We start from the raw sequence: 541,265 nt of genomic DNA on the forward strand, positions 1-541,265 counted from the left end.
GTAGATTTCCATCTAGTGTGCAGGCTTCTTAAGATTAGCAAAAATTTGTTAGAACTGTCCATGACATCCCTAACTGCTGTGCTTTGGCCAGTTAGGGTAGTGGTGACAAATGAACCACTTTGAAAGCATGGAATCTGGAATTTGTTTCAGACTAGTTGTCTTTCCCTCTGCATCCTTGCCAAGCTTTTCTCTGGACATAAATTGATCTGATATGGTCTTTGGTAGCACAATGAGTCTGGGCTGATTTTACAAACTAGAGACTTTCCCACAGGAATACAGACAGGCTAATATCTAAAATAATGGCCATTAATAATAGTTTTTTAAAAATTAATGTATTTATGAGCACAAGTGAGACACTGCTGGGTCACCACTACACATTCCTCTTTGCTCTCTCTCTTGCTTTCTCCAAAGCATGCATGCTTGTATGAGAAAGGGAAGCTATATTGTTCCATCAGGAATAAGAAACCTTCCATCACAGATGAGAGAAATGATATTTGTGCCTTAGCACAGGTTGGCTTTGAGAAGCCTGTAAAATCCTATGTCTGATTTCTGAAAAATCAGAAGATTTCAACAAAAAGATTGCTTATATTTCTGGTACAATCAAGGTTTAGATTCTTATTTGCTGGTTTTGGCCCCATATGTCTGATGTTCCATGTCAATATGCCTCGGAAATATTTTCTTTCCATTCTTCAGTTACTGGGCATTATTAATAATGAACTGCCATAATAGAGTTTAAGATAAGGAAAAAGAACAGAATTTGAGTAACATGTGCTCCTCATGTCTGGGAGAAAAGAAGAAATGCACTTGGTAGAAGGAACAGTGAGAAAAACATGGTTAGGAACAAGCAATTCCCAAAGCACAGGATCTTGAGAAGCCAGGTTTGTAATGGATTTGCTGTCACAGATGACTGACCTTTAAAATGAATTATAGAAAAGCTGTGATGTGAATTCACCTGAATTAGACATAGAAATAGAGAATGAATTCAACAACTAAGGGAAAAAGCCTTCAGCTGGAGTTTGTATCTCTTCTTGTAACCCAGAGAATGTAGTTTGTCTTTGGGAGCGAGGGAACTCATTCCCACGTGGATTCTCTGATGTCCCAACAGAGTTGAGCTCATGCTACATTTTCTGCTCTCTCTTACCCAGCTGCCTGTTTGCACTGACTGCAGGAATGTCATATTTTTGATACCATAGCCTCTCTGCCACCCCTTTAACTGAAATTGGCCAAAATCCAAAAGATATTAGGAGTACTGGCAGAAAGACACATGTACTCACACTCATACAAATATGGTGTGAATGAAAAAAATCCGTTTTAGCAAGCCAAGCTAATGTCTACAAAAATTACATGTGAATTAGCACAATGCTATCCCCAAGATGATGGGGGGAAAAAAAGAAGCCACAGCTTTCAGTAGAAAGCCTTGTTTTTTATTATGCACTTCATCAGCACCATGCGATATGCATGGAAAACTGTCTGCAATTCTGGATGATAAACTAAAAGCTTGAATTATGCTTTGTTTTTATTGTACAGCAAATTGCCTGATAAACTTACTATTTTTTTCTGCACTTATACAGTATGGAGGGAAGGTTGCTGAATGGACTGAAAAACTGTTTTTTAGTTCATTTCTAGAGAAAATTCTGTCATGTTGGATTGACTGGACAGGAGTTTGTGCAGGCTTGTGCTGGAAAAACTATCTGAAATTATTTCCATAGTCTTGAGGAAACATTCTTTTATTGTAGAGAAGTTCATATACACAAGTGAGATGTATTTACAACCAGCTTTTCTCAAACAGATAACTATTTAAAATCCCTCACAAATCAACCAGGAATGAAAGAAAATGAAACTCAGAAGCCCAGAAAGCCAGACTAAGCCCCCAAATCCAGTTTAATTCTGAAAGCTAATTGTAATGAGACAGTAGGACGCAGAGTTATCCCAAAGAGAGCAATTTGACTGTGGTGGAGTGCACTGGATAGACTTTGAGATTAGCTGAATTAAAAGCATTGCCAAGTTTGATCTCAGAGTGGGTGAAGCATGGAGTCAGCAGACAGATTGGGACCTGCCTTTTCCCAGCTATGTGGAAGAGGCAGGCAGAAAGAGGGCCTTGCTGTTCCTCCCCTGACTACGTAAGGACAGATCGCAGTGGCAACCTCTCTGGAAAGAAGTCTTCGGTCCTGTGTTTCTCTGGAAAAATCTTTTCCAGAAAAAGGCAGGGAATTCTCTTCTTTGGTCTGGACGATGGAGTCAGTGCACAGTGGGCAAGAACAGGTGTCCTCCTTAGGAAGGGTGCAGACACACATCAGGCCACTTACAGGAGAGATGGCACCTCCTGCAGGGACAGTTTTCATCTGCACTGCCCTTTGCCTGGCGCTGTGTGCAATGGCACCAGTCAGCATGTCTAATCAACCCAAAATGCAGAGGAGGCACCATGGGGAGGAGTGATGAGAGGTAGAAACACACTCATTATATTTCCTTTTCCAGGTCCTTTTCAGTTAAAAGTAGAACTTTCATCAACAACAAAAAGTTGCATGTGCAGGAGGCACTTCTCAGGGGAAGAAAAAAATACCTTATGCAAACATTCATGGATGGATGAGTCCCATGAGAAAGATTCTCAGCACAACCAGTTCAGTCACAGAAAGGAATCTAAAATTCCCACGTTGATGTATATGAGAAACATGCAAAATATATTTGCTAATGCTCGAGGAAATTACATGCAGAAGTTTCCCATGGGTTGGGAAAATATACCTTAGTATCTGCATAATTTACTTCACACTCAAAAGAACATTGCAATATTTACAGGCACATTCCAATGGAAAAAACACTTGCACATTGAGTGCCAAAGACGCAGCTTTGGCACCAGACCATGTGACTTTAAAAGCATAGGTTTTGTGACCTCCAAAAGCACAGGTTTTGAGAGGTTACTGGAGAGGAAAAGGTTGTATAGACGGAAAATTACCAGAAGTCGGCAACAATACATACATACATACATATATATATGTATATATATGTATATTTGATCATTAGAATGGTTGCAGGCTGGGACAAAATGAGTCCATGTAGTCCACAGATTCTGGCTTGCTACAATACATCATAGAGCACTTTGTCTACCCTGATTTCCTGTATCCATTTTTCTCAATTAAATGTTTCCCATTAGCAAGGTTGACGAGAATAGTACCCGAAACTCATCGTTCCTTTTGCAGTCATCATCTTTCACAGCACAATAACTTAACAATTTTTTGCGGCATAGGAATGAAACAGAATGTCACCTCTTTGGACGTGGTCTGTGTTCTCAAGTGGAAAATGGGCATTTGAGAAACACATTTTAATGCTTTGGAACTTTTACAAAGAAAAGGAAAATTACATTGAATCTGATAGACACTGCAGAGTTATGAGTTCTCTAGCACTGCATGTCAGACAGAGTGGAAAAAGCTATTCAGTGATTACTGTAACTTTATCACTACCCAGAATGGTTCTGAAACTAGTTCAGCATACTACTGTAGTTGCAGCAAATTATTAAAACTATCTACACAATTTTATTCATACAGTTTAGGTTTCAATATATCAGCAAAACAGCAATGTATAACCCATAGAGGTTATATCCTGGAAGTGAAATTACACTATTGCTCCAACGTCTGGAAAGTAAAGCTATCCTCCCTAGGTCCACAGTATGTTCTCACTTATGCTGACACGTAAGGTGGCGGTGGATCTTTAGCAGCTCCATTCACAGGATCATCATATGGTGGCAACAGCACCTGCAGGAAAGGGAAGAAGGTTATATTTTTAAAAAAAGAAGCCAGCTGCTAAAATAGTCAGAGAAAAAACTTAAGACCTTGTCCTAAAAATAGCAAAAGTGAATAAATTACTGAACAAAACAGGAGCTGTCTCAAAAATGAACAAAACACTGATAACTTAATATTCCTCCATTTCAGTTTGTGTGTGTGTTTTCATTATGAAGTAAAAAGTGATTTCTTCTCATTTCTTACTGACTCCAGTGACTGCTGGAATTCAGCCACAGATCACTGATTACTGGTACCTGAATTTGCTCAATTTGGCAGTGACAGTTGCTGCTTATTCTGCAGTCATCCTCATCAAGAGCTCTTAAATCATGTCTCCTGGAGAAGAGCTCAAATTGTTAACCTAGAGTGAGAGAATAAAGTCCCCCAAACCTCTCTGGCTGAGGTCTAGAGTAAAAATTAGTTTGGAGTAGGGAAAAGTGTGGAAGGTGGGGAGCAAATTACCCAATGTCTAACTAAATCTCCAATTTAGTGCTTATGAGGCATCCAGCTGTGAGAAGCAAGACCTAGATTCCTGTAAGTGTCCTTCAGTGAATATTTAAATATCTGGTAGAAATTGGAACAGGTTTAATCAGACATCATCCTTTCTTATAGCTGGGAGGCAAGACAGCTTCCTGGGACAAAGAGAAGCAATTTTAGACCACCCAGGGCAGAGGAGGCATTTGAACCAAGGTTACTACTACTTCAAACAAGCATGATAGCTACCATGCATAATGGCACCAGCACTGTCCCTACACAGCTTGGATGCGAAAAGGCACACGGTCTGCGAATCCCAGCAAAGACTGAAGGCAAAATAGGTGCCAAAGGAAGAATGAATGTACATTCCCTAAAATATCTCAATACAGTATATGAACATCAGTTATGGTGCACTGGCAGAGTTACTTTATGTAGTTGAAGATCAATTTTTCATGACGGAATTCCCAGATTTTTCAACATCAATTTTTGGTCATTAAAGGGCACATAAAGCCGAACATCTAAACATACATAAGGAAACCCCTAATCCCATTACCATCAGTGAGCATTTTGCCATGAGAGAATTTCATCAATATTCTTAAAGTTGATAGTCAGCCTTCTGCAAAGAAACTCCTGTAACCTTCCCTTTTAGAGTTTATCCACAATATAAAGAAGTCAATGGAATTATTTTCTATAGATTTAAATAAACTTTGGATCAGGCTCTTGAAGTACAATTCCAAGACTGATTCACATTATACTTCTGTGAGTTTACAGACATGCATTGATGAGCATGTGTTCAAGTACATCTGTACACATGCTTGCTGGATTACAAAACGGATACTTTGGCATCTTCAGCCCTTCGTGAAAAGCCTTCATTATTTAGAAAAGGAAATTCTAACACATTTGCCAGAATCATCACTCTTTATTAATACCATATGTCTGAGCTTGTAAGTGGAATATACTATGCATGCATCCAGTACAAAATCTAAAAAGCTTTGTATTAAAAAGCATTTAATATATTATGTCAAATTAAAGGGTGCAAACAACTTATGTCAGCCTACATATCTAGTGAAATTATAATAACATACAGGACTTTAAATAAATACTATTATAAAAGTCTTAAATATATAGCACAATGTAACATCGGTAAATCACACTGCTAAAACTTGTAAACTATAAGCGACATTTGAACTGGGATCCTCTCCCTAGTGCTGATCATTTGTTTAGTAGCAAGGTCTCTAGTAAAATCCTTGTGTTACTAAAAAAGGCACTAGTTTCTGAACTGTACTAAAACATAGTCATTAGTTGATTATGAAGCACTATAATTAGTAATTAAATCGGTTCTACACATGAGTCTGAAAATAAATCAAGTACATTTTATGATGATTTAGCCCTTTTATTGCACTCTTTCAAAGGCTAAGCCCCAAACTGTGGTCTTTTATTTTCATATTCATAGTCCATTTCCTCAGGGCTGATAAGAAATGACATGGACTTGATCCAAAAGGTTGTCCATTTTCCAAATCAGTACATCTGAGATGTATTCAGATCCTCTTTTAGATCAATGTATGCTAAGACTACTGTAGTTACATCAATATTATTACTTCAGCATTTAGGATACTGTTATTTTCAAGAGGTCTCCTGAAGAGTCTACTGATAAGAATGAGATTCTTCACCCTCTGGAGCATCCTGCATGTAGTGAGTCCATTAGTTGGACAAGAGCCTCCTAGTGAGACTCTTGGGAGGTGAACACTCTGCTTTGCTCTATGGATGCTTTACTCATATGTGGGTCAAGGAGCCTCAGAAGACACCTTCAGAAGACACTTTAGCTGTTGGCTAAATTCTAAGGCATATAAATTTCTATAGAAATATTGAATACGGAATATGAATTGTAGAGGCCACTAAAAAGGTTCAGAAGGTTCCCAAGAACATATGTATGTTGGAAGGCTCAAGAGTGCTGGTAAAATGTCTGTAAGGGTAGGGTCACTCTATTGCTAGAAAAGGTTATTTGTCTGAACAGTTCTACTACTGATGAGCTTACAGGCTTACTCCCAATACAGATTATTGGTTATTTAGATACCCTGATTTTGCATTTCCTTGACATAAACATGATAGTAAGCTGTAAAATATATTTAATGTAGAAAAAAGTAGGATGCAGAATTACTACCTCTGCCTAGAAGTGTTTAAGTTAGACAAGAAAATATGGACAGAGTATTGTACAAACGCCAAGATGAATGAAGAAGATGGACAACACCTGGAAGAAACCACTCAAGAGTTTGTGGGATGCACGGGACCAGCTGTGATGCTAAGTACTTCAGCATAACTTAGTTCAGCGTCCTCATGTCATTAAAACAGCAGAAATCTTTTTAACTAATTTAACTATTTTACTTTCAGTCAACATGCTCTTGTTACTGTACTTAATCATTTGCCAGCTGGAAGTCAAAATAGTCATTATTAAGCTATCATGACAATTTGAACAGCTCATCAAACAATCCATAATTACAAATTATTTTTGACTTACACAGAGTTTCAGGCCATTATTTTACCTTAATAATCTTTCAATCTTCTCTCAATTAAGTCCATTTTGACCAGAGGGTAAAATATGATAAAACTTGAATTATCTCAGCTTTTAACTGTTTACTGTTGAGCTGTTTAACAGTTTAGGAATATCCCAAGGAAAAGAGAATATTATTAAAAATTTAATCACTGAATTCATACCAGAGCTGCTAAGATGAAAATCTGAATGACAATAGTTATCTCTTCTCTTGCATTAATCTTAAATCTCAACACGGTTTAACGGAAGCAGGTAAGTGCCTTAGATGTAGAACAGCTTAGCTGCTCCAGCAATACCTTATGCTGTCCAAAGACTATTAAAATAGAAGCCAGTCACTGAAGTGGTGACACTGCTCACTCTTTGCACAGTTGCCTAATGATAAAAGCATTGCTCAGAGACCGTGAGACCGGAGCTCTAGCTCTGGCGGGGGTTCAAACGCACAGCTCTCACTGCTCATATGAGTGGCCCAAACACAAGCTTATCAGCTGGGCTGGCAGGGCCATTTTTCACCCTCCTGAGAAGGCTCAGAAGAAACTCAGATATGCAAGAATCCATAGGGAAAGAAAGAAAGAAAATAAGAGGAAGTGTGGCTGCATAGCCCCGCGGTTAGGGTACTCATGTGGACAGAGAGTTCTGGGTGCTGAGTCTTGCTTCCAGCATCATTTAACCATTTTGCTATAAGCAATCTTGTTGCTTAATATATAGAAATAATCCAAAACTGACGCATGAGAAATCCTGGTCCTGTCTTAACTGATGTCATACAAGTTGTTTGGATAATTGTGTTATGTAATCCTCTCTCTATTATAAAGCATGTGATACAGGATGACTGTCTATGGAAGAAATAATTACCATATGATTTTCCCAAAGGCCATGACATACTTGATTAATATAAACATATATCGCATCCTAATTTTTACGTCCTAGTTAATATATTTTTGGAGAATAAACTTTTAAATATATTGTTTAGAAATATGCCTAAGCAGAAACATGGGCAAATATTTGTACACTGAAACAGTTTGGCATTAATCTTGGACCCAAGATTTCTTGGCAGTTACATCATTTCAATGATTCTCCCACATTTTTTTGCAGCTGTTTCCAAATTTACGTTAACTTCCAGTAGAAAAAAAATCTTTTTTCAACAAATGTACAGGTTATCTAGCATTGATGCATTTTTTTCCTGTCTGAACTAAAGATCTCAGGTATATTTGGTTTCTAAAACACAAAATGTACTTAGTTCTGTATGGGTAAATGTGAATATTTAATTGATTATTTCTGCATTCTTAAAGGTTTCACCCAAAATCCACTGAACTTTATATTTTACTGTGTCCTCATAGCGCTTTAGATCACATTTTTCCATGGCCATTTGCATTCTTCACTGAGTGGAATAGTTTAATTGTCATATGAAAGCTCCCCATTTTAAAACAGGATTTTGGCTGGTAGCTATATGGATTTTTTGTGAGTTTTCATAGCAAAATACCTTGTTGATGTCTCGTTACAAACAAATATTGTTAGAACCAACCCTAAAATACTAGTTTCTAACATTTTCCTGAACAGAGATGCACTTGATGATGCTAAAAAAGCTATAGATTAACAGTTGCAATGGTAAATGCTGATGGTGGTAGGAAGCATTCTAGACGTTTTCTCAAACTTTATTTTTCAGATGTATCAGGTCTTCACTCTCCTTTCTATAAATCAAGGATTATTGTATAAATTGTAGAATAAATTTGAAAATAGATCCTTCTATGCATCGGATTATATAAAGAAATCCTAAGACAAACACAAATCAAATCAAAATAATTAAAATTCTGATTTTAATCATTTGAAATAAAGTCTGAACTGTTGGCCAGTGTCTGAAGATTCTTCCTGCAAACATAAATGAGATATTTCTACTTCTTAAAAATGAATGGTTTGTTCTAGTGCTGGCCTTACGAATTCTCAGTATTTCAACAGCCACACTTGGAAACACAGAGAGCATCCCTTCCTGAAGAATTTGTGAGAAGTACAAACTCTACCACTTCATAAAACCAGAGATCATCTTCCTCCTCTCTGTAACCGGGAGGAACGTTTCCACGGTACAGTAACTGCCGACTTCGCCGTTGAAGATTCCACAGGGCAATGACGAACTCCTTTCAGGGAAACACAACAGATACAACTACCTAAGAGCTTTTCAATAAAAGCTGCAGTCCTTTAGGCTAAAGAACTTCAGAGTGAAGGACAGTTGCATAAGGGACATTGCATCAATGTGCAATATTTAAGCAGGGTCAGCTGACAAAGAATAGTTGAGTGAAATTAGGGTCATCACTAGTGGAATTTAATCCTGGTCCTGTCTTTGACCATTTGAGTTTTGGCAAGTCATCTGACTTTGTCTTTGAAAGACTTCCCATTTGTAAAACAGGCACATTATTTGCAACATCTTAAAAGCTGGAAGTTGTACAGGCTTAGCTGCATCAATTCTCTACTCGGGGTTCATTTCGTCTTGGTGATTTCAACACAAGGCCAGTCATGTTTATACTAATCTGATGATTTGGCATTGCCAAACGTACAGTTGTTACTGTTCTGTTGTTTGGAATCATTTTAATGAGTGTGCAATCAGATTTACTGATTTCATGTTTACTTTTCTGCTCCCTTGTCATTCACTCGGCCAAGAGGAATGTAATTTCTTTTCACAGCAGCAGTGCTTTGAGGAGCTTTTAATTGCAACCTATATTCAGCTGCAAAGAAGCAAGCAACTAGCCTAAAACAGCTCTAAAAGGAAGGCTGCTGATGTGACCACCTGTCCAGTTCAAGACAGTCCAAAAGCCCTCTCATAACATTGGGATCTTGATCACACAAATATTATGGAGATCACCTAGGGAAAAAGATTTCTGTGTGCACAAACAGCTATAGCATGCTGATTGCTTCACTCGGTATACCAAAAATGCTGAGAATAATTCTCCCTTTGAAACATTTTTCTGCTGAGTTTGATGATGTGTTTTCTTTTTTTGAGAGGTCTGAGATTATAGAGGAAAATATAAAACTAAAGGTGGGGTAACCCAGGGTGATTCTGGGTTTTATTAATCTACTTAGTAGAGTGGCTGAAAATACCATTTTTGGTGTGCAAAAATATTTGTTAAGAAACTCTATTTTTTGCTGAAAATTTTCAGAAATCCAAATCCTTTCATTAGAGCCCTATTCGAGAGACCTAAGGCACCAGGTTGCAGCTATTTCCATTAATATTATGTATAATGACGAGCACCAGACTGTGTGTAAATATCAGTGACATAATTAACTATTGCATTTTACTTGAAAAGAAATAAGCCTATTAATGTAGCACGTTTTATTTCTTCTACAAATTTACTGAATGTTAATATAATGATTTTACTGAGGAAAACTTAAAAATTTCCAACATTTCAGTATGTATGGTGGGAAGAAGCAAAGCCCAGCATGAATTTCTCAAAAAAAAAATTTTTTTTTCCTAAAATGGGTGCCCAAGAGTTCTGAACCCCTGGGACTTTTGAGTTATCTCAAAATAAAGTCACCTGGAGACTTTTGCTACTTTAAAAAATTCATTTCATAAATTGTAGGTGGAAATCTTCTGATCTTGTCATCTCTGAGGTAACTTGGTTTAGCTCAGTTGTTTAGAGCTTGGTGCTGCTAATGCCAAGGTCACGGGTTCAACCCCCGTATGGGCTACACTGAGGGCTGGACTAGATGATCTCCAGAGGTCCCTTCCAGCCTTACCATGCTACGATTCTATGAACTTCAGAAAAGTAGGGAGTATTTGGCCTGGAAGAAGAGTAGACTCAGATTGTCAAGAGAGAGGTTGACTGAAACAGTTAGGAAGTATTAAGACTAAATCCACAGGAAATTCAGAGAAAAAGCACTTTAACCTACTAACACGAAGACACATTTTACCCTCACCGTATGAAAAGACTGATAGCTTTCCAGAGAAAGGGGAACTTTTTCATCATATTGAGGAAACAGGATAAATAATAGTAATTCTACGGTGAGAAGCATTCATTAACTGTTGCATACAAGATAAGCATTGGAGAAAAAATTGTGGATTAGCTTCCATCATACTGCAGCTAGACCTGTTCGTGTACGAACAGCTCTATTGGTTCAGGTGAAAAGTCCATCCAGATGACAGTGATCAATAATGGATGTTGAAGAAATACAAGAAAGAAGAGTCAAAATAGGGAAGAAAGAGCAGTGTAAGCACAGGCCTGACTTGCTCAAAATATTCTTCAGACTATCAGAAATGTACATGTTAAGGAGGTACTGAATTACTGGTCATACCTTGGGAAATTTTTCTTTCACTGATTTTTCTAGCCTGTATTTGAACCCATGTAAACTTTCAGCATCCACGATGTCCCTGGTAAGGAGCTGCACAGTTAATTTGTGTGTTGTGTAAAGAGATACCTACTTTGCTTGCTATGAAATCTGCCACTAGCTAATTTCACTGGATGTCCCCTAGTAATTTTGCTAAGACAGTGAGCAGTCACTCATTTACTTTCTCTCTGCTACTTATGATTTTAAAGACCTCTATCATGTTCTCTCTTGTTCTGTCCCTCTTCCATCCTCTCTTTAAGTATCCCTGCAGTACAGTCATAATTAATTTTGTGGTACTAGACAACTGGAGAGTTTGGGGTCCAGGCTGAAGAGCGAGCTCAAAGAGCAGATGTAGGGGAGGAAGCTGACCTCTGTCTGAATGAGATTTACTTCATGCTCAAGAGAGACACATGCACTGTCAGGCACTTTTGCCCACCTGACCTTGCATTAGGTATATTCTTCCAGCTGAGATAAACTGCCCCCTAGAAGCAATTCTTCTTCTCTGTTGCTTATAAATCTCTACCTCAGAGGTGGCTGTTTACAAAGTACATCACTGCTCTAGTCAAATGAGTCCAGTCAAAGCAACTGCTTCTGAAGATGTTAGAGAGGTGATGTTTACAAAACAAGCTGCCCACTTCTCTTTTTCTCTTGAGATTAAAAAAGTCCTGTGTATAGGGCAAAGCTTCATATCAGAGCCAAATCATTCTCATATCAAATAAGAAATGTTTTACTTTTCACTCCATACAATATCCTTATTCTATGAATCTTCCTTCACAGATGCATTTGCTTGAAGAGTTCATCTGAAACACACTAGCTAGTTACTATTTGCTTAAGTGTTTCATGATACGTTATCTGTCAAATAAATCCCAGGAAATCTTCCTCTCAACATGGTCAGGAAGTATTTTCATGTTTATATGTATGCATTGCCATTAGAAACCACACTAGAATGATCACAGATGGAATAACTGGAAGCAAAATGACTCTGAGACAATTTATGACCCCAGTCAGTGAAAAAGTAGGCCTCAGCACTGCAAAATCATCTGTGCAGTTATAGCTGCCATATTTTGTCTTCCTTTGATGAAACTCCTCATTTTTTTTCAAAGCCACTAACTCTCTAAAACACTATTTAAGAAATTTTACTTGAGCTTATTAATTTCTATAATGACACAACAGAAAGTTTTCAGCACTCCAGATACATGAATAAGTGTATAGATTACAAGGACACAGTAATACTTAGGGACAGATTGTGATTGCTCTTGTGTGGGAGGAAAATTGGATTCAGGAAGCTATCATCTTCTCCCCTCATGTGCAACCTCATAAAAGTCATCCAGAATAATGGTTTAATTACTCTCCTCATTCAAAGAGATGGAGAGATAGTTCACCTCAGGCCACAATTTTTTTTCCTGTATTTTAGCCAGGACTCCTCAGCTTCATCTCTTGCTGCACATCATGATCTTGTACAGACAAAGCACATCCCTCATGCCTTCAAAATGAGCATTTGCTGAACGAGCATGTACTTTCTCAGGGAGTACTTGCCTGTGGGTCACCAGCACGGGTGACTTGGAAGATGTATATTCTGTGCAGAGAAATTGTTGATGTGTGTTGTTCTGACTGCAAAGACTATGACAGAGTACTAATCTTTTGTTGAGTTTTTTAATTACTAACCTGCATCTTTGTATAACGACACTCATAGCAAACTCGTTTGCTCTTACAATTTTATATCCCACTCAATAATAAACAGCACAAGAACTTATTACCAGACATGTGATAGCCAAATTATTTAATAGGAAAGGTTACTTCCCAGGAGTACTTTTATCACATCCATGCTTGTGTTACGGATAATGCACTGCTTATTCGACCGTGATTGTTAGCTTCCATGACTGGAAAGGCTTATCATACCAGATGAATCATTTCCCCTGTCTATATGCCTAGGAATATGAGTGACCCAGTATAGGTCTTTGGGCACTACAAGACAAAAGGGCATTTGTAAAATTTGGAGGTAGATTTTGAAACCTCGTTCTAATGCTTGGGAGTGGTTAAATTTGAAACTTTGAGCTGACCAATCTCTGTTTCTGTCTTCTGTAAGTATTTTGCACTAATTACTATTTTTTCTACAACTATTTTTTTTTACATTGTTACTAAAAAGTAAGGTATGATATTGCCATATAAACTCTAATTTTTATTGCACATTGCACTTAGCCATTTCCTAGTGAAAGTTCAAGAAAAACCTTTGTTTGTAGCAGAATTTTTATAATACTGTTTTAAAGCAACAAAGCTCTAGTGTCATGAAAGATGACAAACTGCAGCTTGAGGAAAAAAATTCTATGTTTATATAAATCCTGTTAATGTTAATAAATTGCATTTGTAAAGCAGCTGTCAACCAGAAACTCTCATGAATTTTGCAAATCTTCTGTTTGGCGCATGAATGACAACTCAGCTTGTTTCTTCTAAAATTAAGTAGAGATTGTTGTGTAATTCATTAAAGCTTATTTCACTTTCCCCACTGCTCATAAGGTAGAGGACCCTAGCCAGAGGTGCAGTGCAGCCCTGGACAGGGCGCAGCAGAGGAAGTCCTATGACGGTAAGAAATCCTGAAGACAGTTCAGGAAAAAAATCTGTTGTTCCATTGCATTTTGTTGCCACTAAAGCTAATTGAAAATAGACTGGAAGAATGGTCCAGAAATCACTACCAGCACTTCGTAACTGCAGGAAATTGGATTTGTGGATTATTGTCACACCCTCAACAAAACACCCCAGCTGCACACTCCTCCCTGATACTATGCATAGCATTAGTTTGAAGCAATCTCTAAGCAAACAATGCCACCTGCTGAACTACAAGCAACAGCATCTTCCTCCCACCTCAGTTACAGCTGTTATTTCTGCACAGAGTATCACATTGGGTAACTCCAGTCACAGAGGATCAGGGCTGGAGGAACTCGGATATGGCGGGAGCTACTCCACCACTTGGCCGTGGCCAGGCTTGTGCTGTGCACAGGGACATGGTGCAAACATACCAGACAGTGCTAGCTTTGGAGCTGAAAGCAGGATTGCAGCCCAGCCCAGCCCTGCCTCTGGCTAGAGCAGCTTTGCAGAAGGGCAGGACTTAGGAGCATGGGCCAGCTGTGTGGCTACATAGTCACAGCATGGCTAACTGCTACCAAGACTTGGCATCTTTGCACCCCACTGCATTGCACTGCTTGAACACTACCAGCTTGAGTGACTTCAGGCCTCTTCACCCCATGCTTCATTACACAGTAGAATTACGACTTGAGCCTGACCTGGAAAATCCACATCTAGCTCAGCTTATACGCCCGTCTATCCTTGGCAACAAGGATTAAAGTTGTCATCGGCTTTTGCTGCACTGATACGTATCCTTGGAATTATACTGAAGACTTCAACTCCTTTTTGAAGCCCACAAAACAGCAGCTGTCAGATGGTATTGAATCAACCCTGTTAGAAAAAAGGGGCTATAAAGGAACACTGCAACTTTATAAACACTATTTTTTCCTATATTGAAACACTTCCAATTACTGACTCCAAAAATATTTGAAAGATTTAATTTACCCATCCCCATTTCAAGTCTTATTTTTAATCTAATTATGAACAATGAGATCAGATTTATCTCTTTCTATTGCAGGTATCTCACTGTTTTTCACATATTAGAATAATTCCAGTCTTTGAATTGCAAATTCCCCTCTACTGGGGGAAATAGACAAAACCTATATTTTGATCCAAATTTAACCTATACATAAATACACATAAATATGAAAACTGTACCTAAATGTATACTGTAATGACTGAGATGACAAGTGAAAATGTTTTGTTAGTCTTACTTTTAGACTTCAGTGGGCATTTGCCGTAAAATGTCATCTTAATAGCCTGTCCCAAACAGCACAGCTGGCTTCTGGGAACAGCCACCTAGCAGTAGGTAAAGCAGTTGCAAGACACAGATTAACAAATAGCATGAAGCAACAGAGGAAACATGAAGCAATACAGACCACAGGGAATGCTGCATTTTCAGACAAAATCCTTGCATAAACAAGGAAGTAGTGGAAAAGAAGAGTATAGCTGATAAGATGGGAAAGGAAAAGAAAATAAGAAGAGAGAAACTCTACTCATTAAGGTTAAAGGAGAAGGAACAAGGGGTGAGATATTACTGCAGGTAGAATGTGAAATGCTGGAGCAGCTGAATAGGGGTTTGTTGACAGAAGGAGACAGTTTTTGATACTTCTCTCCAACTCAAAATCAAATAAAGAAGAGGAAATGCATACACATACTATACAAAAAGTCTGACATCCACACGGAACTTGAGCCCATTGAAGATTCTGTAATTAAAGACATCACTTTGGGAATGTGCAAATCCAATTTATAAAAGTAATGCTACAGAAAACCAGATCCAGCCTTAAAGCAACCCTTCCGGGTCCCATGCAGACTACTACATGTGGCTAATAACTAATTACCCCCTTTACTTCCAAGTGCTATGTAGTTCTACTCATATACCCTCCCCCCCTTTTTTTTCCTGTTTCTTCTTCTTCTTCTTTTCTGCCTCCCATTTTACCAGCTCTCCCCCTTGCAGATTTTATCAGATAGTTTCCATTCGAGGAGGTTGCCTGGATTCAGCCGGAGGCTTTGAGAAGGGCTCAGGGAGTGAGTCATGCCAGGTATTCATTTGTGGTGTTAGCTCACTTTAAAGTATGTTCACAGTTACCACTCACTGGAAAAAGATGCCTCTGATCTAGTGGCCTAGCAATAATGCTTGCATTCAAACTACTGCCCAAGACTTCAGCCACCTGGTGCATGTTGCCAAGTTTCTAGGATTTCTCTGCAACATTATAGAAAATATCTTTAAAGTATGATTTTTCTCGAAGTTATCCTCCACTCAGACGTGTACCATCTCAAAACTGGGTCAACACGTGGAAATCACAGGTCTCACAGAACCCATCAGAAATAAGTGCATGGTCTGTCTGCCTCTGGGCTACTTCTCACACTTTGTCTATTTAACTGGCACAAGCCTAAGGATCCTTCTCTCCTACACCCAAACTAATTATCTTCCATGCACACAGAGTAAAACAAAGAATGGCTTTTCCAACCTTACCAAGAATACTCCTTTCTCTGCTCAAGGAATCAGCAGCAATAATGAAAGACCTAGCTCTGCATTTCTCAAACAGGTCTCCTGTAACTTTGAGAAAAGGAGAACGTAAGGGAAGTATTGGCAGATTAATTACTTACTAGTTATTTGCCGTCATGCCCACAGAAGGAATGTAGCCCTACCGTGAAATCAGAGAAGTTATTTAGCTCTTGTGGATAAATGTGATGTCTCAAAGGACCCACTGGAGTGATCTTGCCAAGTACGTAAGGATCTAAATCCCACTTTGAAGGGAGATTTACAGCTTTACATTTTATCCTCACTGGCAGCATGACCAGAGACAAAACTTCCATTTGATTGGCTACTGTGAGAGTTAAAAATAAACAAAATGAAATCCTCTGGCTGCCCAAGAGCACGAAGGAGCCCTTCCTATTATGCAGAGCAAATTGTGTAACTTCAGGCTACCTTCTGCATTCATTTCTAGGCTATCAGTTTTTCCAGATTGGACTAATGTTTCTATGGCCATGCTGTGACAGTTTAAATTAGTGCAGAAAGCTGATCTTCATCCATGACGTGCTCAAAGGAGTCGGTAGGAAAAAGAAATACTAGATTAGAAAAGTGGAAAAAATAAGCTTCAGGTGACTACAGTCCGTCGTGAGGGAGCCACTTTACTGCCCAAGCCAAAATCTCCTATACAGCTATCTCTAGAAATGGACAGGAGGGAGGTACTGAGAAAAACTGAAAGGAGGGAGACGACAACATATCCCTCAGTGACTTTGGGGCTGTTGTGACTAAAGTATACAGATAAACCCCGAGATCCTGGCATTATCTGCTTCCAGAACACAGAAGAGCCATTTCTTCCTATAGGTTGGGGTCAGGCACCAGCTGGTCCCTCTGTCCCCTACCATAGCCCATTTCTGGAGCCACACTGGATACATTCATGAAGATCAAGGGCCACAGAGGGAGGAGCTCTCACTTAAAGGGGATAATAGGAATACTGCACTCACAGCATGCAGTGGAAAGAAATTCACATTCCAGATGGCACGCTTGCAAAAAGTATGGCTTAAATCACTTACACTGAGTGACAAAACTCCACGCATCAGGTTAGTTATAGTTCACATGTATGGGTGTTAATTGTAACAGAATCAGTTTGATCAAAGGGAAAACTAACTGGCAGTTTCTGTACTGGAAGGTTTTACATCACACAGTTAAGACAGTCCACACTTCAGCTGCACAGCAGCCCGGTGATTTTCCAAGGTATGAAAATTAGACAATTAGCAGGAAGGCAGGGAGGCAACTAAGTATTTTTTTTTAATGAACTATTACTGATAATAATAATTATTGAGGGCTGTAATGGAGATTTGCAGTGCAGATCTCATGAGGAGCTATGAAAGAATGAAGTCCAATAGATATAGGAAAGTTACAGTGACAGGAGTCGGCAGAGCAGTTCTTTATGAGGCTAAAGACCACAAAAGCTCATCTCTTGGAAGGCCATTCCTGTAGCTTTATACCACCTGGCAAGCCATGGAGAAGACAGAAGAATATTGCTGTTGAGATCTATACACTCTTAACATGAAGAACAAATCATGATGGATTTCTCCTATACAGAAACAGGGGAAACTAATTGTGAGAGCAGTCAAGGACTTATTGAATCCACAGAGCTGAGGAACAAATTAGTAACAAGAAGTAGGACCACAGAACTGTGCTTAAGAAATTAAGAAATTATCCATGCTCCAAATTGAGTTTGGATATAAAGTTTAAGTGTGCTTATGCACCTTGTCAGTAATAAATTAAGAAATGCAGTAAGATTACAGCTAATCTGATTATTATTTACAAAACAATCTCCTGTTTTTGAGAAGATATATAATACACTATTTTTATATACAATCAAAATGTCCTTCTCTTTCGAACCAAATTCCAATGCTGTATATTAAAGTTTCTTTTTTTTACTAATAAAGGGCTCTGCAATCCAAACATTTGAGAAAGGTTCACAGATGCTGCAGCTAGCTAACAATTATGGACCTTTCCTCTTTCTAATGGTGTAGCATCCCAGCCAGTATGACTCTGAGTGTTTTTCTCTAGAAAAGCTCAGTCATTAATGCCGTATTTCCATTTAAATTGGAAGTCTTAGATATAGTTTCAAGATTGCTGAGGAGGTAAAACAGGCATTCTAGTTCAAAACTTAAAAGAGGAAAAACAATGATCTTGATAAAGCTATAGGTAAATTTGTATTTAAGGTACACCCAGGAATTTGATTTTGCTAAGATTTCAATAGACCAGAAATCAGATAATTATTGTAACTGAAATGTCTTGTCTTATATTAAACATGGGTCTCTCTTTTAAAAGTGAAATATAATAATCAACAAGTAAGCATGACAGTTACAATTCAAGCATTTTTTATGACTGCTTAATGATTGATAATAAAAGCTATTAGAGAACATGAGTTTACTTATTTCTTTCCATTTTCCATGCGAGTCTTGCCAATATACATCATTTTGAACTCAAGGAAAAATGTAGTGTCTGCCACTAATGATGTGTTATTGAAGGCAAAGAGATTGCTTACTGGCACCTTTGTTTTCCCTGAGTACATGCTTTGATAGATGTAAGATAAAAATTTCATTTTTTGGATATTTTTCCAAGACTACACTCCTGAAAAATTGTAAGACAAATAATAAAATGTTCACTGTACTCAATATCTTAGCTTTTTTGAAAACAATAATGTAACTACAGAAATATTTTGAATTTCTAACCATCCCAATTCATAAACCAGATCTTTTGAATTTAGCAGTAAACTAACTCACATTTCAGCTTGTATCTAAACTCCACACTAAATATTTTTAGTAGTACAGTATTTTGGATATCTAATAGTTTTTTTTTTTTAGATCTAGTGCTGCTGAGTGAAGGTAATAGTCATTACTTACTATGCAGTACAAAAGATAGTAGCAGGTAACAGCTGGGAGCTGATCTCTAGATTTGGGGAGTATTGGGATATACTTAAACTTTCTTATTCTGAATTGCAGCTATTATGTCCAGTCCCGTATTTAAGCTTAGGTTTGCACATTCAGTTGCATAAATTTTTGTGTATTCATTCAGTTAATTCTATATATCAAAACAACCATCCCCAAAGATGAGAATATGCCCAACAGGTATGACCTACAACTCAGCTGGAATTCAGGTAGCAGATTTGATTCTAAAAATGACACATTTCTTTGAAAGCACAGGGCAAAGACTGGCCCATATTTTAAAGAAACATGCAGTTTATAATTTAAAGACATATTAAGGTGAAGCAGCCCAGCCCGTAGAAGTTTCCCAGCATCAAAGAGAATGAAAACCCATCATTTTAATACATAAGTATACTTGAGTGTTGGAGGATTAATATACATTTCAGCAGACAGCAGTGACCTATCTGGATATTTCAAAATTTCCTGTGCCCTGAACTCCCAAGGGTCTTCAACACTCAACATTCAAAGCTCTTCTTCCACACTTCATTTTGAAACCACCTTTATTCAATTCTATTGAGTTTATCTTTTTTAAAATCATATGAATGCATGTTTTTCCTGATCTCTCTCAACCTAGACATAGAAAAAAGGTATTTTTCAGTCTGTGCTTTGAGGGGTGAAAAGAGGGAAGAACAATCTTCTGTTTCACAGTAGAGAACAAGTGGGATTTAACCTGGCTATCATTCCTCACTAAAGCTCAGCAATGAGCAGATGAAAGAACGGGGCCTGCTCTGAAGCATGTTGGCTCCTCCATCTCATCCCTGACTGCAATACGCTGGCTGGAGAGAGGCAGTCAGACAAGGGTTTGAGTCAGACTTGCCTCTATCCTGAAAAAGTCATTCGAAAAACAGATGATTTGTGTCTGTCTCTCCTCCTGCTTCTCTCTGGCTTTCTCATCCCACTGTGGGCCTGAGGAGTAGTCCCCAGTAGCACCTTTCTGTCCTGATGAACAAGCATTTTCTGGTGAAGTTAACTGCAAAATTCCAGAAGAGCTCTTTCTAAGGAACCTGCTCTAACGGCATCATACTGACCTCACCTATAAAGAATGAACAACAAATCCATCATACCCAAAAGCACGACATTCTGACCATATTCACATTAATGCAGATGAATGCAAATATTGAGGAAAGAGAGTCCAATGGTCAGGGCACCAGGTAGGAATTCAGAATGTTTCTCAAAGCCTACCTCTCTGCTGTAGCCGTCTTGTAGGATAAGATAAGCACAGTTAAATTAAACTCTCAGTGCAAGAATGTCTCATCTGTAAAAAAAGGATAATAGGACTTCCTTTCCTCACAGAAGCTTTAAAGATGATGAGGCAGCTCATGTCACTTTGGTAATTAGTAAATACAAAAGTATCAAGGACATTTTCAGTAACGAGTCATCTCTGAAAAACAGTCTTCTGCTTTACAAAGGCAACAGTGCGATGGGTTGCCTACAGGTTTACCGACACTTTTGAAAACTTTGGTAACTTTGGTTTCATAAATAATTCAGCTAACAGTCTCCCACAGCAAAGCCTGCAAATTCTGTGGATATAAAGTTAATAGTGGTTGAAGCTGTTACAACTACTTATGGGCTGAACAAAAGAGCCATCAAAATTATTTCATATAAAACTCCTGGTTTTACTCAAAGTACATTCCAGTAAAGCAAGCTGTAACATTTCTTTCAGTTAGCTTTCAATGAATCCATATTTTTATACTTAAAATGTCCTGATTGCCAGCTCTGATCTTAGTCTGCAAAAATTCTGATGCTTTTTTTAAAGCTCCAAGTACTGAGGACAAACAGCTATGTGAGAGTTACAATTTTTCTGTAAAAATAGTAGTGGTTGTCTAATCCTCGTGGTTGGACAGGAACCATTTATTATAATGGTTTAAAGTTGGTGCTCTAATACCTCAACATGCAGAGATCACCCACGTATTTGGAAAGCCTGAGGCACGCAGTCCTCATATTTTACCCAGATGATCTAAAGGACTAGGTCCATGCTGCTGTAATTCTGTTTGTAAATTATATAAAGGTCCTTTTACATAAACCAAGGGAGTCACCCCAAGGATTAATCTGACACAGTGCCCTCAGTGTGGGGCTTTGGTGGACCTGAGCGTGTGTGTAGCAGCTCTGCAGGGGTATCACTGCAGACAGAACTAGTGCTTTCCAGGGACTCTTTCTTTTTATATTGCCTTCTACAATGAGCAAGACATGACCTTGTAGTAATGTCCTCTACATATTCATGTCAGAGCCAAATTACTGTGAACTGACGCCTCCCCAGTCTTTGTGGTTAAAATCTGTTCGTTCATTTCTTTATGCTGATCTTCATTTCATTCTGTCTCCTTTCCATGCAAAAATCATCATGTGGCTGGCAGAAGAATCACTGACTTTGCATTGGTTTAAACCTACTTTAGATCCTCTCTGCAATAGTGCAAAACACTATACCAGTTGCTGTATACTAAATCACTACAGTCTCTACAACGAAATCCACATTCCACAGCAGGTGTAGATGATGGCACACCCTGTGTCCTAAACAGCTGCAGTACTGTCCAGATCATAGCTCCACCTGGGACACACCATGGGATGGTCTTGCAGTCTAAATGATCAGGGTTTGCCCCTCAGAGAGGGGAGACTGTGCCAGCTCATGGCTTGGCTTGGGATTATCGTGTACCTGGAAAGATCAGAGCTGAGGGTCATTCCTGGATCCACTAGATTAGCTGTAGTTTATGTTTAACACAGATTCTTTATCACGCTATCTGCATAAAATAAAATCAGTATTTTAGCAACAGATGCCATTTGTAAATACTGCATACCACATTGCTGAATCTCAAGTTTAAACACATCCAACAGGTGAGGACTCTCAAGGGAATTAAGATGATTAAGGGGTCAGAAATGAATACAAAATGAAGATATTAAAAGCAAAGTATTAGACCTAATGTTTGCTCTGCATCCTAACATCCTTACCGCAGTGTCATTGGTGGTAATGTAAACCAACACATCCGAATTGTTTCTACTGTTAATGTATCGGTAACAGTTCCACACGCAGCTTATCAAGTAACCCTGTAAAGAAAAGAGATTTATTATTATGTGCAGAAAATAAACCATTTTTATGCAGTAGCTTTGTGTAAATTATTGAACCTGGGCTAGTTAAGAACAGAAGGAAAGCACAGTTACTGCGTGCTCCATACAAAATCTCCCTCCCCCCCCCCAAAAAAAAAAAAAAAAAAACAGTTATTAGGGAAAAAGGATGCATATGACCATTAAATTATTCTGTTTGCTACAGAAATCTCAACTTCTCACTCTCTTTATTCCGTGCTTTTAATGAAAGGCCGTATGACAAAGACAGCTTTCCATGATGCATGGTAAATTGTGTGCTTGCCTAAATCTCTTGTGCTGTTAAAGTGATAGAACAGGTAGAGCAGTGTGGAGTGCAGAACAGATGCTCTTCAGAGCTCCTTTTAGGCACCAATGTTTAAACAGTAAAGTACAGATATAAATAAGGATATGAGTCTGACAGAAGCACAGGACAGTGACTTTGCTTGTTACAGTTGACTGTAAGGATGTGTAGAGATTCACTAAGTAATCTGATACGTTGCCTCTTACTAAGCAGGGGTTTATGGAGAATGTGTTGGACTAAGCATTACTTAGTTTATGCAGATACTCTAATCTACGCATATCTGAGTGAAATTTACTATTCCAGATATTTAATACTACAGCTTATTCAGTTGTATATTCAATATAGCATAGATAAACTGCTTTGAAAACAAACAGCAATTTCTTTTGTCCTGAATATAGCCAAAGCAACACCTTCTTGTGTATATAAAGTCTGTTTTGCTCAAATGAGCAGGTCATGTATGCAGGCTTTCTTTTTTACTCCTCTCTATAACTATAGAGAGATACGAGTCAATCAGAGGTCTTTGCATAGGATACTGCATACCAATAGGAGGGTAATTTTACAATATAAAACAAAGCCTAAGTCAGATCATGACAAACAGGAGAAGGTGCTGCAGATGCAGAATATCTCAGGAAAGAAGGTAAAAACTAAACAGAAACCAATTATGAGAATGTGGAAGCAAATCTCAGTAAAAAGAACACAAGCAAAGTGGGAACTGAAGAACCATCAAGCAAGTCACAGGAACCTTTGCCTTTCCTTGTGAGTGGAAGGTTGGCCAGTGACTATGATTAAGAAGCTGATGATCCCATATATCATGCGCATTGTTTTGCTACTCTATTTCACTTAATCTGGCATTAATTCAATGTATTCCATATGACTGCAATGCTCTGGGGCCTGTCTATTCATGCCTGACCAGAGAAAATTGCCTGCGTAACAGCTCTTATTGAAATCTGAAATTACTTCTGACCATTTAATCATTATTACAAATACATTTTTTTTTTCACTATAATGCACAGAAGTTGTTATTGCAGCAGTAATCCTACTACAGGACCACAAATTTCACTGTTTTTGTTCTTGGAGCTCACTTGGCTCAAGATAGGGCTGCTGCCTGGCAATGAACTAGTAGCCTCCATTTTTTAAAACTGATTAAGCAAAATTTTCATATCCATCATCTCCTCTGCCAGCAGGAGGAATTCCAGACTGGCTAGCAGAGATGAACAAAAAGGCTGGAAGGTAGACAGGAGAGGAGCAGAAGTCATATACTCAGCATGCCAGGGACAACGCTGGTGGGACTAAGCAAACTGGGTCACTCTGGTGCTTTCTGCTTTTCCACCCAACAAAGTGACAGAGAGAGAAATGCACATTGATAGCGCATAGCTTATCTTTTTAATTAGTAGTTTCTGCATAGCAGCTCTTTCACAGACATAGCATGTGCAAATTAAACTGCCAGTGCTGATTGGATTTGCATGTGTATCTCAGAGTGAGTCATATTTTCGTGACTCACTTGCACTGATGACCTTCCAAAAGCCTCTTATCCTCTTCAGCTGCCCTGTGTTTCTGCCCTCTCCAGAGCTGTCACATAGAAGCTGTATTTTTCAGTATGCCACGTGACTTACTGATTGCTTCCTTGCAGATCAGGAAGCAGTTTTTCCGCTGGGGCCGAACTGGCTGAAATCTAGTAAATTTGCTTCCTCTTCTTTATGGCATCTTACAGGTCCTAGGTGATTTTTGTCACTGACTTTGACAATGCTTTTACCACCAGATGGGGAGGACAAAAGACTTCTGGAGTGAACTGAGCCTTAAGGAAGGTTAGACTGGCTCTACATCCCAAATTACAGGTTATGAAGCAATTGGTGTAAACGCATATAAATGAGGAATTGGATCTTTTGTAGAACCAAATGCCACTGCTGTTAATTATATATAATAGTAAGTATTTCAACAGCTTTCAGTGCTCAGATAGCATGCACTGAGAAAGGCATAACAGCTAATAAACAATGGAGCACTGAATACAGTAGACTTCTGTGGAGACACTGAACCCATCTTTGTGAGAACCCTTGTGCATTATGGCTACCAAATTGCAAACCAATTTCTGTACGTCTTTTATTAAAATCCAGTTGTAGAGGTGGTCAGATTCAGATAATGTAGGCTTCTGGGAAAAGCTAACATGAGATTTATTTTCAAATTCTCTCATTCTGTTTTATATGGTAAATAAAACATGTTTAACACCTCAATATACATGTGCAGCTGTTTCATCCCTGAGCTCTAGCTCTGGTCAGCCCTGCTGCCTGAATGCAAGGGCTGTTTCTCAGTGGGCAAGGTCCATTTTAGCCCTTGAATTAAAAAGGTCCTCAGTTAGCACCACCAAGTAATTGGTTCCAGGACACTGATCCACATACATCTGAGAAGAGAGGCAGCTCAGATCATTTCACTGTCCAAGTGCTTTGGATATTGTTCCTGGCCTGCTAATCACATCTCATGGAAACTCATTTTGCTCAAGATGTACTGATAACGCTATAACTTTTTCTTTAAACTTGTTCCTAATCACTGGTTTATAGTGATGCTGCTGCTGCATCATTAAATGGAATTGCTGATTTAGTTACCAAATCTTTTCCTCAAAGCCTTAGATGGGGTTTCAAATACTGCTTTAAAATGTTTGGCTGGACAGCACAGTATAACGGTCTTCTCTTTGGAGACCAATGTTCATGTTTGGATAGGTCCTATGTAAAAGGCATTAAATGACCTCAGTGTTACCCTTAGTGGTACTCATGACTGCCACACCACAGGCTGCAGACAGACTCATTTTGGGGTGGCAGCCTTTATTCCAGAGGAGCACAATGAAGTAGTGACCACTTGAAAGGATGGGTGCATGAGAAGGACTTAGAGTGGAAAAAAGCACCATGCCTACTTCCACCGACTTTCAATCTTTCCATTTCAAATGCAGTAAATAACTTTAGCCTCTAAAGAATTGAAACCCACAGATTTTTGTAACCCTGCCTCTCACAATGCATAACGTACTGCTCAACTCCTACTCATCAGACATGTGCCTGACCAGCTGTTGACCAATATGTTTGTGGAAATTAGAGGTTCCTGTATCCTGCCATTTCTCGCAACACAGTAAGGAAGAACCTCAGATGATCTGGGCTGCAGCAGTCCTTAAGGCAGTTCCTTAGTTAGCAGCCAAGCACAGGGCAAATGCCATGGATCTGACAGAAGGTGCTCAGAGTCAGGGCTGTCTGCAGAGAGTGCCATATTGGATTCAATTTGTTCCGAATTTTCTGTTTATTTACTTAGCTCAACTGGTCTTTATTACTGATAAAATGGAGCTAAAGATTGCTACACAAACTGAAATTTATCATGAAGGTTTCAGAGGGGTGCTAATGAGAGACCAGTTAAACATTCATATTTCTATCTCAGTGTTACAGGAGAAGAAACCACACAATTTACGAAATTGCTATACTGATGAAATCTGCAATTAAATCTACCTTGTCAGCACAATAGAAAGTATTCCTTGTGAGTGTGAAAAGGCTGCTGAACAAGAACAATTCTTTATAACTGCAAAGAAATGCTGCATTGATTGAAAAAGAATTAATACTAAGCCAAGCCACTGGCCTGCAAGTTTTTAAAAAGCACCTTATATGGGCCAGCACATCATCTGCTGTCTCATAATATCACATATTTGGAATATATAACTTAAAATTAGTGACCTATGCTCTACAGAGGCTTCCTGCATCTTCTGTAAGTACTCTGCTGTCAGCAGGCCCAGTGCTGGGACCTCTACCAGCCTTTTGTCAGGAAAGTGGCAACACCTCCTGGCTTGGTGCTGGCTGCTCCTGAGTGTGCGCCGCTGGAGCCCTGTGTTCAAGGTCATGATTGCTGCTCCATTTGCTAGGGCGATGTGCCACAGGCCAGGGTTAGTCCTGCCAGCAGGATCCCACCACGCTAAGATAGTAAATCTCTTAGGATGAGGATGAAACTTCATTCTGTGTCACCCTTTCTTCTTTGCTGAGGACACCTGAGTGGTCACGTACTCACGCTCAACAGTTTGTATATGTGGCCTGTATTACAAAGACCAGTGTCCTATGCACTGTGCTGGAGATCAGCTTACTTCCCAGAACCGGAACACCTTTCAACTGCCTCCCTGGCAACCACCTCTTCCAGAAAAAGAGGAAGACAGAAAAAGAACAGATGGGAGGCCATGTTCTGCAGCTAGGGAGTGTTCAGGGCAGCTTGGGGGAGGGTTTATTATAGCTTTTTTTGTGCTTACCTGAGCCTAGTCCATTTGTGCACTGGGGGCTTTGCCATGGGCTGGGAGGGGAGGTTGAAGCCTTTCGATCCTGGCTTTCGAGGATGGCCAGAGAAAGCCGTGGCCCTGCTCCCCAGACCAGCTGCAGACAAGGATGCGATTCAACAGCCACTATGCTGGTTATATGCCATCCAAGTTCTTTGTACATATATAAAAATACGTTTATGCTGCTGGATGTCCTCCCTCAGCCAGATAGGAAACACCTACATTTCATGGTATGTAACTGTGGTTCAGTTTCTAGACAAACACAGTAAGTGATATAACACATTTTGGTCCACCCCATTTTCAAAAAGATTCTACTTGGTGAAAGCACCTGAAATATCCATTAGCTACTTGGGATCCAAGTGAGTAAGTAAGATTAAAAATACAAGTGCTTCTGAGTAGTTAGCTGACCTTAATTCTTACTATCTCCTCCCACTTGCCCTTTTTTACAATACACAAATGTAAATGCAAAACACAAAAGCCACTATCTAATACATCTGTATCTTGATTTCTGCTCAGTAGTGCTTTCTTTTGCAGGTAGCCACTCCTGAAATAAAGTGTCATGATGCCAAACATTTTTGATGAATTATGTGATTCTGTTTCGTATTTCCCAACAACTGAGTGTAGCTTTTCCTAGGTTACAGTGTTTTGGTTCCTCTGTTTCTGATCAAAATCCAGAGGGAGCTCAAGCGTGGTTTTACGCACAGTACCTTTCCACTTTCAGTACATAAACCCGGAGCCATCTGTTAAATCTATCAGTGATAAAGTGTGATGTATCTAATAGTGCCCAGCTTTCTGTTCATTTAGCAGATTCTATAAATCAGTATAGCAGCTCTTCTGGAAACACAAGAAATTCAAATCAAAATGTCAGTGCTAACTGGAGTTTAGTGGCTGTTTCTGTGTGAGTCATACTTTTTGTGACTCATTTGCACGATAATGTTTTGCTAGAATGAGCATTAAGAAAAGCAAGAGTCTAACAACACTGGCTGTAAAGAGCTCATATGAATACAAAAACGGGATATCAATTAATACTTCAATCAACTAAACGCTTCTATTCTTGGAAATAAGAGTAGGAATATGTGCTAGTAGCTTTAAAATAGAATAACCCTTTTGCACTATTAATTTCTTTGGTTTTCTTTGTTTCTGTAATAAGCATTTTTGCCATTTCAATTTTAGTTGCATTTCTTTATAAGCTTGAGATAACCTTGTCATATTTATCCAGTGAAATACCAGATTCATTTGGGATAAACAGGAGGTAATCCTTGCACATGAGAATTTTAAAGAAAATGTCACTTGTGTCATCTGACAGGTCTATATATTTATTACATTCATACCTGCAGCAGGTTAAATTATATTTCTAAGCCAGAAAAAAATGAGCATCACTTTCAATGGCATCTTAAAATACCCTATTACCCTATCTTTCATTTTCTATTTTGAAGCAGTTTCAATAATGTAATCTACTTTTTTTTGTCACAATAATTTTCCCTTTTCATGTTGTCAAGTCTGTTGTTTGTATGCAACATCTCAGCTGTCACCCTGCCATTTATGGACTTCTCTAACCTGCTCTGCAGAGAAAGGGCAAGAACTATTACAAAAAAATAAAAATCGACACAAATAATACAAGATCAGCGGCACTGCACCAGAGCAAAGGCAGCTGCAATGCGGTACCATCTCTGACAGTGACCGCTATAAGAAACTTGCAGGAGAGCATGAGACAAACATACCAGGATACTTTCCAGAGGTCCAAGCCTCAGGGGACTACTTGAGCCACAGGTGATTTTTTTTTCATATGTGAATTTGTCTGATTTTATTTTAAGCTCCTTTTGGACTTCTGGCCTGCACAGCAGGTGGGGCCGACCTTGCTGTGCCATGAACTCAGTGCAGGGATTTCAAATTAACCCCTCCTGGCTGTGCTGGGCAAAGCTGCATCTCCCCTCACTTGGAATCTGCCACTTCCATCCCCCTATCCTCGAGTTTTGCATGACAACAAATAAATTTCTCTTAGCTATCCTGTGTGACAGTCCTGTATGTTGTCCCTTCCAGGAGGCACAATTTCAATTTATTTAGCTGTTCTTCATACAGAAACTGTTGCATACTTCTGATCATTTTTGCTTCTGTCTCTGCAGATCCTGCAACTCTACAGCATCCTTTTGAGATGGGGCAACCAAACAGGAGTGAAAATTTGCTTCAAAAAATCAGTGCACTGCAGACATCAAAACTGGCATAGTAATGGATTCAGCTTGCTTTCTATTCCTCTCCTGATATTCTTAACATTTGCTTTATTTGTCTGACCATGACTGGGCACTAACTTAATATTTTCACAGGTCTATCTATTGTAACTACAAGATCCCCTTTTCTGAGTGGTCACACTTAGTCCAGAGTCTACTGTAGTGTGTGAGAAACAAGGATTGTACTTCCCCTATGCCGTCACTTAGAATTTATTGCTTCATCTGTCATTTTATTGCTCACTCAGTGCCATGATACTTTTATGAAATGTTTTCTGGGCTGTTTCTTTTCCCTGTTTTGAATGACATTGCAAAGAACGTTATCTCTTTATCTTCATCCCCTTTCCCAGATAATTTATGAATATATACATGTTATACTCACACACACACACATGCACACACACACAAAATACACACACACTCCTTCATAGGTCTCGCTGTCACAAAGACTGATAATTCATCCTTACCCTCTATTTCCTAGCTCCATCTGGAGCTCTTCAGGAGGGAAGGAGCACCTTCCCTCTTTTCCCTACACTTTTTTTTTTAAAGACTTCGATGAAAGAATCTGCCAAAAGACTTCTGAAAAAAAACAAGACCACAATATCCACAGGCTTTCCCTTGTCCACAGGATCATCCACTCCTTAAAAAACTTGTGTGACATTAGCTCCCCATACATGAGCCATGCTGACCTTCCCCATTATGGCATATATGTTCATATGTTTGTCTATGAGACTTTTTTTATACCTTTTCTTTTTTATAGTGTCTATCACTTTGCTTTGTAAAGCTGTCAGACTGCCTGGTTTGTAAGTACCCTAGGTCCCTTCTGGAGCCAGGTCTTCCAGCAGCGGACATTTCACCCATGACCAGAGAGAAGTAAATTATATACACAGTAATGCACTTACCTTAAAAGCCAAAATGATACTTATGAAAAGAAGTATAATCACAACTAGACAGGTCGGGTTCACAGACATGATCTCTTCCTTGTAGGGAAAATTGGTGGGCTGCATAAGCAAAAACAAGGTAAACATTCTAAGTTAATCTCAGGAGTCATTTAAGAGCCATTCAATTAATGCACTCCATAATTAATAGCTCACAAGACCTGTGATGTACTAAATCAAGAGCCCTTTGCACCAGTAGCCAGTTTCTGAATGCCTGGTTGAAGTAGGCAGTACTGGGGCTGCAAAGACTCAGCCTGCTCAGTGTTCACTGGAGGGCTGAGGGATTCACTTTTTGCTTGGTATATGTTGTGGGTTTTTTTTTCTCCCCTTGTGCACATTTGTTTTGTGCCTCAGGTCCTTCTGTTATCTCATACATGAAATAGAAGTGACAAAATTCTTCTTCCTTCTTAGAACAGGCTCCAGTGATTTACAATTGCGAAGCACTTCAGGATCACTGGCTGAAAAACAGCCTCTAACCATATTTTACTATATTCTTTATGGCTGAAAGAAAATCACACCATAGCTGTCCCTCTAAAATGAATGCTCCAGATTGTTGCGAAGTATTGCAATGCACAACTTCCTGTTTCAGTTGGAATAAATCATAGTCCATAGACAGAGCTGTTCTCCACAAAAGATAACATCACTGCAGCACTAGTTCATGATAGAAGACTGCATTAGCCCCTTGTATACACAACCCCTCTTTCTTTACAAATCTAATTAATTAACCAGGTCTGCTCTGCATCCTTCTCTGGACAGTTAACTAGAGGAAGCTATAACTGTGTTCTCAGCTATGGTGTAATGGTGTAAATCCAGAGCAACTCTTGAATACTGCTTATACCAGAACTTGGCCCAGTGCGTCAGGAAATTCTCTTTTTTTTTGACAACTGTTAGTGAGAATTGTTCTTTAGTGCTTCCAAGAGCTGTTACGAGTGGTTAATATCAACAGTGGCTGTAACCATTTGACGCTAAAAGTTACATAAGCACATTTTCTGCTTCTTGACAGCAATGCTTCTGTTCTTGTATTGAATTCCATGACTGGAGCTTTTATCATTTTATCTTCGTCAAGGTTCAGTTTTGTAGGCATCTAGCTTGCTATAATTTATTGAGTTACTTCTTTTTTTCACACAAAAAGGTTATTGCTAAACATAGTGGATAGAGTCACCCAGACACCAAGAAAGCAAGAGTGTATGTCAATGAAAGATGTACTGGAAAATAAACACAAACATTATACGTGGAAAATTTAAGAATTAATGCCACAGCTGACCCTGCTGCTTGTAGTAGTAAGGTCATATATTTGATTAGTATAGTCAGAAACACTCACAATAAAACTGCTCAAATACAATCCCCTTAAATGCTAAGCTACTATTAAAAAAATAGACAAACTAGTTTGTGAATGGAACAAAAACTACTAGTGAGGCTTTGGCCCTGTTTTATTCCAGTTTTGGGGAACCCAAGGGAACCTGTCACCAGTCTAGGACAGAACAACCAACCTGCTGGTGCCCTGCTCAGGGCTTCATGGCCTGTTTCCAGATCCAGCTCAGCAGGGTGGTACATGGAGGCAAGAAGAGAGTGGGAAAATGACCAATACAGTTCCTGCTGCCCTAAAAAGCAGGAGTGCCTGCTGGGGCCACGACCCCAAGGTGGCCAAGGCTGGAGCGGCTGAGCAGCTCCGGGGCCTCTATTGCCCCCACTGCATTTCAGCTGCAAAGATGGTCACTCAGCCTTGAGAGCAAGAGCAGCCAAGGACACAAGAAGTGAGCACTATGGTTTGCGTCGTTCAAACTCAGCTGGTTGTTTTTCTTTCCCAAAGAGATCTGTCATGAAGGGAAGCCTCCACAAGTCTTCCCCTTGTCCCCCACAGTGGCATGCTGCGTGCCTGTGCGGCAGCTGCCCCCACCGCCAGGCTGCGGGCAGCATGTGGTGAAGAGCATGAAGACCAAAGCTAGTCTCTCCTGGGTGCTTCACATCTTACCGTGAGAAAGGAGAAGCCTGCTGGGCTTTGCTGAAGAGTGTAGGGCCAGCGGATCAACAGGAAAGAAGCTCCCTGGCAGCTAGTGGCTCCCTGGCACTGTGGCCTTGCTGCCTCTCAGCTGCTGGGGGTTGTTCACTGCATGCCAACAGGCATCATTCCTCGGGGCAGCCACTGTGCTTTTGGAAATGTGTTATACAAGGAGTACAGTGAAGGCCTGAATTAATGTTAGGAAGAGAAATTACAGTGGGAGCAGGCAGCAAGGAGACAGGGGGATGCTGGGGGTGCAGCCTCAGGGGCTCCGTGTGCAGAGGTGACCTCAGCCTCTGGCATGACTGGAGCTGTGCAACTGGATGCATGGCACCTGACAGACCCTGACAGGCTAAGGCATCATCCTGAACGTGCAGCACCTGATGCACCCCAATGGGTTACAGCACTGTCCCACCCATCAGTGGGACATGTCCTACCATGGGGCACAATTTGCAGCATCTGCTCTGACTGGCTACTTCTAAAGAGCAGAAGTTTAACACTAACACTATTCTGCCCTCCATTTCAGCTGAAAGCAGATACCAAAAATGGTTCAGGTAGATAGGTCATTTCCTAAAAACACTCGTTGCTCTCTGCTGATGCTGCTGTGACCTCAGATATGGAGGTAGGTGTATGCAGTGGGAAGGGACAAATTTCACTCCCTGCTGCCATGCTGGAGGTTTGTTCCCCATGGTGAAATCAGGAGGTGAAATCCTGCTGGGGGAAAGGGCCTGGGCACAAGGCTCACGACAAGAATACAGCGAGGACACCGGTGCTGCAGCTCCACGGACAAGCTCCATGTCAAATGTTGTGCAAGATTTCATGAAGCTGAGACAGAAATCTAGCTGGGTGGGGAAAATCAAGCCCATCATTAGACATACACAAGTGATTTTGCAGTGGGACGTTATGCAACTTTATATATGACCAAAGAGGTAGTTGTAGCAGTGTGGGGCCAACATGCTAAAGTCATCATTAATGTGTCATTTGTCATATTGTCACGAACACTAAGAGTGCTACATAATAATTAACCTGGTGAACTTTCAACTTAAAAAAATTACTCCTCACACATAGCAAAGTTCTAGTATTCATTTAAAAAGAATCTAAAACTTATATGGAAAGGATATTTCTTGTACATTGTACAAATACACAACAAAAACAAAAGAAACAAGCCTCTAGCCCCATCCCATTCTCTCAATCTGTTTACATAACCTTTCATATTTTCCTTCTTCTTGGAACATAGAAATGCACTTTAAAACATAGCATGGATTCTCACTCAACAGTTATAATCCTCTGAGCATTAAAATCTTTTAAAACTTAAAGAAAACAATAATGTGTCTGTAGAATTTTTTAAGCTGTGCTATGAATTTAACCGTACTCTTATTTTGGAATTATAAAGTGACATTAAAAAATGTCGGAAAGGATATTCCCTATTTAATATATAGTTCATAGGAATAATCTATTTATTTTTTTACATTCTATTCTATTTTACATTATCTTTTTAAGATACAGTTCATAGGAATAATTTAAGTTTATTCTCTTTTACAGTATAAAAGTTTCTCCTAGAATTTAAAAGGAAGACTGACTCAACTTTTAGACAGCAGTACTCTAATTAGTTGTATTGTAAAGCTATCTAATATACTTTGAAATTTTCTTTAAAAGAATTGCAATAATTCAGTATTTTAATAAAAGTCCTGAAAAAACAAGTTTGCATAAGTCAGTTGCAACTAGCCTGTTTTACACCTCTGGCTTAATTCCATATGTATACTGTATCAGAAGATAGAAGACTAATTTTATGGTTTTAGAAAGCACATATATCAAAGATTTAGTGGATATAAAGAATTATGCTTTAGGTCAAACTACTTTGGACCCCTACTGCTCCAAGAAGCAAAGTGATTTTTGTTTTATACATGCAGTACTTACTATAAGGGAAGAGTTTTTTGCCCTTATAGTGACAGCCATAACTTTGCAAAGTTTAACAACATATCATTGCCATACAACATTTCAAATGCTGGATTTGTAACAGCTACTTATTTTACATGATTCCTCATGTTGAGATCTTCTTGAAATATATGAGTATTGTGAAATGCCTGTGTACAGCTAGGTATTAGAAGGCAACAGAAAGTTTCCAAAGACACTTGCAGCTCTGAAAGCAGCAGTCAGCATAGGCTGACATTATAAAATAGCCTACAGACATAATGTTCTGTATTTCAGAATTGCATCATTTTTTAGCTAAGGATCAGCTTACACTATTGATAAGTACTTTATCACCCTGCTGAAAGTACACAGAGCTTCCAACTCATCACAGATAGCCTTAAACCTGTGCACCAAAGAGGACAGATAAAATAATTCCAGATACTAGCATGGGAGAGTAGAAGACATTAAAACCACGGGGGTTTGACCTCAGAGTGACCATTGGCATTGTAAGAAAATAATGACTGAAGCTTTACTAATGTTCTTCTATGACAGCCAAAAATACTCCATTACCAAATGGATTCATTCTTCCAGCTATTCAATAATTGATTTGCAAAATGATCAGGATTTTTCATTTCCTTGATGGAGCTGTGCTCCCTAAACTATTACTCCCCAAATTCACAGCAATTTTAGAAGAAAAAAACACTGTAAGAATGCCAGGAAGAAATGCAACTCAGTCCTGTCCTTTCTGCCTACCCTGGCAGGCCTCTGCAAAGGGGATGTGGGCCAGATGCCTCTAGGGCTTATTTATAAGTCATCGGGAGCGATCACTCCTAACTTGCATGACTAAGGTCTCACCTCTGGGGACAAGAGTATTAATTACAGTCTTGTTCTAAGCATAGTGCTGAAGACTACAAACGTATCTACCACAAACATTATTAAAAGAGGAAAACAAATCTATGGTACAAAGCTTGTTCAGCAATATTCGGGTTCTAGAACTGCATTGCTGGTGTTGTTATTAACTGGAAAGGCTTGTTTTTAGTTTCATCTTGTCCTGTATCTGAGCATCTGATGCCAGCAGATGTGATCTTCACCAGTCACTTCTGCTCCTGACCACTCAAACAGAGTGTATTTGCCCTGGATCAAATTTAATGCCCTTTTGCCGTCTGCTGTAGACCTTACAAAGAAGTGTCCGAATAGATTCCTGCTGAGCAACGTGGGCTTGGGGCCACAGCTAAGACAGAAGAGGGGGTAAACAGCTTCAAAGAAAGTTATATAATGTAATCCAGACTATTGTACATCAGCTGAAGTGAACCACAAAATTCACCATGGCTCCTTGCAGTTTTTGCCAATCACTAATCTCCACTGTGACTGGTAAAATAAAAACAGGTTCTTGTTTCTAACTGATTTTACTAACTGACCCGGATTAGTTTTTAGCTACTCATTCCCCTTATGCTTCTCCTCTAATTTAAAGAATCTTTTAATACCTAGTTATTCTGCATATGAAAACTGTAATGACATTACCTCTCAGTTCCTTTCTTGGTAAGCTAAGCTGGAAAAGTTGATTGTTTCTCATCATACAAAATTGTATCTAACCTTCACAGAGTTTTTGGAGGACCTTTTTTGCACATTCTCTGACTTTTCAACATTGTTCTTAACACTCACTCAGACACAAGAAATAGACAGATGTAACTGATGACACCAACACAGAAGGAAAGTATGCTATTACTCTTCACTGCTCCTATTTTTTATGTCCACAGATCCCATGAGCACTTTTTGCAAAAAGTAAAAAAAAAAAAAAAAAAAAGAAAAAAAAAAGAGATCCCTGTTTTGTCACTCTGTCACTCAGTGACCTCCAGAGTCACTGTGTCCCAGGTACAGTTGCTGTACAATAAGATTGTCTGTATTCCTCAATATTGAAAGCATTTCTTTGTGTCAGCAGTGTAACCCACTGCTGAATGGACTCAGGACCCAGTCTGTCTAGCTCACTCCAAGTAACGGCTCTATCCTTAGCGTTATTTACTTCTCCATCAGTCTCTGTGTCAGCCACAGGTTTTATTAGAAGTGATTTTGCTGGGAAGAGTCACAGGTACTCACTCTGGACAACACAGGGATAAAGTCTTTCCGAGAGTAACATGAAATAGCTAAGTTCCTGGCTGAACCTCCCTCTGGTCTAGATCCATCTGAACAGTGAGCCTATCAAAGTTCTTCTGAGGCTGAAGCGAGCCTTTGTGAACAGCCTCATGTGTACCAAGATTACTAATGGAAATAAGGAAGAACATGAAACCAAGTGTCGATTCTCAGAGACCTTTCTCCACCCATGAGAAAGACCCATTGGAAGATGCTTGCCTTGACCATTACCCTTTGCAGTCTACTAGCTAACCTGTCCCAATCCATTTATATATCCTTTATTGACCTTCTAGACCTTTATTGTTGTTCTGAATAACATGCGGCGAAGTCAAAAATCTTACAGAAGTCCATTATGCCAGTGCCCATCTTTATTGACTAACCTAGTAATCTTGTCAGTGAAAGAAAATGAGTTTGCCTGCAGGACTGATCTTCCATAAAACCAGGCTGACAGTCATTAATCATATTCCTCTGTTCTAATCCTTTATCAATTGACTCTCATCACAGCAATTCTGTTACTCTGCTTGGTAGTGATGTCAGGCTAATCAGCCTATAATCACCTTGGACTTTCCCCTTGCTCTTTTGAGCACTGACACTTCAGCACTCATGAAGTCTTGTGGAATTTCATTACCAATACAGAAAGAGATTTACATCAGTAAGACACAGATCTGTGCAATCAGGTATTTTATTGCTTGAGAATGCAAATTATCTGGACCTGCTCATTTAAAAATTATGTATTCAGAGTAAAAATTGCTTAAATGTTTCTTGATTGCCAGTGAATGGAAAATACTTCAACATCCCATGCAATATAAACATGCTATATTGCTTGTTTCCAAATGCAGAACAGAAATAGCTAGTGAACACTTTTTCCTTTTTTGAATCAATAATTTCATTGCCTCTGCCCAGTAATAGCCTCTTCTTGGATTATGTTATTTTTTCCTTTTTCAGTTCTTACATCATTACACTAACTAATAACCGTTTGTTCTTTCCAGCTACAGATTTTTCTCTGAGCTGTTTATATTTGTTAATTTTTTTTTACTTCTTGTACCTTCTAATGAAGATTTCATTAATTTCAACTAGCCAGAAATAAATATCTCAATAGCATGGCAAATTCTTAAAAGGAGATTAGGAAATTAGGAGATTAGATCTTTCTGCAGATCAAACAGTAGGACCCAACTTTGTGCCTCAGCACTCCATAGAAAAAGCTTCTGCGGACAGATGTGGTGCGGACAGCAGATGGTGGGTGGTACACCATCGGGAGAAAACATGTCCTTCTTGGAGCTATCAGTAAAACATTGGAGTTACCTTTAGAAATGTATGTCAAAGTAGCAACATGGCTCAAAAAGCATTCTTATATACAATTTGAAATTGCAAAGTGTGCTCCTTACATTTCTGCTGTGGAAGGGTTGTAAATTACAGGAATTACAGTGATGTTCTAAAAATCTTTTTCAGTTTTAATCATTTCTTCTTTCCCCTTCTTTGTGCAAATCCCAGCTGTGGCACCTGACAATGGGTTTTCTGCAGAACAGCGGTGACTTTTCTGTGTGCAGTTCCCAGCCTATTCCTGTCCCCAGGCTGCTGCTTTCTCCCTCGCGTTCTTGCACGGTGACCAAGACACAGTTAAATCTGGTTACAAATAATCATCTGGGAAGGGGAGAGAGTTAGCTCCAGAGCCCCAGTTCAGCATGCAAGCATACAGGTGCTTGTGCTGCCCCAAAAGAGGGGCTGGCACTGAGTCAGAAATGAGGCATTGCAGGCAAAGGATAGACAGGAGGGCTCCTTCTGGTGGCATTGCATTTAAAGCACTCACTAAGCTATGACCTTAATCTGCTGTTTTCAAATTGTATCTCTACGTATCTTTTGAATTATTCTTCCACTTCTCTTCCAGTGAAACATCCACTGTGAACACAGGAGGGTGTTAAATAAGGCAAAGGATAACACAGGCCCCTGCTACTCTCAGCCCCAGCTGGCTTGACACATTGCCACTTCCTACAGATCCATGACTGACTGCTTATCTGCCTACTTTTTCTAATTACCTGCTATTTATACTTCCCTAGTTTTCTATTCCTCACAACAAAGTTCATAGCCAAGTTAATCTGAATTCAAGTTCTCAGGTCAGATTTTCAGGGAGAGTTGCAGCATTAGCTGTTCTCAGTGCTCTGTAACTCCATCCAAACCCATGGGCCAAGGTCCTGTGATGAGAGGGATGTAATAAATTCTTGTCTTCACTGCAGCTGGTTACAATCACATTGTGTAAGCTCACACGATCATGACTATGGTTGTTTGGCCAAAGTAGATCACAGTAAAAAGGGAGCCTGTAATTGTCTCTAAGAAAGAATCTGATAATATTTTCCAGTAAAACCAAATCTATCTTGAATCACACTCCTGCCAAAGAAATCTGTGCTAAAGTCACCAAATTAATTCAAAAGAGCAACAAAACCCTCTTGAAACAGCACTAAAATCGTTACTAATTGATCAATTTATATATCAACACAATAATTCTGAATCCAAGAGCAATCACTTACTGATCTGTCTTGAAATACAATTCTCATTCTAAACGAAAAGATGCTTAGAGCTTTTACAACATTGCCAAACTCCAGAGCTTTGCACAAATATTGTAACAAGGTATAAATGCAACCTCAAGGAGGTTGAATACAAGCAAGCTCCATCTGAGAGGACTTTTCAAGGACTGCATAGGAAGCCAACAGTAAACCGTTGGCTGGAAATAAAGGACAAACTGTGCATCTTTTTGGTTTTACCTAAAGCCCCGAAAGGTTTATGAACAGTAATTGATTTACCAGCTGGCGGAGGTAGTCCTGAACTGTGCTGGGATAGACAAGTACGCTGATGGCAACCAATGTGTTGAGAGCAAAGTCAAAGATCTGGTAACAGAAGAAAGGAATGATCCAAGCTGCATGTTGCTAAAAAGGAAATAAAATAAAAACTCATCAGCCACAAGCTAAAGATGAAGGAGGTATTTATTTCTGCACTAAAATCTAAAGAATATTTGACAGAATGCAGTGTTACATTTCATGAAACCATAACGAAAATAACTCTCTAAATGAGCTAAAAGAAACATGACATTCAGCCAAAAGAGTTGGCCAAGCTAGGTTGGCTGCTAAACTGCTATAATATGGATGGTGTAAGTCCCATAGCTCATTTACTGTGACAAATAGAAACCACATAACACTGCCCTCACTTTCTTGGACATCAGCCTCTTTTCCTTTCTTTCTTTCTTTCTTTTTCTTCTTTTTTTTAATAGGATTAATATTGATAAGAACCCTAGGCTTGGGAGGTGAATGGGAAAAAATTTCCTTAACTTTTATAGGAACAAGATTCAGATATCTGAAATTACAGCTTGCCCAGAATTTACTCGTATTTGAAACTGTAGACAGCAAACATAACTGGTCAGTCTTCCTGCCTTTAGTATGGGGCCACAAGATGCCACAGATTTAAACAATCAGTACTATCTCTTGTTTTTTTTTTTCATTGTTTTCAACTAAACAACAACTAAATAAACTGTTAGGTACTAGTTTTCTTAATTTTGTTTCTACAGAGTTTTATAAGTCACTTGATTCATGCCTTTATTCATTAGAATTCATTAGAATTACCTTATATGCTCCATATGTAGCCATTGCACAGATCAGAATCATAAGGACAGAAATTGCCGTAGCTATGCACATATCTGGAAGAAAAATACATCAAAATGATTGCAGGTAAATACAGAGCTCAGTTCTGTTATTTTGCCATCTGTCTAGCGCAGTCCATCTTGAAGAGCAAGATGGTCAAGTGAGGTGGAGATGAGGGCAAGTAGATCATTCAGCCTACACCGGATGAAATGTCTGGCTCCTGTGGGAAGCCTCCCAAACAAAATGTGAAACATTTGATGTGAAATGTGAAACAGCTGATGAACACACCACACTGCAGTAGCATTTATAAACTCTACCAGGCTGGGGAGATGTTGTGAATATTTTCATTTTTCTGAGAATTTTCAATAGTCAGGGGAAGACTTGACCATAAGACTATTTTTGCCTGTGATGATGACATATATATATGCAAAGTATCTGAAGTGTAGTGAAAAGGTGACCATCACAGATAAATGTGAGCTTGCCAGACCCACACGAAACTCAGCAGGAGACAGTGGCCTGTCTATAACCTACCCCCTCTGGGACATTTACACCCTACACCAAACTCCATCTGCTGTGACACAGCTCCCAGATCAGCACAGCTCATACGGGTCTGCAGGAACTACTGTCACATCTTTGACCACTGCTGTGGACATGTCTCTCAGTTTAAAAAAACTTACAGCCTTAAAAGTGATGTTCATACTGATGTAAACAGCGAAGTTCAAATTAGCCTTAGCAAGACCAAAGTCTTCTTATTACTGGCACTATTTCCTATGACTAACCCAAAGGATAGCCAAGCTAAAATGGCTCTGGAAACAAACAAAAAGGGAGTAAACACCATAGCTTGTTTTTGCAGTAATAACTGCTGTGCACCATTGCTCACATACCTCTAAAATCTTCAGAAAAGCAGAAAGGATTTTTAAAAGGGAAACTGGACAAGGAAGGAAGAGGCATCTTAGAGTGGAAATCTTGGAAATTTTAATTTCAGTTGAGAATACTACAGAGTTGTACTGTTTATTAATATAAATGCATGACTGTCTGGAAAGGTAAAGTAGTATAAGAAGCAAAATACTCTTAAAGGTTTTGATTGGAGCAATAGCAGGAGTCTTATCTCTTTATTCTACGGCAAATGAGCCATAGAATTTACTTCTCATTACATTTTAGGAGTTCCTAAGCCATGAACTGCTGGAAGGAGACCCTGGGGGAAAAATAATGTTTGCCCTTTTCCTATAGACCTCCCTAGATACCATTACTGGCTGTAGTCAGAATGCCAGAAGAAAGACTGTATTTCTGAGCCTGATGTTGCATTATTTGGGAAAGTAACAAAACACTGCATATACTTTTCAGAGGCTAAGACAGTGTACAAAGAGAAAAGAGGATGCAAGGTATAAGGGATATAATCTCTAGAATTCTCAGTCAACCTCTGAGATTAAACTGCTTTTAAACTTTTAAACTTTTAATACTTTTTTAAACTGGCTTCTTTAAAACTTCTTTTAAACTACCTTCCCTGATGAAGCATCAGGTAGAATTGGGTCACGCTGAAGCACAAGACAGATATTCAGACAGTTCACTACCCATCATTGCCTGACTCTGGAGGCATTTAAGGAGCTAAAATTACTCCATTTGATCACAGAGATGCCATGGTATCTGCATATGAATTCTAGCATACAATGAGAAGTATCCCATACCTAAAGGATGCCTCCCTGGCTACAGCAAAATGCAGTTCTGTGTAGGTGCCCTCAAACCTGCAGCAAAGTCCCTCAAAGTGCTGGGCTTTAGCCACAGTGCAAACACTTAAATCTTTGTACTATTATCAAAATAAATAACTTGTGCCACTGTTGAATCTCTTCCAGGACAGAGGCACCTAGCACTCAGCCCTGAGTTTAGTGTTTCTTACCAAGTGGCTTTAAGTAGCTCATTTTGTGGATGCTGGGAACTGCCTCAACTGGAGGCACCTGGCTCCATGCTTGAGATTCAGATGTGGCATCCCAGACTGCTCTTTGGAGGAACCTTCTTCTCATCATTAATCAATGATGTATAGGGAATGTATAGGGAATACTAATATGTAGCTTAGGCATCTGAGTTGCCATGACCAGTCTCTAGCTTTTTAGGTGCTGTAATAGCTGTGCTGTTTGCCTATTACAGATAAGCTGAATTCTGCCCTCAACAGAGAGAAGCAGCCAAAAAATAAGCCTGTGCTAACAAAAGTTACCATAGTCTTCCCACACTCTTATTTATGCTGCCAGTTAGTCCGATTGCCCCATATGCATCATGAAATCAAAATGATTTTGAATAGACTAGGTACAATCAAGATAATAAAAGAAAATTAGTGGAAATGGTTGCTTATAGTCACTAACACAACTGAAGCTCTTGATAAAGATACCTTTGGATCAATTTTATTACTTTAAGTCATCAGTTTGAAGGTACTGCTCATTTATTTATTTCATCCATTCTTAACCCCAGTCACCTATTCACTGTTTCCAAGAGAGAGCTGCTTTCATTGTCTGTGATGGCAGACGCAGCAGAGTTACAGGCCTTGCTTTGCTTATGATCATGGCAGTACTGGTTCAAAGCCAGAGCCTAGTAAATTGTTATAAACTTGACATTCAGGCTTTGATCTGACACGCTTCTGTTCCCAATCTTTTCTGTTTCTCTGGTGGAGCTCTGCAATGCCAAGTCATACTTGGCTCAGGCTGGTTCTTTCTCATTTAAGACTTCACTGGGTTTATTGAGCTATGTTGGCTTAAATTAATGAGATTGAATGCAGCACACTAAATGAGAAGCTGACAGAGGTGTGTACCTTTTTGTAGCAACTGGTCTTGCTGTACTTTCCATGGTATTCATGACTAGAACTGTATTTGGACTACTATAGCATTTTTATACATTACTGTTTTTGATGACTTCTTGAGGTTCTTTTTGTTTTAAATAAAACAGTTGGATTTTTTGTCTCTTCCGTTTTGCAGTGAGATCATACCTTTTTGCCTGTGAAGACATCTGCAACCTACTTTAGGGAGAAGATGCTGCCACTGCTAGGCAGAGCTTCTGCCATGTTGGGCTGACTTGCATGGAGCAGCTCAATACACCCAGACAGTGCAATGTGTGGAGCAGGACCTGATGAAGAGGTGGGAGAAGAAGGCTGAGAGCACCTCTGGCAGAAGTGTGAGTCTCCCATCAAGGCCAGCACAGAAGGTGTTCCACTGCAGCAGCTCCATACTGGCCCCTCTTGCAGGTGTGTTTCCCTGCCTATGAGAACTGCCTTCCTCTCTGCGCCTCTCCCTGGGAGGGTGATTGCAGCTGCTGTGGCAGTGGGGAAGTAGTGCAGAGCAGGCAGGGGAGCCAGTCCCCAAGCCAGGACCTGCACAGAGCGACAAAGATGTTGCATCTCCAGCTCATCACTTTCCCCAGCCCTGGAGTTCATTGCTGGCTTGTAGCTTCTGTGGAAGAGGCTAAAAGCTCCTAACCAGCAGCCTACAATCTTCAGACAGTTTTGATCCCCCTAGCCTTATTTACCCAGTAGCCTGTCTCTTTCCAGCTAGCTAAGGATGATTTAGTCATTCAGTATACCCTCCAAGCTGCTGTGCAAGCTCCATGCCTCTCCTCCCAATGCCTATGGGCCTGAGGGCACTGCTGCCTGGAGCAAGCTGTGTGTCAGTAGTATTTTCTCTCCAGGACTTCTGTCCTGGAGGCTGGTGGGAAGCAAAGAGCTTTCCTCACCTTTGAGTCCAGCTCATTTCCTCCAGAGAATGAGGCTAGACAGGAAAATGGAGCCCTGAACAGGCTAAGCTGGGGCAGAGATTTGGTTTTTTTCCTCTCCCCATGTCATGGGGCATGCATTGGAGATGCTGATGGACAGGAGCAGGAGGGTACATGCTCTACAATTTCCCTTCATTTCCAACAGAAATTCAAGCTTGCTATCTGTAGGCTACCTTAGAAATGTATTTGTATTTGAATTGATCTTTTTAGGTCCCCCATGCATGTCACACTCTCCAAAGAAACCACCAGCCAGCATACCCTGCCTTTTGCGCCTTGCGCTGGGCACAGTCCTCTCAGTTGTCTCACTCGCACATCCCTAGGCAGGGATGCAGGCTGATTTTGGCCTCATTCACTAACACCAGGGTTGAAGTTCTTATCAATTTCTGCAGGGCATACAGAGAATTTCAGTCCTAGTTTTCATATGTTTTTTGAAGTTTCACATACATCTGTGACACTGTGGAGGTAGTAAATAAAAACAAGCAACACAGCTGCTGGGCTGTTAAAATGTCAGGATCACAGTTTGCAGATCCGGACAAGCTGAGCAAGAGTCTCAGCTGAAACCCTCAGGAAAGTCAAGACAATTTACAGAGCTTTTCCGTCTTCTGCACAGAGATTATTAATCTTTTAATAGCAGAGGTATTCCATTGGGCAGCTAACACATTTCTAGTGTTTCCTAGTCCAGCTTCTAGTTCATAAACTCCTTCAAGTCCTAAGGAAATAATAAAAATAAAAACGAGACTAACTGGACTCAGTGGAATATCCAGAACAGTAGGAAGCCTGGAGTTTTCCCTAGTTCCCAGATGTGAGTGAGTCAGCCAAACCACACACACTGGTGTCCTCACAGTACATCCACCTGCCACATAGTGAATCTTGGCAGTTTCTTTTCTTTTCTTTTCTTTTTTTTTTTTTTTTGCTATTGTTTCCTTTTTAAAACAGAAGGGAAAAGCTATAATTTATAGCTGTTTATAAGTGCTCAGGTAATTACTTCTTCTGCCTCGTAGAACAGTCATTTCAAACCCTATGGTAATGCCATAGGAACCATGCTAAATCATGAAATTATGGAAGAGCAGTCATTTGCAGAAGAACTGATGCTGCATTGGCATTTTCAGACATTTTGTACTAGACTGGCTCTGCTTCTCTGCATATGACAGGATTTTTTCCCACTGCAGTAACAGAAGTTTGAAAAAACTCCATAAACCAGGCCTGTACACACTTATAAATAAATATTAAATAATATAAACAACCGTATTATAATATAATAGATAACTATACTGTAATTATAAATTATAATGTAAATATAACCTTAAATAAATACAAATAATAATATAAATATTAAGGGAATCCTGTCTTCTTAAAAGTCACAGGCAAATCTGTTATTAACTTAATGTGAACCATAATTCCACTACTATGATTCAGTTGATAAGTTTATTTTCAGTTGACATTTTCAGATGTTATGTCAAAGAGCCTATCTGGAAAGGGAGTGACAATTTTGCATGCAAAGTCTGTGTCTACTTTTTTTTTTGTTTGTTTGCTATTGATAGAGGGTATTGAGAAAATGGTTATTAATATTTCTGTCATTATTATTTTCCAGCACAAGTACATATAAATAACAACCTTGGTTCCTTCATTAGCATAAAAATAGATGTTTCCTGTAGCCTTAACGTATTATATTTTGCTTACGTGGTTTCACATAAGAATTTCAGCACATGTAACAAACCTAGGAAACATTTCTTCTGAAAAAGACAGATAAAAACAGGACATGAGAAGAACATGTGAAGGTTTGTCTGATGTGTTAACTCAAAAAGAAAATGATTCCTTGGATTTGAACAAATGTAATCATACTGAAAAACAAACAAACAAACAAAAACTAATTCTCTCTTGCTAGCTATTTCCAGTAACTATAAAAGCCAGCAGCCTGATTCAGCTGCCTTTACTCAGTAAGGCATTAAACCTGAGGGAGTCAAAGAATAAAAGGAGACATTATTCAGACATTCATTCGTAATTTAACTGCCTGGGAAATGTTCTCTTTACCAGTGGAAATGAGGTTGCTTGGCCCACAAGCTATCCTTTTACTGTCTTTCAGGGTTCACTTCAGAAGCCTCAATAAAAAATATAGAAAATATAGTTTTCAAATGTAGATGGAAATCCTCAATGTACTTCATCTGACAGCTATAGCATTACAAAACAGAATTACTATTTTAAAGCCTTGGGCACTGGCAGGCCTCTGATGTCGGCTATATAAAACCACACTGACAGACAGTCATTACCAAGGTTAATCTCTGAGAATTAGGACAAGGCAGTCAGTTTTAATATGTCAGATGCAGCTAGAAACCCATCTGTATCTACTATGGTCCTTACTTTCTTAAACCCAGTTATATAAAAAGATTTTTACTCAGAAGTTGTAGTTGCTTTCAGTCAAGACAAGTAAAGTAGCAATTGCCCTCAAGTTATCTCTTAGCTGATGTCCAGGAGCTCCAACACACCATGGTCATAATTATTTTTCTCATGTGTGGAGCTATTCCTTCTCCTGCTGAAATTTTTATAGACTTAGTAGGAATAATGAAAGGACTTAAAACCTCTTGCTGTAGATGTGTGTCATTCTGAGCAGCAAGACGCTAGTGTAACTAGTATGAGACTTATTTCAGATTACAATGAGAAATGTTGAATGTTTCAATCTTACAAGCAGAACTACAGATAAACAGATATTTTTATCAAAACCACATAGAGGAGAAAGTTTTCTAGATACTACTTTAAAATTTAAAACAAACAAACAAAACAACCAAAGCACCATCAAATCATTTAAAACACTCATGGATGAAAGAAGAATTTTTCCTCACAAGGGATAGGAAGTTTTTATAGGACACATATATGGGCCTAAATCATCCTTCCCTGAAATTGTATTGACACTTTGCTGGATCCTTGGCAAGCGAAAGAAGCGGCTCTGTATTATCGCTAATACATCTATGACTATGTGGTTAATATATTTATTCTTGCATCTGTTACAACAGGCTTGCACAAGTCATGCTATATGCACATGGTGGTGCATAAATATGCACAATGGGAATTAGCAGTTTCAAACAAATGTATAAATAGAAGCATGTTTCTTCATGCATGTGCAGGCACTGAAGAGACTCCATATCACCCAGTGGCCTGCAAAATCCTACTGGGGGTTCCAGCATCACTTGAGGAATAACATCTCAAAATACCACTGGGGAGTTCCAGCATCATTTGAAGGATAACATCTCCATGTCAAGGAGATGTCAAGGCTTTGTCCTCACCTAATCAGATAACAGCATAGTAAATAAGATTACTGATATAACAAAGTTACTAATAGGTAACCTTTTTGAACTGTGACGTAAATGCAATTTTCACAATAAATATGTAATTATAAGATACCAAAGTGAAGAAGGATAATAACTGAAACAATGGGATAGCTACATAAAAGCTGGAGAGCAATGAGTGTTAATTGTTAAACGTTATATACTTACTGGCATCATCCATAAATTCAAATTCTCCCCCTAACTCAGCACTCGTTAAGTGGTACTGGTCAGGATCGGTCAGGGCGCTCAGCAAGATCAGCAATACCACTGAATTGATAACCTACAGAGAGGAAGAACGAAAAGGGTCAGACTGTGAAAGTACACTGTGAAAACACTCTGGAAAAGGTGTGTCCACTGCAGGCTACGCTAACTATGGCAGAGGCTGTGTTTTGACTGCAAAATTTTAAGTATTTAACTGACACTTTAATTAGTTTCTCTGGTTTGCATAAACAGGATACATTTCTTCCCCAAGTGGCAGGAAAAAGAAACACAGCATAGGTTACCCCTTTCCCTTTAGAGTCCCTCCCCACAACATCAAAAAAGTACCACTGCTCTTTCAGGTTTTAAAACATGTTCAAACATCCATTTTAGTTTGTTCTGTTGCAAAAACTAAATCAATTAAAAATAATCATTTTGAGATTATTACAAATGAGCACTATCGTCAATGATTATTAACATGGTAGAGCTGGGATTGATGACATGTCTTGCTAAATTGCTAAATGATCAAAGAGGAGGTGATTTACCGGCAGAGACTGAATTTTAAGAGGCTGTGGGAGATGGGCTGATTCACACAAGCCTCCTAAATCAGGGGGCCCAGGGAGACAGGAGTAGGTGGCAATATTAGCCCAGTGTCTAATGTATATTTTCCTATGTCACGTGCCACAGAGAGAAATTCACATACACTAGGACTTGTATATGAGATGTAATAAGTGAACAAAAAGCAAGAAAATAACACAGAGTGAGAAAATTAGTAGAACCCAATTGCCAAGTATGAGATATCAGAGGAATGCGGAGCTAGCCAAAAGCTGTATTTTAGAACAGGTCTGAACAAAATGCTCAGATCTCATTGAGGTGAATAAGACTAATTGTAGAATACAAGACTGTATGAAATAACACAACCTGGCTAAAAGATATTCTGGAGAATGTCTTCCTTATTCTCTAGAACTAGGAAGATAACTGGTCAACAGGAAAACTATTAAAAGAAAGCTGATAATAGAATGTGCAGGGAAAATTGTATTTTTATTGCTTTGGTTCTTACTTTGAAGCCATCCCAATTTGATCACAGCTTACTAAGAGCAACAAAAAGGGGTAAGAACATAGGCTATAATAAGACATGAACAGGCTATCTTGGGTAAAATAAATGGGTTTGATGGGTGAATTCCATCAAGTTCAGCCAATTTCAACTCTGTTAGCAATGATCTTTGAAAAACAGTTGAGAATAGGTTGGGTTCACAAGACACGGAAAGGGCAAGCACAGTGTGTGCCTTTATAAAGAAGAAAGGCCCAAGAAAAATGCTGGCTAGATTGTGAGATTTAAGACTAAAGGAACCCAAGAATAAATAATCAAGCCATCTGCTTGATGGCACTCAGAACTTGTACAGTCAGAATCAACAACCAACATGGCTTTGTGAAGGACAAACCATGTTAAACCATCCTATTCTCCTTCTCTGACAGGCTAACAGGCCTTACGGAGAGGGGAAAAGTAGCAGATATCTCTTTCCATCTTAGCAGGGCTTTTGACATTATCATTTATGAAATTCTCATGAGTGAGCTAGAAAAACATTGCTTGGTTGGAAGTGCAGACAGGTGAGCACTCAGCCAGGTAGGCAGTTGTAATGAAAGAATAGTTCTCATAGATTCACAGCCAACATGGAAAACATACTGAACAGAGTTCTCCAGTATTGCTGAAATACTCAGTAGTCACTTGTGACTTGTATCTTCATTTAATTTGCAGGCAATGTCAAGCTATAAGCCCTTTAGGAGAGGTGATTAGAAAGATTTTGATTAACTATAGCAGAAGCCTGAGATAAATAGAGCATAATTCTGTAAGGGCAAGTGCAAAGCATCACATTTGTGACAAACAACTGCAGACGTACAGGAGGAAAAATAACTAACTTGGTAACAGTTCTTCAAAAAGGGGCCTGGGTATGACAGGAGTGTAAGGCCTGCATGGCATTCTTCCCTCTACGGGGCCACAGTGCCCCCTCACAGGGCTTCAGGAACATACCTAGAAGGACCCTGGGGAGGATCCAACAAGAGCAGAGGGTTGTTGGGCTTCTAAAAAGCATGACTGGTGGAGAAAATAACTGCAGTTGTTTAGTCTAGTGAAGATTAGATGGAGGGAGGTGGAAGGAAGATGGACTCTTTCATATGAAGGAAAGGAAGGAAAAGAAGAAAGTAATAAACACTTCTCCAGATACACTGGGAGTTGAGCAAAATAATACATTTAAATTACAGCAAGGGGAGATTTAGATTACACAATTTGCTGAGCAATAAGAATAACCAGCAGCAGAAAAGATTATCTAGGCGTGTTAAGGAGTCTTTATCATTGCATTTTTTTACAGACCAGTTAGATAGTTTTGTGTTGAGTATGCTGTAGCCATAGATGGTCTTGTCTTGGCAGTGAAGACAGATCAGATGATCTTCAAGATCCAAACTTATATTCTGTAAGTCCTCTCAATTTTTAACATTATTTACAACTTTATACTGCAATTCAATTATTGCATTATATTCTTTTGTAGGACGATAAAGGACAGATGCCAGAAATAAATGTTGCTTAAGAGGAGTACTCAAAATAATTGTGCAATCAGGAATTATAAATGTATATAATGTTAGTATTTTGAAGATGTACAAGTTTAATCTTTTGTACAGATAGAGAAAGAAAGATTCATAAAATAATGATCCGGGCTCTCTACTTTCTCCATTTGGGTATGTCCAGATTCAGATTACACGTTTGTCAGTGCAGTCTTTGTATCTATCTCTAAAACACAGGATGTATTTCTTGACCTAAACCTTCCTGCAGTCAGTGGGAATCTCTCTAATCCCGTTACTGCATCACTTCTGTATTCTATCAGGTTTTTATCCTGAGCTCTTCATAATGATCTCAGATCTTTCAACTGTACTGTCAGCAGGGCAAGCGAAAAACACTTTTATTCTCTATTTATTTATTTATTCTCTCAACTTCTTTCTCAAAGAAAAAAGAGTGCACAGTTGGATGTATTATATTTGGTTTTTGTTTTGAAAGTGATGAAACAATAGAATTTTGAAAAATGCTTTAACACAGAAATTTAGGATACCTAAAAACTTACTGATGTAACATCTTCCTAGGAGACATAATCAAGCAAAAGGGCATAAAGTGATTCCCTTCTGACATACACAGTTGGTATGAGGGTTGAAATCTCTGTTCTAGGAAAAGTAAAGTAGGTTTTGCTCTTCTCTCAGTAGGGCCAAGATCTCCTACAGGATATTTTATATTACTTCAGTAACAAATAATGTAATGACTAATCAACATTATGCAATGTTTCAGGAAGAAACTAATCCCTACGCCTCCCCTATGAGACATATTGTCCTCCTTTCACAGATGGAAAAATGGACATATGTTCCTGAACATGCATCAGGCTGGTGTTCAGCAGTGAGAATAAAATGCAAGATTTTCCACTCTCAACTCATAACAGTGACCAGTTGGTCCTACTGCTGCTTATGGCCATAGTGTTATCCAGAGTGACAGGACAGGGTCCTGAGGGCATCGACAGCCCCCACTGCTCTTGCTGCTCCCCAGGCTGTGCTCCACCCTGCCCTGGTCCAGGCCCCCATTTCAGCCCAGCCCAAGGCCCTCAGTCCCTGCCCTGCAACACTGCTGGCTCCTGCCCCAGCTCCTGGGTGGACCTCTTGGATGCACACTGGAGCTTGTTTCCAGGCCCACCTCTGGCCCTGTCTCCTTTTGCTGCTGGGTGGCCCCAGCCCTGGCTCAGCGCTTGCTGTGTCTCAGGCTGTCAATGGACCCCATTGCCAGCCCCCAACTCAGCCCTGTGAGACGGCACCCGTTGGTGGTGGCACAGCATGTGCAGCTTTGTCCCGGCTCGTCTCACAGAGGAGCAGCCTTACTCCTGCTCTCCCCAACAAGATTTTCCAAAGAGGATAAATTCAGCCCCTTTTTGGGAGGGTCCCTGAAAAGGAACAAGTGAAATGACACTACCCTCTCAAGGCTTTGCTTGCTTTGGTTCTGCTCGGAGATGACTGAGAACAAATGTACCTGAGAACCAAAATGTGAAATTTTACTACACCAAAACACTGCGTTCTGCATAAAAACAGGGGACGATGAAGTTGTTATGGATGATGTTGTGAGGCAGGCTGACTGATCTTGGGCTAGAGAAATAGCTCTTGAGAGGGACCAAGAGTGTCCTAACAAGAAAGAGCCTGCACATGGGAGAGAGATCTCACACAGAGTCCTAAAAACACCCAACTTTCTACTGCCATAAAACAGGAAGAAAAAAAACCTTGTGCTCTGGCAAACAGATTGAAATACATACATATTTGACTACAAGATGTTTTAAATAATCCCAACCATGTGTGAGAATGTGCACACAGGCATAAGTGGGAATAACAGCCTATGCTGAGAGCAGGACTGGCACCGCCAGCCACTCTTACCGCTTTCACTTCTGCGGCGACACAGACCTAGAGCTTGGCAGCTACATCTGACCCCAGGAAGTTCTGCTAAGGGGAATGTGCCGTGTTTTGGAAGCAGCATCTAGCGTTTATAAACTATATAATGCACTAAAATTTCAGACCTCTGCCACCGCAGAGAGCTGTCTTCTTTGCCTTATCATTTGCTTCAGAGATCAGCAGTCAACTACGTGGACCCGCAGAGATAAAACACACAGGAAAGAAGGTGTCAGGAACCTGTGTATCAATGGGTGATGCAAAAATGAAAAACACAGTATCATTTCAGACTCTTCACAGAACTGCTTGGTATTTATCCCCTCTCATCTGTAATTAAACTAGTTCCAGTAGCTCCTAAGAACATATCATTAATACAGATCTTTTTCTATTTCCTAACTCAAAATAAAATGGGGAAACATTCAAGCCAGTGGCTTACATATAAGTCCATAAATACTAAAAGAATTGTCAGGAGTTACATTAGCTAAATTTCTTGCCACTTCCATCCAGCTTACCGTCAAGTATTGAAATAAAACAGCTCTGAATTTATAAGAGGAAATATTAAACTTACTTTAATTTGACATGTTGCATTAAAATACACCAATGTTTCTGTTAAACTCCACAGGGTCTGTTGTGCAAATATTCTACCACAGTTCTCTCAACAGTCTCCAGTGTGGTGAAGAGAGTTCCTTACATTTATAGGAAAAAAACCAAGAAAGAACTAGCTTTATTTGTTTGAGAATTCAGTTTGTAACTGAATCCATGTATGCAATGCTCTGTACACTGTCTCTTTGGTGGAAAGACTTACGCACACATTTAATTTTGTGGCTGCTTTCAGCCTCACTGAACTCATGAGAAATTAGCTGAAGCGCCTTCCTTAAATCTCTGCAGTGGGGGAGCACCACCCCGTGCCTGTGTTCCTGGTCAGTAGGGTCCTTTACAGCTCTGGAGAGTTGTTAATGGTAACAAACACTCCAATGATCTGTAGGTAGAAAACTATTCATTTAGATGAGGGAAGAAAAATAGAAAACTAGAAAAGGAAACTTTGCTGTTATGACACAGAAAAGAATGAAAAGCTAGATTTTATAAAAACCGTCATTCTGGATTAACCTCCTCAACTTTCTGTAATCTGTATTAGTGAATTAAAATTGATTGATACAGGGGACTAATTACCATAAACATCACCAGAGCTGAGTCTATAGTCCTCTACCTGACACAGTATGACTTACCAGATGCAATAGGAGATGACTTTGTCAAGGTGAAGGGGCTGAACTCTTTTCAGCTGTCCCGTGTGACAGGACAAGAGGCAATGGGCAGAAACTGAAGCACAGGAAGTTCCGCCTGACCGTGAGGGGGAATTTCTTCCCTGTGAGAGTGACGGAGCACTGGACCAGGTTGCCCTGAGAGGTTGTGGAGTCTCCTTCTCTGGAGATGAATCAAGGCCCACCTGGATGCAACCTTGTCTAACATGCTCTAGGTGACCCTGCTGAGCAGGGAGGTTGGACTAGATGATCTCCAGAGGTCCCTTCCAACCTTACTGATTCTCTGATATTTATAAACAGTGAGTAAGAGCAGATTTCTACAAAGATTTTGAATGGACCATCTCCGGAATTGCTAACCAAAATAACTAAACCTTGGCTATGTTTTGAACTGGCAAATATAATTCTAGCAGACATTGAACAACCACAAAACTGGAGGATTTAGTTTGTTATCTTTACAGAGATATCTCAGAAGGAAACCATTTATTACATTCATTTTGCTAGTAAGTAAATGTTTTTAATAAAACTGAAGAAACTCTGAAGTAAAACCCCATATACTCTGCTCCCTCCACAAAAAGCCCTAGGTAATTTTATGGCTGTAAGTATCCATTTGCTATAGAAGCAAAACCTCATTTTCAAATTTTTTTGCTCCTTGAACTTAAGTTTTTATACTACTGTATAGTATAGTAAGTATCTTACACTGTACTGTACCTATTTTATACTACTTGAATATTTGAAGTCAGTATTACTATTGTAAAAAGTGAGAATATATGGAAAATGTATAGTTAAGGCAATCTGAACATCCTTAATTCTGCTCTATTTATCTTTTGCCTCCCATTTGGCATGTTCTTTGCATTTTTCTTGCTAGGAAACGTTTAACATAAAAGACATTAATAAAAACGAGAACTTTTTTTTTTCCATTAAGAGGACACATAATCCTAGAGCAGAAAAACCTTTTCACATTGACCTCAACAGTCAGTCAAAGCATACATATTTTTAATTCGAACTAAAAATAAAATAAGGATGCAATTTTAGGAATAACATTTTTACAGCTGTCTGACCACTGTGAATAGGAGGCAAACGGTGTGAGCAGGAACAAGCTGTGTCTCCTATCTGCCCAGGTTTTTTCACAGATCCTATGACAACAATTCATCATCGGCCTCAGAGCGCCTGGGCTCCAGCAGCTGAATGTGAGTGCATGCCCTTTAGTGATGCGAGCTCCTAAGGAAAGAAGGAGCAGGAGAATTCTGGCTGTCAGAGAAGATCCGTCTTGCTTCATTTCTCTGCTATGGAAGCTTTCTACCTCACCCTACTTAAAAACGTATCTACTCTCCAATGCAGGGGGTATGGACAAGCTACAGATATGTTAGTGACACAGAAAATAATGAAATGGTACAAGGAACGAAAGCCTAACCCTCAGAAGGGAGGAAGAAAGATGGCCACATTAAGATGGGTTAAAAGGAAAACCTTCATGCCATTTACTAGTAGAACTCATTATCAGACATTACTGCTGAAGCCAAACAGTTGGAGGAATACAGAAAAAGACGAGATGTTTATTCAGAAAATGTGTTTAGTCATATTACACATCATTTTTAAAAACAAAATATAAGACCTAATGTTTCCAGCTATTGACCAATCTTAAAAAAATAATAGGGGAATACAAGAAAATGTTTCCCCTGCACAGGTCAATCTTTCTTACTACCCTATGTGGCTTCTTAAAGCATATGTCTCTGGCTGCTATCTGAAATACTGCACTGCAATAGAGAGGACATCAGTCAGATCAGAAGTAGCAATTAAGTTTTTATATTCTTTAATCTGGAGAAGATAGTTGAGTTTGGAATTCTGTGGCTTATTTTTTCCATATTATTCATAAGAAGTTAAAGAACAATTGAGGCAGGCTCAGTCTAGCATATTATAGAAAGCCTATTTTAGAGAGCTGCATGAAATATTTTAACCAGACTTTATATATAATATCAACTTTGATTATTATAATGACATTAAGCATTGAACTTTAAAGACTATGCTGATTAAATTGATATAGGAAGTCCAGCACAATTTATCATCACTCTTCTATACAAAAGACTCAACTAATGCCTACTGCCAGCCTTTTAACAGTCCTAAAACCCAGTCCACAAGAGGCCTGTCACTAATGAAATATGGTAATGACTAAATCTGTAAAGGAAAAATTAGATGGATAGACTGTGCAGGATGCACTCTAGAGATTTCTGCTTCCCTAGAGATACAGTTTAATTTGTTACATAGTTCATCTTAGTCTTCTCATGGTTTAAGGAAATAGGATATTTGTATGCAAATTTATTGGTGGATTCCTTGATATTTTTACATGGTACTTCCTGAAGGTTAAACCTGTGTCTGAGCAAGGTCCTGAAAACGTCTGCAGAGGCCTTCTGTTAGGACTGGGGGAAATATAATTATATTCCCATGTTCATATTGTAACATTGCTAGACTCACTCACAGTTTTTACTAAAGTACATCCTTGTTCAGGATGCTGTGGAGAGCTAGTGAAGAACTTTTAAGTATTAAAATTTATTTAGAAAGAGTTGTTGAAACCATCAGTTGGGATTTGTTTGGTTTTTGCATTTGTTCTTTACTTCCAAGAATGGATTATTGAGCCTTGCAGGTGACTTGGGAAGGTTGAGGGTAAACCTTCCAAAATGTTGTCATCGGTGCGAGTTATGGCAGTCCTCAGGGGTCTGAACTTGAATTTGGACTTGTGACAGAGGACAACCCAGCCTGCACACTGTAACTGGGCAGCTGAGGGTGCAGATGAGATTGTCAGAGGCAGCTGGCCCTGGCTGGCAGCTTCCATGCCCCAACCATGCCTCTGGAGCTGTCTGTGCTCAAGCTGACCTGCAGCCTCCTCGGACACGCACCTGAGGACAGAAGCGTGCCCAAACTTTTGACATTAACTCACATTCTCTTAATTAGGAAAAACATCAACATTTTGATCAATTATTCTTATGTAGTCACCATAAGCAATACCCATGGAAACCACGCAAGGGTTCAGGGCTACTGGTAGTAAACACATCACATCACTCTGCAGCCCAGCTCAGCAAATTACATAAGGAAGAAGGGAGCATGCCGCAATGAATGGTATGGTTGAACAGAACCAGATAATTTCTAAAAGAGTAAACATCATTGCATTTATCTGACCTGTCTGGACACAGCTGTTCCACAGCTGGAAAATGCACTTTTGCAAGGTGAAAATCTTCCACAAATCTGTATTTCTGCCAAAAGCATTTGTCTTGTCCATTTTAAGTAGCTTAATATATCTCCTGACAGAACAAGACCTTGTTCAGCATAAGCTAGAAATGAAGTGAAAAACAACCACAGCACTTTAGAAAGCTCTTCAAAGCCAGAGGACTAAAATCATTGTAGTCAAAACTGACTGCAGACATACGAAAGAGAGCAGACCCAGAGGGGGTCTTGCAACAGTGCACCAGGCTCAAGCCCAAATCATTTCTTCATTGATGCCTTGCTGGCAAATTTAATACATCTGATCGACCAGGAGTACTTTCTTGCTCCGTCAGCCATGAGCTTGATTTTTCTTTATTCTAGATTTTTTTTTTTATCCTGCTATTTGGAGATTTGGGACTATAACCTCATCACATTCACCTGAAGAACAACACAGAAATTTGCCTGCCCACTTTCAAGCCTTAATAGTGTTAAACTTTCATAGTTTTACAATCAAAAGATGATCCTAACAATAAATTAGAGAAAAAAGAAAGCAATAGAGGAAATTAATCCCTGGCTGTTTTGCTACATCCGTTCCATATGTACAGGAATACGTAAGACTAATTGCATTTTCACTGACGTCAGCCTAATCAACGATTAGTTTACGAAGCTTAATGTATCCACCTCTGGCTCACTTGGAGATACATATTAACCTTCAACAGATCTTCTAAACACATTTTACTTGATTAATGTAATGCCCTCCTTTCTATAAATATATTCATAGTGTTTGTATGACATCTTATAAAAAACTAGTGTGAATATAGCGCATTGTACTCTTAGTGTGTTTATTTTCTTTGACTTTGTTAACTTTGCTCCTCTTACAATCAGCCATCTGCCTTCTCAGAGACGAGAGACAACTGTTCCTTATAATCCTAGCGAATTTATTACCTCAGTTGAAAGCCTTACTTTAAAAAGTGGTGTATTTTAAAAAAGTTTTCATTCGCTGAACTGCTACCTATATTATCTGGAAGAGACAACACTGTGTCACTATCCTGGACAGCTGATGCGGATTATCAGCTATAGCATGATTCATACACCGTGTGAAAAATCTTGGTGTGGTATTTGGAGATATAAGAAAACACAGATATGCATGGTGATAAGTACTTAGAGAAGTTTACAGAAATCTTCATGTTGTGTTACAAGCCAAAAAACAGTTGGCAAAATCATGTTCCAAAAGACACTTACAGAGAATTTTAGTCCTCCAATGCCTTAAAAAGCCTTTAAAATATAAACATGGATACACTGATATATGACAAAATCTGGTAAAAGTGACAAAATGCCTTTTCTGCTCTTTTGTGCAGTACAGCAAACACACAAACCTGGATATTCTCACTGATAAAAGAAAACACAGGCAACTTTGTATACCGTATGTATCCACGAACCCATCCTTTTCCAAAAAAATCTTGCCGGCCCGTTCACAGTTTGATTCTGTCAGCCACAGGTGAATGTTTAGGATCCTTGCAAACAACCGTATTGATTCTACAATTTTAATTTCTCCCAGATAGTACTCTAGCTTGCAATTTAACTGAAATAGCGCTCAAACATGAATTGGAGTGAGGAAAAAGGAGGTGGAATAAGGTCCTACATTACAAACACTAACCTGGGTTTGTGCATAAAGGGGTTATTTAAGGAGTTCTCCTTCATGAAGCAGGCAATTAACTATTATGTTATTTAAAACTGTTTCTCTATGTAAGTTATAGAATGTATTTATTTAGAAGGTCCTCTAGAGTAGATATATTTTCTTCATGTTAATGATCAATGCTGTTCTTTATTCCTTGCTGTACTGTATGTCTAAAATGTATATATATATGTGTGTGTATATATATATATGTGTGTATATATATATATTTTCAGTTTCTTACGGAAGTGCCATACGTCTCAATTAGGCGTTTAAGTGCAGGATCATTCATGTATTTCCCACTTGTCTTGAAGATAATGAAATGGATGTATCCACTCTAAGAATAAATACTCTGAATCGTCTCTGATACCAGTCTCAGCTGAATATTCAACATGTAATCAATCATATAGGGAAGCCTTTGAAAGTAGGAGTACTCCTCAGTAGTAGGCCTGTACAGAAAACAGGAACTCCCCCTGAGTTACCAGAGAACATTACTGTTTTTTCCCAAGACCTCAGCTTTTGTTTTATGAAAGTAAGCACAGACAACACAGAAATTATAGATCATTTTATAGACATGGAACTTGGGATACAAATTTTTACTCACTGCAGCCATCTCCACAACAAGAACCACAAACCTCAAGTCATTGCAGATCAGAACATGACCCCTTGCCCTGCCAGCAGAGAAATGTCACTGGCTGCTGACACTACATCTTCTACCAAGGGATGAGAATTGCCCATCTCACTGGCATCACCTAGCTCTGTCCCCTCAAAGGCACCACTCAGGTCTGGGCTGGTGACCGGACAAACCCACAGTGAGCCCCAGTCTGCAACGTCCCTTTCAGCAGCACCCTCATGGTGGGGCTTGCAGTGGAGCTGGTGCAGGCGGTGGTGCCTGCAGCAGTAACCTGCCACAGCACCCAGCTGTGTCACACTGCCCAGCAGGGACAGTCACATTCCTGGCTGATATGAAGGGACTGCACCTTGAGGCGTCTGGCTGAAGCACTATGACCATTCATATCTAGAAAAAAGAAAGTTTTAAAATCTTTATTATAAGCCAATTTCATCTCATATAAAAACAAAGAAATCTGGATTTTTAAATAAAACTCAAGGCCTCAATCCTGCATTCACGCAAACTCCTGCAGCCCCACATTGGGATGCATCTGCAATGACAAAGCTTCCAGTTGTCTCACACATCAAGCGTTCCAGTGGTGTAATTTCCCTCTTTTCACTATTTCAGTTCTTTTCTCCAGTTTTCAAAATCTTCTCATTCTCACAGGTTTGAAAATAAGTCATAAATTAACATTTTCACCTTAAAATTTCTTTTTATTCATTCTCCCTGAGATGGCCTCTTAGAAGGCCCTATACTTACTACTCTTTATGGGTGTGAGCAGTTCTATTAAACTGAACAGGACTAGCAGGCAATAGCTGTATTAGGATTGCAGAAGTGGGGCTAGAGGAGCTTGTAAGGACCTCCAGGATAGGTATATTGTATTTATGTGAGCAGTCAGTGTGGACCTCTGCTCCTTGCCACATAAGCCAGCATTTTCAGTTCTCTATAAAAGTACCATAGGTATCTTCTAACTGGTATTTAAGTATATTGCCATATATGCTGTTTTGCACCTGTGCTTGAAAAAAAATAAGGAAGTAAGTGTGATCCAGTCCCAAAATGCATACCTTGACTTGCCTTTTGACATCAGGCCAAGTGCACTCTACTGATCTCAGCAGGGTGCTCAACTTGAAAATCAACTGTACAGTGAGACCTTAGTAAGCAATATTTTTCTTTTGCTTTACAATATAAAAAGGCTTCTACTAGTACATGTCTGCTCCATTAGGATTCAGCCATGTTATTAAAAAACAAGTGGGATCTAGACAGAAATTACACACATTTTCATAGCAATATCCTGAGTAAAATCCAGAACTGAAACGTCAACATCAGGAGTTTATCGAACTTTCCCTAAATAGCAGCTCAAATGCTGAATCCAACCTGGCTAAAAGCTTAGGCTTGCTCTATTTACGTCCTTACCACATGTCCTTCAGAGGGTACCTGAACACCTTGATAACTCTCAGTTATAAAAGGCTCTTATTCTTCCATTAGTTTTCATTTCAGACTCTCTTTCCCAGGACCCCCAGGAAGCATGGAGGCATACTGAGTTGCAGAACAGCTCTGGTGGTGCCGAGCAGCTCTTGGGTCCCTGGGGAGCCCCCTGCCATGGGCACCACCGCAGCAACACGGTTGGCAGAAGGCACTTTGGCACACATTCACTCAAAAATTAAAGCTCCTTCTTCATGTTTTTTTCTGAGCCACGGCCTTCAAGTTTTATCTTTTCCCTCCACCTACGACAATGGAAAATAATTCCTGTTGTCCTAGATGGGGCTGGTAGGAGTGCGAGCCTCGGTGCTTGCATAAATCCCCATCGTAGTGCATCAAGGCAATGGAAAATCCCTCAGTAACGCTGTCAGCACCCCTGCCATTGTTCCTATTTTGTTTTTTCTTTTTTAAAAAACCAAAAAGGAAAGTGGAATCCAGTCACTCAGGAAGATGACATGCTGTGTGTATAACTTCTGTTAAAGAGCTTACCAAATAGGGTATTATTTCTGACCCACCAATACTAACTGGATCACTCAGAACTTAAAAAGATGTCTACTTTTGCTTGCACACCAGTTCCAGGAAGATTTCAGAACCAAAGCTGGCTCATTTCAGTGGTGTCACTGCCTTGAACAGCACACCAGTACAAATGTTTAAAAGAAAAGAAAGTAACTGGAAGTGATTTTCTCATTTTCCTTCTTTTATTTTCAAAGTATGATACTTGCAAGAGTTTTGTGCCCAGAATAAAATTTTCTCTGTTATTACTTGTGACTTTTGATTTCATGTTTGATACTATACAGAGGCGTGACGTTCAGGCCAATGGGAGAAAAAGCTAAAATAACCAACTGAACTGAACCGGTCCCCAGGATTTTGGGATGCATATTACTCCTCAGTCAGCCATATAACTGCCATTTTTATCTTTGACACATTTTTTGCTTTCAATATTGTGACACCCCCTTCAAGCTTTCCTCCCCAAGACAGCAAATCAGCTCCTGAAGTGGAGGCTGTTTTGCAGACATATTTGACCTTGTTTTCAGGAATTTGCATTTTACTGGGCTGCCCCATTCTTTCTTTAGAAATCACATTTGGCATTGAAGTACCTCATTGGCTGTGTGATAGTATATACATTATATATAGAGTACTGGAATACTATACAATGCTGTATTGCATTATATTATTTTAGATGCAGTGCCTGTGGCCCTACCAGGAAGAAACCACTGAAACACCACACCTGTGAAAACATTAGCATTCTGAGAGCCGTTATTTTCTAAAATAAAGTTAAATATTTATTTCCTATCTATTGATACATTATGAGACCACTGTAAGTGTGCATGGCTACTGGGTGTGCGCATTGTAAATGCGGTGTTCTTTCCTCGCACCTATGGCGCAAAGTGCTCTGATAGTGCAGCCACCCGCACTCAGCTCCTCACTCTCTCTGCTATTTGTAGAGTCCCAAACCTCCAATTAAAACTAAAGAGCTAAAACATTATCCCAGAGAAACAGACTATTTTTCCACATCTAGTCTGGCTTGACATTCTGCCTCCAGAAATTATCCTAGCTCAAACCCAGTTCAACATGTGAAAAAGTGATTTTGAAAGCCTGACAAAACTTAAAAGCTACCATTTTTCTTCCTTGAGAAGCCTGTTCAACTGAATCATGGTATTAACAGTCACAGAATTAATAAAACTTATACTTCACAGGTAGTGATATATGAAAAAATGACAGGAAAAACTATTCATTCTCTAGAGGGATTTTTTCCTTCAAGTCATTTCCTGTAAAGCATAATGGCAAACAGTGTACAGAATACATATTTGTCTGTTGTTAAAAAAAAACAATTTTTTTTGTTTGAACTTTATTTGAGATAATCACTTATGGTTTTGAATAATACAACCACTCGAAATGCATGCAAAGAAAAAGATTACCATGAAAACCACATCTATTTTTACATGTATCTACCACCAATAGCATATTGTATCAGGTCATAACTGATCTTCTGAGATAAATCCACATTTTGATACATGATTTCATATATGCTTCTGTGAACGAGGGTCTTTCAACAATGGTTGCTATTGATTGAAGGAGCTACCCCTTACTTTCTTAATACTTATGTCTTTTCAAAGCTAACAAAAAGGTTTAGGTTTTATTATCAACATGCATCTGCATTTCTATTCTTAATAGTCTCCAACCTTAAAATTAAAAGTTTTGCAATATAAGGAGGGTAGAAAGAAATCTGTACTATGACATGTTATAAGTTACTGTCAGTTTGAAGTCATTCAGAAATCTGCCTTGAAAAATGTTATGAAAAAAAAAGAAACAAAGTAGAAAGACATGTAAATCAGGAAATATCTGCCAGTTAGAAAAGAAAATTTTAAATCAGATTTTGCAGAAAAATACTATGTCAAATCGGGTCACTAATATTTAAACATTGACAGTACAAGAGGTAACTAAGTCTAAAATACTGCCAGACTTTTCTTTGTATCCCAGGCTAGTTGATGCACTTAATTCCTTCTTCCTCAAATATCTTTTTGGTCCATTAAAAGGCTAAAACATCTTTATCCCTGTCCTTGTTGAGTCATATGAAGAGGTTTCATTCAAGTGAAGACAGAAGGAAATAATAAGCATCCTGGAAGAAATGTTCAAAGGCTTTTAGATCATCATATTAAAACTTACTGAAACTCCATTGTAACTAGAAAAAGAGGTATGTCCTTTTCACTACAAGGGTAAGATACCACAGACTGCAGATATTTCATTTAACTATATTGTATTAAATGAAGAACAATAAATAGCTCAACTGATGCACCATTTTCTCAGTGGTGAAACATGTATTTTATAGGACATAGATCATTTTATACGATTTCTAGGACATTAGTATCAGCCTAGCCTTTTAATTATGCTGATTGAATTTATTTAACAAGGTGTCATACCATGGAGGACAGCCCTGCATTTTTCACTTGCTTCTAAAGTGAGTTTTAGCAGTTAGCAAATAAGCCTGGGTCTAATCTGCTTCCGTCTCTGATCATTTGAAAAATGATGCTCAGCAGACAGCTCTGCATGGCCTTGGCATCAGATGGAGACTTTTTTCTCATACCAAAAGACACTGAAGACCAAACTGGATGAGAAGTGCATCTATATAATCTAAAGTGACAAACCAGCTCTTTTTATCATAGTGACACACGTTTGCAAACCCTGCCACTATGGCAGAGCAGGCTTTGGAAAAGCCGCTTTCCCTGCATTGCTGCCCAAGGGATTGAGGAAAGATTGTCAGAGATAGAAGGGGAACTTAGGGCTTGATGCACCTTCTCCTGCAGAAGTCTTTGCCCTGGCTGAACAACTGGGTGTCAAATGGCCTCTGGGACAGAGGGTAACCATGAAAGTCATGCCTCAAAGGCCAATTCCTCACTCATTTCCTATATACCAGAGGGAGGGAAAGAAGGCTTTCTAGTACCTGATAGCAGTTGCCTAAAATGTTTCAGATCTCCATCAGATGGGCCAGGATACCCAGAACAAGCAATTATCTCATAAATAAAGAATAACTATGATATAAGAACCTTCAGCTTCTTCACAAGGTGGAAGCAGAGATGACAAAATAAGATTTCTGTGCAGTGTGGTCAGAGTAGCCTTGCTGGAGCTAGCATGTTTGCAAGGTCTCAGTACTGCAGTCAACACCAGCCTGAGAAATGATGCTTGAAAGTTTGGGGGAGCTATGAAAACACTCACACCGGGGGTCTTCACCTGCCACACTTTCCCTGCAAACCCAGTCTTTCTCTTGAGATTCTCACGACCCTACATGCACCCTGCAGCTCCTGCCTCCCCCTCCAGCCCTTCAATACTTGCAGCTGCTTTTCTACATCTTCTGCGTGCTTCATTTCTCAATTTAGGCTGCCTCCGCACCTGCCTAGCAGGGGATGAAGCGCTGTAACCCAGAATTGTGCAGCTAGGGAGAACTGTCTCCAGAAACACCTAGGCTGCAGGAGCAGCCCTAGCTGCTGCTGTAAGCACGGCCCCAGCAGCCGAGGCTGCTGCCGGCTGCCGCGCTCCGGGGCGAGCAGAGGCGGGGGGCGGGCGCGCCGCGGCCGCTTACCAGGTACCAGACGCCGAGGAGGATGGTGCCGGTGCGGACATGGCAGCAGAGGCAGCAGCTGTTGGAGTAAAAGCGCGCCCAGGGCGAGCTCAGCATCTCCGCGGCTCCGCTCCGCGCCGCTCCGCGCCTCTGGCCGCGCCGCTCCGCGGGGCGGCGTCGCGCCGGGGCCGCCCCTGCGGCGGGCGGGACCGCGGCGAAGGCGCAGCCGCTTCCCGCGGCGGGAGACGCACCGCTTCGGAGCACGCTGCTGCCTGCGAATTTCTCCAATTCCCGATATTTTAAAAAAAAAAAAAAAAAAAAAAAAAAAAAAAAGCCCAAGCCCCGCCGCTGCTGGCTTTGACTTAACCAGCGCCCCCCCCCCCCGCGCCGCTGCAGTCACGCCGCGGCCCTGAACGACCGCCAGATGCGGGTTGGGGGCCCGCAGCCTGCGCGCCCCGCGGGGCCGTGCGCGGTGCGGTGGGAAGCGCCCGGCTCGGCCCCGGAGCGGGGTCGGTGCTCAGGGCCCCTCAGCCCCTTCCCAGGCACGGCTGCACCCAGCAGTAGTGGGACGCGTGGTGCAAATCCACGGCCTAGCGAGGCTTAGTGCAGTTTGTCTAGCAAGTATTAACTGACAAACCAGTAGCAGGAAAACGCATTTCAGTGCTAGAGAAAGGTAATGTTGAAGAAGATCATGGAATACTTTGGATTTGTCCCAAGTTCTGAAGCCGTATTTCTTTCACGCTGTCCTCCTAATCCCCTCCAAAGTCACTCCTACAAACAAGGCTGAATTCGTCTTGTTTAACTGATACACAAATTAACATCAATCTCATTGGCACCAGGTTTATTTTTTTCCACTGATGGTGGCAGTGCAAACAGCATTGGGGAAAGGATCCAATTCTGTGTGTTTAAGCAGTAGCAGAGCCACCAGTGCAGGTAGAAGCAAAGCTGACGACGGAGCCAACATTTTTGTATTTTATTACTTGAGACCTGTATCATTCCCTAGAGGAAGTAATGAAGAAAACTGTACCACATGGTCAGTATGCTTAGCCTGATCCTAGGAATAATTTATTTACTGACCTCTATCTTGGCTAGCAACCAAATTCTAAAATTTATCATCAAAATATAACACCAAAAAGTACTCAAATGCTTCCCTGTGTGATTGCCTTGGGGCTCTTCTTTATTACTTGCATACATCTGCACAGAATAGTAACTCTGAGATAAAAGCTAACTTGGCACAGAGGGACATTTCTAACTATGCTTCATTCCTTCTTGTGAAACCACTACAGTAAATTAAATTAAAAATACTTTAAGTAGGAACTTTACATAACCTCTGTTTTTTAGCTTGTCCTAAGTTCCTTAGCTTGTCCTTTTAAGAATTTTTTAATTGTGCATAAAGAGAAAAGCTGTTTGGGACTGAATTTACCATTTTGACCAGGCTACATGCAAAAGACAAATATTATTTTTAAGAATCATATTCAAAAATGCACTACAATTCTAGTAAAATGAATCATCCATATTGATCTTCTCAAAAAAACAAGAGGCCAAAAAAGATCCTAAACAATGTGTTCTGTTCTATCTCACATGTAACCTTTATATTTATCACCTGTGACCTATATATTTAGTACCAGAAAATAATCAAGGTAGAAAGACTAAGCTCTCAAATATACAACTCATACCTCTGTAAGAAGAAATTAACTAAATTTTTCCTTTTGCACAAGGTTTCCCATCAATGGCTTTAATCTGGATAACCTAGAAAGAAAAAGGAAGGAACTATGAAAAGGTGCATGCTAAATAGTTTCCTGAATAATTATTAATTTACATTCAAAAAGTCTGACAGGAAAGATCAGGAAATATCAGGGTTTATATCACACTCCTGATTTATTACTGACTCTAGAAGTTCAAACAGCAAAAACTAGCGAAGTATAAATCATAGGCAGAGTTTAGGGAAATGAGCAAGTCCAATCCACTTTCATTTCTGTGGAATACTTCCTACTTCGCAGATATAAGACCTAGTCCCTGCCTTGAAGCATTCAAGTCTTCAGCTCTACTCAGTAATCGGCAGTGCGCGGCACAATATGCTCGTATAGTGCCCCGGCAGCCTGGGGGGACCCAACAACTGATCCCAGCTCACTCCTCTTGCGTGCAGCCAAAGACTTGGCCGCAAACTGATTAAAAAAAGATACAAGGCAGTAAGAGAGGTGGCGATCACAATCCAGACTGCAGCAAGAGGTGTACTGTGCAGAGCGATCTAGTTTCCTTATGGGCAAACAGATTTTGAGAAGACGTTTGACTGATAGGTAAGCATGCAGCTTCCTCTGCAAAACCTCATTCAGTGGGAGAATCCGCTCTCCTGCCCTGGCTTCTGAGTGAATCCTTTTGAAGGAGGGTTGGCTGGCAGGACATCAGCATCAGGCTGCACGTTCTGCTGGATACCACTGCTGATCATTTCATTCCAGGCCTGACAAAGACTATTTCCAGCCCCATTGCCATGAGCTCCTAGCAGCCAGTCTGAAAGGCCTTGGACAACCACTGTTTAGCAGAAGAAAATAAAGCACTGTGCAAACTTTTGATGGCCTTAGAAATGTGCTCTCAAGTACACCTCAAGTGAGAAATTCAACAGAAATGAAGTGTCTACAAATGTACAAAACTCAGTGTTTACTAATTTGCTTCAGGGCTTGTGTATTTCCATAGTTACAGACCCATAACCACAATCTATCTTTGTATTTCAAGCCTCTGTGCTATTCGCTTCGTCTTAAAAAACAAACACTATCTATACAGACATGATTGCGAACCCATCATATCTAGTATTACACACAAAAGCAACCAGAATAGTGGAAGATAAGATTAAAATGTACCATTGGCCACTTCTGAACTGGATGAGACCTGAGTTTTGTCAAGACTACTTGAGATGTGAGACACAATCTGGATTATTGTCTTTATAAATCAAAACTTAAATAGAACCATTATTGCTGCCTTACTCAGAAAGTGATGCATATAAACTTAAGTGAGTCGACAGTATAAAACAGGCAATTACTTTAGTTGTACTGAAAAAATACGCAACTTTTCAATTCTAGTGGCATACGTGATATAGGAAGAGAATTTTCCAAGTGAACATTTGAAATTTAAACAGTGTACAGGGTCAGAACCTTTTATAACCTCGCTCAACTGCAGAGTTGTAGATAGCAGCATGCACCCAGAACAGAAATGCAGATTCAGAGTTCTTGCCTGACCCTCCTTGTCACAACTTCAGTGTGAATCACTTGCACTCATTTCATACAGCAATGTGCTCCCCTCAGTACACCCAGACAGCTACAGTAGCCTGTCTGTGTTGGAGACTGTTTAAAAAAGAAATCCATTTTATTCCATTTCCTGCCACTGCTTAGCAATTTTGCATGTCCTTAGTGTTATCTCCTCACTCCAGAGGAGAACTTCTCCCTCCTGCCAGCCAGTGCAATCTATTGGACATCTTCATATGCCCATTGGAATTGCTTGCTAGTACTCCTCCTTCCAAACCTTTAAAATGTTTTCTGAACAAGATTGCTTAAAAAGGACAGCTGGCTTGGAAGCTTCCATGTTCTCCCTACCTTCTGTCTGGACTCCCAGTCCACAGAGACGGGGGAGTACAGTTCCACGGGCCTCGAAAAATTCAGCTACGTTGCTGCCCAGATTCACAAAATAGCAGCTCAAGGGTAGCCCCTCCAAACCGCACCTTTTGCTCTGTCGGATAAGCCATGTGCTCCAGGGCAAGCAAATCTGTTGTTAACTGCTTTGCACTTAGCCGGGTTAAGACAAGGTGAGAAGAGGGTTAAACAGAGTCTGGAAACCCAGGCTTAGGCACTGTCCTTGGCCCAGTGTGGTGAAAACATCCAGAAACTGACCATGATTTTAGTAGATTAATTTTAAAAGTCCAAGTTTTTGTTTGGTCTAGTTCAGAACTTGTTTTTCAGGATGACTGTGAACCATTTAGATATTCATGGCTACTGAAATAGTTAATGTAATGAGGTTAGAAGAAAAAAACCTGTTTTCTAAAAGCTACAAGCTTTCAATAAATGCCTGCAGTCACAGAGAACAACCAACAAGCAGTAAAATAGGAGTACTGCCACAATTCAAAATGGATTCAAAAGGTCACTCATTCGACCACCTTATAGAGAAAAACTCAAGGCAACAGTAGTATTTTTCTCCAACATATTATCACCCAGAATGCATTTTAGAAGCATATGAGAAAGCCAACACAATGATACAGCTTGGTACATAACAGCTTACCCAGCACTAGTCAAATTCACGTTTCAACACCGAACAGTAACAATTAAAAGTTCCTTCTTCTTTCTAAGCTCTCTTTTGACCTTTGAAAAATTGTTGGGAGAGACATCTGGACTTTATTTCACTTTCAGGGCATTTTGTCATGATTGGCTTTGTAGAACATAGTGATTCTAATCTCTTGGAGCATCAGAAAAAAAATGATGTACTTGTACATGTTCTTTCACGATGGTAACAAAAATTTTTCAAAGATCAAAATGGAACTTTCTTTAAAAAAAAGAAGAAACTTTTGATTATCTCATTTTTCTGGAACTGAAACATGGGTCACGTTTGTAATTCTGTTTTAAAACCATAGATTTTAAAATCTGTATCATTAATGTATTTTGATTTGTTGCCTTTAGAAATTAAAAAAAAAAAAGTCCAAGATTCAAATGTTCTCCATGAAAAAGCTTACCTTACTGTTTCCTTCCTTTTCTGACTTGCAAGACTCTCAGTTTTGCTGTGAAGATGCAGGGCTGGCAACAAGGCTGGTGAGCTCTGGTGTGAACCATGAAGCAGCTCTTTCTCCTGGCCTTCCCATTCACACTAGCTTCACAGATTAATTTTAACATTTTGGCTAAGAAGAACACATCTGTGCTACAGTCACTAGAAACCTCAAAAATAGGTTATCTAATTATTTGCCTGGCAGCAGATTTGCCGTTTGGGAACAACATACTGGCAGTGTTTCTCGAGTGTCGGGTATTAACTCTTGCAACGCTCATATGTTGGAGGTGAGGCCTTGGCACTATTAAATAGTTTACGAGCGGTCACAATATTCTTTCAAAAAATCCCTGGGGAACATTCTCTTTTAGCACACTCAGATTCACAGAGCAAATAGCTCCTGGCTGCAGTTTCAGGGTATATTCGGTGTTGCAGGTTCTACCGCCCGTTGGGTATGGTACGACATTCGCTGTAATTCCCTTTCCGTTTCTCCCGCCTCCTTCTCCAAACTCTTTGCTCCAAGGGGAGCCATTGGTTTGGCTACACTGGGGAAAGCTCCTCGCAAGACAGGCACAGCTAGGACTTGCCTCGATACCTGCGAACCGGGATAAGCTGTCCCGTGTCTCGCAGTCTTGATGTGGGGAATTTCACTTAGCGCAAACGTCCGGTCACCGATTCATATTGCGGAGAAGAAAACGCGGAGGGTTAAGCGCTTCAGGAAACACCTTTCCTCCCCGCTCCTCAGGCTCAGCTTCAGCTGAACGGCTCCTCTTCTCGCTTCGCGCTCCCCGCGCCCCTCGCTTGTGGCGCTCCCGCCTCCCCTGCGGCCGCTGCTCTTCCTTACACACCCGGCGCCGGGGGCACCTCCGGGCTGGGCTCGCAGCCGGCCGGAACCGGAAACTGAAAAGTACGAACGCAGATTTGTCTTTAGTTTGGGAACTAAAACGCTTATAGGATGAACATATAAGAGTAAAACACATAAAGGAATCTAAAAAGTACATCCGAAGTGGAGTACGATGATGTGGTAGAAGCACGTCCGTTCTTTGAAGCTTCCTGCACTGCAGCAGATCTAGACAAGTGGCTTAAGAATGAACAACATCTATTCTCTCTTCTTTGAGCTTGGCTAAATCTGTGACATTCTCTAATAATTTTAGCACCCCTGGCTAAACAAAACTAGCAAGCCTTGTGCCCCATCTCACGCCCAGCGAAGCGGAAGAGCTCCTGCCTTCTCCGTGCTGCTGGCTCAGCTTGCTTGGCTGCCCAAACGCAGCACCGTGGGTGCCGCCCGCTGCCCCCGCGGGTGCCCTCGCCACGCACGGTTGCTCCCTTTGCGGAGCGGAAGGCCCAACGAAACCCTCAGCAAGCGCGCTCTAGCATCCATCACACAAGCCACTAGGCACCCTTGTGCCGAATTCAGTAACCTGTATCCAGCTAGTGTCTTGTTCCCTGCGAGGGAACCGCTCCTCATCCGAGGACTTGAAGAGGTGGAGGCTACTCTTACCAGCTTTGTTGGAACCATCAACCTGACTGATAAAAATAAGCATCTTGTGTACAAATCAAATTCCTTTGGTCTGTTTACAGCTGCTAGCTCATCACATCTTCCTCCAGCAGACTAATAAACCCTTTAGCACTTAGTATCTTCCACCAGTGGAGTAACTTCTACTCTACGATGAAGTTTTCTTTAAACTCTTTTGATAAACAAAGTCTGTCAGCCACTGCTTCTAACCCTCTATGTATGTTTATTGCTTATCTCTCACATCTAGACCTAACTAGCTTTGTGAAAGCTTTTAAAAATGCATGTGTCAGATATTACAGTATTTACGTAATCAATGGACCCATAAACAGGGTTGTACCCCATATTCTTCCTCACTCTTCAACTTCAAACATCCCAGGATTTACACCTGGCGTTTTATTATAGTAACCCATTAGAAGGTCATACTTGCCTTTTTTTTTTTTTTTGGGGGGGGGGGGGCTTTATGACAGCTAAATCATCTTCAGAGAATATTTTGCCAGACTATGGTTCCCAGTTCCCCAGCTGCTTCATATTAAGGAATAGAGACCTCCTAATGTAAGTACTTCATTGAAAACATGTACATTATTGTTCTTTTTTCTTTTTTTCTTTTTACAGATTCATGGGGAATATGGTTGTTTTACAGTACTCCTTCAAATTTGAAATGATCTACTGAATCAGATCTCATAAGTGAGTTAGATTGTCCCCGATCTCCACGTTAATCTGTTAAAAACTTTGAGAGTATTTCATCATCCCCTTGTGATACATGTAGACAAGACATGACACATAAGTGTCATATAACATCCCACAAACCTTGGAAACCAGGAGTAGGTTCATCAGAGAGGGATGACAACAGCTCCTCCAGTGAATCCATCTCTCTTGCTTTAAGGCAGGGAGAGTTAGGCCAGATAGGCAGATCTACAATTGATCCTGTCCTGTTAGCTGATGATTTGCTGCTTCTTGCACCTGTAGCTGTTAGCCCATAGGCTAACTAATCCCTCAGTAAAAATCTGATCCATCTCTGATTTAAAAGCAAAACGAAACACACGCAGAATGAAGCATTTTCAATAGTAGTGTGCCTTTTCTATATCCTCCAGAAGTTGAGAGTCTCCACTTTGTAATGTGTTTATGCTGTTGCTAGCAATTTTTTGTTCCTTTTTATTTAAAAAAATAAGTATCATCTTATGCTTACCTTCCCTCAAGACACAAGAATCATAAAATTACATGCAACAATCAGCAGGAAAGCTGTCAGCTAGCACAGGACCGTTTGGTGAATGAGGTAAAGCCAGGGTTAATGCCCTAAACAAAACCTGCAGTGAGCCGAACCCTGCTCTACGTTTGCAGAGAGCCACAGGGGTAATACTTAGTTCAGAAGGATACTGCAGACTGGAGAAACTTAAATGTGGCCTGAATGCATATACTGAACATAGTATTAAACTGACTGGTACAGATGTGAACATTTATCCATAACACTATTGTGTAACCAATTATGAAACATGAAAAGCAGTGCTTTAGGATGAGGCAGATTCTGACATAACAGATTGTGGCTGTAGGAGATGAATAGGTTGTTCTGCAGCCAGCAATGTCTTGCTGCTTGCCAGATGGCTTCAACAAAGGAAATCTAAGTGACAGTCTTTAATACTATGTTGAGTTTGCGGTCAGAGAGGTCACAAGTTTTTGGCTGATAGAAGAGGCAGACCTTCTAAGAAAAAACTAATACACATCAAATAATATTTACTTCCTCCTAGATCCATTAGTTAGATTAGTTAATTTTTAATTTATGACTTCATTTAAGTATGGTTCAACAGGGGGAATTTAGCCAAATTTTACTTCCTTTTTCATTAGGTAATAAGGAATGTCTTTTTTCCTTCTTATTCTTCAAGGACTTTTCTTCTATTACTCAAAAAAAAAAAAAAAAAAAAAAAAAGGCCCTTAGATTAACCTAATCAGTTTTGCTCATCAAGCATGTTCTTTTCACATTTTTTTGTTGGTCTTTCCTTTATTTATACTTAAAGAAGCCATGACCATTTCTTTTAATACCAAGACACAATCTAGTGATAAATCATCTTCCACTATCCTATCAAGAACTATTTTTTAAAAAAGTATAATCAAGATGTATTAATGCAAAGTACGTGCCATAATTCTCTTTCATTACTGCCTGGCACTTGCATTGCATACACGTCCTAGCTTGTCTTTTTACTCATTACTCAGGTTTTAAGCAGCAACTCACCACTTTCTCTTGGTGGCCTGCTTAGGCTTTACCTGAAGCAAGCTTGGTTAGTTGCATACTAAGCCATATGCAACCAGATACCTGAGCTCTGAGCCAGCCCTAAACCAAACAGCAGGACCATAGTCATTACTTTGAATGATTTCTGGAATTATTCTTCTGCCCTCTTCCAAGATTGCTGAAGTTGTAAGGTTCAGGGCATGCCATATAATTCTTCTCACCACTGTTCACTGCAAACAGAAGTTTGCCACAAACCTTTATGGCACTTTCCAATCACAAAGATGTTATTTTCTTCTATAAAAGAGTGCTTGACTTTTTCTTGGTCTTGCATCCTTTGTAAATTTATCCATCTACTACTTAATATGGCGTCACCAATGAATATTACTTGCTTGCCAGCCAAGCTAGAAGAGCCTGCCACGGTAGTTGTTGGCCTCATTCTGCAGAAGTGCCCACTGGATTTGCCCCCTTCTGCGATCTGTTCCAAACCTCCAGGGAAAGCCCCCTGAGGTTTGACTTACTGAATCAAATGCCTGACAGCAGTTGAACACTGCTAGCCAATACTTGCATTTTTTCTGCAGCCCATATTGAAGTAAACTGCATGTGCTGTGCATACAGTGTAATAATACTTTTGCATGTCACAGGCCTGTCCTTTTATGAAATGCTGAGCTATAGCACAGATAGATTTGTTACTTCAGGAGTAAAGCAAACAGAAAGTTTAAGCAAAAGTAGTTTGTTCCATCTTATAAATCCTTTATATGTATCAGGAAAGGCAGCCAGGAATATAGATTACGGCTCCATTTCATGTAGCCGTCAGTATGGGTGGTGGTGAGGGAGCAGGTGAGACTGAAGCTCTTTAACACCATATATTTTATATCATCTTTTCTAAACTGAGATTGATTGAGGTGCTAATGTTCTTCTAATGATAGAAACCAGAGTTACTCTCGGCTTTTCTCTGTCATAAGCTCCTAAAAATGTCCAAAGTGTCTTCTTAGAATCCCTCATGCCAGAAATAAGATTGATAGTTTAAATAATATGCCTGATCTTTCATCTTTCACACTGTACAGCAAATGACATCATTAATATTAATTGTACTGAAATAAACATTCTTCAGCAACTGATGCCCAACTACAGTATAAACATCACTTCAAAAGCATGTCTCACATACACTGTTTTCTGTTTTGTGTCTCTGTACAGGTTATCAATACAAAGTACATTACTGTATTACCACCGTAAAACATTTCTTAGGCATGCATCATATATCTGAACACGTTTGATTATAGTCTCAAGCAACTTCGGGAAATACTACTTGAGCCCATGCTACAGTGATCTCCCAGCTCACTTTAGTTTTCAGTAATACTACTCATCTGATTTGGAACAGCGCTGTGCCACTAGTCTGCCAAAAATAAAGGACATGACTTGTAGTTAGGAACTCTTCTTCCAGTTAACCTGCCAAAATATTGTCTTCAAGGTAGACTGATCATGAAATATTTGTAATGATTAAGTCTAAAGAATTTAAAGCCCCCCAAAATTTGTCGTCTTCTCAATACAGCAACATGAAGTAGTAGTGAGGCGCTATGTGAAAGAAGCATGGCATGATGCTCCCAAGAAACATTGGTATTACCTTAAATATTTACAGAACAAAACCTATTCCAGTAAGATGTTCTCTGGCAACACAGAACAATGTATCCCAGCAGTGTACAAGCATAAAATCAAGATTTTTAATGACAGAATTGTTAATACAAAGTGAAGCACCTGCAATCATACTTCCATATGTTAATCGTTACACTGCATGATAGATATGCTACCTGGAAGCAAATATGCAAAAAGCTACTTTGTGATGTGACACACTGTATCTGACCTGAAGTTCCCCATACCTTGTATTCAGATGATTTAACTACTGAAATCCAAATACATGTTAATCATTATGTATGAAAAACCTGGTTCTTTCAGTCATGGATATTCCATACTTTGGAACCCTTCAATTACACATCTCTATTAGTCTACAAAGTATTTTCTACGTTTGAGGTAGTACATGCGTAAGTGTTTTAATCATTATAAAAAATAGTAGCTAAGATTGCTATTCTGCATGTCTACTTGCAGTAGAAGAAATACCTAACACACTACAAAGAAATCCACTGTTAACAGTGAGGAGATTGCATGGTATGAGTGACTTCGAACAGAACCTCTAAAGGACATAGATGTAGAATACCACAGAATGGATTTTCAAGCTCAATTCTGCCAAGTGCTGGGCAATCTGACCCCTCTCCAGAAAGCACGTAAATATGATTCCTCTCATTCATGCAAATAGGCTAAGTGAAGCCAAGGTACAAAATCGTAGTCTTGCCCCTTTTACGGCACAGAGGAAACAGGATGAGAACAGAGACCTCAGTATACTGAGACCTCTCAGTATAGAGAAAATAAGTGAGTCCACTTCCAAAAAAATCCCTTGTAAGCAGCGGAACAGGGGCATAATGCTGAATTCTGGTCAGCAGCCTCCTATTACCAGCTTTTCAAGCAGAAATTTTAGACCTTGCTCAGTTCTGTTCTCTGTCACTCCATTACTAGCAGTAGCACAGCTTCCCAGGCACATTGCCTACTCATTCCCTTCCTGTATGTGAATGGCAGCAGTCTCAAGTGTAAGCACATATATATGCACACACATTTGTGTGCGTGTGTGTGTCCCTCTGAAAACAAAGCTCTCAAAAACAAAGCATTTGGTTTATACTTCATTGGACATCTGAAATGAGAAGGGATCACTTAATTTCAAGTCAGATTCTACTGATAGCTCATTGGAAATATTCTGTATATAAAAGACTCTATTCCTGAGCAAACAGGGACCTGCTTACACTAGTCAGCTTCCTGTGTTCTTTGTGATGATCCAGTAGTCTGTAATTTATCCTCTGCCATGCATTGCTTTAGAAATACTGAGCCAAGTTAAGATGTCCCTTGATGCTACATTTTGGATAGAACATCTACTTGCTTCAAACTGCAGATGCCCTCAAGTATGTTCTTTTAAGAGCACTGTATGAAACCTTGAAACTAGTGGTTTCATATTAAGAGTTTTAAGTACAACTTTTCATATTCTTTTACAAAATACACAAAAATTAAAGAGGCCATGGTTTCAGAAAAGAAACTGATTTTCAATGAACTAGAAATTTTTGATTTGGTACAACAAACCAGAGTTTAAGAACAAAGTTCAATAGTTTCTTACTTTAAAGAAAGGGATTCTTTACAGAGATTGGATAATTTTCAATTCATCTGTCCTTCAAAAAAGAACAGTTCAAGAATCATTAATAGCAACATGCTGTACAGTACAGGAAACAACACCCTCTCCCATCTGACAAAATGAGATTTTTCCCACACCCCAACTAACAGCAGTTTTAATCCTGTCGGGAACAAAATTATATGGCAATATCATACTATTTTCAGGTTAAAAACTACTGGCCATGGAACCCTTTCTGATCCTTTTTTTCCCTCCCCTCCCCAAAGTCACTCAACTGATGCTCTTAGAATTTCAAGTGAATTGCTACAGGTAAGAACTAACATTAAAATATGCAACATTATCTTTTAAAACAAAACTCCAATTTGAAGTCTTTTCCCTTAACCTTTTCCAATACAGTAATGCATTAATCTTTCAGTATCAGTCTGAAAAACAGAAATTTTTTACTTCAGTGGTACGCATGATTCACCAGAAGCAAACTCATGGGTACAAACAACTGGAAAAGTCTTGCAGCTTTTAACACTGCAATCTTGACCACAGACCTACTCAATTCATTTAAAGGCAAAACAATTTGATTAACAAGATCAGGAAGGCTGCTTAAAACCATGCACTCTCAAGTCATCTGCACTCATCCAAAGCCTTATTTCACAGGCTAACTCCATGGCTAGGGAACTATTAACAAAGCACTTTCCAGAGAGATATAATTGAGTTACAAAAACAATACTAGTTGTATTTCTATAAAGTTTGAAATGTTTTTAATATGTACATTCTTTCTTAGTAAATATTAAAGTAGTGCTTTTATCTTGCACTTTCCCTTTAGATTTCTAAAAGGAGATCAGAAATACAGTTTTCATTCCCCTCCAAACCAATGCAGAGGTTAACTTTGTAACAAACAAATAGGAATTCTGTACACCTCTCCCTCCCCACAATGAAGTAAAAATATGCCATGACTGTCCAATTACACATCATCACAACAAGTTTAAATTACTCATACAAATTATTTGAGAGTATTAAAAAAACCCAATATATTGGATCTATGAAACCATTCCATGCACTGAACAACAACAAAAAGATTTTAATTGTAGGTTTCTTTAAATGGTGTTTTCTCTTTCTATCCAAGTACCAAAGTCTGGATTCAGTGTATCATTAAGACTAACCACTGCTTTAGTCATAGAAACATGACAATACATAGATAACCAAGTTTCTGTTTATAGACAATATGCAATATAGTTACTACCTCTTTAATGAATGTCAAATAAAGCAAGTCTAGCTTTCTAAGACATTGAAGCTGCACATTAAAAAAACAAACAAACAAACAAGAGGTGCTCCTAAATAGGTAACAACATTTTGAAAGAAAGGCTATGCATTTATATGCTGCTGCCTAGGAGTAAGTTATTAGCAGGTTTCCTATGTTGTTAGTTAATTTTTATTCAGAATGACAAGCTATTCAAGAGTTACAGCTTACTAACCAACTACTATAATCAATTTTATCTTCAGAAGGAAAAAAAAAAAAAAAAAAAAGACTTATGTAGTGAAAGCTCTTAAGGGCAGTCCTTGATACTTAAGATCTTCATGATTTTTTCACAGAAGAGACTTTAGCACAATACACAGATAGGAAACAGATTTTGGACATACATTACAAACCTGAATGCAAAGGGTATTTGTTTTACCTTTACAAAGAAAAAGATAAGTAAATAAAATGAAAGTATTATTTACAGGCAGAGGACTCTACTTGATTCTGTAATACTTGATTTTTGTTTTTTGTGTTTGTGTTTAATACTCCTTGAAAACTGTACTTCAGTTCTAAATTTAATTTACATAAGTCCTGACAGGTTTCAGTCTTAGGCATTAATGCCAAGTAAATAAATCAATATTGTCAATATGCTCAGTTTATTTTAACAAGTTGATTTAGAATGTCACTGAATTAAACAAAACTTCTGAACACATAAGCATATTCCTGAAATACAGGGGTTAATCCCCGTGCAAGTTAGTATCCATTTATTAGGAAAGCTCTCCATAGGCAAGGTGCCTTTTCAGTACAATTAAACCCAGCTTGTTTCATTAACTGTTCTTGCCTTGCAATATGGTTGAACTGCAGTCAAGTACAATAAGATAGTAAAAATTTTTGATCTACAGTACCATGTGTTACAGCTGTTACCAATTCTGTTTGTGCCACAAAACCAAAAGCCAATCATTAAAAGTCATTGCTGCTCTTTAACAGAATTCAACAGATGATGTTAATTATCATCCTTACCAAATAATTTTTCGTAAAGGCTATTTACAATGTACATGGCTGAGCATGCACCATATAGATATAAATGCACCTGCCAGTTTGGTAGCATGTAATTACACAGTGCCTGAAAATGACAACACATCTTAACACACCATTTTAATCAACAGTTTCAAGTGGGAAATATTCTTTATTTTACAACTGCTATACTTGCATGAATGTTTATTTTCTTTATAAAAACACTAACTCCTGTCCAGAAGTCGAGACACATTCTATATACTACAGGTTAAGGCAGTTAAAAAATAAAAATTAAAAAAATTAAAAAGTGTTCTTGATAACTGGTCTAGACAATGTCAATTAAAGCTGTTTGAAGCCACTCCAATTCTCCAACAAGTTTTTTGAAATCCCATATAATTTGTGAATGAAAACAGTTTATCTTGCTTTTTTCAGACTTTTAGTAATAGAGAACAGAACAGAATTGGGTGTAGTAAATTAATAAACGTTAAGGGAAGGGAACATTTTATTTAAATTCATTCCATGAGTTTAAAAGTTAAAGGGGTACAGTTTTAGATGGGAGTCTGAGTCAACCAAGATTTGTAAGGAATGAAGCAGAAAACACTAATTTTATGCACATTACTGCATTCTTAAAAATATATTGTTATTTTCAACAATTCAAGTAAGGTAATAGACATTATCAAAAATAACTTCATGAACCATACTCAAGTTTCAAATCACATTCTCAAACTTTTAACCCAAAGCAGTTTTATTGTGTTAACTTCATATAATAAACCATGAAGGTTTGACTGTACAAATGGTTAACGATTTGCACTTGTGATTCCAGCCAGCACACTTGCTAACCAACTTACTATAAAGATATGGCAGATTATGTATTTAATCAAAGCACTTTGATTTAGGCATGAAACAAATTCAAATGGTAGACATTCTGTGCTTCTAATGCATCACTCAGAAGAGAGGCAAGAAACACTCATTTTACAGACAATTATTTTACAGAAAACCCTTAAAATTAGTTGTTTATCTGCAGCTGTAGATGACAGTATAATCTGTTGTAAACAGGGCACTGTGTTGTAAAACCAGTTTTTAATTAACATCTCCGTAAGTTGGAAAAACCACTCTTCAGAATGTCTTTCAAATGTAGCATGTTCTGTTTTTCTATATCATAAAGTTACTTTCCTTTGATTCCTTTTTAAAGATGTTTGTGTTCACAGCAGTTCTGTTTTTAAAAATTGGTTGAAATTTATATAAAATTCTGTACATGTTCACAAATTATTGCATAAACAGCATAATCTTCATGACAGTATTCAGCAACATGTCCATCTTAGGAAATTCACGTTTCCCTTCTTGCTTTTTTCTTCTTTTTAACTTGTTTAGGGGATTCCCAGCTTTCTTCAGACTTTGCTAAAAAGGTTAAACAAACAAAACGTAACTACAGCATTATGACTGAGAAAGTTTATGTAGAACTGAATTATAAAATACTGAAGAGCACATCCCATATTATTATGACATTTCCAAATAGCTTCAACAAGCATGATTTTTAAAAGGAGAGTGCTTTTTACCTTCTCACCCCAAACAAGATAATTTAAAATGCAGCTAAAAGAATAGTTTGTTTGCTGATATTAAACTACTTTTTTTACACCACAAATTCAAGAAGTGAGACACAAAAGAGGTCATTAATTTTCTTACTTAGTGAAAATTTACAGTAAGGTCATTATTATTTTTCTGACTAATTTGCAAATCCATACATGTAAACAATGCATCTTAATTGTTCATCTTTATCAGATTACACCATTTTTAATCAGTAAATATAAGTGGCCCTTATGTCAGAAGATTAATTTTTAAAATCAGGAATTAGGTAAAGATGTGGTTATATGGAAGCCAGAATCAAATAAAGCACTATGTTATTTTATTAAAACAGATTATCATTTTTGATAGCCAACATGATTTAAGGTAAGTCAGGTAAAATGCATGCTGAAAATAAAAGATGTTCTTCTTCTTGGTGAGGCATGATTAGTCAATAACCTTCACATTTTAGAATCAGACTAAACGCAGAAATTTGAGACAATGACTTGAAAAATTATATTGTTTCAGTTTAACTTCTTCAGAACCAAGAAGCCATTTAGTGTAGTTGACTGAGGTTAGTGTTACAAAATCATCTTGTTTCTTCTACTGTTACTAAAAACGAAAGTTTGTTTGCTAATTTCAGACTACTTTTTTAGTTTAGTATTTCAATACTTAGCCATGGATTTTTAATGAAATATTAGTATTCAAAAGTCTAAATTCAAAGTCTAATTCAAACTAAACTTCAGCAGTATGTGTGCGCAGTGGTGTGATTTGTTTTGTTATTTGTTTTTAAAGCTTTCATACTCTGACATCCCTTATACTGTCTTACTGTAGTGTTAGACGAGTATTATGGTACAATATCTTTGCCGAGTGCAACAAAGGACATGTTTGAGACATCTGGGCACAGCCTAACTTTAAAAAGCAACAAACCTTCAGTAGTTCAGCTTGAGGTACATGCTGTTAAACTACAGGAGAAGGAAAAAGAACCCAACACCAACACCCAAAGCCTTGCTATTTAGCACATGTTTTTCTCCATGACTACTACCTTTGATAAAGCAGAGTGTGCATGTGGGGGGAGGGGGGGGGGAGAGAGAGCTGTTAATGAACTAAGTTGAGAAGCAAACACCAGTATGTTGAAAATTCAATTGCTCATTATTTTCCAAATTTCTGATTGTTAAACATCTTGTCAACTAGTATGTTAGCACCCATCTGTTCCACCGAATACTTGCAAACAGGCCTTTAAAATCATGTTGGCAGAACTACTTAGTCACAGCATGGAATTCCAGTCCTGAGGGCAAAGAGTATGTCCAAGGATCTGGTGAGGACTGCACAAGGCCAATAGACATCTCCAGTCATTCAAGCATATGAAGACATTTTTCCTCACAGTGAAATGATATTTGTTAAAATACTTCTACCAAAGTTAAAATATAGCAAGATATATAAACAAAATACATAAATACTTGACACCCAGATCACATGGTTAAAGTAGATGTAATCAGAATGCTTATGGGAGAAAACTACACCCTGAATTAGGATGAATGAATTGTACTGAGATACTTACTCTGTGGAGGAGGCACACTGTTTTGCTTAATATTGGGACTAGAAACATCTGTCTCTTGCAGCATCTGTGGCACTTGGGAAGTGATCTTGTCAGAATCACTTTCTGATACAATTACAGATGGCTCAATAGAAACAGCAAGCGAAGGAGCCTCCTCAGGCTATTAAAAAAAAAAGAAAATTCAGAACTTTAATAAAGTTACAGTAGTAAAACATTCCTATCAGTGTCATTTCTGGCAATATACTTGGCAGATGCTACAAATATGGCACTGAAAAATTAAGCCAGTGTTAAAATCCTTTAAAATTTTAATCAAAGCTGTAAGACTATGACTGCCATCTAGTGCCAAAAAATTTAGTTGTATACAACCAAAGATAAACCAAACAAGTTAACCTACATTAAAATACATGGTGTGTAGAGAAAGGGAGAACAATTTAAAACCGCTTAAGACTCTGAAACAGTTCTATTACACATATACAGAATAAATGCAAGACACAGTGACACGCTGTACACATTTTTGTTCAAGGCAAATGGGTCCAAATACACCAACTTTTATAGCATACAGAAAGTATTTGTAGTTATTTCTATCAACTGGCAGAAATATGCCGCTGTGCTTATATTACAATAACTTTAGACAGCTGCAAAAGCCGTCAAATCTTTTTCAATGAAAACTACTATAGAATGAATTGCTATGTGAAAGATATTCTTAGTATTTCCTAATTATCTGTTCATTCTGAAGTTTTCCCCTGGAGAGAGAATCTGTAACTGTGGCTTACTATGTATCACTGGAATTTATGTGCAGTAAAACAAATTGGAATGTCAAAATCAATTGATATTACAATAAAAAATCAGAGCAAAAAAGAATATAAAAGAGAGCCATGTGATTCCACAGCAAGTCACCTACTAGCAAAAGGCTTCAAGTAAGATTATATTAGGGAACAAGCCATCAGTTGAACAAACCCCCCCCCCCCAATTTAGTATTATTAAAAAATCATGGCTGTAGTTGTGTCACAACAACCAGAACCTGAAACTGTCAAAACAAAGCAGCGAAGCCTACATCTAGCCTCTAAGTTCTGCATAAAACTAAAATCTAGAATTTGTATACATCAGTTAATACCATTTCCATCATAGTAATATGCAAGCATCTCACAAAACAGCTTAATTAGAACACACAAAAGACCAAAACCAGATATATCTATGATTTTACCATATCATACTGAGCACGAAGTTGAACAGCTTTAATAGCTTACAATAAAAAGAGTTCTTAAACCTTTTATGAAAAAGGTTTGTGCAATATACAACAACTGATTTTTTTAAAACTAGAATTGAAATACGTTTCTTTTAACATCATAATGAAAAAAACAATAAACTTTTCATATCATCTACATGGAGAGAGCAAGCATGCATGCTGCAGGATTTCCAGCTTGGCCAATTCTATATTGCCTAACGGTTAGCAATCACCACCTACACAAAACCATTAATTATAGAAAGATTGATGTGTCCTTGCACAACTAGGAGCTCTTTTGTAACTGATTCAGGTCACTGGCATCATTCAGAGTTTTGTTAATACTTAGTCACTGTCCAACTGCATATAAAGCAACTCAATTAAGATTAAACTGGTATGCAGCTGTTACAGGCAGACGAGAGAACATGTCTCAGCCTGAACATTAACGCATAGCAGTATTACTGCAAGGGAAGCTACACAGCTACATATAGCATTATTTGCACATCTTTCCAAATGAGGTATTTTTGTTTGACTTTTAGATGAAAGGAAATGGTTACTGACACTGAATGCTAAAAATGTGAAACTACACTTAGCTAAGATTGTGTGTTATACAACAACAAATTAGTTCAGAAATAAATCAAAACAAGCAACAAGATCAATTTGCTAATACAAGTAGTTACATGCATGATTCTACAGAGTTTTACTAATAAGTAGTTACTTGTGAAACTTATTACTAATGAATTATTTCTAGCACTAGCTCTCAATATAAAATCTGTGCACGCTGGTAAATGCCAAAGGTTTTCCCTAACATGTTCAGCCCAATGTAGAGGGGACAAAGAAGTTGTGTGTGTGTGTGTGTGTGTGTGTGTGTGTGTGTGCGCACATGTGCGTGTGCTCGTGTGGCAGGAAGAGAGGGGGCCACAAAGGAGGAGGGAAGACTTTCTCTTTGGTGATCTCCAGTCTCCAGTAAAAAAAATTCCATTTTAAGCCACCTGCATTTGAATTTTAATACCTTGTTATCTTAATTACTAACCATTTGTTACATAAAAACGTGAAACACTATTCTGACAGATGCTCTGTGATACCAAACTGCTGTCTCACTAATATTGCCTACTCTTTACAGAAAAGAAAACCAATACCACTAGAAAAACTCAGTATTTTTTTCCTACAGTGTAATTCCTGTAGAGTAATAGTACCTAAGGAACCTGCTGGCTGGAGAAAAGGTGAAAGAGAGCTCCTATTATCTAGATTATCTCTGAACTGTTAGCTAAAGCAAATAGTCAGTTTATGAATTGGTTCAGCAAAAGCTTTTATTTTTTCAATCATTAACATTAAGCACAGCTACTGAAATTCAAACTTAGACTATGCTTAGTAACAATATAAAAAGTTAGGTTAACACTTCATGTGTAACCCATGAAAAAATAAAATATAGTAAGATATTAGTCTTACTCTCAAAAGCTGTTAGTTTGTAGCTCCAGATCTCATAGTTTTAAAGTATTTATATTTATTATATTTATATTTGTATATATAATAAATATTAAAGCATTTATATATTCAGTCTAAAAAATATGTTGGCAATCATGAGAAGTTTAGAAATACTCCTTTTCAGAAAGGACATGCTTTTTTAAAAAAATGCAGTGCAATTGATCTAATATCTAAAATTCAAGACCCTGATCACCTGCATATGCCTAAACATGTAGCCTGAAGCATATCCTCATTATGACATTATCAAAGACAATGTTAGTGCTTCAATGAGCCTTTAAGGCTTCAAAACTCAAAATTACATAAACCCAGTTCTTTTTTATTCCTACCTTAGCTGGTTCACTAGTACTTATGGTCTTCAAAGAAAAAGCTATTTCCTGTTGTGGTTGAGCTTTTGAGGTATCCTCCTGAAATTCTTCTCCAGCTTCTCTATCCAGTTCTTCAGTGTCCTACAAAGAAATAAAAAATAGGAGCCCATATTTGTAAGAAAAAGTTCTGACTTTTCACCCTCCAGATCAGTTTTGATCCCATAATCTGTTTCAGTATGAAAAACAATCTTAAAAAAATTACTAATACTAGGCTAATACAGTCAGCCTACGTTAACACTCAGAATTTATACAATATAGTACAAGAATACCTGTAAAGTCCAAAGAAAACCAGAAAGCAGTACTCTCCGTGCTATTCACTAACAAAAAATCCCCTTAATTATGAGAATGAATTGCACTTTACATTTACGTTTACATACATTTTACATACAAGGGTGGGAAATTAAACAATTTACTCATTTTGTAGATTTCTGTAGAAGTATCATTAAGACATCTGATGTTTCCAGCTCTGTTCTTGGATATTAATAAAAATTCTAAATGCAACTTTAAACTAATGTCTGTATAGCTTTTTATCATATTAAGCTTTAACAAGTATTCTGCAACCCCATTAAGTCTTCAGTGATGCCTATAAACCTAAATTTTCTATTTGCAAACTGAAAAGATTTCTAAAGAACCTAAGAGTCTGAATCTTTAGGCTTTAATTACTCTCAACAGTAGGAAAATTTTCATTTACACCAGAAATTACAAAGTAGATACATTAGTTTAAAGCACCAGAAGGACCCTGTGGTGGAACAGTAGATGGAACACAGATGTCTAATATTAAGCCAGAAGTTTCTTCTGCTTCTTTCATTATTCTCCCCAGAACCCAGTGGAAATACAGTCAAAGTCCAAGTCTGTTGATTTCCAAGAGGAAAGACCATCTTACCTTTTATCTAGCTGTGATTGCAATATCTACCATGTTTGTGACAGAAATTCAAGTCAACAAACATGAGAGCAAACACAAAAGTATAAAGAATGTATAAGATGTTATTTATTTGAACATATTCAAATTTTCAGAGTATAAACATACAAGCTTTAAGTGAATTTTCAACTAGGCCTCACATGTTAGATGAATAACTTGCTGTAACAAAAGGACAACCTATTAGTGATGTATTGGCTCTTTTGTTCCTGTCAATGAACACCTCCAATTTTTTTCTAGAAGTTTAAAACAAAAATGTTCACTTTCATGTTTAGATTGATGTAAGAAAGGTAACTAAAAATCATAACCAAGGAAGACCCATGGGTAGAATGAATTAATATGTTAATTTGGACAATAGGAGTTATTTGACACATACAGCTTAGAAGGTAGTTTATGAGCAATAAAAAATTAATTTCAGAATTCACTTACTCAGTTAAAGACCCATACAAGACCTCTGATGGATGGATATCAGAACAGATGAGTCAGTAAATAGTTATCAGAATATGATAGATTTCAAAGATAAAAAGCAATTATATTGCAGTCCTAGTATCCTCTCTTCCTCTTTACCACAAAAGAAACACTGCAAATTCATATTGACTTTACAGAGTCTCCCAGATTTAAAGCATGCTAATTACAAGACACAAATTCAAAACAAGTATGTCTGAAATACAATGTTCCTCCTCCCTCGAATTTACCTAGTCAGATTCAACTGTTTTGTAAAAAATACACGTTATGAATGGCTGCCAACTACACAGAGAAAGCTTTTAGGACAAAAAAAGCTTTTAATAATTTACACTCAAAATATATCCCTATTAGGAAAGTACTTGTTTTAATCTATTAAAGTGGGCTTCAATTTCAATTGAAGTGTCATCTGCTTTTGCAATATTTACAATAAATCTGTTTCTCTCAAAGTAATTCTTCAAAAGCTACTAACCATTTAAGTTACATAGAAAACTCCAGAAACCCTCAGTTTGCAAACAACAGCTTGTTCAAATCTCATTTACATAAAATAGCTCTATCTACTGAATTAGGAGGCCTTGATATTTCAAGTTTCACATAAATCAAACTACAACAGTACTTCAGAAAACTACTTTATCCTAGTGGAATTGTTTGAGTTCTCCCTAAAAGACAACTTCAATTTTTCTCCTTTCTCCTAGCCAGCTATGCTAAGAAGGTTGTCTTTCAAAACACAAGAGGACTTCCCATGCACAGAAAAGAGTTGTTGCTAGTGATATTCTTATGGCACTGAATCCTGATTTGATAGAGCATAAATAATTCAGGATAAACACTTTCCTTGTATTTTGTGATTACCACGAAATCCATCCACATCCAATCACATTTTGTTCCCAAGTCAGACATGGAATCAACAGTAGACTAATCCAATACCATAAAGAAATTAAATTCCTATTTCCCAAAAATGATTTTGTATTAAGTCAATAATAAACAAAAATAAAGTCATCTTGTCAATTCCTCACAAACTGCTTTACAGACTGTCCAGATTTTACCTTTGCAGAAGAGTTAGCCTCTTCACCCTGCTTCTTCTTTTTCTTCTTCTTTTTCTTGGATTTCCCACTTGCAGAACTCTGAAGTGGGTCTGCTTTTTCTCTTTCATTATCTGAAGCCTTCATGTGGGAATATAAGGGATTTAACATTTAGAAGCACAATGAAACTATAGGCTAAAAATAATAGTTGTAAGGGATTTAATTACATATTGAATCTAAGTGAATACAACTGACTGTTTAGTTCATTTTAGAAAGACTACATTCTTAACACACTACCTGGAAACACAAAAGACTTAGGAATGAAAAGGGTAATGAAGCTAGTGTGATGAAAAATACTATTTCCATACAGAGGAAAAACATTACTAGAAGATCAATTATAAAGAAAGACCAAAACCTTTCTTAGGACACAGAGATAAGGTAATACCTTATGTTAAGATGAGACAGTAAGATTTGACATGGCGCTCACTAGAAAAAAGTGGATTCTATTCTCTCAATAAGAACATTTAGCATCTTCTTTGTGTACATATTAATGTAATTGTGCTGCTTTTATGAATGCAACAGAAATGAGATGCCCTTTATCGTCATCCTAAAAGTCATTTTAAGAAAAGGCAGTGGTAAGGACAAAGTTATGGAGCTTACAGAGAAAAGGAGTAAATATTGCCTTTACCTTCTGAACATCTGATGATGTCTCTTCAGGCTGTGAAACAGAAGTAACTTTTTCTTCATCTACCCAATTCCCCCACTCTTCTGCTGGTGCATTCCAGTCAGAGCTAGGATCTGCTGAAGAAAGTCCATCTGCAAAGATTAGAAAGATTTTCAGGAATGCCTACTTATTCTAATGGTGCTCTTAACAGCTTAGGGAAAAAAGTGCTATGCAAATAACTATTTCTTGATATTAAGATACACTCATTTGCAACATTTCAGAAACATATAAAGATTTTATGACAAGTAGAGGATTTTGCAAGTAATAGGTAAATTTTAGCTATTTTACAGAGTAATGTAATTACAAATTAGTCACAGCAGCAGCTAAATAGATTGAATTGTTTTGAGACACATTAATAGACTATGTAAAAAGGGACAAATTTAAGAGTTGTTCTCTATCTTAAGCCTTCTTTCTAGAAGAAACTAAGATAAACTGTGAACAACATTGACTAATCTTACTTTTGGTATGAATTCTATAGGAGTGATGCATCTGAAAACAGAAAACTTGCAGAATGAGTTTTGGCTCAGTATCACTGATATTCTTAAATACCTTATTTTTCTCTACAAGCCCCTACTCTGTTCTGCCACTAGCGTCCACTTACGACGGCACACATTTATGTTGTCAGGAATGACAGATTTAACAGGTGAATTAGTAGAAAGTCACAGAAAGCTTGTTTTAAAACTGAACACCTTCTAACAATTCTAAACACAGAATAAAGACTGACATCACAAATACTTCTTAAACTCTGACAAATCAAAGGAGAAGATTCAAGCTTGGTTTGCAAACTGTGGTAGGATTCATTTTAAACATCTGAAAACTTAAGTCAAAAGGAAAAGTAGCAAATCCATTTATTAGCAAACGTTCCAAAATGAAAAATTCTATGATGTAGATACTTTTCCATCTCTTTCCTCTACATAAAAATATTACCTAAATACAGTTCCTTTGGACACTATAGGCAAAAATTTACTGATCTGAATAACGAATTACTGCTTAACATATCTAACAACGAATAGGCTTATCTACTGCCATCTTACTAGATTCTTAAAGAAGAAACCATTCTTTTTTAATTAAAATTGAAATATTGACAATATCTGTAAGTTTCCTTATGCTCAACCTGCTACCACAGTAAGGTATCACAGTGGCTTGAACTTCAATTATTCCCCCATTTCTCTTTTAGCCTACTTCAGCTACCTGAAATCTGTGACAAAGTAACTTTATCAATACAAGCCATAAGCATTCCACACACAGAAATGTGAATAAAATATGCTCTCGCCAATACAGAAAAACGATCATTTTCAGATGATTAACTGAAGTGTGCTTTACATATGCTCAACTCAGGTAAGAAATAAAGGTAAGTTCTGAAATGATTTAGTATCAGAGTGGTAACTCCAGATTTGGTGGAATCAAAGATTTCATCAAGTACTTCCATTCTACTTTTGTGCATTATCTTCTCTCTAAAAAGAGCTTCTTGTTTAATGACTGCAAAGTAGCTTTTTTGTGTACTTTTTCTTTTTCTTTAATTATCTAATGACAGACACTACATTCCTATTCTAAAAATCAAACATTCTTCAATCTGATTAAATGAAAATATCAATTATAACATAATTCAAAAGGTGAACTTAGGCTGCAAGCCTTCTTCACAAGTAGTTTTACTACTGAATATTTGGATATGTCTGTAACTTCGTTATACTACAGCCCTGATTTCAGGAAACACTGTGGTAAGAACTACAAGCATTTTTTTGAAATTAGCAGGAAGAGGCGAGTAAACACCAACCTGACTACAACTCCCAGGTAATCTCAGTGACCTCTATCCAGTACTTTTATGCATATTAAAGCCTCCTAATGTTGCTGAATGAGGAAGCAAGCTGGACTAAATACAGGAATTTTAGGTCATAATAAGTTTTCAGTAGGATACAATATAGTAGATAAAAGCAAACTCAGTTGTTCAAATACAATCTAATACCAACACATCTTTTCTAGCCTTGCAGTAGATTTTTCTTATAATTTGCAGTAAATTAGACTATTTTAATTCAATATTTTAATTTGCTATCCACTTCTCTAGGAAAAGCCAGAGCCACCCTAAAATACATGAACTTTCACTTTTGAGTTTTGATTTTGTCTAAAGATGTAATTATTATCTCTTATCATTCATCAAAATATTTTCCAGCAGTCTGCTTTCTTCCATTTTTTTAATGGAGCTTTACAAAAGTAAAATATTTCGTTTTTTCTTCAGAGGCTAGCTACTGACTAATACACTTTAAAGAGATGAAAATTACAATTTTTGTTTATGAGTATTTTAGAGGAACATACTTAACCCAGACCATTCATCATCAACAGGAGGTTGAGCATGACTTAAATCCCACTGAAAATCAGAAGTACCCGCCTGAGAAGCTGACTCACTGTTGGATCCTGGAAGGAAACAAATGCAGTTGTACTTGTTAGTTACGCAAGAAAATTCATGAGGCTTGTAAAGAAATTCAAAGCAAAATGAGATAGATAGAAGGCTCAAAAAAAAAGTACGACTCTAAAGACTGCACAGAAGGACAAGAAATCTAAGTTCTTCAAAATGAGATATATTCAGAAAACAAGGGAACTGAAGATAAAAGACACAAAGTTAAGTCAGGGAAAAACAGGAAAGGGGGAAAGAAAGAAAGATAAGAAAAAGGATAGATCAGCAGAAGGATAAGAGAAATAAGAAGGTACAATAGGTAAAAAGGATGAAAAAAGAAGGATAAATAATAGCATTCTGTAAGACTTACAATAGTCTCCTTAAACTGGAAAGCACAACAAATTTTCATGGGCAGTAAAATTATTTATTCTGTGTCAGTAAGAATTCTTACTGAGAGTAGCTAAAAAAACCCAACCAACCAAAAAACCCAAAACCCAACGACCTAGAATGCTAGGGAGAAACCTGATAAATTACACTGCATTATATTATTCATTACTAAGAAAACATCCAATTCTCAAGTAAAACATTTCAGGTACATACAAGCAGCATGATGCATGACAAGCAGCAATAAGACAAATACCAGTCATGATAATAGGAAATACTAAACACTATCATTATTTTAAGACCATCTTAAAAAAAAAAAGAGGCATCATGAAACAAAAACAATTTTGGAAGAAAAGACAAAACCAGAAGAACTTAAGTGTGAGACCACAGTGAAAGAAATTAACATACAACTTTAAGATGAGACTTATTTTTGAAACAGAGTTTAAATATGAATATAGTTATTTGGTTCTCCCTACTTTATAAATATCTATGCAAAATGGTCCCTTTTCATTCCAACATTGTTGGCTAATGCGCAAAATGATGAGTATACTTCATTGTCTTCATGCTTCTCTCTAAATTAAGGTTGCAGTGGTAATAGTGGAGATGAATCTCAAACAAGTCATCCCACTTTATTTACTAAAACTAAGTTTTAGTCTAGAGATTGAACTTGAACGTAAACAGCTCCCCTAGGAAATTTAACTTTCCATAGTAAAATCCTTTCTATAGCTAAGACTTTTTTTCTTCTTCCTGTTCTTTTCTGTCAGCCTTCAAGTGAACAGCTGTCAGTTCCTTGGAAAAGTCTGATAAATTATACCTTGGCATACGTAACTTCTTTGCTATACTTGTACAATGCATGTATAGATAATGAAGCACTAAGGTGAGCTGTAAGATACTGAGCGCTAATCTCAGTTAACAGACTACGGACTGCAACAAGAACAAGTAAACATAGCCTTAACTGCATAAGCAGTTTGTCAACTACTTCCAGAAAGAAGATAGCCATGCCAAGGTTGCTAGACCATGGCAAGTATACAAGCAAGAGCAGAAAACTTAACATACTGTTCCTTTACCAACTAATAGATTGCTTTAACACTTAGGATGTCAGTAGTTTTAACAAGAAAGAGCTGTTAGGAAGCCAGGTCTGTACTCTACAGCAATTTCACTCTTCGAAACAAGTCCAGAGTTCAGATTTCTCACTCAATCTACAGAGCAAAGATTCAGTTCAAATCCTGCCTAAGGAACATACTTAGAAAGCAGTGCTTCAGTTCCTCGATGAAAAAAAAACAGAAGTTCTGAGTAAACAGACCTTCCTAGAAAGCAAACTTCAGATCTGCAGTATGAGACAAAGCAATGACTGAGCACTCCCTTACGCCCATTATTTACACTGAACACATAAACAGGAAAGATATGAAAAAGAATAGGAAGTAATCGTCTTCCGATTCAGTCTTGATTATGAATTTAAAATACAGACTTTGTGACATAATTTGAACTACAAAAAAAAAAAACAAACAAAAAAAAAACCCTTTCCACATTCTCCTAAAACCTATCTTCTATTTGTTTACAGCTAGCAAGACTATTCTTAAAGAAAAATGAGAAAGACACAAATCAACAACACCTGGCAAAGTCTATTTCCTCCTGGTGGGGGAGAAGCAATAGGAAAGTCTTTGGAAGGCTGTACATACCAGACACTCCAGGAGTTAGTCCAAATGAAGAGAAAGAAGTAGAATTCTGTTCAGAGGTATTAATCCTTGCATCCACATTCCAAGCAGCTGTGGAGGGAGGAAAAAAAAAAAAAAAAGAGCTAACTTCCCACTGTTGAAAATAAAGTTAGCTATTTAACAATGTAACAATGAATAGGGTCAGAAAAGCAGAAGAAGCTCCAGCCATATTAACATTTCACATAATTGATGGCATTATTTCACTTACTAAGTGACAATCACTGCTGACAGAGATATGTCTGTATGAACAGGCATATGAATTTGAAACAATTTTTCAACTGAGCTATTTCTCCATGACCATTTCTATATGTAAACTTTTTGCAAAACAGAAGACTATTTTGAGCCCCATACTGTTACATTTTTTCCATTATTATCTACATTATTAAAAAGTTTATTTATTAACTCTGTAGAAGGTGCTTTGCTTGGAGTAAATTGTAAATACGATACTGATTGAAAAATAAGATATACTTGAACGTTAAATAGAAGGGTGAAAAAATAAGCAAAAATAATCAGTGGCAAAAATGCGTCCAAAGAACTAGTTGGTTAGAATGCGGCTCTAAACAAGAACTACTAGGGTTACAGTGAATTGCAAACATAATAAATAAGGTTAGAAGGGACCTTAACAGCTCTCTTGTACAATCTCTTGCTCAAAGGAAGGTCAGCTCTGAGGTCAAACCATGTTTTATCAAGTTGGGTCTTAAAAACCTCCAAGGATGGAGACAGCACAAAACCTCTCTGGGCAACTTGTTACAGTGCCTGACAGTCCTCATGGGGAGTAAGTTTCTCCCTTCTTCAGACTGAAGCTCTCATTTCAACTTGCATCCATCATTTCCCGTCCTCCCGCCATGAACCACAGTGAAGAGCCTGTCTGTCTTCCGGGTAGAGCAGTACCTCACAGGTACTGGCAAGCCCTCCCCGCTCCAGGCTAAACAAGCCCTGTTCTCTCAGCATCTCCTCATCACTGGTCAAGTGCTCCAGTCCCAACCATTTGATTGCCCTTTGCTGAACTTGCTCTAGATGGTCGATGTCTTGCCTATAACGGGGGCTCTAAATCGCATGCAGCGCTCCAGATGCAGCCTAATGAGTGCTAAACAGAGGGGGATAATTGCTGCCTATCATCTACTGACTCCCATATACTGCTGGTGTCCTTTGCTGACAGGGCACATGGTCAGGGCTCACATTCAGCTTGCTGTCCACCAGGATCCTTTTCCCCAGCCAGTCAGACCCCAGTTGTGGATTCTTCCTCCTGGCTGCAGGACTTCTGTCCTTTGCACTTTTGTGCTTGCTGAACTTCCTGACGTACCTGTTGGCCCATTTCCCACCCTCTTTAGGTGTCTCTGGATGGCAGCCCTGATCAAGTTTATCAACTGGTCCCCCTCCAGTTTGATGTAATCTGCATATCTAATGTGAACGACACTGTCATCACCTCCAGGTCACTGATAAACAGGACAGGTATAAGTACAGACACGTGATACTCTCCTTGTCAGAAGCCTCCACAAAGTGTGATACCTCAACCACTACCTTCTGGGTTTGACTTTGCTTTTTATTTAATAAAAAACATACTTAGTTTTTCAGCCATCCAGATCATAACACCCTAGCTTGAAGACAAAAATTTTGTGAGAGCGTTGAAAGTTGTACTATGATCGACCATGGCTCCCCTCTCATTCACGAATCCAGGCATTTTATCACAAGGCAATCAGCCTGGTCAAGCATGACCTACCCTTGGTAAAGTAACAACCTCAAACTGTTCAGTCACTAAAAAAAATACTGTATTAATGCAGAATAAAATTAACAGGAGTATGAAACAAACCTATGAAACAAAGCTTCTGATGGAATACCAAGCATCACATTTCAAGATATGTGGGACAAATGGAAGCTATCTATATTAAAGCAACACTGCTGACAAAACAAAACAAAACCAAACCAAAAAAAAACAAAACAACAAAACCCCACCCACCCACCTCATCTCACTAGAGGAAACTCGGACAACTTTAAAGATTGGGACCATTATGCAGCATCAGCTAATAAGAAGGTTGTTGCAAAGAAAAAACAGTCTCCTCTCCCTATTTATTCTGGACAGTACAATTGGCAATAGTCTAAAAACTATATTGGAGAAGACTAAAGAAAACCAATTCATAATGAGAAATTTCAAGAGACTGTCATGAGAGCTGAACAACCTTCACCCATGGAGCCTAGCAGACATCTGTTGGAAATAAGAGATACAGCTGATCTTGTGCTGGATCAACAGAACTGAGTTATGACCTGTGTTCTAAGACAACATTCACATAAAAAGGTTACATTTCAAAATAAGTTAACATTTACTATCAGAATTTTAGAAATCAAAGTTTTTACATCACTTTCCTTCACAGAAAGATTTTTCTTCAGATACTCCAAAAACCTAGTTAAATCAGAGGTGCAGAAAATAAACCATTTCATCAGAACTTAAAATAGGCAGAAAATGTTTGATTCACAGTGAACTGCAAACAGAATAAATAAGGTTGGAAGGGACCACTCAAAAAAATTTTTTTTAAAAACATATAAGCATGAAGCTATTCAAGAGACTCACTCTTGAGCGTTTTTATGAAATTGTATTTCTTAAACAAAGCAAAATTCTCTCAGAATAGCTTACCAATAGGAGTGAACAAAGAACGCTCTTTCCAGGGCCTGCCCACCAGGGTTACGCCCCAGTCTTTTCCATTTCCATTAGCATCTCCAGCATCTTGGCCCCAGGCCGATGTCTCTGTCTTCCTCTTCCCAGCTGCCGTTGAGGACACAGATGTCCATTTCTCCTCCCCTACACTAATCTGTGAGGAGATTTTTACAGGCTTCTCATTCCAGCTTCCTCCATTTACAGTATGGCTTTCATTTAATCCTGGAGAAACTTAAAGCATTACAAAAGCATTATGTAAAACTAGAACTGGATGAAGAATTCAAATATTTTATATATATATATATATATATATATGCGCACATATACTTAACAATAAAAAGGCAAGTACAAATGAATAACAGCTTTGCTATACAAGTGCAATACAGAAGAGAGCTGTTGCTTTCTCAGATGATTTTCCAGTTCAGACAGTAATCACCATCTGTCTACTAACTTGATGAGCTAGGAAACAACACTGCTAAACTATGCTCTACTCTTATGTCATCTTCTTTATAGGGCTAATATCTTGTGGCCACCAGCGCCTCTAGATAATAAAGCAAGGGGGAGACAGATTGCCAGGTCATTCCTCTTACCCAACGGGGAATAAGCAACTGAATGGTATGCGGGAAGCCCCAGATACTAAATAGGAGAATGCTTTTGGCTTCGTAACTATGGTGGCATACAGAAGTTCTCCAAGCAGGAATTGGGGGGAATGAAAGAATAAGTAAATAATGAAGAAATGGAGTAGGTAATGCTTCCTAAATACTATAGTGACTTTTCAAAGAGCATACTTATTATACTCAAGCATTGAGTCCATTAAATTTAAAGGAAAAAACATGGTAAAATTCTCAAACTATAACTTATAAGCAATATATTTTATGTTACACTAATACAAAAGACTACAAGTTTTTGTCTACAACAGTCTGTCCTACTAAGGAATTACCTGTCATAGCAAGTTTTATGTATACTTTGAGAGGATTCAGTAGTACACTGAGTGATACAGTATAATGATATTTAGGAAGTCTTTTATGTCCTTGCAAAATGTGAAGGTCACTTGGTACACCCAGCCTGATCTTCTATATATCGCAAGCAATTCTGAACAGATGAACTGATAATTTAAACTGATTAAGAAATATCTGCATACTGTGAGCATAACACTTAGAGTCCACCAAGAACTGATGTATAATTCAGTCAACTTCATATGCCAAAACCTCCCCCTATGACAGCTATGACAAAAAAAAAAAAAAAAAAAAAATGACAGACTAAATACTTTGGTTCTCAAATAAATTCATGTATCAAGCGTCGTGAACTTGCAGCATCCAAGGCAGCCTAACTGGCAGGGAAATGATTAGGTGTGATATGTCTAGATAGTTTGAATAGACAAATCGTATTTCCCATACGACCTATAAAGTTCCCATTTCTATACCTAAAAATACTATCCTTGCTCTAAACAACTTCAGAGCACTTGTATTGTTTGTCACTCAGTGTCCTCTACGATACTAGGCAACAACAAAAATAGCAAACATACAGAAACCAAGTTGTACCTTGGTGAAAAAATATCTGTGACCTTGCAAGACGACAGCCAAAGTCCTGAAGTGAGACCTTGATTATTCTGTTGATCGTTCTAGTCTCTCATCACTAATATTTACCATTTCTATAACCAGCAACATTTCACAGGATCACAGGAAACTTAAGGTTGGAAGGGACCTCTAGAAGTCACCTATTCCCACTTCCTGATCGCAGAAGGGCTAACTTCAAAATGACATGGTATTACTCAACTTTTGGAAATCACTAAGGCTGGAGAGGTCACAGCATCTCTGGACAACATGGTGAAGAGTTCTTTCCACAATGGTCAATCAGAATTTCCCTTGCTCAACTCGAGCATTGCCTCCTGTCCTCTCATTACGCATCTGAGAAGAGTATGGCTCCTTCCTTTTGTGCTATAGTTCAAAAAGTCTGCATGTGAAGCAAAGCTCTGAAAAACTGGCAGATACTGATTTACTTACTGGATCTAGGTGCTCTTAACTCAACTGGTGACTTGCTTAATTACACGGACTACTTTTGGTTAAACACCACCACTAATATTGGCTTAACACATAGCTGTGAATAAGAAAGACTTTAAACACTCTAGATCAGTATCTCTCATCAAAAAAGTTAAGATCCAACACTCACAGTAGAAAAATGGCCAAGTATTTTAACCATTCTGCGTATGACATATTATTCTTCTTAAAAAATGAATACACCTACAGTATGCCTCTCAAAGGAGTATGTGAAGAACAAAATAACCCATGTGTACACAATCGGCAGCAAGCACAGACTTCATTAGAACCAAGATTGATATTTTTGAACTCTATTGTAGTTACTTACATTAAAGTTTTCTTTGGGTAAACAATTAGTAAATGTAAAAAACGAGCAAGTTCATAAGGCTAGCATGAGGATTTTTAGCTGAAGCTTGAGAATAACCTTCACTGTTGTGTAACTTCACTGTATAACAGTGTAACAATCTGTGTAACAGGTAATCTGATTGAAAATTCTAGATATCTATAAAATATAGAAAAGAATGACATGATGTCCATACATGTAACAAACTATTTTCAACTTGTTAAGAAGCAACTGCATTTTATAACACCTGCATAGCCAAAAGAGCCAGCTGCATAACAAAGTTTCAGATCAGTAACTGTACAACATTGTACACTGATGACTAGTTTTCACTTTTGTACAACACTTCTAGTTAATTAGGATGTCTAATAATGAAAGCCTTTTACCTTGTGGAATGGCTGACTCTCCCTTTGCCATTTTAGAGTTGCTAACTTGTACATTCAGAAGTGTGTCACCTGATCAAGAGGTGGAATAAGACAGAGTAAGTTTTGCAAACAGCAACTGTTGTAAAAATAAAAGAATATATTACTGACACGCTAAAGGGAAAAAAGTGAGGGGAAAAGTGCAAAAGTACATTAAGGCATTACTAAGAAACTTTAGAATAATATTAATGTTCTGATTTTTATTACTTGTGCTTATTTTATACACAGACTGAGTTCAAATAACTTAGGGCCTATGAATTCAGTAAATGTGATTTTCGAAGAATTCTAGCTAGTCTCCCAGGACTGGCAGGCAGAAATCCAAAGCAGGTTGCTATTTTCAAGCAAAAAAGAACACTAGGTCTTTCAGAGACATACAGCTATTTCTAACTTTCACTTTGCTGTGAAAACACTAGATACAGCTGAACTCTTTTCAAATTTATCTGGTACAGGATAATCTATAAGAGCACATGATGTGTTACAGACTCTGTCTAGAGAGGTAACAGAAATCCTGGATAGTCACAGAATATATAAACAGCTGCAGTTACGCATTGCTTGACACTGCTTGTGTGTAAAAAAGGCAGAGAAAAAAAATGACTGAATTTACTCAAGGACAAGAACCATATGCTCAGTAAAGATGCCAAATGCCAATAAAAAAATATCAGTGAGCTAAGGCATAAAACTCAATATATTGTTACAAGGTACAAGATAGCAGTTAGGCTCAGTCTTTTTGCCACTTTATGTAGAATAAACTTCTGTGTTCTAGCAAAATATCAAAGTGTATCAATAGATTAAAACTACATAAAAATTGGACCTGTTTGGTTGTGTCTTTTAGCTTCTTAAACTACTTAAATTGCAGCCAAATATGAGTTGCTGTGATTAAATGCGGTTTAAACCAACTCAACCCATGACTTTTCTGAAACAGCAGCAGCCATAAAAGCTAAAGTTTGCAACTCCTTAGTTACTCCTTAGCTGTAATAGTTAGTTATTAAATCTCAGTCAGATGTGCCTGACTATTATGAACAGGTTTAGCATAGATGCTAGGAGAACTCATGTGGCATAACCTTTCTGTAAAAAACATTCCGAAAACAGCTAGGGAGCTGCCTGCAACAGTGCTGAGGGTGCCTTTGGAGTCTACAAAAACGTGAAAGGCAGAGTCAGCAGAAGCACAAATGAAGAAGTAGGAGCATACGCCTGTGCAGCTCTAGCTACCAATATATCATGTCTCAACTGAGAGAGCACTAGTTTGGAGGCCAGTGCTCCAGCTACTTACTCCAGAGCGTTCTCTTCAGAGCTTCCCCTGGAAGTGTGGCTCAAAAGAAAGTGAATAGGGGGTGAAGGGGCAAGTTTTACACAACGCAAAATATCTTTAAATGTCTTGAAATGATTTCTCAAGAATACACCTACCCTACATATCTAGGATACATCCAAAGTCACTGTTTTACACATGCAAAAGACATTAGCTTTCTAGTATTCATCCACATCCCTCTCTACCATACCTTTACTTTTTCTGAGACCGACTGGAAGCGATGGTGCAGGCATCAGTAGCTCAATGGATACAGCAACTGCATTTTCCATTCCTTGGAGATTCAATTCTCCTGAGCCAGTGTCAGTCAATACCTTGTCTCGCTTACGTTGCTGCCGCTTTTCTCTGTTACTGATTTTAGTTTCCCAGGTTCCTAAAATATCCCCCAAATAAAAACATCAAACATGTTAGAGAGTAGAAAGGAAAGAGTTTGTTTCAGCTCAAACTGAATCTATGTTTAATTTATTTAAAAGTTACAGACATGACAGTCAACTTCAACATTAGTATGAAAACATGAGCAATTCACTGAAGACTAAGTTTTTCTGGATGTAATACAACAATACTTCGCTTCACTGAGAAAAACATGAATATGAAGGCCTTATTATTCATGACTTATCTCAGGTTTGTAGGTTTAACTGCAATAAATCAGTTGAAGTGGAATGTTCTTGTTTCAAAAGTCAGATTTCCAGACATAACATGCAACTGAAGTTATGACAAAATGAGCTTCCTGTGTTTCTTTATCAAACGTACAAACAAGTAACTCTTAAATAGTATTTAAACTATGTCTGATTGTATTTTTGTGCATTTGCATTCAGTACCTTCATCAACTTCCTTTCCATCTAGACGTGACACATCCTGAACCGTTTTAGCATCTCCCTTTGATTTCTTTTTTTTCTTTGACTAGAATAAAAATAAAACATCTTAATAACTTACTGATCACATACTAATTTAGAATTTCCAAAAAAATAAGAAGCAAATTTAAAACAGAATTCCTTGAATAACCCTCTGTACAGATAGGCCCTTTAAAACGAAAGGGATATTAAACAATACTGATTCCTAAATATAAATTAGGACTACTGAAATAACATGGAAGAATTATGCAGTATGCAAATGGCAGGTGAAGGAAACAAGTACTTATGCTATAAAGCACAAAGACTGGTGAAGGAAGCTATAACTGATGGAACCATAATCAGAAGAATATGAACTGGTTGGCAGACAGACTCCACTCAGGCAAAATCTATTTTGTACAGAAGGAAGTATAAAGTTATACACTGAGGAACAAAGAACGTCAGTGATGCCTAAAATAAATAAATAAGTGGGAAGATGATCCCTGCATGGAAAAATACTTCAAAACAGAACAGTGATGATGAGTTTCAGTGTAAATTCACAATTTTTTCAAGTTATCACCAGCTACTGTCAGTTGGCTATTCAAGCAGAGATAAATGAATAGGAAGATACAAATTTACTTCTGTAAGCTGTTTTGGTACAACAGGTAGTAATATACTATGTTAAAAAGATGAAGTTAAGAAAAGGATGTCTAAAAAATGATCCAAGGAATTGAGATGACATATATTACAGAAAGCCTTAAGGTTTAATCTTTTGACAAGCTAGTATGATAGCAAATTGACTTGACTATCACCTTATAAGTTTTTCAGTACTGTATTTTCTTTCTATCTAGCAAAAAAAGTGTAAAAACTACCAGATAGAACTGAATGAGAAAAACGGAAGTTTTTAAAGAAAGATGATTTTCTACTCAAATGAATTAAGGGGAAAGTGCTGGTTACCTGTCTCTTATTATCTTCGTGACAATATTGGCTACCCTTTTGGAACACGTTAATGCCAGAATAAGGCTAGTAACTGCGTGATGGCTAATGGTCAGCTTTTCTAGTTCAGACTATATGATTTGCTCTACAACATGCTCTAAGATTCAGAATAACTACTACCACAGCTGTTTATACGCAGGGCTGCACTAACATACCTGTAACACTTACAGAACTTATTTGAACAGATTTAACTCATGGTTCACTGAACTAAGGCTATCACACAACATGGCTACACCCAAACTGACATAGCTCACGCTTTTGCTCAGTAAGCTATCTTTACCCAAATACTGACTACATAATGCCCTCAGAAGAAGGCTAGTTTCAAAATCAACCTGATAAGAACTGGTTTTAAAAGCGTGAATAAGCACAATGATTTGTAAGAGTATTCTCTTAATGCAGAATTAAGAAGAACAATGGACAACACTAAAGCTACCATTCCCTGCTTGCAGCTTAGAGGAGACGTTAGCAAGTTTGTACCTAGGCCTTCTATTTTGTGCTACATTCATAATGGAAGATGAAGTTTCAGAATCTTTTGGCTCACAAAACCGCAATTATTCAACTTTTTCTTTGATGCCAAGAGAACTTCAGAAATGTCTTTGGAAGTCTTAGATAACAGTTTAAGGTGACTGCTCCTCCAAGTTCCTTAAATAACTACTATCTATAGATGTACTGGTGTCATATTTGACGCTTCTCATTAAAGCATCATTAAGTTTAATAATTTTGAAAATAAGTTACTAACAAGCACTGCTTAAAAAAAAAACAAGAATTCAAATATTGAAAATATATTGAAAATGTATTTGCCTTCCTAACTCAAGTTACTGGAACTTGGTACTGAACTAATTTATTCATCACCTCACAGCCAAACTTAGTGCTGTAACAGTCATCATCTCTAACATAATTGACTGAAGCAGAAAAGACATTAAAGGTAAATAAGTAAACCAGCCTATCACTTTGCAATAGCCCCATTCACCAGTCAGACACACAAGAGGAATTGGCAATCTGGCCATAATTTTAAAGTCTATCAGATGTATGGGCCTCCATGCAAGAATAAACAATACAAAAAAAGCCTTTCTTCCTCATCTCTAACAGTCTGTTTATTTCTAGTATTCAAGACAATGCAGTTTTGAGTATCTGCAAACAGAATTTGCAATGAAGTTTTAAGATCTTGCAATTTCTTCCAGAGAACCACTTCTTAGAAACAGTCTAATATATTAAAAAACAAAACAGATGAATAAAAAATACCCCTCAAACACATCCCACACTATTCAAGGTACAAAAATGCAAAGGGAAGACCCCATTCAAAATGCCAAGAGACATGATAAAAATCATATGCCATATGAACAGCCACAATGTAACCCAATCCTTTTTCCCTTCTAAGTAGAACAAGAGGATACAACTTAGAATGAATGAATGTTCTGAAAAACACACCGCATTTACAACCCTGAAGCAGCGAAGAAATGCAGAAACACAAAGTAAGCACTATTTTCATTGAAAATGTATATTTAAGTGAAAAAAAATACCCTTCAGATCATAGCTATTTTATACATACATGTATCTCCATTCACACACAAACGCTACTTAAATTCCACCCATCAACTTATGCTCCCAAGCAATACAAAGAACGAACACCTATACAGGACCCCTTAGAACCGTAGGAGGCTCATAATGTTATAAATGCAATGGATGCTACGAGTGGCTTAATCAAATAATTGATGCCTATAAAGTTACCTGCACAAAGTTTAAAGAAAATCCTTGGGGCTGTTCTTAATTAAAGCAAACATGCTCTGCCCATGCTTCCCCAAAGCAAGGCAAACATACAATCTGTTGAATGAGCATCCATACCCATGTAGTGGTAATGATCTCCTGGAGCTTCAACTTAGCATTTGAAAATTCAAATTACCACATCTGCAATCTTAAGCTAAAGCTAGAGTTTAGATTTTAACACCTTAACTACTTGCAAATCTGCCTAAGATACAGTGAAGGTTGATCCTGAAGGAGTATTTAACTTTTTTGTCTTCTCATGTTTTATTCTGTCCTTGACAAAGCACAAAGTCAATCTGATATGTATTTCATGGAAAACAGAAGTGTGCAGGATGAAAGTTTTAGGTAAAGCCATTTCACAGAGAAGTCTTTTTACTTGCCAATTTAAGTCTCTAAAAGCTTCTATAGCTCTGTAGCCAACTAACAGGATAAACTGTTAGCCAGCACACTAACTGCAAAAATAACTAACAGGTAGTCAAGTAAGTTAATTGTTATTTCTGTAGCTCATTCGAACTTCAAACTATTGTTATCTCACTGTATAAGGTGAATTGTTTCTTTTTCCAATACTCCTCAGTTTACTTATAGCATACATATTCTGTGAAGAGGATGAATCTACCAATTAACCCTCAGATATACCAAATAATTTTAATTAATTTACTTTGTCAAAAAGACCCTTTATCCCCAAATATTTAAAGGCTCTTGAAAAGAAAAATGTTTTATCATAGCTAATAAGGAAAAAAAAAAAAAAAAAACCAATAATGCAGCAATCTTTACTAGAACATAACTGACAGCCCAGTCTTCATAATAGTACAACCAGGAGACATATTATGCATTTTCAGAAATCCAGGCCATTAGGAAAATCTGATGCATAACGTTAGCAAAAGAACCAAGACAAGAATCAGTTTTGGTCACAAGCCCATCATAAATATATCTGTGTTAACTAAAAGTGACAGCAGTTATGATAAGGCTAGAAGAAATAAGTCCTTGTAGTGCAAAAGTATCACATTGCCATTAATATGCTTACGTTTTAGATAAAGCTACAGATTCAGCCTTAAAAATTTTAAGTTTAGCTGTTTAATTTACATAACAAAAAGCTGACAGTAGACTTCAAAACCCCTTTTTGTCATCATAAATTAAGAACTCTAATCACTAATGGCCAGATCTGACAAAAGAAACGTGCAAAAACATGGTCTTATTCTTTGAAAAGCATTCCCTCAACTGTTAGATCATTTACAAGCCCCTTAACAATACTATCGTTATGTTGCATCTCCACAGAAGCCAAAGATGAAACACACACTTTATTTCTGTAGACTTAGTGTGAACAGAAATTTCCACCTCCTTCCGCAGGATTTTTTGGTTTGCTTCATACAAACATTCCATGATAACACAAGATCTCAGAAGTTTAAACAAAAAGTACTACTTTAGGTCTTTCCAACACCAGATTAGGTTAGTACTCTTCAGAGTAAGAAAGATGTCTCTTCATTGAGTAAGAAAGAGGATTTCAAATCACAAGTAGGGTTTCCAGATACAGAAATAACACGTGTTAAACTTTGACATACTGTAATTTCAAATCCATAACTGACCTTCTCATTCTTCTTTTCTGCATCCAAAGGCTGCTTTGTATTTTCTCTACGAACAGTCTGCATTATTTCATCTTCAGATACGTCAAGGATAGACTGTCCATTAGGCTGTATAAACAAAAATGTGAATAATAAAAAATGTGGAGAATACAGATGAAGGAAAGCTCAAATTACATGATTACTGAAATGCAATTATTCATTGACAGAAAAATGCTGACAAGATTACCAATCAGTAAGTAAATCAGACAAAATTTTGGATAGCCACTCAAAATACTCACTGCAATTCTATATTAACCAAATGTATGAACAAGAGAAAGAACCTAAGTCTACTATCTTTTACCAAGCCTATCCAACACAGGAATTACTTATCAAAACAAATTTCTGAAAACTACCAGCTGTATGTGCCATAAGTTATCTAATTTAAAGAATATGTTTAAGAATTTGCAGCAGTTTCAGCTATGGGGGGGGGGGAGGTTATGGGCTGATTTTTCAAAGTTTTATCTTAAAAAAGTCTCTTCACTTTATCCTCCAAGTACCTGTGCATATCACTCACAGCTCACTTCCTTCACAAGTTAAATTTCATAACAGAACAGAAATTAGAAACTGAACGTGAAGTATGAATAAAGGACATTCTGTTGTTCTTTTCAGATGGACAGACTTGCATATACTTATTCCATTTGTCTACTACTTTCCTCTCGCATAATAATAATGTGAAGAAAATTACCATATGCTTCCGTGATAAAGTTAAAAACTCCAGACAGTCATTAAACTAGTCTTCACCTTGACCTTTCAGAGCAAAGGTGTATGCCTTAGCTTATATAAATACCTATACAGGACAAAACCATAATTAGTTTTTCTGAAGTCACGTTTGATGCTAACTTCAGTCTTAGCTTTTTGTTATGGTGCTCAACTCCACAAAAGATAAAAAATACACTAAATATTATACTACTGTTAGGCATTATCTCACTGAGTCAAAAGCAATTGCCAAAGGCAGTAATTGATAGTAGGTGCAAACAAGTTTCTGGTTATATCACGTTCATAATGATACAGATATTTAATTTTCAGTCTTTAATTTAGGATGTTAAGCATAAAGTACTAGCCTACTTTAATTGTTTTAATATCTGGGACAAATGTATTTTCTGTGCAAAGATGATTTTTCAAGTTTTAATTAAATTTAATACATGTATTATTTTCAGTTGTTTTATTTAAAAAACTACCTTAATTCTGTATCATACCAATTTGATTGCTTTAAAATAAAACAAAAGTCATATTACAACTTAGTGAGAGCTACTCCTTTAAAGACTAGATCTGAACCTCAGTTTAACTGGTACAGGCTATTAAGTCTTGCCACGGTATATTATGCTTACAAAGTACCCTTGACATGACTTCACCAGTGTAGAACATAGTACTGCTTAGTGTAGTTAGTTAGCATGCCAACTTCTTATTTTGTTACTATTAATAGAAATTGAAATATCAGATCACCTAACCTCTCTTCTCATGCAACAAACACAGTTTTAAACCACACATTGTACATCTAAGGTATACTACAGCTCTCTTGGTACTCTGAGTATGGAGTCTATATTGTAGATCTGCATTTCAAAGCTGTCATCAAGTGTAAAGTTTCTCTCATCAAACCTTTCAGTAGTAGATTCTACAAGGATACCAAAGATCTGATGTACAATCCTCAAAATGTTTCCCAAAACATTTCTTGAACCCTTCTGTTTTCTCCAGATTCCACATGGCCAGATTACTTGTGAGTGATACCACTTTAGTACCAACGATGTTTAAGATCGAGTCGGAGATATACTGAAACGCTAATTCTAAGTTTCTTAGTAGGATATTCAGAAAAAAAAAACTGATGCATCAGTTTTTCAATTTGTGCCAAAAAAATGTTTGTAACCATTTTTTTTCTTTAATTTTGTATCTAGCTTCGCTTCGTTAGTATTAAACATATAGAGTTCGGCTGTTGTGAAATGATCCTGAATTACTGTACAAACGAGAAATATCGTAAGTTTGAAAACCAGTTTCTTCACCCCTCTGAAAGTCATCTGTTTCTCAGAAGTCTTATTCTGGACTAATTCATGTCCATTAAGAACCCTCAGGAAAGATTCATCCACATGACTGCTTAAATCACTGTCTAATCATCTGATCATGTTGACAATGACTACTAAAAACAAATTTAAGAATCGGTACTTTCATACATTTTTCCCTGAATATTTGTAGTATTTACCTTTTCAGCAGAAGGTTTCCAGATTTAATTTCTGTCCACAGATGAATCATAGAATTTTAAGCAAAACTTTGTAACCATTTTTGCATATTCCAAAGATGGTAACAGACAAGGAAAGGGGAAGGGAGGAAAAAAAATAAAAAAGGCTGTTCTACAATTCTTTTAAAAACATCTATATCCAAAGAAAATAGAAGTTTAAAACTTCACAGCAATACATTTAACATTCCACCAACAATATTAATTCAGTAAAATTCCACAATGATGTTTTTATATTTCATCTTTTCTCTCAATCCTTAAAGCTATAGTGAAGATGGGACACAGAAGTAACAATCACATTAATAATAATACTAATTTCTGAATGTCTCCAACTTGCCTGCCAGTTTTAAAGGTTTAAGCATTTTTTTCACTCTCATTCATTTTTGAATGTTCATTCATCTTTGACAGTGCATATAGACAGAGTGCTATGGATACTTCAGTTTCACAGTATTCTCCAAGAAATAGTAATGAAATTGCTATCATCATCTTGAAAAACCTGAACTAGTCAAAGCCCTTAGTCACACATTACAAAGATGGACATACTTGGAATGTTTTAGGCCAATGAAAGGATCTGTTCATCACTATCTTCTGCAAGATTTTCTTGAGTAAGAAACTAGGCACTTTGAGCACTGGACACAGCTACAGTCCTACTTCTCTAACAAATATACACACAGGTATCTATGAAAAAGGTTACAAGTTTGAAAAAGTTTTTATACAGTTATTTTTAAGTGTAAAAAAAGAATACAAGGAAAACTGTAGTCTTAAAAAATATATTCAAACAGGTGAAGCAGTAAGGTTTTCCAAATGAATGCCAATGCTTTTACTAAAACTAAGTTTCAATGTCTAGTCTTTACTGTTAAGGTATATTTGTAATGATACAAAGTGCATTGTCAGTTTTCTGCATCTTCAAATAGATGGTATGAATGACTTTCTAAAAGCTGGAGTAGAGGAGAGAAAATGGTTACTCTTCACCTTCTAAACAGTGCTTTGCAGATTGTCCAAAAGTCTGTTATAAATAAACTTTCAACAGAAAAAGGTGAAACTAAAAAGCATCAGAGGCAGGCACAGGAATTATTCACAAACAAAAGGAATCAAAAATCAAAGAAGCTGCTTGGGAACGAGAAGAAAAAAGAAATCTTAACATGGGCCAAAGAACTCTGAGATAGGACAGAAGAAAAAAAGTTTTTCCTCTGCCAGGATTAAAAAAAAAAAAAAAAAAAAAAAAAAAAAAAAAAAAGAGAAAGTAGTTTGAAGTTTATTACACATGTACCTAAACAGAGATACTAAAGAGAGACAAAAAAGATACTATTCAGAGACCAAAAAGAGACTTCTGGAGAGACCAAATGTAAGGATCCCATGACAGAAATAGCTCTGTAAACTACTGTACTCATGGACACTGAACTATTTCAGCTTCATTTTACCTTCGTCTGTCTATAGGAAGTAAATAAATACAGCCTTATAGTTGCTAGCATATCTAGTCAATGTATTGCTACCCAACTAAACCTATTTTAATAAAAGTATTAGATAGGTTGCACACTAAATAAAGCAACTTAATAAAGTCAACTACAAGAAACAAATCAATAGACTTCCTCAGAAAGGTACAGTCAAGAATATTTCTGATCCTCACTGATCAGTTATGCATCACCTGTCATATAATGAGTTCAGTAATTCTGTATTAAAATAATCATATAGCTTTTAATTAGGTATCTCTAATGTGCTTTTAAATCAATTCAGACCATATATTTTAAGCTTTCTAAAATGCCAGCAATAGAAGTACAGGGTTTGCTATGACAGGTCTGTAATAAATCTGCTAGTAGTATACTTACTCTTTTCCCTTCACAGGCCTCATTATTTGCATCAGAGAATGTAAAAGGATATAAGCTGAAAACCACTACACAATCCACAGGAAGAGCTTTTATTGCATCTAAATTTTCAATGCTATTTTGAATGTTTTTCAGGTGAAACAGTCAGAAAACATTTAGGGGTAGCATGCTATTAGAGGTTTCAGTGAAGTTATCCAGATTATAAGGCAGTCTCATTTAACTTTACCACTGATACACACTTATTTGCTCTATAGTTAATGATTTGGTTTGTGCATTTTCTTTTCAGAAAACACTTTTCTTTTGAACTCTACATGAACACAGTGAGTACCGGTAGTATGAAAATGACTTAAGCCTCCCTCAAAATACTGAATGACATGTTGACAGTTGAAAACTGTTTTACTCAGCTTTAACTATGAAAATAGTTGGTCTTACATAGCCTTAACTTTCGTAATTCTGTGCCTGAGTAAATTAAGCTTTGAACAGCATAAGTATTTAAATCCACCAAATACAATGTTGGTTAGTTAAATATGTTTACATAAAATTAATACAATGTTTCCTTTATGAAGCTCTGCACTTTAGATCATTGTCATACTAATAGCATCTCTTCATATTATCTTCTGTTGAGACAGTTTTAATGTCTTCAGTGATGACTTGCAAGAGTTTATGCTCTGTTTTTACACTGGAGTTAGAAAAACAAATCAGAAACTCTAAATTATTTCTGGGATTATGCTTTCTTTAGAAAAAAGAATAACAAATCTGTTAGATTTTGGAGGATCTGCCTTTCAAGATGGCAAAAACTACTGCATCTTCATGTCTTCTCTAAAATGGAGACCTATCTACACTTGAAAAATTCTGAATCAGAATGTGTTCTCTTCTTGGTGCTAAACTTCATCTCTTGCAACTTGCAGAATCAACTTCAGCAGTTCACTGGTCACCAAGGACAGTTTGGAAGTGTGTGCAGACTTTTTCTGAAACGATATTCTAGCCTCTATTTCTCATTTAAAAAAACCTACACATACAAAAATACAAACTTATCTCAGATTTCAGCATTACAAAGGAATCAAACAAAGGCACAATCCACTTTCTCTCCTTTTTCAGGTTGTCAGACAAAGGATTTAGATTTTTATATTGCAAGATACACACACTTAAAAGACAGTTATAATAAGCCAGGGGACATCTGCTGTACTTTCATTCCTATAATCCATTTGGACATAAATAGGATTACAAACATACTAACAAAAGAAAAGGTATAGAAATCCCTTCAGTCCTAAAACTCTGATAAGTGGAAGCTTTAAAGGGGCTAGTCAGTAATTTCTGCATTCTATGAATTTCCTCATTAAATACAAGCATATTAGCAAGCACACAGAGCTCCCACACCATTCACTAAGATTAAAAAAAAAAGACAGGAATGATCTGTTTTTAAGGGGATCCTAAGACACTGATTTCATCAATAAAGATGATGACAACCCTACTATGGCACACTCATCAAAAGATCCATGTTATATGGTTTGCTGAAAAGACAGGGAAAAAAAAATCCTTACTCAAAGCAAGAAATCCTTCCTCAAGTTTGTATCACTACAGCATTTATGGGTCTCACAATGCTGCTTCCACTAGTCTTTACCTTTCTGTACTGCAACTCTTGGTTTGAAAGCCTAAACCATACCAAGGTCTTCAATATCAGTATCTCACTGAGCAAGATTTTGACTAATAACAAATACTACTTTCAAATACTTCATAGTTTCATTGAAAAGCTTCTCGGGGGGTCCCCGTCCCGCCCCGCCAAGGAGCCTTCCACCGCCTCGTCCCGTCCCGTCCCGTCCCCCGCCGGGCCCACCCGGCGCCCGGGCCTCGGCCCCCTCCCCCCGAGCGGCGCAGCCCCCTCACCCGCGCCGCCTTCTCCACCAGCTTCTTCTTGCTTCGCTTCTTCTGCTCTTCGCCTTTCAGCAGCGGCTGCCCGGTCCCCGGGCCCGCAGCCGCCTTGCTCGGGCCCCCGCCGCCTGTCAGGCCCGGCCCGGCCGCCTCCTCGCCCTTCCGCTCCGCCGCGCTCCCAGCCCGCTTCTTGCGGAAGCCGCCGCCGCAGGCCGCGGCCAGCAGCAGCCCCAGCAGCAGCAGCCCCAGCGCGGCCGGCGCGGCCAGAGCGAGCCAGGTCGGGAGGCCCTGCGGGTCGAGGCCCAGCTCCAGGCCCAGCTCGGCGCGCAGCAGGCCCAGGCCGCCCGACAAGACGTCCCGCACCCGGGCCGCCGCCTCCTCGGCCTGCTGGGCCGCCGCCTCCTGCCAGCTCCCCGCAGCCATCGCTGCCCGCTGCCCCCGAGGGGCCGGAACCGGGCGCGGCGGCGAGGGAGCGCTCAGGCCGAGCGCATCGCGGCCCCGCGGGAGCCGCGCTCGCCTCGCCTCGCCTCGCCTCGCCTCGCCTCGACGCGCCGGAGCCGCCGCCGCCGCCGCCGCGGGGGACGGAGCCTCTGCGGGGGGCGCCGCTCGCTCGGCCCGGAGGCGCCCGGGTCTCCTCCCCTTCCTGCCCTCCCCCCGCCCCTCCGGCCCGCGCGCAACGTCACCGCCCTGCCGCAGCGGGGCGCAGGGTGACGCCTCACGGGCGGGCCGGGCCGGGCCGGGCCGGGCCGGGCCGGGCGCGCGCCGCCCCCGCGCGAGCCTCCGCCCCGCCCCGCCCCGCCCCGGGAGGAGCCAGCCGGGCTCCCGCCGCGCCCGCCCGACGGCAGGAGGGGCGGCGGCGGCGCGGGGCGGAGCCGAGCGCTGCCGAGGGGGCGGCGCGGCGCGGCGCGGCGCGGCGGGCAGCCTCGACGTGGCAGCGGGAGACGCGGGGAGGGAGGTGGCGGGGGCTGGGCCAGCGGTGCCCTGAGGCGGCGCCGCCCGAGGGGCCGCCCCTGCGGCGGGGGCGGGAGGGCCCGCGGCCCCGGCGGCCGGGAGGGAAGGAGGGGGGCGGCCGCGGCCGCCGTGGCGGTGGGGCCGTCGGGGAGGCCGCGCCCGGGGCGGGCGCGCTTGAGCCGTGCGCTGAAGTCTGCCTGCGGGGTGGAGCGCCGCTGGTCGTGGTGCTTGTTGCTGGGAGGAGGAAGCAGGCGGAGGAAAGCCGTGAAGCTCTCCGAACCTCATTGCTGTCTGCGTGAGGTTTCCAGGCTTAAAAATGACGTGGAGGTGTTTTTGTACTTAACAACCATTAGTCACCTTTGTTTTAGCTCGTAGTAGCCCCAAAGAGATGGCTCAGCTTGGGTGTGGATCTGTTATTTGCTGGTTTGGGTTTCAGCCTGTGTGTACAGGTGTCAACTGATGCCCACCAGGAGGAGGCCAGATTGTGCCTCTTGGCCTGTCCGTGCCTCCCCGGTGCGGATCTCGCCCCCGGCTGCCCAGGGGGTGTCGTTCTCGGGGCTTCAAAAGGGAAAAATCCTCTTGCCTCTCCAGCCTGCAGCAGGACTAGTGCCCTCAGGGCTTAGGCAATGCTGAGCGTTGTGTGTCACCACCTGAGCGGGAGCACCCGGGTCTAGAGCCGTGGACTCCCCACACCATACGTGCGAACAGACGCGTAAGGATGGCGGTCCCGGCAGCACGGTCTCCCGAACAGAATGCAGCCAAACCTGGCTGCTGGTGAATATACAGGGTTACCGCGACTTGCAGGAAGGTGATACATCCTCTCAGGCTGCAGAGGCCTCAGTCATCTTTTGGACACAGAACATTTAAAAAGCCACAATAAGATTTGCATGCCATAGTTCATTTTTTTCTAAATATACTAGTCAATATAGTAACATAGTTATTTTCTAAGAAGCATATTTTCAAAATGTGTTAGCTTCCACAAACTTCAAATTAAATGATGAGCTTTATGTAAAATGTAGCTGTATGCATCACAGTAAGAGTTTTTTTGTCATTAAGAACTTAAAAAGTCAGACTTATATTTATGCACTTTAAAAATGTGCTCTTAAAAAAACCTGACCCCAAACGCGTGCCTTGGTTTTCAAAGGTTTGGTCTCAAAACATCAAAGTTCCTGTGGAATTTTACCCATCAGCACCTAAGAGCTGACTCTGTTGAGGGACTTTACAGTGACAGTAACCTAATTCTTCTGGAATGGGGGGGTTGCTGGAAAGTAATGTAGTTTCCCGCTCTTCATTTTCAACTGTCATTGCTAGAAAAGTACCTATATTTTACCACATAGAAAAATGCATTGAATACTTGAAATTTAAAATGTAATAAAAATAGACTTCTTTTTAAACAGCGTAATTACAGCTTACACTTTTCACATACTGATAACTTTATTTTGTAAAGTCAGTAAATCTTTCATACACAAGTATGTATGTTTTAAAAGTTTTTGAGTGTTCTATAATCATTTCATATTCTAGTATATGCTGTACACATTTATTGGAAGATATTTACTACCATTGCATTGGTTGTTGCAGTATTCAGCCAGCCTAACGTACTGAATAAATCCTTATTCTATGAGCAGTTTCCGTGGTTAAGATGTTACACTATATATACAGAGGTGGCACAAGAAGAATCTGATATTTTTAGTTCAAAATAGACTTCCCAAAGAAAATATGCCTATGAAACCTGAAAGCATTGCTCAGCTACAATGGATGATTTTAAAACGAAAGCTGTAGAACAATAGCTATTGTTCATTTAAAACTTATATTGGCAAAACAACGCTTCAAGAACTTGGTGAAGGCTGAATTCCAAAATAAAAGTGACTACATTTAAGAACCACTGAAGTTAGTTAAATACAGCCCCATGGCACCACCGAGTGGTGTCATCATGAATAGCAGTCTAAGCATAGAAACAGATTTAGTAACAAAGATCCTCTATTGAAAATGGACTATTTCAGTTTTCTTAGCTACTGAAACAGATTAATCTGGAATTAATAAAAATGTCTTTATTCTGAACTAGCATGATACAAAAATAAATAGATGTACCTTTGAAATATTTCAAAGAAAGCTTGTGTTTCATTGTCTCATTAAAAATGTCAGGAACACACACACTACTATAACTATACCCATCAAATAAAGCAAATGTTCCATTTCACTCAAATTTTTATACTAATATAGGTTTAATATTAATCTTCAGATCTACTCGCTATTTATTCTGGGGTAGGTAACAACAACAAAAAATCTCGTATCCAATAACCACCATCCTTGGCAATGTTAGAAAATGGTCACTGAAGGAAAGGGTAATCAGCATACAGCCTTGGGAAATTATTCATCTAGGTTATGGCTGGGTGTCTTGGTTTATTCTAGCCAAGGCTGAGGATTAGGGTTAGGGTTAAGGTTATAGTTAGACTCATGAGAGACATCATGCCTAGAAGTCTACTTGAGGTGGAGCTACGAAGGGTGGCCAAAGAGGGGTAGGCACGAAAAGAATTCTTCCTGGAGATCTTTTCTCCAGGAAGGCTTGGAGATTTTTTCTCCAGGTGGCCATGGCTGGCGATTTTGAGAGAGGTTGAACTGGTGGCTTGGTTAGGGTTAGCATTAATGTTAGATATGGGATTGGGAGAGGGACAAAGCCTAGAGCTCCAGCTGGTGTTGGACAGCAGAGAAGCAGCTAGAGTAGGGGAAAGGCTGCAAAGATCATTTCCTCTAAGATATTTTTAATTTGTGTGGTAGCTCAGGGTCTTGGGTTGAGGTTCAAACCATCCTTAGCATTTGGACTCTAGAGTTTTAGAGAGGCGGAAACGAACTCAATTTGAAGTCAACTTGGAAATGGGTTATTGAAGGAGGGGGTAGGCTGCCAAAGTAATTCGCCTTCAAAAACTTGATAATCTTGGCTGTGGCAGTGAGTCTTGGGCTGTGTCTTGGTTGATGTTGGGTATTAGAGTTGTGGCTACAGTAGGGCCTAAGGTCAGGGGACAGACAAATTGTATCTCTGGAGTGAGGCACAAAATGGCCTGCAAAAAGAATTGCTCTCTGAGAAGTTTTTCATTTGGGTAGTGGTTGGGGTCTTGGGCTAAGTCTCAGTTTAGGAGAAGAGACAAAGTCTAGAGCTGCATTTGGACTGAGATTGGAAAGGAGCTGCGAAAGGAAGTGGTAGTGGCAAAAAGAATTCTCCCTTGAGCACATGCTCATCTGGGCTATGGAAAAGGAGTTTTGGGCTAAGGCTTAGCCAACGTGTATGTTGAGGGCTGGAATTAGGATTGAGAGAGAACAAAAGCTAGAGCTCCATTTGAACTGGAATTGGGAAGGAGCTGCAAAAGGAAGAAGTGGTCTGCAAAAAGAATTCGTCTCTGAGATACTTTTCATCTGGGCACTGGCTGGACATCTTTGACTGAGCTTCGGCAGATGCTGAGAGAGATGTCCTCTGCCAGGGCTACTGCTTGTGATCACAGAAGGAGGTGCAGACTCAATTCTCATTGCAGTCCAAGGGATAGCTTCCAAGGCTATTCAGCAGTTGCAAGATCCAGCTGCAAAAAGAATTCTCCCTTGACAACATACTCATCTGGCCATATTTTTGACTAAGTCTTGGCTAATGTATAGGCTTAGGATTAGGACTGGGAGAGAGACAAAGCATAGAGATCTACTTAGAGTGAGGGTGGAAAGGGACTGTCAAAGGAAAAAAAGTGGTGCAGAAAAATTCTCCCTCAAGGATATGTTCATATGGGCTATGGTGGTCTTTGGCCAAAGTTCAGCTGATTCCTTGATTTACAGTTAGGGTTAGGACTGAACAAGAGACAAAGATTGGAGCTCCACTTGTAGTGCGTCTGGGAAGGAGCTGTCAAAGGTAAGAGAGGGATGCCAAAAGAACGATTCCATGAGATCATGTTCACCTGGGCCACCCTGGGATGTTTTGCAGTGGAAGAGGGACAAAGCTGGGACCTCCGTTTGGAGTGAGGCTAGAAAGGGGCTGCCAAGGGAAGAAGTGGACTGGAAAAAGTGTTCTCTCCTGAGAACACATCTGGGCCATGGCTGGAGTGTTTTGGGCCATATCTCAGCTGATGCCTAGGTCTGGAGTTAGCATTTGGCTAAGGGTTGGAGAGAGACAGAGTAGAACTACATTTGAAGTGGGACTGCAAAAAGACCATTCAAGAACAGTGGCATGCGGAAAACATTCTTCTCTGAGATCTTTTTCATCTGAACCCAGTCATAAATGGGGTCTTGGACTAAATCTCAGCCAATGTTTTAGGCTTGTGTAAAGGTTAGGGTTAGGATTAAAAAAGAAGGGAAGTGAGGAATTTTATTGGGAATGGGGTGGTATAGGGGCTTTCAAAGGGAAAAAGGCAGTGCAAACAGAATTATTCACTGCAGACATATTAATCTGGGACATGGGTTGGGTATCTTGGGCTAAGATTATGCCAACACACAGTTTTATGATTAGAGTTAAGTTTAGGATAAGGAGAGAGTCAAAGCTTAGAGCTCCATTTTGAGACAGGCTCAAAAGGTGCGACTAAAAGATTGTGGGCTGCAGAAAAAGTCCTCAGAGAATATGTTCATCTGGGCAATGCTTGGTGGTCTTTAGCTAATTCTCAGACATTGAATAGGTGTAAGGTTAGGGTAAGGGTTGAGAGACAGAGAAAGTGGGAGATGTATTTTGGGTGGGACTTGAAAGGGGCTGCTAAGGGAAGTGTTGGGTGCAAAATGAATCGTCTCCTGCAAACATGTACAGTCTTGGCTACAGCTAGGGGACTTAAGCTAATGCATAGTGACCTCCTTTCCTGAGAAAGAATAGTGAAGAATTTCACCAAATCTTGAAACATTTTTTTTTTTTTTTTTAATGCAGAGCTTCAGGAAGGACTCCTGAAGATAAATCACCCATGTTCAGCTTTGACTTTGGAAGTTCACTGTATTTATTTTCCTTATTGACATGCTTTTTTTTTTTACTTGACACAGAATCCTCAATCAAAAATTCACTGTTAAAAAATACCGTGTTCTTCAAAGTGTTTATCAATTTTGCATTATTTTCCATTATAATTCTCATTATTGCATATAACCATATCATGCAAATATAGAAATGTTCTGACAAAATCATCATAATTCTATTTTCAAAGGATAAGTTTGTTCTCATTAAATCTTTGACATCAATAGTATTTAGTCATTAAAGCTAAATTGTCATTATGACCGATAGAGTCCATGAGTGTCTTGGGACGTGAAGAGCACTTTGGCAGACTCTTCACATTCAGAATTCTGTCAGCTCTAGGACTTAGAAAAATAAATATGCAAAGACTCACTACAAGCTGGAAAAAGCCCCTTTGAATTAACAGATGGTAAACACAGAATGATAGACCTATTATCTCATATCTCTGGTTATACAAAATTGTTTTCTGTATTTTTTCAAGCGTATATGAAATATCCCCCTGTAATAGATCTTCTACTGTCTATCTTTGGGAGTTTTCACAGCTACCTTTTATATTCAGGACAGTTTTTCTAATATAGTATCTTAATCAAAAGGTGGTTGCTGTTCATCCAAATGGAGCCAAGTTAGCTCAAAACCATGTGGTTCATTTGATAAGAATATAATTACAGAATCAAACTGTGCAGGCTCTTTTGTGTATTTAGCCTTTTGCACTGCAGTGTATGTTTTTGTCAGTACCTGAGCTAGCTAGTAGCAAGCAGCAGGGACATCAGTGTAGACATATTCAAGCTCTTTCAGTTGTTCTTCCTTGTTCTGCCATAAATAATTATGCTATAGTCTTGGGCTGGTTTCTGCAATTTTCACCTAGAGATTGGTATGAATATTCCAACAATACTAAATTTTATCAGAAGACTCCAATTCAAGGAAACAGAAATCACTGAGGGAAATGTCTCTATTTCAGTGAGCTTTTGATGACCTGCAGCCAGGGCTCGCATTAGAAGCCTAGTTCTGTTCTGATGGCTCATGTAGCAGGGTGCTGTGAAGCCTGAGCACCCTTTGCTGTGACTACTACAACAGGGAAGATCTATTTTGTTCCTCAGTCCCTCTTCTGGTAGATGAAAAGCCTTGTAGTCTCATGAGAGGAAAAAGAAAATCAGTCAGTCATGAAACTATGAGTAATAAATATGACATATGGAAATTAAATCTACATTGTCAATGCTAAATCTGTCATTTCCTAAATTTTGGGAACTTAATTTGGAATTCTTAGATTTGCATGTTAATATAAGAACTTACCTACTTTTTTAGAAAATCAAATAGGAAAAAAATCTACATTAATTTAAAATCTACTTCAGATTGAAATCATTCCTATGCAGAGGGTTTACAAAAACCCAAGGCCTCATTTAAAACTCGTTGAAGACAGACTCCCTTAAAGATCAAACCAAAGGTTATGTCTATACTGCTAAATAAGGGAGTCCTAGGGATCACGTTGGTTCCTGGCCTTGAAGAGGCACACGCTGACCATCACCCATGCTGCTGAGGCCTCTCCTATCCCCGATGGGCTGTGTCCATACTGAGTAGGATTCTGGGTTTCATGGGCACCACGGGATGTCTGTATGACACTATGCCATAACTGGTATTTTTTTGTGGGGGATTTTGGGTTCAAAGTGCTTGAAACAATGTGAAGGTTATGTTGCAGCCTACCACAGTGAGGTTTTGACAGGTTTTTACAATTTTACACAATTGTTGTGCATTGTAAGTATTTGTGAAGATATTTCAGGGTACAAAGGCTATGCAAATAGTATTGGAAGACTGTGCAGGTCAGAGGGAGCCAAACCTTGTCCTTATTATCCTTTTGGCAACAGTGCTTGCACTAAAATATCCTGAGCACTCTGCACTTTGCCTGCATTTTGTTTGGAAAGTTAGTTTGAATGGTCCAAAACAAACCTGAGATGCAAGCTAAAGGTTAAGGACTGTGAGTGTTCAGAGTAGAACATTCAAATTTACTCTCTGTCCTCCATTATCTATCTATTTAGGCCTACCTAAAATGTCTAACATGAGTACTGAAAAGAGTGTTCATTTTTGAAAATTCCCTCTTAACGTTAGCCAAGTTCACCCTAGAAGTCTAAAGCAGAGCATGAAAGAGAGCACCTGTATTCCTGTGAGTACTATGCATTAACTGCCAGACCAAGGCTTTTAATCAGTCATGTAGTTGCTTAATCATTCCATGTATGGTTTTGATCTGCATCAGAGTACTATTATGCAAAAGTTTCACATTTAGATTTACAAAGTAAGTTAGGCTGGAATGGACCTCTAGAGGTCATCTACTTCCATTTCCTGCTGAAAGCAAGGCTGATTACAAAGTTTGATGAGGTTGCTCAGGGCCTTGTCCAGTCAATTTCTGAAAATCTCCAAGGATGGAGATTTTTCAAGTTGTCGTGGCAACCTCTTTCTGTCCTTAGCCCCCCTTAATGGGAAAAATATTAACCTTACAGCTGTTGCAGCTTGCAGTGATTGTCTTTTGTCGTTTTGCTGTATACATCTGAGAAGAATCTATCTCTGTTTTCTCTATAACTTTCCTTTAGTTAGCTAAAGATGGCAGTTATATCCCCCTTAGCTTTTTCTTCTCCAGGCTAACCAAAACCAACTCCTTTCAGCCTCTCCTTGTATATCATATGCCCCAGCCTTCTAAGTATTAAGATATGCTGAGAAACAGGAGTTACAGAACCTGAAAATTAGTATTATAAATAAAAAGAAATCTGAGAAGTAAGTAGATATGTCAGTTTGAGAGCTAAACCAAAACAATGGGAACAATGGGAAAAAATTCATTCAGAAAAAGTTGAAACACAGTTTTGGCCAATCATACATGTTAAGCACTAAATTTTTTGCTTCATTTCCAGTTACCTCTTTTGCTTATTTTTTTCTTATTTTAACATAGGGTGTTTTTTTAAATGATAATGATCTCTGCAACAAAACTTTGTATTTTAAAGTTTTGGCATTTATGAACCAAAATATGTTATTGCAAATAGGCTGAAATGTTTCAGCCTGTAGGAATTTTCTGCTAATCTAGCTAAAACTGTTAGTCAGCAGTTTCACTTAAATTCACAAATACCTTCAATCCTCCTTTAGCTCCATTTTTACCATATTCGTCATTAATTGATTTTTCTGTTTGTCCAACATTAAGATGCATTTTATAGCTTCCAAAAGGTGAGCAGACATAAGCAGTTAATTCAAAAAAGGAAAACCTAAAAAGTCACAGATGGTTAATTCCACACATTTTTCAAGGCATACCCACAAGGGTCAATCAAGTAGCAAGATACAAAAGCTGCAGATTGCACAGCAAGTTTCTGTACAACATTGTACCTTTTACCTGCAGTTGTCAGTCTTTGAGCTGTCAGTATATCTTAGTGGACTTGAAAATTTTGCATATCTTCTTGTCTTCTTCTTGCATTTTGTTTTTAAAGTCCCCTTGAAATTAAGCCGAATATTCAGTCTCTTAATCTAAAGACTAGCTTCTATGATACTTACTTTTATTACTTGTCATTTATGAAAACTGTATGACAATTGCTGCTCTGTTTTTACTATTTTTAAAATAGATATTGTATTTCCTGTATTATAATCATATGCTTAAATCCTCTCATGATGTTTGTGATATTCTTTGGGGAATTCTAGTGAGCAATGATAAGACTCTCAGGATATTGATAGTGCATGCGCGTGCAGAAAGAAATAACAGATTCATAAAAAATATTTACAAGACAATGGACCCCTGTTAAAATCCAACACGATAAAATTATGTAGATGCCAAAACACCTCCAACAGTTACATAGAATTTCTAATGCTGATGTCTGGATAATCATTTAAAGTATTCTATTCATGACAACCATTTTTATCTCCAACATTATTTTGGTTAAAACCTTCTGAAATACTACATTTCTTGCAGTAGCACTCACACAGTAATGAAGAAAGGAGATTTTTAAAAAAGCCTGTAGCTGATTTATTTATTCAGTAGGGCACAAATGATGTACTATGCACTCCACAATGCATGCTAGATGTTTTTTCCTATTTGTTGGCCCTATTCCTTGTACTGCCTTTTTTGCAACATCATTTGTCTGCCCTCTAACCTACCTTTCTTCCATCCTTTCCTAGTCTCATGGATTCTTCCACATTTTTCTTTTCAGTGTTATCCCTCCAGTCTTACCTTTTCCTAATTCCATATTCCTATAACTCATTCTCTGTTTTTTTTCATTAAGCATACCCCAGTACAATAGATAGGATAACTGAACAAGAAACAGACACTAAAATATATAGTTAAAAAATGTTTGCTAGCCTTTACCTCAGTTACTCTATGTGTACATTACATCTTGCTTTTATCCTTTCTGTGTTACAGTGCAAACTCTTTAGGGCAAAGCAATGCCTTTTCCCATGTGTCATTATCATTTGTTTGTGGCGTCCAGTACACTGGAGTCCTGTTCTTGCCGTGCCTTTGGGTACCTCTGCAATACTGCTTTTAGTTACTGTTGTAATGATACAAATATCTGAATAGATCAGTTTGGCTGGGAAAAGCATAAAAAAGGCTCCAACTGCTACGTGTTTTAGAGAAGAACAACATCCTGAGATAAAGAGAGAAAATTTGACTTGGTGTACTCTGCTTTTGGCTTGGAAATCTCATATCTTTCCAAGCTAAGGAGCACCTGGCACATTTCTAACATGATGCAATTGTGTAAGTTGATAACTATCCAGGCCCAAAAGAATTAGATCAGACATCAAAAGACCTTTTGGAACTGTCTTGTCCTAAAGAAAGTGAAAACTACAGTAGTTAATTCTCTGGAAAGAGAAGATACTACAGTGCTGGAGGAGGGAAGATTAGGAGAATGAAGTATAGTCAGAAACTTACAATATTGGGAAGTTCTCTGTGATGACTTAAAAAACCTTCCATCCAATCCCCTGTGCTACCTTCACTATAATCAATCGTGATTATTGCTAGGGTACAAGGGAAAAATAAGAGTTGCATGAATAATAATAAAAGCACTAAAACTGGCTTATTTGCTTGCATTATCAGGAATCCTAATCAGCTGCGTGACATTTTAACATGAAACCACTGAGTGGGAACACAGGATGTGGTTGTTAGGATGTTGCAGTAAACCATTAACAAATAGAATTTCCAGATTCACACTGATTTGATGGATTTTGTCATGTCAACAACATTATCCATTGCTGATGATGATCTGGATGACACATATATCACCTAGAGAGCACTTCACTGTGGTGTCAAGTAGAAGAAACCAGGCAAGTAAAGTTTGGAGAAGAATTCTGAGACTGAAGTTTTGGACAAGTGTAATTCACAGAAACACAGAATCACAGAGTGGTTGAAGTTAAAGTGGATTTCTGAAGATCATCTGGTCCAACCCTACTGCTCAAGCAGGGTGACTAGAACAGGTTGTCCAGGACCATGTCCAGTTGCGTTTTTAATATCTCCAAGGATGGAGATCCCACAACCTCTCTGGCACCAGAGTTCAACTACCCTCACAGTAAAGAAATATTTTCTTATATTCAGATGGTATTCCCTGTGGAATGGCATTCCTGTGGCACCACTGAAAAGAGTCCATCTCCATCCTCCCAATACTCTCCTATCAGGTATTTATACAAGTGGATCAGATCCCCCCTGAGCCTTCTCTCCTCCAGGCTGAACAGCCCCAGCTTTCACAGCCTTTCCTCATATGAGAGATGCTCCAGTCTCTTAATCTTTGTAGCCCTTCACAGGATTTGCTCCAGTAAATCCATGACTTTCTTGTACTGCGGATCCTGGGACTGGACCCAGCACTCCAGATGTGTCTCACTATAGCCGAGCAGACGGGAAGGATCACCTCCCCTGACCTGCTAGCAACACTACGCCTAATGCAGCTCGGATTACTGCTGGCCTTTGCTACAAAGTATATTGCTGGCTGATGTTCAGCTTGTCCACCAGGACCCCTAGGTCCTCTCTGCAAAGCTGCTCTCCAACTGGTTGGTCTCCAGCCTGTACTGGTGCATGGGGTTATTCCTCCCAAGGGGCAGGACTTGGCACTTCCCTTTGTTGAATTTTATAAGGTTCCTCTCTGTCCATTCCTCAAGCCTGTTGAGGTCCCTCTGATTAGCAACACAACCATCTGGTGTGCACTAGTCCTCTCAGCCAGAAGCCATCAAAAAGAATAGAGACTTCAACTGTTTTCTTCTTTCTGAGTAGTATGCAGATAATGCTTTTGCTTCTACTCAGTATTAGAAATACTCACTGATTTGGAAACATGTATTTTCTTCCCTTCAGCTTATCTTTAGACATACACATTCACATCAGGCATACACATCTGGAACTACATTCAGCAGATGTTACTGAATGCTCCATGCAGGTGCATAAGTGCCAAAGGAACAAAAATTGGGTTGGGAATTAACTGCTTAAATATTCCTTAGATAGCCCAATTTCTTAACCTGCTTATTATTTCTGTTGTACAATGAGTCTCCATCTTGGACTAGGAACTGACTGAGATCTATAGTGTACAAACAAAACCAGAAGATAGTCCTTGTCCCTGAGACCTTTCATTCTTCATGATAAATCTTGTAACAGGAGGATACCTCCTATCCCCTCTGTTTTGTTTTAAAGTGTTTATTGAACATGTAATCCTTGGGCACAGACACGATATGCAGAAACTGGAATCCTCTGCAGCCAGTCCTCTCACCCAGGTATTCAGTGTCCTCTTTCAGAGATGTTTGCCATATACCTCTCTCCCAGCTTTGGCACATTGGCAGCTTTGGAAATTTGGACTTACAATAACAAGTGGGAGAAGTTTAAAACAAAAAGAACTACCCAGAGACCAAGGAATTGAAATGTTTCCTGATGGAGAGGCTTAAAGACTTGCCAAAACCGTGAAATCATGTTAAGTAGTGTCACAAATGATCCCGCTGAGCTTAATATGGGGCTTTATATTGGCATGTGCCTGTGAATTGAAGCTCAAACATCCAGTAACCGGGCTACAGAGAGGCAGGAGCAAGTTCCAGGAGAGTCTCAAAAGATTTTTTTTAGCTCTACTTTAAGGTTGCCAGCTAAGAGGGAGCAGGATATATTTTATGCCTGGGCAATAAAAATACGTCACCCCACATTTTAAGTATGTTTACATAGTTTGGATTATGTCTTCTTGACACTGGCCCAAAAAAGTGAAACCATTTTGTGATCCTAAAATAAAAATGAAGAATATTTTGAATACATCATTTTTTTTCTTCCTGGTTTTTTTCTACCTGACACTAATTAGCTGCAGCATGTAAGACAGAGCAGCAATTGCACAGCTTTTTCTGGGCACTAGGCAGCAATACCACAGAACTCTGTTTGCGCTCATATGAACCCAAGACAGGAACGGGCATGGGTGGACTGAAAAAGATGAAAGAAAATAGCTTAGAATTTAGAGGAGGTTGAAAAAAAACCTATTTTTGACCACTCAGGAAAGGTTTGGTGCCTGGGAACCTTTGCCACTAGAGAGCAATGGAAGCCTTTAAGCACACACATCCACTTAGTTTAAAAGACTTTGTTGTCTGTCAGTGAATAACATGGGTTGTTCTTTCATTCTTGTTCTAAATCCAATCTCAAAGAAACTAAAGATCAGTTACGGAAGCTTTAGTAAGGCACTTTTAAATTAATACCCCAGATAAACATGAAATATTTTAAATACTTGCCTCTTTTTTTTTTTTTTTTTTTTTTGCTAGTAAGTAAAATGCTTGTTTTTATAGGATGCTGCACATTTTCTGTGCAATTTTTCAGGGGTCAGGGAATCAGTATGTATTCTAAATCCAGTCATTTATAATGTTACACACCTGACTAAATGCTTATTACTGTCTGCTATATATTTTATATTTTCTTTTGCTCTCAAGTTGGAGTGTTCACTACTGTCCTCTGTAGGTAGGAAGAAAGCTTCCTTTTGTCTTCATTAGCATTCCTCTGCTCTTCAATTTCATGAAAAGATGGTAGCTGTTTATTGCAGAAGTCACAAAATAGTTCTTGTTTTAACTATGATAATGAAATCCAAACATAAAAGTTTACTAACTGTCTATCAGTAGAGTGCCCCTGAAACCAATGTAGTGCTCCGCAAAGTTATGAACAAACTGGTGGGGAATTCCTCAAGATTTAGGTCTCTCAACAAAATTAGTGTGGGCCCAGAGATGCAGTGGGATCTTCACATGACCCAGCATAAGAAATACAGCAATCCCTTCTAGTCAGTCATTGGTGCTTGCTGCCAGCTGCCTGCAGCTCTGCCCAGGTATCTTGGTCTCTCCAGCCTGTGGTTCCCAACGCACTGACACTCTGAAAATGCACTTATGCTTTTCAGCTCTCTTCATACCAGAAGAAGCATGAAAATACTTGAGGTTCTTTTTAAAGCTGCATGAATGAAGGATGCAACTCTAAAATGTGTTATGATATTGGCTCACTGTATCTTCCACTTGATACCTGCCCTCTCATTCTGTGAAGAAACAATAGTGTAAGAGAGATGCATGTATACGCACACATACACACACACATGCACGCACACACATGCATGCACAGATATGCACAGGCTTTCTGAGGGAAGTGCTAAAAACAAGTCAAAACATTGCCTTAGGCAAATGGTACATTTACCAAAATGAAATATTTCAGCCATCTCCATTCACAACCTATCTTGGGCAACAAATGACACAGTTTTCTTTACTACACTAATAAATGCATTGCCAGAGAAGATCCATGCTGTTCTGTGAATGAAGTGGAAGGAAGCGGTCTATGTGGAAAAGATGGTTGTTATATAATCATTTGATCTCAGAATGCCCAGTCTACAGCCCGAGGGTCATACATGCTCCACCATGACACACATCACCTATTGCCCAAGGAGTCCTGAAATAAATGGTGGCTGGGAATACTCAGTCTGACAGATTTTACCCGCCATAGTAATCTCATATCCAACTAAATCCCAGCTGTGCTCCTATCCCATCTCCTTCACCAGCCACTTTATCTGCCATCTCCTTGACCAGCCACATTCTTCAGCTCACTTTTCCATGCTGACTTTACCCACCCAGTTTCTTCTCTCCTCTCTCCTCATCTAGTCTTTCTCCCTCAGCTTCCCCATTCATGATGACTTCCAGTCCTCCACTTTAGATTCTTCATCCGGTTTCAGCTCAGTTCTGGTGTCCTTTCCTAGATATTTCCCACCATTTCCATGATCAGTCTGTAAATCTATGTCCCTTTCACACCTCTTTCCTGCAGATCTGTTTGTTCAGTCTTGGATTTCTCTAGATCTTCATCTCAATTTCTTCTCAAACTAGAACCTAAACTACCCACCTCGACCTATTCTTTCGTCTCAAATACTCCCCTCCCAATATCAACTATCCTAGATACCAACACTCTGGCAGCCAGTTCCAGCTTTCCTTTCCCGTATTGCAGTCTCCATACCATACCACCCACACTCACCACAGAATTCTTGTCCCAAGCAGCTCTCTTTTCTTTATCCCATACCACCAAGAGCCAGTATTGTGACTGTTGGAAGTATGTCCTTGCCCTCAGATCACATGCCTAGACTTTATCCAGTAACAACAACAACTCAGAGCCAGAAACGCAGGGAAAGTCCTGTGCAGCCTGAGGCTGCAGCCAGCCCCATTAGATGGGGAATCTTGGAGAGTTAAATTCCAGACTGGAGTCTCTGCTGAAAACATCTGGTATGCACAGACTCTAAGTTTTATAGTGTGGCCAAATTTTGGTAAAATTTCATGAGGATACCAAGAAATTTGTTTTTGATATGTAGGCCACCCAGCTTGCCCACAGGAAGTCCCCATACCAAAGGATGAGTACAATAAAGCTATTCAAAGAAAAGAGTGCCAGATTTTTTTTACATGGTCAAAATAATGTATTTTTTTTCTTAGTTGTGTTTTCAGAAACAGCTGAAAGCGCTTGACTTCAGTTTGCAAGAAGATTGTCCCGAGGCAAACATCCAGCATGGAAAATTCCAGACTGAACAATTCATGTGTGGCAAAATTATGTGCAACTGATAACAGGGCTGTGGGTTAGGAAGTGTTAGATAATCATAATAGTTAATGCTACCAGTCCAGTTGTAGCACACTAATGTATTAACCAAATCATGTAGCGTATTACTTCTCACCAACAGGAACAAAGGCAATATGCAGTTTCTTTCAGCTCAAAGGTGATTATAGCAATTCTCCCTGTTCCTTCACATCATGGAAATATGATTTTGAAGCCCAACTGGAATACTTTCAAAGGCATTATGAAGCACAGCCAGACAATATTCGTCTTTCAAATTTGCAAAGAAATATAATGAGAAAGTCTATCTATATGCAACATATATGTGTTTAACATTAGCCACTTGTGTTCATAATATGATTACAGGAACATTGAGTTTGATTCCCTTTTTAAAATGGATTAGCACGAAAGTAACTCCTTTAACTTAACTAATTCACTTCTTATGTAAAATTAGGAGAGGAGAACTCAGGCTCTTTTCTGTTGGAACGTGCAGCATTATTGTATGTTGTTAACATTGTCTCTGGCGAATAGCTGCATGATGGATAAGACTGCTCTGTCAAAATGCTATGAATATAAACACATTTTTATTGGGTTTATGAGCTAAAAGTGAGAGCAGGGTGGGATGCTGCACAAAGCAATGGATTGTGACTCAGACCAGGGCTCTAGTCCTCTTCCACTGGCTTGCTGTGTAAATCATTTCTCTTCTGTGCTTCATTTCCCCCCTAGTAAGTAGCAAAGGTCTCTACTATGTCACAGGCTAAGTTTCTGTTTCCAAAGTCTTCCAGAATCCTGTTCAGTCTTCCTGTATATCTGGCCATCTGACCAAAGAACATTGGCCTCGTCAGTGCTAGAAAATATACTTCCAGCAGGTGGCAGATACTGCTCATCCAATACAATCCTGTCACTCAGTTCAGTAAGTCAGCTGCGGGACATGAAGCATCAATAAAAGCAGGAACTAAAACCTGAATAACAGATCTTCAAGCTATATGTGTTTCAAAAAAATCATAAGTAGCATGATTAAAGTTTGCCTTATTCCATACGTATTTAGTTAGATATAGAGTTTTGTTTCAGCTTTCATTAAAGCCTTTTCAGAAAAAAAATATTTAAGTGAAGTAATGATAAGTGATCTAGTTGATTTAAAGCAAGGAGAAATTTTCTCATTTGGGAATATGTTTATAGCATTTGAATACTAACATTTCCTGTTACTGGATCACCTGAATTGCTGCTGGTAAGGTAAATTAATGAGTCTGAATTCTTTCAGACCAGAAGTCAACTGGGCTTTTTTTAACAGGAACAACTTACACAGGCCTGGCCAATATATAGCACATGTGCTATGTCCTATAGAGCAGAAGTCCTGATATACTTTGCAGTAAGTATTGAAATCTACTCTATTTTTACTGCCATTCTTCCTAAACTGAACTGTTTAGTTCCCTCTATCCTTTATATGGAAGTCACAGAAGTCAGTGAAAGTAAAATAAAGGTAGAAGTTCATGTTGTGGTGTAAAAAGCATAAAATATATTAGCTTGAAAAGAGATCTGATTTCACTGCTATATGCTTTATTCTGTTGTTAAGATAGTAGATTCACCTATTGCTTAAGAAAAATGTTCCCACTGGGGAAAGACAAGGCAAAGGAAATAGTAGGACTGGGTATTTACAAACATTCACAATCCTGTGAGCTCTCTTGCAGACAAGTATTTTCTAGATCTGAGCTGTAGTGATTATATCAAATTTGCTTTTCATACTTCTTCTTCTTTGACATTCTGTGTATCAAAACTCCGAAGGTACTTTAAGAGATGTTATGGTGTGTGGGCATTCATTCATGAGCCGTTCAGTTGAGAAGACTAAACTAATCTTGACTGGTAACCTAAAGGTGGCACGTGAAGGAAACAATATGAGTTCTGTTTCTTTTTTCTTTTTTTTTCTTTTTTTGCTTTGGAGTTCGTTTTTTCGTTTTTTTTTTTTTTTTTTTTTTTTTTTTCTTCTTTGCTGGCTTTTTGACTGTTTTTTTTTTCCTTTTTTCTTTCTCTCTCTCTCTCTTTTATTTTTTATTTTATTTATTTATTTATTTATTTGGTTATATGGTATTCTAGAGGCCATTTCTTTCCAGGATTTCCAGTTTTCTTCATTACTATTTCTGATCCAGTGAAATGCTCTATAGAGAATGATCAGGTTGTGACCTCACAAGAATCATCCTCAGGCAGCATCTCCACATTTAATGGGAAATGTTGTTACACTACTCTAATATATTTCTGTGAATCTAAAGTAAAATGGTCTGTGAACATCTAGAAATAAACAGCTCTTGAAGTTCTTTATTCTGGTAGCAAGTCACTTGGCAAAACTAGGTAATGCCAGAGGACACCTTATTGATATCACTATAGAATATGTATGTGGTAGAAATTTTACCTATGCTTAATGTTCAAGCTATTCCATACACCATAAGGCCTCATGAAGAGTTTTCCTTTGGTTATTCAGCATAAACTTGAGTGATGCACCAACTACTTATTTTGAAGGCAGTTTAATCTGAATAAGGATTGTAGAATTTGTTTCTGAAAGATGGAGGTTTACTACAAGGCGTATGCCAAAGGCTAAGTATCAAAATTGTTCATTAGCAAGTCCTCTTGTCTGCTGCTTGGTAACTAGCAGAGATAAGTATGTCCAGGAGAAAATGTAACACTTTGCGGAGTCTAGCTCTCATTGCAATGTGAAATATGGCATGAAGTGTTTATTAGCACCTACATCAGTATGTAACATTGAACTGTTTGTCTTCAAAGATTAGTAAAAAGAAAAATGTTTCTAAACTATCTGTGCAATTACTTATAGTCAGGTGGGGGATTTCAGTGGCAATGAACTCACTGTGGGTCTTCTTACATAATACATGCATAATAAAATTTCTATCAAGAACTGGGAACATATGACAGTTTGTCATATATAAGTATCTCAGGAGCGTATATCCTCATTTGCAAAATCTTATCATTCATTCTTCTAAAAATACTATATTGCAGTATTATTATTCTGCTAAGGATTGGAAGATTACTTTGATTTTTTAATGTGTTTTGTTAAGATCTAATTGTTGTATTCTCTTCATATATCTGGAAGGAGAGAAAAATAAAAGCGTGTAAAAAGACAAAGCCTGAGTGACTAAACACTTCTGCTTGTCTTTCTTTCTTCCCTGTGCATTACAGTAAGCATTGGTGGTCTAAAACAAAAAATGTTTTTATGCATCAAATGATACAACAATCTTATCCACAGGATCTCGACCTTAGGAGATAATTTTTTTCTTCCTTTGAGTCAAAATGCATAAGCCAGATGTGACATGAATATTGGTGTAGTTAACACATGCATTGCTATACCTTTATTCTCCTATGCAAACCAAGGCTTTTTAGAAGCAATACAGCAGGAAAATAGCAGTCAGTGAGAGAAACTATTGAGATTTACTTCTGATTTAGCATTAATTGCAGTTCTACTCTGTGACAATTTAATCAACATTACTTTACATAATTTGTTTATACTGTTAGATATATAGAAGTAACTTGGAATTTGGTTGTGTCCTGGAGACTTTACTTAGGCAGGTGTCCTCACATCCACAAAGTTCCTACATCTCCATATTGTTAGAAGTTAATGTACAATATTTCCCAGGCAGTGTACACAGAAGCAAGGAAGGCTGGAGAACTTACAGTCTGAATCCACTCTTGATGTAGCATGTAGTATGAAGAACACATTTTAAATCCACTTGAAGGCTTGCAGGAAAGATGCCGCTCTTGTCAGAATATCTGAGGGTGCTAAGAGGCAGATTCAATTTTCACAGCCAAGCTATAAAGCACTCAGATTCTCAGATCCCTTTTGTTGGGAGCTCCATGACTCCAAAAAGCTACCTAAAAACTTTGAAGTTCTAGGTCTACTATATCAGTATCTCAGTTTCTCACATGTATTGAGGATAACAGCATTTTCCTACTTTACAGGGGTGTGAGTACAACTGTGAGGCACTCTGGGTTCACAATACAAGAAGTTATTTAAAGAACATAGTTTTCATTCATTATGGTCTTCTTTTACATAAAAGTAGAACAGTTAGAACCAAACTAAGTGAATTAATTTATACTGCAACTGCTATAATTGAAATAGATGCTTTAATCAGCCCTGAATATAAATCCAGAGCATGAGAACAGATTTGTAAAACTTGTTCTTGTTGACTTTCACTGCATGTAAGTTTTCTGTGAAGGCACTTCATAATTCTGAGTCTCCCAGTAGCGTAGCATTGCTCTTCCTTCAGCCGTCCACTCTGTCATGGTTGCCCATGTGTCGTGTGCTTCTTAAGGGTGAAATATCTTTTCTAAATTGATCCCTAGAAACTACTCTTTCCCTTTAAACTCTCTTTCAGGGAGCATCTCTGTGGGATAGATGGAGAAGGTACGAATTTATAGAACCACATAAGTGGATTAAACAATGTCCCCAGATTTTCATAGCCCATACAGTTAAAAAACTTTTTTATTGATGTTTAATCTTGCTTGAATTTTTAATAATTTAGCAGCTTTCGGGTACTATGTTTTTCAAGAAAGTACATAAACATTTGATCTTATTATTTAATGTCTCTTTTTCCTCTTCTGTTTGGTCTTCTCCCAATTTAGATTTTAATTCTCTTAGAAAAGGGACTGTGTTTATGCAGTACTTGCTACAACCAGATAGATAAGTTTATATATCTGTATATTACATGACTCAAGACCTCTTAAGTGTCTAGGCCTACATTTACCCATGGTGAGCAGCTGCTTTCTCCGTGCAAGAACTTAAAACATGTCCGGTCTTTTAAATGAACCGTTTCAGCTCCTTACCTAGTGAAAAGAGAGAGTTGCCTTCAGAAGGATCCTGAAGCAGCATAGAAGAGCAGCATAACTCAACTGATGATACAGCTCAGTTTATCATAGTGTAGCTAAGTTTGTGTAGTGAGCCCAAATGTCATTTTTTTGTCCTGAACCTTCATAAAGATGGCTTTCATCTTCTCTTGAACCAGCAAAGCTGCACACTGCTGTCATAGCAGACAATAGCAAAGTACTTCCCAAAAGTGCTGCTGGGAAAGTCTTCCTGACCCTGCTAAATCATCTTGGGGAATACTATGAACTCTATCCACTTCTATGCCCCTCGGTGTCTTGGAACAAAAAATGGAGGATAGAAGAAAGACTAGAGGCAGGAACTAGCAAAATCTGCAGGAAGGTTAGGCAGCTTCACACCCAAAATCGTGCTTACATGCTTATAAGCATTTTTAGTATGGATCAAGGACATTCCAGGGCTTCCTGTGCAGGAGGAATTGCTGGCAAAACATGTTCAAGCACATTCTGTCACCCAGAGCCCTTTTTTCCTATACACAGGAATTCCAGCTCCCTGTCCTCCCCAGCCCCCCCTCAAACTGGACAGCATGAATACCTCCCCTCATTGTATACAGTAAAAGCAAAACTCAATTTTTACCTCAGATGCAACACACCTTGAAAAAAAAAGATACCAGCTGCTTTCTTTTGCATCCACTGTACATAGAACTGATTTAGGAATCCATTGTTCTTTTTAGCTATGCTCGTTACAGGACAAGAGTCGGGTCAAACCAACATTTGAACTCCATTCCTCAGTGGGATAAAAGCCCCAGGGATGGTTCCTGTAGCTGATGGAGTGGTAGTGGCTAATACTTGAAGCCATGTTTGTCTTTTGTGGCTGAATCACTAGTAATTATGACTAGACCTTCAAACAATCAGCATGGTGGAAATGGGCATTTCCAGATGTCTGTGATGGACATCACAGGCTCCCTGAAATGAGCTGAGACAAACTAAAAGAATTGGTGACTGAAGAATCACAGCAAAAGGAACTGAATGAACCCAAAGTCAGCTGAAACTGCATTTGCTTCTCCCTTCCTTAGACTTCTTCCAAAGAGTACAGAGCCACTCTAAGCCCACAGGGTCCTCTCCGCTTTTGTTCAACCAGTGTCTGGAGGAGCTTGTTAACATCTAGCTCTCTGGAGCTGGTGTGCTCACACAATTTCTGCCAGTGGCCTGACTGCACCTTCAGAGCCAAATGCTGCACTCCTGAGACCCTTAGCTCTGTTTACGTTACTGGGAGAATACAGAGAAGTATGTTTGACACTCAGCATTTCTCTACTAAACAGATTGGAAGGCAACAAATCTATATGTCCATATTATTACTACTTCACCTTCTTAACCTGCTGACCACATTTATACTTTCATTCATTTCCAAAATTCTCCCACAACTCCTATGTCCTTTATCATCTTCGTGTCCCTCACTACCATTTACTTCTTGATCTCAGTACTCCAACTTCTCCTTATGTGTTTGAGAAGAATAAAGTAATAAAATGAATATACTTGTTTTTATGTAACCATATCAACTACGTTTCTAAAGAAAATAGTCATTGTGCTGAGTGCAGGAAAAGCTTGAACACTGTAAACTATTACACCTTTTAAACTTCTAAAAGTTTATTTAAACTTAGGAAATATGTACATGGGAGGAACTGTATTTTTGTATATAGAGGTCTTAATGTAAACAAAGAGAATTTAACACCATCAGGACAAGCACAAACCACATTACGGTGCAAAGCAATCCCACTTTGCACTCCATTTTTATCTTTCATCTAGTTTCTAAATTCACGTCTTGAGTCTGCAAGCACTGACACTTTTGGTGGCTTTATACATGGAAGCCATTCCATAGAATCATGTGATCTTAAATACAATAGGATAACTCTATTTTTAAGTGACTAAATTTGGATGCTGTGGCCATGATCCTGGAAGATCTACACACACATACCTAGCTTTGGGTATTGCACCCCTCATTTATGTAAAGTGCATTTTTACAGTGCATTGTGACCCTAAAATTTAAGAGCTTCAGAAGAAGGCATGTGTGTTCCATTTGTTTTGAAAATGCTATGGTGTTGTGCAGCTAAATAGAAGTGATTTGTGATAGAGGTCATAGCATTGCTATTTGTGAAGTAATCATGAGCATGTTTTTCCTTGTGAAACTGCATTTAACCAATACCTCTCATTAAATTATGGCATAACTTCTTGTTATGTTTTAAAAATAATACCCTACATGAGAAGCATTCAGTGCCTCTTTCTAATTCCTTACAAAATGTCAGCAATTTTAGGCAACAGACTTAAAGGTAGAACTGATATCTAGAAGGTATCAGAAAGCCCAGACCTACCTACATAAACAGGCTGTTAAACGAAGGCTGCTTTGTCTTTGTTCTGAAAGTTATGAACTCATATGTCAACATGGGAAAACAGATGTTTAGAAGAAAAAAAATAAAAGACAGAATAAGGACTACATCCAAGTTCCTTTGGCTATTATTCAGGTGTTCCACTGACTGAGCTAATGGGGATCATGTGGAATGGTTGATTATCATTAGAGTCAGATGGTCTTTCTGTAACTGGAAAAAGGAAAAGAGATGATTTTACTACGCATACACGCTCCTTTGATTTACTACTGCGTTTAGTTAAAATAGTCTTTCATTGCTTGTTATGGGAAGAGCAGAAGCTGATTGACAGAATGCATTTATTCTTTTTCTGTGCAAGAAAAGTTGCATCATGACATTAGTGGAAAATCATTTTCTGTTCCTCTTCTGTAAATATCAAGATGAAATACCTGACTCGCTAATGTTTTGCTCCTCTGAGAGTCATCTATGCAAAACAGCAGCACTTTTTTTTACACATTTTAAGGCAGACGTAAGATTCAGCTCGATGTGTAAAGCACTGGAAAAATCATTTGATACCTTGTATATTCTTGAATCCATTCTAAACCCAGACCTTACTTAGCCTTGACTGAAGTATTGCCATGCTTTTTTGCTTCAAGAGATGTGCCCCCAGTCTTTTTTGCCTTCGTTTCCTCCATATACTCCTGTGGGCTGACTAGTCACTTCCTATGACCTGTGATTTGAGTTGCCATGCCTCTGGCTAGGATGCTCATCTATTCCTACGGAATCATTTTTATAGGGATGTTATTTTCTTCTTCCCGTGGACATTTTTCTTTTCTGTTTTGTGCCTCATGCTGTAATCTTGCAGGATGATTCACATACTTGCTTCCTCTGATGGGAGCTTAAAATGCCCCACCTGTTCCAATTGGTTAGATAACAAATATTGTTTTTCTTCTCTTTCTCTCAGCTTCAAAGAATAACAGAACTTCCTATCTCAAAGAATCATTTTTATTATGACTTTGGGACCCCATTTTGTCAGATGCAGTACAATCTTGAGTGTAGTCTCCTGGTCCTGCTACACCTCTCCCAAACATCAACTTTCAGATGGTATCTCAGGGCACAATGTTTCATGGAACATTGTGCTAGAAAAGTGTATTAAAGCAATCAGTTCTATCACAGTTTTTAGACTGGAGAGTATCATGCAAAAAAAAACTTGCTATGTTTTTTGAAAGATGTGAATCTGCAGCCTATGAGGGACTGTTGCCTGCCTGTGCTATCTTAAAGTTTATGATGAGGAATGGCTTAGGTATATTTACAGAAAATAATTATAGAATAATCTGATCCAAAGCCTCTTTTGTAGAACTGGTTGCCAAAAGATGTGTTTATAGTATTACTTTAACATTCTTTCATTTCATTAATTTCATCATTAAGTCATTTTTGCCCAAGACAATTCATACTGACCTTAAAATGAAATGGAAACAAATGTTGCCAGAAGTAAAAGTCAACAAGGGAAGGGAAGATAAATGGATGAAAGCCAGAGAAACAAGATTAAGGGCTAGATTGTTAGCTGTGCTAAGACTGTGCTCAACGCAGCTGAGAAAGGGGGCAGGGGACATGGCTGTACAGTGTTCTTCCTGGGAAAAAACAGTTCCCAAGATAACTTGGAATTCAGAAATCACAGAATCGGTAAGGTTGGAAGGGTCCTCTGGAGATCGTCTAGTCCAATCTCCCAAAGATTTCCTGGTGCTGGTTCCACTTGGGCTTGAACCCAGGACCTTCAGCATGTAAAGCAGATATGATAACCACTACACAAATTAACATATATTACACCAGCCCCACACTACTATGCCACTTTCTTCACATTTAGAGATCATGTTCTCCTGCTTAAATTAATTTCAAGAGAAGGCGTGAAGCGTTTCTGCATTTTTTACCCTGAGTTTTCCAGTTCTTCCTCCTCTTCTCTTTGTGTTGGACTAAATGAGGCAACACTCTAGTCGTCTGAACTTTCTGATTTCTAGTTCCTGGTTAATGTTCCCAGCTCCAAAGCCTCCCTTTCCTCTTCCCTTTTCCCACTGCCTCCTGACCCCAGCTGCCACTAGCTTGTGGCGGGTGTCAGGGGCAGGATTGCCATCTCCACAGGAACTGAGGTGGAAGGTCAGAAGCAAGCAAGGATGTACTTGGTCTAAAGTGGATGTAACAGTACCTGATTTGTTATCAGATACATCCAGAATTTTCAGGCCCATCTCCACATGTTCTTTTTATTTCTGTTGTTGCCCAAAGCCTCCTAGTGAAGGTGGTCCCAACCAGAACACAACTGTATCAAAATTCATTGCTTATTTCTGTTGGGCATTTGAAGTTTGCTAGTCAGTATATATCACAAATAGCCCAAAGTCACCACCCCGAAAGCAGCTGAAACCACAAAGCAATTCCTTTTTGGAGAGGTGATACTGTTAGAAACCCAGCCAGTGTTTGGCTCCCTGGCCAGTCCTGGGATGTGTGCTGGGGGAGTATTTCCTCTCAGGCCATACCCAGAGCGTAGTTGCTGCAGGGATGAGAAATGGCAGAACTATTAGATGCAAAAGCTGCAAGAAATCTCTTCTTCGCCTTCTTATCAGGGAATAAACACTGGCCAATAGGGTGCTTCATCCCTGGCTATGCAGCCTGTCAGGAAAGAAGTTCACACTGTCACAGATAATCCAGCACACAAAACTGTACATTGAGGATGTGATTAGTCCTTAAATGCTCAGAGATGTAAAGCACTGAAAAGCTACTCTAAAGCCTGTGTGAAAGGATTTATATTCCCAGATGGCAGAGAATGAATAAATAAAGCACGAGTCATCAGCTAAGGATGAAATCCATCTTCTCTCAAGAAGAAAGAGTAAAGAGCTTTGGTGGAGGAAATATCCAAGAATAATCCTTGCCTCTCCTGCCTGAAGGGCAGTTGTGTATTGATATACAGCATGGTCAGAGCTCATACCTATAGAAAATGCCTTCATTTGACACGGCTGTAGATTCAAAAGGGAGCTGTGGATTTCTCCATGCTGTCTTACTGTTTTTCAGCTCTTCCCATTCTCAAATACTATTTCTGCTGCTCCTGGAGAGTTTCTGGCCACAGGATGAATGCTGGTTGTATTTTAACCTAAATGATCTCATATAATAAACTACTAAAAGCTGGTTTTAATAAAAGAATTAGAGAGAGTGAGACTGCTGACAGAGAGCTTGGTGAACCTTTTCAAATTCCTTTTAAAATATTGATTTAATTCCAATTTCTCATTTGCAACGTTTGCTTATTGTATACATAAACTATTTCTGCAACAGTTGAAGTCTTCCAGTTAGCTATACACAATCCAAATGTAAATTCCAGAGCTCTTTTTTTCAAAAAAAAAAAAAAAAAAAAAAAAAATTATTTGGATGAGAAGCCCAGTGATGTCAGAGATTTAATCTGACAAAGAAGGAACAGCACACAGAAATAAAACTGCAAAAACTTTGGAGAGACTGTTCAGTAATGCCACCAAAGTAGTCCACGCTATACAAGAAAGTGAAGTAGTGGATTACTGGCAATAAAATTATATATCTCCTATGAGTATAAATATAAAGAACTGGTTAGACCAAAGCCAGTCCTCCTAAAAATGGAGATGTAGAAGTTCTTTATAGAATATATAGGAAAGAGTAAGCACAGGAAGTCCTTTTCCTTTGTAGGCAGGTTTTTTTCTTGCCAACCTTTGGCAATCCAGATCTAAATCAACTGGCAAAGAGGTGGCTCTCTGTAGCAGGTGTGGACTTCACTAAGGGAGCACATTCCTGCTTTTTCTAGGGAACATTTCATTTTTAATACTTAATGACTGAGGTGTGTCAGAGAGAAAGAGCAAAACAGAACTAGTTTGAACTTTCAGGGTTAATATTTGTTTTTATTTAACAAATACTATTTATTAAGAATTATAATTGATAATAAAGTTGGAGTAATATCCCATTTTTATATTGACTGGGAAAATTGAGAAAGGCATCTGTGCATAGACCGATATGTAGGAAGAACTTCATTATGACTGTACTTTGTGCGGCAGTGTTTTAGTTTTATACCCTAGTGTTAAAATAGAATACTATTTCCCAAATATGGGAGTTGAAGATTTATCTTAAGGAGCATTCAAAATAGTGTAATAGAGAGCTGCAAATGAAATTAGCAATGTTCCTAGGTAATCGCGTTCAGTGATACCTTAGAGATTTCAAGGAAGACACATGGAGACTGTTCCATTATTTTATATGTGTTAATTGACCTTTTATTTGCTTAGAAAGCTAAATGAAAAACATTGGCTTAAGATAAAAGATCAAATTAACTATTCCTCTGAGAAAGATTTTTTCTTAAGCAACTTTATTAAGCCTAGAAATAAAGGCATTTTTGACAAATTAATGACAAAAAAAAGACACACTCAGACAGTTCCCGAAGCACAGGAGCATGGAAAGCTGACATTTTAGGGGCCATTGTACTGTTTTATTGGTATCAGACATTCACCACTATTAAAATTTAATAACAAACATTTTTTCTTTTTTGTCCTAGAAAGTTGTTACCTCTCCCATCAAGAAAATACATTAGTAGCTGAATGAAGTTACAGAGGTAATTTAAAGATACTAAGATTTGGAAACTAAACATTGAGTTGCTAATTACACTGTACATTAAGTAGACCGATTTGATCAATGGAAGCTTTTTCAAAAGAAGTTAAGAGCCCTCAATACTGTAGAATCTAAAGAAATTGCAGTGTGCGCACCTCTTTGGATGGCGGTAGAGCAGTTAACTAACAAACTCTGTGTGTCATTGCTAAAGTATTTTTACAGAAAATAACAGTCATTCATTTAATGGACTTTATAACATCCTATGAGCCAACTTCATTTTACATAAATCTACTGGAGTTCCACCAGTAATGGAGCTTGGCCTTGTATTTTTTTCCCCCTTTTTCTGATGGCTGCAGAGCAGTACAGAGCAGCCAGTAAACACTCTGCAGAATAGACCTTTTTCGAATGCATTAGTAGCAGGTCCAATCCAGCTGTCAATGTACATGCAGGACTCCCACAGTTGTTACTAGCAATCTGACCTGAGTAAGGGGTGGAGGACTGTGTTATTGAATACACAAACCTCTCGCAACTATGTCAGGGGAACTTTAGATTTAAATCATCTTGGAAAAAAATTAACAAAATCAACAATCTAAGAATAGATAAAACCCAGCATCAAATAGATTACACCCAGCAAATTTCCTGCATCCACAGAATTGAGATAGTCTTTGTAATCTTTTTGTGCCAAATCTGCTCTTCCTCGGTTGGACACCCAGCAGAAATCTTACATAAACAGTAGGACTCTTTCAACAGATCTCTGCATTTCTTCTTTCTGCTTCATATTTTAAGACAGAGAGAAAATGAGGAACAGTTGCTCAAAAAGAGGGATAATATGTCCGTAAGACTCTGTTAGAGATTCCCAGGCTAACACTGACCAAGCTGTTAAATCTACATAGTGTAGCACGTGGTCATGAAGAGATACTTATTTGGATGTTGAAAGCAGGAGAGACTTGTCAGTGTGCCAATAAACTTGTGCTGATTCGTTCCTGCCTCTAGATCCAGAGCTAGGTCACTGGCATTGGCATATGGATCTCTGTGTCACATTCCACAGATCAGGGCAGACATAAACCAGAGGATACAGAAATACTGCCAGTAGAATTGTTGGCCAGCTTGTCCTGAGGTGACGGTCCTAAAAAAAGCACAAACCAAATTTCAGGTTCAGTTTCAGCAAGATTGGAGGCAAATATTTTTTTTTTCCCTGATAGTTGTCTCAGGCACACACTTGTTTGGCCTTTGACTTTCTATGTAGGAAAAAAAAGAAAGAAAAAAGAAGAGGGGATCAGTATAGAGAACTGATAAAAACAATACCAAACAAAATTTCAGCCTCATATTCTATGTTTATTTTGAGCCCTACATGTTTTCAGTGGTTTCATACATCAGTTAGTTGAGGGTAGGAGGTTCTTACTGGAATTGCTGAATATCTTGTGTTACTGCTCTGGAAAAGGTCTTCAGCCATTTACCACTCTTTGCAGTGCAATCTTACGGTGTGACAAATGGATTAATTAATAGTTACTATCAAACAAGAGACACGATCCACAGGATGTGGGAGCTTTAACTGTCTCCATGGCTGGTGAGAGACAATTTGCTGTCCTAAATGTTAATAAATGTTTTCCTGGGAGAGAAAATGGTGACATGGTAAAAAGCTGCACTGCTGTGTTACCAGCCTCACTGTTCTTAGGGGCAACTGATCTTTTCAGTCCCCTTAAATGCTGGACCATGGTAATAGGTCCACAGCTGTTCCAAGGTGGCATCTTTGGTCACCACTAACCACAGTGAGTGGGGAGAAGGATGAAAAAGAGGGGTACATCTTTCTCAGTAAGCTGTCTTTGCCTAGTGCTCTCCCTAGTCATCACTGTTGATGTCTGTCATCCTGGGTCTGCCCTCATACATGTGCTTCTGGCTACATTCAGGCCTTTGTCTTCCCTCCCTCGAAGCTCGTAACTGCCTGGTGGTCCATCAACCCCATTAATGCTCCCCTGCTCTAGTGAGTGCCAGTGCAATATGCTCAGGGTCTTCTACTCCAGCCTAAATAGCAAAAGAAATCAAGTCTTTAGGTCTGTACCCAAGTGAGTCACAGTCATCAACCAGCATTCCCACAGCAGCATGGGGCAGACTTGTTCAGCTACGGCAGTCAACCATCAGTGAGGCAAGCGGAAAGTGAAGGGTCTGTGGCTGTCCTTCATTACATGATTCTAAATCATTGCAGACCCAAAATAAGAGGATGCTTCAAAGATATTTGCCCCTAAGAATAAACTTGTTTTTTAATAAATCAGGATCAATTTACCAAACTCTCATATACTTTTTGTCCACAACATGATCAAGAAATGTATTTTCATCCGTCACCTATGTTTTCTCACCAGAGAGGGCTTTTTAATTCTTCCGCTTCATTTACTGTCATCTGAGCTAGCTGTTACCACCTATGCAGTGTACAGCCCCTAAGAGCAGAACCAAAACATTTATCAGAACCAAAACATTTATTTTCTTTAGAAAAAGTAGCTGCTGAGGCTACTTAAAAGAAAATAATCTCTGAAGTTGTGGAAGCAAAGGTCAACATCTAATTTTTAGGGGCTTGTGGTCTATATAGAAGCCTGTCTCTGCTCTGTGGGCTTTTATATTAGGCCAAATTTGATACAGTTATGTGGACTCTGCAAAAACGCTCTTGTGATTTGTTGTTGTGATACTGTTCCTTATGACTTCGATGTGAAGAAGCAAATACTTTAGCTAGCACAGCAAACCCTCTGTGTAAGGTTGATCTGATGTATGTTGTAATGCTGCATATTATGGGATGTGATTATTAAAAAACTGAAGCACCACTGAAAACCAATTCACTGTAGTCCACAAGTAATAAAAGCGGTCTTAGAGTCTCATAGCAAAGGTACAAAAACATTCCAGGATTTGGTAACTGATTCCTCTTATTCCGCTCTAGATACGGACAACTTAAGAGGACAGCATTCCTTCAACAATCATCTCTCCGTTTTCAGTGAATTGTCTAACCTGCAGATAACACATGCCAGGGGCACAGAGGTACCTGGACTGGCTCTTTACCATGCAAAGATATAGAAGCAGTTTGGTTGACAGCTCATAGTCCTAAATGCTGGTGAGTGTGTTACAGGCACTGAAGCTAACTCAGGCTCAGCAGTAGTCATAGTGAGCTGTGCTGGACCTGTCTGGCTTGCGCTGATCCACCTGAGTGAATTTGCCCCGTATTTCCCCTCACTTCAGATTCCAGGAGGACTTACTGTCTCAGGGACAGCACTGAACCCTAGATGGCTCCTTGCATTCCTGTGACATTGCACCCCACATCCTGGCACTTTCTGGGAAAGAGCTTAGGACTAGCAGCAGCATTTCTCATCTTTTCTGAGTTTTTCCCTTATCAGTAGCATCCCAGTCCCTCATTACATAAGATCAATGGGGCTATAATTTGCTCAGATGTGACCAGCCTTTTGATTTCAGATAATTTACATCTTCTGTAGCTGATCTCCAGCTTCTCAGATGCCGAAGAAGCTTTATCTTGCCAGTTGCTGAGCAGTCTTGGAAGCTATCATCTTGTCTGCAATGAGAATTGAGTCTACATCACCTTATGCGATCACAGAAAGGTAGCCCTAGTGGAGGTAACTCCAGTAGGGCAACCAAGCCATAGAAGACTACCTATCAAGAGTGTTACTTTAAAGGGTCTAGAAAATTTGAACATAGCACCTGTATGAGCAGTTCCGCAGTCTGATTTCCTGAGTAAACTCATTTGGCTTGTGTACAGTGATTCTGTCTTCCATTATAATGAGTCTGGTGGCACTGCATATGAGTTGGGGGTCTGACAGCATGGCACATGCAAAATAGAGGTTTCTACATGCCACATCAAGTATGTTAGACTTTGATGCACATACATATGTCAACATCACAGTGTGCCTTTAGTAGACGTGACATATATGACCTAGGAGATAGGCTTCTGTAAAACAATACTGTTTACCATTTCCCTGTCTTTCATCACTGGATCTTCATACCAGATTTGAACATCTCTGGGTTTTTTTTGGCAGGAGTGTGAGAAAACAATTATGATATTAATAGCAGCTCATACAGGTCACATTCTTTAGAGGAGATGAAAAACAGGGCTTTACTTGCAAAGAAGTTGAACTGAGCACCAGCTATGGATAGCTGCCAAACACATCTTGAAAATTAAGACCTGAAGGAATTCAAAGACCTAAAGATATATGTATCTATACAAAAGACAGAATCTGCTGGTCTCCAGAAGCAAGCAAATAGTTTCTAAAAAGAAACCCATGAGGCCAAGTCATATAAGAAGTTCTTCCCCAATTTAACCATGGTACTTACACTCTGGGAGAACTTGAAAGGTGAACAAGATATGTTGCTACAATAAGCTGGATTTTCTAAGCCTAGAGATGTATTTTTAAATTAGAAAATCTTTTGGTTATATTTTCTAGATGAATACATTAAAATCATTATTTTCTTGGCTTTTCTGCCCGTGGCTCTTTCCTGAAAGCACTGCCACCTTTATTCATTAGCTGGCTCAACGATTAACCATGTGGCCATAGCTGACCGATTGTTTCTTTCTGTTGCCACAACCTCTTTTCTTGGCAGACTTTCTGCTGCAGAAGCCTGGATTTACCCTGGAAAACCTGGCAAAAAACTAGTATGAATTTAGATTTGTATTTCTTGAAAAATAGAGAAGCAACCCACAACAAATTAAAAGCACTTTCAAATAAGCTACAACAGTATCAGCTGCTAGCATTTCAGAACCCCTCACTTCTGCAGTCAAAGGTGTCAGCTTAAATTGCTAATTAGCTTTTTCTTGTTACAATTTTTTCTGACTTAAATACTTTGCATGAAAGCATTTTTCAGACCTGTACCAGTTGCCATAGCATCCATCACCGCACACTTCTGCCCCTGGTTCATTATCAGCTATATATATAATTTTTTGAAGGTAATTCTCTATGAAAAAAATGTAGAATACAAAATAAGATGGCCCTAATAAAGGCTCAGACAAATTCTTTATCTGGCAGCATACTGGAAATATCTTCATTCCTGGCACAGCAACTGTACTATGGAGTTCACTCTTCATTAAAAGCACAGGCAACCGCAGTACCAGGATGCGGGTAGTCTTAAAGACTAATGTGTACATTTATGCAGATACAGTCTTCTGGGAACCAGCTTGTTTTAATCATAAAAGAACCCTTCAAGTAAATTTAATGAGGCGTTAGTTGAGGAATTTATTCTGAAACTTTAAACTATGTGTAAATTCCTGAGGATCAAATTAAGTTGAAGGTAAATAATGTTCAGAATGGTGTTTCAGTCAAGGCTGCCTAACAGCTAGCAACACGAAGATCCTGCTTACAGAACATTTCTTTTCCAACTAGAAACTTCTTTAAGGAGCCCAGACAGATGCCATATGCTGATGATAAAACAACATCTTTCACAACGTGACATTTAGAGCTTGCTCAAAAGATCAGTCATTTTTGTCTTTTCTAAGGTTTCCACCTTTAAAATAAATGGCAAACAATTATGAACTGGAAAAGAGTAATTGGCAATAGTCATAGATGTCATCAGTGAAGAAACATCTATAAGTAGATGTTTTGCTTTACATGCAGGGAAGTTCTGGATAAAAGAAATACTGTGACAAGGGCAGCTGTACTGAGGATGCTTTGAAAAACTTTTATCACAGATTGTCATCATTTGCCCTCTTAAAGATAGGAAAATCTTATTTTGAGCTCTACTCTCAGTGAGGCTGTGTTCAGTCTACATTCTTCATGCATTTGGGAAAAAAAGATACACTTGAAGATATTTTATTCAATGTTTTACCTTTTGGGTCCTATTATTTAGTTGTTGATCTGAAGTCTATTTGGAGGTGCAGTGATGGACAGAAATACACACACATGCACATGCATGCCTAAACACAACACTGTTTTCTTCCCTCCATGTAGTTGACTATCCACTAGATACTGTTAGTAATACACGTTGCTTGAAATCTCCCAGCAGAACCTTGTCATTTATTGCACAGTTTTCTAATACTATCAGATATGTAGAAGAAGCATATAAAACGACTGAAGGCTAAACTAGTCTGGTACATAAGGTACAGCTTGATCATAAGTGCTCACTAGTATTCCATGGATCAGTGGAATGCCCTATTTTATTCATTATCTCCAGCATTAATTTGAAATATATAATATTTCATTCTATCTTCCTGGGCAGCAGTGTAGAGATGGAAATCTCAGTCACAGAGAATCAAGAAACATATGCATTCGAAAAGTACTGCTTGTAGGTACTCTTAATTCATTTCTCTCTACAGTATACAGATGTTACGCATATTTGTTTTGAAAACATGGGGCCTTGTACTGTCTGTGTCCAGGTCTTGTGTCTTTGCAGGATTTTTACAGTGTTCAGAAACTTCTCAAGCATATTAGAAGAAAAAAAAGGAAAGATGCCTTCAAACTACCAAAAATGTATACAACCTAAACCCCTATCCTGCAAACACCCAGAAATAACTTGTGTGAGAAGTTCCACAGAAATCGTAAGGCAACGTGTGTAGGGAGAAAGCCATGATTTCAGACCAAATATAATGAGATGGTAGCAGATGGGAAGGGAAAAAAACAAGAAAAGAGAAAGAAATTCAGTGAGATGGATTAAGCAGATGTTCATGTTACATTTCTGTTACAAGTAATCTGAATAATTATTTCCTTTATTTAGGCCAAAATCTTGAAAAACAGTTATACAGGTGAGCAACTTTTTACACATATGAGTAGCCTCATTCAATTTGATTTGAAGTTCTTATGAAAACATAAATACAGAAATGTCTGTAAGATTACAGCCTTATACTGGGAGTGTGCTTGTTTCTAGTTTGCGTGTCACTTCCCATGCTGGTGATATTCAGTAAATACTCACAAAGGAAAGACATGAGAGAAATGGCACCATGTGATTTGGGAGGGCAAACTAATCCAGGGTGCACAGTGCTGATAGGAGGGAGACCCTTGCAGAGCAGTAAGGCTGAAAGAGACAACAGTGCATTGCAATAAGCAGAAAATGGATTCAAAGGGTGGCAGGTGTTTGAACTGAATAAAAGGTTCTTGTTATGGAAGTTTCTGACACAGATCTCGGCACTGGAATGAGAACACTGAGAAGAGCATCACAGTGGTGAGAACTTCTCTATTAAAAGGTAGTCAAACAGAAGATCATAGAATCATAGAATCAGTAAGGTTGGAAGGGACCTCTGGAGATCATCTAGTCCAACCTCCCCGCTCAGCAGGATCACCTAGAGCATGTTACAGGGCTGCATCCAGACGGGCCTTGAAGATCTCCAGAGGAGACTCGACATCCTCTCTGGGCAACCTGTGCCAGTGCTCCGTCACTCTCACAGGGAAGAGATTCCCCCTCACATTCAGGCGGAACTTCCTGTGGTTCAGTTTCTGCCCATTGCCTCTTGTCCTGTCACATGGGACAACTGAAAAGAGTTTGTCCCCATTCCCTTAACACCCTCCCTTCAGGTACTTGTACACATTGATAAGATCCTCCCCTCAGTCTTCTCTTCCCCAGGCTGAAGAGGCCCAGCTCTCGCAGCCGTTCCTCATAGGGCAGGTGCTCCAGCCCTCTGATCATCTTTGTAGCCCTACGCTGGACTCTCTCCAGTAGCTCCATGTCTCTGTTGTACTGGGGAGCCCAGAACTGGACACAGTACTCCAGATGAGGCCTCACCAGGGCTGAGGAGAGGGGCAGGATCACCTCCCTCAACCTGCTGGCAACACTTCCTAATGCACCCCAGGAGACCATTGGCCTTCTTGGCCACAAGGGCACATTGCTGGCTCATGGTGAACTTGTTGTCCACCAGCACTCCCAGGTCCTTCTCTGCAGAGCTGCTCTCCAGCAGGTCAGCCCCCAGCTTGTCCTGGTGCCTAAGGTTATTTCTCCCTAGGTGCAGGACCCTGCACTTGCCCTTGTTGAACCTCAGGAGGTTCCTCTCCACCCAGCTCTCCAGCCTGGCCAGGCAGCACAGCCCTCAGGTGTGTCAGCCACTCCTCCCAGCTTGCTATCATCAGCAGATTTGCTGAGGAGGCACTCTGTCCCCTCATCCAGGTCATTGATGAAGAAGTTGAACAGGATGGGACCCAATACTGAGCCCTGGGGGGACACCACTAGCCACAGGCCTCCAACTAGACTCCACACCACTGATGACGACCCTCGGAGCTCTGCCTTTCAGCCAGTTCTCAATCCACCTCACTGTCCACTTGTCTAACCCACACTTCCTGAGCTTGCCTAGGAGGATGTTCTGGGAGACAGTGTCAAAAGCCTTGTTGAAGTCAAGGTACACAACGTCCACTGCTCTGCCCTCATCTACCCAGGCAGTCATTCCATCAGAGAAGGCTAGCAGATTGGTTAAGCAGGATTTCCACTTGGTGAAGCCATGCTGGCTACTCCTGATCACCTTCTTTTCCTCCATATATCTGGAGATGACATCCAGAATGAGCTGTTCCATCCCCTTTGCAGGGATGGAGGTGAGGCTGACTGGCCTATAGTTGCCTGGGTCCTCCTTCTTGCCCTTCTTGAAGACTGGAGTGACATTGACTTTCTTCCAGTCCCCAGACACCTCTCCAGTTCTCCAGGACCTTTCAAAGACGATGAAGAGCGGCTTGGCAACAACATCCGCCAGCTCCATCTGTACCCATGGGTGCATCCCATCCGGACCCATGGATTTGTGGATGTCTAGCCTGCCCAGAAAGCCTCTAATCCTATCCTCCTCAACCGGATAAGATAATGTAGAGTGCAACAGAAATGCTTATGGGACAAAGGATTTAAAGAATGTAGTACATTTCCAGAGAAGGCAACCATCAGATAATCAAATCTTGTTAATCATGCAGAACTTCCCCCACAGAGAGTTTTAAGTTTTGGTCAAAAAATCAAAAAGCCTGGATAAAAAGGCTTACAGCTGAATGTTACCGTTTCCCTCCCTCTCCAAAAACATGTTTTCTTTCTTTCTTTCTTTTTTTTTTTTTTTTTTTTTTTAAGAAAAAAGTACCATCTCCAAACATTTTAACTTAGTTGAAATCCACTTTCCTATACAAAGAAAATTTAATCAGCCCTATGGACAGCTGAAATCCAGGAGAAGTGCAGGTGACAACCATATTTGAAAAATCAGACCCTAAATTGCTACAGCATGCTACATGATTACCTTAATTCACAAAACAGGACAGTGTAGCTTATCATACCCATGATGAGGTTGCTGTTTCCAGTTGACCTCCCACTCTAAGCATGTGGATGCCTAAACACCTGAGGATGAGCTCATGAAGGTAGTGAGAGTAACTTAATCAGCCATCGCAAGGTATACTGCCTATCAACCCATAAAGAGCCAGAAGAAGGCAAAAGGTAACTTTCCTTTATATTGCTTCTTGCCCAAAGAGTGATAATGTCAGGTGAGTCATGGAATAGTCTAGGATGTTTCCAAATTAAATTCTTACTATTAGAGTTGTGGGAAGTGGGAGGAGATTGAATAGACAGATTAAAAGGGAGTTTTTATTTGTGGGTGTGGGAATAAGAAATCCTGACTCAGAGGTTTGACTCACAAGCCAGGATGGTTTCCTTTGGGGCAACTGTGATGGTGCAGCCCCTATCTGTCTGTCTCCCCTCACTCCCCGGATGAATCTCCAGCCCATGCAGTAGTTACTGGATTGCTACCAGTGCTATGCTGCCACATTAAGGAAAATTAATTTTTAATGCCCATTTATTTTAGCACATCATACTGGAAACAACTAGAGTTAATCTGCTGCTTCACCAAAAGCTGAACTTCCACTGGCAGCACAGATGAGAATCCCTAAGAGATGGGCTGGGAGGAGAGCTGCTGTCTGAACCACTACAGCACCCTGAAGTCAACTGTTCCCATTCAAAAATCAGACCTCATAGTCTTAATTCGCATGGTGGTTAGCTTTGTGCTCTTGAACAAAGTTTACAAGCTCTCTTCCATTTCTCTTTCCCTGCCTTGAATCCTTCCCACAAAAAGTATTGTCAGAATTAGTTATTTAATAGTTATTTAATAGAAATGCGGTCTTCTGAATGTTCAGATCTTTGTACAGTAACTAACTACTGAATGTGAATGAAACCAATCAGCTCTACATGCAGCGAACTTTCTAATGTTGACTCAGGCAAGGTTGGAGGCAGAATGAGTATTCTGTGATAGCCCTACAAGCAAGAACATGGAAAACAACCAACATTTGGTTTTTTCCAAATGCTCTGATTCTGAAATGTTCCTAAATGATCTCCATTAACACTGAGACTCTGAGATCAGTTAATTGTAGTTGTTAAGGAAATGTTGCAAATGATCCTTCCTATGGTTGCTTTAATTAAAGAACCTGCTTTCTAGTTTGTCATGTCAATATTGCACCTGTTTATTCAGTGCAAATACAAAGTAATGCTTATGAAAGAAACCCCCCCCTTTTTTTTTTTTTTTTGAACTATTCAAAGTCAGCAAGATTAAACTGCAAAACAGTATCTGGAAGTTCTGAGTCTGCATATCTGTTCATTAACATGTGCATGCCTAGAATACCCAAACTCTGTTATAAGATATGCCTCTTTGTAGCTAGATAACAAAAGATTTTCTACTGCTAAGAAGTTCTTTGATACCATCAGATTCTATCAAATTTATCTCTGATTTGAAAAGCAAGCAAACAGGGGGGATATGTTGCTTCTTTCAATTCAAACTTTTCAAATGTCAGATTTACTACTTAGTCTACAATGATACTGTTCTAATAAAGAAACTAATATTTAGTTGCCTTCTAGCCAGAAAGAATTTCTTTCATGGCATGCTTTGGATTATATTTCTATGATATAAAATATTATTTGTCTTGGCTCAGCAGTTTCTTTCAGTTTTTCTCCATATTCCTTTCCAGAAGCACCTCTGAGAGATTTCTCATGATTGCCTTTCAGGTTCTGCAATCAAAGATACCAGAGAGATTCCTAGTTTTGTTGATTTCAGGATAACGTTCAGATTTTGTGCTAGTCTGGTGTTAGAGATACCCTTAAATCATGCAGTATCAATCAGCATCTCTTCCTTGTATAATGATTGCTAGCTTCTGCCTTCTCAAAACAGCATTTTGCAGTGCAGCCTGGCAGAAAACTCAGTTCCCCCTCTTTCCTAAGCATTTCTCAGGGTACAGGTTACTGCCGCTGCCCATACACACTTCTTTGGGTCCACTGCCTCCATGGAGACAGTGCATGTAATATCCTCCTTTGTCATCTCACTTTCAGCACTAGACAAGTTCAATAGTAAAACAAAGATAAACTGTGATAGCTAGACATCAGATCAGACTTTAGACATAAGCTTGGAAACAAAGATCACAGATTCCAAAAGCAATACCTTTTGAACATACCAAATACTGTTCTATAGGCTCAATCTCTCTTATCTAGAATTCTAGGATTTTGGCCTGTTGTCATGTGCTGGCATTCAATGTTCACAGCAACATCTGCTTACCCTTAGAGTTACTCTTGATTTGAAGTGTAAAACTTACCTGGGGTCCTCTCCACCAGGATGGTGTCATGCTTTTATATGAAGAAGCCCCTCCAAGTTCTGACTCCTTTTTTTATTTTTTCTATTTTTTTTTTTTTTTGTTCCCCATTCATACTTTTAGGAGTAAGGTTTTGGGATTCAGCTATAAATATCCCTGATAATTTTTTCCAGAGCCACTGTAGAAACCTATGGTGATTTTTTTCCCTCTTTCACTCTTACGTATCTTGGTAGTATATGAATTTTGTTAATGGTGCTGATTGATCCTCCTTAAGACACAAAAAATATTTCATTTGTTCTGTCTCACGGCCCCACCTGAACTGTTCCCTTTGTTTGACACTAGTAATACACTGACATTAAATAGTATATAAATCGTTGGGTTTATATGCATACTACAAAGCTTCTGGCATGTTACAAGTATAGACGATATACCTAAGGCATTATTAATGTAGGTAAGATAGAAAGTTTGGTAAGTAGTTACTCTATATAGACATACCCATGAGTGCAACTCTATCTATGCACTTTTGATTGAGTTTATATAACTTGAGCTGCTTTACCTTCAGGCTGTGGTGATTCTGAGCAATAGACTATTTATTTTAGTATTTCTGTCTCACCTCCACATTGACCACATGAGATAACAGTGGCTCAGAAATGCTTACGTGAAGTAGCTGGAGTACATCGGTTGCTAACAGAGATTACACTGTTATTTAATGAGCTAGTGTATACCCCAGGTTTTGGTGGGGAGAGTCACTAGGCTATAGATTTATAATGAGTCATGAGAGTGTGAGTTTATTTTCCTAAGCTTAATTGTTCATTCTTAGTCTTTAGCTTCCAGTATGATCCAGAGCTCTCAATATCAGAGATGTCACGGCTCCTTATCCCAGTGAGGAGAAGTGAAGAGCAGGTCCAGGTTCCAAATAACCAGAAGTCCATCAGCCTTGACAGACCAGCTGAAGCATCTGAGAAAAACCTCAGCCAAAACTATCCTTTACATCTCATTCAGAGAAAAAGGGAAGGCAATTATACTTAAACCCCATGAAACTATGGATATTTAGTCGCTGTGGGTTTGTCTGTGTAGACAAAACCTATTGTTCAGATGGGATCATCTCCTCTCCACCAAAGTGTCTAACTCGACATCCCACAAACACTTCCCTTTTGCATCCTCCCGCTTTTTTTTTGCTCCACTATTCTGAAGCCATTTGAATTGAATTTGTCATACTAACATTTGTTATATTCTTACTGTCTTGGGTTCATTCAACTTTGCTTCTATAGCAGTGACTAGAGGTCAATAAGAGCTTTTCTACAATGCAAGAGAAAAAAACCATTAATTTCCATAGTACCATATTATGTTTTCAGTCTCTGGTTCTTCTACTACATCGTTAACAACTTTAATTGCCTCTTGAATTTCAACCTTCATGGACTCTGATTTAGAAACATTGTCCTAGATGTGGCTTCTGTGGAAAAGACACACTTGTCTTTTCCCATTTTATTGTGTATTGGCTGCTCACTATGAGCCAGTGTCAGTCTTGGAAATGAATGATTCTTCCTGCCTCTTGGGAGAAAATGGTTGTAATATTTGAACAACCTCTTTGAGAAGTACTTTTTTCTTTAATATATTCTTTTTCTGGTCTATTTGTTTATTTTCTGTGGTTTTCTCCTTCTCCTTTAAAGCAAGGGTGGATGAAGCAAGTCTTTTAAAAAAAGAATATGTCCTTTGTTGTACTCGATTTCTCTCCACATCCACAAAACAGCAACATTTTATTCTCAACTGAATAGAATTTGATGCAAGCAGTTCAGACAAAAGAAGGTATTTTTTTGTTTTGTGTCTTCAAGTAGTCTAGTGGAAGAAGACAAACAGCTACTTTCACAGACATTTTAAACAGTTTCCTTCTTTCTTGGCAATTCTTCCTTTCTATTTTTCCCTCATGTATTTTTCCTCAACAAATGTATTTTTTATTTCATTTTACCCTCTTATTCTTTCTTTCTACTTTATGTGTATTGGATAGAAGAAAAGGTCATGGAATGGATAAATAATTTTCTAAAACGCAGGAGACAGAGGGGACAGAGGGGAGAATGGTCACTTCTTGTGGTAGAGAGTTCTTGCAATAGAGCCACCAGTGATGGGGTCTATACTGGAATTTGTCTTGCTCAACTTGTTCACAAATGATTTGGAAAAGCAAGTGAGCAGTAAGGTGACAAAGGTTGTTGATGATTCACTGTTATTTAAGGTATTAAAGATGAGTGCAGGCTGCATGGCTGCAGAAAGGCTTTACAACCAAAGAGAACTGGACAATATAATGCCAGATGAAACTCAACAAAGATACATGTAAATCTGACTTACATGGGGAAGAAAACAATTCTAGCTTCATACAAGGGCTCTGAGCGGACTATTACTGTTCATGAACAGCCAGAAGTTTGTGTTATAATTGATAGTTCCATGAAAACATCAGTTGAGTGCTTCACAGTAATTAGAAAAACATAAATCAAACATTATGAATTATTAGGAAAGACCACAGGGGAAAAAACAGGGAACATAATTGCACCACCGTATTGTTCAGCCACGCCTTGAATGATGTGCACAATTTTAATCTATTCATGTAAAAAGGAAGGACACAGAACAACTGGAAAGGATAAGAGAAGGGTGAGAAAAATAATCAGAAGTATGGATAACTCTCATACAAGCAACAATTTACTTACCTGAAGTTTCTCAATGTGAAAAGAGAATAACTTACAGGGAGAGTATGTTTAAGGTCTGCAAAATCATCTCAGGGAAAAGGTGGATGTGGTTTGATTGTTCACTCCCTCTTTGTATGCTAGAAATACGGATCATGAAATGAAGCCATTTGGAGTCAAGTTTAGAATAAAAACCAGTCACACAACATTAGTCGCGTGACAAGTAGTAGCAGATCTGTGGAACTCCTTGCTAAGGGATGTTGTAGATGCAAGAAATGTGTATATATGCAGGGGAAGACTTGACAAATATTTGGAAGGTAGAGAGACCAATTGGATGTTCCTAAATGCACAAACAGTAGGGTAAGAAAATCCCCTGAAATGAAAATTTTTGCCATCTAGAAGAGTATTATAGGAAAGGTGAAGGGAAAGCTCGCCCTGCTCTTACTTTTCCAAAGCATTTGCTTATGGACCCTGTTTTTGGTGGTCTTTCCCTTTAAAGATGGATATTAGCCTGTCCCTAACAAACCTAAGAGCTCTCCTGGTGAAGGGATGGATTAAAGAAAAAGAAAGTGGCAGGAAAATTGTTTTAAGAAATAATAAATGAAAAAGGAGAGAGGAGTAGAAGATCAAGAGGTTTAAACTGTAGCAGGTGGGACACCTAGCAGAGTATGCCTAACAGTACCCACCATCACTGGAAGGTCTCCAAGAAGCTGTTGGATGATGCTTGTCCCAGCTGTGCAACAGGATGAGGAACTGTATCTAAATATTTCACTTTAATCTCCCATTCCCTTCCTCCTTCAGGTACTGTGAAAGAGCAGCCTGGCCAAGCTTGGCCTCCTCCAAGAGGAGGTCTATAAACAGACCATGCAAGACAGTGGAGTCTTGGTGGGATGGATGTGAATAAAAAAAGTGAGAGAAAAACTATAGCCAGAAGGTGAGGTTCTGGAGGAGCCCCTAGGAGCTGCAGTTTGGTACACTTAATGCAAGCACGCACAGGGGTTTCCCTCCTGATGCAGACAAGGCAAAAGTCAGGCCAGAATATGCCTTGTTTACTCCTCCAGAGAAGATTTTCCAGTTTAGGTGACCAGTGGGCCTTAAAAAACGCTCGGAGAACAAGATGGCCTGCCAAGGTTCCTTGCTATCTTTTAGGGGTAAGCGCCAACCTAAGCAAAGAGTGGATAGATATTGAAGTACCAGGCTATTTTGATGGGGGCACCAGATTGCTAGACATTCAACCTTAATTCTTTCTTTGCCAAGTAGGGGTGTAGGGGAGGGAATTTTGCAGTTCTTCCTCAGTAAAATTGTTTGAAGCCACAGTGGTCTCAGTTCAGATACAAGATCAATAGTTAATTTGTCCTCTTACATCAACTTAGAGGAAAGGCTCAAGCTAACGTCGTCGTACTTGTATCAAGAAAAGGTGATTACTATTCATTGCATAAAGTATTAGGATGTTTCACCCAAATTTTCAGCTCTGATAGTTCTGGCATTCATTTTCACTACCTCCGGCAGTGGTAGCGGCATTTCTGTGAATGATTATTAGCCTTCAGATTGTCGCATCTTCTTAGAGTAGGCACTTGTTGAACGTAGACAAAAGTCTTATCTATGCAGAAGCCTCTTGTCAGTTTGGGTACTGGAAGTGTGTGGCATAGGCAGCAGTGTGTGTTTGGCACTGAGCCCCTTGCTCCCATGACAGTATTGTTTTGGGGACCTGACCTTCCCTACTCAGAACCAGCATGGGTATGTCTGCACGGGGAAGAAAAGACTGAGGGGGGAATCTTATCAATGTGTACAAGTACCTGAAGGGAGGGTGTCAAGGGGATGGGGACAAACTCTTTTCAGTTGTCCTGTGTGACAGGACAAGAGGCAATGGGCAGAAACTGAACCACAGGAAGTTCTGCCTGACCATGAGGGGGAATTTCTTCCCTGTGAGAGTGACGGAGCACTGGCACAGGTTGCCCAGAGAGGTTGTGGAGTCTCCTTCTCTGGAGAGGTTCAAGGCCTGCCTGGACGCAACCATGTCTACCATGCTCTAGGTGACCCTGCTGAGTGGGGAGGTTGGACTAGATGATCTCCAGAGGTCCCTTCCAGCCTTACTGATTCTATGATTCTATGATTCTATGATTCTATGATAAAACTGCACTGTGCAGCACAGATGGTCTCACATTCCTGAGTTACTTTAGTTTCATGATTTAGGTCCTATCTACTTGTTGCAAATTCCAAAGAAGTCTAAGAGAAATATTATGTATAACCAAGTACATGAATATAGGATGAAACTGCCAGACAATCAGTAGCCATTCCCACTGCTGATTTCTGATCCATGGAATGATAATTTACACACTTTCTATTCATTGTCATTTAATTAGAAACTTAGATGTGAATAAGAGAAAACATTCAAAACATATATGTAAACGTATTGCGTAAAATACTTTAAGCAATCATATTGCCAGCCTCCACACTTTCCATTCTTATTTCCTTGATCAGCTCTCTCAGTGCACCATGTCTTGGTATCAGCAGTCTTTACTTTTTCTATTAAACATGGAAAAAATCCATAAAAATATTCCCTTTAAAAAATCAGGTTTTTAAAGCATGGCTGAACACAGAAAATAAAACAGACTTAGCATTTTATACCTAAACACACAAAGTGCAGTAGTGTAATTACTACTACCCGTCACAGCCATAAAAAAACCCTTAGGATATATAATTAATTTGTAATATAATAACCAGTTAATTTCGGCAGTACTCTACGCAATGAATCAGAGCAGTATTGAGCTAATGTCAATGTGACATTTACAGTAGATTTTCTATTTACAGGCTGAAAAACTTTCCTGAGGAAGAATTATGGATTTGGAGTTATCAGTGAGTGTAAGCAGCTTTAGTGCACGTTTCTTCTTTCATTTTAGTAGCAGGGAAGCTACTTAAGAACCCAGAGTTATCTGTATAAATTACCAAGGTTCCAACAAAACTTCATACTAAACATTTTTATCTAAAGAAAGCTTCTCCCATGAGTGTGTAAACATTACTTTTTACAAATGTCAGTAGGACATCTTAGGGGAGATCTTAATTCACAAAGCTGCAGCACCACTGCGCAAAATATGAAGAGATGCCAACTTACTGGGCCACATAACAAAAAATGCTGTAACAAAAAATACATCCTTCAAGACATTTTACCGCTGATCTGCAGTGAGACTGCTAGGAAATTTCATGCCCAAAGGATATATTTGGGAAATACCTCTCATGAGCTCACTTTAATCAACTCACTAAATGTCTCCCAGTGACTTTTCAATAACCACCAGTCTGTAAAATTATTTCTAATCTATACATCAATACAAGTGAAGCCAGGTGCTTGGAACAAGAAGGGCTGGTGGAATCGCAAATCTCCAAATGTTGTTATAATGCTAGTTCACAGTGAAAAATACACAAACTAAAGCATCACAATGCCACTGTTTTCTAATGTATCCTCAGCTACCCACTGCTCACAGGATGTTGCTGTGCTCCCCAACTGCCTGCTCAGGAGTGTTGGAGGCAGGGGAGAGGATGCCTGGTGCCATCTCTCCAGCAATGTGGTCTCCAGCTCTGAGTGCAAAGAAAATCTTCCAGCTGTTAACAGGGTAGACAGCATTAACAGGACAGAAAAGTAACTGCCTGTGTCTGCTTCTTCACAAAAAGGGAGGATGCAGTATCTCTAGCAAATCTAGTGACCGTGTTCATTATCCTACTACTTTTCTCATTTTAAGGATAAAAGTCAAGGACTCCCATTGATTTCAGTCAATTGATTGAGTCAAGGACTCCAATGGGAACTAAGTAACTTGGTACTGTTGAAAATTCCACTAGATGCTTACCTAGTTTTTACGTGCAGAAGACCTCTAAAGCTCTGTCTCTAAAGGTCAGATCCTTAAGTATATTTAAACATCAAATTCATGGAAGATATGTGTTTAAGTACATTTTAAAATCTTGTCCTAAAAGACTTGTAGGAAGTCTAGGGAAGAGATTAAACTCATGGGTTGTGACATGCCCAGATTTCCCATTCAGACCTGCTCCACATGTGTTACTGCAGTGGCTGGCAGCTATGCAGCATTTGCTAATTATCAAAGTAGCCATTTTAGGACAACACCAACCTTGTTCTCCAATTTTTGTAAATGAAAAATTTTCATTGAATTCTGTCTATTCAGTTGTTTTTTTTAAATTGTTCTTCCTCTTTTTTCTCTCAAATTTCTTTTCCTTTCTTTCTTTTCTCCTTTTCCCGTTTTCCTGTGAATATCTTGTAGCTGTGCACAAGTGCAGGATATTTGACCCATGATTCTCACTCCACATTATTTTTCCACTGCAATTGCTAGTAGAGCAGAGAAGCTGCTTGCGCTCCCAAGAGACCTCATTGCAAAGTCCATGGGGTGCACTGTGGCTAGCTCTTCTGACAGAAAGAACGTAGATCAGACACAAAGCAGCAATGAGCTTTTCCCCCACAAGGCAATTCACTGTTAGTTATGTGATGATGGACTCAGCACCAAGAATGAGAGATGAAGGCACTGTTACAGGAAGAATGTGCACTATCTCATAGGTCTCCATACCACAGCAATAAACCACCAAATGACCACAGCTGATATAATATCAGGTTTGGCTCTTTATGGGCTTTTCAATGAGGTAACTGGAGTTTAGTCTTTGCTTTGTCTTAAAGTGAAAAACAAAAATGGTCATGCAGGTTTGTTGTGGTCAAGGCTTATTTTAATATCTGCATCATTGTCATACTTGAGCTATCTTAGAAGTGATTATTTTCCTGTACTGTGACCACTTTAGAATCATAGAATCAGTGAGGTTGGAAGGGACCTCTGAATGAAGATCATCTAGTCCAACCCTCAAACGAGTGGCCTATACCAGTATTGAACCCATGACCTTGCTGTTATTAGCACCACACTCTAACCAGCTGAGCTAAACCACTATTGTCCACCACTAGTTTGCCATAGATCAACTGCTTTGGCTGAAATGTAGAGCAAGGACTCAAAATTGGATTTCTGAACTCTGTTTCTGACTATGCCAGCTGTGGATCCTGACTGATTTAGAGACTTAACATATATCAAGTGCTTTGCGTCTAAGGGTTAAAAATTCCTCCAGAATGATGAGTAAATTGAGTAAAAATCAGTCATTAAAAGAAAAAGGAAACACTGTAGAATAAAGAAAAATACTCTCAAAAGACATTTTTTAAATGCGACTCATGGAAGAGAAGGCCATGAGCTAGAGGGAGGCAGAATGGATGGGACAAACTGAGCAGGGGCTGAGCAGGCAGCACGTGGGCCAACAAGCATAAAGCATCCTCTCTGCAAGATTTCAGATCACACGCTAGGAGACTAGCATTAGCCCCCCCTTTCAGCTATTCCTAGAAATGAAGGGCATCTTCTGAAATCACAGCTCTCAAGTGAGAGTAGACAAATATTCTTGCATAACATTTTAAAATTTCCTTTAGAGAAAGTTAGAATTTTATCCTGTGAAAATGAATTTTTGCACTGGGAATGGTGAATTAAAACATGGAAATAGCTGTTGTTTTCCTTACACTAGCAGTTCAAGGAGGTCAGATCAACCTAAACTTAAAACTTTTAGTGTGTGTGTGTTGGGGGGGGTGTGAATCAATAAATTGAAAATGTCCTTTCAGGTGGTATTAAATGTTTTATTCACTATGATTTAGATTTTCTTTTTCAATGTTGTGCGATTTTTAGAAGAAAAATAAAATAAAATGAATCAACATTCTAGAACAAAAGTTAATTTCAAATTGAGAGGCTGAAGTGACCTGTTCTGAAAATGCCAGATAAAACTAATTCTGCCAGGATTTTTTCCTTTCTTGTCCTTCCCATACACTGGAAAATTTGACAAAGTCAAAATGAATTTAAAAAGCATTTTAAGATTGTAAATACCTTTTCCATAAAGAAATAGAGGCAAAACTTCAACTAAGTTTGGCACTGAGAAGCCCAAACTAATCTATGGTCTTCAGGCAAGGGGGCACTGAGTAGAAACATAAATGTTTACTTCCTGGATTTAACCTTTTGTTATATAAATAGAGAGGTCTTTAGTATTGTTACCATTGCTGTGACTGACATTGCGCCAGAGAGAAAACGAGCCCTCTAAGGCACGTTCCTCTTGAATAAGGCAAGAAAACCTCACGCGACGTTAGCATCCGGAAAAGCAGGCCTGATGATTCAGCTCCTGTACAAACTATGCCTTAGAACAGCATGAGGTTTATCTCTGCCTTTCATGTCAATCTTTCTTTGCTGTAACATCGTCAATCAGTGAGATCTCTCTCATACTTCGTTACGTTTCCATGGCGATCCTTTTCTCCACAGTTAAAAATAATCCTGTTCCAGTTTTGAAACTTGTAGAGAAGACCATGTTTAATTGCCTATCTGCTCTTCTTATGCGGAGGCAGATACCCCGAAAGGATGTCCGTTCACTTTGTTCTGGTTTTGTGCTGGAGTAGTACTGTAGGAACAGGGTTAAGCCCATTTCCTCAGTTGTTGTCAGTAAATCAATTCATCAGTGAGCTTTTTAACTGTAACATATACTTTGTTACAGCTCAAAAATTGCACTAATAGACAATCCTGGAGTGTCATGCTAACACTTATACGTATGTACTCAATAGCAATTTCTGTGTGGAATATGCTTCACGGTTTCTTGCTTTTGCTTTCACAGCTTTTCAGAGAAGGAGAGAAATATTAGGTGATGGAGTAACTTCACTGATGTAGGATGATATTGGTGACAATTAAATATTTACCTGGGCAAACGTGTATAGGAACAGCATTTTTGTGTATCGGTCACCTTTGGGGAAATTAAGACTACTCCTTGGCTTTCTTGTTGACTTGGTACTGCAAAATCTAGGTCCAAGGGATATAGTTCCCACTTATTTTGATTATTTTACATTACACAGACTTACATCAAGGATCGTTTATCAAGGTCATTTATTTTCTTGGTCTAAGAAAAAGGCATTTTAGAATTTATCAGGTTCCATATAAAAAACTGGGAATCATTTAATGCTTGTTTTATCATTATGACCCTGAACTCCCATGCTGGATATTCAGAAAATGAGGCACATACAATCCCTATACCTGTAGACTGATGTTTAAATGGGATGCTATGGCATAGACAAGTGCAAACCCTAGGTTCTCCAAAGCGGCATGCTACTTTCTTCATCTTCCAACCATCTCTCCTCTTCCTGGACCTCCAATGGGTCATCCATTACTTGCCAACTTCTTCGATTGCCACCTCCTTGATCTTAGTTCCCCAATACTCCTGACAAATAGCATGGTGGATGTCTGCTGTCAAAATTTAGCATGGCTGCCAAGCACATGCTAACTGACTATTCCACGAGTTCATCATACGGCTATATTTTGACATACTTTTTTTAACAGCAATACCAAAAGAGTTTCTTAGCAGCAGTGTTGCTTTCACTAAGCTTCAGATACCTGTGCTGGACTGAAACTTTACACCAAGCTGATTACTGTATTTTTTTTTTTTTTTTAACTAGGGAAAGAAGATAGCAAAAAATATCTTGCAAAAAGACAGCCTGAATGGCTAAAATTTGTTCACATTAAAACAACTTAAGTCAAGATCATAAAACAAAAGGCATCAGGTGAGCTAAATTATATATGTTGCTCATGACTTTTGGTAGAAAGCAATAGCATGGCTGACTGCAAGTGAAAGGACCTTAGCTCTATGAGAGCCAGTGAGGCTATTCCTGCTACCAATCTCGAGGGAAAAAAAGAAACCTAATTCCTGGCTGTAGTAGAATTAGTTTCTTATTTGGTGCCTATGTTTAGTTCTCTGGAATCCCAGAAAGAATGCACAGCAATTGATCACTTATCCAGAATTATGCATAGCAGGTTCTGGCGTTGACTTATAAAGGATTAAAAATATAATTTCTGAAAGCACAACTATAATTCTAATAAGATACAAATTAAAACTGGAAATAAAAACTTTTAAATTTCTTTTTCTCCCAAACTCTCAGAAAAAAATTGTAGCACTACTGTCAATAAAATATGAAAAGAAGCAATGTTTCACTTTTCTTACAGTGAACGAAAATCCATGCCCTTGTTGCTGTATTACTCTTCCATGATCCAAGACAATAACTGTGATTACAGAACTCGCAGGTCTTCCTGGACATCTTTCTTAGTCCACTTGACAGAGATTCTCAGAAAAAAAGATATCTGTAGAAGAAACAGTCCAGCTACTCCAAGAAATAACCAACATGATGTTGATAGCGTTCACCTCTTCAGGATGACACTGGCTAATAGTATTTTATTTTCAAGTGATCTCCTTAAAATGAAAGAGAAACACTTCTTTCTCCTGGTCATATATGAGTAGAAGAGACAGAGCAAATGACTTAAGATAAAAAGAGTGAAATTAGAAGCCTCAAACAAACAAAAAGGTGCAGAAACAAGATATGCTAGCTCCCACACTGTTTCACACCTTCACAGGAAAGAGTTACACAGTAGATGTTGAGCACCTTGCCTGTTCACTCCGGGTAAAGCACTGCATTTTTCCATGCTGTACAAGAGTATAATGAGTGCAAACCACTTTTCCAAAGAATTTACAGTCCAGGTAGACAAGGCAAACAAAAGAAAATGACAGGCTTGGTTTTCGTTGCCAGTCATTGAAGATGCAAGGCTGCAACCTTGTCTCTTGTGTAATCAAGAGACTGCTGGATCCTACAATCACTGCAGGACAAGTACACTTTCTACATTAGCTCTGAGCACTTCAGCTTACAGGGATGTGGACTCAGCAGACTGTATAGCTGTCATTGTAAAGCAGACGTTTTACAGTATTCTTTTCTGCACAGTGAGAAAAGAAATTATAGATACAAGTGAATTTTAATGGTAGATTGAGATGCTAACCTTCATTTTCTCCATTCAGGAAAAAAGAAGGATATATTAGTAACTCTACAAGATCATTCTGACTAGTTTTTAATTTCTCAACTTCATAGCTAGCTATCCCAATAGAGCTTTTTGTAGAACTTTTTTTCTTCTGAAACTAGCTTCATAGATGCTTTTTCTTCCTTTTTCTCTTTTGACCTTCAGCCTGGGTGCAATAATACATCTTTATTAAAAGGCATAAAATAAGTCACAGTTTCACCGTTCTGCTTCCGTATTCTTTTCCAGCATCCAAAAGGTGAATGCATCCAAAACAGAGTTGAGATTTCTTTCCCAGTTGGATCTTACAACAGTAATAAATGAGTTGCCATCTGCATTTCTAATTAAAAATCCAATTGGTATAATGTAATGAGTTTTCTGGATGTAATTAGCAGCTGCTGGGGGTCTCTTTATAGAACCAGTGCTACAATTATGAGAGAAATAGATTCTACCATATCCAATGAAGAGCTTCAAAGTTTTTCTGTCGTCAGTCAAATGAATTCGCAACAGGGAGTTGGACACTTTTAGACAGTGTTATCTGCTGAAATGCACCATTCAAGCATGGGATTCCTGTACAGTTCAAAGGAGAGTTAAATGCCTAACATGATCCAAAGAGTACTCAAAGTTATGCATAATTTCTGGAGCTTTACATTTAGCATGGAATCTAGGTTCATATGTTAATATTTGGGTCACAGGGACAGTATTCAAAATAAACTTTTTTCTTTTTCTCTTAAAAGTAGGTCTGGTAAAAATGGAGACACCTTCACAACTTTTTTTTGCAACAATTATTTTACCTAGTTTTAATGGTTGATAACATTTCAAAGACACATAATGGTCCTCAAAATACTTATGGATTAGCTCTTCTAGATCAAAATTTCGTAATTTTGTTATAGCAATGCCTTAGAGTTCAATGATCCTTTATGGATTAGACTGTATAAAGAGAAGTGAAAGAATGACAGAGAATGTATTAAAAAATCTTTCTCTGCCTCTCTTATCTCCTTGTGAATCTATACATACATTCAAAGGCTTGCATAAAGTCTTCCACCAGAATATTCCATGTATCTAAATGCATTACCATTTTCAGACTCAGATGGTGATGTTTGTAAAAGATGTTCAAAAGGCAGGGTCACTCTTAGCCTAGGTAAATCATTAATAACAGTGTTTTATTCACCAGCTTTCATACACTTAAAGAAAACAAAGATCATAGGTAACCTAAAATTCCAGGCTGCCATGGATTTCAGGTTTTTAGGGGCAGGCCCACAAGCAACGTTACATACCTTCAGCCCTTTCAGTATTCTGTCTATCCAAACATGCAGAGACGCTTGCTGCCCTCTGTGATCTCTTTCCAGGCCCATCATATCATCAATATCTTGCAAGGAAAGACACCTCTGAGCTCCTTTGTGGGACGGGTTTCCTCTCAGATCTGTGAACCCCGGAGACCGGTGCTCCCTAATTCTTGTATGATCCTTAGAGGGAAGAGGTGCTGAAGGCCACAGAGCTGCTGTAGCTACATACAGTTTAAAGAGCCTATAAAATGCCATTGCTTCCTCACAGTGGAGAAATCAAAAGTGCACCCTTTCTAACAACACAATAGCAAAAGCAAAAGAGCCAGTTCCACATGATGCATTTTTTAAAACAAATTTGTCTATATTTTTGGTCTGATATCTTTCTCTGATAATCAGCACAACCTTTGCAGGAGCTGACACATCGAGATCCCTCTATGTGCCACAAATCATACTGCTGGAAACCTCCCAGTCAGCACAAGAACTTGGGGATGGAACTGGAGCTGCAGACACTCTACTGCAAGGGCCAGTTTTGAAAGTGTGGACGTTATGGCCCAGCTGGAGATCAGTTTCCTGGGGCAGGAGTACTGACTGACTGGTCGGCAGGAGGAGCCATCACAACTACTACATGTGAAGACAGAGATCAGTTGAAATCAACAGGCCTTGATTTAGACTCTGCAGAATTCATACGTACTTTTGGCCATCTGGCCCTAATTGTATGACACTGAATGATAGTTCTGCAAAAACAAACCACACTTTGACAGGTAATTGCAAAGGTGACAAGAGCAGTTATATCAAACAAGCCTAACAAGGATCCTGAACTGGTTTGCTTCAAGTCTCAGCAGAAAAAGTAGGCAAGATAATAATCAAGAGACTATTATCTACTTATTCTTTATGTTCATGATAAGCTGTTTTGCTTTACAGAGTCTGAAGTATGATAGTTTTGTTTGTTTTTGAGAAAGAAGCCTAGATACACATGTCAAAGACTGCAGGAAAAAAAAGGAGGAAAAAGAAAATATGATAAGATTTTCTGTTAGGGCATACATAATAGTATGGAGAACTCAGTCAGTAGAGTTCACCATTAATATTAAAGGGTTGTATTGTCTTACTCTAAGTTACCACTATTTAAATTAAGACAAATCAGTGTTTTTCTACCTAATCTTGCACTCTCGATTCCACTTAGATTGAATTCACTGAAGGAAAGTTTGGGCTTGTGGTCACTAACATGAAGTCAGATACAATGTATCAGTTCATACGTTTTTCTCTTTTGCTTATTCTTCTTGGGTTAAGAACTCTGATAATGTAGAGCTGACATTTAGGGAAAATCTAGAAAATGAATTCCTTTTCATTCCTTTATCTCCAGGCTAAGTTGCACCAGTGAATAGAGTGCTATAATAAAACCTATTTGTATGCCTGTCATACAAAGACAAACCTTTTCCAAAGGAAATGGATTTGAGTATTTGCAAGAAGTGATAAAGAGTCAGACAAAAAGATACTAAATTTCACTTTGAGATGCAAGGAGAAGTAGGTTTTAGTGTTCCTTGTCAGGGAAGAAGAATTCATATGAAAGCCATGTCAGCTGAGTCTTAAAAATGAGATCTTATCCAGATCTCTATGGAAAGCAGTGACTTGAAAATGTCTTTAAGGGAGTGGTTTAGAATTATGAATAAAATGTCATCCTGCATTTATAGCAAGAATAAATCAAAATAGGCTTATCTACTTCTAATAATAATAAAAAGAATTACTTGGATATAGTTTGTGAAAAATCCTTGTGCAAAGCTGTGTTAAAATCCAGTTCTCTGTATGATTTGTGTAACTGAATTACAGCAAATAGGTGCTTATACAAGGCAGAGAGCTGATATCAAGCCAGCTCCAAAGCCCTTCCACTCTTCTAATTCTCCCATGAAATCAAAGGATATCTTTTATTCACAACAGAGCTACACAGTCAGATGCAGGGAGTTCCCACATCATCCTGTGCAGCCATGGTGACACAGCTGTGCAGCCACTGCTGCCATGTCCTCCCTCGCTAAAGAGCCAGAAAGTTGTCTGCTTTCTTGCTCTTGCAATGAATCACATCCTCTGCGCGTTTTTCGGGAACCATGGAAAGATAGCTGACAGCAATGATCTGTCAGGGAAGCTAAAGCATCTCATCACACTTGGAGGGTATTTTGGAGTGCTTTCATGAGAGAAGTTTTGCTAAGAGTAGTCTTTTCCACAGGGATTCACTGCATTTGCTCACACTGAACAGTCAGGAAACATCTGAGCCATGTAAAAAGGCACGTGCTGCGGTGAGGAAGGGCTGGTGGAAGGGACGGGGAGGCAGACTTACACCGCTAACTGCGGAGCTGGGGCCTGTGTGTGAGTGTTCGGCAGCTATGTATTTATGGGGGGTTTTGTGATATTCAGAGAGATTTTAGCACTTTCAACCAATCACTGTAGTTCTAGACATAACTAAAATATGGCCCAAAACAATTTATCTATTGGCTAAATGTAGGTGAAGGATATTGTCAGGTTTAAGACCAGAAGAGAGCAGTTAGATACCTACTGCCTCTAAAATGGCATAGTGGGTTGATACATAATGATGATAATTATATTAAATGAAGAATGTTCAAGTGCTTACCAAGCTTAATTAAACTTTGCAGCACTCCTAAGATGGAAATATCGTTATGGTAATTTTAACTGGTATGTAAATTGCTCATCCTGGCACATGAAAGCTGGGTAACTTACCCAAGGTCACACATCAAGTCTGCAATGGAGCCAAAGTGGAGACTTACCTTGATTCTGAAGCTGACTCTCAGCTACAGGCTTCAAATTCTTTTTCCTAAAATTTTAGATTTTTCTGAGCTAGAAAGTATTTTTATAGATCTGATCATTGATGTATTCTTCTGTCCCCAAAGGACACTTATACCTCCCCTCTTTCCCTGATAATTCATGCCAACATGGCAATTTTCTAGAAAGTGAAGGATGTGAGGGCAAAGAGGAGGACAACATGAAGGAAGAAATAGAGGAAAAAGCAAAAGAGAATGAAATGAAAGGAACTAGAGGTAGAAGGAAATCGTGGTATACAAGGAACAGACAAAGGAGTCAAGGGAGAATGAAGAGGAGCAGGGACAAGAAATAGGAGAAAGTAATGAAAAGGAGGAGACTATCAGGGATTAGTAGACAGGCAATTAAGAGTAAAGTCAAAATGCCATGACAGCTGAGATCCTGAAAACTTTGTGGAAATGTATTAAAAGTCAAAATCTACTATTTCCTCTGTGGTATTCTGTTTACATGCCAGGAAATTCCTTTCGCCCTCAATCTATTAAGCAGTACTGTACATAGGAATAAAAAAAATTGCTGCCTCTCAGTAGAGATGAAAAACATAGCAAAACTCCAGCAGAGTTACCCTAAAATGGTAACATGAACAGATTGTGGAAGGAGTCCCTACTGAGATCTTTTGATTAACCTTCACATGAAGTAAGTGAGGAGGCTAGCTTAAACCAGACATTTCTTCCTTTTTTCCTCTCTTTTTGGGTTACAAGAGTTATGCAAATAACTGGTAGAAATACATATACGAAGTTTCTTTTGTTTCTGAAACTCAGAGTCTTACTTTCCTAACTTGGCAAATAACTTATTTTTCCATTGAAAGCAAGAGTAGTTAGATAGAATTAAAAAGGAGTGAATGGGAAATTCAAAGATGAAACTCAGATTTTATCTAACAGATGTGCCCTTGCTAACCCTGTTAGGAAATAAGAACATTGAGTGTGTGGCAGGAGCAGGAGCAGATCACCAGCTTTTGGTCCCAAACACTTTCTCCTAGCATATTCCATGTGCAGCTGACTAGGCACAGGGTGGGATGCTCTGCTCTTCCCAGTGTTGGCTCTTTTCAGTTAGCACGCACAAAGTGTTGTTTAACAATTGTTTAGCTAGCATGCAAGAAGTATTGAAGTGGTTTGAATACAAAGCTCTGCTTAGACTAATGTTATTACCTATGAGAATAGCCTTGTACCTATCACTTTAGAAGCTTTGGCTCTACTAGAATTTCTATCAAAAACTAAATGACCACCAGCAAAGCTCAAACTCATTTCTGTTCTCTCATCTATAACATTTTTTGCTGCTTCACAGGTCTTCTTGCCCAGAATTTTCAGCTTGGTTCGCCCTTGGAGGTCACACATATGGATTAACGGAGTGGTGATACATTACGGCTACAGACTGGCAGGCAGACAAGTCAGTTTGCTGAGCGCTGTTTTCCCACTCTCCGCAGCTTGTCATACACAAAATTTACTTATGTTCTCATATCATGACATACACACTTATTGATTAGTTTTTACCAAATCTGTGGCAAGAGCAAAGGATTCTTTAAAAAGACTGGATTTCTTGTCTCTGTGAGTACGTTTATTTTCAAATGTAATGTTAGGTGTGCATAGAATACAGCAGCTAGGGCACACATATGAGTGAGACGAAATGCAGAAATGCAGTCACAGTGAATTCACTTTTTATCTGAATGAATATTTACACAAGGGGTTTTGTGTTCAGCTCACTGAAGCACAACCAGTCCTCATGATTCAGTTCATCAACCAACTGTTAATGGCCTGAGGTTAAGAATGGACTTCTTTTCATAACCTCCTGACTATGTGCTTGGCCACTGAATGAATGCATTGATGCAGTCACAGCACACAGGGTCTTGTATAGAAGTTCTCCAAAGAAATTTAATGGTGTACTTATTTGTTGACCCATTTTCAACTTGCTACAGTTTTCACTTGAGAATGTGAAATCTCTGGAGTGGTAGCTCTATTTTGTGAACGGTCTGTTCCAGCACAGCCAGGTAATCAGAAATGCCGTTGCCAGTGGCTATTCACCACGTTTTCTAACTTTTGATTAAATATATCTCACTATTTTTGCTCAATCTTCATTATTTCCATGCCTTCGAAATGAGAATTGCAGACATGATGATCAATGGATGTAAGTTCTGGAAAGCAACTTTTGCAGTCCTGTTTTGTAATTTTCTCTGGCAACATTTAGTGACTCTCAATAGTTACCGTTTTTTCAACAGCATGGTCAATTACCAGTGCGGGAAATACAAGTGGATAATTTAGGGACAGCTCATACCAGGCTGTTCTTCTAGAGATCAGAGGGAAAAGAAAGTGCAATGAATAAATACTGACAGCTCCTGGATCTTAGGATTAGAGAATCCATTCCTACAGTATCTCCCTCGAAGCTCCATACATCTAAAATGTGGAAAGCAACATCCAGACTTAGCATCTTCACGAACTAGACAGTACAGCTGAGCAGCCACCGCCTGCACCCTCCTAAAAATGACAGATTTGAGCAATCTTTCTGCTCCAGGCATTTTGACAAGAATACACTTCCAGATTTCCTCTCGCAGTTTCTCCTAAAGCTTTACAGCTATTTGCTACTCACAAAGTGGGTCTGGGGTCAAATATTACACCTGAGTCCCTAGACAATATCCTGGCCTATACTATTAAGCACATTTAACACTTGCAGATACCAATACTTCAGATACCAAATCTTGCCAGCAGAAGCTGGAATCTGTACAGTGTGTGTCACCTGAACAATATCTACTCATTGTAGTCAGGGTCATTATGCTACTTCCTTCAATGTATTGTAAAGCCAGTTAGAAATCTGTCATGCCAAAATCTCTGAATCTGCTACATAATCCCTACTCCCCATCATGGTATGTTGTCATCACAAAGAGACAAAATTAGCAGCGTAATATTGACCATTTTGTTTGTGGGCATAGACAAGAGTAAGTGAGTCTGGGGGAAAGAAGAGAGAGTTGTTTGTTGTCTTTTAGAACTATCTGCTAATGGAATGTTTTGATTAAAACATAGATATCCACATTTAACGGGAAACTCTGCTAAAGTGGAAAACTTAACTCCAAATCAGGAAAAAAATATCCTGAGAAATTTCTGAATTGCCCTTAGAAGAATGTTTTAAGTGACTATTGCTCTGGAAATTTTGGTCCATTTTTTGTAAGGGGAAAGAAGAAGGGGAAATCCTTCATCCTAAGGATTCCTGACCTGTGTCCTCATTTCCAGGAGCTCTCCTGCTGTTTCCCAGGAGTTTGAATCAGTCAGGGGAGTCCCATCAGATCCAAGACAGTCACCTGCAGCTTGAGTTTGTTTTCTGAGTTATTTGAATTGCTGGGTTCCTTGTCACAAAAGCAACTCAATACCGCAGATGAGTGCAATTGCTTCTGCGGGCCCCCACTCTCTCTCCTCATGTCCCTGAAAAAGCCATGGTTTGCAGAGATTTTTGCTGTCTTAGATTCATGCCTTAAAGCCTAGACATTAAATAAATAAATAAATAAATAATGCTGAGATGGCCTGAAAGTGCAACTCGTGGAATATCAAAGGTTTCAAGACAGCTGACAAAAATATGATGACCCAGAAGCCAGCAGCTATAGGGTCCCCTGGTGTAGGGTGCTCAGAGGAGGTGCAGGGATGTGCTCCAAGGCTGTGGATAATGAAAGCTCACACACTACAGTCTATCTTCTGGTAAATTTTGTTGAAACAGACATTTTCACAGATAAAGTAGCATTTTTCTTGTCTTGAAATGTCCCATAATTTTCTCTGATGTTATTTGAGTAAGTTTTATTTTTCTATTATCTTCAGCCCTATGATCAGACACAGATCAAACCATTCTTAACAATTTCATACAACTAAAAGCAAACAAATAAACAGAATTTGATTCAAAGTATTTTCTTGGAAAGACATCTATGGATAAAAAGTATAAAGACCTGTAAAAATAAAAGCCTGGATCTGGTTTTAGCACAAACATCAATAAATACAGAATAAGTACACCAAAGGCAATGGACTGACTTAGTTTTTTTTTTACCAGTAATGATCAGTGCAAAAAGGTATTTCTACTCTATTATCAGAATCTGAACCTCCTAAATCATGAGATTTTAAGGTAGCAATTTTAATATTCTAGAGGCAAAAAATTTTATAAAAATACACATTCGCTTGAATGTTTACAATATTTTAGCTTTTTACAAGCATTCTGGTAAGCACTAATATTTGAGGACTGCAGCCTAGTAACTTAATTAGTAGCAATAAAGTCAGTCTTCAGTTTTTATTCAAAGGAATATTCTTACACTATTGTTAAAATGTTCTGGAATATTGTTGCTGTATTTAACTTTTGGGCATGACAAGATTAGAAGTAGATAGAAGTTCTATATCACCCCAAAATGTAGGGCATTTCTGGTGAAAATCTAAAGCTACAAATCAGTTTAAACCCAACTACAACGGAAATAACTCCTCTCATATAAGCAAAATCGAAAATCCTGTTCTACCCAAAATATGACTTATTTAGAGCCCCAGATTCTGTATTCCAGTGAGGTCATGAGTGACTAATGGAATAAGGGAAGATCACACAGTTAACACCATTAACCTTGTCCAGCAATGGCATCATTTGTATTCTAGTAGACAATCCATTGCACATCTTACAGAGTAAGTCAAGATTTTCAAAACATGACAACCTTGATTTCTCACAATGTTGCATGATTACACACAGGTCATTAAATGCCTGCTTAGATTGGTGGTGGCTGAGGAGCATGCTATTGCCCAGTGAAGCCACGGCAGGAGCTGTCGCAGCCTGTGAACGTGCTCAGCACAGTTGGTGCCCGCGATGGTTTCCGCCACGGAGCCCCAGCACTGCTCTTGCATTACACGGGGCACCAGCAGCGAGAAGCAAGGGCAGAGCCGGACAGACCCAGGGAGCACGCGGATCATTAGATAAAACACGTCAGACCTGACATTGGCCAGTTTGCTGGGGTCTGTGGTGTTAGACATGCTGGGTTTGAATGAACCAGGGTACCGAAGACAGACACAGTGGCACTTCTTTCTACAAGGTGCCCTAATTAGCAGGCTCCTGACATGTTATAATGCCAGTCTCTTTTTTAATGGAGGAAGAAGCCATCAATGCCAAAAGGATATCTACAGCACATGGAATGCATTTTAAAGGGAACCTTTTCAGCCTTCATATTAAACCATAGGCCTGTCTGAAGGAGTTTATTCCACTGTCTTGTGCACGAGCTGGATCCTCTGCAAACGCACAAGGGAGCTGAAGCTATTGTTTTGTTTGTCTGCTTGGAAAGATGAGGAAGAGAAAACAAACTCTGCAGGAGACTTGAGAATATATACCCTTATTGATCTGTCAGGTCTCTGCTGTGGAGACTGCATGGGTCAGGTCTTGTTGCAGCCAGTGGCTGCTTTGCATGATACTTTCCAAATAGCATGGCAAAAGTATGTCGTGAACCAGTATAATCCTTGAATGGGAAAGAGCTGGTTTCACTGGCTGTGTGGGAACCAGCCCCACAGTTCTCCTCTTTGCACAGACAGACATCTGTGACTCAAGCTGCAGCCTTTGGTTTTCCTTGGACAGAGGCTCTTCTAAGCTACATTAGGCATTGAAGTGGCCCCAGAAGTGCTGTGAAGATCAGCAAACACATTGGGTGGTGAACAGTCATTTCTGAATCCTCCAGGGACTTGCAGCTCCTTCTTACTGGCAATTATGCAACCTGTAAGCTGGGTCACTGAGCTCCTGAAACAGAATTATTTTGTAGAAGAAATAATTTTAAATGAAAACTAGGAAACAGTCACACACAACACTGTGCAACACTGACTCCTAAGAATGAATGTTCAAGCTACAAACCAGCCTCTGCGGTACTTAACTTTCATACATCCAGAAAATAGAAATAGCTTTTGTATAAAATTAAAATGAAAACTAACTTGACTCTTAAGCATTGAGCATTCACAATAGGCTGCTTGTCCGTTATCTGAGGTATTTACTAAAAGCACATGCAAGAAAAACAGGAGCTACTCAGAAACAATTTGCAAACAGGAAAACAGAGGAAATTTGGCTGGGTAATTTATTCTTCAGGAAGTATTTGCATGGTTGTATAAGCAAGGCACCCAGCATTATCTCATACCTGTTCATGTCTTAACTATCAGGCACCCAGCATTGTCTCATACCTGTTCATGTCTTAAATATCAGTGTCTTTCAGGATACTGATTGTGCTAGTGCCTGGTGCCTACTAATGCTACTTAAAAATTAGTTTTAAGTGCAAGTGAAGATTTAACTTTTGGATTTGCATTTCCTTGAGGGAAAAGATTGAAAACTCACTCAAGCCCTCCCAATTACTATTTTTCTTCCTAGTGATTAAAGCTTCATACACTCACACAAATACATATGTAGAACTGAGACGTTTATAGTAATGTGTGGGATGTTGGGACAGTGAGACCAGACATTGCTTTTATCTTTTCTTTTTTTTCAAGTTGCAAAAGCTTGTGCTTTATATCACAGTTTCTCTCTGTCGTTCATTGCCCCTTCACTGCCCTGTTTTATTCATTGTACTTTTGCCAGATTCTTCTTTTAACACTATCCTGAGCCAAGTAAATGGGAATTATTCACAAGGAAACTTCTCCCTTTCCCATCCAGCAGTGACCAGCATTGAACTATGCCTGCAACACCTTATCTGAAGATGCAAAGTAAGAGATAGACCAGAACTGAAAAGTTCTGGGGCAAACCTAGATCCCCAGCTTTCAGATATGCTTGTATTTATTACTCATGATAGTGATAGACCCTTACTGCAGCTGTGATCTGGACGGGCACATCCCTGTTAGAGGCAGGTCTCTGGGTTTCTTCCTCTCCAGGACAAACACGGACATGAAGGATTTGAGCTATAATAAGCTCTTGTGAGGAGAAGCCCCAGCCAGATATGATCCTTTGCCTTGCTGTTTTCGATAACAATATATTTCTCAGTACTAAGTGACACTCTCCTGACAGCCTGAGAAATGGAGACTTGCTCCAGCTTGTTCCATGTAGCTGGGACAAGCTGAAATCAGATCTCCCAGTGAGACACCCTCTATGTGAACAGCCAGACCACGCTCTCACTATGTGTTAGCCTTAACACATGACTTAGGGGTAATTGCTCAGTACAGCATAAGAATGGCCGTGTATCCCACCATTAATGATTAACTTTGCCTGAATTAGCTGGCTTCCTGTAATTACTTCTGCTCTTCCCGCGGAGCAGCTGTTGCATTTGGTTTCACGAAGGAGGGAGCCTGCAGGTTGCTGACCCCAAATGCCTGCGAGCTATAAGGTGCTCATTTCATTTTCTGCACCACTCGCTAGGCTGAGGCATCCGAATTCCAGCAGACACAGGATAGTTTATGGGTTGCTGTCTGCACCAGATGCTTAGCAGGAGGAACAAGGAGAAGGCAGAGTGTGGGAGAGAGGAATGTGTTAGCCTTGCCAAGTTGACAGTTACCCAAAAAGGGTTCTGTGTGGTTATGGTCAGAAAAGTGACCCCATTAAAAATAACAAGGTGATGTTTTGTATTTATTCCCCTTCCATTCTCTCCACTTCCAGATTACTCCATCCGACCAGTCAAAGCACTTTGCTAAATGCCAATTTATCCCAGTATCTGGAAAATTAAATCGAGCACTCCTTGCTTTGCACATCATTGTAAGAGCAAAGCCTCTGGAACTGGAGCTTACCTAGTGATTTTGTTGATACATGAGGCAGTACAGAACACAGCTGGCTTTGCTACAGCCATTCTGCCTCTGCTGGCTTGAGTCCTTTCAGTACTTTTTATTTCCATTTAAGTAGAGTGCTGTAACTCAGAAGGCAGGCTGGAAAAATGTGAAAGCCGCAAGGTACCATTGCCATAGTTGTGGCTCTACCTTCGCTTTTCCATTCAGCATGCCACCACTTACTGTACAGCATAATCTACAGCCATCAAGATTGTCTATTGTAGTGCAAGTATTTGGTGCTCAGACTCAGCTGAACTGAATCTAACATTGCAAATAAGATATGTAAGCACTTTGAAATAAAGTTATAGACTTAGCAAGGTCTTCAGCTCCCAGTTGTGGTATGGCCAGCAGTGTCAACTCACATGTCAGAACTACTAGAAAAGGGACAGAGATTACCAAAGAGCACAGACTGGCTCACAACTTCCATTGAAAAGTACACATGAGGAGGATATCCTCAATGTTGATGCCTGGCATAGAGGACACTGAGCCAAAGGCCGGTGAATGAAAGAAGCCTGCAGAAATACTGGCAATCTGCCAAAGAGAGGCTCTCAGGAGATGAAATGCTTATGGAAGAAAATCAAGAAGATGAATAACTGCTATGGGAGGAGCTATTAAAAAAAGCTGTGATGCTATGTAGTGTGGAGACCTGGGCTTTAAGCGCTAGACTTAGTCCCAAGGTGGGGGAGTCATTCATGAGCGTGTTTCTTCAAGAAAGGATTTTTTGTGACATTTTTCTACAGTATATTAACTTTCATCTTAAATTGCACAGTGAGCATGGGATTCCAGATACTCTTAATTATGCCCCTCATCAGAGTCAGCAGGTCTTTGGTGATACAGCTTTCTGTCTCCAGCTCCCACCATTTAGGGAATAAGCTGAAGACATCCAATACTCCACATGCCAAAGAATATAGTCATCATAGAGACACTGGGCAAGAGATTTTGGAAGCAGAACAGTGCTATTTCTTGTGATATTTGCACTCCTAAGCTAAGGTCCTGAACAGCTCTGGCATCTGTCTGCTACAGCAGAAGGAGGCTTATCCTTCTGCTGTAAGAAGAGAGCATGTATTTGCAGTGAGGTGTTGGCACCACTTGCTTGATCCTCTTTCCTGTTGCTGTTATCATTTCTGTGTCCTTCACACTGTATCTACAGAAGTGAAGCTCACATCCTAGGAGGAGCTGAGCGAATTCACAGGGACTGGGACTACCAGACTCAAAGCTGTCTACTCCCATTATGTTATAGGAACCTTAGAGGAATAACAGAAAGCTACTCTGAAACTCACCCTACTTCTTCCAGGCTCTTCAGGTCACCTCCATATACCCTCAGTAGGCACTTACCTGTGTCTGACTTGCCAGACACTTGTGAGAGGCTGATGCAGGTACACCAGCTTTCCGTAGAAGAGAGCTTTCCTCTATGGGGAAATCTGGGCTGGCCTTCACTAGCTGCTGTCTATGAATGCACAGAGACCTTTGCAAACTAGAGAATATAATTACATAGGATAGCAGAGCTGGATTTTTGATAGCTTTGTCAGACACACTGAAAGGAGGAAGGCTCAAAAGGACGTATGTAAAGGGGATAGGAATGCATGTTTATTTCTTTAGTGCATAGAGTCACAGAATCAGTAAGGTTGGAAGGGACCTCTGGAGATCATCTAGTCCAACCTCCCTGCTCAGCAGGGTCACCTACAGCATGTTAGACAGGGTTGCATCCAGGCGGGCCTTGAATATCTATCTCCAGAGAAAGAGACTCCACAACCTCTCTGGGCAACCCGTTCCAGTGCTTTGTCACTCTCACAGGGAAGAAATTCCCCCTCACGTTCGTATCTACATGAAGCACATCAAAGAACCCCAAAGCTGCACTGACCAAATCTTAAACAAACATGAAGTACAATGAAGCATGAGACTGTGAGGAAAATACGGTTTTGGTTCTCAAAAGCAGTATAGCTGTGTGTTAAGCACTGAACCTGAAATAATGGACCCTGTCTTTCAGCTTTGACACAATGCTCAGAATCCATTAATTCGGAATATAATGATCCAATGTGTGGCAAAGACATGTCTGAGATCGATAGGCCCAGGTTCAAGCACTTCTTTTGACAACTTAGTTTGGAATTAAGTTCCCAGGGTCTGCTTCTGCAATCAGTACAGATAGGCAGCTGCAGAAGATAGCTCAAATCTTAGGTGTTCAGGACCTGCTGCTGCTCTGTTTTCTTCGGAGAGAGCCTAAAGACCTAGGCTTCTAACTCAGATCCACTAGTTACTGACATCAAAGAACTTTTTCTAGCATCGAATAAAGAATGCTCATATGTTGCAGGAGACAATAATGAAAGTGTGGAGGAGTTTTAGGTGTGATTTAAGCTTATAAGTAAAAATGAGTGCTGTAAAATGGGGCTGTTCAAAGATTTTCTTAATGCAGCTCCTATTGTCATAGCACTATGAGCAGGTCATGTTCTACTCGCACTGGGGAAAAATCTTTCTGACATTAAAATGAAAGAATATAGAAAAGAGGAATATTAATGAAAACACCAATATTAAAGAAAACTCTATCCTAAGTAAGTGATCATAAAAACTTACTGAATTAGCAAGAAGCTGGACTCTGCTAGAGGCTGTGATGCTGTTGATCCTGCAGACCTGTCACTGGTGCTTGTACCTGCTGGTACTTTCTCCCCTGGCCGTTAGGCACAGACACATAAATCACAGAGGATAAGGGGACCTCTTCCCCTGCCCTGACCTCATCCCTTGCACTGAACACAGAATTTTCAGATGTTCAACCAGCCAGCGTGAGCCTTGAAGCACAAAGAGAAAAATGTGCTGCTCCTCTGCTTCCTGCCCACTCCTCATCAACAATTGCTCAAGATATAAGGTGATAATTGTAAAAAAATCTGCTGTAAATAACTCTGAAGCTCAATATACCTTTCAGTATGCAGTATTTCTCAAAATATATGTAGGAAATTGCTCAATCTTGTCAAATATAACTGTACTATTACATCTACATTTTGGTATGTGCATGGAGGAACTAGATTTCAAAGGTTCATCTAAGAATAAATAACAAATATGGAAACCTCTCTAAAACATCTTCAAGCAGAAGTACCTATATACTCATATTAGCAGGAGATGCAAACCAATATAATTTATTTAACTTGAAAATTCAAAATACTGAGCAAGTTGAGGGAATTGCAGTCCATTTATAGAACTAAAATACGACAAAGACACAAATTGAATGATTGAAGACACTGAATGAATTTGAAAAAATTAAATCCCATTAACAGAAAGATGGTGCTCACTGGAGATAATTGTGAAACTACTGAGCTCTTGTGGTTACAGTTAAAAGAAATACATAATGCACATAACAAATAGAAATCCAGCTTTAATTAAGTTATATTGAATGTATGATCAGGAAAAGATCAGATCATTACATACATTTCTATAGGTAGTTTTAAAATTAGTGGTAATAACTTCATATTTTTTATAATATGTAACAACACATCCTCAATGCTGCACAGCTTCACAGTAATACTTTGCAACTGAAGCAATTCATCCAGCTGAAACACAATTCAAAATCAAAATCTTTTTCATTATGAGTCATTGCCTGTTTCTGACAATCCCATAAACATCAAACCTTACTTAAAGCAACTCTAGTCTGAAAAGGGACTTTGTAAAACATGCCCTCATATTCAACTTACTGACTCACCTCTGTAACTTCACAGTCATACTTTTGAAAAATTACATGGAGAGAAAGCTATACTCAAGGTAATGCATTTCAAATACCTACGTCCATCTTCCCTTCTTGGTTTTCCTTTGCTAGGCTATCAGAACAAGAGAATATGATATGTATGGAGGAACTTCTATGCATTAAAAAACCCACAATTACTATCTGATTAAGAATACAATCAGTTTGTGGTGCAGTTAAGTCTCACTTAAGGCACTAAGCTCCCTACTTTGAAGGAAACATACAAATACCTTATAGACACATACATGTATGAATTTATATTCATTCCTGTCTTAAGAATCTTAATTCCCTGACTTCTATGAGTTCATAGATGTTAATGGCTATCTAGGCTGCATTACACCATTGTCAACAGACTTCTGCACTCGGCTACATCTCCGTGAACAGAACTGCCAAGAACTCACTGTGTTGGGACAGCAATTGGCTGTGTTGCTATGCCATCAACATGCCAAAATTTGTTGATCTGGAACCTAGGATCATCTGCCCAATCCTATGTTAGGCCCCTAGCTACAGACCACCCTTCCTCTAATTCCCAAACCCTCCAGGTGAGCACTTTCTTTTCTAGCACAAGAGTTATCTACTGGGGAAAGTGAGGTGACAGATTTATCTCACTGTGTGATGATTAGACTTGCTATTTACTTTAATGAATTTAGTCTAGGTCTCAGTTTAGTTAGCGGGAAATCTGTGGAGCCAGCAGACACTTCAAGTACTGTAGACAAGAACTCCATGACCTGGGATCTCAGGACAAATAAAAGACAGCTGCATCCTTCACAGTACTCTGATTAAAATGCTTGCAGTGAAACAGTCCCTTCAAGAATGAAGCTTGCGAGTGCAGGTGACAGAGGCATGTGATGGATTAGGCCCGCACTGGAGAAATCAGAACGGCTTCCCTGTGTGTGCACTACTCAAACTGACACACATTGTCTCGGTCTTCACTTTAGCAAAAACAACACAAGCACATTAATTTACTCCAAAGTCTAGAGAAAAGGAGAGTTGCAGAACTCTTCTCTTGCAGATATTAAACATCCAATTTTCTCATTGCAGAAAAGTAAAGAACAGAGCAGAGTGACAGCTCTTAGATAAACTGATCGCCTTGCTGTACTTATCATCATGCAAGGTGTCAGATACCAGTGCAAGAATCCCAAGGAGAGATATGGCTCAAAGACAGCAACATTTGCTACTGCACTTACTGGGCAAAATTTTGTCTAAAAAGAGAGAAGAATGAAAGGAGTTTGATAGTAGTCTCCAAATATTTGAGAAGTTGATCTAAAGAGTGAGAGAATTTATTTGTAAAGGAAAGGGAGTAATGTGGATGAGTTACTACAAAGGTGATTTAGGGAAATCTGTTTGCAGTAAGCCAGTCATGGACTCTTTATCTCTGGCCCTTTTTGAGAAGGAGCTAGAAATGCACTTATTAGAAATAATGTAGATAATGGTTGTGCAATCTTAAGGAAGAAGATTAACTTTGAGGGTTGGACTAGATGATCTCTAATGGTCCCTTTCAACCTCAACCATCCTGTGAACTTGTTACCTCTCAAGGTCCTTTCCAGGCCTATATTTTTCTGACCTTTTAATATTAATTACTTGGGAGTTTTGCTCTAACTCTTGCTTGGCAAGGTTGAACATTGTGCAGCTGAATGCTGTGGGAGGTGGGGCCTGCTAGGCCTATTGGGACAGCTGAGATCCTTAGAGGTTCATGACTGTTGTGAAATTGAACCTAAGTGGCCTTTTGTTAAAAGAAAGTTGGTAACCAAAGAAACCCTCTTAATTATCTTTTCCATAAATAACAGGCTTGCTTGTACTTCATTCTGCAGAGGCTAATGTTCCAGCTAAAAAGTATTTTTTAATGAGTGGAGTTATCACTGTTTCTTATTCTTTGCTTTACCTGGGCATGTTTAAGAAAGTAGAGTGGTTGTGTTCTCCATTCTCCACTTCTGCAGCCGTTAACAAGCATCAGAAATAATTAAGTTATTTTACCCAGCAGCAAATCATTAAATATTCTTTGAAAAAGATACTTAATTGAAAGAAACATCTTTATTTTTCCCCCTAAAATATTATTCCAAAGCCTCTTTTTCTCTGCTTCGTGATATAATATCCTTGCACCCCTGTACTTTTGTTTTGCCAGCTGTCTCAGCTTTGGAAGGCCTAGGCCTTCCAAGTAGAATAATAACGGGGAAAAAATGGGTTCAGTAGAAAAAGTATATAAAATATGCTTTTAATTCTGGTATGTCTGGAAAACTAAGAGCATAACGCAAGTGGATTAGGTGACTCAAGCTACTTGCAGGGAGAATCTACCCTGAGGGTAATGGATGAATTCCTGAAAAAATCTGCAATATATCAAGTTTTTGCTTGACAGCAGCATGGCTGAGGATCTTGGAGAGTCTCTCATCTTCACTTTTTGACAGCTCATTCCTCCTCACTATTCTCTGTACATGCCCCACTCTTCTGCTTTTGTGAATAGTCAAAAATGAAGTGAGCCTTATAAAATGTATACTGCAGTTGCCACTCAAAAATCAGGAAAATGAAGAAAATAGTGTGATAACAATTGTTTTCATCTATTCAAGAGAAAAGCTCAATATACCCTAATGGAAATCAGCAATCAGAACTGGTCACAGGGTGTGGGTTTAGGCTTACAAGTTACTCTTTTCCTTGTTATTTATTAGAATAGAGAAAGCAACAGGCATGAATGACACAGAATGAGGAGTGCAAAACCATCCTTATGATGTGAGGGTCTCAAGCAAAAATAAAATCTTATCTCCTAGTGCAGAAGGAAGAAATCCTGCTGCAGCAATAAATCCGAAGGCATAGGACCCAACCCTTAGTTACATCCTTCGATTTTGCCTTAGGATGGGAGCATGTGGCCTATGCATAAGCAGAAAACCAAAAGATGAATCAGGTGGGGATTTTTTAATTATTATTTTTATCTAATACAGACACAATCTCTTTTGGTAGAATCACCCTCCTGCCCAGATGATCTCAATTCTGTCATGAATGGTCTTTGAAGCCTTGTGTGCTTGGAGTGCATGACCTGAAACCATTGCTCATTTAGTAGCAGCATTATGATTACTATCATTACTATGACTCACTATTTATTATTCACTGTAGATCCTACAATTACAGGTGAGTGTCCTAAGTTTCCCCTCAAAACAGTCATGTTTTGTGTTGTTATTTGTAACATAATGACTTCCAGAGGCCATTCCTTACCACACAATAAGCCTTTAAAGCAGCATTGTATTTGAAGGCAATCTAATTCCCATGCTGCTCTCTTACCAAGCTCCAGCACTGGTGTATTAGTGAGGATGTTTCTCCCTGCACTCCCAGCCTTGAAATGTCAAGTATATTCTGACTACAGATGTTGCAGATGATATAATGACATCGGATTGTAATTCAGATGCTGATTTGCTGCCAACTAAAATCTTAGCAGCAACTACAAACCTAGCAATATTCTCCAATGAGAGAACAATATTTACAGTAAGATTTCAAACACAACAGCTAAATGTTGCATTAAAGCATCTGTTTAGAAAAAGTTCAAAGAGGCTGAATTGGCTACTGCAAGAACTAAAAAATAATATCACCTTATTATGGTAGCATATGCCTCTATCTATAGCACCACCATATATTACCTCCAGCTAAATATTAGGAAAAAAATTTACAGGCGCAGACACAGAAATAGCTGTTTACGTATCTTTGAAGTTGTAGCATAAACTTTGATGGAAGAAAGAACCATAGTGGGGGAAATCCATTGTTGGGCAACTGCGTTTGACGTAACCGGGGTTGTGCTGTGCATTGTGTTGAACAACTGAACACTGAACCTAAGAAGGATGCTTTATCGTCAGCTTGACTTCTCGCTTCCTGATGCATGCTGATTTGTATCACAACCTTCATGTTCTTTAAACAGAATGATTCCTGTATGTTTAATACGGAAGCTGCTATTTGCTGTGGAGTTTCCAAAATTTATCTGCCTGCAGGATATTTAAAAATGTTTCTGAATCAGCCTACCAAGGCAGGTTTTTCTCCTGTGAAGAGTGTTCAGTAATAAAAACAAAGATCCCAGCAAATGCTTCCCTCGTAACTATGCTTGTATACAGAGCTAGAGCTTTGTATAAAACAGGTGTCAGTTATGTACATGTTTCCCTGCACTGCTAAACATCTACCCCACACTCTAAATTTCTAGCTCCGTAAACAAATATAGCGTGTTTGCAGAAAAACACATTGAAACTGACATAATTTAGATTTAATCTGCTAAAAAATAGGGCTCCAAAACTACAGGAGAATATATCCCTTTAATGTTATGCACTTTTGGACTACTAAACATATTGTGACCACCTTCTCCAACAGCATAGATGGATCTTCACTGAGAGCAAAGGATCCTTTTGGCCGTGTGGGTTTTAAGGTAATTTGCTTTGTTTCTTATGGGGCACATGCTAGGCAGAAGCCATGAGGAGGAAGATATTTTGAGATCCTCGCGGTCCAATAAGGCACTGCATATAGCCATCATGTGATGGATAAGGCAATTAGTGGCACAAGGGATGGAACAGCTGTTGAGTCCCATCCTGGATGCTCATTCCCATGCAGTACCTGTGCTACAGCCACCATCTCCATCACTCTGTGATGTGACCCTGAAAACACGGTGTGTGTATATATATATATATATATATATACATATATATATATATATACACGCAGGAGCTTTCCCTGTGGCCACTTGTCACACAGCAACATCATACAGAAACAGAGCATAGACCCCAGAGGTGTGCTGGTGGTGTCACCTGCCCCTGCCTTGGCTGATCAGCATGACCTTCTGCTGCCGGCACCCTGCACTGAGCCGCTGCTGCCCACTCGCCCACCCAGGGACACCTCTTCCCCACCTGGATCAGGGCGGCTAGGGCATTGCTGGGGGTCTCTTCCACTGCAGAAGGCAGACAGGTCCCTCAGGCCCCAGTGTGCTGCCAAGATCCAGGTCCTCCCCTCCCCATAGCTCAGGGATCCTTCAGCCTCTTTTGAGATATTTCTAGGTCTTTGAGATTTTCCTGTCATGCTGTGTTCCCCTAAACACTTCCTAAAGCAGCATCCTCCTAAGTAACCAATCCCTTCCTGCTTGCCTTTTGGCCCTTTTTTATGTTCTGCAGCTGCGTTTGCTAGCAGATGTTCTCGAAGTGAGGTCTGCGTTAATCCATTCCTCGCTGCGGGGGCTTATAAAGCCTAGCGCAGCCGGCAGCACTGCTCCTGCTCTGGAGGCACCTTCTGCAATGGCAGCTTAGGGAATCTCCCCGCTTTTCTCCAGAGATGTAGCCAAGAGCCCTTCCACCTCACCAATATGGTACAAAGGGTCTTGACGTGAAAATAAATTAGACTCATTTTTTCTTACTAACTACAACAGCTTATTTGCATGAATAGAAGCACACAAAAAGGTAAGGTATTATTCAATAACCCAGATATTCCGGATGGACAAATATTTGAAATACAAACTTTTTGAAAAAGGCGAAGGGAAGGTGATGAAAAAGAAGGGAAAAGAATAAGAAGGATAGGGTAGGGTAAGGTAGGATAGGATAGGATAGGATTAAGTGCATGGACAGTTTTAGAAAAATATGTTTATATGAAATCTTTTTCCTAACTGGGAGGTGTTAAGAAAAAACATGCTCTCTGAAGAAAATGTAGTTGTTCCCATCAGCAAACCCTATTTTGGGATAACATTAACTTTGTGCTTTTTGGATTAATATTAAACATGGCTGAAAAATAATATGGCTATATAATAAAAGTTCCTCCCAAAAGTATTTATTCAATTGGCAAAAGCCAAATTCCATTCTAAAGTAATATCTATAGAAAGATAAGCACATCATAGGAGGAAGACACTGTAATAAGTCAAACTAAATGCTTAAATATTATGGTTGTAATTAAGAAAAGGGAATGAAGGAAATATTAATAGATAAGAAAGAAAAAATAAAACACAAGTATCTGCATCTTGATTGGAATTTTCTGTGGAGTCACCTTTATTTATGTGATCAAAAAGTCATCTGCTGATGCAGGATTGTAAAAAATGGGGATTCTTTTCCAGATCTGGAATTTACTTAAGAAAAGAAGTGCCATAATTTGTGCAGAATGACACAGGCACACACACGTGCACACACATGCACACGCATGCATTTTTTTAGAAGACCTTCGCTAGGATAGAGTCAAGTTCTTTACTTTCACCAAATTTTTTCTAATCTTTCTAAGAAGAATGGAATGTTTTGTAGCTTTCTTTGTTAAGTGTATTTTTATTTTTTTTGTAGGTTTCACAAGTCCTCTCTTATTACCTGTGACAATGAAATACCAGTCCATTTAGAGCCTGGTTCAAAGAGGTCCTACGTCTCCTCTTTTATTAATTCTAAATGTTTTCTGTGGCTAAGATTCATGACTGTACAGCTGGTCTATTCATCATGTTAGACTCAATTACCTATCAAAATATATTGGGAGAAAGCATGTTTCCATTGAAGTCAGTGCTAAATTTCATGTTACTGCAATGGGGCTAAGATTTCACTCACAGGGTTTAGATAACACACTGACCTTTGGGAAGTCTTCTGCATGGGAGTGAATTTCATACATAGCGTTTGTATTGCGATGTTTCATAGCAATGTTTCTAGCATACAGTATTTCTGTAGCATGTATTATTATATAAAAGTAGTCATGCCATTTGTTAATGCAGTTTTTCAGAGCTGAATTTGTTCAGCGTTTTTTATAATTAATGGCATTATGTAGACTCTTGATTTAATTATTCAACAGTGTACTCTCTCTTTTGATGGATGTCATTGGTCATCAATCTTCTTGCTTCCTTTTCAATTAGCCTAGAAAGATTTTGCCTTTACAGGTTAACCCTTAACATGCACACAGTAGAAAGGGTGCAGTCCTAATTTGACACATGACATGAGACAAGGATATACATGTGCACTCCATCAGAAGTGGTAATGATCACACACACAACTTACAGTGACTTATTGCCCAAGGAATTTCTGTGTCAGCTTCTTAATTTTTCTTCTCTAAAAAAGGCCTTAAAATAGATTTTAAATTCTAATATTCTATTTTTATGTTTCCTTCTGAATTCAAATAAAGAAACATATTGCTAATTCTCTTATTTATTAAATATTAGTTTCTTTCAGAGCTTCAGAATAGCATAGTCGATTCTAGTCCTGTGTTACATTAAGGATTTCAAAACAAACTCCTCTCAAAGTAGAAATAGTGAGATATCACTCCATGTTTTTCTAAGAAAAATGACACTTTAAAACACATTGGAGTTTCTCCCATGTAAAGACTTTATGGTTGGGAGTCGTCTGCATGGTGAGTAAGTACACAAAGAATGTCCGGATTTTTTTCATTGCACTTATAAAACAAATATATTAATAACAGGTTAAGGACTCAAAAGGACAGGGCAATTTACCACTTATGCAACATGTGTGGCAAACAGATGTTGTAGAAAGTTTTGGATGGCAAAATTATTTGCAGATGGCAAAGCCATGAGTGAGTATACAAATCACAGCAGTAAGAACTGTATCAGGAAAATTCATTTAAAAGGCAAAGTACAGAAATGAAGTATAAAAGATTATTGAAAAATACTACTAAAATATTTGTCTGATTTCTTTTTCCAGGAATGGAGAAAGTTTTCTGAACACCATCTTACCTCACAGATATTTTCCTCACTCACTGCCAAGAAAACACCTGTGAGACCCACAGAAGAAATCACATTAATGCACTTTCGCATGAATCTCTCCTCTCAGAATTTGCATTTTTTGCTTCCAATGCTCCAGATCTGTGTCTTTCAGTGGACTCTCACAGCCCAGCTCTGGGGAGGTTGGCCAGGCCGGGAGGCCCAGGTGTTTGCTTGGGTACAGCGGGGTGGGCAGGTGGGGACTCCTCTGTGGGCAGCCCCAGAGGCACTTGTGCAGGCCTGTGCACTGTCATAAAAAGAGGCGGCAGCTGCGTTTCGATGTTCAGGCCAGCTCAGATCTCCTCGCAAAAACATCTTCTTTCTCGCAGAAGTGGAGTTTTCCTGGTCCATTACTTATTTCTGAGCTCTAGACGAGCTAAAGATCAACGCTTTCTTACATACTTGATCATTTCTATAAACAGAGAGATGCTCTCTAGCTCTTCATTTCCTGAACTACTCTGGGAAAAAATTTTCCCTGATTCACTTTCCCTTCTAGGAACCCTTTCCTGACTTCTCAAACTCAGTTTCTCGGCATCCTCCATAAATAAATTAGGAATCACAGCTCAAGAATAAATTGGCACAAACTTCTGGAAATGAACTTGGCCTCCTGTTTTCAACCAGATATCTAGTCTTAGCTGGGCCAAATCATCATATAAGAGAGGAAAAACACTGTAAGTCTTGGAGGACAAGAGTGAAGAATCTGACTACTCCTTACCCGTCATTGTGCTTTCCTTTATGCTAGAAGAGATGCCACTAGGACCTGCATGGTGAAAGGAAAGCTATGGCAGAATGACTTCCAGGTGGTATATAATGCTTATGGGCTTTGAACTGTACCGTTCCTAATTCCCACATGGGGGATTGAAAGCATGACCTGGAAATCCCAAAGCCTCAGAGATGCTCAGCCTGGCACGACCTCTGGGATCATACAAAACTGAAAAGAATTTAGAGAAGCCCAGAGATTTCTCCTAGATGTGCCAAAGCTTAGCATTAATTCAAGGAATATGCAGGTATTAAGATGATTAAGGCAAAGATGTTTTGCCCATCCCATCAGTTACTTTGGGCTCACCTCTTGCCCATAGAACTCTAAACAAGGCAGTGAGCCTCAATATAGTGATTTTTTAACATAAAGGCAACATACTACTAATAAAAGTGCCTTATCTACTTCTCATTTGAGCTACTGAGCTGCTGAAAGGTACCTCTTTTACCAGATGTAAGAATCATCCTAGATTTCTGATATCTCTTCTCCAGTTTATGGGCAAACTTGGATTATGTGTGACATTCTATATTATAGAGGAATAAATCCTGGAGAAAAGTCCGTATGGTTGCTGAAAATGCAGAGAGAAAAGAAACACTTAGCTTGCTTCTGAACTTTAACCCAACTCTCACCTTTGAAGTTTTCACTTTTTCCATCTGGATGCAAAGTGAAGGCTAGATAGTGTATGAGGTTTTAAGGAGCATATTTCTCATAGGGTATAGCTTCTGGTATCACCCAGATAGGGAATGTAATCACTGTCTTTAGGAAGTCTAATTAAACAAACTTCATAATGACTACAGCATGAGAAGAAGTGTCACAAAAGCACATGAAATAGAAAAACATGGCAGGCTATTTGACAAAGCGCTTGATGCTAGAGTATAAAATTCCTTGTTAATTAAAGTCTTTAGTATCTGATCTTTTCATTTCTATTTCAAAAACCTTAACTTTTATTTTCCAGGGTAATAGTCCTTTAATAATAATTTTTTCCTGTTTATTTTTCTTCCATTTACAAGTAGTTTTGATGAAAATGAATGTATCCATTAAGTGATATGATGCCTCAGAAAAAAATAGTGTTCTGTGGGTTTACTGCTCACTCTAGGAAAAATTTGACTCCCCTTTCTACCAGTAACTGCCAAGACTGTAACAGAAACACACCACAACCTTTATTTGTTTTAAGTATTTGTTCTTGGTGAACAAATTTTACATCCTCATTAATGAGCAAAGCTTGAAAGGGTTGAATGTTTAGTTTGGATAAACTGCCAAGTATTATATTTGTCCAACATCAGCCTCCCAGAAAATAAAGTGAAGCATCTAACAGGATTTACCTTCTGTCCTTCCCCTGTTAGTCATGGAGGCTTCACTGGTAACACAGCCACAGACCACGCAGTCCTCTCCATCTTGCCCCATTGTAGCCCCTGCTGAGGTTAGGGCTTTGCTGTGGGTGAGCCTTGAGGACCCCCTTCTCCTTGGCCTCCTCCTTCCCCTTTCCCTTTCCACTGCGGGCAGCTTTGGTCTGGGGCAGGACATGGCTCCCTCTATTTCATGCTTGTTTTCCATTGCAGAAAGACCCTGCTCTTCGTGACTGCTGCAACAGTAGCAGCTCCTTGTCCTCATGCGGCACATGAAGACTCCCTATGAAGAGAGGTGATGCTGCAGTGAGGCCCTTCCCTGGAGATGAGCTGGGGAGCTGGAAGTTTGCAAGAGAAGAGCAGCCTGAAGATGCAAAGGAAGATGGGCAGAAGACAGGTGTAGGGACCTTCCAAGTTACTGTTGGGTAGGCTGCTGAGAAGAAATTCCTGGAGGTACCTAGTCATCCTATTCATCACCATTTCACACTTTTTTTCTCTGAAATCTTCTGCTCTGCTTTGCTGGCACAAACTTACAGCTCTCCAGGTCAGAGTCTATTTACTCTTCCACCAGGCATGCATGCTAAGGCTCAACCACTTGGCCAGCCTGACATGCTGAAAAGGGCACGTGTCACCCCTTTCTCTGGACTGCCATGCAGGGAGTCAGCTGAGGGAACTGATCCAGCTCAAAAAATACCTGAGAAAGGGAAGATGTGCTTTCAGCTAGATCAGCTCAGGCTGTGCAGGCCCTAATGCAGGGAAGGAGGTGGAAACATCTGGCTTGTTGTAGAGGACAGAAAAGCACCACTCACTTTGGATGGCAGCTCACATTTAAAGCAATCGAGAAACTGCAGCCTCATTTTCATTGGACTCTGTGCTTAGTAAAGGGGAAATGCCTAATTTAAATTAAGCATATGAGCCCTTCTATGCTATAATGTTCAAGGAAGAAAAATCTCATCCGTTGCTACTCCTCTTCCACAATGGCTGTTTCTACAGATGCTATTTCTTTTTATAGTTGAATCATTCTTTTTCTAGCTTGGCTTTTTTGCACACATGAAATATTTTTGATCAGATTATATTTATAGTGAAGGCAAATGCTAATTTAATACTTGTCACAAGATCTTGCAAGATTTCCCATGAGGTCTCATGATAGTGTATCAGCCTGTAATTAAATAAGAGGGCCAAGTCAGTCCCCGGTGTAAATTCTGGGAAGGCAGTGTTATTACATCAAGGAGGTGGGTTTTTTCCTACTACAGTCAACTCTCTAGCTTGCCTGACATCTTGTTATTTTACATTTCTTTTTTTTTTCTTCACCACCAGTTCTCAATCATTTGTACTTCAATCACACTTTTCATTTTTCTTTTTTGCATCTTCAGTCACCCATATGAAAGAGTGTCACTTGTCACAGATTTCTTTGATATGCAGGCTGATTTCACTTTGTTTTATTCATGTACTGGTTATCAGTAGATAATAATTTCATCCCCAAACAGATTGATGCATACTGCCACCTGACTTGAACAACAAGAGGATTGTAATAGTATAGCACATGGTTACATAACAAAACCCAGAGCTTTAGGCAGGAGTCATTATTTCTTCTACGTCTGCATGAACTGTTCCATGTACAACTTATATTCGTTCACACAGAAAGCTTTCTTTTCAGTCATTCTCTTTTAAACTTCCTTGCTATGGCTTCACACAACATTCAGCCTACTTGGCCTTACTGAGCCCGTCACACGTGTTCAGGTGCTGCACATCGTATCTGGCATCTTCTCCACCAGTGTTGCTGACTGTTGTTAAAAAGCCGTGCATAGCTGGACCAGGATATAGCAGTGCAATTCTGCCAGCTTCTCTGCAACTTGAGAGCACCCTTTTGCCTGCAGTGAGGGTATGTCTGCAGGGCCAGATGCAGCACTGTGCACAGATACTGCACTACTAGACAGCTTGAAGCAGTGTAATCACAGCAGTATTATAGCTTAGCCTCTCCCTAGGCTAATCAGCTCTGCAGAGAAGGAGGATATGGGAGCCGAGGCAAAGATATTGCTGTAACAGCAGCATTGCTCCTAAAGCCTCTGCAAGATTGCTCAAGGGCCTGTCCAGGTTTCTCTATATGGTGAAGTGGTATAGACAGGTATAAGATGCTGGAGCTATCCCTTGTCCTGCTGCAGTATAGTCATATGTCCTGACCAGGTCTCTGCTGGTGCTGGAGCACAGAGCATGGTCAAGTGGAGTGGACACAGAAGCTGAGGTGTAGGTCCAGTCTGGCCACAGGCTTCCAGAGTACAAGAGCTGAAGGGAAGCTAAAGGAAAAAAGACTTCTTTTTTTTTTTTCTTCTTCTTCTTTTTTTCCCCCATGGGAAATTTGAAGCCAGAAATTTTAAATAAATTTTAAGAATTGGGAGAGTGACTGTGATCTTGAAAATCAAAATTCAAAATCTGTTGAAGAGAGTCAACATCTGGGTGTTCCAATCCACAGTTTTCTGTTTAAAAATAAGTCATTAGATGCTTAAGTCTTCCACTAAGTCATTTGGCCTGTTGTATGCCATCTCAAGAAAATGAAGAGACTTCTCTGTCTCACAGGAAAGAGCTGTTGCTGCAACCTCCTAAAGCTTATCTCCTGGAGCCTCCTGAGCATCTTGGCTCCTCTTCCTTCCTGCCCTCCCTCAGGGACACCCCCAGCCCCTCTTGCCCTCCCCGCCTGAAGCCCACTGCCCCAAACCTGTGCTCCTCTCTCCCCCAGGTCACTACCTTACTGACACCCCTGCCCTCACACGTCACTCCACTGCCTACACAAAACCTATTTTGCTCATCCCACTTTAACAATCTCAGCTGCTTCACAAGAATGCAGAGCCCCGGCACAGCTGAAGACCAGATTCAGATGAAGACAGTGACCCTTTGATCCTGTGCTGAAAAACTCTGTGGAAAGGCCGCTTAGACTATATTCCCAACAACAACGTTGGCAGGAACCAGTGTAGGAATAAGGGAAACCAACATCTGGGATTCCCTTTACTGGCATAAGAAACTCAGTCACCCTCCAGTCTTTCCAATTATTTGTTTTTTTCTACTGTACAACAATTTTCAATGGTGAGAGAACTACAACATGAGCTTTGGAGCAGATTGTAGACTTTTGGTTTTTACTCCAACTGCCTGTAACATATATGCAAGGAAGCAGCAAGAACCAACCCTTAAATTTTTCCAGGACGTAAGCAACTTTGGAAGGAGAGTGTGGCAGGCCTCTGCAGGAGGGACATGTGACAATGACCTGAAGAAGGACAAGGTGCAGCAAGGAGTAAAGCAATGCTCAGGTGATCTGTGAAGTCCATAGCAATGACAGCAGTAAGGGCGTTCAGACAAACCCACCTTTGTACAGTGTCTGTGGCAACAGGGTTTCCTTTAACGCTACTTCTGTTGTGATACAAACCTGACTACAGCATGTCCAGTTGCTGATTGCCAAAATCAGTTCCTACAGCACAGACTTTTCCAACCAGCAGCCTGGCTGTCCTCCAGGTTGTCTACAGGTCAGATATATAAGGGAGAAGCCGGGGGAAGGAGGGCCTGGCACAGAATCCTGATTTTTCTCCTTTAAATAAAGCTGCAGAGAGCAACCTTAATAAGCCTGATGTTCAGGATCCCCACAGACATTGTTAATGGAAAGAGAACTGGAGGAATCTATTGAAAAGTTTGAGAAGACTGTTAGAGAAATTAAGAGCAAGTTGGTGATTTGCATGGCACATTTATTTTTTTAATGGAAATTAAGGTTCTAATTGAGCACTTTATATAATTAAAATCTTTTATGTGGAAAAATGAAATCTCTGCTACAGACATAATTAGAAGTACAAAAATATTTTGGACATGCTAAAGATAGTGCAGATAATTAAATGTTCTCCATGCTTCGGTTCTCTCTCAAACCAGATCAGGTAATTAATGTTTGCTTGATGCCAGATGCTGGATTACTCCAGGATCCTGCTGTGCACAGTATGATTCTACCACAAATCTCCATTTGTGTAATGGTGAGTTCTAGAAAACCTCATTCCTATTAATAATCCTTTTTTTTTGTATGTTTTACTGAGCAAAATGTCTCCATTGGTGAGAATCAGAGTTCCACTGTGCCTGGTGCTGCACAGATGAAAAGCAGACACCTGCTTCTGTGCATTCCTCTACAGATCACTTGCTCACCTGAGGAATGTTTGGGGAGTGAGGATGGAGAAGGATGTCCAGGGCTCAAATGCATATACTGGTGCCAGTAACTGTGCCTGGTGTGAAAAGGGCAAATCTAATTTCAAAATAGTATAGGAGGAAGAAAAAATGTCTTCACAGTGGGAAGTTTCTCCTAGTGCTGGTTGGTGAGAAAACACTATGGGATGATGAACAATACAAAAACCTCAGGAGGAGTTTCCAGAGTTTTTTTTATATTTATATATTTTGCCTACCAATTCAGATTTCCTATAGATGCAAACACAAACATTAAACAAGCAGCCTGAGCTACCGGATCTTCTCTTTGCTGAAATGAAGCAGCTAGCTTGGCACGTGAAGATGCAGATGTGGTGGCAGGGTGTTGTCTTCTGCCGGCATTTTTCCCTGCAGCGGTGGTTTCTGTTAAGAGGTATTTGGGTCAGTGCAGTGCAGGCATAGTCATTCCTGAGAAGAAAGCAGCTCACGAAAGCTTCGTACCTTGGCATTCCTGACCTGCTTTGTGACTTAAAGGATATTTAATTTGTCCTAAAAGCAGCTTCTCTCTTGTGTGTTCCCAAAATAACTGTTTTCTGGAAGCTGACGGTTCTTTCTGGGTTCTGTGGAGATGGGAGGGACTTGCGCTTGTGTGAGAAACAAAAAAAAATGTGCCTATTCACGAAAGCATTTTATTCTGAGATGCAAAATTTCTGTCTGTTTTCTTCCTCCGATGCTTCTTCAGCTCATAACATAGTCTTTGGAGGTCAGCTAGTGTGAGCTAAGCAAAGAAATGAAAAAAAAATCCCTTTGAGAAACAATGTTTCGTACCCCACCTCTAGGATATACCTTTTCAGTTGTATGCACCTATACAGTCTCCAAAGTAGTGCACTTTCTTAGACTATGCCTTTTTCTATTTCCTACATACAAAAGCTATGACTATTATAGATGCAATAAGTCAACCTAGGCAGTCATTACTCAGTCAAAGCCTCCATTGATTTCAATAAGCAGTTTAACTGGAGACTATAGTATTTGAGTCAGCCAATTTCACTGAGATTAAGGGGAAAATAAGCCTGAAATTGACTGATATGGAAGCTCCAAGCCTACATCCATTGGGCATCCACAACCTGTAGGAATCATGCATGCGCTATCAACACTAATATAAATTTGGTAACAGTGCATTGTCCAAAAGCAGAGTTGTCTTTGACAGATCTTTAAAAACTGTGCAAAGAAGTTCTGCTTCTGAGAGAGATGCAATCTTTCTTGTCAGCGGGATGCAGGTTAAGCCAGGTAATCAATACCGCTCTTTATCCTGGCTCACTGCTAGGTTAGGATACCCCTAAATAAGAACCCCCTTTCATTACAGTTCTTTCCTTTTATCAGCACACAAACTTCATGCTGCTGCAGTCAATAGCGCTATCACAAATTTGAATTATGTATGGAAAAACAGGACCTACGAAGGGGAGAGACCTCGTGAATCTGAGTTCAATCCCATCTTATTGAAGGCCTCATATCATCTAATTCTGTCCATAAATGCATCAAAATCTACTTTATAATATACCACCTGGAATAGCTCTGCCTGCCTGCCTTCTTCTTTGAAAGCTGATTCAGAAGAGAAATCCTAATATGACACTAATGCATAATATTCTCCTGAACCCCATGGAGCAAACCACCTCTTTACAATCAATGTTTCCACGTTCTTGCTTCCTTTCACTTCTGCAGTCAAGAAGGCACTAACGCCTTAGTGATTACAGGATTTGCCCTCCTCTTGCACAGGTTTTCCTTGTAATATGTCATACACACCGGAGAGCATTTTCTGTGTAACCACAGGTCAACCACATAACCGCGAGTGAGCCCACACTGTACATTGCTAGGCACTATACATTGCTGGGCAGTGTCGCTTGAGAGTGTTTTCCCCATAAACGCCTTCCTTGCTCTTGCATTCGTTTGCCAGTGTCCGAGCAATACGACTGCTGCCTTTAAAACAAACTCGCAAACAAGGAGCTGAACAAAACAAGCATCCCTGACTCATATTGTAAAGGCTTTATGGAAGGGAAGAGAAAGATTTGAATGAAAAATTCCATCAGTTGGAAAAGGCAGTTCTTATCTGCACTCCAGCAATTTCCAGCAAAATTTAATGTTTCTTTTATGTAAAGAATCCTCTGTAAAAATGATTATATACACAAACATTGAAAATTTCCAGATCCCAGAACACATAATAATATTTGCCATTTATAAAGTCCTTTTCATCTTCAAAGTACTCCACAAGGACCAGCTAATGAATCCTCGTTATTCCTTTGAGGCTAAGTGACAAGCTCAAGGTCAAAGCTCAACTCAGTCTCAGAGCCAGGATTACATATGAGCAGATTTTTTTAGTTCTCTACTTAACCAATGACCTTCAAATGAGCAATCACTTGTCATATTTTAAAAGAAATGCATATATAGAAATATAACAAATTCTTTAAGAGTGGAAAAAAAAAAAAAAAAAAAAAAAAAGATGGATGTTGGATGTTTCAGAAGTCATTTCTGGCCTTCCCTCCAAATTGGAACCACCCTCTGTGCTTTAGAAATAGCAGCCCACTGTGTTTTGCATTTTGACAGGAATACTTGGCCACTTGCTTTGCAAGACCAATCTGTTTCTCCCTTAGCAGCCTCTACCTCTTTCTTCAGTCCAGCCTACCTTTAAATGACAACTAAGTCACCATCTTTTGTTAACCAGATGCCTGACCTGTTCCAACATTATCCCTCCACTCCATTTTCCCCAGCATTATGTTTGCTCACTTCCCCCTCCCAAACAGATTTAAAGAAGAAAATCTCATCAGAAAGATCCAAGCATAATATAATTACATTATGGAGCATGTTTTGTTTGGGTCATGCAGAGAGTTAATTCAGAAAATCAGTGCAGTGTGCTTATCAGCACAAATTTTAGCAGGATACTTTTTATCAGAACAAATCTTGTCCAAGTGGATTTTCTTTACTTTCCTTTTTTTTTTTTTTTTTTTAATAACGCCTTGAAGCAAGGGGGAACAGGAGGTGTAAATCCAGGTAAATCTTAAAGAGGTTGAATTCCCCTGAGGTCTGAAAATCATTGCAAATTGCACCAATTACACGCTGATCTTTAGGCAGGTGGGCTTGTAGAGACTATATAATATCTGAATTATAGAAAGTCCTCAGAAAAGCTCTCACTTGGCACGAGTGGGCTGCCCCTTGCAGGGCCTGTCCCCGCAGCACAGGGCCCAGCTGCAGGTCGCAGCTGAACACCGCGATTCCTGCCTCCTGCTACTTCCTACTTTGCTTAAAATGCACAGAGCATGCAAAAACAGCACCTCATAGGAAAATCTGTCCCAACAGCTCTGCAGTGCCTGACTCAGCCTAAACGAAAAACAATATGGCTTTTCTTCTTAGCCGGTTCAGAGTCACTCCGATAACATGTGATAGTAATTTAGGTGGGTGGGGAGCGGGGGAGAGGGAAAGGGACATCTTGCAGACAGCTTGAAATGTCCTGAAAGTTTCTGAAATCAAGCCTACAGTCTCTCTTTGGCTCTTATAAATGTTAGTCAGAGCCCAGCATATATTTATGACCTGAGGCTTACATTGCCCAGTTGACTCATGTATTCCAGATAGTGAACCTCATCTACCTTGTAGTCTTCCCATGGTGCCTTCAACTAGCATACTGAAGCTGCTCAACAGATAATGAAATGAGTATTTTCTTAGACCCAAAAGTCCAATAAATGTCTTTTTATCAGCCACAGTAAAACAAGTATCCCAGAATAATAATAAGAATTTTGCAACCATAACTGTTACTCAGTACTAACAAAAAAGACAGCAACAATCCTGGGAAAGAGCAACCAGATCCTGGTCTGCCCATTCAGTAGAATGTACTTATGCAACCTCTATCTTTTTTCCTGATTCAGTGAGTCTGAAATGCCTTTCTGTTTAACCAGCCTCCTTTGGGAAGGGGGAGTCACCCTTTTCTGGAGCGTGGGACATTTAGATTTCAGTCCCACCCAGAAGAAAAGCATGGGAGTCCCCCACTTCCCATGATGCTGCTATCAAATTGCTGCATCAAAGATGTCAGAGACTAGTACTCCCCCTTCAAAATTTTGGAAGTGGCACCTGCCGCTAGCTTTGTGCAGATCCTGACCCCCCTCCATCCTGCACTAGCATCCTTCAAAACCAGCTCTTGGAGTAGGTTCCTCTGGGAATACCGGCACAGCTCCAGGCTGCGGCGGGAGGCAGACCCCACACTGCTGAGAACGAAAGAGCCCCAGGCTGGCAAAGAGACCCCAGGGGTCAGTGTGGCTGGCGCTATGTAACCTCGGCGCTCCCAGCACTGGCAGTAGCCACGTGAAGGCTTTTTGGATGTATTTCTGGATTTTAGCAGTTAAAGACCTGCTGTAGATTCTTTACTGGATCTAACTCAAAGGAGGAAAAATGTGAAGTCTCTGCTCTCTCCATAAAGATGTCTAGCTGTCTTTTAAATTCATTGCTGTTATTTGCTTCAATAGCTTCACCTAGCAATAATTTATTCCACATGCTTATTACTTTTTGATTGAAATAGCTGTGCCTGAATTCTCCTTTCACTCTTAATTTCCTAGTTTTTAGACTGAGACTCTTGTTTTTCCAGACTTCTCATTAGACTGAAGAGTTTATCTCATTCCAGTTGATCAAACCTTTTTACAACTTTAATATTTCTTCAGGTCTTCTTTTCTCTGATTTTTCTGACATTTGTAGCAAATGTAGATTAAGTCTGCTTACAACTCCATCCCCAGGAAAGTGGAGAGCTGTATGGAGAGTACCACGTCAAAAGCCTGTATTGTCATCTTAAAACTACCCTATCTATACAGTATTAGCATCAATGTTTTCAGGGTGAGACAGATCAAATGTCTCATATGCCAGATCTCTTCTTCCAATACTTTGAAAACTCAAGACTTTTTCAGCCGGAAAAACTGATGTAGCTCTTTTCCTGACTGAGAGGGTACAAATAACCTGATGAATGACAAAGAATGATTTGGGAATAGTTTGTTAATCATTACAATTTATTTCCATATTTATCTCACAGTGCTACAGAACTGAGATTCAGAATACAACCAAAATCGAAGGTTCTGTGTGTGTATGTATGTGTAGGAGTGTGTATTTCACTGATTTAGTAAAGCAAGCTATCTTAACAATAAATTTTAATGATTTAACTATGAAAATGTATATCTCAGCACAACATTCCTCATGTTATTTCTTTTGTTATATTCTATTTGCCTTTCACTGTATTTTCTTTTTTCAATTAGGTATGAATTTTCATCTTAAGATTTTTGATCTAGTGTCCCATGGCACTTACAGGGCAATTCACAACTCTTAAAACTATTGTTTCAGTGTCCTTGTAGAGTACGGCACATTCCTCTGCATCAGTATGTTTTCCAAAGATTTTTTTTCTTGCAAGCAGAATGGTTCAACCCACAATGACTTGCTTTGGGGAATAAGTTCCTTGAGAAGGAGAAAACTCCCCAGCAAATTGCAAAGCCATCAAATACACAATTTCTAACCTGTACTCATTAAATGACTGAATTCTACACAGCCAGTGTGCTGGGAAACAAGAAAACTAGTGGGGGAAAAATCTGTATTTCAAGCTATTTTTGAACCTAATATTTGCTCTCTCAGTGACTCGAATCTCTACTTGTAAGCCTGAATTGAACCTGCTTTGCGGAGATTAAAATTGATCCAGTTTCAAATGGCTAATTTGTACTAGATAAGTGTTGTGGGACTCCCCACCAGCCCCCTCCATTCAGTGTGACCACTGCATTGGTCTCTCAGAGGAGGGCTCTGGGGAGACGCCTGAACCTGCAGTGTTGTCAAACATTTCTGCAGGTACCCAATGGGAAAACAGGGCCATGGCCTGCTAGTGGAATTGCATGTGTGTAAAGATTGCCCCACTTGAGTTCCGAATATAATAAAGCACTGATTTTATTCTGTTGGATTGTCACAGCAAGATATTGGGCACACACTACCATTTGCAGACATTCGTATGTAACCTAACAAATGAGATGACTTTACATCTTCACCTGTCTACTTCTTCTTGTAAAGCATGACAATGCTGGTGGAAGGAGAAGCAAGTTGGTGAAAGAAAGGAGGCAGACAAAATGAATAACAAGGAAAGGAGAACAGAAACACATGCAAGTGTCCTAGTCCAGCTGTCAGTCTTTGCAGATGGAGCAGAAGAAGGCAAGAGGGAACTGCACCAGTAAGCCTGACTTTGTGGCTCAGAGCAAGAAGTTAGCCTGTGTATTAGAAGGAGAGGCTGGAACTCCCATGGGGGGTTTCCAATTGTATTCCTGCTACTAGTAAAGCCTGCACAACATATTATATTTTAATCTTTGTCTAAGGTGTCCAGAGCTACAGATATTAATTAATATTAGCAACAGAGAAATGGTTGATTTTCAATATATGTGTTATTCACTGTTTTCCATTATTATGGCTACACACATGGTAAATCAGAGCTGTGCTTCTTTAAACATCCAGCATTCTCTTCTGTGGCATCGAAAGACCAATGAAAAGTTTCAAGTACTGAATTATTTTATATATTAACTATTTTAAATAATTTTTCAGGGCTTGCAGATATAGATAAATTAAAAGAGGAGAAAGGGTGTAAGTAGGGAGTGGTTTGGGATCCAAAACACTCTGTTTTTCAGTCAGGCAATGACTCTCCAGAATATAATTTTCTTTATCTTAACTATTTATCAGTGTATCAGAGAACAGGCAATAAGGTATTGTCACTGCCAGGTATGGAAATGAGAGCCTGGTGACTGAGTCTGCATCCCAACATACAGCTAGTTTGTCCTTCAAAAGGGGAGCTGCAACGCAGGAAATCCAGTCCATCCTGAAAGGAGGATAACTCTGGAAACTAGATTTGAAAGCTGCTTTTTCTGGAGCACGGAAAACATCGTAAACTGGCAAATATATTGGATTTCTTTTTGCAGGGAGGCAGGGTGCTTAGCAAAAAGGAAAAACTTTTCCTTCTTTCTTCTTGGCTTTTCTAGTTCTTTCTTTATTTTTATACAGAAGAAAGGGCTCTTCTGCTGTTGAAAGGAATCCTGTAGCCCCCAGAAATATTTTCTTAACCACTTTGCCATCAGTAGATTGCAAAAAGAATGTACAACTGTGTAGGGATGTCCATTTGCGTTCAAATCTGAATATCTGACTGCAAAAAAATAGAAGATCAAATAGAGGGCTTTTTTGAAAGAAGAAAGTAAAGCAAACATGGACCAATAAGCATTGAAAAGAAAATAGTTAAGACACAGTAAATAAAATAAAATGCCCAGAGACAAGCATTCCCTTTGAAATGAAACATCTGAAGGAGTGGAATTAGCGTTCAAAACAAGCCCCACAGTACCCTGGTGACGGGAACAAGGTGGTGATTGAGAGTTGCCGGGTGCTTGAACAGCCAGTTACCAGCTAAAACATAATCACAGGAATGAGACAGACGAGCTGATTTTTCTGTTCCTTAGTGGCAGTGCTTTTGTCTAGTATTTCCATTTGTTTTGATTAGCACTCTGGGAAATGCATACGAAAAACAATGCCAATCCAAAAAGCAGTATGCTGAATATTTTGTGGGAAAACATCATGAGCTCAGAGAAGGTTTCAGCACTGGAAGAAAGGTCTGTAACACCTACCAAGAAATTAATACTAGCAGATGGAGAAACAAGCTTAAAAGAAAAGGCTGTGTGTATACAAGATGCTTGATATGAGATGAGAGAGAGGGTTTTTTTTCTTCATTAGTGGTGAATTTACTGAAAATGGAGTATCAAGGGAACTCACATTGTTTCTGAACCTGGATTGAATTCGATGAAAGGTTTTTAGGCCCTGGAGTATTGAGGATGGAATAAAGCTGTCAATGCAGAACTATTTTGAGATTTTCAAAATTAAATGCTTACTTTTGGAAATGCTGTAATGTTTCACACAGCAATTTTCCTAGTGAAACTTTTCAGCTTGTATTACGTGATACAAAAAGAAAAAACCTAAATTAAAAGATTAAGCAAGTATTTCAATTATTGGTTTCACCAATCTGCTCTCAAAACATTCTGTTTTGAGACAACACAAGTAAAATTTTTGTCCTGTGTTCAATTCAATTTTAATTTAATTCAATTTAATTCAAAACCAGATTAAAAAAAATCTATTATTCATACAGTTATAACTGAATGGTCTTCCTAAGTTCATATATTTTTTAAAATATATAACTTGAAGAAAAAGAACCAGTGAAAATAGTCTTCAGGAGCTGCATGCCTGTGAAGTTACTAGTTACCTGGAAACCTGAATCACTGTCATGAAAGACCCTTAGTAGTCGGGTCAGGTTGTCAACAGAGAAAAAATGTACAAAAAGAGCTACAAAAGATAAGGTGAAAATTAAATATGATAGACTAATAGAAGATACAGACATAGATACACTGTTGTAAATTTACATGTAAAGCTGGTAAAAGTCTTTGCACTGATTCCAGGCACTTTTAGAAGTCTAATACAAATAAATAATAAAACAAAAAAGAACACAGGAGTAACAAGAGAAAAGATTAATCCTAAACCCAGAAACGAACGAGGCCACCGAGAAGCTCCTGTACTGTCCCGCCCTAAATCACCTTGCAAGATGTTACAAGCAGCAAACGGATCCTCTCCGGGAGATGACCATTCCCCAGGCCACAAGGGCCCCGGCAGAGACACCACCGAGAGCTGCCGACCACCTCGCGGCGAGTGACGGCCCTGCCACGCACGCACGGGCTGGGGAAGCAATTTTCCCCGGCACGCCGCACATGCTGATGAGCGGGGGGCTGGAGATGGGAATAGCGCAGCCCCGTGACGTGCTCGCAGCCTGGCAAGCACAACCATTTTCTTTGGCCAGAAGAAAGTCTGGTCAGCCTCTGGGGACAGGCATAATTCGGTTTGTTGCGGCGTGCCAGGGGATGGACTGACATGCCCTGTCAAAATGGTCATGCGAAAATTTCCCCAAGCTGTGGGCCTGAAATGCTCAGTGCTTCTGACAGCGCTCCGTTTGGCAAGCTTGCATTTTTGCAAAAGATTTGTGTGGCTGGAATGCACCGAGCGCATCCCACGCCAGCCAGGAGCTCCACAGAGCGGCCACCGGGAGGACGGCGCCGGCCGCTGCCCCGGCGCTCCGCTGACCCTCTCGCAAGCTCTTCAGCGACCTGCATGCTTAGTGGGGACAAGCTCTCTCTGAAGCCAGGTGTGGTGACAGAAAGAGCTTTGTGCTGTGAGACTGCAGAGGAGAGAAGGGAAACAAGTCTCAAGAAAACCAGAAGTATGTTGTCCGGAATTAGTTCGTCTATGATTCATGCAGCTCAATTCTGAACATTATCTATCTTATTTAAAACAAGATTACAATTAAAAAATAAACAATTATATGGGGGTACTTTAAGACTAATCTGCCAATATCATTGCAATGGATTTTGTAAGTAATGAGAGCAGAACTCCAGAGGAATCTAGAAGTGGAGACCTCTCCCCTTTAAATGAAAACATTCAGTGTATCAGCAAGTCATCTTTAATGGATTAGAAAATTAAAAGCATAATGAAATGTTTAACATAAAGTTTTCCATTATATGCTGGTTCTAAAGCCACATCATCCTCGAAAAATAACAAATGACAACACCATCAGCAATGAAAAGCCAAGAAGGAAACAAACAAATAAATAAGCCAGATGGGCAAAAGGCGTATCTTCAAATCAGTGTGAGACAGTTCAGACTGAGATGCATTGACCCATTTCTCAGTTACTTCAGCTTTTTGGTTTCCTTCGATAGCTTAACCACCTGTAAACTGTGCTCCAAAACCTAAGCTTTCGTTAGAAAGCGATAGTTCAGCATGCAAAATGAATGCAAACTCATGCAATTTGGCCTAACTCTGCAAACAGTCAGCATCTGTAAGAAGCATGACCTGAAATTTCTAGATGGCTCTGACCTGAATTCTAGCACTATCAAAAGCACTGTTTTTTATATCTAGGCCTTTATTCATTTGTTTACACTCATCTTTAATAAATAAAATTATTATTATTAGTAGTAAACATTCTAGGCATTTGCAAAGAGAAGATTTGCGTCCTTTGCCTCCTGCCATTTCACTGGTCACTACTCTTCTGTACTTTCCCCCATCAGGTATTTGTACACACTGATCATGTCCCCCTGACCCTTCTCCTCTCCAAACAGTTTCAGGAACAGTTCCAGCCTCTCCTCATACGACAGATGCTCCAATCCCTTAATCATCTTTGTGTTGCTTGCTGGACTTGCTCCAGCATGTTCATGTCTCTCTCATAGTGAGGGGCCCAGCTCTGGATCCAGCACTCCAAATGCTGAGCAGAGAGGAAGGATCCCGTCCCTCACCTGCTGGCAACACAGTGCCTAATGCAGCCCAGGAGGTTGTTGGCCTGCCTTGCTGCAAGAGCGCATTGCAGGCTCGTGGTCAGCTTGCTGTGCATCAGGACCCTCAGGTCCCTTTCTGCCAAGCTACTTTCTAGCCAGTCAGCCCTCAGCCTGTACTGGTGCCTGGGGCCATTCCTCCCCAGGTTCAGGACTTCACATTTTCGCTTGCTGAACTTGATGAGGTTCCTCTCTGTCCATCTCTCATGCCTGTAGAGGTCTCTTAGAATGGCAGCACAATCATCTGGTGTATCAACCACTCCTTCCCATTTTGTACTATCTGCAGACTTGGTGAGGATGCACTCTATCCCATCACTAAGGTCATTAATAAAGATGTTAAACATATTGACTCCAATATCAACCCACAGGGCACAACACTGATGGCTGGCCTCCACTTGGACTTCATGGCACTGTTCACAATCCTCTGAGCCTGGCGTTTCAACCAGTTTTCAGTTCACTTCACTGCCCATTTGTCTAGCTCATACTTCATTCATTTGTCTAATATTATGGGAGATAGTGTCAGAAGCCTTACTAAAGTGAAGATATACAACATCTACTGCTCTCCTCTACCTACTGAGCTAGTCATTTAATTACAGAAGCCTATCAGGTGGCCAAGCTTGATTCCCCCATGATAAATCCATTCTGACTACTCTCAATTGCCTTCTTGTCCCTAATATGTCTGGAAATGATTTCTAGGATTAGTTGCATCTTCACAGAGATAGAGGTGAGGCTGACAGGCCTATAGTTCCCCAGATCCTCCTTCTTGACTTTCTTGAAGATAGAAATGACATTTGCCTTCTTCCAGTCCTCAGAAATCTCCACTGATCACCACTATCATTCAAAGATAATTGGAAGTGGCCTAGCAATGGCATCAGCCATTTCCCTCTGCGCTCATGAGTTCATCCCATCAGGTCCCAAGGACTTTTATATGTACCATTTCTTTAAATGGCCCCTAACTCCATCCTCTTCTAGTGAAGATAAGCTTTCCTTACTCCAGACTTTCCCATGGCTCTCAGGCGCCTGCGTTTCCTGCAGGCTGATCTTTTAACAGTAAACATAGTGGTGAAGAAGGCACTGGGAACCACAGGCTTTTTCATGTCCTTTGTCTCCAGGACTCCTGCTCCATTCAGCTGCAGGTCACTTTTTCCTTAGTCTTCCTCTTGCTGCTGATACACCTGTAGAGGCACTTCTTTTTGCCCTTCATGTCCCTTACCAGCTTCAGCTCCAGGTGGGCTTTGGCTTTCCTAAGCCCATCCCTGCATGCTCAGATGGTGTCTCTGTATTTCTCCCAGGTCACCTGTCCCTGCTTCCACCTCTTGTTCTTGTAGGCTTCCTTCTTATGTTTGGGTTTATCAGGAGGTCCTTCTTCATCCATGCAGGCCTCCTGCAACTTTTGCTTGACTTCTTGCACATTGGGATAGTTTGTTCTGGAGCTTGGAGAAGGAGATTCTTTAAAACTATGCAATTCTTCTGGACCACCCTTTGCTCCCAGACTGTCTCCCATGGAATTCTTCCAAGTAGGTTCCTGAACAGGCCCAAATCTGCTCTCCTGAAGTTCAGGATTGTGCTCCTGCTATTTGCCCTGCTTCCTCCTCTCAGGATCTTGAATGCCACTGTCTCATGATCACTGCAGCCAAGGCTGTCCCTGACCTTCACATTCTCACCCACTTCTCCCTTATTTGCAAGTATCAGGTCCAGTGGAGCATCTCCTCTAGTTTTCTTGATCACATGTGTCAGAAAGTGATTATTAATGCATTCCAGACACTTCCTGGATGGCTAATGCCCTGCTGTGTTGTCCCTCCAGCAGATATCAGAGTGGCTAAAATCCCCCATGGGGACCAAAACCTGCAAACATGAGACTTCTTCCAGTTGTTCGAAGAAGGCTTCATCTACTACTTCTTCCTAATCAGGTGGTATGTAGCAGATATTTGCCATGTTACCCACATGAGTCTTTCCTCTAATCCTGACCCATAGGCTCTCAGCTGGCTTGTGACACATCATCAGGCAGAGCTCCATGCATTTCTGATGTTCTCTCTCATGAAGGGCAACTCCCCCTCCTCACCTTCCCAGCCTGACCATCCCCAAAAAGCCTTTATCCATCCATGGTTGCACTCCAATCATGTGAGCTGTTGCACCATGGCTCTGGGATCCCAATGAGAATGTAGTCCTACAACTGCATGCAGATCTCTAATTCCTCCTGCTGTTCCCCAAGCTGCATGTATTTGTCTACTGGCACTTCAGTGAGGCAGCCAGTAATGCTATTTTCCCGGGAAAGGTGCAAGAGCTTTCCCCATAATGCAGTCCTGTAGGCATTTCCTTATTTGTGTGACTACACTTGAGGTGAGCTCTCTTCTCTCCTGTTTTGCTGATTATGCAGCTTCTCTTGTCCACATTACCCTGCACACTTTGCTTGCCGATCAAGTACACCTCTTCTTCACTTGATAGCTATCATCTCCCTGCCCCGTCATTCCTAATGTAAAGCTCTCTTCACTAGGCTGGCCAGTCTGTTGGCAAAGATGATTTTTTTCTCCACTCTGTCAGGTGGATCCTTTCTGTCCCCAGAAGTCATTGATCCTCAGAAAAGGTCTTGTGGTCGTGAAAAACGAATCCCTGTTGTCGACACCAGCTGCACAACCTGTTGTTGACCTACAGGATCTGTCCACATCTCCCCAAGCCCTTCCCCTTCAGTGGAATGATTGAGGAGACATCACCTGAGCCCTGGGCCATTGGCCCTAACCTCCAGAGCCACATAGTCATGCTTGATACATTTAAGATCTCCCCTGGCCTTATAGTCGGTGCCCACTTGGAAGAAAGGCAGCAAGGAAAGCCTTGGCAGTCTCGCTGCAATGGCCTGGATGAGCCCTCAGCAAGCAGTAAGCCTCACTTGGGCAGCAGATCAGGCCAGCAGACAGGGCCTCCATGCCCAGAGAGGTTACTGCTATCACTCCCTTCTTGCTCCTGCTGTGGCATGGCTTAGGCTGCTGGCTCAGCTGCTTCATTGGTGGGAGCTTCCAGCCCCTTGCCTGCTACCAGGGCACTGACCTTTTCCATGGCTGATCTGCAGGTGGAGCAGGAGCTGTTCTCCTGGTGCCAGAAGTCAGACTTGCTGCCTTTCAGTGAATCTCAGGCAATTAAGAGCTTACATCATTTCTGAAAGTGGAACTCAGGTTTAGGTTCCCAAGGGGGGAGCTCAGTACCTCTCAGACTATGTGATGAGTCAGTAGAAAATGTGATGCTGCAGTAAGATGTAATGGACTTCATGCCGCAAGAAGACATCTCCACTCTGGATTCTTGTCTCTACATTCTCTCTTGAAAGTAGGTACTTCAGGCCTTCCTCTAAAAGAGTGAGAAGGGCCTCTTCCAAAACTGTGCTAGAGAAGGAGGAGCTCAGTGGTTAGGGAGCCAGGAGTTGCCTCAAGCCTGCTGTGGGATGTTATGTTTTGTTTGGATTAATACAACTTCAAAAATTCCAGGAGATTTGTTTTATAGTATGTATTTCCTGCATTACCCAGGCCATAGAGTTTCTTTCAGTTAATTCTTAATAACACAACTGAACCCAATAACCTGGCATATAATGTGTTATGTCTAAAGAGTAGCTAATGTCCAAAATTTCCCAGGGCTTCTAGAGATTAATGCAGTAAAAGCATAACCGCTGCTAGCACTGCTAGTCATGCACAGATGAAACAGAGAACACACTGTGGCAAGGCAAGCAAACACTTCTGGTTTTCTGACACGGACCCACACAGCAAAGGCTGCTGGGTCTGAATTTGGCTTCTCCCAGATTTGATGCTCTTAGCCCTAGGGGTTAAGTTTCTTCTCCATGCATTCAACTCGACCTTAGCCTTCAGCCTATCCTGTTTTGTTGTGCTTTGAGATAAATGAGGGCATAGCAGAAGTACAGAAGGGCATCTGTGTGAGGGGGGTCCATCTGCAGCTGGCACATCAGTCTAAGTGGACAGAGCAGTTTCTGGGAGGTAGAAGAATTGATTTTACCTCCCCAGGTAGAAGACAAAATGGAACTTGTTTTTTTCCACATTCTAGGCAAGTGTTCTAACCATTTCGTTATTGACCAAAACTATGCTCTGAAAGAGAGGGGTCACCCTGAAGCTTTTCATAGCAAACCCAAGAAGCTGTTGGCCTGCAGGAGACAGTGCTGTTGCCTTCTCACAGCTGAGGGGGACATCTGGCTCCAGCACCCGGTTGAATGCTTTATCCACAGAAAGGGGCAGCACTGAAGACCTGCCCCTATCCTCAGAGCTCCCCAAGGGCTCGCCATAGGCAGCACCAAGCTCTGGTGTTGTACACCTGAATTTCATAGAATCATAGAATCAGTAAGGTTGGAAGGGACCTCTGGAGATCATCTAGTCCAACTTCCCTGCTCAGCAGGGTCACCTACAGCATGTTAGACAGGGTTGCATCCAGGCGGGCCTTGAGTATCTCCAGAGAAGGAGACTCCACAACCTCTCTGGGCAACCTGGTCCAGTGCTCCGTCACTCTCACAGGGAAGAAATTCCCCCTCACGGTCAGGCGGAACTTCCTGTGGTTCAGTGGTCTATCCCTTCCATGCACTGTGTAAGGAATGAGACACTAAACATAGATCTCTTCACATCCCAACAAATTCAGCACACAGCTGTTTCAGAGACAGTCCTTAGGTTCTTCTGCCCAAAATCTCTTAAGGATTTTTCCAAAATGTCTTATTCCTAACCATAAAATGGAAAGAGAGTGTAGTTAGAATAAACAAAATAAATGCTGGGAAATTCTCAAACATTGTTGTGAGAGATGCAGAAAATAAGGTGGTATCTGTCCTGGCAAAATAATGGGCTTCTTAAACATACAAGACTACAATGAAGCATCTATTTCTCATATACCTCCACTACAGATTAGATGTATAGGATAGGATACAGACCCTATAGGTAGGATACAGACCCAGAGTTCCCTAAGTGGGAATCTAGAATTGATCTAGAATTTTGGGTTTCCTCCATTACTACATTTTACATCTATGCAGTAACAAATCTGAATTAGTGTAAACCAGCGAAAGGGAATCTGGCAAACAAGAGAGGAAAAAAGTGAGGGAAAAATTATTTCCCCTTTTCTGATGTGCTATGAATACACTGCACAGGCGTACGCTACTGCATTTTCTTTGGACAGAGAATACTTGGTGTATTAACTTGACTGGCTCTGAGCTACAATCAATGGTTATCTCATTCGAGAAAAAACAGGATCATTCAAAACTATTGAAGAGTTACCGGAGTCTGGAAGAAGAGGCACTGAGCACAGGGACTGTGACAGCGTCTGGCACTCTATTGATATTTCTGTACTAGGACTGGTGCCCATACGAAAAGTAGAAGCTTTTCCGCATGATGTGTGCCTCCCTTGGAGTAATGCTTAAAGTAATTGCTAACAGTCCTTTTACCGTCTGAGGGCTTGGTTTTTAAATGTGATGATCCTTGTGTTTGTCCAAAAAAAAAAAAATAAAAAAAGTCTAAAGATACAATTTCAGTCTATTTTGGGATCCTATTTGCCTCTTCTGTCCTGGTTTTACCTTGCTGAAATTCTCCCATGCCCTTGGTAGAATCAGCACATAGTTTTGGCTCAGAAAGTGGGTGGGAGCAGCCCCCTCCAAAGCCGCTGCTGATTCATCCTCATGAATCATCCATCAGGGGTGTCGCTGCTCCGGCTGCATGCATGATGCAATGCGAGCGGCCGCCTCCTTCTCAGCCGCTTCCTGCTTTGCACATCTAGGACCGGCACACCCGGAGTGACACAGCCTGCTCCGGGGCCTGGGAAACTGCAGCGGTTCTCAGCAGCGTGGCTCCAGCAGGGCCATTGCATTGCTGCCACCCGCTTACTCCCACCAGCTCATTTGCAAATTCAAATAGTTGAGATGTTACCAAACACTTCCAAGGAACCCAGACAGTGAGGAGTCAAGCCTCCCACCCTGCACTGCCTTTATGTTACTTGAGGTCAATTATTATAAACTATCAATTTTTCAGGAATGCCATTAATTTAACTGCTGTGTAAACTGAGTTTCTGTTTCCCAGCAATTATAATGCACAAGATCTTAAGCAGTAGTAAACCCTGAGTTTTTGCCTCCTTTTTCTGTCTTTTTTTTTTATTCCTTTCAGAGTTAACAGTTTCCAGCTGTGTATTCTTTGGATGTGTTTCCACACCAGCTTTTTCCATAATATAGAGCCGGCCCATTTCCAAATCCCAGATGTGCTATTTATTTACTCTGAAGCATCTGGGCTATGACATGGTCTTGTCACTGCAACGTGGCAAACTTGTGAAAAATCAGACTGGCAGCCAGTTAACAAGCTACACTATACTGGCAAGAGGTGAGAACATTCAAAGGGGAAAGGAAGCGGGGGGGGGGGGGGTGGAGTGGAAATGAAAAAGGAGTAAATTTCATGTTTTTTTCAGGTTACAAATGACTAGTGGCATTCAAATTGGAAACTGGGGATTTCACTTTTTTGTAAACAGAGCCGTAAAGACCTTGCAGCCCGACAGAAGCAGACTGGCAGGGCTGTTGAGGTGAAGCGTCCTCCCTCGACGTGGATTCTCTGAGGAGCTCTGTGCACTCCATTTTATGCTCTAGCATGATGCTGCATATCTTATGTAAGCATGTGCATTTTTTTAAAGACCCCTGAAATGACCACAGACACTAAAATAATCGAGAAAGGTACTATAAGTTTGCCTCTAAATTTCACTTTGCCATAAAGGCCCTGTGGGAGGAATATTTTCTGCTCAATCTTTATGCCTGAGAAAATATCCCTATTGCTATCATGCTGTATCAGAAACCTCTAGTTCTGTTTTAAAATGTAAAATAAGAGGGGAAAAACAACCATGCTCTGGAATGAAAACTTTTTGCAAGACTGCAAAGCAGTACACGAGCTAAACTGCAGCATCTCAGTTACTAGTGGGGTCTTTGGCTTACATTTAACATTATCTTCCAGCCAAAAATCTGAATTTCATTACAGCTACCAAGCTTTATGGAGTTACCACACTTACCAGGAGATACTGTTGTTTAAGCAGGTCAGCATTTATTTTAAGAAATAGAATTGGAGTCGCATGTGAAAGCCTGAAGAGTCAGGAGGCTGTTAAAGACAACATGAGAGAAACAAACTGATCTGTGAAAGCAAAGTATTCCTAAGATTGAGCTTAATCATAACAATTTTTGGTCATGCAGAAATGTAAAGGTTTCTCTGTTCTCAGTCTAGCCTCACTGTCCTGCATTTTGTGGACCACTTTCCTATTCTTTACATGTAAACACTATAAGGATACACATGTTCTCTCTTTAAAACTGAAGTGGGATACTTGATAGGAAAGATTAAAAAAAGTTAAGGAGTTTAGAAATAGGGTGAATCCAGGAAAAAGGGTTGTGAGCATTGTTTTCCTTATATTAATGATATTCCTTGCTTCATGTTAAAAGAAAGCAATGTCACCCATGTCACATGACAAGCAGAAATACATCCAGATTTGTCCCTCTCTCTATGTCCATTACACTCAAAAGTATGAAAGTGAAGAAAAGATACATCTACACTGCAGCAGTATAGAAATTATCTGCTTCAGGTCATTCCTTTCTCTGTCCCGTTTACCATTCATATAGGCAATAAGATATATAATAATATAAAAAGTTCCCAGGAACAGCTGTAGTTCTGTCAAGAGCTACTGGAAGATGATAGAAAAAAAATCATATAAACAGTTTTCAGCATTTTATTCAGTGAGATTCTTCACCTCCAGGTCTTTTTTTCACAAAACTTTGGTAGAAATTTTGGTACAAAAGCACACCAAAAAGTACTGCCATTTAAAAGGAATATATGCAACAGAAGGTACAAGGCAAGAGCCAAAACACAAAGGGCTGAGCCACTACCCACCCTACCCTGTGCAGATGCAGCATCCAGACAGAGCATCTCCCATGGCCCTGGAGCTTGCTCCTCACCACACGTGTGACATCCTCTCCAGCAAGATGAGAGTGAGACTCTGCTCCTGAAATTCAGCCTTGCTGCTCCCCAGTAGAGGAACAGGAGACTCCTCTTTCTTGCAAGCTTTGGGCGCTGTGGTTGCCCTGTGGCAAGGGGGTGAAAAGTGAGAATGGGAGACAGACAACTCTCTCTCTTACACCTTTTCAAGGGAAGAAGGCATTTTTCCAGCAGTGATGGGCAGAGGACAGGAGGAGTGTGTGGTTCCAGTCCTGAGTGCAGGCTGAGCTCTCCCAAGTGTCCCATTTTCTCCACCCTTATAAAATAGGGAACTTGCTGTCAAAGTAATTGTAGCACTCAGACATGAGCATCTGTCTTTTCATCTTTTCCTATGAGAAAACACCATTTTCAGCAGCAGCCCATGGCTTCTGAAGGGCTCCAGCACAGCAAGAAGGAGGCACCTGCACCACCTCCGGGGAGCGCCCATCGCACCTGTAATTCAAACACTGCCTCCCTGCTCCCAAGTCAGTGCCCCAGGTTGCCACCCATGGTGGCAGCAATGATTACCCGAGCTTGCACAGGAGTGAGATTAAAGCACCCAGTCACCTCAGTCACTACTATCATTGTTTCTGGAGATCACAAAATTACTGAAAAAATTAAATATTATCTTCGCCTCTCTTAGAATGCTTTGCAGAACAGCTTATCAAACTGCCTGTTCAGTTCCTGTGGGAAACACAAGTACCACTTATTGCTGTACGTGGCCTTCTAGTGTTTATGGACAATAGCTGTCGGGGTTTCCTTTTACTCGGATACATTTCTGCAAGTGATGGTATAGCACATCAACTTACGAGTACAAAGCCACAGTTACTAGTCTTTTACATCTTGAGAACAGAGCAACACTCAGTAAAACTAGCAGGTCAGACACCCTCTTATTTTGGCCAACCAAAAAGCAAAACTAGTCACTGCTTGAGAATCACTGAGTAGATTTTAAATAAAAGAAAATAATTTCTTAAGGGATAGAAAAAGAGACCAAAGCTTTTATAACCTAAAAAATAAAGTGCAACTGCTGTTCATGACCAAAATGTCAGTTATTATCGATGGTAGATGTTCCAAACATTTTACAGTATGAGTGGGTTGAGTCCATTGTCTTTGTGATGCACTTGATATGCCAAAAAGCTAGGAAGATAAATCTAGCTTTCAAAACATGGGGGGCAAGGTCTTTGACACAAAGGTACGCACACTGTTTCTGGGCCAGGCAGTTCTGTGCAGGTATCCTGCACCCATCTTCTGGGCCAAACAACATGACCCAGGTTTATCCCTTTGCATGCTCTCTAGAAGATCACCCTAGCTATTATTGTTCCCTTTTCAAAAGTGAAACAACAGGTCAGTACCAAACAACCCAATACACAGTAAATGCTAATCTGATTTAGAATTGCACATAAATGCATTGCAGATTAGTACTCTTGCCATCATTCAAGGTCATCACTCTACTGTAGCCAAAAGGGGAACGTCTCATTACATTAAACCCTGAGCATTTCGGCCCTTGGCTGGGCTCAGCTCAATGATGTAATCTAATGCTGCAGGCATAAGCTAACGTAAGATTCCCACCAGTGCAAAATCTGCCCAGAGACAGGCTGGGCTTGACGCATTGCTGCAGTGGGTTGGAGGTATCCATCACTCCATCTCTTCCAGGAAGCCGACACTAGTTACTGTAGCCCTAAATGCCCCTTGTTCACCAGGGAGGCTGCATAATTGCCATGGTCAGGGAGTAACTCCTTCCAACATCAGCAGTGAAAGGAGGGCAGCTTTAATAACTCCACAAAACAGAGCTCCTGCCAAGTCCTGTGTTCAGCATAAAGACACTGCCTTGTCACAGACCTCTGAGATGTCAACATGGACTGCTCCCAGATGTGCTTTTCCAGCAGGGAAGAATGACCCATTTGCCTGGAGGCTGTTCACAAGGTGTCTTTTAGCTTCTTTGGTGTCTAAATAGAAACCTTTCTTAGGAAACTTCTCTTGGACAAGTAGAAGAGCTGTGCCAGTCTCTGATTCCCTATTTACTGCCCATACCTCAGAAGTCTCATGCTCAGAAGCACCCCTTCCTCTGTTTTTTTGTTAATTGTACCTGTTGGCCTTATAGCTACATCATCTCTCCTCCTTCCAGAAGGGACTTGTATTATTATAGGCCACATGAACTTTTCTATAAATCAATAACCTTGTTTAAAAAAGGAAAGAAAGAAAGAAAGAGAAAAAAGGAAAGAAAGAAAGAGGTAATTCTCATTCTAGAATTTTAGGAAGCAGTAGAAACAATCTTAAGCAAACTCATTACTTTTGATAAATCAGGGTATTTTTCTTGAGCCAGAGGAGTTGCCACAATATACATCATCTTCCTCCAAGATTTTTTTTTTTCTAAAGGCTGTACAAATTAGAGCCCAGTCTGCTTGTTTCGTGCAGAGATTCTGGAACAACATTTGCCCCTGGAGTAATTCCACTGAAGCAGATGGAATTACAGCAGGGTGAAACCAGTTCCAGCACGCTAGATGGTAAAAGCTTCCTGAGGTTGATAGACTGGTATTTCAAAAGTCCCACAAAAGTGGCTGGTCCCCATGTCTTTGATTTTTTTCCCAGCTGCTCTGAGTTCTTCATTGGAAAGGGAAATTGAAGAAAAGACTGTCAATCCCTTGACCAAAAAAAACCAAAAAAACAAAACAAAAAAAAACAAAACAAAACAGAGCAACATGCCAGTTTAATTTACCTTAATAGAAGTTTTGGTCTCCACAACCACTGATTATAGCATCAGCTGGAATGGAAAGAGAACACTGGGTACTAAGAATCTCTACTGTAAATGGAGATAAGTCATAAGATTTGACCATATTCATCAAAAAGCACAGGGTGACATAAGGCACACAAAATTCAAACTAAAGGTCTATTGGTTTTGCTACAGTTAGGGCATACAGGAAAAAAAAAGTCTTCAAGCTCAAACACATTCACATACTTTTTGCATGAAGAACAATAAAAAGCCTCAATTCATACCCTGTTGAAAGGAGTTTCCAATATCTGCTGGAGTTACTGACTCAGGACATTGATTACTTAAAATTGAATGCATTTGATGATCTCAAGTCTAAATAATGATGCTACTATTCCAGCCCTGCCTCTCCAATGTGAGCGACCTTTTTTGGCAGAACAAGATATAAAGTATTTGATTCACAAGCAAGAGAGAAATTTCTAATGTATTTGTAATTCAGGCAAAACCAATTCCTCTTTCACAGCTAAGGGAGCTTATATCATGTCTGTCATAGATGAGAGTTTAATCTAAGTTGTAAGTTACATCTGACAGTTCCTCAGAAGTGAAAAACAAAGCTATTTTGAACACTGAGATTCTCTCAGTAGAAATATAAAATGAAATATAATATAAAATGCAAAATTTCTAATGAAAGCATCTATTCTTTCTCAGGAAGTTAATTGATTGCAATCAATTGAAAATAGAGGAAAAAAATCATTTTAACTATAAGAGTTTCCATTTATTTTCTCCTGAACTGGAAATATTCAATGTTGTAAATGTTCAAAATTGAGCTATTGTTTTCAACTTTTTCCAAAGAAAATCTGATCCTGAGGACTCCTCAGCTATTGCACTCCTGCCATTGCGAAAGGGGCACAGCACGAGGAGCGGGGCTCTCCAGGGGTTGTCCCTCTGCCACCTACACCACACTTCCCTCCCCCCACCCTCATGCACCAGACCTTCTCTGACCCCTCTTCTCCAGCTGTTGCTCCCAGGACCTCCCTGGAAATGCCAGCGCCCCATCAGCACACTGCCTTTCTTCTCTCCTCCTTGGCCCCAGTGTCTATCTGTCAGTCCGTTCTTACTAAGGTGCATTTTACTGTCCTCAGAGCTCTTCAGAGCATTAGCCAGCCCTGCTTCAGTGAAAGTGAGCAGCTGCAGAGGGACTGGCAAGGAGCAGAGGAGTCCAAAAGGCCTGCTTGGGGCTTGACATGCCACTGTGCCTTCACCACCATGGTCAACATCTCTAGTTTTGTGCTAGGAGCCTTCCGGGAGATTTCCAGACCCCACAGGCTGAGACAGCCCTGTATTTGTGGCCCTTCAGCTCGAGCAAGCTATGGAGAGGAGGATAGGGGACTGCATTTACAACAACCCTACTTTACTAAAAGGAAGCAGGTTAAATGGTTGTAGCAAGTTACTCGGAGCTGCCAAGTGTCACTTATGCTGGTAGACAATCAGGCATTTGGCAGCTTGGTCAGGCATCTCCACGACTCCCTCACACAACTGGAGCTGAGGGGGACAGCCAGCATTTCTCAGGATGTTGGCTGTTCAGCTGCAGAGGACACAGCAGCCTCTGCTCTCTGAAAATAGAGGGCATAATGCAAAGGCAGCGGCTGGCACTGCAGAAAGGCGATGGTGTAAGGTGAGGGGGACCACGGTGGTCCCCAACTCGTACCAGCTCTTCCTTCCCTGTTGGCTCCATCCAGGATTTTCTGCACTTTGCTCCTCCATCCAGCATTTGCTGTCCCTGATAGCTCTGCCCTTTCCCAGGCTTTTTCTGTTAAGTTGCTTCTGTCCCAGCAGGTAAAAGCCATGAGCTCTAGCAGCCACCTGAGCCTCCGACTCAAATTCTCGAGCACCCACCAGCTCCAAGTACAGATACCCCGTTTAGGGGGAGGAGGCTAGAGAATGGGGAGAACAGCAAATCATGTTGCCCAGAGTTAGAGTTTACGCATGTTTGCATGTCATTGGCAAACATGCACTTTATCAAAACAATTTGCTACAGCTGTCATGCAGGAAGTGCTGCAATGCTTTTCAGCTCTGATGGACAGTGCTCTACCAAGTTATCGGGATGCTTCTAGTGTTGTTAACCTTAATCTAAAACGGAAGGAGGCTATTTGCAGGGATGGGCTCCAAAACAAGTGGGTTCAATGTCTAGGTAAGTGACCAAGATAAGAACCAAGAAATAGTAAGTCACACTTAATGAAACTGTAACTACTGTGTTGTACCTGTGAGCCCTCAGCTCTCCCAAAATGCTGCTGCTCCATTGTTCTCAGATGCCAAAGGCACAGCAGACCTACAAACTTCATGACTGAGTCTTAAGTTAACGTTGTGGGGCTTTCAGGACCTAGCTAGACCTCATTAGTGTTTAGGTTGTCATAAGCACAACCCAACCTAGGTAACCTCCAGCGATGGATAACCATGAGGGAAAAAGACATTTCCTTTTTGGAAACTGTCCAGACTTGTTCCAATTCTATTGAGTTAGTTCCCAGGAGAATTCAGGAGATATCTGGATCTTTGTGCCAAAATTATAGCAATTAGCTCCTAATGCACACCCCTTGGGAAGAGACAGATACACTACACTGTGTCCTTTGAGTACACAGAGAAAGCCAAGCATGTTGAAAAGAAACTGGAATATACACCTTGTTTTTGTTCGTACTCCTTTTTCCTATCAGAAGCTTTGAATTACTGCAACTATGCCAATAATTCAATAATTCAATGTTGAACAGCCTCACATTTAAGATGTTACTTAATAAATGAATGAATTTAGGAAGCTGTAACAGTTAAATGGACACTCGATTAAATAATATGAATTTTAACATATTACTGGTATCAACTCAAACAACTGAGGACTGAAGTTCAGTCCTATCTGCAAGTGAGGGAAGAAGAAGCATGTATATGAAGTGTAAACACATGAACACCGTGCTGAAGATTGACTGTTCCTCTGATTACAAGCTTCAGGAATAGCACCAGTTAAACTCCAGCAGCTCTCAAATTACTAACATTGAGTGTTCCCACATCTTGAGGGAGAATAGCAGAGACATGTCTCTCCCTCTTCACAGCCAGAATCAGTGGGAATGATTTGACTTACTTTAACACTATTCTCTATAACTCATGAAGCTTCCTCTTCAATCTCTACAAGATTCTCACTTAAATATTATTAAATGTACAGAATCATGCAGAAAGAGAAGCTGGATTATAAAATAAAATATCAATCCATCAGTCAGGAGAAAGATGAGCATAGAAAGTGCTGTGTGTATGTGCAATACTCTGATTTGCTACATGTAATCATATTTACTAAAACAAAACAAAACAAAAATGTTGATCTTTTCAGCAGAAAGAGTGGCCAGCTACGAGAGTATCACCTAGCAACTGGACACTGATTTTCCCTTCATGCCTTCAAACTAGTCTCTAGTTTCCCACTGGCTTTTCAGCTTTATCAACGTTTTTGCCTGTCACTAGGCAGAATTCATCCTTGGCCTTTGAACAATGGATTTATATCAAAGATTGATGTGCCATCTCAGTCTGAGTGCTGTAAATTATCTTACATCCCTTCTTTCCTCTTCCTCAAATTAAACAGCAAAGAAAGTGACTTTCTGTTTAAATTTTCATATACTTATATATTGTCTTAGCACAGATAAGACTCATGCAAGTCTGGAGAAATTAGCTGAGCATAGATGTGCAAATTATTTTGCTGGGAGAATATAAGAGGGGCAAGACTAAAATTGCAAAGGAGCTGTATTGCTGCTTATTGCACATATAACTGCAGGATAAAAATTCTAACCAAGTAACACAAGGCAATGTGTTGACCAGTATCTAACCACTATGAATTGTCAGACTTTCAAGACCCTAAGAGAAGGGTAAAGGTTGCCATGAAGTTACTGCACAACCATTCTAGTGATGCTGAAGCAAAAGTCTGGGAAAAATGGAGCTAGTGCATCACTCTGTGAGTGCAGTGTGAGACCAGCATGAGGGCTGTCACATGTCATGTAGGAGGCAAGGGTCTACTTGTACCTCAACTAGATAAAAGCCCTCCTTCTGACAGCAGTGCCAAGCTGACCAAACCTTTGGCCACTCCTCATAGCCATCTCAAAAAAAGCAGGCAGGACTGAAGTCAGTCACTTGGCACGATAGGTAAAATCAGTGTTAAGCAGTCTACAGACTACTCTCTATGACTGACAAAATGCCTACGCTGGGGTCAGACCTAATGAAGGAGTTGCCCTCTGCAACTATATCGTAACTGCTGCCTGATGTTTTGACTGTGGTGCTGTTCCAGGGTCTATCTCAAAAATCTTTCCTCAGGCAAATAGGAGAGGACTGGTCTGTGGACTTTATCTTGCCTGGCAGGCATCTCCTTGCTCCTGGGCAGAGAGAAAGGGCTGGGAGCACAGAGGGGACTCCAGGAAATGAAAGATCCTGGGGTCCATGACTTGCCTTTCTGAGTAAGCCCCAATTTGTTACAGATAGAGATGGGCTAGGAGTGCAGAAGCTGCTGGAATGGCCCCACTAAGGAATTCTGCTCAGCTGATGGTCTTCATGGTGAACAGCTGCTAAGGGACAACTAAAACACTGCAAATAACGGGCTGTTTAATCACTGTGAATACATTTATCTGAGTCCTGTCTACACTGCAGTTTCTGCTTCAATCTTAACATTAGCTGGCAGAATCAAAAAAACTACCTGAGTTGACCAACTTGGAAGTGGAGTCAGGTTAAAAGCACAGGAGTCCTTGGATCCTCATCAGTTTCACCCATGACATTAGTTAAAGTTGTTTCTCTTATCTGAAAAAGGACAAAAATCCAGTCCACCTCCAGCTGCAGAGCTCTTAGATTCTGCTCATAATCAGAAGAGACATCACTTTTCTAAAATCTTTTATCAGCTTTCTGCACAGGTTACTGTGGTTGCTTGCATCCCTTTGGGAGAGCACATTATTCCTCCTAGTGATAGTCACTGCAGCCAGCTGCTTCGTAAGTGACTTCTCAACCTGGACAGAACTCACAAATTCATTTTAACAGATGCTAGAACAACTTCTTCAGCTAAGATGGATAACAGAAGATTTCCATTTCCTGGCACACACAGATAGCCTTTAATCACTGATTTGGGACATGAACACTGAGACTGACATGTGCAATTTGCAGTTCCTGGAAATGCCACGTAGGTAGGTTTCATAGCAAAGCAGTGGAATTTGGCAGAAAGATGATTCTAGCAGGGGCACTGTGTCTTTGCACAGAACCTTCTGTCCCTTGAGTACCTTCTGTCCCTGAACATCACTGAGTTTTCTAAACGTATCCCTTCGAATAGTTTTCTCTCCATCAGGAAGGCATCAATAAAGCTAACACTTTTAATTGTTATTAATGAGGAAAAATGTAAACAAATGCCTTTTTTTTGCTCTGAATGATATATTTTGATTTTCAAGATTTAGACAAATATGTCACTATCTATTTACGTTGTTGCTGCTGTTCTGCTATTTCATCAGCAGAAATAAATAAGTAGCTAGTTCCTAAGAAAGGCTGAGTTAAAACCTATGTAAAATACTACATAGAGAGTATACCAGAAAAAAAAATAGAAAAATACAGATTTTTCTGATACAAAGCAGGAAAAATTTGGTAAATATTATCAGTGTAGATATATATAGGGCTATATTTTTCCACTTAATACTACCAAATTAAATTGATTTGCATCACCAGATAAGTCTGAAGTCCATAAAGTAGCTCTTTAACTCCTGAAATAAGCTTTATTGCATTTTAGAATTTGATTAGTTCACTGCATTTAATTACAGCTATTTGCTTCACTGTGAATAACTTTTGCAGGTAAGGCTTGTTGCTAGGAATCTATTTGCAAATAAATCCCAGTATTACTGAAACCCTGGGGTATTTGGAACATTAGTGAAACAGGACTTTTGCTTCAATGAGAGATGAGGACCTCTGCTGGCTCTTCCCTTCAGTCATGTGTGCTGTCTGTATGATCCAGAGGGATAGGGCTGAACTTTGTGCAATCAGAATGCAGACTGCAGAGCTTACTTCATAAAGAGAAAGACCAGAAAATGTTTGTTTGGATCCTTCATTAGCCATGTACTATTAGACTATTTACAATCATCAGCTTCCTCACTTTAAATTAAACGTGGATCCACACAAGCAATTCTTCTGCTAGAGATTCTAGCTTTTATTTTCACTCCAATTTGGTATGAATACCCACCCCAAAATTTCCAGGGTTTGTGCTTATAGATCAGGATGTCACTCTAGCAAACTGTCTAAGATTAATGCCAGCAGATTGAGAAGTCACAACACTTTCCCTTCATATGAGCCTCATGAACTCATTCTGACCTCCTTGCTTTTTGACCATCCCCCAGGGTCCAGCATCACTCCAGGGCCTCATAGTGAAGAGAAATGCGAGTGAAATAGCATAGAGTTATTTTTCTTGTGTGGTGGCATTTCAGTCTATAGAAGATGTATAGAACTAGTATAGACAGATCTTGGCTGTCTGAGCAGGAACTATGAAGAAGACTTACAAGAAGCTTAAGCCTGAAGTAAAATGTCAGAAATGCTCAGATCATATTTATTGCTACATTCTAAAGAGCTCACATAAATCATATTTGATACAGACAGAAGTTTTCAGAAGCTTTTGCTACCTGCCCAGTAAATAAAGCTGTAGTGATGTATACTGAACATCACCAGAAATGTCTCTACATTTATTCCATGGAAGATCCCAAAGATGATCTGAACTTCATAACAAAACCCTTCTGCAAAGTATTTCTGATTTACTCATTTACATTTTGAGATGTCAGAAATTTTAGTGAAATTTCAGATCAAATATTGATATAGAAACAAAGTGCAGGATTTTCAGTCACACCTCAGAATCTCCTAGGATGGTCAGAGATACAGGCTTCCAAGCAGTGGATATGTTCAATATGGTTCTGCTGCTCCCAGTAGAGTAAAAAGGAAGCAGCAATATTTTGAAAACAAATACAATTCTTTTAAATTTGTTTAGCATTTTTCTTACACTGTTATACCTTGGATTTACTACAAGTTGAGTATGAGGACATGTTCACTTTGAGCAGCCACATTCAGACAGTAAACCTTTACAAAAGTATTCAAATAAGGGTCAATCATCCTTTTATAATATGGGGACTTTTCCCTTTAATAGTGAAGAAATGCTTCATTCACCCACACTTTCAGTTCAGGTTAACAGGCCCTTTGGACCATATTATTTGCATATGTCACAATCTAGGCCTGGGAGTAAGTCCCAAACAGTTCAATAGTACTGCTGATTTAGCCCTTCATTGATTTATGTATGTTTAATTCATTTAAATTAGAGAACAAATATGATATTAAATCTAAACAGAAGGAAAGATATTTTGAATTTTGGTATCTGTTTGTAAAGACAGTAACATCTATCACTGAACAGAAATAAGCCAAGGCATTTACACTAGAATGACTGCTGTGTGTTTTTCTCTATTTCCCACCCTTGAGGCTCCAGCCTGTAGTGAATATCTTCCTTCTCATCTGTGAAATGTGATGCTCTTTGCCCATTGTGTTCCTGGTATTACTTGAATTACTTCAGACTCTCCAATGCAATTAAACTCACTGAAGCTGAAATAAAGACACAAAAAACATCAGTGTTCCCTCCCTTCCCTTCTTGGGAGCGAAACCAGGATTTAATGAATTACAAAACTATGTTTTGCAAGCGACCTGTTCTTGTAAAATGTGGTCTGAATATAGAAATAGCCATGAGTGATCCTTCTCTCTTCTGAGAAGTGACAGAGCAGAACTCATCTCCCAGTCACCCAAGGTTCATGGCAAAGGAGGTACAAAAGATAATCTTCTTATTCAAACTTCTATTCCATCATGAATTTGCATGCCGTGAAAGTCTACTTTCCTTCCAAAATCCACTATCCTTTATTCTTCATTGTAGGAACAAGACAGAGACCCTGACACTAAATACTACCTAGTCAACTTTTAAGTGTTTCCAAAAACACAGTAGAGCTGAATGTTTCTAGATCAGATGATTTTCCCCCATCACTACTAGCCTTAAAAAAAAGTAGAACTTGGCCAAGACAGTATGTATGTATGTATTGCAAGCTCTCCTGTTTCCACTAACCACAACCCAAGGTCCTTGCAGAAAGGACTGTGCTCTGGTTTGTTTGACTTTCTGACTCTGGGCCCCTAAAGAATCAGATATCGTTGCTTAGAAGCTGTTAAAATATATCATGGTTTCAGAGTTTAAAAGCTGGTAATCCATAACTCAGGATCTGAAAGCACACTTAGCAGCAGGGAGGGATCCCAGAAGATGACAGATGGAAGATGAAAGACACTTTATCTATACGACTCAAATCATTTCAGAATCTCAAACAGCAATGCTCTCAACTCTATCAGAAGGTCAGAAGGCTTTGCTTCTTTACCCTGTTGCAGTAAGACTGTAATATGTTCTTAAGACTGTTACAGATCATTAAAAACACCATTTTTCATAGAAGCCAGTTATACCGATGCACAGCAACATAGTCACAACACACACTGACACTTGACTACCTATTAACTATACTATGCTCTAAACAAGCAAACTCCTTCCAGGTTGTCTTATTGCAGTAATATGATTTGAAGTCCAGACAGACATTGATATGTCTTACGGAGGGATCACTGTAAGGGTAAGAGCAAGACAAAACCAGAAAAAATACAAAGAATTGGGAAGAGCAAGGAGAGATCTTTCCCTCCCAGGTTAAGAGAGGTTGTTGAAAGTGTTCATGGTAGCCCTTGGAGTTACTCCTTGGCTGATTGCATGTTATCCCCTTCCAGTTTCTCTGTAATGCTCCAAAGTCAGAATTCAAAGTGATCCTGGGCTTTCTCAGTGGTTACATATTCATGCTAACTAGGAAACCATTCTCCATGGTGCCTTGCAGAAGAGCAGCCTATCATCACTGGTCCATGCTGTGAAATGGAAGTTGATGGTAGAGACACCACAGGATCCTGAAGCTTCTCCTTTGTTATGGACGGCATGGGTGCACCAAGGATGCATCCCGGTGTCTGGGCTGGTGCAGGATGGCGAAGAGAGGGAGCACCCATGCAGGTGGGTACCTGCATGCACATGCGAGGGATGTCTGTGACTCCCACAGTCTGCAAGAGGGATGTGTGTGTGTGTGTGTGTGTGTGTGTGTGTGTGTGTGTGTGTGTGTGTATGTGTGTGTGTGTGCGTGCGCGCGCGCATGTTATCTGTGTGTTTATGTGTGTGCATGCACATGTGTTGAACTACTGGGAATTAGCTACAGAAGAGGATTTAGAAATGTGTAGTAGCATATTACCATTTTGTAAGCGGCAAGTATTGTGGTTGTCTGATGTGTTGCTGATATTGATCCTGAATGGATAGTTCAGTGATTACCAGTTAATTGTATATCATTAATAAATCAATAAACAACTTCAATCCTGATTTGGTTTAAACAATGTGTGCTGAGCAATTTTTCCCTCCAACAGTGGCTAGCTCTTAAGAGAAGCAATCAGTGGAATCCTCCTGAACCCTCTGAATCTGTCTGGATAACCTGGCTGATAAAAACTGAGAACTACGAGTTCCTAGAGCATCCACAGGACCATGAGGAATAGTAGCTCTTTTTATCTCATGTGTTAATCCTCCCTAAACACTTCTTTGTAACACACTTCTGGAAGCATTATTTCACCATATAAATAAGGTTTATTTTAAAATTATAAAGTTATTTTATTATAAAGTTATTTTAACTTTGCATAGTTAAAACATAGGTATTTTGATCTGGGAGTAGTAGGCCAGTTGCAGTGACAGCTGTTATCCAAAACACTGTTCTGCCACAGTTACCAGCTATGACGTCCAGCCTTATTGACGTTCCTTAGCCTTATTTGATTTTTTCCATTCTGTGCCATTTTCTACTTCTTTCCTCTCCACTGGAGCAGAGTTGGGTGTAATAATCACATGCCAGCCCTTTCTCCCAGGTATATCACCACAGACAGGAGAGTCCACCACATAACGCTCTACATGCACCAGCAGAAGTGCTGCTTGCAGACCTACAGCAGTTCTTTTTTGCAACAGTGGATTTGAATATAGTATCTATTGAGTTATGCCAGTGGGGATGATGTAGAGGAAGCTTTCACAGCAATATCAGCATACAGCACCGATTATAAGTTACCTGTAGTCATTCTGCCCAGAAAAAGCCCATTTTTTATCGTATGCATATTTGTACCCAGCAGTAAGAATCTCACAGAGAAATGGAAAGCAGTTTAACTTTGATAGCTAATTTTAAGTTTTCCCATTCTGCCCCATGAAAATGCAGCTGGCAGCAGACATTCTCAGAGAGCACATTAGCACTGAATTCATTCAAACCTACCCGCACGGGCAGCAAAAGAGCTGGAGCTGTTTGTACATTATTCATGGAAGCCTTTGGCAAATTCCGCGGTGTCAGCATTCACAGCTTCTGTTCTGCACTATCTCCACTGTCCGACACGGCTCCAGTGCTCAAGCTCAGCATTTCCAGCAGTAATTAATACATTACAGACTTACGGTGCTGTTATGCAAAGGCAGAGAGGAAAGCCTTAAGACAGCCTGTTTGCCAAAAGAGAGGGGAAAAAGTCTTTTTTTTTTTTTTTTTTTTTTTTTTTTGCTTGTGATTCGGCACCTTTTTCCAGGACATAGCTCGTCCTTTTGGCAGGATCAAGCACGTTCAAATTCTTTCTCCACTTCTTTCACTTTCTTTTGTAGCAGTTGAGCAGTTGCCCTGAAATTTTTCTTGGCCTGGCAGAAACATGCAAGCACAAAGCATGGGGCAGGGTAAGGAAAGCCATGAAGTGGACCTGATAGGAGTAAATAAAGGCTTGTGAATCCCCTTTTCAAAACTCTTCCATACTCTCCTGGTTTTGTCAACTCATCATTATCTCAGTTGAGTTCTCCCACATATAATTCATAGTTGTCATTCTTTCTGTTGACATATACATGATATTGTAAATTCCTCAGCTATGCAGGCATAGTATTATATCAATTAACCAACAATAACTGCTTGAAGCTGGAAGTTCTTAAAAATGCATATATTCAGGGAAGACTTTCCTGGACTGACATGTGGCATTTCTAGTGTCAGTTGGATTCTCTTGAGAGTAAGGTGTAGATTAACTTTTTCAGAACACACGTGTTTGTAAATAATCAGGAGGCTTTAGTTTCAGGTGCTATGTTCCTTCTCCACAGAAGAAGAGACTTTTCCTTCACTGTCTCCCATTTTCTCACTGCTCAGTCTGTGTGCATCTCATGTGCATCTTCAGTGGAGCTTTGTGAAGGAAATATTCTTGCTTTTCCTTTAACATCTCCAATCTTGAGCTATGGAAAAGTATCTGCAGAAAATTGTATTGTTAACATTCAAAAGTATTGAAATGGTAAAGGACGGGTCCCCAGAATGGTGTTGGGCTCCTAAGTCAGAGTCATTTTTTAGATGATTGCAATTTTTCCCTTCTATCACACAGCCTTCCTGCAAAGCATGGGCTTGGGCTGAAACTCAGTGGCTTTGTCTGGGTTCCCGTTCATAAGTTTCTCTTGTACCATGCTTGAGAAGACGTAAAACTGCCATGTTCCCTTTGAAGTTACAAAACATACTGCCTGAGATTGTTGCCCTGGGGTTTGGTGTGAAGGAAAGACAAATGGAAAATATAATTTTACTTAAATCCCTGCTGTCCTCTGTTTGGGGCATTTAACTCTAATCCTGCTTAGTCATAAGAAGTTTATTGTTTGTTTAATGTTCCTTTTGCCTTTCTGAAAATAACAGAATTAACCAAAACAAAATGATTAATAGTAGCTCGCAAAAATCATAAAGTAAATTGACAGCTCCTTCCAATCAGCTCAACGCTCAGGCTCGCTTCAAGGGAAGGCAATCATTTTCTCTGTAAAGACACAAAGCAGCAAGCTCACACCCAGCCTCACACAAAGACCTTCCACTGCCGTGCTCAGGACAACTGCAGTTCTCTGAGATCTGATCTTTGTCTCAGCCCGAATTTAGATTCGAGCCCATTGCCATGGAGAGGAGACAGTCATTACCTAGTCTCAGGGAGGACTTATGGTGCAAAGCCATCAGTTCCCAAACAGAGGCTCCAGGACTATCATCTCTGGAGAGCCTTTTGGTTCACCTGCTGCTGATTGCCCTCCAGTTTTTTCAATGGATGTCTTAGATCTTGATTGCAAAGAAATCAGTGGCTGTGAAGGGAACTGCAAACAAATATTGTTAACTTCACTGTGGCCACCAATTTCCCAGCAAGTGGAATCCAATTTTATATTTAGTGAGTTACCCAGAGGGAAGAACAGATCTAATAGACTTGCATTCCTGACTGCTCTACTACAGTTCTTTCCCTCCATAACCATTTGGAGAGTGAATTCAATTAAAATGCACTTGCCAATTTACAAAAACCATTAACATGTTAATGATTTAGCAGATTTACAGATGGGGAGCAAGGAGAGAGGACATAGCTTAGAAACTCCATAGTGCCATTGTGAGGAGCAGTTACGGAGGAGCGTGGGCATCGGCAGCGCCCCGAAATCCCAGCCGCAGACCAGGCTGCCTCCAGCCCTCACTTTGCCGAGATCCCCACAAATGCAGCACGCTCCCTGCCACCCACAAAAAGAAAACCCAGGCAGAGGCTGCTCTTGGGATGGCCAGGAGGTCACGAGGCAGATGTAGGCAAGGACAAACACTGGACAACACTTATCAGCAGATGGTTAAGAAGAGAAAGTACACACACCAGCTTAGTAAACATCTTTCCCTCACACCAAGAAAAATGCAGATTTATGGCACTGAAGCCAGCAGTGCTGCACTTGTTTAAAACCAGTGTCAGTGAGAGTTGGGTTCGACTGCAATTTAAGCATTTTGGTGGATCCTCAGAGGTACAGCAGGGTCCAGCCGTCACTGCTTGTGACAGCCCAGGGCAGACCCAGAGCTGGCCGTTGTTTCAGATTATGCTGGCTTCAGCAAACTGCTAAAAACAAACTAACACAAATAAAGTGTGGTCTGCTGCACAGCGCCGCAGACCGTGCTGGGACGGGCTGACGAGTGCTGAGAGGTGGTGTATGGTGAAACGGCAGCATCAACGGGCAGCAGACATCAGCTCCGCGCTGCGACGGCCTTGCTCCCGGCCCCAGCAGCCAAGCGCTGAGCCTGAGCTTGAGCTCACCCACAGGAGCTGCGCTCGTGGAGGGTCCTCCAAAGTGTCCGGGTTTTCTTGCATACTCAAAGTATCCCAGTGGCTCAATCAGCAAAGCACCAGCTAGCATCCAAATTGGGAAAAAATCTTTTTTCCCGCTGATTAATTCTTTGTTAAGTTCACAATGGAACACCAAATGGTGGTAACTGTCCTTCAGCAGGTAAGCTGCCATTTCGAAACCAGCACCTCCTCTGCTCAGGGTGACCTTTACTAACTCCCAGAAAAATATTACAGATTTGGGAGCAGTGGGAGCATGCTGTTTCTTTCCTTTCCTTTCCTTTCCTTTTCTTTTCTTTTCTTTTCTTTTCTTTTCTTTTCTTTTCTTTTCTTTTCTTTTCTTTTCTTTTCTTTTCTTTTCTTTCTTTCTTTCTTTCTTTTTTTTTCCTGAAAGGAAATAGCAATGCTACTGCCAACCCCCAAATGTAGTGTGACATTTATGCCTTATTCAAGAAAGTTGAGGACACTAGAGCTAGGAATAGCGTAACTGATGGTCCTCCTATATTTTTGCAGTGGAAACAAGTTGAATGAGAATTCATGTGGTATATTAATGTTAGAGAGTTTCTTCCCTTAAAAGTAAGGTAAAGTAAGGAGAGAAGAGCAAAGTGAAGTGAAACAAAGCAAAGAGAAGAGCAGAGAAAAGAGAAAAAAGCTCCTATAGAAAATGACAGCTTGCAAAGCAGAGGTACCAGGGTTATTGCAGAGGCTAATAACTGCAGATTTGTCTATGCAATGCTGTTGACGTCAGGGGCAGACAGGACCAGGCACATTTTCAGAAGTTTTCATCAGCCACAAACTTGGGGTATTCAGTGTTTGCCTAATACATGTTCTCAAGCTCTTCTTCAAAGCAGCTGAGTGTAGGAAGCTCCTGGGGCCTCAGACCAGCTCAGCTAGCTTGGATTTCAGGTCTGAAATATCCTAGCTTTGTGCAAGGGCACAGCTCCAAAGCCTCAGCTGGTCACATCAGGGACCATGTGTGAAAAAGGTCTGTTTGGGGAGACCTTAGTACAGTAAACTGATCATTTCCCCTTGCTTAGGATTCCCTACAAAAAATCCCCACGTATTTTAGGTTGCAGAGTTTGTATAAGTTAATGGTGGCTGACAGATTAACCCAAAGGCACTTTCAGAGTACAGCACACCAAATTCAGCTAAGCAAGACTGTAACACTAAACCATAACTACCCTGTTAGGAGCCATTATACTCCAGCAGGTATTTTACATAAAACACCCTCCCTCCCAACACTATTTGTAAGCTTTGCAAAATTGCCTAATTAGAGTATATTTTACAAGGAATTTTGGCAACAGCATCTACTTGCTAGCTGGATTAATGTAACAGACCGCGACTAGCGCTTCTCTCTGAAGTTTGCTGGACCTCCCAGCTAGACGATGATTGCACAGTTTATCTTGAGCAGATGCAGCTTCAGTGCTACCAAACAGTTTAAAAACCCGGAAAGTTACTCCGGCGCTTCAGGATATCAGAGGACGTTGATGGCAAAGCCGAGTGGCTGTGGCGGCTCCTCTACTGGCCTCTCCACTTTCCTTCAAGGTTTCCAAACATCATGTTTGGTATTACTGTGCTTTTCCTGGTAGGCCTGACATACTTCAAATGGAGCTCAAGCTCTCTTTTAGCCAGAGAAATGGCTTGGGGCCTAAAGATGATATTTTCTGACCCATGAGCCTGCCAGGATATTGTTAGAGACTGCAGCTGAGCTTGCAACCTATCCGTGCTATAAACATAGAGAAAGAGACACCTTCCTTGCTACAAAGGGTCCGTTCTGTTGGTTCACAGATCCTATTTTTTTTTTTAAGAGTGAGACAATGTCAGATACTCAAATGTTTTTGAGATATCTGGAGAATTTTGGGAAGGAAACCTGGATTTCGGTTAGTCCTTTACTGAGATAGAAGTCCAGGCGCACGGGGGAAAACAGACATGCCTGGCTGCTGGGCCTGACCTGGCTGCCTCCATAAGCTCTCTGGACTTCCAGAAATGTCCTGTGGCTCTGGGTGTCCTCTAGACAAGGCATGAGCTCACTTGCTGCAAAGGTAGGAGGGGACCACATGTGTGTCGGGGGCTTAGCTTCAGGGACCCTCACACACCGCCACACCAAAGCCTAGTGCTAGGCAAGGACACAAACCAGGGCTGAGATGTACTCTCCACCCCAATGTCCTATGGTCTGAGGAGAGGTCAGAGAAGGACTCAAAATCCCTAAAAGGACCATGGTAGAGCTGAGGTGTCTTTCTACCAGCAGGACATCCTTCTCCTCCTTTCTATTGGATTACTGCAGGTGCATTTTAATTACCTAGTCCTTTAGCTATGAATATTTATGAGCAAGAAACAGAAATGAATGTTTGTCTCTGGGATTAATTTTTAGCCATGCCTCTACAAAACACAGGGACAGACTGGAGTAAATTAAAAAAATAATTGTTGAATGAGCCTGGGATTTCCCCTGAACTCTTCCTTCAAGCTGGATGAGTTACACCATGTTTTTACAAGCAGTCTCTTCAGTCAGTCACCACAGATAAGCCATGGTGCCTCAGTGCCCGAGCTAGGTGTTTGCTGAAATGCCCAGAAACTGCTTGTCCTCTCACAGTCGGCGCTGAAGGGCTGGCTGGAACCAGGGTCTGTTTCGGGTCCCGCTGCTGCTATTCGAATGAGCTGCTGTTAGGATCAAGGTATAAAATTTGCTGTACCAAGGCTCAGGGATGGCTTAACCACCCTGCAAATGCCACAGCAGAGGAAACCAAGAGACAGGGCTGAATTCTAAGAAAATATTATTTTTATGGTTTAAATTAAAATCCTATATTGGTCATAAAGATACTAATTCTTCAAATGCCAGCAGGCTGACTGTAGTCCTATAAAGATTTTCTAAGCCTTCTGTATGAGTAATGAAGCAAGAGAAAAGGCACACTTTAAAAGAAGCACTTCTCTGCCAGTAAAATGCATGTGACAAATACAATTGACAATTGAAGGACAAATTTTTCCATATGAAAAACTTTATATCAAAAGCAAATATAGGTCATTCCACTGGAAGAGCGGACAAATGTGTTAGTCATAAATGTCCTTTTGAAATGATTGGATTTATCGCTTTCCGGCTTATTCTATCTAAAACCCTTAATCTGGATTGAGAGGTGGCCCGAACTCAGGCAGGCACATTAACCAGTGTCCCTCCAGCTTACAAAACGGGCTCCCCCATCAAATGTGCCCTCTTGTCCCAGCGTAACCTGCTCTTTCCCTCGAACTGCATGCTAGCTGACAGGCTTCAGGATTACTGGCATAACTCACTCTGCCACAGCTTCTTGCCTGCAGCCCATTCAGTGGCACACGAGGGTCTGGCATTTGTGTCAAGGGAGATAAAGGGGAGTTTGAATGATGTGAAATTGCAGGTGCTGCTCAGTCCTGCAATTCATAAGCTGAAGTGAATAATTTTACTACCTCTCTTTTGCTGAGAACAGAGGGAAAAAAGGGGGACAAGAGATAATCATGGTGTCATCTATTGCAGGAATTTTACACATCTCTTTGTCTTGATTTAAATCACACCAATGCAAGAGACAGTGCTGGCTACGATTTACTGAAGTGGGTGAATGTAAAAAGCCCCTCAGAGCTTCCTGCAGCTCTCTGTTCCATGCAGATGCCGTCTTTGGAACAGCACAGAGGACCTTTCCCTCCCCCACGCCTTATTGCTTAATACAAAAACTCTCCAAACAATAACAACAAAATGCCCATCCCAAAACAGAAATCTCTCCCCTCATCAACAGAAATTTTAAGAGGGCAAGGTGCTTAAATAATGATCACATTTTTCCCTTCTACCTCCTTCCACACGCACAGCATCAGCTGTGGAAAAATTCGCAAACGCAACTGTTGTCCCCCCTGCTGCATTTGCTGCAGGAGCTGGGGGAGAGCAGCATTTCCACACTGTGCAATACAGCAAGTCAAGGCCACGCACTGAACTCTATGGGTAAAAATAAATATTGAACAGCTGCTCTTTCAGGCAGCATTATTCACCCTGTGCAGTGAATCAGGCAGGGATCTGGAGGAAAATATAATCTGTGATCATATAAGTAAAGCATGGATCATAGCGCAGATGTAGAAGGGGAGGACTTGTGGTTCCTGGCACCACCTTCACTTTAGCTTTTCCTTACCTCAAGTGCTTGTCTTTGCACCTTTAAAGAGCCTCAAATGTGAAATGTTTCAGGTGTTGAGAGAAAAGAGATGGTCTCTGGGGCGTCTCTGTCATTTCTAAAATAGAATATAGATTAATAGAACACTACTAAAAGTCCTGATTTCATCACTCTGCCACGGCACATCAGCCTGTCACTTTTTTTTTTCTTTCTGGGCCATGCAGACTCCAGTCCATCGTCCCAAAGCTTGTGCTGATTTCCAGATCTTACACTACTGCACATACCTCCGACTGAATCCCGTCCTCACCTGCTTGAGGTTACTACCCTGAAAGACTGCCCAGGGCTTCGAAGTCCCTTGTTCATTCATTCAACGAACTTTTGAAGTCATCCCTTTATAAACTACCCCTGCGGAGCGCTGTACGCTGGTACTTCTCAGGCAAGAGGCCACTGCCGAAGCAAAGAGAAAAACTAATTATGGATGGGGAAAACTTCAATCCACCATTTCCCCCCTTCCTCCTTATGTCAATGTCAGAAGGGAAATGGGCCAAAGCTTGATGCTTTTTAATGTGAATGAGGCACTTTGATATTGCAGCAATGTGGTGGATCAGACAAGCACTGCTATTCTTAATTTTGGAAAACAACAAGCAGTATGTTACCAACTCTGCCTCAGGCAAGGCCAGCTTAGATCAAGCAGGAAACCAAATGTTGATGCTTCAGACATTACTTAGCTCTGAGGTACTCTAACACTGAAATATTTGTGCCACGGAAGTGAGATTCAATGCCCTCACTGTTTTCTCACGTTGTTTGAACACCCACGAGGGGTTCTCATGAGCGGCCGCCTGAAAGTAGGCAGGGATTTGCTGATGCCGTAATTATCTTGAAATGCTTGCATCAGTTTTTCATTGGATTAGCGTTAAAAGCCTAAATAAGAGCTTTCTGTGGGACACTCCAGTTTAATTAGATGTTAGAAGACATGTAAATGTGTATATGGTAGGGCAGAAGCTAATTCAATCCATCACTTATGAACAGGCAACAGTGTCACTTTGTTGTCTCTGCATTGTATAGACTCACTGAGCAAGCAATAAACTGGAGTTTTAGGATGCCAGTGAACACAGGTCTATTTAAGGTCACTTATGACAGGAGTTGAACAAAGGACTAATACGAGCCTGACAAATCATGTTTGAAAATATATTTATTCTGTCAGATTTCATGAGTGGTAGTTCTTTCTCCATTCAAGCTGAATGATAGCATTCAGCTTGCGTACTTACTCATCCTGACAGCTAACAAGATAAACATGTCGGTATACGATTTGCCAAATATTTTCCCATGGAATTCAGACATAAGTTGCCAATAGAGTTGGCTTTTGATAAGAGGATTGTGACATTAAAATGTATACACACACACCATGCACAACAAGGAAAACACACACCAAACTTGCAAAGGAAGTTTTCCATCATACTGGGCAAAACTTGTGCTCAGTGGTGCACTTCAACTCTGTCTACCATGACACTCTCTTCCGACCTATTAGTAAAGCTTTGAAAGTCCTATTTTTGCTGCACAGGATAATTGCAAAGAGAAGATCGGCTATTCATGCAAGTTCAATAGAAGCCAAGAGCTGGGCAATGTTCATTAGGCCTTGGCAGCAGTGGATTCAAAAGGTAGTACTGGCAGACCCCAAATTGGCTTTACCTTTCATTGCAGGGTGATTCTTCACGGAGACTGAGCTTGTGACCTTTATCATAGTGAGTTTTATTTACAGATTGGGAAATGGCAGTGTGTCCTTTAAGATGAAAGGAATCAAAACACAAGGGAGAAAGAAAGCTTTTACAGAAGCAAAAAGATCTGACTGAAGAACTGTTTGGAGAAGTCTGTATAAACAAACCTCTAAGGCTAATAGCATATATTTTTGCTACAGCTTTTGGAGCCTTTAACTAGATAATGAAGGGAGTTTTAGGCTTTAGAGTCCCCAGTGAAGCTCTTTTAATAACAACTGCATCTATTTCCTTACGTAATTTAAGTTAACTCCAGTGTAATATTTCCCTGTCTGGTCTGTTTTATGTTTCCCTGTCTGTCCTATTGCATGTTATTAACAAGTAACATTCACTTCCTTAATATTTTTATCTTCTAGATGCTCAAAAGCATTCTGAAAACTAATAGCCCCATCCAGCTGTCTATTTCCATCTACAAAACAGTATTAATTCTCCTCAATGGACTCTGTGCAAACACTTTTATACAGGGATCATGTCATCTACCAGAGAAACAAATCTAGATTCAGTAAAAGGCAAGCGACTGTGGCATGCACAGAGGAAAGATGTCACTTGCTACACACCTAACTTCTAAACAGGGAAAGAAAAATATAATTCAGGATGTTGCCTTGAATGGCTGAGGAGTCCTGTTATACTCAATGTGAGACAAAGCCCGAAATGCCTCCAGTTGTCCACGCTACAGAAAGCAATTCTACCACTAGCAGCTGGCATTTCTGCTTTACATTTCATTGGAAATACCCAGAAGATATGTGCCTTGTATATATATGTTTTGTGCATCTGTTGGCTGACACGATCTCATCTCCAAAAATAGCATTGTAAGGAAAAGGTGGAGTCTCCAGGTTCTTTCACTGTCAGCATAAGCACCTACTGCTGTAACACTGGATCCAAATTTTAGCTCTTGTTGGGAAGAGGAAAGCTACAAATGCCCCAAGTGCCTCAAACCACCAGAGGACAAAGAAGAAACACCAGCACAGAAGGGAAAGTTGCAATCCTATTCAGACACTGCATAGCTCTGGAGAAGCCTTAGGCCATATTTGATGTTGGCTTTGACCTAAATGTCTCCAGTGCAGGAAGGTCAACTTAAAAATACACTTCAAAACAATGCAGAGACTTCTGGATGGACTGGCACAGTATTTGGCTTCCTCCATGCCTCCACCCTGCACACTGGGATGAGGTAGCCCTTTACATGAGCCTCATGAGACTTTCTAGATGAGGCTGGGATGTGGCGGTCCCTCAGCTAGCCTCAGCTGGTGCAGCCACGTGGCTCAGCACAGAGCAGAGCGGGCTGTGCCAGGAAGCCTGCCAGGACCTCACTGGCCTGGCCCATTGCCTGAACCCCCCCTTGCAGCCCAAATTGGGATACCACATTCTAGCCTGACGGCTCGGCACTGCTGCACTGCGGATCACAGCGAAAACTGAGAGGGAAGGATCCACAGCTTTCACCTTCCGATTTAGAGCATCCCTGTATTGTCCTGAAGCATGAAGCTTGTGGTAAAGGTTCAAGTCAGCCAAAGTCTGGCTTCCCAGTGGACTGGAGAATAGGAACCTCTCTGTCATGCTCTTGGGTTGCTTCTGGCATCCGGCAGATCTCCATCTTGCCTGGATACAGCTCTCTGAGGGCTTTCTGTGAGTGCCTATCCTTTGCATGTGGTTTTTTCATACAAGGAGTACTAAGGCATTTTGTACTGTGTAAACATATGGGCTGAACCTGCAGGAATGTGAGCTGGAAGCATATGTGTAGAAACCAGGAGAGCAGTGCAGAAGGCTGAGATGTGGCTAACAACCATCTTTAAGGTTCAGATAATAGTATGTGTTGGCTTAGGTCCCTCTTCCACTCTCTGTGCTAAGAGAAAGACTCTGAAAGGAACAGCACTGCAGAGAAGAGCTTTGCCAGGAGGTTTTTGTGTTATTTCAAAGGCACAGGTGGACACAGCACATCCTCAATTTGGTATGGTCTACCTGAGTCCTCTAGGCACAACCTTTGCTCATGAATTTCTTCCTGAACCTGCTGTAGTAGTTCATTACAAGGCATCTATTTCTCAAAGCAGTCTCTGCTAAAGCCCATTGCCTCTGCTTGTCAGAATGGCAGTGAGACCAGTCTTTTGGGAGCAGAAAGGTTGTGCCCAGTTCTGCTGTAGAGGATGGGAAGTCAGATCGTGTTCCTTCCCTGTTTCTCTCATAGGATAAGTCATTGCTCTGTTTTTTTCCTTTGATCCACTGGCATTTCTGAAGGAATTTATACAGCATTTTATGTGGGTTGTTTCTCAGAGTTAAATAGAAAAGGGGTATAAACCCCTTTGGTGGCCACACTTACTTACACTAGCAATAAACTGTAACAGGCATCTATATGTGTGCAGAGGGCACATATACTCAAAAAAAAAAAAAAAATTGAAAATTTTGGGCCAGCGTTGTTTCAGTCTGATCTGTGGGTACCGGTGTTGAGCTCCAGGAAGGTGCAGCAGGGCTGCTGAGCTCCTCTGCAGAGTTTGTGCAGAAAGGTGCCCAGGAGAGGAAGGACAAAGGAGAGAGGGAAGGGAAAAAGGAGGAGAGGCTGCACGGAGACTGAATATCTCAAGCAGCCATGGCAGACGATGAATTGGATACAGAGCAAAGTTAACAGAAATAGCTTGAAGTTTGATTGCTCAGGCTCTGAAGAATCAGTCATCAGATCACATTACAGTGCACTCAGAATCACAATGCAGCTGAGAGACTCAGTAACATACCGTGTAATTACAGACTGCAAACAATAAGCACAAGATGACAAACAGGGAAAAGTACAGCATATCATGTAGCAACTGAAAGCACAGCTCTGAATATCTCTGAAGCATAGTTTAAGAATCAGAGATTTGTTGTAACTCTGAATCCACCAATATTAAATGTTGTACTATATTTGTAATTTTACCATCATACAATGAAATGCTATTCTATCTTTCATTATTTCAAGATGCTGTCGAAAGGGTGAGTGAATAAAAAAAGGTTGGGGAAAATTTCAAAGAAATGTAATATCTGAAAAAAACAACATTACATACCAATATCCCTCTCAAATTGTTTTTGAAATGAATTTGTGAGTTTTCCCCTGAATTCATTAGAATAGATAATATCCAAAGAATTTTATCTTCCTACCTTCCTTCCTACTTCCTCATCTTTTGAGAGAGAAAGAAATAAAAAAGAACATATCTCATAGCCCAAAGATTCATTCCATTGCATTCAATGACAAAAGAGAAGAAAGACGAAGAGAAAAAGGAAAGAATGAGCATCTTTTAAATCTCAAATTTAGAAATGCCTGTTTTGAGGGATTCCCCTTCCTTCCCAAACTCCAGAAGAGAATGAAGTCTTTTCATAAACGTCACTGCTTTTTGGAGGAAAAAAAAATAATATGTTTCAGTCAGAAAATTTCCATCAGTTGTAACAATTTTGCTATTTTAAGTGGCATGTAATAAAACTGCATTCTTATACCATTTATAAATATTTATGTCCTACAGAGTATGCAACCTCGAACTTAACCATTCACATACAAGAATCTGAGCTGATACCAGGTTAACTTAGTTTTCATTACCTTGGAGGATATTTCACTGACAGAGAGCATTTTTAAAAATGAAGTATCTTGACAAATAAAACTAAAATTGCTTAGGGAGATCCTGCTGAAATCACAAATGATAAAGGCTTCATATGGATAGAAGGCAACAGAGCTCAGAAACAGGAGATGATGGAGCTATTTTACAGGAAAAACATTCCACAGCAATTTCTCTTTATAGGTACGAACTGTGCAAGTCAGGAAGTATGTGTTATTAAGCTTGCACTGCAATTTTTTTCCACCCATCACCCTCAAAATAGTGTTCAAATTGATGGTATTACAGATTTTTAAGAAGGATTCCTTGTGTGTGTGTTTTTTTAAATACTTAGTAGATGTTTCATTATAAAGTTTCACTTCTAAAACCCAAGGCCTGATGCTAAAGTTGGGTTAATGTCCCACGGATGTTTATGACGTTTATTTAAGTAAAGAACCCAGTGCTAACTCTGTAGGCTAGAAACAAACGGAAAGCTTAGTTTATCTCATATCTTGTTACCTACAGGTATGCCCTGCACAAGCAATCCTTTTTATATTGTCGATTGTATTTTGTAACAAGCACATAAAACACAGGTCCAGGATGGTCACTTGAGTTTAACTGGCATTTTACGACTTTAATGCTTCCAGTGTTACTTTTCTGCATGGCATTTACATGCACATACAGATGCAGGGTTACTATGCTAGGAAACTCAGACTTTTATTGGTGACTCACAGGTATCTAAATGAATTATGGTTTATTATAATAATTAGGACCTGCATATCTATCTTAACTTAGAGTGCAGGTGTGGGAAGGAGATAAAAGTTTATTATTTCAGATTATTTTAACATTTTGGCAAGAGAGGTATGAAAAGACAGGAAGACAGGGTTAATTCTACCAGGGCTTTCAATGCTCTCCCTAAAGCAATTAATATGCTGGAGCTGTGAAAAACAAACAAAAATGCTATCAGAAGTTACTGTACTGAAATTATTTTTCGTAAAATGGTCCTAGGTGATCAATGAACGTGTGATGGGATGTACCATGGACATACACTCCATTGCCTTTCCTGGAGCTAACAAAGATACTTGGAGTTTGCAATGGCAAAGGGGGCTCTAGGCTCTAGCCTTTCCCAGGGAAAGGCCCACAGCCCCTGCTTTCTTCCAGGGGCTATTACCATTGATAGGCCTCCATCAGGAAGAGCTATCCAGCCCACCAGAGGAGAAGAGCCCGTTCCCCCTTCCCATCTCACCTGCATCCTTCCTCACTGTCTTACTCGCTTAAGATGTTACTTAAGCCCAGGACCTGCTGTACTTGACTCCAGCGCAGCAGGACAAGCACCCAACTGAACTGGGCTGTGTGGAAGAGAAACCTTTTCCAGGCCCATCACATGGAATTCCTGCTCAGGAAAAAAAGCCATAACCAGTCAACCAAAAATATTCACTCTGTACACCAAATTTCAGTTCATTTTTAACACTGCAAAAAATAGGGCCTTACTAACACACTCTAGGTCTGCTTACTTAACCACAATCAATACAGCTTGTTTCTTCTTTAAAGAATTTATTGTTCAGTTGGCAGTCACAGTCTACTATTGGGCGCACATGTAAAATGCAACATGTTTTACAGATCTCCAAAGATCATTTCCAAAAGCTACACAGATCAAATAATGTTTTACTGTATGTTTGGTTGCTTCTCAAATGAATTAAAAACTCTGAACTGTTTTTAAAAATCTAGGTGATCCAAAAGCATCTAGGATTTGAGACAACCTGAATTCTAGGAGATTGTGTTAAGGAAAGCTTCTTTACTTAAGAATCCTTATTAGTTGCAGCAACTTCTAGAAAATCCAGTCAGATTTAGGCTTCTTCCTGTGAAATGCTACAGAACTGCAGGGAGGGATTTGGTCTATTCCTTCTCCAAAGTACTGCAAGTTTCTGCAAATGCTGCGCCTTTTAGAAGCAAGTACAGTGTGCACGAAAATTGAGTGCATATTTTTATTAAGCACAACAGTCAGCTCCCATAGCGGTCTTTTTTTGCTAGCAGTGACCATTTGGCCTTTAAGTTTGTGGCTGTGTCATTTAATATATTTGATAAGAGAAAAAGTCAGAGAGGGTCAAAGGGAAATTCTCTCACTCCTGTTTGTATGTAGCAAAACCACCCGAACATGCTGGTGGCCTACCCGAACGTGCGAATGCTGCTGAAGGCCATCATGGTACGTGGCTCTTCCTTGGTCACATGGGGAGGAACAAAGAAAAAAGGCTCCCCAAAAGCCTAAAAAGGCTCACTCTATCTCTATTTACCCAGAACACAAATCTGGTAGCTTGAGGGAACTAAATGAACTAGACAAATTCTCTTGTCCCCACTTTTTTACTCCTCACGATGTCTGTCCCCACTAGTCTGCTTCTTCTAAGAACCTCCCTGCATCTCTTTTATACTCTTTTGCACACGGAAAAAGTTTCCTGTATCAGTCAAAATAGCTGCTATCTACCTACTCATTGCCTTCTTTCTTCCTAAATGTACAAAACAGGACAGCCTTATTTTGATGCACCTACAAAAAGTTGCTTTATCTTTTTTACAATTTTAAATTAAAGCAAGCTGTGCAACTAGTAACATCTAGAACTGTATGATCTGATTTTTGTTAGACTTTACATCCCCTGTCTACCTGCCAGTGCTTGTATGTCAGGAATGTGCCTCTGAATATCTTCTTTGTACATCTAATGTCTTTTATCACAGGATCAAAAACATGAAGATCTTTGTAATATGCATTTGCAAGAGAAATCCGTCTTTTCAATTTAGCACTGCTCATATAACAAACCCACATCTTGATCGGGATCCTGCAAACACGGAGTACTTCATTATACCTCACTATATACCATTATACCATTAACACTGATGTAGCAAAGCTAAATAGATTTCATTCTACTGGGCATTCAGTAACTGACTCTTCTCCCTGACTCTTCTCTGGAAAATGCTTTCACGTGCAGGTCTCTCTATTCTGGTGGCAGAGTAAATTTTGTTTTCTTTAATATCACCAGTGTTGTTCCTGAAGATCCCATGCAACTGTTTTTACCATTGAAATGGGAAAACAATAAATAAGGATTAACCTGAGTAACACTTTGAATTAGCTTTCGTTTCTTCATGTACAAAATTACATATGGCAGACTCCCTCAGCAGTGTTTGAAAAGAAATGTTGCCAAGGAGTATTTTTCAGACTGGACAAGAGCAGAACAGTGAAGTCTCTCACATGAATGAACTTTGTTTTATATTAGAGCTTTACTGGTTGTTCTTTCATGGTGATGACAAAGTTTAACTCAGGACTAGTGGTGGGACCAATTGCTGTCATTGCATCCTCATGCAGAGTGAAGTAGCAGCTCGTCTACCGGAAAAACAAGTCCCTTGGCCAGAAACCAGCGAATTTATATTCAGCAGCCATGGTGGGTCACAGTGGTCGGGCCTCTGGCAGCAAACACTCTCTGTGTGTTCGTCAGAGATCTCCCACTTCCAGTATTGCCCAGGACCTGGACGAGTGCTTTGTCACTGCTTCATCGTGACTCTGCCATTGAGCGTATCACTTGAACACTGCTGACCTCCAGAACACCTGAACAACACATTTCTTGTAAATGATCCCCTTCTGCCAGCTGTTACTTTGTTGGATAGAGGTTAGATGAATCGAATTGAGAAATAATGTTGGAATTGCCTTTTCCTGAATAAGAAACTACACAGGCCGCGTGAGTCCTCCCCCGCAGGCCTTTCCCAGCACTGCCAGGAACCTTTTCAGATTGCTGCTTGTCCATAATGTAATTAACTCCCTTTATCAAACAGTGTTTGTGGATCAAATATAAATATGTACTCCAACAAATGGGCAGCCAGTTCCACAGACCACAAACATGCAAGCAGGCAGTCTCAGGGCTTATCAAAAAAAGAAGGTTGCACCATCAATGTGAAATTTGCTCCGCAAATAAGTGCAAAATCTTAGGTAAACACTGATTTCAGTCATGAACAGCTGTTTTCAGGGGTATAAGCTGATACAGTTAAATTGATACAATTTATTTAGACTCCAGTTTCAGAGAATGTAATGTGATTTTGCACCACTTTCTATAAACCAGTGTAAATTTAAGTGTCAGCCTGCACTGGTGCAAGATTTTGTGTGGAGAAGGCCTACTAGTTTAGGTGTTTGAATTTAGCAATGAGTGCAGCTATCCTAGCTGTGTGCACTCAAGATCTATTCCTGGTATTATTACATTGTCTGCTTTAAGTACACCATAAAATACTTTATAGGATCTTCTCAATAAAACCTGAAATTATATTGAATGTAACTGGCTTTGTGCCTTAATATATATTTCATTAGCAGTTTCCTAAGCTTCCTATGCCTTTGTGTGAAACTAGGTCTATATATAGCAACAATCTTAAATCACTGAGAAACTTTTCCACTGTACCTTCATCATTCTAGCCAGGATACACAGTAGTGTTATAACTAAGTTTCCTTCAAGAGGAATGGAGTTTCAAATTCAAAGGAAAATATGGAAGTAGACTGCTGTGTCTGACTTTAGTGGAAGTTCCTTCCTTCAGAGCGCTAATAAAAGTGAGTTGTGTCTATAATGCTGAGCCTTCCTGGGCCCATCTGTATTCACGCGGTCCTGATTCAGTCCCAGATGCAAGTCCCAGCATGCAGCGCACTCATCTAAGGGCAAATCTCAAGGGACAGGCTCTTTACTGCTTTTTTTTTTTTAGCTCCTTTAAGATACAGTCAGAAATATTAAAGGGATATGTGCAGGTGACCATGATTTAAACTCAAAGGAATCAATGTGGAGGAGAACATTTGCAGAAAACTCTTTAAAGCGAAATTTCAAGAGCTTTGCCAGTTGCTAATGAAACCATGCTACATTGCATCAGGACAAAACACCACAAAGCTCCATAAATTCATTGCAGCTAGTATCAAGCGCTCAGAATGCATTACTGGCAAATGGGATGGTGAAGAGTCTCTTGCTGTAAACAGCCTGTGCCACAGAGCCTGACTGTTTGAAGGTAAATAGATGGCTGTTTGAAAGAGGAAAGAAAAATATTTTAAAAGCTTAAAATACAGTTGGGCTTCTGTTATTGTTGTGTTAAACTCTTGTTTGATTTGAGGTCTTGTTGGGCTTTGGTGTAAGAAACGGGAAGTGGTCAGAAACGAGACGCTTAACACCACGATGAAGGCAACAGGGAGCACTCACAGGAGCAGCTGCCTGTGCCCCGCGCAGAGTCCTTTCACTTCCCACATTACAAAGGAAGCCAGCGGTGGGTTTTTCTCGAGACAAAATGAAAGTGTCTGCCCCTTTGCAGCCAGTCAGGAACAGAATGCAACTCTTTGAGAAATGCTGCCAAGACGACATAGTTACGTTGAGGGAATGATTTTCAACTTCTTGTGAAAGCTCTTGTTTTGCGGAAATTACTGTGTTGCAACACTTTGCTTTGCTTTACAGAAGTTTTGATCATCATTTTCCTTAGAGACACAAAGAACCCAGGACGCGAGTGCTTGAATTCTTCCAGGGAGTACTAGATTTGCATTATAATACCCCCTTTTTAATGACTTTATGTCGGTTTTCAGGAAAGTCAGGTATTGATTTTGAAGTTCTCTTTATTAGCTGACATTAAGAGACTTTCAGAGGACTTGCTACATCATAGCTCTCTGATCTTTTTTCTATTTATTTACCATACCATTCTTTAAAATGCAAATTGGTGGGCTATTCAATTTGCCCTGAATTTATGGATCCCCACAATGTTAAGGGGAGATTTCTTATAAGATACATCCTCAGACAAATTCAATATTGAGAAAATGTACACCTTCATTTTATCTCACAGAACCATGCCTCTCTCCTGCCGGGAGGTGTCACTTCATATGTGCAGTATCTTCTGCTTCACTTATGAACAAAACAAACCATTCTTTTCTAAATATTAAAGTGTAAAAAAAATCTTTGATGTTCTCTTATTCCCATTGCGTACGTGAAAGTATTAGATGGCAACCTACAGCCTTACACAAAACCTTCTGGGGGGAGGGAGGCAAGTTCGGGTATTTCAGAATCTCCTTTTTAAAGATGAGACACAGATGTGCTTTGGATTCTGCAAGCCTTCTTTGGATGTATTATTGAGTTATTGAATATTTAGTGACATATTGAAGGCAAATAGCACAGTAATACGAGGACTGAAGAGCACTGCCTACATTATTCCTGCAGCAGTTTTCTTTTCACCTGTTATTCCCAGGCTGCTGCTGAGGGTCCACAAACCCAGCAGTCCGCAAAAGGGTGGAGAAGCAGCCTTTGGAGTCATATGAACAACATTTTCTTCTAGAAGACAAATTAAAGGCCAGATCTTTCACCTCAGAAAATTATGCTAGCACTCTGAGCACCAGTGTTAGCCCATGGTTAAATTACAAGCTCCAAAGAAGTTTATAGAGAAGATTCATTGCAAAGAAAACTTGCTCAGGGGAAGTTGTGGGAAGCCCATGAATTTCCAACTTTAAAGTTAACCTTGACAAAAGACTCAGAATTTACTATATGAGACAACCTTCTACAAACGGAAAAAGATGGATGAAAAATCCTGTTACAGCCGTATTACGCTTGTTTCCAACCACAACTTCATACAACAATTCTTCTGCCATTATGGTTGGTGTTTCTGAATTTCCTTTGAACCAAATTCTAATGTAAGTGTCCCAAGATCAGCCAATTTTCACCCACTTGGGTGATTAATGGAAATGAACCCATGTTATACACTTCCTCCATCCAACTGGCTCAGGTTTGCTTAAAGTTGCTTTAAACTTCCAAGCCTGCTACCAACCTATCCCAAATTTTTGTTCTGTAACACATTCAGACTTCCTTAATTTTTATATAGGCTACTGAATATGGATATTTTGGTCTTTAGTTCTTTATTTTTTTCAGCTACCACAGTAGTTGAATACTTAGGGTATCTTGGTGCTATGTTACCTTACTTGGGCAAATGGAGAATTCCATATTTTACCATTTGCAGTTCTGGATCTCTTACCTTATATATTGCATTTGCCTAAAGATGTTCAGTTTTCTTCCACCCTAAAAACAAGAGTATGTTTCTTCTCTTCTTTTTATAGTATATTAAGTTGGTTTTGGTGGTCATTGCTGGCAAACTGACATGGTTTCTGAAATCTGGAGCCCTATTCCACTTTTTAAATTGCTGCATCTCAGATCCCATTGCATGTAGTGTTGGTACTATTCTACCCACTACTTTTTGATCACGTTAGTGCATACAAGAAGAATAAATTCACCTCGTGCTGCTCTTTCTTTAGGCTGTGTAAACTGTGAATACACATATTATTATTGACAGAATTTGAAGCAGACTTTTAAAGAAAGTCTTTGGAAAAAACATTTGAAGGCAATGAGTCATTTTTAAAATGGTGTTAGTTTCACCTTGAAGTACAAAGAACAGTTTTATATAACCAAGTTTTGTTGTAATTTCCTTTTGAATTTCCTTTAGCAAGGAGATGCAGTTAACACCATATATCAAATCTACAGCCAATGGTTGGCAGATGAAAAAGCAAGTAATTGATCTATTTGGGACTTCGAAAACTGAGTTATTAGTAAATATTACTCTTAAGCCATTGGCAGTACTTCAAATTTTAACTTTAATTTATATCTGGAGTACTCTTCAGTGTCATTAATTGTATCTCCTAAGAAAAGGGAAAGGAAAGTTGATGAATTTGTAATAAAACTGAATATAGAGGAAAATCCTGTGACATTTCACAAGCTTGTAAATGCTTTATGAGGGATAATTCTTAATTATTTGTATAAAAGGCTCAGTAACCACCACGAACAGAAACAGAATATATGAGCTTCAGGTAGGTCTGTTCAGAATCATGAAGCAGGGCAGAACCTATTTCTGTTTGCGGCACTTTCTCTGAGCTTATTCCAGCAGGGCTCATTTCCTGCAGTTACACAAAAATGACTTTAGAGTTTAGGATTAAACATAAATTAGACACTTTATTAAACTTACTTTGCAGTTTTATTACGCTAACTCTCATTTTTGAAAAAGAAGTTCAAAATTGGAATATCTTCCCTTTTTCCAGGCTCGTAGTATTACTATGTTTGAAGATTTTTGTAATTACAATTTTTAATTTTTTTCTCTTGATGTTATTTTCTAGAAATCTCAGTGCAGAACTTTGGATGGAAAAGTCTACAATTGCATATGCAGTCACATTTTTTAACAAATAGAAAATACCCTATAACTCCCACATTTCAATTGTTTTGGGGCCAAAACCATATAAACCCATAAATTCTGATGTTTTCCACTCCAAACTGTGAATCAGTCAAATCTGGCTTCACAGTGAAGGTGGACCGCGGTATTCAGATTTCAGCCAAGTTAAAGTATTATTCAGTTTCTAGGTTAATTCACTTTTGGAGTGTAAATTAGCTAACACCAAAACCTCAGCTGTTTTCAGGATATGACTTAAAATAATAGATATCTCATTAGAACAAATAGTATACCATATTTTTGGAACCATCCAGACTAGGAAACAGACTCTTTTTAGTTTTTGACAAGTTAAATCTGCATAAAAGGTGTACCTTCAAGAAGTGCCAGGACCACCCAGCAAGATAGTTACAGAGCCAAAACTAGAGCTTGGGAGTTCCTCGTTTATTGTCCAATGTTAATATTGCTAGACTGAGCTTATTTTAAAGAAAAAATACATCAAAAAGTAAACTTTTACAGCATAATAGTAAATTTAAAACTTGTTAAAGTGCTGGAGAATGTTGGCAACAAGCAGATTTTTGTAGAAATCAAGATAACTTTAGGAAAAAGAAACAGTCTAATGGAACTGTTTTGTTTGCTGTAGTGCAGAACACCAAATACCATCTCTCCACATTCGCAAATGTTTTTAGAGAAATTCCTACTGACTTGGCTGATGGTTATCTGAAGTTGCAATTTTCATTGCTTCATATTTTAAGCCAGTATAAATCAAAGGAATTCTGGGATCTTATCCCACAGTTATTTTAAACTATGCTGATGATTTTTTTTTCCACAGAGGGATCTAAAAGTGGCAAGTTAAAAAAAAAAAGGTATTAATTTCATTTTGTTATTTTACAGCACTATAGTAACAGAGCTCTTTCAAGGATTTAGCTGGTTAGTAAAATGTTTCTGCAGATAAAGAAAAACTCTTAAACTTCTGTTTTAAAGGACCGTTTACTACTATGTCAATAAACAGTGAACAATAAACAGCATTGGCACATTTGCAACTTCTTGAAGTTTGCCAAATCCTGATGTTTTATATAATCTTACACCTCAAACAGATTTCGAAGTACTACACCAAAAACTCTAAGACTAACGACTGCTGTAAAAATACAGAACAGTAACGTTTTCCCCATCCATCACTTCACAGATGAGGAAGGGAGGGATAAAGTTTCCATTGACACCTAATAGAGCGCACACAGCAAATGTTTACTCAGTTCTTCTGCTTTGAAGATACTGTCAAGAGCTCCACTGACAGCCATTACTGTTCCTGCTTGTTTAGACACAGCTCTGAAACGCAGAGATATGGAACATGAAAAGTATTAGACTTCAGTGATTTCACAGCGTGATGACAATGTTATATATTACAAATTCATTGCAAATCCAAGTAGAAAAGATGTGCAAGTACTGCAGTTTGAAATATAATTCAGGCTATTTGGGGAAAAAAGGGCCTATGTCCCTGAGCTCTTCATGAACTTCCAGCACATGGAGCAGGAAAAAAAACCTATTCACCTATACACAGTCAGTAGTCATAAAAACTTCCTACTCATTGAAGCTCAGGGGTACATGGATGCAAAGGACAGGACTTTTGTAGATAAAGGATTGAGTAGAAAGACTTACCATGGTAATCCTACATGATTTCCATAGAAAGAGGACTTGGAGGTCAACCAAAAGCCTGGACTCTGGTCAGAAATCTTCAACTGTGCGCGCTCTTTTCTTGGGATGAGTTGAATCCTTCTCAGGTGACTCAGGGCAACCATCTGGGCTGACACGAGTTTTGGGCTACCCATCTGCTGGCTTATTCCTTATTTATTATACAAAGTAGTGGTATCAACAATTGTATCAATCATCTATTGCAAAACATTCTCAGCAGATGCTTCTGGCTGTCTCACCACAAATTCAAGCTCGCAGTGCTTGCAGCTGGCAATATAGCATACCCATATCAAACACCGACGAGACGGACAACCCAGTAACTACTGAACCCCTGCAGAGCAGCCTCTCCTGATATCAGCATGCACTGTTGGGAGTTTGTTCAGCAGAGAAGTACATGCAAGTTTTCTCTTATTTCTCCTCCAAGTTCAAGTGAATACCAAAAGTGAACCTTCTAAAATGAGATATCATTCAGTAGAAAGTAAGAAGTCTACACTTTCTTCTATCACATCTTCCTTCCTTCTATCAAGGTGCCTAATTAATCCTCTCTTTATAATTAGAAATTTGTTCCTGCTGATAAATGGACTTGCTTTTTGCAACATTGATAGGTTTTTGTTTAATGCATATGACACTTTTTAGAGTTTGCTGAATTATTTATTATCTTTTCATACCTCCTACTCATGGAGGTAACTGGAAACTCCTATTCACAAGAGGAACAAAAGAGGCAGGTTTCAACAACTGCACATGCCAAGAATTAAGTTTAGCTAAAGGTATTTATATATAAAAAAAACAATGCATTGTCATAATTTTATGAAAATTTAACATGACAAAATTTTTAAATAATTACTTCTACTGCTCATACTTATCCTTCCAATAAGCTTCCCATATAGCCAAAAAGGAGCCCTGCTTGGAGGGACAGCAATATTAAAGCTAGGGTCTGCTCCCAATGCAGTTATACTTTGTTTACTATTCTAGAAAAGGCATACAAGAATTCACAACCACAAGAGTGCATTTGCTTCTTGACATTTCATGTTAGAGATTCAGGCTACAATATAAAGGTTTAAAATAAACACTCTGCCAAACTCTGCATTGAGAATTACTGCTGAAGAGAAGCATACATTTTCTTGTAGATATTTATAGCCTTCTCTGCTTCTATGATGAGCAATTTGGAGGGATAGAGCAGTCAACATTTCATTTCAATTCAGAAACTACGCAGTGATTTATGTCTGTTAAACTTTCCATGATTGAACATCTCATGACTCACATTTTGCTAATTCTTTTTATGAAACTCAACTTACTTGATGATAGGCACAGAAAGAACAGCATGGCAATTTTATTAAAAAATGTAAGCATTTTCTTATCCACGTTTGAACACGCATTAGCCTCTCTATACTGTTTATCATATTAAGAGTCATGATACTCTTTGGTCCTACTGACAGAAATATAAAGCAAAATTGAGCATAATGATTTCAAGTGTAAAAGAAGTGGGAAAGTTGCAGTAATATATGAATTTTCTGCAACTGTATCACTGACATAGTATCCCTGGAAAAGGCAGAGGTATAGATGATCTAGGTTAAATAACATATTAAATAATCACATTCACAAAAGTAAAGCCAAATGTTCTTAAGATTATAATATCAGTTACAAGGAACCTCAGTGAAATCAGTTTCAAAAAGATTTCCTAAAGCTTCAGTCTACAGAAAGATCTCCAGATCTATCAAGTTGCATGTACCTGCTTTTTTATCTCAGTTCCTACTATTGTTGCCACTACGTAACACTAGAACTTTTTGGCAACTTCTGTCTGAAAAGCACATGCTTTGATACAAAGAAGAAATGAAGGGGTAGTCTTCAGAATAAGAAGGCTTTTCTGTGTTGCGCACAGAGAGAATTGTGTGTAGGTGCATATGAATATGCTTTAAGGTTAACATAAAAGGACTACCCCTCTTATTTTCCTTCCAGAAATCACTAACTCAGTTCACTGTGAGAAAATACAAAAATGATTTTGTGATTTCTCTCTCATGAATTTGCAGTCCAGTGTTGTATATGTTGACTCAAAAATGCCACTTTTGTGCAAAATTTTACACTTAAGCTTCAAAATGATCTCAGTGATGTAAGAGCAAGGTAGCATCTATTTACAAATGGCACAATATGGATTAGGTAGCAACTTTTGTGTCCTAAACTGAACTTCAGGACTGACTTTTGGAAAATGATTTAACCTACTCTGTTTTCCCATCTGCAATAATTTCCCACAGTAATATTGCCCTGCTGCACAGTGATTTTGTGAAAGAGACTTAGTATGCACACGACAGTCCTAAGCTGTGAATTTATGTATATAGATCACACTGTGTAAGTTACAGCCACTTATATATAATTGCCTCACATCCTTCCTGTATGTAAACTATTCTAGTTTGAAACAGCTTTGCCTAATGTCCACATCCTGGCTTAAAATGGCAACATCAAGAGGAGAAAAATTATTTTTTGCTTGTCATGACAAATAGTAAATGAAAGTAGTAATGCACTAAATAGAAAGCACATGGTTTAGAGATGATTTTTCATGCAGCTTTCATGCATCCTAAATTTTACACAGTGTTGTTTAATCATATTACCTCATGCACAGGACAGTAGGATGAATATCACGGCCACCATTTAATGGTGAAATCTAGGTAGACTTAGGTACTTTTCCTCAAGTCATCCAGCAAAGCAGAGTAAAAAAAAAAAACTTGAAGCCACTTTCCCTGCCTCAGGTTACCTTGCTCTAATTCTTCATGGTCCTCTGGAACATTCTTCCTTAGATTCTACATAGCTGACTTTCACTTACTTATATAGAAAATCTTGATTGGTGATCAAAGTTCACTGTACTGACGACAAAGCTCTGACTGCCAGTGACATCCAGTGACAACAGCAAATGGCAGCCCTGATGGAGCTCTCACCCATGTGCTTTTGTGTTATTCTTCATAATCATCTCAGTTGCTTCTTGCAGTTTTTGAGCCTCAAGGCATATAATATAGAGATTTTTTTCAGTCAGTAAGTCATTCCTAATATCCATATAACAGCACAGACACTGAGAGAGACAGAGTGAAAGACTGAAAAAGCCCTAGGAGAAGAGAAACATGCCATAAACTGAAGGAGGTTGGTCTCTCCTGAAGTGAAATCAAACTGCAGACTGAGAACAGAGCTGAATATAATGTCATAGAGGTTCTTCCTCTAGGGGCAAAGTGGATTACTGAGAGGAGAGGTGCCTAAAGGCCTTGACCGGGTCCTAACACAATATAATTATTAAACATTTGTAACAGCAAATCTCACCTCCGTAGCTGGCCAAACCTTAACACAAGCAGGCTGGAGCTTCCAGAAGTAATGAACATTAAAGACTAGAATGTGCATGTGAATAGTGCTTCTATGTATATACTGTAGATGGAAAATAAAAATATTTCCATAAATCTGTTGCAAAGATAAAACGGACTGTGCACAAAATATTATTCCTTTCCATTATCCATGATCAGGCTCTAACATCATTTAGTAGAGAAGAAAAGAAAAATCACGATGTTTCTCTTTCAGAAAGTCTTGAATTTTCCCATTCGACAGTGAGCTGAGATGCATGCATCATTAATTGCTATGCAGAAAAGACTGTTCACTTCAACCAGCAATTAGTGGTAACATTCTATCCTGTGCAGTGATGAGACTTTTATGCTAATCACTATACAGCAGTAAATTAATCATTTGGGCACATTTAGATGGTATGTATATTTCATGAGACAGATACAGATATCAAGATCAGTTTGATATTTACTCATGGTAAATGGAAGTGTCTCAAATCGTTAAGGGGTAGCATACTAACTAAATATACTGCCAGAGATGTTTGCAGTGTAACAGCAGAAAAAGCACAGTTTCATCTCTTGTACCAGGAAGAATCTCTCTTTCTTTGTTTTTAATTATTTTAAGGGAGATAAAAATCTTGTGGGATCACATAAAACTAAATCATTCAAAGAGACAGTGAAACTCCAATAACGTTGACACATGAAGGACAAAAGCAGCAGCTTGGTTTCTCATCCTGTAATTCTTCTTTTATTACTGGAAAAATTACCTACTTTATATTAGTCAGTACTGAAAAGCGACTTTTCATCAGCATTGTGCTACAGTCTAGTTGGCTAAATGAATTATGTATCTGACTTGTCCTCCTATAACTATGTCTGAAAGCTTTGAGTTGTAGCAGAAAAGAAGTCTACCCAGGGGCCACCCCGCTTCTCAGCAGATGCAAGAGATCTATAATACCTTCAGGAAAATGTTTATTTGAAATTTAAATTTTTTGACACGTTTAAATACTACTGCTCTTTCTTCAGTTCCGAGCTTGCAGCCATTTAGGCAAAAAGCAACCTAGCCCACAGTTGATAGCATTTTAGTTTGTCAAAGGGAAACACACATGTGGTGTCTTTATCTTACGATGTTGTCATAATACTTGTGAAGAACATAATTTTATGGCAGCTGACCATGACAATAATAAAAATAATATCCTCAGCTATTACTGTCTCAACTAAAGAAAGACAACAGGGTTCTGTACTCAGAGATCAGAGGCAGTAGGCAAGTGGAAAGCAAAGCAATGTTGGTACACCGGGACCACTTAAGAAATGTTTCTGAATAGAAAATTGAACATCCTATATATGCTTAATTGCCAGCAAATGAAAGACTAGAATTGCTACACTGAACAAGGATTAAGATGAGCTATTGCAAAAAAGGTACAAAAACTCAGTGGGAAAGGAAATAAATGTATTATCATCTCACAGTTTATGGAAATTTTTTAAGACCAAGCAAGGTTATCAGGAGAGCATTTTGAACAGCTAAACTTTTAGATCTGAGAACTATTATAAATAGAACAAAAAAAGAACTGGTGAATCAAGAAGACTTTCTCATTTTGATCAAAACCTGTTTTTTAACTAAAAAATCTTTTGTTTTCAATTTAAGAACTGAAAGATTTTTAATTTAACTATAAAGTTAAAAGGCCAGTTTTGATTCTTGAACATTTTTTCAAAATCTGCTCTTCAAATTGTCTCTCAAGAATTGTGTACCCAAAGTTGATGCAAAGATTAAATTCTCTTCAGGGGCATCATGATCTTAATTTTAATGGCCTATCTTATGTAGCCGATGATCCAACAAGCATGCCAGGGGATGTATTTTGCAGTCATATGCGTATAGCAGTGTTGTTCTATAGAGAGAATTCTTGATTCAAAATATCTTCTATTTGACTTAATGGCAATTAAGGATCCCATTCATTAATTGAGGAAAACAACCCACAAATAATCCTTTTTCCAAATGAGGACAGGCTAAGACTTGTAACAATAAATTTAATTTCACTTTGAAGAACCTAATGACTCTCTGATGCTCAAGTGGCATACCACTGAAGACAAAAGATATGGAAAAAAGTTCAAAAAAGAGTCAATGATACTCTACAAAGGTCAAAACATTGGATTTAGAGACAGTTGTGAATCTGCCTGGGGTAAATACCGCTAGCTATGCTCTTGTCAGACATATAAATAAAAAGCTAAACATACATATGATATCTTGAAAGCTGAGGAAATTTTAGCTAACTTTATTTCAAAACTGTATAAAGAAAGATCAGAATATGTCTAGACATTTTCATGTTCCTGAAGTGATTTGGAGGAAAAAAAGGAAATATTTAATAGATTTGATGTAAAATTGCTATTAGGGTTCTATCATGGTAAACAGATATGATGGTTATTAATTCTATAAGCATGAATAGCTCATCTCTAAGCTACTGCTCAACTACAGAGCTGATTAACAGCACCAGGAATTGCCTGCCATTCAGTTTAATACTCTGTATGTTGTTCATCACGTTAGTGCTTTTGGTTGTATTGCAGCAGTTACGCACAAATCAATAAGATTGCTTGTTGTAAAATTTAAAAGCACAAACAAGGATAATGTCACAAATACATAAGCAGAAATCACATACCCTAAAATCTTCCTTCCCCAACACCACCTATAACCTCCCTGTAAGCACCTCCAAGACTCATCAGATGAATACCCACAAACCTTCAGCAGAAAAACCCAAAACAATTAAGTACACAGGAATTAAATTTCTCAATTAACTTCTCATGAAGAGTGCCTTCCTCTTGCCTAGGTTGCTGTAGGAGAGGGCATGCCACCAGAACAGGGACAGTGCTGTGAACGGCATGAGCAGGTAGGTCAGAATCTGCTCACACGCTCCATTTGGGTATCAGCAGACAGGCAGGGAAGGTCCCAGATGACAGCTGTGAGGCTATCTCTGCAACAGCACTGCATTTCAGAAAAAGAGCTGCCATTTGAAATTCTCTGCATGTCCCGATGGTGAGTCTTCCATCAGAAAGAAAACGACACACACACTTTCCCATGGGGAAGAGACCAAAGAAACACAACATGTGCTGTGCTCTGGAGATCTGAAGCTAGCCAGGAAACAGACAACATCTAGACTGTGAAAACACCATCAACAAATGGCAGGGCGAGTCCATCCAGCTGGGGAAACAGATTTAATTCCTGTTATTTACTTCCTATCCTGTGTATCCTCATTTATCTGTGTCCCACGTGAAGCAACCTGTATTAAGAGTAAACAGTGGTGGCTGACCGATCTATTAAAAACTCTGTTAAGCCACGTATTACTACTAATGCATCCAAGATTAATATGTCCCATAACCAGAACACTGTATACAAAGTAACATACTATCTTAAGAGAGTAAGAAGAAAACGCTATTTTATTAATAGCATATCATTCTAATGGATAGATTTAAAGAAGACAGAAAATAAATCCATAAACTTGTACACTCACTCAATACAATAACTATTCTGATGCCGAAAATTTATTCAGTATATTCTTCCTGATGCACAGGATCACTTTACATAAAAATGACTACTACATCATATTCAAAGAGGTATCACACATTGATCAGACATTAAAAAGTATTTAACAGAAGAAACTTTAAATGGAAATCACAATGGAATATATTAAAACAGAAAAAAAAAAGGAATATATAAAAGAGTATGTGCTTTGAGGAAAATAATAATGTGCAGGGTGAAACAGGAATTTCCCACAAAGACCGAATGCATTAGTGGACTCACAATCTTTACTGAAGAACAGAAATCTCTCTTGCTGCTTTATTACCTTGGCAACATTTCTTCCATGTCAGCAATTACATAGGAGACGACAGACCAAACAGCAGCACAGAGATTCATCTGGTTTGGATCCTGAACTGTCATTGTGTCCCCATGAGAATGATGAAACCAGAAGTATTTACTGATGTCATCACGCAAGCTGGCACCTGTAGAGAAAAATAGGCAATATTCCATTATATGAATACAAATATTTAAAGAAGAACATAAACATGAATCTATTCCTGTGTTGTTTATTATTAAATCCCCATGCAACTGTATAAAGTTCCATATCGTAACTACACAGAGCCACAGCACGTCCACTTTGTAGGTATTAGGTTAGCTGACTTAAATGAGCACAAGGCAACAAAAACTCACAATGGGAAAAAGCTATACTTCCCTTGAGATACTTGTCTCATTAGTACTATTACAGATCCATTTTTATTCTCTTGACTACCAGAATCTAATCAGGAAAATCCATACAATAGTCCCAGATGTGGTGGTCCTTCCCCTTGTTTTTTATCCAACAGAAAATGATTCTGTAGTTGTGGGACATAATATCAATATTTATGACTACTCTGATGACTAGTTATGACTTAGTTATGAATCCTAGCTTTGCTGCTATTTATGTTAAGTAAAGCTTAGGAATCTGCTTCTGCTTTCGAGCTTCCATTCACAATGCTGTGCAGTTTCAGAGCAGTCTTCCTGCGATCTCACCCAAAGGAATACATTCCAGTAGCTTTCAGGAGCCCCCACCAGCTAGTGGCGGAAGCAAGCTCAGCTGATATCACAGCTTGGCACCGAGAGGAGCAGGAAAAGCTGCCACCACAGCAGGTATGATGGAGGAGACACCACCACCCACCAGCCATGGGCCACAGTGCTTTTTATGTGGGTCTGTCCCTGTCTGCTCTTGTCTCTGCTAATGCTCTCTCTGATTCCCTTTCTCCTTGCAGCTTCTTCGCTCCAGGTTCATTACATCTGCCTCTTCTTCTCTGGTTTTATCAGCTCCCCTTTGCTTTGTTTCAGGTTAATCAACTCTCCCACCATAACAAAACTCCACTCCACTTATTTTCAAAGTAAGTGTGACATTTGCCAACAGCATGCTGATTCATGGCTTGTAAATCCTTTGGGTTGACTCATTTAGTGTGCAAGCTTACCAGGATTAAGAGTCTGCAGCTCTCTGTGTAGGAAGCCTCTAGCATAAGAAGCTCCACTCTTGCTTGGTCATAGAAACTCAAAACAAATCTTAATACGAATTTGAGAGTACCAGCTATTGGACCCAGCCAGAAACACAGACTGAGATTAGATAATACTATGTAAAGTAATATAGAAAAAAATGGATTGTTTGGTTTAAAAAAATCAACTAAATAAACTGTTCGCATACTTTTTTATAAATAGTGGAAAATCAGCATCAAATGATGAGGGCTTTGATAAAATCATGTGTGTTCATAAGAATTACTATTATGATTTTCCTTGGTTTCACTGAGATGTCTGAAGCCTTTGAGGAGAATGAAAGCAAAATTTCTCACAGCATAACTGTGCATTCCTGTAATATATATCTTTTGATCACTCCTATAATCATTCAGGACACAGTTCAGCTCTTACTGTGCTTAACAGGCACATTTCCATCACTGTACAGGGAATTGATTTGGATTGCTTGTTTCACTGCTATTTTAGAATGAAGGAAAAGAAAGACAATGTATTTTCCAATTCCATCCAAGATGAAGATTCCTTCAGAAGAGATATGATACACAGAAACCAAAAGCTGCAGCTTACGATTTTGCAGTATTGAGACCAACTTCATTTTAAGTTCTCTTCTTGCTCTTAAACCTATTTGCTTCTGACTTGAACCAATGCAATCCCACAGAAGTCATAGGGTGGGTTACAAATGCTGAATTATTTTCCAATAGTTTTAGCATTGAAATTATGTCAAATCAGATTCACTTTTAAAAATTGATTCTGAGTTCTTTTAAATATGTACAAGTATAAAACAATAGAACTGCTTTGATAAATTCTTTAAGTGATGGAATTCTGCACTGCAGATGCATTATGAATTAAGCCATTGATGCAAATCCATTACAATTTTTGACAATCTTTTATAAGACCCAAGATACAAATTATTCCCTGCTTGGAATTTGTAGTACACATTGCACTAATCATAATAATTAGAGATTTACAGAGTAGTGTCTTATCTCTGTGAACAGATCAGGAACAAAAACCTTTCACTTTGTAATGCTTAATTCATTGAAAAACTAAAATACATTTGTTCCTCTGAATTTATTTTTTTAAATCATAAATAAATCTAACTTTTCCATCAAACAATTATTGTGTAAAAATTGTTGCAGTAAGATTTGTCAGAGAGTGTTAGAATGCAGAATATCAAAAGGTTCCTAAACAGGCTGTGCTTTAGGCTGTCACTGAAGACAGGAACCTGTCAGTATCTTATGGGATAATGAAAAGACCCTGAGAAAGCAGTTTATCCTACGTAAACAGAAACAAAGGAGAAAATCTGTGTTCATAGCTTTAAGCACAAGAAAAGATTTTTACAGCCAAGGGCCCCACAAAAGCCTCTAGACACAGAACACCCTGGGCACAAACACAACTGCGAGCAATTTTCTTGTCTCCTGCTCCAAACTTGGCACTACTCCATACTGGTGTTAGTTGCCATGAGGTATTTATGATCTCCAGAGGTGGTTGGACAACGAGAAGACACTGAATATGGCCCCTTCACCAGAAAATGCATTCAGGATTGAGATCAGCATGAACAAGTGATTCTGAACTTCACTGAACAGTGAAGTTCTGAGACACTCTGCCAATACTCACTTCAGATTTTTGATTACAGAGTTATGAAATTTTGTCTAGGAAACATCTGTAGATTCCAATCACATTGAAGTATCTAAATAAATTCAGTGGGATCCCTCAGCCACTTTTCTGAAAAGCTAAGAGAGAAAAAAAGGCTTTCAGTACAAGCAATCACTGTACAGAATTCAGGAGAAGGGAAAGAAGGATTCTGTTTAATGCTTCAAACAAAAGATTTCAGAGTAGATTGACTGACTAATTATACTGCATCCTAGATAGCCATAGATTATTAACCTTTCTCAAAAAAATCTGCCTGGAAGTCAAAGTTCCTACTTCTAGAAGCTTGAAAGATAATAAGAAACCAAAAAAATTCACCTAGATACAAATTTAAAAAAATTCACTTGCCAATTAGCTATTCCACCTGAAATTAAGTTTTTTTGTGGTTGTTGTTACCGTTTGGACGGTGACATTTCCCTCAGGAACATTAGATACTAAAAAATGGAGGGTTGTTATTGCAAGCTACATAAGCTAGCAGTCAGGGAAAAGACATGAGTAGCCACATGTCACAGGCCTGCCAAAAACTATTTACCGTCTCCATGATAGCCACCAACAAAGTGGAGAGTATGCATTTCCCAGAACAGTGTTGTAAGGTTGAATTAAGTACTTTAAAAGCCTCATATGGGAAGTGTTACAGAAGTGTGTCAAGTAGTTAATTTTGATTTCCGTTGTAACTAATACGTAAAAAAAAAAAAAAAAAAAAAAAAAAAAACTAGCAATGCTCAAGCCTCCACTACCATACTCGTGTTCTCCACAGTTAATGGAGAATGGTTTCATTTGTGCCAAGACTGTAGAGCAAGAACACCCATAAAGAAAAAGTGAATGTTTGCCAAAAAATCTTTCTTAATTACCCTCTTCTGGTCTATTCACATTTACAGTGATACAAATCACATGAGAAACATTGCTAGCTAATAAGGAATTTAGGAAGAAACTGCTTTTAGCAGAGTATAATAATTGTTGTGGCATGAAGATAGGGAATGTTAAAAATTGCTGCCAAAAATACTACATTTACTCTATGAATGCAGGAAAATACTGGAAATTAAAAACTATACATAAATTACTATTTGAGCAGTTTTGATGAGATATAGATAATTCATAATTCCATCACAAAGCAGTAGAAAACACTCTTTAATACAGTGTTGCATAGAGTGGCAATACAGTTACTTGAAGGCAGATATTTAGTGCTGTTTGGGATCTTCCAGGTGTCTCTGACACTGGCATGGGGCTGACGGTTGTGACTCAGAGGTTGTATCTGATGCCTGGAGCAGCTGCCCAGGCCCTGCGAGGTGTAGGAAGTTGCACTACATATGTGGGTCTAGGGAACTAAAGCATCTTCTGTATGTTTGTCCTTGATGCAGTAAAACACTATTTTACTTGTTTGCCATTTGTGGGAAATACGTGTAAAAATATGGGGCCAGAGGCAAATGCTGAGGCTAATGCTTATTCATTCCTAGTTTGGGCTTTTTGGTTTCTTTCTTTTGGGTGCTTGGGGATTTTTTCGTTTCGTTTTGTTTTTCTGCTTTCAGCTCCCTCTGAGATCACTTCCTCACACTTAACCTGTTACTGAGTCTTCAGGCTAAGCAGGCTGCAGATAGAAATGATTTTTTTCCTCAGGTTATACTAGAAAAGGAGATGTTTCCATTGTACCAGAATATGTCAGCACAGTTACTTGTGCAGCACTTGCCAAACAGATCAACTTACTCCATAAATGTAATAATTTTAAAAACATGTACCACCAGCATACGCTCTTTTGTGACCAAATGCCTGTTGAAAACTCAGACAGCATCAGGGCACTTGGGATGATGCTGGTGTCATCCAGGCTGACAAAATCATTAATCATTGGGGTATCTTTAGCATAGCAGACAGGTATTTTGTGATCAAATCCAGTTTCTAAGACACGTATTGATCCCAGGTATTTCAGGCCTGCTACATACAGTTCAGTGAGTCTCTCAAACATAATACTATTTTTCCCTTCTTTCCTCAAGTGTGGCACCTTCTTTTTAGATGTGACAGCTTCTAGGCTCTGCCACCAAGCCCAAGTGTTTCTTCAGGAATCAATTCACTATCATGCAATTGTGAGAAAAATAAGCCAGTAGTACAAAACTGCACCAGAAGTGATAATCAAATAAAATAACTACTGTTGTCAACCTTGCCACCCTGTCCATTCACCCTGTTTGTGACCTGCCTGAACAAGTACCTTGTTCCTTAATCCCTTACAGGATTAGGCTATCTCACGGAGTAGGAGTTGGATACGCCACCTCCTGTGCCACTGCACCAGGGGCATCATCTCCAGAAATGGCATCTCTCCCTCTATCCATCCAGCACGAGATAACCCTTGATTAATTTGGATATCAGTTATACAAGACATAAAACAAATTTTTCAGTTCTTTTACCTCATTCTTGTCCTGAACTCATTTCAGAAGTCTCCGTACAGCCAGCCTTTTTATACATGGTTGGACACAGCACATAAGGCAGGCAAAAGGTGCTGCTCTGGTAACAGATACTGACAATGTATTTTCAGTAATCAGCTGTGTGAGAGCATCCTAATGAAAATCCACACGCACACTGAGAAGTTCTGAAAAACAGTCCATCCTTTTTAGCTTCTGATCGCAGCATAAAATGCACAATGTGAATATTTGTTACCTGGTGACCAGAATACATACCTGCCTTATATCTACATTAAACATCAATTCTTTGCAGATTAGTAAGCTTTTTTTTTTTGCCAAATTAATAAAATGCGATATTGTTACTAACGCAAAAGAATGAATGAACCACAAAGTGAATGATGAGCGTGTCAGTCATGACCACTGCTTCTTGCCAACCACAGTCAAATACACTGCTGCACTTATCTGCATTGCTGTGATAAGTCATCATTAAGCACTACTGCCAGTTTTTTAAGCTTTAAGACTCCTGCCATTTTGTGCAAACAATGACTGGCAAATTAGTTATTGATTATCGGTATGATTGCAAAGGCAATTTCCATAAAACTCAAACATCTTCAGGGGTAAAGCCTATAGTATCTCCAGAGTATTTTTTAGTGCAAAACATCTTGCATTTTTTTTGTCTACATATTTTCTTTCACTTGTTATGTATCAAATAACATTTAGTTGCCAAATGAAGGCAATCATCTGAGACTTAAAGTCAGTATGTTTGCTGTACAGCCCTATCAACGTCTTCCCAGTTGTTTTTGCTTTCAAGTAAACTTTACAACACAACTGTTGCATGAATCTTTCAAAGACACTTGGAAATTCCCCACCAGCTGTGTAATCCTTCTTGAGAGTGCTGGTTCTTCAGTACCACAATTAGATCATTGGGAGGTTAACCTCTAAATGTACATAGCCATAGAGAGTGAAGTACACTAATGAACACCAACCATGTATAAGCAGTCTAACTTTTTTCAGGTTTTGTTTTACAGCAGTGCCTAGAGGATTTAACAGAACTGCCACTCCACTGTTTTACACACTATATATATCTATCCAAAACCACGAGTCCAGTCCAGAAGAACTTGTACTCTAAAGAGGCAACAGGGACTGCAGGAGAGAGGCAAGCAGAGATGAAATGACACATTCATCTTCTCACAGCAGCTGAGAAAGAAAGAAATGCTAGAAATCTGAGCTAGACCAGTGCCCTGTTGTGCAAGCTGTACTATCTCTTAACAGCAAAGCTGGAAATGCCTCAACAAAGGATATTTTGCTTAACATTTCCAAAATTTTATGAAGCTAAAGTAAAAGCTTTGCAATACAGTTTATGTGTACATCTCTCACATCTTCCAAGTACCTATATGCTCTAGTTTTATTTTTCTGCAAAGACAAATCTACATAGTATTGAAAGAACTCCTGGCAGTGAGATGTTAATACAAATACCTGATTTCAAATCTTCTTTTTATTTCTGCAGTGGTTTAGCTCACCACAAAAGACAGCATCTGTTTTTTCATCTATTAAATTCCAGATTGCTTTTGTTTCCTACATTTTCCCTCAGAAAACAAGAAAAAACTCCTTTACTTCCTTATCAAGTTTATTCCAGTCTCAGGTCTTTTAAATGTCAATGACACTGCTCAGAGATGTACTGAAAAACTGCAAAGCCTTGGAAGTGAACCAAGAGGCAATGAAAAATGTATGCCCTGTTCTTTTACGCAAAGTACTAGAATTGGCAAAAAATATGTAAAGGACACATCCTCATCTTCTATGCAGTTAAAGACTGTTATATACCAGGAAAGTAAAAAATACTGAAGACAAGTGCATTTTGCTCATCAGAGCGCTAACTCAGCTTTGTGCTCCTACATACCCTGTCAAACAGGAGTGTGGGGAGGGCTATACATGTCCAGTCAGTAGCAGATTCAGTAGCTTCTTATTTCTCATATCTGGCATACAGCTGCCCTTGAAATTCTGAAAGGCTAAAACTGCAGGGTTGATGTGGGGAGATGCATGATTTGCCCTCAGAAGAATGTGCTTCAAGAAACTACAAAAAAAAAAAAAAAAAAAAAAAAAAAGGTTAAAAGATCTTAATAGGAATATTATTTCTTATTCTATTTTTTATTTTCATTTTGTGTCTTTTTGAAATCCAGTAATGTCACAGCTCTGAAACAGTCAAGTAGTAAATCTGCTAAAATGAATAATTTTGTTTAGGATCCCTTCAGTGGAAGGCTGCCCCTGTAAAATGGTATCTACTGCTGGCTGCCAGATATGGGTAAGCGTTTAGATAGGTTTTTGAGCTGCCCTCAGTTTAATGCAATCTTCAGAACAATTACTATAATGAAAAACCATTTATTTTAGCTGGTTCCTGCATGTATTTTAGTGCGCATATTAACCTCTTCTTTCGTGTGTTAACCCGTAGTTGATAGCTGACTTTAATGCCAATTAATTCATTATCCATTTTTCAAGTAAGCAAAGACAATGGACAATGTTAACGCTGTTTAGCGAGGCACTGACAGCATTAGTTCTCCTGTGATTTAGTCTCAAATGATGAAATTACAGGCTAAGTTGCTTGAGTTTCATGGTTACAGACACTGGAATAGTTTCCTGTATAGAGCTTATATATAACATTAGAAGTCCTGCTGTTTCACCTCCTGAGTCATTCTCTCAAAAGTCTTTAAAATTCATGATTCAAATAACTAGGCAGAGGGAAAGCTTTCAGTCCGTTGTTTCAATGGCTAATTAAATGAGACTACAGTGTAAAGGAGACAATATGATGTGTGCATTATTTCTTGTTTTGTTTAATGCATTTGAGAATTAATCCTCTGGATACACTAAACAGACTAAATTACAGCTCAGGATTATCACAGTTACTTTTGCAACATATTAACCTTTTACTTATAGCTGCAGAGGAATAACGGCAGCTGGGGATTCAATCTAGACTTGCATAAAATCCTGTAAAATAAGAACGGAAGTAGTTCTACTTCACAGGACGCAGGTTGAGTTGAATCTAAAATAATTTATACTAAACTGCCCTTGCCTTAACAAAACCAGATGAAGCTCAACAGCAAAAACGTACTAGAAGCTCTTCCTCCATTCAACAACTCATTGCTTTAAATTTTCTTTTTGTTTGTTTTAAAAAGGGTCACACTTTCCAGCTTAGTATTAAACAGCCAAGCACTGCCCAGATGTGCCCTGACACTTGCCCGCTGCTGTCCCCTCCTGCCTGCTTGCAGGCGGGATGCTGCGGGGACACACTGTGCGGGGCATCAGGAGCTCAGCACAGCGCCCTGCCTCGGGACAGGGCAACAGCAGATGATTCAAGGAAGAACACAAAAAGCAGGGAAGGCATCCTGCATCATTTCACTGGAATATCCTCCCTTTCTCAAGATACCAGAAAGTCAGAAATACTGAGCTGGAGGCTGCATTCAACCCACCTTTGATGGAGCAATCCTCCACAAGCTTATTAAACCCATTTTTTACACCTCTGTCCCCCACAGTACCCTGTGGCCATGCACTTTGTGCACGGTACTTTGTTTCCTACAAAACTACAGCCGGATTGTTTTACGCGGGCACATTACTATGTGTGTAGTATCCTGCCACTCTTCATTCCTCTCAGCATCATTGATGGTTTTATACATGTTTATCACATCCTAACTCAGCAGTTCTTGCCAAGCTGCGAGAGCCCTCTTCATATGGAAATTATTTAATATCTCTAAGGATGCCAGTGACCCTTCTTGTACTTCTGATTCTGTTTCATCGTTTATGAGATGAGAAGCCAAAACTGCTTACAAAACTTAGTATGTGGATGGACTCATAATGCGACTGCTGTGTACCAATATATATTACAATGATGATGTTTCTATTTGTTCTCTTTCTTCCCCTGTAACACAAAACACTGAGTTTTTCACTGTTCCTGAGAACTGAGTGGATAAATTCATCCACAGGGATTTCCAGATCTTTCTAATTGAAAATAACTAATTTGGAGCCTGTTGTCATGTATGCATAGTACACAAAATGCCTTACTCTGCATTTATTAATAGTGAAATGTCCTTGGCTGCTGTATTGCCTAGGCACTTACTGCTGTGAGATTATCATCACATTTTCATAGTCAACTTTAGTCTGGGTACAAATTTTTGGAATACTCATCAGGAATCATTGTGAATTTATTATTCACTCCCTTTTCAGCTAACACTGAGTTTGGTGATCATCCGAAGTCCCCCAGAATGTGTCTGGGCAGCCTGATAAAGGTCTTCCTCCTTTATGAAAACGGACAATTTATTTCTACTGTCTTTTAATCAGGTATAATTCTACAAGAGGAACATTCCTGTTATCCCGTAAGAATTTGTTTCTCTAAGTGTCTTTGATGTAGGACCTTTTGAAAATTCAATTGTACTTTGCTGACCAGATCTACCTACAGAAATGAAAGACTCTGAAAGAGCTCTACTAGATTTGGGAGGTATTCTTTTGCTAAAAAACAGACTGACTCTTCCATCATTTTGGTATTATCTATCTTTGCAGCCTCTTTCATCTTCTCTGCTGTTTCACAGCTTTGTCACCAGCCTGGTTCAGTTATCAGTGGATTCTTATTTGGGCAGGGCACTTCAATTTAGAAGGATTATATATCTGTGTGTGTACATGTATATACTTTTAACATATATGTACGTATACACACACACACACACACATATGCATACACATGAACTATGTAACTATGTATATATATATATATTCTGTATACTTCAATATAGTTTATTTCATATCTGAGTTCTTTAAAATAAGGCATGTTACTACATATGTTAAGTAGGGACTACTTAATAAAGTTGATAGTTTTAATACTGGCTGCTGAAATCACAAATCCTTTACATTTTGCATTCTCTTATAAACACTACTTGAAACATACGAAAGTACATGCAAAACATTCAGGTTTTCTAATTTAGTATTTCTTTTTTTGATTTATGCTTCAATTCAGCAAAGTAATTAGTTTTGAGCATACGACACTCAGTTTTAAATGTCACTCCTGAGGTCCAAGCTAGGTACTTTATAAGACTGGGACCTATATGAATCATCTTTACTAATCAAATGTACTTTTATATATCTCTATATTCTCTGTATAACTAGACCATGTATCTGACGTTATAAACTTGCCTAGAAACCCAAAGTTATTAAAACACTTTCTTCATTGTTCTCTGCTAGCCAAAGAGCTACTTGTTTATGTTCATCAGTAGACATTTGTCCCACACAGACACCTCATGCTACCAACTTCCAAATAATCCTAGAAATTCAGTGTAAACATGCACGCTCTGCTGCATTTTTGGATGGACTGAAGATCTGATGTGGGGAGCTGGACTGGTGACAATGATCCACATATCAGGGGTCTTTCGGTATTTGTGTCTGCAATAACTCTATGTACCCATCCACATCAGTTCAAGAAGCTTCTCTGTATTCTACAGTTTATGGAGATATTTCCCAAACCAAGCTTGCAACCTACTTTAATGCAGGCCTTTAGGTCTGCTTTCACAGAGGAGGATGTAGAGAAAACACACAGCTTTCCCTTGAATTTTCATTCAGACCCAAACATTCCCCCAGATGATACAAATACAACCGGATGTTTAATCACAAACTTCCTGTAGGGCTCTTTCTGGCAATCAGCTAACTCCTAGACATGCTAATATTCACAGGACCTGGCTAAGTGGAGCTTGCCATTCTATCCTGGTGGTAGACAAAGCCTGTTAATCACTATTTTGGTGCTTAACAAGTTATTAAAAAAATGGTCACCCTAGTGTGAGTAAAACATATTCTCAGGAAAATACAGCTTTGTTATATTTTATGTAACAAAAATTGACCAATTATGTATTTATGCAATCACATAAAAAGGATGAACAATGGTTTTTACTGCCTCTTTATACATATCTCCCTGGGATTATCAAACACTTCAAGGTGACAGTGGATTTTAGATGTATGACCATTAACCAAGGCTGGAAAAATAGAATGACAACTATAATAAAATACACTTAATAATATTTATGGTTACTCTGATTTATGCATACTTGAATCTTAAACCAATATAGGTTATTTACTAACAAATGTTAGATGCTGCAGATATTGGTGATGAAATAGCTCTTTCATTTGATCTACAAACCAAAATATATCTAACTAGTTCATTATTAATAGAAAAACAGAGAGGTGCTTGAAACACAAAGTTCAGATCTGATCTTATCGTAAGGTTCAGGGCTGTTCAGATCTGGGGGTTTGCGCCATTCCTAAAACAAAGTTTTTTAGTTTCTCCCATTCTGACATACAAGCCACTTTTTTTTCCCATTGGCTGTGAAGACAATGTAACAGGAAGAAAAAAGCTATCGAAACTAACTTTTCCGTATTTTTAAGCAATAAATTGCATATGTTTGCCAATAAGCTCTGAAGAAACAACATACTTAATGAAAAAAAGATTAAGGTATAATTAAAATGCCTGCTGCAAACCTGTTGACTGCAATTTCATAATCTTACTTCATTTTCATGCTTCATGAAGTTACACAGTGCCCCACTCAGAAAAAAAAATAAAGAAATTAAAGGATTTCTGGAGGGACTTATCAGGAGAAAGAGAAATTTCATACACCTGATCTGACTCTGTAGTGCATCACTAACTGTATATGGTCTCTTGACTAATCCACGTGGTAGAACTAGTATTAGAAAAACACAGAGTAAATAAAGCTTTGTCCCTCATTAGCATGTTTTTTTCAGTGTATAAATTCGAGTTGATGTGATAGCTATTTTATCACGGTGCAAAAAAGATGAGTGACTTGACAAAACAGTAAGATACTAAAAATGAAATAGAATTCATAGAATCTTAGAAAGATCACTCAGGTAAGGGAACAGTTAATACGAAGCTGAAAGGTTAACTTGCTTCCTTTCAGCGACACCAGTGAGTGCATTTGCCTTAAAGACAGGTTTAATGTATCCTGTATCTCACTATGTGCAGAAGAGACTGGCCATGCCTTTTTTCTTATTGTTAATTTGCTAATTTTTTTTGTTTGTTTTCACTCAGATTAAACGTGGGTGAAGGTCCCATTTAAAACACAGAAAACAAAGCCTGGCTGGGGTGAAACTTTACAGAAGCAGAACAAGGCACTTAGCGTGTCCAACAGCCCCTGAATGTTGAGCTGCGAGAGTAAATCCTCCTCCTCATGCAAACGCATTATCTCCATAGTGATTATATTGCACAAATCAAGAATCAATACATATTTGTCATCATTTGGGAATGAGAATGTTCAAGGCTCCATTTCAAGTTACATGCTACTGTTACTCAGTACAGCCTTTAGAGGTATTTTGCAAGCAGCTCCTAATGGCACAATGCTTTACATACAATGCAACAAATGTAGGTAATTTGATAATAGTGACAGACTCTAGGCAATACAAAATAAACAAACCTCTATTAGTTTAAACAGTCCGTATGATCTTTCTGATGTATTGTGACCATGCTAAAACTCAGAGTGCTGTTAACAGCTGTATAAATCCACACCATTTAGATTTGGATTTAAGTCAAAGTAATAAAATGCAAGCATCCTCTCGTAAAGTTATTTAGAGTGTTACATTCGAACACTCTTGACAGCATAATGCAAACAGGGGAAAAAGCCAATTACGACGATGAATGATAATGATGATGCAAGCTAGAACAGGCGATGTGATCTAAGTAAAATTATCAGTGAATGATTACAATTTTTCTAATATATTCAAAATCTTAATCTCTGCCTTGCTACCCTAGGCAGAAAGATACGCTTTGCGGAAAGATACAATCCCTAAATCCAAGTTATCATAAGCAGAGTCCAATTTGATAGACACTTTGTATAGGCACAATTTGATAGACACTTGGTGTATTTAACCCAAATTAGATGGACTGAAATCTCTGTAATCACCAACTTGCCTTCCTTATGATTATCTTCTAACCATTGTTTTTAGTAATGCATCTGTTTTATTCTTACCTTCTTTTCCTTCCTACAAGTTGTTCCCAACACGCCCACAAGAGATTAAACAAGCAATGGCATGCCATGCATGTAGTATTTCCTACCTGCAACCAGACTACGAGCTCAGTTTATTTTCAGAGACATATTCAGTATGTTGATTTTCTTCTGTAAGATCTGAAGGATAGGTATCTTGCAAATGACCTCCCTCCTTGTATTTTTAACCAGGAAGTGAGGATTAGCTAGGAGAACAGTTCATATATCTCGTTACCCATAGCAGATTCTGTCTGTCATCCGCATCATTGGACTTACTGTACTAATCTTAAATCAATTAAAATGCTCCCTACTGGATGCTCATCATTAGGAAAAGACTGAGAACATATAAATGATCCTTTCAGTCAGTCTATCAAGAAGTTCAAAAGACTTAGGTTTTATTGGAAAGAGAAGATATGAATATGACATTTGGTTCCTCCACAATACACAAATTAAGGACATTTTTTTACACAATAAATACATACATATACCATATATCAAGCCACACAGACTTTAAAACCCTTCAGGAGCTGAACCTGCACACGCTAAATAGAGTATCTTGCTATAAACTCAAATACTGCAATGACTGCTCAGTTGAAATGGAATCCAAGATGTTACCTAAAATATACATCTGTATGAAAATTTTATAACACTCAGTCCAGTATTTATTATAGTTTTAAATAATCACTTCAAAACTGACAGGTATTTGGTAGTAGGAAAAAAAGTTGTTTTTTCTCTCTTAAGATCCACAGCTGCAAAATAGCCTTGCATGATTATCGATTGAATACTTTTCATTTCCAACTGCTACACGGACTGAGATAGAATAAAAAATGACAGGCCTCATTAGTCCTATGTAGGCCAACATAGCTAATATCAGATTCGTCAAAGGAGGTGAAAAAATACCATCTTTTCAAAAAATCAGCCATTGAAATGTCAATGCATTGACTGAAGAACCGAAAATCTTCTGCTATCGCATATTCTTTTCAGAGTCAAAAAACAGACAACTAAGTTTCAGGTAAGTAGAGTCAAATTGTTCTAGGCTGAGAGATGGCAATCACTTCTCAGAGATGTAGACAGGGTCCGGAACTGTAAGTCCAAAAGTGGCTCTGGGTTTTAAAAGATACAGCATAGCAGAAAAGGCAATAATAATTACTTCAATAATTAGATTCTGTCCTGTGCTGTATATCTAGAGCCCAAGGCTTATCTGGAATTTGAAAAGGCACTCAGTGTACCTTTACAGTAATCTATTTTGATGAATGGAGCAGCCAAATACCCTTTTCTTGAAACAGTGAGAGAGCAATCACACTTTTTCCTGTCTCAATGAATTTAAAATGTTCTGCAAATCAAAAGGAAAGAGAGAACAAATGAAGAAAAGAAGCAAAAGACACAGAATAATGCTATCCAGGAAGGGGGCAAGTATTGAATATTGCCCTATTTTTTTCTGCAGAAAGATGCTCTATGCTCTTTGTATTGTACAAAAGTTAAGCAGAATTCTAAAACAGGGAGGAAGAATTTTTTTGCACAGATTAATGATGAAGAAAGGAAGTGATCCTGAGCAATAAGTATGTCAGAGAAAAGTAAGCTGCAAGCAGGAGCCTTAACGAATGGGTGCAAGACACATTCCTCAGAGCTATAGGAGGCAAAGTCAAGACTGAGTTTGGGAGGACTGACACAACATTTGTCTAAGACACTGGTAAAGCAATGATCCAGCCTGTTTCCATAGACATAGGAGAGCTGGCTTAGCAGACAGGAATACTCACTCATGTTATATTATTAGAGAAGTGTTACTTAGCACCTTCTTAGCTAAGGTCTCAGCAGGAATTCTGGCAGAGGCATGTGACTCTGAACAGTATACCCTACACTGCCATTCCTTCCCACTTACTCTAATTAGAAACTTGAGGTCATCATTCAGACCAAGAGTTAGTAAAATGAAGTCGTTACCTAGTATTTTAAGTAAAAGTTTTCAAAAATACCATAACATTCCCCAAAACACTGCATAATGTCTCAAAATTATTTTACAATAGACTTTCTGGTAGCTACCTGTCTAACCTAAAGAGAGGTTCTACATGTAAAATAAAAGGAAAGTAAATGACATTTTAAACTGCAAGATGATCCCTTCTTCCCCTAAACATGCTAAAATAAAAGACATAAATGCAGTACACTTGGAGGCTTCAAACAGCATCCAATTTATGGCCTTTTAATTGCGACCACACACAAATATCTGCACTATAAGCTAGTCAGCAGGTTTTGGTGGAACCTATGATGTTCCACTTCTATGGAACCTATCCATAGTAACTAGGAACTAAAGAAAGAGGCACACAGACTAATTAACTTTCCTCAATGACTCTCATTTAATACACCTTAATGATTTGAAATTAAGACATGCATAATCTGGGATATTTTCACAATTAAGATATTTAAAACGTTGATCAATTTTGGTTGCACAATGAAATCTACTTCCTAACTAGAAGGGCTAAAATTGTTCAGGCCAAGAAAAGAAGTTATTGTAGCTGACTTTCTAAGCCCTGGTATATTCAGCTTGTGGTTCACAAACATAGTAAGAGAGCTTGAGTGGCTCTGCTAAACCCTATCTTTATACTGTTGTCAGTTATAAACTTTAGAGTAATGGTGGACAACTAGTAACAATTTTCAGGGTTGACGGTGGCACCGCAGTGCAAACAGCTTAGGAATCACATTGCTAACGCCCTCCAAGTTCTTCTTTTGTTATGGGGAAAAATACTCCAAGAATTAACCTATGCTTCGCCATCTTTCTACTGCAGCTCTCTCAGTACACGCTGTGAGCAGAGACAGGAAATGAGTATGCACCCTGGCTTGCTTGAAATCAGTATAAACTATGTAACTACAAACGGCACATACAACACTTCCGCCTCCTTTCTCCAAGAACTATGAATGCAACAAAGGGCCCCAGTCTATGAAGTGCACCAGTTACAGTCTGAGTGCAAGAAAAACATCTGTACAGCCTTCAACAGTATTTTTGTAAGACTTCTTCTGGTAACATGTTGTACATACAAGGGGCATTAATTCTCCCTGAAACATAAAAGAAAACACGCTAACAATATTTTTTTAATTACAAACACATTCAGCTTATTTCGGCACCTCTGTTATTTTGAATTGAAGGTCTGCTGCTGCAAAGTCTCATCTGCTTGCAGATTTGTTTAGCAAAGAAGAGAAATAATAAGCAAGGAATCAATAGGGATCATTGGTATCATTAATATTTCCTGTTTTTCTCTGACCTTAATCTGGAAACACACTAAAAATTGCTTTCAGTTGAAAGTAGTCAGCCTGTAAAGTTGAAAGTCTACAACTAGCCAAATAATTCACAAAATACTACCCCTTTACTCTCATCTTCCCCTCTTTCCTTTTCATTTGTGTTCTATTGCCTTTAAACTTGGGCAATAAACTTGCAGCTGAAACCCACAGACACTCAGCTGCAGAATGGGGGCCTCAGATTTGTATTATATAGAGACAAAGGCTCAAAGGTAAGATTGCATCATAATTTATATGCTAACACTTTAAATAATATGTAGAACATCCTTTCATCTAAAAGGCCACTGCCAGTACAGAGTACAGAGAGTTTTGTTATCCAGATGATTTAGCACTATCTAGACTGTATGCAGACTTGTGGTACTTAAAACATAAAAACAGCTGAATTGGGAAAAAAATACAAAGGGTCAACTAGGCCTGCTACCCTATCTCTGAGAGCAGACAGTGTTTTGAGAAAGAATGAGAAAAAAAGAGAATCACTTCCCTCAGTATATCTATTGAGTCATCTACAGTTTAAGAACTTTCTGTCTGACGGCCTTTGTGGGACCTTTCTCTCACGTAGTATTCCACCTTTTTTTAAATGTATGTTTGATCCTGGCCTCCAAAACGTCTTGTGGTGCTGATTTTCTGCATTCAATTATCCATTGACTGAAAAAGCATGTCCTTCTGTTTTAAATCTGAAGTCAGTGTTAATACTCTGATCTTCCAGTTATATAAGAAAAGGTGCTGTTCCTGTGCTGTTCATATATGTCTCTCATATTCTCTGCTTTTTTGTTTTCAAAGATGATGATTGTGTTTTGTTTATGGTTTCCACCATTAGAGATGGCAGGACCACCTCATAAAACCTGGAACTAGCTTGGTGGTTTATGTTCATGTTTATGTCAAACTCTGGAGAGTAGTTTGTACAGTATAAGGAAAGGTTTGCTTTGTTCAAAGTAATAATTTGTAACCTACATTTCACCACTGAAGTAATACATGATATGAAGAACTGCAATTTCATGAAATCTTTAAAACAGTCTGGCAACTAAAGGCAGAGCTACAGTAAAGCTAGGTTTTTCATTTTGTGATAAATGGCAAAATTCTGGGGGGCAGATGTTTCTATCTCCAAAAAAAAAAAAAAAAAAGAAAGAAGACAGCAAATTTTTCTCATAAGTGAAACTGAACAGTAAAGCCAAATAGTTCAACCATGCACATTTTCATGACTGAATACATATGTGAAATAAAAACCTTAAAAGAAAAAAAATATTTTCAATTGCTGCTCTAGACTTGAATGAAGTATTTGTTCTTGAATTCATCATTCTGAATACTTTCTTTTAAAATTTCATCAAAATAGATATTGTTTATATCAGTCAACATTTCTCAAAATCTTCCTCTCCTTAAAAGCTTGAAGAGCCAGTCTATCTATGGAAACTATTTCTGCAAAGAATTGTAAATATGAAGAAACACCAAATCAAGTATCTAGGAACAATGTCTTTAGTGTAATAACATCATAGTGATCTTGACATGCTACTAGAATATAGTGTGTTCCAGCACCTTAGTCTGAATACTCAGTATACATGATGGCTTCCTTTGAGCTTACCTTCTGATTCCCTAAAGTATGTGTAAGAGCTCAATAAAACTGTAATCTCTGAGGGCTCCAGAACAATTGTTTGACATAGCATCACCAATGGTAATGCCAAAGGAGAGAAAGAAAATGATGTATAATATAATGTTAGTCCAGATGGGATGGACAGTGTGCTTAGGGATGAAAAATGTATGGATGTATAGAGTGGGGCAGTGTATGAGTTTGAGGCCATTCATTATTTTCACTGTAGACCAGAATGATGGAATAGAGTCTGTCTGTGCTAAGGGATGGCACCAATCAAGGAAGCATAGCAAGGACACTAAGGGTGTTCTAGGTGACCTTGATAAACTGGAGAAACTTGAAAAAACAGGATGCTGTTCAGTAGGGGCAAGTGTAAGGTCATAGAATCAGTAAGGTTGGAAGGGATCTCTGGAGATCATCTAGTCCAACCTCCCTGCTCAGCAGGGTCACCTAGAGCATGGTAGACACGGTTGCATCCAGGCGGTCCTTGAAGATCCCCAGAGAAGGAGACTCCACAACCTCTCTCGGCAACCTGTTCCAGTGCTCCGTCACTCTCACAGGGAAGAAATTCCCCCTCACGGTCAGGCGGAACTTCCTGTGCTTCAGTTTCTGCCCGTTGCCTCTTGTCCTGTCACATGGGACAACCGAAAAGAGTTTGTCTCTGTCCCCTTGACACCCTCCCTTCAGGTACTTGTACACATTGATCAGATCCCCCCTCAGTCTTCTCTTCCCCAGGCTGAAGAGGCCCAGCTCTCGCAGCCGTTCCTCATGGGGCAGGTGCTCCAGCCCTCTGATCATCTTTGTAGCCCTACGCTGGACTCTCTCCAGTAGTTCCATGTCTCTCTTGTCCTGGGGAGCCCAGAACTGGACACAGTGCTCGAGATGAGGCCTCACCAGGGTTGAGTAGAGGGGCAGGATCACCTCTCTCGATCTGCTGGCAACACTCTTCCTTATGCACCCCAAGAGACCATTGGCTTTCTTGGCCGCAAGGGCACATTGCAGGCTCATGGTCAACTTGTTGTCCACCAGCACTCTCAGGTCCTTCTCTGCAGAGCTGCTCTCCAGAAGGTCAGCCCCCAGCCTCTACTGATGCCTAGGGTTATTCCTCCCTAGGAGCAGGACTCTGCACTTGCCCTTGTTGAACCTCAGGAGGTTCCTCTCCACCCAGCTCTCCAACCTGTCCAGATCTCTCTAAATGGCAGCACAGCCCTCAGGTGCGTCAGCCACTCCTCCCAGCTTGGTATCATCAGTAAACTTGCTGAGGAGGCACTCTGTCCCCTCATCCAGGTCGTTGATGTATAAGTTGAACAGAAGATACTACACGAAGAAAGGAAAGAAGAAGACTTCACACAGAAGTCTACTGCAAGAGAAAAGAAATAATCATGTCTCCAGATTCTGAATGGAGAGGAGATAGAACTAATGGACTTAAATTGCAGCAAGAAATACTTCAGTTGGATATTAAAAAAACCTTCCTATAAACTAAAAATAGCATTGTAACAGACAAGCTGGTGAGACCTTGTTCATCATGGTAAGTCTTCAAGAACAGCAGTAAAAAACATGAAAGAAATGACACATATTGCAAGATCATGCTGGGACAGAGGATGTTCAGAGCTCGTATCAGATCAGAGGGATCTCTCGAGACCTTCTCATCAGCTCTGTTCTAAAAAATCTAGTCTGTTTGTATGTATTTCTGAAAAAACTCCTTAACAGACTACAGATCTCCTTTATCTGCCTCCTTACTTGATCTACGACTACAGCTAGTTTTGGCCTGCCAGGTAGACAGAAATTCAGAATCACTATTCCAGGTGGATCTTGCATACGCTAAACTAAATGACAAACTTCTGAAGAGCCTGATGTTGCATTTCAAGAACAGCCTATAAATACAAACTATGCACTAGAAAAATGTCCTGCTCCTAAATATTTCACATGAAGTGCTGTGTGTGCATGTATGGAAAAAGGTGGTAGAAGTCTCCCATCTGTCTGCTCACGTATAGGCAACTAAAGACTGATGCTTCTAAAGCTTGCTCCTAAAACCTTCCAGTTTTGTTTTGCTTGGTGATGGTAGTGGGTTCTGGGTGGTAGAGGCAGGTAGGCAATCAAGATCTCCCTTGTCCAGGTAAAACCACTTTAGGATTCCCACAGTGAGTTCTATCCTCAGATAGAAAAATGATTACTTCTGTAAGTTACTTCCAGTAGCTTCCAGCTGGTAACTTGTTTTTAAGTAGGTTACACATCCCCAAGGGAATTCAGTCCAGCTGTAAAATTCCAGTATTCTAAAGCCTCACATCTTTTCTGGTAGGGCTGGAGAATCTACTCCTTCAGAAAACAAAGCGCAAAATTTTCTCCCTCCACAATGTCACATAAATCATTTTAAACTGATTCAAATTTCAAGATCCATAAACATTTTCTAACACATGCATGACCCCAATGACATCAGATGGATAATCAAGCCTACTGACAACAAACTTGCTCTCTCCTTAGTAGCAGATGACGTTTTACATTTTTAGGAGTAATCCACAATCCCTCAGGAATTTGGAGACCACAGTCTGAAAATCACTGTTTTCAGCTGTTTCTTTATTTTAGCTTTCCTTAAACACAGCAGCAAGAACTACAAAAATTCTACTGTCCTAGAAGATCATTGCTCAGTTTTAATACAGTTAATAGAACTGACTGTTTTAAAATCTAGTTTAGCCAGTTAAGTAACAGGAAGAGTACCCATTTTCTTTGGTGGATTTCCAAGCTCTACATGGTGATTGAGACAGCACTCTGCGAATAGCCAAAAGCTGTAGGGAGAGTGGCCCTGCTGGATAATAACTCTTAATTAGGTTTTCTGGCTCTCTGGATGGAATACTTGAATAAACTGCTGTTGACATTTAGATGCATGTTTTTAGCTTGAAGATAGATTTGTTTACTGAGTGTCCCTAAGATACATTTGTAGGAAACTCAATTTTGAAGACAAAAAGTTTGAAGGATTCCAATTATGAAGTTTGTGAATGTTAACTTTGGAGAGACTGGAGATACTGCCACTGAAACAATTTAGAACTTGCTCTTTTGAGGAAGGTATCTCTGTAAATGATTTCTGAGCTTTGTATTCATTCAGATGGGTTCACTATCAAAAGCATTCTTCAGAAGCCCCAGACATTTACATACAAAATTCCAGCTGTAAATTAAACCTTGATGTGATTGCTGCTTAAGGAAGGGACAAGATTTCTGAGTAATACCCAAAAGTGTGTTGCTAAAAAGCGTTCTGATTCTTGATTAAAAACATACCTAGACCAAAACTATCATGTGCCCTGTAGTTAAGATATTTTACTGTTCTCCTTTCCCTGTAAACTTTCATATTGCTTGGGAAAAATGTTGTAGAAGTGCTGCATTATTAGCTATATGAGCTACACCAAGTAATGGAAGAATAGTAACAGAGTAGTGAGTGTAGTTTAAACTTTACTCATTGCTTCACCCTTGTCCATTCTTACATCAATGTCTCTGTTATAAAACCTGCTATATCTCTGTCTCTGATCTCTCTGAAAGTATTTTTGACAAGATCTTTCCCAGAGCCCTGGCTTCCCCGCATACACTCTCCATTCCACAGGTATTGCCTTCTGGTCTTTTACTTAGATTTATAATTAAGATTACACTATAATGCAATGAATTGATACAGGCTCTTAAAAAGGACACAGGGAAGATGACAGCAGGTAACTGAGGTCTGCACTAATGACAGATTTGAATGCATGGGGCTTGGCTGTGGAAGAGCCAACAGGCCTGTCAACAGCTGATGGGTCAGGATCAGAGGAATGGCCCAGAGGGAGATATCATGCTGCATGTCAACTACAGATGATCCATCATGAAAAGAAAGCTTTCTTTAAATGAGTGGAAGAAGCCTCATGATTGCAGGTTCTTGTAGGGGACTTGAATATCTGCCAGAAGAGCTCAAGTAATCCAGGAAATTTCTGGAAAGTGTTAGGGGAAATAAGGAAGAACTGATTAGGGATATAATAGCCAACAGCATTCTTGGCTGCAGTGACCATGATATGGTTTAGTTTAGTTTAAGATCTCGAGGAACAGAGAAAAGCAGGTAGCAGAACAACAAACCTGGACTTCAATGGAGTCAACTCTGGTTTGTTCAGCGAACTGGTAAGTGTGATCCCAACGGAGGCTATCCTGAAGGGCAAGGAAGCCCCAGACAGCTCGTTAATCATTAATGACAACCTCTTCAGAGCACAAGGGTGCTCTGATGTGCCAGAAAATGGGCTTGTATGGTAGGAGGCATCTTGGCTAAAGAGAGAATGCCTGACTGAGCTGAAAGGCAAAACAAGAAAGGGATAAGACATAGTAGCAAGGATAGGCTACCATGAAGTAACAAAAAACATCACCCAGGCACGCAGGGGTGAATGTATGAAGGCCAAAGCTTGGCTGAAGTTGGAACTGGTTACAGATGTGAATGGCAAAAGGAAAAGCTTTCATGGTTACATCATCAACAGAAGGGAAACAGGGTAAAATGTTGGCTTGCAGGCAACTTCATGATGAAGGACAAGGAAAAGGTTCATGTACTCAGTGGCTTCCTTCCCTCAATCTTTACTAGCATGGTCTGCTCTCAGACCTCCCAGGTCTCTGTGCCTGGTAGTAGAGTTGGGGGTAGGGGGAAGAACAGGTACTACTCATAGTATAAGATGATCAAATTAGGAATTGCTTAAGTAAACTAGGCATACATAAATGTATGAGACTGGACGGGCTGCATGAGAGATCTGGCCAATGCCACTGAGAGGTTGCTCTCTATCATCTCTGAAAAGTTCTGCCAGGGGAAGTCCTCAATGACTGAAAAAAGCAAATGTTATGCCCATCATTCAAAAGGCAGCAGGATTTAGAGAATTATAGGCCAGTCAGCCCTCCATTCCCCAGAAAAAGTATGGACTGGAAGTGTGGAATAAAAATGGATAAAAAAAAGTGGCTGGACAGCTGGGGTCAAAGGGCTGACATCAACAGTTTGAAGTCTAACTGCTGGCTGGTTATGACTTCAGGAGTCAATATTGGGCCACAATCATTACATCCTAAGTAATGATCTGGACAATGGGATGGACCAGGTTTTCATCAAATTTGTAGATGAAGGGGAAGTAGTTCTTATGCTAGAAAACAGAGTTGCTGTTCAGAGAGCTCAAGAACAGGAGGAACGGGCTTACAAGAACCTCTCAAAATTCAAAAATACAAATGCAAAGTCCTGTACTGGAACAGGACAGCCTTCTGCAACAATACAGGCTGAGGACTGACTAGCTAGGTAGCAGCTCTGCAGAACAGGACCAGCAAGTGCTGCCAGACAAGGCAAACAGGAGTCATCATTGAGACCTTCTGGCAATTAAGGCAACTGGCTACATTACTAAGTGACTAGTGAGCAGGTCAAAGGAAGTGTTTATTCAAAATAACATCCTCTACATCCTCTTCTGGGCCTCCAGTACAACAGAGATATCAACAAACTGAACTGAAACCAGTGGACTCTCATTAACCTAATCAGGGGCCTGGAGCACATGAAACACAAGGACAGGCTAAGGTAACTGGATTTGTTTAATGTGGAGAAGAGAAGGTTAAAGGGGGATCTAATTCCTGTCTTACACTACCAAAAGAGAAGTTAAGAAGGAGTCATATTTTTCTCAGAGGGGCACACATAAAAGAGAAGAGGTAATGGATACAAGCTGAAACAAGAGAAATTCCAGATGGACCTAACAACATTTTGTTCACAATAAACCCGGTTAAGCAATTTAATAAGCTGCTCAGAGAATCCGTGGAATCTCTATCCTTGATATTTTCACAACTCAGCTGCATAGGCTCTGAGTAACCTCATTTAACCTTGAGCAGATCACCTCGCCTCTAGGTTCCTCTCTTTCTTAAAGCAGGTGTCAAGGAATCTCCCCTTGGATGAGATCAGACTCATCTTACCATGTAAAAATAATAAAGCATTTTGTTTTGCAGATGATCAACTTGTTCTCATCATTACCATTCTGATAGTGTTTATAGCAGCTGTGTTTGTTTGCTTTTTAAATAAGTTGTGGTTTTAAATTTGATTCTAGGTCACCAATGGAAACTCTGAATAGTTGAACACATATTAGTCCCTGAAGAATCCTATTAGAAACACTCATCATGTGACTGCATATAGGAAACTACTTTGAGAGCTGCCAGCCATCTCTTAATCCATTTAACCTGTGTCCTTCCCATTAAAAGTAGCTTACAATTAGTCTTCTTCTAGTAGTCAGCTACTAAACAGTTTATTTTTTATTCAGTATTTGATATTGATGTAATTACAGTTTGTTTTCCAGGAATGCAATCCAGAAATGCAAAGATATTACTAAGAGCTGCTGTTGTTCTTAGCAGCCATGCTGAATCATTACACATTTGGTTAGAAATATCCCAACATTTCTATCTTATGAATGCATCTAATTTTTCGCATGAATTCCCAAAGGGAAAAAAGAAATGTTGAGAGCTTTACATTTAACTCACAGTTTTCCATTTGACAAACACTTGTCACCTCCAACTTCCTTATGGAAGACAAATTAAACCTTCCTTTTTATATTTATTTCATTATGTGCATGAGCTTCAGTGAAGTCGAAGACAGTTCTAGGAATAAGGCTTAAATAACTTGTACTTCCAAATGGCAAATTTAATATGTTAACACTGAGCTCTGTGTGTTAATGTAGGACACTTGTTTTTTAGGCTCAACAAACGGCAAGTAATTCCATATGAACTGAATATTCCCACCCACAGAAATATAATTCAGCTTTCCTAAGCTGTAAACAATAGAGAATTAATATGCCTCTCAGAGGCAGAGCCAGGAAAAAGAACAACCACACCCCAAATCCAATTGAGATTCTCAGTTAGATATTTTTCAGTCTTTCTTTTCTGAGACAGGTCATATTCTCCTACTAACAAGGTGTGTGACAGAAGCAATTTTTTGATGTTTTTTAAAATGTTTAAGAATTGCGTGTGGTTAAGGAAGAAACATATTTAATATTAGTCGTTCACTCTAATCGGCTTCACTGAACTTCTCTGAAGAGCATCTAAAAATAGGAGTAGTGTTAGAGAAGTAACACTGACAAAGAGAAAGAAGTCCAAAAACCAAAAAATGCAGGAATCATTAGAAATTACAATTTTCTTTAAATCAATTTAATTTCAGCTTTCAGTACTAGATAAATGAGGTTATTTAGTATTTGTATAATGTTTAATGCACTGGAACAATTTTATTTCTTCTGGGTTTATAAAAGCCATTCAAAATGTCACAGCTTCAAACTCATCTATTGCAACATTCATATAAGATTATTTTAAGGCTTCCTTGCCTCATTTTTTTAAAAGATAAATCTAAGTAGCATGTAATATCTGTTGGTAAACCAGTGTGCTATAATTCTTAGTTAAGGATCACAAAAAATATTGTCAATTAAAAAGCATCAGATATTTAAAAAAAAGAGCATAACTAGAAGTAAAATAAGAAATTCAAACTGTTCAACAATATATGATAAAGCTTAAGTATTTTTGATTTCACAGTTTAAATTTCTTCTAGGACTGTCAAGTTTACCTGTTTCTAATTATAATTAAGAGTTGCTAAATATTGTACACATCAAAGACAAGATGTATTGATATTCAAAAAGTAAGTCTACCTAGGTGATGATTAAATAGGAAGGAGATATTTCATTATGGAAAATGCTTGTAAGATTTACAGGCAGATTCATAGATTTTTTAAAGCCCTACAAAAGCTATTACTGTCTAATGAGATCTTCTGAACAACACGTTGGAAAGAAACTCACCTCCTAACTTCTGCATCTGACTCCGTTCTCCTGCCTGAATTATCTTTGACTTTTTGAAGGACACCCAACTGTTTTTTTACACATTCAAAATGATGGAGAATTCACCAAGTCTGTAAGCTGCTTCTGTAGTTAACTACACTTATTCTTAAAAGGTGTTCATTTTGAACTTGTTCAGACTTCGATAGACTGACTCTCTAATGAATTATTTTTAAAGCAAGACTAAAAAGTGCTGTCATTAGAAAAATCTCTACCCAACCTCTGTATGCTGTAACTGAGTCATTGTTTAACATATCCTTGCACAAACTGAAAAAAATCCAACATCTCAAGCTTCACACTCTGAAGTGTAATTTCTAAACTTGCAAGTCTTCCCATAGTTCTCTTGTGATCTTGGTCTCACTAAAACCTCACTAATACTGTCTGCATGAAATAAAACCACTTAATACTGCCTGCTAGTAAAAGCAAGATTCACCCTTGCTTATGTAAGACCGTTCTATTCTGAATGTTTCTATCAGTGTGCTAATAACTTAGTATTAAAAATTACTATTACAGTGGAAGATCATAGTTAAGGTAGACATTAGAAAGTCCATTCAGAAGTAATCTTCCTTTATGTCAGAACAAGTGTGTAAGAGCAGTTTCCAAGTATTTGCCACAATCATCAATTATTTTGCCACAAAGATGGCATATTATTTTCTTATCTGAAAGGACTGCTTTGAGCCGTAGCACTAGAGAAGGACATGCTCCAATGAGAAACAGACTGCAAAAGCTCTTCTTAAAACTGCCATTAAAATTTTGCATTCAGGCACTAAGTATAATCACCTAATTCTATCCCTCTCTCCTACAGTATCAGCCCAGCTGAATATTTGCATGTCCTTTACCTAGTCTACAGGAATCAAACAAACAAACTTGGAATTCTGATGCTTTTTGTTAATTAATACAAGTAGACAAATCCCAATATTTGGAATTTGAAATTTGGAAGAAGTCCAATATGCCAAAACAAGTCTCAAAACCAAGCAAAACAAAGGAGGAAAGAACTGTAAATTATGATCAAGCTTGTCTGGAAGTTAAATGATGCAACCAGAAAGAAAATATACTCTATTCTACAGACTAACCCTTTCATTAACTGATCAGTCTTAAAGACATTAATAGTAACTTTATTAAGAACAAGAAAGGTCACATGATAGACCAATATAAGGTAACCACCACTGTAAAAAGTGGCAGTGCATTACATTTTTTTTAATTAGTCTAGAGCAATTTCTAATTTAAAAAGCCTATTTTTATGGAATGGTAAATTAGACCATAGATGAATTATTTTACGGATTAATATACATAGTTTTAAATGCAATCAGAATTTTAAATGGTTCTAATAGCTGTAGTACTTATAGCAGGATCTTTAAGTGCTAGCAAATTACAATTGTTCTCTTAACATACTGGTTTAATTTAACATCTCCCAAGTTGCAAAAAAAATGATTTCTTCAGGGGAATATACTCATTCACCGTATTTCCTTTTCGAATGATAAAATAAGACATTTAAAAGGAAATGAATGATCTTCAAAAAGCAATACAATATTGCTAATTATTACACTACAGTGCTGATACGCTTATCTCAGACTTACAGAGAACAAAAATCAGGCAAGACATAGGTATAAACCAGAAGCACCTAACCCCTCATTTCCAGGCAAAAATAAACCAGGCACATGCTGGCTGCCTGGTACTGGTAGAGTGCATCAACACACGCTGAGAGCAGTGGGAACTCAGAGTGTTATGGTATCTCCCAATGAATATATAAATGCATCACCTGCGGACTAATTAAAATTACTTACATACTTTTGCATTAGGTATAAAGCTGAATTTGTTAACAGTGTTTAGGAGTTTTGTCTAACCTGCTGCTTCATGAGAGAGCAGCAGACATTTCACTTGTGTTAGTCATTCGATCAAATAACTGGAATTGCCATGTGACACCTACACTGAACATTTCAGACTGCAAATCACATGAACAATATATACTAAAGTGAGAAGGTTACATTGAAAGTTTTTTGTATTTTTAAGGGATTTTTTTTCTTTCTCTGTTGTCTTAGGAAAGGTTTGCTTAGAGTGAAACAGTCCTTACCTGTGCACAATCAAGACAAAAGTTCTTCAGCATTGGTTTACGAAGTCTGAGGACTATATATCTGTTTTTCCCCTCTTTTTTCTTTCAGTTTTTATTCTTCTGGCTATTAAAAGAAGCTGGACCCAAAGATTGCCCAAGTCTGCAGGGAGTTTTAAACAGTATGCTGAGATGCCACGCTTCAAGCACCTCAATGGAATTTTACTTCACAGTAGTGATACAGTCAAGACTCAACAGAGTTTAAACATCTATAATTTGGGAAATACATATTTTATACAATTCTTCTTGCCCAGCTGGGGACCTCAGGCTAGGGAGATTTCTTGTTACACTGTTTCCTTTAAACACACCTCTGGTTGATGCCAAGCAAAACAGCAGGTTTGGCTCACGCATGTAAACCTTGGTGTTTGGTGTTATAAGGCAGGTACGGGTACAGGGGAGAAAGGGGGTAGCATGGTCTGGAAAAGGAGGGCAACTAAAGTATTTGGCCTCTTACGTAATAAGAATGGAAACAGTGCATGCAAAAGTTAGGCATCCAAGGACCCAAATGTGTCTTATTTTAGGTGGAAGCAATAAAAAGCACTACAAAATATAAAAATGAGAGAAATTATGTATGATAGTATTTGTTTGCTGTCTAGAAAATGACTAATACATTTGATTATAAATTAATTTTGATTTTTAGAGAAACATTAAAGTTAGATGAACTACTGATTTATTTGTTTCTAGAAGAATAATTTCTCCCATCATGTAATGTAACAAAAAAGCAAGACACCGTCACTGTGGAAACAGAGAGACATAAACAACCAACAAAGTTCAGAGTGATACCGAAAAAGAGAGTTTCACCTCTAGGTCTCTGGTTGAATTTTAAATAGAGAAATTGCCACATGCTTTCTAAGAGTTGTTTGATTTCCTGGGTCAGCGTGGTCTCAAATGGACAAGTGTTCCCATCATAAACACTGTAACAACAGATAACATCATTTACAAACCCAACAGAAAGGAACACCCTTGAACCAATATTCCTGAAAACACTGTGTCACAGTAGCTTTCCGTTTGCAAAAATGGGAACGCACCAGTTTTCCTCTCCCCTAGTATCTAAAGCCGAATATTATTTCACTGCACACCATAATGAAAATATAATCACCTCTTTCCCCTCATTTTCAGTTTCTGAAAGCTTTCAAGGGCAGCCGACTCAGCCCCAGTGCTGCTACCTTAGGAATAGGTGTAAATCGTTTTACAAGTAGCCTTCTGATCAGATACATTGCTTTTTTAAAAAACTTATCAGAGAAGTGGTCCGGCAGGGCTGGCTAAATGTTTTTTGACCCTTTCAAACACTGAACAAGCCTGCTGTAAAAAAGCAGGCAAAGAAACCACAGCAAAGCAAAGCAAAAAATCCCAACAAATCACCCTTCCTCCTTTAATTGCAAATGCTAGCCAGACTTGCTGGTTAGAGCATCAGGAGTTTACATATATACTCGACTAAAACTAAATATATAGTTGAATATTTAAAAATAAAACTGAGAAAGATAATTGCATAATTAATAAAGAAGTAGTCTTAGGATCAATGGTCACATCAAATTATAAAACCATAGCATAAAATACACAATTCATTTCAATTTCATTTGATTTATGTGTCATAAAAAAGCAAAACACTCGCTATACAAGTGTTTTCAGTGGCTGAAAATCTGACTCATTATCATTAAAAAAACAAAAATACAGACATTCCTCTTGTTAGGTTGAAGCATTCTCAACATAATCAAACGTAAAAGCCACTGATGGAAATATTTCTAATATTTTGCAGTTATACAGCATTACACTGCTGTGTTCTAAACAGATTACCCTGCCTGTACCTGAGAGGTATTAGTTAAACTTCACACTATGTTTCGTAAAGCACTCTGCACTTTTCTGGCCTCTCTCATCCTAAGACCTCAGAACAGTGAACATTCTTTTCTTGCAAATTCACTTAAACAACATTATAAATGAAATTTCATTGCATGTCCACTGAAAACAAAAGTGCAGAAATAGGAAAGAAAGCATGAAGCTTGGCCTGTCTCAGAAGCAGCTATGAGTGGCTCTGAAAAACACACATAATGTTGCCTTCTCCGGATCTTTCAGACCAAAAGGAGTGAGAGGAGTGGAATTTTTACAGTATCTACAAAAGTTGACCATAGACTCTATTTAGCATAGTAAAGAAGGAAAATTTTAGGGAAATGGTATCAGAAACCATTCTTACTGTTCAACAAGGACACCCTATTTTCTCCAACTGTTGCAGAACCAAAGCCATCAAATGTATTTTCAAGAAAATATTTAAATAAAATGGATGAAGTGTCAACACTTGGCTGCTTGTTTAAGTTGGACAAAATTATAAAAGCTGTTACAGTGTGTTCAATTTGTTCCAATGTTATTATATACCATAAGGACTCATTGGAGCAGTGAGAATATTGCAGGAAAGGGCGTGAAGATTACAAGATGTCTTAAACCTCTCCCTCGTACAGTGTGAAACACAATATGAAGCAGAAGAAATTCTTTTAGTGGAGTTAATTCTTTCACATCAGGTCCCAGTAGGGAAAAAAGAATCCCAGCTTGTTACTATGTAAGGACACTTTGTTATTTGCTTAACAGGAAGTTAAATGAATCAAAGCTTCAGACAGTAAAAAACCTGCAATAAATTAATGTGCTAAATTTTTAATAGGAAGGCAAATCAGATTTATTTAAAAACTGAAGTCTCTGTTCTGATGCACTTTGTATTTTTCCAAGGTGTAAAGTGATCTCACAGTTCATGGTATTTTTCATAGCTTTTCCTTTCTGAAGACGCTGAAGTTTTATCTAACCACTGAGACACATGGCAAGAAATCTGGGTGTTATTCCTCCTTTTCCTGCATTTATTCCTGAGAGTAAGTAGCATGGCAGGGTCATGTCAAGAGCTAAACTCTCTTCTTTACCACAACAGGGAGGCCTACTGGTGACTACATATCAGGAACAGTTCTTGGCTCACATCATCACCTCAACCATGACCAAACATTGCCTGGGAAGGTGCTAGCTGGAATGGGATGTAACTGTGCTGGGAAATGTGCTAACATTTAAAGAGTATGGACAACCATAGGATAGTGCTCTGGGTTCTGCCGTGGCCCTGCTGAGTTTATTTTATACAAGTAGTCCAGGTGACAAATCAACAGGACCTTGGCAAACTGCATCTGTTCATGTTTCAGGTCTATCTCAACTGATGAAAAATGGTGTATCAGAGCTCAATACTTACATCACAACCGCCGCTTGCATTTTCAGCTCAAAATACATTTGAATATTAAGTTCTTTTCTCTTCCTCAGACTGGAAACACAATGGAAGTCCCCAGTTACTGTCTGTCCAGCAAGCGAGTACTTCTTACCTACGAAAGTCTTCTGATACATTTTCTAAACACCAGCTGAGCAGCAGTTCTCTAGTCCAGCTGCAACATAGACATGTCAGTTGGCAATTCTGGACTACCGTGCCTTTGCATGGCTGCTCAGAGGCTGTGGAGAACGATGCATGCCTCAGGCCTCTCCACAGGGTTTACGGTGTCCTCATCTCTGCACTCAGTTCCAACGCTCAGCTAAGCCGTGCAGTCAGAGCCTAGGATAATAGGTGTGCACCAACGGCACACCGACCTTACGATGTTACACTAAACACCTTGAACCTCAACTGGAAAACAGCACGCCAGCTGCACGAAGCCTTAGTTGTTTAACAACACCCATTCATCCATACTTCTTGTCCAGTACAGATGTTTTGTTTTGAAAATTAGATTTCCATACATTTATCAAAGTAGTCAACATCACAGTATCTCTGTACACCACAGGTAAGTGAGAAGCAAAGAGTTCTTTCCATAAATAAGAATTATATATTCCATAACTCATTATATCTTCCACAAGATCAGGTAAGAAAAAAGACAGTCAATCACAAATTAGGAGATTCCAAGGCTATAGCAACTACTGGTAAAACTAGCGTGATAAATGCACAACAGCTTATTTCAGTCATAAATCACTAGAGAAAGAGGACCTTAAACTTTTTTAATTGATCAGAATTTTTAAATATCGGTGTCATAATTTTTTTTCTGTTATGCTATTATTCAAGTATGGAAACTACCATGGAAATTCACTAAAGTTTCATTCAGGCTAGCCCCTATTTGGAAATCTTATGCTCTGCAAAACTGTGCTAATGTAGGGTATTCCTCATGGTGGGGTTTATGCAGTGGTGGATCCCTCTCATGGCTTATAAATCTCTTTTCCAACAACTGCTCCTCACTCAGATGTAGATATATTACTCCAAATAAGTCCCTAGACTGATTTGAACTTCACAGAATAATACCGCTTTAGCATACGTCCAAGCACTATAAACTTTTAAGGGACAAGCCTCCAAGTAATTGTTTCTTAGGATATAAAATATATAATACTTATATTTCAAAGTAATAACAATAAAAAATTACTTGTTCTGCACTGGAGAATTTCCCTCTACTTCAGTTTACTATTTATAAACCATCAGTCTGGGATTAATTATTATAAATCCTTAAAGCCGAAAAGAAGATTTTAGGCATATTATGTTATGTATAATCTATACCATTATTAAACTGAAGCTCAAACACATATGATGCCCTATTTCTGTAGGTTACCTTTAAATATTTATCCGTGGTAGGTTTTATTCCTCCAGAGAAAGCATTTCTTATAATTTTCAAAACACTGGACTGCCAGAACATTACAAGAATTCTATTCTGATGTAACTTTGTATGGAAAAAACAGTATTATTTATGAAGTACTCTGCACACTCACCTGGCACCCCATCTCTCATCCAGTAATCAATGTCTGTTCCATCTGCAGCATCATAAATATCTGTAATATTGATAGGCAGCAGTAGAGTCATGATCTCTTTCACAATGTCACGAGCTTCATCAGTACCAGTAAAAGCCAGTCCCATTGGCTTGAAGGTGCCCTCATCAGACTCCATGACAATATCGAAGTTGGAGATATTTTCCTAAAAGTGTAAGGAAAGAATATATTCTTCTGTAACTTCTGTTCTTAACTATCAGGATGTATTGGATTCTGTACGTTTCTGTGACAGCAGACACTATCAAAGGTATTGAAGAAGCAGAGAAACTCTCCTGTAATTATACGTAATATAAGCATAAATTAAGAGGCCTAATCTCTCTAGTTGAAAATACTGAAATAATTCAAGATCGATTTTGAGATATTAGTATTTTATTGGATCCACAACATGACTGGCCCAGTGTTCCCAAAATAATTGCAATGGAACTAAAAAGTACCAGCTAGAAATGTAAGCCATCACCACTATCATTTTATTTTCACTTGCACCTTTTGTTTTCTTCTCAAATCTGAAGCTCAAGAATTTCTGTTGCAGAGTGGAGAGTGTGTTGTCTATTCAGCTTTAAAATTAGACATACTGAAAGGCTGGTCACACAGTGAAGGATAACCCATTTGACAAACCAGCTGCTCTCTTTTCAGAAGCATATTATTTTTGATATACTATGTGGTCAACTCTGACTTAGCTAGAGGACTGAAATTCTAAGGGTCACTTTAACCTGAAGGAATTAACGCCTATTTGAAAGAAAGTTAGTATTTTTCAAGGTAAATCCTTGAAAAAGGAAAGGTGAAATTTTAAGAATATGTCTATAAATGGCATAACAATTGCTTTCAGTGTGCACTTGGAATATTCTTTCCAGCTAGAAGAATAAAACTTAGCTTCCAGAGCCATTTATTTGCCTCTTATACACTCAGAGCACTCAGTCATAAAGGTCTAACTGAAATAAAGTACTTACAAAACTTCACAGGAAGAAAAGTTTTATTCTTTTTGAGAGCCACTTAAACTATTTTTGCAAAATAATGCAGTTTATGGCCTAGTCCTGCAGAAAAACTTATACTTCAAACTACCTTGAAAATGACTAAGAGAACTTACTCATACTTGCAAGGGACAGGAGATTTTACTTCTATGCCCAGATCTGCTTTCAGAATTATATGTCTGTCATGGGTTATTGGAAGAGCTATGTACTGTCAATGAGTAATAGATCCATGTTATTAACAGCTTATATAAGCTTGCAATTCAATAAATAATTCCTTCACCTTTTTCTAGACATAAATATGAACTACAAATAAGAACTACAGGTCTATGAATACACAAATATCAAAACTTGACCCCGTAAGTTTTCAGAAATTCTCCACAGAATTTGCCAAGAATTCTGTCTTATGTTATTGTATTTATATATTTCATACTTATAGTTTTCCAGAATTTTTCTATTTTCAGTGAAATAAGTTCCAACATAATAGAGGTATTCACTTCTAACTTAGAAACATATACAGCAGTTAAGAAATTTGATACAAACTCCTTGTATACAAAGAAGCAACCGTAAAGGTTATAGCTTAAAATAACCCATCTACCTATTCACTTATCAACTGTTGGAAATCAAGATGAAATAACTGACATTATCACCAAATTGACAATTGCTATTTTTGTACAATGAAAAAAATCTTACGTCTTTAAAAGTCTAAGCATAAAGAATTAGGATACATGTGGTCTCTAACCCTGTGATCAAAAGCAGGTCACAAATCTCAACATGAGATCATGATAATGCCAATCCTCTCTACATTGTGGAAGAGAAGCAGGCCAAGGAAAACATACTGTATTGTAAAAGGAACTAATGATGCTCAACATTTGCAGGTACAACAACCATCTTTATATTTTAAGCCAAATAGCTAAGACAGAATAAGAGTTAGGGAAGACACTACAAATTTCTAAAACAGAATAAAGGTTTGCCATTGAAGAGTCAGTATTTACTGAAGTTAATAAATTTATTTTTTGTGAACAGGTGGAAGACAGAGGGGAGGGATGGTTTCAGTCAACTACATGTGATAACTGTTAGCAAGAGGAACTTAGTAATATTGCCCACTGTATAATACTGAGATGGAATTGATTCAGAAACTGCCTTTTTGGCTGATCTTCAAAACAGAACTTCTCATAGTTTTTAAAGAAGTTGCAATGTGTAGTAGTAATAAGGCCAATGGAAAGGATTACTCAGGGTTGGGGGAGAACAGCACTAAGGTAAGGAGAAGAAGAAGTATGGGAACAGCATGGATACCCACAAGAAAAATCTATACCTACCTGTATGTAGAACAGAACTCCTAAGTTACAGAACTGTATAAACTGCTAGGAGAATTACAGCATTCACCAATTGCTTCCTTTCTCATATAAATGTTCACATCTGTTTTTAATATGAAACAGAAAAACGAACCACCCACAAGACATGACATCATATTTTTGCTCTTCATTTATACTGTAAAACTGTTCAATTCTTAGAATGTTCTGTAGTGACATGAAAACAAAATATTTTGGGGAGAGAGAACAGACTCATTTGGGAACTAAAAATAACTACTTGAAGTATCATATGTCCTTGAGAAAGTTTCTTCCCTGCTTGGTCCACTAGAAGGTATGATTAAATCTATTCACTGTCAAGTTTGCAAGTAGGATATTGCAATCATAAAAAAAGGGGGTTGGGCTGACTTCACCATACCCACTTCTGTATATATCTGTATTTTAGCACTTCTGCCTATACAGAAAAAAGTATGCTTTGGAAAATGTGCCATGTGAAAAAAGCATCCTTTGTCCTATACAGTGGAGGAATAACTGCCATTTCTCAAAGCTGTCTGAGGTTGCACATTGGCTAATTAAAGTAAACAGTAATACGAAACAAATTGATTTTATAAAATAACTGTAGGCTCAGCTGTTTCCTCCATCTCCTCATACTGAATGCATTATTTGAATAAGCAACCTCAGTTTAAGCTCAGTCCACAATTTTTTCAGAGAATAATCCCTTTTGCTGCATCCTGTTACTGTGCCATTTAGCACACACCAGAAAATTAAATCCTGTTAAAGTAACCTGCTGCCTAATTCTCTGAATATCAAAATAGACATGTTTATCCTTTACATTTCTGTGACTGGGTCAGAAGTGGTCACTTCTCTTTATCTTATCATGTTTACATCTTACAAGAATGAAACATTACAATTAAATGAAACATTACAATAAAGATTACATGGGAAAACTGGCTTTTTACAGTTTGCTATTTTCATTGTATAGTCAAATAGGCATGCTCCTTGCCAATACTTCCTCTATTTTTAAATTTTCAAATTTATTTATTTATAAAACAATCTATTTTTATCTGTGTTGAGCAAAACCAAAATATATTTTAAATGTTTCTTATCTCTCAGGCAAGCACTTCAAAACATGAAATTATAATCAAATCTTTCTAATCAAGAAAACATAAACCTTGTTATATATGTGATAAAGAATAACCTGTACTTCTCTCAGTAAAAAGTCCCACTTAGAGCAGACACTGGGAAACCCAGGTAGCTACTTATTCAGTCCAAAATCCGCATAACACCTACCAATGAAAAAGTAGATTCCAACATCTCGTGACTCCTCTACTGAGTCACTGAGGCAATTCCTCTTACCCAGCTAAAGCAGTAAGAAATCTGAAAGGATAAGGGAGGGAACAGCTATCCTGAAAGACTTCAGAAATCTGTAGCTATTTAAAATAGTGTTACTATTTGTCCAACAGCTAATTTACTGGGTTTTTTAATCCCTAGAAAAATCATCATTTTACAGAGAAAATACTTAAGTTTTTACTGTCAAAGCACTATTTTTGACTAAGGGCTAATTTGTTCTAGTAATAAGGGACATCAGTGCATTTTTAGCTCTCTGTTATGGATTTATATTTAACTTCAGGAAACACCAACACCTGTAGTCTTGCATTCCAGTGCTTGATTCAGAGCAGCTTGGATCTAAGTATAGCATGGCAATAATCATTTCACACAACTAAGTATTTAATAATACATAAACATTGGATAGTGTAGTTTTGAACTGCTGTTTAGGATTAAGATTATTTAAAGAAGCAAAACAGTATAAATGGAAACTAGAGAATAAATCAAAACAGCTGTCAGGAAGCAGGCATCCGGCACCAAAGCATAATAACCATCAGCCTCAAGCATGATCATACAGCTCAAACTCTTTATAAAAGAGGACAGGGAAAATCACGAAAAATATGAGTTAGAAATTTTCACAAGTTACTGTGTCATTAAATGGAAGAAAGTTGTAGTAAAGTTCAAGATTAGCACGGTTTTTGATAGCTGATAAGATATGAACAAGACTAATGTTTTTGTTAATAGTAAGATGAAATATTTTTCTGCCATACTTTGTGGGAAAGCTGTTAGTAAAGAAGTCCAAAAATTGACTTGTTTTCTTTTAAGGTCATGGAGTGGAGTTCTGACCTCAGAGAAGCTAACGACAAAAGTCCCAGTAACTTCAACAGGCTTGGAACTGGAGTCAGTCACTTACTTATTAGCATTTCACTCAGTAAAAATATACTATTAATACGTCTGGTGTTGTTCAATACCACTACTGTTTCTCTCTGCAACCATTTGCCAACAGTCACAGAGAATACCACTCAGTATTTTAAGCTCTGAGGAATGACATAAAAGAAAAAGTAGACAGCTCTAAAGACAGCAGCATGCTTAGGAAGGCATGCACCAGAACACCTGTAGCCTTCTCTCCAAGCATTGTTTTGACACAGAGACTTATCAAAGAAGAGTGTTCTTCCTGGAAAACTTATATTTTAAACTCTTTTACTGTTCAAAAACAAGGGTGTGAAAACACTGTCAGTGACACTGAAGGACTCTGTCTCACCGTCGGCCTTTTCAGAAATGTTTCAGGTTTTTATTTGAAACTAGGCAAAACTGCCAAAATTTTCAAATTAAAAATTGTGGTTTTCATCTTTCAGCAAAAGACAACTTTTATTCATGTGTGCATTTTCAGGAAGTGAAAGTGCCAATATAAGAACTCTATAGGCAAGCAGGCAAAGACCTGAGGCTTCAGGTACTATTTCTTCATTGTTAGCTTTCTTCTTCTTTTGCAGTTTTATTTTCTCCTTTGTCGAAATAACCCTATGCCATGGGTAAACAGTGGAAGATTGGCAAAGAGACAGGAGTGTGTTGACTGACCAATTATTCCAGCTGCCAAAACACTTGGCACGCAGAACCTATAAGGAATGACAGATCGTGGCCCTTAGACTTGCACCACCTCAGCATCAACCTGGTCTTGCAGACTCCTAAAGAATTACTGCTTCCCTTGTTATCTGTACTGCATGCACAGTAACCCATATTGTAACCTATTAATTCACCTTAAACCTATGCCTCCTCAAACTTCACCATGGTGCAATGCTCTGCAGCGCCTGGGACAGTCCGGTTGCTTCCCCGCAAGGTTCCTGGGGCTCCCCATGCAGTTTGGGGATTTCAAGGCAATAAACATCTAATAATCTTACACCAGAGTGTCTTCTATCTCTGTGTATTCCAAGTATCAACTACTACCGCTAACACCCTGTATCCAAAACTGAAACAAATTCTTTCTGTTTAGTTGCTTTTTTTCCTCTTCTTTAACCCCTACCTGCTTTTCAAGTATGATATTGCACAAATCTAAAGTAGTAAAATAGAGAAAAGATAGTACACCTCTTAATTCACTAAACACATCCCAAGCTGTAATGAAAGAAAGCATCTAGAGAGAAGATTAGTAGTAAAAATTGGACAGGAATTCATTTTCAAAATCCAAAAATCTTCAATAATTGTGTGTCCCATTTTAACTCAAGTCAAAAAGTGAACTGTCATATTTCTCTGCAACAATCAGAAAGATAGTGTTAATGAATATTACGATGTGTTGTAGTCATCAGGAGGTTTTATTATATCCAAGAGTCCACTGTGTAAGCTATGAACACAAAATAAAAAGATGGTCCCTGTCCCACCAGCCTCACATGCTTTCTGAAGGTACGATGAGATGGAAACAGAGAGAGGAGAGACAGAAAGGGAACAACAGGACAGCAGTGGCCAAAACAAGCAGTAATTTTATGGAATTTTTGCTCTGGGAGAATTTTTCCTGAGAACATTCAATAGCCAAGTGGTAAATATATTTCAATGAGATAAAAGAAATCATGGTCAAGTCCTTGATGTGTTTGGTTCAAATCACACAAATCCATGTCTCTGTGAATGAGAAAACTTATTCTATGAGTTTTCTGAAAAATCTGATTTTGAGTAACCAATATTTTCTGGTGAAGAATCATGTCACCTGAAAGCCACAAGAATTTTTTGGACATTTGTTTCTTAGAGAAAGTAACTCAGTATATTAGGGCACAAAGCTCATGTGAGCATCAATAAAGAATATTGCAAGTATCAATGATGTATCAACATTTCAGAATGTTCTGTATTAATGAAGACCCAATTTTGGCAAAATATTAAATCTTCTTGGTAACAAATACAAAAAAGAAACTACAATAAATATTCATGATTAATATTTTTCATAAAGTCAAAACTTTTCTAAAAAGTTAAAATCATGTACAATAAGTTCACCAGAAATTTAGTTATGTAATGTAAACACCCTTAAGAAAGCAATAAAAATGTGCTGTAATATTTTAAGAATGTTTCTTTAACAAGGTTGAATTCAATTCATAATTGAATTGGTTCATTAATGCCTCCAATGATCACAACAGAGTTACTAAAGTAAGTTTGAATTTGGCCTATTTCTTTAATTTCAAAATGCACTTACTTTCCCAGGAAATTCTATGTAATATTTTTATTCCAAAATAAATATTATCTGCCATTCACAGTCCCTTAATTTGGCAGCGTAAATAACTGTAACCTTGTCTGCATGGTAGACAGAGAGAGATTAGTCAGAGTCAGAGACTAGTTCAAAACAATGAAATGATGCCAGAATTAAAGACCAGCATCAACCTCACAAATGTCCATGACTAATGTAAGGTGCACCTACTTGACCCATTTCCTCTGACAAGCCTAGAGCGATAGATAAATAAGAAGCAGCAAACTTCACAAGTCTCTACCAAGACAAGACTTTCTGCTACATATACCGTTTTCTCCTCTTGTGAAGACAACATTAAGAGTAAACACAAGAAAAACTTAAAACCCTACCAGAAAGCACTCAGGTACTGTTGATAAAAGGTGCAAAAGAATCTGTACAGGACAAAATAGATGTAACATGAGTTCCATTAAAATTACCAAACTCTGCTCCTCCTGCTTCTTTTGTGTAACTTAGAAAGGAAAGCAGCATTTGTTATGTTTCAAATTTTTGGAAGGATCTACTGTTTTGTCTATACTTCTGAGCTTCACTCAGCAAACAGGCCACACTACACTAAGCACTAGGAAGAAAATTAAAAGTAGTTTCAAGATCTGGAGCCTGTTTGCCACTAAAATCTTTTTATTTCATTACTTTTCACCAAGAAAAGGAGTAGTGTGAAGGAGAACCAGGTGTTTTTTCCAGTCTAGGATTCAGTTCCAATCAGCTAAAAGCAGTGAGCATTTCAGCAAGTATTTTGTGGGAAGCAATGGTGTGGGTGCTTCCCCGTGGAAGTTTCTCCCCCACAGCCAAAATTCTGCAAGTGTCCTGTGATGGTACTGGTGGGTGGCAGGCGTTCCCGCACTAGCAGAGGTGCTGTAACTGGTAGATGGTATTTGGCTCTCAGCCCTTGGAAGTGTCTTGAAAAAATCATACAAAGGAAACAATGGATTAGGGCACATGAGGACTGTGAGATTCTCTCCAGAAAAATATGTCATCAAATGAAAGAAGGGCTATATTAGTAATCTATGTGGCTATTTTTATTATGCCTGCATTTGGGTATACTCTTTTCCAAAGCATCTATTTACTGGATATTATCAAGAATGAGAGATTAGGCTAGATTAAGCTTTGGTCAACCCAATACGGCACCCCTCACATTCTCATAGAGCTCTGAACAGCCAATACTCCCTATCACTTCTTTAAATAATCAAACACTACAATATTGTATTCTACAGAAATACTTGAGAGCAATACAAATAATGCTATTATGTAGAGATATGAGTTAATTATCTGCACCATGGTAAAATCACTATGTTGTTGTTATTTCAGTAATTTCTGCAGTAAATTATCCCCTTTACATCAGTGGCAACCTACAATGACAGATGAGAAAGAAATAAATTCTTAAGACCTGAAATTAAATTGAAAGAAAAATAAATAAGCTACAAAAGTAACAGTACTGGTACTTGTCCACTGCTATATTATCTTCATTTTTTCTCCCTTGCTGCATTTCCACTGACACAAGGAAGCAATTTACAATGTCAAGGAAATCCATGTCTGCCTGTGTTGAATTATAATATTCATATTTCTACTTGTCTATAGTGAACTAAAGTCATAATAAGGTCAGCTATGTCATTAGTCATACAAGCCATATTTCATTTAGTAAGGCATCTTCAAATATCACTCTTACTTTACTTGTAATAATTATCATCAACAAGCAAAGTTTGTGCCATTGTATCCTAACTGCCATAAATTTGCACAAATAAATCACTAAAAGGTTAAGATATTTTTATCCTAAATATAATGTACAGTACTAATCTGCTTTGTTTTGCTATTGACTAATGAGATGTGCTATAGTTGTATCAATTTATAATTATGCCAGATCACATGGCAGTGGAGAAATAAGAACAATAAACAACAGACGGATGTTATTTTTGCTTAAATTTTTAGCATAAATTATAAATTTATGTTAAGTTCATGAAGCATAACATCCAGATGGAAGTGCATTTTTGTCAGTTCATAAACAAACTAACCAAGTATCTTTCAAACACCCAGCTCTGCTTTGTATTTCCCTGTTTGATCCTTTAGTCTACTTTTTGGTATTAGTCTTGAATAAAAATCCTAGAGATAACAGTAAAATATAAACTTTCTGGCAAAAGATGAGAAGTGTATGAGACAATTGCTGTAATGCTGACAATTCTGAGGCCATTGGGTGGACATTGTTTTCCAACAGGTATTCCAGAGTGTTTCACGCTAGTTTGTTCCTGCTGAACACCAGAGTATCTGCAGGTAAGTCCAGAGTCCTAAATGCACACAGTACTGCAATCTGCCACCTCCCTGATCCTGACAGAGCAAGCTCTTAGTTACTTCTACCAAATGAGAAGACTGAGTTATCTCAGTAGTGTGGAATATAGGGGCATTATATTATATATGAGTAATTAAATACATCTCTTAGTAATATTAAACAAGCTAGTGGGAAATAATTGAGTGTCCCCCATTAGCCTGAAAAGGAAATTCACTGGGATGATGTCTCAGATCACTCTACTGCAGATGCAAATTGACTTAATTTTGCTCATTACAAAGGATTTGAATTTTGTATCTCCTAAAAATGAAATTTCCATTTTTTTGTTCTGTTAAGTTGATTAACATTAAAAATTCCTAGGAATTTTTTACTTTCTTGTAAGCCTACTTTCATCAATGCCAACAACTTGGCGTTGATGAACTACTTTCATCAAACCAACTTTCATCAAAGAATCAACTGATTCTTTAAACACACAAACATTCATCAAATCCTTGTCTTCTCCTCGCATATATTAATCTTTGCAGAGATTAATACTACTGAATTATGGAAAAGAATAAAAGACAATAGTTGAGATTAGTTTTACACCTATATCATAAATTTTCTGGAAGAGAAAAATCCATATTCTCAGTATGAGACTTATCTCCTAAACAGCTTTTGGCAATTGCCATTGGTGTCATGATGTACTTTGGAGAGGCAGTTGAGATGAGACTGATAATTGCATCATCAGAAATCAGCCATTTAAAATGTTCCAGAAGCCCATAAAATTATTAATCTGCATAAAGTATTTTAGATTATACACCAGTAATAGAAGTTAAGATACTGGAGATCTTTCTTTGTATTGCTTTTTGTTTTGCATCACATAATGTGGGAAAATGCAATGAAGCAGAAATCCATAATGCACATAAAATTTGTTCAGACATGTGGACCATATGTTGCTCATTCTGAGAAAGTTAGCTATATTTGAAAGCCACAACAAGTATCATTATGAAATATTTGTTTCAGAACAGTTTTGTGATGGAGCATGTTAGGTCAAGTAGAACATATATATGCATGATCGTATCACTTAGGTTAATTACAAAATGAAGTTTACATTTATGATAGAAAACAGGAAATACGTTTTCAACAAAACTGGAATCACTATTTTCAGTTAAATATCAAAGTGAACATTCTGAAAACTAAATACTTAAGTCATAAAACTTGGGAGATAATTATTGTTTAGCGGATCATCTGAAGATATTATTTACCTTATGTAACTGATAGTATTGCTCAGCACCTATTCCTCCTTGTTCTTCTCCTGTCCACAGTACCAAGCGCAGAGTTCTCTTTGGGCGAAGTCCTAAAACATAATTTTAAATACTGTCTTTAGTACTAAATATTCATTTATTTGAGCACTTTTTGCATTAGCCTTCACCCTCCAAGGGCAGAAAAATCTAGGTTTCTATTCAACCATCTCTGACCTAAACAAAAAAATGAACTATTGCAAGTCTGGGCTTTGTTGTTGGGAGCACTTTGTTTGCAGAGAGGGATTGGCGTGTGGGGCAAGAGGTGCGTACAGAAGGAACACAGGTTTCTGTGGTACTGCTACTCATATTGCTTCATTGGCTACTGCCTTTGCTGCAGCAGCATAAAAGAAACAAATGAGGCAACCATATCTATGTATCTGGAAAATGTAAAATGCCTAATTATTATCTTGACTGATTTTCAATACATATGTTACTATCATTGCTGTGGCCTGCACTAAATAATGTGTGTATACTTTCAGCAGATCCAAATCAAATTTTCATAAGGATTATCATTGTTTTCTCATGGTTAATTTATTACAATTATTTGAAAATGAGCTGCTGGATTTTTATGAGAAATGTATACTGATTTCAAGAACTGAGGAGCATTACAATATTATTTTTTATTTTTATCAGACAAATGAAAGAGCAAGAAATTGTACTTTAGAATCTGAAATACAATCAGCTGTTGAATGTATGCAAATGTGTTAAAACAAGGCAACTGCAATCTGAATTTTGCTAAGATAGCTTGAGCAAGAAAGATAAATTCTCAGATTTTGAAATAGTTGGCAGAGATTAATAGATAGAAGTTGTTGCCCTTTATTTATTTGATTGATTCTATTCATAAATGAATACATTTGAGACATCAAAACTGAGGGCAGAGAACAGCAAACAGGACAAGCATAAATAGTATTCTCTGTATAGTGCAATGCTAACTATGTTCAAGCAAAGATAAAACCCACCAAAAATACGCAAAAAAACAACAAAAAGAAGCCAGTTAGCAGAACATCATCAACTGTAAGGCACATATTACCATAAACATTTCTGTACTGAAGAGAAATAGTATCACTGTCAACTCTTATTTCATTTCCTCGCTGAAATGAATGAATTTTACAAGTAGATCTGACCTTCATTAATTTTTTTTTCTCTCAACATAAGGGTAAATCAACTAAAGATTTCTTTTCATAAACTACACTCTAGTAATTCTAATAACAGAAGACAGAATATAAGAAGAATATTCAAAATCTAAAAAATCCTAGATTTCTGATGATTGTATAATGAAGAACATGTAAAGCAGTGGAATCAAGTGATCAAAAAGCATATTTTCTAAAGGTAGGTCTGAGGACTGTAAACAAAAGGGAAGCGAACCCCCAATTTTTAACCCCTCCCCCCCACACATCTCAATGGATTTAGTTCCTCTCCTAATTCATTACAACAGCAGATTAGTATCCCTCGCATTTCAAAATAGCCAGGTGTCATACTACAATAAGAAAACGGCAATTATGTTGAAGTTAGAATGACTTTAGGCACCGTGTAACCAAAAATGTCAGTGGCTTCACCACAGAAGGTTGCTCTAAGACAGGAAAGGTGCTGGTTATAAAGCCTACAGTGCTAAATCCCATACCATGGTCCGAATGACACTTCTGTTTAAGTGGCAAATAGAGGTGCCAGCAAAAAGCTGCATTTGTGTGTCATGTCACAAGGTGCTAAGCCCTAAAGACCAGTCTCCAATTCACCATGTCAAGGCTCTGAAAGCAGCTTTGGTAAGAGATCCTTGAGGGAGGAGAAAAGAGCCCACTGATTCTCCCAGGTGGGGGAGAACAAGCAATGCCAGCTTCATGCTCCACCGCTTAGTCCCACTGCCGTTCATGAGGGGTCTAGCGGGCTGTGGATCAGTGATAGGGATCCAGAGTTCACCTCCAACATGCTCAAACCCCGGCTCATCTGCCAAGCTCTGCATGAGTCAGAGAACGACACGAAAGAAGTCTGAGGTCCTTATGGCTCCCTCTCAGCCCCTGTCTCTCCATCTTTGCACTGAAGGAGAAAAAAATAAAACCTGTTGAACTGAGGTCTTTCCATCCTGAGGTGGGAAGATTGTATCAGCTCTTACACTTCAAGAGACATCTGTGAGCCAATTCACTTGTGCTCCACCAAAATGAAATAGGGTGAGCTGGAAAAAAAATGTAAGCTATGGAAGTAGCTCTTTTAAATACAAAACAAAGTGCACAGAAGAAAATTTAATTTCCTCATTATCTTAATCTGAAAGTGGAAGTATTTATCTACCTGTTATTAAAAATACAGCCATTCTGATCACAGTACATCAAACAAATCCAATATTTGCAAATAATATTGCTACAAATAGTATCAATGCATGCTTTTATTAAAAAATATGAAATACAATATTTAAGCTACAATCTTTTTTTGAAGGAAGTTTATCAATTTTCGTTTTCTTTTTACAAACTACTGGTCACTAAGCAAGGTAAAACCACCACAAACGCAGAAGTGCAAATATGACAAATATCACAGTCCAAATATGTATTGAAAAGTCACAATAAAGCAGCACTTGGAGGAAAAAGCTATATTCTGTGATACGAACACTATGTACAGGGATATGTAGCAAATTTTAAAATATAGGGAAATAGTAGCACAAATAAAATAGTGCCTTCTTTTTACCTATAGTCTTCTTTTTACCTATATAAATGACTTACTACATAGTCTAAAAAAAAGACATCAGAAAAAAAACTTAAAAAAAAAATTACTAAATTTCTAAATAGATCATTTTGGCAAAGTGCAGTAGGTTATATTTACTGATGTATCAGTGAAGGATCCTTTTGTGTCCTCACTGTGTCACTCACATCTTAAATTATGTAATTCAAATGAAAGTTGGAGAACATATTACCGGCTCAAAACCACAGAAACTCCAGTTTCCATCCTAAAGAGAACAGCAGAGGTTTACAGAAAAATAACATTCAAAAAGTGATAGCTAGAACAATCAAACAGATCGTTCTTTCTAAAGTTACATAATTATAATTAAAAGTAAAACCAAAACAACTATAGATCCTCCTCCAGCTATATATTCATTTCTTAATCTATAATTCTAGATCTTCTTTTAAAAGAACGGATTCTTTTTTCTATACCTTATCCTTAAGTGGAAAAAATATTCATTTGCTCAAGTAGGAAATGAGGCCCAGGACCACTGAACTGTCAGATATATGACTTCTGGTCCTGATTTCATACTAGCTTGACTTCAGTAGCACTGTTCTTACTCAGATGTGTTAGCACAGAAGAGGCTCAGACACAGTATGTACATAGATCAGCACAAATGTTCATTTTACTGATCAGACTCTACATTCTCATGGTCTATTCCAAGCACAAAAAATACTATGGGGCACCTGGGCTCCTAAATTAAAAGAAAAAAATCAAAACACCAATACAGCCAACCTACGTCTGGGGAAAGGTGTGTGCTGTGTATACCAGCAAGACGCTTGTTTTATTACATTCTCTCTGTGCTGGTGTGGCTATTTACCATCATTCATTGTCTCCGTGTAGCGTATTTTATGACTACTCTGAACACTTCACTCATACTAAGATGCAGTCTTTATCAGTAATATGTTCTGTTTCTTCTAAATTAACACACAGAAGTCACACTTGTAGATGTCAGCAGGAAGCCTAGATTAGCCAAAGACCAAATGCTCAAGGGAAAAAAGATTTGTAATTGCACTAGAAAAGAGCTATTAATTAATCAGTCTTGCTTTGGTTTCAACAATAAAATATTTTGTCAAAATACTTTCTTTCATAATCTAGGTAAAAGACAATTGCCACCATATAAGATGGAGGTGTATAAAAATAAATATAAATATATTTAAACACTCCTATGTTTTACATTGATTTTAAATGTAGAATGGATATTTTCTAGACACGAGATCATTTATTAAATCCATGTATGTTTTTACAACAGTGAATGATCTCCCAGTAATAAGACAGTTCTCTGGACACTATATAAGATCTGAATCTTATGTCCTATATAACTGCTAATGCCTGACAAAGCTGATATATTCCCATACTGTAGAACAGAAATTCAGTTTAGTATCAATATATACAAATATATGCTAATCTCTCAAATGTAATGTAAAGAAATAAACTTGGTCCATCTCTAAGACAGCACTTAAACAAGGAAGGAGGAGGATTAGTACCAAGGTAATGTTACGGACAGGAAAGCTATATAGGATCATCATATTAAAAGGATTCATGTATTTACAAGTACATGCACTATACAACTCTATCTAATTCCCAGGGTACTAAGGCAGTCCCATTTGCTTTATAATGTTTACTAAAATGCAAAGATATTTCATTTGTTAATTATTCCCATTAGTCACATACAGCTTCTGGATACCAGTAAAGTATGTTTTATCCACCTTTTCACAAAGCTGAACCTAGGGGTTTTATGATCAAAAAAACTTCCAAAATCAGCAAATAACACAGAAGAGGTGAAGAAATACCATTATGTTTGGTATATACAGTGTCTTTTTAAAAATCAAAATAGGGATGAGAAGTACAAATACTAGATTTTGTTTAGTAAATATCTTCCCACTTTATAAATGTGAACAGTGCTTATTGCTTACTAATAACACTTACTTATTAAGTAAACAGACCTGACATGCCTGAATCACCCTATACTGTCCTCTTGTCTTAATTTCTATAGCCTATTTCCACTTCTTTATTTTGAAAGTTGCATTTATTTTCCACATCTACTGATTTTTAAGAATTTTCATAAGTTGCACTAGCTACAGAGAGGAGAAGATCCTTACAGTATAGAGATAGAAGCTAGATATCCTCTGTATCCTATAAACAGGAAAATGACTGTAGCCCCTCCATGTGCTCTGGGGAGTATCTGGGTTCTCAGAGCTGTGGGAACCATCAGGGTTCTCAGAGCTTTGACAGCTTTGTGTTCCCAAGACATCGCACAAGTAGCCCAACAAAACCTTGAACTCAATATCAAACTAGTACAAACTACACTACCTGATCCCTTACTTTGTTACGCTCCTTAAGCCACTGAGGTATTTGTTTCAGGAGCCTCTTTGGAGAGGCAAACATAAATATATCATTGCCAAGTCCGGTCCACTGTTACATGTAACATCACGAGCCACTCATTTTTCTGCATTATTACACTGCGGCCTGGAATTGCTTTAAGAGAGCATTAATGCAAAGGTGGTAAGATGCATGATGACCTTGGACAGCACATTTTGCTGCTGATATTCATTAAACTCTTAATGCATTGTTTATCTTTTTCAGATTAACAGCTGACACAGGAGATTTACTGGATGGCATCAGTCAGGGTTTTTCTATCAAGCAAGCACTTCTCGTAAGATGTTTGGAGTTTCTAAAAACTCGACCATGGAATAAAAAATTAACAAAACTAATACTCTGTGTTTTGCTAAGGAAGATATTAGAATTCATCGTCAAACACAGTGGTTAATTCCATTTCAAGTATCAGCATAATTTTCTATAAATAAAAATGAAACAATATATTTATATGTGTATATAGTATGATCTCTGCTAACCTCCCTGAAGTAATATTACTAACACAGCATTTCCACGGAATACCTCCCTTGCTTCAGCTGCATCACAATGTTGAAATTCCTTTTGTGTAACGTGCTTCATACCAGCTTAGATTAGTTGAGCAAGACAATAACCTTACAAAGCCCAGAGTTTGTGCTCTTAACTATTGTCCCATCTATTATTTTTTGGAGATGACATCTCTGAGACTAACATTTTTAGCAGGAGATTATTTTCTCCTATGTAGATTGCAACAAAGTTCTGACACCCTCATTCAATACACTGTGCCATGCACTTACCTTAAAAACTGCTCTATGAACTATCTGTAAAATGCCCTGATACATACTGGAGAGCTTAAGTGATAGCATTCTGGTTTTAAAGCATTCCCTTGACTAGAAGTAGCATGTTTTTAGAGTCTGAAGCTTAAGTGTGTACCTCTCTCTCACTATGGCAAAACATTCATCACAGATACTGGAAAAATCTTGCTGTCGTATCTTTCCTCTCTAGGAAGCCCTACACGGGAGAGCATTGGACTTCCCTCAGCCATCTTCCACTTGGATGCACGACCTCTTCACTTTACAACTTAAGAGGTTAAGCTTACACTGTCAACACCTTCAGTGTATAAGCATTTAACAAAGAAAAGATTTTCCATGTATATTTTTAGATATACTGAGCTTTTCTGTAGCTTTGCTCTTTTAAATAATAAGACTTATAAAAGAGAGAAGCAGAAAAAACTGTCAAGTTCTTTTTAAAGATTTTATTTCTTCCTTTTAAAGGAATTTACATATAGCGTCCATTGCCTTTTAAGTTGCCCTTTTTGTGGAGAAACAACAATATTCGCCTTCAACTTCATGACATTAACAAAATCAAACATACAAATATTGTCCTTTTTAATATGGCACTTGTACTATTCTTTATTACTAAGCCCTGCTTATCTTTCGTAAATGTTTCTGTTTATTCTAGTATCAATTAGGTTTCTCCTAAAACTAGTATCTTGGAAAACTGTACCAAATCAACCTGTGAGTTTTCTCCAGGTTATGCTTTCTGCTTTACTCAGTCTCTCTCCTACCTTGTCTTTGTTGCACAGTTTTCATGTCTTGTGACTTTACTAGCAGCCTTCTGCCAAAAAGTGACTTCTGATGCATATTTTATGGTCAAATTATCTGTATCAATACTCATTCTTAATTTGCTTTACTTTGCATGCAACACAATAGCAGTCTCTTTATGCATCAATTAAATCCTCTCCAAACTAGCAATGCTTTATTAACTTTTTAAACCTGGTCAAATATTCAGGGATTTTTTTCATTCAATCTGCTAAAATGGAAACTGTTTCAGTCATTAACAGAGTGGGAAATAGATGATTTTCTGAAATTTCCAGAATCTCTGGAAACACTATATCTGCTAGGTTAATTAAACTGTTGGGTTTCATAGCGAGTTACATATTTTAGCTTCAATTACACTTGCATTACACTGCCTACTTTTTAATGTTGCTGATACTTTTAGTTATAATATGCTTCAATCTTTTACCCTATTCTAGTCTAGACCTCAAGTAAGTTACCAAATCAGGTCATTTTCAACAAGTCCTTTTTCTTTCTGCATAGCAGGTTGTCCATGGTTTCAATGATGCAGTTTTCTCTTTCTTTAGGCCTTTTCCATGGTATTTCTAGAGCGAGTGCCCACACTCTGCAGTTTGGGCCTTTGCTATCTACATAACGTGAGGTCCCAATAAATTTACTATACACAAATTCCTAAGTTTGCTACCCACATATACTGATTTTCTGACAGGGTTCTCATAGCTGTTGAAATATAAAACAGGAATATTTCAGTATTTAAGAGAATATTACCTAATTTCTCTATTCTATACCATCTTCTCCATTTTAGAGAAAAATCTTTTCACTTTAGCATCCTGTTTCACTGGCTGAATGATCGATTTCACAGAGTACATATACACCAATAAATTACAATTTGTAAGATGACAGTAATAATGCAATTTATTTAGGATGTTCAGAATTCTCCTTATGAAAACCAACAAAAGGTTCCCATTCTGAAGCAGCAGGATTTGTGCTTTCATTCTGTTATTAGAAATACAATCTATAATGCAGAAAGCTCTACTCTCACTATTTTTGCAGCATTAGACACTTAATAAGAAAAGCTTTTCCTTCAAAATTAAGTGAGAAGTAATGATTTAAAGGAGGAATTCTTAAGGCTGTAAAACTCATATGCTTCAGTAAGACAGAGAAAGCACACCTCAAAAAATTTTTAGCATTATTTAAACCCTGAATATGATAGATCCATAAATTTCTAGTAAGCCTAAAATTAGACAGGGGAAGCAGCTTTTTGCATGGGAAACTGCCTCTGTTTTCTTGTAAAAAAGTATAACACAAGCTGCCTGATTCTTCTTTGTTTATATAGGTTTTGTCTGTAATTGAGTCCTACAATTGAGAACTAAATGATTGTTGGATCCAGTGTCAAGCTTGTAAACAGCGAATCTTGAAGACAGTTTGGAGTAAAGAAAACGAGCTTTCCAGGGCCTCAGATGTCTCACAGGTATACGGGTTACCTTGAGAAGAGGTGTGGAATCGCAGGAAGGAAAAGCCAGAAGCTCATGTTACGAGTGGAACCTAGGATGGAAACAAGGAAATGAAAATTGAGACATGAGCAAAGCTGAGGTGAGGGCAAGCAGCTTGAATGTGATTTGGACAAAGGCAGGATGCTGGAGAAGGGATTAGAGAGTATGTTTTGGGTGGGAAAAGAAAACTGCAGAATCACAGAATGAGAAGGTTTCTGAAAAGATGGTGAATGAAAATAGGATGGCCTAAGAAAAGCAGGATATAGAGTAGCACTCAGGAGAAGGGAAGGAGCTAGAGTAGCACTAATTAAAGCACACTGAGAAACTGAGATCAGTCCATGTATTTTTTTTTTCCTTTTTTTTAAAGGGGAGAGTGGGTTGATGAGTTTACGAAAGAACAGGAAAGGCAGATCTATAAAAGAGTAGAGGTGGGAAACATGAGACGTTTTAGATAGGCTTATTTTAAGAAAGTGATGGAATATCCAAGAGGAAATGTCAAGGAAGTAGCTGTATATACAAGACTAGAGGGTAGAGTTCTGAATAATTTGCAAGTTTAGTAACTAAAAATAATATATATTTAGCCTTTTAATTGTGAGCAGGAAAAAAGAGACAGAGGGACCACAGCCCAGAGCCCTGTATGTTGGGCTTCAATGAAAAGAAATGCTAGACAGCAAAACTGCTAAAGCTAGTGTTTATTTGAGGTGGCAGCTCATAGCCACTATTAAGATAGCTATATGAAAGCTAAAAAGAGAAGCACAGAGAAATGTGCCCTTCTGTTATTTAGGATTTTAAACAGATATCCAATTACTGTAGTCTTTCTTGAAGTCAGTACAAACCATATCTTAAAAAAAAAAAAAAAAAAAAATCCACACAACCCAAAACAAAACAAATCACTTCCACTTACAGTTTTACCTATTTACTGGTAAAACAGCAAAACAAACATGCAACAAAATAGTTTCATGCCCTGTGCTGCTCTAATCGTGTTGTCATTTTCTCCAAGTCCCATGAAAAGGAAGAGGACACTTCTCCACTTTTAAAATGAACCTTCCTTCTCTTACAGAAACCTCCTTCCTTAAAAGCATTCAGAGACCTCATAAATTCTTATGGAGCAAAAAAGGCAATGCCCCTTCTCTCTCACTCTGATTTGAACCTTATTGAGTTGTGGCTGTGCGTTCTGACCCTGCTCTCTCTGCTGTATGGAGTGGAAAAAACTAAGCTTCTTCCAGCATCTACACTGTCCGCAGAGCTGATGATACAGAAATTGCACCTGCTGCACTTGTCTGACCATATCAAAAACATATACATTAAAAAAAAGTGGCTGAAAGGACAAGATGACTCTGACCTCATCCAGAAAGGATTTTAAATTTCATCATCTCAGCTGGGTTACAGATTTGGAAAAAAATCACAATAACCTCTGTCACCAGGCTTTTAAGATGTTTATAGATAAACAAAGGTTATTCTTTATCTCGAATGTCCTGAGTAAATTATAGCTTCCAGAGAAGTAGCAGTCCACAGTACAAAGGACAGCACAGTTATGGAGGACTGTGTGTCTAAATTTACCACCAAATTAACACCTTCCTATGTCTAAGTCACTCCTTTATTATGTCAACTCAGCATGGAAACTGAAGATTAAAGTGTTTGCCAAAATCATATTCTATGGAATGTTGAAAGGAAAGTGAAAATGCAGTTGAATTGTAACAGTAGATTCAGATATTTCATACCAAGATGATTTAATAGATTTGCAAAAGATGAGAGCCAGGTTAAAACATGCAACTTTGGGGAAGTGAAAGGAATATAAGAACAAAGGGTTAACATCAGGGATATATATTTCAAAAAAAAAAATTGTAAAAATAGTCACTTAATTTTGTTTCATAACATACCTCCTAGACAGCAAACAACTCCAACACTACCACAGCTACAGTCAATTCAAAAATATTTTTAAAAAATGTAGAAAGGAGGCTAAAATTGCAGTTATATGACTTAAATTAAAATTATAGCAAATTAAATAAAATATTGCACTAGTAGAAAAGGAATGATTCCAGTAGTTTTTTTTTTTTTTTTAATAAAATATATCTTCAGTCCTCATCTATTAGCCAGAGAATTGGGAATCAAGAAATGTAACTTGATACCAAGACCACAGTGAACTGCACAGAAATCTGTCTTATGGCTTTCCAGTCACATTAGTCATGGGTGTAATTCAGAGGAGAGTTACGACTTCAATTTTAAATAAGTCTTAAGAGAAAAAAAAAAAAGTCAAATCAACTCCTTATGAGTTACATAAAATGTAATAAAGGCAGTACCCTGAAATTCTTGCCTGAACTGTTTTAAAAATGTTCTTGTAGTCTTCCATACTTTTATCCTAGGAAACAGAAATTTGTTTGTACCAGGAATCCATGTCAACATCTATAGTAAAGTTGACTCATTAAACTTACATTACTCCACAAAGCTGGCAAAGAGAGGAAGAGGGGCAAGTATACATATCACCAATCACCATAAATTTCTCCATTTTTCATGTGTGTGTGGATCATAGTCTAGGAATGTAGGAAGGCCATATAAAAAGTGTGATGGCTAGGATTAGAATCTGTCAACAATAATCCTTGCTTCATCAAGTTGCTATAATAGCAATGTCATCATGCATCTTGGCTTAGAGTGTGGAGAAGGAAAATGTGCTCCAGTCATCTATTTGACTCCTTGTACTCTTTGTCTCTAGGAGTTTCCACAGAAAACATTTTTCATATATAGAAAAACCAGGATTGTCAGAATGCAGGCACTTGCGTAGCTTCAAGGTCCTGTATGGCATGCAGACATGACTGAACAGGAGCTCAGGATGCACATACAAAAACAGCAAAAGGGGGGAAATGCTTACTTTGTACCATAATCCATCAGTAATCTTTGGAGTGCAGAAGCCTCTCTATAGTGACTACTTCAATACAGTCTACAGTGGCTATTCCAATACAGGCGAAATCTGAGTATATAGTAATAGTAACTGGCAATACCTTACATTGCTATAATTCAAGCAATTGAAGGGAAATGGGATAAGTTTGTGACTCAGCAAATTAAAAATCCAGCCAATGAACTTTTCCTGAAGATGCACTAGGGAGATTGAACAGTTTTGGGTGGACATGTGTGCACCTTCAGGGGTGGGAGAGCATAATGAGCTGACATAGTGAAGAAGCAAGACCCAAACACAGCCACTAAAAGGTAGAAAATACATCTCTGTGAACAAGGAGAGTGAGCTTCTGGGTAAACATTGCTGAAAGAAACATGGAATTTGAACAAAGGATCTGCTGACTAGCTGATTCCTTCTATGGTAGGGGATATAGGTCTCTGAAAATAAACTAGATAGTAACGCCAAGTAGCAAGCCCCATCAGTTTCTCTTCTGAATGGAAAAACACCCTTGAAATTTGGCTCCAGCTGCTTTAATTAAAAAGAGATGCAATCATCATCGTATCTGAGGATTTTCAGAAGCAAGCAGTAAAAATTTATTAGTCAAAATGTACTGCCTTTCTACCTTTAGTGGGCTCTCTACTGCAGTTAGAAGACACAAAATGTTATGCTTGGAAAGCAGACACTGCCATACAACCACCTTCTAAAGACTTTTCACTGTCGTTCTCATTATTAAGTTCTCTCAAGATTACTTTAAAGACAAAATTTGAACCTCCCTAAGAGCTTGAACACAAGGTGGTTTTGCCAGAAGGATTTATAGGCCACCCACATTGTACTCCATCGTGTGGAAGCAGGGAAGAATCCTTGTGGCCTTCAGTGAGAAATGCCCACTTGGGCCAAGAGATACAGGAATGTAGCTGGATTAGGAGCAAAGAGAAAAGAACTGGCTAAAGCTCTGAAACCATCAATTCCATACTACCTGCTTCTTCCTCATAAGCAAGTATTATTCCTGAGCAAGACCACCATGACAGTAGGAAGCTTGAAATGATGCGAGAGGAACACAAATACCTCCTTTATTGAAGTAGGCAATCAACATTCAGAGCTGGACAGAGTCCCACAGGCTGCCAGTCCAACCTGCATGGCTGACTAAAAGCAAAATACAGCATCAAAGTGTATTTGGGTAATTTCATGGGGATTATTTTTATGAACAGTTGTTTAACTAATCTTTCACCTCAGCGGGAAAGACAACTTATTTTGTAAACTTGTGTGACACAGGGAAAAGAGAACTTATGTTTTAAAGGACACCACAAGAGTCACCACTGTAACATCAAAGTGCTGAAACAAATGGTATTGGCTATCTAAAAAGAAACATTTTTGCATAAGAACACATGTAAATTTGAAGAATTGCAAATCCAAACTGAAAATAGCTTGGGTTTGAGGTTTCTAGACTGTAATTAGTAATACAGTTGTTATTTTGCAAAACTAGTAAAGCCTGATTTGCTTGAGTCCTGTATCTTCTACAGTTCCCCAATACTCTCATACCACATCACAACTCATGCAATACTCCACGTATTCCCTCTGCATAAAGGCATGAACGACTCAGCAGTTCTTCCTTTTCTTCATTCCTTCCCATATTCTGTAAATTACCTCCAACAACACTCTCATTACGTCTGTATTTGCTACCTTCCCCACAGAGTTTGCAGGAAGACAAAAAAGAGAAGATCCTGTGCTTACTCCAGTCAGCAGACTAACCAGACATTTGTCATCAAATAGAAATGATAAAGGCAGAGCTATTCCTGCCTTTCCCTCATTTGGGACATAAATGTTCTCCCACGTGTGGGAGATGCACACCCATCTCTCCTCAGTCACTCATTTAACAAAGAACACATTAGGACTTCACGTTCTAAACACTTCTACACCTGTATCAAATTCAGTTGAAATTTATCAAAAGGTTAAATATTGTGGAGGGTTGGGGAAGGCAGCTGCTGACAGACAAAGCTGCAGCCAAACTACACAAGCTTACTGCCTCAAAAACCCTGGCTGAAGTTTTGAAGAGTCATGTCTTAAGCATTACAAATAGGTCAAATCTGAGGTAACCGTAACAAGCATGATCCCACTGAAGGAAATAGAGTTTACCAGTTCAGAGCAGCTAAGGAACTACCTCAGTGCCTCCAAAAATGTCCTTACTAAAATAATAATGAGCACCAACTAGCTGAAACTTTCATCTTTATTCACATAAACAACTTTTTTTAGCAATGCTTCAAGTTCTTTGTTTTTTAAGCAAATAAACCATGAAGAAGCTTGCTAGAGAACTAGCCAATTGGCGGCACAAAATTTTCAAGAATACTGGAAAAAAAAAGTTTTTTATTTCCTTTGTGCTTCATTAAACTTTAGCATTAACCAAGACACATTTGGAACATTTGGATAACAGTCAATATGGCTACGAGTTGGTGATTTTGGGGGAGTTTAGCTACTAGCAAAGCAAGTACAGTACAGCACAGTAGCGAGTAGAAATAAATATGGGTGCACTATGTAAAACACTTCTGTTCACTCATATGAGGATATATCTGCTGTCACTGCTAGTCCATAAAAATGGACTATAGAAGTACTAGCAAATCTTCACTAGACATAATGTAAGTTTTAGATTCTAAAATTTGGATTTCAGAATGCTCACTTCTCCTTTAAGATCATATATCCACATTTTTAAGATCAGTAATACAATATACAGATACAGCTCTTATGTCTACTCAAAGCAGCATGACTTTGAGACTTCCAGTAAACAGTAGAACTTATACTTATGTGTATATAGACTAGCCAGTTCAGATGGCGTATTGCCATGACAAATCTATTTGGTAGGCTAAACAGACACTAAACTTAGAGGAGTCCAAAAGGATATGAAACCAAATCTCCACAGTTCAAACCAGATTTTCAGTGTGGGGTAGTTTCAAGCATTATAGTCTATAGTACTGATTTTAAATAAAACTCTAATTAATTTTTCACATAACATGCATATCTGGCATTTTGCTATCCTTTTTTTGTCAGATATTCTATGCATCTTAAGATACAAAATCTTCTATTATGGAAGACTGTTTATGGAAGGAATCATAAAACATAGCTATCCATAGATTAGATTTGATGACACAGAAGTTTTCTTCTAGTCTTCTGTTCCTATAGAACATTAGCATAATAAGAGTAGCGTAACATAACAGCTAACAGAGGGCATCAGCAAAGGCTCAGACATTTCCCAGCTGAGAAAATACCATTTTACGACAGGCTGTACAGCAAACACACAGGCTACTACCAGAGGAAATCAAATATTTGAACAAGCAGAGAGTGATGCATTTAATTCATGTGTGAAAGGGAAGTCAGTAAGAATCATATGCAATGCCACCAGAAATGCCAATGCCTTAAGAAAGACAAAGCTGTTCATTTTAAATGGAATAAAGTCAGCAAATACAGATTTTTTTTTTCCTAGAGGTGGAGAGGGCACAGACAATTTTCCAAGAATCATACAACAGAGGAAAGATTAGAAAACACTAAAAGAAATAATAGGCATTGATTCTTCTGTAGAAGAATCATTTTTAGTTTACTGTTAAAAGAACAAAAAAATAAAACTGAGGTACTTCATTTTCAGTCATAGATTAATAGTCCAATCATTCTCAGGCTGCAAAATGAGAGATAAGGGGATAAAATAATGCAAAATAATGGATTTTGTCATAGGAATGTCTGACATTCATCACTGTAATGTCGGAGTGGCTAATCACATAAGGGAGCTCATCTATAAAGAGCTCTCCAAGAAACACTGAGATTATTAAAGTGCAGAAATGCTTATGATTGCAAGCAGGGATGGCTATTTTCTTACTTAAACTCTGCTACAGCTAGGAGCAACAGCTGATGATTTTATTTTTTCAACGCATACTTATATCATGCCCCTTGACCACAGGTTAGATTTCTGGAAAAAAGGAATGACGAGGAAAAACAGATTGCATCTGATGAGAAGGGGAAAAAGCATCCATGGGTAACAATTTGTCAGTCTAAGAAATCTGTTTCAAACTAGTTTTGAGGGGTATAGTAACAAAAGCCCATATGGAAGTAAAAGCAACAAAAAATATTGATCAAACAGTAAGACTGAAATCTACAGAGTAAAGATCAGAAATCTTACTAGGCTACAGTAGACTGAGAACAGCAGGACAGCCAGGCTGAACTCTGAGAGGCTAGATATGTAGAGAAAACACGCAGATGGATTTGAATGTTCCACATATGACTAAATTAAACATAAAATGCCAATTAGGTCAAAGCCTAGATCATCTCTGGGAGCAGTGCCTGACTGTAGACCTCAGTCTGCAAGATGGTATGCACGAGTTGCATCACAAAGATGGCCTTAGAGTCCCCCTGACAACACTCCTGCCACATTCAAATTGCACTTGAGCAGGAATACCCTTCAGTCCACAAGGAATCCCACATTATTTTTATACCTTACAACCATAAGTCCTTCTGAGACATGCACTGACCCTAATTCATCTTACTTAGTGGACCACCTGTGCTACCAAGCACACCCTATATGGCTATATGTAAACCGTGCCCTTCTAAAATAATCCACTATCTGTAGCCTACTTCTACCCAGAGGTCAGACGAAGTCCAGGACTAGCAGAAACTGGCCCTTTAGATCCTAGTTGAGGGGGATATGCAAACCAAACAGCAGTAGGCTAAGCAATTCCACACCAGTATTTTACCCCTAGCACTGGTGGAAGATGCACATCCAGGCCAGATGCCACCTATTCTTCCTTCTCTCCTGTCTTTAACTGCATTTACCACTGATGGCAGGATTATTCAGTTTTGCTGAGCAGAAATTTTGGAGGAGGGAGACTAGAAGGTATCCAGAATGTTCAGCTGATCTACAGATCAAACTCCAGAACCTAATTTCCCTTCATCACCTTGTTATTACTGAGAGGGAATCAAACAAGTGATCCCTGAAAATAAAGTGCTGCTTTGTATCCCACAAGCTTATTGTAGCAGGATACTAAGGTGTGGAAGATCTCAAGTGTGTCTCAAATGTGTCAAATGTTACTTGCTGAGATGTATGAGCTAAGGGTAAGCCAAGTTTGACAGAACTGTGTCCTTGTAGTGCTGACACTCACAGCCCAAAGTAGAGTCCAAGCATAGAGCAACATACAAATAGCACAAATGATCAGGAAATCAGGCCTGAAGTGCAAAGCCATGATGCCAGCATGATGGTACAAAGTTACCTATCAATTGTACCTATCATGGAACAAGATGAGGCAGGATATAAATTTATTTAGGAATAACATACCAGGAAAAAAAAACACTGCAATATATGCCTTAGAAAAAACAAATTTCTGTTTATTTAGAACCAGTTCTGTTGAATAATGTAATATATAGATAAAAAGACCAGATACAGCCTCATGGCCTGCTGCCAGTTCTGATTACATATTCTAGAGAAAGGCATAGATGAAATTGTCTAGAGAAGTGATCAAGAGCAATATATGGGATTGGGAATTAAACTACCTGAGCAGCCACCAGGAAAAGAAAAACACACAGGACAGTTAACATTTTAGGAATGTGCTCGAAGACAATGTTTGTTTCAAAAGCCAAGAGAAGTAGAAGAAGGCTATTTGTGACATCGCACAACTTAATCTTCATTAGGACTACCTTCTTATTAAGAAAAAAAAATGAAAAGGGGTAACTTCTTTGTAGGTTACTTAGATATTGTATCTTACACTGAACTTTCATTCTATGATGATGGTGACCATGCAGGCTTAAAGCACTTTCTAGGTCACCAACTGATGCGTTCCTCTTGGAACATAACTGGTTCTTATGAAGGAAGAACGTGTTTATGAGACAAATTTGAAAAACATTTATACTAAGTATGCATATTTGTGTTCAGAAGAGCGAATAAAGTAGAATACTCTGTGTAGACAACATACAAGTGTCCTGGAAATATAAAACATTAAAAAATAGTTAAAATTAAATATTTACCCAGGTCCTTAACAAGAGACAATGCTTCCCATGATATAAATGCTCCACCACCATCGTCCATAGCTCCCTGCCCAACATCCCAGCTGTCCAGATGTCCACTGACTAATACAATCTGGAAAAGCAATTATGAGAAAACATATCTATATGAAAATAGTGAATGAGAAAAGTCAGCTTAGCATTTAGGCATTGGAATGATTTTGTCATAAATTTGGCTTTTTAGTTTAAAAGAAAAGGAAGGAAGCATTTCAGATAAGATTAAAACATTGTTCTCTAGTTACTAAACATAAACCTAAGACCATCAAATACAACCTGCTGATTCAAACCACTAGATAAATCAACCTAGATATACTGTAAAGAGTATTTAAATGAAAAGCTTAGCCTTATATATTGACAAAGTGCATACTTTCCAGAGTTACAGGACTAACATATTGCAGAATGGTGAAAACTTCTTTCACACACCATCCGTGAACTGTTTAAGTCCCTAGGCATTAAATTTGATTAACCCTATTTTTGGGTGCATAACTAAGAAATATGAACTTAGAGTGAAGTGTTCCCAGACAGAGGTTGTTGTTTTATTATGTATCTATGGTGCTTGCCACAGAGGACCTCTAATTTATTACTAGATCCCCTAAGTGCTACAACAGTGACAAGGTATTTTATAGTTCCATTAGTCATAAGGATATTTTAAATTAAAAACTACACAGTAGCAAGTCCCAGATGGTTTTTCTGCAAAGAAAGTTTTGTGGCTACAGTAGAGTATAACAGTATATGTGTCCTGAGAAACACATTCGCTTTCAGACTTGAACCCTGTCAAAGAAACAAGAAGCAGTATTACACCAGTGCAGAAGTGGAGACAGTTCTCTAACTGGAGTGAAAGCTTAAGAGTTGATAGATCTGTGATTGCAATGGAGGGGTCAAGAAGAGAAAAGACCTCTGAGCAAAACAGGTAGGGCATTCAGCATGGTAAAATGGAGCAACCGGACAAAAATAAGAGCAGGAAACTGCTACAGAGCCCAGGAGTCTTAGAAGAAGGATGAGGAGTGCCTTTGGGATAAGGTGGAAGTAGTGCTGAAGCATCCCATCTGTGATAACTCCACACTGAAGGAAAACTGAAGGAGACCCTTGGAGCATTCATCTGTGTCCTGCCCAGAACTGGACATAAATAGAAGGATGCTTCTAAACTCGTTGGCTGATTTCAGTGAGGGCTCAGAGCTAAACTCTCCTCCTGCCACCTTCTTCTCCCTAAGGAATGAAGGGATGAGGATCTTTTCAAAATTTTAATCTCAGTTTGTATTCATCACAGGATAATCTCTCTAGCACTGATAATGAGAATAGTTTTTCCTGTTATCACACCTAGAGGGTGAGAACCTATGCCATCAAGTGTGCAACTAACACTGTACATTGTAAGGAATTATCTTGGGGCCTAATGATAAAGATCTCAATTTTCCACCCCATATAAACAAAGTCTTAGTAAATTTTCCTTGATTACTAAAAATAAAGTACAAATAGATCATGGCAATGGAGTGCAGCAAGATAAAAAACATGATATGCTCGAACAACTGTGTTATTTCATTTGACCAAATACAAACTTAAGTAACACAACTGAAAAGACCATTTGTATTAAACAAAGCTCATGAAAAATTATTAGTCGTATCTATTATATTGTCATGTGTCCCATCAGAACACTTTTGAATTTTTAAATTTAGAAAATATATGATGAAACATTTGCAAATGTATTATAAAAAGCAGAAGTGTCATGTTTCAGAAGCTTATGATCAAAATCTGAAGAGCTGCTTACTCCTTCCTTATCAGATGTTTAACTCTCTTTTGTGTTTATTCAACCTTAATTAAGCTTGTGTTTGATTTCCAGTAGAGAGAGATTTTCTTGGTAGTAGACAGACACACAGCAGCCTTTATTCCAAAACCTCCACTCTGTCAAACATGTCTTTATCCTAAATTTGGACAGCAGACCCCTTTGTAAAAGCCTCAGATTTACTCAGGAGGTATTTTTTCAATTTAAGGTTATGATTCTTTCAGGCCCAGAAGTGAAAGACATGTGAAAGACAAGTGAAAACAGCACGTTTTCCAAAGATATTTCACCGCAGTAGAAGTACTTAATCTGTCGCAGGCCTCTGCTTCAACAGTAACATAGCTTGAAATCAGATAATCTAAGAAAAGCCAGGCCAACTTTTGAGGTAGAAGCCTTTTTAAAATGAGGGGGGAAAAAAAGAAGTGCTCACTGCATTACTCATCGTCCCATCTGCTTCCTTATAATGAGGACTGAGCGTGCATGCGCACACACTCACACAGTGTGGGCAATACTGCAATAAACTCTGCTTTGAGAGCTGGAGATACATGTGCAGCTACACTAAAATGTAAGTAAGGGTGGAGGACAGATCTTACAGAATATCACATTTTGCAGCTGACCAATACAGACTTATTACAACCTACTGAATAAGAAATTTGCAAATAAAATAAAAGAATGAACAGAAAAGGCTCTGACAGAAAGTGTAACTGTCTGCAGTACAAAAGACATCTGTTCCAAAACTCTAAAATGGCCATGTGTTTTGTTTAATTTTTAACCAGAGATTGATTTTAGAAGCTTAACTATTCACTGCCTTAGGAAACGTAACTTCAAGTTGAAGAGAATTATTTAGATCAAGTTTATAAACTCATTGAGAAGCAAGTTTACAATAAGAGTAATGCCCTGACTTGTGCAGTGAAGGGACACCTCACTGCCACTGCTCTCTGGCAGCATCGCAACATGACGGATGGGGAGGCAACTGCTTTTCATTTCTGCAGCATAACAAATTGCAACAGTAGGAAATTTTGAATTAGAAATTGATGGTGTAACCCCATTTGGGATTACAGACTCTAGTCACAAAGCATCTTTACCAACTCCAGAACAGTATATCCAGACAGACTAAGGTTCAAGTGGATTGAGAAAGAGTAATTTAATGGATGAACTTTCGCTTAAATTTACTTGAACTATGCTAAAAGCAATGACATAAATATGCAGTGACATGACAGTCTCCTTCCATGTGAAAGTTTTAACAGAGTAGTTATTGGTTTTTTTTTTCAAATGTTATACTTCTGCAGTAGCCTCTTAATGAAGGTTTCAGTGATATTAATGCAAACTAGCCATGGACATTCTTAGAGTAAGACACAATCACAAAATAACAAAAACACTATGTTTATCTTGGCCTTTAAGTAGATATAATGTATCTTGAGAAATGAGTGGAAATATTTCTGAAATTCATTCTATTATTTAAAATAGTATTATAATACCCTGTATAGGTGGGCTAATAGACAAAGGCAGTTAAAGCTATCAAGGGTGTATGATTGTATTTTCAAACTAGTGTTGCTCTCATCTCCAAGTCTGTACAGAGACTAATGACTTGCACAAAACAGTCATACGGAAATAACATTAGTATAGGTCAACAGAATGGAAGCACTGCAAAACAATATAAGTAATTTATTTGTTTTAAACATATTGAGAAACCACAAGTGTCTGAATATGACAGTACGAATACAGAATTCACATTTGCCAAATCTACCAAAAACATATTTAGAATTTGAGACCTTCCAAGAAACGTGACAATTTAAGGTTTGGCTTTCCTGCCATGACACACCTAAGAAAATGCCGCTAGAGACATAGTTCTAATAAAGTTTAATAGGAGAAGTGAAACTGCAGGAAACATTTCAAACAGAAGATGAGTTATTACATTTCATTTTGTACCAGCATTATGACCACTATTGGATGCCTGTAAGCTGTGCCCAGCATTTCAGTTAGGCAGACTGTATTTAAAAAACAAGAAAATTAGAAAGAGGAACCACCACAGACTTCTGCATAAATCATAGAGTTATTCTTTTCTAACCATGACGTTTATTGTCACCACAAAAGACTCTCCCATTCCGTATGTATTCACAAATGCCCATTCAATTTGTCATGCATTAACTTCAAATAAATTTAGATGAACTACCATCTGTTTGGTAAGAGGAAATTTGAGGAAAAACCTACTCCAGTTTTAGTCCGTCTCCGAAATCTCACTTGCTCCTGTAGAGGTACCAATCAAGGGCTTCTCTCTATGCAAAAGTAGGGATCATAAATATTAAATGTTAGGAAACAACTGTAAATAACAGTCTTGAATAGTATTTCTATCAAGTTGTCAAAACCAACACAGAGTAGTATTTCACATCACTGAGATGCACAGCAAGAGTAATGAAGTTGTCACTCATCTTTGTCCTCATGAAGGCTGAAGCTAGGATCCACAAAGTAGGACCTTTATTGATGGAATCTGCCTATAACACACTCCCTTAGGAATGCCTAGTAGGAACCTTCACTGTCTGATCCACTGAAAAGAATTTTCCTTGCATCTTCTCTCAAGTAGACAAGGAAAACAAGGAGTACACACATTAATTTGTATGTGCTTAAACAAAGGTCATGTACATAGAGAGTGAGATGACAAAGAACTAAAGAGGACATTGGAACCAAGTCAGGCATCTGCAGCTAAGATACAACCAGTTCCCAAGTTTCTGCATGCCTGAACTTTCAGCTAAAGCACTCTAGTGAGGCACTCTAGACTGTAATTCAAGTTCCTCCAAACTGCTCAATGGACATGATCAGCCAAATACTGCTATTAGTTGTTTGCTCAGATGACATAGGGCTATGTTGCGTACCTGGAGTTTTAGCCCAGCTGATGAATTATCTGGAATTTCATGGAAACAATTTCTGTTGAAATATTTGTTCTTTTTTTCTCCAGTTTGCTTCTAAGTAGGTCCTTCTTAAGCATTTAAGTGCTTTAATAACATCCTATGTTATTTGACTGTATTTTTTCCTTCAGTGTATAGGATATTTGTAAAATATGTAACTTCTACCTATGAATACCATATACAATTGTTGTGCTTGCATCAAATTTAAGAGGAAGACAGAAGTCAGGTAATAATTAGAATCTTTGATTCAATCCAATCTAAAAATTGCTTATAAACTCTCTCCTTCCCCAGACAGTCACTCCTCTTTTTACACACACACACACACACACACACAGAATCTTTCTGAAGATTCTCAAGAATCACTTGAGAATTTTCTGTTTTCCTCAGTCCCAGACAAAATTTCTGACATTAACTAAATCATGACTTAAATACAATTAATTCCTATTTCTCAGAGGAATCCACTACCAATTTTAGACCTATTCGTTTAACCATAGGGGAGCACATTTTGAGTATCTACCCATTTGGCCAGTACTACAACTATGAACTACCAGATAGCTGCAGTTTGTAAGAACCAAAAGATTTTCTCTATCTCACTGCATAATAGCATAAGAACAAGGAAAAAAAGAAAGCCTATCATATGCCTTACTAATTGGCAAATAAAACAGCTGGCCAGGCTAAATGCATCATTGTCAACTTTGCCTTCAAAACTATATTCAGACAAAGTCTTCATGCACGAAGATTTGCAAAACTACATAATAAATCTGGCGTGGCTCTCAGGTGTTTTAGAATATATTAGCACCATTAGTAGTAGTGTTTACAAGTATTTTCTGGAAAACGGCAACATTTGAGCAGTATGTCTTTCTAGCGCTTACCCACACAGCATCCACAGTCACCTTCCTCTTTCAAATGTAATTCTTAATCTGCAGGCTGTGAAGTATTCTCTTTCCCATTTTTAGAAAAAAAAGATCTGTCAGCTTAGTGTGATAAAATCATTTTGGTGCTTAACTACTTTTTTACCCTAACCAATTCCCCTACCTGGCCTGGAACCTTTTCGTCTTAAATTCAAAGACCAAAACAAAAAGGAAATTAAAGAGTTGTCTACCCTCCCTCCCAATCTAACATTCCTTAAGTTTTAAAAATCTTTACAATAGCTATTTATTTGTATCACGCAGTAAAATTCTGTAAATCAGTCTGTTTTCTATCCCATCAAAGGCCTTTTTGACTCTAAACAAATTAGATCTTTTTATCCTTCTACAGTTTGATGATGTGCTTATAAGATTGCAGCAAATTTGTCAGGTGTGATCTTCCTTAAAGGAAAATAACTTAACTCTTCCAAGAGTTAAGGAATAGAGGAATAGAGACACTACATCCACCAGTAGGAAACTTCACATAATAAATGTGACCATTTAAATAGACTATCTGAATATCTGCTTTTACAGGGACACTGCATTTTGTATCAATACAATCATTATTTCAAGGTAGGCATCTCAAAATTTGGGGAAGATAAAGTTAAAAAAGTTGAGTGCCTATTAGCAACATAGCAGCATACGTCATGGGAATAAGAATTAAATTTACATGCCAGGTTAGTTCTCAAAATAAATTCTCCTGAATTTAAAAAGTGTAATTTGTTATTATCAGAAAGAAAAATACCTTTTCTACTTAAATTTAGAGAGATGTCTACTCTTTTCCTGTATAATTTCATCAATTTAGCGGCTAAATTCAAGCATGTAGCCGTATCAGAAATGTTCAATTCTAAAAAACACTTACTTACTAAAAACTCTTTGTAAAAGTCTACTTGATCCCAAATATTTGTTCTGGGCTACAAGCAATATGAAAAAAGATCTGTTAGTTTCTTCACTCGCCTTTAAGAAAGCACTTAATTCCCTCCTGTCCCTCCTTAAATCATGCCCTGAATGTAAATCAGGAACATTAACAGGTGTAATGGATTTTATTTTGTAAATATACAAGAATATTTTTTCAAATTAGTTTTTAGGTTTTGTGCCCAAATTACGTGACTTCACTATACAACTCCTTTTATTAGATTTCATGCATATTAGGAATGGTTCTTAAATAACCAGTCTAGCTGTCTCAACTCATTTACAGTCCTGAAGATACAGTCAAGTTCAGAAAGAAAAAAAAATGATTACAACAAAAACTCTTTTCTACTTAATATGCAGTGTAGTAAGTCTTAACTTCCAGGCTTCTGATTATATGAAGGACCTGCATGTGAAACACAAGTGACTCACTTAGTCACACAAGAATCAAACCTTATCACTCCTAAAAAGCTGATTAACCTTCAATAAGCCTCTGTGTCACAATACACAGGAAACTCTTTAAAGCTGAATTTGTGCTTTATAAAAGTGAATGAAAATAAAATGTTCTTAGAGAAAGCAGCATAACAAAACTTCCTGGTTAAAAGTGAAGCTCAAAACCACTAAATAGCCTGGGCTCATATCACTTATGCCCTATAAAATAGTCTAGGAGAAAGATAGTCTGAAAATTAGTTACTGCTGATAAAGGAATAGTAATAAAAGGTAAAAAGACCTAGAAACTATATGAGCTTTCAAAAGATAACAAAGTGTTCTCTAGCAATGAAATGACTATCATTTTCTTATTAAATGTCCGATTTTAAGATGCAGCATTTCCATTTTTCAGTTTTGTAGAAGCTATTACTTCTTTGAGCTGTAACATTTCAGAAAAAAACACCATTTTTCAAAGAATTGTATTCCAAAAATGATGACTTGTATTTACCCACTTCAGCATACTCTTTTGATTTTAAGAGTAAAAATTGTATCAATATGCCGTAATCACAGTTAAGCAAAATCTGGTATCATTGAAATATCACTTGCCAGTGAATAAAGATGATTATGTAGCTGTCATGTTTCCAGTTCAAAGATTAGCAAAGGAACTCTACCAATGTCACTACACGAAAGCTGAAATAGTGTCTGACCCAATGTGCAAACAGTAACAATCCTATTTTTATACTTAACAAAGAAAGACTTCCTTTATTGATGTAGTAGATGACTTCTGCATGAAGAAATGGATTATTTTACAATTTAGAGATCCTGTACCTGTATTTTTCACTTTAGAGATGTATATGACTCCACTACATTACCAGAGGTTCTAGCAACATTCACAAATGTTTTATTTTTGAAATCTCTTTTATCAAGTATTTAAGCTAATCTCAGCTAAAACAAACACTAATGTCCAATGTTACTATTTTCACTGAAGCATTTTAAAAAACTGACTTATTTGTAGAGTGTGACAGTATGCACTGCTAGTAAGAATCATTTTCTGAAACTGTAAAAAAAAGAACTGCAAGACTATTTTTTTCTCTTCAGAAGAGTACAGAGTTAGACACTACACCCTGCCTGCACTGCCTTAGAGTATTCTTATGGTCCAAAAAGTCCTGTAAGCCCTCCTAAGCAGCCAGCTTTAAATTGTCCTCTAATGAATAGATTTCACTTTACAAATTCACCTAATGAGAGTGTCGACAGAAGTAAGCCAAAGTAACCCTTAGGTGATTGTAATTAATATCAAGACTACAAACCAGGAGGCTTCAAAACATACCTGTTATATCCCAATGCCAAATGCTAAGAATCAGAGAATAGTTGAGGTTGGAAGGGACCTCTGGATGCTCATTTACTTCAACCTCTGTTCAGAACAGGGTCAATTTAGATCAGATTGCTCAGGGCCTTGTTCAGTTAATTTCTGAAAACCTCCAAAGATGGAGACTTCCACAATCTGTCTGGACACACTGTTTCAGTATTTTCTATTAGGAAAATATTTTTTACTAGTATCTATTATATCATAACATAAGATCTTTTAGAAAGCACCCTACTAAGCCCTCACTGCAGCACTCAAAGGCTGAATAGGAATCTATATGCTGCCAGGTCAGAAGTCTATCTCATTACTCTACAACTCCAAAAGCCTCTACCTAACTCATCATCATCTGCTGAATATAACTAAGACAAAATGCTTGCCTTCTACTACACTGTTGTCTCTCACCATTACAGATACTAACAGGAGTGCTAATCATGGAATCTGTTATCCTGAAACTGTCTCATAATCCTGACTTTAGTATGGCTTTTGACACTTTCTCCGTCCATCTCCCATAATATCCTCATAGACAAGCTGATGAAGCACAGACTAGACTAGGCAGTAAGGTGGACTGAAAACTAGCTGAACTGTCAGGCTCAGAGGGCTGCGATTAGCAGCATAAAGTCCAACTGGACACCAGTCACTAGTGGTGCGTCTGGGAGTTGATACTGAGGCCAATAATGTTTAACATCTTCATTAATGACCTGGATGATGAAACCAAATGCACCTTCAGCAAGTTCACAGAAGACACAAAACTGGGAGGAGTGGCTGATAGAAGAGAGGGTAGCACTGCTATTCAGAGGGACCTCCAATGACTGAAGAAATGGGCAGAGGGAAACCTCATCAAGTTCAGCAAGGCGCAACGCTAAATCCTGAATTTTGGTAAGAATAACTCCATGTACCAGTACATGCTGGAGGCTGACTAGGTGGAAAGCAGCTTGGCAGAGCTGCTTGGACCTGGGAGTCCTGGTGGAGAACAAGTTGAACATTAGCCAGCAGTGTGCCTGCATGGCAAAAGAAGGCCAGCAGCATCCTGCGCCACACTAGGAAGAGCACTGCCAGTAGACTGATGAAAGTGATCTTTCTCTTCTACTCAGAGCTATGAGACCACATCTGTAGTGCTGTGTCCAGTTCTGGGCAGAAGAGAAACACAGACACACTGAAGTGGGTTCAGTAAAGGGCCAAGAGGATGAAAAACTCATTAGAGAGTCAAAAAAGTAGAACACAGCCTGGAAATCAGTTCCACCAAGCCTACGTATGGCCTTCAAGACCTAGACAGCTGAAGGGCAACTGTAATTCTCAAAATCATCGTGAAAAATTCAAGTCAGAATATTCCATTTTATGGAATCATTCACAATTTTTGTCTAATGGTTTCCTAAACTCATGCAAGAACTCAGACACATGACATTACTTGGTTTGTGACATGAAAAAAGTCTTTATCATGTATTTACCCTGAAATAGTTGAAATAATTCTTTATCATGCAGAGATACAGTGAATATTTATTAGTGAACATTTGTTAATATTTTTATGACAGTGTTTATGGAAAGTACTGAGAAGTATGGATTCAAGGTCCCTGGCTTATACTGAAATTACTGGAACTATATCTACTTTCATAAATGAAAACTCAGTTCGCAATTTCTAGTACCCATCCACAACTCCAGAATAGTCCTATTCACAGAGACACAGCTAAGCATGGGCAAGTAACACTAACCCATTTCCTTACCTGATTCCCATTAACATACCTCGAATTCCCTGAGATATGATACAAAATGAAAACTCACCTTTCATGTTTATCTATCTTCAATTTCTCTGCTTATTTACTACGTTGAGATTTTAAATGTGTTTGTCATGAGCTTTCAGCATTTGAAATACGAATATGATGACTTATCAAATTCAAGAAATTTCTGTAAAGGGACAGATTAGACCAAACTTTCGTTGAGATGGTTCTCAGGGTGCAATTTCTGCTCAAAAAAAAAAAAAAAAAAAAAAAAAAAGAGAGAGAGAGAGAGATTCATTAGAACCAGTAAAGCAATGGTTCTAAAATTCACTGGAAATGCAGTGGATTTAGAAAAACCTAGTGCAAAGTCCAGCTGTATGAAAAAAGGAAAAAGCAGTGGCAAAACAAATTTCAACACATTTGGCATACCACAAGGCTGGAAAGGGGTTCAAGTGCAACAATCATCTGGGTATTGCCTGTTGCCACCTTTAAAGACATGCATATGCCAGGCACAAATCAGTGCCTCCCTTGCACAGGACAATAAATAGGTAACACATATCTCTGGACAAACCCTGAAGTAAGGTGAAAACCAAACCCCCTACAGCTACACAAAGGGAGGAGGTACACAAGTCCCTTGTCCTGACTCATTTGAAACACAGGCTCTAACTACCTTAGGCTGGGATATCAGAAAACAAAGTTATCTCGCTTGGAATTAGTCTTGCCTGCATAAAACATTTGAGCATTAATTGCACAGAGACACATAGAATAAGGCACTTATCTTAAATGTGGGGAAGGGGGCCTCAAGGCCACACTCTGGAATTAAGCTGAGCTGTACTTTGCATCTGCGTCTCCACCTCTCCCATATTAAGTGCCTTAGGAATGGGACTTCTGACTGCAGGCTGGTATCATTTTCCATAGGCACAAAGTCTCTGCTTGTCTTGCCATGGAATGTGAAATTTTCTGAGCTTGTGAAAATGTTCACAGTATAATATTTTCTCCCTGTCTCCAGCTACAGAGAGGAAATCAGGAAGAAAAAGACCAGGAACTCCAGCTAGATCCAAGTTATGCAAATGGATTTGTGTGATACAGATTTCTGTCTTCTTGGACTTAACATGAAATTCATGGCCCTAAGCCACTCAAAATCTGTCAGTGCTAACTAATACTCTCTGTCACTTCACCTTAGATTTAAATCCCTGACCTTCATCTGAAAGGTTCTACGTTTCACTGCCAACACAAGGGACCGTGCCATTTCCCTCTAGTTTTTTTTTTTTTTTTTCATATTGTTGCAAGTGGAAATAACTTAATTACTTCTTAACTTCCCTGCACAACTTGCATATCCCAACTCCACACATGATAAAGGAATGCAAGCTCTCAGAAATTCTGACATGTTTATAGCACTGGCTACCCAGACGGCAAGGACTACTGAGTGCTATTACAAAGAGACATCAGTCTTCAATCACCTCCAATATATGTATTAAAAAGATTCTATATTCAATTAGCCTCCACAATCCTGAGACTTAAGTACAATAAAAGTTTCAGGATTTTTTTTAGTGAAGACTTTGTTTCATACTAAAATTATTATTGCCATTCTATTTGTACTTTGTGTCATACCTGTTTGTGTTGAGATTTATTTAATTTTTCCTTCAAGGCACTGTTTTCAGGGGCTCCTATTCTAATTTTATTAGTTTTTGTATCTCTAAGTAAGTTTCAAAATTTAACACAATGGCTATAACAATAGTATACAAATCTGATGTTATGTCCCAGATTAATAAACTTGAAGGGCATGTTTAGTTAAGATTATATCAGGGCTGTATCTGTTTAAATATTTTAATGGTTGAATGTTCAGAGAAACTTATTCTAGCCTTTACATAAATTTTGGAGAAGACACACACAGAATTAAGGGTATGGGGAAGAGGATTCTCCCAATTTATCCACTCCAGTCCTTGTCATCAGAAGTGCATTAAAAATCCTGTTCATGTGGTTAGCATTACAGAGCATTCAGCAATTTTTTTCTATGTTAGTGCATTTAATAACACAAAAATTTGAGAATAACTGACAGGAATATGTAGTTCTCTCTAAAACATTCTCTTACTGATGTCTTACAAAATTTACTGCTTGTTTTTCAAGATATTCTTGGATGCTTCATTCCTGTTAAAAGATGAAAAGATGCTAGAAGGTTAGTTGGTATTTCTCATTTCCACTACTCTCTCCTCAGAAGACTGAAGCCTGTATGCAGCCTATATTGCCCACATGTGGGTAGGGGAGACAGAAGGAAATGTTGGCTGCTGCAGGTTGGTTCTGAAATTGATAACATTGGAGGATACTTAACATTGGAGGTTTGCTGACAAATGCTGACTACAAGACAAGGGCAAGACAAGCGAGAAACTTGATTGTTAGGCTGGTCTTCCTGAATAGTGAGCAAAAGTAATTACTTTTTACTTGGATTACTTGGATTTTGTATACTGGAAACAAAAGAAAATACAAATGAACTTACTGAGATCAAAGAAGCCTCTGCTAGTAGGCTGCTGTTCCTGTCATACTGAAACATCCTAGCTTAGCACGATAACTTGAAGAATACTGCGAATGTCCACAAAACATGTAAGCAATATATTCATTTCTGAAACCACCTATGTTCACATAACTCACAATACAGTTGCAGATCTCACTTTGGTGACTAATTTTTACTTTTTCTATTTATAGGACATCTATATTAACACATTAAGTATATCACTGTACTATAACTGAGCCACACAAGTCAAGAAGACACACAGCTGAAATATTTCTAGGACTTCTTCTAGAAATACTGCAGTTTAACAAGCAATCTTACAGTTAATTTCTATTCCACAACTGATAGTCAGTGGTGATCACCATTATTCAGTTAACATTTTTCAAGAAAGCATTGCTAGCTAATGTTTTACTTCTTTAAAAAGACATTATACAAGTTAGCAGAAACAGCAAAGGAGTCAAATGAGGTAAGCAGAAAGCTGCAGATAAAAGGTTTCTGCAATTCTGTAGTAAGAGTTTACTGAAATTCAAGTATATCATCAGAACTGCCCATGACTTGTTGCCAGTATCATCAAATCAGTATAGGTTTGAAGGGAAGAAATTTATATAAACTGCTGCCTGGGAACAGATCTTGGCGTCTTATGTATTGGATGGCTGTGCTTTAACATGCTATTTGCTCTGAGAATGTCACCAGTGAAGACAGAATTGAATAATGGAAGTTTAGAAAACATACATGAACACACACACACACACAAAGAGAGAGAGAGAGAGAGAGAGAGAGAGAGAGAGAGAGATGTTAAAGTTGCTGCCACATCAGCTATCTTTTTTGTTTGGGCTATAGCAGATCCTCATACTAACAAGAGAAGCTCTCCCAATTACTCCAAAGAAACACTGAAAAACAAGATCATAACTCAAGACCAGACTATAAACACATTATAAAAAAAGCTTGAGGGTGGTTATGAGAGATTTGACTTTCCTCTGGGAAAAATGATAAAGAACAATAAAAGCTCAAGGTACACTAAGCAGCAACTGCACTGGCAAAGTGTGAGTGTTTCACAGATATAGTTTGCAATAACTAAAATTGCACTATAGCTAGAGTTATCAGTGACTTTCCATCTTAAGGTTGTTTTGGCTTCCTTACATATCAGCTTCATAGTCATGGCTTTAAGAGTGGCTACAATCACAGAACAGTAGAGTTGGAAGGGACTTGGAGATCATCTTGCCCAATCTCACTGCTCAAGCTGGGCCATCTACAGTACATTGCCCAGGACTGCATCCAGATGGTTTTTGACTATCTCCAAGAATGGAGATTCCATAACCTCTTTGGGCAACTTGTGCCAGGGTTCAACCACTCTCACAGTAAAGAAGTTTTTCTTTACATTCAGATGGAGTTTCCTGTGTTTCATTTTGTGCTTGTTGCCTCTCATCTTATTGGTGGACACCACTGAGAAGAGACTGGCTCCATCCTCTTTATATCCTCCCTTCAGATATTTATACACATTGATAAGATACTCCCTTAGTCTTCTGTCCTTGAAGACAGAACAGACTCAACTCCCTCAGCCTTCCCTCATGTGAGAAATTCTCCAGGCCTTTAATCATCTTAGTAGCCCTTTGCTGGACTCACTCCAGTAGTTCGATGTCTCTCTTGTCCTGGGGAGCCCAGAATTGGACAGTGTGCTCCAGATGTGGCCCCACCAGGGCTGAGGAGAAGGAGAGGATTATCTCCCTCAGTTTGCTGGCAATGCTTTGCTTAATGCACCCCAGGATACCATTGGCCTTCTTGGCCACAAAGGGCACATTGCTGGGTCATGGTCAACTTCTCCACCAGGACTCCCAGGTCCTTCTCTGCAGAGCTGCTTTCCAGAAGGTCAGCCCCCAGCCTGCACTGATGGATGGGGTTATTCTTCCCAAGGTGCAGAACTCTGCACTTACCTTTGTTGAACTTCATCAGGCTCCCCTTTGCCCATCTCTCCAGCCAGCTGAGGTCCCTAGGAATGGCAGCACAACCTTCTGGGGTATCAGCCACTCCTCCCAGTTTTGGATTATCAGCAAACTTCCTGAAGAGGCACTCTGTTCCTTCATCTAGGTCACTGATGAAAAAGTTGAACAATACTGAGCCCTGGGGAACTCCACTAGCCGCAGGCCTCCAACTAGACTCCACGCCACTGGTGGCGACCCTCTGAGCTTTGCCATTCAGCCAGTTTTCAATCCACCTCACAGTCCACTCATCTAACCCACACTTCCTGAGCTTGCCTAGGAGGATGTTCTGGGAGACAGTGTCAAAGGCCTTGCTGAAGTCAAGGTACACAACGTCCACTGCTCTCCCCTCATGTACCCAGGCAGTCATTCCATCATAGAAGGCTCTCAGGTTGGTTAAGCAGGACTTCCCCTCACTGAACCCATGCTGGCTACTCCTGACCACCTTCTTTTCCTCCATATGTCTGGAGATGACATCCAGAATGAGCTGTTCCATCCCCTTTGCAGGGATGGAGGTGGGGCTGACTGGCCTGTAGTTTCCATGTCCCCTTTTTGCCCTCTTGAAGACTGGAGTGACATTAGCCTTCTTCCAGTCCTCAGGCTCCTCTCCAGTTCTCCAGGACCTTTCAAAGATGATGGAGAGTGGCCTAGCAATGATGTCAACCTGCTCCCTCAGCACTCATGGGTGCTTCCCATCAAGGCACATGGACTTGTGGATGTCAAGTTGTCCTAACTGAATTACAGATCTGTAATTCAATCCTTCCCCACCAAGGCAAAACCTTCCTTTCTGCAGACTTTCTCCCTGATCTCCAGGGCCTGGAGTTAATGAGGGCTGGCCTTATCGGTAGAGACTGAAGTAAAGAAGGCATTCAGTTAACTCCGTCTTCTTTGTAACCCTCAGCACCAGGGCCCTTCCCCATTCAGCAGCGGGCCCACATTTTCCTTAGTCTTCCTCCTGTTGCTGATGTATACAGATGACAACCTTCTTGCTGTCCTTGACATCCCTTGCCAGATTAAGCTCCAAATGGGCCTTGGCCTTTTTAGTCCCATCCCTGCATACATGATGACCCTGTATTTCTCTCAAGTGGCCTGTCCCTGCTTCCACCTTCTGTACAATTCCTTCTTCTGTTCGAGTTCTGCCAGAATCCCTCCTTTGCTCACTCTCCAGATTCTCTTGATCAGAGATTGCATCCATACATTCACGCTGGTTTTCACCAGCAAGAAAAGCATAATTTGCAGGTTGTAATTAAAAGCCCCTTCTCTCTTCACCCCTATTTTTTAAACTTCAGGGAGGAATCTCAATGCCATTGAACTTGACAGGATTTCTCTTATAGGTCTAAGTGCTCAGTGAGCTTTGGTGTATAACTGTGGCTAGCAGCCAAACAAAACATCCTCCTAGATAAGCTCAGGAAGTGTGGGTTAGACGAGTGGACAGTGAGGTGCATTGAGAACTGGCTGAAAGGCAGAGCTCAGAGGGTTGTCATCAGTGGCGTGGAGTCTAGTTGGAGGCCTGTGGCTAGTGGTGTCCCCCAGGGCTCAGTACTGGGTCCCATCCTGTTCAACTTTTTCATCAATGACCTGGATGAGGGGACAGAGTGCCTCCTCAGCAAGTTTACTGATGATACCAAGCTGGGAGGAGTGGCTGAAGCACCTGAGGGCTGTGCTGCCATTTAGAGAGACCTGGACAGGCTGGAAAGTTGGGCAGAGGAACCTTATGAGGTTCAACAAGGGCAAGTGCAGGGTCCTGCACCTAGGGAAAAATAACCCTAGGCATCAGTAGAGGCTGGGGGCTGACCTTCTGGAGAGCAGCTCTGCAGAGAAGGACCTGGGAGTGCTGGTGGATGACAGATTGACCAGGAGCCAGCAATGTGCCCTTGTGGCCAGTAAGGCCAATGGTCTCCTGGGCTGCATGAGGAAGAGTGTTGCCAGCAGGTGGAGGGAGGTGATCCTGCCCCTCTACTCAGCCCTGGGGAGGCCTCATCTCGACTACAGCGTCCAGTTCTGGGCTCCCCAGTACAACAGAGACATGGAGCTACTGGAGAGAGAGTCCAGCATATGGCTACAAAGATGATCAGAGGGCTGGAGCACCTGCCCTATGAGGAACGGCTGCGAGAGCTGGGCCTCTTCAGCCTGGGGAAGAGAAGGCTGAGGGGGGATCTGATCAATGTATATAAGTACCTGAAGGGAGGGTGTCAAGGGGACAAGGACAAACTCTTTTCAGTTGTCCCGTGTGACAGGACAAGAGGCAACGGGCAGAAACTGAACCACAGCAAGTTCCACCTGAACATGAGGGGGAATTTCTTCCCTGGAAGAGTGACGGTGCACTGGCACAGGTTGCCCTGAGAGGTTGTGAAGTCTCCTTCTCTGGAGATCTTTAAGGCCCGCCTGGATGCAACCGTGTTTAACATGCTCTAGGTGACTCTGCTGAGCAGGGAGGTTGGACTAGATGATCTTCAGAGGTCCCTTCCAACCTTACTGATTCTATGATTCCATGAAAAGAGAGCATTTCTCGCTGCATGATGTTTATCTCCTCTCCTACTGCCCTGATTCAGGCTAAATCAAACCAGTATTATCTGAAAGATAAAATTAAAAAAATAATAATAATCACAATGAGAACAGAGGGGAAAGGGCAACCTCAAGTCTACAACCAGAGAGAGTGAAATTGGAGATGCAGAGATTTCATCATATTCCTAGAAAGCTTATCATCCAATTTCATTCTTTTCTTCTGCCTCCACAAAATACAACTCCAATTTTGTCTCCATTAATTCAGTCACTGGAGCCTATTTCCTGACAGTTTGCCCACTTTGGAGGAAACTAAAACAACAGAAACAGAAAATGCTTGATAAAGCATCATATATCTTCAGAATTCAAAAAGCACCATGTATCTTCCGATATGATGTATGCATGCATTCTAACCACAGCTTGTAGCAGTTCAAGTACTCTTTAAATGTCCCACAAGCTATTATATTTTTCCTTTTCAGAATCTAATCTAAAGACTTAAATCAACATCAGTTTTTATATAAAATGAAATGCATATGTTTTTCAACGCGAGAAAATGCATGCACATACAAAATACGATGAAATGTTACAAGACTAAAGTTCATTTAGCATGACATCGATAGCAAATGTTTCTGAAATAATACTGTGGAACCTAGAATTATACCAAAACCAAAGTACATTTGCTCATACTTGAGAGGAAATAGTGATGGTTAGATTATCTAGGCCAGTAATAACAATGAGTAAAAGTAAAATAAAGAATCTGCCTTCAGTGCTTCTGTGTTCTGCTTTTGAGAAGTGTTTGTCCATCCTCAAAACCAGGATCTTAAACACAATTTTTCATAAACCTGCAACTAACTAGACATTAAATCATGTCTCCAATCTAGTACTAGACATTTGGAAAGGCATTTTCCTCCTGCCAGTCAGCCTTGGAAGAGGAACTCCCTTTCCAAGAAATAAACATATTCAGTGAACATATTCAGTGAACATATACCTGGATTTCATGGAGATACAGAAACCAAAAAGCTCCTAAACTATTTTTTTTTTATTCTTGACAACACGTGATGTCAGAGATGTACTAGGAATTTAGTACATGAGTTAAAAGTAGTCTCAATTCTCCTTTTTTCAGAAAGAGTTAGGTCTACATGATCCACAGGATACAGACTGTATGTTGAGATCAAAAATTTTTCTAATTTTTTTCTAATTGAACACAAAGTCTAAAACTATTCTTTTATTTCATGCAGTTGCCCAGAATCCATCACATCTGAATAACTTCCATGTTCTTTAGTGATGTCTGCAGCATCCACACATGCTCCACCCAAACTCAGAACGGGAAATTGCTTGTTGATTAAAAAGCGCTGTCTGTATATATCACATATTGCTTTTAAGCAATGCCAAAAACTCATGCTATACATTTGCAAAGGACAACGATTGGATCTGGTGCACTCTAGAGTCCAACCGATCCCCTAATATTTTGAACTTGAAGCAATATTCTGTGGGAAGCAGGTTAGCAAGGAACGACATGTCTGATGTTTTTGTCTGCAAGGGTCACATTTTACCAATTACACTATCATTTTTTTTTTTGCAATGTTCATATATATTTACTGAATAATATTAGTTTTCAGCCCCAAAGGCTTTGGCAGAGTATCCTTTATAAACTAAATTAGAATTAGTCAGGTTTATCAGTTGGAACATGCTAACCAGAGGAACAAAGAAGCCATTGTGTATGCTTGGCAATTTTCTCTGAGATTTCTTTTCTCTTTGTGCTTGCCGGAGTAACTAGTCTTATGTAATAGTTTGAGCAACTGAACACTGGCCACATACCTAAATTATGTAATAGATGGCAACCTAAATAACATCTCCTACACCAAAAAAAGAAAATGTAAGTTTTGATAGGATTTTGAAAAAAAAAAGGATGAAGCAAGAAAAGCTTGAAGGGGACAGGGGAAACAGGACATAGACTGCTTAATTAAAATTAGCTACTAATACTACTAATAAATGCACTACAGTAATGTAAAACATTTTTCTCTAGACTAGCATGACCAAGGGTGGGACCCACTTCACTCTTACGAAAGGAGAGGCATAAGATGAATAGTGAATAATGCATTCAGGGAAACAGCCTAAGGAAGAACACTCATATCAACAGAGCAGGAAAGCAAAGAAGGGCACAGTTTTTTTCTCACGGCTTGCATAGAAGAGAAGCATAAGGAAACTCTGACCCTGCATAAAAGCCTTTGAAGCTGGAAACAAGCCCTGTCTACACTAGCCAAGAAACAATTTGCTGAACTTTGTCTAAACACTTAAAATTTACACATTTTAAATATAGTTTTGATTAGTCTAGCTGCATCCATCTGAACTAAGCAATATTTACAGTATTTATTATTTCTTTCAGTTTATGTAACATGCAGCATACATTGATTTTTCATGTAAATAGTCAGAAATTAGGACCAATGTTCAGCAAATGGACTGTCCTGAAACTTCAAGTATCATCCTGATATAACACTTCTTAGACAGTAGTTAGTCAGTTCATCTCTTTTTCCCCATGGGAAGCTTAAATGTAAATATCACTAGATTCCAGTTTATCCCCAAGCTGGACAAATTCTCTTTAATAAATTATTTGAAGTTCTTTTCATTTAGCTCAGCAAAACATATCCAGTTTGGATATGTCATTATTAGGAGACCTAAAATGCAAGATACACTGCCTTGGGAGCTGGATTTCACTATACAAAAAGCATTTGAAAGAGTTCTAAAAACAGGTCATCAAAATGCATATTGGGAAAAGATGGATTATTTCAGAAGGTGGAAGATATTATCTCCAGAGAGCTGCTGACAGAGTCCAGGCAAGTTTCAATTTAAATAGAAGAGATCAAAGGATTGGACGAGCAAGAGGAAAACACGCTAACTACACATTGTGAATACCAAAGTAGCATCAAAGATGTACAAGGTTGCAAATACAAGGCCAGCAGAAGTTCAGCCAATTCCAGAAGTCTGTTATAAAGACAACTACAGTGAAGTCTGCTCCCAACAGCTGCGCAATTTCTGTCACTACTACCTCTAACTCATTCATTATCTACTACTGAATGGCCAATCCCCCAACAAAGGTCATCAGTCTTTTGCAGGCTGTACATACAGATATTTTAGAAGTGCCTTTGTTTTTAATTTCTGCTTTTCTCCCAAACTTTCCAGGTCAGAGAAAAAACACCACATTAAATAAATGAAAATCTACTTCACTAGTTCTAATTCACATGCTTCTGTCATGCTCACCAACTGAACAAAACCCAAGATGATTGGGAGGAAGGAAAAAAGAAGATTCAGCTTTGAGCACAAGCAAGAATTCACAGATCCAGAGTCTGGGGACTAGGATACGATACCACCCAATCCTGTACTTCCTCTCTCTTAGAATTTGCCATATTCCAAGGCTACACCAGTGAAAAGACAGCCGAGCAAAGCTCAGTTCAGCTCGGCTGATTATTTATTCATGCATTAGAATTTGTTTCTCTTAAGTAGAAGTTTGTTTACTAAGTTAGAAGGACTAACAAAAGTAGACTAAAATTTAGAAGAGACATAATGTGACAGCAAGCTTATCTCCTTTTCAATATTTTGCTGTGTCTGAAACATTTAAAATGTTATTCAAGGAAATTCTGGGAGCTATGTGATCAGCTGTTCTGCAGTCAGTTAAGTTTCTCTCTCAGGAAGCTTTTGATGATATTACATCTAAACTTTCCCTACTTAGTTTATCTTAAATCATTATTCATGCTATGTGGAGACATTTTGTCCTCCTCTCCCTCTAACCCACTCACTTCAGAAATATTTAACTATTCTATAATCATGTCTCTCCTTTCATCCCCCATCCTGCATTTCGTGTTCTTTTCACTGTATTCTTTTAAAGTGATCGATATTATTCCTTTATAGGATTGAAAACTGAATGCTATAGATGGACTTCCAGATGAAGCCCCATCTAACATACCTACTTTGCAACAATTACTTATAACTGCATTACTTGGTGGTGTGGTAGTTTCAGGAAATTCTATCCAGCCAGTAGAGTAGGTTGGGAAAAAAAGTGATTAAAACGTGGAAGTTCTGGAAAATATTAAGTTACAGAAAGGGCTGGAAAAACACTACATATAGAGTATTTAAATCTAGTTGCTACTATTAAGAACAAGATATTTGAAGAGGAGAGCTCATGACAGCAGGAGAAGGCTAACAGACAGAAGTCTGTACAACCAGTATTAGCCTGAAAGAAATGCTGGCTGTGAGAACAGACTTTAGCTTTAGAGCAATTGAATAGTCAGAGAGACTCTCAGATTTATCATCTGCCATTTCCCATTTCTCTCCATGCGTCAGGATTTCCAAAACTAGGGTCTCATCTCCTCTTCCTGTCTTCTGAAGTCAGTCTTGTTTTATTTCCATGTGCACATGCTCGGATTCACATCTCTCTGCATCCTTTTTCTTTACCTTCCCTTTGTATCCTCCATTTTCCTGGCATTCCTAATTCCTCAATTAACAATAGATAAAGATAACTAATGACAGAGAAAAAGATTTCTCTTTCTACTGCCCAACTATGTCACTCCTCATCCCTTATATTCCTCTTAGGGAATTTAATCTTCCAACTTCTGTTAAACAACTTGCTCTAAACTTTTGGAATGTTATTTCTAAATCACTTCTAAACTTGTAACAAACCATTTTTAATTGTTCCCTATGTGTCATCCTCTTAACTCCTCTCTTATCTCTAGTTTAGACTAAAATCTTTGAGATAGTGACTACCACATTATTCCGAAAAATAAGCCTTAAAAACTTGGGATACTACGGACATAGCTATATCTCTCTGAATATAGCAAAAGTAGGAGGTCAACCAAATTATTATTATTATTATTATTATTATTTTAGATAAAAATGCTATCCAGTCTTTTCTTATTTTTGGACAAAATGTTTAGCAGTTACCAAAGATTTCCAGAGAGAATAACTGTATCAGAGTTGCAAGATTTGGACACCTGACCACAGACTTTTCAGTGCTTAGGGAGCTCCATCATCGTATCTGTGCAAAAGGCACCTTTCCAGTAATAGGGACTACAGTGAAAGCAACTAATCTCTTTCATTCATTGCACTGAACTGAACATCTACTCAACTTCAAATTATCAATCCTCATTTTCAAGATGTTCAGCGACCTGAATCTAGAAAACTGAAAGGACCACATAAAGTCCACAGTCAATGCTCTGACATATTTGCCCTTGGTGTGGTGCACCACAAAGTAACACAGGTGTTCAGGAACCACTAACCACCTACGGTATGATGGAGCATTTAACATTGTATCAGTTACTATACAGCTAACTTTTGTTCCCCTTATCAAGGTAGAAAGATGCTCAAGTTAGCAGGATCATTTTCAGAATAAAATACTTTCTCCCAGAGAACGAGTATTAATGCCTGACCCATAGAATGCAAAGAGGCCTTGTTCCCCACTCTTCAATACTAACAGCACAAAACTTTAGCTAGTCATTACTAACTACAACTAACACACTATAAACATTTATCAACCATATAGTCAAATCATGTAGTTCTAAACCTCACCTACCACCATTGTTGAAAACATTTTCCTTTTCAATAAAAAGTTGCATTAGCTATGAAATATTCATCAACTGAATTTTTAAAAAAACAGAACTTTTAGTGAACGATCACAGTGAATTTATATAGATGAAGTTACATCTTATGTCTAAATTCAGAGATTGCATCCATCATATTCTTAAAGTTGCAAATCTTTCCCACCTCCTCCTTAAGCAAAATGCTGTTGCATAAATATTAGATTTTCAAGTGTCTTCTCAAAAATATTTTATCCTATCTAATAAAAATATATTAAATGTTTAATCTGATTTTTAAACTGTTTTTGAAAACTGAAACTGATTTTGAAAATTCAAAACTTTCCAGCTATTAACAAACACCACAGTTTAACTAAATAGTGTCAAAATGCAACTCACTATTATCTATTAATGTATCTCCTTACCCTTTCTTCCCTGCATGGGTAACAGTTCTGGTATTATGATAAAATGATGAAGACATCTACCTGCTTTATCTCCTGAAGTCTCTTTACCAAAGGTTATAAAGTAGAAGTTTCTCATAAATTTCACTTGTCATTATACAGTCTACTCAATTAGTTCTGTTAAACTTTTCATAAGTTTGTAATCAAAGAATTAATCTAGCTCAGCAATGAAAATTCTGAGCTAATAACATTGACTATTTCAGCACAACTTTTAACAAATTTTAACAATGCCAAAAGCAACTGTTAGTTCCTATTCTTTCTCTTTAAGTCTCTTAGATAGTTTTATAACCATAACCCACTTGAAATAGTCATGGAATGAGAAGCAGTTTTCTCAGTAGTCATTTGCACAGATATTTGCTAATAATTTTGGAAAGTCTAAAGTTCTATTTCACTATGGTTCTTTTCAAGTGTTCCCCAAACTGAGGAACCAAAAATGCTTTTTTTTTCCTAAAATCATTATGCCTTGTCCATTTCACATCATGCTTATCTGCCTGTCATTTTGTTTTTAATTCTTTATAAACAATTTATAGAAGGAGAGCAATTCCCATGATCAGATTTTTAAATATAGATGCAATCTTTTGTCCACTGCTAGTCACTATATTATACAAACCACAAACCTCTCACCCAATTTTTAAACCTAATTTTTAAAATATCTGATTGTTGTCCACTAGAACACATGACAGAAATACTCCAGTACAGTTCAGATTAAACAGTTTCTGCATAGAAGACAAAGTGAAAACTAAGCAACATTTTCTGCTTTTTATTATAGAGATATCACATTTAATTTTCTTTTTTTTTTTTTAACTTTCTGAATGAACACAATACTGGCAAAAAAAAAAAAAAAAAAAAAAAGAAAAGAAAAAAGAAAAAGCACCAGTCAAAACAAATAATCCCTTTGATTTACTCCTCTGACTACTCTAAGTGCTAGATGTAATTCATTCCTGAAAGAATCTCAGTCCTAAAATCCCACACTGTGAGCAGCTTTCAGCCCCATGAACAAAGCAAAGTGGTCTCTGTTTTTTAACTGCAAGGCTCAGTGATGTGGAGAGCTTTGGCACTGCTACAAAGGACAGACAGAATGGATGCAGTCTAAACAGATATGGCTGTTTGGTTTCTGTTCCGGAACTGCTGAACGCTGCATTAAACTGTACGAACCTCGTTTGCTTGCTCTATATATCACAAAAAGCACTGTTCATGATTAAGAAGTCCACTTTCTACTGACAAAAACACACTGTCCCTCCAAAAACTCTAAGCAAGCACATACATTAAGAAAAACCCCTCAGCGTAACAACTGTTAAATATTCTCTACACATGAAAGAATTTTAGTTGAGATTGCTAAAAGCTCAAAGGAAATGCAACTGACATAAATGAAGTCAGTAAATTAAAAATCAGGCTGCCACTGACTGTTCTGCTTGAGAAATACAGGCAGAACAATTTGAGATCAGGCACTGATGAGGAATTTTGAAATCCTTAATATATATCCTACCCAGAGAGTATCAAAACACTTTAGGAGAAAAAAGAAGTACTTAAGAGACTCTTTAAAACCAGTCTTGTACTACATGTATAAGACACTACATCTTTGCCTGTCATGCAGAATCTATTACTTCCAACTAATCTACCAAAATTCTCCTCGCTTAGACACTACCAGTTTCTAGGACTTTTCTGAAGTAGTCATGGCGCAGAACTGGTATGACTAGCTTCTCCTCCTCCGCTGGGTGTTACTCCTTTCCCTGTCCAGCTTCACAGAGTTCAGGTCCAACTTCACAGAGCTGATCCAGTGGTATTGCTATCACTGCATAGTAGGGTTTGCAAGAGGCAAAGGCATTTTCAGTACCAAAACGGGTACCAAGAGAAGGGCATGTATTTCTTCAGCAGAATTACTTGTGGGATCTTAATAAATCCTAATGCATAACATATACTAAATGCATAAAGTAAGGGACTAAAATTTAACATTAGACCCATCCTTAGTTGTTTTTTCAAAGCTCTTTAAATACTGAGTTCTTGCTTTACAGTTGTAATATGAGGGCATCTTTGGCCAATCTGTATACTGAATATGTGTTAAACACCCATTGGCAGTGTAACATTCTGTAGGATGAGTATCTGTCATGTACTACTTATTTTTTTTATCTATTCCGAGGGGAGAAAAATGTATATTGGGATGATTTGTTCTAGAAGGTTTGGTTTACTTTTGTTGGAGGCAACAGCCTTAGTAGATGTACATGTGTTATATTTCTATAGCAGAGAAAGCAAGGACAAAGGAGGCTCCCCTTTTCTGGAATAGAAATTCCTGAGAAAGTTAATCCTACGGTCTTGGACCAACCTGTAGAAGTACTGTCTCCTACCTACATGCTTTAGGTTTGTCACAATGTGTTCTAGCATGTAAGAGGAACATAGGTACTGAGTTCACACTCCTCATCCTGTGTTTTTAGATGTCATAGGCCCAGCAAATGGAACAGCAGTAGAGAAGAATCAGTACTTTGAGTCTAATTAAATAAGATTGATCAGAATTGGGTATATATCTTCCATAGAAGACAAAAGATTTGCAGGTCCTTCAGAATGTCTCTTTTTACCCATAAGAACTATCCTCTGTTAAGTTCACCTTCATCTAGCTGATCTTCATTCACGAGCTGATTTCATCTAAGTGCTAGATCACCTTGCTCCTATTGCTATAGAATCAGATGGTGAGGAACATGTAGACCTTGTACCATCCACGTATTTCTACTTAAGTCCATGTTGTCTTAACAGCTCACCCCAACAGTCACTGAGGTTGTTTAAAAGTAGGAACAGAGAAGTGAATGTTGAGAGTTTCATTACCCATCAGGGCTCATGCGAACTGCTTCAGGAAGGACTCAGAAGTATTTCACCAGAGAATTTCAGGTGACATGAATGGCATCTCTCTTTTAACTATTAACCTTGCAACAAAGGTGGACCATATTCTGTCTGGACACAGACAATGCCAAAACTGCTTTGAGTATTTCTCTGTAGTTTTGCTTGGGAATGAGAAGTTCAGTACAGAACAGCAGCTAGTTTGTTCAGTTTCTTCAGGGTCACTGTAACACTTACATATCTGAAGGAGAAACTATTCTCTGAATACTTCTCTCTTTCGCTTCCTAATTGGACCTTCCAGCAAGGAACTCAGAAATAAGGTAACAATAGCGGGAAGGAGAGGCAAGCCCCTGCAGGTCACCTTGAAATCAGAGAGCAATTATTTTAAGTCTGCAATCGAAACAAACGTGCCTCACATGGCTAACACTGCATGGATTACATCAAGTGGTCAACTGAAGAGGAAAAATCTCTTTAGAAACAATCAATGGCAAATCCTGACCTGTGACTGCCTTCCTTTTTTCCCTAGGATTTGCCCTTGCAGACTCGGAACCCCTCAACATAAAACAACATTGCTAGGGGAAGGCATATTCACCACGTATACAGGGACTCAGCAGGGATATGGCAAAGCAGGCTTTACATTTAAAGCATTACATTTAAAGCATCACAGAAGAGAATCCCCCCCCCCCCCCCCCCCCAAGAAGCATTACTGCTCGACATGAAAGAAAAGACAAAGTAAATGAAGTGGACAGAATACAATGATTTACAGCAAAAGCCAGAATGTATATTTCAATACAGCTCTTCTACAATGTATATTTGTTCAAAAATGTGCTCCTGCACCCAAAATGACAGCTCATTTAAGGCTGAGTCACAGAGCCACAGGTCACAGTCTTCAGACCTGCACAGCACTTCCTCCCTCTTCCTTGAACTGTAGTCCTCCTACAAATTGACTCGTTTTGTGGACCACCAAAAAGGTTCCAAACACTTGATACTTTGCAGGCAGCAATGCAAGAGTCTCTCTGTAGCAAAGCGTGAAAAAAATTATTCCTGTTTTTAATTCCAAACAAATGGAAGAAACATTTGAAGAATAAAGACTATCTACACCACTTCAAAAAGGGAGTACAGTATTCCAGATGGTGGGGATTAAAAATCTGGAGGAAAGCTGTTGATTTAAGATGACAGTATGTGAGAGGATGGGAGCTAGAAATTTGGCATCTCCACCACAGCAGACTTAACACTGAAGTGCATTATCTATTGTGGATATTGTGAGTAACAGTGAAGGTTGTACCTACAGGTGAGGGACTGAAATGGTAGGTCACATTACAGTATCTTGAAGTCACATTTGCTTTCCTTTTGCAAATTTGTGATAGGTAGGTCAGAGAGTCTCTTCAGTCACCACAATTAGATATTTGTGTGCCATTTATTATGAACATGAAAAAGAGACAGAACTACTTCACTCCTTTGCTCAGGGTTTGAATTAACTTTATTTTCTGTGATACCATTTTCCTTATTTTTTATTCTTTTTAAAAAAACATTAAGCAAAAAAAAATATATAAGAAACCTGAAAAAAGACTAGTTACTTTCAGATCCCCTTTCAAAGTTTCGAGACAGGCAGTCCTTTAAATGCATGTATTATCTCTGAAACATTTTAGATTTATCATTATTTTTATATCGATCTTATGTAATGATACACATATAATGAATCTGAAGTCTTAAGAGGTTGCATATCAAATCTATGCCAGAGGATGCAAAAGGACAGGTAAGAATATTAGGTAGCTTTTTGTAAGTTCCTGTATTGATTTTTTATAATATCCTGAGCCCTGAAAGCTAGTAAAAATACCCATATAGCATAACTAGTTTAGATTACAGTCCTTTTATTTTGGGTCCTTCACTATCTTACTTCAACAGTTTTACAGATGATGCTTCTGACGCCTTGGAGTACGTGCTGCTCTAATAATGCTGCCTCTATCTGAAACATCTAGACACTGTACACTGCTGATTTCTGAGACACTGCAGAGAAAATGGAGAGAGCTCTAAAAAGCAGTAGTTCTTCACAGGAATATCCAGGGAACCCCAGATAAACTGAAATATTTTAATTACTAATTCAGCAGGTCACAGGTTCAAAAGCAACTACACAGGTATTATGCCAATTGTTTAAGATAAATAATTTGGGTGGATTACCACCTGATAGTGTTTATAAAAACTGCAGTGGGTCTACCAGGTGAGAGAGGGACAAAAACGACTCCTACTCTCCACCACAGGAGACTCATGCTTTGAGTCACATGATGGGAAAGACCTGCTGCCACTAGAGTCGTATTCCAGGTCAGTATCACATCCAAACAACAACAGAGTCTAAGGACCTTGGTGCTGTCTTTATTCATCACATGAAACAAATCCCTTGATCTTTAGTTCCACATAGTTCAACATCCCAACTGTAAATTTGTATTAACAACTATAACCCACATTATAATTAAATTATGTGATTTGGGGTAAAGAAAAAGAAACAGTTCTTTACTTCAAAGATTCAGCAAGAGGTTTTAAAGTGACCAAAGAAGCAAATTATTGAAAATATCCTAGTACCTTTCTGCAATCACTCTGGGAGAGGAAACTACCTATTCCCAAAAGATACACATTTAAATGAAAATGCAGCTACAGACAAAGAAGATTCCTTAAAATACTGAACTTGTATTTACATTCATCCCAGTAGTTTCAAGAGTTTCAGCACCACTGGAATTAAGCAGCTACATTTATTGCAATCTACCTGCTGTTTCCTCATCTTTCTAGCAGCTTAGGAAGAACACGCATTAAGTGATTCTCGGTTAGGCAAGGAAAGGTTTTATTATGACGGAGGAGGGGTTGTTGTTGGTTTTTTTACATAGCCTTATCCAACTAGGGAAAAAGTTTCCCCCATTAGAGAACAAAACTGATTTTTCCTTGTGCTTTCAACATAAATGCAGATTCCTTTCACAAAATCTAACTTAGCAGCAAGTGATTAATTTTACAGACATGTAAATTATCTGTTTTCCCATATAAATATCCCCTATAAATATTATCTAATGGATCTTAAATAGCTAACATTCATGCTTCATGATAGTGCAGAATGCTATGTTTACAGGTCACAAGAGCAGCTGTAAATGAGCTGCACAGATAATTAGAAAAACAAAGCCATTTCTTCAGCGCACAGGCTTTTGAAAGAAACTTTAGAACCTCCAGCAACTACAGCATGAGAACGATTTGACACTCCTTCAGCAGCCTGAGCTTTCTGCAATTGCAAAAGATTGCCTAGATGCCTCCTCTCCTCTCCATACAAACATCTACTTCAAATGTCTCCCTTCAGTCTCTTAGTTCATGGATCTGCCTAAAATATGCTTGCTCACATGGCAGGACAGTTCTTCCAAGCAAAAGCTGGTTGCCATCACAGTACTTTTATGCCACAATTCCTTTCTTCTTACCGTGCCTGTTAAGTTTTGAGTGCTTCACAACTGTTTTCAGCAGATAAGGCAAGGTCTCTCTGTGGCCCACCCTATCAGAGGCTTCAGTCTTTCCTCTTTCAGAGACCTGCCAATCATGACAATTTCACAGATTCATACAACATTAAAGCATAAAGTGATCTTAAAAAGTCATTCAGTTGAACTCCATTGCACTGAGTTAAGATCAAGCATACTTTAAAGAAACATCTGACATCAATGATCTATTTTGTTCCCAGAAACCTTCAACGCATGAGCTGCTACAACCTTCCTACACAACGCTTCCTCACTCTACAGCTAATGATTTTTTTCCTATTTTCTGTGATATAAACTTTTTTTTTTTTTTTTATCCTTGTCTACCCAGGAATGAACAATTTAGACTATTCTCCTTATAGCAGCCTCTTACACACCAAAGAACCTCAGTTTTCTCTCTTCTGAACAACATAAAACCTGATTTTTCAACCTTTCCTCATATGCCATCATTTTTGAACCTCATTTCTCTTCTCTAGACTCTGTTGTTTTACACCTTGAAATGTGACATCCAAAACTTCAACCAGAGGTCTTCACCTGGAGAAAACACTCCACAATGCCAAAATTAGCAGAATAAATAAATTACCTTCCGTGTCTACCATGTAACACATTCATGGAATGTATTCCTAATACTCTTTGCCTTTTATGCAATGGAAGAGCATTACTGATTTATTGATTTGTGGTATATGATATTCTCTGCACCTCTTTCTCATTTACTTTGTCCAGTACAGTAGATACTTCCATTTTTGTATTGGTATAATCAATTTCTTCTTCCTAAAAGCAAGTATATTACACTTCATATTGTTGAATATGAATCAATTTGTCATATCATGCTCATTTCAATTTGTCAACATTATTATGAATCTTTGTCCTGTCTTCCAAAATGTTTAATATTTCATCTTTGTAGCCTTGGAAAACTTGTATCACATTCTCTATTCCCTCACCTCGTTCCAGAGTCACTGGAATCAGATCACCCTGAAGTGAGACCTAGATCATCCCCTGACTTTAATTCACAGAATAGAATTTGGGGGGTAGGGGGGAGAAGGGGAAAAGCTTGTCACATACAAATGCAAACGCAAGTAATTTAAGCCTTAACCTTTGTTAACTTTGTGCAGCTAATAATGTCATCCGACAGGCTTGTCAGAATGGGGGGAAGAGAGAATTTTATATGTCGCTCTCTAACATAAAACTGTGTATGTGACAAAGACCACATATAAAAGAATATAATGCTTATATTTTTTGATATAATCTAGACCATTACTATCACAAATTTTGATAAAAAAACAACTAATCAAAACCAAGACTTCTTTATTTATATTTAGCTCTATCTCTTTCCTGAAATTCAGCATTTAAATTTGTCTAGGCAATGTTAAATTAAATTACCAAATTAATCAACGAAAAAGTAAATGCACCATACTCAGCAGGTAAGGGTGTAATCCAATTATTTTTTCTAATTCATTTGAAAGTTGGAAATTATAATGACTGAGAAAAAAAAAGATCTTAAGCCTAGGTCCTGCTATAAATAGGGTTATTAACTGTAGCCTATTTATACGCACAGTATAACAGCTGCAGACTTCCAGTAAGACTTGCAGAACGTGCATTAAGAGATAGTCAAATAAAGTATCTCCTAAATATTATTCCAGTTAAATTAATAGCTTCTTGGAACATTTTAGCACATAAACCGAGGTGAATGGACTTCAAGCAGAAGTGGAGAATGCAGATTCAAGACATCAAAATCTCTGAATTCAGTTTTACAATGTCGAGGAACAAAATCATACAAGCAGAATAGACCATCAGATGTAATATCTGTTTATAAGACAAGACAGAGAGGAACGTACTTGTCAACAGTTCAGGATCTTGTTTTCCTTCTCTTCACAAAGAATAACTTATCTCACATCCTCTATCTGATTATTTGAAAGGAGGAAAAAGAGGAGGGGAAGGAATTCACATTTTAAGAAACATCTCATGCTCTTGTTATCTAACAGCTTCGTAACCATTCTGTTGCCAAGAAGCTGGATGAAAGATATTTACCATTTGGAATAATAGAATATGCTCTACCATGCTGAACTGCACACTGCAGAAGAAGGTGTCTTAAGACTATCATATTTATAGCGTACAGTAACAAATTCCATTAGAGTGAAGCAATATTATTTCATGAAATATCTTCTCCTACAAGCAGCACATTAAACTTGGCACATGCAGAGGATGAGAGAAATCTTTGTCCAGTTGACATGACTGAAAGCAGAAGTTAAGCACAATGATAATTAGAATAGGTACACAATTAAAAGAAATTTCAGAATTCTAAATGATACAGAAGTACTGATATAACATTACTATTTTTTCCTACTGAATTAAAATATTTAAAGCACAAGGAAAATTCTACTTATAATTACTTTTATGCACACTGGAAAAAACGTTGGTTCAGTGCCATTTCTAAAGCAATATGGGTCTACAGACTAATATTTCATCTGACATCATGATATTAATCCATTCTCCACCCTGTACATGATTTTACATACATAAAATTAGATGAAATGGGACTGAGATTTTCTTTGAATAAACAAGACATTATATACTGTTTTAAGACTAATATTTCGCAATGATGGTTGTAAATTCAAACACTGTGATAGAAATCAGATGCCAAAGGACTATGTAACTACCAGAATAGTGCATACTTTAGTTTATTTTTGTTCAAATTTGTAAAACTGTATAATAAACAGAATAAAAATATTACAAAACACAAATGCAGAGTGTGAGGGACACACTTTTCAGCACATCTGAAGAAGAAAGCCTACAAAACCTGAAACAGATTTTCTAGTAAAGACCCTACAGCAATGCCTTTTTGTTTGTGCCTTCAATAAAAAGTGTAATCTCAGAAAGAAGTAGAAGGAAAGATGGAAATTTATTTTGTATTTAAAAAATAAAACCAGAGTAGTACTCTTTGTTTTAGCTGTTTTTTTCATTAATTCATACGCTTAGAGATCCATTTCCAGTTTAGGCATTCTCCTTGCAGAATCTCAGTCCTAAACACACAGAACAGTTTACTGCTCTGACTAGTCCCTGGTCCTATGGAATGGAGTCAACTACATGAAGCAGGAATTTGTCAAAATTTCCATCTACCCGATGCAAAGAATTAAAATTTTATTTTTGCACAATGAAGTTTGCATAACTTACACACTATATCAAGATATAGTTGTTGATATAAGTTGATAATACTTGAGAAAGTCTATAAACAGAACTCAGACCTTTAATTAAGATTTATGCCTGCAAAAATTACAAGATCCTTAACATTTTATTGACAATCATTTTTGGACAAATTATACTGATATAGTGTGCTTTACAAATTATTTTGCTTGGTTGAACCACAGTAAAAACTTTTGTATCATTATGCATACATTCACAATACAGCTAGAGTGGCAAATTGCCAATTCTTCAAAGTCTCAGAAGCCCAGAGAATCTCGTGAAGGAAAACTGCATTAAAAAACAAGAATGAACGATACCAAAGTTTTGTCATACTAATGAAGCAAGTGGAGTTGACTCTAATTCTCTTACAGACCACAGCACCTTTGATCAGCTCATCATTTTCACCACTTCTCCCTGCTTCTTGCTCTCATAAAGCTGAAATATGATGCATGAAATTCTACTAAGTGCATTTAGAGCAAATGCAGTCTGCCTGCAATTCTGCAGCTTGTCTGATGTTTCTTGATACTACTTTCTCTCTGCCCCCCAAAACTACAAACTGCTACAAGCTTTAGCAGCTCTCAGCTGCTGCAATCACACACTTTAACATCTCTACTGCTTTGTTTCCGTGCAATTGAACCACCACAGTCAATATTTCCTTGTGATTGATCAAAGTTCTTTCCCCCTTTCATCTCAGCCCCTGCCTGAACATTTTAGATCTCACTTACAGCATTTCCCCTCCACTCCATTGTTCACTCCCTCCACTATGTAAAATCTCACTGTCATATCTTCCTCCACGTTGGACTCATGTGTTGGAACCTCTGAATCTATGCAGAAGGGATCTCTCCATTCAACCTACACACTCTTAAAGTTGCAGCTTTCCATAGACTTGCATGGAAAAGGATGGATTTTTTTCTAACACTCCAAATCAGCTATTTTCCTCTGATTCTCCCATTGCATCTTATCTATTTGCAGTTGTCTCCTGGACTGCAGACTCACTAGGACAAGAACTGTCTTGGTAATTCTCTTTCAATTGTGTGAGGCCAAGGATACAGTCTGCACCTTATAAATATAAACTTGTTACTACAGCTACCTGACAAGTTTTGTAGTGAATGGATGCTTTTAAACTAAGCCTTAACACTTGGCACTAGCATTTCTGGCATCTACTTATTCATAGTGGAAAGTATGATATACTTTCTCTCCTCCTTTCCCCTCAACAATGTGGTTTTCTACTTGATGCCTCAGGCTAGTTTTACACCTGCCATAGCCAGGATTACCTTTCACATACTCTTGCATATTAGAATATAAGAGGGATCTAGTGTAAGTTAAGATTTGTGTGTGTGGGGGGGGAAGCTTTCACAATCATTCTATAGACCTGTGTGTATTTGTAAATTATTACTGAAACAAAATGCCACAGTAATTCTTTGAACTGTTGTAGGGGAATAGAGACAATGGGATGGAACTACAGTACATCTGCTTATAGTAATATAATCAAAAGGACTACAAAACTGTGTGCTGCTTAGATAAATTTGCTGGCCAAGCTGGTGCTCGAACAAGTGCCCTAAATGTTACATTTTAAGTTTTATTATCACTGTTTAATTGTTTGAAGTTTTGGAAGTGGAAGAGATAAAAACCTATCCAAACATTCTGAAGAGCAGCACATGGAGATAAGGTCTAACAGGTAGCTTTTGGCAGATCAGACTGGATTCAAATAATGAGAAAGAGATGGAGTAAGCTGTCAACTTAACGATATATACTGATAAGTATGCCCAAGCTCGAGCGTAAAACCAGAAAGCACGTAATTTGAGCTTAGATCAAGAGACTCCAGATGAAACACATGTAGCACAGTGACAGCAGCACTCAATTTAACTCCTCCAGACTCCACTTGACTCTAGTGAGGAAGGTCACCAAGATGTCCTCATCGCTTGTTACTGGAACTGTAGTAACCTAGAATATAACCAGCTGATTGCAAGCAACCTGAGTTAGCACATTTTAAGAAGGTCTGCCGTCTCTAGAAACCAGATGTTGAAGGCAACTAAAGCTAACAAATTTTTTCTTCATACCACAATAGCTCATATGCACTCACAGTTACTGTGTTTCAGCCAGGGAGAGGAGCATCCTTATAAAGACCTGCTGGCTTGCTTGCACCCACTGGACCATACCCCTTGATTCTGCTCTTGTATCACCAATCTGAGAAACATAAGCATTTCAGATCTCTTGCAGATCGGCAGAGATTGCTACCAGACAGGCCCTTTATCCCATTCTCAATGCCGACCTGTGCCTACAGAAAGTTCTCAACAAAGATTCTGAACTGTGCACCTACAGATACAGTCTCATCCTATTCATAACATCTGAACATTACAAAGGCCATATTACAGTCATTAATCTGATTTGTGTACCTTCCAGAAAACATATTTCAGAAAAATCATTTTTGTTTAAACTAAATCAAAACTAAATGTTTTGAATCTTCCTTCCATAAGCACCATTCACTCATTCCATCAATATTTCAGACACACAAGCATTTTAAGTAGAACAATGCTTTGTAACTGTTGCCCCTTAGCAACATCAACCATATACATACAAATCATTCATAAGATATATTTGTTGTAAAAGGTTCTGACTCTTTCAGAAATCATGTCTATTTAAAGACTTACTGATCATTCAGAATTGCAAGGCAAACTGTGCCCAAGCTCTACCCAGAATAACTAGTTAAATGCTTTCAGACAATTCCTGGGTTTTAAATGCACAATTCAAGTTTTACAAGACTTGTCAAGCTCTTCACCATAAAATGCAGCAAGCACTTTAAACTTAAAATTAGGTAGGCCTTCTGGCAGTTTAAAAAATCATTTTTTAAATGGTCAGGTTACAAAAAATATTTTTCCTGCATATCACTTTCTTAATATTTTGACTGTTTTCACCATGATAAGAACTTTATTTAAGAATAAATGATGGTACTATTGTCAGGCCCTCAAGGCACACTATAAAAACAACCCCCCCGAAGTACAAAATTCCATTACTAATAAAATACACACACACAAACACACACACTCAGAGAGAGTACTACTTCTTTCAGCAATAACTGACATAAACAAAAACTTCTGAAGAGAACATTGCCTAACAATGTCAACATTTCTTCTTCACCCTTTCTCTTGTTTCTTTTTTATGCTTTCTCCCTCTTCTTTCCCATCAGTCCACCATAACGAAGCAATAGGCTGGCACTTTGGAAAGCACCATCTCCATAATCGTCTGTCAGATTTTTGGGGGAGCTAAGGACAAGCATCACTAGTCACAGGAGACAGGCTAACAGAAGGGCACTTAAAAACACTTCAACATTTTGGAATGACCGAAAAGCAAGCCACATGGAGAAAATGTGATAATGGAGCCACAGTTTGATGGCACCACATTCTTAAAACATCTCTGCTCAAAGCTCAGCTGTATGCATGATTTAGTTTGAGCAAAGGGATATATGGAAGCCACATCAAAGGACTAACGGACAGACATTTTGTTAACACATGTAGAACTGATGCCAGGCCATAAAACAACATTGTATTGAGTATTACACTTCTTTAGAGAAGTTGGGGGGTTGGGGTTCTTTTCTTCTTCTTCTTCCTTTTTTTTTTCTTTTTCTTTTTTTTTTTTTTTTTTTTTTTTGCCTACAAATCATTTATTTCCTTATGAGTATGAATGTCTAACAGACTCAGAAGCCTAGACATTTTTCATGTTCTCTTGTTCCCTGGAGTTTTGCCCAGTATCACAAATTCCAAGAGAGGGCTTATTTTTGAAATAGGGAAAGGAAGAAGAATGAAAAAGTAAATAAACTGCTATTTCCTTCGCAGAGCAGCTTCTGTTACATCAACCTAGGATTGGTAAGGAACTTCATAATCTATTACATTAGCATCTCTGTTTCTCAGGTCATTCCTAGGATTGCAGCCTCTGAAGTTCTGTTCCAGCCTGGCTCAGAATACATTCTTCTATGCTTGTGGCTTTCAAATTAGAGTCACTTTTCAAACGGTACGTTTTGTAGATATGGTACTCTATAAACAGTAGGCAAAGACGCAGTGTAGAATTAATTTTTGGAACAGCTATTCATGGTTCTAAAAAAGCTGCTTATAAGCCCTTTCTTTAGTGTTCTATAGTATTTATCCTAGATCACAGAATAACGAGAAACCATTAAGTTTATGTACTTTCTAGTGCACTTAAGAAACAGTTTTCCTCTCACTTATTAAATGTTAAGACAAGTGAAACAGCACTGCACAACAAGAAATACACAGTATGGAAAAATACTAAAAGTTAAGATTATAGAAGAGTTATACTGCTATCCACTTTGACACCTTTTCAATTAATCTAAAAATTTTTGGTTCCATATTTGGCACACCAGGTACACTAAAACCAGAGTAACAAGAAACAGCCTCTATTTATAATATTTGCTTAGAAACAGGAATGGTTGCTTCTGCATTTTAAGACCGGTCACGCTACATCTGTACTAGTATGAAAAAACAAACATATTTTACTGTCAGCTCTGTCTGAATTTCAAATAGACACCATATTAGTTAACTTGCGAATTTCTCAGTCAGTCAGTCTTCAACGCAAACTTACATAATTTATCTAAAACATCTCACCAATACACAGTGTAATACAAATGGATGCTAACAGAAATGTCCTTGGTTCAGTGGTGTACTTCAAAAACGCTTTCCCCAAAATAAAGTCAGGAATGGACTGCAAATGTCTCACACCAGCGACAGCCTGGAACTCATCAGGTTCTGGTACCATTTGTTTTCACTTCACGAACTGTTTGGTTACAATGACATTGTCAGGAGGCACGCAGGCCTAAATATGAGGTTTTTCACCCTCTTGGCTGTCCTAAGAATAGTGAGGATGTGATCTCTGGCTCCAGAAGGCTGTGTGGGCATCAAGTCGTAGCATGTTTGGTCTCACTGCTTCGAGTGGATTTATATGAAGAGCTTGACCTTGAACTCAGCATCCTACCAGCACAAGCTCACCTCCTCTGGGCACTTCCTGGGATTCAGGCTTCAGCAGCCACTAAATGAGAACCTCGGGATTTACAGTGAGCATCATGGACGAGCCTTGATGCCAGGACTGGGCTCAGAATGATAATAAAGTCATGCCTGCTTTGACATGAACAGGAGTACTACCTGAGGAGAGCAGCACTTTCCTAGCTTACAAGGGATAATACAAGGATAAACAGAACAGAGACATTTCTGAGACACTGAAGTAACACAGATACTGACAGCATGACAAAAATCAATATATCTGTTCTGTTCAGATGCTTTTTACAACACTTAAGAACTTAATAGTAAAAAGTTGCAACTTACAGCGGATTTCAAAGCACCTTTGTCTTAGCTGGAGCAATTGATGCTAAACCATCTGCTTACTGCAACCTGCTGCCCAAATAGAAGGGATAAATCTGAATAAAAACTTGAAGTATCAGTAGGTTAACTTTTCAGAAGTAACAATGTGCCTTGCAAGCAGAGATTCCTCAGAAAGCAATAGCACATCTGCACCCAAGTCACATCACTGCTTTTGAAGACGAACACATTCCTGAGTGCTTGATGCTTCCACAAAGCACTAATTATATTTTTAAATTGCTTTAAATTATTCAGAAATTTAAATATCTTAAAGTTAAGCATAGGTGCCTAAAGAAAAGTTTGGAAGTTTGACAGTTTTGAGTATCAGTTTTCATGCTTCCGAACACTTTTTGCAACAAAACAAAGCCTATGTTGCAAGATTTTAAAGAACATTAGGTTTAAAACATAGCAAACCTCCAGGAAAATGAATCAAAAATGTTGCAGTTACTCTATTTTCTATTTCCAGCAACATTTTCCTAGTATTACTTTCAATATACTGCCCATTGCCATACACAAGAACCCACACAAAATACTTGGAAAAAAGGGTTAAAAAGGAGGCACTGAACTGAACTTTCTGCAAAAATGGTCAAATGGAGAAAATAACCTGATTATAAAAAAATATTAAAAATGTTCCTCTTTTATATATTTTAATAACAACATTTAACATTGCTGTAACAAATATTTGTCTGAAAAATTCATGATTTCTTGGTGATTATTTTTAACAAATTCACTAAAATCTCAGAAAAGGAAGCAAGGAATTAACTACAAATCAAGCTTTATATAAAATTCTAGTCAATATATAGACAAATACCAACATTCCTAACATACAATTGCATCTAAACCTAGATTCATTCTCATCAGACTTCCTCAGTATTCTACAGAGACCTTTATGCAATTAACTTTAAATTTTTTAGCTTGCTTCAGTATCTGCTACCAGTTACATTTCATAGGTGCCAGCCTAATTTCAAATTGTATTCCTTTTAGACCTTTGCAATAGCTATACTACCCACTGCTGATTTCTCACTCAGAGTTCAGAGATCCAGATTTGCTTTTGTGTGAATTCAAATCTTAAATCGAAATTTTGGCTAGTGAAAAGAGCACCTTTCTATTCCACTGGATTTGTAACACATTTCAAAACAGTCTGGTCTAAAAGGCATTGTAGGAGTTTAGGTCTGCATTGTATTTTACTGCCTAAATAGTTCAATGGTTCCAATTTTTACCACAGTAACAAAGTCAAATTAGCATCCACTAAAATTCCAGGAGGAACTGAGCACTAAAAAACCTAAACATTCACTTGTTTTATTTTTCTGTTTCTTGGTTACATTTTCAAAGTGTGTATGCTACCACTCCCATTAACATCAGCAGGGGGCTTGTGAATAAGTCTACTCAGTCTTTCAAAAAACTGAGTTTCTCAGTGCAAGAAATGAGGAGATCCCAAGGCACTTTGTTTCTGAAAAAAAGAGCAGGATAGCAAAGAGAAAACAAAGTACATGCACACATCTTAAAGCACCCCTGAAAGTTACATTTGGATATTTTATAATCTGAGTGGAAATAACATAATTTTGAAATATACCAAACACGATTTAGGAAAGATAGCATATTAGCTCATTAGAAACACTGCTAAACATTCAGATGACACAGAATTAAGTTAGCTGCACCCTAATTAAGAAATCAGGGCATTGCCTTTAAATCAGTAAAGATTCATTTCCTGAAGCTAAATTCACAGCTGATGGCATATAAACCAATCAACAACAATGGTCATTACTTTTTTCCTGCCTAGTGGTCAAGCTTCTGGAACTGTATATTCATACCAAAACTCAGGATTTCAGAACATTAGAAATCAAAGCTACAAAACTTCGATCTCAGAACAGATAAAATCATTAAGAGTTACTCCTTATTTAAAGGACAGAGATAATCATTCACATTTTCCATTGAAGTTAAGAAACTATAACGTTTAAAAAAAAATCATGGCTCAGTAGATGTACTTTAGCAGCAAATTCTGATGCTGCTGTAATTGGGGTTGCATCAGCATTTTCATGATAAACTGTACAGCCAGAAAATCCATTCTGTGTTGCAAGCAGACATGAAAGACCTTTTACTAGGCACAAATCCTCCAGCACCACAAATTTGATTCATCTGATTTTAGATTGAGAAGTTGGAAGAAAAGAGAAAGCAGAAAAAGAATCTTAAAATGGAAACCATCAATTTGGATCAATTAGTGTTCAAACAAAATTTGCAGCTACTTTTTAGCATAGATGATATATCGCTGCAGTAATCTGTGCACGAAAAAGCATTCAAAAATTAAGTTGACAGCCTGTATTCACTTTCACACTTGAGGGAAAACTCAGACAAACAATTTTTTTCTAAACAGCAGAATCTGACTTAGGCTGATCAAGAAACTACTCGCAGATTATTAACACAACAATACGCAACCTACGAGCACAAATCATTGTAGCAACTATAACCCAGCAGCTGTTATTTAATAATTGTATTTGTTGTAGTGCTAGGATTTTACCTCTGTTTACATATGTGCTCCTTTGCAAACCTGTGCAGATGGTGCTATTTAACATGAGCTTTAAGTCAGGGAAATAAAAAGGAGGAGGTTAAATTGTATATACAATTTAGCTCAATTTCCTGTTCTTAGAACATAGTAATTCTTTTGGTTTTGTAAAACATGTGCCAGTACATCAAGACTGAGCCTGACGGTTTCAAATCTGCTACCTGAAAAAGAATGAAAAGCCAAAATGTCTGGAATGTATAAGAAAAGGTGAATAAAGGTTAGACATGAGGGATTTCTTAGGAAAGGATGTTCTTTGGATTTGTTTTGCATTTTTTAAGAGTAAAGTAATTTTGACTTTGTATATTCTCACTCACCTGCTCTGGGTACTTGCTTCCAACTATCTCTGCCACAGTGTTAAAGGAACTAGAATCCGGATAGGTCTTGGCATTCATCTTGAGGTACACAACAATCTTTGTGCCTCGCAATGACATTCGTGACATCATTTCAGCATCTTCCACGGAGATGCATGCTGTAGGAATCTGGGGTACACCTGGCTGGTAATTCTGCCACCCAGTATGTGGGCTGTAAAAAAAAGAATAATAAAACCTAAGTGTTAACAGTTTAGCTCCTTAAGTTAATACAATCATCACAGACTTATTAAGCAGTACACCATCATTACCATCGCTGGCAGACTGCCAGAAGGAACACATTCACTGCTATTTAAAGAGATTTTCAGCAGAACACCTTCCAACTGTTTTTATACTAATCAGCATATTTGACTACCACACATTTTGTACATTTGGAAAGTTATTCTGCTTCAGTACTATTTAGGTCATCATTATGCTTTTACATTATAATAGTCAATCTTCTGATATCTTACTTCCTTCGCTACTCTATCAGGAAGAAAAGTAATGGACACTCAATAAGTCAACAGTTTATAAAAACTGTTTTCTTTCCCCTTGTCCCATTAAAAAAAAAAAGTGACAAGTAATGAAATTAAAATTCATTACTTCATCTATTTCAATGGCAGCCCAGACAACAAAAACACATTTATTTTGAAGAGTGCCAGTATGAGAGACTTCAGATAAAATAGGACAACACGACCATGAATAAAATGTACGTTTCTTATTTCTTAACACACATAAGACTTCAACCACCATGTGCAGACAAGAGATGATTAAAAAAAAAAAAAAAAAAAAAACAGTAAATTCTAGACTAATCATCATTTTGCCACAGTTTGTTCCACTTCAGTTTTTTACTGGTAACGTCACTCAGAACAGAAGTAGAAGAAAGGAAGAACTACAAGGGAGATTTTTCAGTAGAAGCTCTCAGGGAGTAACAGAGACAATCAAGAGTATATTCTTTATCAAATGATATCAGACCCATTTGCTGTTTGAGAAGATTGTATATTCTAAAGGATGGTTGTTTCATTATTTTAGCAGGAGCGACATACTCCAAATATAATCCACTGCTGTACAGTGGTAGACTAATTCCCGCATTTTCCAGAACTCATGAAGGTATGCAGTAAATGAGACAAAAATTTTGATTCCCTCTAAAATTGTGTCTCTTCAACATGAGAACAAAATAACTTCCTGATGTATTGGATTCTACATTTGACATCACAGGGTTCTTAAAAATTAAGGGACAAGTTCCTTAACAGTATATTTGCCCTTTTAGTCATTATTTCTCATTTTCTACGTGCCTTGGTTTAGCTCTTTGGAATAGATTTGCAGAATTGCTGAGCACTACAGTTAAGTTACAACTTAAGCTAATACTTCTAAACTGAAGTTATATATAAATCCAGATATCTCGGGGGAGGGGGGGAATAGATGAAAAAATAAGAAATAAGGATCTAAATATATACCAGAATTTGCAAACACTCCTGATACTAAATCACTCATTGTCTTCATTTTCCACTGGTAAAGTAGGAATTTGTTTCACAGACTGTGATGAGGACAGATTCAATGAGCATTTGCGAATCATTTTGATACCCGGGAAATTGACTGGCATACAACTAAAATTCTTAAATCATAAATAAGCTTAGAATTGCACGTTGAAATATTAAGGTAAAATTATGAACGAGCAGCTCCTCAGTACTACTCATTCCCTGCAGTAAAACTGTAAGCTGAAATTTTATATCTGCCCCCTTATTTCTTCCCTATTGTTTCAGTTCTACTTTGTAATTCTCATATTTCAAAGTAACTACTCGAGAGGCATTTCCAATATACATAAAATATTCACTCATATTGAGACTTCCTCAGTCCTCTTATGAATATGCTGTGTCTCAGTTACCAGAAAAAAAGACTGTCAGTGAAATTTCCAGAGAAAATCTCTAAAGCTAGGTCATATTTTTACAGACTTATTACTCTATGAAGAAAGGCTGGAGTTGAAGCTTTCAAGACAGCTCATGGATATTCTTTACATTACCTGTATACTACTTTCACAATTATTTCTATAACGGATCACGCTTTCAATTTTAATACTCTTTATACCTGGAACAATACATGAATTCATGAATTCATCTATGAGCCTACTTGTGTAAAAATAAGAGACTGCTACTGACAGTAAACAAAAATCCAAAAATATGCTTTTTGTGTCTTCTATACCAGAAAAACACATTTACAATATTCCTAGAGGGCATGTGTTGAGGAGGAGGGGAGAAATCCTCTTTCCAGGGATACAGATTAGATAAAATGGGAGAGATCATTCAATTCTACTTCTATAAAACAACCAATCCTCATCTCAACAGTAACGAGACAAATGGTAATCAACAACATAACAAGCAGAACAGATACATAAGAAACATTCATTTAAAAAAAAAATACTAAAAATCAGTTCCAGAGGTTTTATGGAAGCTGCTTCAGAGTGCAGACAGATCTGTTTATTAGGTGGCAACAGCTTAAGCAGTTACTGCTCCCACTTGTTTACTACTGAACCTCACAGGAAGGCTCGTTCGTGCCTCACAAGCTTCTGCGGATTAGATGATCAGTGGCTCATTTTTGAAATAACAGAGTTATCCCGTCCTGCCCGACAAACATGCCAGCAGTCAGAATCTCTCTGCCTCACAGTCCTTGCTGGGCAGAATAAACTCATGTAGACTTGCAACCTTCAGATCTTACATATTTTTTTCTTTTTCCTCTGTCTCTGTAAATAAACTCCCTTCTATTTTCAAACTATAACGGTTTGCTGCAAATGTTTAATATTCTTTGAGTGTTTGGTGATATATCCAGCATGTTGATCAGCAGACTTTCCAAAAAACAACATAAACGCCTCAGGAAAAAAAAAAAAAAAAAAAAACAATATGACAACTTCATGTATTAATGTTCCAGAAAACCTACATTACAGCAACTAACCAGAAACAGACCTTTTTTTTTTTTTTTTTTTTTTTTTTCATTTTAATGAATTCAGTCACCTTGTCTTCTGGCAAGATCACTTAGTGCTAACATGCCAGGCACACTGAACTGCAGTAATTCAAGTTTTATCACCCCTATAGTGATTTCATTCCTCTTGTTATTTCCCAGATGCTTAACAAAAGAAACTCCTAAAACTGTATTTGCTTCTCCAATTTAAGTAGTAATTACATTTCTTCAGGATGCTTAATCCTGAAGTTAAAACACAACTGTGAATAAACCTTCTGACAACATATGTGCATGCTAACACACCTGCAGTGACCGAGCAATTGCAGGTATAGAGTTAACCCCAACCAGCACAAGAACTGAACTTTGAAGTCAGTTAACAGGCTGTACTTTTATGCTCAAACTAGCATTTTGCTGACATTGCTATGGCAAACCCAACCACCCAAGTTAAGGCATTTTGCCACAGGCAGGCAGAGCCAACAACCATTCAGACAATACCAGGATCTGAAGGGAATAAATAACTGTCCAAATGCTGGTTACTCTGAAGACTCTAAGCATCACTAATATAAAGGTACAAGGCAGTATCACAGTACTGTATATTCTTAATGCTACGAGATTCCGATACTAGAGAATATTTATGTCTGACATTAAACACCTTGGAATAGACCTGGTAATACTCAAAATGCATGCAAAACACCTCATGGATTAAGTATGTCTACATAATAAACTACTTAAAGTGTAGAAGAGTATACTCAAATATATAAATACTAAATTATCAAGTCCTTTTTATACAGAAATAACTGAAAACTGCAAAGGTTGCTGCTGTAAGACCTGAGCAAAACTTGACTAAAGAAAACACACAAAAAAATTTAGCAGACTCCATGTACAGCAAATGAAGATGGAGAGAAGCATTTCTAAATTTAGCTCAAAATGGAGTAAAGAGAAAGTGCTTCAGGAAAGAGAAGCTTGGAACTGGTGGATGAGGAAGTTTGTTTTCATCTGAACAAACATGACTTTGTGGATATTTTTTCTAAAAAAAAAATTGTATTAAAAAATAGACTTAGACTTACCATTTCTTGCCACTTAAAAAAAGAAGAGAAAGAAAAACACCATAGAAAACCATCTGGGAAAGGAGATCACAGAACAAACTTGATTCAGATTCAGCACTAATCTTTGCAGCATTTGCACTTCCAGGGCAAGCAAAGTGCACCTTTACTGTTTCCTACTATAACTGGGAATGATGTCAGACTGTGATGCTTCAGACACACGCTGCCTCTGAAAATGCTGTAATCCAGTAAAGCGTGGATGCATTTTTGCAAGACTTTAAGGACAACTACCTCACTTAATATTTAACATATCCATACTTAAATACTATAGTTTTACTATTTTTTTTGTTGTTTGCTAGTTTACAAAAGCATCTGTTCTGCTCTTCACACATCACATGTACTGGGGCACCTCATCTGCATATTTAAAATATTTTTAAAAATTGAATGCATTTAGCTTCATTCATCCTTTATAAGCCTATAATGGTAATAAAAAGTCATCATCATTCAGTCTTAACTTTCCTGCTCAACAGCTGACAGAATTTGGATAAATACAGTTTCTGCATTTCATTTTTAATAAACACTTAAATTTTACATATTGAAATGTATGTAAGAGAATTATCACATTATGAATAAAAACAGGAAAGAAAAGACTCCAAAAAATAAAGCATTCTCTGTCAGAAGTGCATGTCAAATGACCAGTAAGATGTCGACATGTCTTACATCTTACAGAAGAGTGGAAAGGAACAATAAAAGAGTCAAGAGGCTTCTATTTAATTCATTTAACTTCTGAGTAAAATAGTCAAGCGTATACAAACTAAAAGCAATAAATATAAAGATGTGATGCTGGTGTCAGGTCAGTCCTAACTATGTTTACTGTGGTAGCTGACTTTGCATGCTTCGTTACTTTGTTCCTTGATTACCAATTCTTATCTCTAAGATAAGCTAAAATGCCCAAGGACAAATAAACTGTGTACGAACCACTGCTTCAAGCTCAACTGGATGCTGCGATAGTCAACCCATCTCAAGACGAGGCCTCAGACTAAGAGAACAATCTCCGAAAGAGGAAAGTAAGCATGACACGACAAGAACTCCAACATAAGCACTAACACTGTAAAGTAAAGCAATCTAGGGTTGAGAAACACAAAACTAAGGCTGAGTACCTTCAGTTTACCCTGTCATTCTAACATATTGTGAGGCTCCAATTACATACACATGCTTTCTACAGGACCCATATCAGATTCAGCCTATCAACCTCATATAAATTAAGCATTCATTTGAGGTCAGCTATTTTATTACTAGTGAGTGAAATCATAAAATACATTCCTGAACAGATCTATGACTACTTTAATCACTAGCTATATCTGTATATACATCATGGCATTACCTCTCAGGAACAGGACCACATCCTTCTCTTACTTGCAGTTCTGTATTATTCACCTGTATAATCTACATACTACAGAACATCCTCTCACATGCAAAGCTTTACATTTTAAAGGTATGGTGAAATATCCCATAGCAGAACAGAAAGCAAACAGTATGCCTCGATCTCATGCTTTGCTATGGGAAGTAGTCAATCATGATTGCCTTGCTTCAGTATCTTCCTCTTCATCAACAGCAGCACGGCAAGGGCTAGAAAGAGCAGAAGACACATAGTGACAATAATCCATAAATCAACTGCTAGGCCTGCTGCTGTTCTTACAGTGAATGCTGCTATTAAAAGTTAATTCTAACCAAGCCAGGAACAACACATCATGTGTAAGATACAGAAGAAGAACACTTTTCCTACATGAACGATCTTTTGGGAAAAAAGAGCCCACAAAGAAGCTAAACCGCATTCCATTTTCCAGCACCATAAATGACACAAAGAGCAAAGTCCTTACAAAACAGAATTCATCCTTGTGCACATTCCGACACTGGGCATATGCTTTCAAAATTTTTGTCATTACCTGGCCAAAATGGCCTAAAATGTAACAGAATTAGTCAAAATGTCAAGATTATTGTTGTTCTTTTCAAAAGAATTAGATCTTTAAAAATAAAAACAAGACTATTCATCACATTAATTAGTTTTTTCCACCATTTAAAACCACCTGGAAAAAATGTAAAATAAATAAATTTAGCCTAATTTTGTGTTTCTGTCATCATTCATCCCAAGATCCTCTTTCTTGATTTGCTTTTTATGTTGGTTTTGTAGGATTTGATTTGTTAGTTTGTATAAGCTGAAATGATAGCAAGGGTGCAAAATTTAGAATAAAATATGAATATGTACAGAAAATACAAGAAACTAAAGAGCAAAAAATATAACTTTCTAAAACAAAGTCAATAAAAACCAAGTTCAATCAACAAATCTGATCTGTATATTCTTCAAATCTGCTATGGTTGTTCTTCAGATCATTGGCATGTAGCACTTCCCTACAATGAGCTGTCAACAGATTCTTTGTTGACAAAATAGGAATTTTGTATAACTACGGAGATAATGTAACTGTCTCCTATCAAGGATAGATTATTTGCAGTCTAGATTATACAATCTCTTCAGGATTATTTTTGTAGTAACCTTTAATTGATGTAGTATATGCCACAGCATAACAAAATGTAAGAGAGATTCTAGATGTCACTGGCATTACTGAGCAAAATTCCCTTTGAAAAACAGTACAGCATGACTTTGTTATAATATGGATTCCATTTACATTAACATTTGGAAAACTGCATTTAATCAATGCTAGGCACTTATTAAAATTAGGCTCTGCCAAACAAGCACAATAGCTCTGACATAATCATCTATGTGCTAGACTACAGAATGCAATTAACACACACATATTTGTATTTCATTATAATATGCAGTGCCAAATTCACCAAAGGAATTCTATGACAACCACAGAATTTTTTTAAAAAATAGCATCAATTAGATATGGTTTGCCAAACAAGAAGCAAAAAACAATTGTTAATGTTAAAATGATCAAATGAAGCAAATCCAATGAATTCAATCCTGATTCTGTAAGACTGCTGGGAAAGTGGAAAATCTGCACAATTCACTCCAAACTTCTGCACAACATGGAGCTTTGTATCAGCTGCTCTCCAACTGAACAAGAAACTCTCTCCGTCTTCCAAACATCAGGCTGATTCTCCAGCAGCTGACAGTACCTTGAGGGAGCCATTTAAGTCATACACCTGTTTGGCTTTCTTGTGTTCAACATGAACAACCAGCTTTCCTCCTCCCAAGTTTCTACGCCTGCCTTGCGGGAACATAGCTGCCTGCTGCACGGCACCGTAGGTATCTTGTCAGAGGGAACGCCAGAGACGATCCTAATTGTCAGCAGCTGCGAAGCTTCTGGCTTCACGGGGTTTCTTTTTTGTTTTTTTGTTGAACTCTTGGCTTCTCAGCCTTGAGTAGAATTCATATTTATACCTTCAGTGACCCCACAATCACTAGAGACTAGTGAGCACATAGGACAGATTAAAAAAAATCTCATTATTAACAGATTTTAAGTCTTATACCTACAGGAAGGATATAAATAGATCCAAACAAAAACATGCTCTGTATTTGGAAAACAGAATCAGACAAAAAGGCGTCACGAGGCTAACACTATGTAAGCAAACTAAAAGGTTTCTAGATCTTGCCTTCATACCACTTCCATTTAATGAAGTTCATTATTATTAATAGTGTAAATCAAATTAAAAATATCAGGCATAAACAGGTGCGAAGAGGCATCCTTAGGGTAGGATGTATTACCATAGTAGCGCTTCCAACTCTCTACTTCACTGCAACCTATACAAGACCACAGGAACAGGGAAGGTCAAGATTTCCCATAACAAAGCATATACATTATGTTACACTAGAAATCTGAGCTTCCTCTGGTGTGGAAACCAAGTGTTTCGGGAGACTAAGGGGACGTTCTTTCTCGTTTCAAAAGATGGTAAAGAGCAACCTACAGCCACAGCTTTCAGCGAGCTGAAGGAATAGGGTAGGGAAGAGGGACATTAGTGTTATCTTCTGTAAAACTTGCTCCTTTTAATCAGGTAATTGCAAAGGTAAATAGGAGAAAGTAAGGTCTAAAAGCAGTCATGGGAAAGCTTCAAACTCACACAAGAGGATATGGATGGAGCTTTTCTTCCTCCTATTCCACTTCACGCTGCACACCAGTCAGGATAGTACTCTCTGGGCACTGTCCTCCAGAGAAAACTGAAATACAAACCCATCTTAAACAGAAACGTATTTAGGAATAGCTTTTTGTCTGCAACAGCTTAATGCTGCAATGCAAACAAAGCCCTGGGGAAATACATTTTCATAGTTTAAAAAGTAAGGTTTATGAGTCAACAGGAATACAAGAGCAGTCTAGAAAACCCCCATGGTAAGAATATGAATGACAGAGGGGAAACAAGTCTCCGAAGAGAGCAGGAGAAAGAACACCATCTTAGCGCAAAAGGCAACCATTTAGACTACATAACAGAAGAGTCTTTAAAACACTAGACAGTAGAATATCTTAGGTATTATCATCACAGACATGGAAGCAAACCCCAGCAGTGAAACAGAGTAAGAGATGAAACAGAGAAATCTAGTGATCTTTTCTGCTGTTTATGGGTATAACTCTGCCTCTACTGAAAATCAGCGGCAAACCTTTCATTTACTTCAATGGAAGAAAAAAAAAGGCTTTAAAATTTGATTACTTGAAGGGATATGAGAAGAAACAGTAAAGGACCTGATCACATCCTGTCTCAAGTAGTGAGCAGACCAAGAGCTACTGCAAGACATTCATCTGAGCAAGATCCCTCACAGTAAAGAAACATGAAAACATCTTCACTACATAAACGTTTCTCTTACCTCCACATATTTCTTTTCAATAAAACATTAAACTTATTTTTGATGTAACAAGGAATAAAACTGAAAACCTTCTCTATTCAAGTACAAAAATAAAAAAAAATACAGGGCATGAGAACAAAAAGTATCTTACTTAAAATAATATAGATGGGGTACCACTAATTTTTCCCCTCAAATAAGAGATTTTAGTAGTGCCACATGAAAGGAACTGTTTTAACATGACTTGATTACTGTATTTGCCTCTGTAGTTCACATACTATACAACATCATTCATACAATGTAGAATGAAATCTAACTGTTTAAGTGGTAAGGATACTTCATCTAACATTGTATTACACTGATTTGAGAAAATCATTAACCAATAAAGGGATAAGTTTTTATTTTCAAAACTCAGGTAAGTCTAGCTATTACTCTAAAGTTACAGATAAACACTTTTTCAGAGTCTCAAACTTGAAATCCAGTGTAAATGAAAACGTACCTTTTGGCAACAAACCGAAGCTTATTAAAATGTTACATTAATTTCTCAATATTAAGAATAAATATTTGGCAGTATGGCACAATGTCATGTTAAGCATGACTGTCCTTTCCCCAGTTGTATTTGTTGATTTGTTGACTATAGCAGATTCTCCTGAAGACTTCATAATCTAAATCAGATTAAACAAAAAATCTCCCAGGAACTACATATTTCATCCGAACAGCTCCTCTCCCTGCAGTTAGTATTGTGCCTCCTTGTAATCAGTGTTGGGCAAATGAAGAATGTCAAGCAAAAAGAGTTTTTCCAGTACAAACTGTAATCTGGAGAATGACTTCATCAATTCACAGAAACACAAGAATCACAGAATGGTTGAGGTTGGAAGGGAACTCTGGAATCATTTGGTCCAACTCCTCTGCACAAGCAGAGTCATCCAGAGCAGGTTGCCCAGCACTGTGTCCAGTTGGGTTCTGAAGATCTCCACCTATGGTGACTCCACCACCTCTCTGGGCAATCCGCGCCAGGGTTCAATCATCCTCACAGTAAAGAATCAGTCCACTTGTGTTCAAGTGAATTTTCCTGTGTTTTAGTTTGTGCTCATCACCTTTCATCCTCTCATCGGATACCACTGAGAAGAGTCTGTCCCTGTCCTCTTGACCCCCTTCCATCAGATATTTATAAACATTGCTAAGATCTTCTCTGAGCACTCTCTTCTTCAGGCTAAACAGCCTTCTGAATTCTCAGGATCTTCTTGCGCTGCTGTTTTTCAAGCGTGCACATGAAAACACTCAGCACACAGCAGTTGCTTTGATGAAAAGAATGTTGGAGTTTCCCAATAAAAATGTTTAGGTCTTGAGAACTCAGGTTATTTTCCTTCCTCAAAAGAATAAGAATTGCTGTCAAATGGCAACACTTTGTCTCATACTGTTTTTCTTCTAGATATCAAGTTTATCAAACTTTTTGGTAAACACTATATATTCACATTATATTGTTCATTATTTGAAGATTTGTTCTCTTCCTTTTTAATCCAGGAGAAAGGTTGATTACTTCACCATGTGCTGAAGAGGAGAAAAAAAGTTAAGTCTTAATCCTGCTCTTACATTTTTTGCATTTCTTTAATATCTATTAAGAATGCCTAGGATAGTCTCTGTTGGAAGAGAGACTGCCTCAAACAACGTAATTTTCTTTCCACTTCTTTCCATGCAGCTGAAGAGAATGTTGTGTAATAAAAAGGCAGCAGGCTGGAGGTTTTTGTCAGAAGGTCCAACAATGATCACAGCATTTGTAGTCTGTAAGTAAATCTAAACACACACCATGCTTTTGGACTTTAACCAAGAGATACACAACCACTCATATCACAAAACTTACAGTGGTAGAAAAGGTGAACTGGATTTAAGGATGCCAAGAGACTCCAAACTGCTCTACGAGTGACAGATGTGGGAATGATGCAGCTCTCCTGGCTCACTTCTGGTAGCTCCAGCACAACAGGGCTAAGGGACTATGGACTTGTCTGTCATGATGTTGCTCTTCCACTCAGACAACATCCATGAAGGAGAACATGCAGCAAGCCACTTGCATTTATACGCTTGTGCGAACACCAAAAAATGGAGTAATGCCTTAAAATTCAAGGTAAGAAAACACTGAAGCCTGCCTAGTGCAACTCTGCAAGACAGTAACAGAATAAAGTGGGAATTTTCTTCTCAATATTCAAATGCTAAATAGGGATGATTTGTACCCCTAAAGAAATAAGGCCACTATGAAAAAAAAATAACTGACCGTTGATGACTGATCTTAACACAGACTACATACAGAGCTTCATGAGTAATATAAATAGAAAATCTGTTAAAAAGGTATCTATTTAAAAGGAAGCGTAGCATATAATTTTAGAAGTACAGTTGTGTTTTGCAAGCTAATACTCATAGGATTCAATTTCAGCTCTCAAGCAAAAACTTGTTTCTGCAAAATAATCTGTACTACGCCTTATGCATAAGCATAGTAGCATAACCTAAATTATTCACTTAAAATAATATTTGTTTCAATTCTAGCTTGTCTGTAAGCAAATACTGAATTCTACACAGTTAACTTTAAATACATGTAGTTTACGAGTATTCATCATGTAGTGTAAAGCAGTTGTTTTCTAAGTGCAGCCCAAAGATCACTTGCAGTTTGCAAGACTTTTGTACCCAATCCCCAAAGTGGGCTTTTAATAGCTTCATCTGTGAGAACACAAAGATTCACTGAACTGCAGACAAATCTTGTGATGCAGCCCATATACTGATATACCAGTATTAGGTGGCCATCCATTAACAAAACTCCTAGTTTAAAAGGACAGTACTCAAGTCAATGGCTTAACCACTGAACTGTTCACGTGAACTAAATAGTTGATAGCTGATGTAACCCACGGGAAATTGCAGGTCACACCCTGTCACTTTTTCCTGTCACTTCAAAACCAGAGCTTTCAAACCACTGAGTGGACCGGTTGCAAAAACTGTGATAAAATGTCTTTTTCCTTGGAACTTCCTGATTTGTCAACACTGAAATATTCTAGGGGAGGCTGATCATCTGGGAGCAACCTTTTGAAGCCCTGGCAGCCCAACTGGTTCCAAACCCTTCCAGCTCTGCTCCACTCCCTGCTAACCCTGTAACATCTTTCTGAAGAACAGAGATGAAGGTGGAAAAACAAGCATACTTGCATTAAGAATTTCTTAACCAAGAACACACTCCTTCAAGTATCACAAATGTTTTCTCTAACATTCAACAATTGTCAAAGCATACCAAGCTGAACTGACTGCTTTGAAAAGCCATTAGATTTTCATTATTCTGCTAGACCCACTTAAGAGCAACATCCACATTTTATGTAACAAGTCCTGTATACAGATAAGCATGATGAGTTGATACTGATCTAAGCATTTCAAACTGTTCTTTTTTAATTTTTAATCACATATTAAACATATGACTAATTACACTAGCTGTTTCAATTCATATGTTTTATGGGGAAGACCCCTAGATGAACAAATGGCAAGGACAAACTCCAGGACAAGCACTACCTGAAAATCTCTCTCACTGTTTGCAAGTGTTTTCTGCTTCCTTGCCATCCTTTCTCATTTGCCTGTATTCTACCAATCTTCACTAACTCTTAAATTATTGCACTGAGTAACACAGAAATATTTGAGGTATTGCTCTAATAAATAGGTAGTGCTCTACATGTGAAAGGGTTAAAGGAATCTATCACTGAGAGTTACTAAGAAGTACCATACAAACATTTACAGCCTGAAACCTAATTTTAGGCACTGAAAAACAGTCATGCTTCTAAAATCATAAATTGCAACTTTGCTCACTATCCCAAGTAGCTCTGCTACGTATTCTCATAGGTATGTCTACTCACATCACACTTCAGGCAAGCCTGAAACATCAGCATTCTCTCAGATGCTGCATAATACAATTTCTGTTTTCCCAGATTTTCAGCATTATAAAGTGAGTAAGGAAGAAGGAAGAAAAATTGTTTTGTGAAGTTACAATCTTGGGTGGGCTCTCAGGGGACCACAGCAAACTCGGATATTGATCTCCAGGTGCTATCTGCAACTGAATCAAATCTGAGCTCAAGCTCTTTGGACTATTAACACATCTTACATCCCTCTAACAGCCTTTCTGGACATATAAACTGTATACTCAAGCTGCCTCGTCCCTTGAAATTCTCTCTGGCTCTCTGCACACAGAGTCCGAACGTGGGAGCCCTAGAAGTTGTTTCCTTCTTTGGAGTCTGCAGGGAGAGACAGGGAGACACAAACAGACAGACTCTCCCCAAAGAAATTTCTATACCAGCCACAATCTACTCACTGAAAAGGCAATACACAGATGATAGAAGAACAACTAAAGCCTCCCTTTCCTTGCTCCTGTGAGCTCTCTCTTTCCAAACCAGACTTTTGACAAAATCAGATCTGACTCTCAGGACCTAGGTTCTAGATTTCACATGCTCTTCTCAAAGATAAAGAGTTGTTCCTAAGAACAAATCTTGTGCTTTTATGAAATGCCAGCTCCTTCATACTGTTTCCAGCAGCTTCAAGTCTTTCACGGTAAGTTTGTACTCAGTCGAACTCAATAGCCAAAGAGAAATTAAAACATTTTTTCCTCTTGCTTACAATCAACCAGTTGCTTTAAAAGGCTTCCATTTGAACATAAAATATACCAGAGTAATGACTCATATTGTTCTCTGTTCACCTGCTGCCATGTATCCTTCTGACAGATCTTTATTAAATCATCCTTGAATTCCAATCCAGCAGAGATTAACAATCACACATAGTGCATTTTATAATAAAAACATGATCATGTGGTGGATTATTTACCAGCAGTGCCCACCCACTGTTATGAAATAATACAGTTGTTCCTTCTGGTACATGGAAATTATTGCTGAATCTCTATTTGCTGCCTAATCACAGTTTAGAAAAGCCTACTTTTAATGATGTGTTCTTTACAGCAAGCAACATACAAATATTACACTAAATTAACATTCCAACACAATACCTCTGTTAGCAAACAGGGAAAGAGAGAAATTACAGTGAGCTATTCGAGTTCCTTCAGGGACACAATTGCAGAGTGATGAATGTAACTTCAGAGCCCCTAGTTTTAATGCACATGATCATTCTTCCCCAGCTGACCCAAGTATCTCCTTTGTTGCCCTAAGCACAAGGGTCTAGAATTGATCTGGATTTGCTAACGCTAAACAGCACAGACTCAGTTCCAGTATCTCTTGTAGAGGCATAGTCTGTGTGCTTCACTGGCACCTGCAAATGAATGTGATGAAATCCAAATGAAAATCATCCATCAGAAACCTCATGGCTCCTTTCTGTTTCCTACTCTTAGAAACAACATGCCATAAAAATCTACAAGTGTTCTCCTTTTGTGATCACAGTGGATTAGAAATTCAGTAACAAACAGCTATGCAGGAGTTGTAGTCAAAGCTCTACCCCACATAATAACAATGAAAGGAACCATACCAAAAATGACACTTCTCTGTTTCAGCTTATTTGCAATATTCGTGTTAGACAGTCAATGCAGAAATACTGCTGTGAGTGACTAGGAGAGCAAGATAACGATCAAACAGCTAACAGAAGCCACACATCATCACCTACCTAGCCAGTGACATATGGGAATGATCTATAAATACTGTACCAAAGGTCAGTGTTAAATAGGATCACTGGAAGAGAACAAGTTTCAGCTTTAGGTTTGCACCATCCTTGTATACATAGAAACAGCACGAGAGGAATACAAAGTGCCTGAAGGAGAAGACAACATGCAAGTAATCAAAGCTGGCATCACTGGCAGGGCAGAGGCACGAGTTGGCACCTCTCATTTAATAAACCAGATGGAGAAGGATCTTCACCATTTAGCCTCACCCTGAAGGCAAGACCAAGGAATTAGCAGTTGATGCAACAAGATGGACACAATGAGAGAGAGGCTCAGGTGACTGATTTGATCTGAAGAGGACAACAAACACGAGGAAAAAAAAAAAAGGCCAGAGAAAAGGATTAGAGTAATTGAAATAGTTACACGTATGAGGCACAAAACATTACTTTTCCAAGGAAGAGCCCATTATTACTATCAAATAAATATCAGGCTAAATTTAGAAAATTTTAAACAACAACCATGGAATAATTGCTTCTGACTTTTTAGAATTTTAAGTCGAAATTTGTCTCTTGTCCATTTGATCACACTGAAATGCCTGACAAATTATATTAGAGCTAATAAAATACCAGAGTAAGACAATCCTATGTGAAAACAGCTTTTAATAAAATAACACAGAAATATCCTACCATATGGATAACCCACAAGCAAGACTGTGGGAAGTGGAAGAAACAGTAAAAACAGAGACCTGAGCTCTATCCCCCTGGAAAACAATACAAGAACTCTAGCAAAGGCAAATCATGATACATCCGAGCAAACAATTCACGTTTGCTCATATGTTTGAGCAAACAAGGCAAAATACAATGAGGAATTACATTGCTCATTACTATTTCCAAATTCTATCCATGCCTGGTACATATACTAGTGAGATCGTGGATTTTAACAGTTGACTATCGTGTGAAGTGCATTCAACAAATGGCACCTATATTCGTTTACTTGTTTATATGACATAAGTAAAAGGTTAACATCAAAATAAAACATTTTGTTGTATGCATCAGATTTTGAAATATGCAAATCCAGCCATAGACCCTAAATAAGTTTGTTTCACTTTTTGGAAATCATCAGTAAACTTTGAGCAGATTACTTCAGATGCATTATAGCACACACAGGATGTTTCATGAATAAAACTTTAAAGCATACTTGATAAAACTGATCTGTAACATCATCAGATCCAGAACAACACAAAACAGATTTAGAAAAATTATCTTTAGTACAGGCAGACGAAACCATACTGAACAGAAAAGTACTAATTGTTCATATGTACCAATTATAAGACATAAAAAGAGTACAACTGGCTATGCAGGCAAATCTATAATGTAGACCTCTATACGAACTGTTTCAATATTACCTGCACCAAAATCAAAAAGTGAGTTACAGTGATTCTGGGGATTAGCAGAGTTTACCCTAGGACACACCAACAAACACAGGCTTTACTCTGATTACTTAAAAAAAATAATAATAATAAAAAATGAGGTATTAGGTTAGGATACTCCAAACACCAATTCTGTACCATTCTGGTACAACAATCCCGGCACTACTTAATCTCCTTCAGTTGTCCAGAGCCATGTGCTGATGTGCTTTGGAGATAACCACTCCAGAAAAGTCCTCGACACTGCACGTACACAGAAAAAACATGCAGAATTAGGGTCCACTTCACATGCTTCTCAAATCTGATAAGCAGTTGAAAAGAAATACACCCCTTGTGACAACAATTTGTTAGTACAGTATTGCTCACACCCCCTTTTGGAATCTTTAATTGTATTTTGTCAGTTTTTATTTTTTATCCTCTGAATTTAAAATCTTCACATCCTGGTGAGATATTTACTGCCAGTTTAATCCAGAAAGACAACTGAATAATGCAAGAACAGTAAAACAGGACTTGCAACTGATGGATAAAGATACTATGGTCATACTGGGTGGTCCTAAACTTGCTAATAGTGTTTTCTTAGGCACAGATACTCGTATTTACCCAGAATGGTCCGACAGCACAGAAAGACACCACAGCTGACTAGGGTTAAAGTAACAGGAAATCACAGAAAACTGCTAAAATTTCCTGTGTTCAACTCACAGCAGTTACATTTTTAACTGTTCAGTATAATAAACCCAAGATTTGGCAGATACATAAACTCAGCATCCTTATATACAGGAACCAGTAATTCAAAGGCAGAAAAAACCTGTTCCTTTAAATCTTACTAATCCTAGAATATTATCAAATCCAACTAGTGGGTGTCCATTGTACCTGAATAAATCAGAGTTAACACATGGTGCTCATGATATGGATGGCCAAATAACCATCAATTAGCAGCCAACAGTGTTAGGAGGGTACGTGGGCCAAATGAAAAGAAAGAACTTGAGTAGTAAATTAATAAAGGTTTGCCTCGTGATACTATTGGTGAGGAAACTAGGACTCCAAAAGGACCATTACTCTCACAGCATATTTCTGGATAACAGATACATATTCAAGCAGATTTTACTAGCCTCTTACCTACCTCTGCCAAAGTAGAAGGACAGTGATTATATTACTGGATACTGGACAGATGAAATTCTTCCCTATTACAAGAACGTATCCCTGAACAGGAGGAGCCCAAAATAAGGGGGAGTAGAGAGAACCCTTGTCAGTCATGTCAAGATTTTACCGACTCCCATAATCATAGAATCACAGAATGGCAAGGTTGGAAGGGATCTCTGGAGATCATCTAGTCCAACCCTCAGCACAGCCCATATGGGGATTAAACCCATGACCTTGGCATTAGCAGCACCATGCTCTAACCAACTGAGCTAAACCTGCCCCCCAAACAAATACGAAAACAAATATTCTGAACGTATGAAACTACTCAAAGGTTTCATACGCCACTTCAAACCCTGCCTACTGGAAAAAACAAAGTCATACTGTTAAAAGAGGGGGAAAAAGAGCAAATATATTTGGCCAAAGCCAAACAAAGATTTGGACTTAAAGAACCTCATTTCTCATCAATATGAAGTTACCTGAAATCTGGCTTTCTAATCACTGTCCAAATAGCAACCAACCGGTATACAATATGAACAACTCCTGAAGGGCTGGCAGAGTAAGGACATGTAAGTTATCTTGCTGACAGCCAGGATCTGCCCAAAAGTGAGCATAAAGACTGCACTGCAGAATGCAGTCCGGCATTTCGACCTTAAGGGAACTTAGGGAGCAAAGTAAAGATTAATAAATTAAAAAGATTAAACAACATAAGATTGACATCCTGGAAGGAAAGCCCCTAAGTGGAGGGCAAGAAAATAAATCCCAACATCAACAGTTGCCTAAGGGAAAGAAAGATAACATACATAGTACTACCAAGTGTAACTAGAATCTTTCACGAACTCACCAGAGATTTCTGAAAAACGGTGTGTTCTCATTTCTCCTTGTTATATCACAAACATGGCTTCTCTTTGTTTCATGGATCCTTAGTAGAATAAAAAACTATGCAGCTTCATCCTATTACCACAGGATATTGCCTTAGGACAACTTCTCATTGAAATATTTCCTACGAACAATATTTGTTCCTATACTAATTCAATGAGTAAAAAGTGTTGCTTCCCGATTTCTTCATCCTTGCCACAAAATTACTGTTATTCCTTTATAAGTTAATCAAGCCCAGTTTTCTGCTGCCTTTTTTCCTTACATTTACACAAAATGGAGAGAAGATGTCTACTCAGAACAAGACAATTCTTATAACAGGTCTGCAGTAGGGAAATAATTATACACACTATCAAACAGTTGAGAATCAGATTCATCAGTTTTCCAGTTGCCTTGGAGATCAATCCTAAACTACCTTGATAAAGGAAAGTAAGTCTTCAACATACATATCCCACCACTTTAGCCAGTTAGCATAAAAACTCACATGGAAGGGAGAAAAGAAACACCCTAAAAACACAACTAGGCAACAGTACAGTCAGCAGTCTGTCACTACAAGAGCAATGAAGGTTTCCTGAGTGAATAAATGAAGGCATCAGTTCTGCACGCAATATATGGAAACTTTTTATTTTCAATATCCAGCAATAGCTAGATCCCTAGAAAATAGAAATAGTAGCATTGCTTAATAGTACGCACCAAGATCCAAAGACCCTAGCATTGTGAGCCATCAAGGAAAATCCCAGATACCAAGTTTGCATTGTCACATGAAATAGAAAAAGTAGACACAGTATTTTCGTACTCAAGGAATATAATAATAGTTTATTTTTACACTCAAAGAAACGCCACAGTCATACTTTGATAAATACTGTTTTTGTAATCTTAACTCAGTAACTTTTCCCCTTTACAATAATGTGCTTTCTCAGTGCTTTTATTTGACAGAAAGAAAATCTAACTTAGCCGTTCCACCAAAAAGTTTTCAATAATATCTGATTTTACATACGTATCAGCAGCAAGGAGACATGCTTCACATGCAATAAATACCCACAAGTTTGTCATCTTCGACGCACAGAAAGACTTGGCTTTGTCTCTGTTCCCCCTCCTGGAATTATCATTTGTTAATCAAGAGACCACAGAGCATCCTCACCAACTGCAAACTGTACCTGTGAAGTGAATCTTCATACCAGAGAAAATGCATCTCCAGTCACTACAGTAGAAATCACATCATGAACATTTTAAAGCATTATGTTGAAGATTTAAGTTTCTTAAAAGTCTCATGAGGTGTGAGTTAGCATTTTAGTTTGAATAACGTGAGCTTTTGAAGTGAACCTCCCCAAATCCCTAGCTGCCCCATGATTTGGTTCACATCACGGAGTAGTCTCAGATCTCCAGAGCTGGATTTCAACCCAGAAGATGCACTCAAAATGCCCCTACCATGCCTCAACCATACACCAACATGTGTTCAGACTGTTGTTGCATGTAAAATAATAAATCTTTAATTGCAGCTTTATGTAAAAGTGATGTTTAATTAGTAGTCAGATGAAAAAAATCAGTTCTTACATAAGGACTTTTGTTTTGAAAACTGTAAATATTTACAATTAAAAGAGGAAAAAGTTCAGACAAGCAATGTATTTTTCCCCTAATTCCAAGAGACATATTATGTCATTAATCAAGGGACATGGACGCAGGCTCACAAATGGATTAAAATATAACCCCCTTAAGTCAGACTTGAGAGCCCATGGCTAGCTTCATTAGAAACAAAGAAAAATTGAGAGAACTGAAAAGAACAGCAGGAAAGTAACTTAATACCACATTAGTTTAACAGGCCAAAGCCTAGAGTAACTGCAAATTCCTGAACTGACACAGCACTGGGAGAAAGGAACTAAATTTAGAAAGGACTCAGGTACTGACAGCTCGTACACACCGAGACTGCACACGTTATGTATAGTGTTCGCTCCAGCTGTGCATCATCCATAGAGAGGCCAGTCTGGCTGATGTATGTGGCCAGCTGTGCCAGTGGGCCAGTGCCATTTCAGCAGCCCAACAGACGATGTTGGTACCAGGATGTTGTATGTACCTCAAAAAAGGGGAGCTGTGAGCACTGCGGGAACAGTAGGAAGTGAAGTTAAAAATTTACAAATCTAATTATATAAAAATCCCATTACATTATATATATATATATATATATATATATAAAAAAAACAATTACACTCCTCCTCTCCACAGGTGCCAGAAGCAATGAACAATCTTAGTTAAATTCAAATGCCCAAGGAAAACCAATATTTCCTTATTTGAAAAGTTATTTGGATGACAAGTCTCATGCTATAACAGACAGTGTTACTGAAGCAAAAGTGATGACAAACCTATTTTGTGCTACGATAGCTTTGTTTGTTTACAGCACAAACTTTGTTTTTTAAATACTTCAAATGAAAGAAGCAAGTAAAAATGAAATGGTTGGCTGAAGAATTTCTAAAATTATTTTATAATGTAGGTTAAGTTTTAGAAATTTACACGCAGGTCTAAATTTTTCCGGAGAAAATAGTATCTGGTAGTCCAGGCCATTTACTGGATATTAGGGGCAGCTTTCTATCGCAAAGTGACTGTCCCACCTGCTTGACTCAGGGTGAAACTACAGGGCCTGCTCAGTGAGGCTGTGCGTATGCAGAGCTGTGTGGATGCTGAGACCCTACCCGCGCCACTTGAGCAGGCTGGACTGAAGTCTTTAGCTGGGTTCTCTCAGTAGGGCTCCCTAGATGAAGCCCAGCTTCACATCAACACAACAGTGCTCTTCCTGTACAGCGAGGCACGCGGCAGAGTGCACGACAGGCTGCCTTCAAGCAGGGCAACAACAGGTCACAGGGAGAAAGAATCCTAAAATGCCAGCAAAAAAACAGGCACATTGAGATTCACAATGGAAGGAAGAGCAGGACAGGAGGGAAGGTGTCCCCAGGACTCACATCACAGCCAGAGCAGAAAACACTGCAAAGTCAGTGCATCCATTTTGAGGGCCAGATGCTAGAAAAACAAATAAAAATAAAAGAAATGCTACCAAAAGCAGTACATCATTCCAGATTTCAGAAAACACGGTAGAACAGCCAGAAGAGGCTGAGTCTACCTCTACTGTAAATCTTGAGCTGCACAGTGCCACTCATGAATTCAGCATTCATCCAAACTCAGCTTTGGATTAGTTACTAGAATTTCACAAGCAGATATTGTTCTTGGCCACATGTAGCCCAAAGAAGGGGAGAGAAAGCGAAGGAAATTGCTTCTTTCAGATAAATACAAGGTGCTGAATTCAGCCCAAAAATTTTGAGAACTTGACTGAGTATGTGCCCTTGTTAACAGTCTCCAGTATACTTCTTTATCTGTTTTGGCCTTACAATAGCATGTTTCCAGTTGATTACTCATATATTGGAGACGTTGTGTTGAAGCATTAAAAAAAAATAGCTCTTGGCATTTATCTCTTTGAATCTTGTGGAACTTTCTTTTTGAATTCCTGAAAAACACTCAACTTTGCCTCTTTGTAGTGTTCTCAAAGGGGTTATGCTGCAAGACATAGTGTTATGACTTATCTACTCTGTACTTTCCAAAAACCAGAAGGGGTTTCTTGTACTTTTAGATTGAAATGGTCCAGTAGTATTTATATTGTGGTGCATGTACTTTTATCAACAGCTGAAGGATACCTTTTACCTATAAAACGTTATAAACATCTTCCAAATAGGAAGCAAAAAAACAAGGTTATTGCTACCTTAATGCAACAACAATTTTTAACCATATTTAGCAAGATGATAATTGGTTTCTACATTGGAGACAATTTGAGGATCTCTCCTAAGGAGAGAGAACTGCCACACTACAGACCTTGTGTAGCTACCGTCACGTCTTTTAGAGCAAAGGGAGATGTTATTGGTAATTTTATTTCCTATCCACTTACCATCTCTGTCCTAGATAACTAATCCAATCACAGACATTAAACAGAAATTCAGAGTCCTCTATTGTCACCAGAGAGCTGTAACATAAACACAGCAATATGTTCTCCCTTATTCAAAACTAGGATACCTGAGTCCCCAGGCTGCTTCATTCACTTCATGGCCTTAGCCCTGCACTGTAAAGCAAAGCAGGCTGCCCACAGTCTCTCAAGGTTCCCTTCAAGAGCCATAGTTCTGCCCCTGACAACGTAGCAACTGCTTGCCATCTCTGGAACAAGGAACAGCCAGCATGCTGCCAGCAAGAGAACACTGATTTAATTCATGCTGGAATTTTACCAATCCTAATTTGTCAGTAAGGTTTAACAACCAGCTGTAACAACTTTAAACTGTTAATTCACTGGAAAGTACCTGTTTTTAACCTATCAGTATTATTCATAGTGCAAGATCACCTAGAAATCACACCATAAACTGGCTCCCATTATTCTAGCTAATTTAATTTGTTGCAAACAGAATAGGCAATAAGTCTCATCCAAAAGGAGTCATAATGTGTGGGGGGGAAAAAAAAAGGATACAGTTCAGGGAAAACTGTAAAGTTCCACTCTTCATTCATTCACCTGAGGAAAGTGGGATAGAGTAGCATGACCTCCAGAGATCCCTTCCACCATAAATTATTCTATGATTCTATGATTTCATGATCAGAAGTAGAAAGACTAACACGTTTCCAGGATGTTTTAGAAAGCTGCCACAATCCTATTATCATTCGTTCGTATATATATGAACACATAAACACTCAAAATTCAAAAAGTAAACATTCTGGTTAACAAAGTAGTGTTATACAAATTGGAAGAATGTAAGACTTTCCTTCAAACGTTTAGAGGTCTTTCACTGTCTCTAGCTTTCATCTCTTGCCCTTCCAACACGCCGCTCCCATAGCAACTTCGTATTTTCCAACAGTCAACCAAAAAGGCAATGCAACTTTAACAATAACGCTCCAGACACTGACAGACACAAGTCACCGCATCCAGCAGAGACCACGCACCAAAGCACATCACTGAGATAGACAAGGAGATACACAGCTGGTGATTAAGAAAAAAACAGGAGGAGGAGACAGGAGAATCCATCCTGCCTACAGAACTACCTATTTTCTGCTAGAGACAAGACAGACAGAGGTAGGCATCACAGAGTAGCAGAAGTGACAGACTGGGCTTGAGTATCTCCCTTATTACAGAAAAAATTAGATTAACTGATCTCTCTCTCCACATAAAAAACCTTCTAAAAAGGTTAAAAAAAATTGAAAGAACAGAAAGGACATTTCACACACACACAAAAAAAGCTTCCTGGTAGTATCTAATTTTGAAATTACTTTTAGGAATGACACTTCTCCTCCTATCCTAGATTAAGGATTTAGTACCTGTAAACACAAACACGTGTTTGGCATGTTTCTCCTCTCTTTTCATTTAATTCTGAAATAACTGTTAATGCCAGACCTAATAAACAGGCTACCTTGAGTCTCCACTGCTGTTCCTCATGTCTAAATTTTCTGCTACATGCTAAAATGAATTTCCACAAATAGTCTAGCAAACAGAAGATATAAAAACTAGCTTTCAAATGAACAGCTCTGCAGAGCACCAAAAAAAGACAGATCAGCTTATGGTTTTCAGAAGATTGATGGATTTAGATCGCCATATTCTTTGATGATCTCAAATAAGACTATCTTGAAAATGTAAAATTTTTCAAAAAAAATCTGAAACATATTCTACTCTCTATTCATTATTATTAAGCTTACTAGAAAATTATAAATATTAGAAAACACACTGTAAACTTTGCTACATTTGTGGAGCTTCTCTTACAAGGAAAAAAGGTTATGTTGACGCTTCATCAAGAAATATACTAATATAGTTGTGAATAGTATCTGAATATAAAATATTTTTGAGAAGGCATTTTAAACAGCCAGTCTTGGTTTCTTTTGGGGGAATATGAAACGATAAGTAATCAAAAAAATGCCTTCAAACAACAAACTAGCTGCAGAACTGTCCTCTACACCTAACTTGATACAACTGACATACACTTCCCAATCTCAGATTGAAGCACGACCCAAAGCTGTCCCACCCCTTCCCGCTTCCTAGTCTAGACTTCTGTAGAATGAAAACATGGGAGCATATATTAAAAAAGAAACCATCCAAACAAGAGACATGATCCCAGTTTGTGCTATGGCACACAATCAGGGTCAGATTAGCTATAGCCAATGATTCCTCTTTGGGTAAAGAGTTACTGGGCAACTACTGGGAGGAATACACAGTCTATGTTGCCTTGAAAATATGCCATCCAAAAAAGAGAATGATGTTAAAAAATATAGCACCTCTTACGTTTATAAACTTCATGTTCCCTTTTCAATACTATTTTATGTAAGGGGCTTTATTACCACACTTGAAGCAATCAAGTTTGTGTCTCATATCACTTAAAATCTTTGCCGCTCAGTTGGCTCCAACCAGGCAGGCTCCTGCTCAGACTACAACTCAAATTCAGGAAGGCAGGCATGGAGAAGAGTCCATCTCACTCATGGTACTCAGCCCAGCTCTGAGGCATGAGCTCTCATCTCAGCCAGCATGCCACTGCACAAAGATTACTACAGGCTTTTAGCTTACTACTAACTATGACAATTTTTTAAAACACTATGCTAAAAGACAGCATGTACCTGTCACCCTTTTACTTTATACCTGGACTCTTCTCTATGTCTTTTCTCTTTTTGCCTCAACTTTCTTTTTGCAGCAGTGTAAGTTTCCTGAGTTGGAAAAAAATCACTAGGTAAGTTGTTACCAATCAGGAAACTAAAAAAAGCTCACTTCTTAATACAAAACCATATGTATATGGTAAGAACAGTAAGTAAAGCACTAGCAGATCTAAAAGCAAAGCACTAGGAGATCTAAAAATATATTTTTAAGAAGTCATGGTTTCAACTTATTTAAAAAGTAAAGTGAGAACTATACAGACCTTACTTACGTTCAAAGCAGATTACTGCTTTATCCAGACTAATCGGCTCAGTTCTAGGAAAATTACCATTATAGCAAAAACAATCACCTACATTCTACTTCAATATATAGAATTACAAGTTCATATCCTCACTAATGCTTTGATATATTTTGTCTCCAAAAACATTTAATTTTAGTTGATATCAGGACATTTATGGTAGTCTTGAGAATGCAGGAAGTTCTTTAAAAAAACACACAAATTTCAGATCTAAAACAAAAAATGAAAACATCCTGAAAGAATAACAAAGCACAGGGGAAAAGAACTAATGTGCAGCCAGCAGCTTCAGAACCAAACACCCACTCACAACTGGCAATGTATAAGCTGTTAAGAACAAAAATGCCTGCCCACAAACGACATGGGAGCTAAAGGTTGAAATGTGAGTCACAGGGAGAAAATACACTTACCTATGAATAGAAAAAGAAGCAATGGATCTAATAAGGGATGCCACTGCTCCAACTTTAGCAGCTTCCACGGCTCCCTGTGATCTGTATTGCACAGTTTCACCGTAAGTGATGAAAAGCTGGTTATAGACAACAATCTTGCCCTTGGCCTCTTGAGCTCTTCTATGGAGTTCTTCAAAAGAGGCTACCACTATGACTTCCGCCGTAATTCCTGAAAGAAAGTATTGCAGTGGTTTTACATAGTTTTACATAATCCTCCTAAAGCCAGTTTTATCTTGACAGAAAAGCATGGACTGTACAGAATAGAGGAAATAAGACCTAAACACCTAACTTCTTACTGGAAAAGGAAGGCTATGTAAAATGGTTCGTCAGAGATTGGTACTAAATAGCTGCAATAACACCCTGAAATGAATACATACAGTTCCATAAACCATGCTATTAGACTGGTGTTACAACACAACCTGAAGGGCAAGGAGAATACATGGGGGAACGCTGTTCCTTAAATGTGTTTTAAATGCTTGACTGCAACAATTTACAGCACAAAAAACATTCAGAAAAGCTGCCTACGGGATTAATAAAAGAAAGATAGTTATCTTTTCATGGAATTGTTTTGATATGTTGCTAAACAACTGAAGCTAACATCAGACAAGTGAAAGCATATATTTTTAAACCGAAATACATACAAAATGAACAATCAAAAAATGACCTGAAATTACAGCTTTTACTGTTTCAAAAAAAAATTTACAGTATGTTCATAGGTCAGAAGACCTTCGTATTTAATTCAGTAGACTACAGTTTTATTGGATCTCCTTCTGGGGGCTTTCCCAGGGAGCCATCCTTTTCCAATTATCAAGCAGAGAACAAGTATCTACTTTTGGAAAAAATACTTGCTCATAGTAAGTTAGATCCCACCCAGCTGTTCGTTTTCAATAGTTGGAATAGCTTTAAATTGCTATGCTGTCTCTCTTGAAAAAACATAGGAATTTATAGATAACTAATTTTTCTTAAAGGCAGAGAAAGCGTCTAACTTTTGAGAACATTAATTTAGGAGCAATATTTCATAGCTTTGAAGAAATAATTCACAAAAGTGACCACTATAGTTAAAATCTAATTTTGCTGATTGGTTACAAAAATAAGTGGAAACTGTTAAACAATACAGGCTAAGACTCTTCTTCTAAATATAGAAGAAGCAATAGATGCCTGCAATTTTAGTGTTGCACATTTCACCTAAAGCCACAAAACACATCAATGAAAATTTAAACTAATAACAAATGTCTAGGAAAAATTTGTGGAAGAAGTCAAATTAGCATGTTTATAAAAAGAAAATGATTCTCCTTGAAAGTCCTCAGAGGTTTAAAAAAAAAAAAGTTAAAAGAATTTAATGTTAAAACGTTAAAAGAATTATTCAGTGAAGATCTTAAAATCTTCTATTTGAGACTGTAATACATGAGGAAAAACTGACAGAAAAAAAAGATCACCTCTCTTAGCATCAGAGTATCTAGGCTCACGGCTTCTTTAAGATCAAACTACACTGTACTCCAAAACTTGAAGAAACTGCTTCATACAAAAAAATGTCTGCTTTCTTAAGAGCACATCACTTAAGAGGGCAAGACTCTGTAAAACTGCTACAAGAAAAATAAATGCGTTTAGCTCCAGTACTAACCTAGTGTGAGAGGTGTAAAATTTCTAACTGAATAACGATTTAGATTCTTAGCTTTATAAAAAAAGCCACAGACGATCAAACCAGAAGATCACCTTCAAATTTTACTTAAGTTACTGTTGGCAGGTAGGTGAGCATGTTAGCAGACTCCAGCTGCTTCTAATGAACTACTGGTTCAACGATCTACCTAAGGAACATCCCAGTGACAGGATCATTCTGGGTATGGAACTGTGCCAGGCATCTGCAAAATTTCATTTTCCACCAGAAAAGTCAAGGTCTCAGTAGGCTGATACTGTAATCCATATTTCATGTTAGCTTTTGAGACTAGCTCACTCCAATGCTCCACTTGGATTCTGTAGCAAGCACTGGGCCAGCATACATTGTATTAGTGATTGCAAGGACTGTAACTGTTCTTGGCATTGCTTTACCGTGTTAATGAACAACCACCAACTCTGGATGTTTTTTAAACAATGCTACAGCCAGCCAGCAACTGCCTCTGATGCTCAAGAAAAAATATGCAGAAGTACATTTTTTTATCATCTCCCTAGAAGGCAGTTGCCTATCAGGAGTTACTTTGTACAGTGAGCTTTATGGGAATTACAACTAAGAGAAAGAATGCAGAGCTGCATCAGTATCTCCGTTTTTGAGTGCTCCCAAAAAAGCTAAATAAAGCAATCAGTTGACAAAGCAAAGCAAAGGTTCTCTCTGTATGTTTAACTTAATGGTAGCATGATCTATATAAGGCATCAATTACAGTGCTTTCTATAATAAAACAAAACTTGTGTAACTCATGACTAATTCAGTGTCTCATTTGCACTTTAGCCCCACTTTATACCATTTCAGTCTCATCTATTGAGGAGAAAAAAGCAATGCTTATTTTAAATAATTACATGAACGCATGCATACCACACTAAGACTTCCTATGCAAAGGCAGGAATGAAACAAAAAGTCCAAGTTTATCTCAAAGGAAAATAGATTTTGTTTAATGGGAAATGGCTCACCTTACTAAGTCTTTTAGTTACTTAACTGAATTCTACCCCTAACATCTCCTAACAATTTTGTGCCTCAAGACTCTCCTTTCCACATCTCAAGATGTTCTATCTATCTCTTTCTCCTATTATTATCTGATCCAGAACTTGGTTGAGTATTACAGAATGGGATCGTTCAGAACATCCATGCAATGGAGGTAGCTGAATTGTCCACTTACTTAGGTAAAACATTTAAGATTATAACTCACACAGTTATCCAACAGATTAATACGGAGCATTTTAGGAATTAGCTATGTAAAGAGCATTAAGCACAGAAGACAAAATTAAGAACATAAATTAGGCTGAATGTATAAAGCTAAAGACTGTATTTGCTCTTATCAGATGAACTATTATAATATTATTGAGTTGGGCCAGTAAGAATATTTAATACTGTGTGTTTCATTTCATTTTTCATATTAAGTAATAAATTGTACCATGTCATTTTTTAGAATTAGGGTAGAGCAAAGAAGTTAATGGTGGGAACAAGCAGGCAACTTTCAACTACCAGTGAAATGAGCATTATGAAGCCTTCTGTACGCAGAAATGCACATTTCTATCAGTACACTTGGCTAGGCCACAGCTTTGATGATCACACTGCCAATTGAACTAAATTCAGTATGCATGAGCAAAGTCTGAAATCCTTCACAGGCAGGATGAAGGCAAGATTGCAGTTACTCTACAATACCTACAGAAAGTCCCCCAAAAATCCCCCAAAAAACCCCAAACCCCCAATAAACCGAAAACAAACAAAAAAAACCCTGTAAATCAGCTGTCTGCAGTGTTGTCACGCATCAGAAGTCTGATTCTTGGTGTGACCAATTCTAGCTGGAGAGTCATCTCCCAGCACCTGCTTACCTGCCAGGAATCATGCTAATAGTAGATCAGTTTAAAGGGAATTCCCCAAAAGGTAATTTATTCTCCACAAGATTAAGAAACACTGAACACCATTTTAGTATCTGGAGTTACATCTCTATCTGTGTTACTAACAGGTTTCGGAGACCACTAAGAAAAACACTAGAATTCATTTCGGAATTCACAAAGGAAATCTCATATAGAATATTGTTGCTGGTTTTGGCCACACTAGGGCAAGACACAGTAAAATTTTCCCATGTCAAGTATCAGGAATTCCTAAGATTTGGAGACCCAGTCTCTGTTGATTTACTTATTATGATCCTGCACTCAGTTGTTAAATACATACAAATTCAACAGAATCAGTTACAACGAAAAGCTATATTTCAAAAGGAATTTAGCAAAGCCACAAAAATCATTTGCATACTGTTTAACTGTTTTGGGATAGTAATTTCCTGATCCCTTAATTAAGAACAATCTTACTCTTATTCTTTTTTTTCAGCTGTCTCATATTTGTTATCCACTTGAACAGGAACAGTCCCTTGGAGACCCATTCTAAAAACATTTGCAGCCATCCCTAATTTGACAGTAAATTTTTGTGCAACAGCAAGTGAACAACTCCACCCTACAAACCTTCCAAAACTTCATTTACTTCACACTGTGCTACCATGAGAATTATGATTCCTCTCACAAATCACACTATGGAACAGCGATGCTGATGATCCATTCCTACTGGAGCTACCATGGGCAAATAAATAATCTGACAGGCAAGGCAATTTTTGCTTGAAACAATAAAAATACCTTATTTATAGGTCTAGACATAAAAAAACTGGGAACTACATTAGCTAAATCTCCACTATATTTTCATGTACGTTAGATACTTAATTTTTTTTAAAACCTACAGATAAAAGATTGCCCAAAATACCAACATACAAAGTCAATGATGTATCTGCTTTCTCTGGTACTGGTGGGGATTCTGAAACTGGGGAAGAGCACATCTGAAATGCCCCCTACTTCTGCAGTCATGACTGCCAGAGGGAAAGAGTTTTACTCTCCATCCGTTCCATCAGAAGAGGGCCAGACATCAGCACCAACAAATCAAGACTCTTCTTCATGGTAGGAGGAAGATAGAGTAGGAGCAGCAACATACCATGAGAGCAATCCGAGGAGCCTACCCGACGACTGCTGCCCTGCAGAGTATGTACATCAGACTGCTGTTTCCCTGTTTCTTGCCTATTGCATGGCTGCCACAGTTTCTCAGATTTCTCCATCTCAGGTCTTCCACAAAGCAAATTTTACCAGGAAGCTGCCACAACATGGTATATTGTATTCCTGGCCAACCCTGGGTGCAAACATGTAGAAGCTACAAGCTTTTCCAAATTTAGTCTGGCCAATCCAGCTGTCCTTCAGACTCAACCACCTTCCCTTCCCCTCCAGCAGCTCCCCAAGATGAAAATACTATGCTTGTGCTTCTTTCAGAAATGGCCCACATGCACTCTCTATTTTTGCATATTTGCACAATATGCAGTTTCATGAAGTTGCAGAGAACCTAGAATTTTTTGGCATGGACTACAGGAAATAGCTGCATTGCAACAGCTGCGCTGCAATGTAAGTTGCAGCGTAGCAGCTGGGATGTGCTGTTCTTGGATAAAAATGGCAGTCCTGAATCTGGTTTCCTCCACATGCTACAGCACTCCTCATAGCACCTGAGCATGTGCCAAGACCAATGTTTCTGCATGGCAATGTAAAGAAATGAAATATTCAAAATCAAAAGGGTAAATATATATGCTTGGAGATAAAGGAAGAAAGGAAGTTCCTTGGACAATTCAAAGAAAGAGGCTTTGGGGAGTAGAAGGAAAGGGAAATTTATTCTTTAAAAATAAGAAAGGTTAGAGACCTGCCTTGATATATTATTTAGGCTTAGCATTCTCTAAAGTCAGCCTGAAAAAACATTTTTCCCCTCAGTTTGTGTCTTACCTCTTCAAATCTTGAGCTCCATCTTAAATTCCAATCTCTGCCAAGACTGGAGGTGTTCCTATGTTTATGTTACCACCACCAAGAGGACGCTGCTTCAGACTGGTGGGTTTGTCCTTTAACAAGATTTTTTTTTTTTTTTTTGAAAAGAAAGAACTTCTCTTTTGTGTGCATTTTCAGCAGCACCAAAGGAAAAGCAGTGGAATTCGGCTTTGGTGCATTTTCTAAAGCAAACAAAAGGAAAGTTTTCTGCAGCAGCACTCATGTGTCCGGGGTGGTTAAGCTTATCCTATAGAACGCCTCAAAGATTTTCTCAGACTTCTTGAGAAAATAAAGGTTTACAAAGGGTTGTCACTTACCAGTGGGCTTATGCCAAATGCTTCTTAATGGAATAATTTCCAACAAATAATGAATTTGTAATGGAACCACCTGCTTATCGCCCTCTGCACAACTCATCTCTAAAATCATAGGCTATGAACAAGCACGATTAAGAGCTAGCATCTGTCATGCTTTCTAATATATTTTTAAAAACATATGACTTTCCAGCTCTCTCTAGGAATTAGTTCAGCCTTGCCCAGAAGTCGCACAGAATTCAAGAAGATTTTCAAAAAAACTAACTCAAATTTTGAGTTCATAATGAATATCATCAAATTAAGGCTAGTGTCAGGCTGAGGCAAATGAAAGATTCATATCATTACAGTTTTTCTCCTTTAAAAGCTATTAGCATGTACTGAAAATTTAAAATATTCCTAATTTAACATCTAATTTAAAATATTTCTAATTAACACCTAGAAACATCTTTTCTTAATCAACACATATCAATATGTATTAAAATGAATTATAATACGAAGAAAAAAGTAAATATTTTAGGGGAGACTGGGAAACTAAGAGAAAGGCTTTTATCAAATAACGATTTTGTAAAATCTGAATACGCTTTTGGAAAATGTGACCTCACCTACTCTGTGGAACAGTAAGAAGAATTACTTCATGAAATTACATAGCAGAGTTATCCAAAAGGAGATGAGGCTATTCAGCTCTGATGCATAGCACAGAGACTAAACATATTACACAGTTATTTAAGAGCAACACAGAGAAAAATAAACACTATAAAATGGTTACATTTTTTAAAATATCACTTACAATTTCCAAAAGGTATTGGATCTCATTATAGAAGTTTGGTTTATAAAACTGGTAGTTTATTGTGCAGCAATACCCATAGCACAAAACCCTGGAAGCCAGAAAAGTAGAGCAGTAGATCCAGAAAGGGCTTTACTTTAGCACCAGAGTATCTGATTCTCCCGGGCACAGCCCCAAATAGAATATAGGTTTGCTAATATAATGTGTGGGGATAATCAGGAACCCAAAGATAGGATCCAGAAAAGCCAGTTTCTCAGTGCACAGGTGCCCAAGGTAGTCAGCAGGAAATACCAAGGGAACCATTCCCTTCTTAAAGTATCAACATGCCAGTCATTTCAGGTATTTCTCTGTGAGCGAAGGTGACAATACCCTCTTAAACCCCAGCTATGCAAGCACTTCCCATGCATGCAGAAGTTCAAATGTTCATGTTCAAATTCTGCCTCCATCCAGTCTGAGGTATAAACTTAAGCCTGGACTTTACACCAAGGTAACCTCCCCGAACTTAATGATGCAGAAAAGAGTCAAGCCCAGAAAATTAAATTTTCAGTTGATGACAGTCCATACAGTACACTTGAATATTCATTAAAGCAGCAACTGGAAACCTTGGTCTTCCCCTCAAAATCACAGAGATGCTCCTACTTCTTAAATCTTTTATCACCCCATTGGACTAAATTGTGGCCCAGATGCTAGGCCACTGAACACTACAGTGTATAAGGTCCTAACGGATGTGATCGTTAATGTTCCAAGAGACCTAGTAGCATAATTATTATATTTCAAACAGCACTGCCTAAATAATAATATAAAATAATCCAGCCACCCAGTGCTTAGACTGATAATCTCATGATGTGACTCTATAGCTCCTTATGCACAGAAAATAGGGATCCACTAAAGACATAACAAAGGATGTGCCTTGCGCTATTCTCTTATGCTTACAGTTCCTCCCCTCTGTTCTTAGCACTGATACCCCTAAAGAAAGCATGTACCTAAGTCTGTTCCTTCAAATGGATCTCACTTTCCCCCATAGCTCAGTGTCCATCCAAGATGCAGATAACTCAAGTATAATTATTTTGATAAGCATTTAAATTAACAAAAACCCAACAAAAAAAGTTAATATAGCTCACTTCCGTAATCCACTTCACCACTAAGAAACACAAAAGGATCATCAATGCTGGGGGGAAAAAAAAGGAGGCAGAATTGGGGTCAGACCGCTAACTTTGGCAGCATCCCTGGCTTAAAGGACTGTAAGCCTACAGCAACATCAACAGTATCAACAGCTTTGTGACACATATCGTCCCCATTTTTTAAACAACAGTCTGGAACCACTTTCATATTATGTAGGTGGCAAAACTCCCACTACCTTCTAAAAGAGCAAGACTGGACCAAATGTTGTTGATAGTTAAACAAAAAATCCCACGCTTCTAACAAACAAACCAGGAAAAAGTCTGTCAATATTTCATCTTTTTATTCATATTATTGCAGTTTCTTTGTAACAAATAGTAAATAGAATCCAGAGAATGCTCCTTTTTAGGAGAAACATTTAGGATAGGCTATACTCTGGGGTTTATTTTACTTGTCAGTATTCTTTAGAATGAAATGGCAAGGTCATACACCCATCAGGAAAAATAACATGCACTTTAAAACACATGCAAAAAATACGAATTCTTTGATACTTTATGGTCAAACATCTGCTAAACTACTACTTTTCCTCAATTATGGGATTCCCAAAGCAGCAATTATATCTATTTTCCTCAGGATTTTGGGGATATAATCAGTACTACCAGAAATCAACAGTCTCTCTCTCTCTTTCTCTCTATATATATCTGTATGTCTTGCCAATGCAGGAAACACTGGAAATGAGAAAAGGACATTGCCCAAATATGGTAAAACTCTAGTTTATTAACTCCCTAGAGTAAGCACTTTCTAACGCTGAATTTCATTTGTTAACTACAAGTCCACTTCTATGAGATGGTGACCATTCTCAGCCTCTGTTGACTTCTGGAAATCCACATCACTCTGTATTTCATTTTTTTCTTCCCCTCAATAGCACAGGCATGAAAGTTATTCCCTCCTTGTTACTAGATCAAAGGAAGTGAAAACTTTCTCTTTGACCCAACACCTTCGAATCTTGGAATACCCTGAAAAGAAGTACATTTTTTCTCTTGAATAAAAATGCTAACCTTTTCTCCCCTGCCTTTGTTGTTTAAGTCAGAGTGAATGTGGAAAGCTGACATCTTGGCAAATTGGCCAGTTCTGAAGAATAAAATATGGAAATGTGGATTTCAAGAAAGTCAAGAAATCCAAGCAGATCCAAGAAGTGGGCAAATCTCTGGCTGAGTCCCGTAAGATTTTCAATCCCATAGGCATGGGTCAAATAGACAACCTAGAGGAAACGAGACACTCCTTGTAGCTTGCAGTCAATGTTGACTCCAACTCTTGGAATCTTTTCTGCACAGCATATGCTGAAATGTAAAGTGAGCAGCCTTAGGATGTATTCCAGCCATTGAGTCATTCTTAGGAAACACAGGTTTGAACGGCTGCGAACAGACGGGAAAACAAACCTTGAATTTCTAAGACCCAAGGCCAGGTTTCTAACCAATATTACACTACTGCAGTTTTAACGAAGAGCCCTTCAGAAAACTTACTCTAGAAACTGACTTCCAGGAAGAGCTCGAAGGCCATAGAAAAGCCTCTGAATTCCAGCATGTGGCACTATGCACATCCAGAGAGAAGCAGCACTTTGAACAGTCAATGTTTCCTGCTTTCTTAGTTCATCAGGTCTCAAACCTGGGAGCATATAGTGGGAAGGGAGGAACACATAACATAGCTTACTTAGAGGATGAGAAAGCATGAAATGCTCTGCTGTTCCTACCAGTGGGTAAGAACAGTCACCACCTCCCATCTTAATCCTGTTCCTAGATGGTAAAAGACAAGCAGTGCAACCAGTGCTGTCCTCCGTAAGTGTGCAAATGGAGATCAGTAGGGTCAAGGAAGAGATCTGCTGGGGCTCTGCAGAGACAAAGCCTGGAACATACCTGAATGGGAACACTGTTTTAGAAGAAACCTGTGATTTGTGGTGTGCAATAACCTCAGAGCTAATATGAGACACTCTTCAGAGACCATCTGTACAGTCCACTCCAGACACAGCTCTTAAGCGTGTCTCTGCCCTCACACAGTGCAGGTGGAGCCTGGCACTTCAGGTGGGATCTGCAGAATAGATATCTTCAGTTTAGGCCTCAACATTTAAACGGTCTCCGTATTATAGCTTAGCATGACATCGGGAGAACTTCTGAACATCTGATTCCATGCAGCAACCACAGTTCAGTGCCAGAAGAATCAGCATTAAACATCTCTTAATAAACTGTATTATTTTTATTGCAGAATGACTCACATTCCCACAGCTTCTTGGCCAGAACAAAATAAATTAGTACTGCTGATGTTCCCTCAATGAGGGAAATTGTTTGAATATTTCAAATATGATTTATGGTATTTGCTTACTCCTTTTTCTCAAGAAGGGCACAGTGAAAAATGACTAGTTAAACCACAGTGAACAGATCTGGGAATAAATTCCTCAGGAGACAGCAGTGATGAGAGGACAGTTTAAAAAAAAAATCCAAACATGCGTTTTTTATGCCGTGTTTGGGATGAGTGGAAGTTTCAGGATTGACACTCTTCTGAGCAGCACACCTTCCAATTCCCTTGCCCGTTTGCCTTACGAGGTTGGTGACGAGAGGCTCCTGTCGGGCGTTTCTGTCAGTCAGGCAGGTGGTTCAGCCATTGGAAGAATGAGAGCCCAGAGCCCAGCAGGAACCGGCAACCCTGCATGTTCTCCCCCAGCATGCAAATCTGCCACAGCACAGGCAGACCGAGATAAGACCAGCGGAAATTTTAAGTCATGAACAGTAAGATAGATTTTAAGTAACAAGGTAAGTAATTTAATCAAAATGATTCCAAGTGTGAGGAGCTGCCCCTTCTTATCTAAGAGATCTAATAACCATATGTTTTTTCTAATACTAACACATACACCATTTGAAAAGCATGGCAGATTTCAGGGCAAAGTAAGATAGTGAGGAAGAATATGCTGGGTTTTACCATCTCTCAGTATAAAGCAGCACTGATTAATATAATTTTATCTCCCAATATATTATCAGTCACAGGTACCAGCCTGAACATTCAGTTGTCAACATTAGATGTTCAGAGACAGAAAAGAAGAACCTGATCAGCAATTTTGAGCATATTTTAAGGAGCAAATTCAGTATCTCTCCTAACAAAAAACCCAAACTGAAGAGTAAGATAAAGCAAGTGCAAATAACTAGACAATTGAGGAAGGGAAGCTGTGAGCAGGCTAGTTATTCCTCACAAGGTGTGAATATGTTCAGCAAGATTAAATTGTAGGTTCTCTTTGCAGGGTCAGTAACACTTGTTTAAAACCAAAAATAGTTGTAACTTTAGCTTCCTTTTTAGGCAGCTTGGAACACGAGTGGAATGGATACAGAGTAAGTTGCAGGTTTAACCTATGCCATAAATATTCACCTGCCCAAGCATTAAGCCTTAGACATATCATGCAATAAACAGATGTTCTTAATGGTTTTAATTGTTTTGCATTTTAGACAGATGTTCACCTGAACATCACAAAAACACTTTGGACAAAATATTCCTCAGCAATCTGTCAAAACAAATACATGTTTTCCAAATGTATCTTAAATTTACCTTTTTTATTTTATTGTATTTTGAAGGACTACATTTTTTTCCTAAAATGTAGGAATTTCAACAGAGGAGTAGAGTCTTTGGCAAGAAGCTTCGACAGTGCTAAAAAAGTAAGGCTTCCTGGAAATAGATCTAACAGAGTTTATGCATCAATGGTGATACTACACAACAGTTCAATGAGACTGGACTTGACCGAATTGCTTCACTTAAACCATGTTACACATAAAAGTTCTAGCAAGACAGTAGCTTATCTTACAAAACTACTACAGCTGGAAGAAAACTTTGATTTGTCCACCAAGAGAGGATTTTACTATAATATACTTCTGATGCTGAAAAGCAACTGACAGTTAATTCTAAAAGGAAGTACTGTTACCTTCTGGAGGAGTTGCAACGCTGCTCCCAAGTCCTAAAATAGCAATGCTGTGATTCCTTGGTTCCAGCATCACTGCAAATTCTTCTCCTCTTTCCCAGTGAGGCACTTTTACAGTCTCTAGATGCACATTTTCCAGTCTATCTTCCTGCAGGGCACTGAACATATACTTGATGGCTGCATCTAGATTCTTTGAACCACTGAGTCTAGGTCCTATGGTATCAGCAAAAACTGCTAATCTTTCATACGATCTATTCTGAGCTTTTCCATGAACAGCAAGATCAATAATAGCTTTAGCAATATTGGAATAGCCAGCAATCTCTTTTTTAATGTCTTTAAATGTTTTGGGGTAATTGCCATCTCTGCTCAAAGATTTCCCAGCATATTGTGGTAAGAAATTCACAAAAAACATTAAGAATAGGTACTTCATTTTTTTCTCTCTTTTCTTTTCCACAGATGATCTGTTGGGAGAGAGAAAAAAAAAGACTATGTCAAACCATACAGCTATCAGCAACACTCTTTTTTTTTGTTATTTGGATTGGCAGACAGAACAAAATGAAAACAAATCAGTTTATCATGAAAATGCTTTGATCAGAATTGGCAGAAAAGTAAATTCCACTTGGAGGCAGAATTATTGAAAGCAAATGAAAAAGATACTTAGACAACTGGACACAACCTTTGTTGTGGTCTTCAGAAATGTCCTTGAAATACAGCATCTCCCTAATAAGCCTATCCTTCACTAAATAAAAAGCCAGTGCTGCTTCCATCCGGTGGGAGCTTTGCAACTGCTTCTCCTAGAAGCAGGGTTTCCCAGAAGTGTTGAATCAAATGTCTTCACACAAAACATCCGGACAGAAAGGTTTCTCAAACCATTCATGAATAAAACTGCTTCTAAATCTCTATATTCATAAATCAGAAAAGTAGTTTCTATTGCACTACAAAAATCTCAAAATAATTCAGATCCGATGCCTCCCTGAAGAATGTAGTAATTTCTTCATTGCATAAATCTATATATAACCTGAGAAACAGAACTTCTGATTTTCTGGTGTGTCACTTAAGGGCTGATTTCAACAGTGCTATACAGAGAGGCATCACCAGAGATGTGGATTCTCTATTTGAATACTGAGAGTTATCTGTGTTAAGGCCTTAGAGTTTATCCATGTTTCCAAATTTTCAATCTCATAAAAATGACACAGTGTTAACTGAATGAAATCACCAGAATCAGCTGGAGCGCTTGCAAAGTCCTTTCATAACACAGGAAGTATGACTATCAGAACACAGAATATATAAAGGCTTTTACTGTTATATACAGAAGGGAATATATAATTGTTTCATTTCCTTTGAATTTAAACTGAGCTGCTATTTGAATGATAAATATTACACTCTAATACTAAACACCTAAAAATTAATAAGACCATTAAATCAGTCCTACATGTGCAGTGAGTAAGAGACAAACATACAACAAAAGGTATTCCTTTTTTTTTCCCCCAGAGTATTGTACTGGAGCTTTAATCGAGAGTATTAATTCTTAATAGCTTTATGGAGTAGGTGAAGTTTCACAATAGCCAAATAACTTTGTAAATGATAAGATCAGAAGACACCAGAGTGTGCATCTCATTTGAAGCTTGCAGGACATGGTTTGCAAGATATTCCTGAATTAATTCCCAGTACTAGAAGCTACATAGTAAACTAGCAGCCAAATCAATTCCTGAGAGAATAAAAGTGAGGTTACACCAGTTTTGTACCTCTGGCAGAGCATGCCACAGTTGTATTCAAAGCTTCTGCAAGCCTCATTCTCAATAAGCTAAGCTAAAAAACAACCGTTCCACATATGTTTGCTACAACAAACCGCAGACAGCTGAATTCACTTCCTCACGGTATTCATTTTGGTCCTTTTCCCAGCATTTAAAAAATAAAAAATAAGGCTTTGAAAAAATGAAATTACCTTCACATAACAATGAATATTGACATCTCCTATATTTCTCCATTCTCCTGTCTCAGTTCCTCTCCCGTCCCCCAGTAGTTTCATGCATATCTGTATTTCTACATAGAAATCTTTGTGAAGGTTTCAGGAACTATCAGTTTGACTTCTCATTCAAAATGAAAATGTTGAGATCAACAAAAAATCTAGAAAATTCAAATATAAATGTTAAAGTCCTGGTCTGAAAGCAGCACACAAATGCACAGTTGCCACACTATTTTTTTTCTGTTTTTAATTCACCTTATCCTTCCAAAGCAGCTTCATCTTAAAAATGACAATAAAGATCTAAACAGCCTCTTGGCTGTCTAAAGGCTTTAAAGCAATATTCTTTTTCCCCATGTGGGAAGATATCTCCTCCAAACTTCACTCTTGAAAATGAGCAGCAAGAAGAGCACTAGGGAAAATGTGGGCCCGCTACTGAATGGGGCGGGGGCCCTGGTGACAAGGGATGCAGAGAAGGCAGAATTACTGAATGCCTTCTTGGCTTCAGTCTTCACTGCTAAGGGCAGCCCCCAGGAATCCTGCAGCCTGGATGTGAGGGAGAACTCTGGAGAAGGGAAGACTTTCCTTTGGTTGAGGGGGATAGGATTAGAGACCTTCTGGGCAGGCTAGACATCCACAAATCCATGGGCCCGGATGGGATGCACCCATGGGTACCGAGGGAGCCAGCGGGTGTTGTTGCCAGGCCGCCCTCCCTCATCTTTGAAAGGTCCTGGAGAACTGGAGAGGAGCCTGAGGACTGGAAGAAAGCCAGTGTCACTCCAGTCTTCAAGAGGGGCAAGAAGGAGGACCGAGGCAACTACAGGCCGGTCAGCCTCACCTCCGTCCCTGCAAAGGGGATGGAGCAGCTCATTCTGGATGTCATCTCCAGACATATGGAGGAAAAGAAGGTGGTCAGGAGTAGCCAGCATGGATTCACCAAGCGGAAATCCTACTTAACCAACCTGAGAGCCTTCTATGATGGAATGACTGGCTGGGTAGATGTGGGTGGAGCAGTGGACATTGTGTACCTTGACTTCAGCAAGGCTTTTGACACTGCCTCCCTTAATATCCTCCTAGGCAAGCTCAGGAAGCGTGGGTTAGACGAGTGAACAGTGAGGTGGATTGAAAACTGGCTGAAAGGCAGAGCTCAGAGGGTTGTCATCAGTGGCGTGGAGTCTAGTTGGAGGCCTGTGGCTAGTGGTGTCCCCCAGGGCTCAGTACACGGTCCCATCCTGTTCAACTTCTTCATCAATGACCTGGATGAGGGGATGGAGTGCCTCCTCAGCAAATCTGCTGATGATACCGAGCTGGGAGGAGTGGCTGACGCACCAGAGGGCTGTGCTGCCATTCAGAGAGACCTGGACAGGCTGGAGAGCTGGGCGGAGAGGAACCTCCTGAGGTTCAACAAGGGCAAGTGCAGAGTCCTGCACCTAGGGAAAAATACCCCTAGGCACCAGTACGAGCTGGGGGCTGACCTTCTGGAGAGCAGCTCTGCAGAGAAGGACCTAGGAGTGCTGGTGGATGACAGATTGACCAGGAGCCAGCAATGTGCCCTTGTGGCCAGGAAAGCCAATGGTCTCCTGGGCTGCATTAGGAAGAGTGTTGCCAGCAGGTGGAGGGAGGTGATCCTGCCCCTCTACTCAACCCTGGTGAGGCCTCATCTCGAGCACTGTGTCCAGTTCTGGGCTCCCCAGTACAACAGAGACATGGAGCTACTGGAGAGAGAGTCCAGCATATGGCTACAAAGATGATCAGAGGACTGGAGCACCTGCCCTATGAGGAATGGCTGTGAGAGCTGGGCCTCTTCAGCGTGGGGAAGAGAAGGCTGAGGGGGGATCTGATCAATGTATATAAGTACCTGAAGGGAGGGTGTCAAGGGGACAGGGACAAACTCTTTTCGGTTGTCCCATGTGACAGGACAAGAGGCAATGGGCAGAAACTGAACCACAGGAAGTTCCGCCAGAACGTGAGGGGGAATTTCTCCCCTGTGAGAGTGATGGAGCACTGGAACAGGTTGCCCTGAGAGGTTGTGGAGTCTCCTTCTCTGGAGATCTTCAAGGCCTGCCTGGATGCAACCCTGTCTAGCATGCTCTAGGTGACCCTGCTGAGCAGGGAGGTCGGACTAGATGATCTCCAGAGGTCCCTTCCAACCTTACTGATTCTATGATTCTATGAAAGGGAAAAAGGGAAAGATTTCAATTCATAACATTTCTCTGGATCATACTTAGTCCCTGGTAAGGAAGAATACATAAAGCACTCATAGTTTTTGTGGCCAAGTAGACAAAAGACAAAGATTTGGCCCTCAGGCATGCTAGAAGGAGCTGAATTCTCAGCCTCAGCAAACAGTGGAACTGGTACTAAGAATGTAAATGTTTATCACTCCTATATGTTAGTATAAGAAACATAAATTGCGAGCTTAACTTCTAGAACGTCAGGAAACTGCATAGTTTAGGAGCATGGATTCATCAATGGAAAGGTAAGAGGCAACCCCACATTTTTGTGAGAGCTGCCTGATCAGCTGCAAAAGTGGGGGAAGACCCGTGGGGCACGCATTCATAAGATGCCACCCGAAATGCCAGCTGGTTCAATAAGTGCCTGTGCTGCAGAATTAAGACGCAGAAAGAGAGAATGGGATTAAAGTCTTTCTAACTCACCAGAAACAACAAAATGTCACAGCGAAACTTCTCTGAAACACCAAGCATAGGTCAAAGGATATCAGCACAAACTACCAGCTTCTCTAGACCTTTCTACAGACAGTAAGTTAAACACCAGCTTTTGCAATATATAAATATTAAGTTATTCTCCTTAACCCACTCAAGTGGCTCTTAAATTTAAGGTAGTAACAAATTCTTCACAGGGAAGTGCTGTCTTCTCCCTCCTCAAAATCTTCTGTGATTTCATGTATGAATGAAAGTATCCGTTACACAAGTTTCCTCTCTCTCTGTGATACAGACAGGGCAAAAGTTGTACTTGATCAGGAAGGAGAAGACTCGAGGTTCTGTCAAGTCACTGAGAGAGATTTGTAAAGATCTTGTTACAGGCTATTTTTGGTTATATTACACAGAAAGTGTTGGTGTGTTTTCATTACTAAGCTCCCCATGTTCCTTTCCTATGGACCAGTTAGTTACATGCTCCTAGATGCCCTATGCTAGAGGCATCAATAATTTTCTCAGGATGCCCATGTTCTTTCCCTGATTTTTGCCAGGGTTATCATCCACAAACAAGGAACTGAGCTAATTTGATTTCTCTCATAAGACAAATTCTTGCCGAGTAGAGTAAGACAAGCATTTCGCAGAGCTAGTCCCAAGCCCAAGAGGTCTGGGCTTTTCTTTAAGAGTTGCAAAATCTACCTAACAAAGCTGATGCACTTAAGAGGAGTTATACAGAAAACACAAGGGGATTTTTTAATTAACATTTACAACCTCAAATAGCCCCCAGCAACCAACTTACTACATTTTTTTCAATGGAGAAATTAAACCACAGATATCACATTCCCCTTAACTAAGAAATGCTTCCTTTGTTTTTCCTGGGCTCATTCAAAACCAGCAGCAGTCTCACTCCAAAGGCTGCCCGAGAGAAGTTGCATTTAAGAGTCACACTTCTTCCAGGAATTTCCCACTGAACGATGAGAACAGACACATTTCCACAGTTTTTCTGGACGTAATACACTTCCATCAGAGAGTGTTTCACTAACTACCTGCCACCACCCTGTAAGAGCAGCATAACTGGATTCAAACCTTGAGCAAGGGCACAAGAATGGGAACAGGATTTATTGTGCCTTCCTTGAGGAGTTCAGCACAATCTGGTCAGTAGCTAGCAGCATTTAGGAATATTTCCCTGCTAGGTAAAATAATATCACACTTTCTTGGAGTGCAATACAGGAATCGCTCCACTCCTAATTCAGCAAGAGCATAGCACATCTGTTGTCTCAGTTTCTGCACCATTAAGTTTGTCATCCCAGTGAATCAGCTGGGAAAACAAGAGTACTGATCCTTGCACATCTCACCAGTCAGATTTAGCAAATGAGTATCATTGTGCCAATCAAGCTCAAGAACGATCACGGCTGGCCTGTTAATTTAATATATTTAATTATTATTTAATGTTTCCAAAAAATGTTCAGAGTACAGATTGCAAAAAGGAAACAGAAAGAAAAGACCCTTTCAGAAAGTATATTTATTTCTCCCGGCCTTATTAATGCATCTGATTCCATGACTCTTTAGTACAAAATCTGCAAGCACTTTCTAAAGTAGAAGGAAGAACCCAGAACTCCCCTCTCCCTGCCAAAGAAGGATGCTCATTAGCAAGCTACAGTTAAGCTCCCTGTTTTCTTTTCTCTCTAATCCTGTAAATCTCACACGTATGGGAAGGTCAAAGAATGGTCCCACTCCAACCTTGCCTGTAGCCTCATTTTTAGGGTATTCTCCTAGAAGGTGAAGCTTTCAAGACCATGTAAAACCTACAAGTGCCATCTCTCACTTTTTCAAAGGAACTTCTAATCACTGTGGTACTAAGCAAAAAGTGGGAGCCACCACTGCTCCTTAACCACCGCCAACTTAAAAGGCTTTTAACTTTTCTAACCAGGCTCCTAGCTTTCCAGAGTACAAGCCTACGTTTAGGAACCACAGGAACTCTGTGGTCCACAATGAAGATAAAGGGAAAAGGCAGTTATGTAAAAAACATCAGTTTTTTAGATTCAGGACAGTAGGCACCCAGGTAAGTCACTACCCGGGTCCATATACAGAAGGAAGCATGTGGTCTGAATATAGCCCACAGAGGAGAGAATTTTTTTCCAGAAAACTCCTAGCAAAAGAAAAGGCAGTTGGAAATGCTGAGAAACTGGGGATATGTTGATAATGAAAATCTTCAGACTATAAACAGAACATATAAACAGAAGTTTAAAGAATTTAAAAAAATAGGGGAGAAATGTTAGTGGCATATATAACAAAAAGAGAAAGTGAAGACAAGAAGTAAGTCTTCTCCAACTCAATGAGTGCTGTTAGAGAATGAAATGCTCAGCAAAATGCTTTGCTTGGTGATGAGACAGCGTCCTAAGAAGATGTACTTAACAATAAATAACAGCTACTTTAAGGATGTTTCTGTTTATTGTATGATCCATTTGTCTGTATTCAGCTACTGTCTTTGATTCCAGAGGAAGATCATAGGTATCTTAATCTTTTATGGTGTTCCTGTACTAAACAACATCTGATCTGGAACAACATAACTCCCATTATCACCATTAACATCATTACATCATTACAGCAAAAAGTATCTTAATATTCTGAGCAAGAGAAAGCATTAAAAAACCTCAGCTCAGAACACAGATCAGCAATCAACATAACTGAAAGCAGGGGCAGAGGCAACAAAAATAAGATAAACAAAGCTAGAGCAACTCTTTTGCTCCAGTGTGGCAAAGTTTTCCCAAAATCCCAGTTGAAAACACAGACAAAGGGACACAGACAGTTCACAAGAGTCATGGTTATGGGAAATGAGGAAAGAAAACAATAGATTCAAGATAACAACCACTTAATTGCTAAAGAGCTGCTAAATCTGTGAGTATCCATCAGTTTCCTAACCATGTACCATTTGATTTTCCTCCAAGGAATGTAGGAAACCTTGAAATCACACAGTGTTTTTTGACGGTATTAGAACAGACTGAAAAGCCCCAGGGTAACAAACTCACTTGATGCAGAGTGATGTCTGATACATTTAATAGCATCTGAAAGAAAGTTTATTGTGACAGCTGTAGAATAGGATGGCTGGAAGGTCAGGTGGACTTGCAAAATGAGGAGGAGATTTCTGCCTAAAAATAAAGTTACACGGTTCTTCCACCACTTAGAAAGATAAAGCAATAAAAACTCTTCATAATCTTAAAAAGTGAAGCAGGAAAGCAGACGTTTCTCAAAGACTGCTCTTCCAGAGTTGTGAAGATTTCTTATCTGGGAGGATGTTTCATTTACAAATGAGTTAAAATATTTGGGCTCTGTGAACACATACAGTCAAAGTTACGACTTATGTTACAGACTTCCTAACACTATTTTTTTCATATCTAAAGCTAAAGAAAGGAAGAATACAACAAATTATGAATACAAGAATTTGAATACAATACGAAGTCTAACTATACATGGACCATAAAGCCTAAAACTCCAAAGAAAACACCAAATCTAGAAGCTGTTCTACATTTACCAACTTTGAAGGAACTATCTGGATTTACTACAACTCAAGATCTGTCCTGAAATCTTTGAAAAGATATGTAAAATGTAGGTACTGATATCAACTTATACGGACACAATAAGAGTCAAATGTTTAAAAGAACTAAGAATTAGAAGAGGGAAAGTCCAAAAATGCTCAAATACATGGCAAATGTGGCTCCTCATTTGAGAAAAGATAGAGTTTACTCCCTATTTATACTTCGTATGGTGGAAGTACTATAGCTTAACACTGAAAGGAAAGAATAAAAGCAATTGTGCTCAACTCTTTCATCTGCAAGCCTCAGAATATTAATAGGATACCTTGATAAAATCTTACTCTGTAGCTGTTGCTAAAATGGATGATAGTAAGCCTGAAGAATCACACCATAACCCATGTGCAAAGTTCTGTATCAGCAAAAGCTACAGAAAGAACCAGTCTGCAACTTCAATAAGAAGCAGTAACGGCCAAAATAGAAAAAAAAAATAAAAAGGGAGATTACCACATAACAATGCTTAGACCACATAGCAGCTGAAATTATTCTTAACGAGCATTCAAAATACAAACAGTTCTCAGAAGGGAGTACATTATCGTTTCAGATCAGAGGCAAAAGACAGGAATTCAGTGGGAATTTTAGATGAGAATAACTGAATAGAACAGAAACATTCAATGAAAGACAGACAGTTAAGAAACAATAACACAGAAGTACACAATGATGTTCATATTACAATGGATGCCAAAGTACATAGCTGATGCCAGCTGCTGGCTTTAAAAGACAACTGGGGGAAAAGGGGATGATTTTAGATGATTAAATCAAAATACAAGAGATTAAGGATGCAATCATTTTCTCTGGTATTTTGATGCTCAACTTCAGGTGACATTTCCCTCAAGTCTATAATTATTCTTCAAGTGTAAAAAACAAGAGAGAGGTTGCACTCAGAAACAGAAGGAATTGGTTTATGAAAAAACAGATATATTCACACACTCATTCTAAGACCAAAAAGTAGTGAGCTCTCAATTTAGGGAACATTTCTTAGTTGTAAAAGGCCTTGGGATAGACATGTATCTTGTGTCTTTTCATGAAATTCACATTTAGTTTAGATATAAACTCTCAAAACTGCCTATTATTCCTTCAGCCTTTCCTACCGGAGAAAAAAAACCCTCTGTTTTGCTGGGACAATGTAAGTGCAGAAAACTTCTCTCACAACTTCTTTTATATTTTCTTGTCTGAAAAGATGAATTAGGCTATAAAAAAAATGAAATGACTAAGGGAGAGAAACAAATTCAGGGGCACAAAGGAGAAAATTAGCACTATGGTCCAATACTGAAACAGCTATTACCCTAAACTAAGTTTCTTTTTTAAAACATCTTCAACAAGACATTTTATGTCCTGGATTTACACTTAAATTATTCCTGCAATCCTGATGCCAAATATTTTTTTTCTAAATTCTTATTAAAAGACTATTCTTTGGCTAAATGTGATCTGTTAAAATCTTCCCTCATACCTGGATAAAGCTAAAAATAGAAGGTACAATCTTCTGAGTAACCGACCAATGTGACATATGCTCCTAAAGTTGATAGGCGGAAGCTGTAAGGGAAGCAAATTAAGCTGCTTTAACAACAGTCAGTACAGGGCTGTCACTGTCACAAGTCAGCCCGAAACCCCTGTGAAATTATGAGAGCCAAAAACAGTCACCAAGTATCCGGCACACGAAGGCACGTCTCGGAGCTCCTCCAAGCAGCCTTCCAGCAAAAGGCTGTTCAGTCCTCCACAGCACATGGATGCTTTACGGTGCTCCAAATAACAGTGAACACAGAAAATCTGAAGGATGGTTTTTTTCGCCAAAATGAAGTACCAAAACAGGTAACCTGAGTTACTAATTGGGTAATGAATAGCAACAGACCAAATTTTCTGGTGATGTGACCCTTATGGCCCTACTAAAAGTTAAGTGAGCTGATAATCTCACCTATACACACCATAAACCACTCAAATTATAAACTCTTAAATTCTTAGCTTTCAAATATATAGCATGAACAACATTCCTCTAGAGCCACACACCTAGAAAGCATACTGAATCAAAATGAAAATTTTGTTTGTAAGTTAAAAGTTATGCATATTATTAAATGTTCTGAAGAAAAAGACACCCAAAAAAGCAAAGCCAAATTTTTCAGAAGTATCCTGTCATTTCGGCTACTTTGCTCCACACACTTACATCCTCATTTTACAGATATAGTTAGCACCACAACTCCAAATTAAGTTAATGGATATACTGCCAAATATGAGATACTCGAGAGGTTTTATTTAATAAAATTTCCAGCTTAAATTGTACAGATTATCACTGTTTTCAGAACATCTGCATCACTTAATTAGTTTTTTCTTGTGGTCTTTCTTTTCAGTCACCAGAAAAAGTAAAAATACTCAAAAAGGTCACAGCATCAAGAATTTCTCATTATATTTGACCAAAAAAAAAAAAAAAGAATGTTACGATGCACACACTTCCTTACTCATATTAAGGGAGGGAAAGGATACTCATTTCAATGTGCTATAGTACTTCTTATGTCGTCTATGATTTTTTCATGTTCAGCAGGACATAATACTGGTATTCAAATATCAGACTGCAGTCAAGATAAAAACACAAATAAAATTGCCACAGCTCAGTGGAAACGTACAACTGGGGCCACCATGCCACAGTGGACTGCACAGCAGACAGTGTAACATACAAACAAAAGAAAGCTTTAAAAGTTTAAATGGAAAGAATGAACGAACAGAATGCAATGGGACAAATATATTTTTACTCAAACAGCTTGACAGAAACCTGGGTTTTAGCTAATTTTAAGAAATAAGTGCACAAAACCAGACCTCATTCTGATGTTGAGGACCACTCCAAGACCATTTCTTAACCAAAGCTACTCCCCAACACAGAATACATTCAACCATGCAGCAGACATTTGTCTACTCTGATCGCTATGGCTACTATGCATGGATAGGTTGTGGTTCTGGATTTAATTGTAAATTAATTTTAATTGCCATTTAAGAGACAAGAGTCATCAAATAGTTTGCTGGACAAAAGAAGTCAGTCATTGCAGATGACTTCTATCATTTTAATAATCTTTTTATATTTCAGTAGCATCCAGCAAACCCAGCTAAGACTAAGGTCCACAGTGGTACCCACTTCACAAATACACTAAGACAAGCAAGCATGTCATTAGGACTTTGCAACTATTTATAGACAAAACAGACAAATGATTGGAGGCGAAGAGACCAAGAACCTCCAAGATATTCTATGAAAGACATTCCAGTTAGCATGACTATGATCATCTCCTTTCTGCTGACACTAACAAGAGGTGCCAATTAAAGGCTTGCTGCAGTGAGGCAAACAGCAGTATCACAGAAAGTCAACTGGAAATCAAAGTGAAAAAAAAATAAAAATAAAATAAACTCCAAAGAACACACTATGAATAAGCATGCTAATTGTATAGAAAGGATGATGACAAATGCTGACACCAATGAGTCTGGCTAAGACAATTCCTAATTTTTTAAGTCATGCAATTCTATTTTCAAAAGTGATTATTTAAAGATGCATTCAATTTTTTTATAGAGGCTAGAAAATAGTTCTAAATGTAAACAATTATTGCATCTGGTATGCTGCTAATAAAAATCTGAAAACATCTGTTCTCGATTTATTTTTGTTCACACACTATCACAGCTGGCACATTTCTGTCCAAAATTCTTATGCAGTGACAACAAAGACTCATCGCGCAGGTGATCTGTGAAATGGCTTACACTGAGCTGCTATAGGTTAGCAAATCTTAGATAAATATGGACTTCTGTAGACAAAATGTAAGAATGGAAGAAGAGAATAGGTGCAGGGAAGCCCAGATGTATAAAATTTTCATGCAAAAACATACCAGTGCGTAACGTAAAGTTCCTTTCGGACACTTATTTCTCAAACATACACCTTGTTATTTCCAGCTACAGTACCCTATAGTCCTTTGCTTTTCCAATGGGAAAGAGACGATCACATTGCTCAAAATCAAAAAGTAAAACCAGAACAAACAGCAATTTTTTAATATGTTTGGATGAATCTCTACTCTAAGCAGAAGGCTGAAAAACAGGACATATTTCTCTGAAGTAGCCAAGAAGTGACAGCATAAACTTGAGCAGATGTTCGTAGTGAAATCAAGAGTCTAAACATCTTTCAGAGGACTGCTTATTTCTCAGTACACAAAAAAAGAAACCATTTCCAGAAAAAGTAGTTGTATTAGCAATTTTTATGTTGAAATCTCATTCATGTACTCAAATCAAAATATTGAATTGAGTACAATAACACTGGACTAATGGTATTACATATTACATACTGCATTTTCTGTTTAGTAAGATTCTTACATAGGGAATTGCCTATAAAGCTAAAGCAAAATATAATACAGATTTCAGATGTGTCTGTATTAGCCACTACCCTGACCAACATTCTGTCATAAGATTTTTCAAAAGGTTTGAAGTCATCAATTTCCAGAACCAGGTGTTTCTCAGATTTTCCTCAGGAAATCTACAGAAATGGAGAGAAAGGAGAAAGGAGAACAGAGAACGGAGAGTGAGATGAGAGAGAAATATATCACATTTTAGATAATGTTGTTAATACAAATAACTGTCCAAGCAAAAATAAATGCCTCATATATTCCTGCAGAGATACCACACAGCGTACACACAAAAATACCAACAGCAGCTTTAGAATAAATAAAAGAAGTAAAACTGACAAAATATATCAACAGCTACAACAAAGACAGCTTTCCAAAACAGCAAAAATATTTATGAGAAGGAAGCTAGTTTAACGAAGTATGAAGCAATCTCTTCTCAACACAATTATTTTTTCACAATTGTTGTGAAATGGAGATTCATCCTTTAAAATCCTCACAGGTTCTTTCTTCTAGGTGCCAAACTATGCATGGTGCCATTTGTTTCATCCAGATGCTTAACAGGGTCTTGAATGTGACAATACAAAAGCAGATGCTGTACTTGAGTGTCATGTCAAGGGAAGATACCGACTTTGGCAAACTTAAGCTGACTAGGTTTGTATATTTATATGTCATTTTCTGGAACATATCCTACAGCATCTGCAACACTCATAAGGACAGAATATGATCAGTCCTCTCTCTGCAAGTGTATATTAAAACACCTCTCTGTCTTTGCATTGACAGGAATCTGACATTACACCTGACCAATGCCATCACCAAGATGACATTAGGCCATGAAGGTAAAGGAGGAGACAAAATAACCACAAGTTTCTCCCTTGGCCTTAAACACTGCCATGCAGCTCTGCCGGCACAAGGCCAAGGCTCCAAGGGAGGCTTCCAAACTGTTGCCGTCTCTGATAAAGCCCACTCACACGTGGGCACATGGCACCAGGGGCATGACCGGATGCCTGCCCAAGCAGCAGGAGCTGCCAGGCCATCACTGGAGCACCCCGGCCATGAGCCCAGTAGAGCCCACAGCTCTACTTCAGCCCCCAAACTGCTCACCCTATCAATCCTTCCTGCTACGGCACATGACACCCAGAGACTATTTCTGGGTCTGCTGGAATAGTCATGCCTAAAACACCAGTTTTTCAAAGGAAATACAAAGTAGTCTGAAACATATCAAAAAGTGAAGCTAGCTCCTCTTTAAATAGCTATTAGGACAATGTTATCAAACTGGGCCAGGTTCCCAATGGGAGTGCATTAAGACACCTCTGGCTTCTATCCCACCTGTTAAGCATCCCTCTACAAGCACAGCTGTGGTAATGCCACCTTTAAGTGTTTCTAGTCACAAGAGCAATCACTTAGGAGACAAAAGCTTGCAGAATCAACCCACTCAGCGTACTTTACTATGATTTAGCCACTAATGAATGGTGATTTTCAAAATCACTTATTTCTACATGTGATACACCGCATAAAATTCAGAGGGCTTTATCCACAGCATGAGTAAGGCAGTGCTGTAACATTTGGCGTTACCAGTGTGAAGATACAACACACCTCTGCCTCTTTCAGGGAATCCAGATCATGTAAATGTCGGTGTCTTCATGAACTAAAATGCAATTCCAAATTTTAATGATAGTGGAAGATCAAATACATAAATTGTGGTTTTGATTTTATCACTCACACTAGTTTGCAAGCAGGGGCATCTGATCAGAGTAGTATTCACATAAAATTACAACTGCTCCTTGTCCTCCTCTTCAGGATTCACTTTTGCCTGCACTTCTCTGATTTTCATACTCAGGTCACTCCTCAGAATGCTCTTCTTCAAAAATATTTAGAAGCCAGGCCAGGACATACACAGTGCTTTGGGCAATAAATAATATATTACTTCCACTCTCTGACAAGAGCAACTTTCCAGTTAGCTACTGGTACAGATCTGCTAGCAATGCTAACCCTGCACTCCTTACCCCATGTTTACCACAGCCCCACTTGCTGAGTACAAAGATACGAACATCTGGAAGGCAGGCAGGTCAGCAAGAAGCCTGCATTTCTTAAGTTTCCGTTCCCATTTAATTCTTAGATGAAGGCCTTCTACTACAAGACAGTCACTTTCTGCTTCCAGGAGAGCAGCTGAGCTTGCACAGACTACGATCCGCAGTTGCAGTGACGCTTGCAAGTTAGCAGTCCAGCTGTACCTCACCACAGATGACAATGTTTTCCAGGAATAAGGCTGGTATTAGCTGACTTCATCTGTCTTATGCCCTTTGTTTGTAGGGACAGGAGATTTTAGGCAGCTCATTTCATTTTGATAAATCTGGGAGGTTATATTAGGCAGATGCCCACTCAAGTTGTTATTATTTATCCAGGGTGCATCTGTTTTACATGCAGTTCACACACCCATAAACTCACAACAGTTATTTTTATATAACATTCTTCAAAAGAACTTTCCCATGCTCCCATTCTTGTTTGCATGCTGTTTTATTGGGTGTTCTGGATTTTCAGAAAATAGGCTTCTGATTACATTTAATTTTAATACCAATGCACTGAGAAAAGTAGAAACAGAAAAGTACCTTGTCTCCCAGCACTAGATTGAGGAAAAGCTAAAGAAGGTAAAGTAGCATGTGAAAGGAAAAAGTAATTAGAAAATGAAATGCCCATTTGAATATTACTCCCCACAAAGGTAAGTGCTCTGACTTTGGTAAGCCCTAGAGACATGATAGGGGGTCTGACAAAAGTCTAGTATATATCGCATTGATAGAGGACTACACCACAATCATGAGAAAATGACACTGGTTTAAAAAATAAATGAGTATACTAACGTCAAATATACTTCACAGACACACAGACCATAGACTAAATAGTTTTTAATTCTTGGATTATCTCCTGACTTAACTTCAAGGTCAGCAAAACAGGATTCACTTTGTATGATTTTTTGATCCTTCTACTTTAAATAAAACTTGCCATATGATCTGGATCCAAGAATACGTAGGATACATCACTAGTGATAACAATAGCTCCTCCTTACACCCATCAAAGAGCTTAAAATAGGCATCAACTTCTTTCAATCTAAAAGCTTAAGCTATAAAGCAATCTTCACAAAAGATACAAGCCCAAATAACATCAAATGAGAGAACATGGGGTGAAAAAAAACTATCAGCATTTTCTTTGTACTGAGTTCTGGGACTAAAGAAAGCATAAAGTCAAGCTCACTTAAAAATACAATATTGATACAAATGCTTTTGTGTCAATAGCATTAGTTGGTACCAATATTTTGGGCCCAAAAAAAAAATCAGACTGACTTTGAGTAGAGAGAGGACTGCTAACAGAAGAAACACCACCGGGAAATATCTTTCCCTCTAGGGAAAAAGACTTGCTTAAACGTATTTTCAGCTCACCGACAGCCACACGTAATCATAGAAAAATAACTGTATTATTGTGACTGCGTATCTTTTTCCAATGAAACAACACAATTCACTGTCTCAGTGAAATTTAGATGCAAGGCTGAAGACACTATTTTCACCTCCTATGAGTGTAGCAAACTCTAAGAGATGTTTGGCCAGTTTGCATATGCTGCCCCCGCACTCTAAATTTCTTCTAGCCTGACTACCTTCTCCTCTATCATCACCAGATTTGCTAGAACAACCCAGACCCAAACCCAAATATCAACAGCCCCAGCTCATCCAGCCTTAAACTTGTTACTGCAGGAAGCGTGACTCATGCCAAGTTCCTTGCAGCACTACAACCTCTCAGTTTTCTGGAAATGTTCACCCCCCTGCCAGTTCAAACCAGAGGTACCCAGGGGTTCAGGAGCAGTCCAAAATCAGACAGCAATCCAAAAACCCTAACTGAGCTACCCATACTGAATGTGCTGTCCTCAAGTATACTTATTCTTTTTGATAATCATGGTTGTGCTGTACCCCAGACCACACTGCAGTGCAAGGTATCTGGCAAGTCTCCCTCCCATGTATCAGCTGACTTGGGTAGTACCACTTGCAAGAGAAAAGCACATCTCTCCTCATTTGGTAACTCTGAAGAGTGGACAAAGACAGATTTGTGTTCACTACCACTCTTTCTGCAAGTCTTCTCTTCAGGTATAATAGGCAATCAGAGCCTCTAACTGAAGTAGTAAATGCACATTAAAATCAATGAAAGTGTTTTTCATAGCCTATGGACTATGGCACAAGAAAGTTTGGATCAGTTGTGGCTTAAGTTCATCTAGGTCACGGCTACTGTGGTTTTGCCCTCCAAATTGCCACTCACTTACACCAGAACTTTGCTCTTATGGCCATGCAGGAAATTAGTTCTGAGAAACAATCCAGTGAAAAGCATTCTTTGTTTGCAGAAATTAATCACGAGCATTAGCACCAGTAAGTTAGTGCCGAAGGAGACAACAAGGATGAACTATCTGGATGAGGGTTAGACAACGGCAGTCTCAAATTAGGTGAGGTCACACTGGCACAGAGATGCATCCTAAAAAGAAGACAACTCTGCTCTTAGTGACCCCTCAGCTGCCACAGTGAGAACCTCTGTCAAAGTGGCAGGGCGAGTGGCCTGGGTACTAAGTAACCTCTGCAGCAGCTGCCTCCAAATCTGACAAGGGCTATAATTCAGAGCCTAGCACAGAATATTCCCAACATCCTCCAGAGATTCCTTGCCTAAGAGCTGCTTCAAGACAACCAAACAAAACAAGTAATTAGAATCAAGTTCTCTTTGTCTTCCTTATGGGGTATCTCACAACACATCACTGAGGGAGAAATTGGCTTCTCTGTGTATTTTTTGCCTCACTATTATCTGAGATTAGTAATGTACTCTTCTGCTTTATCTGTCATAATAGAAAATACTAATAGCCCACCACAATATATGATCAATTTCAAAGAAATATGCATCTTACAATTCTTTTTACATCCAAAGCAATACAGAATCTCCACAACCAAAAACTCCAAGAAGTGTTTTTGCATCTACCATGGAAGAATACCCAAGTTTTGTGTAAGAGAGCACTACACACAAGAGGACCAGAATTTAAGTCCTGTGATTCTGAACAACAGAGATCAACACGATCAGAAGTGCTCATCTCAAAATTTTAGGAGAGTAAAAGGGAAAATTGTTTCCGATAAATCCAATTTATGTTTTGGTCTTCAACAGTTACAAATTAAAAAAAAAAAAAGAAAAGAAAAAAGTGGCTGCTCTCCCACCTGACTCTACTAGCTCAGGTTTCATTTTAAGACCTCAGAAAAGCACATTTCTTTCTCAAATGTCTGTTGTCACATGCATAATATTCCAAAATCATTTTGTAGGGCTTCTTGAAACACAGTTACTTTAGACTCACTTGTCTTACCTGAATTGAAAGTCAAGTGCCTTCTCTGAAACAACTAACACAAAAATTAAAGATACAGGATACCAATGTATGTGGAACCGATGAAAACTAGAAGAACTGGGACGGGGAGAACAGTGTTCTCAGCCCTTTCGTACACAGCATTCTATCAGGAAACTTACTACTGCTAATTTTCAGTAAAGGATCAGACACCACAACCAGTAACTGCAAAAGAAAATACAGTAAATCAAACACACTTTTGTCAAAATATATGAACTTAATTTTTTGCAGATGTGTTTTAATCTGAATGCCTGTTCATTACATACCTCTGCTTCCTTCTTTGGCAGCAACAGTACCAATGAAGTTTTCACTTTTTTTTCCTCACAACCACTGTGGATAAAATTCTTCGAACAGATATACATTAATTAGATTTGGAAGACTTTGAAAAAATATTTGTGTTAATAATGCCAGAATAGAAATAAGGAATCCAGATGAGCTGGGTGTCTCAATGGTTTGCATTAGGGAAAAAAAAGGGGGGGGGGGGAGATCTTTAGTCCTTTCTCTCCATCTCAAAAAAAAAAGTCAGCTGAGATCAAGGCAGCCAAAGTGTCATTTATAAAACTACAGGCTAATAACGCTAACATTTTTCTCAAGCCAACACATGACTTTTTTCTTCTATTGTAAAACTAAAACAAAAAAAAAGAACAGCACATTCTCCACAGATTGTCAGAAATACTGACTTAAGTAATTGGCATTTAGTAGGTTACAAATCAGAGCTGTATTTCACTATGCCATCACAGTGAGAATAAGGGACTTAGAATAAAACGAAAAAAAGAATTTACATTTATTTCAGTGTTTTGAGATTATCGCAGGCATTTGGCAACAAAAATGTGAAAAATTACTGCAATGAAGTTTTTGACAGATAATATATCCTGTCGGGGCAGAACAGAAAGAACTATAGAGCTTCAAGATTGTAATCGTTTCATATATTTCTATGTACAAAGTGCTTTTTAAAGCGAAATATTTCTCCCCTGCAGCTGCTATCTCTTAGATGTACTGCAATCCTTCATCTTCATCTTCCCATAACTACAAAGGAAGGAAGATATTACAAGAGAAAGTTTTCAATCCTAAAATAAGAAAGTTTTATGTATGATAGCAGGAATAAATAAATGAATCCAATGTACATTATGAGTTTGTGCAATTATGTAAACAATAAGAGACTGTGGAAGTTGATTCTTTTCCCGACTTGGCATGGCATACATGCAGCATTTGCAAAACCATATTATAAAACAAATAAGAATTTGTATGAGCTTTCACTGACAGATGTCTCCCTACAAGGGTCAGTGCCAGGTTGTTCTTCCTCAACCAAGATTTGCAATCTGTTCTTATCTGATTCAGTATCTTATTGTTCTGCTGTTCAAAAGAATTATATATATTTTAAACATCAAGAAACAAGATTTGGTAAGACAAAGGCTTAGTATGAATCTGCAAAGCTGCACTGGCTCCGATCCAAGTGTATCTGTACAGGCTTCACCAAAAAGACTAAAGTTTGGGTACAGTAATGCTGAATGCAAAATACAGCTCATAGATACTAGCTAAGCTAGAGTGGTTACATCTGAAGAAATGAGTCAAAACTTGCAAGGAAACAAGAGACTTAAGAAATTACTTGGATATGGCAAGTTTCGTTTGTTTTTGTAGGGTTTCTTTGGGGAAAGATGCAGGTTTTATTCAAGGTAAGAATCTAACAGAAGGAATATCAGACTGAAATGTGCTTTTTTAAGGAATGATAGTAGTTAAGCATGGGAAGGCCTTTGTCCTTGCAGAAAAACCACCAAAGCAAAATCAAGGCCAACCTTTGTCATCCTAGCTTAAAATTTAGGAACCTCTCACAGCTAAAATAGACACATTCTAGACAAAGACGTAAGCAATCCTTCCATCCTCACACATGGAATCTGTTTTACAGTCACGTCAAGGCTGCTTTATAAGAAAAAACACACACCTACTCCCCTTCCACAGAGATTAAAACACTCTTACAGTGTTTTAATATAAAAAGGCAAGCAGATTTGGACCAATTTCCAGAAACAGTAAAAATTCATCCCCTTTTGAACTGAGTGAAAACCACAAAGAAACAAAACTTTGAAAAACACGGCCTACCGAACAAGAAAGACGTGGACCTGGTTTCAAGTGCTGACCATGCGCCACCCCTACTGAGTAGGCATTCTGGGTGCTTGCTCCGCAATTCGGAAGGTCAGGTCCCAAGAATTCCAGAGTTTGAAGGAAGAAACAAATAATCAATAAACAAAAACCCAGTGGTTATATTTTGAACTTTCCCTCCAGTATGTCTCAAAGTAACTTGTAACTTGTCAAAGACACAACCACCAGATACACAGATACTTTCCTAAATTCAAAGGGCTCCTCATTAGCGAATGCTTTCCTAGAAAAACATGATTTGCCTTGCAGGACTCGTATTATTTTTTAATATATATTTCATTTTTCCATCTCTTGTACGTTTCACAGGTATGTGTATATACACACACCATATAAACTGTCTTTCTCTTGAATACTTCTCTAATTCGCATAATCTGAAAAAAGTAGCCTTTGAAGAAGTAATAAAACTCCTGTCAAAACAAATCTGATCTATACTAGCTACAAGAATTTCCTACTGAGAAGCACAAAACCGCATTACATGCTGGGATTTCTTCACTACCAAGTGTGCCATGAAATGTAACGAATACTTGATTTATTCATCCGATCTTGCTTCCGCTGGTTTTCGGCGGCACTGCTATCCTAGTAACACCGCTTACTTTTAACCACTCCGAGACTGCCTCAACATGCACCACCTTAAGCTGACCGTGAGCGTTACGGCCCACTACAATCTACCGCCGATTCCCCCCGCCCTCCACCCCGACTGCCGTTAAAAAGAGCGAAGCGCGACGCATGTGCTCGGCGCCACACGCGCGGGCCCGCGCAGCGGCGAGGCGGCCGCTTCCCTCCCCACCCCCGTCAGACAAGCTGGGCCCGGACTAGCGCTCCCGCCTCGGCGGGGGCCGTCGCCGCCGTCGCCCCGCTGCGGCGGCCAGAGGGAGGCGCGAGTAGGCGCGCCCCCGGGGCGGCGGCCCCCCGCCCGCGCCCTGCGAGGAGGAGGAGGAGGAGGAGGAAGAAGAAGGGGGAGGCGGGGAAGCGAGCACGCACCTAGCCCGGGCACGGGAGGCCGCGGCGGCGCCAGCGCGCCCCGCCCCCGCCGCGCCGGCCGGGGGCCGAGGAGGAGGAGCGCCGGGGGCGGCCCCGCGCCCGCCGCCCGAGGGGAGGTGGCCGCCGGGGGCGGGGTCGCGCCGCTGCGTGGCCGTTAGCTGCCGTCGCGGGCCGCGTCTCCGCGGGCGCAGTCTCGCCTCGGGCCGCGGGCGGCTGCGGCGCGGCCGGCGGCTGCGGGGCCTGCGCTCGTTTCCACAGCAGCGTGTTTACAGAAAGCGCTTGGGTGAACGAGCGCGATTACGTCTGTAGATAAGATCTTAAAATACAGACGTGGGTCTTAATCTGCAAACACTTGCCTTGAGGCGCTTGATTAGCGCCGTCTGGGCCAGTGGGGCTGCCCAGGCGCTTGCAGGTAAGCGGTTAGGATCAAAGCCCCTGGTGCCTTTCCAGAAGGCTGCTGTAGCAGGAAGACAGTGAAGAATTTCCCTCTGATGCACAACAGTAGCCTAATACTCATGAACTCGCTCCCAAGTGAAAGGCTGTAAAGAGCTCATGAGCTTCGAGCTTCGGCAGAGAGTGTGCCTTGAGGGGTGTGAGAGACGTTTTTGTAAGATGTCTGTCCCTGCCAGCCTGGCTCCTCCGTGTGTTTATTTTAGATGACTCGCTTGTATTTTTTTTTCACTTGTATTTCTCAATGCACAATCTAGATAATGAATTTTTGCAGCTGGGGCTGTGTCCTGCTCTATACACATCACAGAGCATGCCAGTAGGATGAACTAATACATTTAGTATTAAATGGCTCAAGCTGCCACAGTTCTTGAGAGCCCTGATCCACCGAGGATGATAACTGTTTAAATGAAACGCAACTAAATTGTTATCATAGACCCTCCTGTCTATTTTGTCTATCCTGTCTATTTCCTGTGGATTCTGTATATTCCTTACTTTTCCTGTCACAGGAAAAGCTTTGTGTCACACTCTAGGACTGTATCTCTGAAAGGAGATTATACACAGTGATTAGTAATTATAAACACTTTGCTGTAAATCGTACCAGAAAATATTCCATCCTCAAAGGGTAGCTGTTGCAGCATCAACACCTTAAACTTAACCACCAATGTTAGATTTTCCTTTTTGCTTTCAACGAGAAATAGAAAGAGGTCTGGATGAGGAGGAGGATGTAAAAGTGCACTTTTAGGATTTGAATTCAGGTTTCAGGTTGATTTGGGGAGTGATCCGTTCTTCCATTTTCTCCTATTAAAGTACTTCCTGAAACCTCTTCCCCATTATTTTTATCTGAATTAGCTTGTTTTATTGATCTTCCCACAGCCAAAGAGTTAGAAAGATGAGTAATGATGGGCTATCTTTTTTTCACTGTCATCAAATAGTGAGAAGGATGGAGAAATCCTGGCATTGTCCATAATCCCAGCTCAGAGGGAAAAGAGAACCCTCTGCTCATCTCTTTGTTGTCTTTGCCTGAGAAGCAGTAGTTAAGAGCCAGTAAAAAGATGTAAGAACAATTCTCTTTAGCCAGCAACATGCACAAGTCTGTCTGTGGGTTTGAAACGCGTCAATATCCACTAGCCCCAGGAAAGGTATTTCCATCACACCCATCTTTTATGTTATTTGCTCATATTTTGCATGATTCCCTAAATACATAATCTTTGTTTTCCTCTAGTTTGCAGCTTGAGGATTTTCAGATTACTTTTCTTCCCCCCTAGGGAGTGTAATTGTAAATCAGGGAGAGGCTGGAGCTGAGGAGACCTGTGTTTCCCAGACCTTATAAACTATACTGAGCAAACTCCTAGGCCCCATCCTGAAAGCACCCATGTCATCCACCTTGCGTAGTTTTGAGCTCATTAAGACTAATCAGGCGCTTGAAGTTCCACCTATGCCATCCGTATCTTTATAGGGATGGTATAATTACAATAGCATCAGAGTAAATAACATTCAAGAAGGGGATTGGTTATATATGAATGCCAAAAATAAACAGAATTATCAGATTATAACTTCGTGCTTCAGGGAATAAAGCAGTATCTAATGCCTAGAAAGGGGAGTGAAATCTCATGTGAGGACAAATGACACTTACCTACTGCTGAATTATTTCACCTTCTATTATAAATGGATCTTGAGTCTCTTCCAGTGTGACAGTTGCTTGGTACAATGCTTCTCCATACATGCAGAGGGAATTGCATTATTTCACTGTGCTTTGTTATTCTAGTCTGTTCAGGCTGCATATTTTCTGGAGCAAGAACTGCTCCAGCGGTGTCCTTAACTTCACTGAAGTCTCTAAAATGCTATTATATTAAAATAATACGAAGAAATCACAAGTGTATTCACATACTAATTACTATGTAAAGTGGAGAGGGAAGAGAGTATGAGATTCCTTTGAAAAGCTGCCAGCACAGGTCCAAACACAAAAGGTGTTTGAAGCAGGAGCACAACTGTATCAGCCTGAAGGAATTACCAATATAGCAGCTATGCTTGTTTATAAGCCTGCTCTCAATTTTATTACATTTGTTTATTTTACTGAAGTATTTACCCTTTTTTTTAACTCTGTCTCCTAAGGGCCCACATTGTATTTCAGTACCACTGGAAGATGTTTTCTTTATTTAAAGTTTCTCTTTGGTGCGTTCCACTGTAGTCAGATAATTATGGACTGCTAATTAATGAAAAAAAATCAGCTTTTATTTCCTCTTCCCTTTTCAGTTAAAGAAGAAGGAAATAAATATTCTTAAGTTTCCATGAAGTTCTGTTTTTCAGCTCTTCTTGGGAAAAGATATTCAAGCTTGACCCTGGCTTCTAAGTCTTTCTGTTTATATAGCCTGGCAGCAAGTTAGGGCATATGATGGGTTAAAAGGGAAGGAGATTATGAAAGAAGAACATGATGGCATCTAGCCTTTCACACAATTCCTGCTACATTTTCTGCTGTTATATCAGAGACTCTTATTTTCGTGTTTCAAGAGCATAGGTAGAGAGCATAATCTTTGAAAACCCTGCATTGGTAGGGTGTGCTTGCTTGGAAGCCATCTTAGCTGAGGCACGTCCAGTGCTCTGTAGGTTTACTGTCAGAAGTTGCCCCAAGTTGCTTCAAGTCTGTATATATTCTCATACTAAGCTGATGCAAGCCAACAAAATTCGACCTCTCTTACTTAAATAAAATCTCCTCTCTGATCAACACAAGCCAACATAAAGCTACCAGCAGAATGCTACCATACACACGCTCCAGAAACATAGTAATGCTGGCAGTTGCAAGCCCTGGGTCCTTACTCAGCCTTGCAGTGGAGGCAGGCAGCACTGGCAAAAACAGCAATGAACACACGTACTCTACGGATGCTGTGATGCCAGCTACTCACAACCTGACAAAAGTTCTGTCAGCTAAACTTGCTAGTACAGACATGGCCTCGTAGTGCCAGTTCTCCTGCACATTATGACAAGATTATTCTGAGCAGCAACATCTTTAAAATACCACAGAAGCATTTTTTAAGCACTGGTGGAAATTGTTCCCACTTGAATCTCCTTATAAACTGTGTGACTTGTGGTGTCACTGCTGGAGGACAGCGCACAGGCACTTGATGTAACACACCAGAGATCCAAGGAGTCCACTGTCTATTCTGTGGGCAGGCTCCAAGTAGCAGTTGGTCCAGCAATATGCATGAAGGAGTCTTCCTTTACCCCTGTGTTTACAAAGCAAAGGCATATGGATGCCTAGAACCACTTATCATATATTTGCAAATTAAATGCATTAAAATCCCATTAAATAATACTGCTCTAAGTAACTGTCCTTATACTGAACTAATTCAACTATATACACTTTCCAGCTCCATGTACATTAAATATCAGCAACTCTCTCCACAACAGGTATATATCCTTTATTGGGATATTATAATATCATCATATTTTGTGATGATAAAATCAAACTTCAAATTATTCACACATTTGTCCCAAACAAATTTAAATCCATAGATACTTCTAAAAATCCAAATAAAGTGTATGTTTTCTTTCTGGATATATGGACTAGAATAAATGGAATCCTCTACTCCACTATGTACCAAAGCAGCCCTTTATTCATAACTCATCAGCTGCAATGGTGAGTTCAAAGGATACCCAGAGTTATACCTATGCATGAAAACATAACTACACCCTCAACAGGGCTAGGGGCTGGGTTGAAGTATGTGAAAAATACTGCAGACAATCTTCACGGAGGGATGGCAGAGCAGGAGTTTGATATCTCTAGGTAAGGACACTTTGGTCAGCTGTTGTCCTGGGAAGGGGAGCCACAGACAGAAACTGAGTGCCAAGATGGTTTGTTGCTCTCTGAACAGGTTTAGAAATGAGGGAGGTTTGTGCATGATGGATTTTGAATGCAAAGAGATAACTCCCTACTCTGTAAGGGTGCAAAATTTAGACCCAGATTTATCAGTATCTCCTTCTGACTAGGTTTATCTACAAGATTCAGAATTTTGGCTGGATGTCCAAGTCAAGTAGAAATAGTATATCATTATAGCACATGCAAAACTGTGATTCTGCAAGACAGCCAATATGTGACTCACTGTCAAAAGTAAATTCAGTTTTGGAGTCTATCTACTGCAGACAGTGGAAAAAGTTGTACATCTCTTCTGATCCTCTATGGTATAATTAGAAGATGATATGATTCTTACTCAGATTTGCAGTCTTTCAGATCACTGTTTGAAAGATTTGATACACATACTGAAAAATGATATGATACACTATGTGTAAAGTCACATGTTGCTCATTTAAGAGTAGATACAGTTTTTCTTAGTGGCTCTCAGATCTTTATGAACACATATGTAGGAATAGGAAAGAGAACACCAACTGCACTAGGGAAGCATGGCACTGACTGCAGAAGAAAAGGAAGAGAGGATCTGAGAGGGAACTGAAAGAATCAAGGAAAAACAGTATTTGCAGCTTAAGAATCAACATTAAAAGTCTCAGCAGGAAAGGCTGAAGTAAAATTCTGCTTAGCCTTTAGTGATCGAATGTCTGTTACAAAAAGCACAGACTGGCAGAGAAAAGTTGATGATTTCTTTCTTCCAGAGCTGTTACAAAAATCAAACCATGAACCGGGAAAAGTCAGATAGCTGAGCACCTGTGACCAGTTCTTGAGATGATAAAAAAAGCTTCAGATCCTTTGATGACTTGTCTGTTGGTATAAAATTCTCTCTCTTTTTTCTTTCTTTTTTTCTTTTCTTTTCTTTTTTTTTTTTTTTTTTTTTTCATTTTCAGGCTCTTTTTTGATAAAACAATTTGTGAGCTGAAAAAGCAGGAAACCTTGTGTTCTTCCAACCTATGAGAAAAAAAAAGACTGAAACCTGCTGATTTTAAAGTTCTAGCAGATACTGCAATTGGAATTACTCAGTTCATTCAATTCAGTAACTACAAAAAATTTTGCCTAATAAGTAAGTTATTTTCAATAAATGTATAACACATTTTTGATGAACTTCATTCTGATGTGTCTAATATATTTTTCCTAATAAGAAGAGCTAATTTTTTGTTCTTAATGAAATTCCAATTTCCATCAAAAAAGATTGAAATAAATATTTACCATTTTTCACAGAACAGAATAGAAAAACTACAATATAACTTAATATATATTAATCTATGTAACTGCATAAATATTTAGATAGCATATGCTCCTGCAGGTTAACAAGTCTTCTTGTTCACTAACCAGTGAAAACTAACATTCTTTTGGAAAATAACTAAGCATATGCAAAACATGGTAAAAGCTGGCAACTGAAATCAGAGTTTCCTGCTGCTGCTTGAATTGTAAGTAAAATCAGTAATTTAAATTTACTGTGACCCTTGAGGGAGCTTTTCCCACAAGTTGCAGATAATGAAGATCTACTAGAACTGGTTTAAAGGTCTTCCACCAAAGGTATGAAGGTCATACAGCCCCTAACCTGGAAGCAAGGCACCAGACCAAAGAAGAGTCCTTCATTCAAGCTTTCCAGTCTGAACAGAAGTTAAAATGTGCCATCAGCAATCTAAGAATCAGTCCCAGAAGCTGTTCCTTCACAAGACAACTTTTTTTCCTAGTTAGCATGAGCTCAGCTAGCACTGTAAGCTGGTCCAGAAGGAAGTACACACTTCATTTTTTTCTTTTCCTTGCAAGAGGATCTTCTGTTAGTTCTGTGGTAATGAAAATTATAGGGATGAATGGTGAAGACTGAACTTTCGACTGTTTTACATTCTTTCAGTACTGTTTAGTGTGATGGTTGTTGACTTCTCCTGTGCTGTTATATTTAGAAAGGCAAGTAGGAGGGAGATGAGTGTTAGTATTATAGGTTATGACACAAAAACATCAAAAAGAAAGTCTGTTCCCATTGCTCTTTGGTATTCTCTAGGGAGTTGCAGTATTTAGAGAGAGCTCTAGTTCCACTACACAAGCACAAAAAGGTGGACACCAAGCTTTGCTGAGATTCTAAGACTATGTCTGGACATACAGGGTGGGTGGGTAACTAGGATGCAGAACTTGTCCATTCACTGAGCTTGGTTTCCCACAGACATTCATACTCCCTGTCAGTCAAGGCTGGGGCAGAACTATCAGAATGAAAGAATTCTCTTGACTTGACCTTCAGACATATGAGGTTGTAGTCTTCAACCCCAGCCCAATTACAACACAATTTTTAAGCCACAATATTAATTTAAAAACAGAAAAACTCTGCAGGCTGTGCCATAAACATATTTAATTTCAAAGTAGTTGGGACTGGTGCAAGTTTGATGACTTTAAAGCATGAAGAAAAGAAATGGTGAGTTGCTTCAGTACCCAATAGCATGTCCCAGCTGCAAACCCCTAGTCACAAAACCCATCTGTTCTTTTCTACCAAGCCAAGAGTTTTCCAAGTGCAATGCAACTCCCTGGTCTTTGCCTCCTGCTGCCTTTTCAGTACCTCCCAGGGATAGTAACAGGAGCACAGGGTCAACCCTGCAGATGCTCTACACATTTTGCTATAGCAGTTCCTCGGCAAATCTGGGAGAACAAGCAACCAGCAGAAGCTGAGACTAGCAGTATCAGCAGTAGGTAGCACAGCTCTCTAACTTGCTGGGTAGCTCTGTGCAACTGAGAGTCTCTAGGATATGTTACCAACATCTACCCACTCTCCTGCATATGGATTCTCTCTGTAAACAGCAAATCCAGTGTGATGACAACAACTCAAGACAGTAAAATTGCTTGTGACTTCCAGGGGAAATTCTGTACTGTCAGGACAGTTTTTCTTTTTGCCTTTCCTTTTACTCATCCCAAATGCATTTCTCTGGTTCTAGGTGGTCATTCATTTCCCCCTCCTCAGCTAGCAACTAAGATGAAGCACTGCAAACACAGGGAGAGATCTGCACTATCTCCACCCACATGAGAGGCTAGTCTCCACATCTGATGCACATGTCAGATTGGTTCACAGGGGTGAGGGCAGCAGACCACATTTCCATTTCTAGCTATACATAGCTTAAGTTCTATCATTCGCTTATTTTTAAAGCAAAAATACACAACTAACTTTATTTCTCAGGGAAAGAAATCTCTACAGAGAATCTTTTCCACAAGCAGGGTTGAGTTACAGCCTCCTCCACTTCCCACCCACACAGCTGAACCCAACGCCTGGTCATCAGAGGAGTCAGAAAGAAATAAGATGCATGTGTCAGCAGGCCTGGGCTCCCGTGCTAATTCCTTAGCACACCAGTTCTGTTACAGTCACAAACAATTCCAGGACCATAACATGTGCCAGGAAGAGGGATACTTGCAGTCTCTTTTCATGGAAAAACTGCATATCAAATTCAGGCTTCCTGAACTAGAAGAAAGTCATAGAAAGGGAATGCTCTAACAATTCACAGCACTAAGTTTTCACATCGAGGTTCATCAGCTGTGCAAGAGGTCAAATGTAATGAAATTAATATTAAAAATTCATTAAAATTCATTGTTCATAATGTTCATTAAAAATGAACATCAATATTGCAAATTCCTTGAAGGAAATTATGACAGTTTGATTAAACAAACACTAAGTAACAAATATAACTGATTGCAAGTTCAAAAAGTTATCTTGCTGTACTATTTCTCTATAAAAATACGTTTTCTGTCTTAGCAAAGTTTTTCCTCTCATTTTATTTTTCCTTTCCCTGTTTGTTTACTTGAACAGAAGATATAATACTAAGTATACTATTGTCATCCCCTTCACAGCAATAGTTTGGATTTTATATCTATATGGATTCTTTCTTTCCTTACACAAAGGTTTTCTCTGTTCCATATGTTGCTTAAAAATAGTATTTGGCATTTAAGACTGAACTCCTTAATCATTTCAATACACAGGTCTAGGGGAAAAAGGAACAAAATATCCAGAGTTATGAATATACTGTTCTCTTATTAGGAAATCAGTTACTAACAAAAGGACAATTTACAGGATTTTGGTTTTAATTTATTCAATTTCAATGAAATGTAATGCTCAAAGACAGAAAAACTAAGTTACGCAGCCCATAAACATAACTACTTTTAAAGCCAAAAAGCAGAGGAACCAGGATGTCAACCTCTGAAATTATTTTTCCATGAATAAAACAAAAGATGAGAGAGTTCTTTTAACATAAGCTTTAGGTAACTTCCATTGGTCTTCATTTGCAAAGAATCTAAAAGGAAGTAGCCATTTATAACCCAGAGTAAATCAAAGCAAATGGCATTTACATTACTACTATAGCATATCGTTCACAAGGAAACACAGTATCGGGTTGCTGAGGAGTTTTGCAATTGCTCCAGCAGCTCCAGTAGAGTACAGCCAATGGTCTTTAGGAAAAGCCATCCCAAAGATGCAGATGCCGCTACAGGCATGAGGGGGAGCACCCACAGCCTGGCACTGGGACTCACAGCTGCCCAGCAACATCTATTAGTAGCTAGAGTATTGCTAGAAACACATCCAGGAAGGCGACAACAAAGGCGACCAAAACTGAAGCCCAAGTAATGCTAGGACATCTCAATTGCAAGGGAAGGGCATTCAGCTGCTGCTTTCTTTTGAAGAGCATTGCTACAAGACAGGTATCTGCATCAGCCTATTTTTCTAATATATGAAAACTGAACCAATTGCTTATAATCAAGATGATAGCTCTGTTAGAATTTTACTTTAATAGTATAGTTTGGCATTGAAAACAGAATGGAAAAGAGAAGAAAGGATAAATGCTATTAACATGCCTACTGCATCTACCCCTCTGTTTGGGAGGGTGGGAGGAAGGGGAAGACTGAGATGCTTTGTGAAGTATGTGTACATAGCCAAAGTGTTACACCGCTGCTGCATATAACAGAGAAGGTAATGGATGTGCAGGGAAAAAAAGAAAAATAATAATAATAAAAAAAAAACAACAAGAGAGGTGAAATAGAGCTGAAACACTTTACCGTTGCTGATAGTAAGCAGATGCAGGAAGAACCAGAAAAGCATAATATTTGATGGCCAGGATAATTAGAACAGATGTCCATGGAAGGTAAAATGGCCTTTACATTAGGTATAGAGACAGAGCGTAAAATTCATAACAAAAAAAGATGTTAATATCAATTTGCTTGTGAAAAGAGGAGGAGATAAATTATCTGGTGTTTCATATTTATAACTATAGTTACAGTGATATTCATTATACCCTTAAAGAAAATTGACATCTACCTTAAGCAAAGTGGGCTTCAAAAAACTGGATGTCAGACTATACAAATAAAGTATTAGTTTAGGCATGGTAGACTTTATTTTGGCACTTTAACAAATGCTTTATTTTACAGCAGTGGCACAGCATTTGCCAGAAATTTTCTTTTCTTGGCACAGTTATTTCAAGCAGTTATTAATTGAATTTCACTAAATATTGCACAATAAGATATACCTGTTAAATTCTTACCCTGTTTTTACTTGTTGAACTTGTATGGCTTTGGAAAACTGCCAGTAAAAGTAAGTAATTTAAAAAGCAATATATTAAATATTTTAGCGCAGGATAGCTTTCATTTTTCCTAAATGACCACTGAATTTGGGACAGCAACAAATAAAAGTTATGCACCTCTTATCTGAAAAGCTACCAGATCTTATTTACAATACATTGCTATTTCTGAGAATCAGTTCAATTTGACATTCTGAACAGCTTTTTAAGAAATTTCAAAATCAGAAAAGTGAGTTAAGAGACCAGAAGACGAAGCCATTTGTCTTACGAAGCATCATATAGGGAGGCAGACTATCGTCTTCTCCATGTGTCCCTCTTTCCAATACCTATATGTGGTCTAAGCAACAGAGCCTTTTCTCTTCTACTTGGAATATTTCTTTCTTCTCTTATGAAGATATTCCACTTCTCTCAATTCTTCTGCTGGAGTCCGAGCAGAATAAAACAAAATTCTCCAAAAGGTAGGGGAAAACAAACCCAAACAACAAAATCAAGAACTGATATACATAGAAAATGAAACTGGGTACTCCTTTCAATTTTACAGTACTGAAAACAGCTTGCAGGAAGAACAGGTCTGTGTCAATTCTGCCATTAAATATAATGCAAAGGTTGAATGACTCATAATTCATACACCAGATGTGACATTTAAACATCCCAGGTTTTCCCTGCCATTTCAGCAATAAATCTGGTCCAAGAATCAGCCTTATCAACAGCTTTTTTCTTTCTATTGGTCTTGATTTCTAACAGATGTAATTTGTGACATTAAAACATAACCAAGTAGTCATAAAAAGAAAAACGTACAAAAGTATATCACAATGGAATTCTCAGTATTAGGCCACATGATTTATTCAGTAGTGTTTATGTTCCCAAATTACAATTATGTCTATCCATGTAAGACTACAAAAGTTACCATTAGAATTGTCTGTGCTTATAAAATACCAACGTTTTCTTTTACTGTTTTATACTCATTAACACCAGTCTGCGACAAGTTACATATAATCATAGGCACTTCAAAGGCTTTAAAAGACGTTTACAACTTAAATGCATTTTTAAAGAACAAAAATTTAAACCCCTACTTGTACCTTCAAATTGCAAATAATTAACAAATACAGTGGCCATAGAAATCTGCAGCAACTTCTCAAAATACTGTTAGAGTCTTTGGGTTTGCTTAGGTTTGTCAGTAGCTTACTTCAAATCTTCCTTACAGAAGATTTGTTTAGTAAGAACACGACTATACAGTTTGTAGTAATAATCCAATTTTACACATTAATTTGCTGTTACAAATCTCACTGAAGCTACAGGTACACTGAGGAACAATGCAAAGTGTAAAATTGATATTCTGACACTTAAATTTATACAAAGTGGAGGTTAAAGTTTACATAGCTGAAAAATTACACTAAAAGTTACTGTTATCTGAATTACCTGAAGACAAATTGCACCATGACAACTACAAAAGGCATTTTTTTTGGAAACAGATAAATTAATGAAATAAAAACTAACTTGTAAGGTCAATCTGAGACATGCTGACAAAAATTAAACAACTTTCATTGAACCATAGGATAAAACAATCATTTTCATTATATTTGTGCATAAAGTTTTAAAAATGATTCAGTGAACATCAATGGTTTTATAAAATAATGCTTTGCCACTGTTATTCACAGAACACTGCAAATGTTAAGTCTTAATTTTACATTTTTAAAGGAATACATGAAAAGTTTTAAATACAATGGGATTTTTATCATAAAAGTGCCATAATGGCTCTTGAATGAAAAAACAAAAAATCTTCATTATTCTATGCAAAAGCTTTATTTAAAAAAGTTCAGTGATCTCATAAATAGAGACACTAAATAGGAATTTTATGCATAAAACTCCTTAGTAGGTGCCTTTTGATAGGCAGCACTAGATGGTTTACGTTCACCAAGATCGTAGCTGCCTTCATCCTTCTTTCTCATGCGATATACCAGCAGCAGGATAAGGAAGATTGCAAAAAGAAAACCGATAACTCCACCAGCAATAACAGCTGTAACGAAAGAAACAAGAGATTCACAATATGCCAGAAAAACAGGTTCAGCACCATGTTTCTTTTTCAACTCACACAATCAATTTACCGTTATTTCCAAATTACAGAAAATGAGACCCATTGAGCAACTGTCTTAATCATTAGTACGCTGAAATATATTCTCAGAACATCTGTTTGTTTTTCTGAAGGAAAACATTTAAAAGGACATTCCACCTAAGAGTTAGCAGTCCAACAATCCACAATTCTAAGAAAATAGTAAGAACAATTCAAACCCCTCAATTAACAGAACTACCAATACTGCCAGAACATGAAGTAGTCTTCATTAATAATAAAACCTAACTTCCTTTCAAACTGCTTTTTCAACAGTTAAGATGTAACCTTCTCAGCTTTAAGAGGACTATTGTGCTACTCTAGCTAAAAAATAGATAATCCCATTTCTCCATCAGTTTTTACTCTGTGACTCTAGGCTAAAATGAATTTCCTAATGATGAGTAATAGAAGAAAATAATTCATGTAACACTAGAAATAGAAGCAATATATTTATCATGTCCTTGCTAGTATGTAGAAAGTAACAACTCCAACTAAACTTCAAAAGCAAACCTGCATGCTTCCACTGATGTAGCTATTTTTATCTCAACATTTCCATGCTCAGAGTAAGATCAGGTCCAAAACTGTGTGGCTTCTATTCCCTTTCTCAGCTCCCAACACCCCTTCCCAGGACAAAAGGGAAAAGTATGCCTATAAAGACAGTTCTTAGGGAAGAAAAAAAAAAAAAAAAAAGCACCAGTGCTACCCTCGCTCAAACTTAAGTGTTCTCTGTGAAACTGGTGGCCAGCCCGTGTCCTCCATATCCTGATGAGAGTAATCCCCCTGTCTCTCTTCATCCCCTTCTCTTTCTCCATCCATCCCTTCCTTTCCTTCCTCCCTCCCTCCCTGCAGTCGGCTCCTCCAGGCAGCGCCCCTCTGTGGGGCTCTTGGGACTGGGAAACACATTTCTGTACCACAGGTATCAACCCAAATTGCAACTCCCTTTCTGAGCTGTGGAAGCTCCAGATACCCTATAGGCAGTATTCAACTTCTGGGTGTCAAAACAATTACTACTGACTTAGCTATTAAAAAATTCCAAAAGATGCCCATCTCATTCTCCTCAAATAAACCACTGACTACTCCACAGAAATGCCTGATGCTGTAAGAACCTACTAGCAAAACCTAAATGTTGATATTTGCATTACTTCATATGGATCACCACTCTATCTTCTATGTCATTTCTGGTGAAAGGGACCTTGGCAAAGTATGCCTTACCTGCCAGAACTTCTGTTCTCTGAAAAAGGTTTTCTGAATGTTTCTCAGTGAACACGTCAGTGTCATCTCCTGGCTCATCATTATTTTTCTTAGCATCTGTCTCAGGCCTTTCTTCTTTATCAATTTCTTCAGGTGACTGTGGTATAAAAAGGAAAACAAGCATATTTTACAGACTGAAAGCACTGCAAATTCTGCACAGTCACCACTAGCCATGGACAGTCAGAAAGCTATGGCTCTACACACACACTTCATACTGCTGAACACAGCAAACGGGATGTTTTTGACAGCAGAAAGCTGTACTAAACATTGTAAATCGATCTAATCATCATTATGATGTTAGAATGAAAATTTTCACCTTTATCTTTTATGTTCTTCTCTCCACCTTCTTCGTGCATATATAAAATTATACTGGATTAAGTCCTAAGTCAACACTCTGGGTAAGCAGAGTGCCTGACTGTAAAGCTCCATGCGCATTTTGAAGAACCATCACCTCAGCGGACAAGCTCTTAGGAAGGCATCCCTTTGGGAACAACTATCTTCCCTAACTTTGAGTATTAACAACATTAGAGAATAATCTAATCTACAGTATTTTAACTGCCTACTTTGCAATCAATAAAAAGACAGGACATGTCATTGTAAAGAGGATTAGGCCATCTACAATGTAAGTACATAAATTTGAGTGAGATGATTCCCACCCTGAAATGCTACAATTCTGTTGCATCTCCTTCCTGTTCAAGTGAGAGGTAACAGACTCGATAAAAAAAATCTGTAGTTTTACCATAAACCCAGCTGGAGGGGACAACTGGCAGAGATATGAGGATTGGCAGAGATAATGCAGAGGTTAACAAAAAGTACAGTTTAATGTAAAAAACAAAAAACAACCCCCCCCAAAAAAAGTCTTTATTTGGGGAAAGAGCACTAAAATGCTTAAAACTCCCCAACGTATTTTTAGCAAATAGCCGTTAAATGCTGCTAGTGTTTATACGTATAATGGTCTTTAAATGAAATAACAATACTGAAATTAAGACCTCAGATACATTATGCTCAGAACACCCATGAGGGTAACTTAGAAAATTGGTGGTAGAAGAAAATTCTGAAATATTACATGGAACCTGGGAAGTATTCAAAATACAGTTAAATCAAATAAAGTTTTCTTTTGAGAGGGAAAGTTTCACATAGAATTCTAGATTACCTCTTTGAGAGTTGTATTAAAAAAAAAAAAAAGTACATCACTGCATGTTGAGGCAAAGACAGCAGAAGTCGTTAATCTAAACTGAAGAATAGCAAGAATGAATGCAAGACAGGCTGGAGCTTCAGCTCACATTCAATCATGAGAAATTGTGTTTTGCTGTTTATGTAACTCCTTTTGTGCATGTGAAATCCAGACTTCACTACCCAGTCTTTCTACTGGGAATGAAAGTGTCTGAGCAACTCTGCATTCATTTAACTGGCTGTTATAGCATTAAGTTTTTTTTCTTTCATAGATATAAATCATTTAACACCAAATCAACAACAGGGCACAGCAGAACCATTTTAAATGTACTGCTCTATCCCCGCACCTTTGTTTGTGCTGGCATCTTAGTCTGCATTTTCATTGTGGTCATCTCAGTTCTTGACACATCACTAGTTGTTGGTATCTTTGGAAGTGTTCTGGATGTTTTTATCACTGCATTGTCCTCATCTTCTTCAGCACCTGAAGACAAAAAGGTTGACATGTCATTGAAGTGCAAAATTCTTCTGGAGCTATTTTATTTTTTATTATAATATTGCTGTAGGAGTGCTCGCACAGCCCTTCTTTGGCAAATGGCCTGATAATCACACCTAGTAAGATGAAAGTAAGAGTGCAAATTGTATGCCCTAAACTATCAGGAGGATTTCTTCTAACTGATCATATTGAAGAGGAAGATGACCATCAGCTGGTTTAAGCAGCAGCCAGGAAATTACAAAGATGCTTCTGAAATGAAAAATGAATCAAACTAAAAGAAGTATAAAAGAAATATGAAAATCTGTAACAAGGAGAGAGATTCTGGAATGGAAACAGCAGCAGTCAGGGCTGGCATAACCCAGTCAGGAGGGGCCCCGCAGCATCAGGGTTTTGCCTTGGCCCAGCAGTGCAGCCTCTGTGGGGTGCCACGGGCCACCACATGCAGCTCGCCCATAGAGAGCATGGGCCCACAGAGGAGACCTGTGCTCCCGTGCGCAGGGACACCCTGGGGGCTCGCTCGCCAGTGTCCAGGGAGGTGTGAGACGGCACAGAGCGGTGCACCCACGTCCCCCACAGAGCGTGTGCAGTAGGAGGTCCCACACGCTCGGACGAGGGGTGCCTGCGACCCCCAAGGCCTGCCAGAGGGATGCGTGCGTGCATGTTAGCCCATGAGCTCACTCGTGTTGAACTTGCTGAGATTAGTTACAGGAGTTTAGAAATGTGTAGTTCTATATTACCATTTTTTAAGTGGCTAGTATTGTGCTTTTCTGTTGTACGGCTAAGACTGATACTGAACAATGTAGTTCAATGATTGCCTGTTAATTACATATCATTAATAAAATCAGTAAACTGCTGCAGTCCTGATTTGTTTTAAACGATGTGAACTGAGCAGTTTTTCCCTGCAACACACTGCTTCAACAACAATAACAGAAAAATCTCTTCTACCTGTTTATAGCAAACCTATTTTGCCTCTATACATAAAAAGACAAGTAGTTGCTATCAGCTACATCTACAGAAAGACTGCTATTACTTTATGCTTCGGTCACTAGGAATTAATCTCTTTTTTAAACTGCATATAATTCAAAAGCCTTTTTCTTTTGAAATAAAGGGTAAAGGGACAGAAAATTCCCTAAAGATGACCTTAAATTTAATTTCCTCCACAGTCAAAGCCCTCCTATGAAGGCTCCTTTAGAATAAGATAATGGATATGACTAATAAATATCCTTTACTGATATTAGAGGGAACGTGAGGCAGACAATAGATTAAATTATTGCAAGGGCTGAAAGAGGAAAAGAATAGATCTATTGAACCATTCCTCAGGAATCTCAGTATCTGTTCTGCTCATTACAGACAGTGGTTACCCAAATAACCATGTCTAGCAAATATGCATGTAAGTAATTCCTATCAAATAAAAATATAGCTTCTTACAACAGAATAATGTGACTCAGTCATTCCAAATTGACTTTTATCTTATTTTTTCATAAAAATAAAACAGGCTGAAAACCTAAATGTAATAGCAAAATTTGGAACTTATGATTAAGAATTATATACATCTGGCTTTGAAATAAAGTGTTAAGACAATAATTAAGATGACTTTTGTACTATAGAAAAGCTCATTTGGAAGAATTAAGAAGGTAGTATATTAAAGCTACTAATCCTGAATAATACTGGAAAAGTCTTAAATACTAAAATTACATGGAACCTTACATAATAAAGACCTCACACAACATGAATCAGATATCTTGTTGAAATACTACTCAAAGATTGAAAAACAACATCCTGCTTCAAAACATAGATGGGGAAAGGCATCCAGCAGGAAAATTTTCCTGGCCATGCCTCAATATTTTTCTTTGAGAAACATGGGCCCAGTGGATGGCTCAACTTACTTTAGCTTCCAAAGTTCCTCCAAGTTAGATCAGATGTTCAGAGTCAAGGAAATTAAAACTGAAAATTAGAACAGAAACCTGATAAAATACTCTTTGAGAGTACTTTATTTTTTTCTTTCTACAGAATGATAAAACCTATTTAACCACAACTGATCCTCAAATCCTTAAATGCCACCTCCACTTCAGGCAATAGTTGTGTCTGCCATATAAACCACTTTTTGTACTCAAAAAAAGGAAAATTACTTGAGAAAAAAAACCCATATTTTTCTGTTTTATGCTGAAATAGGCAAGATACAATGGGACCTTCATAGCAATGTAAGGTGAGGATGTGGGTCCTCTCCTAAAAATAGGGATCCAAAATAAGACATATCTATTTCCTTCTCTACATAATATAAAATACTATAAATCTTCCATCTTTCACAAAATACCGCTGCACAAACAAATCTGGACTCTGGTCTCTGCTGCAGGAACTTTTTCTACATTTTGCATCACAGATTCATTGAATATGTGTGAACAGCACTAAAGCTAGGACCAGAGCTGGGACCAGAATTGGGACTCTCAGCATCCTATTAGCTGTCTACACTCAGTCTCCCCATGCTTATTCCTCTGCCTCTTCCCATGAATCTTGCACTCCTGAGTAATATAGTCTGTACAGAAGAAACAGATATGGCCTCATCCCAGCCTGTTGCTTGGAATATTCTTCCAGACAGTGAGAGTTATAGGTCTGAACCCCCGGCTAAAGAGGATACAAATCTCAAGACTCACTATCTGGGTGACTAATGTAACCCTTGGACTGGTCACTGGATTTTCAGCAAACATACTCAACACCTCTTCTATACTGCTTCAGAGTAGGTCTGATAACCTGAAGAACACCGAGGCACCTATCATTTAGATGTGCCTAAGATATCTGCTCAGACAAATCACTACAGCTACTGCTTCTAAATAATTTCACCTAGACAGGTTTCTGCTTAGTGTGAAATAGATCTAATAGCAGGAAGACATTTCCCTTCCTAAAGGGGTAGGCATCTTCTCAGAATTGTCCATAAATAGGACTGATGGATCAGAGGAAGTTCTCTAGCTCTCTCTATAACATAGCAATAGGATTTTACATAGTATCACATTCTCTGCAAGATGAAATCAAAACCAAAAAACCTTGTGTCCAAAGTGTAAGAGGAAAGATAGAAGTTCTACCGTGTAGTATGGACATAGTTTCTAATTAGGTTGTTAGGAAGAATACTAGGTAATAGTCAAGAGTTCACTTTATCCTTTTGAAAATGTTACATTTTTTTAGAAGGCTTCTGAAACTGGCCAGCTTGGCTGATGTTGCTGGGTGCTAACTGTCTCCGTTCTCTCTAGAAATAGATACTTCCCTCTTAGGGAGAATACCACAAGAACCCTTCAGGAATTGGGTTCGTATCCATCTTAGAGATAAAGAGTTGAGAGTGCTTAACCATCATATATTTGGTTTTTTATCTGCTGCAGTTTCTTCAGGATGCCTATATGTTACCTTCACGGAAGTCAAAATTACTATAGATTGTGCTGCACCATTGGAAATACCTAGTGCATCCCTCAATGATGTGTCTTAGTATCAGCTATCCCCTGAATAACAGGAACACAAATTCTTCTTCACAGTCTTGCTGCCTGAGGAAACTTGTCAACAAGTCAAGACTGTGTGCCAGTTTAAATAACTGTACACTAACTACAAAGACAATTTAAGTTTACACTATCAACTACGGTGGTAGTTAGCACTCTTACTTGCAAGGCGGCTAGTGAATAACTCTTTCTGCCAAACAAATCCAATCATTTTGCCCTATGTTTTGTGTTTGGCCTCATGTTTAGTTTGCTATTGCATATTACACTCTAGGAGAAGTGCCACCGCAAGAAAGCCTGTCATAAGGTGGGCACTTATTCAGCATCTCTTTCATACCTTCCATCTCTAATCCTCAGTGACATGTACCAGAACGTGCTAGATATTTTCAGCTCTCTTACCTCACCCTCATTCCCACCAAAAGCTGCCAACCCAACTCTTAAGTCAGCATAGTGTTAGACAACAAGGGATAACATTGTGAACATAATACTAATGCCCTATCAGAGAACAAGGGCTGAAAGGAACGAGGACTGTGCAAGGAAGTTGTCTCTCTTGACATTCTCACCTAAGGAAAAAAAATCCTTGAAGAAATAAATAAAAGGATGAGCCCTAACTATACTTAAGTATAGGATTATTTCCAACACTATAAAAACAGGATTAAGGTAGGTTTTGATGTTAAAGGAGCTGGAGAACTAGGCAGTGATACCATGAAGCATGGTTGGGGCTGGCACAGCAAGTGGACAGAGGAAGCCCTCTGCTCCAAGACAGTCTGAAAGGCACACATGACTGAGGCTTTGCGAAGCAGAGAAATTCATACTTGCTGGGCTGCCTGCATGGAAAGCTAATGAAGAGAGCTGGTGTCCCCCATGCCAAGACTGGCAGTGCACACTCCCACCATGCCTGGAGCACAGAGGTCCATGACAGCAGCTGCACCAGGAGCAGCATTCAGCACCATGGAGAGCGCCAGAGCCTGGCCCCAGAGCCAGCCACCATCAGCAACCAGTGGCTCCCCAGCAGGGCCCAGGCATTCCTCCTCCTCCCCCCCAAATCCTGCACTGTGCTGCCTCTGAGCATCAAAACACCCTTTCTGCTACAGGACACGACTTTGGTTTCTGGTTAGGCCAGGGGATTTGCTTTTGCATTTCTTGGAGTTCTCCCCTTGTCATCATTTTCCTCAGATTTCTCTGCTTCCAATCAAGACATCAGTCTAAACCAATTTTCTAACCAAGATGCTTCTGAGCTTAGGCTCCAGCTGACTGAGAAATAGTTGGTTTGGGGAATAGAAAAAGAGGAAAGAAAATCTTCACTGGATTCTGATATTTATTGCATAGACTTGTCTACCAGGAATAATTTAAGATAAGATCCAAGAACTGGATACATTTCCAAGATCTTGTACACAAATCAAGTGGAGATGGTGCCTTTGCTGAACGTAAGAGCAGTCATGCTGCTTAGTGGTTACTTCCCAGGTACCTGCAAGACCAGGGGTCCATTAAGATCTTTTATGCCAGGGGAAAAAATAAAATAGTTAGTTATAAAGGTATTTCAAGTTGCCTATAGATAGGAAAACTTATGCTAACTCTTCTGTTGTGCTATATACAAACTTCTACACTAAAAGTAGTGATGACATGGAGCCTGGAGTCTCTGCAGAGATAAAGGTCATTAGAAGGAAAAAAAATGGACTAATAAATTCACTGCAGCCTTTCTGCTGTTGATACAGAACAATCAGGAAGCAGGAATGGCTTCTTTGAAAATTGTTCACCAAAAAATTCTGACTGAACACTTGTATCAGTAGATGAATGTATATGAAGGATAAAGACTATGAAAGAAAAGAACGGGGAGGGAGCAGAACACCACTACCTTTTTTGATCTTGGAAAAAGCCCTTTGCCAATTTTTAGCTTGAAATTTGTCATGTTTTCAGTGACATTTGTCCATGTTAATGCTACTTGCAAATCTGCAAGGGCATTAATGGTGGTCCTGACAATTCGTGTTTATCTCCATAGGCCTGGTGCAGCTAACAACTTTCATACCAAGGAAGGGAGTCTGCATGTTGTCATCTTGGATCTGTTTGCTTGGAATAGAATTAAATAGCAAGAAAACCACTCTTTAGTGAGAAGTCTCTTCCAGCCAGAAACACTCCATCCCTGAGCATCAAGTAGAGACAGAGACATAGTATGAGAGAAAAAAATATCACTGCTACATGTGAAGGACATCTTCTGGCTCATAAAATGGAGAGAGCAGTAAATGTATCTCATCTCATCCTGACAGATAAATTTTGTGAGGATGAGTAAGGAGGAAGGGGATGGCAATTTTCTTACCTCTAGAAATCTGTTCTCAGGAGAATAAAACTGAGTTCACAGATTGGTCAGAAGATTATTTGATGTTGGACTCCTTCCATTGTTCAAAAAGATTAGATTTTGGTACTGTCACGGGAGCCTCTCTTTAGAGGGGCATACAAGGAACCTCAGTCTACAATAAGAATTATTGCAGAAAAGGAAGAGAGGTTGCCAGAGGTAACATGAGGGTGCCAGAGCACACAATTTCCTTAGTGCATGTTAGATACTCAAACTTCCATCCAGGGCTCATGGCTGAGCATATGGAAAGAGAGAGGAGGAAGCCATGATGTTACTATTGGTCTAAAGGTATTTCTATATCCTTGCGGTTCCTCTTCTACCACTGAGATGGGCTAAGAAAGACGGATGCCAGTTCTTGTATAATCCTTTCCACTTAAAAGAATGGCTGCATTCTGAGCAATTACTAGAGAGTATTACAGAGAGTATTAGAGAAAGGCAATTTCTGAAGAGGGAGAAAAAAAAAAGAAAACAGATCTCTTTCTGTACCTCTCTTTATTGTCAGCCTGTCTCCTTTCACCAACTTTTGAAGACATGACAGAACAAGACACTGACTAAAAGGGCAGTTTTCACAGAGATCAGAATTTTCCTTGGACAGTGCTGAGAACTGGATCAAATTACTGAACTGTTAATTTAGTCTTTTTTTCATGTGAAACATTCCTCAGAGAAGTCCACAGCAAAGGGGTCCAGTCAAGCCACTGATAACACTGACATGTCAAATTCACCCTGCAGAGAACTCTAAAATGCAAGGTGTCCCTCAGGTGCCAGTGCCCAATGGGGTTCTTGGATTCTGTCCAGCAGAATCAGATATCCACAGAATCAATTTTAACATACTTTTCTTAGATTAGGAAATAGATTATTTTAAGATACTTTTGAATCTTTGCAAAAAGGAAAAGCTAAAATCCATACAAGAAAGCTCAGTCATGGCTTTCAAGAGTAACAAAGCCAAGGCTCTGCAAGAAGGGCTTATACTTAAAAATTCACAAGTAGCTATAAACATCAAAAGACAGATTACAAAAAGTGCAATAACAAATAAACAGCACACTTGGAAGATAAATGGGATTTCCACACCACTCAGGAAATACTAACAACAGTAAGGAAATTTCTCTTTCAAAACTACAATAAAATCTCGTATTTAACTTCTAATGATTGTAGTCTCCCAGCTATTCTAGACAACATTCCACAAAGAGGCTGTTAGAGAAATGATTGGTGAGGTTTCACTGACAGCTTTTTGAAAAATTATGAGCTAGCTACAAGCCTCTAATGAATGTTTAAATTTGAGAACTCAGTACGTTATGTTTATGAATTTCTTTATCTTTATTTAAAAGTATAACAACAGCAGAGAAATCGACACTGACAATATTTATCTGAACTTGAATGTATAAAAGAGAAGAGATTGCTGTTGCAATGTTTTCATAAAGACTGCTAAATTAGAATTATGCCACAAGAGAAGTAAGCCTTCTATAATCCTTATTTCTAAACTCTAGGGAGAGCTGCACAGAAACAAGGAAGGGCATCAGAAAGAAAATAACTGGGAGCAGGAGGGAAAGAGTGAAATGATGCAACTAAGGAGTAAGAGAAAAGAGCAGAAAGCTAGTATCTAAAAGCCAGTCTGCAGAGGTGCTTAGCAGTCTGTAAATGCAGAGCCAAGTATTCCAGATTCTCACCAGAAGAATCACCTCCAACTCATACGGGAAAACTGCAGAGATTTTCCTCACATTTTTAAATTACTTCTTACACTTTTTAAAATCAAATTGTGACATGTTGTCTCACCTGAACCTGACCCAGAAGAATAATCATCATCATCAATTGGATAGACGCCTGATGCTTCTTCAACAGAGCTGTTGTCAAGGTATAAATCTTTATCAGAGGTCAAATCTGCTCTCTGGAAAACAGATAAGAGTGAATGGTTAAAAAGATAATGGTTCTCCAGTCTAGCAGTCTCTTAATTTTCACTTTTATTTCAGAAGTTAATGTTGGCACACTGAACAGTATATAGTCTCAGTTTATGTAACACATTTGTCTAAGGTGCTGAAGAATTTTGTAAAAAATATAGCATTAAGAAAAAAAAATCAATCTACACAATGAAAACTCAGAAACCACCCAATATGCAGGAAGCAAGGCCATTTCAAATCACGCTTCATCTCATTAAACGCATGAATGAATAAATAGGATTTGCAATATACTCTGAAGAGCTTTTGTAACAAGAAAGAATCAACTCTCAAGACTGAAACCCTTCTGTCAAGATATCAAATATACAAATCTAAGGACTACCATCTGAAGTCAGTCATTTGATCTCAAACGGGAGGCAATATGAGCACGTATCAAAAAACATCTTTGATGTGCATCAGGCCAAACCTTAGTAAACTCTTTGTACGTTACAATGAACAACTGGGACTATAGATTACCAATGTTTAAAAGACAACACTGTTGATTAAAGATCATGGCATTTCCAGCTGGATCAGAAAGCATGCCTCTAAAATTATGCTTAGACAAGATGCTACAATTCCTAAATTAATGTTCCTCTCTCAAAATATAGCTGTAGCCTCAGTAAGCTAGAAAGTTTGCTTCTTGTGCCCTCCATCACCATTTTTATGTCCAAAAGTATTCCCCCACAGAAGATAGTTTCTGCTAAAATGAGCTGATAATAGAACAGGGTATCAGCAATTATTTTAGGTTGACTAAACACTTCAGGCTTTGAAAGACTAGAAACTATCTTTCTCCATAGCAACTTGTGCTTTCTCTACACAGCATAAGCAACTTATGGGAGCCATGTATCTTTGATTTCTTCATAATAGAAGCTATTAATAGGGGCAGGTGTTTTCATTTACCAGCATTTCTGTGAAGGTCTGTTTGCCATGACTTGTTAAAAAAAATGGAAAAGTGTGCCAATTGTAAATGGAGCTTTAAGTCAAAGGGCAGCACTATGCCAAAATGTGTCTACTGAATTCAATACAATCTCCAGAACCTCCTGCTCCACTCTGAGTCCCAAAGTTTCTCATTTGTGGTTACTTTTTACTACAATACATTGATTGGCTGTTTTATTTTACAGAACATTTGTTATTGCTTTCCTAAAGCAGCACTGAACTGTGGAGGGGGTAACACTTCTGTGCAAAGACGCAAACTTGATTTTCTAAGGTATTTTTTTGCCCCCAGAGGTCCTAAAAAAAATTGACGACATTTGCATTTGTGACTTTTTTTTTTTTAAGTAGACTTTTGGTAACTGATTGCTCTTGCAACCTTCTAGAGTTCCTTTTGGCTGTCTCTATAGCAGAAAATCATTCTTCAGTTTGATTTAAAATACAAAAATCATCTTCTCAAGAAAAGCAGATAGGTCATCCTGATTAACAAATATATTTTAGAAGAGACTTTTGCACTAGAGATACCTAACACTTTTCTGAACAGCTCTGAATTAAAGTAGCATTATTCTATTTTTCTTCTAAAGAGGAAAAGAAAGAGAAGTCTGCTCTTGGTACTGCAATTTTTACCTGTGGAATATGTTGAAAAGAACCCCTGTTTATAGTGGAGAAAACTGTCTTTTTTTAAGACAAGTTAATGAAAATCTTGCTTTCAGCTGCTGTTTCTGGTTCACATGGTTTGCCTGAGACTGGCAGTAGACCAAAGCAGAAATTCAAGATGATGTTCTGGCCACCACTTAATTCCTTTGCAAGATGTCCCCAAAGGAAACACTGAAGTGGCTTGGTAGGTGTATAGTTGGTATTGTAATTAAGACTCAGTGGAGACTGTTTCCTTGTAGGAAAACAACTCCCTTTCACAAGACAAATATCCTGCTATTGATCAGATTGCAACAATGGAACAGGCAGCTTCACCCTGTTTTAATTTCAGCTGCAATCATGATACAAAATAGCCCACTCCTCAATATCAGGAAGGAAAAAATGAAACACATTTTAAAGGAAGTGCAGGTGGCTGCCAATGAGTATAGACAAGGCATACAATATTCAAAAGGTATCAGAGGCAGGAAATATTACCAGAAGCAAACAACTGGCAAAAATGTTTAAGATCTACCTGTAGAACTTACCGAACAACAGAAATTACCAGTAGAATTTGACATGTTCATAGAATAGCAACAGCTGAGAAACAGTCCAAGTTTGCAAACAAGTGGTAGAGGATGAAAAATAGTTTGTATGAGAATGGCAGCATCACAAATCTGTGGCTGGAATTTCTAGCATTGAAGAAAAATATGAATTTACCAATCAATTTATTCCCTAGGCCATTTCTCAGTTCTGTCTATATCAGAAGCAAAAACACTCTTCCCTCTCGCCAAAAGAACCCAAAACAATGTTTTGTTGCTTCTTCCAAACTCACAGAATCAGAGAAGACTACAGTGATTCCTGTCAGTTCTTCTAAAGTTTCAGTTTTTGGAAGACATTCAAGTAGCTACCCAGCCCAAACCAAGCTTCAAGTGCCTAGTCAGCCAGGCTCCCCACCGTTCACATTCACTCCCTTTCTTTCAGTGAATTATGGCATACTGGCTGCCAAAAGCTTTCATTTCTAGCTATGCTGAAATGTTCTCAAGATTTAAACCAGCTGAAAATAGAGGACAGAAATGGACAAAAAGCTTGGGTAGTTTTCAGCAGCAAATTTAGCTTCCATTGTATTTTATTCTGGGGATGCAAGGGACACAATATAAAACACATTGTTTAATATCTAGTATTATGGATGGCACAACTACATCAGAATGAGAAAACTATTCCCTACAGAAACAGTCTTACAAATCTAATGTTATGTTTATTATACTAGGAACTATATGGGCTCAGTGAACCCCAAATACATTCAGATTAGACATCCAGCTCCATCTGATGAACATGTCCTACAGCTTCTCTGGACAGAGAGCATCTTCCTTCAGCCACTGTTTCCAGTACAAATATTTCTTATTTAGCAGAGCTTGGGCAAAACACGAGCCCACTCTCAAACACAAAGAAACATGCCTTGACTTAAAAACCCACGGACATTTGCACAGACATTGCACTGTTCCCAGATGACTCTCTGGGAAAGCTGGCTAGTAGAACTGGGATAGGAGCACCCACTATACACCCACAGCTTGTATCTCCTCTCCTGGTTGCTCAAAAGCACATAGCTGCCTCAGTCCCCTGGAAATTATAATTTACTTAAGTTAAAAAAAAAGTTAACAAAAACAGCACAGCCATTAAAAATAATTCTGTGATGATTAAACTTAGAAAAATCAGAGCCAGCTAATTAAAATAGAAGAATATTTCATGGTACTTAGGTGAGTATCAAGCACTGAAGCTGTGCTTTGCAATTTTATACCACACAAGAATGCATTTGATTTAATATTTGCTCTAGCAATGTTTTCTAGCTTGTCAGTTGGGAATCCATGGGGGCCCATGGACAACTTCCAAGGTATCCACAAAAGGTAAGTAGGAAAAACAAGTCTACTGCCAGAAAGCTTGTATAAAGGTCTACACTACCATTTTAAAATGTTTAGGAGGGAAAAAGAAAAGTTTGCAAACTCTAGCTCCCTAAGTCTTTTTTTAGTTTAGTTATTAACCAACGGGACTATTTCCCTTGGTTAACAATTGAAATGATGGTCCTCATGTTATTTTGATATAACAGCATTATTTTCAGATCTATTAAAATGGCAGGAACACCAGGCAAGGATGTCTCTGTTATCAGTCCTTTAATCTGGCCCTGAAGCCACAAAAACTGCTCATTACCTCTTGACAGAGATCACATTCCCATCCATCATTGTTACCCCACTTACGTTTTTATTCCAAGAATATAATGCTGCAAAATCCTGTGACCTAGATACTTCACATACTACATGCCAATAATCACTGATTCCTGTCTGGTTATTGACTACACTGGCATAAATCTAAATCTCATGGATGTACTGTAGTTTAGCAACCATTAAGTACAAGCTAAAAGGTATTCCCATACATGCTGAATTTGAAACTCTCCAAGACTTTATTCTATTCAAGCTTACATTTTTAATGATGTGTAATATAATAAACTCTGATCATCCAGGTCATATATAATAAACTCTGTTTGACACAAAATGAGAGAAGGAAAAAGGAAACTCAAATCCTTTTTGTGATTCATCATCTCGTGACAGACATAAATCATTGATCAAAATTAGGATGGCAAAAACTTTGAGAACAAGATCTTCAGACAATAGGAAGTCTGGGAAAGGATGGAGCACTTCATAAAAAATCATAATTAAAAAACACATCTTGTAACAGCCATTTTGTTGCTACAGTCAATCCTCCCATAAGCTTTAGTCTTTCTCCTAAATCATCCCCAGATATTAATGCCATTTGCATGTAGCCAAGAAGGCTGATGTGAGAAGAAGTGGAGAAGAAAGAGCAGGAAGTAATATGTACCATGCATGTAATGATTGTCTAAAACTCAAATGGAATAGCGATGAGTAACCGACATATGGAAGGAAACATTTTATTACTTACAGATGCACTCAAATTTCGGCTCTCTGCCTTTTTTGGTATGTCTATGGGACACAGAATTTGAGGTTTGCAGCAGAGTTATTAATGGTACATTGCTGCTCTTTTTCCCCAGCTGGAACTCTTTTATATGTAACTCGTTTAGAATGCACAGAACCAGAGACTAATATTTTTAAAGTGATGTTATATCACAAATCTCTAAGCCAGAAGGCTCTAAAAATTTGCAAGCATTACAGCTGTTGATTAGTCAGAGATCTTATATGTAAGAAAGAGAAAGGAAAACAGATTTTCTTCTTCTATTAACAGATACTGCTGTTCTATTAGTGCTTGTAAAAAAGCATGTTTGGCTGGTGATTTTGAGTCCATGAAAGTGATGTTTTGTTCATATAAACTACATTTTGGGAAAGTTAATCCTTGAGTATGTTCCTCTAAAGTCCAAGAGGCATTGCAGAGATTCCCACAGAAGACTGGAGAAAAGGCAGTTGTGAGAGTGAGAAACTGTTTATTTCGAGGCCTGCAGAAGGGATGATGATCTGCCACCAAATTAGAGCTAGGCCTAGCAGTCCTCAGTCACAGCACTGTAGATCCTAAAGCCAAGAGATGTCCTGCTAATACTGTTCACAATTTCATTGCCTTCCCTCATCTTACCAGGAAAGCTATTTCACTGGTGAGACTGTCTCCTTAGGAGTTCACTAAACTTGACCACCTTCAACAGACTGAGTCTCATGATTTTCTACAAAAAAATTCCTGAAGTGCAGAGCCTGAAAATCAGATTTACATCACAAAGCATTAGGTTTTGTCCAGGTGAATATGCTGCCCAGAGAGGACACTCCATCTGAACTTTTCCATTACAACAATTGTTCCCAGGGATGAGCTTCTGCTGGCCCTGACGGAGCTTTTCAGTCTCCTTCAGTTTCTGGATCTCTAAACTGTTTGCAGGTGCCCTGAGAAAAGCATGTAATTTGGAAGGACGATTTCCTGTTATTACTCTTCAAGGGAGGTTTCCCACTAGATTTTGATTATAGGTGCCTTTCTTGCCTTTCATTGATAGGTACATAACTGAGAACAGAAGAAAAGGGAAGTCCCTACTACTTCTCTCAAGTTTGTGGTGGCCACTTCTAAACACTTGCAGGCTGAACGCTGCCTGACAAAACCTACCTCTTTGCAGTGAGCTGACCGCAGTGGTGCCTTTAGCAGTAGTGGTGGAAGGCACAGTGGAAGGCTCTTGTGGGATTTTTTTTTTTTGAAAAAGATGTTAATAATTGGCAAAGTAAATTAACTGCATTACTCTAAGGACTCCTCTGTTTTTTCCTTGGAGAAGTACTACTGTCTGCACTATTGTGATGTTAGTGGAGTGGATAACAGCCACAGGAAAGCTGCTCTATCTAATAGTCTGGATAATTGTAATCACAGTAAAAATATTCTTCCCATGACAACAGGCACAAGATTGAATTTTGCTAGTCTTACAGCAATAGTTTCATACAGAAGCTAACATCTGCATTGCTCATTTCCCCTGAATCATTTCTGACATAGTTACTATTCCCTAGTTTTACCTCATAACTGCATAAAACCCTTTAAACATTCTCCAAGGCTTATTGACTTTCAGTGCCAGTCCTACTACTTATCCGTATACACAATGTGAAAAACAGTCTTGTGATGGGAACTGCCTGTACTGAATATATTACAACCACCGCTTCCCCCAACATTGTTTTTGGCCAATTAAATGCCAAATTTTGATTTCAGTGACTAACCCCACAGAGCTCATTTCAAAAGGTATCTTAGAGGATATTTGCTGGCCTTCTTCAGGTAGGAGTGAAACAATAAGTCAGCTTTGTACAAGCATCCATACTAAAATAGTAACCTTGGTATTTGCCTGTGGCAATGTGCATGCTGCCCTGGTGCTGACAGCAGCGTGGCAGGCTAAAGCCTTGTCTGGTGGAGTGCAGAGTTACTATAATGTCTGGAGTACACGCCAGAAAGATTATTCACGCTCCTCATATCTCATGTAGAAGAACTTCCTGATGCTGCACAAAACTATAGCTTTAGGCCTCGAATCTCTCATGACAGATAAAGAAAAGATTTGACCGTTTGTGGCTGCTGAGGAAAAGCGTAGAGCTCAAAATAAACACAAGTACTGAAAACTGCTTCTACCACAGCTAGTGTACAGCAATACAGGAGGCTACTGAAAGAGCTGATTTATTGAGATCATCTAATGTCGAAGACAAGAGTCGAAAATATGCTTGGTTTTAAGATGCACACAGTCTGTTATGCAGGCTAATTACCAAAACAGAGGCATATTTAACAGCGACAGAATTAATAAAAACACTCTCACTGGTGTCAGACATTTCAGCAGCCTCATAGCTCACACTAAAGAAAATATACCACATGCTCAGTGCTTACAGGGAAATATTCAAAGTCAAAGAGTACCCCAGGGTTAGGAGACAAAAAGCCACCACAAAGTGAGCTGCTGTTCACTTATAGATATACACCAGAGTAATTACTGTGCTGTAATTGATAGACTTAAGTTCACACTCTAACAAAGTCACAAAAACTTGTGTGTCTGCTTCCTGACAGTCATCTGTGCCTTTAGAACTATTCCCCAATGTGTAATTGCATGGTATACGTACGCATTATGTGATAGCAGAACTTAAAACAATAACAAGAGAACTTGTTCAAGCTTACTTGAAAATGGATTTCTTCCCATTATAAAAGTTTTAAGATCTGTATAGTGGGTCTTTGGCCTGCTTTCAGTTTGGGAGCCAAGACTTGTCCTGTCTTGAGGAGAAAGACAAAATAAAAAATCCTTTAAAGTTCTGACCTGTTTGAGGTAAATTCTAACAGAAAAAGCTACTGTCTTTCCACTTCATTTCAAAGTTTGATTTCCTGTTGTGCGTCACTCATCATCACACACACGTGTGTGTCTATTAATCTAATCCCTCATCCAAAAACTATGTTGCCCAGGGAGACACAGAGGTTGCGGTATGAAGATCCAAGGCAGAGAAAAACAAACACTGCAGCAACAGGAGGTAATTTTTCTATTCTTACACACAAATACCAACAAATCTGATTTGTGACAAAGGTCAGACCAAAAAACTTGCTCCATTCTCTCCAAATGCCACAGATATTTAGGAGATGAATAATAAGACAGCCCCACTAGTTACCAGATGTGCCTCCTAGGCCATCCAACTAGGTTCTAGCCCACATGAAGTGGTATTAAAGAGCCACTAGTTGAGCAAGACGGTAGGTGGATCTGCCCAAAAAGATGCCTTATCTCCTGCCCTGCAGGAGATACCTCCATCTTCACAGGCACTTGCAGTTATGGAACAGCAAACCCCAACTTGGTACACACAAACTACCAGCATTACAGTCTATGAAAACACAATATTTTATCTTCTTTCTACAGCAATGAGAGTATTGTTCTGCAGACTGATGTTCTACAGCAGCTTATCCCAAAGGCCCACACTCTGGAGGTGACTAAAACCAGTCAGTCCTTCCCCAGACCAGCAGATGGGGAGCTGTGGGGGAAATGTAGATCTGATCACCTTCCCCAGGCTACAAGTTAAAACCAGTGACCCTCCTCATCCAATAACCACATAGATCTACTCCGACCCAACAAGGTTGCTTAGGAAGGATACAGGGGTAAGGCAAATCAGATATTCAAACTCAAACAAACGGGGCTGCTGTGCTGTTTACGTGAAACACCTGATTGCACATTCTTCCACATTCCCTGACTCTGCACTGACAGGCCTTTCTCTTCGTACCTGTATCCTAAAATTGAGCACTACAGTCTAGTTGCCTCCTTCATCTTGAATACCTCAATGCTGCTTAATAGCCAGGGTACACAGTAATTCTAGTTTTCCACATAAAAGCAAATATTTAATATTAAAGTTTCTCTGGGGATCCCAAAATTAAAGCACTTAAAGCCCTTGCAGCTTTCACGCCAAGGCATCAATCAGGGCAAAGAACAGTTTATTCTTCAACTCTGCCTTTGACGTAGGCACAGTAGAACAGGGAAACTACTTCAGATGGGCTACAGCTGAATCAGCTTCCAAAGAGCTACTCTAGACTGAAATACTAAAAGGCAATGGGCAGGCAAACCAGCATCAGAAGCCAACCAGCCAGACAGCAATATGCATCATAGACTGATTTACCTCAGTTAGCATAGCAATTTTCTGCATGTTTTTTGAAAGGCACCGATCAGTTTCACCAAAAATAGGATCAAAAACTTATACTGTAGTCACAAAATTGTTGTAGTCACAGCTCAAAAATGCTAATCATTTTTTTAAGAACACATCACTCCATGTGCAGGCAGGTTAAATTTAAGGCATGGCTGTGACCAAGACGCTAAATGTTTTCATTTTAAAATGCTGAATGAAGAGGTTAGCATGTCTTTAATTGCCAGCCAACACCAACAACAGATGCAGGTAACTCTGCTCTACAGGTCATAACTATGCATACCTGCCTCAGTCAATGCTTTTCAATCTAACGTGCACCAGCTTCTCCCCGCACACCTCCCCTCTCCTTTTATGCTTTACCGATCCTTTTTTCTAATCAATCAGAAGAACTAACACATATATTTTCCTCCCTCCTCTTGAGAACAGCAATGAATGATTAAAGCTGCCAGGGTAACCTCTTTGGCATGCATGCCAATAACTCCCCACCTAATAGCCTTTCCTCTGCCTCACTGCCCTGGCCCACTGGTGATTACTAAAATCCCTTGAAGTGGTCAAATTGCAGGGCAGCCCCCATGGAAACCTATTTGGAACTGTTCAAGCTCATACCAGAGAATGATGTTTTTAATACAGATTGTTCTTTTTAAAGCCTTACAAAAGCAGCTGTAATCAGTCGTAGTGGGAGCACTGCAAATCTCCACCAGTTTCAAAAGCCCATATTGATTTCTTTCCAGTCCATGACTTCAACAAAATAACCCCATGTGAGGAACCCAGAATCAACTAACATGAAACCATTTAAATTAAGATATTTTTGCAATTGGTAATAATAATTTGCAATAAATTATCTCAATCAATTATATTTCTTTAGCATAAAGAGGAAAATTACATATGAAACAAATATATTGAACTAATATTGAACACCAATTAAGTATCACGATCCTCTGTTAAAGTTTCATATGGCAGCCTAAATTTGTCAAAGGTAGCAGGGAATCACGCTTCTAGTTTAAGAGTAAGTATTTCCAATACTTGAATATGGCAAAAAAAGAAAGAAAATCTGTTCTTCAGTACACATACTCTTTGAACAATAAGGTCCACAAATTCTTTAGTGGACACTTCTGTCTGCCATCTGCAGTCAGCAGAGTCTGGTAACCTCCCACTAGAGCTCCTAGCAAGCAAAAAACATCCACTGGAAGATCTGAAATCTATCTGATCTTTCCAAAATTGTGTTACCGCAGTGATATGCTGAAGGACATCCCCCCCACCAACGCATACAACATACTTGGGAAGATGGTCATAATCTGCCCTAAATAAAGAGTGATCCTAGGTCCTCAAGAATAGGCATGATTGTTGGTGATAATACAATCATATTCCACATTCCTTAGATTCTTACTCAAAGAAAGTAAAGCTTGTGTAAGCTTTAAGTATGCTTAATGAAGCAGTTTTGTGTTAGGACTCACAGTTTTATTAGAATAAGATACACAGGCTGTGTCTTCAACATGCGATTCATTTCTCACCCTTTAAGCAAGTAGCTTAAAAAACAAACAAACAGAAATCCCATGCAAATTATCATTTTTATACTACTTCAGGGTGTTGACACACTTCTGCTCAAAAATAACACTAAAGATTTAAAATGTTAATCGAGCTAGGGTTCAATGCGAGCTTTCAATTAACTAGTAGAACACGTAGTACATGCTGATTTTCTCCTAGAGTCCATGAGAATGATCATGACTTCGTTCAGCCAGGTAACTACTTTGAACTTTTCTGGAGGTGTCTGGAAGCACAGAACTAGGTGATCAGCTTGTTCTGTGGCAGAAAAAGCTACTGGGAGATCAAAAACTGGTTTAAGTTAGGCCAAAAGCCACAATCTCTGCAGCCAAAAAGATAAAAGGTATCACTGTTACTTTTTTTGGTTGGTCTGTCTTCCGAGAGAGATACAGCAAGCATAGGAAGCATGGAGAGATTAGGTACATCCTTGTGGGATACTGCTTCAGATTCCCAAGTAGTAAGAAAATAAAGATGATTTTCCTGCTGTTACCAGGTGCCAACAAGTCTAATATTAACTTGTCCCGCTAGTCTCCGAGATTAAGTTGTTGGATTCTGCACTCTGATCCCACTTTACCTAACTGAATTTCTGCTACAAAGGCTTGGTGTTCATATTCCCTTTGACGCACGCAAAGATAAGAAATGAGTTTACTTCAGACGGGATAAAATATCACTCTAATAACATCAATAAAAACAGTTGAGGGAAATCAGAGATACGGCAGCTTGTACAGGCCATACGGCTGTGAGCACAGTCTTTTGTCTGGTATGCTGACCTTCAGGCACAACTCCTCTCCTGCAAAGGGAGAGAAGGAAACAGTCCATCACTGATACAAGTCTGCTTCAGCCGAAGACGACAGACGGTGAGGTTATCGCATCTGGCCTGGGCTGAAAGAGGACACGGCGTCCTGGAGCACTAGCAAGGCTCCCAGTCAGTTGGGGTTGGCTAAGAAAGAGGCTTCTTGCCTCCCACTCCCCCTCCTTGACCTCCTTGGCCACCATGTTTCCTGAGGCTTGCAGGGCAGCAGCAGACTGGGAAAAGGAACCAACAGCACAATTTCTTCTGAAGTCAAACATAGCTCTGGGTTATATTTGGAAATTAGGCAGCTGTACCAAGCAGACTTGCTAATAGAGAAGTTGAACTGTATTGATGAGTTTCTCCAACTCAGATGTCTAGCTGACCCCTTATCAACCACAGAACGACAGAAATTAAGGGGAGTTACTCTGGTGACAGCTTATGTACCTACTCTAAGACATTTCCAGGCATGGTAAAAATTAAGATGGATTCACATTCCTAGCAAGAATAATCTATCCCATGTCTGCTCTTAAAAACACAGATAAATCTAAAGCATCAGACTGAGATGGCATAGTGTAAGGTACATTAAAATAAAAGTTATTCCATGAGCAGTGGAATGAATGACACCTGATTTCTTACCAAGGTTCCCCTCACCACGGGAGCTCCAGCTCCCCTGTGCCCATTTCCCCTATGCTATTCCCTCCCTATGAACTTGCACATGGAGGCATCAGAACATGACCAGGAAATTCTAAAGATGAATATATAGGAATTTCTCAAAGTAAAAGTTTCAACTGCAATTACATAGAGAGACCACCTTTCAAATAGTTTGTCACAAATTTTTGTTTTAAAGCATGATCAAGAAAGCTGCTGCTTTAACTGAAGGGTTAGTGAACTAATAACAGATTTTTTTCCATGACTGGCTACCATTAAGGAACACTGGGTCAAATGAGCTTATTCATACTGACTATCATCATCTGATGTTTTAAAAATACTACTACTTAAAAGATACTAACAGAACAAAAAGAATCCCATTCACTCTTTGAAATAATAAAGGTGGGAATAAATTATGCTTTATTTGATAAATTGATTTTCCTTTATTTAAGGAAAGCAAGCCAGGTAAATTGTTGACAGCTTTTTTGACAGTCATGGATCTGCATGAAGAGTAAAATACAATAAATATTCTTAATTGTATCAAATTTGTGTTAATAAAGACTAAAAACAACTCTCTCCTCTAAACATCCATATTTTAAATCAGAGTACTGCTGAAGGGAATAAAGATTTCAGTAGTTCTACAGCCAAACTCTGAATCCTCATAAAAGTGTCTCGGCACCATCAACACAAGGTAAGCAGCACTCTACAGTCCACACTACCTGATCAATGGTCTAAAGCTCTTAAAAATCCGTATGCCTACAAAACCTCCTGAAGCTGTTACACATTGAGGATTTCACAGTATTATTGACCCAAGCAGCCTCTTTATCCTCAGTAAGTTATTTTAAGCAACTTCCTGCCAGCAACGAAGTCTCTTTGTTAGACTTTGTCCATATTATTGCTAAAGTATTGCTTACAACACAGCAGAAAAGGTATTAAGGGAGGGATTAAGCAGAAACCAGATCACTGTGCTACTCTTAGGAATCTGGCTAACCACCTAAGCAGCCACCTGCTCAGGAACCAATTTTCTATGTATAGGCAACATGAATGCACAATAGAAGAAGCAGACCAAATCCACATATCTTCTTTGCTACACTATTTAATCTATAGACTTTTTTTTTTTTTTTTTTTTTTTTGCCTTTTGGGCTATTTTTAATTTATATATTGTAGAGAAGCAGAAGCAACAGCTAGCAAATGCATTTACTCACTTAGCAAGAGAATACTTCAACTGGACTGGGAAGTGAGGAAGGGGAAAGGAATACAATTTCTTGTATTTCAAACTCAGAAAACAAACATTATGCTTTATTCTTAAATCTCTTGTTGGATAAAGGTTTCCCATTTGAAGAACATACCTCTGTGGAAAAGCAAACCTCAACCTGACACAGATCAGCACATGTCATAAAGCAATCTCATAAGCCTTCTACAGGCTTGCGCCTAGAGTGTCACCTCGAGGTGATACCAAGTGCTAGCATAGTATTCTTCCTTGAGTTGTAACCTATAAATAGGCACAATCAAGCAGCCTAGGCTCCTAGTCTATGCTTATCTAGTCTAAGCATGCGCTAAGAGCTTCCCTCTCTCTCCTCCCATCCCAAATTAGCAAGGCACATCCATGCTTCTTCCACCTTCCTACCTGTCAAAAATATTTACACAGTGTTTCTACTTGGGGAAGCAACTCTGGGCTCTAGATTGTGATCAAAGTGTGATCAAATGAATATTCTTCCCACGTGTCTGCCCACCGGCCCCCTGCTGGGGGTTACACCGCACAGCCAAGACCGCCGAGCAGGACATGTCTCCACGTGCCATGGCTGCAGCTTGCACATGGCCATAGCAATGTAGATGGAAACCAACAGCACTTCATAGCATGGGATAATCAAGTAAATTATCACGGCTGAGGAGCACTGCCTGCTCTGTGACAGCAATGTCCTCCTGCAAACATAGGGGTGGGGAAATGCCTGCAAAAAGAACAGCCGCAGTTGCCATGGCTTATTCTGCTTATTAGGCAGTGTGCTGTCTACAAAACCCCACCCTTTTACTTAGAAGTTTCAGATCCGGAAGGCTCGTGTGGCCAGTGACCCTACTACTTCTTGCTGTCATCAAAACTGCATAAGACTTAGCTTGTTTTTATCAAAGGGCATATTTAAAAATGTACTCAGTTGACAGCCTCGCCTACGCAGGCACAGAGAGCTTCAGATTTGCTACCAACTTCTGCACCAGACTTGATAACTAGACTCTCAGCTGTGGGCCAAGACACACAGAGGAAGCTGTGCAGGGAGAAGGGCAACAGAAAGATTTAAAGTAAGTTAAATTGTGTCCACAAAGTCTCTGCTAGTGACATTTTCTTTCAGGATTTTAGATAGACTTCCGTATTTTCTTATTAAATTTGTATCTTGCTGAGTGAATGGAAAGAACAAGTATCTTCTAACTCAGTAAAGCTTGATAAAGTACCAGAAAAGCATCTTTTTGGTAACGTTTCAAGGAAGCAACTAATTCAGCACTGGCATCTTTCTGCTACTTAACATAGTTAAGTGCTGGCAAAATAGTGGACATAATGGATAAGCAACCAGTCAGTCTTGGGTTACTTTAGATACAGCATGAATGCATTCCAATTATCTGCACCTTCTTTTCTTTCCAACAATCCTGTTTCAAAAATACAGCACATAATCTGCTCCTAATAGCTGTCAAACAAATGGGCAAGTTCTCTAAAGGATTCATTGTAGGTATGTCCAAAGCAATTGTACTTTACAAGGCTATTCCTAGGTAAATAACAGAAATTTAATTCAAAACACGGGTTTCTCTCTGCAAGCAACAAAAAGGCTGCCACACAGATGGCATTAGAAAGCTTCTTAGCGCCTGTTTCTGTTTGCTCCAGTAAAAGGGTCACTTAACACTTTGAAATGGAACCAACAGTAAGGGGTTTCATTAGCCTAAGTGTTAAGGGTGTCAGCTATTTAACAGACCTGGCTTCACGCAAACCTGTCCCCTCCTCTGGAGTCTGAAAGGTTAAAAAAAAATCTGAGGACAAACAGTACAGAAATAAAGACTGCTTGGAGAGGCTGTCTAGCAAGATATTTAGATCTGACCAAGCAAGACAACACAGAACAGTTTCGCACAGACACAGTATCACCAGTACACCCGCTTAGGTATATCTGAGAGAATAAAACAGCCCAGGTATCATTTCAAATCAAAGCAACGCAATGCAAAGTACCATATTTTAACATATACATCCAGCATCTCCAGCTAGACAAAAACCCACACGTATAACTGGAAACTACAGCAATAAAAAGAAACTAGCACCTATTACTAGAAACTGTAGAGGACAGTAATTTTCCATCATACAGTAATATTGTATTTAAGTTAGTCTCAAATTAGACATCTCAACTTTCATCAAGAATAAATTTCCTCACAGAGCAAGTTTTCAAATCAAGTTTTTAATAACCAGATATCAGCAAACTAGATCAAAACCTTGTTGAGAAATACAACAATCATGAAAATAATAAAAATGGAGTGTATTTGGGGGAAGTTAACTGCAACAAGGCAATTGTAATAAGTTCTATCATGGCAAGCAGCATTTGTTTATTCACACTGAACAGATACAGGAGATCAGAAAGATACTTTCATATGTCATTTTCAAGGATAACAACTGAATGAAGACAGAAGATAATCGACAAGCATTTGAGAATTGAATAAGCGAAGAATTTTTTGCTGAAAACAACCGATGTTAGTAGCTGAGTCTTTTCTTACCAGTCACTCAGTTCATTCGACTTCTTAATTACACAGTAAACAACGATGCTTAGACAGAAGAATGGAAAAGTCATAGGCCTTTCCCTAAAGCAGACTCATCAACTCAATTCATTTTTTTAGAAAAAAGAAATGAGTCCACACTGAACTCATCCTATAAAAATTCATGACACTAGTCCGATGAGATACATAGCCGCACTCCACTTGCAGAAAAGTTGGCTTGTCAAAATAAACTGACACCCTAAGAGCTTGCACTGCTGAGACTGTTCTTTTAACAGACAGAGAAAGCGCTATCCCCTCCAGAGAGTAAGGCCCTCGTTCAACTCCTGGCAGTGATTTTCTTTTCTCTATTAATTACGTGTGCGCACACATATATGCACGCTGCAATCCCCAGGGGTAACGTGTGATGGTCTCAGAGAACAGATTACTGGTTTATGGCTCAGATACAGAAGGTTATGTAACCAAAAAGCTTAACAAGCTTCTATTTCATTTTTTTTAAATTAGTTTGAAGGGGAAAAAATGAACAGTTATGAGGAAGAACACTAAAAAATGACATAAATCCAAAAAAGAATGCAGGAGAAAACAAGCTGCAGTATAAAGCTTCAGTTTTCAATTAACAGAGTGAGGCAAGAGTCATAAGACTCTTTCGACAGTCCCATCTGCTCAGACTCTCCTAAGTCGGTTGTGAACTAAGAATTTGCTCTTTATTTTCTGCCTAAATACAAATTTCTTCATTAGATTGTTTACAATTTTGAAAAGAAAGAAAAGGCAATGTTCTGCAAGTCTAATACACTTCCCAGCTTGAAATCTGCTATGAAAGCTATTTCTGTTTCCAACACAGACCATGAAACAGTAGGGAAAAAGGTTAGATGTAGTCAATCTGCTAGGGAAACTAATGTTACGGGAGCCACCTGTCACCCTGGCAGAGCGAGGGCAGAGACTGCCACTAGCAGCACCCCAGGGCAGTGGTGACCAGCTTTAGACAGGCAGCAAAATGACACTGAGATCCCAACACGATCCCCTGGGCAAACCACGGCCTGCCTTTACAACACAGACAAATATTTTTTTTTCCTCATTTCTCTCCTGCTAGAGCTGTTTTGAAGTCATATACGATTTACATTCACAATGAAAACCTCATTTTGCTGTTAGAAAGCTGATGAGAATTTTCCAGCTAACGGTTCCCATACACCCACGCGCGGGAAGTCAACTTCTCCTAACCCAGTTTATGTTGGCTGTGCAGCAAGTCTAGCAAGCAGCCCAACAAATCAGTCCCAATTTTTAGAAAACCCATTTTGTGGAGATGAAAAGGGGTTCCACTATTCCACTCTTTGTGCTTATTGCAGCTGCAATTCAAAGGTAACCAGAAGAAAGGGAAGCGTTTTGGTTTGTAACAGCCAAGTGCAGTTCTTCAGTATCTGTTACATAAATATCTCAGCAAAGTATAAAAGCGTCACTTAGAATTTGATCTCGGCACTTATAATCTATATGCTAATGGCACAGGCTGCAACAGTATTGCTTTTTTTTAAAAAGAAAATACAAGGTTAAAGCAAACAAAGGGGTAAATCTAGGACACTTCACATAATTTCTCTACCTTTTACTACCTTTGGAAATAGACTTCACATCCCATTACTGATTCACAATCAGCCCTATCATCATCATCATCTCTGAACTTGTCTTAAAGGGAAACTCACATTCATCAAATGAGTCACTAAGAGGGGCAATTTTCTCATTCTCTTCCAAACTCACTCCCCAGAACATGCAGCCGAAGGCTTCCATTTTACTGGAGTATGTTGTCAGTTGAGACATTACACAGTACTGAAGGAGCCAGATGGGTTAAATGGACATCTGCCTTTCTAGTCTGCTAAAAGACTGGTTTAATACCAAGTAGTGTTTAAATAGTAAAACTGTCTGCAATTGCTGCTCTATAATCTGTGAGTAATCAATCAATCTTGAAGCTGAACTTTCATTATTGCTTCTCTGCAAGCAGCTGGAAAAATTTCCAGGGCACACATTCCCTTTTTATACTCTAACACCATAGATGAATTAAATGCAGATTCACTTTGCATTCACAGTAATCCCAGCAAACACCAAGTCTCAGGGTTACATTTTCAAAGCAAAGCATTGAAGATACCATGAAACCCCCAGTTATGACAGCTATTTACCATGTGTATTTATAATTAGTATATTCAAAAGGGAAATAACATTAGGATTGCAAAGGAAAACAGAATATTTTCTCAGAGGTCTCATCCTCCCTCCTTTTAAAACCTTAGCCCTTCAGAACAGAATGCAGAATAAAGCTGTGGTCTCCTGCTGTCTACAGAGCTAGGCTGCTCAAGCTTGAAGCAATCCCATGCAATTGCATGGGATTCAAAATCTTTTTCAGACTTGTTGCTTGATGTTCTAATGACTGTCACGTTCTGGATTCAAAGGCTTTCTTTGTATTTCTTTTCTTTTAACAACCTAATCTGTGTTGACACGTTTTTGTTAAGATGTAAATGTCTCTCATTCTCAGAGCTATAGAGACATTTTTTGTCCCTGTTAGCAAAAGCTACACATACAAGCAGTTAAAGTCTGTGCTGAAAAAAGCAAGAGGAGTTTTCCCTTAAGTGGGTTAAGGCCAAGAATGAGACATGCACATTTAGGCCAAGTCATGGGATTCAGGCTGGAATCAGGCCAAGGCTAAAGACAGGTAGGTCCCAGAGGGCTCAAGGGACCTTGTGATGGGAGGTGGGACCTGGATTACCCTACTTCTGCAGCTGAACTTTGACACTGGTCAAAGCCATCCTTCTTACACAAAAGGTGGCTTCTAGAGTGGATTAATACTGAACCTTTTAGTATTTTTTATTCTGATGTGCATAGGTTGCTACACAATGCTCTGATAAGGTACCTGTCATGTGTTCGCTCCTTCAGCCTCTTCCCAGAGGAAGAATTTAGTGTGGCAGAGTGCCTTTCTTTATTTGGTTTTGGTAGACAGGTTGTCCTACAAATGCACAAAGTTACATCATTTAATTTAGATATGGCAAAAACGTGAGAACAGTTCTGTATAACAGGCTTACCACTGGCTGATTTTACATATCTCAGTTGACAAATCCATTGAAAGACAGCTCCAGCCCCACAATAGTTATTCATCAATAGATTCTGAGCTTCTGGCAAAAGCTAGGCATAGTGGTTGGTCAGTAGGAAATGCTGAGCAGAAAGACAGCACTTCTTACAGGTCCTGGTGCACAGCTGAGCTCAAGACAGTTGCCACCCAAGCGTGATGGGTGGTTTCAGTTGGTCTGGTGAAAACTGTCTCAGCTTAAAACAGAGCATCAGCAACAGGTGGAATCTAATGAAATTTTCAGACCTTATCTGCCTCTGCTCCTACTCTTTGTCCCCCTCTCTGTTAGATATAGAGAGGCACAGGATCAAGGTGAATCTCCATGGAGGGGTTATCTAATCCAAGGTCTGTGCTGGTTGCCACATGTCCTATGGCATGCCATGGTAAAGACACACTGGCAAAGTAGTAATATAACTGGATTTTTATACACAAAGGTATTTTCATAAATTCTTTATTGCAAGTCCTATAGCCAGACCATGAAAGACCATGACCACTCATATAAGTATAGCTGACATCTAAGCACACAGCAAGCTGACAGGTAAAATCCTACATCTCCTGTTCCCCCAAAGAGAGACTTTGGACAAGTTTCTGTGACTGCAGAAGTGCTTATAATGCCCAGGACGCACCACTATTCAGGCAGCTATGTAGAATAGACACACATGCACACTCCTTCCCCTCTCAATACCACTACTCAATCAGCAGCATCACTACTTAGAGATTTTACTTGCAATTTAAAACCCATTGGCCTTGTGCAGGATCATCCAGTTCACAGCTTTAACACAGTAACGCTCTCAGATGAGACTAAGGAGATGGGAAGACAGAAATTCACTATGTACTTCAGGCATCTAACTTCAATTCAGTGTAGCTAAATTTAGGACCAAAAGCTCATTCCACAGATTAATGGAGAGAGGTGTGCTTCTCCAGAGGGTCATTCAGAGTACGGATTTTAGATGTCTGAACTTAGACACTCCTCCTCTAACCAATACCAAACTATTCATGATGCTGTCTAGAGGGAACATGTGCCCTCTAAAATTTCTAGCATTGTAAGGAGGCACTTAATTAGACTTTGCGGGGCAGAAGGGGAGAAGTTCTCCTGAGCCATAGGGCACAAACAACAAAATTTATGCTGCTTGCAAGATGCAAACCCAACAGGTTAACAGCTGAGCAGTCACTCCAACCCACATTAAGCAAGGCAGTCAATCTCCAGATGAAGAGATATGACCCATAAAGTCAGGTTCCACAGATTCAAATGAGTTTTGAAATAAAATAATGTATAGACAATTTGCAAAGCCAGCACAGCTTCTGCATTTTCCAAGGAAACAATTATTGTGACAACAGTACATACAGAAGACTAAGAAAGAAACCTCAGAATCTCAATGCTGACATAAGCTGCACTGGAAAAAACCCATACCCGACAACTTCAAACTGCAGACCCATACTTTTGTAACTGGTGGTTACAGTTAAGAGATCTCTGTTTATCTGTAATAACATAGGATAACCCAACCAAGTATGTGACTTGTTCCAGGACTTGGAGAGTGGGACCTCTTTTCTCTGATGTTTTATAAGCAAGAGGAAAAAAAGCAACAACAGCATTATTCCTAACTGCAGAGCTCCTTCAGCAACAGAAGGTGGTAGCGTTTGTGGTTCTCTGACCATGCACAGCAGTGGTTGCTTCTGCAGTACACAAGTGCACAGGCATTAGTGTCTTCTTAAAACTCAGTGTGCAGACTTGGCTGTACAGAAAACCATTTTTCTGGCTAATTAGCATAGTAGTAACTGCAAAAAAATTCTTGTATTTTTTACCTCTTCCTATGCTGCATATAGTCATTTGATGACCTCTATAAAAGCTATATACTGTACCATGCTTGAAGCATTGCTACTATCTTCCAGTTGTTAAACCTACCTGGTGCAGTCATTGAATGAATGGCTAACATATACCAGATCCTTTCAAATAGCATCCAGTGAGCACAGGAGAATGCACACCAAACAAAGGCTTAGAAATAAAATTCTCCACATGCCACTTTGAGCACAGAGGAAGAACAGAAACAAAATGAGTAGCTACATTATGCTAACAGTAATCAAAATCCAAAAGATCCACAACTATTTAGACTTTTGCTACCTTGGAAGGATATAATGTTGTATAAACCTTGGAGACTGCATAAACAAATTTTGCTTTCTCATGTACAACATGAATGAAGTGTGATCTATTAAAGGTGAAAATTAAACCTCTCATATCTCATGCAATGAGATAGAAGCCAGTTAATCATTCAGAATTCATAGTTCTTTTCCATTTAAATTTAGCTTCATTCTAGAAATCAACACAGGCAATAAGCCTGGCTTCTAAATGAAGTTAGACAGCCTCCCGAAATTCTGCAACATAGTTAGCATCAGAAATCTCCCAGGTGTGAAATGAGAAATTAATGGAGTTTGCTAGTGGTAAGAAGAATTGAACCAGAACTGTATGTCAGGAAACCGCCACAGTTAAACATGCTGATTATTATTTTAGCTACATCTCACCTACAGAATCTTTCATGGACCATAAATACACATAATGCTCTTCAATAAGTGTATTGTGTACCTATCAATTACAGAATCACAGAGAAAACGACCAAGGGCCAACTTCTAAATGTGAGATGTGTTTGTGTTAAAAATCCTTTAAATTTCTGGTAATTATACACCTATTCTGCCTCCAGACAGTAAGGAACTTTTCCCTCAGGATAAGACAGCACTCCAACTCCTATTCCTGTTTCAACAACTTCTCTTTTGAGTAAGGCTATTGATAAATGCCCACACAGTATGCAAAATCCCTAAGGACACCTGCATATAATACTCAAACAATGGTGTCCTGATCAGCAAGATGAAATTACCTTACAGTGTCTTAGAAAACCTTCCAAGAAGGACATATTGTCCTAATGTAATAGGAGGCTGTGGGAACAAACAAGCTGAGAACAAAACAAGACAATTATACAAAAGCAACTTCCCATTTAATGTCTGAGAGGCAATTACAGGATATTGGTGTGTTTCCTGGCCCCAAGCTCAAGTACCATCGCTGTTGTTCAGCGATAGGGGAAAAGGAAAGAAAAAAAAAAGGCACAAACAAGCATGGAGAATTTAAAATGCATTCCAGGGGAGCCCCAACTGCCAGGAGGTGTCCAAAGGGGCAGGCACAAAGCAGGAGACTCAATGCTGGGCCTTGAGCTCAGCCTCTAAAATCCTATTTTGATCAGTGCAAATACAGTCACTACAGTCAGTGGAGACTAAGGTCCAGTTCGGTTGCCTAAACATGGGCATGTAGTTTTGGCTGAGATGCTCCAGGTGTCCTGCCTCATCTCCAGCTCTTGCTGCAGAAGGACACATGCTTCCTGCAGGTCCTATCACACCTTCCAGGGCCATTCACTTCTCCAGCACTTAAGGAATCCCAAATAGCACAAAAAGCTTAAGATTAGGCAACTGAATCAATACAGAATCACTGTTCACGCCTGCTGGCTGTATTGACTAAATCTCTGCCACTGAAATGGGAACTTAGATATGAAGCTCATGCACAGGCTCACACACTGATGCCTAAATACAAGTGTCCTAATTTCAAACAGAAAAACTCAGTGAAAACTGGAACAGCAAGGCCTTTCCAGGACAAAAATAAAAAAGCCTCATGGTAAAACAACCAAATTTACATGCCAAGCTACTTGCTCAAGATCTGCTTTCCCAAAGTGCTTTGATTCTCATGAAATGACCTTTTAGTCTAAGCTAGTAGAAGGGTCCTAGGTCCTGTTGTTAAAGTATCCAGAAGCAAATAAATTGCATGCCCCACGTTGAAAAGCATAAATCCCGTTGACATCAGCAGCAGCAAGTACTCTGCACTTCTTCGATTGGAGGGTCTCAAGTCAGGAACTCAGGAGGACAGAAATATATACTTACTGACAGCCAGTGAAAGGTCTAATCTAATTTAACATCCTTCTAATACCTGCATCCCATGTCTCATGCTCCATGCATTTTCTAACTTTCATAACAAACATGGCAAGTACAGCACAGGGTGTGTTTTTTCCTCCATCCCACACATGGAGGGCAGGAATTGCAGGCAGAAGCAGCAGGCTGTCTTTCAGTCAGGGACAATCTGTGCCATACAAGACAAACGACCCTGAAGGAAGGTTGCACAGATGTTTGAAATGCTTTCAGAGTGCTTGGCTTCATAACCTCAATACATGTTCCCTAAACACAGATATTGAACATAATGTGAACAAAGCATGGTTTATCAGTCTTCAGTCTCAGTGCGTCACTCCTACACAGCAGGGCAAGTCTTGGACTACATGCCAAGAGGTCTCCAACAAGTGTTCCAGAATCCACTTAAACCACGAAGAAACTCCTCAAGCAGGCGGCACTGCAACAGCTGGGTCAAACCCAGTATTTTTCATAACAGTAGACATAAACGTAACCTTTAATCCATGTGTGGAATAAGATTATATGGAATACAAGAAATAAAATCATAATTTTTTATCTCAAGCTGCCTTTTAACTAAAAATGCCAAGCACAGCAACACAAAGTTTCCAAACCTTCAAAGTTCATTCAAATAACCTGTTTTTTTTAAAGACAGTAGGAAGAAACCGAAGTCTTGTAACATAAATCTGCTAGACAATTTTTCTAATAACTAAAAAATCAATACCACCAATCTTTGCCTTCCCCACCACAATTTACAGTTGCTTTGACCTGTTCCCTTTGCTGCTGTGGAAAAGCCCCTGAGAAATCAGGATAGCTACAACACTGGAGAAGCACGTCCAGCTGTGCGGCACCTTGTCACAGGCAGCGATGGCAGCGCTGCTTCCCGCTGGCCACTTCCAAAAATGCAGGCACATTTTTTTCCTGACAGTCTCCCAACCATCCTGTGGATCACTACGTTCTCCTGATCCCCTTCTTCCTCTGACACATCCATGTCACGGAAGCCGTGGGAGCGCAGGACGCTGTGGGAGCCACTGCTGACAAGGGTGGCAGAAACAGCTTCGTTGCCAAGGCAGCTGGGAATCCTCAACGGAGCAGGGATCAAACCTTAGGATGGTGCCTTCCAGAACGACTCCTCCTCTGTGCCACGGCGAGGGCACTGAAGAAAAAAAGGAGGGTTCTTAACACCAGGTTTGCATTTCCCTCTCCTGACTATGGAGCAAGATCTGTGTTTTTACCAGCCTCATGCTCCACAATTACGTTGAAAATTATTTTCAGTTTAATGTCTGTAGACACAGGTACGGCACTAGGTGATCTCGCACTGGTGATACTTGATGGTGTATCATTGAGAGTTTCGCTCTCGGTTGTCAGATTAAGCCACGCTTTGCCAGGCAGGGAGGTTGATGGTAGCTCTCCCCTCCTCAACGAGGTGCTGATCTCAAAACTTATCAAAATAAATGCCATTAAGATGGCATGTATCATCAATGCATAAGAATGCCTGTAAGCATATCTCAAAACTCATAATCCAAGAAGAGGGCTTTTGTTCTCTTGATGAGAAGCCAAATACTTCAGAGCCCTGCTGCACTGAAAACTAAAAAGGAAGATCACCCATTTCCTTCCTTCACAAGTTCCTGAAAACACCCTGCAATGGATTTTTCTTCAAGCATAAATCAGAGTGCCTATCAACCTACTGCAACATGTGTACAATGTAGTTTGTACAAGCAGTAAAAAAAGGACCCACAACTACTCCATATTGGCCTCACTTCCATTAAAAACAGGCATTTTGCTTTACTGTAATGATTCTAATAAGAATAAGAGGACAATTTTAGAAAAAAATAAAGCTCTATACATCGAACACGAAAAAAAGACCTCTAAGTCCAAACACCACCAAGGAAGGACAAGTCCCAGATTTTAATTGCTTTATACTCTTGAGGTCTCTGATTAAGTAAAACATAAGAGCAATTAACTTCTGTGCAGACAACATGTAAGCTTTACTGCGTATACAACTAGAAAGCTCTGACAGATTTCTACTGAATAGGCATTCCCACAGGAGGTTTTAATTTGTTTTTAACACAAGTACCTCTTGTGAGGAATAGAAGACAACATACAAACTCCTCATGACAGCTTGAGGATCAGAACATGGGGTGTGGAGGAAGAGAGGGTTTTGTTTTCCTTTTTTAAATCCAGTTTAGAAAACTCTATGTACTTTGAAATTACCACGGTTTTCATGGGAAGTGTTGTACTACAATAACAACAGTAATAGATAACTAAAGGTCATTAGCAAACTGCCTATTCTCTACATGTTCTGTCCTCTTAGAGCAAAAATTGTGCTCTCAGTTTAAAGCTTGCTTAATGAACTATTTTCACCGCCTAAAATTCTTCCTGCGTAAAGTGAGACATCATCTAAATACTTCTGTTCCTTTCAGACACACAGGTAGGATTTGGTCTACCTCTTGCTGATAAAAGCAATACATCGTGACTCATTAGCATTAAATTGAATCTGTCTTTAGGAACAAATGAACATCATTTTCAAAAAGTGATACAGCATAAGCACTAAGGGTAACTTTACTTACTTATTTTGCAGTAACTTTCCCCAATTAAAAAAATCTTGGTTTAGACAAAAAAAACAGAAACAAAAAAAACCAAAAAAAATCCAACGTTTCCCCCTGTGTTTTGTTGGAACCACTGACTGCAAAATGTCTTGCCTTTGGCATTGGTAATGCAACCTGCCATATGTGGACTGAACCCGTAACACAGAGTTCAGGTAATATTATCACCCTTGGAAGAAGCAGCCTTAAAATATGAAAACTTACTCATGATCTATATCGATGAGAGAGGAAGAAGATCAAGTTTAGCAAAATTAAGACTTTAACATATTCCTGTAAATTTATAGATTGCTGAAACCTTGAAGACAAACCTGAGAGCTCCTTCCCAGCCCCCGAAATAGTTAAATTACACTGGGGGGGGGAGGGGAAGACAGAGAGAACAGAGGTAGCCTAAAAATCTATCTTTTTTATTGGACACTAATTGAAAAAGATACAAAACCAAATAAGTTTAAGAAAACATTAACCTTAATTAGACTGTGAAAATCCATGGCAGTTAAACAATCATCCACCTCTGACACTTACCTTATTATGTGGCTTAAGTAAAACTGCATACATAGCTCAAGGGAAAACTTGCTTAAAAATTAAACATAAGTAAACTGAAGCACAATAAGCCTCTATGATTTAAAGGCAATACTCTTAAGTACAGTAATAAAACAAAAGTAGTACTACAGTATATCATTTGAAATTCCATTTATAAAGATATACCATTATGGGATCTAATCTATTAGCAGAGTATGCAGCAATTCCTGCCAAGCTGTTTGATAGAAACCAGGCACTGATACAACCTAATCTGTACAACTTCCCATTAACAATACTGCTTCCTAAAAGGAAGGCATTAAGATTGAAGGGCTCTCACAGCAGCTACCACAATTCACTATATAGAGCAGAGCAAATGTAACAAAATTATTTTTCTAGAGGTAGTAACATGATCATTCCCAGATATCTTTCCAAAACAAAATTATTTAACACTCCTTGCCAGAGACGGACTTGTAGCATTTGCAAGTAATTAACTTAATTACTTTCTGCGAGAGTTCAAACGAGATTTGTTACCCAATCACTCTTCTTCCATGTTAGTCTGTGGCCCTGCTGAAGATAACACTGTCCCTTTTTATTTTTCTTTTTTTAAATAAGAAGAACTCAGTGTTCACTTAATGCTGTGGCAAGAAATACTCTGACACAGCACAGATCTGTACTTTTATCTCTGCACAATCTCATTAAGGACTGCAGCTTTCTTTTATACAGCTAAGATACTAAGTTTTAGTGAGAAGACCATAATACTGGGCTCTTAGTACTCACATTTCTTGAAACTCAAATTACCAGGAAAAAAAAATGCTCCCCTCTTAGTAGCCCTTTATTATGAAATAGCTATTCACAGATTCCTAAAATACCTACGATTCTTTTCATTCACTACCAAGTAATTCTTATAAAGCTTAATGAATTGCAGAAACATTAACAAAGGCAAGACGATTCAAGAAAGAATTGTAGTATCTTGCAACTCTGAAAAAAATAACACAAAGTTAACTACATCAAAAAGGTATATTAGGATACACCTAAAGGATGTACAAACAGCAAAAAACTTTAGGATGTATATACTATTTCTAAAATGGACAGTCTAAGCTAACTTACAGAAATAGATTGAAAAATGCGAGTCTACAGTAAAACACCCATGTTTCTATATAAATACTTCAATGACTACTTCATACTAACCCTGCTGAGGTCTCCAAAGGCTGGTGAAGGAGGGTAAGATCACATACTAGAGGAAATTCTACCCTGCAGATCATACTATGTTTTTAAATAAACCTCAAAGCAAGTATTGTGTGAACTGCCTTGACATCTATGAGAAGAGAGGCAAAAAAGCCAAAATTTTACTTGGAAAAACAGAGGGGAGGGGGAATGTTCCCTTGCCTCTCTTGCTTTTACAAACATGACACACTCACAGGTCACCCACCTCGAGGGACAAGGGCAGGTCACGCTGACATCGGCCAAGCTGCCACACTAATATTTGGAAATCGGTTTCCCCCGGGGTCACGCACGAAGCACGCCTGTTGGGGAACCCAGCCAAACAGGCCAGCTACCGAAAAGAAAACCCACTTTGCCATTCAGCCCCTATCATTTTCTTTCAAATTTCCAGGATGCCGCTGTTCTCCTTGCCTGCTGGCGGAGCACTTTCAGCCGGAGATGAGCCCCGCACCGCCGAGGACAGACGCGCTGAGGGCACGTACCACGCTGAGCATCTCGCGCGCCGAGGCCCAGGGTTCACGGCGCGAGTCGCGAGAGCGCGGGCGCCGTTCCCCGCCGCCGCTCAGCCGGCTGCTCCCTCCTCCGCCAGGAGGGAGGGCAAAGCCGCTCTCACCACCTCGGCTCTGGAGGTCCACCGGCACGAGGAGCGCCAAGCAGGGAAGAAAAGCAGGAAAAGACACGCTCTGGGATGTACAAGAAAGGTGTAATCTGCCAGTCTAGCTTCTCTTCAATAGAGGACCTCAAATTTTACAGTAGCCTACCAGGAAAAATAGGTGGCATAAAGACTGAGCCACTGCAGAAACACAACATAATGAATAAAACTGTAATTGCAGAAAGGTGGCTTTTCATTGCTAATACACCCCAAGCAGATGAATTACGGTAAAAGTCTTATTACATGGAAATTCAGCCACCTGGGGATTCAAACAGTTAGCAGCCAGATCTATTTTTAATCACATTCAGCTGCCAGACCTAGAGGCAGAGAGGGAAGGATCTGGCTAAGTCCAAAGCCGTTTTGCATTTCCTCTGGAATGGAACAGAACTTGCTATTGGCTTCGGAGGTACAACCTTATTGCATTCGCAGAGAAGCGTGCACCTAAAAATCCTGCCGGCTTTCCAGTTCAAGGGCAGCAAAACAGCTTTGGAGAGACAAGGGAGCAAACAAAGTTACCCACTTTGTGGCTCAAAACACAAGAGCAGCAACAAGCTACTGCTCATCAGACAGCAACAGCCACTACTGTTTCCACCTAGCCCCGCTGATCAACAAAATCACATACATCACCACCGAACACCATCTAACACAGGTTAGTACTGCCTTTTCGTTACAGCTGATAGTCACATACGCAAAAGAAATAGGGGGCAAGGGGAGCATTTAAGCCAAGAAGCAGTGATACACACACACGTGCTACCACCCCAAAAAGGGACAGAATAATCAATGGAGACATCTGTAAACCCTCAGGTACCAAAACTGGTATCGACTCAAGGCTCTAACAGTTACGATCATGAGGAAATTCTGGATAAGGTCATCAGAAAGCATCACTCATGCATCAATACCTGCTTCAAGTTGCAGACCACCCACACCAGCAGTTCAAAGAGGTGAACTACAACTCAAGTGATACATTTTAAGTATTGTTCAATATTTCTTAAGTATTTTATTGTTCAAAGTATATAAAAAGAATTCTATGATGTTCTATGCAAACTTCTGAATGTTTTAATTTATTGTTGATTTGGTTTTAGTCTACTTAGTGGTTTGAAAGAAGAGGAACGATGTAATAATTTTCTTGATTAACTTTTATAATTTAAACCCACAATACCTTGTCATGTCTTCCAAGGTACTGGAGAGGTTTTTCGTAATAAATCTTAGCAAAGGGCCATTCCTTCACCAATTTTTAAAACAATGTATCTGGACGAGAGGAAGCCTTGCTTAACGTTATATCGTTACACTTTGCTGTGTCTGCCTATATTCAATGGACACACGGCTATAAGACGCACCACAGCTCCCAGCATACCGAAAGGAAGGCATCCACAGAGTCAACTTCAGAAGGCATCTGCAGGGGCAACCTTCAGGTCAGTCCTCACTTTTGTGTTGGAATATCCCAGTGACAACTAATGTAACACCCAGCATGCACATGCACAGGGAAACGACTGGGGATGGATCCTGTGATGCACTGACCAAGCTCTGCTTCTGCCACCTACAGCAATGTTGGATACAGACACAAGTCAGAGACTGACAGCAAAATTGTTTTCCAGTTTGAAAAGAAAGGAGAAGGGAGGAAAGGGGGGGAGTTAGAAACCCAACAAAACCGAACAAATTCTGCACAAACCTTAAATTTTTAAATGCAATGCATTTAATGGATGATACCAAGCTGTTTATCTACAGCTGAAAAAGTCAAGGAACTTTTAACCTAATTACAACCTTCCCCACTAAACTAAACCTCACCTGTGTCTAATCTATGTGGGACACCATCAATGCTTGTCTGTTTGTCAGAAAAAGAGTCAGAAATATAAATGGCCATGATGGAAGGTGCATACATACGACCAAAACTAAGGATGAGGGCTCAGTGCAGGTGGTGGATGTGGACTATTTAGGCGGACCTAACTCTGCAAAACAAAATTCACATCTGGAATTCCCATGCCCAATGCCTGCTCTGCTAGGCCAGTGCCCACACCTGCACTGAGTTGGCCTTCTCAAAGCTAGATCAAAACCTACACATGCAGATGCTTGCTGTTGCATGCACAAGTCACTAAAGTGCAATCCCAGCCCTAGCAAACTTCTGTTCGCTTTGGCATGCAGATGTTCATGAGCATGGCCAACAGACCAAGGCAGTGGTGCCCAGAGGCTTGGAGCCCAGGCAGACCTGAGCTGCAGGGACTTAGTCCTACCACACTTAGTTTGAGTTTGGGGGTGGACTTGGAAGCAGAGAAGAATGGGATACTGCCCTACTTATCAAAAGCCCTCTATAAGTAAGAAAAACAAGAATGCCAAACAAATAAGTCTGCGAAAAGAGTGTAGAATGGAAAGTATTACATAACCCAAATACAGGCACAGTACACACACAGTATAAAGGCACTAAATACGCTTTGCTTTAGTCACACTGAAGAATGATGTGCAACGGAATTACGCAGGCAATGACAACTATTGGTTTCCTTTGCACAAGGCACAGAAGCAGCATCCTTTTTCCAGCTAGTGAGATGAAAACTTGTCAAAACTTACACATTTCTTTCATTTGAATTTCCTATCTGAATGACAAAAATAAGAGAACAGTTTGTATAGGAGTCTCTTCTGAAGTTCTCATTTTTTCCACTGAGCGCGTTCCATGTTTGTCTGCAGTAATTCTGCATCCCTCCCTCTGAGCAGCATTCATAATTTTAATTGCCAAAATGCAGCACATAGATTGGCTTGGGTTTATATAATTTGATTCATATTTTTATCTTCTCCTCCCCCTTTTTCAAGAAGCAACAGTTAGTAGGACAAATTTGCAAGGCAGCCAGCTGCCTCTTCTCTGCATTTATCATTTCTTCCTTCTCAAGAGGAAGACTTCTCAGTTTGTGCTAAGCAGGCTGCTCCTTCTAATGCAACATTTGGTGGGTCTTGCTTCCTTCACAATCTCTTCGCAAAGACATAATACTGAATAAAGCAACCTGAGCAGCATTACTTGATGTGTTTATAATGATTTCTGTGGAGCAACAAAATTGGTTAGATTATTTTGCAAAGAAAAAATGAATTTAAACTTTTCATGTAAAAGTTAAATGGGATGAGAGGAGGGCTGATTATTCCTGGTAAGTGGTTGAATTTCTTTAAGTAGAGATGCAGATCTTCAGATCTGCTCATGAGAAAGAGGAAATACAAAGTATTTGGGGATGGAAGGGAGAGACTGAATGGACACAGAGCCCCACTATAACCCTGTACGGCTCTACCTAAACAATGACACTACCACCAATTGTGGCTCCATAGGAAAAAAAAAAAACTCTCAAACAATAGGGCCAATCATAAACCAAAGTGTGGTCTTCTCAAGACTATATACAGTCTTAATAGCTAAAATAGAAAAACTGATGTGTTTTCCTCATCAGAAGGAATGCTCTGAAGCATCTCCAGAAAAAGTGCTTTGCCATCACTGTGATGACTTCTTGAGAATGAAGTTCTCCTCACTCAAAAATGAATAACTGAAGTTAAAAAAAAAATCCTAACTTGTCTTATTTATAAAGTAATCTACAAGAACTGTAACTCACTGTTTTAATTTCCTAGAGCACATTCAAAATGCATGCGTGCAATTTCATGCAAAATGATCTTCGATCAGTCAACTGCCGGCACACAAGAGCATGCTTGGGCCTTTCTTGGAGCAAATCCTAACCATGCAGCCACCTTCACGGAGCGCTGAGCCAGAGCTGCCAAACCCTGTCAAGAACACATTGGGTCAACACTGACTTGTCCACAGCCTACAACTCTAAGCCTGCATCTCCATCAGATATCCATGACGATGCCTTGCTTATGCACAAGAAGGATTCCCACTAGAGGACTCATGAGCTTCCTCAACATGTTTAACATGAAGCATGTGTCCAAGGTGTAGAAGCATGGAGTGTGAAGCATTCCCCTCTTACTTATTTGCAACTCTAATATACTTTAAGATACCATACAAGTATGTGCTTGTGCTTTCAACCCCTAGGATATTCTTATTTAGCATCCACCTATAATTAAGAAGTTCTGGAAAATGGTGTAGTTGCAAGTGTAATGGGTGGGATATATCTAACCTGAACATCATTATCTGGCTCCTTAGCCTCCCCAGGCAACATCTCCTGCATATATCTAACATATCAAGCCCAGCTGGAGTGTGGCTTATACCTGTCACATTTGCATCATATCACCATCACACAACTTTTATTTAATGGTCAATAATCACAGGAAAATGAAGAAAGCTAACAGAGGAGATGGGTCAACTATTTATCATCTTGCAGCCAAAATTCTTTCTTTCTTCTACAGCACCTACCACAGGTGTGATAAAGTGAAGTGAGACCAGGGCCATTCTAAATCTCAGCAAAATAAAGATCATGATCACCCAGAGCTAAACACACACACTAACTGATGTTGATTCCTGCTCAGCCTCTCTCCCCTGATGACTAAAATCCTCCAACCTCCTGATTAGCCTGGCTTTGAAAGAGAAGAGAGATCTCTCACCAAGTAAAAAAATGGTGTTCAAGAATAATTTTGGTGAGGCCTACCAAAAAAAAAAAAAAAGAAAAAAAGAAAAAAAAAAGAAAAAAAGAAAAAGGAAGAGAGAGAGAAGTATTTTGAAATGCATCTAATGAAAAGCCATTTACTTGCCTGTCACTATAACTGCTGAAAACACACTTCAAAGCATTTCTTTTTTTTTTCTGCTGAAAGACCACCTAAACTGCATTCTCCAATATACCTTTTTTATTTCCATCACTTGATGTTTATTTCTCTAGAAGAAAAAAAAAGTAGGGGTATAGATGTATGTGTATTCCTCTAGAAAAAAAGAAAAAAAAAGTAGAGGTATAGATGTATGTGTATTTATTACCAAATTAAAAAACAAAATATAAAAATCAAGTCAGTTATCTTATTCATGTTTTTGCTCTAAAAGGAAAAAAAAATCCTTTCTGTATTCCTCTTTATACTTGAGATCATTTCATCCTTTAGCATTTCCAAAGCTACATTTTTTGCATGCTGGAGGAAGATCTCTGTCCACTGCAACAAACTTCACTCAATTCACTGACATTTGCTCAGATAAAACCAAAAGCAGAAGTGAGAGTATCCCAAATTTCTTAACAGAAACTACAAAATTCTCTTCCTCCAGCAGATTTTGCTCAGAACCAGGCAAACAGAGGTTTACTAGCAACATGATCGTTGTGCAGATCATCCTGGATATTCAGCAGCAAAAGCGATCTCGGTGCCCACTCTCCATTTCTGGTTGCAGTAATTAGCAACGCTGGCGCAGCGAAGGGGCTGAAGCAAGCGGCACGGTTTCCAGGAGAGGAGGAAGGGGAGACGAGTACATCACGCCCCAGCAGCTCTTACACAGCTTGCAAAGCTACTTCCTCACGTACAAATTTAGAACCTGCCCATCCTCTGTAGAGCTTGAAGCGATATGCTTTCAGCCCCAAAACCCCCAGCAACGGGTGCAAACGCAGCGAGGCGAGGCGACCGGGGGCTTCCCTCGGTGCCTTCAGTGGACGCGAGGCCAACCCTCACTTCACCAGGAGCAGCGGGGCCACGGCACGCGCCGGCCGAGCTCGGGCATGCCGGGCACCGCCGGCGGAGCCCACGGACGCGGCACGCCGGAGGAATCCATCACATCTACTGTATTCCACGAATGCCCGTTAACGCCGGGATGAATTATGCATTTGGGATAGCGCCGGTTTCTATTTTTGCTGTGCCGAGACGGTCACACGCAGCTGAGGGACCAAACTCTATTTTCCTCAGAGTAAGAGGCTTGAAATAAGCTGGATGCCTGAGGGAGGGAGAGAGGTTCATACCATAAAACAAGAACCTTTTCACTCCATTACTGTAGCTTCTAATTTAATGTAACTGGGGTAACGAGTAGCCAATTTTAAGCGGGTGGTTTGGTTTAAATATTAGCCCTTGTGGTACATAAGGCTTCATTCAAAGGGTAAGTTCAGCTGCATAGCAACAGTTTACAAAACAAGTGTAGCAGAGAGCCAAGCTGCAATTGCACCCTTCAAAGTTACTTCTAATCCTCAAGAAGTTTCATATTCTGTGGTCTGTTAAAAAATAAAACCTCATATAGAACATAACGACAGAAAAGGAAGTTAATATAGTATCTAATGACACTTATTTAAGATTGTTAGTGTTGACTTTATGGTGAAATGGTGAAAGTATATAATTAAAAGTCTTTCCACAATCTGCACATATCAGGCCCATGGCAAGGAATCCCTGAACTACCATGCAAAAAAAAAAAACTTTACACTTGAAAAAGTAAAGTCACTAACTTATGTTTCCAAAAGGCAATTCACAGCAGCTGATCACGGTAAAGCCAGTTACACTTTGAGGAGGATTTTTTCATTTGGCAAGTTTTTACCTGGTTGTTTGTTTACTTTAAACAAAAGGATCTCAAGTCTGGCCAACTCTTTAGCTCCCCCCTCTCTTTCCTTTCCACCTCCACACCCCATAACTTATGATGCTTTCACATATAAATAGAGTTTTGCCCTTCCCAATAAACAGCTATATTGCAAACAGTTGGATTACTACCAATTTTCCTGTTTTGCTTTGTAGAAATCCCTGCCCCCTTCCCTCCAAAGCAAAGATAGTAACCAACAACTCTATACTCCCATGGCACGTGTTATTCTGGAAAATGGCATTCGGAGTACTCCCAGACTCGCCCTCCACCGATACTAAAGCTTAACCAGCAATTCCAAACAGCCTAATGTGTTATTTTAGTACTGCTTTCCTACTTTCCCCTCTTCAAAAGAGTCTAGTACTGAAAGAAAAAAAAAAATCTGTCAGTTGTGGATGTTTTAGAGATGAGTATATTGACATTTAAAAGCAGATTTTAAGAAAAAAAGTGTTCAGAAATTCAGCTCTGCAACATCCATAACATCTGTCCGAAAGCCAGAGAAGGAATCACAGCACTGGCTGGAATAGATGATCCATTTCCATCCTCCCTGCAAGGCAAATGGGTTCACATCTCCTAAGAGGATTTGTCCTGGAGAGCTACCCCCTTTCTGGCTGCTAGGAAGAAGCAGGACGCCCACATCTCCATCCAAACACAGTGACCAGCCGTGAAAAGGGGAAATTCCAACCTCAGGCAAAAAGCAGCAGGTGGGAAATACTTCTCTTAATGTAAAACTGCAGAGAGAGAGAGAGAGAAGGTGGGGGGGTTGCTTCTCAGCTGCAGCCGCCTCTTGGAGAATCTCATTTATCAGACATTAATGACTAACACTAGCAGTTAATAAATATTTATAAGGTAAAAGCTAAATAAGTTTTAATAGCTCACATAATTATAAAATATTCACCAATTTTCATCACACGTATAACAAAAAACATAACCATAAGCAATGTAGCATAAGCAACGTAATGCGTAAACAAAACTAAATTCAGAAATACAAACTTTAACTTAGTTGCTAATTCATATACTGAAAGCACTGGATCACAGAGATTTACAAAGATGAACCAATAAAATACAGGTTCTTTGCTTCTTACACGAGCACAGCAACAAAGCAGTAATGCCACTCGACTGACTTGCTGGTGCTGCAACCAGAGCTAGAAATTTCTTACACCGTGCAGTATTGACCCAGCTGCCTTGTCCTTTTGTGTATTTTCACATCAGTTCAAATACTCCCAGTGGTATTATTTGTTCTTTTTCCACCCAAACAGTGGAACTGTTGCGACCTGCTGCCCTGTCCCACCGCTCCTAGTGGAAGCTGCCCTCTACTCTCACGAGCGCAGGGTCATCTTCTAGAGCCTCACAAATAAACCCAACGTTAGCCTGCTCTCATCTTCCACAGCCTTACTGGTGACACTCGGGTGAAAGCTTTCCTAGGGCTGCTGTGATGCTGTTCAAACGACATGAGCAGTTCATTGGATGGGCATGGACTTCCCTCCAGCATGGTGGCCACCACGGCCAGGGAGCCCCACACTCCCCACCACCTTACCTACCACAAGCTCCTGCCCAGTCTGCTGATGTTGTCCAAACAGCAGAAAGAAAACAAAAATAACAAAACAAAATAAAGAAGTAGAATGAATCAAAAGTTAAAAGTTACAGCAAATGGATTTTTGGGGGCCTCTTTGGGGAAAGCTGCCTGCCTTCAGTCTACCTGCCTGCCTGCTGCCTCTTCCAAAGCTTACGCAGCTTTTCTGGAACGGTGTTATCAGGTCGTGAGAGGTTACAGCACGATTTTCATCATGTGAAGTCACGTGGTGACTCTTCTTTCTTTTTTCTTCATGTCTTGTTGATGCCCTCCATACCCTGGAGAGACAAACAGCAGCAGCATTCTTCCATACCCTCTACCAAGTTTCCAGCAGAAAAAAGGACTTTTGTTAGTTCAGAGTGGATCCCCCACGTCAGAAATGCAAACCCCCAAATAAACTCTGCTGATGACAGTTTCATCAGAGATGTCAAAAATTAACAAAGTAGGTACTTAGCTATCTTTTCTTCCATAGGAAGTGCTGAGAATCACTAACAGAGTTCTGGGCTACTTAATCCCTAACTTGTGTTAATTGTGCTAATTGTACCTGTGCATTTACAGGGCAACAATAGATAACAGATCTAAAAATAACTTTTAGATCATGAAACACGAGAAAAATTACAAAAATACCCAACCTGACATTTATGGCATTTCAAACACACTAAACACTGTACGACTGGACAAATCCATAAATGTTTTCAAAATTAGGCTCCTTACCAAGACACATATTTACTTGTTTGACCATGATGCTGCCAAAAGAGACATGTTGTTCTTTTGTAAGATGTCACTCATTTCACAACTTTCCTAAAAATATACTTTCTTATACTTATTGTGAATGCTTAACAACACAAGCACCAAAAATACATGAAAGCAAACAGAGTCACAAACTACCAGCTTTTTTGATCACGAGGTTCTTCTAACCATCAGAAAAAAAATAAATCCTGTTCTGCTTGGCATGGCAACATATTATTTTAAAAAGCAGGAGGGCTGAAAGAACATCCCCCTTCATCTCCCAAAAGCCAAGAAAAAAAAATAAAGGATTCAGTTCCAGAGCACGTATTCAATGACTGTCTAACGATACCTACTCATTTTGGTTAGGTTTCACAAGTCCTGCACCACACTTAATGAACGTGCTGCATTCAGATTACTCTAACCACCACCAGAAGGAAATTAAAAAATATAGAAAAAAAATAAAGTAAAACATCCTTCAAATATTCTTATATGAATGTCTCCCCCTTAAATTTCCTTGACGTGTGTTCCTTCTCCCTTGGAAGAAGCTGTCACCTTATGCAAGGTCAGCCTCACAGTTTCAGGATCTACTTGCATAGGAAGGGGAGAAAAAAAAGAAAAAAGTTTTCAAAACAAGAACGTGCAGGATATTTCCTTCATGAATAGGGACTTAACACACCTCATTCAATTTTCCTAGAAGAGCTCTGTTTAACCATTCCCAACATAAAAACCTGGATGCAACTGTCAGTGTTTAGGACTACGGCTTAGTCATCTGCTCATAGAGTATTTGCTGTGTATCTACCTATTTCTCCAGACATTGTAAGAGCAAAAATTCTTTAGGTACAGAAGCTCTTTGTCAGATGTTCATGTTTCCCCATCCCCGAGCAGCCTTCTCCACACCAACAGACACGTCTTTCAGTACCGACCTCGCATAGCACAGCCTTGGCCCAAGATAGGCGCAATGGAGAAAGGCTAAACTAGACAGTTAGAAATGACCAAATGGTTGAAAGCCAGGAAATACAGAGCTTGTGCTCTACCAACACCTTAACTTTCCTCCTGTTTCTTTGCCCTGATGGGAGTATCAGAGCTACTTCACAAGTATTCACAACTCTGGAAACATTTCACATCATTGACCACAAATGAAGTGAGATGCAGATGTGCTTTTCCATAGCTGGCTGGGGAAGGATCAGTAGCCAGAGCAAGGCACTGGGTCCAAGTCGCTGCTGGAAACGCCACTGCAACATGAGAGTTGTGACAAGGGAAGCTACTGGTGCCCAAGGAGAGTCCTGCAAAACCTCCTAGCTGGAATTTGCCCACGTTCCCTTGCTTCGCAGCTCAGTCCTCCTCATGTCTTTAAGTTAGCATTTTAAATAACCATCTTTTCAAATGCACCCAAGCTGATTTTTTTCCAAGTCCTTTCACCCCTAATTCTTGCCTATCCTAACTAGAAATGGAAAGTTGTAGGTGGCTCATAACAGGCAGAGCTACACTTCCAGTACAGTGACGCTCAGTGATTAGAAAGTTACACTTGCGTCTTCCACAATTTTTAAATCTCTTGTCCCTGTTGTCTTAATATCCAAGCTTCCCAGTTAAACCTCCCTTTTTCTACTGTTGTCTGTTGCAATGGAGCCTTCTGCAGAGGCCTGAGAAAAGACCCCTTGGCCCTGTAGGAAAGGCTGATGACTGGGGACTATCCTGGCAATCAAAACAAGCTAGAGATGAGTCTTCTCTGAAAAACAGCCTATTAAGAAAAGGCTCTGTATAGGAGGCTAATTCTTAAAATAACCCCACAATAAAGCCAGAAACTAAAGTTTTAAGGTCTTCTTTTATCTTACTCTTTCGCATAAACCTCTTCCGCACTCATGTTTGTCCTTCATCACCGGGAACAGAATTGCACCCAAAATGCGGCAGGTTTGTGTTTTCCTGTGAGTACCACACCCACGGGAGATTTTTAAAACCAACAGGTATTATTAGACAGGAGACCTAAATAGAGCTCGGGGAGGATTCTTATAGCCTGCTCCTCAAACAAGCCTCTCCAGAGCAGCACATCAATGCTATTTCAAGCAGCGCCTCCCATTTTTCACTCCTGAATTGCTGATGAACTGTGTCAGGTTAAGCAGCCGCCGAGAGAAACGGTTACTTGAGGGCAAGCCGAAGGGGTGGGGGCAGAGGGGGCTGCGTTTGCAGGTCGCTCCCGCCGCAGGGTGCACAGCAGCGGGCGCGCGGGCAGCCGCGGCTCAGCCCGGCTAATCCTCCCGCGCCCTCCCGGCGCCCGCCCTCCTGCTCGCCCTCCCAGCAAAACCGCCACACCGGAGACCCTGCACGCCTACCGCCTCGGAGGGCAACCGGCCCCCTCCCGGCACCAGCTGCCTTTAACGCTGCCCATGCACACAGTCGCGGGACACTAATATTCACAGTTTTTCCCTTCTGGTATCCATGGAAAAAGGTTACTACTCCAGTATTTCATTAGCAAACAGGACTAAGTATTCCACCAACTTGTGGAAAGAATAAAAGCACCGAGGTCAATATATTTGGTGAGGTTTTGTCCAACGGTTTGGAATATTTTGTTTCAACAGAATATAAGGAAAGCAGCTGTCACCTTGATTAAAGTGTCCTCTGTAACCTGATATTTCTCAGATTAATCCTAACTTTTGCATGCACTCCCTGTATTTGAGCGAGCACAGCTACTAATCACTTAAACAGTCAAACGCTGATTTGTACAAAAGTAAGTTTTGATGCAATACCATTAGCCGCAGGAAGAGCATCAGCTTCATCAAAATTTTGCATCTGTCCTTCCCATCCTTTCCCAATACCAGGACAGGAACAAAGAGGGTTCCAAGAAAGTCTAGAGAGCAAAGACAAATGCCAAGATGCAAAGCTTGGCTACATACACTTTCCAGAGAGCAAAAGGGATGAGGGATACGGTGCTCAAATTATCCACATCTGCTTAAACACTTGATTCACGTGCTCCATGGCTGTCAAAACAGACACAGCTGACAAGGAAAAGGTGGAACTGGTATCTCCAATACAGCAGGTCTTTTCCATCCCAGTACATTAGACCAGTCACCTCTGCGTTTTTCCCTCAGTTACGATCAGGCCAGGTTTGCCAGCAGTTCAGAATTGCCTCTTCTCAAAGAACTTTGCCAGTACTTCAATCATGCCGTTCCCAACCCTCTCCTTGCTGCTCCCCCTTTTTATTACCTAAAACCACTGTGAGCTGAGCAAGCAGAGAGAGATTCCTGATGGTTGGCAAAAGACCAAAACAGGCCCAATTTTTCATGTACCTTTTCTTCTGCTCTTGGATCTTGTACTCACAACATGAGCGTGAAGAGCATTGCCAATACTAACAGTTACCTGGCTTGCTTGACAGCACAAAAACAGCAGGGAGAGGAAAAAGAAAATGCCATCAAAGGAGACTGGAAGCACAAGAGATTGTACAGAAAAAGAGCAAATGAAGAATTTAAGATACTAATTACAATTAATTGTACTCTAGTTACTGTGTAGTGTGCAGTATTGCTCAGAATTACCAGCAGCACAAGCCAAAAAACACACCGAACTAAAAGCTACATTTCTGGAAGGAAACCAGTAGTTTTGCAACAACACTACCATGATGATAGCATGAGAAAAATGTACAAGCAACAGGGTAGATAGAATTTAAAAGCCCTTAGTTCAGGTTGCTTTGCTTGCTTTTGTCTTATGATAAAACAGCGTATGCTCACACAGAAAGTAACAAGGAACACTCGTGCGGTGGCCATCACTGCAGTGTGGCATCTTGTGTAACTGTTGGAAAATGGACTTCCTCCCTTTTTTTTTTCAAAGACAAAAACTCATTAAGATATATTTGCATTACATCTGCTTTGATTTATCCAAAGGAAAAGTTACAGCGTTTATTCCATATGCTTTAACAGAAAAAGGTGCATAGCTCCGTGGACCATGTCTTACAATTTAATGATTAACCTCCGTGGAAAAGAAAACAAACTTTTAAGTTACTTTGCATTTTTGAGATGTTCACTGGAACAAGAGTCCAGCGTAAGCAGAAAGTCTTTTCTCTTAGACACATAGCTAGCACTGCACTTCAGGCTTTGCAACTATTCACAGAAAGAGCCAGCAGAGAAGTCTTAAAGCAAGCTAAGTGACAACTGCACAGTGCAGTAACGGGACCGCCTCCGCTTCGTTGAAGGTCATTTCTGTTAAGCTGTGTGCTATATTTACCACCTGGCCTGTAACGGCTGCTTTTATTCAAACGCTCTGCAATAAACTATATGCACGTGTGGGGTACGAAGACTTTATCGCTGAAACCTGCTGCAAGAAATTAGCAGAATAAGGCAGGCTTGCACACTTTCTCAGCAAAATTAGGTCAGGACTCCTTTGAACACTTTCATTTGAAGGCTGTGCCAGACTTCAGATCAAATACTTTTTAGTGCATTAGAGCTAACAGCTTAAGAGATGAACTTACACACTACTGATAATTACTACTAACAGTGTATTGCTGCCTCCCTCTCCACCTGTGGATAATTATAAATAGCCTACATTTTCTAGTCCTTGATGTACACCACAGGGTTAAGAGCACTTCCAAAAAACATCCTTTATAAGCACTGGTCACGCATTTCAGACATGACAAGCACCTAAGTCCACATAAGTTGAAAAAACATTTCTCTACCCACCATCTCTTTACCAAATGCTCCCCAAATATAGCTAGTATAGCTAGATGGCATTAACACCACAGTAATGGATGATGCGAAATTGGAAAGTGCCAAGCTAGAGATTCAGATGCAAACCTGTCTCTGCCCTCCGGTGCTCATGCACAGCCTGGGACCACAGGGTCAGGGAGCAGCAGTGCCACAGCAGGAGGGCGAAGGCCAAAGAGCTGTCCCCAGGTACATAAAGCAGCTAACTATACATCCTCCTAACCCAGCCGTACTGCTCGCCCCAGCCACCTCAAGGAACCGGCAATACAGCGCCCATGGCCAGGCGCTGGTTTTGTAAAGTGTCATTTATGAGTCAGTCTGCAAAACACCAACGATGCCCAACGCCCAAAACCGAAAGCTTCAAAGCCTGAAGTGGGGGCTACACTAGCCAAGCAGTAACCTTGCAGCCAAGCGCACCCTGCGTGGAGCTTACCTGTGTAACAGACCCGGTGGTAAAGAAAACCAAGGCATCCAGAACCTAAGTGGTCTGTACAAGTTCAGCCTTTTCCTTTTGTCAGTTCTTAACATTCACAGGGGAGTTCACTCTAGCAAGCCCGGCTCGGGGGGAGGGTTGCGAAGATGCACAGAAACATGGATCCCTGGTTTCCTATCGTTCCTTGGTTTGCTTTCAACTTCCCTCCCATCAGGCGACACAACTAACCATACAGATGTTACATCTATCTGTCGGAGAACGTTTTAAGGAGGTTCTCCAATTACATTAGCTAAATTAAATAAAAAGAGAGAGAGGGAGTATAGAGAGAGTTGGCTTTTCCTGTGCATCTCCAGAAAGCCACAGAGAAATCCAAAGAAATATCCTTGCTAATCCTTTCCCAGGACACCTTCATCTCTGATCACAAATATGTTTCATGTGAGCTACTATAGTAACTGTGCCAGCTCTGACTTCTTTACAGCCACAATCTTCATAAAGAGGGATACCACCCATTCCTGATGAGACTGGCTGTATTTACCAGAATAATTATTCCCCTCAGTCTTCCTGAGGTTCCCAGAGCCAAGTACCCTTATAAATTTAAGCGTTCAGATTTTATGTGAAACAGCAACAAGTAGCCTGGTAAAGAAGCATCACACAGACTCCTAGCTGTACATTATAGAAGTACAGCATTTTATTCCCAAAGTAGTAATAGTTTAAAAAAAAAAATCACAACCCCAAATGAATTTTTATTGTGCTGGTAGAGAAGCTCAGAAAAAAAATAAATAAATACAATAACAGTGGCACGACTACAGTAGGCCTACTACATAGGTCCACAAACCCAGCAGACTTCTTTAACCCATAGAAGAGATTCCAGGTTCTCAAAAAACATATTGAGAAACTAAATCACTATTAAGTATATTTGGCTTTTGGTGTACAGTAACATTTTATGCCACCAGCCAGAAGACCAATTACTGCTATCCACTAGGAGAGGCCTGCATCAAGAAAATAGGTCACAAAGTGCTGGTTAAATAGGAGACCGGCAGTCAGGAAAGCTGCATTAGAGAAGTCACAAAACCCCACAACAGAAGATTTTAAGGTTTTGAATCACAATAAGAACAGGAGCAAAAAGCAAGAAAGGTCATTTCCCCTTTCTAATGCCCTACAGTTAGAAAGCATACAAGAAATGACATTTTCAGTGCAGCAATGCTATAAAGAGTACTGTCTCAAACTATTTTAGACCTGATGCTCCTGCACGATTAGTAGCTCAGCATTTCCCTCATTTCTGCAAGCTGCAGCATGGTTTCATGGGCTCACTGCTCCCCTCCCACCCAGCAGAAGGCTATTCCTGAGCCTAAGCCTGGACACAGACACCCTGAGGAGCAATGACATGCACGCTGTCACATTTGGTTTTAACTGGTACCCGCTGTACCCATCTTCCTCATCATCAAACCCTGCAGGGAGGCTTCCAAGCATCATGCAACAGGTTGGAGATAAGGCTGCTAAGTGATATCAACACATCTTTTCATAGGAAGGTTTCAGATTTGTCTCTTCTTCGGCACCCACGCATTCTGCCTTTCCTCCAACACATGCTCCATGCTGTCCCACAGGAAGCACTCCAGCTGCCGCCAGAAGAGAAGAAACCAATCTATAGCCTAACACAGCTTCCTCAGCCCCCTCCTGCTCAGTCCTAAAGTCTTTGCAAGCTTCTGGAGATCTCTGCCATATTTTCACGCAGCAGACAGTGGGCTCCAGCAGAAGTTTTTGGTCAGAAGGGAGAAAAAAGAGGCAAGGCTGACAAATGCAATCAAAGAGAGCTGCAATACGTGTAGGCAATTTCAACAGATTCAAGAGTATATTCAGACCAAGGCTGTTCGGTCCCTATCCAGGGCAGGTCAGTTCAGACCTCTGCATTCACCCTCCTGCCACTATTCCCAGCTTTTCCATTCAGAAAAGACTCTCTCCAACTCATTCACGTTTCACAGTGCTGAACACAGAGCCCATCCCATTACCAGCACTCTGATGGCAAAGGGAAGGCTGCACTGCAGAGAGAGCAAGGAAAAAATATATATATAATATAAGAATCAAAAGAACCTGTGGAAAATATGGAGGATCATATTTACAAGGAAAGTAGTTACAAAACTGCTATACTAAATCAAAAGTAAAGAAACAAGAGGAACAAAATACTTATACAGACCATCTTCTGTTTTAGGCTTCTTTCTTGGTAAATTAGGTCAGAGAAGATGCTCTTCCCATTCTAATTCCAGGCCAAGAGAACTACAATGACAGACAATTCTGAGAGCAATTTTGTTCTGTTTATTTAACTATTTAATATTCTGCAGGGCATTTCTTTTCCTAACACTTGAAAGACATCTTGCCCTTCATTAAGGAAAGGACACATACTAACAAACAAAAAGTAGATATAAAATAAAAAAAAATGTAAAACAAAGATCTATATATAATCACACACATGCAAGCGTGCGCGCACACACATACACACAGTGAGGAAGTTTTCAAAGACTTTTCAGGTTAGAATTGCAACATCTACAGAGAGCTAAGAAGCTCTGGAATACAGTCTCCATAGACACTTAATTTCAAACATACTCCAAGAAGTTCCACCTCAAACCACGTTAGATGTTACAGTCAAAAAGATAGCCTTCACAGACAAGAAGCAATCCAAGAGAACGTGACTGAAAAATTATAAATAATCCCAAAGACAAGAAACTAGAAGCTGTATATGGCACTTCTGTAACTTTTCACATTCATCTCTAATACTGGTTATCTTTCTTGTTCTACCATGAAGAAAGAGATTTACAAGTACCACATGCTACACATGCTTAAATCACTAATAATCCTACAGGACTAATCTTCTAACATTATATGCTGCTATAGCAGTTCTTGAGAACTTCTCACCTTCTTACAATGAGACTTATGCAAGCAACTTATTAATATAACCAATTTCACATGCTCTACTCGTGGATGTCCCTCCCCCCTCCTGCACAGAAAAGTGCAATAACTGCACTGCCACCAGTGGCATGTGCAAGTACTGAGCATTCCCATCTGGAAGCAGATGCAGTCCAACAGCCAGGATAGCAATCAGATGTTCTGCAGTGTCTTTTTAATCAAAAACTCAGAATCATTTTTCTCAGCAACTTTATTTTATGCACATCTTTGCTTCAGGAATAATACATTATTATATTTATAGGGCTAAGCCATACCTATTTTTACTTATGCAATGTCAAAAATTTATACGCAATGGAAACTTAAATTTTGCATGCCCCAACAATAGTGCATTTCCATTAATTTGAGCTGGCTTCATCTTACCCATTGTTTCCCTTGCAGATTTTCATTTCAAATAATAAAAACAGTATATATGCCAAATCTCTGTGACTGCATATTGAATGTGGAGTTGTACAGCCTTTTCAAATCACTTTAAAAAGAGATTTTGTGGAGGTTTTCACCTGCTAATAAGTTTAAATGATGCACTGATCCAGAATCTCCACATCCAGAACAAGTGGGAATAATTAACCAAGAAAAGGAAATATCTGTCTTCGGGATAGCTCTCCTCTCTGAGGCCATATAAGAGACATCAGCACCCAAACTCTCATATCTTCAAACTCATTTTTAGTCTTTCTCTGTAGATCTCAGTCTGAAAACGGGACATGCCTCAGCTTTTCAAGTCAAAAGAGACCAAGCACATGGCAAACAGCAACCAGCTGTGACCCTCAGGTGCTCTGCCCTGCCAGATGTTCAGGCACTTTCACCAGTAACTATTGGGCATAGCTGGAATTCATGCAGCTCAGCCCAGAGCAAGAGGAAGGCTCACTTGTGCTTGTATATCTAACAGAAGGACACAAACAGATACACTGAAGAGGACTTTGGGGAAAGCAGGAGAGATGAAAGACCTAGCAAGGTTATTAGCTCACATGGCAGCAAGAACATGAAATATTTTCTTCTCTCAGAACATCCTTAGCCTTCAGGCCAGACCAGTCACACATCCAACTGCTCTCTAAGAAGTACTCCAGCTCCCAGACTGTATTACTTTAGCAGCACTGTTTCCCACAGCTCTGTCAGACCATTAGCTTCATGCTTCCGAAATACCATTCAAAAAATAAGGATGGGCCACTTCACATTGATCTGAAAGGTGACAAGCAGGCTCCATTAATGTGGAAGCGCCTCTAGAGAAAATTACACTTCATTATGGTTAATCAAGAAGAAGCAACACAGGTCTGACAACATAATATTTAAATACAGACAACACTAGCATTGTGATTAGCAACCGGAATATAGCTGAACATTTTGATTCTGCTCCTGGGTATATCACAGGCTGTTTGACCTTCTGCAAGTCCCTTTGTCTCCTTACCTTTAATAAGGGTACAAAGTATGTATTTATCTTCATGCTCACAACTCAAACATAGTCAAACAGGTTTTATGTGAACTTTCCCAAATCCACTCACCTTTGGAACAAAAGAATTTAGCTCTGATGGGAGATTTGAGGAAGTTGTTTATATATAAACTAAAAAAATAGTGACCAAATTAGAAGTCCAGCACACGCTTTAGTTAAGCATGGCTTATGTGACACAGTAATAGCCTGTCTATAGACAGGGCCAACTTCTGCAGATTCATCACTGCGTTATTAGTCATTATTTCATTTCAAATGAACCCCCTCCTTGAGACTTAGACAAAAATAATTTGTTAAGCGCAAAAGTATTTGTCGTGAATGGTTGTTTCATGCTATTTTTTCCTTCTACTGCAATCAGTTTTCCAATACTTTTGAGGATTACATGCATTTTGTATTTCTGCCTAACTATCTAGTATTCTTTTGATAGTATCCCTCAGGGCTGAGCTAATCAAGAAAACAACATACACAGAAAGAATTGTCAAGAATTACAGGGTCAAACACTAACGCAGTCTTTACTCAAGAGATTGCAAATTATCCTTCAATATGAGCAAGAGAAATCTTGTTCCTAAATCACTGAACAGTGCCGTGTAACCTGTGAATAAGTTACCACTCCTGAAAAGATTCTAGATTATAGATAACAGTTTATTATTTTCTTGTAAGCATGAACTAAAGAGAACCAAGCAGTCTGTTCACAGAACAGCCTAAAGTAATTTTCATGTTTGCAGCAGCATAGAAAGTAAAGCAAGTTGAATCTACACCAAATCGCTTGCTCATTACTTGTGCATCTTCTCTTAACTGCAGGGACACAGAAAGCATCTTTATGACTTAGATTCAATTAAGGTCTTACACAGGGCCTAGAATAAGCTTCCCATTCTCAAACACAACATTTTTTGGTAAAAAAAAATAGTCAAATCTAATAAGATGACAAAAAGTACTTCTCCTTAACCAGACAAGACTCCTTTGTTCAGACTCTGGGTCTTACTAAAGCGTGTAATTCTTTGCCATAAGGAAAATGTTTAAACTCATGAATGGCAAAAGTCAATTTGGTGAGATAACATAAATTAATAAATGCCATCCATATGCCTCTGCTTGACAAGGACAACTAGCCGTGAGGAGCATGGCAAACAGAAAGCTCTCCGTAAGACTGGCTGCTTCTTGGGGGTTTCTGCTGAGGGGCTCCACTAGGAGCTCAGGATTTCCCACTGAAATGCTGCATCCTTCATCAAGAACAGCAGAAACATCCCCCTCATCCTCTCTGGAAGGATTAAATCATAGTTGGGCTTTTTATAACTTGCACCTCTTCTAGCCAAAAATTAGCCCTTGATCTGGTCATCCCGAGATTACACTTAAGATTATGACCACAGAGGCTTACATCCCCCAAAACTTCAAACAAACCCAAAGTAGACAACTTTTGGCTAATTCTCTGAAGTCCACCATCTTTAACCCATCAGCTGCAGCAATTACATCAAACCTACCACAGAGGTATCATCTGCCCAAGAAGCACAATCTGTATATCAGATTCAAACTCCAAGAAATCTGTCCTGAAATGTCCTTAAAGACTAAGCTCTCATCTACTCCTTGATAAGGATCTAGAAAAAAAAAAAACGTAGAGAACACATCTTTACACTTTAGGCCTGAATATTAAGTCAAATCCAATGCAGACCTCAGGGCTAAGATATTAAAAAGAGAAATTTCTTTAAGTGTTTGATCTCACATCAAGAATCATCTGTTGTTTAATTTTCAAAAGATAAGCTAACCTGGGAGAGAAACCTATTCCCAGAAGGAGGTTCCTGAGAACATCCAGATAAGGGGAGAGTTCCTGCAGCAAGTTCAGTTCAGTGCTGCAGTCATAATCACCAAGAGTGGAGGCAGAAGCCAGGGCTTACGCGAATTTCCAGTGTATGAGACTGCAAGGAGCTGCTGGATGGTTGCACCCTGATGCTTCACTAGAGCAAAGGGCATCAGCCACGTTAGAGGATGCTGCCCAGTTCCAGATGCTACCAAGCCACAAAAGGCACGGACAGCTATTTATTTAAAGTTTACAATGAGAAGAGAAAGTTCATGCAAGCTGAGGAAAGGCAGGAATAAATTAAGATGAAATAAGTTTCCTATCTTTTTTTTTGGAACTTACTTGGCAATGCAGATTTACCATGCTTAAGAGAGACACTTAAGGCACATAAACCTGAAATTCTACTTATCTCTTCAGCACTTCTTCTCCTCTGATAACTATCTCCAAAGTCTAGCTGCATATTTCAGAAAGAAACTTTCCTCCTCTCCAACACAAAACTAATTTTCCAAAATGCAAAAGCAACATAGCTATTAGAAACAAATGCAGGAAAATTAAAGCATCATGTTTCCAAAAGATTAAATATTTCTCAAAACAATAGCAAGTATTGCCCTAGCATCATCCTTTAACAACTGTATTTGTGTCAACAAACCAGTCTCAGATGCTAACAGGGAAAACAGAAGGACCACTCAGCTGATGTTGACACTCTAGCCGCTCCAGTGCTGTGTTCTGCTGAAAACATAAAACCCAAACACACGCATGGCTGGGGTGGCATGAAGCAAAGTCCAGCAATTATCAAGAGCAGCTATTAGTCATCTCTTTGTGAGAACAGTATTCTGATGCAGTAGGCAGAAGAACCTACTAGCCACCAAAGTTTCATCCACACCTGCACCAGCCTGGCTAGTGGATTACCCAATCACAAAAACCACAGGAAACTATTAATTTCTTTGAAACCAGAAGAAATAGAAAGGTATTTTAACATCTGCAAAATGGGAACTGACAAGTACAACTCAGATACTAGCAACAAACTCTGCTACTATTAAAATCAGCAAGAGCTGACTCTGCTGTCAGCAGGACTGGACCGAACTTTTTAAAAGACCCATCAGACCTTTCACCTACAGAGCCTTTCTTTCCAGTAGTTTTATGCCACTCTTTCCCTCCCTTAAAAGGAACCCAGAAAACCATCGTTGTACCTTAAAAGCACATTTCTTCCATCCATCCAAGCCTGGGTGAGCCCACAACATTCTTCCAGGCCTGATGGGGATTACTGCATCCCACTTCAATCTGACATCACACCACACACTGCAGCAACTCAACCAGCAAGCCCTGGCTGCAATCCACCACTTTTGAAGAGGGCAACGCTTACCACCATGTGCACTTTGGCATAGACATGACCAGCCCATCAGAAGATTGCCCTTCAATAGCCCAATGCCAGCCCCCGATGGCTGCAAGCGTGAAGAACGTGCACAAGGCAATCTGCGGCTGCCCAGCCCACTTCAGGACACACCAATGTGTGCCCTACACACAAAAACCGACCCCAGGTTCAGTGGTGGGTTTCAGTTCCAGGACATCTTTAACATGGTTCTGATATCGAATCGGTCCACTTGTCCCACTGGACAGCAGGGTTTGTTACTAACATCAAGCAAACACAGTGACAGCAAACACTGCTTTAGGAAACAATCTCCTTATTTCCTCTCCTCCCCAAAAAGCAACCTCTTGGACCCCTATATCTTCAGAAAGGAGAGATTTTTGTCTTGCCTAAATAAAAATAAATAGCAAAACCAAACAAACAGGGGGAAATTCAGAGATGATACCATTTGACAGTGCTCTGAGGAACTAGCAGGTTTTTTTAAGCATCTATATAAAATTCCTTTTATTACAAGGACAGCATTCTGCAGAGGCTACACATTTGGCATATATCTTCTCCCCAAGCCAGGTCTACAAAATCCTATTTTGAGAGACCATGCAGCTGTAGTCAGGCCCAGTGAAATAAAAGAAAGAGAAAGGAAAAAAAAAACAGAAAAAAAACATGAAAATTAACCTCCTTCTACTTTTCCAGTCTTTCCACAACTTTCTCCAGCCGTGAGGGCGCTGCGTCAGAGCCAGGCAGCCTGGCTCTCTGCCTCGCTCTCTCCCCCTTACTCCATAAACCATGCTGCAACAGTGCACCCCGACAACTTGCCTTATGGCTCATGCTGCGTGAGCAGGTTTGTCCTAAGGCAAAAAAAATATAAAACTTAATACTTAACTAATTACTGTGGCAATTTAAGAGTTTCTACACCATCAGAGAACTTCATAATAACATTTCCATAAAATTAAAATATATCGTACCTTATTAGCAAATGGGTGGTTCTACAGTGTAGCTATACTTAGCAGAATCTGGAGACAGTGTTTTACATAACCCATTTTAATTAGTCCTTCAGAAAAGTATTTTGCAATTGTATCCTTAGAAATCATTAATGATGAGCCAGATTTCATGAAGTCTGTGACTGGGCTAATTTATACAAAAACTAGACAACTTCAAACATTAACTGAAGCTAGTGACATTATTTAGTTCAGTGGAGCAGCTCATTTTAATTGGATTAAATTGCCACGGTATTTTAATGTCATATCAAAACCTCAATTTATTATTTCTTCATATTTGCCAAAATGCTGCAACCGTGTCATTTGCACGCCCCCTTCTCTCACGACAATCTCCAAGCACCTCGGAGTCACCGATGGGAAGGACTAAGCCACTACGGCAAGGCTTCGCTGTCCTCATGCCGGGGGTGGGGGTGCTCCGCCGAGAGACTGGCTTTTCGAGAGGGCCAAATCCGAGCAACCGAGTTAATTGCATTAAGCGGAGGTCCCCGCTTAGCAAATACACTCGTGGCTTTGAAAAGGGTAAACAGCAGCGTTATCCCCAGCGCCGCGCAGCAAAACCGTACGGGAAGGGTTAGGCGCGCAAGGGCCGCCCTCGCGGCTCCCCGTGCCGCTGCGCACAGAGGAGCCCTTGTTCCGCGGCCGCCCGCGGGGAGCCGCGCAGCCCGCGCCGGGAAACGCGCCTGCAGCCGGGCTGCCGCGCCCGCCCCGGCCCCGGCCCTGGCCCCGGCCCGAGCGCGGCCGCCCCCGCGGGCCCCGCGGAGCGGAGCCCGCACGCGGACCGGCGGCGCGGGGGGCGGTTATTTTGCAAGGAAACGTTTACTTCTCGCTGCCCAGGAGCCGGCGGACGGCTTTCCCCGGCTGGCAGCTCAAAGGAGTGCAGCCAGCCGAGTCCCACCGCCGGGCGGGAAGGGTGCCGGCCCCCGGCGGGGCACAGCCCCCAACGCGCACCACGACGCGCCGCCGCGGACCGGGGCGCCCCGAAGCCCCCGGCGCGGCCGCCGAGCAGCCTCCCCGGGCCGGGCTCGGTCCCCTCCGCAGCCCCGTCGCTCCGGGCTGCCGCGGCCCCGCAGGGCCTGGGGAAGGGGCGCCGGGGGGAGCCCGCGTCCCCCGGCCGCCGTCCCCCGCCGGGGCGGGCATCGCGGCAAACTTCGGGATGAAGCTCGCCGGAGGGACGGTGTTCCCCCCGGCTTCACCTTGTCGGGAGAGCGGGGGCTTTGCTCTGTTTCTTCTTGTTTTTCCCTCTGCTCCGTCCCCGAGGAGTGCTCCGCTGCCAACAGATGCCTCCGCGAGCGAGCGCGCTCCTCCCGGGGGGGCAAACGCGCGCCGGGCCGGGGCTGCGCGCTCCCCGGCGCGGCAGACGGGCGCAGCCGGCCCGGCGCGGCGCGGCGCGGCGCGTCCCGCCGGCGGAGCCCCGCGGGGCACTCACCGGCTGCCCGGAGGCGCAGGCCACGAAGCTGAAGGTGAGCGCTAGCCACACGCCCCGCATTATTCCCGCGGTGCCGGCCGGGCGGCGGCCGCCGGGGCCGAGCACAAAGGAGAGAGCGGCGCTGCGCCGCTCGGCAGCGCCCAGGTGCGCGCCGCTCCGCGCCCGCGCCGCGCCGCGCCGCTCCGCTCCCCCGCCGGCCGAGGCTTGCGCGGCGCTGCGGGCGCCCGGGCTGCTCCTGCTCCTGCTCCTGCCGCCGCCGCCGCTGCCGCCGCCGCTGCGCGCTGCCGGCTCCGCCGCCGCCGTCCCTCCGCCCCGAGTGCGGGGCGGCAGCGGCGCGGCTCGCAGTTAAACCCAGCAGAAATTCCTGCAGGATTACAACACAGATTGGCAGCTCCCCCAGCCAGTGGAAGGAGGCGGCTTGCCGCCGCCGCTCGCTCGCTCGCTCCCCTCGCAAATTCAAGCAACTTTCCCCCCGCCCCGGGCTGCCCTGGCTAATCCCCCCACGCCAGTGGAAAACATGAGCAGCGCCGCGGGCCGGCCGAGCGCGGGCTGGCCCCGCGGAGGAGCAGGAACCTGGAAAGCCTCCCTCGCTTTAAGCAAAATCTGGCCTCTGCCGGGTGTTTTTACCGTTCTGCCGCCGGTTTTCGCGTCTTTGCTGCTTCCCACCCTCCGGAGCTAGCCTGGAAGGCAGTATCAAGTGTCGGGAAAAAAAAGGAAAAAAAAAAAAAAAAAAGAAAAGAAAGCAGGAGAGGGGAGGTTAAAAACGATATGGGATGGGGAGGCAATCTGGGACCCCGATTGGCTTTCTGCCCCCCTGTTCCTTTTTTTTTTTTTTTTTTTTTTTTTTTTTTTTTTTTTTGGGGGGGGGGGGGACTTTTCTCTGTCACCATGAGGACCAGGAACTTTTACAAATGAGATGAGCAAAGGAGAGCTGAGATTTGCACCTCGTTCCAGGGATCCAGCAGCTATGTCTTCAAGATAAATATTGCAAGAATTTACAGCACCAAGAATGTTTGCTCCAGAAACCAAAACAAGAGGTCTTGCTATGACTAGTCCATGGTATTTCTCAACTGGGGAAAATGGTGGTATTGCAGTCCTCAGGAGTCTCAGCGTGATACGCTCAGCTATGCCAGCTTGTTTCCACCACTAAGTGTGTCCATATATTACATCAGTCACTGGACATGTGAAAGGAGCAATAACTGGGAAAGCAAAGTGTATCAGTCACACTCACAAATTACCACTTGCCATTTAATTCAGAAAATTACAGGCTGCATTTTGTAGCCTGAGTCAAATGGTCACAGTGACCATAATGGTCTCTTTTGTTTTAACAAAGCCCATCCATCTTAGAGGACCACCCCCAGAGGAAGCAAAAAAAAGCCCTGAGAGATTCCTCGTGCAGATGTTTGCACATCCCTAGCCATGCTTGCCCTGTGCTTTGCAGAGTGCTTCAGTCTACAGATAATCTTGGGATCCCATCCACCTTCAGCTGCCATTCTAATTGCCTTCTTATGAAAAAAAGCATGCTATGAAAAAAAACCCCAGTAATTAAAAAATAATAATTCAGCGTACGCCATATCTCACCCTCTCATCACCTTCCCAGTCTAACCCAGTCAATGTGCATCCCTGGAGATCCCTGCACAGTCCCAACACAGGCACAGCAGCTCTGCGCAGTGACATGGCAGGGCCCCTTGCCCCAAAGGCTGGTGGTGACGACTGAGGCATTCTCACTGTGTGCAACCCGATCCCAGGAACATGATACTTCTCAGCAGTTACCGTGTTTCCATTTCCATATCCACCTTCCGGACATGCCTTGTCAATGATTTTTAGCCTGTGTTCTCTACTGAAATCTTACCAAATTTTAAATGATCTGCTCCTCCTGAGTGTTGCATGATGATCAGGAAGTTCTGCCTAGAAATGGACTTCTATATATTTGTTCTCCTTAAAGTATACTTAGGAGTTTAGCTGACATTTAGGACTCAGTTTTGCATATCTTTTACCTTGACGGGTGACTGGATTGCAATCTGACTGAGCAATAATTTCGGCACTGTTTGAATATGGGTGGCTAAAATGCAGTGAAGAAAGGGGAGGAAAGCTCCAGTTGGGCCATATCTATGGACATCTCATTGGCACGAAGTCTTACAGGCATTTGTAGGTTTAGGGAGTTTAAGAGTGCTGCAACTTGCGCAAAGCCAAAGCAGAAACCAGAAATAGCGTTCGTTATGCTGGCAGGATTCTTAATAGCAGGAAACCAGAATACAACATCAGGAACAAATAATATAGAAGAGCAAACGGAAAGACAGAAAAGCTGAGTACCAGAAGTATCTAAGGGGTTGTCAGAGACCATGGGGTAGGTAATTTACTCCAGAAGGATTTTTTTTTTTTAGTATTCAGACCTTGCAGACACGTGCCTTAAATAAATAAACTCACTCCTTCATTCCTGTAAAAAATCCATGATTATCAGGGGTTTATGCACTCAGTGGAATCTGTCACAGGCCAAAACATAACCTACCACCAGCTAACCCAAGGCATTTCTCAGGTAAAGACAACCTCTACTAATGGGCTTCTTGCAAACTCCTTGTGCTCATACAGACAGCGCCCATTAAAGACTCGGGGCTAAGTCCAGCCAAAGCTGCAAACGCCTACATGCATCCTTATATCTCCTTAGATGCAATCCCTCCTACGCCAAGCATGAATCTGCACACACTGGCACTAGAAGAATCAGGACTGAAGACCAGAAGCCAGATAGATGATCTGGAAAGGTAAAAATGAGTATGAGAGGTGAAGACAAAATAAATAGCGCTCATAGGTCATGGGAATAACAAAAGATTGTGCCAGGACCTATCTGCTGCCTCCCTGTGCTCCTGACACCCTCTGGCTGGGAGCACTATGCTGCGGTAGGAGCCTTCCCATATGTGGCCCCACAGCAGCTGGGCTACATTACCTCGGCCAAGCATACCCACTCCTGCTCCTGTTGTCACCCTGATTTGATGGGGACAGAGGCAAGTGGGAGACCCAGCAGGAAACTGAAACAAAGGACTTTTTACCCAAAGGAATTATGTAGTAAGAACTACAATCAGAGGGTAATCAGAGACAGGAGATATGACAAAGCTGCCAGAAAGCTGCAGGCGCAAGATCGGACTAATAGGTAAGGACCACCACGCTGCTTTTGTGCCTGACCAAGTCCCTAGTCCTCCAACAGGCACCGACCATCCTGTCACAACTCCAGGTTGCCCGTGGACAACGGGCTGGAGTGGGATTTAGATGGCCAGTGCACAAAGGGCCAAACTTCACCAAAAGCCTTTTTAAAAAAAAAAAAAAAAAAAAAAAAAAAAAGTGCTGTAATCTGGAAGGACTAGGGAGGACTTCGTAGCATGTGTGTTCTGATTATTAACTGCAGAAAAGCACGAACTAGAACCCCAATGTCCACCAAATCTGAAAATTTAGCTGTGGGTCTCTCTCAAGGTGACAATTAATCTCTTGGATTTGAAGCCTGCTCCTGGCTCTGACTCACTGGCACTGACCAGTCACAGCACAGCACAACTTCACATAAATGCAAATATTCCTAAACCAAGTAGGCAGGGCTTTGAAGGACCCTTTCAGTAGGATGTGCCATGGAGTTACAGGCATTTTAGGGAAGAGTTATAGTCAGAAAGTGGCAGAAGCTATACAAAAGAGAGAAAAGTGTGGAAGTCTTGGCAAAAAGACCTAAGCCAATGGCTGTTAAGTCGCAGTTAAGGATAACTGTGCTTAACAAGTTCCCAAGCATTTCCCTAGCATTCATTTTCATGTGGCAAAGTCCTGTAGGTGTCTTGTACAATCACAAGGGATAGGCTAAGAGATCCACATGTGGAAGAGAGCTCCTAATAATGCAGTTTCTCTGTTAAGATTTGGCCCATAATTCAAGGCGCGATTGAGCGCACTTGGCCCAAGGCATCCGTGAGCACGGCAGAACCGTACGCCTCATGCCGCAGTCGAGTGGGTGGGGAGGGGTTGTTGGCTGCAGCCAACATTTGCTGTGTAAGTGATCAGCGACCGTATTTGTGCCCAGTTTGGGATAGCCTTGGCATCACATTCAAAAGTAATAAGAGATGATAAATTTTCCTCAATAAAGTGTTCAAATAAGAGCAGAACCTGTATGAAAAAAAGCAGCTGACATTGAAACTGTTTGAATTCATACAGGCAATGATCTGAAATAAACTTGTTGAAATAGGTTGGTAGGATGGTTCAGTGTGAGAATTATTACTACATTCTCAAACTACTGATGTTTATGCTTCTAATCTAACAACAATAAAATTACTCCTCTCTTCTTAAAAAAAAAAAAAAAAGTCTTGCTAAATATTTGCAGGTACAGTCATGTTCATTTCCATATTCTAACCTGAATTCTGGGATGTGGTAGGACAGGATTGTTGCTCCTGGGACCATTCAAGCAGCAGTCTTCCGAAACGTGGCAGATGCAGCACTGATTTTTGGTAGCACATCACTGAAAGGTTCTTTTCTGGAAGTTCTTAACAGTGAAAATATATAAACTGGTAACTTCATCCAAAAGGCTATGCCCTGGACATCTTTGCTTCTTTTTGCTTCCAAGGCTACCTGTGCTACATAGCTTCTGATCATAGACTTATGTAGATCACTTATTTTTCATTTTACGTGTGTATTTTGACTATTTAAAATATACTGAATATGTCTGTCCAGAATAGGGTCCTCCTCAACAGCAGAAACGATGGCACGTCAGAAGCTAGTAACACCATCAAGCAACTGGTGCTCGCTGTGCCTGTTGTGGTGCACAGCTCTGGGGCCGTAGGACTGTGTGCTCTGCTTTACACGAGCACAGGAGAGCATCTGAGCCTGGCCTGCGGCTTAGCTATGCAACCACATCTTAGCTATGCCTGCAGAGGAACAGAGATGGAGGGGCAGTGTGGCAAAGCAGCAAAATCTGGCAGCATGGAAAGCGATGGTAGGACACACCAGCTGCCTAACCATTGCCTCTTGCTCTCTCTTTCACAGGCTGCCTGGATAAGAGTTGTAAGGAGGGGACTGAAGGAGGACAGCGAAGGGCATGGCCTTCTGCGCTGGGTGAGCAGTAGCATGGGAGAAAATAGGTGGTAAAGGCTGGCATTGGTGGCAGAGCACAAGCAGCGATCTCAGTGCTGCCTACGAGACGATGGGCAGAATAAAACCAGGCCAGGAGCAGCCAGAAAATGAAACTAAATTAGTGTTTGTTGCTTTAGAACAGAAGGAGCACGTAGTACTGTAAAGAGATGCAAAGATGACATAGGCTTTTGAGCTTTGCTATCAGGAAGACGAAAGTTGGAGAGATGACTGTTCCGGGTGAGATGGCGGAGATTTTGAAATAATGTCCAAAACGGCATAAATTGCATTATTAGGTTTTCCAGAAGGTTTACATTCAGAGTGTTGTGAGACCTATGTGGAGGGGGACAGCTGAACCATTCACTCATCCAGATTTGAAGATCACATTAAAATCCTGATTTGGCAGTGCTCCTAGAGCAGGTCTAATTCCCTGCCATTCGGGAAGTCACTGAAATGTTTAAATATAAAAATGTGCTTAAAGCGCCCTGCTGATTTGGAGGTCTCTTTCCCAGGATGGATGCCTACCAAACAAGAAAAGCAAAGCAGATTGACCAGTGACACAATATTGACAGCTAGGGACACTAGAAAAATTATGAAACTTTGAAAAGAAACTTCTTTATTCCTGTCTGTGGCTCTGAATAATAACTTCTGTAGGAACTTAAGTGTGTCAGCTTGTGCTGGCCCTCTGAATACGGTATAATTTACCTACGTTCTGCCTAAATTCTGCCGTTCTAGCCAGGGCCATTACTCAGTCTTTCTTATTAACACAAACAAATGTACGTTTATAATACAAAAGATAAAGAATTATCTCTGCAAGTTTCATTTAGCGCCATAGCTCAATATTTGCCTGAGAAATTTGCATCCCTGGAAGTGTCTCCTACATGACAAATGAAATGCATTGTTGATTTAGTTTGTTATCCCAAAAGATAGTATCATGGTTGAGGTTTGTATGCAGACATCAGGCGAAAAATACGGAAGGACTGAATTGGAACAGGTTTTAATTCTGCCAGGTATGCTGTTGAAGTTAGTGAAAGTCAGTTAGACCTACGTTTGGCTGCTGTTGCTAACTGAATAATACAAGTAGTAACAGAGGCATCTACTCAGTTCCTGATGAACATAAGTAATTTCCATTATCTTAAAATGTGTAGGAGTTATGAATTATAGGTGCAGAGATTGCCCAACGCTTTTTCGTTATTATATCTTGTGTCAGTTGCTTATACATTTGCCAAAGTTTAATGCATGAAGTAAAAATTTCCTATGCTGGATACCAGCCTCTGGCTGACTTTGTTTTTGTTTTGTTTTATTTTTGTTTTTCAAGTTTAATCTAAAATGGTGCATCTCTTTCCAAGAGCAAGGTTAGGGGAAAGTATGTTATTTTGTCTACAGTAAACCAAATTCTTTCAAATGTTTCTTTGAGAAGATGTAGGACCTCCATGCATGGAAGCAGAGAATAAAATTTTGGCAAAAGGAGCCAACCAAACACCAGAAATTTACTTTTCAACACACTTGTGAAATTACTCCTAAATCTGGACCGTGTATAAGCACTGCTGTCTTTGCAGTTTGTACATGCTCAGTAGAGACTTGTTAAATTCTGACATCTAAAAATCCCATCGACGTTGGGCATGTCCCAGCTCAGAGCCGCAGAAATTTCTCTGTGGTTGGTCTCCAAATAAAAGGGCTTGTTACAGATTTCCTCTCAGCGCCTGCGAGACAAGGTCTGCTGTGTGTGCCTATGCAGCGAGGAGGAGAGAGAAGGGAATTCAATTTAAATATAGAGGACTAAAGAGAGCAACAGCAGTAAGAAGAGTCGAGTAAGAAGGAGTAAACGGATCATGGTGGAGCAAGCGCAAGGGCTGCGAGGCTGGACAGGAGGAGGAGGGCGCAGGGGATGGAGATGGTGGAGGCAGAGCCACGGTAGGTGGGAGCCCCGGGCGCAGGAGGGGAGGAAAGCGGAGATGTGCAGCGGCTCGGGCGCGAAGGGCCCAGAGGCAACCTTGCCGAGGACGGGCCCGAAGCGCCTGCCACCACGCAGCTGCGCTCCCTGCTAGACCTCCAGCATATGTCCCCAGCCCTCAGCCTCTACGTTCCTCCACCGCTGGCAAAGCGCGATGGGAAGACGTCTGTGTCAACAGTCCGCTCTGCTCTGGCTGATCAGCATAAGTAATAGGCTGCGTAGTGAAAGATAATGCTGTCAGTGAGATCCGGGCAGCGTTTTGTTGCAGAAGTTGAAAGCTATGGAGACAAAGACACAGAAGATTGTAAATTAAAGATGGTATCATAGGGCATTAGCTTCAAGGACAGCCTTAACACCAGTGTTTCTCAACTCTGAGCACTTTGCTTTGTAGCTTAAATGTTCTTGCAGCAAAGGTATTAATGTTACTGTTTAAATATAATGTACAATTTGTCACACATCAGGTAACATATTTCTACTATGTGGCCCTGGAAATCTTTACCTATATGAGTAGTGCTTTCTCTATGAAAAATTTACTGGAATTAATTGGCATCACTTACTACCTACTAACATACATGAGTAAACAGCTATTGCATGGTTTTGCCCATATAATATACTAGGCATACTGAAGTTAGTCTAGATTTGTGTATAATTCATGAAAGCATTTTAATATGGAATCTGCTACCTCTTGACTGCTCATACCTGTAATGTTTGTTGTTCAGATGTAAGTATATAAATACATTGAAATAGACATACATTCCAACAGCAAATGGGCATCTGTCTATGTCAAGCTTCATTGCAGCTATTTGGGGGTTTTGTATTTCTGTTTTTCTGACTATTGACATTGTTTTGATCTTCTCATGATGTAACTGGATCTAAAGCCAAAATAATAAAATAAAAATGTTACCCAGGTCATGCATGTTTCAGTATATTTATTCTGGTCTCAGGATATACATACTGTCAGCATCAAAACAAATTAGTCTGCAGTAACAGGAGAGTCAATGGTCTGATCATTTCTAAACAAAACTGGAGCTGGACTTTTCATGATGAAAAAGAAGCTTCCTTTTTACCTTTCAAGCTTTTCTTTTTTGTGTATGTAATTGCAAACTCATCAGGTACATAGAAGGGTCTGCTTATTAGGAGTGAGGTGAAATACTCATATTGCCAGTGTATTTAAGTGTGTGTAGAGGCAATCTGTGACAGAAGTCTGAAACCCAGAAGAGGTGAATAGCCATCACCTACTGCTATGAGACATTGGTCTGAGACATCCTCTTGCCAGATGCTATGGGAGCCCAGAGCATTTCTGATTTGGGGTTTCTGAAATCAAAGGCTAGCACACATCTCGATAATGACCAACTTTCTAATGATAGTAAAATGGGAATAATGTGGTACTGCAAGCAAAGGACAAATTCTGAATGAGAGAAAATGAGTTCAAAGTATGTGATTAAATAGTGGTAAGCTTAAGGTCTTAATTCTCATCTTACACTATGCAGAGCAGGAATAACTCATTTGTAGCCAGTGAAGCTACAGAGATGTAAAATGGCATTGGAGGAGAATCAGGCCATTGTTCTCAGCAAAACTCACTGATAAGACATTAATTACCAAAGAGAAAATGCCATCAAAAGGATTTTAAATGCTTTGCAGAGCTCAGGAGACAAACTCATTAAATACTATGTCATACGGGGAATTAGTTTCAAATTTGTGAATGCAGAGAAGGCAAATGCTGAACTGCAGATAAATGGATGATCATTTTGAAAGTCTATTTGGGAAGGCCTACTTTCTTTAGGAAAGGGAGCCAACCCCACACATTACATCCAGAGATGTGAAACAATTCCAGAACAAATAAATCACCCTGAACCTTGGTCCATCTTACACACTGAATCCCAGCCAACTGCAGTTGTTTAAGGTTTGTAAAAGTTCACCGGACTCTGTTTCCTGCTCAGCCTGTCCCCCCCTTCCTCCTCTCCACTCCCAATTCTTGTCTTAGGTCAAACTGAGCTTGGAAACAGAAAAGCTAAAACACCACTACAACAGCCTCACGTGCAGTCTTCCTAACTGGACATGTAATTAAAGTGCCAGAAATCTTACTGAAAAACTGGGAGGAAATCCCAGCTTCGGGCAAGTCAATGATAAAACTCTTATTTGACCTTTCCAAGGGCAAGGATTTAGCCCTCATCATCAAGTCTAGTTAGTTTTTGCAGAACCCAGTTATTGAGATAGGATGATCAAGTATTTGAAGCATCTGCTATATTTTTGAACAAAAGCTGAAGAGCCCCTTCATTAACCCTTCATTAAATCCAGCATGGAGGAGATAAAGCTTATTAATAGGCAAGAAAGGTGCAATATGCAGAGGAGCTATCAGTGAGCAACAGAGACCATCAGCATTGCTCCAGGTTGGGGGGGTGCCATGGTCTATGGGAAGAGACCCTAAGCTGCAATCCCTTTTCCATTTTGTCCTGTTCATGCTCCCCTAGGGACTCCACTGTTATGCATTCCTGCTTTCTCTCTCAGGCTCATGCCTGTTGAACAGTTTCCCTGTAGCCTGAACAGTCCCTTTCAGCTAGCCTGCTTGACGCTCAGGTTTTGGGGGTTTATTAGGGGTCAGGTGTGCCATTGAGAATTGAAAGCACAATGCCATAGTGTGTGTGTTCACAAGAGAGGTACCACTGCTGCAGGATCCACTGCATGGTATGTCTGCACCATGCTGCAGAGTGCAGGCCATGTCCATGTGTCCTCCTAGGTGACCCTCATGCACATAGGGGACTGAGGAGAGGGAGCCTCTAATATACCTCCTTCTGCTGCAGCTCCTTGGAGTTGCAGCCAGGTCAGCCTCATCTCACAAAAGCAAAGAACTGTCAATATCTGTTTTCCTTCAAATCCTGGAAGAGTCTGACCAAGCTCTTCCTCCCCCATCAGAATCTCCTAGCAAGTCTGTAATCAGGTCTGTCAGATCACAGGTTTCCCACTCTTTTGCCACATTTTGATTGCTCTGCTTGTGGGAGCATGTTCAGAGAGACAAAGTTGTTCTGCCTCATATGTCACCTGGTTTCCACCTGATGGGCACAGACAAAAGCACTGTGGCAAGACAGCAAGAGACAGAGCTCTCAGATCTGATGTCTGCATCCACTGTGTGTTGTAACATGCAAAGCAGGACAAGAAGATGTCCTTGTCACACAAGCCAGCAAATAGCCTGTGTTGCATGTCACTTAACTTAGGGCAGAGGCAAGATGGGGTGCATAGCCCGCTCATGTGACCAGGACAATATGTCCCTGACACCCAACCTGCATGCAACACTATCCCGTGATCTGATGGGGCGACTATGTTCCTGTCACAGGATACGGTGTGAAGAGGAATGTCCTTTCAAATGCCCCCTATATCTTCACTTTTTTCTGTTGTTGAAACCTGGCTACTTGAAGCTGGAGAAGGTTCAGACTATGTTTTTGGCATTATCAGATACTGATCACACTTTGGGAATGGTGGCAGAAGCTCAAAAGAATTATTCATATTCTTTTGAGCTGCCAAAGGGAACGTCTGCTGCAGAAGAGCAGGAATGGTTCCCTGGCTTGTGAGAGGATAGGTCTGCCAGGACAGCAACGGACTCAGCTGCAGGACTTGCCTTGTCACCCCCATCAAGCCCTGGACACCTGCAGTTTGGATTCCCAGGTGTCAGGAAGATTAAAATGTACATATCACTGGTTGTGATAACAGTTTCACTCCTCAAAATAGGGACAACTTGTGCATAGATCAGACACTGTTCTGATTATGTCTCTCAATGGATTGTGCTGTGGCCTCATGGATATCACTTCCAACTTGAGTGGCACAACAAGGCTGTCACCTTCCCTTTGCACATTGTTCTGGGTCATCTTCTGCTTATGGTATACTTAGAAGATTTCAGGACTCTCTTGTTTTATGTCGTCTTTGCTTTTCTACAGTTTGGATGTACTTGTTTGGAGAGTTGTGGCAGTCAATCCTGTAGTGTAATTCTGGGAAATAGTGCAGATGCTACAACCAGCAATTTTTTGGATGTGTTCTCCAATCAAGGAGATCAAGTCAGATCAGCTCTCTGTGACCACAGAGACTGTGTGAGCAGAATCATCAGAGGTGCAAAATCTTAGACAAAAAACAGAGAATGACTCACAGGGTGTCCAACTGCACACTTTGAGGAGGACGGAAGATATGGTTGTTCAGTTACAATGCTAGGGTTAAGTATGACTGTCCCTATGCAAGACTATGTTGTTCACAGAAGTGGCACCTTATCCAGCCACAATTACTTAAGACTGTAGATGACTGGGAAGTGCATACCATTAACCAGAGAGCTACACAGTAGGAGGTTCTTTAATACAGGGGACCTTTGACAACCTGAGTATGTGCTGACCTGACCTGTGCTATGTGTGATCCCACTGGAGGCAGCAAGAATGCACAATTATCAATCAGGGATGAATCCAGAGAAAGTACAAACCAGAGGACCAGCCCGACAATTCTTGGCCAGGTCAAAAGTCAAGACACATAATCAAAGGTCAGGAGAAGGCTTAGAAACAGTACAATTGGTCTATCTCCTTAAAAGTTGGATTAATTGCAAACACTGCCTAGAGTGGTCAGTCATTATGCTAAACCTACTCTCCAAGGCTAGCTGAGAGAATTTCCCTAACCAGCAACAGGTGGGGAGATCACTGGTGGAAGGAACATTTCTTCTGTGAGCAGTATTCTTTCATTTCAAATCTACATGGACTTTTTTAGTAATAAATTTATACTAAATCCAGGAAAATGTCAGAGATTTGCATTCACACTGTTTGCAAAGACATCTTTTTAAAATAGGGCAAAAAGTGGATTAGCAGTATGGAATAAAAAAGAATTAAAGCAGCCAACATCAATGTCATGGCTGCACTTCTGCAGTGTCCTATCACTGGGCATCAGCTTGCTGGAACTGTGTCCGTTCCAGAGTTTTGTTAAAATACTGCATTGGGAACAGTAATTAAACAGATTCTGATGATGGTTTTTAACACTTGCCAGCTGGCTCCCATCCAGTGTCAAAGCAGAAACATTGTGCAAACTCATGGTCAATGATGACTTTGATCTTTGAAGGGCTTTGTAGTAGTGGAAGGAAATGAGAAGATAGGAGGGAAGGAGAAGGGTGCAAGCACTGGGGAGAAAAAGAGTAGCATGAAATAGAGTGGAAATTATCTCCTACACCTTGAAAAAGGCAGTGGGTGCTTTCTTCCTTCTCCTCTTTGCTTTTGTTGGGCAGTAGACACATTCATAAATATCATCCTAAAGGCCGGATTTTGTTAATGGGAATCCATATGAATAACAGAAACTCCTTGAGCATTCCCATGTGTGTGCCATTGGGATCACTCTGTGACTGACTTTCCTTGCAGGATCAGGCCCTGCCAGCATATTAATGTGCAATACACTCAGAACTGTATTGAGTCCTTCAGGACAGAATGCAGGACAGAAGCAGCCCTATGAGGCTGAGAAAATCATGAACACATGTCCTATCACAAATATCTTCTTAGATATTGTCTGAAATGTTAGAAAAGCTCTTTAGGCACAAGAAAAGATGTTGCTTCTGTCAAATAAGATTCTCAGTTTAGGTTTCAAGGACTAGGGACAATGGACAACCAAGACTAGCATGAACGAGCAGCAGGGAATGTTTCTATAGTTCTGAATATAGTTAGTTCAAATTCAGTATGAATTTCCCACATTAAAAATTAGCGATAGATGTGAGGAAGGAGAATAACATTGTCTTTTTTAAACCCTAGAGAAATCCACATGGTTTAGGTAATAACTTTGCTGAAGCTTTGCTTCCAGGTGGAAGTCTAGCTGCTTCTTGGTTGGCAATGAAGCAACATTCCCATCTGATGCTGGAAGACCCTGGAGCACTATTGCATGATCTTTCAAGTGAAGCTCACTTCAGAGAGCTCAGCTAGTTTTAATCTCTAATATTCTTACACAATTCTTCACAAAAGTAGAATTGGCTTGGCAGTACAAGATACAATGCCTCTGTAGTAGCATAGGAAACCTGGAAGTCTTCAGATTAAAACAAAAAATCTTTATTTCCTTTCCAAAATCTTCACTAATGTGAGGTGGTGAGACTTCTGATTTTTCTCTCTTTCTTCTTTTGTGTAATAAACAGTATTTTAAATTCATTAACTTCAGCTGAAGGACACATTTAGCAGCACAGGGGTTTTGGTGTGACTCCTAAGAATTCCAGAGAAGAATAAAGTCCTTAATGAATTTTCTTCTGCTTTTGCATATACAAAAATTGCCGTCAGTGAGAATAACCTTTATTTTCATCCAAGGACTCCAGCAGACAACTCAGTTATGTAACTAACCTTGCATCAGCTGAGCTGCCGTAGATGTCAACAATCATGTGTGTGCCCTCCTCACCTGCTCTAATAGCAAGGTAAAACAACTCAGTATGAACTCTAATGAGACAGTTTCAAGCTAAAGCATTTTATTCCAGAACTGAATGACAGTAGCTCAGTTTTGTATCTGAGCCACAAGAAAATAATAAGCTTGAAAACGTAAGTGTAATATTTACAAGATAGCTAGACATCTAGCTGCTTTGAGAAGAGACCTTGTCCACACAAAACTAGAATGTAACTACAAGCAGTTGTGAATCAGTCTTGTGCTTCCTACCAGTCAGAGCCTGTATGGACATATTTAATTGTTTTAAACTGCCTCATAGCAAATAAATTGACATAGCTGTAAAGCAATTTAAGTGTGTGCAGCATTGTTCATTTGTTAATTAAAATCATATTAATTAATGAAATTTTTTGTGTTTATGCAAACCCATTACAAAGCTCTTCTGATAGTCCACCTTGAGCTCTGGCAGTAAAAACTGCCATGGAATTGAATCCCTCAGTAACAGCTGGAAACATAAACGCCGTGCACAGAAAAAGGATCCTGGCACTACCTCCACCATGGGTTTATTGTAGGATAATTTCCCATGCACTTCTCTAATGTGCCTCACACACTCTTGAGTACCTTTGCTTCTCAAATTTGTTTGGATGCAGAGATACACAGAAGTGCGAAAGGTAGGACAACAGGAAATCAGAGCTTTTTCGTCAAAATAACAGAGACCCTCCTACACATTCCTATTTGGTCTCCTTGTTTTGTAGGAAAGACGCCTCAAAGCACAGCAAGCCTAACTAAACATGCCCCCTCAATTATTACTGTAGTTCTGTGACAACACCCTTGCTCATAAAAACTGGAAGTCAAGAACAGCTAGCTGCTCCACTCCAACTAGCCACCATGTCTGGTCATTCGAACAGCAACAGAGCTAGCTGGAGCACAGGCAAAGTTAGCGGTTGCCTTGGAAGTTAGGTTGTGGGGCCAGCAAAAGGCTCATTTTGCTGGTGCTGGAGAAGGAGGGAGCTGGCTGCCCAAGCTGAGGTCAAGCAGGGCTTCCCACTGAGCCAACTCCTGCTGCCTCATGAAGAGTCAAAGCGGGTCAGGAGCTGCTGGAAGAGCAGCCTCTTCGCCCAGCACTCCAGTGCCTGCCCTACTCCTGTGTCGGCAGCAGCAGGAGCTGGCTGGACTGGGCTCAGGATGGAGCAGTCAAATTGTGCCCACTTCCCCAAGGAGCTGGGAGCCAGGTTTGCAGCCCAGACAAAGGAGTAGTTTTGCTGCAGGCTGTCCCTCGCTGCCTCCCAGGTGGCTGTCCTGGCACGGCGTCTCCCCACGTGGGCCCAGGATGCTGCTTCCAACACTGTGGAAAACTACCAATGCTGCAAGATTGCACTATAGCTAAGATATTTGCTTCCTGCATTTTTAATTGGATTTCTCCCAGGTAAATAAACACATGGACACACATACAGCAGAATGTTAAATAACTACCTTACAAGCCATTGGTTAACTACATCTTTCACAGATATGTGCAGAACTTACAGCTTTTGCAATAACAACAGGAGCTGATGATAAATACTACATCCTATCATGGCCTTCTACTCTAATTACAGTAACATGGTGCCATCATCGGCACTTTCTGAATATGTTCTTTTGTGAACAACCCTCCACCTAAAAATAAAGTGATCTCATCCTACATCTAGAGACACCGATGGTAGCTTCCATTAACTTGAATGAGTGTGGGGCTGCAAGCTGTTAAGCTCGTAACAGCTGCGTGGGAAGGCATTTATAGTCATTTATCCATCCAGAGCTGTTTTACTACGGCAAAATGTATTTTTGTTAGGTAAAGAAAACAAAGTAGAGATCTTGGATGAGAACAAGGGCCTATTTACTCTCAGCGCAAAAAGGGAAACGAGGTCAAGATTACTTTTTTACAGTCATGTGAAGTGAAGTCACTTTGCTACTGGCCAGCTGTGGTGGAAAAAGGGAGAAAGGGCCATTTATTGAACAGAGGAGCAAGGTCAGTCGTGCTGCTCTCAGCTGAGGTGAAATGCCACCACGAGAGCGTTCAAGGCTTATACGGGGTGTCAGAGACTGCAAAGAGAGCAAGGCAGGAGTAGGGGGACATGGGGCACACCTACTTAAAAACACTTCTGCCTCAGAACCTGGCAGCAGCCTGGGAGCCCCCAGCTCCAGCCTCTGCTTGATCACGAGTCTCCTGTGGGAAGCTGGGCCTTTGGCTGCGCACGGAGAAAGCGTTTTTCCACCGTGGGTGAAGAAACTGTGATCAGCTCCCTGAAGAGGGAGAGGCTGCCATCTAGAAGGAGCAATTCAAGCATACAGTAAACGCAGTACTCAGGCTTTGCTGTAGGCCTGGATACTTAGTACTTAAAAATGTACTTGGTACTTAAAAATGTTGTCGAGTCTACCTAGGGACTTGCCTTTGCATCGCAACAGGCATTAGGCCAGAACAAGACAAAACTCAATGGGACTAAGATGTCATTACAATCTTTCCTTACTTAAGCGTTATTTTTTGAAAGATGCGTGCATGATATGATGAAACCAGAATCACTGTTTTGCTTGAAAACACAGTTACCCAGGTTGCTGCAAGCCTTATTCTTCTGAAATGCTTCTCTGTCCATGTAAATGATGAAAGGGAGTTCCTAAGAGGTTTTCAGTCAAAGCTTAAACAGATTTTGCTCTTTTAGTTGAGTTTGATGGTTTTCAAGAAGTTACTCCTCCCTTAATGAGCCTCTGGGGATCCAGTTGTATATTTTTTCATGATCTGTGATGCACATATGTATCTACCTGGCATCCACCCAATCTTTTCAAAGATAAAGTGTGAGATGAACATCTGGTTCACACTATTACAATCTTTATTAAACTCTAATTTCTTCTCAAGAATAGCACCATCTGCCACAGCTCAAGTTCCTATTTTCTAACATGAATTTTTCTCCAGGAGTACATAATGAAATAAATCTTTAACAGTTACAGTCTCCAGAATTTCCTGAGATGAAAAAGAACAGTGACAGTAGTAGACCCAAGAGCTTATTTGCTTCAGGAATCCTACATTATTATTTAATGCTGGAAGAATTGGTATTATGAAGGATACTAGGAATATCCCTTCACTTTCAGAAGAATTCACTTAAGCATTTTGATAAGTCCATTGCTGAAGGGTTTGCTGCCTTTTCAGCAGCTTAGAGCACTGAGTCTTCAAGCCTTGGTAATCATGGTGCAGATTTTGCAAAATATCCCTTGCTACATGTGAAAATTTCAGAGAAAAGAGAGAGCTTGTTATAGATACATAGAAAGATAATTTAATCTTCACTCTAGTTCAGTTCCTGTCTTTGTGATGCCCATTAGTATCCAAAAGCCAGAAGAGAAAATACCTCTGAGTCAGCCGCACGCAGGACGGATGAGGTCCTTCCAGGGAACCTGATTCCCAGCCTTTCACATGGTCCTGAGTAACTCATTTCTTTTACATGACATTTGGAGATTTACCCCACTCGACTCAGGAGCTTGAGTGTCTAAAAGGATTATAGTCTCTTAGTCTCTAAGGTCCTCATACCTACCCTATAAATCAAAGCTAAATAAATTCTACTAGGAGACTAATTTAAATATGCTGTCTCTTGGTGTTCTCCCATCACATCAGTGCAAAGCTCTGTGAACAGAGTTCCTCCCCTGTGCTTGAGGAACACCTTATAACTAATGCCTTCATATGGTTTTGTGAAATGCAGAGTCCTTATTATTCCTGTTTAAAGGAGGGGCTACTTGACCCAAGGCTAGTCGCATAGTCGCAGCGTTCAGTGGCAGAGTTGCATGACTGCAAGCGCCTTGCAATTAGTCATGCATGCAGAAGATAGGGCTGAATGAACACATTTAGCCTGATTTCAAACCCCCTCAGGTACTGGCAGCTGAAAAGCCTTACGCAGAATGTGCTGTTGCTTGGCTCAGTGTTATTCTTAGGCTACAAGAAAAGGAGAAGAGAGACAGAGATGCTTCTCACAAATCAGCAACTGCAGCGAACCAGTCGCCCACCTCGTGGCTGGCACGGACTGGTTACTGTGGCACTCTGGCAGCGTCCAAAGTGTTGTACAGCACCCGTGTCTGGACCAGGTGAGCTGCTGAGGAACAGTCCCTTGCCACAGGGGGAGTACAGGCTCTTTTCATCTGAAAAAACCTTCCAAACCCTGAATTTACACCTGCCGAATGGCTGGTGTAAATGGCAGGAGAGAAAACCAATGAACTCCACGACCACCACACAATGACGCTTTCCTCCGCAGTGAAGTCTGAGCACAGCATCCTCCCACCCTCAGCTCTCTGTGATGGCAAAAAGTAGCTGCATTCACATTCATAAATTCTTGCTGCAAAATGTATTTTTTTGCTATTGACAGTGTGACGGCTCAGGCATTGTTCAGGCTGTGGAGCAGCACCGTACGAAAATACAGGTACTGAGGCTGGGGCTGATGCTGTTCTCGATGAACCTGCTCTTTTGAAGTGCCCTCCTCATATCGTGAGCGATCTAACAAAGCCTGTAATCTGGCACTGCCTTCATATATCTTACAAGAATATGCTAGGTTTTATGGTCATGACAACAACCAAAAGCAATAAAAAAATACCCGTCCAAGATACAACTCCCCGGTGAAACTGTTAGAGAAATTTCTACATACTATACTTCAAAAGTTATTTATTTCTAGTCCAGACCTACTCTTTGAAGAATATTAGAAAGATGTACCATAGTGGCAACCTGCTGGATGAGCAGTATGCCTTTTTAATGGAAATCAGATTAATCCCAAATGTTCTAGCCAACATAAGTGTGCTTTAAAAAACGCTGGAGAGAGAGAAATTGTTCAGAGGATTTTCATTAAAGCTATGACTTAGTGAGTGGAGGTTCTCACCTATATTAGCTTTTCAATAAGTTTCCAAAGAATAGGGGATAGGTAGGTAGTAACTGAGATTAGAGAGAGTGGTCTGACATAAGGAAGCCATAAGTGTCTGCTCATCCCGCTGTGGCCTTGGGAAGGTACCTGTGATGCAGCTCTGACCTTAGGGAAGCTGGAGGTTTTCCTGCAGAAGTTCCCCAAATCTAGGCACCTGGGAAGAGGAATCGATGAACATCTCATAGAAATGGATGCCAGCAAGAAGGATCCAAAGGAGACCCAGGTGGTCCATGGCCCAGCAAATGATGACTTTTTCTTAGAGATTTATAGATTTCAGAAGTGTTTGCTTATGCAGTCTTCATTCCTTCACTCTAGTACCAGAATCAGCCCTTGAATGTCTTCAAGAGGGACACTAGGTAGCTCCTCTCTTGGCAGATAAGGGAGGAAGATGTACAGACACCACAGAGAAATAGAGGCTTCAGGCTCATTTTCCCATTCCTCTGCTGCCTCTCCGGACAGCTGGTTCCTCTGTGTAGGTACAGAGCATTCCTACCAGTGGTTTTAGCTACACCATCTGGAAATGAGGCCAAAACCACTGCAGGCCTAATGCCAGGGTAGCTCCTCCAGTCATGCCTATTGTGTAAAAGCCCTGCTGCTGCTGCTGTTACTGCTGCTGCTCCTGTTGAGGAGGAGGAGGAGGAGAAGCATCTTGCAGAGCAACTGGGGGCTTCTGGCAGTACAGGCCAAAGGGGCTGGGTTGCAATGTCATATCTGGTGTTAAAACAGAAGAAAAAAAAGGAGAATGGAGAAATTTGCTTCAAGATCGCAGGAGATTACTGAGGACTGACTTAGTTGTTAGCTTTCTTACCAGAGGCAGCAGTGGCCAGTCTTACAGCCCTGTGCTTGGCGGTAGCTGTCCCGGGAGCCCCGGACTAGCCGGGTACTGCTCCGACAATTGCTCAGCTGGGTGCTCTGCAGAGGTGGAGGTCAGAGGTGGAGGTCGCCTCTGTGTCGCCCTCCAGGTCAGAGATCAATCCCATGGCATTACTTAGAAAAGAAGAGTGAATATGTAACCCCAGTTATGCAGCCAAAATTCCTTCTGTCTGTTAAACAAGCTGAAATAGGCATCCAACGCCACCTGAGCTGCCACGTCTAAGAACTGCCTGCAAGGTATGGTTGTGCGGTTACTACCATTTGATGAATTTACACCACAGTTTTAGATACTCCAAGTGTGAAAAACGCAACTCAAAGCTAAAGTCCTTAGGATTTATTTCACAGCCATCTTAACACTACATGGCTCCTGCTTTCAGGCAAGGCAGGTGCTAGAAGGTGAAATCAAGGTGCGGGGCATTTCATCACATAAACAACACTTTCAGCTAGGAGCATTTTTTTTTTCAGAACCTATGGCCAAGCGCATGCACAGAATGATGAAACCCAAAGTGACAAACTGTAAACGTGTTCACTGAGTCATTCGCCTGAGCCGCTTCCATATACAGAGCCAGGAGATTAGGGGAACTTGCTGCACTGTATAATTCTAAAGGGGAATGAGAAGTTTTAGCTTATTGCCTCAGGATAGTTTGGTTACTCTGTAACTGCATGTAGCAATTCTAAACCAAAACTTTTCACTAGGTACAGCATGCTGCATGGGGACATCCAGCAATTTACAGAAGAAAGTCTTGTAGCATTTAATGCACAAATATCTCTTTTCTACAACCTATTTTCATTTTATGGAAGAGAGACCCCACTTCCTGAATTTTTAGACTGTCTTCCTAACATGATCAAATTACCATGATTGCCAGACAACTATTTTAAAAGGTCCTAAAAACACTTTTTAAAAGTATGTTATAATTTTATAGTGAATTCCTGTTGCATTTTGAAGGTTTTGTAAACACTTTAAATAACATGCTTTTAATCTACTCAGAAAAGTAAACAGTGTTTGTTTTTAGCTATTCAATGTGTTTGAGCCACAAGCTTTTTTCCGAATGAGCGGCTATGGGGGTTTGTAATGCAACTCAAACCAAACACCAGGAATATAAAATCACACTTGTTCAAACAGGATTAGAGAGTTTATTCTAGCAGAGTTTCCAAGAATTTCAAAGAGAAAATAGCATTTATTTTTCATTTAGGGAGGTGGAAAATATGTGATAAATGAACAACGATTGTACTGCACAGGATCCCAAAGGTACCATGCAGTCCACATTCACGCCGAGTGGCAGGTCAGACACCACCATTCATTTCTCACAATCTCTCAGCCTTCTGCTGCTCTTTCTAGCTCTGCCTTTGCTCAGCAATCACCTTCGCTGTATTTTATTAACACAGACTGGAAACCAACAAGGAAATAAAGCCTATTTCTGGAGTACAATAGTTGATGAAAAACATAACTGCTCTTGGCTTCCTCATGTAGGTCTTCTGCAGGTAGTATATAACAAATGATGATAAGGAGAGGTTTCTTTGTTCTGAAATTTGGTTTATAGCCACACAACAAGGCACAAAACCTCAGCCCTTACTTGGACGATCGCTCTCGCTCCCGTGGACATGTCACTGAGCTGAAGGACACTTCTCCCTCAAACTCTTCCTGCATCTGCTTCCCTGCTGGCCCTCCCAACGCCTCCTTTAAATGTCTTGAGCATCTTCTCTTTGCCACGGTTTGCCAGCAAAGCTTCCTACCCAGTCCTGGAAACATCCAAAAGCGTGGGGCAACAACCAGCCTCTGTCTGCTTTCAGCTGTGTGGCCATGCAGGGTCGCGCTGTCCTCTCTCCCCTCTGCCGTGGCGTGGAGACCAAGCCAGCGCGGCCCTCGTCCTGTGGCCAGGGGCTCTCGCTGTGAGCCTGAGGGAGCTATCAGAGTGCCACAGAAAGGGACAGCAAAAACCTCTGATGATTCAAAATATTAGGCAACCCAGAGAAATCACTGCAGCCTCCCCTAGAAGTATTTTCTAGGTAATGTGGTCTGCGTTTCCTTTAATAATAAAGCCGGAGTTGTTGCTAGGAGCTGTTAATATTTAGACCCGGTTTGTGGTTAGCGGATCAGTTTGTAAGCCCGCACCAAATTTTTAAAATGTAGTTGTTATTCATGAGTATTCACCGAATTGCTTGGACAGATGATTTTCAGATTATGGATTGTGCACAAATTTTTTTGTTTCAGCTACTCACTATTCATTACTTGCTTTGCGTGATTGGCGATTTAAGTGACACTGTGTCATTTCTGATCCCAGATTAGATGGCTGAAGTATTTTAAAGAGAAGAGGAGAGAACGGCATGTAGAAAACAATGCATTTCTGCTGTGAAGACACATTCGTTCTACCATTCATGAAACTTCCAAAAGATTTCTCTAGGCATCAACAGTTGTCCAGATACTGTCAAAATATCAGTAATATTATTCTGCAGTCTATAACAAACTGAACTCAGGGTATTTAAAAAAAAGTATCAAAAATAGAGATTTCTTGTACCATTTAACTAGCTTTATGTGAGTCTATATACGTGTGCATGTTTGTTTAGGGAGTATGTGCAGATGCACAAATACAAAAAGAAAATATTTATCTCGTGCAAGTACTGCATGCACTAAGAGTTTCTAGGCTTCTGCTGTGAAAATGCATCATTTTGCAGCCTTTTTGCAGAGTTCAAAGAAAAGTTCAGTGTCACCCACCACCATACAAAATCTCTGAATGTGCCCTTGATGTATTGCTCTGTTACCAGCCCAAACTCCTGTATTTTTATTTGTCATTGTTTTCCTTAATGTCTGCATTCAAAATCTAACATTTAGGCCTTGTGATGGTACCTAATTCCTTACTTCTGCTTTAATTCAGGATGCTGTGGTGCTCAAGAGAGCTTGGAGAAGAAGAGTGAAAATTTATGTTCTCATTTAAAGTTATTACCATCAACAGAAACCCTAAAAGAAAACAGAAATATCCATTTGCACAGGTATTTCGAAAAGCAGTGATACTGACACCAGACATCTGAGTTCAGTGCTGCAATACCTGAGTATTTCCCGGGCTGGCCGCTCCTCGGCTCTTGCCCCGAGCGCTGGGCAGCGGTGGCCCTGGGCAGCTTTGCAAGTGCTGAAAAAGCAAAATTTGCCAAAGAGTCCTCATGCTAGCCTGTCCCAGCTAGTTTGGTTTTTGTTGTGCTTGCTGCCGAGGGCTCCTTTTCCCCTTCTTTGATGGCTTAATAATCACATTCATTTGACCAAATGTGGAGGAGTTTGTTTAAAAGCAGCAGGGAAAACGGATGACTCCACAGGAAAACTTCAATACTGAAGAGTTATCAAATATTTTTGTCACGGGGTAGAAAGATTGCCCCATACAACTTGCAAGATTATTTTGCGGGAACACTACATATAAGGGTAATATTAGGCAATAATCGTATTTTTAGCAACCTTTTAAGAAATTTAGCAGCTGGAAGCGAGGAAGGGGAATCAATACCATGTGACTCACTGTAGGACTTGCTTAGTAGGCCACAGTTTGGGATGCTCTCTGTTACCAGTAGCTATTTCAGCACCACTCTCCAGGGCCACACCATGAATCATCTGGCAACAACGCGTAGTACATGCTCATCGTTACCATAACTTCCTTAAAAATCTAGCTGTAATGGTAAAGTTTCGCAATAGCATTCTGAGATTGCGTCTCAACCTAGAAAATATCCTTGCCTGTAAATGTAAGGAGAAGGAATTTTTTAATGAGAACTATTTCTTACCTGGCCTCATGGCACCCTAATGACGCCGGAGGTGACACCATGAAGTCTGTGGCCCCAAACAATGACGACGGAGTAAATTAAACCAGGTAATTTCTCCTGCTGTAAGCCCCTTTGCAGTTTTTAAATCCTTCTTGCTTGGTTACTTTTATTCAAGTGAGAGCAATGTAAACTCACGAATAAATTACTGAGCATTTTGGAAACAGATTTCCAAACCTTACAGCCAGCTGATACAGCCAATTATTTACATAATATTGAAGCAATGAGATTCTCACTGTTTTTGTTGAGAAATGGAGGCCTTGGATAATTACAGAATTTATTTTTGTCTTACACAAACTGCCAGCACTCAATGCCCAGTTGCTAACAGCACTGCCTTGCAGAAGCCAGCACCACTGTGGGGGGCTGCAACCAAGAGCTGCAGACGGGGCCGGGACCCGTTGAAGCCGTTGCACCGTCCTTCTCCAGCTCCTGTTTCCACTGTACCTGCCTCCCATGTGTCTTCCCAACCAAATCTCTTTTTGTTCCCGCTTGTGCAGCAGCAGGGGTCTCGGATGGCTTTGGGACAGCCCCAGCAAGCAGAGGGGCAATGTGGGAGCTGCGTCCCACCGCCTGCCCCTGCATCACCTGCGCACCCACGGTCTGCATGTGCCGCTAGTCATGGCAGAGCAGCTGTCATATGGCAAAGTGATGTGAGGACAGGTAAGGAGGGCTGGTGGAGACAGAGCTTTCGGGCTCCAGCAGATGTTCAGGCTGCTTGGGCGCAAGGTCCAGCCTGCTACATGACAAATTACCACTCTGGCTCCTTTTTTATAATTTGCAAATATTATACCCCTTGCATCCAGCTATTGCTCATGTATTTTTTGGATGAAAGCCCTGGTATGGTAGGGATTGCACCACAGTGAGAGCAATTAAAATAAATGAAATTCCCCTCTTTTGCAGCCGGGTACTACGATATATATGGTACAGACCACTGTGGCCTCCAACCAAGCCCTGACACAACAGATCGGTTGTGGACAGTGGCAGCCAGTTAGGAACAGCATGAAAGCTTTTAATTCCTGCCTTTTATCATCTTATTTCATCACCTTGTCATTACTGAAGCATGATTTTATTGGTAAATTTGGGGAACTAGTAAATAACACTGTGCATTGAAGTGGTATGAGTTAAGCATGGATAATGTGAGTGGGCTGCAGTCTTAAATACCTCTGTACACAACAGACGGAGGCAGGCGATGGGCACTGTGATGTTTGCATTTTTTTGTTTAAACTGCCGCAGGTTGTGTAGTTCATTTGCAACTAAAATATCAAAGACAAAATGGCCCCAGGAATACAATGATTTTTGACCGTGGCAGCGAAAGACAAGAACGTTGTAATTTCAGTGAGTGTTACTCACAACCTCTTAGTTATCAAAGGAACCACACTATTTAAAGGTAACTAATGGATAAAATATGAATAAAGATTAAACTACAAAGGCTAAAAAGGATTATTTAGAGCACTTCCATTATGCAGAGTCCTGCCATTAGTATTTAGACACTCATGAACACTTACATAACTACAGCTTATTTTTAATGGTCTTCTGTCTTGCTTTGTTAACAGGCTGACAAAATGTAATTTAGAGCTGTAAGCTGTGAGCCCCACATGGAGAAGAAAAGCCTATAATTCATATCGTGCTTTGGCTTTTAAGGCTTAGGAGACACTGGTGATTGTATGGCAGAATGCAGTTTGCAGGGCAATATCCATTTACATGCCATTCTAAACCTTCAGGCTACAAGAATCACTGCAGAGTGCCTCATCAGAAAAGAAAAAAAGAAAAAAAAAACACTTTAGCCACAATTGAACTGTCATGATGGCAAATTAATTCATAAGGTAAGAGGAAGACAAGAAACCCTGGATCCATCAGAGGGACTACATACCCACTGACTTTGTCAGGTCTCAGGCTTCACTTTACATCACTGAATGGTCATTCCAGGTTTTCTTCTCGCTCCATCATTATAAAACTACAGTAGGGGGGCAATGAATCAGATCCAGTGTTTCCCAGGCACAGAGAAAGGCAAGCAGAGCAGACATTAAAAAAATAACGTTTTTGTAACTATTAGGAAATCAAGGTTAATATTTGTTTTCTCCTCACTCAGCCTGAGGTTAATAATTATTAAGCCTGTTTTGAGAAAGGCAGGGCTAGGGCTTGACCTACGTTAAGCATGCATGTCACAAGTAATTAGCCAGAATTGTATCTGATGTGCTCCCTAAGGACTCAATTTGGGTGACAAGCTGCTGAGGTGCAGCTGGAACACCTTAGTGATTTTATACACCTCTAATTTGCATTGCTGCAGCTATTTTCTGGTCAGAGGCACTCCTCATCCATTAATGTCCTTAGCTGTTCCCTGAGGGAACCCTTCACACCCTGTGTGCTCTCTGGCCCTGAGCATGTCTGCAGCCTATTGGCAGGACCCAGGGCAGGTTGCAGACAGAAACAGCCACAAAGACTTCTTCTGATGTTTAATAAATCTCAAAGGCCTCGATGATGGCATCTAGTGCTCCAATTCCTTCCCTTCACATCCAGTCCCCCTGACTACTTCCATAACCACATTTCTCTTTTATGCTGCTTCCAGGCGAAGGACTCTACAGAAATCCAGTAACTGATATGCAAGATGAGCCAAGGCCTGGAGGAGAGTGGGATGGGACTGGTACTGGCATCACCTTTCCACACACATCACCCCAAACATGTGACACCCTCAAGGAAATCCAACATAATGCCAAGCTTTGCTCTCATTCCCCTAGCCCCAGTGTGAGGAGGCTTCTGTAGTAGTGGCGAGGTGGGAGCAGTAGATTGAGGACACCAGGACAAAGCAGCTGCCAGCAAGGAGGGTATCCTACCCCCCACCCAGGGCTCAGGGCTGACTCAGCTGCCGAGGCTGAGGAGCACAGCTGGAGAGGGGCTAGAGTGTCTTGTCACCTCCCTCTCAGCTAGTCCCCTCACAAGTGATTTCTCTCCAGGGGCAGAGTGGGCCCTTAGCTCCTTGCCTGCAACACGTGTTGCATTCATCTCCAATTTCACAGTCACACTTCCTTTCTCTGAATTTCTGTATATACAAGTATATCTTTCTATTCCGTGTCTGTGTCTAGCAAATGTTGACTTTATTCAAGGATTGTAAGAAAAAGTGAGCATAAAATGTGGTCATCTCTTCTGCCTTCATCTGTTTTTATGCACAGTCAACATCATCTACCATCAGAGGTTGAACCTATCGCTGCACTGCATCCTAATATCCAGCCTCTTTACCTGAGCTGTCAACAGACTCCCACAGTGGCATGTAGGTCTGGCTCTTGACGTTATCTCTGGGTAAGATCTCAGACATTATCTCCCTTGTCCTCTTTCTGAATCTTCTAAGGAACGGAGCAGGCCCCTGGCTCAAAACAAGCCCCCTCTTTAACAAAAATCCAGAGCCTGGGCTGCTGGGTCATCCTTTGCTTTATGGACCATCAGCACTGGCCAGCTGGGGAAAGATCAAAATGGTGCAGGGCCCACCTTGAGGCAGGAGCCCTTCCTCCTTCAGCCCTCTTCACAGGCATTCTCAGATGGTTTTATGGAACAGATTCTCAATTTGTTTTATGCAGGCTTGGCAGTGACTGCTTTAGTCAACATCTTCCTCCTGTCCACCATGACTGGCTCCCGAGAGGTCATAGACATGACTATAGGCTCTTTGATCTCCCAGGCCTTCCTACCACCTAGTGCTTCCCAAGCAGGCATAGGTGTTCCACACATGCCTGAGGCTTGGCTGTGTCTCTCACTGCAAAGTGCAGCTATCACTGATGGGCTGTGGTGGAGACCTTAAATATGTCTCCATTACATTGGTTCCTACTGCTGAGGCAGTGAGGGCACTGCATAGGTCTACTTTGCTGGAGTATTTCTTAGGAAAACAGCCATTTAGAAGATACTTGGTGCTCCCACAGCTTTGCCAAATCAATAGCTAGGAAGGTATAGCCCATGTCTGCAGGCAAATATTAGAAAAGGCCTGCTAAGTGTGGTAGTAGGCTAAAGAGAGGGAGTAGTGGCCTTACAGTATGAGCAAATTGCTACAGTATTCAGAATAATCTTGGTAGGTTAGTGTAGAAGAGGAATGGGCACCCACACTACCTACAGGGGCTCCTGGAGCTCCAGGAACTCTGAGTACTCTAGTACTCCAGAAGTACTCTTTGCCTGAAGATGTACTCAAGATTTTCCTAGGAGTCCATTACTTGGGTCATCCTAAACCTTGCCTAGTTCATTCAGGGAGCCAGCTCAGGGGTTTACTGTTAAGAGATGATGTGAGAGTTGCTGGGCTGATTCTTCCTAGGTTTCTGCTGCTAGCAGGTAACATGGGGATCTCTACAGGACTGACTTTCTCTGTGATCCACTGTTGCTACAGAGAAGATGGTAGGCTGATGGCTCTTTGGTGTTGTTAATGTATGTTGTATCTATGTGAATCACAACCATCATTCTGCTAGTAAGATATAGTGTATGAAAAAGTGGCTGTGAGAACCAGCCACTTCAGCTGTGACCATTACTAACTTCATTCTTCGGCCTTTACTATAAAGGATAAAGCCTACCTATCCCAGCTTTTTCTGATCCTCAGCTTATCATCTTTACTGAGAGGAGCTGAATCTTGAAGACATTTGTAATAGCGTGTTGTGTAAGCCTTACTTTTGAGTTTTGGGGTTTCAATATCCAACTAGAAACTGAAGATCTTGATGGAGATGAGTGAAAAAAAAGTGGAAAGACTGGAAGACTCAGGTCTAAACCATGACAAGCAAAGGAAAACATTCACTGCAGACTTAAACTTACAGAGGGCAGGCATTGCTCTGGTACTGTAGTTCCACAGCAGACAATCCAAAAGGCTCTGTTCAGAAAAGGACGTCAGGCAAAAAAGCTCAGGGAACCGGAAGTGATAGTTTACTCAGAAATGGCACCAAACTGCATTCATTGGGAAAAGCCACACTGGCTGATATTAAGCTTGTCATTTGGAAACACAAGGGACACAACAGCCTGTTCATGTATCAAGAGCATTATGAAGGGTTGATATCGTTATCAACCAGGTACCAGCTCAGAGGACGGCTGGCTTGAAGAAATGGAGCAATGGTGCAAGACAGGATGAATGGACTACTGTCCTTAAAGAAAGTGGAGTACCTCTTGGACTGAAGATGGAAGAAAGAGCATGAGGGCCTTGCTCAGATTGTGTAAGGATGTCACCTTGGGTGGGCTTGTTTTCTGAGAAATGGCATCAGCTTCTCCAAATCCCAGGAGAGAGGGGAGGAAACACTGCTGAGAGAGCTATTCTGCTTGAGAAGACACAACAGTAGCCGGTTGATATCATTGCACCTGAGAACACGACATGACATTACGTAACTGAGCTAATGAACTTACTTCCAAATGACAACAGAGAAAACTTTCAGGACCAAGCAATAATTGGAGACTGTGGATAGCAGCAGTGCTTGGGCAGCTGCTCCCCGCCATTTGACTAGGGGCATGGATCATAAGAGAAATACAAATTCTCGAGGGGAAGAAAGTGACGAGAAGTTCCTTAGCCCACACTGATAATTTCAGGGCATCTCAATGAAACATGGTGAATTACAAGGTTGTTGCAAGTGCTTGGACTTCTGTTTTGCTAATAAAAAAAGTTAGTGGCTTTTTAGTCAGGCTGGGCTGGGAAAGGAAGATGGACATAAGCCTACAAGATTCACGCAGGAGGTAATTGCTGTGGTGTGCAATGGGTCGTGCTACCCAGTGATAAGTAGTTAAGCCTCAGACTCAACAGAAGCAGATCTCTGCTGATTCTATTGCTGTAAGTGGTTTCTAAGCAACACTTCTACAACCTGCCTATATTTATGTATATATAAATACGTATACACATCAACACTTCTACAACCTGCCTATATTTTTATATATATAAATATGTATGCGTCTCACTCCAGTACAGGATGACAAACTATGCAAAAGTCATGGGTAGAGTGGCTGTGGCCCAAGTACCTCAACAGAGAGTGACTGGACCAGGCAAGCAAAAGGAACATGTGAAGAGATGCTGGGGACTCCACTCATTTTAAAAAGGGCTCTTAGGGAGGTGATTGTCAGTGCTGTTTGTGAAGACAAGCTTGCTCATTAAAAACTTGATGCTGCTACTAATGGGTAAAACCAAAATTTCTTTCCTATCTATTGAAGTCTGTAGAAGTAACATGGGTTAGCTGACGTAGGGAGGTCATCCTTGTGAAATGGTAACACCCTATCCTTGCTAGATAAACTCAATTTAGGGATTGTCTAAGCAATCCTACAGATGTGTACAGAAGAACACATATTCTTGCTACTGAACATTTCTGTTACTTAGGTAGTACTAAACAGGAAAATTATTTAGATTTTCTAAGCAAACAATTACAAAGAAAATCAGAAAAATTGCTGCTGCTTTTAGATTTTCCTGTAGCTCTTAGGAACTCTTGAAAGCCATAGAAAATCATAATATTAATCAGCTATATTTAATATTTACCAGCTGGTAAAGAATAGCAATGCATTAAGCATACTGTTCAATAATGTTCTGCTTGTGCCCATAGAGTTTTGAAGTAAACTATTTTAAAGAAATGTCTCTTGGTGCCCTGCAGTGGATGGAGTTTTTGCTATGAAGGCTTGATCCAAAGCCCAGAGATGCCAATGGAAACAAACTTGTATGCTGTTTAATAAATTTTGGAACTGCCAAGGTACTGACTGGAACAGGCACCTTTATTCATAACAAGAATACTTCTGCTGTAGTAACACCTACTGGACAGTGTCATTCATTTAAATTCACTTTTGTCTCATTATTCTTAATGGAAGAGAACTCCATTAAATATCAGATGACAGATCAATAATTTGTAAATTTTGTGTGCTGCAGAGAGCCTTCTGCTCATTTCTTGCATGGAGCATTTGTCGAAGCTTCAACTGTTTATTTATTTCCTACAAAACCCATAGACTGGAAATTCAGATTTTTAAATTGAACATAATTCTTCCAAAACAGCAGGATAGCCACAATATTCCAGGCAAAACCATCTGTAGCAACAAAAATGCAACATAAGACCCAGTCCTTTTCATTTTCTAAACCCTCAGCTCTGCAAAAGGGATATTCTTCACTAACCTCTTGCTTACTGGAATTGTGAGTCTGGATGGGTCAGTCACATTGGTTTAATGTGCTTCTTAGAATACAAAAAAGTTCAGCCACAGGAGACACCTCGTCATCAGCCTGTCAAAGAAGGACTTTTCCATGGCATGACAGCTGTGACTTTGTTCTGCCAATCTGGATTTTTAACCTCTTTCCTTACTACAGGCTGGACACCAAAGAATGGGGATTATTTTGGTGCTCTACCTACTAACAGGTTTCAAAGATATTTGACTTTTTAAATTTCCCTTTCCTTCATATCTCCTTCTTTCTTGGAGGTCACAGCGTGGTGACTTGCTCTCCGGTGTCAGACCTCACAAATCAGAGCAAGCCCAAGCTGTCCTAGGTGGCCAGAACATGTGAGATCTCTCTTCTCATAAGGTCTGGACACTAGCTGAGGTGTCCTCATAGCACACTCTTGAAGCTTAACAGACTGTAGATGGCAAGTTGAGTCTCCTTTTGGGAGAAAACTTGGATTTGAAGTTCATGAACTTACCTTGAGTCCAGTTCTTTAGGCTTGCAACAGGCAATTCTACCTTGGATTTCACCAGTCTTGAGCCTCTGCAGGGTCATTTCCTTGGTCATTTCCTTGAATTTACACATGCTAGTGTCAGGGCTGTGGCTAGAGGCAAATAATTGATTCCTTGATGTTCTTACAAACTAACAAAAAAATCATTGCAAATGCAATTGAAAAAGAATTTTCAGTCTCCTATCAACTTTCACCTTTTCATGCTAGATGATTCTGGCTTCAAATCTTTTTCCTAAAAATGCTCCAAAAATACCCCCTCCCTTAAAAATCAGGTAAATTGAGTAAGAAATAAATGCATAGTTGCTACTTAAAATAAATGATCATTCTAATAAGGGAAATTTTAGCATTAGCTCAGTTTTTATTTCAAAAAAAAAAAAAAAAAAAAAAAACACAAGTTAGATCAAAGAAGGGAATACAGACACTTTTCTAACACACAAAATACAGGAACTGATTTCTCTTTCCTTTTCACCCGGGTGGTGTTCTCCTGGATGAGTACAGTATCAATAAGCAGAAAAGATAACTTACAGATTCTGGTGAAACCAGGTCCTGAACTGCTGCTGTCAGCAGGAACGCTGCCATTCGTTTCTATCTGCCTAGGAACTGACTTTTATACATGTATTTTCCTTTAAAGTAATTGCACAACAGTTAATTGTTTGTGTGTGTGTGTGTATGGGTATGTGGACCAGATGCACAGATTTGCGGACCCAAGAGAATTTCATTGCTTTCAAAGGATGTGATGTAAAATTTGGTATGCTAAATTTATTTCTTCCCAGGCAACTGCGTACAATCAGTTCTAATAGGAACTAGACACTTCCTGCACGTCTGTTTTTTAATGGAATCTAGTTTTATAAGGGCCATATTTAGCTTTGCATCCTCTTAACTGTTAACTCTATTATCCTTTTAAGGAAGTCATTAACTATTCACTAAACACTCTTCCTACGGTGGTTTTACAGTGCATGCACATTGAAATGGCGTTCTCTGTGGACTAAACAGCTCTTTACAGTGAAAGAATCAGTGTGTGCATATGTAACTAGAATAAATGAGGAGAACCTCTAAAGATATATTGGCACAATTAGCAAATTATTTCTGCTTGTCGGCCTTCCAACAGCTCCTAACACAAATTCATATATTTAAACAATTTCCTTTGTACAATTGATCCTGGGATTATCGCTCATACCTCCCTGAAATGATATTTTCAGTTACATATTCACTTCAGTTTGGAGGAGAGAGCTGATTTTTGTATCCTGACAGGTTTCGCGTTTGCAGCTGATGCAGTTTTCTTCGGTGCGTCATTCTGCACTAGCTCCTACACTTCACCTCACTCTGTTCCATTGGGTTTTCCACACACAAAGTGGAACCATCAACTTTCAACCCAAATGGTCTATTTTAAGATTAAGGGAAAATAAAAAAAGGAAGATGATAGATGAGCAATAGATGACATCTCCATGATGAAATTCACTGCACTTCCTCTTCTGAAGTGGAAGCTGGAGGCTGCCTCTGGTAAACAGGAGGTTTGTTTAAAGGCAAGTGTACGGCAAAGAACATAACCCTTGTACCTGCCACAGTCTTGTTCTATGAAGGGTTTGCACGGTAGTTTTAAATCCAAAAAATATAATACAGAAATAAACAGTCTGTACTTCCTATTAGATAAAGATATCATTCTCTGCTAAACCACAGGTTAGCTTTTTGCTCTACCTCTTACGCACGGATGACCATTACATTCTTCATTTACCTACATTCACTTCCTTTGCAAATCCAAAAAGTAGTAATTCTTATTTTCCAAATTATATATTTTCTTCTTGTGCTTTGTCGTCCTCACTCCCTCCAGCTGAGATTCCTGAAAGTACGTTAGTGCTCATCCAAACAATTTCAGGCGTTCCAGTGTCACAAAAACTCCCCTTTCCTACTCTTCAGGACAGAGCTTCAGGGCAGTGGAAAGGAGGTGACAAGTTTTGTCTTTAGTCTGGCCAAAGGACACCTCATGAATTCTCAAGCTCCACGAAGCCAAGAGGCCACAGCACATCCTTCCTCTGAAAAGTGCAAATTCCAGGAAGCTGATATCTAGGGAAATCCAGAGCAAAACATGCAGAAACTTTCTAGAGACTTTTTCCTTCATCTCCATTTTCAAGAGGCATGACCAAATTATCAACGTTTTTAGCCTAATTTGGCAGCCATTTAAAAAAATTTTATTTTCAACATCCATGTAAACAAGATGGTGGGTTTTTTCCTCCTTCTGAGAGAGAAAAAAAAATAAAAAGGATGATGTGTTTCCAGGAACCTAACAAGGAGTAAAAGTGTCTCTAAACCTTTTGGAGTAATTTGGTGGCTCTCCAGCAAATATGTGTCTGTTGTCCATAAAGTTTTGGCTGTTCTCAGGTGTTTGCAGGATTTGGGCCTTTATGAGTGAAAAAACGAATAATTAATTGATCCCGGTATGCCTCAAAACATATATTCCCGAAGGACTGATGTAAGAACAATAAAAAAGAAGTTCTTGAATTATTACAGAAGAAATGGAAAAACTGCCTTTCAAAAAAAAATCCCATTTGTGTTTTTGGAAATAGTCAGGGCTTAATTTTTCAAAGTTTCTAATACTTTTTCTTTTGCTGCTTAGCAAATACATCCCCCTTATGTAGCAAGTAAAATTTCGGAAATGGAAATGTGTGCACCAGACATCTGATCTAACTCGCAGAAAAGCCATCATCTGTATATTAGTCTTTCAGTGGCATCTGTGGAGACCTCATTCACAGTTAGGACCCCGCTGAACACGGCCTTGCATAAACTCACTGAAACACACAGAGCCAATTTACTTTTAAGAGCAGAAGTATACAAGTAGTTATTATTATATATTACAAAAAGGATGTAGAAAATAGCATACTGATTAAGGAGCAGTTTACCTCTATTACATGCAGGAATAAATGACTACGCAGAGTATGAGGCAAGGGCAACCCGAAACAAGCTTTCTTGATGAAGTATTTTAAGTATAAACCCCAAAGTCTGGTATCTGGGGTGAAAGCAGCTCCCTCCCTCCAAGAGGAATTGCTGTGCACTGACACCACAATAGATGCAGAAAATCAGACTGTCTTGTCAGGGCTTTTGGAGAGATGCAGCAGGCCACAGGGACAAAAGTGCTGTTAAATAATCTTTCCACACCTGGATAAATAAGATCATGCATAATATGATCCATTTGGGAAAGGTCTGCATGACCTTTACAACGCAGAAGTGTGACTTAAGGTCTGTTGGAGTTTTCTAGTAGGTCAAAAAGCTTGTGCATCAGGTGGCAGAGCTGGCACGCGCCACTTGAATTTCCAGAAGGAATGTGACAAAAGTCCTCACCACAGCCTTAAGGAAACTGAGTAATTGGTTATAAGAAAAAACAAGAAATACAGCACATTTCCACAGAGGAAGGCCACCTACAGGCTTTTGCAATTTGTACTAGGACCTGCATTGTTAAATACACTCATAATGACCCAGACAAGTCGGTGAGCAGCAAGGTGAGAACATTTTTTGGTGATACTAAAGTTATTTAGGACAGTAAGAACAAGGGCCAACTGCGAAGGACAGTCAATGGCAGTAAAATTGTGGATGAAATTCAATAGAGATAAAAATAAAGCACAAACAAGGGAAGAAAAATCTTAACTTCTTTAAGAAAATGATGGGCTCTGAGCTATTGACACTACAGAGGAACTGGCTGCTTTGGGGTTATGACAGCTAGTTCTATGAAAATTTCAGCTCAATTTTCAGTAATGATCCAAAAGTAATTACAGAATTAAGAAAAGAAGGAATTAAGAACAAGATGGAAAATATCACTGTTGAACTCCCTGTTTTTTCCCAAATCCTGCACCCTGGTGCAGTCCTTGCCCCGTCATTGCTAGAAAGCCACAGGGAACCAGCAGAGGTCCAGGGGAGGCCAGTCCAGGGGAGGGAAATGGGGAATGGCGTCCTCACAGGGGACAGACTTGTGGTGTCCTCACAGGGGACAGTCCCAGCCAAGCAGGCTGGGCCTCCTCAGTGTGCAGAGAAGACGGGTGCACCAGAGAGGATGTGATGGGTGGCTGCAGCCTCCCAAGCAGCATGTAGAGGCTGGCCAGGGATCACTGCAGCTAGGGGGGATACAAGCAAAAAGGGGGCACAAGGCCACCCTGCAGGCGCACAGGAGGAAGGAGTTCGCCTCACAGCAAGGCTGTGCTGATGGGACTCCCGAGCAGAGAGCACGTGGGTGTGAAAAGCCTCCCTCTCTCATAGGCAGGCTGGACAAGCTGGCATGATATAAGCTCTTGAACACATATCCACCAGTAGTAACACTGGTAGCTCTGGATTGCCAATGGAGTGAAGGAAACTGCTGTCTTATGTATAACTACATTCTAAGTGGATTTATTTCAGTTTATTTTTTAACCAAATTCATGTATGTAAGCTACAAAAATAAACACTTCCTGGGGACTCAAAAGAGCTGCACCGGATAGAATGACATTCTTTGATTTTGAATCAGATCTCACGGCTAGTGAGAAAGTATGATTAAGAAAGACTAAAACATCTGGAAAACAGCTGATGATGATGTCCCCTCAAGGGACATAATCAAAATATCCTGAAAGAATATTTTTGTTGCAGAATCAACAGAGAGAAAAGTGAACTTTCTTGGGAAAACAAAAAAAAAATCCTTATCCAAAAGGCTTTTTTTATCTCTCTCCATTAAAAAAATAAATGGAAGCAGTAATTCCTCCTTTTTCGGACAATGAAAATAAATGCTTACTAATATGTCCATATTTAAACAGCCCAGCATACTTGGTGGATAGAGTCACTCATTTGGCATCAAGGGCTCCTTTGTTTGCAGAAGTAAAAATAGAATTTGAACAGCCCGTGTGGACACTTCTGCCTTCAAGCATAACATGGTTGTAATACAAAATCACAAGTGATTCAAAAGCCCTTTGAAATCAATGGCAAGAACTGGCTCTTTAAAAAGTTGCTGGAGAGACTGACTCTGGATTGGGTTGCAGGGTTGTTATGTGAATGTCAGCCAAGTCCCACTGGGTTCAGCCCCAGGACTTTGCTTCTGGGTTGTGCCGGAGCTCAAACTATAGTCAACAGCCTTCTGGAGGGAGGGCGTTCATTAGCGTTGCTTCTTAATTGGACAGAGAGATAGCTGCACAGCAAGGCTGTAGCTCCTTTCCTTGAAGGACGAGTGACCTGCCATTGCTGTCTTTAAGGCCTGAACTCATTTCCTGTCTGGCAGAGCCAGAGACTTATTTTTGTTAGATAGTTCAGTGATATCGGTTGTTCCTAACGCAGGGCTTGGCTCTGCCCCTCATAGTCACATGCTGAATGAAGACAGCCTAGATTGGATGCCTGAGCTGAAGGAAGGACACAAGGGACCACCATCCCCCCAACAACTTTCCCCTTGCAGACAACTATCCTACCTGCAGGTCCCGTATCTGGCAGTGCCTCTCCTGTGCTGCTCCCTATCTTTTGGGGCAATGCACGCTCCCAGAGAAGAGCTCCCAGAGATATGGGTCAGAGGCTGCAAATGTCATTGGTTCCTCTGTGGAGTGTGCAAGAGTGTTCAGGTGACAGAAAGTAGCATTGGTTTCTAGCACAACTCAGTCCAGAACGAGGAACAGAAATAGTCATTACTTGAGGTCAGTCTGGAGTAGGAAGAGCTGACCAGGGCAGAAACAGAACTTGAAGTCTCAGGAGACATGTCAGCATCACACTGTGCTCAGAAAGGCTTCTTGGAAAAGAAAAGCTTCTCAGCAAGACCTACTTGTCAGCAGCAATGACGTAGGTCCGCTAACCCTGTGCCACCCTGACATGGTTTTGTCATTTCCCATTTGCTCTGTCAGCAATACCTCAGGTATTTGTGTGTTGTCTGCTCTCTGTAGAATATAGATGACCCTTCACAATTTTGATCCTAGATTCTCAGTCAATCTACTTTTTGCACTGTTCCAGCAACCTGCGTTATCATCAGATATTGAGATGTCAGAGAGAGAAACAACACTCAAAGAGCTACGTGTGCTCAAGGTTTCCTCCACAATCTCCTCTGTAAAAGTGCAGATTTGATAGTGCTAACTTATAGAAAATCTCTCAGATCAAGGATAACACTGGGTGGCTGAAGAATGAAGAGAATGAAAACTGTGTATTTAGAAAGAGAGCATAAAGGATCTATGTAATCTAGGTAATTCAGAGACTATTTCTCTAGCTATCCCTCCCCCAAGAAGTCTAGTTTTGGAATGGTGTATACAATTTAAAATTCATTTTGCAGGGAAAGGTAATTACAAGCATGGAAGTAACTGGAAAATGGGATAAAATGCTAGTTGTGCAGATTTTTATTTAATAAGTAGTCGATTGCATGGATAATGGAAATTTTATGGATGACAGATCTCATCTATCTGGACTTCAGTGAAGCAACCAATGTGAGGACACAAGGGGAATTATTTGTGGAAATGGGGATGTCAGTAAGAATGGCAAAGAAAATGAAACAGGTAATGGAAAAACATGGATGGTGAATTATGAAATTAGAAGATAATTCTAGTAGAATTCCACAGGGGTCAAACTGAGGACTAATTTTGGGAGGAAGAGGGGATATCTTGATTAGTGGTCTTGACACAAAACAAAGAAGTGGCTTAAAAAGGTTTACTTGTGACAGACAGCTACAGAGCGTCATCAGGTGAGAAAGGAATATTGCATGGGAAGAACAAGGTCATTTGAAGACCACAGGTAACAGATGGGAATTATAGAAATCAAATGAAAGTTGGAAATTCAGGCATTTAGGGACAGAAATGACCCTGTAATAAACTAGGAATTAGAGGAACAGAGGAAGGAAGAGATGGAGATGTCTTAGCTGTAGACAGGATATAAATCCCAATGCAATGTGCCAAACAATGCAGTAAGTAGTGAGGCATTTCCAGTAGAAATAAGAATTCTTGGTACTATTTTTCAAGGCACAGGTAAGATGTAACCTAAAGGTATCTGTTCAGTTCTGGCTATCAGCAATCCAAAGGACAAACTGAGGCTGGAAAAGGTGCAAAGAATGTCGACAAGCCATGTCTAACCTCTCAGAGCTGGGAGGGCTTCCAGTTCCCAGGCCTAGATTCGTGTGCCAGTCACATCCCGCCCCCTCAGTGAGGCAGAAGCTGGCAGCACACACTGCTCCTGCCTCTGCCTCAGATTTTGGTGCAGCAAAATCCCGGAGTATAGGCAGTGAGAGATGCCGCACAGCTGGGCAGCTACTTGATCTGAATGATGAGAAGAGTTGCACCTCAAGAGTATCTTGTAGAGCATTCCCACCTCTCCAGCTTTCTGGCTGCCTCAGTCTCTTCTTATGAGACAGGACCAAATTGGCCTGGCCTCTCCAGCCTACCAAAGCAGAGCCTGAGTGAGTGCTGTCTACAAACCCTCTTCCAGCCATCCAAAGGCAGTGAGGTACCAGAGCAGCTCCCTAGTCATAGGAATGGGGACAAAAGGAGCTGATAATTTCTAGGATGGAGCTTGGTTCTTTTAATAAAGGAGTTTAATGATAGTTAACCACATCTCAGTGACCTGGGAGCCCCATGCCCTGGGATGCTGCAGTCTTCACATTTTCCCATCTGTACAGTACCAGTCATGTTCCCAGAGGACTGCTGGCAGCATTAAAAACAGCCAGTTCCTGAAGTGTTCTGCAGCACAAATGCTAGCCAGTGCTGTTGTCAGATATTCATCTTTGATAAATATCAATATCTTTGATGGCATTTAGTCAACCATTCCTCACACTATGGCAGCAAAAGATTCTTTTTTTATTCCTAAACTTGAGTACTCTGTAGCTCTGTTCTATTTCTAGGATATTTTTCTCCAATTCTTTTACATTTTCAAGAAGGAAATCATTGAATCAAATAGCTTTAAAAAAACATCTTTTCAACATGATATTTTTCTAGTATGTCTTGTGGGCAGTAGTTCCTATTACCAGCTTCTTGTGGTTTTCCCCAGGGCATATTTTACCCCTCATAGCTGTATTAAGTTAATACAGTCATGCCATTACCTGCAGTGTTTCCAGGGTGAGTCAAGTAGTTTCAGTGAGATCTCACAAGTAGGCATGCTCAGCTGTCACTATTTCCGGCACGTTAAAAGTACCACGTTCCAATGCATTGGGTGCAATTAGCTCCACAGTGTGAAGTTAGCCCTGGTAATGAGGTATGGGAAGTGAGAAAATGGCAAGAAAATAGGAGATGTGCAATTCAGAACTTAATGTAGTCAGGGTCATTTGACATCCCATGCTGTGAAAGTTGAGAGAGAGATGTCTATTAGTAACACTGTATGACTCAGTACTCTGGTCCTTCTGCAGGATCAGAGTCTTCATGTCCTCGTGCAGCCGTGCTGAAGTTGGGGACAATCCATATGGCTTCATCTATTTAAGTTTTCGGAATCTTTGCCCGAGTTTTAAATAGTTACTAGAATATAATGGGAAATGTGATCACAAGGAGTCCAGTCTTGGTAGATTTCCTATTTAGTTAATAAACCCATTTTTTTTAGACTTAGCAATTTCCTGTGGTCTAGAGAGCATTTCCAAAGAGGAAACTCAAGTGCTGTCTATAACTACCACCAAAGAAAAAAGATATACAAGCCACTTTCATTTATTTTGAGATTCGGAAGTAATCACACTCCTTGGTAGTCATATGCCTTTTACTCAAAGCTCTCCATGTACTTCCCCTTCCATAAGGTCACTTTCTGTTGCTAAAATGAGTGCTTCCTAGATACAGCTCTCCTGCCAGAAGAGCTGGTGAGATCATTGCTGTAGCACCACTGCCCATACTTTGCTTTCCCCATCAGCAGCTCATGGGACAGAGCTATGCCCCCAGCCTGGGCAGGGATATCCTACTGCCGCCCACCCCACCGCCATGCGGCCCCTGGCCAGGGGAGAGCTGTGGTATTCCCAGGGCAAAGGAAGCCAGCTCACAGGCCAGACTAGGCAAATTGGGTTGCCAGTGGACTTTTTTTTTTGGTATAACCAGGGGAATCATTTCACTTTGTGAGGGGACACAGTAGAAACATGCTGTGAGAAATGGGTCTCTGAAGGATTTTCTAAATGACACGGAGGGCCAAGAGATCAACCAAGTCTACGTGACACAGTGTCATGCAGTGAGACCCCAATGAGAGTGGGTACCAGAAACACAGCTGTGATGGCAGCACAGGGTCCCATAAGCAACTGCACCCAACACAGTTCCTAACAATCCACTTTGCTTCCTGTCCCTTAGCGTGGTGCTGCTAACATGTTATTCTGCACAGAGGTACCAAAAAGGACAACTGCATTACAGGCTGTCCCGCTGAGCTGGGCACAGAACCGACGACTGCCTCATTTCTAAATCAACATATCATGAGCTAAATTTCCATCTAGCACTACTATTAAAAAAAATATAACAAAAACTCTCAAAACCATGTAGTTTCCTGTTGCTATCCAAAAACAATCCACTTACGAAGAAGAGCATCATGTCTCATGTGGGGTATGCTACAACTGGTTGCTAGTTCCAGAAAGTTCACGTTATTCAGTCAGAATCTCTCACAGTTCATCTCTATAACATTGATTAAATCGGTTGTCAGTAATCCAGCTAAAGATGGCCTGTGAGGTTGAGTTAAAACAGAGAAAAGAAAATCACAGCAATAAAGGTAAGTGAATCCAAGATAATACACAAAGCAAGAATAAACCTGACTCCCCTCTTCAGCAGCACCAGCAGTTATTAAATTTCTATAGGATTATTGCAGATATGTGTGCAGGATACATCAAATAGTTATGAAACAAGTTTTTGCAGAAGGTTCCAGCTGATAATGCAGGGACACATGAGTGAAACTGAAAATACTCTGCTGTTCCCCACATGCTGCGGGCTCTGTGCAAGCCTACGCCCTCAAAAGTACCAGCTGGTTTGGAATGGGTAAGTCTGGGAAGGGATCTAGAAAATGATATATGTGTTCCCAAAGATGTTATTTAAGGGACAGAAATTCTGACCATCAAATTTGTGGTCAGATTTTATCGTAACCTATGTATTTATTGTTTACTCAGAAAATTGACTAATTAACAGTTCTTCTTATAGCCACAGCATCTGAAAGAATTTGTCCCACCCATGGCATGGTGACTTGGAACTCAAGCTATAGTTCGCATTTATAAATTGAGACTCTTTGCTGAGCCCTTTGCCAGTGCAAGTTACAGAGTGAAACAATCTGCTGCCCTTCCTTTGGAAAGACTCTTTCCTAAGGCCTCAAAATCGCATTTCCTATCTCATTTCTCCTCCTTTTCCCATGGCCTCTCTGCTCACACCTCCACCCTGATGGATGCCTTGTGCACACAAGGAGCCCAGCCCTGGCAGAGGGCAGCAGGGAGTAGATGGAGCAGCCAGGAGCTCCAGCCCCGTGAAGGAGTGAGCCACCAGGATTAAGCCATGCAACAGCAATTGACCCTGCACAGACTCCTGCCTGTGTGTGGCAACCACCACCAAGCTGATGGGGGGGGGCGGGCAAACGTTGGACGAGCCATGCCTGTGGAGGTCCCCAAACCCTTGAGGCTCCAGCAAGGACCAAGCCAAGCGCCTGCGGCCAGCCCCACGTATGACTTCCCTTTATAAATAAACAAGATGCTTTGTTTGGACTGACAAGCAGCTTTTGGAGCAGTTTAGCCACCCAGCAGTTTCAGCAGGCAAGTGGGGAGACATGCATGCCCTCCTCGTATCTGGGCAGTGGTGAACATTTGCACTCCCCTCTGCCAGGTAACACAGCCCCAGAGCCTCAGTGAAGCAAGCACACAGATGGCCTAAAAATCCTATGGGTAAAATTGGAGAAATATTGACAAACAGATGGACTTTAATTTGTGAAGACAAACTCTTAGGCCAGCGTATTGAGAGGATTGTGTACTGTTCCCGCTTTTCTAGTTAGTCTGAGGTCACTTCACTGAGAAGCACGTGTTTTCTCATGTGCAGGTTTTGGGGGGTTTTCTTTGAAGCACAGCCTGAGGGTCACCTGTAACTTGCTGTTACATCAAGTCAGCTGGAAGTGTGCAGGATCTCTCAAAGGGATATGCACGGGGGAGGGGGGGTCCAAAGGTATTTTGTGGATGCATGGTGTTAGCAATGCTGTCCTATTACACGTGACAAGCAAGCTGTCTTCCCCCCAGCTTCCCATTGCATCGCTAACGGTGGCATGTTGTTTGTATTTTCAAACAGGGAAAAGAATGGCATCGTTTCTCTTGGGAGCACCAATGGGCTTGGAGGCTGAATTACAGTTTTAAACCTTAAGCTTCACTTGAGGCAGAAGTGCAACTAGGAGGAAAGTGCAATTAGAAAAAACTTCTCTTGATGTTATTTTTGTAGTTTCCTTTTCCTTCTAATCTGAGGTTTTGCATTTAAGCCAATTGTCAAATATTTAATGGCTTATGGATCTAATTGATTGTCAAGGGAGGGAAAATCTGCTGAAAACTGTTTCCCCTTTAAAAAAACTTTAAAAACTCTGGAGGAATTTTTTGTCTTTTACAAACAAAAAATGATTTCCAGTGAAAATTTGCCAGAAGGAGAACAACCCATCTAGTCCGAGTTTCGTACTGATTTCTGGAGTAGTCACTCATACATATGAAAATATGGGTATAAAATGCTGTAGACAATCATCTGGTTTGAGGATAGTTAATCTGAAATATATCAGAAGTAGGTTTATATGAGGAATGCTAAACCAGAAAAAAACATCAGATTTTCAGGCTATCATTTAATGCCCAGAATATTAAAAGACGGCTCATTGTGTCCACTTGCAACTGAAAAATAATAACAAGAAAGAAACCCAAGTGATTGCTACCAGCTTTATCACACTTAAGACTGAAGTTACCTCCACTCTGAATGTTGCTGTTTGCTAAGGCTTGCAAAGAGCAGGCATGAGACAAAACTCTGCTTGTAAGATGTTTGCACATATTGGCTCCAGAAGAGAAACTACAATGACAATTAGATTTTGCCATCGACAACAGAACAGCTAATCATTGAAGCTAAAATCAGGTCTGTTGCTGGGCTGCAGTTGAGTTTCAGATGTTCTTGTTATAAACGCACTGAGAGGAATTGCAATCCTGTTATCTAAACAAGAACCGAAAGCCCAAATCAAAAGCCAGAAAGATTAAACAGTAACTTCCCACTTCCCCTCCGCCACACCCGCACGTTTCTCCGTTTGAGCCCAGCTCTTTGGCCGGGTTCCTGCGCTCCCAGTGCTCCCGCGGGCGGGCAGTTGTACTCCTGTAACATCTCCACGCTCCACACTCTGACTCTGTGCAACGCCAGCAACAGGCTCCAGGTCACTTCCCAACAGCCAACCTTCCTTGGGTTTCATTTAAAAGAAGATGTAGATGTAAACTGTCACGGTCTCTGTATTTTCTATTGTTGGTCTCTCCTTCAAGCTTTTGTTGCTTTCTTTTTGTTCACATATTGGCTGCAGAATTACAGATAAATTCAACAACAGTTTTTATCGTCTGATGGACACCTTAGCCATGGTCAGATGCAGCGCAATGTAACATTGGCAAACATTTCAGCTACTTGATTTTCTTGCAGATTTGTTAATATTCTGCCAAAGTTTGCAAAAGGGTTTAACTGAAAGGTCAATGAAAGAATATCTGCATATTGCAAATCTAATAATCAGGATAGATGTAATTTGTTTAAATTTAGGAAAAAGCCAAAGTAAACTCTTTAAAGAAATTGCTCATATATTTGAGGCTAGCAGTGTGGTAATAAAAATAGAAATTATGTACATAGGGCCTACAGTGGTATAGAAACTTAACCTCAACATATTGTTTGAGGCAGCTCTTGTCCCTGAATTAATATACGCCTACCAGTGAGTATTTGTTTTAGGAAAGTTAAATAGAAAGGCCATGAATAAATATAAAAGCTGAGATGAAATAGCCATCTGGACTACATTAGACCAAAATGCGTAATTGAAGCAAAGAGAGCGTACATCCTTTGATCCAGTCATGCACAATTGAAATTAAAGTAAATGGGCAATTCCTATTATCTAATCATCAGAGAAGAGTTTGTAACACATGTAAGTGAGAAGGATCACTGAAGGACTGCATCGTGGGGCCACCACTGCAGCATAGGGACCACAAGCATGCTGGCTACAGGTGTCCCTGAGTCAGGCGTGATGGCAGGCCACAACTCTGGCATAAGCCCTCGCTGGGCTTGTGTTTATACTACTAAAACCACAGGCTGGGCCCCAGCTCTTCTGCTGAGTCCACAGGATTAGCAGCAGAGCCATGTGGCAGGGCAGGCTTGAATTTAGCTCTTTGTGCAGCTGGTGAGACTGCCCAGGGCAGTTTCATGGTGCCCTGTTCATGCATCCTGCCCCAGGGCCAGTGCAATTGCTGGGACAGTGCACGGTGAGCCAGTCAGGAGCTGACTGCAGCTGAAGACAATTCATAAAAACACTGGTTCTTTGTAATCCAGATCAGCTTTGCAAGCAACAGCATAGAAAAGTGAGAACAGGGACCACCACATATCACATATCCACAAAGAAAACAAGGCTGCAGTGCTGTCCTGTTGCCTGAAAACATCCTCCATTTGATTAGAGGTGAGGATGCGGGGAAGGGACTCCCAGAAACAGTTAAAGGGAGCAAAAGTTTCAAGAGCTGAATTTTACTTCATCTTTGAGTGGAGGGCTGCCTGTTGGCTGGCTCTGGTGTTCAAAGAGGCTTAGCCACACTGAACACCAAGATGAAGGAGTGGGTAGACTCGAGGTCTTCTGAGTAGGTGTCCTATGAGCCTGGATTTTTCTCTTGGTCAAAAATGTCAGCCAGCCACGACTGTGTTGCCCAGGTCTGCAAAGAGCTGTGGTCTGAGATGAATAATGATGTGTTAGCAGAGATCTAGTGGTTTAACTGAGGAACATCAGAAACATTTCCATGGCTGATTTCGTGTTTGAAAAACTAGGCTTTCTATGGACAACTGTACCCATATCAGGAGAGTTTCCCTGACTGAATAAATGTACTCCCAGGGAGTCATTCACAGTTTACTCTTCTCCTCTGGCTTCTCAGCTAAGTACCTCACTTCTGTTTTGCTTTCAAAAATGGTGCCCTAACCCTGGCATGCAACCGAAACGTGCTCAGCTGCAACTGAACCACCAAGGGTGACAGATGTTTGGTTACGTCTGTCTTAAAGTGCTGATACAAAACCCCCAGCATCCAGTGATTGCCTCACCTCAGATGGGACAAACAAGGACGTGCAATTCTACCAGTGTCCCTGTAAGACACCTACACTCAGAGACAACGACATCTGGAGGCACAGAGGCACCATGGGGCTATACAGCCAGGGCATGGCATGGGGCCAGCAGACAGACATCTGCCTGAGGCCACAGCAGGAATAAACTACCTGTGCATTGTATTACAGGCAGCATATTGCCCGAGTGAGGAGGCAGCACTGCTCAGGAAAACAGAACTTGCTGAAGGCAGTTTCTAACTAGTTTTTAGCTTGTTCAGGAACTGGCTGGGATGTCAACAGCTGGTTCAACCACATTGGACCAAACTGTCTCCTAGCAGATCCCTTTCTGGAGTGGAGGAACAAGAAATTCTGTTGAATCAAAGCAAATCATTTTTCAAGATCCCATTGTCAGCTGCCAACTTCCTGAATAGTTTTTCCATTTCTCCTGTGCTTCTCAGTTCTGAGTCTGTGGCTTAGTCCTGTGTTTAACCTGACGAGCTTTGGAACAGTTAGAGTGTGAAGTTAGCTCCTGTGTACAGAGGGCAGCAGAGAATATTATTGCAGATAATCCCAAAACCGTTCTGTTGCCAACATCACAATATTATCCAATAACTTTCCGTCATTATTTTCCCAGCTCACAGAGCTATGAAAATGCTTTGTAAATGTTCATTAATATATATATGCATTTTCTGATATGACAACATAAAAAAATCACATGGAGAATTCCAGTATTTCCCAAGCTCAAGCAGAAATGTCTAGGAACACTTTGTCTGACTGACATTATGCAGGTCTTTTCACAATGTTTATAAAAAAAGGGATGATTATTGCAGAAGTGAGTGCCAGAGTCTGCTAATTTGTGTCTGAAGGATCTTTCAAAAGTGAAATTTTCAATCTTTAAAAAATTCTTCATAGAGCAATATCCAGGGAGAGACAGACCCATTTAAACTAGCTCTTTTGTGCAGTGGCAAAGACAGCTGAGTAACTGAGCACAAATGTTCATATATGTCTGATATGCTTCCCTTATAGGCTGCCAAAAATTGTAAGATTAGTTCTGTGACATGTTGGTCATGATAGATGCTCTTTGGTAACTGCCAGCAGTGCAGTGAAGCTGGGTACTTCTCTTTGTTGAGAAAGTTGGTACGCCAAGTCCTCACACCCGCAGCAAGGACAAGGCGACACAGGGAGAGCAGCTGAAAAAGTCTGCTACACCTTTGAATAACAGCTCAGAGTCACGATGTCTCCCGTATTTGAATCGAATCTCCAAGCTGGAAAAGGACTTCAAACAATTTTCTGTCACTGGCTGAATCCATCACTGTCCTGCTCACTCCCTTACTAGAAGATGTTTTCCCTTTGCTCTCAAAAGGTTGGAAGGACAATTTTTTTATGGCTTGTATTTCACCAAAATATGAAGTTTCACAAGAATTAAGAGGAAAAGAAGATGATACCTCGATATCCAGGGCACTTTCTCATTCTCATGCAGCCTGACCACCTTTCTGAACTATCTATCTGCCAGGCAAAATTCCACATCTCAGAGACATGGGACAGAGGGAAAGATTTTTGTCTGAGAAACAGTGAATTTTCAGAACAAATATCATATTCATATTTGTCAGGAACAAAAGGTAGAATTTACAGTCATGTCAGCTGAATAAAAATCAGTTTGCACAGCTGAGTTAACCTTTATCCTTGCCTGCGAGGATGAGATTTAGTTTAAATGGGAAACCACTGGTTAGATTTTTCCAGACATAGCCCTCGACTTATCATTTTATGTGTACACACTTTCTGTGTGGTTTCGATCATATGCCAGTGGAACCTGTCATGGATTGACTGCACAATGATGGGTTTTGTTAAGAAAAAGATGTACTCTAGGACCAGGGGAAAAAAATGTGGTTTATGTCTTTTCACCAGGTTGTTCTCCAGAATTGAAACCAAGCCCACGTGTAATTTGGAAAGCTACCAAGAGCCCTCTGTGCTCTTACTTACTTCATCTTGCTTCCATGAAATCCAAAAATACTGTCTGAAAATTAGGTCAAGGGGACCCAACTACTACAGGAAGGATGTAGTCAGAGGGTGAAGCAGATCTTTAAAACGATAAATAAAAAAAGTTGCTACCTTCTGTTTTATCTCCCAATCAGTCTCCCAAGCTCTGCAGTTTCTGGTCTGGAGATGCGAGTTAAAGTTCATGCTCTGAATTGCCTTTTCGCATGGGTATTACTCCCTGTATGCGCCTGTAATGGAGAACTGCATGAACCCTGGGTGATTCCACTCCGCTTATCCAGTGCGCAAAGGAGCATGCAGCTCGCGGTCTCTTGCATGAGGAAGCTGGAGGAGCCCAGGGGTTTCTTCCCTAAGACACAAGCTCTGCAACCTCCTTCATCTCTTGGTGAGGACCAGCTGGGGCTGGAGACACTCTGGGCACACTGCAAGAGCCGATTAGCTGATGTGGACTTGCTAAAGGTCATGCACGGGCTGCCAGGGGAATGATTAGAGGATAGGAAAGAGGGGAAACACCCTATGTCTGGGATTTGTCCTCTTTCTACCCCTGTAAATGCTGCTGGGGTTGAGCTGGAGAGTCCCGTATGCTTGTCTGGTTACCAGCTGAGAGTGGGAGTGACATCTCCAAATCCTGGCTGTGCGCTGGCTCTGCAGCCATGCAGGTAGAGCAGGGCCGTGCTCTCCTCGTGCTCAGTGCTCTGTGTTCCTGCACGTCCCTCCCTTGGGCAGGCACAGAGAGACTGGCAGCCGCCCTACAAGGGAATAGCTTTTATGTAGCTGTAGGCTGGGGGAGCTGATACAGCTGTCTACATTGAACTGTAATTTTGATATTGCTGGAGACACTTTGCTGTGATATAAGTTTCAGAGGGCCCAGATGCCAGTATGTATTTAACGACTTGCTCCCAGTGAGAACCTGGTGTTTAAAAATCATCTCCAACATAGTTTTTTACTTCATTAGTCAAATGAAGCCTCATAAATTATGTGCATAAAGAGGTAACTCAAATGACTTGGCCTTAGTCATTTAAAAGGACGGATCCACCTTTCGTACAGTTCCACCAGCTTTGGTGGCGTCCAGCTAGACTGGCAGTTGTCTGCATTTCATTCCAGCTGTGTGACCATTGGAAAGAAGGCAGATTCAGGTTGTGATCAAGAAGGGCTTTTGGGATCTTTGGTCTGTCAAAGCCCACTGGAACATCAGCTGGCTACTGAAAGTATATGCAATTCCTGGAAAGAAGGTGGACTTGTGGGTTCAGCAGAGAAGCTTGCACAGGAGGTTTTATTCTTCAGTCCCTAAGCAAGAAAGTGAAGACGGGAAGGAAAAGTTTTCCACAGCAAAAAAAAGTATGAGCTCACACACATGATTTTTATATTGAGGTACACTTGTCAGCAGCCATGAAACCAACACTTCACCAAGAAAGCAAAAGCACTGAGAGGGCTCACTTGCTGACAGGCTCAGCCTCCTGTGGCTGTTAAACTCAAGACCTACAGGGAAGCATAGTCATTTATACTGTGCAAAAAAACAGGGTTTTATCATTGTCTGCCATGGGAATACAGACTCCTACAAAATTGGGGGTGCAGCTCAGATCAGCAGGCAAGACTAGAAAGGCAGGAATACCTCCCTAGGGGGGAAGGCATTTCAGTTGAAAGCAAAACCACCCCCAAACCTTCAAAGACAGCCTAGCAAAAGAAATAGATCCCATGAGCTGATTTCTGTAGGCACTGCTTATCATTGCAAGTGCTGGATGTTTCACACTTTAAAGGCTCACTTCCTTTACATCATTCACAAAAACGTCAGTATAATAATAAATGATATTTTATCTTCCTCTCCCCTGTCAGTCATTATCTTCCAGTCTCCCATATGCCTTATTCAGATCACAAATGCGAACTGTTTGTGGGCTCTTCTGCAGAGTCACTCATTCACACGTAACATCAGAACAATAAAAAATGTAAATGATTCCCCAAGGTGTTTTCCCACTGCTTGCTCTTTCTTTCAACACTTTATAAGAAACAAGAAAAATGAATGTCCTGACCTATGTGTAGTGCTTTCTCTAGCTCAAAGTGAGTGCGCTAACTAGAGCCTGCACCTATCATTCTCTCCCCTGCTGCCTCTCCCCATCCACCCGCTGAGGTTTCTGGAGGAGACAGTCTGTCCTGCTGTAATTTGTCAGCTTGCATCCTCTGCCCTTCAGGCAGTCTGTAGACTGTCCGAAGGTGACATATGAAACCATGCAAAAATCCCTTTGTTTATGCCTCCACACACATTCTCATTCATGTGGGCAAAAATATGGGAACAAACACAAACAGTAAGTGAAGCCTCATAATACAAGGCTAGTTTTTTTCTGGTGGTACATGCGTGGCCCTATATAAAATGGCTTGTTCCCTCTTTTCAAAATGGTCATGTGGTCTGGGAGTGCCCAGTTTTGCATGTGTTTAAATCATCCTTCCATTAATGAAAGTTGAAAAACTCTGCTTCATATGTTATGTGCAAAGACAGGCAGAGGAGACTGGGCCCGCTGTAAGGAAAACAACATAAGAAAAATGGTAACATCATTAAGTGGAGTGATTCTACCCAATCTATTAAGAAATACAGTCATGAAAAAAATAAACTGCCAGCATCTGCAGATGGCGTAACAAAGAGGACCTGAATTTCCTATATTAGCGTGTATGTTGGCTTAGTAAATTATCATTTTTCTATCTTTTTATCTTTGGTTCCTGCCTATTCCATAAGGTAATCACCTTATGCAGCAACAAAATGTGTTCTAAATAAAGCTCCAAACCCAAAGACCCCATCCTGGATAGATTAACTGAAATAAACAAGTGAGCAGCTAACTGGAGCTAATTATATATCTGCCAGCAGCCTTGCTTTTAAGCACCTTAAAGGTGAACATTTTAATTACTTAATGTGCTCTATTGTTCTTGAATTAGATATGAGAAATATAACAGTGATCCAATCTTTTTTTTATTATTTTTATGCACTGGAGTTGGAAGGCAAGTAACTTTGTAAGGGGATTATGTGTGTGTTAATCCTACTTTGCTATGATGAAAGTGCTCTATTTCCTAGTGCGATGGTTTAACCCTCTTCTAACAGCTTTAGCTAGCTCCTGAAGAAAGAAGCTGGGGAATATGAATTACATTTTGAGACAGTTCAGAGAAGAGAGAAAGAAAAGTTTGTCTCATATCTTTTTCTATGCTAAATACAGCTTATCAAACTAGTGGAAAAACAGTCTCAAAACTAGCAGGTATTGTAAGAAAGCAGATGAATGATCGCTTCATTCTGAACACAGGCCCATTATTTTCCTGTTTGATTCCTTAATAGGCTCAGACTGCCAGTGGCATCCTATACGCAGACGGTGCCATAGTGAAGAGGGATGACTGAAATAGCAGTAGTGTGGCATAGGTTACAAACCAACCCGTCAAACAGGAATTATCCATCATTAAAATACAGTATTTCTGCTTGCTCTGGTACCCACTCCAGACCGACACACCAGTCCAGGCATGCACTCCAGGCTTCACAGTTGAAAAAATGCATGGTTATACACAGCTGCAATGCTTTGCGTTGGTTGTCAGAAGGGCATGAGTGGAAAGGCAGCTATAACATGTGACATGCTCTTTAGAGCATTTGGAAGACAGCATCTCACTGTGAAAACTAATCAGGAAAAGAGATGGATGGCTCAGGTCAATGGAGCAAGTTAGGACAAAGTACTAGACTCATCTCTTCTAATTTAGGCATTTCAGGAGGTGCTTAGATGAGAAGCCTGGTGTACCTAAACTCCTGCTGTTACCAGTGGAGGCTCCTTCTGGAGTCAGCTGCAACTCCAGAGAATGATTTAAATCACCTCTCTGCTTATTCTTTGAAGGGGCCTGCTGAATATTGACCATTATTGACAAGGAAGCCTATGGTGACTCTTCAGTGGCTGGAAGGAGAGAGGCTGGCTGCCGAGGAAGATGAGTAAGAAATAATTGCAAGTAGAACAGGAGAACAGAGGCTGAACTAGACTCTGGAGTACCACTTTCCTCTGTCACCACTGAAAGGTGAGACCCTGTAGGATCACTTTAGTCCACTGATGGAAGGACAGAGATTAGCCACCAACCCTATTCAGAAACAAAAGGAATATGTTTTGGTTTCTTTCCTAAAGTTGGCATCCTGCTATCAAATACAAAAAATAATTAGTACTTGAAGAAAGATCTCTGCCCTGTCAAGTCAGAAGAACGTGCCTGATTGAATCAAACACCAGGGCCTGACAGGCTTTAGAACAGTATTTAAAGAGCAGAAGTTTAAATGTTTTAAACTAGTACAAACTCGCTTGGGGTTTTATCTTATTTACTCTTGCTTTAACATAACAGGAAGAATAGTATGATGCACAGGACACCAGTTTGCCCAGCAATTTTAATAAACACAAAACCAAAGACATGAAGGGCTTAAAGTTCTGGTAGTGGTGGGATGACAGGGCTGTGCCAACTTGCCTGCTTCTGCAGGACTTTACTCATGCAGGTGCAAGAAGACAATGCATGCCTGGGCATACAAACCCGTATGAAACAGGTTTCTCTGCAACAGTATGGAGCTACTCATTAAAAACAAAACCAAAAACAAACAAACAAACAAAAAAAGTTTATGTGGTGGGCAGAATCCTGCCTGATCTCAGCTTTGGGTTCTGCAGACACCAATGTCTTAAGAGAACCAATTGCTTGGCACTGCAGTTTCTTCATAGCACTACAGTTTTGATTCAGCAGTTCCTTGGAAATACTGTAGTTATTTGGTGTAGACTCATGGCCCATGTACTTAGCATGGTTTACATGCCAGTTTTGACAGCCAGTGGCACACAGGGAGAATTCATAGCCATCTGTTTTGAAATAACTTCTCACCTCATGACAGACGTAGAACATCTCAACAACGCATATGGCTCTCTGCAGTGAGAACAGGTACAGCAAGCACATCATGTGCCCAAACAAACAGCAAGGAACCCGTAAGACTAAGACACAGGTTCTCACGTTGTTTATTTTAAAACAGTTCCAAATACTATTTTTCGTGTATGCAGAGGCTAACAATGGGAATTAGTCTTCCAAAGGGACAAGATTTCCCTATGGAAATATGGTTCTGATTCAAAAATAGCATGAAAATCCTGCTCCCAAACTCTAGCTACTACTCCTTCTATAGCCCTGATTCAATCGCTATCCCTTGGAACTGGAGAATTGTGAAGAATGCAAAACTGCCTGCTTATTTGATTGCTTGGAATCAAGGAAATGCGAATGTATCAGACTAAAAGTTGTAATGAGAAAAGCACAGACAGCACCTTGTCCAGAACCACAGCGCTCTAACATGATTTTGCACAGCAAAAGTACAAATTACAGAGCAGTGAGAGTGACAGATAGCCATGTTTTAACTAAAAGCTGGAGCCTGAAGTTCTCCTATTTCCTCCTGCATGTTTACCTGTTTTTAGTAAATATTAAAACAACAGTCAACGTATTGGTCATGAAAGCTAATTGGAAAAGGTAGGTAAATTGAGGCAACCTGGCAAAATACAATGAAGTCTAGAATAAGGGGTCACCTCACTCCTGTTTTCTCTTTATATAGTACGCTATGTTTTCATTTTAATGATTAAGAGACATGAATAACATTCTTGGGTTCACTACAAAAGGTGGGGATTCTTTGTTTTCTTTTGTTTTGTTTTTTAGCAAGTCCCATGATAATTTTGTGGTTACAGCATGGGAACTGAAGGTCTGGGATCCTACTCCCGTCTTTGTCTTCAGCTTCCTGAGGAAATGTAGACAGGCCACTTGCCCTTTGTCTAAAGATTTCTAATCTTTAATACGAACTTACTGATCACAACCTTCATCAAGTTTGCAATGTCCTATGTATTGTTTCAAAGAAATTCCTTTGACATTGAAATGATGTAAGAAGAAAACTCTACAGCATGAAAGATCATTATTGGCACCCATGTTTCCATGACTGTGAAAAGCAATAGGACTGAAAGACAGACACACGCTGCCTAGACCTGGAGTCAATGAGGGGAACACAGAGACACCAAACACTTCAGTGTGAGAGATATTTTAGGATGTTTAGAGAACCTGCCACCAGGAAATTACCACTCAGCTCTAAGGCATCAGTTATTTCTCGCAGTCTCCATCCTGCTAATCCAAATGTATTTTAAATGTGGACAAATGGAATGCATTGATCCAAATTTGTGATCCAAATATACTTTGTGATTCAAGTATGTTGAAGTGAGCTGATGGGTAGAAATAATATTTAAAGCATCATTTTGTGTCACCTGCTACTCTTATAGCACATGAGAGGGGAAAAAATGCAATGCCTCAGCTAATTTAATAAAAGGTCCTGGTCTTCTTCCAGATCACATATTTGATTGGTGGAAAAAATGGTGGAAATATGTTTCCTTTAGTGGTACTTTTCACTGTATTCTTTTCCCCCTCTGTTGATAATTTTGTGACAGCAAGTACTGAAGCCAGGTTACAACAAAACCGTAATAGATTTCTATTGGTGGTGACTCTGTACAGAACAAAATTCAGAAGTGTAAGACCTCTATGTTTCCTCCTGTAAGTGAGGGCTCTCATTTCTTCTCTCATCTGACCACATATAAGATAAGTGATCTGGACTTCTTTTCCCTAAGCCAATAAGAACATCTCAGTGTTAACAAATAGAAACCATAATAATTGCTAGAAGTCAGCTGCCCTGTTGAGGTTTTTGCAGCTAATAGGATTTTCAAAACCTTTAAAAAATACTCAGCACCAATTGGCTTTTAATGGAAAAAAAGGAAATTCATTGACAGTATTAAGTTCTAAATACTTACTGAAACATACTGATCCTTTCCCAAATTCTGAGCCATATAAAGACAGGCAGCAACAATAGTTTACACAGAGTGGTTTCAGTTCCCCAAAGAGGACTGAAAGGATGAGGAACAAGCTCATCTGAACAAGCTGACAAAATCATGGCTTCTTTACCACAGCCAGAAATTCAGGCTCCTGTGAGAACATACAGTACTGGGGATTGTGGCCCTGTCCAGAATTACTGGGAGCAACCTTTTGAAACAGTGGTCATCCTGCCACAGCTTGGTGCCCCACACAAAGGACAATGGTAACAGGAGAAAAGTTAGAAGGACCCTGCCCACAGCTTCTTCCTGAAGAACTTCTGGACAGATTCGTGCTTCCTTCCAACAGGGAAGGTACTTTGACAACAAATTGGTAGTGTGTGTGTTTGGTAGAAACCAAAATAGAAGTTTTGCTCTTACTTTCCAAAGATTAGAGCTATCATTTAACATTTTAATTAAAAGCCTCTTCAAAGCTACTCATTTGATTTTATTTTCCTTTGGTTGTTCTGCAGTAGTTTGACAACATGGGGACTTTGCAGGACCATGTGTATGACATGCAATTAAAGTCAATAGGAGTTTTAAAGTCTTTAAAATTGAACCAGGGTGGCTAAAACTAGCCCCAAATTAGAAGCAACATTTGAAAATCCAGGTCATGTTTTCTGTGTTTGTGTTATAGCATCATCTAGAGGCTACAGCTGAGATCAATACCTATTGCCCTGCACATTGTGTGTGTACATAAATACTTGTATGCTTGCAAACGTTCATACATACACACACACAGAGTAGTCTGTGACAATGACAACATTCAATCAGATACTGAGCATTTTGATGAGAAAGTTCATTTGGTAGATACATATTTACACACACACACAAGTATTTCATGCTCTTTTTTAAGCAAGAACCATTGAAATATTGAATTGAGGGTATAATAGTTACAGAATATGCTTTGGATCAGGTCCATAGGAATGCTGCTGCTGCTGTAAATTCCACTACTCCAAAAAAACATTAAATGAGCAATCCAGTTATTTCATGTTCATCTGCAAGCCAAGACTCATGAAAACTATGAAAATTAAACCCATGTGTATGCTTAGTATAGTCTGGCACTTACATTTTTGCTGATAATAGGAATTCAGTGTTTACAGTTTACATTCTTTCCCAGACTTCCCACCCCCCAGTTGAAGTAAAGCTTCACTTGGTCTTACCAGAATGTAATTGAGACTGTCGAGGGCAGCAGGACTGCTCCCTTGTGAGACAAGAAATGTCCAAGCATCAGACCAACATTGGTCTCTTTTTGAGAGATAGTAGAAACATTAAGATACAACCCAAAAAAGACTTAGGAAGGAGCTGGAAATAAAATTTGATCCTAAATCAGTCCCCCAATTCCTGTGAAATAACCATGACTTCAATGACGAAAGAGATCTTACTTACCTGAGTTTGAGGGAACTTGGACAAATTCCACCCAGCAGCTCTCTATAATAAATATATAGGTGAAAAACAACACTGCAAAAAACTGCAAACACTGCAAAAGAACAGCATCTGTTCTTCAAGGTGCTCTATGGATGCATAGCAAATTGTACTATATTGTCAAGGCAACAGGAGGTTTAGAATCCTCCAGAAAAACAGAGGGAAAAGACAAATAAACAAACAAAAACAAGTATCGGTTCTTCTTCCAGATCCAAACTGCATCTCCAGGGCCATTTTGGTAGTTTATTCATTGAATTCCAAGTCTAGGGCAATTATTTCTTTGATTTACCATAAAAAAGTGAAGAGCCAGTTTAAGACTGGAAACCACCTAACCATCCAAGCTCAGGAGAGGTCCATCCCTATGAGTAAGAAGTGCAGCAAATGGAGCAGGAGATCTGCATTGGTGAGCAAGGAGCTCTTGGCCAAATTCAGACAGACAAAGAAAATACACAGAATGTGGAAGAGGGGACAGGCTACTTGGGAGAATTATAGGAATGCAGTCAGAGTATGCAGAGATGCAGCGAGGAAGGCTAAGGCCCAGCTGGAATTGAGTCTGGCAAGGGATGTCAAGGACAACAGGAAGGGCTTCTTCAAATACATCAGCAGCAAGAGGAGGACTAGGAAAAATGTGGGCCCACTACTGAATGGGGCGGGGGCCCTGGTGACAAGGGATACAGAGAAGGCAGAATTGCTGAATGCCTTCCTTGCTTCAGTCTTCACTGCTAAGGGCAGCCCCCAGAAATCCCAGAGTCTGGACGTCAGGGAGAAACTCTGGAGAAGACTTTCCTTTCGTTGAGGGGGATAGGATTAGAGACCTTCTAGGCAGGCTAGACATCCACAAATCCATGGGCCCAGATGGGATGCACCCACGGGTACTGAAGGAGCTAGTGGATGCTGTCGCCAGGCCACTCTCCATCATCTTTGAAAAGTCCTGGAGAACTGGAGAGGAGCCTGAGGACTGGAAGAAACCCAGTGTCACTCCAATCTTCAAGAGGGGCAAGAAGGAGGACCGAGGCAACTACAGGCTGGTCAGCGTCACCTCCGTCCCTGCAAAGGGGATGGAGCAGCTCATTCTGGATGTCATCTCCAGACATATGGAGGAAAAGAAGGTGGTTAGAAGTAGCCAGCATGGATTCACCAAGCGGAAATCCTGCTTAACCAATCTGCTATCCTTCTCTGATGGAATGACTGCCTGGGTAGATGAGGGGAGAGCAGTGGACGTTGTGTACCTTGACTTCAGCAAGGCTTTTGACACTGTCTCCCAGAACATCCTCCTAGGCAAGCTCAGGAAACGTGGGTTAGACGAGTGGACAGTGAGGTGCATTGAGAACTGGCTGAAAGGTAGAGCTCAGAGGGTTTTGATCAGTGGTATGGAATGTAGTTGCAGGCCTGTGGCTAGTGGCATCCCCCAGGGCTCAGTACTGGGTCCCATCCTGTTCAACTTTTTCATCAACAACCTGGATGAGGGGACAGAGTGCCTCCTCAGCAAGTCTGCTGATGATACCAAGCTGGGAGAAGTGGCTGACACACCAGAGGGCTGTGCTGCCAATTAGAGAGACCTGGACAGGCTGGAGAGCTGGACAGAGAGGAACCTCCTGAGGTTCAACAAGGGCAAGTGCAGAGTCCTGCACCTAGGGAGAAAGAACCCTAGGCACCAGTACAAGCTGGGGGCTGACCTGCTGGAGAGCAGCTCTGCAGAGAAGGACCTGGGAGTGCTGGTGGATGACAGATTGACCAGGAGCCAGCAATGTGCCCTTGTGGCCAGGAAGGCCAATGGTCTCCTGGGGTGCATGAGGAAGAGTGTTGCCAGCAGGTGGAGGGAGGTGATCCTGCCCCTCTCCTCAGCCCTGGGGAGGCCTCATCTCGAGCACTGTGTCCAGTTCTGGGCTCCCCAGTACAACAGAGACATGGAGCTACTGGAGAGAGAGTCCAGGATACAGCTACAAAGATGATCAGAGGGCTGAAGCACCTGCCCTGTGAGGAACGGCTGTGAGAGCTGGGCCTCTTCAGCCTGGGGAAGAGAAGACTGAGGGGGGATCTGATCAATGTGTACAAGTACCTGAAGGGAGGGTGTCAAGGGGATGGGGACAAACTCTTTTCAGTTGTCCCGTGTGACAGGACAAGAGGCAATGGGCAGAAACTGAAGCACAGGAAGTTCCGCCTGACCGTGAGGGGGAATTTCTTCCCTGTGAGAGTGACGGAGCACTGGAGCAGGTTGCCCAGAGAGGTTGTGGAGTCTCCTTCTCTGGAGATCTTCAAGGCCAGCCTGGATGCAACCCTGTCTAACATGCTCTAGGTGACCCTGCTGAGTGGGGAGGCTGGACTAGATGATCTCCAGAGGTCCCTTCCAACTTTACTGATTCTATGATCTTCATGCTTTCACTGATAAGTCTTTCTGGACTTGAGTGTGCTGAAAAGTGTGAAAGGCATCTCAGTAACTCCAGAAAGAGCTGGGGGCAGGCAAGACTGGTGCTAATAAAGCCTGATCTAAAAAGGTTATTTACTTGCTAATAATCTGTTTTATTGTTCTACAAGAAGTCTCATTTCTTTCCGAGAGTCTGTCATGAGATCATCTTGCAACTCAATTCTCCCATTCAACAGTAAAATAAAGAATAACTAAGTTTAAGGCAGAATTATTCTGTATAATAGAACCCTAAAAAGAAGCAGAGGGCATATTATTACTGTTCAGATTTTCAGATCTGCTGCTCCAAAAAAAAAAAAAAAAGAATTACAGCAAAACCTCAGTTTGCACTGTACATCGGTAAAGAACTGCTGAACTACTCAGTGAGCAATAGACAAGAGTGAAATGTAATAGCTTCTAAAGGTGTGGCATGTAGTCACTTCCTATGCCTTGCAGGTACAGACAAACACACATACCGTGTGACATGGTTTGATTTACTGAGTTACTGCAAAACACAATACTTTGCAATCAATACAGAGCAACTCTATTCAAAA

General features: G+C 39.5%; 4 protein-coding genes across 9 annotated transcripts; all 4 read right to left on the bottom strand.

The window, feature by feature from the left end:
* Positions 1 to 3,623: 3,623 nt before the first annotated feature.
* LAPTM4B (lysosomal protein transmembrane 4 beta) lies at positions 3,624 to 63,802 on the bottom strand. The gene is made up of 7 exons (XM_062568328.1): positions 63,692 to 63,802; positions 46,908 to 47,019; positions 39,652 to 39,725; positions 38,839 to 38,961; positions 29,971 to 30,069; positions 22,129 to 22,224; positions 3,624 to 3,746 (listed from the first exon to the last, which is right to left on the bottom strand). Exons 1-7 carry the CDS (start codon positions 63,785 to 63,787, stop codon positions 3,672 to 3,674), a joined length of 675 nt encoding a protein of 224 aa, XP_062424312.1. The 5' UTR covers positions 63,788 to 63,802; the 3' UTR covers positions 3,624 to 3,671.
* A 12,617-nt stretch (positions 63,803 to 76,419) lies between these two features.
* On the bottom strand, positions 76,420 to 109,882 carry MTDH (metadherin). 2 transcript variants are annotated; one of them, XM_062570489.1, is made up of 13 exons: positions 109,297 to 109,880; positions 103,330 to 103,434; positions 98,981 to 99,062; positions 98,356 to 98,535; positions 96,824 to 96,892; positions 94,041 to 94,292; positions 91,376 to 91,462; positions 89,234 to 89,332; positions 86,888 to 87,015; positions 86,224 to 86,340; positions 83,764 to 83,883; positions 80,734 to 80,890; positions 76,420 to 79,010 (listed from the first exon to the last, which is right to left on the bottom strand). In XM_062570489.1, exons 1-13 carry the CDS (start codon positions 109,702 to 109,704, stop codon positions 78,940 to 78,942), a joined length of 1,875 nt encoding a protein of 624 aa, XP_062426473.1. In that variant the 5' UTR covers positions 109,705 to 109,880; the 3' UTR covers positions 76,420 to 78,939. The 2 variants fall into 2 exon arrangements, with proteins under 2 accessions (XP_062426473.1, XP_062426474.1); XM_062570490.1 differs by lacking the exon at positions 96,824 to 96,892 and having other exon boundaries at positions 109,297 to 109,882.
* A 140,046-nt stretch (positions 109,883 to 249,928) lies between these two features.
* On the bottom strand, positions 249,929 to 409,359 carry CPQ (carboxypeptidase Q). Of its 5 annotated transcripts, XM_062568331.1 has the most exons (9): positions 408,269 to 408,305; positions 406,441 to 406,518; positions 388,206 to 388,663; positions 376,484 to 376,691; positions 351,254 to 351,461; positions 310,474 to 310,585; positions 293,429 to 293,520; positions 283,038 to 283,239; positions 249,929 to 250,403 (listed from the first exon to the last, which is right to left on the bottom strand). In XM_062568331.1, the coding sequence occupies exons 3-9, from the start codon at positions 388,630 to 388,632 to the stop codon at positions 250,243 to 250,245; spliced, it is 1,410 nt and encodes a 469-aa protein (XP_062424315.1). In that variant the 5' UTR covers positions 388,633 to 388,663; positions 406,441 to 406,518; positions 408,269 to 408,305; the 3' UTR covers positions 249,929 to 250,242. The 5 variants fall into 5 exon arrangements, with proteins under 5 accessions (XP_062424315.1, XP_062424314.1, XP_062424316.1 ...); XM_062568330.1 differs by lacking the exons at positions 406,441 to 406,518; positions 408,269 to 408,305 and adding an exon at positions 409,307 to 409,359; XM_062568332.1 differs by lacking the exon at positions 406,441 to 406,518 and having other exon boundaries at positions 408,269 to 408,621.
* Positions 409,360 to 418,997: 9,638 nt separating this feature from the next.
* On the bottom strand, positions 418,998 to 483,555 carry SDC2 (syndecan 2). Its single transcript, XM_062570491.1, has 5 exons — positions 483,237 to 483,555; positions 431,824 to 431,935; positions 424,082 to 424,215; positions 422,523 to 422,658; positions 418,998 to 421,220 (listed from the first exon to the last, which is right to left on the bottom strand). Exons 1-5 carry the CDS (start codon positions 483,294 to 483,296, stop codon positions 421,057 to 421,059), a joined length of 606 nt encoding a protein of 201 aa, XP_062426475.1. The 5' UTR covers positions 483,297 to 483,555; the 3' UTR covers positions 418,998 to 421,056.
* Between the last annotated feature and the right edge of the window lie 57,710 nt (positions 483,556 to 541,265).

The sequence above is a fragment of the Rhea pennata genome, chromosome 2 (assembly GCF_028389875.1).
Source record: "Rhea pennata isolate bPtePen1 chromosome 2, bPtePen1.pri, whole genome shotgun sequence".
Lineage (NCBI taxonomy): Eukaryota > Metazoa > Chordata > Aves > Rheiformes > Rheidae > Rhea > Rhea pennata.

Bases quoted from the DNA above. Each gene is read 5' to 3' on its own strand.
- MTDH (XM_062570489.1), bottom strand. From the start codon at position 109,704: ATGGCTGCGGGGAGCTGGCAGGAGGCGGCGGCCCAGCAGGCCGAGGAG. The intron at 96,893-98,355 runs GTATGGTAGAGA...CCTCTTGATCAG, and splicing joins CGGTCTCAGAAAAAGTAAAG to GTGACACACTTCTGAATGTA. The intron at 80,891-83,763 runs GTAGGAATAAAA...TTTTTTTAATAG, and splicing joins GTACTAGTGAACCAGCTAAG to CCTGAGGAGGCTCCTTCGCT.
- CPQ (XM_062568330.1), bottom strand. From the start codon at position 388,632: ATGAAGTACCTATTCTTAATGTTTTTTGTGAATTTCTTACCACAATAT. The intron at 351,462-376,483 runs GTAAGTGTATTT...TTTTTTTTACAG, and splicing joins GCTTCTTTTTCTATTCATAG to CCCACATACTGGGTGGCAGA. The intron at 250,404-283,037 runs GTGAGTGTGCAG...TTTTCTCTACAG, and splicing joins GATGAGAGATGGGGTGCCAG to GTGCCAGCTTGCGTGATGAC.
- LAPTM4B (XM_062568328.1), bottom strand. From the start codon at position 63,787: ATGCTGAGCTCGCCCTGGGCGCGCTTTTACTCCAACAGCTGCTGCCTC. The intron at 38,962-39,651 runs GTAATTCTAATG...TTTCCTTTTTAG, and splicing joins CTACATATGGAGCATATAAG to CAACATGCAGCTTGGATCAT. The intron at 22,225-29,970 runs GTAAGTGCATTA...TTTTCTTTACAG, and splicing joins GTATCATTTTGGCTTTTAAG to GGTTACTTGATAAGCTGCGT.
- SDC2 (XM_062570491.1), bottom strand. From the start codon at position 483,296: ATGCGGGGCGTGTGGCTAGCGCTCACCTTCAGCTTCGTGGCCTGCGCC. The intron at 431,936-483,236 runs GTGAGTGCCCCG...TCTGTTTTCCAG, and splicing joins CCTGCGCCTCCGGGCAGCCG to AGAGCAGATTTGACCTCTGA. The intron at 422,659-424,081 runs GTGCGGGGATAG...TTTATACCACAG, and splicing joins AGATGCCAGCACAAACAAAG to TCACCTGAAGAAATTGATAA.